Raw genomic sequence first — 576,716 nt, forward strand, 5'->3', positions numbered from 1 at the left:
AATTTATGTACTTAATTTGTCTTTATAATTAATTTCGTACTCAGCTGTTGAGGAAAATTCGTGAGGAAACCTGCATGTGACAAATTTCATAGAAATTCTGCCACATGTGTATTCCACCAACCCGTATTGGAACAGCGTGGTGGAATATGTTCCAAACCTTCTCCTCAAAGGGAGAGGAGGCCTTTAGCCCAGCAGTGGGAATTTACAGGCTGTTGTTGAAACGGTGAACTTAGGACTTTTATTTAACTCAAGTTTGAATAATAGTTGATCAACCGATGATATTAAAAAAATCTTTGCACTTTGATGACAACGCCGGATCAGTCTTAAAGAGAAGAAAGTACTTAACTTATATGTAAATCCTTGCAGGCTTCGTTTGTTTTTAATTTCGTATTTGGCTCAAGGGGAAAATTAAATTTACGCATTTAACAAAAATATGAAAAAAGTTTTTTATGTTATTTAGAAACTGTTCAAATATTGAAAATATTCTAGAATATTAATTGTCTCTCAAAAAATATAAATAATAATAAAATATAAATAAAAAAATATCAAAACGACCAAACTACCTCTTGTTTTAATGATGAGAAGAACCGGAATAACTATATGAACTAATCGAGTTCAATGACCTCTGCGAGGCAAAGTAGTAAGGATACATACATACATATATCAAGAAAAATAATATATCCTTATATAAGTATGGGTGCAGCATAAATCGTATAAATTTAATTAATAAAAAAATTGTAGACTATTTAAGTAATATATTGACATAATACGTAACTGGTTGCTTTAAATACTAATTTAAGAAGAAAAAAATAAACTTGTATCGTTGCTTTCGTATAAGGCGTACGACTCATATACGGACACCGTACAATAAATTTCCGATTCGCGACCGTAACTTATTTAAGAGGTGTTCTTATTTTAAAGCTCACGATTTTTGGGTGCGCGGGCGCATTGTGAAACATGGCGGATCGCGCGCATAAATTTGAACAATTTTTTTCTGCCTTAAAATTTTTAAATTCGGAATCGTTTTACTTGAAACAAAAAAAAATTGGTGAAAGTTCGGTTACTTTATTTAAGATTTGAATTTGAAAGGGGTTATTCTGATCTCTAACTTACTGTACATCTATTAAAGTATAATACTGTATGGATGTATTCTGAGAACATTTTTATCATCTTGTGTGATAAAGACAAAAGTTTTATAAATCATAAAAGTAATTTATTTTTGTTATTCGTAAATAACAAAAATTACTTAAACCGGCTATGTACGGGTGTAATATTGTTACTAAATATACTAAAGACCCGAGATCACATTATAAACTTCTAAAATTACCAGTGTTTCTTTACTTTATTGTCCATGCATTATATACAAAAACTATCCTCTCGAATCACTCTATCTATTAAGAAAAACCGCATCGAAATCCGTTGCGTAATTTTAAAGATCTAAGCGAACATAGGTAGAGACAGCAGTAAGGGACTCTGTTTTATGCTATGTAATGATTTTTGAAGGATTATAAAGAGTTTATGATGATGATTAGCCTTAATAAGTTTTTGGGGAAACACAAGTGCTTTCGCTATTTCGTCACTCATCCAAGCTGATATAGTAAGTCGAATACGAAACTAAAGATTCCGAAACGCGCGAAACTCAGGAACGCTACTGAGAATTTATTGACGGAAACATCTGATAAAATGTATTTCGTGCTCGAATCGAGCTTTGAACCGAGTACCCCGAGATCTATAACGCTATAAGCTACCTACGAAACCCACAAACTAACTAAATACAGACTTGTCTTGGTGTATTAAAATAATTCTCTATAATTATTAATTTCACAGATAAAATACAAAATGAAATTTTTAAATTCGAATTCATTAGAAAAAAAAACGATTACAACATTCGAAAAACAAAACACGATAGAAAAAAAAACAATGAACTAAAAACATTCATAAACCGATATAATGTCACTCAGTCATTACCTAGGTAATCGACTTCGTGTGTGGTCGCAACAAAAACCTATGCTCGCCGATGTTAATTATATTCGGTTGACACATCCTTGCAATGACCGTCTAGTAGAAGTGTTACTTCGGCTTAAATTAAGCCTCTGCACACACTAAGCGCATGTATCACAGATTAAATATGGGCATTTTTACATTTATTTTATATTTAAGGCAGAAAATTGAATACTTGTAAATAAATGTACATTCGAATGAAAATTATGATTATTAAAAAGTTTTTATTGATTTTTTTTAATGACAGACATTTTGTATTATTTCATACTAGTCATCACTAACACTACCTTTTTTACCCCCTCAAGGCAAAGAATAGCCTTCCTTCTCCATACCACTTCAACAAAATCTATTTACCTAGCAATTTAAGCGTGAATCTTTATAATATTAGTATGGAAATACCAGTATGGACCATATAACAAAAATATTTTACGCTTCATCGGTTATTTAAAACTAGATAATAATGATAATTATTTTTTTGTGTATAGACTTTTATTTATTTTTATAGCATTACTATTTTCCAGCCAGTAGCAACCGCTTATTAATGCACGGTATACGGTATTAAATATAGTCCATCTCAGTACTACTTTAAACGTGTATAAAAAAACACTCCCTTCCCAACTTTTCGTATAATGTCTACATATTTCGTATATGAATATTTCTTATCTTTCCATCTGTAGTGGATCAGCGCTGTTAGAATAATTTCCGAGCAGCTTTAATAAAAGCAGGCGGGACAGGGACGCACAGTTACTTTATTATATTAATACTTTTCTTGACAACATCACAATCTAATTTTTAACTATTTACTATTAATTTAATTGGATTCCAATATTGTAAGAGGCCTTAGCCCAGCAGTGGGTTTACAATTAGTATTGTTGTAATGTTGATAGTAAAATTGATCAATTTTATTACTTTTTTTATTTAATAACGAGCTGTGCCCACGACATTGTATGCGTTTGAATTTGATAAAAAAATGTAGCTTAATTTACTCCGTATTATATCAGTTATCTGCCAGTGAAAGTCCCGTCGAAATCGGTTCAGCTTTTCCAGAGATTAGCCGCAACAAACAGACAGACGCAAAAAATACACATACATTGAGTAGAAAGGGCAATTTTAATATTACAAACAGATAATCCAATTTTATTATATGTATAGATAACAATATGTTACAAATAAACAATACATTAGACTATATATATGGAATTGTAATGCAAAATATACCGTAGGAGCGTTCAAGAGCGATCGACGTAAAGATCAGTGCGTTGCTGAATATTTCATTCAGCACCGGAATAAGGATTTAATCTTTTTGCTTGCCTTTAATTTGTCTCCTATTTGCCGACTCTGTTCAATGTGCTTTAAGATAGTCGCCCATCCATTGAAATATTTTACTACATCATTCGTTTTTTTCTAGTGTGTTTATAATATTTTTTAAGATATATTAAAATATGTTTCCTTTTTTTAATAACATACTTTTATAATTATTTAGTTCGTAGGTGCATAATTTATGTTTAATTTCTTTCGTATTCTAAAGTAACAATAACATAACATTGCGATGACAGGAAAGCTTCAAAATTCGAATATACTTGCCACGTATGTATCCATTAATCAAAATTGAAAGAAAGAGAAAAATAACCACTTACCCAACTGTCATTTCGTGCCTTATACTTTTTCACTAAACTTCCTATCAATTGTCGTGTACTCTGCACAATAATCTACAGTTATCACTATTTTTATTATTATTTTTTTGTTTTTATGGTATAGCTTGGCGGACGAGCATATTGGCCACCTGATGGTAAGTGGACACCATCACCCATAGACAATGACGCTGTAAGAAATATTAACTATTCCTTACATCGTCAATGTGCCACCAACCTGGGGAACTAAGATGTTGTGTCCCTTGTGCCTGTTACACTGGCTCACACACCCTTCAAAGACGAACACAACAATACTGAGTACTATTATTTGGCGGTAGAATAACTGATGAGTGGGTGGTACCTACCCAGACGGGCTTGCACAAAGCCCTACCATCAACTAAAGGTAAATATTTTTGAAGGTATTAAATATATAATCAATCAACAAAATTAATAAACACGGTGTATTAGAAACTCTTCTCAATGTAAAGGAGTAATTGTAGCGTAGTAAACAATTCGAGTGGATGGTATACTTCCGAAGAGGTACGAGCATATAACTTTTTGCCTTCATCATTTGAACGCGGCGTCCTTTGCTAGGTCATTAATTAGGGATATGTCTCGTCAATAAGTCTACTTGCTCGACGTAAAAAGTCACATTCAATTATAAATAAAAGGCAATTCTTTTAATCTATATTAGGCAAATGCAGAGAGATAAATATGTATGAATACCGAAAAAGGCGAGCTTAATTTGCTGTTATATACAAAACGACATTTTTAAGCCAAAAATCAGAGTCATCTATTCACGTAATTTTATATGGGACAAAATAGCGTACAAGTCTTGGAGATTTTGCCAAAAAAAATATAATGGAGGACATACAATCCGATATCCTCCATATTTGGATAATTTAAGGAACAAATTGTTCTAATGTATGTTAATAGCAACCCGCATTGGAAAAGTGTGATGGAATATATTCCGGACCTTCTTCTCAAAAGATCTGGAGGCCTTAGCCCAGCAGTGGGAAATTTACAGGCTGTTGTTGTTATTGTGTGTTAGTATTTATACATAAAAAATATACATCCATTATTATATACAGTGAAATGACAATATAATAGACTTATTTATATCTTCAACGCTTTCTAGAATACTATAAGTATAGACTTACTATAGAGACGTCATTATAATAACTAAGCTACTAAATTACTGTCTGATGTTACTGCCAGGCTAAGGCCTCTTCTCAATTGAGAGGAAAGTTTGAACCATATTCCTCCACGCTGCTCCAATGTGGATTGGTGGATATACATGTGGCAGAATTTCATTGACATGATGTTCTCCTTCACTACCGAACACGAGGTAAATTATAAACACATATTAAGCACATGGAAATTCAGTATTGCTTGCCTGGGTTTCAATCCGCTATCACTGGTTAAGATGCACATGTTCTAACCACTGGGTCATCTCAGCTCTCTAAACGGACAAGAGTGAAAAATAAATATATTTTTTCCTAATAAAACAAAAGCAATTAAGAAAACAGCCTCGTAAATGATTACGAGAAAATTGTAAACTATTATATAATAATGATAATTCCAAATTCAATTACAAATAAGGGAGTTAATTAGCGTGTCTAATTCGCTACGACAGACACACATAACGGTCACCATAAAAATTCCAACTAACTATATATAGCATGGAATTCTTACAAGATTGGATTGTAATCAAGGAATTTCTGGTTTGGATTGATTAATCATTCGCCTCAAATGTTCGTATTTTAACTTGGCCGATGTAATTACTAAATACTTTGGCGAATCGACATCATTTACACCTTTTTGTATACTATAGAGCTGAGATGGCCCATTGGTTAGAACGCGTGCATCTTAACCGATGATTGCGGGTTCAAACCCAGGCAAGCACAGCTATATATACGTGCTTAATTTGTGTTTATAATTCATATCGTGCTCGGCGGCGAAGGAAAACATCGTGAGGAAACCTGCATGTGTCTAAATTCATCGAAATTCTGCCACATGTGCATTCCACCAACCCGCATTGGAACAGCGTGGTGGAATAAGCGTTCCAAACGATACGAATGGACTTACTTTTAACTCATGTGACTTAAATAATAATTGTGTGTGACTCCTTGTTTTTTTCCAGTCAGCCGGTTTAATTTTAATACTTGTCAACTGTGAGATTCATTTATTTTTTTTAAGAATACACATCACAAATATTGTTAAAAACTGTTTACCATATTAATCCATTTTTGATAAAGCATGAAATTGATAAAAGAAAGAAATTATTTTCAATTGATATTTTATATTTAGCAAAAAAGGATTTAGAAATAAATTTTAATTGATTCAGAGTCGACTGTTAAGTTAGAATGAAGACTTCAGTGTGAAAGTCATTTGAACTTTAAAATAATATATCACTCTAACGAAGCTACGAAACCAGCGGATCTGATCTTATAACACTTTTATAATATTGTTATTTTTAAAATACTTTAATGTCTCTAATAAACTATTAATAAACTCAGCTTACTATTAAGAATAATGTATGCTACATTGAAAATTAATGGTACCACCTTACTAGCCGAACATTGACTAGCCGAGTGGTTATAACATTATAGTGACGACCTCCGTGGTCGAGTGGTGTTTACACCGGTTTTCATGGGTACGCCACCCCGAGGTCCCGGGTTCGATTCCCGGCTGAGTAAATGTAGATTATCATTAGTTTTCTATGTTGTCTTGGGTCTGGGTTTATGAGGTGCCGTCGTTACTTCTGATTCTCAATAACACAAGTGCTTTAGCTACTTACATTGGGATCAGTGTAATGTATGTGATGTTGTCTCATATTTATTTATATTTATAGATAACGTTATTATACTTCTCAATACATATTCTATAATATACAAGTCTGTCCAATGGTACAAGGTACTAACATAAACTGTCAACGGCATCGAGAGATTCTAGAAAGTGCCGAATAAAAAAATGCGGAGGTATGCTTTTGTGCAAATTGTTAATATACAAGTAGTGAGTTCATAGTTGATAGCACACGCTGGGATCCTGGCGATCAATGCTTGGCTATTTTTTTGTTATATTGAATATATTATATAAATAAACATAAATTTACAGAAAAAAAACTGGTTCTCTTCAGGCCAAAGTATTTTTCTTTTCTAAACCACTGTAGTATTTACTATGATAATAAATGATTTTGATTTGATTTTACAACTCAAGATAGTCATTTCTTTAATAGGTTCCAATAACTTTAAGCCTGATTAAAAAGCATTATTAGTTTAATTAAATTACTTATATGTAATACAAAAACACACTTTACATTGAAAAAAAAAACTTTTAAAAGCAGTCTTTATAAATATGTCCGTCCGCTATCTTAATGGTCATACATCGAAGTTCAAATCTAATTAAGTCTGAGTGCACAGCTAACTCCATATACGGCGGTGGTGTCCGAATGAGTCGCGAAACAATTGGTGCTGTGGCTAAGTTACTGTTATCACCAACACCCTAGTCTCATCCTTCCATCAGTAGTCAATCTTTCCAAGATATTCCCTTATAAGTAAATTTCTGGTTGCATTAATAAAAAGGGAATTCAAATTGTCTTATATTAAAATCAACGGCCTATTGTATACTTTTATTTATTTTGTTGTTCAAATTGAAAATTATAGAAATAATCTTTTTAAATTGTTTCTTTTTATTATTTTATCTACTTTACTTTTTTCGATTTCTTGTTAGATACATAGTTCACTCCTTATCCATTTGCAGTAATATAGAGAATAGAATAAAGAAATTTGTTTTCAAAAACTATAATCTCAAATTTTATTATATCTGCGCAATTAATATTTATCCTGGTTAAACCTTTTTTAGTATTACGGCAATCGCTGATATTTCGGTAAATTTCATACAATGTATTTTAATCCAAAGGATATTTTTTATCATAGGTTAAATAAACTAGCTGATGAGTCATTAATAGTGACACTATAGGATATTAAGAATACAGTGTAAACTCCATGTAACGTCACTCGATTTAACGGCAAACTCTCTAAAGCGTCGAAGTCAATTGGTTTTAGTTGGTTTAGCTTGTATTCCATACAATGATACACTCTACATAGCATCACACCCACTCTCAATAACGACAAAAATTGAGAAATAAAAATTATTTTTTTTCCTTTTAAGTTGCTAAAATTAGAAAAAACTGCGCATCTGTGTACGTTCTTTTGTCGCTTTATTATTCTAGCCCTCAATAAACTCGATTGTCGGCACCACGCATTAGGAACTTTCTAAGAAATTCGTTAATTTGTTTACAAATTGGGATTGCTTGCACGTGTAGACTGTGACCATGCCTAATAAGTATGAGTCATGGATTACAACGTTATCATATGTATTCTACGATTGATGAGGTGGAAATAGAACTTGAGTTTGATAGCGACGACGACCTTCCATTAACTGAGTGGATTCAGCAGGTCAACATGGCAGGAAATACGGTAAATTTTCAAACATACATCGAAGTAGACAACTGCCTGCTTACAACGGCTTCACTCACAGACATAGAAATTTTGGATTCAGTGAGAAAAAACTGAGGTTCAAGAATAAAGAGATGAAGAAGATGAGACGGATGAGCTTGAGCCTCCGCCAAGCGTTAAAGAAGTTTTGAAAGCAGCTAAATTACTTCCTTTATATAAGATATAAATAAAAAAATTAAAAATATACAACAAAATTGGTCGTGCAGCAAAAGGCGTCAGACAAAAATATCAGAGTATACGCAATAGCGTTCAAATCAGATATATACATATTTTTTGTACATAACTACTAACAATAGACTAAAATAAACTTTTTTTTCGAATTCTGATTTTTCTTCTCTTCATTTAACGACCACTCTTTATAACGCCATAAAATGCACAGTCCCTTCAGTGTCGTTATATAGAGTTTACACTGTATCTTAAATCACCTCGATCTTTTTAGCTAAGATTTTATGTATCTCTTGCCTGAACTACAGCAATTCTGCATTTGGTGGCCCTTTCTCTATATCCACCCAATACCTGTTAATTTTGTATGAGGTTATTACACTACATACCTTTCCATATTATTATACGTATACCATATGCCAAATTTTCATTGGTGACAAATGTTTGTGCAAGCCAATATTCATTGGATCAATGTCTTTGTGATCATACATTTCCAATACACATTTATTTATCATATTCTCCGGGAATATATTATAGTTTACATTTATTTTATTTCATTTTTCCTTAATTATGTATACAAGTACATCGTCTCGTCATCACCTCGCATGTATTTAGCTCACGATTAACATAAAATTACACCACACACATTGCGTGCAGACACATCAACGCTATTAATTACCACTTAGCTTATCACAATCATCTGACACATACCCGCTTCTGTTCACATGATTATATCTATCTCATACTATCGAATATGACTTGTCTGTGTGTCCATTAAATCTTTTAATAAGTCTTGATAGTTTGGTAATGTTGACTCAGAAATTAGGTGACATAAAACTTCCAAATTTTCTCCTTCTATAGATTTTCCTAAGTTCTACCGTAAGAAGTTCTTGTTTAATTTAAGATGAACAATAGGTATGTTTAGGATATTTTTATAAGCTTAATAATCTATGCGACCTATTAAAAACTACTGGATACTATTACAATATGATTTTATTTAGAAGCGTACTTAAAGAAAGTATGTGTTGATTTAGATTTTGTCCAATCCAGGAAATACTTTAAAACATATGTATATCCAGGCTTTATCGTCATATCAAATGAAATTAAGCGAAGCCATAGGATATTGTATAACTGCTACTTCACATCAGATAACATTTAAACGCGATCCGTGACAGAATTTATATACATTGTTAAGTGTGATCCATACCTTTCCATGTCCTGGCCAGACTTATGAACGCTTCGAACCGCCCACTTAGCCTAAATTTGTCTTTAATATCAAGGATTCACTTATTGGACGTGTCTTGAAAAAAGATATGATTCGATTATGCGCATTTTGATGAGGCAAAATGGTTAATGAGTCTCAATTTACATTTTAAATGTTGGTAGTAAAAAGTTGTTATATATCCTGTAAAATTACTTGCAACAAGTCGAACGGGAAATAGTCTTCGCTTTTTTTAAATAAGGACGGTACGTTTGTAGATAATTACTGGGCTATTTTCAATGCTTCCAAGTGCTATCAAGGCTTTCTTCTTAGCAAGATTTTAAAAAAAATGCTAGTCATAAATGAATTTGCCCTAAAAAGACATTCGTTCTTTAATACTGTGTAACTGATTATTAATATGTATATTTCTTATTTAAAACAAAAGTGAATTTATTCAAGGTTTAAATTTAAGAAATGAAAAAAATAGCTAAGTCTTTTTTATAGAAGTCAAAGACTATTGTACAACAAGTTTGAAATAAATGTAAGAAAACTGAATAAAAAAAATACTATTACAATATATCCAAAGAATACTAAGTATTGGTACTTGGTGTGACAGTAGATGATGAGTGGGTGATACCTACGCAATAGGGCTTATACGAAGCCCTCAAGTAATGCAATGCATAAAATGTATATGTATTTTCAAAATACAACAAAGCCTCCTATGCACATTTTTAAATTTTTTTTAGTTTAAATTATTATTTAAAAACATTTGACCTATGTCGACATATTTTGCTAAAATATCCAATATGATATCTGTGTGTCATTGTATAAAAATAAACAAAATGTGAAATCGATAATCCCTTCTTTCGAGTTGAGATTTTTACTTCATTTATTAAATCAATCCGATAACAAAATCATATGCAAAGGGTCATTTTCGAAATGTCGTGATGGACGACATACGAATAACGCCTACGCATCATACAGTCAGCTGCAAAAACTAAGTTACTCAATTTGGCATAATGCCACATTTGAACTTACGTTGCACGTTTTTCAAAGGTGAATTTTTTCATAAAAAACACATAGTCGACTGTACTGCTAAGTAAAAAGTGATATGCCCCGTGCATTGAACTCAAAATCAATTAATACGCAAAAACTTTCGCCCAGTAATTCATTTATCATCGCATTTTATTCATGGATCATTTTTTTCAAAAGGCACCTTGTCACGCCGACGACGAATATCGAAATTGATCGCACCCACCCTTTTTAGTAATATGGTTACATATATAATAAGATTATAATTAATTATCTTACAACTTTTTTATTATCCTCTAAAGGAGATTGAATTTGACTCTCTTCATCAAAAGCAACATAAAAATATTTAAAATAGTAAAAAAACAGCCTGTAAATTTCCCACTGCTGGGATAAAGCCTCCTCTTCCATTAAGGAGAGGGTTTGGAACATATCCCACCACGCTGTTCCAATGCGGGTTGGTGGAATGCACATGTGGCAGAATTTCGATGAAATTAGACACATGCAAGTTTCCTCACGATGTTTTCCTTCACCGCCGAGTACGAAATTAATTATAAAGACAAATTAAGCACATGAATCAGCGGTGCTTGCCTGGGTTTGAACCCGCAATCGTCGGTTAAGATGCACGCGTTTTAACCACTGGGCCATTTTGAGGCAATAATAAAAATAAACTATATGTATCAATGCCACTGAATTTATAGTAAATGACAACAAATCAGATAACCCTCACTAAAAGTTAATGAAAGTGTAAATAATATTATTTAAGTTGTTCCAACCTTACGAATTAAAACATTATAAACATCTTAAATTTAAATACGATCAGTGTTTTAAAATATATTCGAGAATAACTCGAATAAACGTTATCAGAACGAAACTTAAGACTCGGACCTTCGAACAATAAAATTCAAATCGAATTCTCATAAAAATATCGGAACGAAAAATCAGCGCGTCGAAATAAAAGTCACATCGTATATTTAATTTAAGTTCAAAAATTCAAGGGAATTTTTTCGTTGAATCTGAATTGTATTATGGAAGTTTAAAATTAGATTTGAAAAAACTACAAATAAACAATTAAATGAAATCAAAATATGATAACTGCTGACGTGAAGAACGACAGAATCTGATAGCCAATGTACTATTTATTTATTAACTAATAAGTGATGAATATGACGACCTCTATGAATGAGTAGTGTGTACACCGGTTTTCATGGGTACGCCACTCCGAGGTTCCGGGTTCGAATCCCACCCGAGTCGATGTAGAAAAATTCATTAGTTTTCTATGTTGTATTGGGTCGGAATGTTTGCAGTACCGTCATTACTTCTGATTTTCCATAAAAGAAGTGCTTTAGCTACTTCGATTGGGATCGGAGTAATGCTTGTAATCTTGTCCAAAGTTGAAAAAATTAAAAAAAATATTAACCAATGGTAACACTAGCAACTTCAATCGATTCAAAGAAAAAAAATCTTACCTCGAGTGATTTATAATTGGGTCTCAATCGAAGTGAATAATATTCAACTACTTAAATCAGTGACGGTGAGAATTGACATTTCGAATGAGGAAGATTCAATCCCACTAGAGCATTTCGAACCTCACCTTCTAAACTTTAGCGGAGCTTTCACGATTCCTTATTCGGGTTAAGCAAATATCGTCGTTTCGCTTTCAATACAAACGTTTGTTCAATGCTTGACACGCGCAGAAAATAAACATACACCGGGTTTCCTTATGTTGCGTTCGCTATACAAATTATATATAAAATTGTGTTGAGTATATTAAAAGTTGAAATTCCGATGCTTAGTGTATTGACATGAGATTGAAAAGGTATCAAGTGCGATTCAGTTAAGTGTCAAAAATGTCGTATTAGATAAAAAGGTCTTAATTTTGTTTGTTAGGTTGTGTAGGTCATGAGTTGTTTGATGATTTTTTGAGTTGGATTAACAGCTTCTTCAGATTTTAATTTTGGCTCAATTCCATGATTATGCAATTTATGAACTACCTGACTTGATTCTACACTCAGACTAAAGATGAAGAAATTCTTTAATATTCAACATAGATAATTATAGTGTTATTAAAATATATTTTTTTAATATTAATATATATTATGATTGGTCTTGCAATTTTTTTTAAGGAACCACTTGGTGGACGAGCATATGCATATCAGATGGCCTCTGATAGGAAGTTGTCACCATCACCCATAGACAATGACGCTGTATGAAATATTAACTATTCCTTACATCGTCAATGTGCCACCAACCTTGGGAACTAAGATGTCATTGTGCCTGTAGTTACACTGGCTCACTCACCCTTCAGACCGGAAAACAACAATACTGCGTACTGTTGTTTAGCGGTAGAATATATGATGAGTGGGCGGTACCTACCCAGGCGAGCTTGTAACTCTACCACCAAGAAATTATAAATGGAAAGTTAACTCATAAGGTTATGTTTTTCATCACTATGGTTGGCATAAATAGTGTACCGTATTGTAGTGCTTGAATATTTATAATATACTAGCGACTATTGTTTCTGTATCTTTACTATATAGTCCATGTATTATGTACAAAAACCTTCCTCTCAAATCACTCTATCTCTCAAATTAAATCATCAAAACCCGTTGCGTAATTTTAAAGATAAGCATACAAAGGGACAGACAGCGGTAAGCGTCTTGGTTTTATACTATGTAATGATGATAATAGAGAAAAGGCATCACAAAAAATATTTACACTAAGTTGTTTTACATATATATTTCAAGTGGGTCGTATTTGATATGGACATAAATTCTCTCTATGCGTGCGGTTTATCCGATCGAGTTGAAACTGTGAACAATTATTGTTGGCACGTGCGTGAATATTTCTGACATAGTAGCATAAACAATACGGAACGCGTAAGAATATTGAGTAATAACATTTTGAGAACACAGTATTTTTATGGTTTGCTAGTAATTTATACAATTTTATACATTGCCTAAATTATGTTTTATAAATAGCCGTTGGTTGTTACAGCTGAGATGGCCCAGTGGTTAGAACGCGTGCGTCTTAACCGATGATTGCGGGTTTAAACCCAGGCAAGCACCGCTGATTCATGTGCTTAATTTGTCTTTATAATTCATCTCGTGCTCAGCGGTGAAGGAAAACATCGTGAGGAAACCTGCATGTGACAAATTTCATAGAAATTCTGCCACATGTGTATTCCATTAACCCGCATTGGAACAGCGTGGTGGAATATGTTCCAAACCTTCTCCTCAAATGGAAAAGAAGGCCTTTAGCCCAGCAGTGGGAATTTACAGGTTGTTGTTGTCGTTGTTATTGAGTAGTGGTTAAATCGCGTGCTTATTTACCGAATACTTCTGGTTCAATCCCAGGCCAATACTACTTAAATTCCACTCCATACAAATTTGAAATGAAATCGATCAACCCTTATTGGAGCAGCGATTTAAAATAAAATTAGCTCCAAGCCGGAAAGCCTGGTTTCTTGGAGAGCCTCGAACAGAGGAATCCTTAGTCCAGCTGAGTGACACGTACAGTCGATTTCGGGAAATAGACAGGAGCCAAAGGGTATGGTACTACTACTAGTTACAAGTAAGGAACTATGTAACAATAATATTAGATGTGATTATATGTCGACCTCCATTGTCGAGTGGTAGGTACACCGGTTTTTATGGGTACGCCACTCTGAGGTCCCGGGTTCGATTCCCGGCCGAGTCGATGTAGATTACCATTAGTTTTCTATGTTGTCTTGGGTCTGGGTGTTTGTGGTACCGTCGTTACTTCTGATTTCCATAACACAAGTGCGTCAGCTACTTACATTGGGATCAGAGTAATGTATGTGATGTTGTCTCATATTGTCTCATATTTTGGACTATTTGTGTATAAAATATTAGCTATATCTGTTAAGAATATCAAATTTCTTTGATTAACATATTTGGAAATAAAGATATAAAGAAATAAAGATATGTAGGTATTATATATGTTCAACAACTTTGGAAACTATAAAAACTGAACGACATAGCAAAATCAGAATATTTATATATATTCTGGTATCTATATAAATATATATGTATTTTATTTGTTATTGTGTTTTTATTGTTTTTTTCTTGGTGGTAGTCGTTATTCTACCGCCAAATAACAGTACTCAGTATTGTTGTGTTCCGGTTTGAAGGGTGAGTGAGCCAGTGTAACTACAGGCACAAGGGACATAACATCTTTAGTTCCCAAGGTTGGTGGCACATTGATGATGTTAGGAATAGTTAATATACAGCGTCATTGTCTATGCATGATGGTGACCACTTACCATCAGGTATATGCTCGTCCGCCAACCTATACCATAAAAAAAAACTGTTCATATATAGACCACAATCAAAATTTTAATGAAAATTGAATAAATTTTTATTTTAAATTAAAAACTATTCTTTTTTTAAAACGCTGTCAACGTTTTTATTTTTATATTATTGTTAAACGAGTACGCGTTCTGAATTGTACGTTATTGCAACCAACGAATAAATTAGCAATAAAACGTTCAAGACAAAAAATAATTCATATAAACTTCACTTGTATTCAATAATCATTTATTTTGCAATGTTTTATTTATTGATACTATATATTTAAACGAACACCTTTAATATATTTGCAGTCATCGTATGAACTACAAACAGTGTTAAAAGATATTGAATTAGCCAATTAATATTAACTTGTAAAAAAAAGTAACGTAAAATAAAAGCCTGCAAATTTCCCATTGCTGGGATACGCCTCCTCTTCCATTAAGGAGACGGTTTGGAACATATTCCACGGCGCTGTTCTAATGTGGGTTGGTGAAATACACATCTGGCAGAATTTCTATGAAATTAGATACATACAGTTTTCCTTACGATGTTTTCCTTCACCGTCGAGCACGAGATGAATTATAAACACAAATTAAGCATATATGTATATGCCTGAGTTTGAAACCGTAATCATCGGTTAAGATGCACACATTCTAACCACTGGGCCATCTCAGTACTTGTAATAATGTAAAATTACTGGACGATTTCAAAGATAGTTGATAAATATTTATCTATAATTTATATGAATATATTTTAGATGTTTTGAAAGTCCACCTGCTATCATTTTCTTATTTTTATGACTGTATTGATCTTACAAATGTCAAAAATGAATTAATTATGAGACTAATATTGTTTAACTATTACGAAAACAATCGATCAAATTATTTATTCGCGCTAACCATTGTGTCTGTTATAATATATTTGATATGTAAATAAATTATGGTTATATTTTTATTTATCTATAGGTACACCACAAACTTGCTATATGTAACATACAAATTCTGAGTTCTAATATGTTACAATTGTAAATATACACGTCGTTTGCTAAAAAATATTCTTTCTTTTAATTAGACAATTTAGTAACTGATACTAATCAAATTTTAGAATATTAATAAAACAATACGAAAAACATTAAATTAGGGAAACTAGAATAAATATTTACGAATTAACTGTTTTCTTTTTTCATCTTTAGGGTGTGAAAAAAAAAGTCGTGTTTCGCTATTTTAGAGCACACTTTGTTTAGTCAGAAAAGTATTTTAGTTGGACGATTTCGGTCGAAATTAATAATTGATTGAGTTCACTCTTCACCCCGTTAATAATATAATTTTATACAAAAAATAGTTTTACTATTAGTTAAAAAATACGAGATTTTACTTGGTAGTAATGCAAGCCCATCTGGTAGGTTTGAGAATTCTACCGCCGAACAGCGATAACCAAGACTGATGTTCTGTTCCGGTTTGAAATTGAGTGAGTCAGTGTAACTACAGGCGAAAGAGAAACAGCTTACATTCAGAGATTGGTCGCGCTCGATTTTGCCAGAAATGGGTAAAATATTACATCGCCTAATAGTGTCTATGAGCTACCATTTACCATCCAGGCACTTTGACCTTCCGCTTGTGTTTAAAAATATATTTTCAAATACTTCACTTTTCGTTTGCTTAATATAGATAAATACGAATTTTAAATATAGGATACAACCAAATACAATAAAGTCAAAGTCAAAAATATTTATTAAAAATAGAAGTAATTACACTTTCTTAATGAGGGTCAAAAAATCTACCACTGATTCGGAATTTAACACTCCAGACCTGAAAAGAACCGGCGAAAGAAACTTAGCGGGATCAATTGTTTTTATATATCATGTTGAATATACAATACATATTTTTAAAAATAAAACAAATATATTTTTGTTTTTTGAAATAGCCTGGAGGCGATCATCTCATTCCTAAAACAATACAAAAACACTACTTATATTTTGATACTTACCTTCGAAATACGTTACTTGTTATGTCTGAACATATAAATAAATACACTAACAAAACATTAAATGGAAAAAACTTCCAATGTAGCACTTTCATAAAAAAATAACCACATTTTAATTTTATGGTTATTTTTTTATCATTTTAATAAATCTCAAAATTAATCCGAGAAGTTACAAATCCCGCAAGTACGCCGATATTGGAACAATGCCTATTTATTATCTTGTTAATGGCTAGGCTAATTAATGAGGTGCGCGTAACTAGCACGACGGCGCTGATTTAGTCAGATAGCCTGTTTTGGTCTAGGTGTAGGACCTACATAAAGTCTGGCTCAGATAGGCACGTTAAATGAGAAATTTATTGATGGGAATAATTTTAATATAAAATAATACGCTTTTAGCCGTTTTTTTAATCATTTTTTTATATACGGAGCAAATATTAGCAGAATTTGATACCATGCAACCTGTTTACCGAAAAGTTATATGATTTATACTACTGCTCTAGTTAAATAAGTATTATTAAATACTGATATATATCTGATATTAAGAGTATATCTGCTAAGCCTTCTCAGGCATACTACTATGAAGTAACGAAAATAAAAATTTGGATATAAGAAATACAACATCACTGCTTTACTTAAACTGATCATTATTCCTAAAACATTTAGACTTTTTATTTGTATAATATGTTTAAAAAATATATTATATACCCATGATTGTAGGCTGTACTCGATAATGTAACTATCGCCAAAGAATAATCTGTACTGAGATCCCGTTTGGGTGAGCGAACTAGATCAATTATAATTTTTTTTATTAAAATACAAAGAGTAATAATTGTATATATAATGATGTTAACATAAGACCATTCGATATCAATCGGTATAATCGCTTTGTTGACATTCATTGGATTAAAAACTATACTTATAACAAACAACTCATACATTTCCGAAACTATAAACAATTATAATTAACGTAATATTTTTGTTACTAAGGACAATACCAAAATTACAATGATAGGCCTAGTTTTGGCTGGGAATTACCAATTTCAAAATCAAAATTGGATGTTTTATATACCTATCTATATACAAACTTATATTAAAGTAAATTAAGAATTGTTGATTTGACGTTTTCCGAAAAATTACACTCACAAACGCACTGAATTCATTATAATACACTCGCCGCACACAAATAAGAATACCTACATTCTTTTTTTGAAATAATATTACATAAGTGTAGTGTGAAACTGGCTAATATCGCGTGTGCGAAGGTCCACAATTAAATAACATTCTTAATATGGACCGGTGGAATACCGTTGTTATTGTACACTATGTCTTAACTAACGCAAAGCTTGTCGCTACTTTGTTTATTATACGCCGCGTTTTGAAATTGACGAATTAATTTAACAGTTAAATCTGATTTGGTGTTATAAATTCCTAACAATATTTTAGAATATTGTTTGGTGTAATTTATTACTGTGATGGGTTTTGTTTGAAATGTTTTTCGATTTTTCATATGTTATGTTTCCATAAATAATTTATATTTCGTTTTGAGTTTTCTTTAGATATTTAACAATGTACAAATATCATATACAAGACTAAAAAAATGTTAAATTTTGATAGCATCTTATTTTGCTAAGAATCAAATTATCTTAAATCAAATCATAAATATGATAACCCATATAAATAACTATATAAAGATCAAAGTTAACAACAGGTTTTGGACAAAATATTTTTCTATAAAAGACAATATTTAAAATCTTTAGAAAATTGTTTGCATTCAGATTAATTTGTTATGCATAATAATTATAAAATAAAGTTACAGTTAAAACTAAACATCCCAGTGTTGTCATCAGAAAAAAATACAGTAAATTTTATGTCAAAAAAACAATATCTGTTCTGCTTAATCCAAAATTAACGCTTCCAAATAATGTGTTAACATTAAGATAACACGTAAACGACTAAGAGATCGCTTAACATGCATAAAAGTAGTTTTTTTGCGCTTAATCTGCAATGCAAATCGACCACGCTACTATCAATTGTACTTATCTTTGATCATTCCCTTATAGGTCTGGGACCGTAAAATAATCTTGAACGCTCCTTGAGAACCGTTCATTGATTTTTTTTTCAAGATTTTTTTTTTAAATTTGTCATGACATTAGTTTAGGATGCCAGAAAAATAAATCATGAAGGTTTTTTATGTGTTAAACAATTGTAAGAGGCATTTTTGTGGTAGTACTTTCTTCAAGCTAGAAGTACCATGGTAGGTTTTTTTTTTATTGTATAGGTTGGCGGACGGGCATATAGGCCACCTGATGGTAAGTGGTCACCATCACCCATGGACAATGACGCTGTAAGAAATATTAACTATTCCTTACATCGTCAATGTGCCACCAACCTTGGGAACTAAGATGCTATGTCCCTTGTGCCTGTAGTTACACTGGCTCACTCACCCTTCAAACCGGAACACAACAATACTGAGTACTTTTATTTGGCGGTAGAATAACTGATGAGTGGGTGGTACCTACCCCTACGGGCTTGCACAAAGCCCTACCACCAAGTATAAGGTACCACGTATTTATCACATAGTCCCAACAAATACCAGTATTAATATCGTTGCGTTTCGGTTGGATAGGTGAGTGAGCCAGTACAACTACAGACACATAGAACATAACATCTCATTGGTACAAGGTGGTACATCCGCGATATAATGAGTAGCTAATTTGTAACAGTGCTACAATCTATGAGCGGGAGTGACCAGTTACCATGCTCCGTTTGTCTGCTAAACTATAAAAAAAAAATAAGAATTGTAATTAAATAAGCATCGCGTTTTTATTTACTTTCGGAACCTTGATGGTCTGTATATAAAGAGGTCTTAGTTTTCAAAAAAAGAAGCCTATGTCCTTTCTCAGGTTATAGACTATTTGTGTACTAAATGTCATTTAAATCGGCCCAATAGTTTTGGCGTGAAAGCGAAACGGACAGACAGCTAGAGATACTTTCGCATTTTTAATATTAGTATGGATCTGGAAAAGTTGATGCTTTAGCGAATTGTACACACATAACTTAATATAAATACCGTTTTAAATGATAAATTAAACGATTTAATTCACATATTATTATTTTTAAGTACCACACAATCAACTTTCTTCGAAGGTTGCGTCAATGAGCCAAAGGGACCGCTCCCTCAATTGATTTATTCTGAGCATAACTGCGCACGCGCACAACGGTTCCCGCAATACGTGTCGAGATAAATCTGACATATATCATCTCAGTATGCATCTCAGCGTTCTAATTTTAAAACTTTTTTTTTTAGATAACTTTGCATTGTTTACATAAATCATATTAGTGTGTGGTGTTCTAATTTTGAATTTTTTTTAAATTAATTAACTTTGTTAAAGTAACTATGTTTCTTTTGATTGTTTAATATATTAAATAATATACTCCTTGGTTCGATATAACCCAGTGTTTAGAATACTTGAATCTGAAACTAAGATCGCGGTTTCCACCCGGGGCGCACATCACCGATTTTTCTGTAATTTATTTGTTAATTATTCTTTTCATGTGTTAGAGGAACATCTATCTAACGTGTGTCCGCCACCCCGTATTGGATTAACTAAGAAATATGCATAAATCTAAGTAATATTTTGGACAGTATCGGAACTTTATGAAGTTATTTAAAACAAAATATAAAATTGAGAAATGAGGTTTTAGTTCAAATGAATAATTTAATGAATCAAAGGTTGGAAGAAAGAAATATAATTAAAACAATTAAAACAATATTTAATTATATTTCTTCAAAATTTAGACGAAATAAATATAATTATAAATATGAGTATATAATCAAGAATCACTTCAATAACAAAGTAATATTAAAAATAAATTAAAAAATTACCGAATTCTCAAGATAAATCTTTTACAATCTCATATATAGCGATGTCATCCAAAAATGGCAGAAGATGCTCTGAGTAACGGCTATTGACATGCATTGGAAAGTACAAATTGTGGACTTGCTACCGAAACCTGTGTTTTGCATTTTTTCATCGTTAATAGCTTTACGATTTATTCTTCATTGCACCTGTAATTAAAAATACTTAATAACTGTTAAATTTAATCAAACATTTCCATTTGGTTTATTTAGGAAAGTTGATGATAAAAAATATACAAAGACTGGTAGCTTAAAATGTGTAGAAACCTGTTAATATACCACATCTGGGCAAAATACACTTTTCCCTCAGAAGAAGGCTTGGAGCATACTCCGCCATGCTGCTTTAATGTAGATTTCACAAGCGACAGATTCTCATCCACTGAGTGCAGTTCACGCCTTATAATTACTGAAGTATCAAGGCTCATGAAGTGTATCTGGTAAAGTATACACATCTTAAAATCGAAATATATAATAACTAGTTCTAAGATGTTACGTCATTTATACCAGTAATTACACTGGCTTACTTACGCTTTTAATGCAGAATAACAGATTTTTAAGATGTTTCAAAAACACTCTTACACAAAAAAAAAAAAACATATCAATAATTAAAATAAAACCTACAATTCAAATAGATAATAATTATAAACACAAAACGATGGAAACTTTTATACAAATAAAGAAAAGGTTTTATGTAAAATGCCTACATACATATTAAACGAAAAAAAAAACATTCTGAATTTGAAATAATTTAAATTATTTTTCGAATAACTTACATTCAAACATCTAAGGTTTTACAGCATAGTCGTAATCCATTATTTCTAAAACAAACAATAAATTTTCAAAAATCGAATACGAAATTATTATAAATCGATAAATGATTAAGTCGCAATCACTTGTAACAAACCATCGTTTGGTTTCATTTCAAGCTTATTAACATGCGTGGGTTAAAAAAATCGCAATCGTTATCACAACGCTGCTCACGTAGGTATTTTTTGACGGAAATCCTATTAAATTTTATGACTGTTTTCCATACATGTCCTGCTCCAATTTTTTTGTGTGCCCGGTACGTTTAAATCTAAAGGATCATATGAATGCAAGAAGTGGTATGAAAAATTGAATATATAATATATTAATTTGTTAAATTAACTAATTAAGTTAGGTAATTATCTAAGTGTTTTTTCATTGATATAAGCTGTAATTACTGAAAGCAATAATTAGTTTGAAGGTTGATAATTGTATCGAATTAATATATTTTAATAATTCAAAGCAATTGAAAGATATTTTGACAGTTATTTTTTTTATAATAATTGAGTAAATATTTAATATCACTAACTTTATTAAATTTTTCTTTGTCTTATTTTCAACGATATAACTTACGAAGATGTCTCCAAGAATAAAAGTTACACACATTATTATAATAAAATGCTAACAGACAGATTGAATATTCTTCAATCTTTACAATAATTTGTATTACTTTTATTAATATAATATAATAATACGTATGTATTAACTGTCGTATCTAGAGAGTTATTTCAATATCTCGCGGTCGGTCCGAGGCACTGCCGAGATCTTGATCCTCTTAAAATTTTATGTGTCTCAGACAAAGTGAATTTTGTTAATTAACTGTTTTGGCCGCTTCAAGGTGTACCTTCTTGTGTAGTGATAGATAATGTTCTCTCCTTATATCTCTGACTCGAATCTTAATTCTTCTTACAGTCGTGTTAAGGCCATATTTTTAAATGATCCCCAAAATTGGAATTGTCGCAGAATATTTCGTACACAGCTATCAATTTCGGAGCAGTATCTTCATATTCAACTTTGTTTTCTACTGGTCTGGATATTTTAATTAACTGTAAAATTACTTCAGGAAATTGGACGTTTGTGACCATCTTAAATAATGATTGGACGAAATAAGTATATTTTTTAATAAAATTTTAAAGATGTCTTGACGGAGCTATTTTAACGAGTAATTTTAAAGGCCGATTCGTTTACTTTAGTGCAGAATAAAATGCACAAATAGCTTTTTTTTTATAAACATTACTTAACGTAAGCTAGATTGAAGTATAATTAATAGTCTCGAATTAACTTTTTATTAAAAAGTAAAAATTTCATTATGTTTCATAATTAATACCAATTTTTGGACGATTTCAATTATTAAATTGTTTGCTGTTGAAACTGCGATGCCGTTTTGAGTCAATTACAATAAATGCTTATACTTGTTAATAATATTATTATTAAAATGAATCAAATAAAGTTTCTGACTTTCAATAATTCACTGTTACATAAGTGCATCTAAAGATATGCGAAATCAATACATAATATAAAACAAAGTTGCCCTTATATCCCAATGTATGCTTAAATCTTTAAAAGTACGCAACACATTTTGATGCGGTTTTCAAAAGAGAGAGTGATTCAAGGGGAAGATTTTTGTATATAATACATGGACAATATAGTAAAGAAACACTGATAATTATAGATGTTTCTAAAATAAAGTCTATAGTATATTTAGTATCAGTATTACATCCGTGCGAAGCCGGGGCTAGTGCTCAATAAATGATATGCGGAATCTAATCAAATTAATCAAAACATTGATTTACCAAATTTAACAGTTGAATCGATTAAATTCGATTGTAATTCGAATCTAATTTAAATAAAATTAAATAGTCAGTGTCGCACAACAAAACACGCGATGGGAATGCTAAGAGACCAGAAGCCCAAAAAGTATTTAATTACCGGCCATTACTTAACGATCCTGGCAGGTTTGAATTCTTTGCAGTGCGCGATAAATTTGTTATTTACGATGGAGCACTTCGTGAAGATATGCCGATTGTTCAACGGTTGTTTCAATTATGAATCGAATTCGGCTTAATTTAAGAAGCGGCAGGCCATTTTGGAAAGGTTTTTTTATTGTAAGGGAATCGGAGGGAAATGGAAGAAGTGAGAGAAAATCGAGTAATTGTTTGCTGCTAGCGTAAGAATTTATTTTCATAGTTTTATGTTTGCTCGGGATGAATAAATAACATTGTAAATAAACAATGTATTTTTTTTTTTCGAAAAAAATTAACTGCCATGTCATTTTTGGGAGAATCTACATTTTGAATCGGTTTATATTCAACTGTAACATAATGATTCAAAAATTCGTATTTGAAACTATTCTAAAATCATGAAGAGATATATATTTTTTTATTTATATGTACGTATAATTTCAAGAACTAATGAACAATTCTTAAAATAATTTCTACTAAAAACTACGATACTCTTGGTGTTTCAGGTTATGTCATATCGTTTTTGTACTTTCTGATAACCAATTTATTTTTGTATAGGTTTTGGTGGACGAGCATATGGGCATGGATTGTAAGTGGTCACCATCACCCATAGACAATGAAGCTGTAACAAATATTAAAATTATTTCGCTTATTCACGTGTAATGTTCATTTTTTATATTTCCATCTATGACGTCTTTAAATATATAAGAGGTATATGTTGACAATAGTCCGTATCACTACATAGTATAAAACAAAGTAACTTTCTCTGTCCCTATATCTCTATGTAGTCTTAAATCTTTAAAATTACGCAACGGAATTGGATGCGGTCTTTTTTCAATAGTTAGAGTAATTCGAGAAGAAGGTTTTTATATATAATACATAGACAATTTAGTAAAGAAACACTGATTATTTTAGAAGTTTCTACTCTGATGTCATATAATTCACACGTGCGAAACCGAGGCGGATCGCTAGTAGTGGTAATAAAAACATACAATGTTTATTAAACAATTACCTAACTTTTGTGACATTAAATGCTTAAATATATATATACAAATATGAACTAAAACTAGTTACTGTATAAATCTTGACCGCGTGGAATGGTGGCAAGAATGCTAGCAGCATTTCCCCATTGAATCGCAATTCCGATCCTCTGGGCAAAAAACGAACCAGCCCTCCTGTCACCAGTGGAGGCAATGAGGCGAGGTGTTATACTTTTGATGAAGCTTTTTGCACCACTACTCCAAGGGCCAAGCGTTTCGACAGCAAATGGAACAAAAAAGTAATTAGATATAATACACGAATATTTAGTTATTTTTTTTGGCTTCAGCTTTTTCCGCAGCGGCACCGGCTCTTAACATTGTGTCTCGGATATGAGATGGGGCCAACGTGTCAACGCATGTAGCGTCCCACACAAGGATATGTATATATATATATATATATATTTAAGCATTTAATGTTGTTAATTCTTAAATGGCTAAAAAACTTTTGTGACGGAGAGATATCTGCTGGTCTTCTAAAAGAATCCATCCTTGAAGCAGACGTTTTACCCCCTGAGGGAATTTTATGGCAGGCATCCCGTGAAGTGTCCCATGGCTCAGCAGTTTCCTAGAACACCACATCGGTTTCTTTCTCCAACATCTCGCAACCGTTTTCAACTTTAATATTTTATTTATTATTTAATTCCTTTTCCATGAAAAAGCTTTCGTCGTTGAAGTAATTAAAACAAACATATAATCAAATTCCATTGTGTGCAATGTACAAAAAAGTATTATTTTTTAAATAAATTAATATTGGACAACATAACATACATTACTCTGATCCCATTGTAAGTAGCTAAAGCACTTGTGTTATGGAAAATCAGAAGTAACGACAATACCACAAACATCCAGACCCAAGAAAACATAGAAAATTAATAAACTGGAAATGGAATCTTGGAGCTCGGAGCGGCGTACCCATGAAACCCGATGTACACACTACTCGACCACGGAGGTCTAATAAAGATTAATTTGTTTGTAACGACATTAACACATAAACACCTAACTCTTCACCGAAACAAGTAACATTTAACAGCTTGTCTTAAAATATCTCTTGTACGAAGACTTATATGGACCAAATTAATTGTGCGCAAGCGCAATCAATTTACGTAATCTATGATATTTTATGTTTGCACCATTCGCTAATAGGAGTATCGCTCACAATGGCAAAGCAACGACAGCTAAGGTCAAAGGTTATCGCATCGGATGCGCCTACTTTCACCTTACGGGTTGTTTTAATCGCAACCTTTTATTTCATATATTCGAAAGACTTTAAACCTTATGTCGTACACATTAAAGTCTTTCCAAGTGCAATTATATTGTTGTAATTGTATTCGTATTTTATGATGTTCCAGTGTAAAGATGATTATTTTGTAATAAGATGATAAAGTCAGCATACATTTCCTTGTAAAATGAGAAAACGTATACATCATCTTGGAACCTGTTCCAGTTTCTATGGATTTGTTACAAATGGGTGAAACTGCCCGGTATATTATGGTACCCGTGGCAGTAGTGAAAAGTCATAATCGTCATATAGAGACTTTCTTGACTTTCAATAAGTGATTAAAAATAATTTGATTTCTTGATTGTCATAATTATACATAAAATAGGTGCCTTGGGGTACCAATTAGGAACAAAGAAGGTTTTGCTTTTCCAATTACGTTTGAAAATAAATAAAACTGTTATTGAAAAATCTTAAAATAATCTATACATGTAATAAATAAACTGGAGTGCCTGTTTTTATGTATGTCTACTATTTACAAATATCAAATTATATTTTTTTTTACAATTTTTGTCTGTCTGCCTGTTTGTTTCGGCTAATCTCTGGAACAGCTGGACCAATTTTTTATGGGACTAAAACTGGCAGAAAGGTGACGTAATTAATAGTAGCTTAGGCTACGGCTAACAGCTACACGTATTATATAAAACTGTATTTAATAAAAAGAAACACAGAGAAAGGAAAGAGATTGAAAGCTTGTAGTTAATTAAAAAATACATTATTACGGAAAAACTTATTTCAGGCACTGTGGAAGAAGGGAAAAACTAGGTTTATTCCCAACGTACACACGCCGACACAACACTGGACTTTAAACTGTTCCCTATTTTGATTTATTGAACTTATATTTTTAAACGTTTGCATTAATTTGTTATTGTTTTAACCATTACTACTGAAAATAAGCTTGTCGAGTAAATTTTGATCTTGTTCCCTTTGAATTATGTAATGAGTCGAGATGGTCCAGTGGTTAGAACGCGTGCATCTTAACAGATGATTGCGGGTTCAAACCCAGGCAAGGACCGCTGATTCATGTGCTTAATTTGTCTTTATAATTCATCTCGTGCTCAGCGGTGAAGGAAAACATCGAGGAAATGAGAAAACCTGCATGTAAAATATTTCATAGAAATTCTGCCACATGTGTATTCCACCAATCCGCATTGGAACAGCGTGGTGGTGTATGTTCCAAAACTTCTCCTCAAAGGGAGAGGAGGCCTTTAGCCCAGCAGTGGGAATTTACAAGCTGTTGTTGTTGTTGTTGAATTATGTAAAGGGCGAATATTCAATAGTAAATACAAGTAATAAGATTATTAAAATCTCCCATGAATTGCTTTAATCCAAAAAAAATATTATTAAAAGCCGGAATATAATGGAAAGACACGGAGATAAAAAGAAAACATTACCTTAATTTAAGACGTCGTTATATACGTCATCGATGTGCATTTCTGTCGTCAAGGTATAGTCAGAAAAGCTTTAATACACATCTACTCATTTTTAATCGGTATTCCAAAAATGAAACTTCAAATTTTTACTTTATTTTCATAACAACTTTAAACCCCTATTCCACCTTGTTAGGGGTAGAATTTCCAAAATCGATGTCTGTGTTTATCTACTCAATAAAACGATCGTAATTACCAATTTTGATGTCTCTAACCAATGACATTTTTAACAGACATTTTTAACTTTGCCGTTTAGTAAATTCAAATCGTTTGTAAAAAATACATTGGTAGAAAAAGCATATTATTCGATACAAGATATTATAGATGATAAAAAAGCGTGGAGTTAATACCTGTTGACTTCCTAGCAGGATATATTAATTTAAATAATTGTATTTAATTAACATGACTTTGTATCTTACCGGTTCTTCTCGGTAGAATCTACTTTCCGAACCGGTGGTAGCTTCACTTAATTGTAAAATGACGATTCAAAAGTGCTTGTAAAAGCCTACTTGAATAAAGTTTATTTTGATTTTGATTTGAATGATATTCTAATAAACAGATATGTTATATCCATACTAAACAACATAAAAAAGTGTGCCGCGCCGGGGACCGTTTATTTTACATTTCGTTACAAGTAAAAATGATAGCTTGTTAAAAACTATAAGTAAAAGGGATAACTAGATGTTTTAATTACGCAAAACGTATTACTACGTAATTATGATGTATTATAACGTATTACTACATAAAACGACTAAAGGCAAACTTCCCAATTAGGACGTTTTCTAGTCTTCACTTTTTGCGTGTTAATAACATATCTGTTTACTACAACATCATTGTCTCTAACTTTAACAGATTACACTCGGCGATGACGAATCAGTCAGTCAGGACATTTTATTTTATATATTTATATAAAAGATAGATAGATAAAGGTCCTCTTATTATTACCAAAACATGGATGAGCAAATTGATATATAAATTGACCTTTTTTGTGACACACGCTCCTATAGAATATATATTCTAAAAATAATAAAGAACACATTATATTATAATAATAAAATATCTGTGTAGCAGTCTACCGATAAAAAAGTAAAGTTATTCAACTTATGTCAAAACTCGAGAAAGCATACACTGACCCCAAAAGTTTGACGCTGATCTTCAGTGACTGCCTTAGCGGGTACCATGCGAACAACTGTGACAGCTACAAATAAATAAATACAATATAAAATCAACATATGATGTATATTATTATATGAAACATATATACAAGTAATGATAACAGTGTTATCTATTTAACCGTTAGGTAAGAGTAAACCTTTTTTATGATTTATTTAATATATGTCTTGAGTAAGATGCAATGGACGCCCAAGATGGTTGGTGTAAGAGAATGTTATTTTTGAGATAACGTATAACAAATAAGTATCGAAGGAAAGGACATGCTGCGCCGACCCCAAATAGAATTGGGATAGGGAAAGGAGGATGATGAGGACGATGGATGAACTGGTAAAGAACAAAATTTGATAGACGTTTTCAAACACTATACCAAAGGTCCAACAGAGAAGATGTGGTAACTAAAACGTCCTTAAAAACGGATAGATTTCTATACCATTTCAGATTGATAATCTCAAATACTTGTAATTACCGAAAATACAAAATATTTTCAAAATCATAGACAGCTTAAGCTAATTACATGAAATACAACCAAGTTTAATGCGTCTGCGTTTCTATAGAGCGCATAAATAACAGCAACAATTCTCTTTTAAATTACTCCGTTAATATGCTAAAAATGTTTTAATGATCCAGAAGGAGTTTGATAGTAGTAAATCAATGAATCGGTGAATAAATCAAGATCGCTATGCTGACGTTACAATTTAGCAATTTACTTGTCAACGTGATCTAGACCCATTACTGCGTATGTTTAAGTGATAAGCTTAAAACGGTTTTTAAATATGCTTTCGTTTTTACCGTTAGTATGGCATTGTGCAGGCACGTTTCACTAGTTACTACAGACGCACTATCTATCGCAAAATAGTAATACTTTGTTTTGATTTGAAACTATTCAGTGAAAACGTGCTAAGTGTACGAATTCGGTTTTGTCGTGATATATCTATAATACCGTTAACAGACATTTGATCGATTTTGATGGCATATTAATAAGAAAAAGATTCTCTATTGACAAGTATACCTGGTTTTTTGATATCTTAATTGCTTTGATTGGAAATAATTTAATGGTCTTACCATTGATAAGTTACATAAAATCAAAATCAAAATCAAAGTATACTTTATTCAAGTGGGCTTTTAAAAGCACTTTTCAATCGTCATTTAACAATTAAGTGAAGCTACCACCGGTTTGTTTTTAATATTATAATATTTCAATTATAATTATTAAGTTATATTAAGTATTGGTTGCTAATTTTTAAATGTATTTAAAAATACTAGAAAATTAAATAAAAATATTTTGTTTGGGAACGAATCGCTATCACTTATAATATGTGACAATCAATAAAATAAAGAAATTTCTATAGTGGAGTAGTTAGTAATTAAAATAGTGCAAAAAGCCCCATTTATCCTACAGCCTGTACCTTACAAACGCTTCGCTCTCATTAATAGGCTCGGCTGTTTAGCATTCAAGGGATGATTAAAGGAATTGTGTACTTACAATGAAATCATTGGAGATAAATCTTGTATTTAATATAAGCCTACAATTATCTAAGCTCAAGGAAATACTAACGATTTCAAATATATATTCTATAAAGAATCTTAATTGAAACAAAGAAAAGGATTTTGTGGATAGTTCTAGTTTTGTCTGTGGCTAAATCGATTTTCTTGTTGGGCTTTGTTAAAACCAATTTGGGATGGTACAACCAACCACAGGCTGTTTCAAATAACAAAAATATTTTTATTATTGTATTGTATTATAAAAAAAATTGATCCCGCTGAGTTTCTTTCGCCGATTCTTCTCAGGTCTGAGGTATTATATTCCGAACCGGTGGTAGATTTTTGACTATCAATAAGATAGTGTAAACATTTCCATTTTTAATAAAGGTTTTTGACTTTGAATTAGTAGTACTCAGTATTGTCATCTTCCGGTTTGACGATGAGTTAGCCATTTTACAGGCACAAGGGTCATAAAATAACATACTATATTAATTCCCAAGTTTGGTTGGAGCATTGGTGTTGAAAGGAATGGGTAATATTTATTACAGAACCATTGTCTATGGGCAATGATAACCACTTACCATTAGGTGGCTTTCGATTTTTCGGTGATTTGAACGTTGAACTTTCTTATTCTTTACAACATTTGCAAGCTGTAAATTAATAACTTCATAGCATGTTTAATAGATTTAAGATTACATATAGTAAGGTAGTTTTAACATTGTCGCTTCATAAATTCAAATCATTTGTAAAAGATAAATTAATAAAAAAGCATAGTATTCAATAAAATATTATATAGATAATAAAAAGGGTCGAGATAATAATTGTTGACTTTGGATAATATAATAGTATTTAACTAACATAACTTTGTATTTTAAATATTGGATAAGACTAACGAATCAGTTTCTTGCCGGTTCTTCTTGGGAAATCTACATTCCAAACCAGTGCTTCATTTAGTAGGTATAGCTTTGTAAAGGGACAATTCAAAATAATTCTAAAAGCTTACTTGAATAAAGTATATTTTGATTTTAGAGTTTAAAGAATAATTAATTATTTATGTTGATAATTCAGCAGGAATTCTTTGTTCTAAACTATTTTTCTGTCAGTGTCATGACCAATATTTTTAATCAGGCTATTGCTCATTCCTAGTTCACTTTATTCCATTCGAATTTTTAACATCCATACGCGTCGCACTGCTGGTGTAGTGGTATCATGCAAGATTCCCATTCTTGCGACCCGGGTTCGATTCCCGGGCAGTGCACAACCCTAGCAATTATTTCCATGTTTTGCTATGGCCAGTAATCATATTTTTTTACTTTTAAGTTTTTCTTTGCATTTTATAAGCTCGTAGCTGCCTTTTTTGAGTTCACCGGACGTTTTATTTTCTTTTTTGTTTTAATTATTTACCATATTATCATATAATAATGATAATTTTTGTTATATTTATAATGAAGTTATAAAAAAAGCTTTTTATTTTCATAACTTTTTTTTACAAAACTTCATACAAATTGCAGTAGATGCAGTAGCCAATAAATAATTCAAAAAGCAATATACTTAAAGGGCGAACAATAAAAAAAAGATAAGCAACAGTTTAAATATGTGGTTCCGTACAACTAAACTTTTATGAAAATAAATTTCAGAAAATAGTACGACTTTATCTATGACTTTTTTCAAATGGAATTAATCTGTATGTTTCAAGAGAACTCAATCTTAGCAGCTAATTTAATAAACATCAAATAGGAACAAAAAATGTTATAATTCTTATAAATATAATTGCTTTAATAAATATTCCTATTATTATTTGTAAAATAGCTTAAAAATATAATAATAAATAAAGAGTATTAATTCAACACGAGATTGTATAGATGATTACAATGCTTGCACTCAGTACTTGTCAACTTCTAGGCTGGATATAGTATATAAATTTTGATAACTTTACATTTAAAATAATTTGTAAAATGAAAATTCGAAAGTAAAAAAGGCTTCTTAAACTAAAACAAAGTATATTTTCATGTAAAATCCACTTTTGAAAATAGGCTTCATCTCCTTTCGAGGAGAAAGTTTTAATTCTTATCAAACACAGTGCAGCACAAATTGCGAAATTTTATCCGACATGTATACTATACAGGTCTTCTTATAATGATTCACCCCACAAAATAGTAAACAAATTAGGCATATGAAATCTCCGTAAATTTTATCTTACTTCTATCTTATTTACGGTACTTGCGACCTGTCCCGGCTTCGCACGGGATATTGTTACCTTATACATATATTTCCGACATGTTTGACAATAGTCAATCTTTTTTAACTTATTTCAACAAAAAACTGTAAATAATTCATATACCTAAACCTTCCTTATGGATCCCTCTGTCTACTAGTAAACCCTTCATGAGTGTCCCTTCAGTAATTTTTGAATTTATCACGAACATACAGACAAACAGACGCGACGGGGCGACATTGTTTAATACAGTGTAGTGATGACCTGGTTCATAGTCAAACGTTCAGTTACATGTATTAAAACATTTATAATAAATGGTTTTTTGATATTCAACGCGTAGAACCCTAAAAGTATTCTCTATTTGGATCAGACCCTCTTTTCACAGCTCGTAAATAAGCATCAACTTAAGACCTAAGTGTCGATTCAATTCCAATGAGGCGCGATGGAAATTAATTCCGCTGGTCATTAGCATCGCTCGCTGGATTCCAATATGGTTTTATCGTACCGGCTCATAAACCCTTCAGTCACTTTATGTAGACTTACGTATATAGCAGGTATTAGTTGCTTAATTTCCAGCGTGAGTTTTCCGCTAGATGTAACTTTCTAACTTACCAACATCCTGTGCTAATTTTTACAATTCAATTAGGCTTGCAACCTGTTTTCTATTAAGCAAACGCTAAACAAATGTCAATCTCTATCGAAATTCATCAGTTTTATTCATTTCTCCTATGTGTGAGAATTTTATCCAAAACATTGAGGATTCCTAACGATGAAATCCTATACTAAACTCTCCCATATAACATAAAAATTATTGTATATTGTTGTTAAAGACAATGAACATGAACCCAAGAGACCAATACCTAACGCCAATATTAGGAACTGAAATTTTATGTCCCTTAGGAATGTAATTAGCTAATTCACACAATTCTTTGGCCGTATAATATAGAATATGATGACTGGAAAAGGCCATACAAACAAGGATATTGGTAAGAAATATAAATCAGAACATTGTTTATTCAAGAAGGCTCATCGAATCAGAAAAGCTAGCTACTTCAGAGTGTAGTTACTACCTTGAAGCACTATCAAGAAATTCAGTGGTTTCCCTTTTGGATAAATTACATAAAGAAATTGATAAAATTAAATTCCTCATTTGCGTGATAAACAATCAATACTTTCTCCATGATTGCTGTAAACCTCACTGCGTATTGAAGGGAAGTTTTTTGTTCCATTTTTATGCCAACTTTGATGCTCCAATATGGATAAGTGGATACCCCGAAGACTTCAATCCGACACAGGAGATTTCTTCGCGATGTTTTCCTTTAAAACTGAGAACCAGAAAATGAAACATAAATTAAACACGTGAAATTTTAGTAGCACTCGATTGGTTTTGAATCCTCAATTATTGTTTTCTAACTCTAGTTTCGTAACAGCCTCAATTTAAAAAATCACTGTATTTGGGAGCGAAAAATTAGCCTTCTTTGGCCCAGAACTCAATCGTTTTTTTATCGATAATCTTAACTTACATCTTAGTATGTATTTTCACATTTAAATTCGGAAAAGAAGGAATGATATTTTTCACATTTCATTATTCCAACTTGGAATTATATATTATTATTTTGCTTCATAATTAATTAATAGTAACTTACCGATAAAGAAGATACACAAAAAGTGCAAAGTAAGAAATAAAATTCATTAATATTTCAAGTAGAAATGACCTAACTTCCACAGTATTGTCGTATACATAAACAAATACCGCCGACCGCCACCTCATGCATTGAACTGCCAATCAAACTTTTGCATTTATTCGTAATACGTCCACAATTTAAATTGAAATCAGAGGTTACGAACTACACTTTTATATTTAAAATGTTTCATCATTCCATTCGTCATCGTTTATTATGAGTGTGAAAGTATTTGTTTGTTCTACTTTTTACTATACTATCGAGTGTATACGATTTCCGCCTTCTATTATATGTATGTTTATCCATCCATAATATGACTTAACTAATTGGTTGTAGCTATGTAACTTCATCAATATGAAACCTAAAGTACGGTACTTATATCTAGGTATATATTTCTTAATAATGCCCAGCTTAAGTAGATTTAAATAAAGATTAGCTTTGTAAGCAAACGTATATCAATATATATATATTATAGATACTAATTTTCTCGTTGGTGTAGTAAAACATGTACACACATGTACATTTCGAACCGCGGTTAGATTTACTTTTAATAAAGTTCTCTAAAATGACAATTCATAAGTGCTTGGAAAAGCGTGTTTGTATAAAGTTTACTTTCATTTGATTTGAATTGAACAATGTTATTGTTTTTTGTGTTGTTTCTCTAGATTGTTTGAAATATAAATTTAAAATTTTAGCAAAATAAAATTAAGCTATAGAGCAGCCAGTAAATTAAAGTTATATGATGACATTTTATCACACCGTATTTGCATCTAGTAGAATTTTTTTTTCATTGAGTTAATATATTAAATTATTCAATAGACTATCCTTTATTATTCTTTTTAATTGTCTATATAACTAATATATTTTTTCAATCTATTTTACTCAGCCTGTATATGTATTACTTTTATACGTGGGTTTATTTTAATTATTATTGTACCGCTTTCACGTATCAGGCATACATATTAAAGTTTGTCTGGAATATGATGTAACATTATGACCTATGGGCCTAACTTTTTCAACTAGTTCAATAAACTGAAAAAATATATACGAGAAATATGCGAAGATTAATTAAATAAATTTCGTATGTCATAGTTTTTAAACGTTTTAATTTTGTATATAAAAATGTAATATTTGACGCACAATAATAAATTATATATTGATAAATAAATAACAAAAAGCCTACCCAGATAGGAGATAGGAAGTCACAGCACTGGCACCAGATAGTGCGCCGGCGAATTCACTAAAGACTAACATTTTAGCGAGCAAGTCGGAGATGTTTATCTCCAAGCGCGTCCCATGGGTAAGGATCGGCATGCGTTGGGTTACGGAAGACTCTGATAGCTTTATGTTACTAGGATTTTATCTTATGATGAATAGTAAGGTTTGCAATTAAATGGAAATTGGAAGGAATTTGCTTCAAATTATGGCGTATTGGTATACATTTTATTTGATTTTCTTATTATTGAGTTAATTTACAATTACATCTAAAATTGGATTTTTGTCATTCATTATCATTACATAGTATAAAACAAAGTAGCTTACCGCTATCCCTATGTATACTCAGATCTTTCAAATTACGCAACGGAATTAGATGATTTATTTTGGTTTTTTTAATACATAGAGTGATTCGAGAGGAAGGATTTTTGCATATATAATATGAACAATAGAGGAAAAAAACAAGAAAAATCTTTTGTAAATGTAGTACATTGCACTCGTGCGAAGCCGGGACGGGTAGCTAGTAACGGAAATAAAATTCTTCCTTTTAAAAAATGATAGTGCACTAGTTATATAATATTAATAAACTGGCAAATAAATGATATTTAAATTCTTTAATTGATTTAAATTTCTAAGTATGAGATATTCTGTCAAAAAATATTACCTATATTTCTTTATCTTTTTAAAGATATTATTTAAATGAAAACAATTATGACATCGTTTAAAAGTTAAATTCATTAAAGATTTTTATGACGATTTTATTTGGAACAATAATATATTAATTTGTAATATTAAAGCCACCAAACGTTCATAAACAGATCGTTATCAGAGCATTGTTTAAATAAACTTTTAACGTCTTTTAAATCGCTCATAATATTAATTATCGTAAAAAAAATATGATTACATTTTATGGTAAGTAGTATTTTATATGTGAAATAAACGGCTTAAGAAATTTAACGCCATTTAATTATTTATTTAAAGCCACATTAGCAATTATGTTATTATATTAAATATAAGGTATACGTTTGATAAAAAAGGATTAATCTGTGAAATACCCACTCATGGTGTAAAACCAAAGATTTAGAGCATATTCCACCAGGTTGCTCCAACTTACTCATTTGAGCATTAAAAGCATTTGCGTAGTCACGAAGAAATAGAGTTTGAAGATAATAAAACTTGTAGAAACGATAAATAATGATTATGTTTTATTAATATAAGTAAACCCCCCCCCCCATTGTATATTCTACCCCCTAAGGGTTTATACAGTAAAAGGTAAGTGAAGCAGTGTGATTACAGATACCAGGGATATAACAGTTTTTATAGTTCCCAAGTTTTATGATCTATTCAATGGAGCGTATTTCCTAAATCGCCAGACCTATGGGCAGTGGTGACCATTTATCATCAGGTGACATGTTTGCAGACCGCTTTCATATTTCATAAAAAATAACCCATCTTTTTCTCAACAAACTCATCATCCACTTAAAAAGACAACGATGATAGAAAATGTTATTCCCACTGCTGGGCTAAGGCCTTCTCTACCTTTGGGGAAGTTTGTACTATATTCCACTATGCTGCTCCAATAAGGGTTGATGGATAACGTAAGATTGTAAATTATAACGTAACGAATTTCAGTGAAATCAGAGATCTGCAGGTTTGCTCACGATGTTTTTCGTCGTTAAGCAAGAGATTACTTGTATATAAACACAATTTTCAAATATGTGAATTTTGCTTACTTTGGGTTTTGATTCTGCAATAATTGCTCAAGATTTACATTTTCGACTACACGACAAATGCAAATTATAAATTTTCCGAATTTTCGAAAAGTGGGTTCTAAATAAAAAATACTTTATTTTAGTTTAAGAAGACTTTTACACCTTCGACTCTTCATTTTACAGATTATTTTTTTGACGACATCCATGGTCGAGTGGTGTGTACACCGGTTTCCATGGGTACGCCACTCCGAGATCCCGGGTTCGATTCCCGGCCGAGTCGATGTAGATAATAATTAATTTTCTATGTTGTCTCGGGTCTGGGTGTTTGTGGTACTTTCGTTACTTCTGATTTTCCATAACACCACTTTAGCTACTTACATTGGGATCAGAATAATGTATGTGATGTTGAGATTATATATATGTATATGAGACATATAACATAATTGTCAAAATATAATTCATACATACGTTATTTGAAAAAGTATCTTCTGAATTAGTATTCGGTTCTTTTTCATAAACTATTTCTCACAAGGATTTATAATTTACCGTAGAATATTAGGTAGCATTTATATATATTTTTTTAAAACGAATTATTTTCGTAGTACATCTATAAATTCAATAACAATCCATTCATAATATTGATTGACGACGTTTTTAATATATAAAGAAGATACATCGTCTTTAATGAACGCTGCTAAATGAAATCCACAATCCAATTTCATCGAGTCTTGTCGTCCTACCATTTCGGCGTGAAACTCAATTTGGTAAATGTCAATTGTAGTGTCAATAAAATCACATTTAAATGTTTTTCAATTAACATTATCTCACGATTTTAATTACGCGCCTCTGACGTGATATCCTGTTCATACATGCATTTTTAAGAGCGATTATTTAAAATCCGTCAATATGCATGTTTATCGATATGGCTGCGTTGTTAGGTGCGTTTTTTATTTAACATCATCATGTTTTCTGCTAATTAAACTATATAATTGGAGGTGTATTATTATTTTGTTGTTTAATGATGTGTGTGATAAAATTATAGATATCTACCAATAATTAAAGTTATAGAATGTCTGATTGTCACAGCCTGAACTGGTGGTACTTACATGTACTTTCGCTCAGAAATTGTTCGAAATCTATATCTTAAAGTGAGCACAAAACATTTGAAAATGAAAACTAATTATTATTAATACAAGAAACGTTGAAATCATTAAGATTCATTAAAGATACTTTGGATACTTTACAGATAGTTTTTAAAGCTTGTATCTTAATAAAAATTGGACACATATAAACTTAATTTTTAAAAGAGGATACATGTATACTTACTTTTTTTTAAAAGACATCAAGCAGATCATTGAGCAACTAGATCATCTTGTAGTCAAGGTTATTAGTGATAAGGTATTTTAATAGAGATACATTTTAAGTACAGATACCTTATTTTTTAATCAATGTTGCATGATATGATATTGTAATATCATTATCATATACCGTCTTTTACACTGATCTATTTGGTAGTATACCTCTTGCCTTAGTATTACCTGGCTAGGATGAGCATAAATACTTTGAAATATATTGATTGTTTTATCATACCTATCAGTAGCCTCATAATTGTATACATCATCGTGTATTTCTTTAAAATTATGAATGTGAGTCAAAGTTTGTATATTTCTTTGTTACAGTTTCACTTCTAAACTCCTGAACCGATGCGATGCGCATAGGAAAGCATAAAGGGTACCAAACACTGGTACCCCGTATTTAACTCTTATCTACGAGTTCCTCGAGGTATTATACTTCCACGAATAATAAACATGATTAGGAACATCAGTATTTTAAGTTTATTTTAAATCACGAATGTAAAATCTTATGTAAATAAATTATACAAACAAACAGCAAAATTAGGACACGATTACTGTACTTAATAACAAACGGCACATATACCAAGATATCTGTAATAGGAACACATTTTAGAATCTTATACAAACGTGAATGAGAAACAAATCACAGTGCCAACATTATCTCAGGCTATTCAGCGATTCGCTAAAGGAAACTTAGAAAACAATGTTCATTAAACGAATACCAAAGCAAGGAGTCGTTCCAATAATTGCTTGCCTCCATTTAGACGTAGCATAAACCATTGAATCGAACAATTTGTCGGTGCACCCTTTAGGAGTTGCGTTTAAGAGACATTTCCAAGGCTCCTCTTAGAACGCTCTGTTACCTCGTTAGTTATCTTACCATGCCACTAAATAATTGTAGCAAACCTTACAGAGATCCAACAATCCAAATTCAATCTTAGCGTCATCACTGTAAAGTTGACTTTGATTCGAATTAAAAGCATCCACTGAGAAGATGATAAAAATTCTGTCTTAATCAATGGTAATAGAATCGAATATGAAACACGAGATTTATATTTTTATGACTTGTATACTTTAAATGATTTTCAATCTTACGCTGAAGATAATAAGATTGTAAATGATAAGGATTCAACTGGTGGAGTTTTAATACACCGCGTTGTACGGAAGCATGGCAATTTAACTGTCCACAGTCTTTATTTATCGGTCTACGGTGATATATGTACAGATAAATGATGGTATAAATTAAATAGTTGTATCGAAGGTATTTGTAATTGTTTTTTCGTTTTACTAAAAGACATTAAACAAGATGTAAAGGACTCCTTATTTATTATCTATTACTAGAACAAGACATACCGATATTCAACGCAACGTCGTCTGCGGAAAGTTAAATAAATATAATTGTGCATTTTCAATGTGATACATACATGTTTTTTAAGTAAGCTATTTGGCGTACATCTTCTAAAACACTAAACAAAGTACAATTATCAAATATAGCCGTTTATTTAAGTGTTCATTGGTCGGTGATAAGCCATGATATAGAGGGAATATGCAATCTGATTGAAGCAAAATTAGTTAATCTGACTATGACCAGCATTTAAAACGCAAAGTTAATGTACTTTGAAGAAAAATAACTTGAAGGGGATGATTGGGTGATGTGATGATTAAGGGCGTGGAATGCATTTGTAAAATACTCTCACTGAATCGTAAGTTTTTATGTTGTATTCCGCTAAATTGTACCTATTTTTTTTAAATCAATAAACATATAAAAATAACTATAGATTAAAATAGCTAATGTACTCACGTGAATTGATTGTAGTTATTCATTATATTTATGCTTTAGTTGTGAAAAATATATAGCGAAGAATATAGATTCATTTGATCTTTTATCAAATTTTCGCTCCATTACAATTAGATTCACAACCCCATAGTAGAAACATTTCGTATAATCTTGAAACCGAAATATTTAATTCTTAGAGTTTGATCATTTTCTTTCAAAAAACGTGAGATCAAGAAATAAAACATAATTAAAAATGAATTAAAAAAAACATTTAATTTATGTAATTTAAAGGGAAACACATTTTTTACCATCAAGGTGTGAACATTATTATTACTCAGCTGATAGGGCACAAAGTTTATTTACCAATAAAGTTACAAAGTTAAAAAAGCAATAAATCGTAATCAATATCAAAGGCATTAATGTCCCCAATTAAATAATCGTAAATATAAAACGATAATTTTATATAAAATATACGTTTAGCGCGAGCAACATTATTTATTGATAGAAAACACATTACTCTTTCAACGGAAAAATATGGCCCTTGAAATGGACCGATAGTATTTGGTTCGGAACTTTTGATAGTTTGTAAAAAAGAACAAAATTCTTGATGAGATACGAGCCAAAGACTCGTGTAATATTATATAATTTAACGATTGTTGTTCAAAAGGATATTTTATTCTTAAAAACTTATTTAGTCCTGATATTGTTCTACAAAATATGTCCAAGAATTTGCCATTAGCATCTGTTTGCATTATTGACAAGGTTTTAACAATCATCATTCAAAAGTATAACTTATTATTAAAAAATAATGTAGTTCTAAATTTGTTCTACAAAATATGTACAAGAATTTTATTGGTTTTGTACTTCTCTGACCCTGGAACATTAAGCCTTTTGATAACGCGATATGTTTTGAGCATGCTGTCGTAACTGGGTGAGCTTCCGGATAATCTCAACAGAACCATTGCCCATGAGGGCCGATAGTGGTTTTTATGGAACGGGGCTGTATGTGCCTTTAAAGCACCCATGACTCATTGCATCAACGAAGTCTACTCTTTATGTGACTTTTTACGCTTTTGGTCTTTTTATTATTTAATAAAAGTAAGGATATGTATTGTTTAGTAAATTATTCATTGTTTATAAAATTACGATGAGGGCAATGATGGAACTACGTAGTTCACGTAGTTTCATCCGTATGTGTTGCACATAAATTTAATGATCGTCGCAAATGTTCTAGTACTTAAGTTTTTATACTAAAGTGTATTTTCTTATTTCTGTTATTATTTAACTTAATGCAAAAGTTTACTTTAATATACATATTATTATATTAAAAAAAATGTTGAGTTTACATGTACATATAAAATCGATTAATGAAGAAATAAATATATGTATTTACGCAAAGTAAATCTGCTGTGATGTATTTGTAATTATTTAAAATGTGAAAAAAAAAACGAAAAATAAGAACTCCTGTTTAATACGACGTAGTCGAAATGACGAAGATTAGTAGAGAGTGAGATTAGTGTAAGAGAATAGAATTTTGGATGAAACAATCATAAAATTCAAAAACAAAAGATTAACTCAAATTTTGAGTCATATCATTAGAGCCGTTTCCGAGAAGCACGAAATAACATTACATACGTACAAGAATTGGTCATTAAATATTGTAACATAAGATATAATAGATATCAAGATAAGCAATTCACATATCAACACGCATCAAAGAACATAAACAGACAAATAGATCCACATTCCGAAATATTTTTCCGTAATTATAATCATAAAAACAATTATCTTTAATAGCTAGCGTGGACTGAATTTAACTAATAGCTGGAAACGTGGTATATGAATTAATCGATCTTGTGCGTCGGTCTTATCTTGTAGTGTCTCTGTATCACCTTAATTAGAAGTTTTTACTAGAACGAGCTCTGGATAGAAGAAAAACATTCCACATTGGTATGCCATTGATCTCTGGTTTAAGAGATTAAGTTTGAGACGCACAGCGATATTGGTGAGCGCAGAGTGATCTCTTAGATGTACTATCATTTCTGCAACTGTTATTTTATGTAAATAATTATAAGTTTGATTCTAGTCTCACCCTTATTTACTATCAGAGGCAAGTGGACTTCATTTTTAATTAGGCGCTAGTAGCTATTGCAATCTGTCTCTCTGGCTATCTGGACTCCACTGGCGGAACTGAATCTTACTCTATTGTGTTAGATATCCCTAGAAATATATATTTACGCACTTCTCATGAAATGGGTATGTGGGACTCGCCAACGCTGAGTGCGACTCTTCGAGTGGCAACACAGTATGGCTTACGTATCATACCGTATCGCTTCTAGGATTATCCCAACTATGTGTGCCTATAAGCTAAAGGATTTGCCGTAGAACAAAGTACTCGTTCTTCCCTCGGCGACGCCTACAACCAGGGAGAATAGGTTTGTTCATAATATAGGTTGGCGGACGAGCATATGGGCCACCTGATGGTAAGTGGTCACCATTACCCATAGATAATGACACAGTAAGAAATATTAACTATTCCATACATCGTCAATGTGCCACCAACCTTGGGAACTAAGATGTTATGTCCCTTGTGCTTGTAGTTACACTGGCTCACTCACCCTTCAAAGCGGAACACAACAATACTGATTACTGTTATTTGGCGGTAGAATAACTGTTTAATGATGTTTATCTGTGTGAATATTTCGTGAATAATTATAAGATCTTATGTATTGAAGTATGTCTTATTAAGTTTTTCTCTTAAGAACCTTTGTCTGACATCAAAGAATAATTCCTCTAGTAACTTGGACCATGGACTGAGAGATCATTTTTATACATTATCAAGCCTCAAGTGTCGATGTTCTTGTTTCAAGGGAACAATGTGGTGTGAAATATTTTCATTCACATAAAGTAACGCTGGACCGTCACCACTGAACGTCAATTTGTTACAACGTTCGCTCACAGATTATAAATTACTGGTTTAATAAACGCTTCAAAATGTTATGGTTTATAGGAACGTGTAGGTGGTTTTTTTATGTCCTTTTTACTGATATCGTTATATTTTATATGAGGTGATAAATCGCATTGTATGCAATGATTATAAGTTTTGAAATTTATATGATAAGAATTATAAGAACGAGTTATTATTGAGTTTCATACTTGGATCTAAGGGTATTTATTTTCATGACAATAATTGCATATCTATTTTAAAAGGTTCACAGAAGCGAAGCTTTATACGGTTATTTAGGTAGTACCTCCAGAGCTTCTCTTTTTGGTTCTTCACTATTCTTACATTAATATTGCATTCTGGTAACATCAAAAGCACATTCGAGATTTTAGTATAACAGTAGGTAATTTAAGAAATTAGTGGACAAACTACTCTTGGGTTCATAAGCAATCTCCAATAATCTTCTAGCCATCAAGTCTACATCATCATCATCAGCCTTTTTTCGTCCACTGCTAGACATAGACCTCTCCAATTCCACGCCACTGTGATCGATCGCATCCAGTTTCTGCCGGAGCCGTCTTGCGTAAATCGTCACTCCACCGTGCCCGAGGACGTCCTACACTACGTTTGCTGAGACGCCTATATCAAGCTTACAAGTACTTATTATTTGAACATTTTCCGAATCTTCGATGGCTTATACACAAAATTGATTCTTTCCTAATTAATTGACGACGTATCACATTTATTTTACGATCGGTATCAAACTATTAACAATCAATATTTCATCAAATACACTTAATATTAATGAGGCATTTTTAATTTAGCTTAAGGCGATCACGATAAATATGGGACACGAAAATTAATTAATTCTAATGATAAAGCCAAAGTGTATGTTTCACAATATTAAATAAAGCCTACGGATATATAAAGCTTAATTAATATTAATAGCTGAACCTGTGACTTTACCCGCGTGGTATTCAGTTAGTGACAATGATCCTTCAATACGTGACATTGTTTTAAAATAAAACCCACTTTCCCACTGCGGGGCTAAAGTCTCCTCTCCCTTTGAGGAAAAGGTTTTGGAACATATTTCACCGCGCTGTTCCAATGCGGGTTGGTGGAATACACATGTGGCAGAATTTCTATGATGTTCCTTTCCTCACGATGTTCTCCTTCACCGCTGAGCGCGAGCAGCAAATTGCAAAGCACCACTGAATTGAATATTCAGTTGTGCTTGCCTTTGTTTGAATCCGCAATCATCGGTTAAGATGCACGCGTCCCAACCACCGGGCCATCTCGGTTCAACACTGAAAAATGTGCCCTATATTAAAGTGTGAATGAATAATACATAAATAGAAAGATAATTAGATAGTAGTAGGCACTAAGTAAGCATTTGTGAATTTAGCAATTGCTAATTAACTATATTTAATTCTTAGAAAACGTAAGAACTTCGTACAATATTTCACAAGTGTAATTCGCTTCGTATCTCATATGTAAAGTGTTGAAAAATGCCATACGTAATGAATATTAAAATTATATTAATTAATGTCACTTATCACTTTTCAAACTTTCGATCGTTAAATTCGGTGAGTTTCGAGTTTGATCTTCTAGAATAACTACTGGTATCCATCGAATTATTTAATGTATTATATTATTTGTAGTATTTAGGTTAATTACCTGATTATAATTAAATACCTATTGATCCAAAGTCAGGGATTCTTCTCCAAGCTAGTCGTGAGATAGGTCAGACTATTTCCTATAATGCTGTGAAATATTTGCGTCCAATTAAACGCGAATAAATTGACGCCTCCCATATGGATATCAATAATACGGAACCTATAAAACAATTTGTGCGTACAATCAGGATTGTGACAAAGATTATAAAACGCAGACGTTGCAATTATCAAAAGAAAAACCGAATTCAAACAAAATACTATTTCAAAACAAATTAATGTGCATTAAAAAAGTAAAAAAAATAATTTCGTATTCAAAATGTTTCTTAGAATTCTCCTAAGTAAAATGAAATGAAAAATATAATATAATATAATATAATATAATATAATATAATATAATATAATATAATATAATATAATATAATATAATATAATATAATATAATATAATATAATATAATATAATATAATATAATATAATATAATATAATATAATATAATATAATATAATATAATATAATAAGCTATATATAATATATAGCTACAGTACTTATAATATAGCTACAGTCAGCGTCAAATAAATAGAGACGCTCTGGGTATTCAAATAAATAGACGCAACCAAAAAGTCAATAATAACAAAGTTTCCTCATTTTTTAAGGTCGAGACGTTTAAATGTCATATAAATAAACAAAAGTAAAATTCGAATTTTACAACATGTTACCAAATAACTCGTCTGTTTTATAATATTGTTCTTTGACAGATATAATTTATTAGCGATGCAATAGCTTCTGTTATTACACGGGCCGGTGTTAATAACACTAGATGTTTCCCGCGACACCGGCCGTGTTATGATCTCGGCTCTGTATTCACTTTACCGGAGATTAATAATGAAATCTACTATAAAGTGATTTTGCATTGGTATGAAAATTATTTTGAAATACATATTTAATATATTATAGTTACATATGTGTCTCTTTGGTTCAGTTACTAGATTATAAGGTCGCACATTCCATGGTCCTTAAATCGAACCCCGATTGGGAACATAAAGTCATTGGTATTTTCCGTCAAGTAATTCTTGATTGTTGTTCAAGTATATAGAAGTTGGCAGCCTACATTCCTGTGCTTTGAAAACCACTATAAGATATTATGACCTGCAGTTGAATTAATTTCAATTGTTTCCTTTGTGCTATTCAATTCTCCTCTTCTCTTTTCTTCTTATTTATTACTCAACGCGTCCGGAAAACTGCCATATAGTGTAGTCACTCTATAAGTGCATACTATGACAAACATTTTTAAATTAAACAATATTTTGTTATAATTCAGGTACCGATAATATATTAAATAATACAAATCTTAAACTGCTTTTGGAAATCATTCAATTAATGTAACGTCATCTTTAAGGAAACTGCATTCAATACACTTTATAAGTAGAAAAACTAGACATTACTGAGGAAATTCTTTGCGAATTCTTATTTAATTTCCAAAATTGAATTTAAACTCACAAGTAATCGTAATAACATCGATCAATATTTAATTTCCTAGAGAGTGTTATTTTTGTTTTACAATTGTGGGATTAGTTCAAATACAAAATGTTTTGTTTCTCAATTCCTACATGATACAACAAGCGGATTTTCAGACGAATCTGTGTTAAGAATCAACACCGTTATATGATATCGTGTCATACAAACATTGTCGCGCAAAAGTTTTGCAACTTAAGCTGCATTCACACGGTGTTACGATTTACGAATTTCTTTTACTTATTGTAAACTCTTATTCGATTTTTTTTAAATGACGTTGTCAGGAATATTAACTATTCCTTACATCACCAATGCGCCACCAACCTTTGGAACTGAGACGTTACCTTTTGCCTGTAGTTACACTGGCTTAGTCATCATTCAAACTGGGACTCAACAATACTGAGCACTAATTTATGGCTGTAGAACATCTGATAAATGGGGACATATATGGTCTAGCACAAAACCTAACAACAAACAACAATAACATCCTGTCAATTTTCTACTGCAGGGCTAAGGACAAGGTTTGGAATAAATTGGTTGATGGATTCACATGTGATAAAATTTCGTTAAAATTAGACACATGCAAGTTTCCTCTCGATGCTTTCCTTCACCACCGAGCTCGAGATTAATTATAAACACAAATTAAGATAACAGAAAATTCAGTCTGGGTTTGAACCCGCAATCATCGGTTAAGATGCATGCGTTCTAACCACTAGGCCATTTCGGCTCGAAGCCCTACAAACACATAATTGTATGACTTTCCACATGCAATATTCCAGATCCCATGATCAATGTTACAGTTACTATTCTATTCAGTCACACACACATGTAGATGTAGTTTTCAAATATATCAGCATCTAGCAAACAAACCATAAACTCCAATGAAACGGTCTCATATATGGTGTAAAGGTCTCTAATATGATCAGGAAAACAGTGTAAACGTCACGTCTAGTAGCGACGTGATAAAAATATCCTGTAAATACAGATTGTCCGTGTGAATGCCCACTAAGCTGACCGGTAAAAGTTTGCGCAAAGTGACTTATTTCAATAGGCGTGAAATTATAGTATGCTGTTTAGTTGTACGTTGCTTCAGCTAATATTGAAAATGTTACTGACAAAGTCACCTACATATAATTCTTTGAAATACACAGTTATATTGTATTGTTAAATTTATTATCATCTCTCTGCTCGTGTGGCAATTTTGAACGTCAAATTCGCTAAAACTTCGCGAAGGCTCAACGAGAGGTTTAATCATTCTATGACGACAGACGATTATCAATACTTTTAATTGTTTCATTATAATAAAATAAAAGTAAAGAAACCAGTGTAATTAAAGCAACATATTCTTGATTCTTTCATTCAGTAACAGTATAGTAAACAACTGGATATATATTTGCTTATTCATTAACATTGCTTTACTTTATTTGATAATTTATATCAAAGATAAGATACAATATAAAAATTAATTTTGAAATCGATCACAACATTGATAAGAATTAAAAAAATGTTTCATGGTCTTATAATATATTTTAATAAATCAAGGCATTAAGAGGTCATAAGTGACAAAGGGTGAAAAATTCAAAATCACCCTCAATCAATGCGCCACCAACTAAGATGCTGTGTCCCTTGTGCCTGTAGTTACACTCGCTTACTCATCCTTCAAACCGGAACACAACAATTGTTGTTTAGCGATAGAATATCTGATGAGTATGTGGTACCTACCCTGGCTTGCACAAAGCCCTACCACCACTACAAGTATTGTTAATTAATTTCTTATTTAATATTACATTATAGTACAATTAATCTCACTAATCGTTTCACAAATTGGCTCGTCATTACAAGTATTGAATACTAAAAACACTTCGATCACGATTTAATTTATTTGTAACGAGGTGTTAATGCATTCAAATAAAAGGACAGAAATATCAGAAACATAAAACATACTGTATTGAAATTAGTACCCTCACTATTTATCTTCCAATTTATTTATATAACTCTCGACCGGGACGGTTTGTACAATAATTCTAAAAGATAGTGTTGACGCGTCCCCATTTTATCGTACCGATTTTTTTGACGTCTTCAGATATGTATCAGTGAAAACATTAATTAATCATAATAACTTTCATTCGAGTAGACTTTGATAAATTACTTTTGAATCGTCATTTTACAGAAAAACATATTTCAAAAACATAAATTCCAATGAGAACTAGTGTTTTTTTAAGAGTAACTGAGGTTTTTCAGTAGTTAAGATTTTTCAGCGATTAAATTTAAAAAAAAAGTTATGAATAAGGATGACAAACCTTTTTACATCCAAATTGAAATAAAAATACAAAAAAAACGAGTTATTCGATAGTTCCCAATCAATGGTCTGATACATATCCTATGCTGAACAAAGGCTTTTTTTCTACTTTAGGTTAATTATTTTAATTATTTAAGCATATAAATAAACTGATAAAATCGCTGTTCTTGTCTATCAGCGCGAATCTAGAAGTTTTTACAAAGTAAGCATCCTTTAAAGAAATAAATAGAAACATTACACATTTTATGTGTCCAAAAGAAAGGCACGTAGCTAATATACTTTATTTATCTGATACGTTGCATGTGTGATAACCGTAAATCCTTGACACAAATACACGTACACTAAACAAAAGAAAGTCAGTAATGTAACATTCGACCTTGAAATTTCAAATTCAGAACGTTAAGAAACAAAACTCGCTATCATTTTTCAATATCGGAATAGTTTCAATGGAAACAGAGTTCGTGTAACACGCAGAGGACACAGCGATAAATTGAAATTCGATATTGTTATAAATATGCATACTGAACGTGACGACATGAGCCCGGCTTTACTCGGTATTATTTATTGGACTTTAATTAGTAACAAACTACTGGTTCATACATCATTACGTATAAATAAGAACATTTTTTAATAATGATTGCTGGTACTGAAATCGCGAAGATATTATTTTAATTTAGGTACAGATTTCAAAATGTAATACATGTTGAATTTATTTCCTACAATACACACATAATATATCACTACATAGTTTAAAACAGTTACTCTCTCTATCCCTATAACCCTATGTATGCTTAAATCTTTAAAACTTAGCAACGGATTTTGATACGATTTTTAATAGAATGAAGTGATTCGAGAGAAATGATTTAAAAACCTTTTTTGTATATAATCCATTGTCGATATAGTAAAGAAACGCTGACAATTTTAAAAGTTTGTAATGTGATGTTGTAAATAAACAAATTCTGTAGTATATTTAGTATCAGTATAGCACCCGTGCAAAGCCGGGGCGTGTCGCTAGTATTTTACAAACACACATAATGGCAGTCAATCATTTATAGTCTCAATAGTAATATCTCATCGTGTTAAATCCGGACATATCCCATCAAACATTTTGAGGTTTCTTATGAAAACAATTGTTTCTCCTAATTGTAATAAGTATGGAAGTTTTGAAGACCTATATCACATAGAAAGTTACTTTAATCTAGCTTTTTTTTTTTTTTAATTTATTGGAACCACAAACAAGTTTACAATTATCATTTCTTATAGCTTAATTAGTACATATCAGTTATTGTAAACTCAACAACGATGGTCACATTATGCATAACAAAACAAAAATAAAAATGAACCTGTTGAAGAATTAATTAGTAACAAATTCAAACAATACATTCAATTATTGCTTATTATAGTGAAAAGATATGGTGAAAAGATATGACACATGAGTTTTACAGAAAAAATAAAACAGAGAAAAACAATAAAAATTAAGTAAAAACATTTTGTTCAATATACAAGTACAAATAAACATATATGTTTATATACGAGTATAAATAATATACGAGTATATTATAATAAAAATATAAAATAAAAAATATACGAGTATAAATAAACACATACATACAATACACTTATTATTAAAAAGCACATATATTGTATGTCCAAACTAGAATGAAGCGTGTATGAGCGTATGTCCGTATTTCAATTATAAATTGGAATTACTATTGCTCATTTAATACATCAATAACCTGTTTTTTATAAGCACTACTACAGTTAGTGAAAATGTCTAAATTGTAAATTGTAAATCTTGTGTTGTTCGAATCGTGTTGCTTGTTCGATCTTGGATTTGTTCAAAGTATTCTAGCAGAATTTTTGTTAGAATTTTGAATGACTATTAATAATAAATAATGTTAAAATTAAAGGAAGAATGTACAATGACGTATCCCGTCGTCGGATATTCTAGTGGTCAGCAGTAATGCTTAGATTGTGTTTAGATTTGAAGGGTGAGGAACCTTGTAACTACAGGCACCAGGACCGTAATATCTAAGTTCCAAAGGTTGATTAATTGGTGATATGAGTTAACTAACTTACTTTCACTACAAAGTTTTCAGATTATCCTGGGATTTTCAATCCAGTATTGTTGAAGTTTTACTTTTAAGCAATAATACAAATTGCGTTCTACATAGAGTTCCAAACAACCATATCTTATTCTTATGTAATAAATACTTTTATTGTAAAAAAAACTCTTAATAAATAACATTTACCGTCATAAGATTCTAAATTTGATTGTTTGACACAATCCAAAAATATGGAATTTTTATTGTAGATATTTATCCTTGTCGATTTCTCAATCATATATACATATTATTCACGACTTTTTTATCCATTCGAAATCCCATCTCCAAGATAAGATCCGTTTTAATTTTATCATACATCTACTTATTTCCCTACTCATTACATACAATTTACAAAAACACTTCATACATTAATCATACGTTAACAAGGGGTGAAAAGTACAATTTCCAATCAACTAAAATGTTGCTAACTTGATAAATAATTCATACACAATTACGTGGGCGTATTTTGTCAACTCATCTGAAAATTTTATACTTAAAATGGCACTTTAATCAAAAATATTCAACGCGGTTCCTTATCGAGATAATTATAGTTGAATTGACGATGGTACGGTGTTAACAAGATGTCTATATGAGGACATTTTTTTGCTTCCTTTCTAGACTGTCTATCACACCGATATGCAAATTAAAGGTCAAATTGTATAGATAACATCAATAAATAATTGTTCCATGGTAAAATATATTCAATGCCTTCTATAGCAATAATGTAGTGTAGTAGAAATTTTCACGATATTATCTTCTTTCCTTAATTATGGATATCGTTTTAATTAATCAATTTTACTGGGTGTCGGCGCAGCGTGTCTTCTCTTTCCATACTTCTCGGTTAGACGACATCTCACCAGTATTCTTCTTATGGTATAGGTTGGTGGAAGAGTATATGGGCTACCTGATGGTAAGTGATCACTATCACCCATAGATAATGACGCTGTAAGAAATATTAGCTATTTTTTACATCGTCAATGAACCACCAACCTTGGGAACTAAGATGTTATGTCGTGCCTGTAGTTACACTGGCTCACTCACCCTTCACACACACAAAGCCCTACCACCAAGAAAGTAACATTCTTTCTAACCATATCTTCTTGCACACAATACATCCATCGTTTCTTTGGTCGTCCTCTACCTCTATATCCATCCACACCCATGCTCAAGACCATACTCAAGAGTATCTCAGCTTTCTAAACAGAAAAAAAACATAATTATTTTACAGATGAAATCCACTAATATCACACTGTTTTTCAATTAACCTTGCTTATTATTTTTTTATCACGGCAAGTTATTAAGGATTTAAAATTACAAGAACTTATACGGTGTGAAGAGCATATTCTTTTCGACCCTTAACATTCTTATAAGTGCTAAAATTCGTGAGATATGCCGAATTATGTATACTTATTACAATTAAATGGCAGACGCATTCGATTGGATATAAATAAGAGATAAATTATTTTGTAATTAAATTGTTATTGCATTAAGAATATTCAATGATAATACGAACAGAGTGGACATGAACCGTTGTTTTTTCCTTTAATTATTTGTTTGAGTTAATGATCATTATATGACGGGGCTATACTGTAAGAAAAAGAAGAAACATATTATTAATATTATCTACATATTAAAAAAAAATAAACAACAACAACAGCCTGTATATTTCCCACTCCTGGGCTAAGGGCTCCTCTCCCATTGAGGAGAAGGTCTTCCAAAGAAGATATTCTACCACGCTGTTCCAATGTGAGCTTGTGGAATGCACATGTGGCAGATTGTTTTTGAAATTAGACACATGCAAGTTTTTTCATGATGATTTCCTTCACCGTTGAGGACGAGATCAATTATAAATATAAATTAAGTACATGACAATTCAGTGGTGCTTGCCTGGGTTTGAACCCGCAATCATCGGTTAAGATGCACGCGTTCTAAGCACTGGGCCATTTCAAAAAGAGTATACGAATGAAACAAAAAATGAACTGTGATTGTTTCTTATAGGATAACATTGGTAGGGATTTGTGATTTCCATCTTGATATATACAGTCAACTGGGCTATATACTGGTATGCATTGACTCAGCATTACTGTGTTTCGTTGAGTGAGCCAGTGGAAGCCTGTGTATCTTAGAAATCATTTTGGATAGCGCATTGTCGGTTTAAAAAACTGTAAGCCTTGCAGTGTTCTACAGTACATCAGCTGACCCATCTGACAGTCTTAATTATTTACATATATGTATATTTTTTTTAAAAAAGATGCCCAGTTTCTGTTTCTAAGCAAACGCACATCTGTGCTCATTTTCAAAAAATATTTGTACAAGATCGCACATGCATTACGTATAAATATGAATAAAAGATGACGTTATTTCTTGATATTTAAATATGAACAGTGAAAATACAAATTACACATATGGCTACCCTTACAAGCTCTGCACTAAATAAGTACGCTGCACTCGTACTACAAGTCAATACACCGTATTATTTTTACACCACGCCGTAGTTATTAAAGGCTCGTATCAGAGCTCCACTTAGCGTAATAAACGACTGCACGTACGTAATTTCGTTGCAGAATAATAAATTTCGGAAATACCACCATTATGACACTTAATTGAAAAATTCGGTTATCGAGATCCCTTCGAGTAATTTCTTAGAAAAACCGTAAGTGTGCAGGGTTGCCAACGATAAAAAAATAATGTATAGTTTTGCATACGTTATTTTGACTGTATTGTTGTTCTTACAGCTGATTGAAAGCATTTCGAGGTTCTAGATTCAAACTTCGGATAACATTAAAAAGTTATTGTTTTTTTATTCCTTTTTTTCAAATTGCAATGGCATGCCATTGTTTGTCAATGTTAACACTTCGAATGAAAATGAGAGAAACAGTCCACTTGTATTTGAATCATTTTTCTCTTTGAACTTGGCTGAACTTTGAGAATATTCGCTGTTACTGAATTGATCAGAATGATCTCTTCATACTTAGTGGTGGTGGTGGATTTGACCTCTCGAGATTGGTACAACTCATTTGTTCTAGCACTACATACAAACATTTAGTACTAGAATAACTTACAAAAATGTAGTGTTAATTCTGGTTTGATTTTAGAGTCAACCAATGTAATCATAAACATAAATGACGCACAGCATAGTTCTTAGATCACCATGAAAATACCGCTAAGTTTCCTTCGCCGATTCTTTTCGGGTCAGGAATTTTCTTTTCCAAACCGGTGATAATGTTTAATTTGACTATAAATAAGTAATTCTAATACTTTTATATTGAATAAAGGAATTTGATTTGAGTTTGAGTTGAAATGCTCTCGTTTGGTATGGAATGATCAACATTTTTACAGTGGCAGCATACACATTTGCCTATTTACCTAATTTTTCTACATTTATTGTAATAACAACACCAGTAAGCCCTAAGACTGATTATGTATAAATTGTATTTAAATTTCGAATATTCAAATAGTGATACCATTTAATTAGCGTTATGATTTATAGTGTAACAACAGCCTTAAACTAAAATATAAAAAAAGTAGTCTATTACACACTATCAATACAACGTGAAATCTTACAATGGTCCAGCCCTTAAAATGTCGTCTAAGTAATGGGTAGTCAATACACGCTTTTATTATTCTGAATAAACAAGAAAATTGATTTTAAAAGAATATACGTTTTATCGTTTCAAAGAAACATTTACTGAATAATTCGACTCAAAAGTACAACAGGGCTGAATTAAAAATGGCCGTCCCTTTGTGAAATGATATAATTACTATCTCGAGTCAATTCGAAGTCGTTCGAAATTCGAATTCGATATCTTGCTCCAGATTCAAAATTGCCAAATTGATGTTATCAAATCTTGTATCCGTTGAATGTCGTAAGTTTAAAAAATAGCTCGGGTTCTCACAATCGGATACACTGATTAATATTATATCGATACACATACCTGTATTTTTTATTAATTTTCAATTCGATCATTTCTTTGTAAAAGTTTAAAGATGCAAGATAATTTTCAAGTCTCAGTAATTACTCCAAATGTGTCCAAATGTTTGAATTTTTTTTTTAAATCAATAAATAAAATAATACATCCAATACAAATTCGTTAAAAATGACAAATTTAAAATTTTAGAATAATAATTAAAATAACTGTAACCACACAGGTACTTAAACTTCTTTAATAATAATTAAGACTGAACTTACATTCGTAGTATACTATAAATGTTATGAGAAATTCGATAATTTAATTCAAAATATAGGCCCATGATTAAATTCCTTGATAAATCCAAAATCATTTAAAATTCTTCGAGAGAAATCAATTAATCATTACAATACTCGATCGCAAATATATAAAGTCAACTTTTAATAGGACACAAATCACGCAAGAAACCTATAATTTCAGGACATACGATGTCACCAGCCAATTATAATTGAAACAATCATATCATTAAATTGAAGAACGCACGCATTAAGGTTATAAATCACTGGATTTATAGCGCTATATCATGCGATTACAAAATATAATGAGGTTGTTATAACAAAATTAAGAATCGAATTATATTTAGAAGATTATCATAAGCGATATGGAATCTTCAAACGAAAATAATCCAACAATTTTACATTATATTAAAAAGTTATCGTACTGAATAATTTTCCTGTGTTAAATCGATTCTGTCGAATTGAAATTGAGGTAGAATTGGCATCGAATCGTAATAACTTTTATACACTGGTAGAATTGACTACCCGTTACAAATCAGGCTGGGTTTTGTAAAAAATAGTCGAAAATATTTCGTAATAGAATCGGGGACATACAATATAATTAAACTAAATTAAATGCAATTAAATACCTATAATATAAATAATATGTACGTTTAAATTACCTATTCATGTTTTCATTCATAACATACATAACATTTATTATCAAAATATAATTTATTATAACTGCACATAAATGTATGACTATCATTATGTATGCAGCACAGAGATTATAAGCGTACTCTAAGCGAAAATGGGTGGAAGAGCAGAAGACTACCCAAGAAGACATGGATGGAGTATGTAAAGAGGGATAAGATAGAGTTGGGTATGAATGATAGGATGATGAATAATGGAAAAGAATGGAAGAAAAGTCTTGCTGGGTCAACCCAAGACTTTTCCCCAAATAGTTTCGGATAAGGATAGGAAAAAGAATGTCACATTACGTCCTAAAAAAATGATGCTGTTTAAATAAATTTATTTTTATAGCACATTATAGCGCACACGTGCGTATCACATGTAAAGAACCGGTTTTAAATTCGTAGATTAACAAATGTGAAGTATTGTGCATTTGGAAGTTATCGAAGCAATTTAGAATGAAAACCTATCCTCGTTAGTTTTCTGAGTTACGACCGCATGAAGGAATCATACCAAATACAGTATATTATGTATTTACTTCATACTTTCATACGCTAATAAGGACTGTTTTAATTTTATTATTTTTTTTATAGTATATATATATATATATATATATATATTATAGGTATATATATAGTATAGGTTGGCGGACCAGCATATGGGCCACCTAATGATAATTGGGCACCAACACCCATAGAAAATGAATCATCGTCATGATACATCGTCAATGTGCCACCAACCTTGGGAACTAAGATGTTATGTCCCTTGGGCCTGTAGTTACACTGGCTCACTCATCCTTCAAACCGGAACACAACAATACTGAGTACTGTTATTTGGCAGTAGAATAACTGATGAGTGGGTGGTACCTACCCAGACGGGCTTGCACAAAGCCCTACCACTAAGTAAATAATAATATAAAATATTCAATTGTTTTTTTAATGTATCGTTGTATCTTATTGAAGATAATCATTTATCAACGACTTAGAGCTAGCTTGTTTAAGTTAGTTGGAACCTCTCATGACATTATTCTACCAAAAAAATAATTAGTATTGTCATTGACAGTTACCGGTGCATTGATGGATTAATTAATATTTCTGGCCTTCGTTATTGACTTTATTTTACAGAATCAAAAAATCAAAATAACACTTTAATGCTTCTATATTGAATAAAGTTATTTGAAGAACACGAAATTAATAATAAGAAAAATAAAGCACTTGAAAATCTAGAGGCCTGGTTTTGAACTTGTAATTATCGCTCAAAGTGCACGCATTCTAACCACTGATGTCCTCTTGACCAGCGTCGGCTATAGAATCCATTCTCAACGAAGACTAGTAAATTGTGTTTATTATAACGCATAATTGTAAACGTAAACACGTGTCCTAGTTATATGGGAAGATAATCCAACACAATTGGGGAGACAGGCGCAAGGGCCTTAGACTTACATGTGTATTGTCACTTAAATTTATTGCCTTATTCCAATTTTGATAAAAATTTATTGATTTTATATTTTTTAATAGAAATTTATTTCATCATTCCTATTTCATATTTTAATCAGTTTTAAATAATATTAATTCTAAAAAAATATACGCATGTTTTGCGCATAAAGTTTGAATGTATTTTGTTGTTTAAGTGTGTGTGTGTGTGTGTGTGTGTGTGTGTGTGTGTGTGTGTGTGTGTGTGTGTGTGTATGTGACTGTGTGTATGTCTCTCTATCTCTCTTTCTCTCTCTCTCTCTCTGTGTGTGTGTGTGTGTGTGTGTACAAATGCTGAAGGTCTTTAATAATTGAATACTAATTCACCCATTACAAACAATTAGTTTTATTAACGGATGATAGTATTATCTGCGAGGCGTAAATGAGTAACATTTTCATAGACAATAATTAAGGAGTTTCGAATTCACATTGTGACGTAAAAAGTTATTATAGAATTAAATAGAACGTTAAATTTGAAGCGTGAGTCAGTGTAACTACAGACCCAAGGGACATAACAGCTTAGTTCCCAAGGTTGGTGGCGCATTGACGATTTAAGGAATAGTTTATATTGCTAAAGCGTCATTGTCTATGGGTGATGGTGACCACTTACCACCAGGTGGCCCATATGCTCGTCCGCCAACTTATACCACAAAAAAGCATAATTAGGGAGAACATATTTTAGAAACTTATATATTTATTATAGAATTCATCAGCTCGATATTTTTTTTTTTTAAATACTATTTAATTAGGGAGATTTGATATTGAATCATACATTAACGATCAACATTGGGAATTAAGAAGACAAGATACAACGAAGATATCCCTTGTACAGTCGGGGTAAGAATAGGTTTGTCACCTTAAAGTCTATTTTCGTGTGCTCAGTATGAGCGATGATCTGCTTTATCGATCGAGAATGACATGTTGCGTCGCAATGGATCGATGTTTAGATTCAAAAGGTACTAAGAGTCCAACTCAAACTCAAATAACTTTATTCAATATAGAAGCATTAAAGTGTTATTTTGATTTTTTGATTCTGTAAAATAAAGTCAATAACGAAGGCCAGAAATATTAATTAATCCATCAATGCACCGGTAACTGTCAATGACAATACTAATTATTTTTTTGGTAGAATAATGTCATGAGAGGTTCCAACTAACTTAAACAAGCTAGCTCTAAGTCGTTGATAAATGATTATCTTCAATAAGATACAACGATACATTAAAAAAACAATTGAATATTTTATATTATTATTTACTTAGTGGTAGGGCTTTGTGCAAGCCCGTCTGGGTAGGTACCACCCACTCATCAGTTATTCTACTGCCAAATAACAGTACTCAGTATTGTTGTGTTCCGGTTTGAAGGATGAGTGAGCCAGTGTAACTACAGGCCCAAGGGACATAACATCTTAGTTCCCAAGGTTGGTGGCACATTGACGATGTATCATGACGATGATTCATTTTCTATGGGTGTTGGTGCCCAATTATCATTAGGTGGCCCATATGCTGGTCCGCCAACCTATACTATATATATACCTATAATATATATATATATAATATATAATATATATATATTATATTTTATATATATATATTATATAATATATATAATATATATATATATATTATAGGTATATATATAGTATAGGTTGGCGGACCAGCATATGGGCCACCTAATGATAATTGGGCACCAACACCCATAGAAAATGAATCATCGTCATGATACATCGTCAATGTGCCACCAACCTTGGGAACTAAGATGTTATGTCCCTTGGGCCTGTAGTTACACTGGCTCACTCATCCTTCAAACCGGAACACAACAATACTGAGTACTGTTATTTGGCAGTAGAATAACTGATGAGTGGGTGGTACCTACCCAGACGGGCTTGCACAAAGCCCTACCACTAAGTAAATAATAATATAAAATATTCAATTGTTTTTTTAATGTATCGTTGTATCTTATTGAAGATAATCATTTATCAACGACTTAGAGCTAGCTTGTTTAAGTTAGTTGGAACCTCTCATGACATTATTCTACCAAAAAAATAATTAGTATTGTCATTGACAGTTACCGGTGCATTGATGGATTAATTAATATTTCTGGCCTTCGTTATTGACTTTATTTTACAGAATCAAAAAATCAAAATAACACTTTAATGCTTCTATATTGAATAAAGTTATTTGAGTTTGAGTTGGACTCTTAGTACCTTTTGAATCTAAACATCGATCCATTGCGACGCAACATGTCATTCTCGATCGATAAAGCAGATCATCGCTCATACTGAGCACACGAAAATAGACTTTAAGGTGACAAACCTATTCTTACCCCGACTGTACAAGGGATATCTTCGTTGTATCTTGTCTTCTTAATTCCCAATGTTGATCGTTAATGTATGATTCAATATCAAATCTCCCTAATTAAATAGTATTTAAAAAAAAAAAAATATCGAGCTGAATAATTCTATAATAAATATATAAGTTTCTAAAATATTTTCTCCCTAATTATGCTTTTTTGTGGTATAAGTCGGCGGACGAGCATATGGGCCACCTGGTGGTAAGTGGTCACCATCACCCATAGACAATGACGCTTTAGCAATATAAACTATTCCTTAAATCGTCAATGCGCCACCAACCTTTGGAACTAAGTTGTTATGTCCCTTGGGTCTGTAGTTACACTGACTCACGCTTCAAATTTAACGTTCTATTTAATTCTATAATAACTTTTTACGTCACAATGTGAATTCGAAACTCCTTAATTATTGTCTATGAAAATGTTACTCATTTACGCCTCGCAGATAATACTATCATCCGTTAATAAAACTAATTGTTTGTAATGGGTGAATTAGTATTTAATTATTAAAGACCTTCAGCATTTGTACACACACACACACACACACACACACAGAGAGAGAGAGAGAAAGAGAGATAGAGAGACATACACACAGTCACATACACACACACACACACACACACACACACACACACACACACACACACTTAAACAACAAAATACATTCAAACTTTATTATATATAAAGTAGGTATCAAGATGAACACGACGCATGCGCAAAACATGCGTATATTTTTTTAGAATTAATATTATTTAAAACTGATTAAAATATGAAATAGGAATTATGAAATAAATTTCTATTAAAAAATATAAAATCAATAAATTTTTATCAAAATTGGAATAAGGCAATAAATTGAAGTGACATTTCACATATAAGTCTGAGGCCCTTGCGCCTGTCTCTCCAATTGTGTTGGATTATCTTCCCATATAACTAGGACACGTGTTTACGTTTACAATTATGCGTTATAACAAACACAATTTACTTGTCTTCGTTGAGAATGGATTCTATAGCCGACATGAGAACGTCAGTGGTTAGAATGCGTGCACTTTGAGCGAAGATTACAAGTTCAAAACCAGGTTTCTATATTTAAAGTGCTTAATTTTTCTTATTATTAATTTCTTGTTTTCTAGTGAAAAAACATCGTAAGAAAATCTGCATGTGTCTCATTTCAATAAAATTCTACTACACTTGTACTAACCAGCATATGACCCCTCTCCCTGAGAAGAAGAACTTTGTAGGTTATTGGCCTTAGTCCAACTGTGGTACATTTATAGGTTGTTACTTTAATTTTTACAAATTTATTTATTACATAGTTATATGTATGCGAGAGGTGAGATGGCCCGGTGGTTTCAACGCGTGCCTCTTAACTGATGATTGCGGGTTCAAACCCAGGCAAGCAACACTGAATATTTATGACATGAAAATTCAGTGGTGAACATGAATATTCATGACATGAATATTTAGAAGCACATTGTGCTTAATTTGTGTTTATAATTCATCTCGTACTCGGCGGTGAAGGAAAACATCGTGAGGAAACTTGCATGTGTCTAATTTGATAGAAGTTCTGCCACATGTGTGTTCCACCAAACCGCATTGAAACAGCGTGGAGGAATATGTTCCAAACCTCCTCAAAAAGGGAGAGGAGACATTAACCCAGAAGTGGAAAATTTACAGGCTGTTCTTGATATGTATTGTGTCATGTAGTCAATATAGTAAACTTTATCCTCAATAAATAACATGAATTAACTTTCTAAAAAACTTTAAAATCAAAACTATTATTCAATAAATAATTGAATAATAAAAAGTAATGATTTCATCCACCGTCTTTAGCGTTCGCTTCAATAAATCATATTTATATCTGACGTTTTTAATTACAAACTATATTTAATGATCGTTAAATTATTCAAAGATACATTTCAATACAAAAGACAAAAGCAGTCTGGCTTGATTAGAATAAATAAAGAGTTGATCAAACCGAGCTGATAAATCCAATCGATTAACGAACCACATAACAGAATATCATCATATTTACATAGTATAAAGCAAAGTCGCTTTCCACTGTCTATCTCTATGTATGCTTAGATCTTTAAAAATACGGAGCAGTGGAAGATTTATATGTATAATACATGTACTATATAGTAGACAAATACTGATAATTTTAGAGGTTTCTAAGGTTATGTCGTAAAAACAAATTCTGAAATATATTTAAACCCGTGCGAAGCCGAGGCGGGTCGCTAGTATATTATCTAAACATAAATTAATAGCTTCCGTATTTATACCAGTGATCTTATTAATATGGAAATTTGTATCACATATTATTAACCCAAAAAATACGAAATTGATTTTTATACGGTTCTCACTGAACGGAATGACTCATAAAGATCTTTCGCAGTAAGGATATGGAGACTCTCTGTATTCCATGGATTCATCGTGTAGGGAAACTCGGATGCAGTTCCCGAGATTTTCGACCTTTGTAATACGCATCAACGCTCACCTTCCTTGATCGTATTCTCCCAATTAAGTCAAATTTGAACTTGTTAGTATAACTTTGGATATTCGTCAAACCATATGATTAAAGTGTGTAAATTAGCAGAAGTGTGGTGAGGATCTTTGAAGTTGTTGGATTAAGTTTTGCCTTCTAATATAGAGAGATTTATATTATGATATAACATAGAGCCTTATTCTACCAGTGCGAGATTTATAACTAGTATTATAAGTATATTGGCGACCTCCGTGGTCGAGTGATGTTTACGCCGGTTTTCATTGGTACGCCACTCAGATCCCGGGTTCGATTCCCGGCCGAGTCGATGTAGATTATCATTAGTTTTCTATGTTGTCTTGGGTATGGGTGTTTGTGGTACCGTCGTTACTTCTGATTTTCCATAACTACTTACATTGGGATCAGAGTAATGTATGTGATGTTGTCTCATATTTATTTATTATAGTTATTTATTTAAATTGACATATATATTATTATTTTTGAACCGATTTCAATAAAACGAGCCTATATGATACCCGAGTTAATTACAAAACATCAGTGAAAATCGCATCCAAATTGGTACTCGTTTCTTTCCAAATAGGTCAAATCAAATAGCATACAGATCACATCAAATACCGAGGGACCGATAAAGTGATCGTTTTTTCTATGACTACGGATCCCTAATAGCCGCTAATTACACGGGCATAATCGAAATATTAATTAATTCATTTTAATATTTAAATCGATTATTTTATTTCTGCATAATGTTCTCGATTTACGTAACTGTCTACGTTTCGTGACCAATCGATATCTCGGCTTCTCGAGTGATTTATGAATAAATCGGCAGTAAAGAGCGGTTCGTCATAATACTGAGCGCTCTCGGATATCGAGATATCTACAAATTCACGATCTCTTTTTCTCACGGTTTAAGTTTACATTGAATAATGAGAACTAATGATGACATCGTTTATTCAATCATAGTTACCATTATATACTAACAGCATTAAATAATCGTAAAACTTAGAAAATGTAATTCAGTTGGTGGTAGGGCTTTGTGCACTCCCGCCTGGGCTGGTACCACTCATCCGATATTCCTCCGCTAAACAACAGTACGCAGTATTGTTGTGTTCCGGTTTGAAGGGTGCGTGAACCAGTGTAACTACAGGCACAAGGGACATAGCATCTCAGTTCCCAAGCTTGGTTACGCATTGACGATGTAAGAAATAGTTAATATTTCTTACATCGTCACTATCTATGGGTGATGGTGACCACTTACTATCAGGTGGCCCTCGTCATGCTCGTCCGCCAACCTATTCCATAAAAAAAAGTATTCGTACAAAGCACTTTCAAATATATCTAACTAATTTAAAGTTTTAGAATTATAACACTGAAAATATGGATAATATTAAGATTTATTGGAAATTAAAAGTGGGGGGTTATTTAAATACTGAGGAAATCTAATATACATTAGATTTATAATATTTTAAACAAGAAATAAAAAAAGACTAGGTCCAAACATAGCTAAGAGTCATCCAGATGAGTTTGAGTTGACCACATAAATGAAAAAAAAAATTATCAAAATCGATCAAGCCGGTATAAAATATAAAAAAGAACAAACACTATACCTAGAAATAATATTATCAGTAGTTACCAAGAAAAAACACATTTACGATTTTTACAAGTTCACTGACGAGCACGAGATTTTTCGATAACCAAATTTAAAATGATAATAACAAAATTAAAAACAATAAATAATTTTACAAATAAACATTTCAAATTTATCTAAGAAAAATGTAGACTTCATAGTTCCCACTGATTTGGTAGCAACATACAACATAAGCTTGAATCAACGTTAAGTGCAACGACCCAACACAATCAGAGAAATTTGGAAGAAAGTAATTAAATAAAAACCTTAATAACTTCATATTTATCTTATTATAAAGTGTCAAGGTCATAAAGTTTAATGAAGACGCCATCACCAGTTACCTCCTCAAAATAACATACTTCTACACAATATCATTGATGTCGCCTTTTGTCATCATTTCTCATGTTAATAGCAAATGTCATTATTAAAAACCTACGGAACTATAAAAACACGATTATATAAATATTAACAGTATTACCTCGAGTCATATACAGCCGTGTAATGGTCGAGTACAGGAAGGATTACGCAGGCATCGTATAAATAATCAGCTTTTATATCGTTATAGCTTTATTTTGGATACTACTGTAGAAGCGCTTCACAATTAATTATTTTCGAATCTCGAAATGGACACGTTAAAAGAAGTCTTACGTTATTTAAGATGTTATTAAAAAAACGGTTTTAAAGTCGTTTTTCGATTCGTAACGATCAAATTATCGACTTTCGACCTCAAAATGTCATCAGTTAACTGAAATAAATTTTTTTGAAAATTCCAGCGACTCCTATAAGTTGGTTGTTTTGAGGAGTAATGAACAAATCAGGAAGTGAGTATGTTGCCTTTGATTAAAACTAAAAATAAATGCGAATAATATTAAAACTAGAGTTCTTCTGATATATAATATAATGCTTTTTTCCGATTATTTATATTATTAGTAGTAAATCATTTATTGCCGTAAATCATTTATTTATTCTATATGTACATTTTGTTAGTAATAATTATCTTATCCTAGTGTTAGTACAATAAATAATACTAAAGCAATCAAAACAAAAATTTATAAGATAAGATTTTGTGTAAGGAGATAGTAGAAATAATCAAAAAAGAATTGAAAAGTATACTTGATACATACATAATATGTTGATTTTTTGCATCTGTGAGGTGTGAACTCCGTGACGTAATGAGTCACGTGATCGGCATCATTTGAAGAGACAACTGACACAGTTTTAATTCTTTTGAGAGCGATGAGACGAAAACTTTTGTTTGTCGAGACCCACGCCGTGAACCCTATACCAGAAGCTCCTACTGATTACAGGCGTGCCGCTGATCTGAAGATGATGTTAATGATGAAGATGACCATCACTGAATCAACACGAATACTATGGATAGAGAGTTTGACAAACTCCTGCTAACGCCATAACCAGCCTACCAAATGATCCACACAATGATACCACTACCACATTAGTGTCGTTAGAAATTACAACCCTTCCTTATGATATGTGGGTGGTACCTATCCAGGTGGACTTATAATAATAATATAATAATTTCATAATAATTAATCTCTATTCATTTAAAAGAGATTAAACAGAGCAGTTTAGTTTTATAATAGGTTAGTACAAATTAATCCTATTTCAATCAATTGGGTGAAGTACTGTAAGCTCCCTAGGTTATAAAATAATCTGTAATAAGGAGTAACAGTCCCGATTCCTTCTTTGCATAAATACCGCAAAGTATATCGATCTTAGCCGTCCCTAAATAAAAATATATTTACATTACATAATATACGATTTTAAATTAACATGGCTATTTTTATGATTACAGTTATAAATTACGGGATATTTGCCATGTTTTTTATTTTTATTAAAACCAACATTGCGAGTTATGAATGAAATTTTAATAAAAAAAAATTAGTTTTTCCTGACACTAATAAAAAATTCAATATAAAAAAATAACTATAACATAAATATCGATCAATAAAAAAAAAAACCATCGAGTCTTCAAATAGCACGGAGATCTTTTCCTAAACAGTAATCCTGTACTTTATAATCCAACAATCCCATTTATTCAGCCGAACAAATTTTCGACTCTAAAAAGGATAATGTTAATGGCCCCATTATAGCTACGTAAGGCGTTTATTGCTTGAGGAACAATTAGTTACACCTTTAACCTGACATATAACTCCCATAGTCTTGGTATTTAGAACGTTAGTATAGAAAAATCTATCTATTTTATTTTTAAAAGACCTTTTCAACCTTATAAGTATCATTTTTCGTATTATGCTGAATTTATAATAAATTGTTGTTAATAATTTGTTTTATTTATTAATTTTATATATATATTTTATAAACTAATTAATGTAATAGTTTTTACTTTGTATTTTGTTTTATAGGAATACCTTCGCCTTTACCCAAATTATATAATAAAACTGTATTAGACGCTATGTATTTATTTTTTTGTCATATATTTTTTTAATGTAATTTGGCGTTGTATAAAAGTTACATGTAACCTTTTTATTTTCTGAATAATCCAATAAAAGGATATGTTTATAATGATTACTTGACGTTACATATATACATACGGTATTATAAAAAAAAAAAATATTATCAATGTATATTTCCTTATTCAAATCTATCGTCTTATCTTTCACAGGGAAATCTAAACCGAATTTTATAAAATTTCACGTGAAGCAAGCTTGAACTTTAAAGAAAGACGCCATTTCTTTTCATACCTAGCTCCTGACGACTAATCACGATCAAAGCCTTTGGTGACAACTAATTACCAAAAGAGTGCAAAATTTCCTCCATTTAAGTGCAAGACTTCAACTTAGGACTTCTCTATTTATATCAATTGATTCAGGCTCGATAAAACCGAAGACATCGTCAACGCACTCACAATCCAAAGAACTTATGTAAACAGTGCATAGCAATTATTATATAAAACCATAAATAAGTATAACAATAGCAAACATCGGACGCTTAGTTCCAAAGAGCTTGAACTAGTAAAGGAGCGGAATGCTATTGAAGTCGAGATAGTATCTTAGATTCAGACTACTTAGCGCCCTGATAGTGCCGAATGAACCGTGAAGATTGACACAAAAGTAGGCGAAACCGGGCACATGGCTAGTGTGATTGACGTACAAGGTGTTAATGGTGTACTGAATTGTATTAACAATTTTGTTTTTATTATAAATGGAATAGTTAAGCAGATCGAAATCTATCGCGATAAAATAGATTCGGTTTATACTAGTTATCTTTATATAATCACCGATAAATCAACTTAAGTATCAAAAACAATCTATATTTCTAAAAGTCATGAATATGAAATTAAATCTTATAACAATTATATTAAATACTATATTATTAATAATAGAATTAACTTAAATTTTAGTCAGCTTAAATTATTTAGCATTTTGATCTAAGTTGAAATGAACATTAAATTTTCAGTCTAAGCGTTCAGATTTTCAAACAGCTTAAATAATAGAAATATAGACGGGTATGTATATGTCTATATCCTTCTGAAATATGAAAAATGAATATATTCAAAACGCATACATTGAATATGGTATCCGGAATCCTAAAAAAGGCCTATTGAGTTTTGAAATCTTAAGTGAAACGTCCTGTGTGGGACGATACTAAAAATCAGTTCGTGCTATATTGGCCGAATGCATTATTACTATTGCGTAAAGAAGTTCGGCGAAATCGAACAAAAAAATAATGTCGCTCGAACAATTCGGAACAATACCCCAAAATCTTGAGATTTCGATCCACCACATAAATTCGAAACATAACGGATCGATGTACACAATAAAAAAACATTGACTACTTTTGGATATGAGGCGATCTATTATTACCCCGAACTTTAAAGTTTATTTCAATTGACATAAAGTTCAAAATCCTTTGCAATTCAAGAAGAGAACCGCAAAAGTAAAATTGGTTCACTATATTTATAGGCCTTAAACCGTATCGAGGGCTCGAAAATACTCAATGAAGATAAGGGACTGAACACACTTGCGCAACAAAGCAAAGCGATAGCGTTCCTGTCGACGCGATAAAAAGAAATATTTATGTTGTAATTATCTCCCTTGATAACATAAATGTGGATAGAGCCTTACGCATTGTATCCAAAACACTTTCTCACATACGTGTGTTTAATCCTTAAGTTATTCGGTATACAAAAAAGGGCCCAGAATATGAATAACGCTTTTGTTTCATTAACCGTAAAAGGCAAACATAATTTAAACGATCATAAGTCTTGAAACCTTTGTAGTACAAGTTTATTACGACCGAAGCTAATTCAGATACGAGTAGTTGAAATATTCACCAAGATCATTTACGAGACAAAAAAACTATTTATCATAATTAAAAACTCCTTTACCTTTTCGGTTCATTAAACGTGTATATTAAAGTTTTTGTAAAACAACTTCCTTTACGTATACAGAATTCTGGAGACAATTAAATGATTATTTTTAGCAGCTATTTGTCCTTTCAGTAAAACGTTTTTTTTTGCTTCAGATGACAGAGATGTTAGATATAACTAGTCAGTTAAGTTATGTACTTAACTGACCAGTTAAATTTAGAATTAGTGGCTCTCCTGCGAAACTTTGCGATAAGTCAAAAAATATTGGAACACATTTTTTTCTTGTACAGCCATAGTACTGCTCTCTAACCGGCCAGTAACTTTTTCGGTTCTCTAATATTAAATCTTTAATTTAGTAAATTGTAAGTAAGAATAGACTCTATTTTTCTGAACATCTATGACTAAAGTTTTTCAAAATGAGATTATAAGCAGCAGTAGCTATCGCCCCATAATCACTAGGATAGAAATAGTTTTACACTAAAATTATATTAACAATAATTATAGTATGTTATAAGCTAATCTTTTGATAATAAAAGCAACATTATTTCTTATTATATACCTAGCGATGGATGACCACTTGATGTTAAATGGTCACCACTATAACGATATTGGCGCCATAAGTAACATTAAACGTTCTTACATCACCAATGCTCCACCAACCTTTGGAACCAATATGTTATGCCTTCGTGCCTTGTGCCACTGGCTGGTTAAACTGTTAAAAACATGTTAAAATCGATTTTAATTTACACAAAAAAAATTAAGAAGTTCACACACGTTCACAACTTATCTAATAATGACATTTCATTATTTTTGGTATCCGCTTTTTCGTTTCATTGTGTTAAAAAAAAGATTCACTACGAACATTTTAGCATTTAGCGAACGGTACAACGCCATCTATACTTTTTACTCTGAACTTATGACAGCCTAATTACACTAAATTAGCTTTCAGGTGCTTAATTTTTTATACTATTCTTGTTTTTGTATGGATATTATTATTTTGTTATAAGACGGCATCAAGAATTTGACATTTAAATGAATAAGTAGCTTTATTAAAGTATGTAATGTAATAATATCGATTAAATCGATCGACTTCGATAGTCCATTTAACCTATGGTCGAATTATTAGTCATTTATATAATATAATTACTTAAAAATAATAATAGACCGCAAAACCGAAATACACTTTTTTTTAATAGCGCCTTTAATTTTATTCGCCTTGTCTTTGCACGGATACAATTTATTAATAAACAAAATAGTATATACTCTATTGCACTCATAAATAATGTAGCTTTTTACGAGTTAACCTTTTTTAGGGTGTGATCATTACTTCCGAAGGTTCACTATACATACAAACAAAGACATTTTATTTAATTATAATATTCGTACTGATAACGAATAAAAGAGCTGGCTTATACACTATTGTATCGATATTCAAGTCTCATTTCATTTGTTCATCGCTCTTTGACATATATATGTATGTATGTCTAGGAAGGTAGAACAGACTAACAACAAGCCACCCATCAGATATTCTATCGCCATAGAGCAATACGATGAGAGGACCAGTGTAACTACAGGCTCAAGGGATGTAACATCTTAGCTCTCAAGGTTGGTGGTAACCACAGGGGTAGCCCATTTCTCCTACCGTCTACTTACCTATTAAATAAATAAATAAATAAATATATATATATATATATATATATATATATATATATATATATATATATATATGTAATAATAAAAATCCATCCATCGTAAAACTACTCCCTTTTTCAAAGCTTACCAAACTATCCAAAGAACATCGGGTCGTGAACATAAATAAAAATCCGACGATTTCAATTTACGAAAACATCCGATATCAAGTTACCGAAGTCACGACCCGCGCTCGTTTTATAAAAAGGCAAATTATTCCAACTTATATTTTACTATGTTGCGTCACATAATATATAGTTATTAGGTCCCGATATAATTTCGCTTGCACATAAATTTCTCGACACTTGTCGCTGACAGCTGTCATTAAGATCGCCGCCATTACGGTTTCCGAACGAATTTCACTTAAGTTTATAATTTTGATGCGATTTCGGAACGTGACTCAAACACCTACCGTGTACGTGGTTTGTGAACGATGGGGTTATACGGTGTGTTCATTTTTGTTTTTTATTTTGAAACATAATTAGGCTTCTTATCATTGGTATGCTATCAGAGTTAAATATTTCATTATTTACAAAAACAATTCACTTTTAAAATATACGGTACGGCTCAGACACATAAATTTTCCCGAATAGATTTTTTTTTTACTTTTAATAGGAAAGCGTACGTGCACAATAAATATTATAAATACAAATGTCAATGAATATTTATGTCCCATCATCCACACAGCCAATGTTATCGCTGTCACTTATCCTTAAACCCGAAACATATTAATAGAAAGTATTCCTATTATTGGCATCTTGTTGGTAGTGACATGATTCCATTGCTGTAAAAATTTTGGGGCTTCTGATCGAAAAACTGCGACAAGTGGTTTTGGCAGTCCTCTCGTGATGTTAACCTGACACTGCCTAAGGAATTCTGCAGAGACCGAAACAGATGAAAATCTAAAGGTGCAAGGTCAGGACTATACGGCGGATGCATTAATACCTCCCAGCCAAACTCTCGTAATTTTTGTTGAGTGGCTAAAGATGTTTGAGGTCTAGCGTCCCCTTCTGTTGATCAATTCTGGCCGCTTTCTCTCAATTTCTAGCTTCAATCTCATCAATTGTTCGCAATACAGTTCTGAATCGATGGTCCTGCCGGGTGGTAACAGCTCATAATGAGTGATGCCCTTCCAATCCCACCATACACACAGCATTACCTTGTTGCGAGTTAATTCGGGTTTTGCCACAGTCTGTGAAGCTTGACCGGCCTTTGACCACGATCTTTTTCGCACGTTCTTGTCGTATGTGATCCACTTTTCATCACCAGTTATCAGCTTCTTCAAAAATGGTTCGGTTTCATTACGTCGTAATAAAGAATCACAAATGAGTACACGGTTCATTAGGTTTCTTTCAGTGAGTTCATGAGGCACCCATATATCGAGCTTTTTTGTGTACCCAGCTTTATTCAAATGAGTCAAAACCGTTTTGTGGTCAATTGCCAGTTCTTCAGCTACATCGTAACTACTAATATGCCGATCTTGCTCCACTTTTTCCAAAATGGCATTAATTTTGTCCGTAACAGGGCGACCAGAGCGAGATGCATCTTTGATATCAAAATTTCCGGCTTGAAAACGCTTAAACCAAACTTGCGCTACTCTCACAGATACTGCATTAGGTCCATAAACATCACAAATTTTTTCGCGGCTTGAGTTGCATTTTTACCTTTTTTATAGTAAAATTTTAAAATGTATCGAATTTCTTTAGATTCACTCATTTTAACAACAACAAAAACAAATGAAAATCACACAAATTCCTAATTTTTTCCATCGAAAATTCCAGTAAGAGTCCCAATTGTATAAGACTCAAAAAACTTCCTCATATTCAAAATAGAAAAGTTACGGTTTGCATAGATATAAGACTCAATCAGTCGTTATTCGGGCCCAGTGGTTAGAACGCGTGTATCTTAACCGATGATTTTGGGTTAAAACCCAGGCAAGCACCACTACATATATGGGCTTAATTTGTGTTTATAATTCATCTCTTGCTCGGCGGTTAAGAAAAACATCGGGAGAAAACCTGCATGTGTCTAATTCATCGAAATTCTGCCACATTTGCATTCCACCAACCCGCATTGGAACAGCGTGGTGGAATATGTTCCAAGCCTTCTCCTTAATGGGAGAGGAGGCCTTAGCCCAGCAGAGGCTGTTATTTTACTTTACTTTACTTAGAGCATAGTATAACACATACCACATGCAGATTGTTTATAGATATAGATAAGAAAGGTTTGTCAATAGACTTTCTTTTTATTATGTATGACAGTGTTATCAAAAGAAAAATGAAAAAAAATATATATACTATTTTCGAATTTTGACTACAGCTGGACACTAGTATAATTAGTTTTCTGAAAATAGACATCCCTTATATTGCATCCTTTATATTGTTACTAGATTCTCTAATCTGGAATTAAGGAAGGAATCTGAAGGAAATTTGGCACAGAGACTATAGTCACAAATAACACATAGATTACTTATTATCCTGAAAAATGTACCTAGCACCTGCAAAATATACACACCCTTCTGACGTCATAAGTGTAACTAATAGGTACTACAAATGCAAAAGTGACTGTGTGGTCAGGAATACCAAAAGGGTCCTTTACACCTGCTTACGCGAACGAGGGAAATAGTTTTTTTTTTAATATACATAAAAATTTGAATGTTGTAATTGAAACTAAAAGCGTTGTGATCGAACCCACTAATATCGTAATGAGCATAATTATGATATATTTTGCAATTTATCTGACGAGTAATATTTTACATCGATTATATGATTGTTACACTTTCTTGCGTGTTTTTGTATGACGGTGGAAAGGGTTTGTTTCAATTGTAACGTTAATTAAATATATATATTTTTTAATTTAAGATTTAATTTACCAAAATTTAATAAAGAAACTTTTTGGTTTTAAAGTCAAAGTTCATAATAGTCAGATGAGCTAATTTTTTTATGATTTTAAATCATTAATTTCGATATTTAATTATAAATATTCTGAATTGATAAATGGTCGTATCCACCGTTCCTTATATTGCAAATATCAAACGTAGGGTCTATGTCGTTTAATACTTTCTGTAATTAAAGTAACCTAATAAAAGACATCCATAAGGGCCCCCGTCTTTGGTTAAAGATGTCATTCCACCTTTTGCTTGGTCGTCCTCTTCTTCTTTTTGTGTCTCTTGGTACCCATTCTGTTAGGCGTTTTGCCCATCTGGTATTGTTCATTCTACAGACGTGTCCTGCCCAATGCCATTTGAGTAGTCTCGCTCTTTTCCTCACATCTGTTATTTTGGTTATTTTCCTAATACTGATATTGCTGACCTTATCAGATAGTTTTAAACCGAGTATGCTTCTTTCCATCTTACGTTGGCAGATGGCTAATCTATCTTCATCTTGTTTCCTTAATGACCAAGTCTGACATCCGTATGTTAGGCAGGGTAATATCGTTATTTCAAAAAGTCTCTTCTTAATATTTACATGAATTTCGTTGTTTTTCATTATTTCTCTCGATCCCCAGTATTTCTTCCACGCTAGAGTTATCCTTCTTTTAATTTCTTTTTCTGTATTATTTTCAAAAGTTACGAGTTGTCCCAGGTATATATACTCTTTTACGTATTCGATCTTTTCATTTTTTACCGTAATATCTTGAGGAATTCCGTTGGTTAGGATCTTGGTTTTCGTCGTATTTTTGACTCTCCGCTGCCAGTTCATTCATCATACTCTCCAATTCAGTGGCGCATTCTGCGAAAATCACTATGTCGTCCGCGAAACGTAAGTGATTCAGTAGTTCTCCGTCTATTCGTATTCCTCTTGTTTCCCTTATGGATGCGTGAGGCACGGGAACGTGAAGAGTGGAAAGGTTTAGGAGAGGCCTACGCCAGAGAGGCGACTACTACTTGTTAAATTTAAAATATATATTTTTTTTTTTCCTTATAATACACTTGTTTACTTAGAAATAGAATTTAGATCTAGAGTATAAGTTGTAAGTAGTAGAAATAAAGGCTATTTTTATTTTTATTTTATTTTATAATAAAAGACATAGCTGACTGTAAAAAAATATGATTTTAAATGATAGTGTTTTATAATAAATTGTATGCAGTTTTGATTAAAAATGCTGTACCTTTTTATAGATACGTATAGTTAATATAAAATTACTGAAACGGATTTTTGAAATTATAATGTGAAGAGAAATTGAAACACTTTTTTTTAAGTCGGTTTATAATATTATAATTCTTCTAACTGAAATAAAAAGTTCAAGTGGGAAAATGTCATAACAATTGACCGTCAGCTGTATGGTTATCAAGCCTCATTAAGGTTAATATGGTGTTTTGAGCGAAAATCGATTTAAATGTATCGATGAAAGTTCCGATTACGATACCCTATACCGATTCCCTTGGGCAATATTTATGCATGGACATTTAATTTATATGTTACAAGTTTTTAAAAAGCAATTCGAATTTATCTGATCACATGTTATGGTTTTGAAGGTAATGTCGAAAATTTTATTTAATTGACGAGACATTAAAAAAAATATTGCAAAAATAAAATGACTGTTCTGTATACATTTTATTTTTTATTAGTTTCAGTATTCCATTATTGAACGTAGAAAATGATATCTAGCTGTATTATCTACACTTTAATTACACACCATTTTTCATGGGTATGGCACTCCGAGGTGCTCGATTCCCGGCCTATTCGATATAGAAAAGTCCTCTAGTTTTCAATGTTGTCCTTGGTGTGGTGTTTGTGGTACCGTCGCTACTTCTGATAGTCCATAACACAGTGCAGCTACTTACATTGGGATGAGAGTAATGTCTGTGATGTTGTCCAATTTTTATATTTAACTAGCGACCCTCCCCGACTACGCACGGTGCAATAGTGATACTAAATATACTACAGAATTTGTTTATATATTATCGTTTATATATTGTTTATAGAAACTTCAAAAATTATCAGGATTTCTCTGCTATATTGTTCATTTGTGTATTAAACATATAAACCTTCTTCTTGAATCAATCTATCTATTGTAAATAAACTACATCAAAATCTAACCTATGTATATAGGGACAGACAGCGGTGAGCGACTTTGTTTTATACTATGCATTGATGATTATTGATAAGTATACAATAATCGATTTATCTTAATAATATCAGCATCAATTAAAACAACCAATCCTAGTCGTCAATAAAATACAAAATGAGATTAACATCTCTGATACTAAACATAGGCCTGTTCACGATCATACACTATCACAGTATCCGGTAGGTATCATGTACACCGTATGTTGCTGATTATTTATTATATATATTCATACAAACGCCTTCCGTTTGATGTTCAGTTCATCTTAGTGATCTCGGTCGACCCGCAGTGCGATATGAGGCTTTTTATGCAGTAGACTAGAGATAGAAGCTTAGTCAGGATAAAATAACTTTTTTTTTATCTTGATAATAATAATATTATAAATGTAAAAGTAGCTCTTTCTGTCTCTGTCGCTCTTTCATGACCAAACCAATCAATGAATGTGATCCATTGGATTTGTAAATAAACTTTATTCGAGTAGTTTACAAGCACTTTTAATCGTCATTTTACAATTAAGTGAAGCTACCACCGGTTCGGATAGTAGATTCTACCGAGAAGAACCGGCAATAAACTGGGTAGTTACTCTTTTTCAACATTTAAAAATACAAAGTCAATCGAAGCTATACTCCAGTAAAATGTTTTTTCATTTCAAAGTTAAAGATTGTTTATACATTTTCTTTTCAGGGTACTTGGTAAATATGAAAACGGAAAATGTAACCCCTATAATTTGACAAAGTTTCCATAATGATATAGGTAAGCAATCGCGCAAATGGATCATCTGATGTTAATTGGTTACCACCAACCATAGATAATCGGGTTGTAAGAAATATTAAACATGCCTTACTTCAACTAACTAACTAAAATATTATCCCTTGTAGTCTCATGGACTCACTCACTCTCTAAATCGAAGCCCAACAGTACTAAGTACTGTCTAATGATTGGGTGGTACTACTACTGGCAGCTAGCCTTACCACTAAGTTATAATGTATATGAAAATACTTTTTCATTCAACCAGATCTGAATCGAGTTGCAATATAGACCAATACGCCATTAAATACTTATACAACGTATTAATAAAATTTATTTTATACAACGGAACGTAATACATATATTATATTTATAATATTTGACTAAAGATTAATTACGATGTTATCTGACTAAGTTATTACTTACGTCTGATAACAGTAATTTCTTATAATTACCGGTTGATTAAATTTACATATTATTAATAGTTAGGTATATTTACGCCATTAAAACTGATGTTAATTTCTAGCGATATGAATTATCGCATGAACTGTAATTAGTTACAAATATATAGGAATATATACATACATATATATTTATAGATAAATTTAAGTAAAAGTAAGTTACAAGATATAATATATGTAACAACGCTCGTTGGTAAAAGAGGAGAAAAGCAGATTTAAAGTAGATCTCAAAGTCGGGATATAAAACGGGAGAGTAAAGATGGACGATCTAAGGGAAAATTTTAGGTGGAATAAATGAGTTACAAATATATGGTAATATTCACACATACATATATATTTATAGATAATTGTAAGTAAAAGTAAGTTCAAAGATATAATATATGTAACAACCCTTGTTGATAAAAGAGGAGAAAAGCAGATTTAAAGTAGTTCTCAAAGTCGGGATATAAAACGGGAGAGTAAAGATGGACGATGTAGGGGAAAATTTTAGGTGGAAGAAATGAATATTAATCTAGTACCTATTTGGTGTCCTGTTAAAAGAAAGTTGGAAGAGTTGCATTCACATACCTTGGACGGCTTGTCGAGCCTTCCAAGGCATAGATCATCCTCTGATTTTCTGCATATCTATCCCTTCAAGTATAATTCTGGCAGATTGAAGATAGTATAATTGTCAGTGTCATCGAGAGAGAATATCAATCAGTTCTGAAACGAATATAAAAAGTTACTGTTAATTTTCTTCTGCTGTGTATAGACCTCATCTGCCTTTGCAAGAGATCTGGAAGTTGTTTACTTATTTATTTATTCTCTGATAAAAATACCTATCAAGACGGGCTAGCACAAATCTCTATCACCAAATATTCGCATTGGTGGATAGCAGGCTCGCATATGTGGGCTCACGATGTTTTCTTCCACCACTAAGTACGCCATAAATTATAAACATAATAATTATAAAAAATTAAGCACATGAATTAAGCGAACTCACAATCATCGGTTAAAATGCACGCCTCAAATCACTCGGCCACGTCAGCTAATGGTTAGTGTTAAATTAGGTTAATGGTATCGAAACAAAAAGTTCATCATATCTACAAAAATATTTTCCACAAAAGCGAAACGCAAAACTCATCCACCATCACTATCGCGGAAATTAAAATTCTTGTCAGGTATTTAAAAAAAAGTCAAATACAACCTTCATACGAAGTACATCGATCGTACAAGCTTCCTTTTACAAATGTACTGCAAAAACGGAAAGACAATGTTTAACAAGAACTTAAGAATAACTAAAAAATGATTTGTAAAAGGAAAGCAACAAGCGCTTTATAGAAAATAAACTGTTACTTCAAAACACTACACTTCACTACTTGGTGGTAGGGCTTTGTGCAAGCCCGTCTGAGTAGGTAGCACCCACTCATCAGTTATTCTACCGCCAAATAACAGTACTCAGTATCGTTCTGTTCCGGTTTGAAGGGTGAGTGAGCCAGTGTAACTACAGTCACAAGCGACATAACATCTTAGTTCCCAAGGTTGGTGGTACATTGACGATGTAAGGAACAGTTAATATTTCTTACTTACTTGTCTATGGGTGAGGGTGACCACTTACCATCAGGTGGCCCATCTGCTCGTCCGCCAACCTATACCAAAAAAAAAAAAAAAACAAATAACCAAGTTACAACATAAAATCTTCAAGCAATGCAGAAGCGCTTTATCAAATGCAATTACATCGCAACACAAATTCACAAATTCCGCGTATGTTAAAGTTCACGTGTTACTACAAAATAGTTTAATGTTTATAATCAACCTCATTTCCATCTGTAAGTTTTCCTTTACGCAATTAAAGTGATAAGTCGCTCGAGTGCATCCCGCTAATTGTGACGAAGTATGTAATTGGTTACATTTATGGAGTAATCTTGATAATATAATTAATTATACAAAAAGTGGTGGCGTTTATCTTATAACCTGTGCCTTTATTTTGCTAAATGTTTCTGCGTAAAGGGTTCGGTTTGAATTTTTTTTTTACTGCTTTGTAAAACGAAACCAAGCCTTAAATAAATATAATGTTTATTTTAATTATGTTCTAAAATTTTCCATGAACACAAATGACTAACATGCGACTCTTAATTGGAGATTGCATGTTCGATGTTCAAACTTGTTAAAAAATAGTGAGATTCTATGTGCTTAATTTTGGTTCATAATTCATCTCGTACTTCCATGTAGGTAAGTTAAAGGTAGGCTGCATGTGATATGCTTCCATCAAAACCTTCTCGAAAGAACAGCAGCCATTTGCATATCATTGAGTTACTATTATTACCTTTAAACTATTACCTTTTCTACTGGAAAACAGAAATAGCATACAAATATGCACAGATCGCAATACTATATTTTCAGCATAAACATTCTTGCCTGCGTGTTTATAATATGGATTTTTAAATCAAAACAACTTACTACTACTAGCAGTTTTGGCGATATAAAATTTGGCAGATTAATATCACATGCCTACCCTCTTCATAGCCAAAATTAACCTAATACTTTTGTCAACTAGATCTTATCACTTACGAAATTTTTCGATTCATTCTACAATCTTAAATTAATTCAGATTCACAGTACAGTACATTTCAAATCACCAAGTCCATTACGATCATATATACCGAAATATATTTTTATTTATAAGATTAACGCGTATCTAATCGTCTTGTCATTAAAATATTGAATGTCATTAAAACAAAATGATTTGACATTTCATTAAACGTCAATGATGGATAGCCCGTGTGAAATGTATATCACGGAGCTACCGTAACGCTCCGTTTAATGATTAATGACTAGACCCGAATTAATGATAAATGATAATAGTGTTGAAGTAATTATGAATTTGGTGGTTCGAATTGTGTGATCAAGTGAAACAAATCTTTAACCGATTTTTATATTTTTTACAAAATATATTCTTTATTAAAAACATTAAAAAAATACAGACGAATTGATAACCTCCTCCTTTTTGAAGTCGGTTGAAAACCATCAATTTCAACAAACGTATCAGTAATTTGTAGTTTCTAGTATATTTTTTTTCAGTGGGATATAATTGATAGTAATTTAGTCAGATAAAGGGTTAAATTAAATCTAATTTAAAAAATTGATTGTGAATATTATTTTAAAGTGTCACAAGAAAATTCTTACTCGCCATTTACCAAATTGGTACCCAGAATAGAACATTCTGAGCTCGAATGGTTAGCAATTAGTTGTTATGTTTTATCAAACAGATTTTTACCTTGAATCACTTTGCATTTTTTTTAATTCCTAATAGATAACGTATCCAGACACTAAGTTAATTCAACAAATTATTTCACTTTTGCTTATAATAATAATGTAGATGTCTATAAACATATAAATCTTTAACGATTTAATTATCGGAGTGTATACATATGTACATATTACATAACTCCATTTATATTAAATAAATCGTCTCATAATGTGAACAGTTTCATCAAAAATTGTAAACAATCTTTTTAAGTTTCATAAGTGTTATTTTGCTGCACGTGATTAAAACATTAATATCAGTCCAAAGAAGAATATTGGTACTTTATTATAAAGGTGGCTCTATAAGTTGCAATTTTAAAATAATATTAACACCACAGGAGATTTCGAATAGTAGCAATAAGCAATTGACATGAACAGCCACTTATAAAACGTTTTACCGTCAAACAACAATGCGTAGAAATGTTGTATTCTGGTTTGAAGTTGATTGACCACAATTGAGATTATTTGTTCCAGGGCTGGCGATTTGGCGGAGCCGTAGATGGGTATGTTTCTTTTAGTACCAATATTTGTGTCAATTTCTTTTAAATGGAAGAAATAAATATACACACACTCACACATACACAAGGATGTGAGAACGTCACAGTTGCACTATTTATTTCCTAACGCACAGAGATAAGATGACATTTCGATACAACTAGAAAGTGATTAGGGCTGAACCCACGACTACACTCGTTTCTATAGGATGGAAACAATACCCAGGCTACATTTGCTTGCATATCTTTTAAGGTCCTGATCAGTTCCATCATGATCTGCAGACGTAAAAGTGTGCCAACAAGCAAACGAGGCCACGTTAAACTGTTTCCAAGATCAGTCAGTGTATTGACAACTAAATTTTTGTTTTATGTTCCGTGACAGCATAATATTTTGTTTTAATTTTCAATTTTGTTTATCAGATCACAATTTTATCACAGTAGTGATATAAACCAACATATTTAATACTAAATATTACTCAAATACATATTAAAAAATATATAGTACTAATGTAAACAGGCAAATATGAATTACTTAGTTCACCTTTTCCTCCTCTGTTCATCAAACGTCAATAACATCAATTTCTTTTAATACAACTCGACCAACTTATGACGTGCAGTTGCTCTAATTAAATGGTAATGTATAGAAATAACTACCTACAATGAAAATAAGTAGAAATGTTACATACCTACATACAGAAGGGGGCCAGGATAGAAATATAGTTTGCTAAACCTGCCTACCTTCTTAAGCTTCTTCGTCTTCAACGAATATTTTTCTTTGTGTCAACCCATGTTATGGCTACAGAACCCTTTCATGTGCGTGTGCATGTGTGTGTATGATATATTTGGCGAGAAGGTATTTAAAAGGTGAGATTACTGGCCAATAGCAGTCATTAAGGATGCGCATATTAAAAAAGTAGTACGACGTCTGCTGTGTGTCAAGTGCTGTTGTCATACTCATCAAGATAAAAACGTTGGCCCGTTTGTTGTATTTCTTTTTCCAAGATCCCAGTGTCCCAAGACCTACGTCATTTTAGCAAAGCTGAAATTTTGATGATTTCTAGTTTACTATGTAGTTGAGACAGTATACGTACTTACTAGTTGTATAAATTATCTATGCCATATGGTAATAATATTTCCATACATATATATAATAGAGTCAAAAAAAATTCCAGGTTGTCAAATTATATGTTCATTTCTCAAATTATCAATAATGACTTCTTTGAAATGAAGGCTTACAAAGAGATATATAACTTAATACCTAGTAATTCTCCAATTTAATATTAAATATACGTTGTATACGATATCAAAAAATCAACAAACACTAATTCCAAGCCTTTTAACCATCGATACACTCCAAAAGTCATTTATATTTCATGCCCGATGAAACTGACTAAAACAGCATGTAACGGAGCCTAAGTTAGAAAATAATTCACCGCCTTAACGCGGATAAGGTTACCATATTTTAAGAGTAATTCTATTTTTCAACGTTTCCTGGGATGTGGGTCAGATTGTGAGCGGGCGACAATAAATAGAGCATTTGACTTTAACCTCTGAGCGATTTAAAATGGATATTGTAACGGTCACGATATGATGTACGAAGGTAATTCCGATCTTGGATGCGGTATTGTATACATTTATTTATTAGTAGTTGCTCGTTGCTTGCATTTTAGCGTGTTGTTTGTCATGTAGTAGGCAAGAAAGTAGCCTCTGTCCTTTTTCGAGTTTGAGTTTGCTTTCATCAAATTTTTTCAGCGGTTTGGCCCTGAAAGAGCGACACACAGACGGTCAAACAGAGTTACTTTCAAATTTATAATATAGTATAGATTATTGCTTTATCTGATAATAAGCTGTATTTTAAGCATGTTACATATAAATTACGGTTCAAAATCAAAGTTATAAATGCAATATATGATACAATTACATTGAGCTGATAGTAAGGAAAAAAAATATTACCGGTTCGGATTGAAACATTAATTGATGTGTCTTTTTAACACTTTTCTTTTTTCATTTTTCCTAAATTAATTAAAAATTTATTTTTTAAAATAAAATTATAAAAACTATTATATTTTTTAATTAACTTTATTATAATTTCGTAGTCTATTTCTCTTACCAAAATAACTTCTTTATTTTGAAGGTATAGACTACATAATTATTGTCTTCGTTACGAATTAAAATGCACCCTTATGGACGTAACGATTGCTTACTTTTCATTCTTATAATTACTATTAAATATAACTTTTTTCTAATGTCCAATTGGTTAGTAATTGTCGTTTCAAATGTCCATGCAACTAAGAAACTATATACGTTTTACTTGTAGATACACCAGCTCACTCGTCCTTTAAGCTAGAAAGCACTGGCCCTAATTATACCAACATAAATGCAGAATAATTTTGAAACCATTAAGTCCCTAGTCCTTTATTTATTAACAGTTAGGTAAGCTATTTAATTGGTAAAAAGACTCAGTAGTTACTGCTGTTTTCCGGTTCTTTGCGGTAATTTCTGCATTAACATTTGCGAAACAATGGTAGCCTTACATGTGACTATTTTGACTATTCTGAAAATTTAACCAATCAAAAGTAACTTGAAGGTGGTTTGAATAAGATACGTTATTAAATATTGGACACCATCACATACATTAGTCTGATCCTAATGTAAGTAGCTAAGGCGCTTGTTTTATGGAAAATCATAAATAATGACGGTATCACAAACACAACCCAAGACAACATAGAAAACTAATGAACTTTTTCTACATCGACTCGGTTCGGAATCAAACGCGTGACCTCGGAGTGGCGTACCCATGACAATTGGTTTACACACTACTCGATCACGGAAATTGTCGTTTTTGATTTGAATATAATGATAACATGAAATATGTGGATTATTTGACTGTTAAGTTTTTTCTCACATTCAAGTCCCCGTGAGAACTTTAAGCCGGGAATCGGCGCATCCACTTTAGGACACCACGCCAGTGCTATCGCGACCCGCTTGTGATCATCATCCGATACTTTAGACAGCTGCCCGCTGATTTATTAAATGGGCTAACGGTGAGAGTTACAGCGATTTGAAGACTCGTACTTGATAATCTATTTTCTAGAGATTTTTGTAACAATAGTGTAGTGTAAAACCGTAATACTAAGCTTTGTATATTACAAATTGCCATGGTAATAATTTGAAAGTTGTTTCAATGTAACGAATTTATATTTAATATTTTTACTTTTAGCGGTTCTTTTATAATTTCAATGAAAGATTGTGTAATAGTAATAGTACTTATTATATAAAAAATACATATATAAATTTTTTTTCATACAAAAATACGAATTGTAATTTAAAGAAACAATATATTTGAGTAACTTATTCACGAACAAATGCGTGGCGTTCTTAATAAGTTATCCGTAAGAAAACAGTCTAGCGTTGACAGACAATGATACCTACTGTTTGTAAATAATGGAAACAATATTATTATTTTTTTCTAGCGATTATTGTTAAAACGCCTTTTCTTTGATAGTACCCTATCTGTAACAAATGATTCACGAACGGTTTGGGTCGACACGACGCCGTTTTAACCTCAAAATAGTATTTTTCCTTCAAAGCACGAAAATGTATAAATTGTTACGTTGTTTTAAAATGGAAATATTTATTATAATATTATAATTACATTCAATTTCTTTTATATAATAATAGATATTTTATTAAAATTTGAAACAAATTCAAAAATTAAGCGACATTTAATAATAAGAAAGAATATAGAAAGAATAATGATAATTTCAAATAACACAATTATTACAAATTATTACGAAATTTACAATAATTACTATTAGATAATACGAATTAAACCTCCTTATAAATCACCTTTTTCGCTCTTCGTTATTATTAGCTATAAATAAGTTTCAGTGTTGCCAATAGAAAAATTGGAGTTCATATTTTTTTATGTATTCTTAAAAATTTACACTGATTACAAATTTCGAACGGACACTAGCATTAACGAATAAACTACACAATAATTGACATATAAAATCACCAATAATGGTTTCTTGAAGTTTTAAACGAAAAAAAAAAGTAATATCTCGATTACTTTGTAAGCGGGGAGTTGTTTTTAATTTGTTAACGATTTTAGGTAGTTTTCATACACATTAAATATTATAAGATATGAAACTGCAGCCGTATCGAGAGTAAGTTATACATGTTATAATGTCTTTAAAAGATATGACGGTTTATATTTTATAGCGGTTAATTTGTTTAAACATGCGATGCTCCGGTAGCATGATAATGACGAGTAACGACACGCGCTTTAGGCTGTATCGTGAGGTCTTTGCGACGAAATGTTAGCGGCTAACTCGTTCATGTGTCATGTTTACCTGATACTCGAGATAAATATACATTAAAAATGATTGTTGTTTTTTTCTTATCTCTTTGCTTAGATTTACATAATAATCAATTAAAAATATCATCACAGATCTTACAAATCTAATTTAATTGTTAAATAATTAAATTAGATCTTTTTTGAAATTTTACTATTTTATATTGTGTTGATAATATTTATTTATAATTGCGTTCCATGATATTATGTATTTTCATAGATAATATATTAAATATCTTAGAAATACGAAAATAAATCAAATAACGCTTAGAAGCACAAGATTAACTATAGATTAGGCGGGATTCTATTTTATGAATTTGTTATACTAAGAAATCCAAACAAATTTTGCTCATTTATTAAAATTACCATTTACCTAAAAAAATGCATACTACAAGTCAAACAATTTTATTACAGTAAAATTAGGCTTGCGTCATTACGGGGTCGATTATATAATAATCTTATGTACCTGATTTTCCTGTCATAACAAATGAAACGCGTATGCACGTGATCATACCTACAGGTTTTCGTTGAAATCGCTCAACGCTTACAACTTAACAAATATACGACTAAAATATAAAATTTTATGTGAACAACACGAGGGGATCGAATCGTCGATTTCAGTAAAAGTAAGTGTTATTGCTTAATTTGAACACAACCGTATCAGTTATTCTGATATTTATCGGAAACTGTGAAATTCGTATGTTTATAGGCGATGAATTTAACGATATCGTTTTAAATTCGCCAAAAATTACGTGTTACGGGAACGTTACGATGGTAATTATTTCAACCAGAAAGGGTACGTAACCAGCCTTCGTTTTCGATATTAGAATGATTATTTATAAACATAAATAAATATTGGACAAAATTAAAGGCCTGTAAATTTCCCACTGCTGCGCTAAGGCCTCTTCTCCCGTTAAGGAGAGTGTTTGGAATATATTCCACCACGCTGTTCCAATGCGGGTTGGTGGAATGCACATGTGGCAAATTTCAACGAAATTAGGCACACGCAGGTTTCTTCACGATGTATTCCTTCACCGCCGATTACGAGATGAATTATTAACACAAATTAAGCACTTATAGTGCTTACCCAGCACTATATATATATTGGTGCTAGCCTGGGTTTGAACCCGAAATCATCGGTTAAGATGCACCAGTGGTCCATCTCCGCTCTTATCTGATCCCAATGTAAGTAGCTAAAGCACTTGTGTTATGGAAAATCAAAAGTAACGACGGTAACACAAATGCCCAGACTCAAGGCGACATAGAAAATTAATGAACTATTTCTACTTCAACTCGGCTGGGAATCGAACCCGGGCCCTCGGAATAGCGTATACATGAAAACTGGTGTACACACTACTAGACCATGGAGGTCGTCAAATTAATTTATGTTACCGGGTTTATGTATGGCGTGATAATGTGCGAAATTACGTAGTATTATCTCGTTAGTCTAGTGGAAAGGTCTTAAGTTATCATTAAAAAATACTTCGACTTTGAAAATTGCGAAATCGTTTGCGTTGTTGCAATTTCCTTATGACTGGGAAATTTAGTCAGATTAGTGGGTCAGAATGTAATCAATTAAAACAAAATGTTATGGTATTCGAATATTTTTTGAAAATTAGACTTATGTTTGTCGTTATTGTTTATTGTTGAATTTATTTTTAAGAAATTATCTTCAAACATTTTTTTAAAATAATTTACTAAGTTTCTAATTGATATTTATAATGAGAAATGCCAATGGTAAAAAAATGATATTAATTTTTATGACACATTAAACATAGAAGAAAGAAGAAAATTTACAATCGTCTTTCATGAATAAGAATCATCATGAATTTTTTAATTATATATATATTGTAAAATGAGCCTTTGATTGTATTGTAAAATTGTCCTTTTATTTTATTTATTTTTATGATGAGTTTTTATTATGGCAATACTGTCCATAAATCGAGCCGAAACGAATCGATACCGGAGGAGAATCGAGTACGTATCGAATGATACCTTGATTGTGAAATGTATACTCCGAAAAACAGCTACAACAATATATTTTATTTATTTTTGATTAAAACCCATAAATATGTAACGATGTGTAATCGATTTTAATTGATTTCGCATATATTCGTTATTAATTTTAACTTCGTTGCGTTGTCACAACGAGATTTATCGAGACGATCGAGATGATTTCGTATTATTGCTTTTTAAATAATACTTTGCGGTAATCAATAAAGTTTTAATGGGAAATTTGACTGATTTTAAAACAATAGTTACACATATTTTAAGCAATTGACAAAAGCATTGACATTAATTAACAAAAATCAAAATAAACTTTATTCAAGTAGGCTTTTACAAGCACTTTTGAATCAACATTTTACAATTAAGTGAAGCTACCATCGGTTCGGAAAGTATATTCTACCGGGAAGAGTCGGCAAGAAACTCGTAGTTACTCTTTTTCGACATTTAAAAAATACGAAGTCATGTTTTTATATAGTTAATACAATTATTTAAATTAATATATCCTGTTTGGAAGTCAACAGGTAACGATATAAGTCATTTATAATAATTAAAACAACTTTGGAAAATCGATAAGAATAATTTCTTCTTGAGCGGTTGTTTTCAGGTGACTTTTCTTGTACCGTTTCTTACTCCATGTATGCCACGAACACAAGTGCAGTCTCTATGGTCTCCCACTCATAACTAACCAGAGCCAGACAAAATCGGAGAAAGATGAGGTGTAAGGCCAACTAATGTACAGAGGAAATGAACCACACTGTTAAGTGGCCTCTCATCGCCCATGAGCGTCAGAAATACCAGAAACACAGTGAAGTCGCCTTATAGAAATTTATTTTCTTAAGCCTCGCTTAAAGAAGGACATATTATCTTGGATGATCTTTTCATAACTATCGCACGTACTCGATGTAATTACCGAACTTTCTTTATCACGGAAACATAATCTGATTTATAATAAAATAAATAAAATTTTAACAAAAAGAAAAACCGACTTCAAACAAAACACTATTTTAAAACAAATGAATATGCACGAAAAAGTAATAAAAATAATTGCGTATTCAACATATTTTTTAGAGTCTTCCTAAGTTAAATGAAATGAAAAATATTAGTCTACTTAAACGTCGATTAACGATTATATCATGTAGTTATAGTTATTGGTATATTTGGAGCCGGTGTCAGCCACGGTGCCCTTGCCCCAACAATCAAAAGAAAGAAGCGATACGAGCCCCTTGATTGATCCAGTACGTTATTGTGTAAAAGGTAATTTGTAAAAAACGTATTTGTTAAAGTATTCTCGTATTGTTTTTTGATAGATATACTGTAGGGTTTTATTGGCTGACACCGACTCCAAATATAACAATAATTATAACTACATGATATAATCGTTAATCGACTTTTAAGTAGTCTAATATTTTTCATTTCATTTAACTTAGGAAGACTCTAAAAAATATGTTGAATACGCAATTATTTTTATTACTTTTTCGTGCATATTCATTTGTTTTAAAATAGTGTTTTGTTTGAAGTCGGTTTTTCTTTTTGTTAAAATTTTATTTATTTTTTGATTTTAAGTGAAGCTGATGTTGACTAACTAATTTTTTTTAATATGGATAGATTAAGCGTTCCGTTTATATGAGTCAGAAACTACTTCGAGGACAATTTCAAAGGAAACTTGCGAATAAAGCAAAAATAGACTTTCGAAAATGCGGATTTAATACGTCACGCGGTGTGAACTACAGGATCCCTCGAAAGAGCTGTAATCGAACTCAGCAAAAAACTTTGAAAAAGACCAACTATATTTCATACATCATATGACATCACATCACATACACAAAATTTGATTAAAGATAGTAAGAAATTCTGCCCCATATCGCACCCTAACTGCGAGCCGTATAGGAGTTCCATCACTACATAGTATAAAACAAAGTCGCTTTCTCTGTCCCTATATCTTTAAATCTACGCAACGGATTTTGATGCGGTTTTTTTTAAAAGATAGTGTGATTTAAGGGGAAGGTTTGTGTATATAATACATGAACAATATAGTAAAGAAACACTGATAATTTTAGAAGTTTGCGATGTGATGTCGTATATAAACAAATTCTGTAGTATATTTAGTATCAGTATTGCACCCGTGCGAAGCTGGGGTGGGTAGCTAGTTGATTATAATATTCGACTATGATAATTACATAAACATAACCACATTACGGAAGGTGACTCAAATATCCAAATAACCTATAAATAAAAGATTCGACCGAGTATCGCTAACGTGTTCCTCAGAATTGTTCCGTTCCCTTCCGTTCCGTCACTTTGTCATGGATCCTGTGCTCAGAACCTTACCAAACTTTCACCAAATTACCCTTGAAGTATATATTTTATAATAAAAAAAGAATTATCAAAATTGGTTAACGTGATTTTCAGTTATTCACCTATTTGTCGCGCATATACATAACGCAAATTTAAGACATATGTCGTTTTCACATGGATACCATCATCGGAAAAAAAAATAAAAAAATGGGACCCCACGGGAAGCACTACCTTTCAAACAAAAAAAAAATATCAAAATCGGTCCACTCAGTGAAAAGTTATGAGGTAACAAACATAAAAAAAAAAAAAAAAAAAAAAAAATACAGACGAATTGATAACCTCCTCCTTTTGGAAGTCGGTTGAAAATGGATTGGTCTGATTCGGATTTTGTAACGACCACCAACTCGGAATTTGTAGTCTTATTATTACTGAACTAACAAGACGATTTAATTTTTTCTATGGTATAGGTTTTCTATGGTATAGCATATGGGCCACCTTATGGTAAGTGGTCACCATCGCCCATAGACAATGACGCTGGAAGAAATATTAACTATTCCTTACATCGTCAATGTGCCACCAACCTTGGGAACTAACATGTTATGTCCATTGTGTCTGTAGTTACACTTATTTAACATTAAGTAACCGGTGTAAGCTTAAATAATTACCAAGACGTTGATTTAAATATACAAAAACCTTCATCACCCCCCTTGGAGTCGTCATACACTTAAACACAGATACATGTATCTCGCGTTGCATTCATTAGGAAACTTCGACAAATCGGTCTTAACAAAAACCTTAATCGACCATTATGCGCAGACATATAAAAACTACACAGCAAGGTGTGACTTAACACTTCTATCTCATAGTTCTGCGGAAAAACTCAACATTCTAGTTTATTTCCTTACATTTATTGACACCTTCAGTGCGTTAATGGCCCATTTAATTGAATTTTAAACAGATAATGCATTTATTGCATTGATTATAAATCGATCGCATTTATATAGAACCTTAGCACACTAAGAATATATATGATACATACTCATGAAACTTAATTATCATTTATCAATTTAAAACGACAAAGAACAATACGACTCAAAATTTTGACGCACGTTCTCAATTTTGAACCTGATTATTGTTTATTTGCTTGTACATTAAGATGATAGTTTTAGAAAGACAAACAGTTTCCATAATAGACACGCAAATACAAAAATAAAGGACAAATAAATGAATATATAATTCACCCCAGTAAGGAACTATTAATTGACTACCCACATGGTAATATTTATTTCAAAACAGTAGGCAGGTACTTGTTAATGGTATTAAATTATACAAGTGTCAACCAATAAAAAAATCCAAACTATTTTAATTTATTGAAATTGGCAATGATGAGACTAATTAATAAGATCATAAACAAATATATTTACTCTTTCTGACCAATGCAGAGTCAAAGTCCTTTATTCGAAATGGAAGTGTTTACATTTTCTTATTGATAGTCGAAAATCTATGACCAATTTGGAATATAACACCTGAGACCTGAGAAGAACCGGCGAAAGAAACTCAGCGCGATCTATTTTTATTTTATTTATCAATTTACAAAATACAATAATAAATATATTTTTGTTATTTGAAACAGCATGGAGGCGATCATCTCATTCCCAAGGTGTGCAGTCAACTAGAAAGTCATTAGTGTTGTGATATCCTTTAGCACACAAACGCTCTAACGATTTTTTGAATTTTATAATTGAATATTGTTGAACGTTTTCTGGGATCCTATTGTTAAAACGTATACATTGCCCCAAAAAAGAGTTACTAACCTTGTGTAATCGGGTACTAGGCGTAACAAGTTTATTCTTGTTCCTAGTATTAATGGAATGTACGTCAAAAAGAACACGTACATAACATAATCAAAAACAAATGCGCTGCGAACATTCTTTAAAACATAACTCAATAATGCTGTATTTTTGTTTGGCTATAGTGTATGAGTAGACCGTACGAGATAGAGCTGAGATGGCCCAGTGGTTAGAACGCGTGCATCTTAACCGATGATTTCGGGTTCAAACCCAGGCAAGCACCGCTATATACATGTATGTGCTTAATTTGTGTTTATAATTCATCTCGTGCTCGGCGGTGAAGGAAAACATCGTGAGGAAACCTGCATGTGTCTAATTTCATCGAAATTTTGCCACATGTGCATTCCACCAACCAGCATTGGAACAGCGTGGTGGAATATGTTCCAAACCCTCTCCTTAATGGAAGAGGAGGCCTTATCCCAGCAGTGGGAAATTTACAGGTTGTTACTTTACTTTACTTTACTTACTTTACTTTACTAGACCGTACGGACTTGTTCGAAGCCTGAGTGAAATGGATTAATATGAGTTAAATCAGTTATAATAATAGTAGATTAACTTACTACATAACAGTAGTCAGACAGTTTACAAATATTTCATACAGTGTATATTTTATTCTTGAAGTATACTCCTCTACTGGGTTTCGGATCTGCGGTATCGATATTGTATAGTTTTGCAGTATTATTACAAAACATCCTTTGATTTGATTTGATTTATCTTACGATAGATAATGATTGATCAATGATTATAATAGATTTTAAGGACAATTCATCTGACATGTAAGGACAAAATAAATAAAAAGCATATTTATTTCTGACGAGCAAACAGTTCCTCTAATCTTAAGTATAAGTTTTGAAGCTTATTCAACTACACGGTTTTCCTGGGTTTGTAAATATCAGCAGAATTTTATTCAAAGCCCGCAGGCTTTGTATCGCTTAGGGCGAGATGAATAAAACACAAAAATATGATCTTGGATTTTTTAATTCTTGATTTTAAACTAATCATTCTCATGCAGATTTTATCTCACACTTTTCGAGTTTAGTTAAAAATTCTAAATTTCTATTTGATTATTTGGTAGTAACTTCCAAACCAAGATCAGGTCTTACGCCATATTTAACGAGGAACATTAACAGAATATTACTTACTTTTTGTTTAAACAACTCTTAATTAAAATTCTTAAAACACAGGATATAAATTAGACATTAATTGCAATAAATTTGACACGTTTACATGATTATCCCATAATCAAAACAATTTGCCACGAACTGACATCAAACCGGCGACCCCCTGCAGTACTGTATATGCTTCAGACGGTCGTTTAAACGTATATAGGTATAACACATAAACGCCATACTTGGTAAGTGTTATGTATAGAATAATATATGGTAAATAAGCATTTTATAAGCAGAACATTACATATCCTCATCCTATGCTTTACTGAAGATTCAATTATTTAATGGATGTGGTAAATTTGAAAATCGAATTATTTGTTCTGTAATTATTATGTAAGTTTGTCTGGTATTAGTGTTCGGTTTGAAAGGATGAGTGAGCCATTACAGATACAAATTTTAGTAATATATATTTTTTTATTTATTCTGTAACTAAATAACTGTCCAATTTGCTCGTCAAGAATGATTTAGCAATAACCACTGGTAGTTTACAATAAATTATATTTGAGTTAATACTGTATAAGTAGTATAGATTAAAAATAAAAGAACACAAAATACAACCAGTAAAATATATTAATATATATATTTTTAGATAACAAAGCTTCGTTCTAAAATCAAATTATCGTAAGATATGATAAAGTTTACAACTCTTAAAGATGATTGAACAAAAAGACAATTTATGGTATCAACTCTACCCAAATTATAATAACACTGCACGAAAAAAAATACCAAATATGTCGCCGGTAATGTACTGGAAAACTTGTCTATGATCTGGCTTACTCGCAACTCGAACCAGATGATATTAATATAGAAACCTTCAGTAAATAAAAAAAATAACAGACTATAAGTGTGCCTCTGCTGGACTAAAGTTTCTTCTGTATTAGAGAGGCTATGCTAGTGCAGTGCGGGTTTGTGGATTCCTAAGCGGCTATTTTCATTGATATTAGACACGTGCAGGTTTTCACACAATGTTCTTCTGCTCCGCTGAGCATGAGATGAATTATTAACACAAATAGACACGTACAAATTCAGTTGCCGCAATGAATCCGCAATCATTGGTTAGGACGCAAGTATCTTAAAAATTTAACTATGGGGTTTGATCTTTGACCTGGAGAGGATAAAATTTGGGTTCGTTCCGTTCTATAGTCCCACGTCCAATCTCGTGATTCTTGACGGAACTCCTCGGGGAGAAGAAAGTGATCTGACCTTGGGAAGAATGCTAATTTATAGGCCGTGCAAGCTCGCTTAGTTTATGATCTAGGACATGCAGCAAAATATAATAATAATTTTAATACTCCAATAACCAAACCATAAACCGTATATTATATTCAATTCTATATCTAGCATTCTTGCCACCATTCCACGCCGTCAAGATTTATACAGTAACTAGTTTTAGTTCATATTTGTATATATATTTAAGCATTTAATGTTGTTAATTCTTATGTTAATATATTAAATAAAATGTTAATATTCTATATTAAAATTAATAATAACATGTTCTATTCTTGGTAAATATCGAGAAGGGAACATTGTAGCCGAATTAGTATCCCAAGTAATAAATATATTAATTCCTGACAGACACTTATGGTGTTGCTCAGCTCGTAAAACCAATTACTATAAACTATTCCAAACATGAATGTTAGAATTATAACTAAAGGCGATTTGAATCATCTTAATTTATTATTACGGATGAATAATTATTAAATACCACATCCAATCTTTTCTTCGCTTCGTACATAAAACATTAAAACCTTTTTGCTTATAAATTCTTACGTAAAAATGTCGGTTCGTTTGTTTATAGTTGAAAAATAACGATACATCTAATAAGTGCATAGTTTTTCAATGTAATTAGTTACCGTACAAAGATGTGGAGCGGTGTTCTTAGCCTTTCTGGTCTAGACGGTTTTTTTTATTGAAATAAAGTTTATTTTATAATTCTGTCATGAAATAATTATTTTATATGGTTTCGTTTATCCGATGAAAAAAAAACACAAATCTTTAATTAACAAGTTTTTTTATCTGAATCTACTGGATGGAAACACTTGAAAATTGCTGTAGTAGATCGATAGATCTGGCAAAAAAAAGGAAATTAAATTTACGTTATATAACAAATGAAATTATACTAATAAATATTTTTTTTAATTATTATCGCTAAAAATTAAAATGTTTTGAAGACAATACATATGAAAAACAATTTATATATTAAATACGAAATTACTATGTCCTACATTTGAACACATAAGGTGAACTTACTCATAACATAATAAATATTTTATAAATAAGTACATTATTATAATAAAAAATTGCAGTCAATTAAAAAATTTTAGCCACACCGAAGTAAAACTTCTCACGCAAGTACCTGCATAAGTATACGCATATTTTTTATTGATAACACTGAAGTAGAGATGTAACGGATAGCAGTTTGGCCGGATACCAGATACCGGATATTCGGTCGACCATATAGCCGGATAGCCGGATATCGCCGGATATCTAGCTATCCGGAAAGAAAAAACCGAAAGGCTTTTTTCGGAAGTTTACCTTATTTATGATGAAAAACGCAACTGCCTGCTACCTCTCAATGCAAAGAAATTATTATTTATTCACCGTAATTTTCTCTTAGTACAACATGAGTACTAAGTCATTCATTTTCTTTGAGTTCAATTTCAATTTAGGTACTATTGTGTGATAAAAAATTTAAAACTAAAACTATTTAAGTCAAGCGATAATATGACTAACTAAATAATTACTAAAAAATATGTTTCTTTTAACTAGAATTTCTCATTTAATTCGGCCGGATACCGGATAGTAACCGGATATCCGTTTCATCACTACACTGAAGTCTGCCAATAGTTACTAAATAAAAAATAAAGGAAACCAGTTCAAAGACAGAAAATAAAATGGGTACCACAAATATATATACAACAAATAGGTTGTGTATATTTGTCATTCGAAAGTTTCAAATTATTAACAAACACCTAAGTTATAATTTATCAATAAACATTTTAGCCGTAACATGAACATCTGTAAATACAACTTAGGTTTGTATCTCATTCGTGGAAGACAGGTGTGGCAAAATATGTTTTAAAGATTTAAGGACCTCTAACACTGGAGAGGAGCCGTGGTTGCAAATAATGTACGAATAAACAGAATATTCTCGACGTACTGGAGATAATGTGGACTTTACGGGGATTTTACACTGGGTTCCGTATCAAAATAACCATTTTATTACGTACTATATAAAAAAATTAGTAATCGTTCTTTGGCTGTTCACGTGACTATTAACTAAATACCACCTGTCACCTTCCGTAACGTGCTTATGTTCATGTAATTGTCATAGTCGAATATTGTAATCAACTAGCGACCCGCCCCGGGTGCAATACTGATACTAAATATACTACAGAATTTGTTTATTTAAGACATCATAGTGCAAACATCTAAAATTATCAGTCTTTCTTTACTATGGTGTTCATGTATTATATACACAAACCTTCACCTTGAATCACACTATCTATTAAAAAAAACCGCATCAAAATCCGTAGTTTTAAAGATATAGGGACAGAGAAAGCAACTTTGTTTTATACTATGTAGTGATGGAACTCCTAAACGGCTTACAGTTAGGTGCGTACCCTATAGTATATTTAAAAATTAAAAATTACCTTTTATACGATAATATTCTGGGTTAATCAAGGGGCTCGTATCGCTTCTTTCTTTTGATTGTTGAGGCTTGTGCCTGTGGCTGACGCCGGCTCCAAATATAACAATATATAGAACATTATATAATTATAAATCGACTTTTAAGTAGTCTAATATTTTCCATTTCATTTTACCTAGGAGGACTCTAAAAAATATGTCAAATATGCAATTATTTTTATTACTTTTTAGTGCATTTTTATTTGTTTTAAAATAGTGTTTTGTTTGAAGTCGGTTTTTCTTTTTGATAAAATTTTTATTTATGTAATTACGGGAGTTGAAATTTTTATGTTTCATATACTGCCAAACAACAATTCTTGGTATTGTTGTGTTCCGGTTTGAAGAGTGAGTGAGCCAGTGTAACTACAGGTACAAGGTTATCTTATCTGCAAGGTTCTTGGCGCATTGGTGATGTAATTATGGTGAATATTTCCTACAACGCAAATGTCAATGGACGGACTAATTGGCTAACTGAAGCTCTATCTTTTTCTAATATGAAAATTTAGAGGTATTCATAATTACCAACTAATAAAAAAATATATACAATTGTTTAAAACTTTAGTATACCTGTCTTGTTTACAAAGAAAGAAGGAGTTATAATATTATTATCTACGTAAAACGTTACAAACAAGACACAAAATGAAACACATATTTTTATCATACGAGTAAAGATTAACAATGGACTATATTAAATATAAAATAAACAAAATTGAAATCAAGCAAAGCAAGCGAGTGTCTAGGCGCTATAAGCAATAAACAAAATCTAATATTTCATTTAACAGAGCGTGTTCTTGCTAAGTATAACTCAGGCAGCAGGTAGCAGCGTACGTAGACGATAAATCATAAAAGACATTTACACCCTCTCTCGGATAAATATTTTATAACGCAAGAGAAATCTTCAGGAACGCTCCAAAAAGTAAATTGTTACGACAATTATTATTGTGATGCTTTTCACATAAATATTTCACAGCTTAAATATTATCAAATTAACATTAAAATGCTTGTTTTAAATGTTAGTGTAATACTTTTAAAATTGGAATATGCTGTAGATATACCGAAACATTGGTTCGAATTAAAAAAACAAGTCAATATTCGGAGATCACACGGCTTTAGAATACTACACAGTATAAATTTTATAGTAATGTTTATGATAAAAATGTTGTACCTGTACAATAATATACTATATCAACATATGTATATAAACACATTAATTTTTTTGTGTTTTCTAACAAAAAAAAATACTAAACCAATATCCATAAAACTTATATGAGGAGACGCATCACATTTTGGAGGTTTGACTATGTAATACTTATATATTCATATATGACAAGAGCAAATTTTATTATCTTGTATATTAACAAACTATATGAAACTAAGAACATAAACCACTAAAAGGCGTCACTACAAAATATCACCCTGTCGAGGGATACATTAAAAAATAGCCTATGCTATTTTATGGACAAGCATATGGGCCACCTGAAGGTAAGTGGTCACCATTACCCATAAACAATGAAGCTGTAAGAAATATTAACTATTCCTTACATCGTCAATGTGCCACCGACCTTGGGAACTAAGATGTTATGTCCCTTGTGCCTGTAGTTACACTGGCCCACTCACCCTTCAAACCGGAACACAACAATAGTGAGTACTGTTGTTTGGCGGTAGAATAACTATCTCTATGTCTATCTAGACATACAACATTCTTATGCCCAATATCTATCATCTACGTCATCACATTTTTTATTATCACATTACATTGTCAAATTGTGATGTACTGCTTCCGCTATACATATCGTAGTTGGTGCTCTGTGCCATATTTGTAGACGAATAATACAAAGTTGTGTGACGAGGCTAGCAGTTCTACGAAGAAATGTTTATATTTTTTTATGACGTGTAATATAATTGCAAGTGTCTTATTGGTATATTGGATTGTATTATTTTGTTCGTTCCCATCCTCGTCACCAGAGCTGAGTAGGCCGAGAGATGATTTCGGGGTCAAACCCATGCAAGCACCACTTAATTTGTTTTTAAAATTCATCTTGTGCTCGACGGTGATGGAAAAAATCTTGAGGAAACCTGCACGAGTCTAATTTCATAGAAATGCTGCCACATGCGCATTCCACCAACCCGCATTGGAACAGCGTGATGGAATATTTTACAAACTCTCTCTTTAATGGAAGAGAAGGCCTTAGCCCAGCAGTGGGATATTTTTTATTTTTTTTATTTGTTCGAGCTAATTTATGAAATATATCCTAATTGGATTTCCGATCGTGAATATTCGAAAGCATATAACTCGAGATACGGACATTAATATACTTTTTGTTGGAATCGAATGAAATGAGCAACAGTTACTAAATAAATAATTCTCGTCTGAAAAATAAGATTTTCGTTCTTAGTTTTAAGGAATTATTTTTACTTTACAAGTTGACACTTGTTTGATTGATTACACCTTAGTGTATAACATTTAATAGAAGTGCCATATTAATGCCATATCAGTACCATGTTATGATATAATTCAGTTTCAGATGTTGAACTAGTTTCAAAAAAATAATTTCAACAAATTAAGGTTCAATTAATCGGAAATGCTTATTTAGCATGGCGGGCGCAAATACGCCAACAAATGGACATATGTGACCACTACCGGTATTTTTTTCCTCAGCTCGATTTTTTTATAGTTCATCTTACGCTCAATGAAGGAAGATGTCCTGTGGAAATGTATTTTCGAAAAGTCTATAATATCTATGAAAGGTTGCTTGGTGGTAGAGATTTGTATCCATCAGTTCAGCACCACCAAGTATGACATTCACAAGGGCCATAACTTCTCAATACAACTTTCCATCATATAGAATGCTATGCTATATAAAAACAATGCAACAAAGCAAATATTTCCATTGTAAAATCCAACATATAAGAAACTTATCATATAAATCTATACCATTTCCATGGAGTCTGGTCTGAGGATTAGCATCGAACGCCTCACATGCTCAAACTGTATCTGTCATTTGCAAGATATATAATGGCGGTTCATTCAATTTGCAATGTTTTTGCTTTAATACATGCGCACGCGTTGATTACAGTTCCCGTGTGAAGGAGCTTTATATTCTTTTTTGTCCCACTTTGCTGATATACGTGTTTCGAATCTCGTGCCGTTCGAATTAACTTTTTTAGTCCGTGAAAATTATTTGTAAAAACGTAATGAGGTCATATATGGTATAACTATATTTTAACATATATGTATGTCAACCATCTGAATATGATCCCTTTGTATACGAGATGTTTTTGTTTCAATAAAGGATATTTGTACAAACACAATGAATATGCAGACGATTTTAAATGACCAATTGACAAATGAAGACATTTTGTTCAAAAAGAAACATGATATTATATTGTTGATAAAGCATAAAAGTTAGGTCCAATAAATTTTCCTAAGCTACAGGAATTCCCGCACCCCCCTAACCTTGGAATACTTGAGAAATCCTGGACACCATTAGTTTTTCTGAGTAAATTAGACCAACGACTTAGTCATTTTTTACAGTATCAATATAATTCGATTTAATTTAAAGAATGCAGAAAATGAGCCAAGTCTGATGGCCAAGTAGTATTCCATCATAATGTCACAGCAATTCAAACCTCCTTACGCCGATGAGCTAGAAATCAATGGATCTAAGTTGTTATATTCCTTTATCCAGTACTTGCACTGGCTCACCCACTCTTTACTTGGTCTTGACTTTATTAATAACGTTTCCCAGTTGATGCCAACAATTCCAAGTAGGACGGGAACTGCGGCGCATATTTAATAAATCTGCATTGTAAATGCCTACTTTATTTACTTAAATTATAATTAAAATTACTAGATGCCTTGAATTTTTCGTCCCCTTAATAATTTAATTCAAGTTTTTTGCCCATTTAAGGTATGATTTATCAAAATCGATTCAGTAATTTTTTCACGTACAATTTATGAGGGCCATCACTCTTCTTCAAAGGGACAGTAACAATAATCGTTTTTTTTAACCGTACAAGTTAAATAATTACCACAATTATTAAAACGTTAATCGGCCTAGCAAAAACATGCCCCATAAATGCTTGTTAATATCCTTAACATTTACAGAGAATGCTTAAAATCGGTGCTCACAGCCATGTTAATGTCTTCCATACATCATGGGTTCAGCATTTGTCATGCAAATTTGAGCCTTAGTTATTAATAATTTAAGGACGATGTTAAAGCTCAACAAATTTCACTACAGCCGATATTTTATCCGCTCGTTACGTTTTCGGGTGCAATAACCGTTATGGCGGGAAATTAAGTTAAAATGGCGGCGTACAAATTTTCTGATAATTTTGGAATTCCGTTACACAACATATAGATTATAAAAGAATTTTATAAGACATTTTTTTTTATTAATCACAAGCAGACTGAATTTATTCGATTTTGGTGTAATTTATTTGAGAAAGACGAGCAAGAGAGCAATATGACGGCACAGTAAGATATGTGACGTCATATTGTCAATTTCGCCCATAGACAATCTATAGACAACCTATAATATTGTATCAGACAATTTTTTTTCTTCTAATATTTTGGGATTTTTATTGTTGTCATCTCAACTAATCGTTGCTTATAAATTTCATTTCATTAATATAGTTTATTGAAATTAGGATCAATCAAATTTAAAATCTACATTAATATTAGAAATGTGAAAGTGACTCTTTCTATCTGTCGTTTTTTCACGACTAAACCGTTGAACCAAATTTGATGAATTTTAGTATAAAGCAAATTTGAACTCCAAGGAAACATTGGCTACGTTTTTGCCACATGTCAATCAACACCCTAAAACGCGAGCTATGCCATACGACTACTGGTCTTATTTTATAATGTCCTCTAATTTTCTTCAAGAGCTCTTAAATTCTGATAGAATAAAACGTATTCGAAAACGAGTTTTATATAACAAAAGTCACTAAATGAACGTAGAAATATATGTAATTTTTCTGAGAAGAATAATCAGTGGCCTGATTAAAGCGTCGGAATTAGTTGAGCGCTTACGATTTGTAATGACGTGGCAATCGCTAATTCAAACGAAAAAGGTATTGTTTTCCTAAAAAAAAAGTTTTTCATTTTTGAAAAAAATGACGGTAAAAATGGTCGAATTTACCCAAAGAAATATCTTTTCGACTATTTTCTTAAAAGCGTAGGTGCAACTTATCATCTAAGTTCATCGCTGAAAAAAAAAAGATTAGATGAAGTTGACACTTAAATAGTTAAAAGGTTGCGTTTTATTATTATTATTTTTATTTATTTTTTGTAACTTCTTTCTGCTAAAACTTTTAATTTCGAAAAAATATTTACTTAATACTAGCTAGCTACTGTTTTTTAAAACTTTATTTTTACAAAACAAGAGTGTATTAAAAAGTAGCCGTAAGAAGTAAGTAGTGGTAAAATGTCCTTTCCTCATACTTAAACCATCTCCATATAAAATTTCATCTAAATCAACTTAGTGCTTTAAGCGCAAAGTGGTAACAAACACAGTTCCTTTCGCATCTACAATATTAGTATATACTTAATACACATGCAAAGTTCGCATATAGTATGGAAATTGTACAAATTGTGTTGAAATTTAATATTACTGTGTTTAGATTTATTAAGATTGAGCTATTATTGACAGCTTTGCGAAATAATAAAAAAATGAATAGACCAGAAATAACATATTAATTTAAATTCATTAATACTCATAAACAGTCACCTACGACCTAAAGAAATAACTAATTTCTTAACAATTTATAGTGAGATGTCAAAAATACTGTTATTTTAATAAATGCTTACCTATCTATAGTACACCGTCACATTAATGATAATAAAGAATCACTCTTGATGGTACCAATAGTTATTTTGACCCGTTATGATTGTAAATTAAGAGTAAAAATACGTGGTAAAGTTTCTCTCTAAAACGCCCACTAAATGTTATCCCTATCTTATTGAACGTAAATTAGTGAGTGAATGATGTAATATAAAATTAAAAGCCTGTAAATTTTCCCTAGCTAGCCTCCTGTCTCTTTGAGGAGAAGGTTTGTGTATCTGTACCACGCTGCTCCAGTGCACCTGCACTGGAGCGAACGAAAATTTGCCACATAGACCTCTATGTGGCAAATTTTCGTTGAAATTAGACATTGTGAGGAAACCTGCATGGTTTCCTCACAATGTTTTACTTCATAGACGAGCACGATATGAATTTTAACACAAATTAAGTGCATCAATTTACCTTACTAAGAGTCGAGATGGCCCAGTGGTTAGAACGCGTGCATCTTAACCGATGATTTCGGGTTCAAACCCAGGCAAGCACCGCTGATTCATGTGCTTAATTTATCTTTATAATTCATCTCGTGCTCAGCGGTAAAGAAAAACATCGTGTGGAAACCTGCATGTGACAAATTTCATAGAAATTCTGCCACATGTGTATTCCACCAACCCGCATTGGAAAAGCGTGGTGGAATATGTTCCATACCTTCTCCTCAAAGAGAGAGGAGGCCTTTAGCCCAGCAGGGGGAATTTACAGGCTGCTATTGTTGTATTGTATTGTTGAAGTGCATCAAAATTCAGTGGTTTTCGCCTGGGTTTGATCTCGCAATCATCGGTTATACACACATTTTAACCACTGAGCCATCTCGGTTTTATTAAATTGTATTTATTATAAGCAATATTATTAATTAGTAGATGATTATTACTTTACTTTAATTAATTATTTTCATGCGATTAAAAGCAATTTTTAAATGCGCCAAAAAAGGAATATTTCTTGGACGTTATTTTTTAAAAATAAAATATTATTTGTAATAATATATTTTGGTTAGTCAATAAGGACAGAAGTATCGATACAATGTATGATCTTTTGGCGTTGGGATAATCAATCAATGGGAGGTACCTACATAAACGAGTCGGGTTAAATTCCTTTAAACAGAAGCTGATAACTCCGTACGTAACAAAGTTATAGCGTAGGATATAAGCCAAAAATATCTCAGCGTATTATGAACGTACTATCAAATTTAAATACATAATACACGGACTATGCTATTTAAGTGAAAAATAATACAATAAATATGTCTCTTTAAGACTAACAACTAACTCTTCGAAGCGTTTTGACCGATAATCAAAAATCTAAATCAAAATATACTTTATTTAAGGCCTTTACAAGTAATTTTGAATCGTCATTTAACAACTATATTGAGTTATGCTACCACCGGTTTGGAAAGTAGACTCAACCGAGAAGAATCAGCAAGATACTCAGTAGTTACTCTTTTTCAAAATTAAAAAATAGAGTCATGTTAGTTAAATATATTTATATATGAATGAAATACATCCTATAGATAAAGAAGGCTATGGTGGTAATAACAGCTTTAAATATTCCTTATATTTATACTCTTAAAAATTTTAAAATATTACACTTTTCGTCCATATCAGAGAGAAATGGTAAATGCGCCTATATGGTAGCTTTCCGGCTCTTACACCAACACCATTTTACTTGGTGGTAGGGCTTTGTGCAAGCCCGTCTAGGTAGGTACCACCCACTCTTCAGTTATTCTACCGCCAAATAACAGTACTCATTATTTTTGTGTTCCGGTTCGAAGGGTGTGTGAGCCAGTGTAACTACGGGCACAAGGGACTTAACATCTTAGTTCCCAAGGTTGGTGGCACATTGACGACGTAAGGAATAGTTAATGTTTCTTACAGCGTCATTGTCTATGGGTGATGGTGACCACTTACCATCAGGTGGCCCATATGCTCGTCCGCCAACCTATACCATAAAAAAAAAACATCATCATAGACGTAGGCGTTCCCCAAAGCACATCACTGAGCCCAATCTTCGGCCCTTCTCATCCACGTGCTACATACCTTGAATTCATCAATTGAATTACTAACATGTTTCTCTAAGTTATTATTGTAAATACAGTAGAACCTTCGATAGCGATAAAGAAAATATAATTTATTCATAAATCACATTTCTTACGTACAGATTAAAATAAGTTGTATAATAACAAATACCGTGCGGCTAATTTTATAGGATAAACGTGCTATTATTATAAAAAAAAGTAAGTGTTCCATTTTTAAAATAGACGCTTCCAACAAAGTTTAATACTCCATAACATTTATGCGGAACCCTACAATTATAAATTCCGTTGCCGACGGTAATCAAGGCTAATGCGTTCTTCAGGGTTGGTCTGCCCAATATAAGCGGAGTTAAGTCACAAATCTTTCGTTAAATTAATATTATGACCGCGAACTTTAAAGAATCATTTCGACCGTTACTCGAGAGTTATTAATGGCAAGATATACACGTTTCATAAGTCTTTTTGAAACCTTAAGGATACTCGATATAAGGGCACGGAATGACACGCCGAGTTTAACAAACAGCTTCATTAAAAAGTTATAAAGTTTAATATATAATATTATTATATCAAAGAACCGAGATGGTCCAGTGGTTAGGACGTGAGCATCTTAACCGATGATTGCGGGTACAAACCCAGGCAAGCACCACTTAATAATGACGTACGTAATTTGTTGAAGGGTTTTTCATATGTCACGAGCTCCATTTGTTTTCCATTTTGGAGTAAGTGTACGAAGTGTAAGAAATTATCATTATTATTATTATTTTTACTTTTTCCATCCTCTCGTTTTAACCAGGTTTTACTTTCGTTTTTGCGGGATTTTGTCCAAAGAAAAACGGACTACCTAATCTCTTGATAGTAGTTGATAGAGACTAAATAATCATTTGATAAAAAATTCCGCACAATCCTACATGTATTGAGAATGACTGCTTTCTGTAATAAAATAAACGTGAGTTTGTGTATATCAAGTGCCTATAAGCTGGAAAACAGTGAGTGCGGAATGACTCCAGTTGATGAGATAATAATGGGTAAAGTTTTTACGGTTTTTACTTTCCACACAAAATTATAGTTCAAAAATTCCACAAAATATATATAATTTATAACATGCAGATTAACCAAGTATAAAAAAAAATAACAATCTGATATCGAGCATTCAGGGTGTTATTGCATTGATGTGTGGACCCCCTACGGTTAAAAGCCTCCTCCAAGGAATTGCATCTTTCTCTATCCCTGGCAGCAATTATCCAATCGTGGCTAGCCGCTGTCGTTAGCTCGTTAGGGTATATCGCTAGGTACAGGGACAACCTTTAGGATATTAAATTGGTCGGGTACAAGAGCAAGAGGTCGACCATATTCAAGAAGGGATTTGAGCTAACGACAGACAGACTAAATATCTTATGTATATATCGTTCTCTATACGAAGTTATTTCTCACAAAAAAGAACTGCTGATTTTAATTAATAACAAGAAACCCACAAACAAATGCTTACTTGTTAATAATTTACAATTCGATATATTCTTATGTAGAGTCTAATGCCGTTAAAACTCGACACCGTAAACAATAAAAGAATTATAAAATCATTCTCTATCTAAACTAATAATCATATATATGTCTTAAAAGCGTCATTAATAGTTTAAATAATAATAAAAAATCACTTTACTAAATGGATTCTGAGTGATTGTATAATTTTATAATAAAATCAATAATTAATCTACATTAGATTGCAGACGTTTTTTTTTAAATTATATACAAATTATACACTTATAAAAGTCAGATGATAGTTTTCGTGCAACATGTTGTATTATCTATACATATAATAAAATTGGAGTGTCTGTTTGTAATATTAAAATAGCCCAACAATACCGTGTACAAATACACATGCATTTTACTCAATGCATATGTATTTGTACACGGTACATATATCAAAGTAACATTGTATACAATTTTTGTCAGTCTGTCTGTTTGTTCCGGCAAATCTCTGGAACGGCTGGACCGTTTTGGACGGGTTGGATATAATAGGGAGTAACTTAGGCTACAATTATATGTATATTTTTTGATATATCAAAGGTATACAAGTTTACGGACACAGCTGGTATAAGATAATCACGAACTCGCGACAGTCATAAGACGTCATAAAAAGGAAGAGTTGTAAATCTTAAAACGAATGGGAACGCCCATAAGTGCTTTATTTCATCTCCGAATCTTACTTCAAGTTGCTGTAAATTACGAACGATCAACTTATGATGGTTTCAAAAATAAATAAACGAATACCATTATAAGTTGAATTGGTATAGATAATGATAAAATTATATCTTTTTCTCAAAAAGATAAGTCGCTGAGATAATTTTATGAACGAGATGATTTTTTATTTTAAATCGAGTTATATTTATGGTAACGAAAATGCTGTCATATTTTAATATTGGCCAACATCACATACATTATTACTCTGATCCCAATGTACGTAGCTAAAACACTTTTATTATAGATAGTCAGAAGTAACGACGGTACCATAATACCCAAATACCCAGACCCTCGGGTCTGGGTATTTGGGTCAACATAGAAAACTAATGAACTTTTTCTACATTGACTCGGCCGGAAATCGAACCCGGGACCTACGAGTGGCGTGACCACGGAGATCGTCATAATAAATTAAATTATACTCTTTTAAACAAATTATGTTACATACTATTTCGCAAACAGCAGACACAAGTTTATTTTATTCTAAATTAATTATACATAATTCTGATAGAGTTTTAAATGATAACAAATATCATAATGATTTAATTAGCGTTATAGTTGTATTGTACATAACTGTCTCTGTAAATGGCTAATATTTTGACAGCATTTATAAGGCTTGTTTTGAAACCCTGGGCTTTCACAGCAGTAACCGCTTTTGCAGCGAACGAAGTTTCAGCCTTACCTTAGAAAGGATTGAAAGCGTTGAACTCTCTTGTATCGGATGAATTGGACCTGATGGGGTGCCTTGGTAACAGATTATGACATTGCGACAATTTAAGTGTATCTATGTGTGCAACTATAATCAATATTACTGTCTTGGAAAATTGTGTGGCTTTAATAATGATGATAAAACCCCAACCAACTCGCCCACGACTCTCATTCTCAATGACTAACCAACCGCATAGACATGTTATGGTAATGCCAATAACGACAACAACAACAGCCTGTAATTTTCCCACTACTGGGCTAAGGCCTTCTCTCCCTTTGAGATGGTTTGGGACATATTCCACCGCGCTGTTCCAATGTGGGTTGGTGGAATACACACGTGAAATTAGACACATGCAGGTTTTCTCACGATGTCTTCCTTCACCGCCGAGATCAATTATAAACACAAATTAAGCACATGAATATTCAGTACTGCTTGCCTGGTTTTGAATCCGTAATCATCCGTTACGATGCACGGGTTCTAACCACTACTATTATTACACAATAATAGTTAAACAACAGTTTCAAAAATGTTTGTATAAAAAGATTATATTTTGTACGACTATTAGTATACAATATAGACTTACAACGAAAATAAAACATACGTGTTATAATGTATGTTATTATGTATGTAGTGAGAGTCTAAAACTGCGAATGCGCGGTCAAGGGGTCAAAAGCATAACTCTCGGCACCTCGTCCTGCGCAGGCGAATGTAAATAAGGGCATATTTCAAACTGAGGTCAACGTGTGAGCATCTTCATAAAGTCTAAGTATTCTCTATCGTATAATTTTAGAAATAACCTAAGCTCCTTGAAACCTCTCGAATCTTATCATATCATCTAGCTTTTTTTTTTTTTTATTACGCTGGAAAAACGCTTCACGCGCTTCCCCCACGTGATGGAAAGTGGGGGGGTGTGTGGGACTCCCCGGAGCCCTGAACGCCGAGTGCGCCCAAGCACACCGGGTTTACCCACTAAAAAACCAGCGGTACCCTCTCCGTCTTTCGGCGGACGCCACGGGATCGCTTACGCATGCTACCGTGACGCCCTGACGGTCGGCCCGCTTATACGGGCCTTCAACAGCTAGGGGGGATTCCCAGGGTACTGGGACCCCCCCTGGTCCCTACGGCGCCTATTGAGGCGGAGGGAGAAGATGCGCGTAGCGCCTTTTCCTTCTCCCCGGTCGTCTTCTGCGGAGCGAGTCAGCGGCGGCATTTTTTTCCCGCTCCCGCTCCGCTGCTTCCTTCTGCGACATGACACTTTCGCAGAAGGAGCGCATCTCTGACCAGCACACCTCGCTACCGAGCATGGTGATGATAACGCTCGGTAGCGAGAAGTCTCCGCCCATAGTCACCGCAAGGATGTGCCTCGGGGGCCCCCACGCAGCACACTCGTACAGGGTGTGGTACGCCGTGTCCACTGGCGCACCACACTCGTGGCAGGAGGGTGACTCCTCCCGCCGCGCTATCCCGTGCAGGTACTTACCGAAGCATCCGTGTCCGGTAAGTACCTGCGTCATTCTATACGACAGTGTGCCGTGCTTCCTCTCGACCCAGCGACTCAAGTGGGGACGGATCGCCTCCACTGTCGCTAGGCCCGCCGTGGGAGTCCCCAGATCCTCCTGCCATCGGGCGATCAGGGCTTGCTGGGCTAGAGCCCTGATCCGCCCGATCTCCGCCGACCCTGGACGGTCGCCGCGGTCCCTCGCCTCGACCCGGAACCGGTACACTTCCGCGAGCACCTCCGCCTGGAGCTCCCAGGGCGGATCGCCCGCGAGAAGTGTCGCCGCAGTCCACGACACCGTACGGTACCCTCTGATGCCTCTCACCGCTATGACCCTCTGCGACTTTCGCAGCAGAGCCCGATTTTTAGCGGTGAGGGCGTCTATCCAGATCGGGGCACCGTACAGCGCCATCGACCTCACTACGCCGGAATAAAGACGCCGGCATAGCGACCCCGGCCCTCCCACATTCGGAAGGAGGCGACCAAGAGCGGCAGCGGCGTTGATGAGCCTTGGGCCGAGATGAACAAAATGCTGCCCGAAGCTCCATCGTCCGTCCAGAATCAGGCCCAGATACTTCATCTGGGTCTGCACCTTGATAACCGTCCCCTGGACGGTGATACTCGCCCTTCGTGGGGGTCCTTTTCGTGGACCGTGAAAGAGGAGGGCCTCCGTTTTGGATATGGAGACCCTCAAGCCCAGCATTCCCATGCGGTCCACGGTGAGAGCCGTTCCGACTTCGGCAAGGCGAGCCGCCTCCCGGAAGTCCCGTCCAATCGCCGTGACGAGAGTGTCGTCAGCATAACACAACACCCCCATCCCGGGAAGGACGGGAGCCCGCAGGAGCCAGTCGAAACCGACGTTCCATAGAATTGGGCCGAGGACCGACCCCTGTGGAACGCCGCAGCCCACTCGATGCCGGACGATCCTCCCTTCGACCCCCGCCCAGAGGATCTCCCTGTCCTGGAGGTACGCCTCCAGCAGTCTCCTCAGATAGGTCGGCACCCCATGGTATCGGAGTGCCTCCCGTATCGTCTCGAAAGGGAGACTGTTGAAGGCGTTCGCCACGTCAAGCGACACAGCCAGGACGACCTGCCCCCGGGAAACCGCTTCCGTCGTCCGAGTCTTCAGGGCATTCAGGGCGTCGACTGTCGATCGGCCCGCCCTGAATCCGTACTGCGCCTCCGAGAGACCCGGACCGACCTCCTCGAGGTGCTAAACGAGACGGGCTGCGAGGACCTTCTCGAAGAGTTTTCCCGTCTCGTTCAGCAGCACAATTGGCCTGTATGCCGAAGGGGAATCCAACGGCCGACCTTCCTTCGGCAACAGGACCAACTTCCCTTCTTTCCAAGGCTTCGGAAACTGCCCGCTGCACAGACACTCGTCGAATAGCTCCCGAAGCCTTGCACCTAGGTATTCCAGGGCGTCGCACAGAATACGCCCTGGAACCCCGTCCGGACCCGGCGCCGTCTTCCTGGCCCTCAAGCGACCGAGGGCCATCTCCATCTCCCGCTCCGTAATCAGTGGTGAAACCACTGGGTCTTCGGTCACAGAGCGGGGCGCCATCTGCGGAGGGACGTGTTCGCCTGGATGGGGGAAGAGTTCCCCAACCAGGCGAAGGAGGAGTTCCGGTGGCATCGTCTCGATGACGGGGGCGCCTTGGGTGCGAAACTTCCCGCGTACACCGCGGTACGGACGCCCCCACGGGTCTCGATTGAGGCCCGCCAGAAGTTCCTCCCTGGCCTTCTCCTTGGCCTTGCGTATCGCCAGCTGCAGCTCTTTTTTCAGCTGGCGATAGGCGTCCAGCAACTGTCCCTCCAAATCCGTGTCGAGGCCGATGCGTCTTCGACAGCGGACGTAGGCCCTCCGTGCCCGACAGCACGTCGCCCGAAGGTCGGCGATTTCGGGCGACCACCAGTATACGTGTCGGCGCGGAACTCCGGGCCGGGTCCGAGGCATGGCCGCATCGCAGACTTCCTTGAGTGAACTGCGCATCCGGCCTGCCAGCTCCTCTGCGCTGGCGCCTGGCTCCTCGCTGCGGAACCCCACCGCTGCACGATTGCGGCCTCCTTGACCAGCTCTCGATCGACCTGGCCGAGAGACCACCTCGGCAACGTGGTCGGCACCCTCTGGGGTTCCGCCGGCCTGCGAGAAGTGGAGATCTCAAATCGGATGTACCGGTGATCCGATAGAGTCTCCACCTCCTCCTCCACTCTCCAATCAACTACTCTGCGTGCTACGACAGCAGTGGCGAACGAAACGTCCACCACGGAACCCCCGTGATGGCGAACGCAGGTGTGAACCTGTCCCCTGTTGAGAAGGGACAGGTTGGAGAGCAGGGCCCACACCTGGACGGCCCTCCCTCGCGGATTCGTGACAGGGTTACCCCAGGCACGCGACTTCGCGTTTAAGTCGCCGAGAACCATTATCGGTTTCGGCGACTGCCTGGCCACCGCAGCTCTGACCAAGCCGAGATAGGTCTCGAACTCAGCCAGGCTGCGGTTAGGGGAGAAGTACGTCCCGACGACGACGTACTCCCCCCACCCCACGACTACGTAGCCCGAACCCCATTCGATGAGTGAGAGGGGGGGGCCCGTTCCGCTCCTCGTGAGGACCGCTACGGTGTCGTCCAAGTCTCCCAGCCAGTGAGGTAGGGGAGGGACGTAGTAGGTTTCACAGGCCACCGCCAGGTCTACCTGCCACTCCGCCATGGACTGCAGTAGAAGATCCTGAGCCCCGGCGCAGTGGTTGATATTCGTCTGAAGGAAGCTGAAGTCTGCGCTCATGTTGACATTGCAGCTTCCTCCTCAGCCTGGCGTCGTCCGACGTTATTGGTAGTCTGAGTAGCGAGGGCCACCTTACCTTTCGTGATGGGGGGGCTACATTCTTTAGAACCCATCACGTGCCCGGAGGGCTTGCCGGCGTCTGCGTATACTACGCAGCGCAGCTTCCCGGTACATGTAGACGATTTGTGTCCATCAACGCCGCACCGGTAGCAAAGGCTTCCTCGTTCCGCACTGAATGGGCAGAGCAACCTTGTATGGCCTAGACCCATGCACTTGTAGCAGCGCAGAGGGCGCTGCTCCATCACGTACACTCTGGCCGAGCTCCACCCAACCAAAAGACGACCGGTGTCAGCCAGCTTTTTTGCCGCAGTTATTGGACAAGACACGAAGACCATACCCATGGAACCAGGTCCTCGTGAAATATCCCCGCACCTTACCGTTTCAGCGGGGCAACTCCCCTCGCGAACGACTGCGGCAATAATTTTATTTTTAGTGACGGAGTCGTCTAACCCTGTCACCTTGATGTCCACCTTTCTTATGGGGCGAGCAACGTTGGCCACTCCATCCAGCACCGTACGGAGCTTGTCGGCTAGTTTCTCTGCCTGTTCCGTCTGTGCTTTCGGCAGCTCCAACACTCTGGCCCCCGTCGCTGAGCGTCGAACTTTGAGCCCACCATTGATCCCAAGGTCTTGGAGTTTCACGCTCTGCTCAGCGCGCTCCAAGACCTGAGCATACGTGATGCCTTTCTTCTCCGCTTCCGGCTGCAGAGTTAATACTACTGCAGCTGTACGAGGCGCGGACAGCTTAGGCTTAGTTGCTTGTCCTGCCTTAGGCACCATAGGCGCAACTGTGGTGGTTGCAACAGTCGGAAGGGAAGCCTGCTTTCCCTTCTTTCCCTTTTTAACCACAGTGGACCAGGACACCTCCTGGACCATCTGTGGCGGAATTATCTCCGACGTAGGCTGGACGCCTGAGGGACCAGCAATAGATGCCGTCGGAACAGCAGGTGGCGCCCGTTTTGGCGCGTGTGCAGCTTTCGGCGGTGGAGCAGGCTGGACAGCCTGCGTGTAGGGCGTAGCAATCTGCTGCGCCACCTCCCGCCTCTTATCCGCAGCTAACGGAGGGCGATGTATTTTTGCGGGAGGCAACCGTTCCTCTAGTGCGGCAAACCGTGCGTTGATCATGTCGCCGACCGAAGAAATTATGGAGGCTTTAAATCTCTCCATTTGAGCATCCTGTGCCGAGCCGGAAGCATCACTTGCCCCTGCCACCTTGGTCCGCATTTCTGCAAACTCGCGGCGGTGAGCCTTTACCTCGGCCTTGAGGCTGTCCACCTCTTTGCGCAGGCGGCCATTATCGGCACGGAGCTTTTGCGTCTCCTCGGCTTCTGTCCGAGCTGCTAAGGCGTCTACAATGCCCTGTAGTGCAGCCGCCGACTCCTTCAGCCTCTTTGCAAAGCCACCTTTTAAATTGGTGGACTTTTGGGCCACCTCCAAAATTAGGGCTGCGCTTCGGCCAGCTTGTGCCCGGAGTTCCTCTGCTCCCATCTTCGTGGGATCTTCGGTGTGTACATCCGAGGATGAGGATTCCTCGGAGTCCACGACAACCTGTGGAGCGTCCTTTCGAAACGCCCGACTACGCAGGGACCGCTCGAAAGCCTCCTCTCTGGCCTCGCTGGCCTTGGCTTTCAGCTCAGCCTTTGCCCGAGCGAGGCCACTACCCCGTCCTTTCGTAGTTTTGCCACGAATCGCAGGCTTGCTCTTCGCAGCCAACCTCATCTCCGTCTCCGTTTCAGAGTCGGAGTTATAAATAGCAAGGCCCCCATAAGGCCGTTTTCTACGAACTAGGGCGTCGGACGACAACTCAGTGTCGACGTCCATCGCCGAAAACGAAAAACATCTATAAACAAAACAATAAAACAAACGAAAATATTTATATACAATAATAAATATTAAACTGAAACAATTAAGATCTAAAAAGATCTATTCCACAACAACAATAGGACCAATCCTTAAACAAAACAAGTGTCCGATAAACAAAGCCAATAGTCCAGATGTTACGCGTCAGAGATAACGAAAACCGGCAAGCAGGTGTCGTTTTAAATCTTCAATCGTAAAATCTTATCGCACAATTCAACACAACCTCAGTCGACGACGTCCGAACGTTGAATCATCATATCATCTAGCTGGTATAGCTGTCACAGCTATTTTTTTTAATTGTGTAATATTTTTCTCGGTCTTTTGCAATTTATGCAAAAGGACAGAAGTGTGGAACAGGAAATAACGTATAAATACGCGCGGATTTGATTTTACAAATGAGCGCGCGTGGCTCTTATTTACCTTCTGATAATACCAAGCTATTTTCCTAATACCAATGCAAGATATGATATGTTAAAGAGCATGTATGACAACAGAAAAGCTTACTCGTATATTTTTCAGCTCCTGCTTTCAGATATATAATCCTTACACAGTTTTTTCGAGAGAGCTTTTTAAAATATATATAGTGTTTTTTTTATTTAGTAACAATTTCAGAAAATGCGATATTTGTCTACATAATAATAAAGGCGAGATAGCCCAGTGGAAACTTGAAGGTCGGATAAGATACATGGATCTTCACAGATGGTCACTATTACGAATCTACAAAAACCACTGAGTCTTCATAAGCATAATGAGTATTGTCAGTTTATCTTGAGCTCAGCGATTATGAAAAACTTCATAAGTTTGTACATTTGTATTCAAACCGCATTGGGGGAGCTCAAGAAATAAGTCTCCAGAATTCTTCTTAAGATTATGGCTATGGGCTTATGACACCCTACTGAGTGTATAGCACCAAACAATACGTACTGTTGTATTTTTATTTGAAGGATGAGCGTCACTTTAAACAGAGATACAAGGGAAAGATACAATATATTCGCAGGACTGTGATACATTGGCGAAGGGGTAGTTAATATATTTTTGTAGAGCCAATTTGTATGGGCAATGTTGCCCAATTTTCACACCGATTGCCAATCTGCCTTATTTAAATAAAAATAAGATGAATTGTAACAATGTACCCGCAGGCGGCAATTTATAGGCATTTATTATTTGACGTTTTTTTTATTTATATTCGACCTTTTTTAATTAGTTAAGTCAAGCTCGTGTTTAATAAATACAAGTCGTAATCAGTGCAATTATTCGAAATATGCAAAGAAATTAACCTTTTAAATGATTGAAACATTAAAATGTCCCCGTCCACACTTAGTGAAGACAAATAGCTATAATTATACAATATATTTTTTAAATACTGACACATATTACTATCGGCCATGACTTGTAAGTCATGGAAAAATTAAGGTCTTTAAGAGTGTGTATTACGTTGTGGGTATTATGATGTCCTTCTCACCAATTTTGGCTTTAGCTAGGAGCATCTGTCGCAAATGGGATTACACGAAATAAAACGATTGAGAATGGGCATAGCCGCCAAAAATGGTGAGAAATGGGTGATCACTCATCCCATATTCTACCATAACCGCAATACATCCTACTGTTGGAAAAGTGACTGTGTGTCTGTGTGTGTGTCAATGTTATTATATACATAAGACCTCAGAGCCATTCATAGCCGGAGTTTCTGGCGTATTGGCGATAGTTATAATTACTTACAATTCCAATATAGGGTGTGGTGATGTCTTATAATCAGGTGGCGCTTACACCTTTCGGTCAATACAAATTAAAATATCTACCTAATTGATAGGAGATAATATACTCTTCTTATGACTTTCTTCTGCTTATTTCCTCACTCTCATAGATACACTCAAATAAAACGGATAGCAGATGTAACTTTCCGTGTTGTCCGAGGCACGACAGTGTAGCTGCTTCTACTTTTACTAATAAATCAAGTATTCAAATCCACTTGAGTTTTAAATGTATGCCGTGATTTATAAAATAAAATTTGTTTTCATACAACGTACAATTTTTTGGAATTGCAGTTACAAAATTGTTCGATCGCTTTAGTTTTTTGTTCAAAGAGAAAGCTACTCTATAATGTACGTCTAAAGTAAAGTAGTAGTAACTCAGTTAGACATCGTCTTCATTAAAGTTAAAAGAAATCCTCAATATGCGCCCTCCTTAACTCTATAACTGCCTTCTTCCCATACTTAACACAATTAAGTGAATATCGCTATAAATTGAACTTGTTATGAAATGTTATTAGAATGCTGTTTATTTCCTAAGCTTCATTAGTATCGAGTACAGTTTCACAATTATTGCGATCATGCCTGCGGTATTTTTTATCTCTTTCACCCGTTTATTGATAATGAAGGATAGAATGAAAAAATAAATTGAAAATAAAGGTATTGTTTTACTTGCAGCGCTCGAAACGCTTTTTGGTGATACATAATTTCGGAGTAGATATTGAAAATAAAATGTGAGTAAATAATATTCATTTAGTTGATATATAATTCAGGAAGACATAAAGTAATAGAATGTTTATTCATCATTATTTGAATCTTGCTAATTATAGACGGAAGGGATATCACTTTTTAGCTAGCACTGTAATTTGGAATGTTTGGTGGTATATTGACGATATAAGGATTGTTAAAATGTTTTGACGCGCCAATGTATGTGGCATTTGGTGACCACATACCATCAGGTGCCATGTTTACATAAAACAATACAATATTACAAATACTAAGTGATCTTGATGTGATCGTTATCTTCAATATCAATGAATGAAGATAAAAGAAAGAACTAATAGAAACCAGTCCTAATAATAATATAGCTCGTTCATGCATCGCTAAAGAGATAAAGGTATGAAACTATAGGAAAAAATAAATATTTATTTCCTTAAGCTAAAAAGTTTAACTTAAAAAAACGCTCGAAAACAGCTGTCGATCTGAAGAACCATAATATCAAAAGATGCCCGTGACGCTATTTCGAGCTAATTGCAATCGATACAGATATTTTTTTAATGAGGCTCCTTCTAGGTATCTTAGAAAGTCAGCTATTTGAGCTAACAAGCATTGTGGACGATTAGTGAGTTAATTGTGATGTGGCGTTCCACAGGATTTAATTAGAGGTTTTTATGTTTAATAAAGCGAAAGTGCGTCACGAGTCTGTTATGTCAGACATAATTATAACCGGTGCCACATTAAGTAAAAAAATAATATACAGATTAAAAATGTAAATTTGAAAATTCAAATATAGAACGAAAACCAAATACGAATTAATAATTGAATCTTTTATATTAAATATTTATTATTTAATTTCCAATTCATTTATTGTCATACATATTTTTTTTATTTGTGGAATATGTAAACCTACTCCTCATAGTGAGAGGAGGCCTTAACCCCAATTTGTTGGTGTTGCTGTACAACAAATGTGTACAAACACACAAACAACAAATGTTTCATTTAATTCGAGAGAGTAAAAAGGACTCAAATGCGATAATACGAAATAAAAGTATCTAGTTCTGTTAAAACCTGAAGTTATTCATTTCATTTCCAAGCCATTTTACGATCTTTAAAATCTCTATTTAAATAATTATGTACACAATTAGCACGTAAACATAAACCTTTTATAGTATTTACTGACGCTTTAACGAGTTTCTTTAACTTGACGTTTTCTAGGATTACGTTGTTATAGTTGTATTTACCTTAGTGGTTTAAACCCAGATGTATGTGGTTTAAACTGTTATCTACTCTTGGGGTCATTATCGTCACAAGAAAGAAACACTTTTAGGACTGAAAACATTATAATTACTGACCTAGTTGACTTTGTGTTAAAATCTTGTCTAAATTTGTATTTATAATTCATCTCGTGCTCAGCGGTGAAGGAAAATATCGTGAACCAGCATGTGTCTAATTTCATAGAAATTCTGCCAGATGTATTTTCCACAAACCAGCATTGGAAGAGTGTTGGGGAATATATTCCAAACCTTCTCCTCAAAGGGAGAGGAGGCCTTAGCCCAGCATTGGAAATTTACAGGCTGTTGTTGTTGTTGTTGTTGTTGTAAGTCTGCCTGGGTTTCACATATTGTACCGCCCAAAAAGCAATAGTCATTATTATTGTGTTCTAGTTTTGAAGGATGAATGATTCAGTGTTATTACAGATAAATAGGACATATATTAGTGTCCAAGGTTGACGGAGATATAGAGAAGAGATACATATGTCTTACAGCACCGATGTAGGTAAAGGTAATTTGTCTGCTCGTACTATTAATTGTAACAAAAATAAATTATAATGTACGTTAAGCCAGACATAAAACAGTTCTACTAGTAAACTATTACTACTAAGATTAATTCAAAATATTTTTCTGCATATAATTGTTAACGTTTTACTATTATTATATTAAAACAAAACAGAACATACACATCATACACTATATTTATTTTACATAACACATTTAAAATACATTTTAATTTAATACAATGAACATTACAATTAGTACAATAATCTTACCTTACATCACTTTCGCCATCAAAACCCCAAAAGTACCGAGAGTAAATCTATTCACACTGTGCTTTTAAAAGCTTTAGTTAGCCCTTCTTACATTTACAATTTATTTGACTACCCGCCTTGCTGATTTTTTTCACATTTTAATAAAAATAGTCAAATCATAATCATATTTATGTACAGTACATATATTTTTTTAAATAGCTTACATAATCAAGACAAAATAAATCTGAGATCTTAATCGAAGATTGTGGGTTAAAGTCGGGTTAAAGCCCTAAGTTTTCCTATCGTTTTTTGTGTTTATAAAAAAAATAATCTCGTGCTCGTTTAAGGAAAAATGAAATTTAATTACATATAATTAGATCAATTGCTAAGTACCAATATTGGAGCAGCGTGGTGGTGATTACTCCAAACATTATCCTCAAAAAAGTAAAGGTGATCTTAGCCCATTACTATAACACTGCAATTAAATTTGTAGTTGAATCAAATCTGACCACTACAATTTCAGAATTTAAACGTTCAAAAAAATTACTAATCAATATATCTGATCTGTTTTTCGTTTCAGTTCAATAATTAATTATTAATATACAAACTTTTCCAAAACGATTTTGAAACACATTCCAGTGTGCCATATCATTTCAATTAAAAAAAAAAAGCATTCGAAATTCAAATTCAACGTAATTCATTACATAATATATTTGTAAGGTCGGAGTCACTCGAATCAGCTATAAACAAGGTGGCATCAAAATTCAAATGCATGTGGGAGCGAACGATATGTCGAACATCTGAATTGATAAGATCAGTTGAGACCAACTTCAATCATTTGTCGTCGCTCGACGGGACGACGGGAACACAACGGAGAAAATATAGAACATTATCTCGAATAGAAACAAGCCTTTACATTGTATGATGAATATATTAACGGTGATTGTTGTTTAACAAAATTTACAAGAGCGTTTTAAATTAAAGTATGTTGAAATCTTGTGAAAAAAACAGAGCATCCTTCTTCTAACTGATTTAAGACAATGTCAAAGGAGGCTACCTAACTACGCAGGGCATTTTATAATCCACAAATATTCGAAAATACATGTGTACACTACATTCGTAATACTAAAGAGTAAGTAACTCAGGTGCAAGACTAACACTTTCAACTTATTATATGATTATTTATAGAGTTAGTTATGAGATTATATAATATGATTTGTATTGTTAAATATAAATGTAATAATGAAATTAATACAAGAATGTTTTGGTAATCAAATTAACTAACGCATTGGATTACTGTATATTAGATAGATTTTTTTGTTAATAAATAAGTAAACTTAGATTCAGAATTTCTCACCAGAAAAATACTGTACTTTGACATCGGTTTAACCGGTTGAAGCTAGAACTTATTAAATCTAAAAATCTCTTTAAGCCCTTGTGTTACAAACTTGTGTACTGTAATTAATGATACAACAACACAACAACAGCCTGTAAATTCCCACTGCTGGGCTAAAGGCCTCCTCTCCCTTTGAGGAAAAGGTTTGGAACATATTCCACCACGCTGTTCCAATGCGGGTTGCTCGAATACACATGTGGCAGAATTTCTATGAAATTTGTCACATATAGGTTTCCTCACGATGTTTTCCTTCACCGCTGAGCACGAGATGAATTAAAAAGACAAATTAAGCACATGAATCAGCGGTGCTTGCCTGGGTTTGAACAGGCAATCATCGGTTAAGATGCACGCGTTCTAACCACTGGGCCATATCGCCTCAATTAATGATACGTTTGAGCTCATCTCTTTTTATAGTTGTCTTAATCAGTTACCAATAATGTCCTCGTCATCATCATCATAATAAAATAATTTCAAACCTGATTAACCAGTATTTAAACAAAACAAATGCAAATTTGCAAATTATTTCTGCAATAACCAGAATCGTATATATCAAATAGATATGATATGAGACACAATCTCACAAGATTTAAACTACTAGGTACTTGCAATCGTTTTTTTAAAAAAAACTTATTCATTCCTTGTACGTCGTATTTCTTTTCGAATCTTTAATTGATTTTTCGCAACGTAATGATAAAGCAGAGTAATGATTTTGAATTTAATCTTGAAATGCTCATTGGCAAAAGTACTCAAAATTTAGATTCATTCGTATAATTATTATTATCAAACTGTTTTATTAAATATAATAATATCTATCTACAAATATTACCCGGAAAATCCTGTCATTTTAAGTTGTAATAAAAACTAATTAATTATATATATGTCCTGCCTGAATTGGAATCTACAATCTTTAGTTATTGAAGCATTTAAAATAATAAACTAAAACATTTTTATTTCCCATACATTTTATAACTTACACCTATTTCGTTAGAGGTATTGTGCGGTTCATAACTGTACCAACTGTCATACACTTACCGCTAACAATAGCTAAGAGATTGCAACGTGGTAGCGGTCGTTCTAGAATCATTCGTTCTAGAAGTTTCTCACGGTCGCCCTGCCACAGGTAATGTTGTTTATGTCACATGTAAAATCGAGTCTTTCATTCGGATGTATCGAGTCAGGAACTATTCCCATTGTTGCTTTCCGTTCTTGTTATATATTGTGCATTCGTCATTGTAAAACAATTTTTTAATAATAATGGGTTGAATTATTTCATGGGATTTTCTAAATCTTATAAAAGTACTTTATTCTTAAATATATTATTTGTTTTTTAATTTTGACGACCTCTGTGATCGAGTGGTGTATACACCGGTTTTCATGGGTACACCACTCAGATCCCGGGTTCGATTCCCAGCCGAGTCGATGTAGATTATCATTAGCTTTCCATGTTGTCTTGGGTCTGGATGTTGTGGTGCCGTTGTGGTAACTACGTTGTTAAATATATTAATACGACAAATACAGTTTCAGAAATAAATAAATAACTTTTGTAAAACATCACATATATTACTCTGATCCCAATGTAAGCAGCTGAAGCACTTGTGTAATGAAAAATCAGAACTATCGTTAGTTTAGTAGTACTGAAACTGTATTTGTCGTGTTAATATATTTAACAACGTAGCTAGAAATGTAAAGTACAAACAGTTATTGGAATCGTTTCTATAATATGTATCCTAATATAATGAATACAATGTCACAGCCTAGATTTCAAGTTTCAGCTCGATCAACTCCCTCAAAAAAGGTTCTGTAACTTTTCCAATTGTGTCTGTGACTTATTAAACTTTAAAGTCTGTTAACAAATTAATGACATGATTATTTTGCGACACGTGATATACACGATGTGTTGCATACGAAACGTTACATATATCAACGTTGCACTCAATGAAGTCCTTGCAACATAACATACCTGTCACAAAAATATTTCAACTTTTGTAAAAAATCATTTATAAAAAAATCTAGTTTTTGTTATAATGGAAACACGCTATATTTCGTTAAAGCTTCCATTTTGTAAATTCCGTGCTATAGGCGTCAAGCCGGGAGGTCAATGTGAATCGAAATGGTATTCGTCAATGGAGCCATTTACAACTTACTCCTAACGCTGTTCAAGATTCATTGGATTTACTGTTTACTATTGTAGCAGGCGACTAATTTTATACTTATAAATCGACATTATGCGTCCATTTATTTGAATTGACTACTTGACTGGTTTTTAAATTCCATTTTATACTATTTAGTAGAGGTTAAGGAACCCAGTAAAAGTAGTCTTTTTCTAGTATATATTTGCCGAATAATATCATATTAAAAAATTCATAATCAAATAGCGCTCGAAACGCTACTTACATTACATGGCGTTGTAATGGGGTCGGTGACGTCACTTGCCTGTATTTTAATCTGTGGTACGTATAGAAGGCAAGCAAAGTTAACAAGCAAGTGACTTCCTAGCAAGTGGCTTATGAAAGCCCGACCAATCAAGCGTTTTATGTCACGTGAAAAACTTTAAAAAAAATGCATTTTTATTTATGGATTTTTGAATAAATTAAGTATCATTTTCAACTTTCGTTATTAAATTTTTAAACTCATAATATATACTGATTACAATAATTGACAATTTATATTTCGCATTGTCAAATAGCTTATTCATTTTACTTAAGTAAAAATGTTCAATTAATTATTCGACCCGTACTAGGCCTAATCGTATGTTGTTTAAGCGATCCTGTAGCGCCCGCCGAAAAGACGAAGAGGGTATCGCCGTTTTTTTAGTAGGTATTCCGGTGTACGAGGGCGCAGTCGAGGGCACTAACGAGTCCTACACACCCCCCCCTGCATTTGGGACAATCGCGCAGCGTGTTTCCCCAGTGAGACCAAAAAAAGCCTATTCGTATCGTATTTATATAATATTTTCTTATAGTATAAGTATTAGTGTCTCAAATTTGTATTGTATATAATATGTAAGTTTATGACTGCACCGCCTACGCCGAAGGTTTTTAAAATCTCTCATGTATTGCGTTGTCTGGAAGAGATGGCTAATTAGCCATAAGTCCATTGAACAACACTCGTAAAAAACATTTATTTTCAGCCAAGTCAGACGTTACGCTACAATACATTATTCTAAGTTATAGGAAGAAATGATATCTTATGTAGTTTTAAATAAATTTTAGGATGGACAATGGAACTTGGCACCCATTTAGATCTCACTTCTTTTGTCGTTGAAGTCAACAACCAAGGTATATTTCATAATACTGAACTTGGCTCTCATTTTACAATTATGTTTTTGATGGGATAATTTTATGAAATTTGTAATAAATAGATAGATAATAACTCTGGCATGTATTTAGTATAGATAAAAAAAAAATCACAATCAATAAGTAGAGGATGATTATCGCTATTCCATTGTTAAATACCTTTAACGGTTACTTACAATATTATCACGGGTATTGAAATAAAAAAAACAACAAAATAACATTTGATAGAGATCCATTATCCTTAGAATCCAAAGAATTTAATAGTTCCAGATAATATCTACAGATATTTCTAATAATACAATAGTTAATATATCACAAGCCAAAGGGATATTAATTTGATCTTACCGTACAGAATCCGAATTCATTGCCGTATCTCGGCAACAATGCGGTGTCTAAACACACCATAACTCTGAATCCTATAAGCATCTTATCACAAATACCTACAGTGAGAAATGTTTAAGTATTTATGGGATAATATTGCGTGCTTTTCCACGTGTATCTATAGTGGCAAGCACGCCGTGGAAACACCTCATCCTTCCACAATAATTAAAATATTCATACTATGATTGTTATATGTATGTTATTAAAGTGATCTATATATGTATCTACCTATATATAGAAAACGTGTCTTCGTGAAGCTGTGTTTTTGATGAGTAGGATCGTTTTATTGGAGATATATAGTCGATAAGGCTTGATTTTGTCCTTACAAATTAGCTATATTGCATACCAATTCTTTATTTTATTTAACTTTTGTTTTATTTTCTATCTTGTTGGAAGGACTTTGCGCTAACCTGTCTAGGTAGGTACGACCCACTCACCAGATATTATATCGCCAAAGGGCACTCAATATTTCAGTATAGTTGCACTGATGTAACTACAGGCACAAAGGACATAACATCTTGGTTTCCAAGGTTGGTGGTGCCAATTGCCGCGTTGGCGTTGCAGGGTTGGTTAATATTTTTGACATTATTTATGGTGACCCATTTTCACGCCCGCCTATGAAAATCATAAAGAACAAATACCCTTATATTTCTGTAACTTATAATATGTAACAGGTGACGTCATCAATTCAAAATTATACTTCCAATAATGTTTATAAAAACTCTTAGCAATAGATAGCAATGGACAAAGTCGTGCGACTATTTGCACATCCTGTATACCTCAAAGATTATATTTGCAATCGCTGATTAATGATAGAATATTGCATTCCTTATCACAATGGTGTAAAGTTCAATTTTGCATATTTTTATTGGATTAAGTTATAGGTCTAATATATTGTATTTGACTATAATCGCTTCGAATCGTACGCCTTAAAATATTACTTGAGTAAATCGGATTGGAATTACTGATTTATTTAGAAAGCTTTTGTAAAGGTTCTTTTCTACTTTTACTTAAGTGCTTAAAATATTTAAATCTATATTAATAAATGATGAGGCATTTTTATCGTAATGCCTAACTGAAAAGTACTAAGCCGATATAGATGAAACTAATATCAAATACAAAATTTAGTATATTTATTAGCTTTTTTTTCGCTCGCGTACAACTTGAAAATATTTATAACATCTCAGTATATGAGGAAATGTGTTATATATGTTTTGGTACAACACGCTGTTTTTTTATTTATTTATTTATTTATCGTTAAAACTATTAACAAAATTACACATATCAAAACAATAATAGCAATAAAAAGCCACTGAGGTTTCAGCCCGTTTAATCTTAGTCTACATAATATACATAACAATTATTAATAATGGTCACTTACATATACAATATTTTTTTTTATATACTTTACTACTACTTACTATATCTAATACATAAACTAAAATATTTTAATGCTTATTCCTTATATACGAATATTTTTTTCCAAAGTATTTAATTAAAATGTTTCAATTTTGTTTTAATATTTTGACTTTAAATATGTTTATATCTTTATATTGTTATCAGTACGAGTGAAATACCAGAACTTTGAATTAAACCTTCTAGTAGTTCCTGAGATTATTTAAAACAAACAAACAACTAAACTTTTTTTGTTTATTATATTAGAATATAGTGGATTTTTTAAGTAGCAAAGCCAGTTTCATCCCCTTTCATTATTAATTATTTGACAACTGAGATTTTAATTTTCTTCTAATCGATGAAATTAAACATCATAAGAAAAAAACACTGATGGGATCATTGTTCAGTAGAATACTGTAAAAATTCTTTCATATTATTTTAACTAGACGAGGATAGGCCATCTCACTCTCAAACTCCTCCATCTCACTTTTTTATTCAAAGAAACATATCTATTTACAGTAAAAACATTCATAATTATTGTAATGTTAGTTTCATAACTTACGACTTAATCTTACATTTGAGTACAATTATTATAAAATATTCTTTAATTAGTAGTTTTTGTAGCTCATGGTGTAGCTACTACTGATTCCAAAAACGGATTAAAGTTGAATGTTCATGAGGAAGGAATAAGTTAAATACGTTCCTAAAGCGACTAGTTATTTTTGACATTTTGCATCAAATAATTTGTTATAAACAATTCAAAACAACAAAACATATTTCCGTCTGATCTTAAAACAATACTGCTAAAATACATTACATAAATAAATAGAAATCTTAACAAGATTCAATTATTTTCAGAAGCGAAGCAGTTCCGATGCCTCGAGCGGCGCACGCGCATCGTAAATATGATCAAGATACGTTGCATAATGCTGAGGACCGATCCAGATCGGACAGTTATGGGATTATATAAAAAACTGGAACGGTTTTTTATTTGTAATAAATATCATTATTGATTATTTTTTGTTAAAATAATGAGAAAATATTTATACTATTATTTTTGATTTATTATTAAACATATCAGCTGCACAGTTACATATGGGTGATATACGTATTGTATATTTTTGATTTTTTGTTCACAATACCCAGGATTACAGCGCCACATATTGGGTTTAATCTAATCATTCATCAATCATTCGGGGACTAAAAAAAACACAAATAAAATTAAAATCCATCCTATCGTTTAATAGGAGTTTACTTGTATACGTACATAAGAATTGTGCAATATTAATTTTAAATCTATTACAGCTGTGTTTTGTGCATCCGATGACTGTCTGTATAAAGGTTACATTAAAACTTCTCTACTATTAGGAAAATTTTCGCCCATTAGAGAGAAAAACTTACGTAATGAAAATAGAAATTGAACTCGCGTTAATCACTCTACTGCATAAAACTTAAGATACAATTGAAGTATGCCGTTAGTGTCCAAAATGTATCTTGAATAAAATTCAGTTTTAAATAATAGAAAACATAGTTGTGCGAAAAGAAATATTTCAAACTTAAGGAGTGACAGGATAATGTTGAAAAGCAAACAAATTGTAACAATTTCAAAGGATTTTATTATAGTGCTAACTTTTTCGAGATCATTCTAGAATACAAGTAAACTGTGTCAAACAAAAATAACAAAAATCCATATAGCCAGTAACCATTATTAAATACCTAATTATTGATAAGTCATTTTGTAAGACCCAATGCTTTATGAGATTGTTTATATTAGACAGCTAATAAGAAGAACTGACGAGAAAACCTCATTAGGATTAAGTTATTCTATTAACTTATACATTATCCTCAAACTCGCATATCAGCAACGTGGTGGAGTAAGCTCTAACAATTATGTTTAGATAGAGACAAGTTAGCCTAGCAGTGAAACATTTACAGGCTTTGTAACTCTAATTATATAAATATCAATTATATAATTGGTAAAGTCGTTTCATACTTAACGAATAGTCAAAAATATATATTTCCGAAACGAAATTCTTCGAACGAATTCGCAGACGTTGCTTATTCGTAATAAACCTTAATGACACACAGTTTTCCATTCTCGTATATTTCAACGTCGATACACATATAAAACGACAGACATTATTTCAACCGGCAAAGAAAAAACTGTTACTTTATACTTGAATGAACAAATAAATTCACTTAAGCCGTATCCCGTGAGATAATAACCTTATTTTGACGCTGAAAAATGCGAGTGAATGACGATATTTTGTAAAAACAATTGGGTCCCTTTAAAACCGGACTATGTTTTTTTTTATCGATTCAAGTGACCTTTAAAATGATATATGCTGTGGAAGTTATTTTCGTGAACGTCGGATGATATTAAATGGCTTTTTGTAGAACAAATTCGGTACAATTTTAATATCACTACATAGAATAATATAAAGTCGCTTACCGGTATCTGCCCCTATGTATGCTTAAATTATTAAAATTACGCAACGGATTTTGAAGCGCTTTTTTTAATAGATAGAGTGATTCAAGAGGAAGTGATTTCGTATATAATACATGGACAATATAAAAAAAAAACACTGTTAAGTTTAGAAGTATCTAATGTGATGTCGTAAATAATCATGTGTTAAATTTGTTTTTACAATTAATCTAATACCGATCTTTAAATCTTGTCATACGAATGCGTTTATCTGAATCTTAAAATCATATTTTTTTAGTTAAAATTGTTTAGTACACATAAGTTAACAGTTAGACTTACTTTTTATTTATAAGATTGATACAATATATATATAGATCTATATATTCCACCAACCCGCATTGGAACAGTGTCGTGGAGTATATTCCAAACCCTCTCTTTAATGTGGGGGGGGGGGGCTTAGCGCAGCAGTGGGTAATTTACAGGCTATTACTTTACTTTACTGCTATATATAGGTATAGATAACTTGAATTACAAACGATGACTGCAATTCGAAACTCAGATAAACACCACCGAATTTCCTGTGATTCTTTTTGTGTTACAATTAATTTGATTGATAAATTACATTGTGAGGAAACTTGCCTGTGTCAGACGAAAATATTTCACAAGTTTCACCAACACCCGCATTCGTGGAGTTAGATGGAATATAATGGCTTCAACTTAATCCCCAAAAGTAACAGTGAGTTAACTGTGGGCTATTCATATACTACTGTTACTAATACCGACCAATCAAGTATATATGAGGTAAATGATATCATATCATAAAATTCCATCTTGAACACTCGTCACATATTCTACTGCCAAACAACATTACTCAGTGTTGTTGTGTTCCGGTTTGAAGGGTACATAAGTCAGTATAACAGGCATAAGGGACATCTTCGAGATTGGTGGTACTTTGGTGATGTAAGGAATGATTATAATTCCTTATGTCTTTGTATAGTAACCACTTACCGTCTGAATGAGTTTGTGGTGCTCGAAATGAATTTTATTCTATTGAATTTTTCTTATATAATCGAACGTACCATTTCTTTTTTGTCTTGAGCCAGATAGAGCTCAAGACAAAAAACCGCTTTTTTGACAGTTCACAATTAAAATACTAACTAAATCACTATAAAAGCTTTTCTCTGTTTATACTTTTGATACAGTAACGGCACTAATTGGTACTATCGAGCAAGTACGATGTCAAAAATGGATAAAGATCTCCTTAATGGTTTACAGATAATCAGTGTTAAAAAAAATACTTTTTAGGTCTGTAAAGAGTTTTTCTTTCCTATTTCCTTTACAATTACAAAATGCTACATAATTCTCACAAACTTGTCTATTACATCTTTGACGTGTAAATAAAATATTACGAGTCAGCTGACGCAAAAAGGAGGTTGTATTAAATATTAAATTTCTCCGAATCGCCTATAAACGACGCAATAAATTTCGACATTACGAAGAACTTAAAATCAGAAATCTAAAATTGTACGCCTCGCCTCGATACGTATCGGGTCGTGGTCTGCAGGGCACCAATCGCTTTACATAAAATAAAATGACCCATGTAGGTCATCTAGATGAAAAATACTCATTTATTACCTGAATATTACATCGAAATAGTCAAATAGTACCCTTACCTAGAAATACTAGAAGAATGGAAATACGACTAAGGCTGAGTGCACAGCAATGTTATTTAAATACGATTTTTATGCGACTTAGGCTTTGAAAAAGAGTAACTCAGTAGTATTAGTAGTAGTAGTAGTAGTAATTTCTTACAGCGTCATTGTCTATGGGTGATGGTCACCACTTACCGTCATATGGCCCATTTGCTCATCCGCCAAACTATACAATATAAAAAAAAAATTAGTTGTCAGTTGTAATAGTAAGTAGGTTCTTGCAGGTTCTTCGAGGTAGAATCTACTTTCTTAACCGGTTGTAGCTTCACTTAATTGTAAAATGACTATTCAAAAGTTTGATGAATAAAGTTTATTTCGATTTGATTTCATATATTAAGTTAATTTTAATAATAATTTAATGAAAAATTAAGTACGAAGCCGTCTAGTAGCCTTCAAAATCATATTCATTGTACAATGTATTTCTGAAGGCGAATAATAAATACACGAGAAAATTGCATATTGAAATTCTTAATATCTTGATCGTTGTGAGAAGGTTTGTGTTATAGAGAATATTTGCAGTTTATTCCTACAAGCTGCTACGTTGTACTTTTGAGACAGTATTTATCAATTAGCGCGCGAGTTTCTCTTAATGTTTTCCTTCACCGGCCAGTACAAGAAACATTATCGCCACAAATTATGAGTGACATAACTTTGACATATATTAGTCTACGCCCAGATCTAAAACCACAATAGATATCCACGCATTATATCCTCTTTGCTGTATTATCCGTCGTAATAAAAAAGCCTCGTCCACATTAGCGTATTAAGCCAAATAAACAAGCTGAGACTATTATGTCTTACTTTAACATCGCTCATTATGATATCGACTTTATTGAAGAGAACTTAAATATTATTTATACATATTCCAATTAAACCTCGTCCATCTTTTATAATTGTAGCTGTATACGAATGTCTATCATAATGGTAACAGTTAGGTGTATTTAATAGGTGCCGGTGTTTAAAATTTAATTGTATCAATTACCGAATCGATGAAATATAGGTGGCATTTTAATTTATCGACAGATTAGTTAGAGAGGCTTAAGGCAATTCTTGGTACGATACTAGAACTGTTTCCTTCGGAATAATCTGGAATTTTTTACAGTGTAAATTTTATGAGTATTGCTGTCGGTGAGTCAAAATATGCAAAGTTTTCCTTATGTATTCATCGTTCGATAGATTTAATTCATTGGCGACTATAGATACATATTTAAAAGACTGTAGATTACTTATTCCAATATCAATAACTCAAGAAAGCTTCAATTCAAATAGATAAAAGGTAATTAGACTAATGCTAAGAGAATTATTAGAAGAAGGTTCAATCTCGATGTTTTCTGAAAAACAAGGAGAAACCACCAAGCACAAGAACACAAAAAATATAAACACAAATAAAGCACATTCAGTAAATATTGCTTAATGGACTATCCCAGTTTGTTATTGTTATTTTATATACATTCATGTAAAATACGATTACAATACATCAATGATGTTGTAGTAAACATATATGTTATTAACGCGCAAAAAGTGAAGACTAGAAAACGTCCTAATTGGGACGTTTGCTTTTAGTCGTTTTACGTAGTAATACGTTATATTACATCACAATTACGTAGTAATTAAAACATCTAGTTATCCCTTTTACTCATTGTTTTTATCAAGCTATCCTTTTTACTTGTAACGAAATGTAAAATAAACGGTCCCGGCGCGGCTCACTTTTTTCTGTTGTTTAGTATGGATATAACATATCTGTTTATTAGAATATCATTGCAATACATGCATAGTACATAATATATTTTATCAATACTAATATTATACATAACTTAGCCTGTATAATACTCCACTTAGACTAAACAAATCGAACGTATGCTAATAATAAAACATGACAAAAAGATAACCAAAAACTTGGATCACAAATGACAGGGTTTACAGTCAGAGTCAGACACAACTAGTCGCAACTTGAAAACTGGTTTTACTCCTGAATAACGTTGTCAACATCTGCCTTTACACCACGATAATAAATGGTACCACGGAGAGTCCATAGCGGTAAAAGACTTGATGATAAAAGTCCAACGGAACGAGATCGACAATACAACGTATACTCGTATATAAGATCTTGTACTTGGTCGTTAACTGACATATTTATACGGCAAACAAATTCCTTTAAAAAGCAAAAAAGATTACTCTGAATGATTGGATCCAAATTGATGATACTTAATTTCACGTTCAACCGCAGTAAGACGGTAATATTTCATTTCTTTACAGGTTAAAAATCAGTGGCCTTTCGCTGGCACAGATCTTGAAATTAATTATGGGTAGATTTTTGGGTATGTTTCTGACGAATGAACGTACGTTTGTTAACTTCACGGACAAATGAGACAGGTTATATAAATTTTATGTAATTGTACTATTGTATTGGCAAACTCATTTATTGCAGGTACGACAGATACTTACATTGCTTTAATCAGGGAGATTGGCTATCGCCTTAGAGAGAGGGGATTTGACAGTCACTCCGGGTCCTACCTGGCGCAGAGGTTGTCCATTGCCGTACAGCGTGGAAATGCAGCCTGCATTATGGGCAGCTTTGCGTCTGGTGGGAACCAGGAGAGACTATTTTAAGTTTGACGTGTATATACAATATTTACTCTATTACATATAAATGCAAAATGGTTTATTAATAAATTGTTTAATTATTAAAAAAAAATAAATAAATAAATAAATTAGGTAATTAATAATAATAATAAATTTTTCGATGATTTAATTCAGCCTAACGCACATTAGTGGAGCGAGTGCCGTTGACTAATGGCAGTATTGGAACAGGTTACCTTTTGTAAAAATGGAAGGCGTCATCGCCCATAACCGTCAAAAATACAACGAAAAGTGCGAGTATTAATCATAGAAGGCAAAAAGACAAACATACTGTAGATTTACTTATTCCATGGAATTTATTAATGGTTTAGTTGTTATGCAACACTATCATATTTTATATTAAAATATCTTTATTAATAACACAACACTATTAACTTTAACTCTTGGTGGTAGGACTTTGGGCAAGCCCGTCTGGGTAAGTACCACCCACTCATTAGTTATTCTACCGCCAAATAACAGTACTCAGCATTGTTGTGCTCCGGTTTGAAGGGTGTGTGAGCCAGTGTAACTACAGGCCCAAGGTTAGTGGCACATTGACGATGTAAGGAATAGTTAATATTTCTTACAGCGTCATTGTCTATGGGTGATGGTGATCACTAACCATCATCAGGTGCATCAGGTGGCCCATATGCTCGTCCGCCAACCTATAACATAAATAAAAAAAAAGTCTATACATCCAAAACAATTTTACTTACAAAGTTCCGATAGCAGCTTCGTCAACGTTCTATATGTATTTTTTTCTCATTATGATTATTATTTAAGCTCTCGACCAATGATATCGCGTCAATTCGATGTCAATTGTTGTTGGTTTTTCTTTTCCTCTTTAGATTAGAACAGGCTACACTTATTGCATTTCTTATCATTACTATAAATTAAATAAATTACATTACTAAAAATGACTGTAAATGAAATTTATAATTTGATTACACATATATATTAATATCATAAATGTGAAAGTAACTCTGTCTGTCCGACGCTCTTTCACGACCAAACAACTGAACCAAATTTGATGAAATATAGTATGAAGTAAACTCGAACTCTAAGAAAGGACATAGGCTAACACATGACAACCAACACCCTAAAACGCGAGTAATGTCACGGACAACTACTAGTATAAAATAAGACTAAGTGCAAAGAGGAGTCGAGCGTAATAATATAGAAAATATGCAAATTATTCTACCTGATTTCAATCTGGAAATTATTTATTGCACATCTTTGCTCAGTAAAACGATTAGGCGATCTCCGATCTTCCAATTAGTCAAGGAGTTATAGCATAGTTGGAGGTGTAATAAAGCCGTATTGTAACACAGGTAGCCGGTAGGCTCTTAATCTCGGATTACCAGAGCCAGCTGACGGCATTGTCCTGGACCTCCAGTGAAATCCATAGAATAAATAACATATAGTGACTATTTAATACCCACTTCGAAGACTCTCTGTGAGGACGTTTTTGTCGGTTAAAAATTTTGGTCATTGGTAGTTATTATCAGAAAGTCTCTTTGGGAATATTTTTTGATAGAATTAAATATTAGGTAAATACCAGCAAAATTATTAACCTGTTTTGGGTTTCAACTACAAAAATTGTCTCAATATGAGATTCACAATAACGACTTGACACGCTAAGAGATGATAGTATTGATTTCAATTACATTAGTTCTAGTAATATCTAACCAATGTGTATATGTCACCGTAAGACTACAAAATTAGTTAGATTACAATCTGACTGATAACAATATTGCGAAAAATAATACGTTAAATTGCAATCATATTTCACAGTTCACAATACTTCGACAAATTACAATCTGTCTCGTCAGATTGCAATCTAACGACTTTTGTAATCTTACGGTGACATATATATCATAATGAAGATAATAATATTAAGTTACCTTACTCGATACAAATAAAACTCCAATATTAATTATTACGTCATTTATCAATCCAAATATTAACATGACGATCAAGAATAGACAAGTCTGACGTTTATTGCTAAATGTACGATTTGCCACTTCTACAACATAAAAATATATTATAAACTAATCTTTGAACATTATTATACTAATAATATATGAGATGATTCGTCATAACCGAATAAGTGGCCTGCAATAATTCAAGTCGCTTTGTGTAGTGCGACCAGACTTCCGGTCATAATCTTGGTACTTGCTTCATGTTATACTTTATCATTGAATGCGAGATATATTACTGCTGTTGGCTTATGCGGTGCACTATTGTGGGGGTTAGATCATTTTCTATATTATTTTAGATTAATTCATTCATTTATAAAGAGTTTATGTTATATATCTCAAGTTATTTATTATAATAATCTTTGCTACTTTGTTAATTAATTGTAAATAATAAAGTTATCGATTTGTCAATTGTTTTTATGTTTAATTTTAACAAATTGGTTATAGATACACAAGGGTTATATTATATACTGTTGATATAGACACTCTTAATTAGACTTCATTGTATGGTCAATACTAATTGCCTTCAGCTTAGTTTCTCGGCCTCGTTTTTATGAAAAGCCATCAAATCTTGCAGACATATCTCTTTTGTCTAGTATGTAGGTTTTAGATTAAATTTTTATTAAATTATATTCTAAAATATCAACTTTTACATATTTTCATGCGAACTGAACAATAACATTTTATTAAATTCGTTTTATTAAAGTCGCTAGTACCACTAGTAACCCAATTTTTTTTAATTGAATATATGTTGTTATTTAACATTAATTGAACATTAAACCTTATATCTTAATACATTAAAAAAAGAGCGCCATTGCCCATTGCGTAGGCATGGGAATAGTTTTGGCGCGAAGAGTAGATGCTTCGGACATACTATTTCTGAGTCAGCATGTTTTTAAGTAAAATAATAATTTTCGCTTCTGATTGATAAGAATAATATAAAAAACTTTGATTAACATCATACGGTACAATATAAAAAGTTTAAAGATTATTAGTAAAAGATAAGAAAAATTGCATTGGGAGCGCTGTCATTCTATTGACTCACATAATACATGTTTCAATATCAAAAAGAAATATTTCGCAATGTTATTTTCTAGTTTGCAATTAGGATAATTCTGACATTAAGGATATAATATTATATTTTAGAGAATCCTTTATCCATACAACGAGCTAGAACAAATAAATAAAAAAAAAAAGCGCGCGAAACCGAATTAAACAGTCATTAATTTTTCTACTTGGGCGCGGACTGTAAGGTCGATATTGGCGCGACATGTAATAGGCAATTAGGAGTAAGTAGTTCAATATGTATGATTTGGTGATGTTTTTTATGTTAAGATAACTTCGAAGTTAGAACTATTTTTGTTATGTTGTTGTAATGTAATGTTGTAATAGCCTTATTTTATTATTAGACATACAAGCTTTCGAGCTGAGATGGCTCAGTGGTTAGAACGCGTGTTAATTAGTCAAAACGTAATTAATTACTCCGGTTCTATAATTAAAATCGATGTGAATGTTCCCATGTTAACTACCAATGTAATTAATCTACATTTTGACAAGTTCATGAGTTTTGTAAGTCTATGGTATCTACACATTGTTCGACGATTTCAGGTGCACATATTTAATCGAAATAAAAAATGTGTTTTTTTTTAATACGTATTTAACCTGAATTTATATTTAAATAAAATATTTTACAAATATCAAAACTTTAAGTAATATTAAATGTTCAATATTAACTAACATTTAAAAAAAATACCGCGATTACAGATTGTGTGCACAAAATACAGAACGCTCTTACCATAAAAAAGTTGGATATTATGTAAATAAAATAAAAATAAAAAATGATAATAATAATATTTCTTCTTTTTTCACTACTTCTAAAAAACCCAGACACATTTTAAATTTGTATTAAATTCAAACTTATTTTAAATAGGATATGGTCTTAAGTTGCTTACTTCAAGCGAATTGACACTTAATTGACGGTTCATGTATCTTTCATCCCCCTGCGCACGCACAACATAAAAGCTGTCTCTCTCAATTTTCCATGTCAAAATAAGTTCTTATTACTAACAAAGAAATTATTAAAAGGTCTTACAAATTATCTACACTAAATATAACCAATAATGATTTGATTATGAGGCATAACCTATAAGTTCTTAGGTATGTTTGTATAGGTGAACTTATATTGGAGAAAATTTCTTTTTATGACATTTTACGTTTGATAATAATATTAACAGCAATGTACATTTTTTAAGTATTAAGCGGTATGCTTAAAATATATGCTGAGTAATGATTTAATGTTGTAATGAGTTCATTAACAGCTATAAACCTATTTATTAATTCTTACTCCACATGTATAAATACATGTAATTTGTTTATTTATATAATAAAGTACATCGCATAAACTCAAACTCAGGTATTTTTGTCTGTTATCTTTCTTACCAATTGAGCTTTTTGTGTTACCAAATTTTAATCAGTTTGAATGTTTAAAATCGAGGTGATATGAAACTACTGAAAGAAGGAAGTTGTAATGCTTCGTGCCTTCTTGGTAAATACCACCCTCTTATCACTTTTTCTTCTGCCAAGTCATATTCCTAAGTATAGTTCTGTTCCTGTTTAAAGCATATAGTTAATCAGTAAGAAAAGATTAGAATTCCATTACATGATAATTTCCCATTAGGTTGCCCATTTGATCGCCCTCCGACCGGCGTCATAAAAGTAGGTACTTTATAAATTAATAGAAATATCGTATTTATGCATAATAAATAATGCGCATAATTATATATACATAGTGAGTGATATGTGAGTTTTTGTCGTAATATCCATCTGCCCGTAAAAATTTACTATCAACGCATCCAAAGAGGTGTAACTTCGAAGATGTAACCGTGAAGTTACGACATTCTCCAAATTAGCGTAATCATATACAGCGGTGTCTACTTTCATAAAAAATAATTAAAAAAAAAATATAATATGCAAACTAATTTATTTAAATATATATTTTAAATGTCAAATTTGTCCGTTAAGTGATTAAAGCTTATGTTATTCATATTAATGACAATCCATTACATTAACGACACATTGTTAATTATAAATACTTTAGCTATAATTTAATTTAATAAACGTACTCGTATCATGTATGGGTGCAATTTAATTAAGCGAATGATTTTTGCATAGAGGTCACGATACCAAATAAAGTGTAGATAAACAATACTCTATATTCCGAGGCGGTGCTGAGAAATAAATCAATGTTCGTAGCGTAGGTGGTCGAGGAACCGGCAATTACCAATTAAACGCCTCGTATCGTTCGAAATTCAAATTCATTCCGCCGCCGCCCGTCGGATGAGATGCACGTCCAAAATGGTAGCGTGAAATTGGCGATGTATCAAACTCGACATAAAATAAATTGATAATATCGTTATTTTTTAATACCATAGATGATTTCAAATTCATCTATACATGTAATAAAATTGGAGTGTCTGTTTGTAATATTAAAATAGCCCTTTTTTATAACATTTTATACAATTTTTGTCGGTCTGTCTGTCTGTTTTTTCCGGCTCTGGAACAGCTGGGCCGATTATGACGGGACTTTCACTGGCAGATAACTGATATAATAATGAGTAACTTAGGCTACAATATTACACTAGTTTTAAATAAAACTAAATCGTTTTTATTATTACTTTAATTATTCAAAATAATATTTTATTGGATATCATCATATTTTAATTCTTTACATGTGTAAAGAATTAAAATATGATGATGATAATTATATGTATAATAGTTATTTTTAATCATGAAGTATAATTACATACATATAATTAAAAAATAATTTATATCTATAAACATCAATGAGCAAGTCTTTGTCACTACATATTAAATATTATGCTAAATATGACAATTGGATATGACTTAATATGCCAATAGAGAAACTGCTGCCGTTTAAAAATAAAATAAAAACAAGCTTCTAGATTAATTGTATCATATTTGGTTTAAGATTAAAAATATTAATTAAAGCTATACTCATCATCAAAACGTCAAAACGAATGTTAAATAACTAGTTCGTGTACAGTCGGGGTAAGATAAGGTTCGTCACCTTAAGATCTATTTTCGTGTGCTCGAGAATATCCGACACTGACAGACATATTTTGATAATTAAGTAGAAGATATCATAGTCCAAGATTTTTAGATGTCCTCTCAGATGGCGGCTAACGCTCGCGGTTTCGGGCGACAGAAACTCGGTTTTATACTTAGGAGGCGTCCTCTGATATAATCCGAAAAATCACGTAGGATTTTATGCAAACCGGACCGATTTTTGGTGATAAAATTCCTGGACTATCATATCTAATTTAAATTTGTAATGACTGATTACGTCATTAAAAAGATTTCATCTATACATAAAATAAAATTGGAGTGTCTGTTTGTAATATTAAAATAGCCCTATTTGACTAACGGCATATACACGGTACATATGCCAAAATAAAATATTTTCTGTTTGTCTGTCCGTCTGTTTGTTCCGGCCAATCTCGGGAACGGCTGGACCGATTTTGACGGAACTTTCACCGGCAGATAGCTAATAAAATGAGGAGTAACTTAGACTACACTTTTTTTTGTTAAATTCAAAAGCGTACAAGGTCGCGGGCTCGGCTAGTGTTGATGTAAAACTAAACGTAGTCAAAATATGTTACACTATTTCAAACCAAGTTATCATGCTATGTAAGTTTTATTTTATGTATGTGCTTCGGTTTCAAAAGGTACTAAGAGCTTACTTGATAAAGCAATGAGTTTGAAAACTGACAAAGGTTTTCTTAGTCTGACTGTACACAATTGTATGTTTTAAATGCAAATATTAATTATAAAATAACTCTTATATTTTATTTTGTATAATTTACAAATGTTCACTTAATATATGTTAAACGAAAATTTGCAGGAAATTCGTATGTATTTAAACAATTACATTTTTTTTAATACTGGACCAGTTTATATTAAAAAAATCTTTTTTTTTCGTGTTAATATAAAACAAAATTCGTGCGTCTAATATCTTAATCTCAGTGAAAAATAACAATAAAAAAGGCTTACAATTAATCATTAAATCACAACGCAATTTATAAATATTCAATAATTATATAATTTATTAGTGGTTTTTATTAGGAGTATTCAATTCAACTAATAAATACTATGTAGATAAAATCTAAGGTCTACGTTAAAAATAATTTAATTCACTGCATTTACATAGTAATATTTGGAAATATTCTTATAACATATAATATTTGTTCAATCAAGGCGAGTATAGTCGTAGCAAAATAAATTATGCAAAAATTCTAGGCCCTGAAATCACTACTGAATTGAATATTTAAAAGTTAAAATTTTACTAATATAATATAATATTAATAATTAAAATACAATATTGTCATACACTTATTACTAATAATAATTTAATGTTTTAATTATGTTTTTTGACATTGTCATATATATATAATATATTTATTAGCTAGTGGGTTTTATGATTTTAAAGCATTTATATGTCAATATAACACTAATAATACGAAGAAGTCATTTCATTGATTATACTAAAAGGAAATTACTATAATCCTGTTCACTGTCCGGCCCCTATATTGGGGGTTTTCACAAAATACGTCACTAAAGTCCCTTTACCTTTCACGAAAGTCGGCCCCCGACATTCGCAAGTGTAACCAGCTTTCATCAGCACTCTGAAACAATTGCAACAAAAATCAAAATTAAATTTAGAACGAACACTACATTGGATCCAAAAGTTGGCCGTTTGAACCAATGTTGTAATATAATCATGATAATTTTGTTTCTATTTATTTAATTTCAAACCGACTCAACTCAACGCGCGAAACTCAAAACTAACGCAAATAAGCACTCCAACCATTTATTACTTTATTATTATTAGTTACATTATTTAGCAAAAGGAAATGAAAATTCAGTTATATTTTTTCTATTGTTAAATAGAAAACAGCTTATAAATTATTGAAATATCCCTTTACTTATTAAGTGGTTTTAAAAATAAACAATTTATCCCTTCAACTTTATTGTAGCTATTTTGACGATATACGATTTTGCTATTATTTTTAGATAGGGATTAAAAGAACTCCATGCATACATTTTGACTGAGGGGATTGATTCCACTGAGGGCTATATGCCGAGATAATACTAAAAATGTTAAATTATACGTTTTATTGAGCTTAATGTTGTGCTGGCTGTAAAGATTAATAAGAGTGATAACTATCAAGTTGCTTTTTTTAAGATATGGTACGAAAGGACAGCTCACATCTTTTTTTGTGTTCTTGAGTCCAAATACCCCTCTCAATCCGAAACGGATTAAAAGAAAATCAAGTGTGTCTAATCAAGTTACTGCAATACGATTAAGTTGATATTCGTGTGACAGAATATCTTTATACAGAAATAACATCCTCACTATTGTTTCTATTACCACAAAGAACGAAGTTAATTAACCGCGTGGATGCAGCGAATTGTCATGCCATGTCATGTTCTTACCATTTGTCATTTTGATATGTTTTATACCATTACGTATGATAAGTATCATACGTAATGGTATAAAACATATCAAAATTTAAAATTTAATATCTGAATTTTTAACGTTGTTTTTCTTCTACCAATAAACTGAATGGACATGGGGTAAGAAGGCTCCACGTACTTGGCCGTGTCCTCGGTGACGTGTATGCGGCCCATGAGGCCGGTGGAGTCCATGCGCGAGGCCACGTTGACGGTGTTCCCCCAGATGTCGTACTGCGGCTTCTGCGCGCCCACCACGCCCGCGATCACCGGCCCGTGGCTCAGGCCTGGCGGGTTACACGGCTCACGTTTAAGGTGTAATAGTGTACACGCAACGTACAGCAACGTCGAGTAAAGCATCTACACCTTGGAGTGGCATACTACACCGAAAACCAGTGTACTAGACCATGGAGGACTGACAAAAATCAGTACAGTTTGACTAATCAGTATATTTAGCTAAGTGCGAACGTCTTGCGAATAAGACAGACGTATAGCAATGTACACGCTTCGCCGTTCGCAGCGCTCGAACATTCGCGTCGGCGAATTTCCCATGGCCAGGCGATTAAACATATTTTTGGCAACTAGCGACACTTAGCTAAACATACTGATAAGTCAAACTGTAGTGATTTTTGCCAGACCTCCATGGTCTAGTACTACACCGGTTGTCGTGGGTACGCCACTCCAAGGTCACGGGTTCGATACCCGGCCGATTCGATATTCGATACAGAAAAAGTTTTCTATGTTGTCTTGGGTGTTTTCGGTACCGTAATTAGTTCTTCTTCTTCAATTTTTCATAACACATATGCTTTGGCTACTTACATTAGGATCAAAGTATTGTATGTGATGTTATCCAGTATTTATTTCTTTATATGTATGAATATTTAGACAACGATAAATCATATCTGACTAAACCCTAATAGAAACCTACCTATCCTTAATTTGAACCTCTGGAAGGATTCCCTGTTGATCTGATCAAGAATAGTCATCAGCGCGATCGCGAACTCCACGAGGACGGCCACCGTGTGTTCCTCTTTGCCGTCCTGGAAAAGTAAAAGTAAAAATGATTAACGTAACAAAACATAATTTACTTGGTGGTAGGGCTTTGTGCAAGCCCGTCTGGGTAGGTACCGCCCACTCATCAGTTATTCTACCGCCAAATAACAGTACTCAGTATTGTTGTGTTCCGGTTTGAAGGGTGAGTGAGCCAGTGTAACTACAGGCACAAGGGACATAACATCTTAGTTCCCAAGGTTGGTGGCACATTGACGATGTAAGGAATAGTTAATATTTCTTACAGTGTCATTGTCTATGGGTGGTGGTGACCATTTACCATCAGGTGGCCCATATGCTCGTCCGCCAAACTTTTGCAATTACTTCAAACTTAACTACTTATTGAGAGAGTAAAGTTTTTTTAAATAACGAGTATACTCTAAGGCGTATAAAAAAATGAAACGTTAAGTGTAATAAGTAGTATAAGCAAGTTTGTTCTTTCCGTGAAAGGGTTTTAAAGGCTATTTTGGTATAAATAGATATTAAAATACTACTTACAATTTGTTCTTCCTTCCCGGGCCTCAAACCTGAAGCGATCATGTAAGTGCTGCCGATCGTCTTAATCTTCTCAATACAACTGAATTTTGGCTTTAGAAGTAACTGAAAGAGGAAGCAATTGTTACTTTCTGGTAATGCCATTAATATTTGAATTAAACTAAAATATGCCTTATTCCAGTAGATTTAAGAAGCAATTTTACATCTTCATTTAACAAGGTATTCAAAAAGCTATCAAAGATTCGGAATGTAGATGCAAGACTAACAATAAAGTCATTAGCTACTCTTCCGGGACAGGATTTAGAGGAGGCTAACTAAGTAACTAGGCTATCTATTTTGCCCTAGGGAAACATAGATAGCCTAGTTATTTTTTTTTTAATAATTTTAAGAATTTATATCGGTAAGGTTTGTTTACAATTGATTTACTCTTCTTTTCAGTAACTTTTAAACTACATTTCTAAACCCATCGTAACTTCTATGATTGTGGCCCTCTCGTGCGGAGGCCCCAGGTCAGTCGTACCGACGCTGTCCTCTCCTCCAACTACACTACAAAATGCTGTTAGTCAAATACCTTATGAAAGTCATAAATAATCTCAATATCTAGATATCTATAGTATAATATAATCACATAATATCTTTCTTATGGAGTGCCCTATCGTAGTTTCAAAAATCAAAAATCAAAATCAAAATAAACTTTATTCGAGTAGGCTTTTACAAGCACTTTTGAATCGTCATTTTACAATTAAGTGAAGCTACCACCGGTTCGGAAAGTAGATTCTACCGAGAAGAACCGACAAGAAACTCAGAAGTTACTCTTTTTTAACATTTAAAAAATACAACGTCATGTTAATTAAATACAATTATTTCAATTTTGACGACCTCCGTGGTCGAGTGGTGTGTACACCGGTTTTCACGGGTACGCCACTCTGAGGTCCCGGGTTCGATTCCCGGCCGAGTCGATGTAGATTACCATTACTTTTCTATGTTGTCTTGGGTCTGGGTGTTTGTGGTACCGTCGTTACTTCTGATTTCCATAACACAAGTGCTTCAGCTACTTACATTGGGATCAGAGTAATGTATGTGATATTGTCGCATATTTATTTATTTATTAATTAATGTTGTCCTGGTTGCCCTATCCCTAAATCTGTTTCTACCCAATTGAACTACAAGATGCCGTTAGCCTACCTTGTCGAAGTCGCAAATGATCTCGTTAAGCAGCCTGAGGCACTCGAGGCCTTGCTTGTTGACGTCCGTCTCGTCGTAGAACTCCTTGTAGTTGGGGATGGAAGCGAACATCACCGCTATGCTGGAGTACCGCTCGTGATACAACTCCTCCTGTGAATCCATTAGTAAGAATATTTTCGGTTCCTCTGGAGGAAGAAATTTACGTCGCAAGACTTGATTGGTATATTCAGGTGAATCTTCCAACGCTATAGTTACAGAAGGTCAAATAAATGATCAGTAAATGATAGTCTGCGATAAGAAATCGTTGAAATTTAAGTGTAACACAGAGGCAAAATCGTGGTACAACTCCTCCTGCAAAGGATCCATTAGTATTAGTAGAAGTTAGTTAAGTTAAGTAGTCCATTAGTAGAATTTTACGTCGCAAGACTTGATTGGTATATTCAGGTGAATCTTACAACTCTGTACTTAAAGAGGGTCAGATAAATGAACAGTAAATGATAGTTTGCGATAAGAAATCGTTGAAATTTAAGTGTAACACAGAGACAAAATCGTCAGTTGTGGTAATAAACGGTTATATTAATTACTATGTAGACACGTGATAGATTATCAAAGTATAAATGGTATTAGGTAACATCACTTTTAGGAATGTATTTATTTATTTTTATTGCACCCTTAAAAAACTAAAAATTAAAACTAAAAAATACATTTTTGTTACATAAAAATTGCATGAGGTGCAACAGGCGACATTATCGCTAAGCAGCGATCTCTTCCAGGCAACCTTTGGGTAAAGGATCATAATATTGGTGTAAATGGGAAGGGTACAGTAACTTATATGTAGTATAAATACATAATAAAATAGTAAACAATACACAAATTCTTGATGAGTAAAATGTTTAATACCTTGGACGCCACGGATGTTAAGAAATGTTGCGCCACGTGAGCCGGCAGGATGTTTTCTAGCAGAATCTTAAATAAAAACAAAATTCATCAGTTAGGATATAACCTAACATCGAAAATTATGGATTCTACTCAGGGTCTACAAAATAATAAAGTAAAGTTAAAAAAAGTAAAAAAAGGAAACGAGTTAGGTGGAATACTAAATATACTTGGCATGTGTGTTTTTTTGTTTCCATTGAATCCACCCAGGAACATGGGAAATAACATTCCACCTTTGTAAAAGGTTTAAGGTTACAATCAATTTATTTCAGGCTTATTTCAGGCTGATTCATAAATGAAGCTGAAATTGATTCAACTGAAGCTGATTCAAATCAAATGTAATTACGTATATTAAAGAAACTTATAGTGTCTTCCATATCGAAGATATAATTTTAATACATTGTCTAAGAGTGCAGAAATATTTTGACTGTAATATTAAAATGAAACCTTATTGATTCCTCTCATCGTTTCCACTTCTTCCTGTTCGAACTTCAGCTTGTCCTTCCACAGGAAATCAGTTCTGGATGTAAACTCAATCTGCCTGTCCAGGATATGCAGCAGAGCGGCGAGGAACACCAGTACGAGGCCGGCTTTAGCGGAGTATGGGAGCATTGAAAATCTGTAACGGTAAAACAAAAGTCAGTGCTACTCTAAAAAAAACAATTCACTTAAATATCAGTATAGTACGACACAATTTCAATGTAGCAGCGACAAATTAAAATAAAAAAAATCAATCATTAATATTTGGTTATGTGATATAACAAAATATTACGTTTGCATTGAGATCTTTTTCAAATATTAATTAATAAATATTGCCGATGTTAAATCTAAGTTGTGTATGTATTGTATGATATGAACTATAAAAAAAAATGAAAGATATGATTTTAGTGGTGCTTGTTCGGGTTCTAAATCAGACTCATCATCGTCCTGTAACCACTAAGCATGAAACAATATTGCAGAACACTTTTTGCGGAGTCATCACCAGTCATCATCATTTTTTTGCGGAGGCTTTCGAATTAATTGTATGTAGAATAAATACTAATGTAATAAGATACTATAAATTTACCCTAATAAAAACCTTGTTAAGAATTTTCATACGATCACACAATCCTAAAACAAACTCGTATACTTACTCTGTATTTGTATCCTGCTTTTGGTACTGACTGAACAGTTCCGCTGACGCGAACAGCGTGATGTGCCCCAGTAACGTCAGGAGCATCAAAACGAGCTTCAGAACGAAACCGACTCGAAGGAACACCGATATCGAAGCTAACGTCAGCACTGAACTGTAGAGGTAGCTCTGAAAGTAGGAAATTATTATATTCAATCAATTACATGAACGAAAAAAGATATGGGACCAATAATGTCTCCCTAGGTTAATTTTGGAGATTTTTTCTATATTATCCGGGCAGGCATATGAGTCCATACCACCTGATGGTAAGTGGTAGTAAAATCCAAACACGAAGACGACTAGTACAGACAGCAAGAAAGAGCTGCACTAGTCACCCTTTAATAATAATACATTTTTATATAAATAATGTCAAAAGATGCTAAGATAAGTATTCATATAGATTTTCTCTCTATTTTTTCAAACTTATACTCCAATGATTAGTGTATAGATTTAATTACTATTAGAAAGATATAACACACTGTGGATTAATGACTTTACGTGCGTCATTATTCTGTAAATTCCGATTACTTAACTCCAGGCTTTTATCGATAATTCATTGATTGAAAAATTTAACAAAATTTTATTAGTTTTGCTGGCGCTTCGAAATCGTACATTGTTAACTAAATTTAGCATATATAAATAATTTGCTCTATTTCATTCATGACTCATTTTTTTAAATCAGATCCTTTATTTTTTTGGCGAATCATTTATAAATTATAATTTAAATGTTTTGCAAACAAATTGTATAATATGTATTAGTATTACGCAATAATAAAAACTCCAGAGTATTCTTGAAAATAAGTATTTTTATGAAAAATAAAAATTACTTCAATTTAATTAGATTTTTAATAGTTTAAGCTTTATTAACTAATAGGATATTGTTTCGTCTTTACCTAATTATATCCATATTGAAGGTGAGCAGGTAAGAATAATTTACATAACTACCTTAATTAATTGAAATATAATAATAATGATATACTCACAGGAGCAGAGTCAACATCAATTTCCATCGGCAAATCGGTGAGGGCGGTATCATTCCAAGTGGAGTTTACAATTTTACTATTAATGGGAAATTCTTGAATAATATATGTTTGGAACTGAAATAAAAGATACGTATTATATTACAATTTGTTCGTCCTAACTTCGCTTTAAATTGAGTTTTCCGATAATACTTTCATAGTTATTCCATGAAAGTCTGTAAGTAGTGCAATAAGATCTGAAATGTAAATTTTTCTGTTATTTTTAATATAGAAAGTCTTACAAAAATAACAACTTGGATGGCTAAGATTATTATTGTTTCCAAAATATACAATAGCATTTAAATGCCAAGCCCGTCTGGGTAGGTACCACCCACTCATCAGTTATTCTACCGCTAAACAACAGTTCGCCGTATTGTTGTGTTCCGGTTTGAAGATTGAGTGAGCCAGTGTGACTACAGGCACAAGGGACTTAGCATCTTAGTTCCCAAGGTTGGTGGCACATTGACGATGAAAGGAATCGTTAATATTTCTTACAGCGTCATTTGGGTGATGGTGACCACTTTCCATCAGTTGGCCCATATGCTCGTCCGCCAACCTATACCATAAAAAATGTTATTAATTAATATTGAGATCGTTTAATCTAAAAAATAGTCAATTACCAGATTAATTACAGCGCAGAAGCTGATGAGGATCACGGATATAACAAACATAGTGAGTCTGATGTAACAGCTGTTGGCAACCACCTGGAAAATGCAATAAAAATAATTTAGATCATCCTTAATTTTAAAATATCAAAGCATTTAAAATAAATGGAAATATTAAATTAAATTAAAAAAAACTGGCCATTACTTTAGACTTTACAGACCGTAATTAGTTGAGGTAAAGTATAAGAGCTGGCAAAATTAAACAGTTCCATTTTATAGTGGAAAAAATATCTTTAATACCAGTTATAATACTATTGATTAATTACTTATAACTCGCCAAAGCATATCGTGATAATTTAAGAGAAGATACTAGTTACTGAAAACAGGTATCTAGATCAGGGACTATAACGATACAATTTTATGTATCCAATCGAGTTAGACTGGCTAGGTACATACTTGGCATAAGTAGACATTATGTCTCAGATTTTTTTACTAAAAGGGGTAAACTTCCTATTGCTAGCAAAAAGCCCCACACCCAAGTAAATACTTTTAACGCGTTTGGTGCGGCATCATTTTTTGGCTGCGATACGGGGCGTTGAATATCTCGTATGAAAACTATCATCATACCGGTACGGGGCTTATTAGACCCCGTAACATATAAGAAACTGAAACTCGATGCGAAGTGATGCTGTAATGTGATCGAATTTTATTTTTTTGCGGTACATGGTGTAAGAGACATCGTATTAAGTAGATACACCATCAGTCTGTTTTTTAAAGACATCCTATAAATATATTTATCATTTTCCTACAGAGGCCAAGCGTTTCGACAGCAAATGGAGCAAAAAAGTAATTAGATATAATACACGAATATTTAGTCCCCTTGGAGCAGTGTTGCAAAAAGCTTCATCAAAAGTATAACACCTCGCCTCATTGCCTCCACTGGTGACAGGAGGGCTGGTTCGTTTTTTGCCCAGAGGATCGGAATTGCGATTCAACGGGGAAATGCTGCTAGCATTTTTGATTGATGCAAGATTTATACAGTAACTAATTTTAGTATATTTAAGCATTTAATGTTGTTAATTTTTATGTTAATAAATTTATTATTCTTTCCTACAATATAACAAATAGACGTTACGGCCTTCGCACAACAGTTAAATCTGTTTATCTTAGCTGCACCGCAAGGGAGACATACGAGGCGTATTAGACCTCGCTCCGCTAACATATTTCAATAGCTTACTTGTCCAGGCTTAGTGCAGTTGTCTACGTATAGTTCATCGGGTACGTCGGACAGCAGAAGACCAGCTCGCCCGTCCGACCACGACAAGTACACGAAGACCAGCAGTGTGATTAACGTTGGGCCAAATGACGCGTAAATGATTACACTTCTGCAAATGATAACAGTATTAATTACTATTATTATTTGTAGCAGTTCTGTTCCGTAAGAATTGCGTTATGGAAACGCACTCGAACTCACAACTCACCGAATAACATGAGCATTGATTTTAGCATATCAAGGGTGAGAAATGAAAGTAATTCTTATAGAATGGCACTGTAGATTAATACCAGACAAATATAATTCGACAGCAAAATTTTTTTTTTTTTTTGTTATTATTTAGTTTTTCTTCAATAGAACAATTTAAAGGAAAGGTAAAATAGTGTGTACACCGGTTTTTATGGTACACCACTCCTAGGTCCCAAGTGCAATTACCAGCTAAGACGATGTACAAAAATTAATTTTTTTCTATGTTGTCTTGAGTCTGAGTATTTGTGGTACCGTCGTCACTACTGTTTTACCATAAGACAAGTGCTTTAGCTAAGTAAATTTATTTAATAGATAAGTATGTTTTTGTTATTGATTATGAATATATGTAAACACTGATTGGGAGTCACTGCCTACTAAGATACAGGATCTCCTAGTTTAGGGGCAGGGTATGTGTACACGTTACATATACCAAAATCACATTTTTACAATTTTTGTCTGTCTTTCTGTTAGTCTCTCTGTCTGTTTGTTCCGGCTTATCTCTGGAACGGCTGGACCGATTTTGATGGGACTTTCACCTGCAGATACCTAATATAATAAGGAGTAACTTAGGCTACAATAATTATTTTTTTGTTCCCAACGCTTACAATGTCGCGGGCACAGCTAGTAATAAATACATTTTGTTTTAGTGTGATACTTACTTAGCAACCGTCAGCAACTGTATGAACGCCAGCAATATGAACAGTCCGGCGGCGCACGCCACGTAGTACTTAAACTGCGCGTCGGCCTGGTTCCTGTACTGCCTCTCCTGCTCTCTGTTCTTGAAGCCCAGAGTAATCCGACGGAGACCCTCGGAGTTATTGCTGGAAGCAGAGATGAGGTTGTCTTTAAAGTTTTTTTCTATGTCATTAAATGACTTAAGACTTTTTGTTACGAAGGTTATACAAAATTGGGTCTTCTACTATGTTTGAAAAAGGACTTGAAAATTTTGATTTTCCTAATAGAAAGTTACAAAAATACATTTCGGAATAATAAACACCCTTTTTGCCATAAAATAAAATCAAGCCCTTTATTCCCTTAAAAACGGTGTCAGTCATTCTGGTTACGTCATAATGATAAAAACAACAGTTGTGTTTGTACGACTGGCTCTCATTGAACGTATATATTTGGTGTTTTTTTTTAAGGAGAAATTAATGAATTGCAATCGCTGTCACGGTGTGTAATATACAAATGCTAGCATTAAAACTCCTGAACAGTTGTTTATCAAAATCTCAGATGATTTTGAAACGACAGTTTTTGCCTATCTGACGCCACACCGTGACACCATAATGTTACATGACTATAAATTACGACTTTTAATTTTAATATATTAAAATAATAATGCCCATTATGACTTCAAAATCAACATGTTATTTATATTTTATACTGTAGTTTTTTTATCAAAATTCATAATTTATTTTGTACTACCGTAAGTGGTACACTACCTGCAATCACAGCAGGTTCTTTGTGGAAGTAAATGCTGCTCGATCATTGCTAAGCTCTGAAATGAAAAAATAATCATGTTTAATTTGACTATAACGACAACACTTAATAAGTAAATAACCTCCATTGACAAACAATAACCAGTATCATCACTTACAGAAATGCCAATGTTTTTAGCCAAAGTTGAGTCAGTTATGTTCGCAAATGGCTTATCAGCGCCCCAACACTCGACGTATTTAGTCATCTTGCTAGAGGGACGAGATCTCGTCGGGACTCCGGGAGTCGCTAAAATTATATCATTATTATAACTATATAACTGCTACAAACAGAGACATTAGTTGTTACTTTAAGCATTCCTTAGTATAAATAATATATTGCAAATCTATAAAGGGAAAATTTACCAATTAATCCTTACAAAAATTCTCTTCGAATCTTTTTAAATATAAATGTGGATTTTAATTTTACGATAAAAAATCATTTTTGTCAAGAAAATTAAAGTCATCAATCTTAAAATTTAAATTCAATCAACATTAAGGAATACGGAAAGGGTTATCCTAATATGAAATGCATTATAAAAACATGCATTACAATAGGATATGTAAAAGTTCCATAAAGTTTTCAGAGGACATCACTGATAACAAAATATAAGAAATGAACACATTTATCATGAATGGAAAATATCAATGAAAGGGAATTCTCTATATCTGTCTAATCTAATTCACAAATCACTCAACCCTTCATGATTCACATGCCTGTATAGGGGGAATATTAATTTGCAACTAACTTAGGGACTCCACAGACATAGTACTTAGCATCCGAAGATAAAAAGGTTGGGCGGTATCCCTTGGCACGGATGAATCTGTATCGAAGTCTAAGGAAATAAAATCAAGAATATTTTAGTCCATCTTTTTAATATTCAATAGACTTCTAGCAAAGACTGTTTTAATATTATTTTATACAAGAACAGCCTGCAAATTTGCCAGGCTAAGGCCTCCTCTGCTTTTGAGAAGGTTTGGAACATATTCAACCACGCTGTTCCAATGCGGGTCGGTGGAATACACATGTGGCAGAATTTCTATGAAATAAGGCACGTGCAGGTTTCCTCACGATGTTTTCCGTCACCGGTGCCCACGAGATGAATTATGGACACAAATTAAACACATGAATTTTCAGTAGTACTTGACTGGGTTTGAACCCGTAATCATTGCTTAAGATGAACGCGTCCTAACCACTGGGCCATCTCTTATAATATTTATTTTTATTATTGTTTGGTACGAATTTATTACTGTACCACGTTCAGTCATTCTAAAGCATTAAAAAGTTAACAATAATACCAAAATTTACAAATATAATGATGGTCGTTAGTACCTGTTCCCATAATAGGGCTAATAGCTCCAATGATGGAACCGCTTCTACTTTTAGGCTTGGCCACTACAGCTCCATTCCCAAGGGCCTCACCAGGACTGGTGGCATTATTGTTATCAAATGCAACTGTCTTAGGTCCATCAACTTTAACCGATGCTCTTCTGCTTAGGTCTGAAATGGTCAGTTTATATTCTTATTAAGATGTAGGTATTTGGTTTATAATTTTTGGGTCATATCGAAAAGAATTTTGGAATCAGTTGAGAAGAGTTTCGTGTTATTACAATATGACGATGAATAAAACAGAACAAGCCTTAGTAATGTTGATACATTGTTTCACCTCCGGAATGGGCACTGCTGGCTTTTTAGTCGGTATTTAGCCTTCAGCAGCTGCGAACCCCACATACCCCCATATATGGAGGAACAATATAATGCGTTTTTCCAACGAAAAAAATATGGCTCACCTCCAGGATTTCTCAAGGATTCAACCCTCGACACTTTGTGACATTCTTGTTCTATGAAGCTGTTCTGTGATGGACAAGGACTGATGTTCTCTTTCGGCTTCGTAGGAGATACGTCTTGGTATATCGAAGACACGATGCTGGCCTTACGGTCGACAGTACACACTGATAGACGCCCATTTTCTGATACCCCTGATTTCTGAAATACATTTTGGTTATTGATTAGAATTGTTTACTCCAAAATCAAAATCAGAATGATCTATTATTCAAGTAGATTTTTACATGTACTTTTTTATTGTCATTTTACAAAACTATATTTAATATTGAAATCGAGTACTGCCGATTTCCACAACCAATAGAAGCAGCCTATCGCGCCATTCAACGTTATCAACCGACTTCCAAAAGGAGGAGGTTATCAATTCGTCTGTATTTTTTTTTTGTCGCTATAGATTCTCGCGTCAGTTCAACTCGAGAAAACAAGTGCATGTAGATCGACGTGTCAAATTGACGAATATATTAGGTCATACGATATTACATGTTATTACGTTTGTATAAAGATCATATTTACGTAAGAAATAAATATTGATAATTTGGGATACCGTACTTAATTCGGATGTGATCGGTTTTACGAATTTTGCCGATGTTACATCTAAGTTGTGTCGTACTGTACAATGCTTCTATATTGAATAAAGGAATATGAGTTTAGGCTAAGGGTAGTAATAAATAAATAAATATGAGACAAAATCAAATACATTACTCTGATCCCAATGTAAGTAGCTAAAGCACTTGTATTATGTAAAATCAGAAGTAACGATGGTACCACAAACATCCAGACCCACGACAACATAGAAAACTAATGATAATCTACATTGACTCGGCCGGGATTCGAACCCGGGACCTCGGAGTGGCGTACCCATGAAAACCGGTGTACACACCACTCGACCACGGAGGTTGTCAACAAACAAACTTATGCAGTGGGGTTTAAAATGTACAAATTTTAAATACTGTTTTTACGTTTTGACGTTAAGAGTCCAGAAATACACAATATTCATTGTATATCTCAAGCACATATTGCGTTCTTAAGAGCGCAGTCTCTAAGCGTGGGAATTTATTTTCGAACACACACATAGGTATTTTACAATAATACATTTGCATTTTTCGGTGTATCGTACGCATTCCCTGAAATACTTAGTTGCTTTTTGTCGATGCAACGAATAAATTATAATTTCATTGCGCATTCACAACGTAGGATTTATAAAAATACATTTAAATACGAGCAATGTAATTAGCTATGAGGTTGTCACTCGCAAAATCAATTTTAAATTGTTTGTTAGCAAAGGGTGCGGTCCGAGTGCAATAAGATGCCTAATATACCTAATGATTTTTAGATTTTCAACTGCTTTTGTTGCTTCTAAATAAATAATTATTATTTTGAGAATATTTTAGACACATTAAATAATCGCTTACTAATATTTAATAAATAAAAATAACGGAAGCATATATTAATTAATTTTTTTTTTTTTCATTTCACTAAAATCTATTAAATAAACACAAAAAATATTACAATTTGACAATTATTACGATAACAGCGATATGAAAAAAATATCTAACACAATTTTTTTATATAAATTACAATCAGAAGCAGAAAAAACTAATAATACATTTACAAAAAAATAAAACAAAATTTTTGGTGTTATGGGGGATAAAAAATCTTTGTCTTTGTTAAACAAGTCAATAACACAAGAAAATGTTTTTTATGAAATAATTCAATTAAAATTATTTTATATTAGGTATATAAAAATAAAGGGGTTGGGCCGTTGACGGGATCTGGTCATAAAAAGTACTAAGCATCAATATACAGAGGAATGTATATCAACATTTTTGCTTAGCACTATGTACTAACTAATGTATTAATAAAGCAGTTAAATATTTAAGAATTAAGCAGACTAACGTCATCAACATCATGAGCAATGGTATGAGTTACCGTTCGTTTTAAATTTGGAATTTAGAAAAAAAAATTAGGCAACTGTGAGGCAGCAAATCCTCCACAAAACAGCAGCTCCAAAGCAGTAAAACTCTCCAGTTAAGTCAACCGAGAAATATAATAATACTTTGGAATATAATTTTAAAAATATATGACGATAGAGTGACTTTCATTAAATGATTGAGCCGTGTAGTTTTTTCTGTATGATCTGTTAGACGAGCATGTATGAGTTACTACTGTGATCACAGGTATTCCGTTAATGTCTACTGCGACGTCTAGTAACACTAAATCAAATGCCTATGCAGCTTCTTCCATTCCATGTACAACATTAATCGTACAGGTTTTTAGATTGACAGGGTATTGCAAAATAAGCAGAAACCTGTTTTAATCCAGCATAACCAGTACCTTTCGACATAAAACCAGACACAGCAGTCTCATTTATATTCAGGTTTCCACAATTTTCATCCTCACAATTTTGCATTTCTAATTCGACATTACAAATTTTGTACATTAATATTTAAGATTTTACAGAGGTAAATTCAGAATGCAAATCCTTTTTTTTCTTTTAAAAGTTGAAGATGCTTGAAATCATGTATCCAAAAGCCGAATTGCGATTTGTGATTTTCTGTAATTGCTCGTAAAAGTGTACCTAAAGGGGCGCAACTTCATCTCAGTGCCCCAAGTCATCCACATCTGCATGTGGTGCACCCTGATCTACGAGGCGACCCTGGCGACCGATTGATGGTAGGATGAACATCTAAAACAGCGTATATAAGTGATACAGACATAGTCACCTATGCGTGAACGCCCTGCGATTTCCAGCCTGAAAGCCAAGCTTGGCGAGTATAGCATTTACTCCAAAAGAGGGACCAAAATGTCCACGGCCCCACTATTCTACTATTCTTGATTACGGCGGTGGCCACAGTAAAACTCCGTGTTACGAACGGCCCCACAAACAAACTAACCCTACAACAACAACAGCCTGTAAATTCCCACTGCTGGGCTAAAGGCCTCCTCTCCCTTTGAGGAGAAGGTTTGGAACATATTCCACCACGCTGTTCTTCGGTTTCCTCACGATGTTAACCTTCACCGCAGAGCACGAGATAAATTATAAAGACAAATTAATCTCATGAATCAGCGGTGCTTGCTGGGTTTGAACCCGCAATCATCGGTTAAGATGCACGCGTTCTAATCACTGGGCCATCTCGACTCAACTAAACTTAGGTTTAGGTTTATCGTATTAACAAACGATTAGGTTTGATGAACATCTGGTGCAACTGGAAGAGGAACTGAAATATATAAGATAATACCTATGAGGTATCTGCGAAGTCCGAAGAGAGGGAGAGGACAAAACCACTTAGATTCGGGTCCTCTTATGAACTTCAGGGAGGGAAACCAACAATCTCAAGGCGGGACCGGGTTTCTGGTGCATAAGGACCTCATCAATAACTTCAATACAAATGGGATATTACCATATTTTTTATGTTTCTTAGATGCAGCTCCATATTTGGACATTATCTACGAATGTCTTATGCATGAGTCTCATGATAAAAATAGCCATGTTAATTTTAAATCTCATTAATAACGTTGTCGAAATCTCCATTGAGTTGACAGGGGTTGCGTACTTCTTCAAAGTTGTACAGGTTACGCACCCAACAAGACACCTTCAGATGATGAAGAGGAAAATATGTACCAAGACATATCAGGAGTGGAACTTCCTAGAAAAAGAGGAGCAATCTGAATTCATTCTTTAAGAAACAGCCCAACCGAAGTGGACAGGGCAAAGCTTCGATACAATGACCAAAAATTAGATAGATTTCATCATAAAGGACAAGCGACGGATACTAGGAGATGTCTCTTTAGTCACCGGGCTTAATACCGGAAGTGATCACCAACTCGTACGAGGCACTCTGGATATTCGTTTCAAGCTCGAACGTGCCTATTTGATGAAGTCTACGTTTAGACCAAACATGCTTTAAGCCGGAGATAGCAACCGATTCGCTGCCTTGGAAGCAACAAACGACGTTGACCAGAAACTCGCACAAGTGGTAGGAATTCTGCGAGATGAAGGCAAGAAATTCCTTCAGCAGAGACTCTGCAGCTCATGCAGGAGCGACGAGGTATCCATCTACTTCATCAGATAGGGCTCAGACAAACTACAAAATCACGAGACTTTTGCAACATGATCTTCACCACTCGAATATCCATTCCAGCGAACGGGCAATCGAGCTACGCAATGCATCTTACAAATTTTTCGATATTTATGACCAAAAATAAAAATTAAAACAAAAATTGTTGCTGAGTTTTTGACTTTTTTGATCGACATTTTCATAACGATGACGACGATGATGACGATAACGACGAACGCGAAAATGATTAAGATATCTTTGTAGAGCACAAAAAAGGTACAAAAGCGGTTCTTGTAAAAATTTTCGAATCTCATCGGATTGCCGAGTTATTGCCGGAAACAAATTTTACCATTTTTTCAAGATGGCAGCCTTAGCGCCCCGGAATTCATGGCCTTTCATTGTCATTTATTTGCCTTTTTTTCGACGAAATGACTGCACTAATAAGCAACGATAAGTAAAACATTAACCGATTAGCAATCATACTTGTTCAGTTCATCTGATTCCTTGAAAAGTAAAAATTAACAATTGCCTCTCACCTTGAGCTCTGGGGAGGGACTGAAGATTTATTGACAGCGATGTCGAATAAAAAATCAAAACCGTCAAATGATTTTCTCCATACTAAAATGTATGGACGACGAATGCAAAAAAGTAACCAATATTTAAATAAAAAATACTAAAATATTGTGTAATATAATAAAAATTTAATGTGGTACACTTATTATTTGTACTTTTGAGACCCTTTTTAAGCAAAAATACATGAATAAACTAGCAGCTAAATAGCTCAGTAAAGCTAAATAAAAAAGGTCGATTTCAGTGTTCGGAGTCATGTTGGCGATGAATATGCTAGGTTATTGATGTATATTTTAGATATATCATGATGTGAAACTTGAGACATATCTATTAAGATACTGCATGTAATTTTTTATCCATATTCGATGCTCCAGTTTTCAGATATTTAAAAACTAGTAAGTGCTATTTTAGCGTTCCGTAAGGACGGCCCCCTTAATAACTTAAATTTCCAACAACCATTGCACCATGACTCAATATCATTTAGTATTCATGATGTACATAACAAATATACATAACCAAATACACATATTCAATGAATATTTTAGACGTAGCATAATTCATGCTGAATCAAACATATCAATATACCTTACATGGAATTAGAATGTAGTGTAAATAGATATATGTAGATATAATACTGATGCTATATCAATCGTATTTGATTTACATTCGTTGATTATCTGTTGATGCTGGTATTCACCGATATTATACGGTTTACAGAAATGCATGTTATTTACCCATAACAAATTGGACCTCATACAAATAGTTGATGTACTGTTTTACTTAATTGTGCTACAAGCTACCTGACTTTGCATAAATACACTTTAACTTTTCTTTGTATTAATACTAGTATCGCGTAAAAGCAAACTCACTAATAAAAAATGTAAGAAGGTACAGGAGTAAGACCTACGATCTCTTCTTTCTTTTTGTCTTGAAAAAGTTACATTTGACAGAAAGAGACAAAAATCTGAACATCTACACAAGAATTATACATTTGTTTACGCTATATCTATTACCAGCGACAATATAATTTATACAAAGCGATTAAACGTGATGTCGGCCTGATAACAACCGATCTCAAAGGAAACCAAACAACTATGTAGGATGTATTAGCAAGTTTGTACTCAAACAGGGATCAAATCTGATTGGACAGAAATACAAGCTAATTTGAAATAGTCTAGCTAATTGTATACTACCTGAGGGTAGTATTTTGTAAATATTCTGAGGAATATTTACAAAATAAGAACGGATATGGGTATTTTATACCAAGCTATGTCCATTATTGATAGTAAAAAGTAAAGGCTATTAAATGTTTATTATATGTTAAGGGGACTACATGAGCTAAATGCAAGTTTTAAAATGCCAAAAAGTATATAATCCAATGCAATAAACCAAATGAAAAAAATATATGTTATTCTTCAGGATAGATGCTAGTTATTAATTGTGTTGAAAACATGATGTCATTAATTTGGTACGATAGAAAAAAATCGCAAAGTTACCTCTAAAAAGTCTTTTTTTGTTTTTTAACTACACTTATATACCTTCAATAATTTTGGTCTTTTGTCAGATTATTCTACAAACAATATACTAAAAATTTATTATCTTAATTATTTAGTAAAATCAATAGATTTTTTTTAAATCAGATTTTCTTATTTTCGACCAAAATGCGTAAGCATGTGTGCGTGAGCGCCTCGTACAGACACTGCCGGCCGAGGCCTGTTGCTATACAGACGTGTCGCTCTTTTCACCGCATCGTTGCGAATAAAATCTCGTAGATTTTATTTTTGTGTAATTTTAATTGTAAATTAATTGTAAATTAATTGTCGAATATTATTCTTTTATGTAAATAAATATATTAAGTTAAAATAGTCTAGTTGTAGTTAGCCATTTATTTTTTTGTTAAGTTATTTTTTATAAAGTTTAATTTTGTAAACATGGGAAATAAAGTACAATCTGTGAAGAAAACTAAAAAACGTTCATATAAATTAAAAAGCCGAACATATGAAAGATAATATGAAAAGGTAAGAGTATTTAATTAGTAAACATATATATATATGTCGGATCAAGAGCGACATCAGTACGATCGTCAGACATCATAGGGGCGTATTACTAGGGTGATCGAGCAAATTGGAAACCGCGAATACAAAAACACGTTTATTCTACGTTTAAAGTACTTAAGACACTTATTCAGTAAAACACTGTATCACACTTGGTAACGAAGCGAATGACAGTTCCTAGGATGGAGGTACTGGTCTTCACGAGAGCGGAATCGTAAGTGAGTCGTCTCTGAGCGCCTCCACCGGGTAGGCTCCGTCGTAGCACGAAGTTAGTCGCGTCGTGACGTCACGATAGTGCTGCCGCCTCGCGGGATTCGTGCCGCGCTTCGTTACGCTATGGAATTCATGACCGTCTCCGACACGGCCATCCTGCTTTACACACGTCCCCGTGTGTTATTCTGAAATAATGAAATCGTAGCACAGTATACACCGTTCGGCCACTTCTGACACTAAACATTACAACTAACTTGGCATTGTAATGAAACTATAATAAACTTCCTGGCTTATGTAACAATTTTGATTTATTATGATTTAAGTTTCAAAAGAAAACAGAAAGAAAGAAATCATCTAATGAAATTACAATTAAGACAACCAGAAATGCTAGAGCAGCTAAGTACCGCTTGTGTCTCTATCCACAATCATTAAATCATTAAAATTTACTGGACTTGATCTGACTTCACTATACATGAATCTTGAACAATGAATCTTATTCGTGGCCTGTGGCTTTTCCATAAGCCCATCCAACACACCTTGTGTTCTTTCTTTTGCATTCTACCAATGCCGACTCTCCCAGAGTCTATGGTCTCTACAAGACCCGACCTCCGCCAGAGCCACTCGCGCACCGCGTATCCACGGACTACTTAAAGCAGATACCGATTTCTAACGGACTACGGCTACGAAATGGCTACTGGTACGGTCCGACCAGCCGAACTAAGATGCACCATCATTACCGTCATCACTCAATTCAATTTCTTCAACTTCCAGTGGTACTTGGCCCTCGGGCATTCGACCTAATCTATCATGCGCGTACTTGTAAGTACGTTTACAGTTTAGTGCTCATAATTTATGGCGTATCCCATCTAACACGTCAACAAAGTGGCTCAGTGACTCTAAGTTTGGGGTCTAATTTATTTTGTTTAAATTCTTCGTTTTGAAGTAACACAAAGCCATCGACAGAAAACTTATTCAAACTCGCCTTGTACTGTCAAACCGTTTTTTTTGTCATACTGAGCCGCACTTGAAATCGATAGAGCTGCGTTTTCTCCAACTCGTTCGATATCTACGTCCTTATTATCGTCATAAATCTTTAAATTAAGAGGGCGTGCGACTTTACCGATAAGTAATTCGAGTGGACTCACTTTCGTCACCCTATTGACTGTACCATTTAACGCAATCTTTACGTCGCTTAATGCATCCTGCCACGACTTATCGCTCGATTCAACCGCGATAAGCTTCGGTTTTTTTTTTTTTACATGCGAATTTCAATTGCCTCTACTTCAAAACCTAGGAACTGTACCCGCGTCTTTAAAAATGAACATTATTTTGAAGTTAAGTGAGAAACCTGCTTTAGATAAAACCTCCAATACCGTTTTTAATCTCTCTAAGCCCTATTCTCCAGTTTCCGAAATAATCAAAGTGTCATTTACATACACTACAATGTAGCTTTAGCTTAAATCATCCAACGCAATCATCAAAGCACACTGAAAAACTGAAATAGCGTTACGAAGATCAAAAGGCATAGCTAAGAATTCATATTGCCCATTAGGCGTTACAAACGTGGTTCGTGCAATTGATTCTTTATTTACCGGTATTAAATGGAAACCACTAGCGCAATTTAATTTTGTGAAGATATTTGCACCGGTAAGTCGCGAAATCTGATCAGAAATTAACGGTAACGGGTACCTATCCGGGACGGTATTTTTGATCAGCTCACGGTTAGCTCTATTAGCGGGGCTTGCAAAGGGTGAATTACTCGTATAATTTTGGCATCTAAAAACTTATTTACTCGTTCTTGCATTACTTTTCGTTTCTCCGGTAAACAGCGACACGGTCGTCTTTGAACAGTTTTATTTGGATCTATTAAGCAAATTTCTAGCTCATAAGTGTTAACGCACGTGGTAGGAAAATGTCGACAAGTTATTATTTACGTCCGTTTGAAATGTCAGTATTTATCTCGTCAAAGTTATTTGTACAGGTCGGGGCATGTTTTGTAGCACACTAATTAATAACGTTACTTTGTGCCAGAGTAAGCTCAATCGTTCTTATGTTAACCACAAAACCCGAAAACAAAATCTCGCGACCTATCATAATAATATCGCTACGCAAATACTCATTAGACAAGGCATGAAATAAGATTTCTGTCGGATACTCGTTAATCACTATACTACACAACATTCGTACAGTGCTCTTAACAACGTAACAACATTGTTGAAACGTTTACTACACAAATTCTTAGCACAACTTTCTTGTACTAACGAGCACTCGGCTCCTGAATCAAAGTGAAAAATTATTGACTGACCGTTATGCGTTAGTAATCCTGAGGGAGTCTTGACCATGCACATGTCGACTCAGCGTTCAGCTCGGGGCACGGCGCTTGACGTGGCGGAGGCAGCGTCAGGAGGGACGCTCCCGCAGCGCGTAGCTATGTGTCCCGGTTGTCCGCACTTGAAGCAGATGAGGGCTCCTTTCGGTGTTGACTGCTGCATTGAACGGGCCTGTGTAGTCACTGGCAGGGGGTGCTTCTTAACTTCCTTCGCTCTGAAGCGACAATCGACTTGCTTGTGTCCGAGTTTCCCGCATACGTAGCATTGAGCGGTAACGTTGACATACGGGCTCGCTGCGCAGTGTCCGCTGCGTCGTTTACGTCTTGTGACACTTTGCGTTTCAAATATGAGTACGCTTGTAATTCTTTCTGTAGGTTATGGCGTGAAGAAATCTCGGTAGTGAACGCAAGTCGTTGTAATCTAGTATCGATTTGTGCCAAATGAGCTAGCACAACCGATACCGCAATTTGTTCAGTACTTGCATTCTTCCAACGATTCATCAATGACGACAGTACTCGGCTAGCATAGGCGGCGTAGCTTTCTCCCTCGTTAGGCTTGCTGGTGTTCAACTGCATGAGGATAGCTGGGATGGTCTCCGTCAGAACAAACCTCGCTGAAAAAAGCTCTTTGAGTTGAGGCCATGTGATTCCGGAGTAGGTAACTTGTGACAGCCAAGTCGACGCAGTTCCTTTTAAAGCTTTGCTGAGCGCGACTATTAACTGAGATCCTTCGAGTGGGTTGTCCGAAAGGCACAGGTCTGCGGTTGCACACCACGATTGAGGGTCCGCTTCTGGCTTGTCAGGATTGAACTCGGGCAGAGTCACGTTGTTGCTGGATCGCGGCGTATTCAAAGCTTGTATTAGCGCGCGCATTTGCTCATTTTGCATGTCGAGCATCTTCTGCCATTGACTTGTTTGAATATTATTTTCACTTGGTTTCTCATTTACTCGATTGAATCCCACTTCTGATGTCGGATCAAGAGCGACATCAGTACGATCGTCAGACATCATAGGGGCGTATTACTAGGGTGATCGAGCAAATAGGAAACCACGAATACAAAAACACGTTTATTCTACGTTTAAAGTACTTAAGACACTTATTCAGTAAAACACTGTATCACACTTGGTAACGAAGCGAATGACAGTTCCTAGGATGGAGGTACTGGTCTTCACGAGAGCGGAATCGTAAGTGAGTCGTCTCTGAGCGCCTCCACCGGGTAGGCTCCGTCGTAGCACGAAGTTAGTCGCGTCGTGACGTCACGATAGTGCTGCCGCCTCGCGGGATTCGTGCCGCGCTTCGTTACGCTATGGAATTCATGACCGTCTCCGACATATATATATATATATTATAAATAATGATTATTGGAAACATTTATTAAAAACAAAGCAATTAGTTCGCATAGAATCAGATTTTTCGACAGATTTCTTACAGTCACCATGGAGTATTTGGTCAATGCAAGCAAGTCCAAGAAGAATGGCATTTTAAAACTTACATTTAGCTCATGTAGTCCCTTAAAGGACTATATTTAAATATATATATATATATTTTATAATTATTAAAATTTAATTCCTAACAACTATGCATTTATTTTTTCAGAATTAAGAAAATCGAAAAAAAATAACACGGAAGCTATTTCTATTACGTTAGAGTATAATTTTATCAATTTTGTTTATAATAGGAAATATAGTTATGTATGGATGAAATTTAATAATAAAAAAATAAATAAATACAAATTAGCATATCACATGAATATTTAGTGGTGCTTGCCTGGGTTTGAACCCGCAATAAGATGCGCGCGTTCTACCCACTGGGCCATCTTGAAATATGTAATTGTTGTGAACCAAAGAACTAAAATATTTAGAAGTGTCATACGTAATTCAATATTTTTTAAAGATTGGAAATAGTATCAATTGAAAAATTTTAGCTCGTAGCTTCAGTGAAAGTGGGTGAAATATTGATTGCAAGTATCCAAGATATTTTAATAACGAACGACGACGAACGAATAATTAAAAAAAATATTTTAATAAAAAAATTGAAACGAAATTTATTTGTTTTTTTGTTAAACCAAAAATAAATAAAAATATTTGAATTTAATTGAATCAGTTTTATTTCAAATATCAGTCAAAAACAATACAAATAATTCTAATATTTATGACTAAACCCACTGTGATTGACCGAGTTAACCAATAATTCTACTAAACCGACTTGACGATATTATTTTTATAGTAACTTTTTGATGCTGACTTTTTTAACTTAATTTTTTTTCTTTGTGTACCGATATTAGTAAAACGAACAAACTCTACGCTTTTTGTCAGTGTACAAATTACGAACAGTTCCAATTTTATTTAATAAATCGCTTAACAAACTTACAAAATTTAAAAATAGGTACGATTTAATATTTAGTATTACAACTAATTGAATTGATACAGTAAAAATTAAAGAAAAAAATGTTTAAATTAACTATTTTTTGTACATAAAATAATAATAATTTAAGTTTAATTAATTCAGTTTAATTTTATCATAATTTTTTAAATGACACAAAGAAATTAAAACAATTCTGTTGTCCTGTTTATTTTTATGAAATCTATGATTGATAGAATTGATAGAATTGACTTCGCTTCGCTTTCGCTCGGCGCGGCGCGCGGCGGTTCGGCGCCATCTATTGGAATATTCAGGCGTAACCTCGCCGCCTCGCTAAGCGTAGTGCGCGCGGGGACATGCCGTTTTTGTCGTTAGTGTAAGTGTATGCGCGTGATTCTCAAGGGCAATTAGCTCCTGTAGTCCCCTTAACTCTAGGAGACATAAACCATCGCAAATTTTTTGAAGACCTTTTTAAGGTGCCCAATACTTCAAAACATTATTGAGTATGGTTCAGCCAGCGTTTGTAATGTAAGCGAACAAAAATGTTCATGTATAATGTTCATGTATAAATTGAGGTTTCTAATGTGATAAATCTAATGTATTTATTACATTAGAAACCTCAATTTATACATGAATTATACGTATAAAGTTTTCTCTTGAATCACTCTATCTATTAAAAAAAATCGCATCAAATGCAGTTGCGTAGTTTTAAAGAAATAAGCATACAGACAGACACGGGTCGCGAAGTCCCTTGACTTTGTTTTATACTATGTAATGATGTTGTTTAGCGCTCGTCTGAAAAACACCAAGATTTTTTTCTCATCACACCGTAATAATGAGTTTCTTAACAAATCAATGTATAAAGTTTCTTCATTAACTTTTTATGTTTTATATTGACTGGGATTACGTCGTGAGATTAAACGTGATGTCGTCCTGATAACAGCCGATATTAACGGAAACCAGCTATGTAGGACATATGTACATTAAAGGTTTGTACGAATACGCGGATCAAATCTGATTGGACAGCAGTATAAGGTAATTTGAATAGTCTAGATAATTATATACTACCCTCAAAATCTTTACAAAATAAGAGCATGTGTTATCTATATAAAGTAACTCTGTCTGCTTATCGCTCTTTCACGACCAAACCGCAGAACCGAATTTGATGAACTTTGGTATGAAGCAAACTTGAACTCCAAACAGGACATAGGCAAATTTTTGGCTTTTGGATTTTTTTAAGGAGGAGATAGCGTTTGTGTGCATTTCAAGCTACTGAACCGGTAGTCTTTCTGTAGTCTTATATAAAGCATGTTGTTTTTAAACATCGATTATAATTAAGTTAATGTAGTAAAACAGAGTAAAAATATTAAAAAGAAAGATCAAAGAAAGGCTACACTTTCTTTATACTTTGTTATTTCTTTATTAAAAAGTTAAACAGTTTCCGTGTCAAGAAACTGACCGGATATTTCATTATTATTCATAGCTAGTAGTCACCCGCAGCTTCGCTTGCGTTTTAGGGTATTGGTTGTCATGTGTTAGCCAAAGATGTAGCCTATGTCCCTCCTTGTGGTTCAAGTTTGCTTCATACCAAATTTCATCAAATTCGGTTCAGCGGTTTGGTCGTAAAAAAACAATTACTACTACAGACAGAATTACTTTCACATTTATAATGGTAGTATGGAAATAAAAATAAATATTCATTTTTAAAAGAAGTTTAATTTTTTAATGATTTTTTATGAAATATTATCATGTAATTGTGAACCGCCAAATGAGCTTCATGGTAGGTTTTTCATAACCAATATTCAGCGGTGCTTGCCTGGGTTTGAACCCGCAACCATCGGTTTAGATGCACGTATTCTAACCACTGGGCCGTCTCGGCACCGATTGACATACTGTGATACAATTCTTTGACATATCAAGTAACATTCTCGTATGTTAAGTTCATTGGTGGTTGTGATTTAAAATTCATTAATATTTGCAAAACTCTTTGGTAGTTAGGTAAAGTACAGGTCCCTTTGAAGTTTCTATACATATCGTGCTTTTGCACTTTGATAGTCAAATAGCTGAGACGTTGATTAACAAACGAGCGACCTGCCCCGGCTTTACACGGATGCAATACTGATACTAAATATACTACAGAATTTGTTTATGTACGACGTCACATTAGAAATTTCAAAAAATTATCAGTGTTAGTTAACTATTTTGTTCATGTATTATATACCTTCCTCTCGACACATTCTATCCACTTAAAAAACCGCATCAAAATCCGTTGCGTAATTTTAAAGATCTAAGCATACATAAGGACAGACAGCGGTAAGCGACTTTGTTTTATAATATGTAATGATAATTATATTACGAATATGAATATAATAAGGCTCTATATACATTAAGAAATAAAAAATAAAAAATCACACGATTTTACCGACTTTATACTGTCAGCTTAATAACTGTAATATACACGTATTACATATAAAACCTTTTCATTCGTATCGCTTTGTTTATTGATGGAAAGCGCAATAAAATCCGTTGCCTAGTGTAAAAGATCGGTACGTACAGAGGCTGGAAGCGATTTTGTTTAATACTATCGAGATACAAACAAAACCATCAGCAAAGGGATCTAAAACGGGTTATCCTGGTATACGTTTTATGTATATCGGTTTAATGGTTCTTTCAGATCGAGATTACAAAAAAAATAGTTCCTCGTTTATTAAGATTAGTGTACAATAAAGATAAGGTCACGACCACAACGAGACTGTATTTATTCATGCATTGAAATGATTATTAGGAATGTTATCAATATGTAGTAATATTGTTTTGATTCGATTCCACGATTCTATACATGCTTTGTATGTTGGATTTGATAGAATTTGAAATAGCCATTATGACGTCAAATACTACTATTATTATCATTTACTATTGCATTATTAAATAATTACTTTTTATTTAGACTGATAGAGTTTGTATATGCAAAATATGAATGTTGACTATAATTAAATTAATAGTTTTCATTTAATATACCGTCAAGTAACGAATTTAATTTCTTGAAATAAAACTAGTTATAACGGATTTGAATCGCGTATATTAATTATTTTTGACATCCCGACGTTTCGAGCACTTTACAACTTCACGGGTAGACAAAAATTAAAATAATTCATATACGCGATTCAAATCCGTTATAACTAGTTTTATTTCAATGTGTAATAATCGCGAAAATTTAAGACAACATTTAATTTCTTTTCATTTGAAAACTACCAATAATGATCAAAAATCATGTCTGGTCGAAACAAAACTGTTCTTAAATAAAAAAAAATTAAATCTTGATTGTATTGTACTATAACATAAGAATGTTTGTCTTTTTTTTACTTTTCTTCACTTTGAAATGTTTGAAATATCAGTCGGGATTCTTCTCAGTAGAATTTTTGGATCGGTGTGATAGCTTTACGTTTAATATAGTTTTATAAAATGACGTTTCTAAAGCATACTTGAATTAATATTCAGTTTCGGTTTCTAAAATAAGTTAGCAAACTTGTATATTCTGACGATAAGTCATCAGCAAAACTGGGATGGTGGGTCTCTCACCTTGTTCCACATCTTCACTGCTAGTTGACGCACTTGTGTTTACTATCAAAGTGCATTTTAATCATATTTATCGTAAAAGTTTGAATAGCATAAGGACACTCTTTGGGATAGGTCATGGATCGAAATACTATGATCAATCATTTGATGTCATAACCTCACTAATTCATCGTTCACTAAAATTGTTTGCACTCCACCATCAATCAAACTACATTCTCGTGTTGTTTCGATCGAAAAATAAAAAAAAAAAATTATTTCATGCTTACAAGCATAAAAGAATTGAAAAAAAAATTGTACTTTACAAGAAATCAACAGAATTCCCTTGGATATTGTTTAAGTTAATTTATTTATAAATACTGTATAACCTAAGTAAAAGTTATTTTTGTAGCCTAAGTTATTCATCATCAGCTTTCTATCAGTAAAAGTCCCGTCAAAATCGGTCGAGTCGTTAAAGAACTAACAGACAGAGAAGCAAAAATTTTGAAAATAATTAATTTGGTATGTGTAGCGTGTATGAATATGAATTTATTAAAATATTACAAACATAGACTCCAATTTTATAATATGTACAGATGTTTCGTAAACGTTTGTAGTAAGGTTTTTTTTTATTTGCTTTAATATTTTAGTATAGTATCTCAAATGGTTCTTTGTGCGTATTTTCAAAGAGTGATATAAAAGTAAGAAGCTATACAAATTATATATAACATGTACTAATATTACCATTACACGTACATAAAGTAGGTACCATTGTTTTTAAGCTTGTTTTATATGGAATTTAACTATAAGTCTAAAAATAAGAAAAGTCAAGATGGCCCCGTGAATTGGTGTCGACTTTAAAAATTTTATTTCTGTCTAGGTACTTATGGAGGATATATGTAACTTGTACTTTATTGACATAATCTGTTATTAAGCTTACCATAGATAAATATGAGACAACATCACATACATTACTCTGATCCCAATGTAAGTAGCTAAAGCACTTGTGTTATGGAAAATCAGAAGTAACGACGGTACCACAAACACCCCGACCCAAGACAACATAGAAAACAAATGATAATCTACATTGACTCGGCTGGGAATCGAACCCAGGACCTCAGAGTGGCGTACCCATAAAAACTGGTGTACGCACCACTCGACCACGGAGGTCGTAGATATTTTTGTGTTGTTTCTACCTTACCATCAATAAATGGTAAAGGGTTAGAAAATACACGGTTAAATTAAGACATAAAATATATAGGTATTTTCTTTATCTTAACTATAATTTCACCTGCAATGGGCAATATTTTCTTAAGTCTTACCTTTGGCGGTACAATCAGATAGGTCTCAACTTTATGGTCGGCAAGGTAACCTTCACGTGACGCGCCGTCCCCTGGTTCCACTTCGAATTTCCCGCCGAGTTGGAGCATCGTCGATTTCGTTATATGAACACGTCTATAAACAAAAAATAACATATATTTTATGGAGGCAGTGGCATATATTGAAAACCAATTCAAGCGCAGACAATGTATCCCGTGAGATTCATATATTTATGGCTTGTGTCTGTAATTACACTGGCTCACTCATTCTTCAAATTGACACGTCAATTCAGACTGGATAATGTGAAAGGGTAGAATAAACACGGTGGTAAAGAAACACTACTGCGATTCTTGCTGATTCTTCCTAGTTTGTGTATTCTCTACATACGAACTGGTGATAATATTACTTAATACTATAAAACGACGATTTAAAAGTGTTTTGATTTTGTGTTTTCCAAAAATTTCTAATTTCGAAATTTAGCTATTCTAAGTTATGATTTCAGTTGCGATCTCTGTTTGTGAAAAATATTGCAGGTTTCATCACAATCATCAAACCGAGAACAGCACCCCTTTTCTCGTGATTAATTTGTAAAGAAAATATCGTGAGGAAACCCTCCTATGTCCAATTTCAACGAAATCCTGCCACATGTGTATCCGCCAAACCGCATTGGGGCATGGTGGTGGAATAACCTTCTCCTCTAAGGGAGACGAGGCCTTAGCCCGGCAGTGGGAAATTTACAGGCTGTTACTATCCTATATTGCAGTAAATAACAATTTAAATAAGACTATTGTATTGTGTGTTCGCTGCTAAATAATTCATTAAATGTTCCATTGCTCGCCGCTTTCAGCGATAAAAGCTTCCATAAAAAAACACGATACTGAAAACAAAAATAGACTTTGAAATATGTTGTAAACTACCCATGGTTGAATAGCTTACCTCTAACCTTTGTTCCACGTATTCAGAAAAGTTTTTACGTAAATAAACTTACTATTTTAAATATTTGTTTATACTAGTACATCTACATATAACAACAACAACAGCCCGTAAATTCCCACTGCCGGGCTAAAGGCCTCCTCTCCCTCTGAGGAGAAGGTTTGGAACATATACCACCACGCTGTTCCAATGCGGGTTGGTGGAATACACATGTGGCAGAACTTCAATGAAATTTGTCACATGCAGGTTTCCTCACGATGTTTTCCTTCACCGCTGAGCACGAGATGAATTATAAAGACAAATTAAGCACATGAATCAGCGGTGCTTGCCTGGGTTTGAACCCACAATAATCGGTTAAGATGCACGCGTTCTAACCACTGGGCCATCTCGACTCGACTAGTATATCTATTAATCACTTTAAGCTGATTAAAGTAATTAATAGATATACTAGCGACCCGCCTCGGCTTCGCAAGGGAGCAATGCGGACACTAAATGTACTACAGAATGTCTTATAATGTTCACAGTTTTTCAGTCATTAGACTGATGGGAACAGCCTATCAAAGTTTGATTTTGAGGAGAAGATTTCAAGCTTACTCTAGCACGTTCACCAAACGTCAGTGGTTGCCACACGCTTAATCACATGCAAACTCAAACTCAAATTCCTTTAATTAATATAGAAGCATTACACTTACTTATTGATTGTCAAATAAACACTACCACCGGTTCGGAAAAAGGAACACCCTGACCTGAGAAGAACCGGCGAAAGAAACTCAGCGGGTCTTTTTTTTGTTATTTTTTTTTTTGTCAAATTAATAAGAAACATAGTAGTATATGATTAGAAATAGCCAGGAGGCGATCGTTTCATTCCCAAGGTGTGCTATCAAACATAAACTCGCTAATTGTATAGTAACCTTTTGCACACAAGCGTTCCTTAACAATTTTTTTAAATTTGGCAACAGAAGCATTTTGAACGCTTTCTGGGATCCTGTTGTAGAAGCGTATACATTGCGCCACAAAAGAGTTACTGACTCTATGCAGTCGAGTAACAGGAGTAACAAGATTGTGTTTGTTCCTTGTACCAATGTTATGAGAATCACATTTTCTCATAAAAACATTAATATTTTTCCGTACATACAAAACATTACAAAATATGTATTGAGAAGCAACAGTCAATATCTTAATTTCTTTAAATCTATACCTTAATGATTCCTTGGCTCCTAGGTTATAGATTGCACGAATAGCAGCACAAATATAGTTTGGATAGCGGCTGCGTTACCCCAAAGCATTATACCGTAGGACATTATACTGTGAAAGTAACTAAAATATACTAGTCGAGCCGTATCAACATCAGTAAATAATCAAATTTTTTTGACCGCAAATACTGCAGAACTCAGTCTACCCGCCAATCCGTTTATATGGGGGAGCTACTGTAACTTGGCATCAAGAGTAAGGCCAAGAAATTCAGTTGTTTCAACTGGATCCATCGATTCCCCATTGATAAGTACATCGGGTTTTACATTTTGCACATTTGGTGTGGTAAATTTAACAATTTTAGTTTTTTTATTATTCAGTCTAAGATTATTTACGCTAAACCAATGTACTATATCGGACATAGCATTGTTTACATCGTCATACTGAACCTGTTTCCTATTAATTTTAAAAACCAAAGAGGTATCATCAGCATACAATACTATATCATGTTTGTTCCCAACAAGAAAGGGCAAGACATTTATGTATATGATGGAATAGAAAAAGTCCAAGAATTGATCCTTGTGGGACCCCCATACCAACTGAGACCTCAGGAGACCTTGTCCCTTTAACGTCAACCCTCTGAATTCTATTGTTAAGATAGGAAGTCAGAAGGTCGAGTCGAGGTCGCAGGTTTCTGTGCTAGAAAAAAATTACAAATACCAACTTAGCATATAAAAGTTCAGTGATACTGCATCATGTCTAGTTGCCGTCTACACCACTAAGCCGCCACGGCTTTTTTGTTTAAAAATAATAATAACCATCAATTTTTTTTTAAATTATTTTACCCAAAAAACACAAAATAAAAAGTTTTTTTAATCGGCACATACATAAGGTACGAGTATTTATATATTTTGTTTATACATTAAACTTTCAATATTCGATAATAAATAAGATTTATGAAGAAGATGAAGAAGCTAATTTATTTTCGTGTTATCAATCAGCATTATGAACAGTGTTACTCTTGCTATTGTTTTAAATATTTAATAATAATTATAATTTATTTCCATACAAAATTAAGTTACATGGTTGAACTACGACAAAAGTCACAATGTATTATAACACGGTCATCAAAAGAAAGGTCAAGCTATCCTAGCTAGTCTAATTAAATAACCTGTGTTATGAATACTTCTTTTATAATACATTCGCATGATACTCCCTTAAAACTACCTTTAATGTAAAACACGAATCCGATATGTAAATAATAAGTACCTAGAAACTCCTTTACGCTCTGACGGTGTAAATATATTTAAAAAAAGAATGAATTCAATTTCCTTGCCCTGTTTACATGCGCTAGTGTGATCAAACAACTGCCATCCATCATGAGGTAAACTTGCACAGCAGAGCTCGTGATTGCATGAATTTTGCATATGCATAAGCCGTAAGGCAAGTTTACGTTCGCATTTCATATGCCATATTTACGCTGTTTTAGTCCATTTCAATCTATTTGAGATGAAACTCGTTTCGTAAATGTTAAGACTGCATGAGAAACATTTTCAACCGTAAAAATTCTTACTCCTGTTATTAAATTCTACATATGTGTACGTGTACCCATGTGTCATTATATATTCAGAGTAAATATTATTTATGTACTCTGAATATACAGGGTTATTGGTAATTCGACGTACATCCGTTAGATGATAGGGGTGACTAACTTGCAATAATTTTAACCCCCATATGCATGATCCAAAAGTGAACCATTTTTGAGATATCACGTTTTGAAGCTTTTTTCAAAATTTGTCAAAAATGTAACTTCAAAAATTTATTTAAAAAAAAGTTTCAATTAAAATCTATTTTTTTCTTTTGTTTTATAAAAACGATTCAACACTGTATGTTTGTCAATATTTAAATAATAATTATCGGTCCAAATTTAAAAATGCGAGACGGAAAACGAATAAATAATTTTTTTTGATTATTTTTCCTCAAAAATGCCTCAAAAACTAAAAAAATCTTTATGAAACTTGGCCTGCAGATTATTTTAAATATAACCGTTTTCGTAGTCTTCCAAAAATGTTTAAAAAGAAGGAAATTATTTCAAATCAATCGAAATAAAATCACCAGAAAGGACGCTGGTGGACGAGAAATTCGTATTCGAACATGAACAAATTCGTACTAAAGGTCACTCTTTCAAATTCTCACAAAATTAACTAAAAATAAAAACAAATGAAAAAAGACTTACTTACTTACCAAATATTGGCAAATATCCAGTGTTCGATCGTTTTATAAAACAAAAGAAAAAAATAGATTTTAATTTAAACTTTTTTTTAAATAAATTTTTGAAGTTACATATTTGACAAATTTTGAAAAAAGCTTAAAAACGTGATAACTCAAAAATGGTTCACTTTTGGAACAAGCATATGGGGGTTAAAATTATTGCAAATAGTCACCTCTATCACCGCCTAACGGATATACGTCGAGTTACCAATAACCCTGTATAATGGCCCAGTGGTTAGGACGCGTGTATTTCAACCGATGATTGCGGGTTCAAACCCAGGTAACACCACTGAATATTCATGTGCTTAATTTGTAATTATAGCTCATCTCCTGCTCGGCGGTGAAGGAAAACATCGTGAGGAAGCCTGCATGTGTCTAATTTCGTAAAAATTCTGCCACACGAGTATTCCACGACAACATTGAAACAGCATGGTGGAATATATTTTGAACCATCCTCTGAAATGGAAAGAAAGCCTTAGCCCAGCAGTGGGTAATTTACAGGCTGTTGTTGTTGTTATTATTATTTATAAAATATATAATTATAATAAAATTTACTTATTTATTATGTAAGTATATTGTCGGTATTTGTGATATTTATTTGTAAGTAAAATTTCTCTACATCCCAGGGCTGCAAGCATGAAACAACTATTAGAGATAAAGTCGTTTTAATTTCCGTAGAATTCGTATTTTTTGTAATTAAGGCTTATCTAAGTGTACTATAGTTCTTTTGCACTATATATATGGTCGGTAACATTAAAATAACTGTTTTTTTTTTATGCATGTCTGTATATACAGTACATATACCAAAATAACATTTTTACAATTTTTGTTTGTCTGTTTGTTCCGGCTAATTTCTGGACTTCTGGATGTCTGGAACGCCTCGACCGATTTTGATGGAACTTTCACTAGTAGATAGCTGATGTAATAAGGAGTTACTTAAGCTACTTCAGTTGTAGAGTTACATATAAAATTTCAGTTTAATACAAATGCGCATGAAGTCGCGGGCACAGCTAATAATAAATTACGAATATTATAAATTCGAAAATAACTCTGGCTGTTACTTTTTTACGAAATCACTGAACCGATTTTGATGAAATACGGTATGAGCTTAAAGACCTAGGTCTACTATTTTTATGCTTCACACCTGAAAACAGTTCCCTAAAACGCAAGTAAAGCCGCGGTAGTAACTAGTATTATTGTATTAGACAGTATATTATTATTTAGTATTTATTAGGTATAAATCAAATCAAAGACATTTCTATTCGTAACAGTATGTAGGTATCTATTGAATTTCTTTATTGAAATATTTTATTTCAACGTTAGTAGAATGTTTTGACTTACCCAGCAATACCACCAGATTCCATGTGGTTAGCGAGCGTGACGTCATCGCTCCATACGTCAAACTGCCATTTTCTTAAGCCAAGAACACCGCACAGCACGTTACCAGTATGAATACCAATTCTCATATCGACGTTGAACCCAGTTGCTTCCCTTACAAAACTGCAATAAAGTACATAATGAATATTTTTCTATTATATTTTTCTACAATATATTCTTACTATTAATAATATCTAATGATTTACGGTAACTCGCAAACAAATTGAAAAAATTGGATAATCTATAGAATACTCTTGGGCGATATTTAACAATGTAACTGCCGTGCAATATATCACAACGTAATATACTTTTATTCCAAAGAATTATGTACCCTATAGGATACATATATCTTTGGAAAAAAAGCATACGCTAAGCTATTACAAATATTTCTTGAACAAAGTATGCATGTAAATTTTAATGGTTTAAAATTCAATAGAGCACGATTTTCAAACTACAGATTTTAGTTAATATATTTATATGCTTCACCAATATTCAATCTCGTTTCGTAGTTTAGTAATAAAATAAAACTGGATGTGTTTAAAGCGCCTTAAACTTTTTAATAGCAAATCAGTACATTTGTGTTATTGATAAGTAGAAGCGCCTTTTCACAAAGAAAATTAAGGGAGACCATACTGCCGTGGTATATCTATAATGCCGTTATCTTCCTAAACTCTTTTATAAGCTATGAGCAAAAATCATAAACCTATATAACTTGTCGATTATAAGACCATAAAATGATTTCCAAAACTAATCAAGATATACAAAAACCGTGCATATATGTCGATAGAGATTTTTATTCTTATTAATATGCAATCAAAAGTGAATCGATCAGAAGTCAGTTAACATTTAAGGTTGTTTTTTTTTTAGTTATACCATGGTACTTGGTATACTCTTATTTCCAAAATGTATTATTGAACACTCGTAATTGACAAAAGGTAACATAACCAATCGTTTGGCAAAGACAATTTGACCTTTGTTTGGTTTATCTATATAGTTCTTGTTAATAGAAACAAGGCGACCTACCGTATCGCTTCGATCATTTGTAATCCCATATTGACACAGTTGTACGCGTGGTTGGGTCTCGACACTGGCAGTCCAGAGACACAGTAATAACAGTCGCCCAGGATCTTGATCCGCATGCACTGGTTCTCCTGGAATATACCTAATTTTAATAGAACATATCATAACCAATATACAAATAAAAAAAAATCGATTCTATAATTAAATTTCGTAAAACGAATACGAATAAAATAAATAAGGTTATATTGTACAGATATAATTCTGTACAATATAGAGAGATATAGATAGACCGCTCAGTGTTCTTATAAAATAATAAATGATATTAGACCACATCGCATACATTACTCTGATCACAATGTGAGTAGCTAAAGCACTTGTGTTATGAAAAATGAGAAATAACGACGGTACCATAAACAAAGAAAACCTAACTATCCTACATCGGCTCGGCCGGGAATAGAATCCGGGACCTCGGAGCGGCGTACCAATGTAAACCGGTGTACACACTACTCAACTACGGAGGTCGTCGCATAATATATGTAATTGTATATATTCAAGTTATTACATTATATATATTTTATAATTTGTGAAAAAGAGTACATTTATAAGTAAGGGCTGAGTTTCATGTCGGTTATGCCTCGTTAGAATCTTCATACCGAGAATGATACATCTTCAGAGTGGAGTCCTCTTACATTAAATGACGATAAAAAGCTCTTCTAACTTTGTACTTGAATAAAGTATATTTTTAATGGAATATGTTATATATTAACGATAAAATTGATACTATTTATTTATTTAGGAAATAAACTACTATAATTACACTTAATAGTATGTAGTATATAGTTATTTCAGTTAACATTAAGTTAGAAGGTATTTTAGGAAACTGAATTCATTTTGGACAAATCAGCATCAATATTCCTTGCTTTACTTAAAAACTGGGTTCTAAATTCGTGGATGCGTCGTATATCTCAAATATTTTTAATATTGAAATATAAATTTCCTATGGCCAGTCTGTACACGTTTTACAAAATAAGCATGAGTCTTTTTACACTGTAGAATTGAAATATTATGCATGTTCAACAACTAGTAGACTAGTGCAGCTCATTCTTGCTACCCGTACTAGTCTTCGCGTTTGGTCTCCACTTCCATTTAGCATCAGGTGCAGTGGAGTCATATGCCTACCCGTATAATATAAAAAAAGAAAATGGAAATGCCGGTGATAAGACCTACTTCCATATTTAAACAATATTTAGTGTATAATTAGATCAGATTTTGTTCAGCAATTGAGCCTGAGATTAAATGTATGTAAAATAATAAATATGACATTTATATTCCCGATGGAGGCATAATGTATGGGAACGTTTATGTCATTTTTCTTGTTCAAGTAAAGAGGACAATACTGTCACTCAGCAATCTGCTAAAACAGAGTACTTAGGATACAGAGCTTTTTAAAAAAAATAAAGTATTTTTTAATAGTAATTTTTTTCTGCTATATTGGATCTCCTTTCGATTTGGAGTCAAGCCCACTATGCCATTGCCATGATTTATTTATTTCATTATGTGTCTGTTCGTTAGGTTGCTAATGATAGTGATTTTCTTATAATTATCTTGAATTGAATGAAAAATGTCTATCCCGAAGAATGGAATAAGGGTAGAAAAGGTCTTGTAACTCAATATTTGTATCTTATTGGATATCTTCGCCGATTTTCGTGATCGTTATATCAATCATGTAAATCGAATGCGAAAAATTACCTTTATGTACAAGAGATGAAAATTAGGGGCTGCAATTCGATTTACAATAATTTCTATCGTATAGCAAGCGAATTAGGCATGTTTTTAATTGAAAGGCACATAAGAGTTATACTCATGGTACTGAAGTATCGTACTCATAATAAGTATACTTTATTAATTACCTACACAAGATACTTCTAAAAAATTAAGTGAAAACTACTTAAAGATAAAAATTATACTTTATTTTTATTTGAGAGGTCAATATTTTTTCTTATGTGAAATTGGTAGGACTTATAGAATACATATTAATGTACCGCGAAGTAATTATGACCATAATAATTAATCTCTATTTAAATATCAAAATATTTTAAACATGGTTATAATAAAAAATATGATTCCCAGTAATTTACCATTAAGGATTTTTTAAAGTTTAATTTGAAATATACGAAAACCTCTGTAAGCTTTCTACTCTGTGCTAAAAGACAAGTGAACAAAGAGGCATTGTTTGTCGTAATGAAAATTGATGGGCGATAAGTCATTAATTAGACAATTATTTTAATTAAAACCTAACTGCTGTCCTATCTAAACCCCGTTTAATTATAGGTTCTGGTAGAGTGAATATTTTTATCTTAAAAATATAGACTTGAGAGAGATTTTGTGTCTTATAATTAAAAATACCTGGAAGGCCGAGTTACTCTCGCCTCTAATAACTAATTAGTTCTAGTAACAAATTTTTTTTTTTTTTTTTAATATTTTTTTTAGTTAAGGCACATAATATAATATTGAATTAAAAAAAAACGGAATATCCTGAGTTTCATGTCAGGTCTAGAATATCAATTTCCGAAACAGTGATAATTTTTGATTATCAATAAGCAAGAGTAACACTGCCATATTGAATAAAGATTTTTGATTTTGATAAGGATAAACTAAAAATCGAAGCCTTATCTTAATATATAATCAAATCGTTAGCCGTTTCCCAGATAGAAGAAATATTTTGTATATGTATAATGTATATACTAGTGACCCGCCCCGGCTTCGCACGAGTGCAATACTGATACTAAATATACTATAGAATTTGTTTTATTACACTACATAGAAATTTCTAAAATTATAAGTGTTTCTATATTATTTTATACATGTATTATATACGAAAACCTTGTTCTCAAAACACTTTATTTATTTAAAAAAACCGCATCAAATTTCTATAAAACGTAGATAAATGAGAGTTAATTAAGGATTTTTCTAGACTGTTGCCTGCCTCTTTTATCTATCAGCGAGGTAAAACCATAAATCTAGATATTGGAAGTGTGTACAGTCGGGGTAAGAAAACGTTCGTCACTTTAAGAACTATTTTCGTGTGCTCAGTGTGAGCGATAATCTGTACCGAGCGAGAATGACATATTGCATCGTAATGATTTTGATGTTTAGATTCAAAAGGTACTAAGAGTTTACGACTTGATAAAGGAATTAATGTGAAAACTGACGAAGGTTTTCTTACTTTGACTGTACATAACTTTGCCAAAAACTATAAATTATTATCAGCGTTACGATATAAACAAATATTGATATTAAGTTCGATTTCTAAGCGAAAAGTAAAACATACTAACAATACAACAATGCTGTTTACAATAGATTGTGTATCTTAACTAAGTTCGTCAAGGCTGAGTAGTTCTACAAATAATTGTTTAGGTCTGCTTTTAATAATTTCGTTGTTTTATTATAAAGTGGCCATTTATGTAAAGAGTATCTTCTAAATATTTAGTTATAATAATATTTTAGTGTTACGATAATGAATTATTATTATTATTATTAGAAAGGAAACACATTTAGCATGAAATGGAAGATGTTCGATTTTTAATTTTTTTTTATTCTAAGAAAGGAAAAAAAGACTGTTGGTCAATAGAGGAGAAAAAGGTTTTGGACTATTTTATCTTCGTACCTATATTTATCATTTATATGCAAAAATATCTCATTAGAATTTGTATATTGTATTTTTATTATAATGACACTACCCGAAAAAAAACTATACTTGGTAATCATCTATTTGTTTATTAAGTATCGCATGATTAGACGCGAAAATCGCATCTCAATCGTATCCTTTGAGAGAATAAGGTTTTATCAAAACGTGGGATAATTATGGGCAATTACTTCCCTGTACTTTAATATATATTCTATATTAAATAATTCCTATCATTTTCATACAAAAATACTCATAAAAATCGCAACCTCTTGTACAAAGAAATGTAAACAGTTGTAGTTAAAAGCGGTATTTACTTGAAATCAAAGATCGTATCTCATGGTGTCCCTTGAGGGAATAGGATTTTATCAAAACGTGGGATAATTATGGTCAATTAGTTCGCGTTACTTTAATTTAAATTCTATTTTAAATAATTCCTAGCAATTTCACAAACAAAAATACTCATAAAGAATCGTAAATTTTTGTACAAAGAAATGTAAATAGTTGTAAGTTCGATTAGTTAAAATCGGTATTTTGATTTCAAGTTATGAAATCAAAATCGATTATTTATTGATACAATTGATTACGACACATGTATGTATGGATAGGCAAACACCATCTGAAGTTGTTTCAGAAATCAAACATTACGTATTTAACTTAAAGTAGGACTATACGCAAGCCAAACTACCCACTCCAAACAAAATTTATCTGACCACCAAAGGGATATAATTATGTTGTAACTTAAATAATGAGGTGATACGGAAACCATACATATGTCCATCTATTGGTGGTAAGGCTTTGTGCCATCAGACATTCTGCCACCAAAAAACAGGACACAATACATACACAAAGGACATTACACTTTAGTTTCCAAGGTTGGTTCCGCAATAGCGATCTAAGGAATGTTTACTATTTCTTACTGTATCATTGTCTGTGGTGGTGATCACTTACCATCAGGTGACCAAAATGCTCGTTCGTCAACATATGATTAACAATTCCCGCACTACAATTATCTGATATTCAACTTGACATCAGTTGCTTATTTCTCTGTCTGCCTGCATATATTTAATAGCAAATACATTATTAAAATGATTCAGAAGTATTAACTCATTCGCGGATAAAGCAATTGTCAATACAAATCCTATTAGAAAACATTATATAAAGAGTGTAATATCGACGATGTTTGGTTTGCGAACAAGCAAGTAAGTGTTGAGCTAACATTAGGTTTCCACTCAACATTTTCTATTTACATTTCATGATAAAATTCAACTTCAAAAAATATCTGCTAAATTAAAAAGAAAAAAAAACTTTACCCACCCATCCCATTTGAAGATGTTTTATGCTTCGAAATCATTTCGGTATAGATTTTAATCCTTCAGTGGTCCTAAATCAAACTACATAAAGAAAGTACTAACATATGTTTCAAAAATAGTATTATAATATTTATACCTATGTATATATGGTATCATGATAGTTGAGAGCCCCTCGAGGAGGCGAATTGGGGTGACGGTTATAAAATTGTACATAATTTTCGCACAGGTTATTACGCGAATCTATATATACTATGACGTTACTTATATTGTTGTAATTTATCAGCAGTAGTTTATATACAAAATAGCAATAAACTTTATCACAAATTGCTAATACAATTCTAACAGATATAAGTCACAAACCTGATTTACTACGAGTATATGATGATTACTTAAAATCTAAGTTAGAGATAGAAAACCAACATACTATATCATTTATAGTATCAGTAAAGTGTCATTAAATATTATTTATACCAAATTTTTTTGGTGGTATGCTTTGTGTGAGTCCGCTTAACAGAATTAAACAACAATATTTAGTATCGTTAAATTCCGGTTCAAAAGATGACTAAAGGCACAAGGCATATAATCCCAAAGTTAGTATCATATTAGTGTATATTTCTTACAGCGCCAATGTTTAATTACCTATATATAACGTGGTGAACTAGTGGTGACCACTTACCAATATTAAAAAAAAATTGCATAATAAACGTAAAAAAATATACCTCATTTAATGTATGTATGTATGTATGTATAGAATACCTAATTGAATCGTCATCGGTCGGAATGTAAATTCTACCGGGTAAAATCGAGAAGAAACTCATATATTATTCTAGTTCGAAACATCATTTTCCCGATGATAAAGTATTATGTTGTTATTGGCTCAATCCTTAAAAATAAAGAATTATCAGTTTTACTAACATACCTGAGCAATTTGATCGAATCTTCCGAATAATTCGTTCAAAGTCTTCACCAGGTCAGAGGCGCTCAATCGTTCAGACAGTGGCGTGAAGTTAACAATGTCAGCGTACAAGATGCTGACGTTATTGTGACGTTGTACGTGCATTTCGTGGAAGCGGGTCTGCTTCGAGCTGTCTGCACAAGCATCCGCCATTTTGAGCATGATGGAACGCTTTACCTGTAACAAAAGCATTATTCAATTTATTGGAATTCTTCGTCCAATCGAGAGATATATAAGAATATTTGTTGCTTTGACTTTAACTAACAATAAAGAAAATAAAATTTTTACTATTTCTAGTCATTTGCCATTCCAAAACCGACATTGTTATCAATTATCAATTAAGATATTTTTTTTTTTAAATCAATACAAAACTCGAAAGCTAAATTTCAAAAGCAAAGCATTTTGAAAAACTATAGGTTAAAAATATTATTTGTAATGCATGCTTATTGTTAAAAATCAAAATAAAATTTTGAACCAACCAGTTTCATAATATTTTTGATTCATTAAATTTACAAAACCGCTTTTTAAAATAACAACAGCACTCATTCATAACTCTCAAGGAAAATATTCACTCTGTATGCAAATGAGTAATTTTCTCAGTTTATTTATTTAAAGTAAAATACTATTTTTGGCTCAAAAGCGAACAAACAGTCATGACGACTTCGTTTTATTTTATTTATAGAGAGTGAGTTAGTTCAATTATCCTTTCATAATATTCATGAATGTTCAAATAATAATAGGAATGCCACAACATCTTTGCCAAGGTAAAAGTAGGTTGTAGTACAATAATCAATATCACATTGATAAATAGAAAGTTCTAGAGATTCTAGATAAATTATGATGCAATTATCCTTAACAGATGACGATTCGAGAATTGCGTATGTCATGACTCAAGACTATTTACTTTAAGGTTAATAATCTCATAATTGTTTCACGCAAGTATCAAGAATACGTGACTCAGGTCACAGTTGTCTTCCGGAAGGACAGGTATTTTTTACAATGATAAATACAATCATGGATAAATATTTATTTTTTAATTAGTAACGTCCAACACAAGACATAAGTATTGATTACAACATTTATGTAAATAAAACTTGTTTTAGCCAAGACAGCTATTCTCAATAGAGACTATAATATTGCCCAAGAAATCTATAAGTATATATAAAATAACATATCCTGACTGACTGTTTCATCATCGCTGAGTATAAGCAATTAAATTTAAGGTCATGAAATTTGGTGAGTAGGATTTTTTTATTAATTAAACACCCATAAGGGAGAAATTTTGTGAATTCTAACCCCTAAGGGAGTGAAGTAAGGTTTGACAGTTTCTAAGGAAGTCCGTCATTTTGTAACTAAAAACATGAAATGAAATACACACCAATGTGGTATACAGAGTCTTAAATTATCGTAATGTTTAAGTTAATCTTTAAATATGCTAGTATTATACATTTCACTAATTTATACGCAAAAGCAAGTGACCTATCCAGTTATATTTGTATGAGTTCGGTTCCGATGCAAAACCGATGGTTTTACGATGTACGGGAGTATGATGCTACATCATAAAGTCACATCTACTGTAAAATTTCTTTACAGAGAATATCATTTTTTTTTTATAGAATATCATCGATAATGACGCTGTAAGAAATATTAACTATTCCTTACATCGTCAATGCGCCACCAACCTTGGCAACTAAGATGCTATGTCCCTTGTGCCTGTGTTTACACTGGCTCACACACCCTTCAAACCGGAACACAAGAATACTGCGTATTTTTGTTTAGCGGTAGAATATCAGATGAGTGGGTGGTACCTTACCCAGGCGGGCTTGCACAAAGCCCTACCACCACCCTACGGGGCTTTAATTTTATCACGAGTAATATTATTTATCATTTATCATATTATTTATCAGTGTAATAGTCTTATGTACCTAATCCAATATTGTGAAGTGCTAAAAGATCATTTATTTAATATAAAGTTGAACTAAAAAGGCTGTATACTCTTATTGACTGATCGGGATATCGATTCAACGTTCCGTATTCCGTCCGTGCCGTGTTAATTTGTAAAGAAGTTATATTCAATAATTATTTGTGTATACTATTTTATGTCCATAGTGAAAAAATGTGACTTTAATAAATTGTCAAGTGTTCTTAGGGTTCCGTACATCTGAAAAAAAGGACCGTATGAGATCATTTCAGTTCATCTATCTATTTCTCCATCAAGGTTTTCTTAGGAGAAATTAAAACCAAATTCTTGAAACTTTAAATACATAAATCTCTTACTGTACACAATCAAGAAACACATCATAAATTTGGAAAGGGAAGGAAAACCTTTTATATGTATATTATGAATTACCAGATGAATTATAATTATGTAATTTGGCAAGAACCAATATACAAGATATTACTATTGCACATATAAAAAATAAAACCGAACACTCCAAATTTGTTTTTGTACGGACTCTCAGTGCACGCATTCGAATCACACTTGGCCTTTTTTTCTATAGAACTGATATTGAAGCTACACAATAAATCAGTGTTAATTCATTTAGAGGTTGCAGTTTACATTAAGGTGGTTTTAACCACGCGTGATCGTCTGTATCCAAACCGGTTCATTAACAATGACCCAAATATACAGAGATCACGTACTCACGCTGAATAAAGCAAATCTACATTTATTGTAAATGTTTAAAGTGAACAAAAATAATAATGTATAATGTTTTAGTTAGCTTTGATTTTTTTTAAGTTATTGAATTGAAAAATAAACTTGTATTTATATTTATTTATTGTATTTATGTTTCTCATTTCTAGTTATGTTTTTTAAAGGTGGCAAACGGGAAGATCACCCAGTGGAAAGTGACTGCTAATGGACATCTGCAGCACCGGTAGGCTTTCAGGTACATTGCTGATTTTAGATAAGGATCTATAATAGTTGTGATTGACTAGCAACGCGTATATTTAAAGTTCCATAATATTAAACATATATGTATACTCCTACATCGCACATATTTCTAAAAAATAATATACTATAAAAAAGTTTTGATTAGAAATTTTATCTGATCCCAAATCAAATCAAATCAATTTAATTCAAATAAACTTCACTAAATACTACTACCGTTTCAGTAAGCAGAGTCCAACGAGAAGAACAGCAAAAAACTCGCACTCTTAATTAGTTACGCCTTTCAGTTGATTAGCCGCAAAGATCGATCAATCTCTGTCCTCTCTTTCTAATAATTTCCTTAGCTGAGAGCTCGGACCAGAACCAGATTACGATGTTCGAAGGAGCATGATGCTTGAGCTCTTAAGTCAGATTTAATTTACACGCTTGAGAATTAAACGCCAACAATATCGGGTGAGGCTACTTAGATGTAGCGTAACTGGATTGTCATGATATGCACTTGTAGCATACATATATAATTGTATTTTACTAACATGACTTTGTATTTTTAAATGAAAAAGAGTAGCTACTGAGTTTTCTCGTTCTCTTCTGAGAATCAACATTCCGATTACTAGTAGATTCATTTAATGTAGTTTATTAAATGACAATTCAATAGTGCTTGCAAAAGCCTCAACATCATCATATTTGTAATGTTTTTAACTGCTGGGCTGAGGCTTCCTCTCCCTTCGAGGAGAAGATTTTTGGAACATATTCCACTATGCTGTTCCAATGCTTGTTGGTGGAATACACATGTGGCAGAATTTCTGTGAAATTAGACACGTGCAGATTTCCTTACGATGTTTTTCATTATCGCTGAGCACGGGATGAATTATAAACAAAAATTTTAGCACATGAATAATTAATTTGTGCTTGCCTGGGTTTAAACCCGCAATCGGTTAAGATGCACGTGTTCTAACGACTGGGCCATCTCGTCTTTCTCTCATCAAAATACTACTTTAATAGAATATACATATGTACTTTGATTTTGTAATGTAATAAACCTCTAACATGACAAGATAAATGGTTTTTGTGTTTGTAACTTCGACATCCCTTTTAGACTGTGTGGTATTAATAGAACGTAAAAAAAAGTAAAAGTAGCACTACTTTTTGAATAAAATATAACATACATTTAATAATTCGCTAAAACAGTATCGATTACACGGATATAAATAGCCTTTAATTTATTTATTTATTCATAGTTGCCATTTTGAAATTAGTCTAAATGTTTTGACCTTAAAGGATTGGTGTAATAAAATCGCTACCGGTATTTTTGCACTTAATAAATAACCTTTGTTTTGAATAATCTGAATAGACTGAGAAGTGATATTATGATTATGAACAGACTGCCAGAATACCATTCAGACCAGACTAAAATCCAGAATCTCAAAAAGACAAATAACATATCTTCAAAAATAGTGATAAAAAAGGTATTTATAATTCTGATCCTGACCAGTAATGAAAATATACAGACGAAAAAAAGCTATTCAAACTAAAAATAAAATGTACCCAAATGCAAAGACCACATGACTTTGGAGATATAAATGTAACAACACAAAATTTGCGAATAAAAAAAAATATACGTATAATAATATTGGAGTATTTGTTTGTAATATTAAAATAACCGCTTTTTACTGAATGCAAATGTATGAATAAGCGGTACTTATACCAAAATAAGATTTATTTTGTTATTTTTGTCTGTCTTTCTCTTAGTTTGTGCCGTTTAATATCTGCAGTGGCTCTGTAATAAAGAGTAACTGAGACTACAAAAAACTTTTGACGACCTCCGTGGTCAAGTAGCGTGTACACCGGTTTTCAGGGGCAAAGCCACTCCGAGGTCCCAGGTTCGATTCCCGGCCGAGTCTATGTAAAAAAAGTGCATTCGTTTTGTATGTTGTTTCGGATCTGGATGTTTGTGGTGCCGTTGTTACTTCTGATTTTCCAAAACACAAGCGCTTTAGCTACTTACTTTGGGGTCAGAGTAAAGTACATGAGGTTGTCTAATATTTATTTATTTATTTAAGTTTTGGTTAAATTTAAACGCGCACGAAGTCGTGTGTACATCTAGTTGGACTATAAGTTTCGGTGACAAATTTAAATTTATTATTAACATATTAGGCACGTCACGATTACTATCAAATATATTTAAAAAAATAGAAACTTTATATCTTGTGTATAGCTTGTTTGGTATAATATATTCCGATATATTATTCCTTTAACGGTATTTTAATATGTTATTGACGATAAAATATTCTAAAAAAAATAGAATAGAATAGACGTTTTGTTTCAATTGGCTAGACTAAAGTTATGATTATACACACGTATACACAAACACGAACACACCCAAACTTAAGATACGTTCATTTTAATACACATTTTATTTACGAAACTTTGATTATCAGGAAATAACAGATGGTCGTTTTATACAATACTCTAGGGTTTAGCATCAGAAGTATACTGAACCAATGTTACTATAGGAAATCCCTTAGTTTCCTTGTGGTTTAAATGCCAAAAATACGATTAAATATTGATAATTTGATATCATTTTTAATTTTCGTTAAAAACAAAAAATAATTTTCTATTTCTTTGTTCTGGAATCACTTTCACAATCGACTATCAAATTATAAATTCATGTAGTCTTTTATTTTCTAAAGATATTTTAATCTTATCTTCGTTCGTCTCACTCGAATTAAGGTAACAATTTCTTGCCCCTTTAAAATCTTATTATGTTTAGATGTCTTAAAAATCACCTATTTGTAAAGATACTGATAATAAATATGTAAGAAAGGACAATAACAGTATCTTCAGGCAGAGTCAGATCAAAATATCTGAAGGCCCTGGGGCCACAAAGCAGTGGAGGCCCTAGACTAACAGGAGCGTGGAGACCCTAATAAGTTTTATTTCAATCTCTAAGCTATGATGTATTTACTTGTAACGTTAACTTTAAAGATAGTAAGTTATTAACATTATTATAGTTTGACTATATAATATTATATAATATCTCGGAATTTTTGAACTCGCTGAAAACTGTTGTGGCCCCTACTCGTGTGGAGGCCCCAGGGCAGATGCCCCGGTTGCCCTTCCTTAAATCCGGCCCTGTCTTCAGGTATAAACATTATATAAACGAGAACCTGAACTGTTACCATGACAAAGTCAAAGTCAAAATACGATACAGAAACGTTATACTTATTTATAACATATCAATTTGCAAACTTGTTTTGAGTTGTTTTTTCAAAACAACTAAACTTATAGAATATAACTATGCATATATTTAAAACACAAATAGTTAAAAACCTTATATTTAATAACTATGAGAGCTAAGTAGAAAAGTGTAAAATATGAAGTGTTTTGTTAATTTAAATGGATGTGGTAGCTATCTGTGACTCGTTTTTTTACATGTAGTACTTAACGAAATAGTATTAACGAAAGCAAAAATAATTAAATAAAGTAAAGTAAAGTAACGGCCTGTAAATTTCCCACTGCTGAGATAAGGCCTCCTCTTCCATTAAGGAGAGCGCTTGGAACATATTCCACCACGATGTTCCAATGCGGGATGGTGGAATGCACATGTGGCAGAATTTCGATGAAATTAGACACATGCAGGTTTCCTCACGATGTTTTCCTTCACCGCCGAGCACGAGATGAATTATAACACAAATTAAGCACATATATAAAGTGGTGTTTGCCTGGGTTTGAACCCGCAATCATCGGTTAAGATGCACGCGTTCTAACCACTGGGCCATCTCAGCAACAATACTTAATGATACCACGGAATTTTTAATTATAACAACCTAAATTTTAGGTAGTAAATTTAAGTTTTTATAATTTTTGAATAGCTTTTAATGAGATAAAAACGAAACCAGTTTTAAAACTAAAATTCTAAACTAATCTAAGAGGAACCGCTGCAAGAGATTGAGCAGGTTTTTTGTATTTTGTTATTTTTACTCATGTTAAGATTACCCCGGAAAAATAGACAAAAAATAACTACTAACTAAGAAAATATTAAGAAATACTTTTTTTAACAGACTGACAGATTTATTAAAATGTATATATGTATTCGGTTATACGATTTTTCGGTATTACAACAGGTCTCGTGTTATCTCGTCAAAGTTATCAAGAGCGATCGTCGTCCTTAATACGATGGCTATAAATATGTGTGATAATAAAACAAATAAATATGAACTGAAACCATGACCGTGTTAAATTGTTTACTTTACAAAAATTGCTTATGTTTACTTGACATAGTTGTTTTAAAAAGTGTAGATCACTTTCGCGAGTCAGTTTACTTTGCGGATATTGATTTTGTTGTGGTAAGATAAGGGAAATGTTATTTTGAAGTTGGCAACACTAGTCGATACAGATAATAAATGTAGCGAGAAACGTCACTGTAACTGTCAATTGTCAGGACTTCTTTTCGCGCGCTCGAAGTGTCAGGAAAAAGATACTGTGTTATGTTGATATGTTTGCAATAATTTACTTTAACAAATACTTCTAATAGCTTAATTATTTAATGTAATTTGTTAGATAGCCCATATTATATAAGCTTTATCGAATCAAAATCACACACAAATCTTTGCAGCTGTTATGGCTTGCTTTAGTAACGCACATTCAACCTCTTAAATTTATAATATTACTGGGTTTACTCATTACAATCCCCAGATAAGGTATTTAGTGTCACTTTTTATCTAAGATGATTTTATTATCGTACCAGAAATAATAAATCGTTTATGAACTAAAAACCAAAATATAACTCGTAATAGGGCCTTATGAAAGCCCAACTAGGATCAGCCAACCACTCATCAGATACTTTTTCATCGAACAGCAATAATTAATATTGTTGTGTTCCGTTTTCAAGTGTACCTAAGTGAGCCAGTGTAACATGCACAAAGTAAATACGACATAACATCTTAGTAGGCAAGGCTAGTGTTAGATTGGTGATGTAAGGAATAGCCAATATAGTATAGGAACTTTCAACAACGTTTTTTATCCTAGTCATTATTACAGAATACAAAATAAATTGTGCCCATAGATAAAAACAAAAAAAAAAAGTATCGTTACAGATTATTGAACTTGATTTGACGGGTGAGAACTAGTATCAATGACCTTATCATAATTCATAGGCCATATATATTTATCCTTCAAATAAATCGTGTCACATGATTATATTATCGTGTAGCGAAAAATCGAAGAGAGCCGCTATCGTGTTTTATTAATGTATTGTTTATAGGTCAATACTATAAGACGTAACATGTGATATATCGTAAATAATCACCGGTTAACAAATCATTAAAACATAAACTTAATCTTGTCCATACAGAGTGTTCCGTTGACGTATGTTCGGTATTTTATCCACAATGTTTATTGCAAGATAAATATTCAACTAAAGCTGATTTAGGTATTTGTGAGAATTCGTTTATTTTGAAACAGATTAGATACAAATTACACGTGAATATATTAAATTATTATTTTTCTCATACATTAGTCGAATACTTTAAGCTCACTAGCCTTGAATTAGTGTGACTAACGGAATTGTATAGCAAAAACAATCTTAAAAACAGTTGATGTTGTAACCAAACAGTATTTTATTAATAAAACAAATAATATCTTTGAAGAAAAAGGTTTTACACGTTATTATTACTTTTTAATGGTCATAACAACCATCAACAAGAGTATTATTGACCGCGTCACTGATACTATTGTAAAACTATTAAGCGCACAATCACATTTCATTGTTATCGGATAATCATACAGATAAATAATTATTTATAATACATAGACAATCGATGAAATGCAATCGAATACAGATAAGAGATATGATTAGCAAATAATAGTGCATCGTTAAATTTACACGACGTAGATTAAAGATCCTGCGCAGTTAAAAGATAAGGAAGACGAGGATGATTGAATCGATATATTGTCTTAAACAATAAAATGTAACAATAAAATTGTAGGTTAGACAATTACATTCATTGAACCTATTTAATATGCCGTGTAAATTATATTTTTGACTAGCTTTTGCCCGCGACTTCGTTCGCGTGGACTTCAGGTTCGTCCCGTCTAGTCTAGTAATCGCTTAAAATCGCTTCGTAAATAAGTCATTATTTCTCGTACAAAGTAAAGGATAAAAAATGGTTATTGTGGGTTATTCCTAAGAGATAAACATATACCATCACGGACTTTTTTGTAGACCTTTCTAAGTTGTACAATACTGTAGTACATTGTTTTGATCTATATTGTAAGATTCAGTCAGCGTTTGCAATGTAAGCGCAAAAAATGTGTTTTTTTACGACCTCACATTAGAAACCTCAAAAATTGTAGCCTATGTGTTATTCTGATGTATAAGCTATATTGTGATAAAGTTTCATTCAAATCCATTCAGTAGTTTTTACGTGAAAGAGTAACAAACATCCATACATCCATACATACAAACTTTCGCCTTTATAATAGTATAATAGGATATCACTCGGTGGTAGGGTTTTGTGCCCCCGTCTGGCTAGATACCAATTATTCATCACATATTCTTCTTCCAAACAGCAATACTTAGCATTGTTGTGTTCAATTTTGATTAGTGAGCCAGTGTAACTACAGGGGATAACATCTGAACTACCAAGGAAGGAGGAATGTTTTTAGTGCTGAGCTAATGTCTATTAGTGATGACCATCAGGTGGCCTATTTACTTGTCCGCCTAAGTATACTATGAATATATAGCGTATAGGATAAGCAAGTAATATATAGAAAATTATAGTGAAAGTTATTGTATTGAATTCAGAATATCTCAAGTAGAAATAATGGTTTCAAAACTAGACGTCGCTGTGTTGCTTCGCTTTAATTAAAGGAACATAATTTTAATTGTTAAACGATCTTAATTATACGTTGAACAACTAAAAGCTTTTGATTTTATTTTACGTCATCGTCACGGTATGGATAGCACTGCTAAACCTAAATAATCATCACACATTTTTGCCTTCATTATATTTCAAATAATTAAACATAACCGACGGCAAAAAACATTAAATTATCGTTATCAAGCCTGATTTTTTTCTATTTATTTGCACGATATATTTCATAAGTGGTATTATATAAAACAATTATAAAATGCGTATCCATTCAAGTAAATATGTATGTTTGCACTTTTTATGTACTTGAAAATTACAATGACAATAATGTTTTTTATTTATAATCTAGGTAACTCAAAAGTCGACCGATTCTTTGCCGTAAAATAGAAAATCAAGGGCTATATTTAATTAAGTAGTATCTCCTTAGTTTTTTTCTGTAATAAGACTTCCTGACAAAGCAAAGTGAAGATTACCTTCGACGATAAAACATCAGCTGTTTATCCAAACAGCTGATGTTAGATAGGAACCACCGAGACTAGTCTAGTAGCAGTGACCCAAAAAAAATTAGAATTAAGAAATAATTTATAAAGAAAACTATTTTTGACGTAGTATGTTTTTCTTAAACAATATCACAATGAAATTTAATAAAAACTTATTCAACATATATATGTATGTTTTGTGTTTAGTCAGACGATATTGCACATATGGTGTTGTGTATTGCAGGAGAGAAAGGTGACACGTACTTCTAAATCCCAATGTTTCGAAGCCCTTTCGAACATAAATGTTATATTTGTTGCCCATAGACCTGCAGTATTCACTGCTTGGCTCATATTTATGTAAGAGGTAATTTATGGTAACTACCATATATGTAAATATTAAAAATAAAAACTTCATACATGAGATTCAATTTAAAGTACTTTTTTGATAGCCGTGAAAAGATATACTTAAAAATAGCCTATCTCCTTTACTCACTAAATAGATCTTTTTGGAACAATTCCTATGATCTAAAATTTGACTATCATTGTCAATACGTCCCAACGAGGGTCGGCCCAAATTTTAATAACCCCAACAATCTAAAATAATATGAACCTGAGTGTTATACTTAATACTATGCATAATTATTGCATGGGTTTATTCCAATAAAATGAATTTTTGAAATCTGACTTTATATTGGTAAATTAAAATGGACCAAAATTAAGACGGTACATTAAATTCGATACTGTTCTTACTAAATAGAGCATTGTAACCTAGTCTCTAGCTCGACATAACAAAGAAAAACTGCGAAACAGACCTAGAACAATATATTCCAGATTGCATTAACAACTAATACGGTAAGCTGCAATATATCTCGACCTAGTAAAATGCTAATGAAATCCACGAGACTAACGTTGGGACAAGAAACTCTTTGTTCTTAAGTAGCACAGATAAAACAATATTACAAAATAATTATGCAAATAATCCATAATCCTTTTATTAAGAAAAAAACATGGAGTAATTTTAAAAATTTTGCAATTATATGCGTAATATCAGAACATTAATAAATTTATCGATTTGTTGTATATCTAAATATGACCTAGATATGAATTGAGTGACAACATCAAAACATCGATTTACGTTCTCGTTTTTCATTTTCGCGCATAACAAAGACACACCGCATGTCAACAAAGAACACTCAAACATCGACTAATCGAATCGAAAAAAAAATCACTGTTTGCAAAGCTATGTAGTTTCAGATAAAGGGACATCACTCCCCACTTTAGACGATGTGTGATTCACGCGTATGCCGGCTTCGCGTAAAATGCAACCATAAGCGTTCGATACGTCGACTCGCGCGCACGTACACTATTTACAACAGAGGCCCGAGTCCTGCGCCTTGCGGAACCCCGTAACTGATTCCCTCATAATGACATTTCATTTATGGTTACTCAGTGAGTGTTTGTGATAAGAGTTAATTGTGTTATATTATCGATGTTTTATAGTTTTTAGTGTTTCGATATTGTGGGCAGTGAATTTTTCAAAACAAAATGTTTCCAAGAATTCAAGGATTGGTGAGTTTATGTTTTATGCATATCGTGTTTTGAGGATACTTGTGACGAAAATGGGTTAACCATAATTATGTAAATCGTTTCATTAATAATAATAAGTATAGCGTTGCATTAATCGGATCGACCTGTTTGTCTCGTTCACGGTATTATGAAAGTATATTATTGCTTCACACTCAGCAGTAAATATTTAAAAACAAAAATGTATATCATAAGTAACAGCGTAATTATAATATAAAAATACAGTAAGAACTTTATTTATTATATGTAATAAAGATAAAAGTATTTAAATGAATCTTTGTGTTGACTGCTTTACAAATAATATTTATTAATATTATATTTTAAATAAATTAGTAGAGACACTTTGGTTTGGTTCAGCAGGGACTTAAGATCTTATGGATTTAAGACAGAAATAGGATATCAGCAAATACAAATCCAATGTTTTTATAAAATATTATGAAGCAATGAACCGGTATTGTTCCACGGTGGGAAAAGGCCTTCTCTCCAGTTGAAAGCTAATAACCACGCTACTCTACTGTATGTATAGTAAGTTAATATTAATATGTTTACACGTTTTCTTAAAGATATTGACCTTCATCGTATGAGATGAATTATAAATAAATCTAAACACTCTAAAATTCAATTTTGTGAATTTTAATTTTGCAAACTTAGCATTACATCCAAGTACTCTATTCACTAGACCGTTTTGACTCTTAAGCTTTTTTGGTTATGACTAATGCTAATTAAAAAGGACTCATTGTCAAGATGAGTCCCGGCCTTAAGATACCATAAAAAGTATAAGGAAACGATTACAATGCAAACTGTATGCATATATTAAATGAATGCTAATAATACGCAGTAAGATAAAATGCAACACTTATACACATACTTCAAATAAATGAAAAGAATTCAATTATAAATATTAATTAAATTTCACGCTTAATTACAACAACAACAATTTGTACAATTTTTTTAAGTATGATTTGATTTGCGTACGAAATAATCTCACTGTTAAAAAAAAAACATTTAGAAAAAATTGCATAATTACGAAAATATTCGATTATATATCCAAGAATACAAATTCGAGCCATTCCCCCATTTTTCATTCCCATTCCTATGTGTAGTCTGAATTTATTTTAAGAAAAACGTCTTCCTCCAAATAGTTTTGTGAATATTTTTATTTAAATATTTATGTATGTTAAATCCTCTGATTTTTAATGCAAGCGATTATTTAAATATTATAACAATACGATTCTAAAGTTCGATTTATAATTTTTAGTTCGATAATATATATGAAAAGTGCACTATTGTATACCAAGTGATTAATTGTTATTGATTATTAATAGACTTAAATAATATTGAAGACCGATGCTATTCGAATCACACACAAAATATACTTTATTAACTATATCAAGTGAAGCTACCAACGCTTCAGATAGTAAATTCTACCGAAAAGAACCAGCAAGAAACTCAGTAGTTACTCTTTTTCAACATTTAAAAATACAGTAATGTTAGTTAAATACAATTATATATGTATGTAGTATTCACAAGTAGTGAAGTGGTCATTTAATAGAGTAAATAACAAATTAGATATACTCGCAGATAAACTTTTCTGTTTAAAACGCATTTCATTTTATATATTTTATCAGTTAAAAATAACAAACAATATATAATGTTAGAAAATAATTAAGTTATACCTACTAACATTCGTAGTAAAGAATTTTCATTGATTTAAAACGTATTTATTAAAAAACATCTAATTACGATATATAATTAAGAATAAACATTATTGGAATTTGAATCGTCAAACGAAACTCTTTAGAAAAATAATTAATGACAAACAAATTTCGAGTGCTAGACTAAACTTCCGCCCAATTACATTGACGCAGTGAGAAATATTAACTATAAACATTGGCAATGGGTAGCGTCTTGCAGCTTTAAAATTAAGATGTTATTCCTTGCACCGATCAAACCAGAACATTAAAATACTAATGTTATTTAGCAGTACAACATATGATGAGCTGATACTCTGGGTATCAGCTCAATCACTACCAATTTGGATAGTACAGATAAACGTTTACGATTCTAAAGCACTTTTATCAGCTGTGCAGCTCTCAAAATTATTATTAATTGTTCAGAACTTAACAAATTCTTTTATAAGATTTATTTCACGTTTCGCAGTCACTTTTTAATAAATTAATTCTGTAGTTGTAGTCGTTTAAAAAGCGATTGAATTTAAATTCAATTAAATTTGAAAAATAAAATGACAGTTACAAAAAAGTTTGTCGTGTATTCAAAATATTTCAAGGAAGTACATATTTACATAATACAAAATACATTATATTGTTACATGAAGGTGTTAATAGAGAGAGACTAGAGTTGAACAGTATTGTATTTAAATGTAGTTATTTACGACTTTACACTTATTTTACGTTAATTTATGAAGAGATGACAGATTTAACGCTTGAGTAATGGTCATTGGAATTAAATAATATATTCTTTTGAGTTACACGATACCGAATATTTAGAAATGATCTAATCGTAATTTTAAAAACGATCAAAAATTAAAACTTATAACAATAGCTACAACTGACGTAAGCTATAAATGTAATCTATTATAAATATATTTCACAATTTATTAGAGTTAATTAAAGTTAAAGCATTGTGAGGAAACCTGCATGTGCATGTTCAACGAAATTCAACCTCATGTTAATCCGTCAACCCGCATTGGAGAAGCGTGATAGAATATGTTGATAACAGTCACTTCAAAGGGAAAGAACACCTTAGCCCTTGGGAAATTTATCATATTTATGATTATATTGACAAAAAAATAATAATTAAAATTAGTTCCGTTTAAAACCTAAGACATTTCAACAAATTACTTATTAATAAATTTAATTTTAACTTATAAACATATTAAGAATTACTCATTATTTCCGGTGATAACTACGTATGATCAAACAAATTTTTATCTCGGTTTTAACCTACGTAGAAAATCAGATCAGCGTTTATGGCCTTAATAACATCACATGTCAAAATCTCTGTTCGTTAGTTAAATATAGTAATCGTAATGAAACGTCATCATGTTTAAAAAAGCGATTATTAAAACAAAACGATGACTAAACACCGCTCATGAAATTAGGTAATGATGTTCTTGGAAATCCTTCACTTTAGTATGTAACTGATTCATTCTATCAGAAATCTTTTTACTAGAATTTGCAACAAAAATTTAACTGATATTCTATTATCAGACTCATATTTCTTAGTAAGAGAATAGCTTTTTATGCTCTACCTACCTACCCTACCTAGGTTTGAACCCAACTCGGCCGCTGTAGTGATTTCGATGTAATTGTTTAATAAGCAGTACATGCAATACAATTTCGCGAATACATATTAATAATGACGCTCAAGGAAATTTCTATTATCATTTACAAAAAAAGTCACTCGTTTTTTTTTGTGATAAAGCGCAATCATGTATTGCTTTTATAATGAGTGATGACGTCATAAGGGAAAGTCATTATAATATAATACTAAAACAAATATTAAATTATTGAGTCACTCATTCAAAAAAATGTAACGGTATTTCTCTGTTGAATCGTACCCAGAATTCCAAGAAATTTTCAAATATAATACCTTTCCTAAAAAGACATAACGGCATATAATTAAATTCCTAAGGCTTGATCTAAGGTAGCCAAATTACAAAGGAAAATAAACATTTAATTACCATCAGGTTTATGAGATTAGAGGTTATTTACAAACATACAATACAAAAAGACATTCAAACTTCCTCTGACATTGGTTACAAATCACATTCGTTATTGACTTTATATTTTTTGTGACCTTTGCGAAAGGTCAACACGACACAGGTTGATATTATGACAATAGATTTGGAGATAGATAAATAGATGCTCCTAGTCTTTTCCTTGAAAGGAGAGGAGGCCTTAGGCCAGCAATGAAAAATTTACAGTCAGTGCATATTTTTATTGTATTTGACGACCTCCGAATAATGTGTACACCGGTTTTCACGGGTACGCCACTCCGAGATCCCGGGTTCAATCCCCGGCCGAATCGTAGTAAAAGTTCATTAGTTTTCTATGAACCCTTGGGTCTGGGGGTTTGTCGTTACTTCTTATTTTTCATAACACAAGTGCTTTAGCTACTTAGGTTGGAATCAGAGTAATGTATGTGATATTGTCCAATATTTATTCATTATTATTTATTGTCTGTATGTATAATAATATTGATAGAAAATAATAATAATATAATAGTTACATTTAAAACTTAAGATATTTTCAACAAAGGACTCATTAAGTACTTGTTAAATTCGTGGAAGGTTTTTAAAAGCGATTAGGGTATAGTCTTAAAGTGCTTTAATTTCGAGTTAAAACCATTGTCTATTTCTAAGCGTGACCATTACGCGTAATTAAGATTGTCCGGGTGTGGCTATTTTTGTTTACAAAGTAATTCATGGTTGTTAAGCCGTTCCTTATCGCAAACAGCTGATGAATGAAGGCTTTTATGTGATTGTTATAATAGCCGGTACGTTTTGAAATTTATATTCAATGAGTGCTTAAGAAATTTCAATAGATTGTTATTCTTTTAAATATTAAATTTATTTTTATCTTCAAATAATATCTATATTAATATTATAAGATGACAAGAGCCGAGATAGCCCTGTGGTTAGAACGCGTGCATCTTAACCGATGATTGCGGGTTCAAACCCAGGCAAGCACCGCTGATTCATGTGCTTAATTTGTCTTTATAATTCATCTCGTGCTCAGCGGTGAAGGAAAACATTGTGAGGAAACCTGCATGTGACAAATTTCATAGAAATTCTGCCACATGTGTATTTCACCAACCCGCATTGGAACAGCGTGGTGGAATATGTTCCAAACCTTCTCCTCAAAGGGAGAGGAGGCCTTTAGCCCAGCAGTGGGAAATTACAGGCTGCTGTTGCTGTTGTATTATTATTAAAGTGACGGTAGCTCTGTCTGTTTCAATATCGCCTTTTCACGGCCAAGTCGCTGAAAGGAATTAGATGAAATTTGGTATGAAGTAAACTTGAAATCCAAGAAAGAACATAGGCTACTTTTTTGTCTGACACATGACAATAGACAGCTTAAAACGCGGACGAAACCGCGGGCGACGACTAATATTGTATAAAGGTTTTTATTTATTTTTAACTAACAGTCACCACTGTTTTACTTCTATCAACTTTTTTAATTATATATCGTAGACACATAGACAGTTTATGACACTAATAAATAACTCTATAAATTGAACGCAGAGTAAATTATTTAACTAGAAAATAAGAAATTAAGTTTCACTTTTCTCCCGATTCAAGCGTCGAGATTTTGTTACGGATGTAAACGACAACAGCCTAAGGCATACATTTCAAATCCCAAACAACTCTCTAATAATTATTTAGTAATCTGTGGAGCTAAAATTATGAAAATTTTAATAAAACATTCTTAATATTCTCTATAAACTTCAAGCCTAATTAATAGATAACAAAACAACGTCTGTTTTGAATGAGGCAAACTTGTTTAAAACGGGTCTTTCAAAATACATTTATAAAAGCATTAATTTATTCAAATCGAGGCCTTTAACGTCATGTATTTAAAAAATGTGATAAGTGACGTCAAAAGGACGTATGGGGAAAATGGTACAATTAATTAAATACGCGTTACGTATAAATGTTAAATGACATTTTTTTTTATATAGTAACCTTTCTGTCATATATATAACCAGGATATGATTTATAAAGAATTTCGTTTTTATAACGGAACAAGAAATTTTAATAAAACCTCGTATTACATATTAAAACATTACGATAACTTTTTTACTTTTTATTCTCTTATATCTTGTATACTGTCATAAGTTCTACGTTGTCCAAAAAAGGTTATGAGCTCTATGAAGTCGTAATTATCTCTTAAATACAGAGTATATGACATATATATTTGTTAAGTTATACAAGATAAAATATATTTGTATCATATAATCTCAGGTAGAGCTTAGTTCAATCCTACCTCATAGGATATTCTACCGCCAAACAAAGGTATTGTTGTATTCCAATTTCAAGGCTAAGAAAGCTAATATAACTACAGACACAAAGGACATAACATCTTTACTTCCGAGGTTGTTTGTGTATTGATAAAGGAATTGTTAAATTTCTTAAAGCGAAAATGTCTAAAAGCAGATGTGATTGCTTGTCATTGGGTGATCCACTCGTCTGCACTATGATTAAATAAAATAAATCATGGATTCCAATAAAGTCTTTTGTATATCGAGAAGGTAATAGAAAATAGAACAAGAGCGAAATAAAAACAATTTTGTTTTGTTTTTAACGTATTCAAACCTTGGAAAATCTAATGCGTCTTTATTAATTTTTACGCAACTCAAAACACGTTTTCGATAAAAATGTTTTCATTTAGTAACGGTGTGTCGTATCTGTATTCACAAACGCAGATTACATCCTGTTTAAAATTTAATTTTGGAACACAATCTATAACTACCAATTAACGTTGCGAAACTTAATTTCACCTCTATATATCCTGGCTAAAGTCTTTCGGGTAACGTCAAATTCAACATCTGATTGGATCATGTTAATGGCATATATGGTCCACACAGTTATCTAGTCCCCCTTCTGGCTGTCATGTCTGAACTGTCCTTGCGATCGTGATTCTTATGAAACGGTTACAAAGTTAAGGTTATTTCCAAACAGGTAACCGATACGTTTACATAACATTACAAACAATCAAATGTAAATATTAAACGGACACAATTTCAGGGTCACTGACTTCGAGCCAGCGTTTATATTTAACACGAATTCATTATATTTGCAACATGTACTACATTACCAAAAATTAAACAGTTAATAACCCACTTAGCTCGAGTTATTTTCATTTTTTTTTATATTATTATTATTTGCATCGATTGTCCCATTGTTTACACAAACAGACTCCCCTAGGACTGCTACAGTATTAATAGCTACTATGTTATGTAATAGTTCAAGTACTTCTTAAAATAAGAAGATTACAATTTCAATGAGCATAGTATTCCGTACAGCCTATATCAAAATTTTGACAGATACTTACCTGGATTCTCAATTGAAATCAAATCAAAATAAACTTTATTCAAGTAGGCTTTTACAAGCACTTTTGAATCGTCATTTTACAATTAAGTGAAGCTACCAAGCAATGCAATGGTAGTCAAAATAAAGTGAGTATTGAGTCTCCAATCCCTGCTCTGAGAATGGCAAAAAAAAGTCAGACTTTACGGTTTTAAGTTAAGGGGCTTGATAAATATCCGATTTAATAATAACATTTGCATCAGCTAAACCATATCGATGATAGTGAAGCAACAATATTATAGTCATAAAAGTATTATTTTAAGATTATATTTTTGCACGAGGACTTTAGTTTATATATTATTTGACCTTTTAAGTTTTTATTAAGATATTATGATCTTGATATCATAATAGCTACAAAATATTATATCGTAAAATGTGTTAATTACAATATAAGTATTTATTTTAAAATATAAAATATATTTGAATATAGAACGTGTATTTCTTTTTATTCTGAACGTTTATCAATTGAATTGATTATTAACAGTGGTACCTTTTCTCATAGAATGACATTTTTTTAACTGAGAAAATAAATACCAAAATAATATTATCGTATTACCTGCATTTTATCAATGTCAGTGACAAAAATAACGACGTACCGAATTTATAAGATACTTTTACATAAATACATATGAATTTTGGAAACATACAATGCATTAGTGTAGTTATTATTATTTCTACGTGATGGCGACTGCGGTACGTTTAGTATGCGATTTTTATTTGCCTTCACTAACTTGCAATCTGTGGCTTCAGCTCGCCGGTGCGATTCCCTCGTCGTGTACAGAAAACAATACTCATAAACATCATTGTGGTTGTTTTATTAAAAATCAATGTATCTCTTTCTATCCATATTAACATAACATGTGGAAGAATGAGACACAATTATTTAACGAATCAACTAAAATGACTTTTATATAGTAAACGCGTTTAAAAGTAATCTCGGTAACGTCATTTCTTATAAGACTTCACAACAAAACAAACGTCTGTTTTATGGAAATTTGTTCTTGTAAAAGAAAAGAGATAATTGCAATTTAATGCGATTTGAACTTTGCTAATAAAAGTGATTGCGTTCGGGATTAAGTCTAGATAACTGGAATACTTTGTACAGAAACATTTCATTTACATTTCTTTTACGGAATTAAATTTTCTGATGTTCCGTAGTAAATTTTATATTGCTTTATGTTTAAACAAAATATTTCTAAATGGTTAGTATGGTTCTCTTATCCATTCAAAAACTAATTTGTTAATTGTTTTTTATAATAAACAAAATTAGGATGAAGGATTTTAATTTTTTTTATATTGTGCCGTGTCTTAAAACCTAAATCTAAATTGAAAATGTGGATTCAAACTTGGGCAAGACCTAAAGAGTTCCCATATGCATATATGCTCAGTTGAAGGATAAATTGTGAGAAAACCTACATAATAAATCATCTCTATCTGTATCTAGTAAGCTGACTTGGATGACAGTTAAAGTATCGTGAATGTTCCTCCCCGAAAATTTTCCCTTTAAACAGCAAAACTTACATTACTTCAGCATAGTTACGCTACAAATATTTGATAAAAGATACCTTACTAATTTTACAAATCCCAAAGTATATCTGTCTGTGTGTTGCTTTTGAACAGCCAAACCGCTGAATCGAATTCGAACCTAGCTATGTTCAGCTGAAAAATAAAACCACAACGATCATAATTAAAAGTAACTACACTACAAATCCCGGCCGCACCAATACCAGGCCACGAATGGACGCAACATTTCTCTATTAAAACGTAACGTTTCTGAACGCAAAATGGATATATATGTCTGTAAAAGTGAAGGGTTACTGTTGCAGAATAATTTTAATAAATCCAACTGCATATGCAACAGCAAAATTGCGATATTCGAAATTCAAAACACGCTTCATTTAAACAGGATTTTACAAAATTATAGTTGGTGTATCATCTTACAAATGTATTCGTATTTCAACGAAGCTGCATTTGGTTCGAATTGCGAACTATATAACGACGATTCAGTTAAAACTTCTAGCTGCGTCATTGGTCTAGTTGTAGCGGTTACAATTTGAAGCTGTAAATCCTGGATCCGAACTGGTTAAGTGAAGAAATCCTAAGAACCCGTTCTTTGGAAGTGCGTCGTTTATGTACCATTAAGACACATTTAGCCCATAGAATACTTATACAAAATACTTAGAACAAATAGCTATACTATTTTTCTCGGGTCATATTTAAATATGGATATTCTTCTCTTAGTGGTAGAGCGTTGTGCAAGCAGGTTTGGTTCTATTCACTCATTATATATTCTACCTCAAAGCAGCAATAAATTTTGGTATGAGGGTTCAGTGAAACAGTGACAGTGTAACTACAGGTTCAATACAATAATATATCAATTCTGAAGGTTGGCGGCGCATTGACCATTTAAGAAACGATACCATTGGTAGCCACTGTTGAGTACTTAACTGTATCATCGGCGCATTTGATTAATAGAGTAAAACGAGTTGCAAATGAATTTCACTAGATGGTGTTGAAAATATTTTTTGTTTCTAAATCGCACTTATTACGGAATTTTGTTAACAATACGCTGGTGTGTATATTATTGAAGTTTCCTGTACAATAAAACTCATATTTAATTCGTTATTGTCTTCTCCGATTACTTATCCGCTAAGAATATCTGCGGTGCCTAAGTTTGTTAAGAAACATCATCCATGATGATGTTTCACAAGTATTGATTCACAAGTATTTTAAAACACTTCTTATATCATTATTGTGAAGTATTTAAATGTAAGACTATATAAAAACCGCAGTGTTGCCTTCGTCCGTTTGACCTCTGTGGTTACATTTTAGATTTATAATCATTTAAATGAGGGAATGCCTTGCATTCGAAGTATGTAGTAGTATTCAATGAATTTAAGGATATATATCTTACATATATAATTGTTTTTAACCAACATGAAATTTTTTTTAATTGTTGAAAAAGAGTAACTACTGAACTTCTTGCCGGTTCTTCTCGGAAGAATCTACATCGGTGGTAGCTTTACTTAATATAGTTTGTTAAATGAAGATTCTAAAGTGTTCGTCAAAACCTACTTCAATAAAATATATTTTGACTTTATTCAATCACTATTCCAAAATACCAAAGGCAATTTTTTTTATAAATTAAAATAAAGATCAATCTTGATATCAAAACCGAAAAACTTTACACACAGTGAAAACTTGATTTGATTGCTAAATATCTCGATATCAAAATTTTCACACACAAACAGAATTGTCAAATTTATGATTTCAAATATCAACATAGTTTTGTGCTGGATTGATAGTAATCTATAGTAAATTTTTAACCTTTAAGAAAACATTTGGAATTCGAATATATCTTTACTGAAAATATAAATAGTTTTACATATGTATATACAAACACACACACACACATACATACAAAAGTTTTTGCTACTTCAATAACATCGTAATTAAATACTTATGTTGTTAATATTATCAATCATTCTTATGTAAATGATGTTCAGTGACCAAGTAAACAAGTCATTTATTAAATAAATGTATATAATATATTAATTTACATGTTATTGTATATAATTAACTATTTTGTTTCGTCTACAGTTTTAATTAAGCCTATATATAAAATACAACGAAGACGATTGTAACGACGAAAAAATATATATTTAAAAATAGAGCTGGTTATTCTACATTTATAAATGAATATAATCTTACTTTTTGTGCTGATGTGTATTTCTATACAATAATTGTAAATTGTATTTAATGATTTAGCATGGAGGAGGTGCTTTTAATAGTAAATAAATCTATAACATCTTTAATGTAGAGCTGTCTTAAGAGTGTACAATAATCTCTTAGTTTTTACATATAATTAAGTTAGTAAGTTAAGTTTGGTAAATGTTTATATTTGAATGATTTTAACGTCATCATGGAAACGGATTTTAAATATAAAATAAACACAAAATGTAGCCTCTTTTTAAAGTTCTTTGTTATACTTAAATTATCAAAAAAACGATTACTTATCGGACATAAATATTAGGAAATTCTAAAAGAAATAATAATACATGTATTGTAATTTGACTTGAGTACTCAGATACTTTTTAAATTTGATAAAAACTTCATCGGAACGCCGTTTATCTGTTTTGTAATTCATCACGTACTCAACGAATAATCGTGAGAGTCTGCATTTGCTGTGTGACATTATTTCACACGTGTCATCCAACATACTGTGGGATATTGAGGTAGGTTGAACTGCAAACCCATTCTCCTTAAATTTTTTTATAGGTCGGACGAGCAAATGGCACTGTATAATACTAAATATTTTCTGCATCATTAACTAAACTTAGGAACTAAGATGTTAGTGGACATCTAGCCAACACAATGATTCTGAGTACTGCTGTTAAAGTATATAATATCTAATGAGTGGGTGATATCTACCCAAATGGGCTTACACAGCCCTACCAAGTAATGAAGCTTCCATACTTATGTTACTACATAAAATATTTCATTATACAATTCCATAAAGCATGTTTACAGTTTAAAAGTCTATTTAAATACGACGTTATTAAATATTGGCCCTTTTCTTCTCCCACGACTTCAGAAAATTAATACGTGACCGGCGTTTTAATATGTATTGACGGATAAATTGCTTTTAAAGTAAATACTTTGCAACAATGTCGCACGTATATATACTTCGTCGTTAAATAATAGTCTTTATTAATATAATACATAAGTCGTGGTTACAAATTATTACAAAGTAACTTGTTACGTTTATTTATTAGGTGAGAGTTATCACATTATGGATTTCAAAATTAAAATAAAATAACGACTTTTTAAATTAAAAAAAAAAACAACTAGGTATGTGTTTTATATCTTCCGTGATCTAAGTTGATTGACATTAAAATTGAAATACATAAACTATTACATATTAATAACATTTGATACTATTAACAAAAAAAGATACAGGTGCAGAAATATGAGTGCAGTTTTTTTATAACTTTACTACGTGTATAAATTATAGTATCAAGATTATTCTTGTTGTTCTAATTAAATAAACAAATTCGCATTTATTTTATTTATGAATAATTACTTCTCGTCTGAGGCGCACGCCTTTTAGGCATTAGTCATCAAGTATTGAGCCTTTGTATTTCCTGGGGATACAGGCATAGTTTGTATTTAAAAGAATCAGCATTTGAAACAAGGACTAGTGGTTTTGTTCTCTGCTCACACATAATTGTTTCGGTCTAAATATCATCTTTGTATGTATTGTGTATACTCAACACCTTTTAAATAAAGAGATGCGTTCATATTATGGTGACAATAATCCTTAATATATCACGGAACCTTCTCTTGACAATACTTTGCTATAATAGTTTAGTATTTTATGACTAACCTTTTTATATGTTAGTGTATTTTTATTTCGTAGCTTATGAGCATTTGAAGTTATAATAACGATCCCTTATATCGTCAAGATATTATGTCTTTTGTGCCCGTTATTACACTGGGTCAGTCACCCATCAAACCGGAACATAGCAATATTGCTATTTGGCAGTGGAATAAATGAGAAGTATTATCATTATTTTTTATTATTGCCAGTTCTAAATTATCTTTGGAAATCTTGTATAGTATACAATTATTGTTGTGAGTATTTCCGTATCAATCGAAAAGTAATTTTATTTGTTTAACAATAACTAAACTTAATTAATATCGGCGCAACCGTAACGATTTGATTTTCTGTTTCTACGCCGTTTCCGATGAAAAAAATTGATGAAATTTTATAACAACTGAAAACTTTATGAAACTTCATTGCAAGTGTTTTCAATTACCATCATTTAAAACGAGAATGGAATTTTAACGTTTCAATTAAATCCTATAAAATGAAGAATTTAAAGTGCTACCAATGATATATAGCCATTAATTTAATAATAATAAATAAATATTTGACAACATCACATACATTACTCTGATTCCAATATAAGTAGCTAAAGCACTTGTGTTATGGAAAATGAGAGGTAACGACGGTACCACAAACACCCAGACCCAAGACAATATAGAAAACTAATGAACTTTCTACATCGAGTCGGTCGGGAATCGAACCCGGGACCTCGACATATCTCGACCATGGAGGTCGTCAATTTATTGGGACAATCGTAAAATATTTATCAACGTATATTTGCTTAAACATCCAGTCACATGATTCTCTTTGAAGTTTCTAAGAACAAATGCCTGACAAGAAACGATGTCAGTCATTTAATACGAGGCTTTGACGGACACGAATCGGATACGTTTGTTAGGAAATCAGATATTGGGGCAGCGATTTTTTATTTATCCCATCGGAACTCGAAAACGAATATGTTGATTGAGGATATAATTTAAAAATGGAAAGAAACGAACTATTTCTAATCAATTAATGTTAATTTACGTTGACAATTCCTCGCGTGCTCAATGGAGAAGGAAAAACGAGCTGTTTGGAGCAACGTGGTAAAATTGGCTCTAATAGAAAAAGTCAAAATCAAAATCAAAATAAACTTCATTCAAGTGGGCTTTTACAAGCACTTTTGAATCGTCAATTAACAATTAAGTGAAGCTACCATCGGTTCAGAAAGCAGATTCTACCGAGAAGAACCAGCAAGAATACAAAGCCATGTTAGTTAATAAATTTATTTAAATTAATATATCCTGCGTGAAAGTCAATAGGTATCAATAGAAAAAGTAACAAAATCCTTTGTTATACCATCCCTTTAGTACATTTTTCCACGGCAAAAATGTTAGTCAATAAACTGATGCAATTTCTTGATTGAGAATTGTGGTATAGGAAGGACGTAACCACCTTCCGATACGCCTTCCTGTGTATATAATCCCACACAGTACAGGGAATAGAATTACAGTTTCCGTTCTCGTTAAGATTAATTATTAATTAAAAAAAGTATTTCTCAATATGCAATTATTATTTATCAAGGAAAGCAGAATTTTTGATGGACATTGGAGAAACGTCACAAATTAGGACCTTGATTCAAAAAAATACAATTTACTTGGTGGTACCCTTCTGTTTAGGTACCACCCTCAACTCTTTTTTTTCTTTTCTATACTTATATTAACAAAAAAAATAAACCATATAATAAATCAAATCTCTAATCGAACAATTTTTAAATGTATCTCTTACTCTTAATAGTGTCAGTGACACAGCCCATAATATATATAGAAAAGAATAATTAATCTCTATTTTTATTATTTCAATAGATTAAATATTAAATTCAAACTTACGGTGAAATTACCTTTATTAAGCTTAACATTATTACTGGTTTAAACTGGATTATTAATCGAGAAATTTAATAACGACTAATAATATTACATCGGAGAAAAAACGTTTATATATTTTGTAATGAAAAATACCAATTAATTGAAAATGTTTTACATAATTGTGCTAATTTTAACATCATTATAATTAATTTTAATATAATAACTACTTTAACTTTTAGTAAGTCTGTGATGATAAAGCAGTTAAATAAAATTCCACTTAGCCTTAAGTTATTGGTTTAGCAGAACTTAACTATGTTAGTAAAGCCTTCAAAGCAACCTTCGCGTAGATATGTCAGAGGTCGTTTCCGTAATTTATAGACAAATGAAAGAAAGTCACGTTTCTATTGATTATTCGTTAATTATGTTAAGTGTCTACAATTTAAGTATTTGCTTCGTAATCTTTGTAAACAAAAATAAAAATATATGAAAAAAGGGCGTTATGATAATATTGTGTAATTTTATTCTTTTGTTTTACGAATTCAAATTATACAATGAAATCAAATACTAAGAAAACGTATACGTGTATCCGTTTAAAAAATATTTTAACAGTCTTTTTCCATACTCTAGAATGAATATACAGTAAATATGATTATGGTTTCTACACGAATCAATGCTGAGCAAGGATATCGTGCTCTTGAGCTCCAATGCTTCTTGCATTGGAGCTTATTCTATCACGCTTCTCCAATGTGTACTAAACATTACACATATGGCACAAAATGGTGTATTCACAAGTTCCACTCAAGACTAAGGAAGAGTACCTTCTTTCCTCAATTTGGAGAAAATCCGAATCCGAAAATCTGCCCTAATGTGAAGCCCCTGGCGTAACTAAAGGCCACTAATCATTTTTAGTCGTGTTTAAATAATTAATACAAGAACTCCTTCAATCGGTATGCTTAAGATGTTATTTTTTGTGATCTATGACTGTAGCCCTGATCCCATAAATCCAGGTCTAGTGATCAATTGCTATGCAATGATAATTTAAATAATCCATCAAGAAATTAAAAAAACTAACTACAGATATGTCAAAGTCCTGTCTTAAGGTACTTTAGGATACGTCTAGTTTTTATCGAATTGCTATGAAGTCGTTTCTCAAAAACTAGATGTTTCCAATTAAGGATAACAATTCGAAACTACTTAGATGTCTGCCTGCCATAGAATGTTCTAGAACAAAAACAGTTTACAGTTTATTAACGGTAGGTGTTACGCAAAAAAAAGCGAGCTGTATGTCCTTGTTCTTTCTAAGGGTTCAAGTTTGCGTCATAACAAGTTTCGTCAAATTTGTAACAGATAGACAGACAGTTACTTTCCCATTTCCATTTATAATATTGAATATTGTTTATGTATATATAAAACTATGTTTAATATAATAAACATATATATACATATCTAGATATCATGATGTAAACTAACAAAGATATCCAGTTAAAATTAAAATAAGTAAAAATAATCTAGAAGCCTTATACGGGTAGTTTTTGTTAAGTCACATTCACAGCGGATGCGCAGGCGCAACCGAGTAGAAGGCAATTACTGGCATCCTGACCAGGTGGTTACTAAACTTGCATGGTTAGTATTATATAGAACTCGATGTTTTTTCTTACATCATTGTTGTTTTAAAAATAAAATATGAAATTGAATTTATAAGTATAGCTAACTTAGCACAGTTTAAATATTAATGCAACTTAGTCATACAACCATGTATATGGGTAGTAAATAAAATAAGTTAAATTGACTTACGCAAAGCCAATACATCCTATTCTAAATATAATTAAGGAAGCCGACTGGTGAATAACAAAAATGGTAGGTGGTCACCAATACCCATACATTTTGGTGATGAAAGATATATTTAACCATGTCTTACTTTGAGAACGATGATTTTACGTTCCTATTTCTTGTAATTACACTTAATAACTTTTTATTGAAATTGCAAGACAACTGGTATTTTTATTGTATGTATAGTATTTACTGTATTTACTGTATGTACGTATATAGTATCATATACAGTAATGAATGCGTCAGTTAATAAAATCTATGTTACAAACATGAATGTAAATATAAGTTACATATTAGCTGCAAAGAAAAGTAATTGCAATCACAATGGATTACAGCCTGTTTTCCTTTGAAAGTTGTCTTGTCTATCAAAACAAGATTACCTTGTCGATATAACGAAATATCTGTTGCAGAAAGGGAAAAGTCTAGACAGATGTCAGTTTAGAGTCTAAATATTTTTTTTAAACTCCTTGACACATTTTGTGAAAAAGTAACATAGTTATGTTAGGTTAGGTACGATTAGAATTTGCCATCGTCGAAATTCGAAATTATTCGTGGCTGTATGTCGTAGGCTGTATGGCCTAATACCAAATTCGAAAAAAAAAAATTAAGTGATACTTTATAGTCAGGGCCAATTTCGAATTTCGAAATTTATTTTCTGTATTCATAATAAAAGGAATATTAATATGTTCACATATTTGAACAGCTATTTTAATTTTGGAATTTAATTTATTTTATCTGATTAATCTTGAAAATTATTTCATTACGTTAGTGATGAAGACAATTGTTCAATTAACAAAATAATAACGTTAAAATATAAATTGACTGCTTTAATTTTAACAATTTACCAGTATGTAACTTATTTCAATTTTGTAAATATTGTCAATACCTTGTATAAAGCGCAGCGATCGGTCAGGCTTTTGGTATAATAGTTACTTAACTCACAATATCAAATTTTGCGAGCCCGTAACAACGTTTTATTACCCTTTGACGCGTTGTAAGTTGCGTGAGTATTTTATAACAGATTAATTTATATACAATGATGCCGATCCTATACAATGTGTGGAACAAAATTATAGTGCTGTCTCAAAATCTTCCTCCAGAAAATATGTTGCTGTCTCTTCCTCGAAATTCGAAGAAATTATTAATAAAATTTAATCGTAATTTAAAATTTATCGGTTCATTGACCGATAAATACATTTAATAAATATACTATTACAGCAAAGAGCTGGCTTAGCTTACGTTCGCCTTTTTTTATCAACCGACTTCTAAAAGGAGGAGGTTATCAATTCGTCTGTATTTTTTTTTTTTTTTTTTTTTTTTTTTTTTTTTTTTTTTTTTTTTTTTATGTTTGTTACCTCATAACTTTTCACTGGGTGGACCGATTTTGATAATTTTTTTTTTGTTTGAAAGGTAGTGCTTCCCGTGGGGTCCCATTTTTTTTATTTTTTTTTCCGATGATGGTATCCATGTGAAAACGACATAAGTCTTAAATTTGCATTATGTATATGCGCGACAAATAGGTGAATAACTGAAAATCACGTTAACCAATTTTGATAATTCTTTTTTTATTATAAAATATATACTTCAAGGGTAATTTGGTGAAAGTTTGGTAAGGTTCTGAGCACAGGATCCATGACAAAGTAACGGAACGGAAGGGAACGGAACAATTCTGAGGAGCACGTTAGTGATACTCGGTCGAATCTTTTATTTATAGGTTATTTGGACATTTGAGTCACCTTCCGTAATGTGGTTATGTTTATGTAATTATCATAGTCGAATATTATAATCAACTAGCTACCCACCCCGGCTTCGCACGGGTGCAATACTGATACTAAATATACTACAGAATTTGTTTATATACGACATCACATCGCAAACTTCTAAAATTATCAGTGTTTCTTTACTATATTGTTCATGTTTTATATACACAAACCTTCCCCTTGAATCACACTATCTTTTAAAAAAAACCGCATCAAAATCCGTTGCGTAGATTTAAAGATATAGAGACAGAGAAAGCGACTTTGTTTTATACTATGTAGTGATGGAACTCCTATACGGCTCGCAGTTAGGGTGCGATATGGGGCAGAATTTCTTACTATCTTTAATCAAATTTTGTGTATGTGATGTGATGTCATATGATGTACGAAATATAGTCGGTCTTTTTCAAAGTTTTTTTGCTGAGTTCGATTACAGCTCTTTCGAGGGATCCTTGTAGTTTACGCCGCGTGACGTATTAAATCCGCATTTTCGAAAGTCTATTTTTGCTTTATTTGCAAGTTTCCTTTGAAATTGTCCTCGAAGTAGTTTCTGACTCATATAAACGGAACGTTTAATCTATCCATATTAAAAAAAAATAGTTAGTCAACATCAGCTTCACTTAAAATCAAAAAATAAATAAAATTTTAACAAAAAGAAAAACCGACTTCAAACAAAACACTGTTTTAAAACAAATGAATATGCATGAAAAAGTAATAAAAATAATTGCGTATTCAACATATTTTTTAGAGTCTTCCTAAGTTAAATGAAATGAAAAATATTAGACTACTTAAAAGTCGATTAACGATTATATCATGTAGTTATAATTATTGTTATATTTGGAGTCGGTGTCAGCCAATAAAACCCTACAGTATATCTATCAAAAAACAATACGAGAATACTTTGACAAATATGTTTTTCACAAATTACCTTTTACACAATAATATACTGGATCAATCAAGAGGCTCGTATCGCTTCTTTCTTTTGATTGTTGGGGCAAGGGCACCGTGGCTGACACCGGCTCCAAATATACCAATAACTATAACTACATGATATAATCGTTAATCGACTTTTAAGTAGTCTAATATTTTTCATTTCATTTTACTTAGGAAGACTCTAAAAAATATGTTGAATACGCAATTATTTTTATTACTTTTTCATGCATATTCATTTGTTTTAAAACAGTGTTTTGTTTGAAGTCGGTTTTTCTTTTTGTTAAAATTTTATTTTTGATCTTGTATTATTTGTCATTCATATTTGTCTGTGTAGGAAAACATCGTCAAGGGATATATGGAAAGCTGCTCTAGATATAATATAAATAATTAAACGATCGGAAACAATTCTGAACAGAAGTCATTTCCATTTCAAAATAGGACATTTAGGTACTATATCTTATTACGCTATGATATACAACCGAGCTGTTCGTCGCAAACGTTCTAACAAACCAGTAAGCAATCCTGTAAACATTCTAGACTTATATAAAAGTAAAGTAAAGTAACAGCCCGTACATTTCTCACTGCTGAGATGAGGCCTCCTCTTCCATTAAGTAGATGGTTTGGAACATATTCCACCACGCACATGTGGCAGAATTTCAATGAAATTAGACACATGCAGGTTTCACGGTGATTTCCTTCACCACCGAGCACGAGATGAATTATAAACTTGCCTGGACTTGAACCCGCAATCATCGGTTAAGATGCACGCGTTCTAACCACTGGGCCATTCCAGCTCATAAGGGAAATATCACTCCTTATAGGGTGTAGACATTCATTTGGATTTTACGACATTCCATCCCTAAGCGTACTGTCAACGGGGTAAGAAGTTTGTGTATCATAAATGGCGAGCGTGTAAAGCCGCAGGTTAAGCTAGTTATATATAAGAGAAATGACATACTGAACCAACACGAGACGAGAATCTTGTTTCTAAAATTGCAATAGTTCATTCACCCCACGCCCAAACACAACATTACAAAACACTGTCGCTTATACTAATACCACGTGAAATAATGTTTACAAACATATTCTAATTGAAAAATTACTTCAATAATGTACATATAATTTAGTTGAATAGAGCAAAAATATGCTAATTTATTATTTGTTTCCAATATGATGTATGTACATTGTTTTATATTTCAATTATATTTCAATTTATTTAAAAAAGCATATTACTTTTAAAACTATTGTTTTTTACATAAAATAGTAATAATATTTTTTAAAGGGCTTGCCTCTAGCGTTATTTGTCGGATTTGAGAAATTATTTTTGCGGATAGCCTGATTTTTGAAGACTTTTTTTTATTTTTACATTAAATAAACCGTTGTATAAATACAATCAATTCAAAATATTTAACGTTTATTTTTGAGCGAAAATGTGTTTCATTGAACGATGCAAATTATTTAATGAATATTTACAGGAATGTTATTACAGTATATCTAATTAGATGGTCCGGTTTGTTTCGACCCATTTTGATAAAATTTATTACAAAATATATTTTTAGCAAATCGGGTGGGGAAAGACTGTTAATAAACTATAATGCAAGTACCGCAAAGAATATGATCAATCAATCGGCTATCAATCGTGAAAACTTACTCCCGAAGCTTAAATACTTTAATGTTTTGTCAATAGTAATTTTAATTTTAAATGGCGCACACTACCATAGCATTAGACATTATCTTCTGAGACAAGTTATTTGTTAAATTTTTTTTTTCAAGAATTTAATTTACAACAATTTCATTTTTGACATCTTAAAGGTAAAACTTTATTGGAATAAAAGCAAAATTCGTATAACTAATGTACAATATCGTAACGTATTTATACGAAATTCGTGAAATTTACATCCGCAAAACTTGGAAATTAACGGGAGTCAAACACGTAACATCCGAATGGAATCCGAGCTAAACTATGTAGCTTTAAACATATGAGACATCCGGATGACTCAGGCGCACCAAAATACACTGTCTGTTACCGTTTAAAACTGACCGTCCACGTGATATATAGTTTTATATAGCACGATGTGTCACAGTAAATGTGCATTAAAATTTTACTATCTGATGATATTTTAGTTACAAGAATAAAACCAATTGAAAAACCGAATCAGTCATGTAGATCAGATGAAAAGTAGCTTCGAAATTTGAATTCAAATTGAGAAAACGAATGATTTTGTTTTTTTTTTTTGTTTAAAATAGTTCAAGACGTTACGTTATTCTGTAATAAAGAACATGACAGAGAATAATGAATTTTTAATATGCAAGTATCATGTTTCCTTTGACATAAACTATATACTAAGATGGATTTGAAAATGGAACTTTATCATTTTTACAAGAACGTCCTTGCTAAAACTCCTCACTATGAATAAATAAGTGTTTTATGAATTTACGTTCGAAAATAACTTGAACATAAAACATTTAAAAATAAAATATTTTTCGTTATTCAAATAAAGAATAGTTTTTTTTTAATATGTCCGATGTGCATTGAACTTAATTCCAAAGTCAAAATTCAAAGACGAAAACGGTTTAACGTCTGACGACGGTCTACAGCGTTTCGCAATGAATCATTCATAATGAATTTGCTCTTACGTTAATTAGTAATAAATAATATTATTAAACACCATTCATTTATGAATACAATAACAATTAAATGCATTTTTTATTTTTATACATAATTATGGTGATGAAATCTAATATCTCAGAATTAACTTTTTTGTAAAGTTTTATATTCATAAGTTTTTTTTTAAATAAGGTAATGATAATGGCGTAAGTATTGCATTGCATAGTATATAAAAGTTACTTACCGAAGTCTATCCCTATGTATGCTTAGATCTTTAAAATTACGCAACGAATTTAGATGCCTTTTTTTTTTTAATATATAGTTTAACTCAAGATTAAGGTTTTCGCATAGAATACATGGAAAATATAGAAAAGAAATATTTATAATTATAGAAGTATCTAATGTTATGTCGTAAATAAAGAAATTCTGTAATATATTTAGTGTCAGCATTGCACCCGTGTGTAACCGGGGCAGTTCGTTCGTTAATTTAAAATTAAAACACGCTTAAATTCATCATTTTGTATCTACATGAACAGATACCAATTTCGTATTAAATTACGCTCATCAGATGAACTATTTATATATTCTGAATATATACGGAGCGGCATTCGACGCAGACCATCTGCGGGACGCTATTTATGCTAAATTTAATAACCAAACTATGACCAGATTGCGATTATAACAGCTGGGCGAATTCGATCAGGTGAATTGCGAATTATGGTGAATAATATCTAATTTTGGCTGTATACTGTTCACATTCAGTATACGGCAAAAATTATGAAAAAGATAGATATTTAATTAACCAGTAGTAAAATATTGAGTAAGTCATTTCTGATATTTTAATTATAATTTAGTTTTATAGTCCAAACTGTTTTATGATTTTTTATTATTTTAATTATTAATAGTATAAATTTTTTGTTAACAAAAATGTTGATAATTACATATATTTGTTACAAAATTAATAATACTCATATTAGACTTTAAAATTATATTCAAACAAAATTTTGACCAAATAGTGCTAAAGAATAATTAATCATATTTAATTTGACTACAATTATTTATACAAGCAATAACACCGAGCTTAAAAAAAACATAGCACTTAATTTACATGATTCAATAATCAATTGGTATTGAAGTGTTTAACTACAATTTGAAATTCATTCATTTCGTTCCATAAAATGAATATCAAAGGAATAATTTAATTAATCAATAAAATAAATTATTTATCTTTTGAAATCAGAATTTTGATGTGCCATAATAAACTATAATATAATAAACAAAAGAAATACTTCGCACAAAACCAATAAATGTTTCCTTGTCCAATACATGGAACACGAGTTGAATGATAAACAAATAATTAGTATAGATTACGCGTTTGTTGAGATTCGTATCTGTTGCCGCAATCCACATGCTATCTTCTTATGACAAACTAATTGTCGCTCGCGGCTTAGTTCACGCTGTAGGGGTAGGGCATTATGTTTTCTTGGTAATAGGGCTTTGCCCAAGCCCTAATGCAAGCCCGTCTGGATAGGTACAACCCGCTCTGACTGATTCTACCGCCAAACAACAGTACTCATTATTGTTGTCTGGTTTGAATGATGTACCTTGTGCCACTAATTACACTGGTTCACCCCAGTGTAAATATTGACCCAAGGTACATAATATCTTAGTAGTAATTGGTGGCGCATTGGCGATGTAAGGAATGGTTATTTTTTTCTTACAATCCCATTGTCTACCATCAGGTAGTCAAATTGCTCGTCCACCTGCCGACATCATGAAAAAATGTCGCCAATGTCCTAACTTGGAGTTCAATTTTATTTCAAACAAAATTTAATCAAAATCGGTTTCGTTTGGTAAAAAAATAACAGGAAAATAGACGGATACTCACAATAGTATAGATATTCTTTGACGTTTTCATTCAACAAAAAGTATTTAGAATTCGCAGAGTTACCTAACGTTTCTCGCGGTGACACGAGCCTCTCATCAAAGGCCTTTGACTAACGTGCTTCTATTTTACATCATAGTGGAATGAAAACGACTTGAAATTCTATGAAAATTTTGTAAATATCTAACCAGACCGAAATCGTCGCTAGATTATATTAAATCATTCTCTGTTACTATTATTAGTATGAAAAATATATTCTTGTATAGTATATCCTGACCACAAAAGAGAACATCCAAATAAATCTGAATAAATCTGTAGTATTCAACAAAGAATCTGCAAGAAGCGTTTAAAATGGCAAATTTGTTATCGGAACATTGGAAGTAAAATTAAAGTAGGTATTGTATAATGGGGACTGCCAAATAGACTGCCTGATGGTAAGTGGACGAACTTACAAAAAGCCTTACCACCAAATAATGTAATGGAATAGTGTTTTAATCAAGCACTGTTATTTCCAAGCTAATACATAATCAAAATTTTATAAAAGATTTTAATTTTAATCGCGTTGTAGTGTTTTTGCGATTTCTTTATTGTGTGCCTGTTGCGTTATTGTGTTTCCTTTAAGGAAATATGTATTGTTAAAAAATTCATATAAAATGCAATTTTAAATAACAAAAGAAATATTTCTTATTAAAAAAATAATTATGAAAAAATAGTCATTAAATTATGAAGTTAACAATGAAATATTAAGTATGTGTAATTTTCTTAACAAAAGATCGTGTGAAAAAAAACTACATTGTATACAAAATTTTCATGATGTTGGGACGACAGAATTGTATTTGCAATTACCTTAACCTTTAATATTAACAGCATAAGTTTATTTTTGGAAAAAACATGGAAACATTTTTAAAGACCATATGTTAAATAAAATCAATGCAAACACAAGTACATCAAAAATTAACTGCTGAATTCCTTGCAAGTTCTTCCATATATTCCAATCTAGTGGTAACTTAGTATTCATTAGAATTCTGTAAAATTACGTCCGTGAATAGAACTATCACGAATTCATTATTAAGCTTAAAACCAGCAGCGGCTTGATGGAATAAACTATTAAGATTTCCCCTCGAGAGATGATCTTGGGCAAAACATGTATGTAATATGTAACCATGAAGTAATCTAAGGACCGCATTATCTTAAAGCAAATCTTCTATAAATCGTATTATGTCTAAGTGATCTTAGATGTAGGTCTCATTATCTCGCATGATAAGACACGATGCGACCGAAATGAACCAGATAACTTGATTGCGATAAAAATATTTAGATCAGTATCTTTAGATACAATATTGACCTAGAAATATTTATAGAGGCGGTTTTTTTTTTAACTTTGGAAGACAGAAATAAGCCATATAGCAGTACCCTCACTTATGTGAACTGAAAATGCGTGAAGTAGAAATGATTCCGCAAATGTGCTCCTTGTTTACTTATTGAGAATTGAGGCCCCCTACACAAATAACTTTCTTCAATAAATATTACATAGTTTTAGTTCTTAAATAAACAACAAATTCGTAAATTATTAAAACTGATGCCGTAAAAATCGTAGGTAAAAAACTGAGGATGTCCCTGGCAATACTGGCTAACAAAACAAAATTAGTAAAAACGTACATAGATTAACATCTTCCAAAGCAGACGTCAAAGCAGAGAAAATAAAAATGGTGTACTGTCTAAGTGAATATATAAGCACTCGCAATAAAAGCATTACATAATTTATATTATATGTTTAATGCAATTGACGACAATAAGGAAATGACTCGAATGTTAGCAAAGAAACACTTAACGCCATGATAAGATAAACCATGTGTAAATATTAACGTATTTAATTTTGTGATGAAGATATTGTAGGAAATATTGGATACAAACTAACCAGAAATAATGTCACTAAATCAGAATCGGCTTATTAAAAGTTAACGACCTCCGTGGTTGAGTAGAGTGTACACTGGTTTTCATGGGTAAGCCATTCCGAGATCCCGTGTTCGATTCCTGGCTGAGTCATTCAGTCGGAGAAAAACCTTATTAGTTTTCTATGATGTCGTAGGTCTGGGTACTTGTGGTACCGTCGTTAGTACTGATTTTCCATAACACAAGTGCTATACCTACTTACATCGGGGTCAGAGTAATATATGTGATATTGTCTAATATTTAATTATTATTTATATATTTATAAAAGCCAGCTTAGATTTGAGGCTTGCTTGCATGGGTATGAGTTACCCAAAAAAAATTTAAAGGAATCAATAACATTGATTTTAGTTTCAATCAAAGAACTATTTTTACCCTTCGTATAGGTAAGTTTGGACATACTAAATTAATACTGACCTATTATAAATTGATTAAAAAATAAACTTGGCTTAATCGGGTAAGTACTTCCTACACAATGTAACAAGAATGCTATCTGTAACTGTTTGTATCAATATTTATTATCATAATTGTTTAATGAAATATTTATCTTACTAAGGCATGAGTTATCAGCATCTTGCATGTTTCGATCTAAATTCCTGTGATTATATGCGAGTTCGTTGATCTGACATAGATTATAAAATACAATATCACGTTTGCATTATTGTTTATCATACATCATATGTTATATACAAGCTGTTCTACGTGGTTTTACTCGCATATATTTTTTTTCTTTTTGTATCATACCGTTAGTGAGGCTATGTAAGTCGAAAAGTTGGATAAAGTTGGATCTTCAGATAAGTCACATAAAATAAAGACACTGTACCTCAAATTAAAACTTATAGATGCCATAACAACCAACCTCCTGTCAAAAACAGCATGCTGTTGGTGATCTCAAATCTCACACAAAATGGTGTTAAGACGACCATCTAAGGCGCTTTGCTGATGGTCCAAGACTTAACCATCACTGGTAGAGCTACCGAACGTGCGGTACCCAAATTTATTACCCATCTTCGACAAAGTATTCCCGTATCATAAATAACAATAAATTAATTCATATTTTCGGTTACGCACATCTGTGGGAACAAAGTAGCCTCATTGACAACTTGTTGCGTTAGTACAAAATAATCTCATTGTCTTCGAAACAATGATCGTGGTTTACATTTTTATTGCAAATCTATTGTTAAATCATTTCTTGACTCGCAATTAGTTTACCACGGTATCGATCCACGGTTGGTCGTGTTAAATCGACGGGCAAAAAATCCGAGTGAAATTTTTCGTCGAAAAAACTTAACCGTTTTTTTTTTTACGTTTTTGTACCGTGTTGACGTTTTTGTGCGACCGTTTTCGAGTCGGTTATTTTAACGTGCTGTTGAAGGTTGCTCTCTCTTGAGAGTGTTCGAAGTTTAAATTAAATTCGAATTTTAAATTCTAAGTTTTCGTAAATGTTCTATTGTTGTTTGTGATTTAAATAATAATTGAAATGCGAAGACACGTCTACAACCATATGTACGCTTCGGACGAGATGGAATGTTACGGGTCTAGAGAATTCCAGAGTTTGAGGCGTGAATCAAAAATGTTTCTATTCGGAAGATCGGTAAGATTTAAATTTTAAAATAAGAATACAAATAATTTGTTTAAATTACTTAGCAGAAATAAAAACATCATTGTTAATAATTTAGCACATTTACATAGACAAGAAATAGTTTTTAGATTACATCATTTGTTCTTGCACGGGTGATTTATATTACACGTGCACTTTTATGTAATATTTTGTCATTTATTTGACTACTGTACAATCTAGACTCCAAAACAGCTGTTATGTACATTTATATATTTCTTATAAATAGACGATTCGACAGCTTGTTTTAATTTGTGAGACTTCTAGAATAAAATGTTTCCATTTTTAGGCTCAGGAAATAAAGTAATAATTATATTATTTCAATTATATACAAAGTATAAGTCGTTATATATTTTATATTTATAAATGTATATATTTCTAATAAGATACAAGATAAAAGATAAGTCACGTCTTTTAAATATGATAAGAAAATAGTTTACTTATAACATTAGAGTAAATTTGATTTTACATATATATGTAGCTACTTATTATAGTATAAATGTGAACGAGAATATATTAATATGTATACACTTGTGTTCTCACAACACGCCTAAAGAACGTGGTCTGGACAAAGAAGTTTATTGAATAGCAATAAAATTCATTTTAATATATTATATATCTAGTTTCAAATTCCATTAAAAAAATATATAGGTGAAAAATTTTAGCGTAGATTCGTTTCATTTGAACGTTGCAGATATATTATATTTAAAGCCATCTACAATATATATACAAATGACTCTGACTCGAAGGATGAAATGTTCTGTATTTCTCTGAGCCCTTATCACAACCTCCACCATTATCCCTTAGAGTATCATATAACATAAAGCTACCAGGGTCGCATAACTAGCAATGTATTTTGTAAAAACTCCCTTCGAATCTCACTCTTGATTTTTTTAAAACAGTCTCACGGTGATGCTCTTTGTGGATAGTGTATCCTGTAAATTAATATTTCTGAAATATTAAGATCTCATTTGCGGTGAGATTAGTTTTTTAACATAATACTTCTACTATTTTAAAACAGTTTAAAATTTTAAAAAATACTACCAAGTATCATTTACATAAGACGATATTTAAATCATTTTTTTTTCTATGGCAACATCATTAGTTATAAATCTGTATGCAATTAACCCCAAAACTACATTTGTATTGATGTTCTGAATAACTAACTCGTGATTAATAGTAAAATATTTATGAGATAATATTTGTTTATTAATTTTGTCCTTCAACTTAATGCATTTGCTGTAATTTATATTATCCGTGATTTTGTTATATTGTATATTTATAACGAATCGTTAAAAAGGTCATATGTGTATTTTATGTATTTATTTTTATATCAGTTGCAACTAAATCATAATGAAGTGTTTAATTAATAACATAAATTATGACAATAAAAACACACGTTATATTTGGTTACGAATGAAAATAGGAAAAATGCATTAAGTGTTCAAATTAATAAAAAAATCTGTAAGCAAAAAAATTCGTTTGTTATAACAATATTACAAAAGCCAATAAAACGGTCATTACATTGTTTTGAAGTAAGTAGATATAATTTTTTTTTAATATTCTTCCCAAATTCCTTTATTATTAATAATAAAAAGGTTTTTATTGCGATAATAAATACATAAAAGGCAATTTGAAATATTACTTTATTAAAATATTGCATTTGTTTATTATTTTGATAAAATAAATTTTAATTCACAATCAGTCAATTGCATTTATCAATAATATTTTTAATAGTTACTGTTGTCACAAGTCATAAAGAAGGTACTTGCACTGTCATAAAATGCTATTGCTTTTTATAATCGATAACTTAACATTGGAGATGTCCTGACCGATGCCAGGCACACTGGCCGTTAACACTTTCAGGTATAGCACACTAAAGACAAATACAATAATTGTTATGACGTCTAAAGGCGTTTGTTGTCTCAGATAGTACAATACAATACATACTATTGTGTGTCAGTGTGTGCGTAAACACAAATGCAATCTATATTTCCTTAGTCTGGTAATCGCTTACGCAGTTTAGATGCAGGACTTTTATTTAGATCATTGATTAAATAGACAACCAATAATAGGGTATCACAACTATCAAAGGAAACATCGATGCCGTATGACATATTATCCGTTTCTCTCATGCGCTTACTTATTTAATAAATAAATAAATATTGGCCAAAATCACATACATTATTCTGATTCCAATATAAGTCGCTAAAGCACTTGTGTTATGAAAAATCAGATGTAACGATGGTACCACAAACTCCCAGACCTAAAACAATATAGAAATCTAATGAACTTTTTCTACATCGACTCGGTCGGGAATCGAACCCAGAACCTCGGAGTGGCGTATCCGTGAAACCGTCCACACTACTCAACAACGGAGGTTGTCACTTTTCATGATATGAGTGTCAACATAGCTCATTTGCTTTGAAATTTTATTGAGAGAAGCCTGTTAAAATCCCGGAAAGCAATTTTAATCTAGAGCCAAGAGATTTATGTCTTATAAGCTAGTCACAAGACCAAGAACAAAGACAAGTTAATTTAAAAATAGAACGGGCATACAGATAGAAGTAGTTTCCCATTTACAGTTAAATTCCAAACAGCAAAGGCTTCTATCGCTTTCCGTATGAATGGTAAGTTAGTCAGTGTAATTACTAGCAAGGATATAACATCTCTGATACAAATGGCAACACATCGGTATCGTATGATTAATGAATAGACTTCATGGAATATTTGCGATAAAGACTGGCAACTCTGCTGATATTCTAAATTTAAATCCATTCGAACACAATTCTGTTTTAAATAAATAACGGTTTTAGAATGAATCTCCATAATTAAAAAAGACGAATAGAAACAGTAATGGCTCACGTATTTTTTTTTTTTTATTAATTGATTCCTAATGGCTAATCGTCGAATGGCTATTAATGAAATCGAGTAATCGTTTGAGAAATCGAGTGATTAGAATAATTAGTTACAGTAATAACCTAACTACACCTCATTAGATATTAGTACTCAATTCAAATAAAAAATGTAATTCATTCATAGTTAAATTTCTTAAAATCGTTATTAAGTGATATTGTCTATTGGCCTTCGATTTATAATTTGTCAAATACTCAATTTACTTTTTTGTTTTCGTATCCAAAGTAATCACGAATAAGACTTTATTGAAAAAATTAAAAAAAAAAAAATGTTCAATGTTAGTGTTATTTATAAGCATATAAAACCTCTTTTCTAAAAGAATACAAAAAGTACATTAAGATACATTTGAATGAGTCATCAGAGCATAATTTCAAAACAGGAGATCAGTGTTATGGCACAGAGTGTAAAAACGGTAAATTGCATTACGCGGCGTTATTCAACCTCTTGCGTTTCCTTGACTTGCAAAATGACAGGATGACCACGCTGTGAAAGTAATAAAAATATATAATTTTAAGTGAAATTATTTATCCATAAATTAAACTTACATACATTTTTTTAGAGGCGTAATGGCCCAGTGGTTAGAACGCGTGTCACCGATGATTGTGGGTTCAAGCCCAGGCAAGCACCGCTGAATTTTCATGTGCTTAATTTCTGTTTATAATTCATCTCGTTCTCGGCAGCGAAGTATTCAGTATCAAATTTCATAGAAATTCTGACTGATTCCACCAAGCCGCATTAGAAAAGCGTGGTAGAATATGTTCCAAACCTTCTCCTTAAATTTTTATTTAATTTACAGGCTGTTGTTGTTGTTGTAATTTTTTTTCTTTTATATTGTTTTATGAATAAATAAAATATTTCCGTACAAAAAATTATAACGTAAAAATAATCGTGTACATAAATTTCACGACGGAACCCTAAATATATTAATTACAACAAGATAAGCGGCACTTAAGGATGCCATGGCATGGGTGATGGGAACTGCAATATCAAGTTCATGATCAATGGAAACTAGTTTAAACCAATTTTACAAAATCCAGTTCGAACCGGTTTCGCAAAAGCTAAATGCATCTAACGAAGATTAACCTTCGGTATGTATCGTCCAATTGCATCAATAAAATCACGTGAATACATCTTCAGCAATTGGGGCCAAAGCAAAGTCTGACCGAGGTCATTATTCCTAATAACGATAAAACTTGAGATCACGATTACTTAGACGTGATTTATAGATGGAAGGAATTAATGCGAATATGTCTTGTCGACTGCCTCGTTGATGTGGTAGTTTATAAACAGACCCCAAAGTCCAAGGTTCATACTACTCAGGCTGGTACAAAGATTATTTCTTTGATAAATTCTCAGAAGAACACCGGATATCGTGTTTCAAAAATTTAGGAACATTTTTGTGTGTAAAAATATAATTAATTTTCTGGAAGATTTAATTACCGTGGGAATACTTCTTTACGGCAGTTTCAAGCAAAAAAAGTTATTTTAAGGAAATCCGTAGTCAAAATCTTCCTTCTCCCGGGCTGATTATTTTCGAACTGCTCGTACAGTTTTTGAAAATCAATAAGCAATTATACTACATTGAACAAAGATTTCATCTTTACTAATTTAAAAGTTGGCATGTCACCATAAGAGAACATAATTTGTATAATATGACATATTCTTAAAAGTATTAAGAAAATTCTAATACAAATATTACTGTTGATTCAGACATTATTCCTGATATAAATATCAACCCCCTCGTCAAACTGTCAATTTACTTGTATGTCACTATATAGAAGTTATCAATAGTTTTCGAGTTACGAGTAGCGCCTATCATAAAAGTCAAAATAAGTCAAGTCTTTCAAACATACGAAAAATAGGCAATTCTACCGCCCATAAACAAACATTCTTTCAATGAAGTAATCGAATATTTTGTTAACATCGTATACTCTAACCCATTTTGATGAAATACCGCAGGAAAAATAATTTGGCAGACTTTTACTAACGTTCCTCGATTGATGGATGCGTTTATCAGAAAATCCCTAAGTCGGCTTTCACGATTCCGATCGTATCGAGTAGGTTTATTCCAGTCAATAAATACAAAGAATACCAAACAGTTCGTATTCGATTACGCTGAGAACTCCTAAACTGAGCCGTATTTAAACAGTATTCCAGTATTCTAGAACTTCGTTTCTCTCTGATTTTAATATATTTCAACATAATATCTTATAGGTCTCTAAGACAACTCAAATTTGTAGTTATAAATCATATTTTTTTCCAAAGTGTTACAATTTACAATGATAGTCCTATTAGAAGATAAGGGTTAAAAATATATGAAAATTTATGATTTATTTCTGTCAACAGTTCCATTCCGTGACGGAGAAGAGATCTCAAAACAACGACTGCGGAGAGAACAGCATGACAATAGTTACAGAGAAGAAGATAGAAGACGACTCGTCGGAGTCGTCCAGTGGAGAAAATGTGGACATAGAAGGTGAGACTAATATTGTCGACCCAAACAGCTCAAAAGTCTTTACTCGGAAAAACAATCTAATAATACAAAAAATCATAATCAGCTTATTCCTAATTTAATTACCATTAACAATAAAAAGTACATACATATTTAAAATTTTAATTTAATAAAATTAAAATAAGCTTCAACAAACTTAACACAAGCTACAAATCAATGAAAGTAATGCCAATAATCAGATTACATAAAGATTACAAGATTTAATTATTTTTTGTATGCAATTTTATTTTTTTACGTTATTGATAATTTTCATTCAGAACGCGATAAACACTTCCAAAATGCAATGACCTAAGAAAAAAAAACAAATAACTAAAAAGACAAAATTTGAAAAGGTAGAAGGAATTGTATATCCGAGGCACACAAACTTCGCGCCAAAAAGTAAACCGAAGTCTCTGTGACGGGCAATCGCGCGTCTTTTTTTTTAAGTATTACGCTACAAGGTATTGATGCATTCAGCTGTAAGAATAGTTTTATAAAAAAAAAACGTTGCATGTTTTAGAAATCATTAAATATTGGTAACTATAAAACTTCATGGTAAATTAAAGCTTTTATATTATTAACTGCATTATATGCATATTTATAAAGTAACTTACATAAATATTGTGCAAGTTTGTTTTGATCCACAGATTAAATATTACAAATAAGGCGAGATTAAAACATATTAATTTAATTTGTAAATTGTAATTTACCGTACTGTGACGTACTTTATCATCGAATCGATTACCCCAATGCTAAAGGTTATCAAAATACCGCTCTTATTATATAATAAGTTTATTTTAACAGATTATTTATTGATAAGAACGGACCGCGTAATTGTTTTCGAAGCAGAGAGCTGAGATGGCCCAGTGGTTAGAACGCGTGCATGTTAACCGATGATTGCGGGTTCAAACCCAGGCAAGCACCGCTGATTCATGTGCTTAATTTGTCTTTATAATTCATCCCGTGCTCAGCGGTGAAGGAAAACATCGTGAGGAAACCTGTATGTGACAAATTTCATAGAAATTTGAAAAACATGTGTATTCCGCATTAGAACAGCGTGGTGGAATATGTTCCAAACCTTCTCCTCAAAGGGAGAGGAGGCCTGTAGTTGTTGTTGTTGTTGTTTTCGTAATATACAGATCGAAACTCTATTGTATAATCCCTGGATGTATTTTATTTTTCGGATAAACAATTTAATTATAATATTATTTATATAACGGATTTCTTGTTGTTTTTTCAATATTTATACTACTGACGATCTGCCCCGGCTTCGCACATGTGCAAAATTAGAACCATGTATACTACTAAAGGGTATGCCCCTTTCTCTGGACGCTTTGATGTTTTTTGAAAAATACTAATTCTCTGCGCATTTTTCTTAACTTTATTTCCGAAATACTTGGGGAATTTTATTATTGAAACGAATACCTATTCTATATATATAATTTATTGACTTCACGGAACCGGAAACTTAGATTGTTCATACGGAGTGAAAATTTTAAGAAACATTAGTCATAGTTATTCGTCATAATTTATTGTAAATTCAAACTAAACATATATTAATATCGTGAGAATTAACATATTCAAGTTGCCCACGTGACATTACGTCATCTTATTTGATATAGGCGTCATTTATAAGTCATATAAACAAAAATCTAGGAACTTATCCTCCAATATCAAACAGAGATGTTTTTTTTTATTAAAATAAAAACAAACCATTTTAAGATATCTCTAAGATAATATTATTTATATTGTATTCATTTTAAAAACACATGGAACATTGACCTTCCTTTATATTTTGTATTTGTTTAGTTCATTTCCTCATGTTAAAACCTCTTTGGATTTTGATTTTTTTTTTTTAATTTTTTAGTATTCAAGTTCAATTCAATGCTCAACAAAAGAAGTGACCAATCTCTTGAGACCTTTTTTTAACGGTATTTGTTTTTAGAATGTCAATTTCTTTTTTATTGATGACAGTTTACGGCTGTATTTTTTTAATTATCTTGGAAACCTTTAATTTAATAAATATAAGCTTATAGGCTAGTGTCTCGTTCCTATTGTAGATAAATTTTGTTGCTTATTATTCCACTACGCTAGTCCAATGCGGGTTGGTTGTTGGATATCAATGAGAATATTATTATTATTATTGTTTCTAATTTTATTATTGCTTAAAGGAATAACAAATATTTCAAGATATTCTGGTTAAAGTTTTTGTTAAGAAATCCTTACTTCCTAAGAATGATAAAAAAAAAACGTCCAAAGAATCGTTCTCCGCCAAAATTGAAGCCGCGTGCTGAAATGAGTTTCCAACGCTATCTCTAACAACTGACCATAGCCCAGAAGTGGGACAGTGGACAAAATGCTGACAATTTTTATTGTTTCCATTCGAAGCCAGTCCAGATATATCAATTGAGATAAATGTCAGTTGAACTGCCTCATAAGTTTAATTTTCTCAGCCGCTCGGCATTTATTATCAAATAAATACTAAGTAAATACAAATAGTTCTAACGCGTTAGTACGTTTGAGATGATGAACAAAGGCTAAAGCTAGCTCTGTGTTCAACAGAATTCCTTTGTTTCGCTTTATATGTCTGTTTGTATATAATTATATTACTCATATATTATAGTCGAGGCTCTACCAATGATTTATAAATGAGAATTTTTATATAAGTGTATATTTATTCATAATCGTCATCTTGGTCATCTTGACGAACGATTTGCTTAATTTTTTGAACGAGTAATTTTTTTTTATATTAGACAATTCTTTGTCTAATATAAAAAAAAAAACATTCAATTTATATGGACAACGCAGCCTAGGCTTAATAACTATAAAATGTCTTTCTTGGAGAGACTAGGTACCAAAAACTCATCAGATTTTGTACCACCAAACTAGTATTTACTATTATGCACACTGGATGAAAATAAACTCGCCTTAATTTATTAAATAAATTATATCTTAAAGATGTTAGGAAAGAAACAGTTGGATATAAAAACTGACCTTACTTAATACTATTTATAAACACAAAGGATTATTTATTATTGTGCAATATATTTAATCGAGAAAAACATTTGTGATAAATTGACTATAAAAAAACAAACAGAAAAGTGTAATTATCGACAACCAACTTAACCGGGTATGGCATTTTGAAGTTGTTATATTATGTTGTTATCTTTATCAACATTTTTATTTTTTTTTATTTTAGCCCTGTTAATTTTAAATGTCTTAGTTTCGTCCTTTTGTGACAGAAACCTCTTTGGGTACTTAAAGAAGTTTCAACACAATGGGTTTCATAATTCATTCAATTTTAATTCATAAAGATTTATTGTAACAAGCTGGGGTAGAAAATATAGAAGAAATTCAAAACTCACAACAGAATTCAAGCTTAAAATATAAGAATAAAAAAAGCAACATTGAATATAAAAATGATAAAATATATAGGACGTAAGGATCAAAATGCCGTATCAAAGATTGGTGGTTGTAATCATTTTACACTTGAGATAAGGGATACCTAACAGAATCGCATTACGAGTTATTTTTTATAAATTTAATAAAAAAAATCGACGTCAATGACATTGTTATATTAAACAGTCAACAGGCTACGCTGTCACGTAGACATTAATTTTAAAATTTTGATCCTTATATCTTTTATATTTCGGTTTAATTTTCAACAAATTTATAAATCTATCGTTACTAAAATACGAATTAAATAAAAAAATAACATTACTCTTAATTATAAATTCAATTGTATTATGTAACTTTTGTGATGAATATAGATAATTATGTTGTCATTGAAATATTATTTAATTAATAAAAACTAATAAATAAATATGTATTGAAATATAAAATTTAGGTCTTGGTAACATAATTTGAATTTAAATATGAACGGAGAGCGCAGATGACAACAGCTAACATGCTTCCTAAATCATAAGAGTGCTTAGCATCTATTAAAGGTCGTCAATAGACATAAATAGTAAGAAATATTTCTTACTAGTTATGTCTATTGACGACCTCCGTGGTCGAGTGGTGTGTACACCGGTTCATGGGTACGCCACTCTGAGGTCCCGGGTTCGATTCCCGGCGGAGTCGATGTAGATTACCATTAGTTTTCTACGTTGTCTTGGGTCTGGGTGTTTGTGGTTACGTCGTTACTTCTGTTTTCCATAATACAAGTGCTTAAGCTACTTACATTGGGATCAGAGTAATGTATGTGATGTTGTCTCATATTTATTATTTATTCTTCATACACAATAATGTGTTCCCTTGAATTGAACCTGTGACCCAAACAGACCGTTCTATGCGAACGATCTCAGCAAATAAACAACTCATCTTTCGTTGAAGTTTACATATTTGAACTACCGAGAATTCAATATGTCACATTGACGTCATTCATCACAATTTTTTTTTATTCTAAAAAAATAAACAAGATATATATACACAGCCTATAGATAAGCGGTCAGAAAGAATTCATTAATTAAAATAATAGTATCACAAACGCGATAATCTCATTACATGTCAAGTTCTTGATGACATAATTACAATATATCAATTAAAAGTGGATAAACGATTTTGAATTTTATTTCCAGAGCGATAAAGTATTTTTTTCGCTTGGATTGGAGTGTGACGTCACAAGTGGGTCGAGCCAATGAATCATTGCCTCTTGTAAATCTACCGCTATACTTGTCAGGTGTGAATAATACTATTCTATGGAATGCCGTATACATATATAGTAGCTCAAAATCTTTGTCAAAGTCCTGTTTTCATATTGCTTGACTGCCTGATGTGCTTTTCCATAGTTAATAGTCTATAAAGCTTAAGATTACAAGGTCCTACGAATCGGTCAACAAATTCAGTCATTTGTCAGCAAAGTGAATTTGCGGACAAATTATAATAATTAAATAATCTTAACCTGTAATTAAAAAGATATTTAAATAGATGTAAATCGTATAACATAAAGGAAAAAAAGATACATAATATTGTATGAATGTGGGATGTTTAAGAGTAAACAGATACCTCAAAGGCTAAAGTCCAATATCGAGTGACCGGCCTGGTATTTTGTACGAGAAAATGCATAAAAAAATCTCGAGGATTTCGCTATTAATTTGTGCCGTGATGGCCCCGTGGTTAACCGATGTGTTGCAGATTCAAACCAACAAGCATCACTAAATTTTCATGTGCTTAATTCGTTGTGTGTGAAGAACACTTGTATATAATATACATTTAAATTCAGATTTGCTTCGAATAAGTTAACAACAATGACAGTCTGTAAATTTCCCACTGCAGGGTTAAGGCCTCCTCCCCCTTTGAGGAAAAAGTGTGGATCATATTCTACCAAGCTGTTCCAATGCGGATTGGTGGAATACACATGTGGCATAATTTCTATGAAATTAGTTACATGCAGGTTTCTGCACGATGTTTTTCTTCACCGCCGAGCTCGAGATGAATTATAAACAAAAATGAAGCACATGAATATTCAGTGGCGCTTGCATGGGTTTGAACCCGCAATCATCGGTTAAGATGCACGCGTTCGAACCACGGGGCCATCTCGGCTCGACATACATAGTTAATCATTGTTATTTCTTCAATTGAGGAATTTAATGTTATCGAGGATTTACCAAAAATTATAAGAAAGACTTAAATAAATTATCAGTATTTGAAACGATATCAATCGTAAAATAAAGGAAAAACCATTAAATGAATTATGTCGGTATGACGCTTTGTAAGTAAGGCTTTTATTATAATTAAAATAAAATATTATCTGTAATATTAACGCGGTTTACTTCTGAGTATTATATAGATAGTATTTGTACATATTTTTTAATTTATACCTCTCTATTACGGACCGTCGGCAGAATGAATTATTCATTTAATTTAAAATACCCAAATCAATGTGCATTAAAATCGACGACAAAAAGTCGAAAGATACTCTAAAGTAAAATATAACATATCGTAATCCTTAAACCCGTAAAAATAGAATTAAAAACAGCTTAAGTAACAAAAAATTAGTAAGATTGATATATCTTACTAATTTTGTAATTAATTACTTTTTTAATCATGAATTGAATCTCAGACACATTTACGTCTTTTCCATTTTTTGAGTATTTACGTATCTTTTTTATCTCGTCGCGTTGTGCATCTATTTAAATTAAATTTAGGTATTTTTATACTCATTTATGATAACTTGTCACATATCATCATCATCTCATTTGAAATTTTTTTTCTAAGTTCTCACTTCTCACACACACACACACACTATTATACCTTGTGAGCACGAAAGTCACTCACACATGTTAAATTATATAAATAATAATTGTTTTATAAAATTTAACGTAAAAGGACACCATCGTGTCACTAAATCTTTAATAGTTTAAGAATTCAAATCCTAATAGTTATGTATTGATATCTTCATTTACCATAGATATTTGTCTACTGTTTTATAAAAAAAAAAAAAAAAAATAATATTTGACATTTCATAGGTAAAAGCATTCAGAATGACGTCGCATGCATGCTTGCACAAATATAATGAGTTGCAGACACGAAAGGGATTCTCCTACTATAAAGAAATCACATTTTGCAAGGCTTTTCCGATATTACGCAGTCAACAAGATATTTTAAATGTCAATGCTGTAAGCGCCATTATGGAAAAAAGAGTGTTCTTATTTTAAACAAAAGATTCAAAAAAAGAATACGTTCGATCTCGCGTTCACATTACCTCATTCGTATTTCGAACTGTCATATTTTCCCGAACAAGATACTCTGTCACAATGACAAGATTTTTTTACCAATTTGACACAGTTTCTATTTTTTTCCATCAACGGATTCCGAACGTAAATGTCAATTTTTGAAATTGGATCGTTCTGCAACGGTTTGGTTAAAAAAAACGGTTACAAAGGTATAATGCATTATTTTCAATTTTAGCATAACAGAACATTTCGTAATATATACTGGCGTCGTTATTGCGAAAATTTACTAAAATTAAAGTTTTAAATATAAATGTTTGAATCCAATTAGCGTTAACAGTAATATATACATACGTATAAAAATAAAGGTCGTATTTTAAAGAGCAAGCCGAAATAATGATTAAATAACAAACAGCCATGCATATTAAAATGTTTTTAACATCCTTGCAAATCTTTATTTGCATTAAATTAATATTCCCTCTGATATTACAAACATATATGTTTGTATTTTTGTATCTCAGGTCTCTGAACAAATAATTTGATGAAAAATCAAAATATTCTTTGTTCAAGTAGGCTCATTAAAGTACTCTTGAATCGTTTCTACCAACGTAGATTCTACTCAGTGAAACTCAGTTGTTACTCTTTTCTAACATTTCAATTATTGATTATATCAATGAAGAACAATTAAATTAATATATATCGTGTATTGAACAATATTTTAGTTAAAAATTTTATATAAGTATAAATAAGCCTTAACATTGATAACGCAATTATAAGTATTATAATAAATATTTTGAATATGGATCGTTATTATGGATCATTGGTTCAAATCCACTCATCAATCATTGATTCTTCGACCATAACAATAAGTGTGAAATATTGGGGGAACCTCTGGCACATTTAGAATAAATTATTGCACACTTTATTAGTATTATTTAGGACTGAGTTTGAAAATGCCCTTCAGTTGAAAATGCTTCTTTTCAAATTTTAAAGAAGAATAGTCATAGTAACGAATTGAATTAAAGAAAATATCCCACCACGAAGCTTAGGCCTTCTTTTTGAGGAAAAGGCTTGGACCTTATTACACGATCTTTCAATGCGGGTTTATGGATACATTTGATTGAAATTATATCCGCGCTGGTTACTTCGCGAAGATTTCCTTCACCATTAAAAAAAAATATGAATTATAAACACAAATTATACATATGAAATTTCAGTGGTGTTTTAAACCCGTATTCATGTGTTCAGTATCTTCTAAAGATGTTGCTTGTTACCTTTTGTATCCAAGAATGCGCGTTAAACAGCGTAATGCTTCATAATATCATATTAACACGCAATAGCTTTTTTTAAATCAGTTTGTAATCGTCATAATCTTAGTTAACAAATATAATATGCCAACCTCTGTCATTTGCCAATAACATAACGTAATCCACATTGCATGACCAGTTTTAATGTGTTTAAGTCATTACAACAATTGTATAGCAATGATTATGTATTATTATTGTAAATTGATCCTTCGCATTTACACGCTATTAAGGAAATCGTTTTTTTTTTAATTTATCTGCGTACTACGATCATACGTACGTGTTCGACGACGCATACCATAAAGACGGTTTACATTTCGACGTAACGACAATATTATCGCCAGCTAGTTATCCGCTCTTACCGTTCTATAGCTCGTACTACCTATTATTACGATCGTATAATTAAGTATTATACAATATATAACAACAAACAACAACAGCCTGTAAATTGTTGTTTGGTGGAATACAAGTGGGGAAGAATTTCTATGAAATTAGACACATTGTTTGATGTTTTTCCTTAACCGGCGAGCACGAGATGAATTATAAACACAAATTAAGTACACAAATATTCAGTGATGCTTGTCTGGGTTTCAACCCGCAATCATCGGTTAAGATGCACGTGTTCTAACCTATATATAACCTATATATATGCTCACAATGTTTCAAATCCCAGATTAAAAGTTCGAACTTAAGCTGTATTTTATCCTAGTGCTTATGGGACGATAGCTTCAAATAAAAAAAAAAACGGTTATGGTCTCATTTTGTTGAGCCCTATATGAGCAGAAAATTAATGAATATTCTTGATGGCAATTTGCAAAATTATTATAGTTTAAAAAAGATTTATTTATTGAGATTGGTAGCAAGATACTGATCAGTTGAATATTTCGGATTTACATTCTATCTGATAACTTAGAGATGAGGCAATAGGAAGTTCAGCTAACATAGCGGATACACTTGTCATCCTCCTGTCCTAATCCCAACTTTACTTGGGATACAGCAAATCTTCTTCTTCCATACTTCTCTTTCTAACGTCATCTCACAAGTAACATTATTTCCAGCCATATCATCTTTCACATCATCCATCGTTTCTTTGGTCGACAGTGGACACTCTTGTGCTCTATAATATATTCGGTAGGTAGGTTAGCCTCCCTTAAGAATGTTCGCCGGCAAGCAGAAACTGGTCAAGATGGCATAATTAATTTATGAAGATGATGTTATAAGGATCTATGCGATCCATTAGATAGAACTGTTATACTCATGTAAAGCTTATTTCAACTAAGGTCCAAAACTAAGCAAGTTCGGCTAAATTTTACATGATATATCATGTCTATTTAGAGAAACGTAAAAAGTCCTTGTTTCTGATAAAACTCTACCATATATTTATCGCCAAACCGCCATTGTGGCGTTATGAAATAAGTTCCAAACTTTCATAAAAAAAGGGCACCGCTTAGCAGATGTTACGATATTGATGCAGAATTAAAGTAGCAATAGCCAACTGTTTCTCAGGGTTTCTATGCTTTTAAGGCCTTAATTCGTCACTGTCTTCTTGGCACTTTTGTTATCACGCCAAAATTTTTAAGTTAACATTATAATAAGATATGTCGTGTAATCATTTTTCTCGAGCGAAATTAAATAATAATTGACTACATACGGGTATAACAATTCAATTTAAATGTCAGCTATGGATAACAGCGAATACGAACGCCACACTTTTTTATCATTATTTGCATGCGAATATAAGAGCAGTCAATAATTAAATTTTATTTTAAAATGAAATATAAATAATCCACTTTTGCGCTTAAACTTTCAATCAATCAAAGGTATCAGCAACGAGTCGATGGTTTTAGTGTTAATAAAAACTACGTCCATAAAATATAATAGTTGTTTTTAATCTGTGTCCTTAAAAAGTTATATATTAACAATAATAATATGTAAATGTCAGGTTGGAAAAAAATATGTTAGTGATTAAATTTTATAATAATGCTCGCTTGATGGGCGACATTTTTATTGCTAACAAATATGAATTATCGAAAAATATTGACTATGAGGTTCTGTGGGACGAGACCTTGTCATTATTAAAAATTAAAAAAAAAAGATTTTTGCTTTGACATGACGTCGTATTTATTAAATATTATTAAATAAGTATATGTGTGTGACGCATGGTAATAGTATGTGTGATGTATAAAAATATAAGCTTTCTATACTACTTCCACCGGCCGCATTACTTTCGCAAAAAGGGTCACAAACTTTTGTTATGTTGCATCACATATCAATATAATTACATATTATTGAATCCTTGATTCGATACTCCATTTTAACTACAAATGTTGTTAAGATTAGCTATATACCTATTTGCCTTTACCGCAATAATACAAGAAAATTCGCTAGGGTTGTTCAATTTACTGTCATTTAAAAATAATCCTACAAACTAAGGGTTTAGACATATGCAGGCTTCCTCGCGATGTTTTTATTCACTTACATTTGCGTTTATAATTCATTGAGTACTCGATTCGAAGAAATTTACCAAGTCTTAAACTTTTAGTACCTTTTGAATCTAAACATCAAATTATTGCGACGCAATATGTCATTCTCGATCGGTAAAGCACATTATTACTCATACTGAGCACAATAGATCTTAAGGTGACGAACCTTTTCTTACTCCGACTGTACATATCAATTCAGTAGCACTTTAATCGGTTTGAAACCAATGCTTAAAATACACACGCTAATACTTATCATTATCCTAGTTCTGATATCAGGGAGATTAATTATTCTGATCAAATGTCATTTTTTTTTTGCAAACTAACGAGTGCTACCGTAACCTGTTTATCATGCCGACATCGGAAAAATATCCAAAAATAAACATTTCGTAAAGATACAATTCAGTTGTTTAAATCAAGGTCTGTTATGTATTTGACATTTTTTTTAATTCTTCAAAAAACTGAAAGTATGAAAGAGACAACGCATAAATTCGATCTGGTTTATATCGAGCGAGATAAAGACAGCAGATTTTCTATATCGAATAAATTCGTTAATACCTGCGCCTCGCGTACAAACAAGTCACTATAACCTCGAAACCTTTCACAGTTATGTAACTAGTTACGTTACGTCGTATTGTAACCAAGTAACTGCTTGTTGCGACATTGAACTTTAATGCGTTAAATGTTTTTAAACTACTATTTATAAAAAAAATTACGAATACAAATAAGCCATTGTCTCGAAGATAAACTGTTTGCTTAAATTGGCGTTATATTCGTCTGTCTCTTAGTACAGAGACTATATTATGCTGCTGTTCAAGGTCACGGACTCAAACCGTGGGACCGCAAAATTAAAAAGTGATTGCATCAAATCCTCGATACTTGTTGACTTCCAGGCAGGATATATAACATACATATATATTGTATTTATGTAACATGTATTTTGAAATGTTGAAAAAAGTTACTGAGCTTATTGCCGGTTCTTCTCAGGAGCTACATTCCAACGGTAGCTTCACCTAATGTAGTTGTAAAATGACGATTCAAAAGTGCTTTTGGAGTACTTGAATAGTATACTGATTTCGATGAATCCGAAGTTTGTAAGTTTTAAATGTTAAAAACACGTGGCTCGGACAACGCTTAAACTATCTTATCAAATCTCATCAGATTGTGAGAGTGAGGTGACAAGTCCTGCGAAGTTGACAAAACTTCCCTAAAACAATATTCCTGTAAATTTTTCCGAGAAGACACACGAGAACCTGTCCTTGATAAATCTATAATTATTATAATAAGAGATATCAAGTTTTGAAGGTACTAAGATCTCATTTCCTCCCAAAATAAAAATATTTCCTGAATAATTCCAAATCCAAGTTAGACATTATCATAACGGCCCACGAGAGCGGAAAAGGAACGTTTAAGCGGTTGCTTACTATAATAATATTTTAAATACGGCTCGTTAAATTGTAGGATAACTTGATTTACTTAATTTGATTATGACAGTTTCATAAACAGAGGATATTAAAAGCATTAATATTCAAGGCAGTGGGCCAAAATTTTGACGGATTTCGTACCGAAAATTTTAATTATTTTTTGGTGTGTTCATTTATAATTAATGGACTAAAATAATTCAGATACCAACGATTAAAATGTAACCAGTTTCTGTTGACCTTCATTAATAGCGCTAATGTAGTAATCGTTACAAAAATACAAACGAATATGGAAGGGAAAGTAATTTTATGAGTTTTAAAATCTTGCAAGCCTTGCAAATATCCAAACAAGATATTTTATTTATAATACGGTCAAAATACCGAGTTGACATTTCCTTTAAATTGTTTTCGTTTGTATTCATTTTATCTGCAATCCGTTAAACTATGTGGCAATAGTGTACCATTGAAATAATCCATACTGATAATATATGTATATATGAGGAAGAAACTCTATGTTTCTCTCTTTCAAATTTGACGAAGTTTGAAAGCTGAGATTTTTGAAGGCCCAGTGAACCGAACGCGAGCAAAGTTACGGGGGAAAGTAAAGAAGTATATGAAATAGGCACCAGGCATATACAAGGAGAGAGAGAGATAGAGACACAAGAGAGCATCATGCTATTTCTTTTGTTTATTTAGCAAGAAATCAATCTGACGTCCTTGCGGTATTTTCGCCGTCAAGACGCATGCCGTCCTACCCCCAAAGCGCGCCTTTAATGCCTCACATAAAGAAACAACAAATAATTATAATTCGGTCACAAATTAGCTGAATTAAAAGATTACAATGTAAACCAAACATATCTTAGTTTAATATAATAATTGTATTATACAATGTATTGTAAACGTCTTATCGATTAATAAATATCATTACGATGATCATTATTTGATAAGGAAATCACGTGAGCACTTGAGATATCTACAATACATTATTTTATATAATATTAGAATTATCGTTATCTTTTCCTTAATACAAATAGTTTAATTGATTACATCAACAGTTTTAACTGCATTTAAACACTGAGACGTGTACCAAATGTGTGATTATGATTGTGTCAAGGTTGGTAGCGCTAACATCACTACACTACATTTAAAGTCAATGTCAGAATAATGTGACCGTGTATCCAGCTGTCATAGATATATTACTAAGTATGGCCTAGCTAATATAACATTATGAAGTAATATAATTAAATGCGCAATTCTTTTAAAGAAGTTTTATTTAACATCTAGGTACGTCCAATTAATGTTACGTAGTCTGTCTGTGTGTATCACAGATCTATCAAAAAAAGAATCATGTGCATTTTTTATAACTAAATACCCATCCAAATCATATTAGTAGTTTTTGAGAAAGTCGCTGACATAAATATGTCCGTATCGTTGGTAATTTCAAGGATAATGAACAGATAATATTTTTTAATCGATTTTGTTATAATTTAATCATTTTTCTTACAGATAAATCCCTGCCCATAGTTGAAGCTCCAATAGAGACTTCAGAGGAGGCTCATTCCGCGCAGTGTTCCTGCCCAAACTGTGATGAAGTGTTATCAAGATTCTCTGAGTGCAGCATATGCTTGGAACCGTTGCAGGTAACTTAGATTATTTATTGATTATTTAAATTACAAGTGTACACAAATCATAAATAAAAAAAGTTTTTCCAAAATGTATAATTATGAACATATGTACATTATAATCATAGATTGATCACGTTTCTTCCAGTGGCATGTTTCTTTTAATCGGCGTATTGATCTATTGGCTTATAAGAAAAAGGTCCTAAGTGCATACTCTTGGTCAGATCAATAGAAAAGTTATTAGGTTTCCCATCGATTAATTCTCAGTTGTAATTCGGAGTTTAGCTGTTCTCCCTCGCGAATGTCTGATGTAGCCTATATCTGTCAGGAAGATATTACCATATGTTTCCAAGCTGTTGAAAATCTAGAGGCTATTAAATTAATGTTTTAATACGTAGAAGCATAAAGTTTTTTAATATAGAACAGTAAAGCCAAACTTTTCTAAACGCAGTTGGAAATTTAAGGATATTCCACACATGGTACAGTTATACGACTTTATTAATAAAACAGGTATCAGGTGTAGCTTTAATATAATCTATGGACTTAGCAACTGATGGTTATCGTACGGTTTTGCTACTACAAAAATTGATGCGTTTTTGAAACAATCATATTTATACTATGAAACATTACATTGCATACAAATTGTTTTTCATTTTTCGAACATATTTTCACAGATAAATATAAGTAAGCCAATTTATTAATTCATAAATTAATTTTTTTCACAGTGTATATTATTAATCTCCAATAGTAACATTTTCATATAAAAGTATCAAAGTTGATATGAATTCAAATTCATTCGTTCAAAATTCCAAAACTAAACTAATCAAAAGGAAGTAATCATTCTTAATAATATATAATTAAATTAATATTATCAATTATCTTCATTGCGTAATATAAATGCTATTTTATACCGGCGTTTTTTTTAAATTTTCTTTTCTTATAAGGAATTTAGGCAAAGATTTGGTAGGAGTTCTGTTAAGGATTTTTTTCTCTGATAATATAAATTTTACGACCCGTAACAATTCTTTTAATTAATTTCGTTAAGATAATATAATTAACGTTATATTCTTAGGGCAATTTGAGCATTCAATATTATTAATTTCGTTTCAAGTTTTTAAATCTTCATTCTGATTTCTTTTCTCTTTGATTGGCTAATTTTAAAAGATAAAAGAGTCTCCTAGGTCTTAGATAATAATCTCGGATGGTAATCAATTAAAACTGTCGATTGTACTGTCAAAACATTCTCAGCATCAGCAAGGGCTTAATAAATGACCGGTGTTGGGACACCCTTCATTAAAAAGCAATTAACGCCTTTGGATTTGAGCCTGTACTCTCCGATAGCGTCATACTGCCATTCCTTTGAAATCGACGATCTCCGGGGTCGAGTAGGGTGTACACCGTTTTTCATGGTTACACTCCGAGGTCTTGGCTTTCTGGCCTAGTTGATGAAGAAAATTCATTAGTTTTCTATGTCTTGGGTGTGGGTGTTTGTGGTACCGTCGTTACTTCTGATTTTCCATAACACAAGTGCTTTAGCTACTTACATTGAGATCAGAGTATGTTATGTTGTCCAATATTTATTAATTATTTGAATTACGAGGGTGCAAAAATAAACTTGTGTTAGTTGCTGATACTTGTGTTCTATAAAACTTCCTATGAACTTAAAAACATCTTCATTGAGTTGGACTGACTGCATAGACCTCGGTTTAAAATTTAAAGGTAATAATCATTACTGGTTTGGCATAAGTCACTGACATTGCAGCTACACTACACTAAGCAATATATGTTGTACTAATAATATAATAATAGATGTTCACTGGATAATACCTACATATCCTGGTATAAATACATGAGAATTGTAACACGGCGGTAATGGTTATTATATAAACTTAATTCACGGGCAATAACTGCTTATAAATATGTCAATAACCTTTTGAATGATTTTCATTTCGAATACTAATTATCTCTTTTTAAATTTTCATAAATTAAGCCGGTTATTTTTGAAGAGCATCATTTCCTGAACTAAACTGTTTATTGTATGTTAATCGACATGGTACTTGATTTGAATATACAAATTGTGGGGAAAAAAATCCATTTTTTTATTTTGTTTTAAGTGCTTCATTGGTATATATGTCATAAATTCTTATGTTGTTGTTTGTTGTTCTTTCTAATAGATTTATTTTAAATATATCTTAATGTAATATTTGGCGATTGTCTACAACTCCCTAATGTATATTGCATTCATTTTAAAATAAAATACTTTTAATAGATTTGTTTATTAAAAAGAAAGAAACTAAATCAATTTGCTATATATATTATAATAATGAATGTGTACAAAAAACATTTGATTAAGAAAGAATATTTACTAGTTTATGACGTCACAATGTTAACGTGCTGTTGTCATCAATTTATTTACTATCTTAATGACCGCAATGAAAATATTATTCATTCTTTAGTTTAAAGCTTCGTAGGGGATAATTTGTATTAAACTTCTTATAAGTACATAATACAGTTTTAAGCAAATTAATATCATAATTAAATAATATTAGTGCTTAAATTCGCTTGATATAGGAGGCACGGATTAAATGCGATGCATGGCAAACTTAAAACGTTAAGTGTAACAAAATCTAAATTATAGCAGTTTACAGAACTAAATTCAAGAGAGATTTATTTACAAAGTGTTCATTTGTTCAAGCTGTACCTCCCAATTTATCCAGATAACGTTTGGATTACACATGTACTGTTCAACTCGATGATACTGCAATCAAATGGAATGGATGGAATCAAATATATGTTTATGGAATTTAAATTTCAAGTTTTCTGAGATAATCGCTTGTCTTCGTTAATTCTGGTGGAGTAACATTAGTCTCCAAGAACATTGGATAATATATAAAAAAGCAAAGTAACAGCTTATAAATATCTCACTGCTGGATTTAGGTCTTTGTCTTTCAAGACGAAGATTTGGAGCCTACTGCACTACACTGCTCCAATATGGGTGGATAAACAAGTGGCAGATTTTCTTTAAAATAAGCCACATTTCTTCACGAGCTGAATTCTAAATATACATTAAGTACACGAAAATTCACTGTTGCTTCCATGCGTTTGAACCTGCGAGCATCGCTTAAGATGTGATCTAATCTCATTGGGCTATCTGAGCTCAAAGTATATCGATATCAATAATCTCTCTTTTATTTTGATAAAGTTTGAGTAAGTATAAAAGCATTCATTCAGCAGACTTCATTCATTGTAACGTGGCTAGCGCGTATAGTTTAAGATAGCAAGGAACCATGATTGGTATAGTTTTGGAAATCAGATGTAATTTAAAGATAAAATAACATTTCACTATAAAGACAAATAAAATAATAAAGACAAGCCAATTACGCAAATTACGAACATATTTTATGTTACATGAATGTGTATTTTCTCGTAACATTACTCCATACTGATTTCATGACATATAACCCTAATAGCTTGATTTGAACCCAAGTTTTTGTTTTTACAAATATGTTCCAAATTTGAAAATAATGAGATCGAAAAATGCGAACGTTTTTTCTGTTTGAATAACCAGCCAGTTTCATTATATATTATTATTAATACCTATATTCGGAGGAGAAATAAATAATGGTAATATATAAGTCGTTAAGTTTATTTTTCTTATGTATCGTGTATCCAGGAAACCACATAAGAGCAGCGCAATGGACGGTTCCAGAAAACCTCCTCACAGAAGTTGGATATTAACAGACAATTATTTTAACTTTAAATTTGTTAATATTTAAACTATTTACGTTATCGTAGTACCGTCTCACTCTACTTATTGCTACATTAGGTTATTTCGTTATACGAATACGAAACTCGCGTGTTTTAAAGTTACCGATATGCAAACATTAATATTCAGTAGGGAAATTATAATATTTTACTGGTAACACAGGCGTTTAATGTGCGTTCAAATAGCTGTTTGTCCCTCGATATCGTGCAGATTTTAGTTCCTTTGACAAAGTGAAAATCTCTAAATAATAGCTCTGCTCGTGAAGTGTCTATATAATAAGGATAATATCGGTCATTGATAGATTTTAGCCAAGAAGGCCAATCTTAAGTGAGACTAGAGAATTACACACAGCATATATCAATACACAAGTGTGTGCAAAATAAACTCTTAATTTATTTTTTCTCTGTCTATCTCTCTCTTTCACGCTTTTTCATAATCTGACACCGGAAAAGTACAATTTCAATAACAGTAGCAGCCTGTAAACCCACTGCTAGGCTAAGGCCACTTCTCCCATTAAGGAGAGGGTTTTGGGACATATTCCACCACGCTGTTCAAATGCGGGTTGGTGGAATGCACATTTGGCAGAATTTCGATAAAATTAGACTCATGCAGCAGGACAACTCCTCACGATATTTTCCTTCACCGCCGAGCAGGAGATGAATTATAAACACAAATTAAGCACATACACAACACACAGCACACAGCTCTTAAATAACAATATTCTTATATGTCTCATTGAAAATTAAAAAGTCAGTATTTCATAACGAAACTTATTTCCGATTAAACATGTTTCAAAGCTAAAAAATAATGAAAAGAATCACGACTTTGTATTGCTAATGAAATGCGTAATTACCGGGAATAATTTATTCATTAATGATTTTATTAAAACATTATTTTTATCTATAATGAAACGTTCGAATTTTGGACAAAAGCTTTTCAATCAATTTCGTTTAAATTCATCTATTTACACTTCTAACCTTCATGTTGGCACATCGTTTTAATGAAAGCAAAACTCTTTTAACTGAAAACTATTAATTAGTATAACTTAACTAATTTAAGAAGTATAGCTACTTGAAATGTAAGTGGTTTTCAAGTGGATTTTTAATTTGTTCGTAGTGTTGTGGGCCCTGCGTTTGCCCGTGGTGTGGGGGAGTCTGGTGCGCGCGGTGTTCCAGGAGAATGTCTCGCTGCGCTTGGTGCCGTGGAAGCCTTCGTGCGCCCGCCACGCCCTGCCTCGCTCTCCAACGTCTCATTAATGATCTTATGTTGCCGTGTCGAAATTACAGGTACTATTTTTTTATATTCATAATACGAAGGCACACGTGCAATGGTACAGGAAACTTCAATGTAAGAGACTTCAACTATGTATATACCGTCAATGTCTCACAATCCGTGGGACTGTGGAGACTGTGGGAACTAAGACGTTATGTCCCTGGTGCCTGTCATACTTATTCAGCCTTCAGAAACAGAATCACAAGCTATTGCTTTTTGAAAATAGAATAGAATAAGTATATGGACACCAGGATGACATTTCAAAAATTTTGACAATCCCTACAAGTTTTATACATAACATAACATGTAAATATATATAGATCTATTCAGTTACGAAGACGCACCCTTCCACGTTAAAATATAGGCGTGCATTAGAGTGCGTGAAATAATTTATGTAAGATAAAGAACGCAACATACTAATTAGATTATATTTATTAAAGCACGCTGATAATTTAGCGCAGAGGGGCACGCCTTCATGAGCGATTTAAACAAAATAAAGCTCATTAACTTTAGGTGTTGGATGTCCGAAGGTCCTTACACTAATGAAATTATATACTTCACGTTTTACTCAACATATAAAATATATAGGCAACTTATATCCACTCAACAAAATTGCAATTGAAATAATTGACACCAGTGACGGATTTAACAGAAATATATAATAAATATTACAACGCTCATCCGAATACGAAAACGTCATATTCGTAAAAAACTTTTAGCTACCATGTAACTTGTATCTAGTTATCCTCAATTTTAATTATGTCATTAAAACTTTGGCACTCTTAAAAAATATAAATGGCACTAGTATTTTTTATCTTTCATAAACTTTTCTCAAACGACTAATTAATTAAAGTCGCAGCAGACCTAATAATCTCCTAAAGCTGTTCTCATTTTCTTAATTCCATTCTGCAATCGAAATATTATTCCACATGTGTACAATACATTAATTAAAGACTTAAGACGATCTCGTCTTAAGTCTTTAATTAATGTATGATATCTATCAAATAATCAATACTAATATTATAAATACGAAAGTAACTCTGACTGCTCGTTGCTGTTCCACTGCAAAACCAAAGAACTGAATTTGTTGAAATTTTGTATGATGCATAACTTAACTCCAAGGAACTAAGGCTATTTGTGCCAAACAAATAATAAAACAACTAATCCATAAAGCGAATGTGGAACCGCGGGCGATGATTGATGATTAGGTTAGTATCGTATAAATTTTAACCACATGGAATGGTAACAAGAATATTAAAAATGTTTTTCCATTCAATCTCGAATTTTTGGGCAAATATCAACCTGTCACTGATATACTTGCCTTCACTTGATTTATTCAAGGCGTAATATTAAATTTTATAGATCTTTTGTAATATTACATCGACATCACATGTCATTATATACACAAATAAATGCTTTGGAAGAATGTTTTCGTTTATCGATCATATCCACGTCTTTAAAACTTCACCTGAAATCACCGAAGAGTCTAACGTGATTTTTTATTCCCTATTTGCTGAAAACGAGAGGTATGTTATTGATACATGTATATGAGTTAACGGTCTTCATATATTCTACTTGACATAGTATTAACTTTTGTCAGCAAAATCCGTCACTGGACACAAATTACAGTTATTTCGAATTCCTATCATCTGATTGGACTTATCAGTACAATTTGTCGTTCACTGAACAAAATCAATATTTTTATTGATGACGAAGAATCTATACTATACATTCATAGTATAAATGTGAAAGTAACTCTTTCTGTCGCTCTTTCACGACCAAACTGTTGAATCGAATTTGATGAAATATTGGTAGGAAGCAAATTTTAACTCCAAGAAAGGACATAGGCTACTTATTTTGCCGAATACATGACAACCGACACTAAAACTCGAGAGAAACCGCGGGCGACTACTACTTTCTTATATTCCTTTAACGCTACAATGTGACACGAAATCACTCAAATTAGTATCACACGATAAATTTTTATTGGGACCATAAATAGAATGTAGAGATTTTCACCGTCGAAAAATTCAAGGTCACGCCTTGTTGAGCCTATAAATTTTTTACTGTATCAGTATTGGTTGGAATGTAAGCCGTTTATGTGACGATAAAGTTTATTTGTTAAACTGTTTTACGTCGGATCTTATTTGTGCTCGAGATCTTAATTAAACCAGATTTCTGTTTAGTCAATTCCACATTTCCTGTCTGTTTTAATGTCGAGATTATTTGCGGCCATCGTACGTTCGAAATTACTCTGGCTTCTAGAAATTGGCATTATTTTAAATGTATGATCTATTTGCGTTTTGTCTTTGGTCTGTAAATGAAAAAAAAATTTTTCAATGTTACAAAGGTAATGTAATAAATTAGTTACCATTTAAGACAATGTTGAAGAAGGAAGGTTTTCATTGGCTGTAATTTTCCAGAACAATAAACATGATAATTCCAATTTTAAAAATAATATAACATATTAAAACGTAGCATAAATTATACTAATAGGCTACTAGATTGCCCATACAATACACATCGCTATTAATAGTTTTGTACAAAAGCCATGTTTGTATAGGTATAAGTAACTTCTAATCTGTTCTTTAGAATGAGTTAAAAATATTTATAAACAACACCTTACCAATAAAGCGATCAATCATACAAATATCACCTTTATATTATAGATATCACTAAAGGAATCATGACAACCTAGATAGTTCACCATAATGGCAGTTTGACGTCTCCAGGGTGCGAAAGTCACGCCGACTTGCCGTCCATCACGTACCACAAAGTACATTCTCTTTGAAATAGTCCACACATTTGCTATTCTCAAAGGATTGTCTGGCTAGTTTCGAACTGTCCTGATTTTAAAGCATTGGAATTTCACATTTCAGTCAATAGTAATACCTATTGTTAATGTATCGTTTTGTTGTTCGCAGACGAGGCTGCACGGAACTACTGACAGCTAACGTCCGAGCGAAACACGAAGAAGAATGCAAGCACGACACAATGATATGTCCCATCACGCCCACCTGCTGCTCCGTACCCTTCGAAGAACTGTCAGCTCATCTCCAATCCAATCACAACATCATCGCGGTCTACTCACAGAAGATCAAAATCTTAATAGAAAACTTCCAAACCAAACTCAAGAAGACCGCCTGTTGTAGGACCAAATACAAAATAATATTGTTATACCAAAAAAGTGCATTCATTATCAAAGTCTGCATATACAATTATCATGTGAAAGTTGAAGTAATGAGACGAAAACTCGGTTACGTTGCTGATGTAAAATCTGAATCGAGAAAGAGCGATTACTGCGCCCTTATCGAGTTCCAAAGTAAGGCGTTATGCACAAAATCGGCTATTCTTATCGAAAATGAGGCATATAGTAAGAAAGCTGAAGTACAATGGAACGATGTGATACTCAAATCCGAGAATGACGAAGCAATCACAATCCACGTTAACATTGGAAAGACGGACTCTGAACCATTAAGAAAGGAGTTTGAATCATGATAATTTTAGGATCATAGTTTTGGATCGACTTATATATCTTCGACTGATAAACACACTAATGGAGTTTTGCATGTGATATTAGACCTCGTGTCTCTGTTCGAATTCTAAGATGTTTTAAATGTTATTTTAAAACGATCTCAGATGCATAAAGGCCAAAAACTTAAGTCAATTTCGATGGAATTTGACCTATTTTGTAAATTTTATTAATTATATACAATATCAATGAAATTAGCGTTTAAAATATATTGTAATCACAGATTTTTTAGGACTAATGTTCGTGATGATTTTTTTAAGGAATCATGATGGATTGTTAAATTCTGATATTTAAATAGGTGTTCCTACTTGTCGTTTTATATTGTTGTGATGTAATGTTATAAACATTCCAATTAATTTGGATCTTTATGTGATTTTAAATTAAGTTAAGTAATTGAGATGTATGCTGTAAAATGACTGACGTAGGTTAAACACTTAAATTAGTAATGTATTTTAGATAATTATAAAATTAAATTATAATTTTAAGCCACGACTTAGTCTTTTATTTTGACCTTCTTGCTATAGTTGCAATTACATTGAATACTTCATAATTTAATTATAATAAATTTTGGAAGAACTTACACGACGGTAACGAAACTGAGTACAGTATTACTTATTCATCATATGTACTCTTTGACGTATTGCTTCAGAAACATGTTAGTAAGTCTTATCAAAACCAGCTTGACTTAAAAGTGCCAAATTTAGTTTTATTATATTATAGACTAACTATCCGGCCCAACTTCACACGGGTACAACTTTTAAACTGAGAAAATAATATACCTAGAAACAAAATTTTTTTTCGGCCATGTGAAATGAGATTATCTTTAGATTACATATAAATCCTTAACTTGAATCACTGTTTTATTAATTAACACCGTATTAAAAACCTTTGCATAGTTTAAACGATCTTAGCATACACACGCCTGGAAGCGACTTTGTTTTACATTACCTAGAGACTGCTTGATCAATTTAAAGAACTCTAGCTTTTGTAATTTTTATGAACATTATATAGTTAAGGTTTTTATAATATATTATATCCCTTGGAAATAGTTGATAATAGGACATTAAGAAGTTTGCAGCATTTCTTTCGGTAGTTCAATTTGGTTTAGAATTTTTGCTTTCAACATAAGTCTCCTATCCTTGAGAAGGATTAGAAACTATTTCACCACGCTTATCTAATACTGGTTAAATGATAAACACGTAACGATATTTCATCCAACAGATCCAAGTTTCATCAAAATAATTTCAATTACAAATTAAGTTTTCCCATGAAAACTTATTGCCAGCGAACCTGCAATCACCGATTAACCACCGTCTATAAACAACTGTGCCATTCCCGGCCGTCATGAAATATTCCAACCAATGATGTATTCAAAGTTATAATAAGAATTAATGAGTAATCAGACATATTTGTTTTGACATTAGCGTTAACTTTCAATCCTTTCACTACGATTAGTATTCTATAAGATTACAAGGCACGTGATGTGCTGGTTATTTTAAAGATAAATTTAATATTAAAAATATATCTACTTTTCTTCATGTAACCATATCAGAAGGACTATTATATGATGATGATGTCCTCATGACTGATTTTGTCCATCGTGTCCAATTTCACGAAGACAAGCCAAGCCAGGGCATATTATATAGCCTTATGCGCAAACACGAGTGCTCTCATGATCCAAAAGAATGCCAAATTCAACGAAGACACAGAACCAACGGACCAACCAACCACTGGAGCGTACGGTAGCAATGGGCTACTAAGGAGAACTTTTTGACGGAATCCTCATCATCCTAATCCAAAATTTTCTCTATCCACAAAAATGTATATTGTTCTTACTATATTATAAAACCATATTATAAATATTGCACCTTAATATTCTGATTAAAGTATCGTTGATGAAAAAAAAAATCAGATGAATTGATAACCTCCTACTTTTTGAAGTCGGTTCAAAGTATGAAATACCGATATTCTTGCCGGTTCTTCTCAGTAGGACCGTTCAAGAACGTGGCACCTTTCAGTTTAAATTATCTTGTAAAGTGATGATTTGAAATGTAAAGTAATTGAGTCTTATCAACTGTCTGACTGATTGCCTTCACTTGTGACAGAAATAGACAATATATTGGAATTATCTAATTAAAATATTAATAGGTTTTACTTGCTTCATTACTGTTACATGCAGTCATCAAATATTCTACCGTTGTGGTACGATTTGAAGGGTAAATGAAACAGTAACCTCAGAACAAGGAACATATCCTGTTTCCAAAGTTGGTAGAATATTGGCTATGTAAGGAGCCCTTAAAATTTCTTGCGGCGCCAATGTCTAATGGCATTGGCGACCAATTACCACCAGATAGCACATTTGCTTGAACGCTGACTAACATATGGCATTAAGAAAAGATTGAAGATTTTTTTTTCTTTATTTTTATTTTTATTTGTGCACTCTTCTGCACTATACAAGTCATATATTTAAATAAACATGCTATAAAACGTAATGCACATTTGTTGATTTCTGTATTCTTTGTTCATACAAAGTTTCTTTACAAGATAATCTTATCTTGATTAGGCAAATAATTTTACATATTATATGGAATACAATCTTATAATACGAGTTCAAATCTGAATAAATATTACTGCGATACGACGAATTGTTTTTACAACTCATCTCATGCTCGGATTTGACAAAGTCATGAATAAACCACCTCTATTTAACTGACAAATTTTGTCACAATCGAGTCGAACCATAATCTGTTCTGCTGTTCTCCTGTTCTACAAATTTAACGATAGATTTTCCGTTGGGGTACGATAGGATCAGAAAGTAATCGGGATCGTATCGTCATCGAGAAAATCGATCAGAAAAATCGATTCTCAGTAACCATTATACTATGTTAGCACATTCTATGCATATTCTATAGACTATGTTAGCACATTCTCTACTTTTATCTATTCTCGATTATGCAGACGCAAGCTATCTAGATTTAAATGAGGACCAATTAAATAAACTTGAGCGTCTTCAAAATCTAGCTATACGGTTCATATTTGGCTTACGCAAATATGACCATGTCTCTGAATTTCGTACTCAGCTCAAGTGGTTACCTATTCGTTTTCGCCGGAATCTACATATTGTTTGTCTTCTGTACTGTGTGTTATTCAATCCTCACTCACCTATTTATTTAAAAGAAAAATTTAAATTTTTGAATTCTCGCAATGTTATTGACGGACACAACATGAACTTACGTTCATCTGAAAATTTACTTTTAAATCCACCTGTGCAGAAAACAATTTTTTCCAAAGAATCTTTTACGGCTGAGGCTACTCGATTGTGGAATGCCCTCCCGCTTAATATCAAATCTGCAACCTCTTTAACGTTATTTAAAACTAAAGTTATTAATTATTACCTCACACTCTCACACTGAATGGCGACTAGATACCATTTGTTATTTGTATATATCTGTATATTTATATGTTTTTATGTATGACTCTATGTATATATGTTTGTATAAATGTATTTATGTACCTAGCTATATGTATGTAGTAGTTTATTTATGTATTATATTATTTGTATCTATGCATGTAGTCTATTTTACACCACCTACCATTTCTCTGTTGGCTACTACTCCATATCACCTCGGTTGTCTGGAAGAAATCGCTTTAAAGCGATAAGACCGCCGGTTGTACCATCTATTTTTTTTATGTGTTCTTACTTATCTGTTTAATTTGTGGTGTACAATAAAGTGTTTAAATAAATAAATAAAAATAAATAAATCTCGTAATGGAATCGGGTATGTATCATTACCATTATAAATTAGTAGAATTGGCAAATTAAGTCGGATGGTAGGTATTATGTCACAAACCACATTCGAGCATAATAGTAAAATGAACTCAGGTATTTTTTTATATTTGCTATTTTGTGTATTTGCTAAATTTTCCTCTCTGAAAGAGAGGATTTTCTCCTTTTTAGCCTAAATAGGTTGGTACTTAATTACCAACTTATTTAGGCTATTTTGTACTGTGAAATCGAGGGGTCCCGTTAACTCTGTGGGTTCAGGATTCAGAAGTACTCCTTCCGTGAACAAATTACATACTAGACAATGGTCATAACATCATATACTGAATATGCGACATATAGGATATTATGAGGAGTGGGCTTCTTGCAGCGCTTCTTATTTATGGGCAAATCCCGTATCATCTAGGGTTTAATTTCTACGTTAATTTAGTTTATTTTAAATCAACTAACTACAAGCTGGAACAAAATCTATCAAACAAACTAATTGACTAAGTTTTGGCCAAACAATATATTATCATCAATCACTATAGAATGTTGCGACATCCGCCCATAGTAATGCGATATATATTCGTAATATAATTTGAAACTTAACACATTGTAATAAGAAATCTTTTTGCATGATTTATTTTTAAATTCTTCGCCTTAAACAGTATATTTAGAGTAGGTCAGTGATTATGGTAGAAATGACGTACCAATAACTGTCACCTAATTGGTATTCAAGACACCGAATGCTTCAGTTCCATAGCCCGTCTCGTCATCTATATATTATAATAATACTTGAAGAGAAAACATGGTAACCCCCTTTTTAAGCATAATATGCGGAGTGTTATATTTAGCATAAATAAAATTTGCATGGAAGCAGTAGAGAAAGGTTAAATTTAAATCAATCCGGTCGAAATTCTTAACCAAATTTGATGAAATTTGCTTTGGAAGCAGCTTGAGCCTTAAAGAGAAACTGGAAAATTTTTAAAACCTACACCCGACGAGTAACCCCTAAAACGCAAAGTCGCTAGTGACAGCTTGTATTAACCGAACTAAATAGTTCATTCATCAAATATAATCACACGTCAAGTATAATTTAAAAATCAATAACGTAATTTTTATTGATTTTTCTTTCATTTTAATAATGACAGAGTATCAACTATCTAAAGCCCTTTTTTTGAGTTATTGTACCTTATAAGTGAAGTATTATTAGCAATTAATTAAGGTGAAATTTCGACCAATCGGGCGATCACCTCTAGCTATATGAGTTTCTTAAGATATTATTGATGAGTGTATTTGTCCGTGTGTGTAGACTTGTCTTATCAGTCTAGTGGATAGTTAATAATGTAGCAGGTTTAGAGGGTTTGGATTTAAATCAGAGGTCGAATAAAAAATTCGTTTTACCCTAAATAAATTATCAAAAGAAGTCTGGAATTTGAACAGTTTTTACAAGCCTTGGTAAGCAAAAAGTTGATAGCGGCATTCCCATCCCATCAGATATATAAGGTTTAAGAGCATTTATTTCCCAAAGGTATATGACAATTAACTTATACGAGGAATTACGTTTACCTAATCCTAACTTGGTTAAGTACATCGCAAATTCAAAGGCAAGTTGACAAGTACAGTTTAAGATTTCCAATATGAGACTATAAATGGGTTAACAGGATAAGCGCATGTGGAAGAGTTACTTGTATGAGATTTAATTTATACAAATTTCTTACATATATTATATCAAGTTAATACAAAAGAGCCATCTTCACTACATAGTATAAAAAAGTCACTATCTCCGTCCCTATATCCTTGAAAATCTTTAAAAGTACGCAACGGATTTTGATGCGTTTTTTTTAAATATAGAGTGATTCAAGAAGAAGGAAAATTTAGTAAAGAAACACTGATAATTTTAGAAGTTTCTATAGTGATATCATGTTATTGCACCCGTGCGAAGCCGGGGTGGGTCGTTTTAAATAATTTCTATATTACATTTTCATAGCCTTAAATTCACATATAAGCCTATTTGAGTTCCCCTCAGTTGAGTTTAATAGTTATTCAAAAAAGTGATATACATTAGATAAATTTGTATATTTTACCAAAGAATTAAATTGATCATCTCGTGATTTTATTATAAATTGGTAAACGTAAAGGTATTTTACCTTAACGTAATGTAATGAAAGGATTTTATGTAGCAGGTAACTAATTCAAATGTACTTCATTCAAGTAGGCTTTTACACGCACTTTTGAATCGTCATTTCGTCGAATTACTTATACGGCGTCTTGGAACATATCTCTGATCGGATTTAATAATGGAAACGGTGCGAACTTTGTTATTCGCGAAAAGAAAATCGATACCAGTTCTATTTTAGAACAAAAGTCAAGAATTATTGCTTTCATATTAGAGCAGTTGTTCGCTACCATTTCGCATACCATGATTTATCTACATTGATATTATAAATGTGAAAGTAGCTCTGTCTGTCTGTCTGACTGTCTGTTGCTCTTTCACGACCAAAACGCTGAAGCGAATTGATGAAATTTGGTATGAAGCAAACTTAAACTCCAAGAAAAGACATGGGCTACTTTTTTTTCTAACACATGACAACCAACTACCTAAAATAGGAACGAAGCCTCGGGCGACTAGTTTAATAATAATAATAAGACAATTTTTCCAGCACAGAACAAAGACAGGTCTATACGTGGGAAATATATACATACATGTAGCTTGATGAGGGTGACCAAGTAAAGTAAGTAAGCGTTAGAAATGCATTTACCCGCTTCGAATGCTTGTAATCTATTGTCATTAATGCAGTCTCTAGATGTAGAGCAGCACGGAACTTTGTCTCCGCACCGAGGCGAAGGCGAGATGATAGAGGGCACCAGGCGAACTATAAACTGACCGCCATTGGGACTTAATAAAATATATTTTATTGTATATATTTATGGATAGAATGCGTCCATTTTTAAAAGTATTAAAATGTTATTGTTAAAACATATTCGCTGAATATAATAAAATAGAAAATGTTATTGAGATTATTACAATAATCGATTACCCAAATATCTTCATATTATCTAACGACAACATTCATATGGTCTAACCGACATATATATTTATGAATCGACCCATAATCTCGTTCAGTACATTATGAATCCCTTATTCCTACCTCTACACTACAAGACTTTCGACCCAGTACTTTCATAACCAATTAAATTTTCCTTATTAGTGTTCCCGGTATTTTACAGGTAGATAAAAGATAATAAATAAAGTCTAAAAGATAAATAATCATGTTGCTTTAAATAAAATTGAGTCACTCTCCAATCGTGACTCTCAAATAATATACTCTGTGTTTATTTAACTCATCAACGAAGTAGGTGACCAGGGCTGATAAAGTTGTATGCTCCGTAACGGAGAAATATTTACGACAAACAGTATTTGGAAGTGAGTCATACGAGTATTCGTTTTCTCTTTTGTCTTTCCTTATCGAATTAAATACACATAGTTATGTTATGAGTTCAAATAGTTATTTAGATGAACAATACTCCACTAGCTACTTACATTTACATATGTATTCGTTTTTATACACATACATGATTTACAATATATTATAACGCAATACTTTATAGTTAAAACTAGTTTACCCGCCCAGCTTCAAACGTGTGCCATACTGATACTAAATATACTACAGAATTTGTTTATTCAAAACATCACATTAGAAACTTCTAAAATTATTAGTGTTTCTTCATTATGTTGTCCATGTATTATACACAACCTTTTTCTCCAATTACTCTGTCTATTAAATAAGACCGCATCAAAATACGTTAAGTAATTTGAAAGACCTAATTATACATAGGTACGGATAGCGGTAAGCGACTTTGTTTTATACTATGTAATGATAATAATGATATATCTCAGTTTATCTGTCTCAATTTTGTTTTGTTACACGTACCGTTTTGTTCTATAAATAAATTACTTTTAAACATCACTAAAGACAGTTCACAGGAAAAATATTTTTGAAAAGAAATTCACGGTCATGACCTTCTTAAAAATGAAAAGTTAAACTCATTTTACGATAAGATATTTTTCTGCGCTTATCCTTGACGCCTGTAAAAAAATAAAGGCAATACTTGTGAAAAATCAATTGCTATTAAGACGTTCAGGAGAATTATTGTAATCTTCACTATTAGACGAAGCTTGTTGATTTTTCTTACACAACACTAGTAAAACTGACGTTAAATATAATTTCAAACATATGATACTAATTTTCCAAGTAAACTAGCATTGTTTTAAAATATAGGTTTGCATGTTAATAAACTTTTCTGTAAGAATGTACTGACGCGAAGCGCTATTAGGTAATAACTTACCTTGATTTATAATATTATTCAAAACTTTATTAAATTCACTGTTACTGTACATTGCAAAAAAATAAAATATAAATGTGAAATAATAGTAACAGCACTAATGTCATTCTGATTTATCATTACTGCGCTTTTAATTTATTGTTTGCATTTCTAGGCACCAATAGAGGAAAACCGTTTTTTTTTTTGCTGTTCTGATCTTTTTCCTTTATAATGTCAAGTTAAAATTAATACATCCTTCCTGGGGCACCGTATTCGTTTCTATAAAAAGATTTACAGTTATTTTTAACTTGGCCTATTAAACAACAGACATAACTACCTACATATAAAGAAAAACATTGATAAATAAGCCAATGACAATGTCTCCAAATCGCTAACTTAGTATTTATGGACTTCTAGGCATATGAATATATAAAGCAAAATAGTTGTTTGCTCTATGATTAAAATAATGTAAAAGAATAAGTACTAGAGGTTATATTCGGTTCTTCTCGGTAGAGTTTATTTTCCGAACCAATGGTAACTTTTATTTTATGCAATAGTGTAACACGACTGTTCAAAAGTGATTTTATGAGCCCATTTGAATAAAAAATATTTTGATTTTGATAATCTTTTTCTATGCTATATACTTGATCAAAAATAATATTTATCATGGGTAAAAAAATGTACTACAATTCGTGATATTCATAAATAAAAAAACAGATTAGTGACTTTCATTCATGGTCTAGGATGAGAATCAGCATTTAAATAATATGTAGCTATCGCAGATAAATTCAGAATACGTGCCGAATAAAACCTTGAAAAACCTTTACCAGCTTTTTTTTCAGCAATTTTGTATAAATTTACAATTTTTCATATTGAAGCTATAAACTCAAGTAATAGAAACAGTATAATTATATTTTACAATCGCATAAAATAGAAATAAGAAAATAGTTAACGAGAAAGGGTATAAAAGGCGATCTTATCGCTAATACAGCGATAACATTCGTAGCAAGCCAACTCAATAATGCTAATAGTTGTGTTTTTCCAAGCGAGCCTATAAAATATATGTATAGTAATTTTAAATGTTCTAGAAACAACGGAATTTCTTAGTATCACTATAGATTTTAGACTTAATTCGGGCCCCCATATTAATAAATTAGCGTATTTACTCAGCTTTGAAACCTCCGCAGCAAAAAATTGTATTTGCTGGTGATGATACGGCTCGCCTAGTGTCTTTTAGTTATTTCCATTTTACACGGTAACTTGTCTTATAACATCATACTCTACAGTTATCCATAATAAAATAAAAAAAATTATTTCATCTGTAAGAAAACACCTCATTAACTTTACAAAGGTTGACTTCTCCTTTTGAGTGCAGTATGGTCCCGTGCCAGGAGAAGTCACTCTTCCTTAACTCTCTCATACTTAAATACAAATTACTGACACTTCTTAAAGACTAAGCAATCAGCCTGATGGAAATACAAATTACAATAAACATATTAAAACCATTTTTGTTTTGCAGAAGAGGGAATCGAGCAATCAATAACCTGAGCCCAGAATATTATTTAAGATCTTCATTTAAAGAAATTAAAACAATGACCGTCGCTTCTCAATTTATATTCGATCATGTTATGTTTGCAAAAATATAAAATATTGCTCCAGATATTGTGAATTGATTACGAGGATCTTATTTCCGTTATTTAATTTATTTATTTTTATTTCTTATTTTATTACTTTTAAATCATGTTTATTTCATTCATTGTGCCAATTGATCAATATATCATAATAACTTACCTCTGCAGCGATGTACGCCGGTATCACAGATAGAAGCAGCCTCTCCTGTTGTTCTCTTTCACACTCGAGTTTGACGCGCTGTTCAAGGCAAGTCCTTGTGCCGGCAAATGTATTCCGATGAGCTCTCTCCGTGAGAGCTCGGTAGTAGAGACCTATCCCACTCGCTGACAGTAGGAGAGCCAGTTCACACGCCAACTTTAACAAAAAAAGTTTAAGTTTAAATGAAGTTTAAGCTGTATGTCTGTGGGTAGTTTGTTTTCTTATAGAGCGCCATCTAGTAATATAAATCGGAATCAAGATTTGTGAGTTTGACGTTTTTACTTCATCATTAATCAGCATCGAACATCGTCTATCATTCTACAATGACAACGATAACGCTTGTGATTGGTTGAAAATTTGAAAAGTAAAATTCAAAGTTGATTAAATTTTCTTAAATTTATTATTTATTTATTTATTTGGGAAGCCAACGTGATATACATAGTGTCTAATTCTACATATACATTGAGTCTTAAAAAATATATCCATGTATATCTCATGGATCTCTTACATACTAACTTATCCTGTAAGACAAAATAAAATAAAGAAACAGACAAAAATAATAGTACTGTGCTTATTAAAGAAGAAATTAATTACAAAAAAACCATCAGTTAGGTCTTTATGTTATAATGCATATATTAATATAAGCCGCGTATATCAAACAGATCATTTCCCTTTACTGAAAAATGAAATTTAGCGATTAAAAGAATGGAATATGTACGACCCATAGTCAATAATCGCTTTAAGAATAAGAAAGTAATTTTGAGCAATAAGTTTCCGGTTCCTCGCAATAAAGTGATATAACTTCTATAAACACAGAAACTCTGCAATTTTCGCGATAGTGCTTTATAATTTGTTCGACGAAGAGATGTGAAAGAAGCATTATCTGAAGTAGTGAAACTTTTAGATCATTAAGAGCATCGCTTCGAAACTTTCCATCGAACCGAAGATGCAACGTCATTAGCCGACTTCGTTAAAATACAAAATATCATAAAAAATATATCCTCAAGTTTACGCTCTATTTGAGTTCTCTTAAGTGCTCGATGAATTGCTGGAAGAAGTCACAATATTAAATGGGATTCACGTGAGTCGATTTCCGACACTGCAAGGCCGTACTGCCAAGATCGACCGTGTAAATAGTAAATCGTCTTGGCCGCAGGAACCCAAATTAGCAAATGCCAAAATAGAGCAGGTGATATGAAGTGGAAAACTATATTTAGCATTAGTAATGGTCAGTCACAACCAATCACCTGATGTGTTCAGCTCAAATATAATAAAATCATACTATATGTTTGTAAAATTATAATAACCTCTTCTTAATAAATGCCTATGTATATAAAATAACTTTGTTTTGTTAATTTTTGTCATTCTGTTTCTTCCGACCAATCTCTGGAATAGCTGGACCGATTTTGACGGGACTTCCATTGGCAGAAAGCTGATGTAATAAGTGATTTAAGCCACGACAGATTTTGTTAAATTAAAACGCGAAAAAATAAACTCTTTTTTCATAATAAAATATATCACCGACCTGTTGGTAGAATTGTGCTTCCTGACCCTGTGGTCCGAGACCAATCGCCAAGCCCATATACGCAAGAGTAAGCGCCGCAGCCAGGCTGAGTGCAATAGACCGGGCTATGGGCATCATTGTGTGCACCATCTAGGAGAAAAACAAATTACATTAACAGTTAGTACCAGCTCGACAAGAAACCATTTTTGTCTAAAGAAAATATGTCCAAAAAGTTTTTAAATACAATGGAACAAAATGCCAAATATTGTATCAGTATATTTCTCTTACAAGCTTTTTAAGTTAAAGGTTGGCGGAAGAGCATTAGACCACCCTATTTTAGTTAGTGGTCACCAACGCCTAAATACAATGGAGCTGTAAGAAAAAATAACCAACTCGTAGAACGCAAACGCGCTCCCAACCTTGAGAACTAGTTATGTTGGCTGATTTATTAATCAAACCTGATTACAACAATACTGAGTATTGCTGTATGATGGCAGAAAATCTGATAAATGGGTAGTATCTATCCAGACGGGCATGTACAATGCCTTACCACCAAGTCACAGAATCTTTTATAATATCAAACACATAGAATACATTATTGTTATTACAAGCCAAACAGTCTTGCTAAGCTAGGGCAATATTCCTCTATCCTTGATTTAAAGCCTATGCCCAGTCGGTAATAAGTTATTCGCTTTTAGAAAACTATTTCTAAAAAATAATTGATACTAATTTATACAAAATTAAATACGCTATCGTAAAAAGTATCTAAGATGTTACTTTGCAGTAACTTTATCACTAATAGCGATCTTTTACTCACTCTCTTACTCGTTTGTATTTAAATTAAACTTAAAGAGATGCAATATAACTTAAATCCAACTTATTTATTACAATACCAGATCAAAAACTCCACTTAGACTTAAAGTGTTCTCAGCGAAACTTTTGCATATTAAAACAAAGTGCATTAAACAAGAAATTGAAACGTATAAATGTACATAGAAAATTATACAAACGCATTTTAGTTCAACGACCTGAAAGTTTCAAATAAGAAACAATAAAAGGACTCAAATGGCTTAGCAATTTATATTTGTTCTAACTTAGTTAAAATATATTTATTATCAAAGAATATTTTTGGTTAATAATAATAAATCATTCAAATAATAAAATAATAATAATTTATAAATTAATATAATATAAATATGAGACAACATCACATACATTACTCTGATCCCAATGTGAGTAGCTGAAGCACTTGCGTTATGAAAAATCCTAAGTAACGACGGTACCACAAACATCCAGACCAAAAAAAACATAGAAAACAAGTGGTAATCTACATCGACTCGGGAATCGAACCCGGTACCTCGGAGTGGCGTACCCATGAAAACCATCGTAAACATCACTCGACCACGGAGGTCGTCAAAAATTCGTTATTTAAGTTATGTTATAAATATTTTGTGATTAGTTTAAAATTTTTGGTAGTATTTTTATGGCATTGATGGACTGGGCTACTTGCGCTAAGTGACTACTCCCCTTAACCATCGGCATGACATCTTAAGAATTCTTTACATCGGCAATACAACACCAAGCTTGGTAATTGAGATGTATCCAGTTGTTTTGTAATTACAGTATTACTCACTTGAAATCGAAACACAATTATAAAAAGTATAAAATATATATGATGAGTATAATTCCAATTCGAAAATAAAAGTAACTTCCCAACCTCCAAACTCATAATACTGAAATGGCACCCAATTCTCAACTCCATCAAAAACTTTGATGTTAATTACGAACACACAAAAATAACGGACTCGCGATGTTTTCCATCTAAAACGAACTACGAGAATATTTCAATGGAACTTGTTTCGAGAAAAACTATATATATACACTTATACATGTATATGTATTATACATATACTTATACATACAAGTCGTGTAATCGATAGGATCCATTAAAAACGTTTGTAATTATAATACTGACAAACATCCACAAAACTTTCATCCTAATTTCATTGTCTTAGACGACGAATTAGAAAACAACTTGTAATTTTTTTTAGTATTAATTTGACGAATCTTTACGAAACTCTTCATTCATTATTTAATCCCGAAGGAGATTAATTTAAAACGATAAGGAATTGCTGTCAGTGCCATTTATATACGAAATTTTCATCCTGTTACACCCACTGGTTTAAGAATTACGTCGTAAGTCAGTCAAGCATTTACAAATTTTATTAAGTAAATAAATTTGTGCTTATGTATTTGTCCCAACAGTTTCTGCAGTTCATCAGTTATCTGCAGCATCAGGGGACTTGCCGGCCTTTAGGGAAGAAGTATGTTCTTTTCTTGAAAGTTCCCAGAAAAACCAGCGGCGAGAGCTGGTCCCCAAAGTGATTGTGCGAAGCAGAAAATGTCTTAGAAATCGAGCTGATGTGGATTTTAGGTCATCAAGGTGGTGCGGATAAAACTTCGAATTTTGACGAGATGTCCGAAGGTGAAATTCAGCAGCTGGGATTAATCCGAACAATTCCTCGGAATATTCACCGTTAAAAATTCTGTGGAAGATGCAGAGTGATTTAACATCTCTACGCAAAGCCAAAGGATCAAGGAGATCGGAAAGGGCTTGATCGTCTACTTTGGATACGGTTAAAAGGAAGTAGCTGGTACTGGGGATCACCCGCCCAGATATGAGAGCAATACTCCGTGTGAGGCCGAATGAAAAGCGCAAGCCTTATATAGTTTTAGTCTATGGGTCGACGTGATATACATTTATTTATAGTTAAACATTTCAACACTTGTGTTTACCATTTACCATACAAACGAATCTCGAGTTAAATTTAATAACCACCAAAAAAAACATTTAAGGCAAACAATATTTAAACGATTAATACTACAACATAATAAATCAAGACAGCCATGTCACTTTCGCGTTTATATTATTAGTATAGATTTCAAAGTTATTAAACCTAAATCAAGCAACTTTGAAACTAGTTAAAACTTCAGATATACAAAAGCACAATCGAATAAGCCATAAAGGGTAATGAGTTTTCTTTAGATTAACTCAACGCCTTAAAAATAAAATATCAATCAATTAACGTAATATTCTGGACAGAAATTTAAAATAGGAATGCAAATTGTATTTATATTTAACATTTTAATTGCAAAGAACAAAGATTTAATAAATCATAAAACACTTTAAGGTAACAGTTTTTAGCTTCTTTTTTATATTTTAAATTTCAAAGAGAGTCTGGTCCCAACAGCTCAGATGATCGTTGTGAAGTTTTATTTAATAAACGAAGACCGGGTATAGTTTTATCGAAAGACAAAACTGATAATGTTAAAACTAACTTTCCCGACTATGAGAGAAAAATATTGGTCATCTAAGTATTTACTTAATAATCAATACAGAAATTAAACTTTGTTTTAAATAATAGTAGTAATGCCTCTCAAATTAGTAAATTTTATCCTCAAATTAAAGTTAAAGTTTGAGCCAGGCGTCGGATAAAAAGATTTATTAAACGTGTGAAATCAGAAATTTGACGTAATAAGCTGCCTTACGTCTCGTACACATTATAAATATATTATGACGCAAGTATATTTCCGTTTTCTCAAAAATATCCCCTATAGCGCTCTAGCTCCAAGATTTTAATAGACCGAACAGTTATTTTTTGTAAAATAAAAACAAGTTCGATATCTATAGCTTTACCACAAAAAAATATGAATGCCAATGAAATAAAAATAACCAAAACATGCTACAAGAACGGTATCGATGTCAGTTAGTTTTCTAACTTTTCTAGCCGCATATACTGCGGAGCTGAAATATAATAATATAAAAAGCCTTATCAAAACATAATTAATGAAACGCCGCATAAGCCTGCTTTGTAAACCTAACAAAATATCTGACAGTAAGACCACGTATACATTCAACAACAGCCTGTGAATTTCCCACTACTGGGCTAAAGACATCTCTCCCGTTAAGGAAAAGGTTTGGAACACAATCCACCACGCTGTTCCAATGCGGGTTGGTGGAATACACATATGGCAGAATTTTTCTGAACTTAGTCACGTGCAGATTTCCTCACGATGTTTTCCTTCGCCACCGATCACGAGATGAATTATAAACACAAATTGAGCACATGAATATTCAATGCTTGTCTGGGTTTGAATCCGCAATTATCGATTAAGATGCAAGCGTTCTAACCACTGGGCCATCTCGGCTCTCGGTACATATGTTAATCAAATTATCACAGGATTGACAGTCTTATGAAAAAAGAAAGAAATGCTATAAAACTTATTTTCCACATGTGCCTGCTCATATATACCAGCCGTGGCATGTGTAGACATGCCATTAGAGCAGAGATCGAGAGCCCTACAGGGGAAATTGAATTTCGAATGGAAGTGTTCTTTTTCTCGCTAGCCCCGTTCAATAGATTGAGCTCAGGAGTGATCGTGAGTGACCGAGGGCTACAGAGTAATTAAGATCATAACTATAAAAAATTGTATTTTTACTATGCTTTTTTAACTTACTTTAAAGCGATGTCAAATAATCTTTTCAGCTATTGAATTACTTTGTATTTTACACATAGAGCGCATGCATCTTTACCGATGAGTGCGGGCTCAAACCCAGGCAAGCACCAATTAATATTCATGTGCTTAATTAATGTTTATAATTCATCTCGTAAAGGAAAACATCGTGAAGAAACCTGCATGTGTCAAATTTCACAGAAATTCTGACACGTGTGTATTCCACTAATTCGCATTGGAACAGCGTTGTGGAATATGTTCCAAACCTTCTTCTCAAAAAAGGGGGAAAACCTTAGCCAAGCAGTGGGAAATTCACAGGCTATTGTTGTTGTTGTTGTTGCACATTGATCAATGTCAATATAATAAATAGAAAAATTCCTTTTTGAAACTGAAAGATTACATTTCGCAGCAGTTAAAGTTAGTCTGTAGACTATTGAAGGCCGCTAAAATTATTAATTAAAATTACTTTACCGGAGTATCAGGTAGTTTCATGGGGAGTAATTTGATTGCTTAGCTATTTTTTCATCTCTTTTGATTTATCGATAAAAACGATAGCTACAAAAATAACACGATAAAATAATACGAAAACATTGTAATCTCGATATTTACCATACACTTTTAAAATCAATTTACATCGCAAACTTTTCACTTAAATTGCATCGTATACTAACAACGTAGATTTCATAAAAAGTTTACGCGAACTATATTAGTTGAACGTGAAGTTGAAATTGTTTTCATTTAAGTTAATCTTTTTATCGTCTGCTCGCCCAATTAGTCATTGTCTGTGTGTTTTATGATTCAATTTTATAATTATAACATATATAAAATCAACGAGTAAAATTTACTCTATTCAAGTAGACTTTTACAAAGACTTTTGAATCGTTATAAAACCTTCCAAGCAAAAATAACATTAAAGAAATATAGTAATTAACTGTTTTTTTGATTCCGATTAAAGAGCATAGGGATGTTAATTTCAGTTAAGGTTATTTTTTATTGGAGGTATTTATAAGTACAGTCTCCACATGTATAGATCAGGTACACTATCACAGCCTTCTGAATCCAAAGCTTCAATCTTCATAGTGTTCATTTTCATCACACTATTTTAGTTTAGAGTTATTTAAAAGCTTTAAAAAGTTTCATGTCGTTTAGTAAAATTAAGTAGAATTAAGAACATTGATTTTTGTAATAATATTATGTCTACTTTTATGTTGATAAATCAAGATGTTAATTAAACTGAACAGTCAACAAGAAAATCTATACTATCTATACTAATATTATAAATGTGAAAGTAACTCTCTCTGTCTGTATGTCACTCTTGAACCAATGAACCGAATTTGATGATACTTTTTATGAAGCGCACTTGAACTTCAATGAAGGACATAGACTACTTTTTTGCCTTATACGTGAAAAACCTCTAAAACGCGAGCGAAGCCGCGGGCAACAACTAGTAAAAATATAAGTTCTTTGGTGAGAGGTGAGATGGTCCATTGGTTAGAACACGTGCTTCTTGACCGATAATTGCGGGTTAAACCCAGGCAAGCACTGAAATTCATAGACTTTCTGCCACATGTGCATTACACCAACCCGCATTGGAACAGCGTGGTGGTATATATGCCAAAATCTTCTCCTCAAACGGGAGAGGAGGCCTTAGCCCAGCAGTGGGAAATTTAATGACTATTAATAATAATAATAATAATAATCATTTATTTCAGACCATAATTTACATAGATCCATATATTGTTAGTAAAAATAAATTAATTAATCTTAATACCTAAATTGGTTAGTAAGTTCACAAAAGCAATTTTACTTAATTATTTATGTATGACATTTTTTTTTTTAAAACTAATTTTAAACTATTCTACTGGACTACGTGAAGTCGTATCCAGTGAGCTAGTATTGGTGAGTCCCAGCGGTCCGACAATGCACGCAAGATGGTGTTGGGACTGTCCCGTACTCGTCGAAGTAAGGACGCGCAGCGTTTGCGCATGATGGAAGCAAAACCATCTGTGTGAGCCTCTGCAAACATGGCAGAGGCGCTGCAGTATCGCGGCAGCCCCATCAACATCCTGAACGCATTGTTGTATTGCACACGTAAGTCATTGTATGCCCTCCGAGTATAGTTCACCCACAGACTGCACGCATAGAAAGATTGACAATATGCGTTAAAGAGCGTAGTTTTTACTTGTTTTGTACATTTTGCAAATCTGCGGATCAACATATTGCAACGAACAGACAGCGACCTTCGTTCTCTCTCTATATCAACATTATCTTTCATATCTTCCGTAATCCAGTGACCCAAGTACTTAATACGGTCAACCTTTTTTAGTGATGTACCACAAAGTGTAATATTTGGTACATGATTGTAACGCTTGTGATCCGGTTTAAATATCATAAACTCACTTTTCGTTGGATTGTATCTTAGTCCATGAGTCACTGCATAACTTTCACATATACTAAGAAGTCTTTTCATTGCACTACTTGAGGGACTCAGCAGTACCATATCGTCTGCGTAGCTAATATTATTGACACAGACTCCGTCAATATGACAGCCGATTCCAGTACTGCTAAGCTCCTCAAGCAGTTTATTAATGTACAAATTGAAAAGTGTGGGCGAGGTCAGACCCCCCTGCCTCACTCCGCAATCCAACCTATACTCTTCAGAGTGCTTACCAGCCCATTTAACATTATTTCTTTGGTGCCTGTACCAATATTTAAAAACTGATATAATTTCATCAGACAAATTTGTTTCAGTTTTTAATTTATTCCAGAGAATGTCATAAGATACAAGATCAAATGCCTTGGAGAGGTCTAAAAAGCATGCATATACTGGTGTTTTCCTGACAGTATAGTATTGAATCGTTTGCTTGAGGCACAGGATAGCACTTTCCGTAGAGAGGTCAGGTCTAAAGCCAAATTGTGCGTCATTAAGCGAGACGTGTTCATCCAGTCGCCTTCCAAGCAAACGGTCAAACACCTTCGCCGTAACCGTAGCAAGCGAGATCGGCCTATAGTTAGAAACGTCCGATGAATCACCCGTTTTATTTTTTATAATGGGTACCACTATAGTACGCATAAGATTATCATTACGTCTGGATTCGCACATTTCAATATAAGTATCACCAGTAGTTGGCTTGCCGTAAAGTACCCAGGTTTGAAAATAAAATCTCGCCCTGTCGTGGGCCTCACGCACATGCTTATTCCAACCAATAAGGAATTTGTGTTTACGTTTGACTTTAACAATATGACTACAGATTGCAGCCTCAGAGAGGATATGTACTATATTATCATATAACTGATTTATTTGTGTTCTGTGATATGTATTACTACACACACTATCACAACATTCCATCAATTCCTCCGGAAAAACTAATGTTGATAACTTTAATTGACATTCGTAATGATATTTAGATATTTGTTCTTTATCCCGATGACCCCAAATGATTTTATTTTCACACCTGTTTGTTACATTTATTTTAGATGTTATTACATTAAGATTACATTCTATTACTAGAGGATAGTGATCAGACCAATAGGTATCATAAAGAACATATATAGACGTAACCGCAGGCCGGACGGCACTATTCACCAGGCAGTGATCGAGCCAGCGACGGGAACCGTGTGCATCACTAACAAACGTATAGCTGTCTGATGGTAATAAGTCCATGTCTATTGTTGTTGGTGAGAAATTAACAAAAGTGACATTAAATTTTACATTTAATGCTGATATATGTATTTAGAAGCAACGTCTTTGTAGAAGTTACACCATTCACCATTTGCAAATACAAAGGTGCAGTCAATACGACAGTGGCTTTAGTGAATTCAGGATATAGTGGTTACAGAATCTGTGTCATGTTGACGTTACAAATCGAACTGAAGGCGATAAGATTTTCCGATAACTCCAAACAGAAGTTATATTCACTTACTAGAACTAAAGTTATTTTAAGATTCATTGTCTTGTGTTGTAATTTTGTATTATCATGTTATTTATTTAAATTCATTTCTATATTTAAATTTTAATATCCCGCCTATAGTTAAAAAGTACATTACTTTTGTTACCTACCTAGACAATGTTTTGTATCGGTTTGACAACTGACACTTTGGACATAACATCTTAGTTCCCAATTTTGGTGTCGTTTTGCGATGTTAGGAATGGTTAATAATTCTCACAGAACCATTGACTGTGGGCGGTGGAGGCCACTTACCATTAGGTGGCCTATTTACTCGTTTGCCCACGTATACAAGAAAAAACGAAATAATAATAATAATAGTTTAATTAAAATATCACCCATATATTAAGATTTAAGGTCCTAGTGATAGCATCATAATGGTTGTTTGTTTTGTCTGTCCGTTTCTAAATTCATCCATTTCCTGTCATCTGTTTAGTACTTGTCTTTACGGAATTTAATGTTAATATACTAGATCGTATATAGCATTTTTATTAATTGTTTGAAAACAATATACATTCGTTTAGATAAATAAGATGGAATTATTTTCTTTATTTTATTTACGAGTATACGTGCACAACCTAAATCCAGATTCGTAGAGGATTTATTATATAAAAAAAAATCTTTTTGAAAAAATCTCAAAAGATAAATGGTAACTTTATGCTTTAAGTTCACACATAAGTAAACAAAGCTAGAGGTAAAGATTTATCTATTTTAAGATATACTAAGAATGAAATATTAAACTGTAATTTTCGCTTCGCTGAATACAGGACGCATACTTACTGAAGTTGATTGCGATAATGCTCAAGCTCTTTCTTTACTAATATTTAACGACCAGAAATTTCTGTGTTCCTATCGCTTTTACAAATGTCAAATTGGTTTCTATTCAAGTTACTTGATCAAGCGTCAATAATCCGTATAAAAGAATGAGAATTTTACTGTAAAGGTATGAGCGTATAGTAGGGGGATTAAACATAAGTTAATGTATTGGCACCCATCGATTCTGGTAACTGCATTCTGGCATTCATTTCCTCGGTCATACATTAAGCAATTATGTAATTTGTTAAATAGGACAAAACTAAAATTGACACGACACGAATTTGAAATACATATTTTTCGTATAAAATACCATAGTATAAAACAAAGTCGTTTACCACTGTCTGTTCCTATTTATTCTTAGATCTTGAAAATTTCCCTTTTTGATAGATACATTAATTCGAGACGATGGTTTTTGTATATTATACTTGGAAAATATAGTAAAGAAAAACTGATAATTTTAGAAGTTTGTAATGTGACGTCGTAACATCATTTGTAGTATATTTATTGTTAGTACCCGGGCGAAGCCGGGATAGACCGCTAGTATTCTATAATATAAAACTAATTAAAATAACAAGACTTACCAAGATGAGAGCAAACAATGGCAATGGCGCATGGTGTGTAGCCATCAGCGTACCAGCACCGAGGCTTATCGTAACCAGGATAGATCCTGATAACGCCAACGCCTCCCATTCATCCGCAGCTGGTAACAGCGCCATCGCCAGTACGGCTAACAGCACGAATATTATCACTGACAGCACTGATATTGCTGTCACTTGTGTTGATAGTGTCTGTAACGAAGGAAAAATTAAATTAAATAATGTTTATTGGAATCTGTAAAGGTAAAATCACATTAACTTAAATTTTAAAATCATAAAACTTAGTAAGTTTTATTTTACTAAAAATCTTTACATATAATATAATTGAAGTGTCTATGTTATATTAAAATATCCGTTTTTACTTAATGCATATATATTTATATACGGCTCACATACCAAAATATATTTTTTTTACAATTTTTGACAGTTTGTCTTATTTCTGGAACAGCTGGACCGATATAGACAGGACTTTCACTGACAAATACTACACTGTTGAAGAAGTAACTTAGGCTATTTTAATTTGGGACTTATAAATAAAATAATTCATAAAAATTCAAAATAATCGGTCAGGTCCCACTAACGACTTAATATCACAAAAGTTGCCTAATACATAAAATTAAGTTATAGTAAGATTTGCGAACTGAACAGCAATGTTTTTGTTAAATTCAAAGGCCCATGACCTTATTGGCTACTTGAATATAAAACTCAATACTTACAAAATAAAAGAATACAACATACATACATACATGCCAAAAAGGAGAATAACGTATTTTATTTGCCAGTTCATAACTGTATAATAAATACATATCTTTTATCTCGCTCGCACATCAACAAAATAAATAAACCAGCAAAAGAATATTCAAGAGACGAAAGCCCAGCAGCGTTTCCAGAGATCTTAAATTGTCTGTTTTAGTAGTTTCAGTCGAACAATGAATCTTTGAATATCATAAAAGCTAAGCCCCGAGCATTTGCCTTGAAGGTCCCGAACCTTTTGTCGTTCTTTGTCACGTGAATTCCCTTAAGAAATATCGTATATTCGAAAAATGTATCATAAAATTAAAACTTTCAACTATTTTTCGTATTTTTATTGACAGCGTATAGGCGTGGAAGGACAAAACGGTTTTCTGTACACACATCCATATGTAATACTTTGGTCCAACCAAATACAAAAATACCAATCGAAATATTATGTCTAAATGGTAGACAATTCAATAGACACTGATACAATAGTAACAGTCTATCAATTTCCTCCTACTGAGGCCCCTTATCCCTTTGAGGAGAAACTTTAAAGTATATTCAACTACGATGCTCAATTCTAGATGGCGGATAAACATGTGGCCAAATTTTGTTGAAATTAGATACATGCAGGTTTCCTAGCAGTGTCTTCCTTCACCGCCGAACACGAGATGAATTATAAACACAAATTAAATCTGGATTTGAATCCGCAAGCATTGGTTAATACGCGCGGTTTCTAACCACTGGGCCATCTCGGCTCTTAAGCAATACTTAGCAACTATATACATTGCAATTTATGTATTCTTCTAATTGTAAAAGTTTCGACTTAAAGAATATAAACCCTCTAAGTTCCACTCGTAATGATTGCTTAAGGTTAAATTATGGTCTTATAATTGAACATTTATGTATACTGGTAATATTAATTAGGTTAATTGCTGAATACATTATTTAGTACTAATTACCATTTACCTTTCCTATATTAAGATTAAAAATTGTTTTAAGAGTGGACGAGACTTAAGGAGTAGCAGTACTATAGCTTTATTTTAAGGAATCACTCATATTCCTATTTATCTCTGGAGTCAGGATCGAATCCTGCGTATCCTTATAATGCTACGGCGGCCCTCGCATTCCCTCGCCCTTGCGGTAGTGACGCTTGACGTTTCGACAATTTATTTTAAATTATAGTATAAAGAATTAAAAGATCTTATCATTTTTCAATTCAAATATTTTGAAGGTTGTAAAAAAGTGGAGTTAATATATTTTGTAATAAAAAAAATTTACACACTACGTTTGACATGTTTGTAAAATATATATAACAAAGTATTCCTTAAACCTTACCCAATGTAGGATTCTATATAGATTCCTTCCCGTTCTTTTTATCTTGAATGAGGGGTGATTATTTCTGTTTTGTTATGCAATTGAAAGATTATTAAAGACATAAATGGCAATACAATGGCATTCATTGGGTTAATACAGGAATCTCTTTTGTCATCTCATCTCTATTATCTCAGGGATACTACATACTACATACAGGGATACAAACCCATGCTAGCACCGCTATATATATACATAAATGTGCTTAATTTGAGTTTATGATTCATCTCGTGCTCGGCGGTGAAGGAATCGTGAGGAAATCTGCATGTGTGCATTCCACCAACCCGCATTGGAACAGCGTGGTGGAATATGTTCCAAACCCTCTCCTTAATGGAAAAAGAGGCCTTATTCCAGCAGAGGGAAATTTACATGCTGTTACTTTACTTTACTTTACTTCTTTAAAATTCTTGGGTAAATAATGTATTAATTTTGTTATGAAATATCCTACTCGTATGCGGAATACTACAAATAATTATTTAAAAAACGTAAAAGTAAATGAAGATAAAAATGATTATTTCGCATTTTTAACAAGATCTCTTCTTAAGCACCACTAAGCTAGATGTAATGTTATAAAGAGGAAAAATGTTTATATGTACCGGGTAATCTTGAGAAATAATAATACAATTAAAATAAAATTCTTAGTACTATAAGGTATAAATTATGCTTATAACATTCTTCCTTAATAAACTGCAACCGTGCGAAGCTGGTTGGATCGTAATCACGCATATATTTAAACTGTTATCAATGAATAAAACGTGCGATTTATAAACTTCAACAAAACTGGCCAAGAGCTTGTTGGAAACAGTTCCGTAGCTATAAGATGGACCGACCGCTTGACACAAAAAAACTTATTTTCATTATTATTTAAAAAATATATTATTTTTCGATAATTTTAAAAACCAATTTTTGGATTATCAATGTACATCTCTCCACCAATTTTCATGGCAATCGATGCAGAAACGGCGGAGAACGAGCCAGGATCCGTCCTGGACGGACGGACAGACAGACAGACAGACATGACGAAACTATAAGGGTCCCTAGTAGACTACGGAACCCTAAAAACGTTACAAGTCATGAAAAGTAACAATCGGTATCCGATAATAATATCGTGTCGGATAGTATAAAAGCTATACAACTAAAATTATATGATTATGGGGCCGGATATTATATTTAAAAACATAGAAGGTTATAGTCTGATTGTTTAATCGATATTACTGGGAACAATGAGACATAGCATCGTCAACCGGTATTGGTATCTGATACGATACTGATGTTTTAAACAAAGCAAGTTTGTTATTATCTTTTATGTAATTAATTAACTTTCGCCCACGGCTTCCACGTGTGAATTTTCTTGACTTTCATTTAGAGGTTGTAGCTTAGTATTATCATTAATATGAATTATTCCTTCTGTTCACAATGTGCCAACAACCTTGAGAATTAAGATGTTACGTTCCTTTTATCTGTAGTTACACTGGCTCATCCAATTTACAAAGCGGAATACAAAAATATTAAGCATTACTGCTTAAAACGATTATTTGACGATTGGGTGGTACCTACCATGACGGGCTTTTACAGACCAATAAAAAATTGTCGAACAATTATTAAGATGTAAACGGGTAACAAACGAGCAAACTCATATTTGCGTTTTTATTATTACATGAATACTAATAGATATAATAAAAAATTTTAACAAAAAGAAAAACCGACTTCAAACAAAACACTATTTTAAAACAAATGAATATGCACGAAAAAGTAATAAAAATAATTGCGTATTCAACATATTTTTTAGAGTCTTCCTAAGTTAAATGAAATGAAAAATATTAGACTACTTAAAAGTCGATTAACGATTATATCATGTAGTTATAGTTATTGGTATATTTGGGGCCGGTGTCAGCCACGGTGCCCTTGCCCCAACAATCAAAAGAAAGAAGCGATTCGAGCCCCTTGATTGATCCAGTATATTATTGTGTAAAAGGTAATTTGTAAAAAACATATTTGTTAAAGTATTCTCGTATTGTTTTTTGATAGATATACTGTAGGGTTTTATTGGCTGACACCGACTCCAAATATAACAATAATTATAACTACATGATATAATCGTTAATCGACTTTTAAGTAGTCTAATATTTTTCATTTCATTTAACTTAGGAAGACTCTAAAAAATATGTTGAATACGCAATTATTTTTATTACTTTTTCGTGCATATTCATTTGTTTTAAAATAGTGTTTTGTTTGAAGTCGGTTTTTCTTTTTGTTAAAATTTTTATTTATTTTTTGATTTTAAGTGAAGCTGATGTTGTCTAACTAATTTTTTTTTAATATGGATAGATTAAGCGTTCCGTTTATATGAGTCAGAAACTACTTCGAGGACAATTTCAAAGGAAACTTGCGAATAAAGCAAAAATAGACTTTCGAAAATGCGGATTTAATACGTCACGCGGCGTAAACTACAAGGATCCCTCGAAAGAGCTGTAATCGAACTCAGCAAAAAAACTTTGAAAAAGACCAACTATATTTCGTACATCATATGACATCACATCACATACACAAAATTTGATTAAAGATAGTAAGAAATTCTGCCCCATATCGCACCCTAACTACGAGCCGTATAGGAGTTCCATCACTACATAGTATAAAACAAAGTCGCTTTCTCTGTCCCTATATCTTTAAATCTACGCAACGGATTTTGATGCGGTTTTTTTTAAAAGATAGTGTGATTCAAGGGGAAGGTTTTTGTATAAAATACATGAACAATATAGTAAAGAAACACTGATAATTTTAGAAGTTTGCGATGTGATGTAAATAAACAAATTCTGTAGTATATTTAGTATCAGTATTGCACCCGTGCGAAGCCGGGGTGGGTAGCTAGTTGATTATAATATTCGACTATGATAATTACGTAAACATAACCACATTACGGACGGTGACTCAAATATCCAAATAACCTATAAATAAAAGATTCGACTGAGTATCGCTAACGTGCTCCTCAGGATTGTTCCGTTCCCTTCCGTTCCGTTACTTTGTCATGGATCCTGTGCTCAGAACCTTACCAAACTTTCACCAAATTACCCTTGAAGTATATATTTTATAATAAAAAAAGAATTATCAAAATTGGTTAACGTGATTTTCAGTTATTCACCGATTTGTCGCGCATATACATAATGTAAATTTAAGACTTATGTCGTTTTCATATGGATGCCATCATCGAAAAAAAATTTAAAAAAAATGGGACCCCACGGGAAGCACTACCTTTCAAACAAAAAAAAAATTATCTAAATCGGTCCACCCAGTGAAAAGTTATGAGGTAACAAACATAAAAAAAAAAAAAAAAATACGAATTGATAACCTCCTCCTTTTGGAAGTCGGTTGAAAAATGAAATTATCAGAAAGTTATAAACTATTTCACTGACCCTATCTATTTAAATTACGAACGTCAAAAGCAGACTGAAAATCCGTATCTCCTTTATAATACTTAATTCAGTTTTTAAAACGAAGCTAATATTTTACAAATGAATGTATTTTTTTTATTTGCAATTGGAAAAGACATCCAGATATTGTATTTAAAGAAGTTCGAGATTACGTAATTATAAGGTTTTGATAGATATTATTGTAAGTATTTTTATCCGATCAATTAATATTTCGATTATTGGATGTTAATTTAGACTAAATTTGCAATAGCCAATCAGAAGCGTTCGCCAATCACAGCGACGACTTGATGATAGATGAGAACGGCTGGTTAGCGACAGGCACTCTGGTTTGAGCGCTCAACGAGGACCCAACCACAAAGTGTTATAATAAATTAAAATAGAGAAAGTAATTGCAGAGTTTAATTGATTGACCTAAGACCCCTTTATAAGCAACGTGTTCTATTAGGTCTTACTATTTTATTTATCAAATATGAATAGAAAAAGGTTAATCGAAATCCAATGAAAAGATGAAAAGATTCAACGTTATATAATGATAATTTACTACATAATATTGTATCACGCAACACAAAAGCGAACCCGATATAATTTATGTATTTTATCTTTCATTATTACAATCGATACTATCTAGATTATTTCGGTAAATACATTAAATAACAGAGTCGCTTACCGCTGTCTGTCCCTATGTATGACTAGATCTTTAACATAACACAACGGATTTTGATGCCATTTTTAAATTTATTGATTGGTTCAAGAGGCTTATATGTATAAAACATGTACAATATATTAGAAACACTGATTACTTTAGAGGTTTCTAAAGAGATGTCGTAAATAAACACATACTTTGAGCTTACGTTGCAAACGCTGATCTTACAAAGTTCTTCAAAAAAGTTTGCGATGTTATTTCTATCTTTTAGGGATAACCCACAGTAACTATTTTTTAATCCTTTACTTTTTTTAAATAGTAGTTTATTTTTAAGTAGTACAACATTAATCCTGATGCAATAAAGTACCCACAATACATTGGCCATTTAATATAGATCAATATGCCCGTTTACAGTAAGATTGTTTAATTTAAATCAATATTTTCGAATATATTGCATACCGTTTTTCATTGTCTAATTAAGTTTTAGAATTGCACTCATGCGAAGCCGGGGCCGGTCGACAGTGTTAAATAATTCATCCATATAATTTATACATTCGGTCTATAATGTAATTCCGTACCAACTTCGCAATTGTAGTCTATGGTACACGTAGTTAACAAGTTACCTTGTTAGTCTCTTAGTTGGATAAAATGTTCCCAGACAGCTGTGTTTACATCCCAGAATGTACTTATTAGCGATTTACTAACAGAATTTATTTATCGAATTATGTTATTCTATATTTGTTTTATGTTTAGGAGGTACCTTTATCGCTAGGAAAATAGTCTTTTGTAGATACGAGTTCACGTGAAGTTTACGTTATACTTTAATTTTAAGCTTCCTGTTCTTACTTTAAAAATACTTTTGTGTTTGGAAATAAATATTTACTTATATAAGAATTAATAACATGAATTTCTTAACTATAAAAAATAGTTAACTGTATAAAATTAAAAAGATTTAACATAAAAGCCATGGCGCGTGTAATGGTGGCCAAACAGCTAACAGCATTTTCGCCGTTGAATCGCAATTCAATTACAGAAATGCAGAATTACGATTTAATTTGTCGAAATTAGTTCAATGGAACGACAGTGTGAAATAAACGTACTTCAACTAAACATTCTAGCCAAACGTTCGTGTAATACCATTGATATAAAGATTGTGTTACGCAATTCATTACATTATTCATCACTCGAAATTTTAGGGCTCATGAACTATCAATAGTTTTATACATACATTCCTAATTATTTATATCCAAATTAATGTAATAAAACAAAAGAGTTTGTTTGTTTGAACTAATCTTTAGAAATACAAGTCAGTTATGCAAAAAAAAATATTAATTTTTCATTTGGTAGCTCTAATCTTGAAAATGCCATATTTAAAATCACACTACAGCCGACATCAGGAACACCGAGGAAATAAACTTTTTTGTAAATATTTATAAATTAAATTCTAGCCCTTCCAATCAACCTTATTTTGTGGCATAAAATGATATCCTAAATCGGTTCATAAACAAACATAAAAAAAAAAAACAAATTACAATCGAACTGAGAACCTCCATCTTTTTCAGTCAGTTAATGGTTGAAAGTAATTGTACATTCGTAAAAGGCTAACTATTTGCACATTCTCAAAGGATATTGGAATTTGTTATTGTGTTATTTATCCTTGTAACTTATAAACGAGACTGTTAACATTTTTAAGACCTTGTAACATAACGCAACCTTTAAATTAAATTGAACTCGTAGAGGTAAATAAATTGAATTCACTTGAAAGCGTAATAAAATTAACCGTAGCAGGTCTACAGTACCAAATTAACCGCTACGCCAAAATAAGCTACGATCGTAGCACTAAAAGTAATGTATACGTATTTTACTTGTTGCTAACAGTTAGTAACTTTGTCTCTATAAAGAACACGTATAATGTATATCAGATTTAACTTTGTAGATTTACCTTAACAAATTATACATAAATTAATAGTGTCTTCATTTAGCAAGTATAGTAAGCTTTTATAAGAAACTTTGGTTTGAAATTGTGTAACGGCTTTCCTATAGTCTGACTGTATGTTGTGTCTAAGTTAGTTCTAGAGGCAAAAATACATTATTCTAATAATCCATGAAAATTTTTGATATGTAAGTAAATATTTGATTCTTTATCGATATCAATTAGACATAATAATATTGTTATATATAATGCACAATTGCAAAAGCAGAAATGTTTGGCACACCCGAGTTTATGATGTTATTGTCAACAAAAAAGGTAGTCTTTCTTTTCTCTTACTCTCATAATCATAAGGCGACTTAACTGACAAGACAAATTTCATTTGTAGGACTGCTTGTCTTACCTTCCGAGGCACGGTAATGCACACTTGCAACTGCCAGATTCCGAAATACTATTGACATTTTATCGATTGAATACCCAAAAACTTTTTATCGGTCCCACCTAACTAGGACCTAGGTAGTTATTTATCTACTAGACCAAAAATACAGAAAAAAAATAACAAATGTTTCTTAACCTTATGTTATATTGATTGATATAATTAAAATAAAACTAGCTATCAATAACGAAGTTAATTTTTTTTCCGGCATAAATTTTAAAATTCTTACCTTTTTCAACCGACTTCAAAAAGGAGGAGGTTATCAATTCGTCTTTACTTTTTTTATGTTTGTTACCTCATATCTTTTTACTGGGTGGATCGATTTTGATAATTTTTTTTTATTTGAAGGTGCTTCCCGCGTGGTCCCATTTTAATGCAGTCCAGTTCTGATGATGGTATCCGTATGAAAACGATATAACGTTGTCTTAAATTTGCATTATGGATGTTGACTAACTTACTTTTACTAGCTTTGATTTTATTTTGGATCTAGAAGTGATATACAACATCGACTGTTGCAACATTTCTTGTAGTTAAGTTTTCAACATTTGCTAAAGCATATCCATGCTAGTCTCTTAATAATACATGCAACATGTGTGAAATATATTATTGCACTGGAATAGTTTAATTTGGGAACTTGATTCAATCTTAATATGTCGTTGTCTTATCGCAACGGTTCTATTAGGAATAAGAACACCTTTATTTTTTTAACTAAACGCTATCTTCTCTTTTTAAATTTTTAATGAAAATGTCCATCGAAAAGTTAAAAGCCAAGCCGACTGCGAAAGACAATCTTCAGCGAACGTTATCAAGAAAAGGTGCCCTCGTTTTATTCATAAGCCGAGGTAATCGACCACCTGTTTCTGTGTAAATAATAGACGACGAACTCTCGCGTTTGCCAAAAAAAATTCCACAAAATAGAAATGAAAATTATACTTGTTATCATTACATTTAACAACGATAAAAAATATTTGTAGTCGCATTTTATTTTTGACAAATCTCAAATTTAACATTTAAATCGACGAAAAAACACCCACCGCGCAATAAATATATTTAAGTATCGTTTTTTATTACACATCCGTAAAAAATGCTATTTATATAAAAAAAACAGTTTAAAGATCTTTTATCAAAAGGGTTCTTTCAAAAGAATCCCTGTAGAAGTGGAAAGTCGACCTTTAACTGTGTATTAATTAATTAATTATACTAAAAGTATAAAAAACCTCAAAGAATCTAACTAGTTACCATACAATCTATATCTTTAAAAAGACGGCTATTTTTTTCAATTCACATCTTTCAGAGTATAAAGTAAAGTAAAGTAACAGCCTGTACATTTCCCACTGCTGAGATAAGGCCTTCTCTTCCATTAAGGAGACGGTTTAGAACATATTCTACCACGCTGTTCCAATGCGGGTTGGTGGAATGGACATAGGGCAGAATTTTGATGAAATTAGACACATGCAGGTTTCCTCACGATGTTTGCCTTCGCCGCCGAGCACGAGATGAATTATAAACACAAATTAAGCACATATATAAATAGTGGTGCTTGCCTGGATTTGAACCCGCAATCATCGGTTAAGATGTACGCGTTCTAACCACTGGGCCATCTCAGCCTTTCAGAGAATGTATTTAGCTAAACATTATCACACAATATTATTCAACGAAGGAAGTAACTCCAGAAACTTGTAGCCAATAGTAATCCTACTAATATTATGAATGCGAAAATTTGTGAGAATAGATGTATGTATGTTTGTTACTTCTTCACGAAAAACCTACAGAACGGATTTGGATGAAATTCTACAGTAATATAAGTAATACATTAGAATAACACATAGGCTGCTATTTATAACGATTTCATGTAATTGAGTCATATTATAACTTTAAATATCAAGTACCCGTGCGAAACCGGGGCGTGTCGCGTGTCATATATAATTATTAATATTTATATATGCCCTATGAACATCAACGAATACTATTCCTTTAGTATTGGCGACTTGGTAACAAACGTGATTGAATATATTTGATCTATCAATACAAAGCTAAGAGGAAGGAAAGGGAGATTCGGAAAGCGATAGGACGGGCCAACATCCGGCCCTTGTGATGTTAGCGGTCGAATGGCATTACCCGCGCTCACTTCCCTTACTGTGTTGCGCTCTTGATAATGTAAACAAGATACAAGTCAATGTAATGAAAGTTGTCACGTCAAATTGGATAAGAATAGACCTTAGGAAGGTCATCATAATAGCTGATACCAGCCCATAAGCATTATACCTAGCTCAGTAGTGAGAACGCATGCATCTTCAAACCCAGGCAAGCACAATTAAATTCATTCATCATGTGCATAATTTTTGTTAATAATTTATGTCGTGTTCGGCGGTGAAGGAAAACATCGTAACGAAACGTGCATGTGTGTAATTTCAACAAAATTTGGTTATATGTGTATCCAATAACTCGATTTGGGGTATCGTGATGGAACATGCTTCAAACCTTCTCCTCAAAGGGAGATGAGAAGCCCAGCAATGAGAAATGCACAGGCTGTTTAAGTTGTTGTTTTTACTGGCATACGTTATGGTGATCGTGACCGACCTTGACCTACACTGTGTTCATGTGAAAAGGTACTCAGCGTTAGCCCATCATAAAACACAGACACGACACACAAAATTACAAGCACAAACACTCTCATTAGCATTAATTTAGTATATTAGAATATCATACGATCACAGTGCAGCTTCATTATTAAAAGCATTCGTCGGAATTCGGTAATACAATTTAAATCATTAGAATAATTGCATCGCCTCGAGAATAGAATTTTCTGTCTAGTTGTAGAAAATCAAAAGTTGTATGCATTGTCGAACAATGTAGATACGACTAGGGAACGTTCAAGAAAAGAACGTACCTCCCAGGAGTTGCAGATATTCATGGGCAGAGTAATCACTTTCCATCAGATGCGCCTCTTGCTCGTTTTTTCTTTTGTCTAATGTCATCGTCTATAAAATCAATATCAATATTTGACAAACTTAAATCCATCAAAAATATATAAAAATGAACCACATATAATCCTTTTTCATACCTTATAAGGTTTGCTACGACTTTTATGAAAAAATCCAATAAAAGTTTTACTATGAGATGTTTCATTAATTTCACATTATTCATTTACATACAGACCACGTAAAAAGCCGTAACAAAGCATCCGTACTTTTTGTTAAGATAATTATTTATATTCTCCTATATTTGTTAGAAGCATAAAGACGTGATTGCTTTATCTCTAAATATACAAGCACGTATTACAATGAAACCCTTTTGGAAATTTTCAAATATCAGTTGCCAAATTCCAGCCTAATTTATCGAAATATTTCTTTGATATTTCGTTTACAGATTTTAATCTGCTCTCCTGTAAAATTAACTGTTTTAATTTTAGCCTTACATAGAAACCATGGACTAATTAATCTGCTTAATAATCTCTACATAATAAACAAAGACCCTTTCCCCTGTCTGTATGTTTAGATCTTCCAAACTACGCAACGGACTTTAATGCGGTTTTCGTCAATAAACAGAGTGACTCATGAAGGTTTATACGTATAACCCATGCATATTATAGTAGAGAAGAGACAAGAATCTCAACTTCCCTAGGAAAATATAACCATATTTCTTATATGTTTATTCTTCAATATAAAATTTGTATATAGAACCTTATTATACGCGTGTGATGTCGAGTAACTACCGTTAAGTAAATATGTATGTTTAATTCCTGTATATATACTTATATACATATACACTATATATATCAGACTGGTCTGTTACTGAATAATTTTCGATAGAAAATCACAAGGACCTAGGACTAAGATCTGCTTTATAAGCTTGACTAAACTACGACTACATCAACGACCAATACACATATATATAAATACGTTGACACGCTTGTGAACGCAATCATAATTATTATATTATAGCAAAAAATTCTAAAAACAGACGTTTTACACAAATATAAATAAGTGTCCAGCCCATGCACATGTTTTTTTCTTCTGATTAAGAAATATTAACCATTCCTTACATCACCAATGAGCCACCATCCTTGGGAACTAAGACATTACCTATGTCCTTTGAGCTTTTGAGTGCTACTGTCTTGGCGTAGAATATCTAGGTGTCATCTACCCAGTTCAAATCCCTCACGAGCTGGATTCATTTTGCAGGAGGATCTGGGGTCTCCCACGGCGGGCCTAGCGACAGTGGAGGCGATCCGTCCCCACTTGAGTCGCTGGGTCGTGAGGAAGCACGGCACACTGTCGTACAGAATGACGCAGGTACTTACCGGACACGGATGCTTCGGTAAGTACCTGCACGGGATAGCGCAGCGGGAGGAGTCACCCTCCTGCCACGAGTGTGGTGCGCCAGTGGACACGGCGTACCACACCCTGTACGAGTGTGCTGCGTGGGGGCCCCAGAGGCACATCCTTGCGGCGACTATGGGCGGAGACCTCTCGCTACCGAGCGTTATCAAACCATGCTCGGTAGCGAGGTGTGCTGGTCAGAGATGCGCTCCTTCTGCGAAAGTGTCATGTCGCAGAAGGAAGCAGCGGAGCGGGATCGGGAAAAAAATGCCGCCGCTGACTCGCTCCGCAGAAGACGACCGGGGAGAAGAAAAAGGCGCTACGCGCATCTTCTCCCTCCGCCTCAATAGGCGCCGTAGGGACCAGGGGGGGTCCCAGTACCCTGGGAATCCCCCCTAGCTGTTGAAGGCCCGTTAGGCGGGCCGACCGTCAGGGCATCACGGTAGCATGCGTAAGCGATCCCGTGGCGTCCGCCGAAAGCCGGAGAGGGTACCGCTGGTTTTTAGTGGGTAAACCCGGTGTGCTTGGGCGCACTCGGCGTTCAGGGCTCCGGGGAGTCCCACACCCCCCCCCCCCCACTTTCCATCACGTGGGGGAAGCTCGTAAAGCGTTTTTCCAGCGTAATAAAAAAAAAAAGGTGTCATCTACCCAAACGGGCTTGCAGAGTCCTACCACCCGTTAAATTTTTTACTTTGTTATGTATGGTAATTAATTGAAAATCAAACTAATATAATAATCACTATAGACGAACAGTTACAACAAACAACTAATTTATTATATCTCCGAAATTAATGTGCGGCTCATAACATGAATAATTAACATTGTTTAAATATCTGCCGAGCTTCGGATTAACAGACGTATAACTATATTACTAATTTATCAACAATTTCAAGAACTATGGTGAGCATTTGGACCTTAGCTTTAGATCACGGGTTCATAGTCGTGGAATTGATATGGCGACTTTAAAAGGTAGGTTACCGACCACTTATCACATATTCTATCGCCAAAGATCAATACTTAGTATTGCTATATTCTGGTCAGTGTAACTAGAAGCACAAGGACATAACACCTTAATTCCCAAGTTAAATAATTAGTAAACTTATACGTAAGGGGTCAGGGTCGAATCTGCAATCTAACACATAACCGGCCTGTACACCGTTCCATGATTGAAGCTTGCATTTATACTTGGTACATTTATACTTGGCGATATGAAGGGTGGTATATACAGGGTTATTGGTTACTCGACGTACATCCGCTAGGAGGTGATAGGGGTGAATATTTGCAATAATTTTAACCCCCATATGCAATTAAATAAAACATTAATTAGGCTATATTACAAAATATCTTACTTATAACTTTGCTATTGAACTGTTTATGTATTTAAATTTTATTTTAACTTCTATTAAGTAAGTAAGTTAGGTGAGTAAGTAAGATTTTTTACATTAGATATTATTTTTATTTAATTTTGTTTGAATTTTAAAGAGCGGCCTATAGTACAAATTCGTTCAAGTTCGAATACGAATTCCCACCAGCGTCCATTTTATTTCGGCTGCTTTGAAATAAATTGCTAGTTTATATACATTTTTGGAAAGCTAAGAAAACGGTTATGTTTTCAAAATAATCTGCAGAATATGTTCCATAATTATTTTTTAGTTTTTAAGGCTTTTCAGGAAAAATTTTTTTAAAAAATTTAAATAATATCGTTTTCCGTCTCCAATTGTTAAATTTGAGTGATAATGATTGTTTAAATATTGACAAATAACCAGTGTTTATTCGTTTTTATAAATCAGAAGAAAAGAATAGATTTTGATTGATATTTTTGTCTAAATACATTTTTGAAGTTGTATTTTTGACCAATTTTGAAAAAATCTAAAAAACGTGATAACTCAAAAATGGTTCACTTTTGGATTATACATATGGGAGTTAGAATTATTGCAAATAGTCACCCCTATCAGACTTGTCACCTTCTACCAGATGTACGTCGAGTTACCAATAATCCTGTATATTTTATATAGCTGATATCTATAAGCAGTTAGTGGTACCACATACCATCATGTGGCCTATTTAACCACCTATTGAGGTAACAAAATGGATCAACGATTTAAAACTCCATCGTCATTAAAACAACGTAACAACCATAGATAGACTATCGCGTAGTATATTTATATTAAATTTTAGTATCGGGATAATTAAGAACGTGACCTGTCCATTGATAATTATCTTAGCTAATTATAGATTGAAAATATGGGCCCGAGAATATCCTTTTATAAATAAAGACACTGTTTTTATTTTTACTCCTTCTAAAATTGGAACCCTTATTTAGATAAAATTGACGTAATATAAAAATAAATTTCACTATCACTTTTTATACAAATACTATAACGGTTTGTTCTTATTTAATGTCTATTTTTTATTTTATGGAATAGGTTGGCGGACGAGCATATGGGCCACCTGATGGTAAGTGATCACCATTACCCATAGACATTGACGCTGTAAGAAATATTAACTATTCCTTACTAAGTCAATGCGCCACCAACCTTGGGAACTAAGATGCTATGTCCCTTGTGCCTGAAGTTACACTGGCTCACTCACCCTTCAAACCGGAACACAACAATAATGCGTACTGTTGTTTAGCCGTAGAATATCTGATGAGTGGTTGGTACCTACCCAGGCGGGCATGCACAAAGCCCTAACACCAAGTAGGCAAGAACTACTAATAGATACAGTTTCGGGTCAGACAATGCAAGTATAGTTAGTAAATATTTACTATTAAATGTAATGCATGTGAGCTGAAACTTTGGCATCTTGGTAGTGTTATTTTCCAGTGATACATGGTGATTGCCTAATTATGATGAACTAGTGCCCCGCCCCCCCGCATAATATAATTATTTATTAATTAAAAATAAATATAGCCAGAGAATTAAAAACAATAAAAAAGCACCCAAACATTAGCTTTGGGGATACAGTTTATTCATCCTACCTGGGGCATGGAATTTGTTTCTATAATAGGATACTAGAACTATTTCTAATCTGACCTATTATCTATTTTAAAGGTCAAGACAAAACAATATTAATAAACAAGGAATATTACTAAATACTAGATTATATTAAGATTATGGTCTTAGTAACTATAGTTTACTGAAATACTCCGTAAATAAAATGACGGAAGAGTAACTACTGAGCTTATTGCCGGTTGGTATCTGTAGAACCTATACTCCGACTTGATTGTAGCTTCACATAATTCAAAAGCATAGAAAGAAGATTCGAAAGTGCTTTTGTGAGCCTACTTGTATGAAGAATATTTTCATTTTGATTATTTATATTATGTGCGCCGTCATACAAATCGGTCAGGTGTGTATCCAATGTACATTTGAGCAGCGTGGTGTAATAAGAGTGCATAGATACTAGCGACCCGCCCTGGCTTCGCACGGGTGTAATGATGATAAATATACTCCAGAATGTCTTTGCATACAACGTTCACAGCGTTTTCGTCATTAGACAATACAAACCTTCTTCAAAATTTATTTATTTCAAGTACATGTTGTATTACTTAAAGTTGCTACGTAAACAAACCATTATTTTTTATAAAAATTAAATTATAAAATTGATTATTAGTATGTATTGATTTCCATTCAATTTCTATGCATAATTTTTTAAATCTTTAAACATAGGAGATAACACACACACATTTTACTACTGTAGAGTTTCGAATCTGTCGTAACATATAGCTTCAGATATTAAATAACTTTATACCGGTATCAAAACTTTCATCACATCTCTATTTGCAAAACTACGAAATAAAAAAGTCATAACCTCTGTTTATTCAGCGATGAGAACGAACCATAAAACTTCTTTCATTCGTTCATTCACAATAAAACTCATTTCCACGTGAGTGTTTGATGAAAATTAATTATATAGCGAAAATACTTCTCAATTCTATAAACGTTATAAACCTATATGTACCTTTGGGTAATATATTAATATTTGAAGAAGTACATAATTAATAGGTTATGCTTGTTACCTGTAGTTGTTGAAGTCCGATCCTCCATTTATCTGATGGTAGGACTTTGTGTAAGTCCAGCATATATATGCTCCACAAAAACCCTAATATTGTTGACTTTTAATTTGTAAGGTGAGTTAGCGAGTATCACTATATATTATCAAGACAGGAACGTAATTAGCCCATCTCAGTTTCTAGGGTTGGTAACGCATTGATATGGTAAGGAATGGTTATTATTTTTACAGGATCGACGGTAACTAGTACTCTAAGGGCGATGTCACTAAAAACCATCAGATATATGGTCACTAGTTTGCTTACACATTTGGTAAAAAATATATTTACTAAATTTTAATTAAAAATCAAATTATACTTTATAGGCTTTTATAAGCACTTTTAAATCGTCATTTAACAATCTATATTAATTAAAGATACCACCGGTTCAGAATGCATATTCTAACGAGAAGACCCGGCTCTTTTTCAATATTTAAAATACAAAATAATATTAGTTAAATACAATTGCATATACTTAATATTATATTCTGCCTGGAAGTCAACCAGTATTTACCTAAGAAAATTATAAAAGGCGTCTTGGAAAGTATATGTATATGCGTGAATGTAAAAAAGGATAATCATAATTATTGTTATACCCATCTGAGTCGAAGCGGTCCATATTTGAAAATACCTATGATTAAAAATAACACAAGTGCACTAAAATACACACGTGTCCCTCTTATATATTAACAGAGTAACAATCTGTGACTTGAAGAGTGAGATAAATTGCAGGACCCCAGTTTTGATATGTTCTCTGTGACACGCGATTGTAAAAAGTTTCTATATAATATCAAAACGAACTAGCGAGAGCTAAGTGGACAGTATTATGATGCGGAGTTGTTATATCCGAGACACTTTCCTTCTTGGGAGCGCTTCATCTTCACATAATTGAAGAACACGAGCCAAGAGATGGGTGATATAATTTATAGGATGGGAGAAGGATAATCTTTCTTTACACGAGCTAATTTTAAGGCACGGCGCATACGGAACGGATAGTTTTAATTTTTTTTTAATGTTATAGGTAGGTTGACTGCCAAATGGGCAAATTGATGGGGTGTGGTGACCGCCATTCGTTGCATCATCAATATTCCACCACCCTGGGAAATCAAGTTGTTATGTCTCATATGACTATTACACTAGCGATTGAGCCAATGTACAAAAGGGAACACAACAATAATAAGTATTGCTGTTTCGTGGTAGAATATTTAATAAAAGGGTGTTATCTACACAGACCTACACTAAACTTCAATGCTATAATAACTTGCCAACTGTGATCTGATTTTCAGGTTGAGAGAGGATTAACATTTACTAAGCCAGGTATGGCATTCAAAACCAAACCCTGTAGCTCTAATATGTAAGTTGCCCATTTGGCACATCACTTTATTTTTCATTTAGTTCGCGTGTACGGTGTTGGATGTCATGTGTCAGGCAAAAAGTAGTCTATGTGCTTGCTTGGAATTCAAGTTTGCTTCATACCAAATTTCGTAAAATTCAGTTTGTCCGATTAGTCGTGAAAGAGCGACAGACAGCCAGACAGACTGAGTTACTTTCCCATTTATAATATTAATAATATATATTGCTGGCATAAATAAGCAACATCAGCGTTAAGTCACACAACCTCCGTTTAAAAAAAAAAAAGGCGGGAGATTCGTAGTTGACACATTGAGAATTGCAATTATAATTATTACGGTGTAATGTGATTATTGATGGTTATTTGTATTGTAGACTAAATGTTTTTCTTTTGTCGTAGATTGATTGTTATTATAAATTAAAGATAATTGTTTTAGAGGTAAACCTACTTCCTACTTCTGGTTCTAAAAATATATATAAAATAGAAAAGACAATGACGTTTGCACTGTAACACTTAACTGTACTGTCAATAATAACCTGCAATAAACAGTAGCGCTTTATGAAATCCTTTCTTGAACCAATAATTCGCATCTGACAATTATAATTTTTCCTCGTACCTGTTACGTACAGTCGGGATAAGAAAAGGTTTGTCACCTTAAGATCTATTTTCGTGTGCTCAGTATGAGCAATAATCTGCTTTACCGATCGAGAATGACATATTGCGTCGCAATGATTTGATGTTTAGATTCAAAAGGTGCTATGAGTTTAAAACTTGATAAAGGAATTAATTTGAAAACTGACGAGGGTTTTCTTACTCTGACTGTACCTTCAATAAGATATGTATACAATAATTGGAATCGTAATTAATGACTCGATGTATTACAAGATAAACAACCTGATCTACGATCGATTACTCCATTTATAATTCATATACAAGCTGAACATGCTATCAAATTAATTAACCTGTAATTCATATATATATGACTATTGTACTTAACATGTCAATAACAGGGCTATCAAGTACTTGGTAAGTACATAAGGGTTGTTCTACTTTACTCTATTATTGCCCTCAGAATTTAATTTCAATGGAAATGACATAAAATTAAATTCGCATATGCATATCCGCATTAATTTTTTTATACAAAATTGTTCGTTTTATTAATTCCTATTATAATTGTCTTGGTGGTAGGGCTGTGTGCAAGCCCGTCTGGTTAGATACCACCCACTCATCAGACGACCTACTGCCCAACAACAGTACTTAGAATTGCTGTATTCCAGTTTGAAGAGTGATTGAGCCAGTGTAACTACAGGCACAAGAGACATAACATCTTGGTTTCTCATTCCCAAGTTGGTGGCACACTGGCGATGGAAGGAATGGTCAATATTTCTTACAGCGCCATTGTGTATAGGCGGTAGTGAAATATTAGTAATTCCTTAAACCATTTTGGGGTATTGCTTCTATTCTTTAACAATAAAAGTGATGTTGCCATTTCTACTATACTCTGATCTAAGGCAATGCTCCACTAAAGTAAGTACTTCTCACGTTTCCAATGAGAGTAAAGCATGAAATAAAGATAAAATAATCTATACTAATATAATATATGTAAAAGTAACTTTGTCTTTCTGTCACTCTTTCACAACCAAACCAAATCGAATTTGATGAAATTTAGTGTGACGCAAACTTTAACCCCAAGAAAGGACAAAGGCTACTTTTTTGCCTAACAAGATAATCATTATAATCAACCACAGAAACTGGAGTAAAACGAAAAAGTAGCTCTGCATGCTTTAAACATGTCTAGGTTTTCTAACCCCTAAAACGCAAGCGAAGCCGTGGGCGACAACTAGCTTATTTTTAAAGCTACTAAACTTGTTTACAGTTTCTTTGTGATTGTGGCCTTCATGTAGAAAATACATGTTGATGTATCATAATGATATTCGCAAGGACGCGTTATGTTTTAGACGACACTTAAATATAATGTCTGATGGAAAGTAGTCATCACCGGCCATAAACACTGACGCCATAGGTTTTGAATATTCCTTACATTGGCCATGTATCAAACTTGTGAACTAAGATGTTGTTGCCGTTATACCTGCAGCTATAATTACTAACTGACCCTTCAAATTGGAAAACATTAATACAATGTATTGAAGCTTGGGGATAGAAAATGCCTGATATTTTCCCAGACACAAACCTCGCTTGGCACAATCCCTTACTTATCAATAGGATAGCATATTGATTTCAATTAGAGGTAGATCACAAAGAAATGGAACCCTAGCCTCACGTGTTTTTCGAGGCAGAGCAAATATCGTCCTAATTCTTAGCTAGTACCTTTTTTTTTTTCGATAGAAATAACCATTACTTTTTTGCTCAACCGAGGAACCAAATCTCGCATGTTTAGAGCAAAGTCTGACGACTATATTTATTTTTTTGTCTCAGGAAAATAACAGCATTTAATACAATTTATAAACATTAAAAATACAATATTTACACAATAGACCCAATTACTGTTTTCCATTGAATTATGCAAACTTAATATCAGTTAACAGAATTAGTAGCGCAAAGTTTTAATAGACATCATTTAAAAGTAACAATATAATGAATAAAAAAATTGAAGAAATATATATTTGTAATTGTTAAATTCTTGCATCAGAAATATTTAACTCCAAAACGTTACATAAATTCAAGTTCAAAATTTCAATCACACCGGACACAATGGTTTCGATGCGAGAAATAAAAGGTTGTATATCAGTGGCTAAATAAGAAAAATCCTATTGAATAATATGAAATGTTTTCAAGCACGTTAGCTCGAGTATATTTGAGTTAAAGTAATATTTGTCGAGTGGACATGTCTGATAAAGCGGCTTTGGTCGGCTCAGCGAGGCTTTCAGGACTTTATATATGTGACATACCTTTACATTGTACTTTAAGAATATTCTCTTGACTTGATTCGAAAAATATTATTTTTGTGATACAAAAGTTGGCTCTTGTATAATAAGTATTGACTGAACATATTTTTTTATGTGCAACTAAAAGAGACAAAATATAATGAATAGTGTAACAATACTTTTAGGACTTTAAATCTTTATATGGATTAAATCTTTTCAAGGTTAAAGGGACTTTAATATAAATAAATAAAAATTTTAACAAAAAGTAAAACCGACTTCAATCAAAACACTATTTCAAAACAAATTAATATGCACCAAAAAGTAAACAAAATAATTACGAATCAAAAATAACTCTTAGAGTTCTCCTGAGTAAAATGAAATGAAAAATATTAGACTATTTGAAAGTCTATTTACGATTATGTAATATAGATATAATTATTGTTATATTTGGAGTCAGTGTCAGGAGGGCTGGTTCGTTTTTAGTCCAGAGGATCGAAATTGCGATTCAACGGAAAAATACTGCTAGTATTCTAGCACGCGGTTAAGATTTTTACAGTAACTACTTTTACTTAATTGTATTTATTTGATCGTTATTATAAAAACTGTCGTTATGGCGATTGACGACCTCCGTGGTAGTAGCATACCGGTCTTTATGGGTACGCCACTCCGAGGTCCCCGGTTCGATTCCCGGTCGAGTCGACGTAGAAAATTAATTAGTTTTCTATGTTGTCTTGGGTCTGGGTGTTTGTGATACCGTCGTTACTTCTGATTTTCCATAACACAAGTGCTTTAGCTTGCACTGGGATCTGAGTAATTTATGTGATGTTGTCAAATATTTATTATTATAAGATATATAAAAATGATCCATAATCTAATAGTAATTCGGCTCATGATAGTGAACCAATATAAGCGTGCACTTTGAAATAATTCCATGCAAAATAAATTTGCTGGCATGCTTCAATTACCCCTCATGAGATTAGCCATCATAGGTCACAAGTTCACTTCCTTGGCCTAAATAATTCATTTATAGCTTTATGCTGAATTCATCCTTGACTTATTATGTTTACGCTAGTCGGAACCTTAATACAATCCAACCTCACTGCACTGCATCAAGGTTGTCTTAATGTAAATGTAATGCAACTGTTTAAAGCTAATATATTCTGTGGAAGTTCAGGAGTACTGAGATTGCTCGGTGATTAGAATACAATGTCTATATCTTCGAATTTAATTCGAATATAACGAGTTCAATTTCTGTTATCAATATAACATTTAAAATTAAAATTTATCTCATGATCAAAATCTCTATCTTTATCTCAAAATCTGGAAGGAACGTGGTCAACAACCAAATAGGTGGACCAAATTTTCTTCTTAAAGAGAAAGTATGTTAAAGAATGTAAGTTTGTTCGAGAGACTACTGGTCATTTGAAAGCAGTTACTTACTAGTACGAATTGACGCTCGCAAGTACGTTACCCTTTTAGGGCTTGGTTACCAAATTTCAGGCATAAGTCTTCGAATCTAAGCTTGCGTCATTCCAAATTTCGTCAAATTCTGGTCAGTGGTTTGAGTTATTTATGTGTCTGTCTGTCTGTCTATATAATTTAAGTGACAGATCTGTGTGTCAGACAGAATTACTTTCGAATTTATTATATATCTTATCACCTATATCTTAACATATAGGTGTATTTACCGCTACTTCACAATATTTATGATAATATGAGCTGAGATTCGAGATGGCCCAGTGGTTAGAACGCGTGCATCTTAACCTATGATTGCGGGTTCTAACCCAGGCAAGCACCGCTAATTCATGTGCTTAATTTGTCTTTATAATTCATCTCGTGCTCAATTTAGCCACATGTGCATTCCACCAACTCGCATTGTGGTGAAATATGTTCCAAACCGGCTCCTTAATGGGAGAGGAGGCCTAAGCCCAGCAGTGGGTCATTTACAGGCTGTTGCTTTACTTTTATGATGTTTATACCGAAGAATAATAAAAATTAATGTAATATCGACGATTTAAGAACGTTTCATTGTTAACTTGAGTAAAATTGATTTGATTCGATTTAAAATGATTACTATTCAGTGGATGGTTGACGATGATCGTTCTTGTCAGTACATTACTAGTTGGTCTATTTTGGACTAACTGGATTCAACTAATAATTTACATCGATCGGATTCTCTAAAATGGCTCTAAGCTAAGGACCCCATTAAGGAAATGCTCCTAAGCCGACATGCATCGGAAGGCTGTAATGCATTCAAGATTGAATTAGGTTATCCGTCAGAGCAGTAACCAAATTATGTCTCCTACCATGTAAGCCAAAGGTCACGGGGCGATCCGTTTTCTAATAACGGTAATTATGGTTTAATGGTATTTATGTATATACTAATATATAATGTATAAATCTTATCAACATATGTTTGTATATGAGCAACCAGCTCGTTCGGTCCTAAGTATCCTGCACGACACTTATATTTACGAATCGCTATTGGGTACCAATTACATGTTTATTTGAATATTTTCGTAGTTATTTATAAAATAATAAGCGAATCTTGGTGTAACGATGATGTTTACAATTTGACCTTACACTAGTAGCATTAGTAAGTAAAAATATTTTCATTAATTATGTGTGTAAAATCAAAATTCTACGACACAGTTTGACCGATCACCATGAAAGTTCCATCTGTACATATAAATCAAAAAAATCAAAATCAAAATAAACTTTATTCAAGTAGGCTTATATAAGCACTTTTGAATCGTCATTTTACAATTAAGTGAAGCTACCACCGGTTCGGAAAGTAGATTCTACCGAGAAGAACCGGCAAGAAACTCAGTAGTTACTCTTTTTTAACATTTAAAAAATACAACGTCATGTTAATTAAATACAATTATTTCAATTAATGTATCCTGCTTGGAAGTCAACAGGTATTAACTCCACGCTTTTTTGTCATCTACAAAATCTTGTATCGAATAGTATGCTTTTTCTACCAATGTATTTTTAACAAACGATTTGAATTTACTAAACGGCAAAGTTAAAAATTTCTGCGGAATTTTATTATAGAAACGGATACCTTGCCCCAAAAAGGATCCATTGACTTTGCGGAGTCGGAAACTTGGCGTTATAAGTTTATCCTTACTTCTAGTGCATATACAATGATTATCACTGATTTTATCAAAGTGATCAATGTTACTGTGAATATACATGATATTGTTGTAAATATATTGAATTTATTAATATATAAGAACATTGCGTCGGATATTATACACAATTGTGTGCGCAAACGCAAATATGGAATTAAATCTCTACAGTTTGAAAGCAAAACTATACAAACCTAATGAAATTTTCAATGAAAAATCCTTTACAATTTTTAAGAAAAAATTATTATGTTATAGTAAAAATACTTAGTTTAATTACTCTTGAATTGTATAAGCCGTTACTACTGTACTAAATTGTCGGTTAAATTATTATGTAAAATATTTCATTTAAGTCAACATTGTATGTTCTTTATGAGAAAAATAAAATTCTTAAACCACAAACGCAAAATCCTCACTCACTCGTATAATCCAACGCGATGCCTATGCAATCACGTTAATTTTACGTTTACGTTAATTTAGAAAACACTACTTGATCTTTGATGACCCGAAATCTAGGACCTCAGAATAGGCTGACAATCAGATATATTGAAAGAAGTAATCCAGCGTCATGATTATTGTATTATACACTCGTTTAGACAAATAATGTATACATATGTACACAGAATATAAATACACGATACATTATAAAATATAATTCTATTGCATTGCATACTAATGTTTTTAGTGTATGCCATTACTGTATATCAACACAAAGGGTTCATTAAATATGATTGTTACATAATAAACAAAAGAGCATCAGCAATATATAATGCGCTTGAATGCGATAAATAAATGCAAGTAGCATTGAATAATCCAATAGGACATTTAATGGTAGATGGTTACCACCACATCACCGCCGAGGTATAAAAAGAATGCTGTTAGCTGACATCTTATCGATTTTCACTTTTGATGGCATATTAATAATAAGAAAGAAATACTCTTTTAGGGTTCCGTAGTCTACTAGGAACCCTTATAGTTTCGTCATGTCTGTCCGTCTCTCTGTCCAAAAATTCAAAAATTGGTTTTTAAAATTATCGAAAAATAATTTTTAGACTTAGAGATTGCTAAATTTCCATCTTATGGCCCATCTTATGGCTACGGAACCCTTTCATGTGATACAGCTGATTATTTAAGTTTCTAATGTAATGCAAATAACAAATTCTGTTTTATATTTAGGATCATCAGCAGTCATCGATAAGCAACCTAAGTTACATTTTACCGCGTTTTTGCTTATTGCTCATAATTAAGTTTAGATAGATAATGGCATTATAGATATACCACAACTGATTTGCTATAAGAACATAAGATCTACCATAAAGCATATTAATTAAAAATATAATTATTATTAATGTATAGGGCTACCTTTTTAATCTGCGTAAATAACAGGATTTCTGGTTCATTTTTCGTTAAAACGAAAAAAGATATATTTGAAAATAGAACGTGAAATTGTGTTAATATTAAGCTACCATTTCAAGTGGTCACTATCACCCATTGACGTTGTATTAAATATGTAAGGCGTTGCTTTCACAGCCATTATGTCACTTACGATCTAAGATGTCATATCCCTTGTGCCTGTTATTACATTACAATACAGAGTGATGGCGAATTGAATTGAAATTCCCTGAGTAGCATTGATGCATCCATATCGGCAAATATAGTTAATTTTCATTTTTTACTTTGCCTTTGCTGAGATTACTGAGCTGAGATGGCCCTGTGGTTAGAACACGTGCATCTTAACCGGTGATTTCGGGTTCGAGCCCAGGCAAACACCACTATATAAAAGTGCTTAATTTGTGTTTATGATTGATCTCGTGCTCGGCGGTGAAGGAAAACATCGTGAAGAAACCTGCATGTGTCTAATTTCATCGAAATTCTGCCAATAGCGTAGTGGAATATGTTCCAAACCTTCTCCTTAATGGGAGAGGAGGCCTTTGCCCAGCAGTGGGAAATTTACAGGCTGTTACATTTACTTTGTCTTTAAATGTATTATTTTAGGAATGTGATTTGTTTTTGTTTTTATTTTACCAACCGTATTGTATGTATCTGTGAAAGCTAGTAATATAATTAGACCCGATATATTTTCACGCCATACGCTAGTATTCATTTAATATATATTTTTTGTTATTACAAAAAGACACTATAATTTTCTTTATTTTTATAGATTGCCAATCATCATTCACACGTGCGTGATCTAATCTATGTGAAATATATCGCTAGATTCGTGTGACGTTAGATTAATTATTATTTGCTGTCTTTCGACAGCCTCATTGGTTTTGATGACAAGTGAACGCTGGATGAGATGAAATCGAAAATCAAAATGAATATATTCTTTATTCAAATACTATGTGAACAATGATATTTTAATTAACATATATTTTATATCCATACTAAACTACAGAAAAAAGTGTGCCGCTCCGGGGACCGTTTATTTTAGTTTATTTTTACATTTTGTTAAAAATAAAAAGGATAGCTTGATAAAACAATAAGTAAAAGGGATAACTAGATGTTTTAATTACGCAAAATGTTTTACTACGTAATTATGAGGTATTATAACGTGTTACTACGTAAAACGACGAAAGGCAAACGTCCCAATTAGGACGTTTTCTAGTCTTCACTTTTTGCGCGTTAATACCATATCTGTTTACTACAACATCATTGTATGTGAAGGAATTCTAAATCGTCAAGTCACAAAGTTAAATAATATAATAAATATAATGGAAATCGGTTCATATTATTAAGACAACGGTTTTTGTTTTAATTAAAAACCATTTTATTTTGTCTCTTCTAGAATACATAAAAAAAAACGTTTGCTAAATTTTATTTATTTATATCACATTGGTAGACAGACTAGCAAATAGAACACCTCCCCTAGATATTAGCACTGCAAGACGTTATAAACTGTAAAGAGAAGATTGATCCTTGGGAAGATAGAACCTTGGGAACTAAAATATTTGAAAAGGTATTATGTGTATATAGCATGTAATTATACAAGCTCACTTAAAACCAGAAGTAGAATATTTGATAAGGTTGGACTACCCTTATGAACGACAGACCTACTGTCAAGGAAATAACTTACCCGATTCCCAATCTTTATTTAAAAAACAATGTAGTATTTTGACTAATTTGATGAGCGACTTAAAACGTTTTGTAATTGAATAACTTAAAACAAAAGCGGAATTTCGTATTCAAATATCACATTCAACATCGTTAACTTAAGGTTCGTTGACGATTTGGACGAATTCAGTAAAGTGTATAAATTTTTATAAATAAAAAAAAACCGCCTTCAAAAATGAACTAAAAAGAAAAAAATAATCAGTTACATCCATATCCAATTTACGATTTTTTAATCACCTCTCAAAGTCGGTGCCGACATTGCTAATATCGGTACATAATACATAATACATACATACAAAAACTAAATCTATTTATTGTATAGATGACACCATTAGACAAACCTTACTATCGATACAAATTAAATGATTTCAATATAGGAATTTATTTCCTTTGTTGGCACCGACTTCAAAAGGTGATTAATAAATCGTAAATTGGATATGGATGTAACTGATTATTTTTTTCTTTTTAGTTCATTTTTGAAGGCGGTTTTTTTTTATTTATAAAAATTTATTTAATGCTTTTCAGTGTTGTTTTGTTATTTATAATTACAATTGGTAGTGTTTATCATTCACTTTATTATACTCAGTACATTTCGGCTTTCGACTCTAAACATAACTCAACCCCGTTTCAATACGATGTGGACTGCAACTCAAATTAAGCGTTACCTAAGTTACAATAGCCTAATGTTAACTGCTCATCGCCAATTAGACAATACCATTTTTCCCGATGCAATGCCGTTAATCATTGAGGAATTCTCCGGGTAATCCACCATCAGCTAGACTTCATCATAGGCATGTTTACTAACATCAATTGCTTGACGACTATCTTAAAGAAATAGAACTAAACCCGTAAAATAGTTACTTACTAATAGGTTCTGATTACCAGTTGTGGTCTTCATCAACAGTTCCACTTCATCAAATGTCACTTTTCGTGAGCATATGACCAAGGCACTTTGAATAAAACCAAAATCACTATAGGTATGCCTATAAAATTTGAGGAGTTCCCTCGATTTCTCCAGGATCCCATCATCAGATCCTGATCTCCTGACAATGGGACCACCTGTAAAACATGCCCTTTCAAACAAAAAAAGAATTGTCAAAATCGGCTTAGCCATCTTCGAGAAATTCGGTAACATACATAAAAAATAAAAAAAAAAAAAAAAAAAAGGCCCCGACGAATTGAGAACCTCCTCCTTTTTTTGTTGTCGGTTAAAAATACAAAGAAACCTATTTATACTTATTACGTTTTTGAAAAAGGGGCAATGAAACATATTATTGAAATCAAATGTACTTATATTAAAAAAAATTGTTATTATTTAGACTGACAGACTATTGAAAACATAGTTTCGATGAAAATGCATTTTATTATTATTAAACTAGATTTGATTCTGCATTCAAAAGTCACTCTAGACGTAGGAAATCTTTTTTTTACAAAGAAAGATTCCATACCCATGGAATAGGTTGGCGGACGAGCTTATGGGCCACCTGATGGTAAGTGGTCACCATTACCCGTAGACAATGACGCTGTAAGAAATATTAACAATTCCTTACATAGTCATTCGAAGGTTAGGAAGTTCAACGATCGGGATTTATACAAACCATTTCTAAAAATATTTCGAGAGAAGATGTAAATTGATTCACATCAACGGAATGAGAAAGGGTCAAATAGGTAATCTATAATTCAAGTAAAAATGCTGGAACTGAGGAATTATATCTTTTACGAATAGTTATTCTATAATGACTCGTGTTTTAAAACAACGGAGCTAATTACCCAAAGAAAATACGTTAAACTTATTTCTCTTCACCTGTCAAATTATCGTATAGTCGAAAAGATCATCGATAATAAAGTTGAAAAGATCATCGATAATAAAGTTGAAAAGATCTACTTGACTTCAGTAATTTATGAACCGATTTCATTGTATTTTCGTACCTCCTTATAAGTGAACGCCAATGTATGACCATTTGAAATTAAATTTCTTTGCGCAGGATATTAAAGTATAGTGTCGATTGTATTTTTTTCAAATGGAGTGCAATATTTCTGACATAAAAGGTTAAGACTAGGCTAGGTCTTTCTTTTGTAAATAAAAAAAAATAGACGCAATTTAAAAAATAAAAGTAAATAATTCATATCTGGGTTTGAACCAGATATATTTGATCTTAATCACGATCTTAAGCCACTAGGTCATCACAGTCCAAATGCAACAAGTTCAGCTGTATCATTATATTTAGATAATTAGTACTTACAGGAGAATGTAGAATACAGACAGCACACAGGAGCACCATACTACAGAGTAGTGTGACACAGAGCGCGGATACGAACAGCGCATGTTTCAAACGGACACAATATCGCCTGTAGAGCGCCTCTAGTTCAAGCTCTGTGCCTTCTTCCTCTGTGAACAAATGTAAATTTACTTAATAATGAACGCTAATTATGATATGGTATAGTACGACACAACTTATATGTAGCATCGGCAAATACAATAAAACCGATTACTGCCGATTTATACAACCAATAGAACTAACTCCGTATCGCGCCATTCGACGCTATTCGTCGCTATAGATACTCGCGACAGGTTAATCCGAGAAAGCAAATGCTAAATCGATGCATTAAATTGAAGAATATATTACGTCATATGATATCATAACTTATTACGATTGTGTAAAGATCATATTCACATAAGAAATAAATACTGATAATTTCAATAGCGTACTTAATTAGGGTGTGATCGGTTTTACGAATTTTGCCGATGCTACATCTAAGTGGTGTCGTACTATATGACAGTCATGAAAAATGATAATAACAATTTTATAATGGCAACCCCAATTTGAAATAGACACACTGAATCTTAGGTTTGCTAAGTAGGCAGCGGTTGGCACACCGTTACGTTACGGAAATAATGAAAGATAGCTGCAGATGACGCACGTTTAAAACTTATAGTGTTTTATATCCGTTGTCATCGTGATTTATATAAAGTATTTTCATTTGAAAATGATACGTCATATCAAATTAGTGACACATTATGTATTGATGCTTTTATTTCCACGCCATAATAATATTTAATAACAGTGGATCACCATGTAACAAAAATAAAAATAACATATTTAGTAAATCAATATGTATGTCGATCGGAATAGTTTTAACTACGTGAAATAACTATTTTCTAATACTGACTCATTACTAATAAGCTTGTAGTGTTATCAATATTATTAACATTACTTTTAAAAGATATTTTTACTTTCTTGTGGCGCTTTATGTAGTATTAAATAATTCTCATACATGCAGCACGATATTGAATATTACCCTCTAAATTTAATAAAAGACAATACACAAACAAAATGCAATATCATAAGATTATTAAGAAATTATCCATTAAATCGTCGTTGTATATGCCCGAGTAAAATTGCTTCTCCCAAGTACTGTACTATAAATGTAATAATGTAATGTTTTGTTTCGTATATAATATTTTGATAATAATTGTATCAGAACGCAACGTGTATCAAGAGAAATGTGATAATCATGACTTGTACACAAAAAAACACGAATTTACATCATGATTCTCAAATAATCATCACTTTCCAAAACTGTAACATTAATATTACTGACTCTAATAATCCAAACATATTAATTTTATTATATAATCATATTCATGTACTAACTAGCTGTGCCCGCGACTTTCTATACTTTTGACTGTAAAAAAAATTATATAATTCTAGCCTAAGTTACTTCTTATTATGTCAGTTATCTGCCAGGGAAAGTCCCGTCAAAGTCGGTCCAGCCATTCCAGGGACTAGCGGGAACAAACAGACAGAAAGACAAAAAGTGTAAAAAATGGTTTTTTGATATACCTATGTACCGTGTATACATACATATGCATTGAGTAAAAAAGGGCTATTTTAATATTATTATGTGTATACAAAGATGAGGTATGGGGTAGATTAAACTATAAAACTAAATAATTGTACAAACAAAGTGATTGTTTCGTTGTTCTTCTCGCCCAAAGAGACTAATGAACCTGAAGTTGTGCCAAAAATGTATTATATTTTTCTATCGAACAATATTCCGAAACCGTCCGAAATGTCGAAGTTGGAAGTGTGGCCCCCGATAAGTATGTAAAACCATTGGTCCTACGTCTGAACTTTTTCCATTCGAAATTCGAATTTAATATAGAGAGGGTTTAGCCATTCAATATTAACGACATCAATCAGCAGTGTCACAATTAAAAAAAGTGTTATGTTAGATATAAAACCTTTTTGTATTTCATTCATATGATTAAGTGGAATCTTCATACAGTTGTTGGCACGTGCGAGAAGATTTCCGCTATACTATCAACATTAAATAGATGAAATTGCTGATTCATAATAAAAACAAAAATAAAAAATCTATATAAAGAACGAGGAAATTGTCACATTTAATTCCATTGAAGAGGCCAACAAATCAGCGATTAAAGGCGGTGAATTTATTCAAGAAGAATTAATTCACTCGAATACCGACCTTAATCCGTCTAATTAAGAAACAGCATGGACGATATCTGAGCAATTTAGTCTGGTACTGTGCCAAAGTAATTTATTACGTTCAGTAACTATTTTCACCTTGGGAGACAATTGCAGTGTCAAAGTTAAGAGTCAATGAAACATGGGCTAATGTTGATCCGATTTATTCATACAAAGTTAGCCAAGAAATCTGTTGTTTACATTATCTTGTAACTGAAATCATCGTAATATTATTATTATATCGAAATGTTATATTATCATTATCACCATTACATCGTATATAAATAAAATTTTAACAAAAAGAAAAACCGACTTCAAACAAAACACTATTTTAAAACAAATAAAAATGTACTAAAAAGTAATAAAAATAATTGCATATTTAACATATTTTTGAGAGTCCTCCTAGGTAAAATGAAATGAAAAATATTAGACTACTTAAAAGTCGATTTACGATTATATAACGTAGTTATAGTTATTGTTATATTTGGAGCCGGTGTCAGTCAAGGGTACACGCTTCAACAATCAAAAGAAAGAAGCGATACGAGCCTCTTGATTGACCCAATATAATATCGTATAAAAGGTAATTTGTAAGAAACATATTTTTTAAAGTATTCTCGTATTGTTTTTTGATAGATATAGTGTAGGTTGGCTGACACCGACTCCAAATATAGCAATAATTATAACTACATTATATAATCGTAAATCGACTTTTAAGTAATCTAATATTTTTCATTTCATTTTACCTAGGAGGACTCTCAAAAATATGTTAAATATGCAATTATTTTTATTACTTTTTAGTACATTTTTATTTGTTTTAAAATAGTGTTTTGTTTGAAGTCGGTTTTTCTTTTTGTTAAAATTTTATTTATTTTTTGATTTTAAGTGAAGCTGATGGAGACTAACATTTTTTTTTAATATGGATAGATTAAGCGTGCCGTTTATATGAATCAGAAACTACTTCGGGGACAATTTCAAAAGAAACTTTCGAATAAAGCAAAAATAGATTTTCGAAAATGCGGCTTTAATACGTCGTGCGGCATAAACTACAAGGTAACCACCCTCGAATGAGCTGTAATCGACCTCAGTAAAAAAACTTTGCAAAAGAGCTATTCGTATGCTAAGTCGTACATCATATGACATCACATCATATACACAAAATTTGATTAAAGACAGTAAGAAATTCTGCCCCAAATCGCACCCTAACTGTAAGCCGTTTAGGAGTTCCGTCAATACATAGTATAAAACAAAGTCGCTTTCTCTGTCCCTATATATTTAAAACTACGCAACGGATTTTGATGCGGTTTTTTTTAATAGATAGTGTGCTTCAAGGGGAAGGTTTGTGTATATAATAAATTAACAATACAGTAAAGAAACACGGACAATTTTTGAAGTTTGCAATGTGATGTCGTAAATAAACAAATTCTTTAGTATATTTAGTATCAGTTTTGCACCAGTGAGAAGTCGGGGCGGGTCGCTAATTAATTATAATATTCGATTATGACAATTACATGAACATAACCACGTTCCGGAAGATGATTTAAATATCCAAGTAACCCATAAATAAAAGATTCGACCGAGTATTGCTAACGTGCTCCTCAGAATTGTTCCGTTCCCTCCCGTTCCCTTAATTTGTCATGGATCCTATACTCAGAACCTTACCAAACTTTCACAAAACTACCCTTAAAGTATGTCCTTTATAATTTTAAAAGAATCGTCAAAATTGTGCCAACCAATTTTGAGTTATTCACCTATTTATCGCGCATATACATAATGCAAATTTAAGACTTATGTCGTTTTCATACGGATACCATCATCGGAAAAAAATAAAAAAAAATGGGACCCCACGGGAAGCACTACCTTTCAAACAAAAAAAAAATTATCAAAATCGGTCCACCCAGTAAAAAGTTATGAGGTAACAAACATAAAAAAAAAAAAAAAATACAGACGAATTTATAACCTTCTCCTTTTTGAAGTCGGTTGAAAACAAAGTCGCTTACTTACTTACTATCTGTCCCTATGTAAACTTAGATATTTAAAATTGCTCAACTGATTTTGATGCGATTTTTTTAAATAGATAGAGGGGAAGAATTTTGTATATAATACATGGAAAATATAGTACAAAAACACTGATAATGTTAGTTTTTAAAGTGATGTCGTAAATAAACAAATTCTGTAGTATATTTATGAAGTATCAACATTGCACCCAGTGCAAGGCCGGGGCAGGTCGCTAGTTATAATTATATAACGAATGCTAGAACAATATTTTTACTGGTGACGTGAAAGTATTTTCCACTTATGCGTTAGAAACATTGCATGAAAAAAAATTGGCCTATGAGAATTTTCTATATTTAGTATTTATTCGCTGATGAAAATAGTATTATTTACATGTTTTGTTAACAAAGTTGGATCAACCAAAGTTAAATTATATCTCCAACGGTGCATCCACAAAGGAATTTTTTGATATTAAACTAATTGATTACTATTTCCAATGTTAGTGGCGGATTGGTAACAGTTATGATGAATGTACCAAAGTCTTTGAGTTGTCGTCCGTCAGGTGGAACATTTATCAGTTTGCCGACTTCAAAGTTAAAATTAGACACACGAAGGTTTCCTCAAGACGATTTCCTTTATCGCCGAGCTCGGGATGAATTATAAACACAAATTAAGCACATGAAAATTTAGTGGTGCTTGCTTGGGTTTGATACAAGGAGGATCAACGTTCTGAAGCTTTATATTAATTATAAAATGATGATTCAAAATTGTCCGATAGAGACAATTTGAATAAAGAATATTTTGATGTTGATGATTGATTTTGTTTATTCCAGCCATTTATTTACAGCAGCGAAATGTAATATATATGCGGTATTATTTTATATACATATCATAAAAATAATATTAAGCTCAGACGTAACTCGTCATAATATATCTGTCACTATTCCAGTAACAGTCGATGACGCATCGCAGTCAATTAATGTGCGAAATGAAATACTCGCACTGGTCGCTGACGAACTATAAAACTGAATGGTCCAAACGTAATGGACCAGTTAATAGCTATTAACTGCAGGGAAAACTATTAACTTTAGACCCAGATCTACGATCGTCTTTATTACTATTTAATTTGCATAAAATTGTCGGGTCTAAAGCAAACAACTTACTAATTATTTGCAATTACATTCAATTTATTCCTAACGCGCTTTAATTCAGCCGACAATACCCAGTGGCTAGAATAGTCTTAAGTGAAGATTACGAGTTCAAATCCGGATAAGCACCACAGATATCATCATCATCATCATCATCAGCCCGTACCCGTCCACTGCTGGACATAGGTCTCTCCAAGTGCACGCCACTGTGGTCTTTCTCTGGCTACTCGCATCCAGCTCCTGCCTGCCGCCCTGCGTAAATCGTCACTCCACCGTGCCTGAGGACGTCCTACACTACGTTTGCCGAGACGCGGTCTCCACGCTAACGCGGTAACCGACAACCGTTGGGGTAAACGCTAGAACGCGTTTTCCCCAACGGTTGTCGGTTCTGCGACAAATATGACCAGCCCACTGCCACTTCAGCTTACTAATCCGATGGGCTATGTCGATGACTTTGGTTCTTTGACGGATCACCTCATTTCTGATGCGATCCCTCAGAGAAACGCCGAGCGTAGCCCTTTCCATAGCACGCTGAGCGACTTTAAGCTGGTGGACCAGCCTTGTCGTGAGTGTCCACGTTTCGGCTCCGTATGTCATGACTGGTAGGACGCACTGATTGAAGACTTTCGTCTTAAGGCACTATGGGATCGACGATGTTAAGATTCGACGTAACTTCCCAGCTAAATTCTTCTATTCACCTCGTCCTCTAGGTTGTTTCTACCTAATCGCAAAGTCTGCCCGAGGTAGACATATTTTTGAACAACTTCGAGGACGGTACCGTGTATCGTAGTCGGTTCCGGTAGAACATGTTCTTTTTTTTTATGTTATAGGTTGGCGGACGAGCATATGGGCCACCTAATAGTAAGTGGTCACCATCACCCATAGAAAATGACACTGTAAGAAATATTAACTATTCCTTACATCGTCACTGTGCCACCAACCTTGAGTACTGAGATGTTATGTCCCTTGTGCCTGTAGTTACACTGTTCATTGAATATGACCTTGGTTTTATCCAAATTCATCCGTAGGCCGATACGCTTAGAAGAATCAGCCAGCTCTTTCAGCATTTGCTGTAGGTATATCTTGTTATCTTGTACTTAATAATATGTTTCAAAATTATCTGGTGCTTGGCGTCGAAATAAAACACCGAAAATTTGCATATGTTGGATGTAATTAAAACAAAAATGGTGCAGCTAGTAAAGTAAGCTGTAACCTTTCTCTTCAAAAAAAAGGCCCACCAGTGGGATATTTATGGACCTAACTTTTAAACTTTTCTTTTAACAAGACAAATGTATAACATTTAAATTGAGTAAGTACTACTAGAAAGTTCCATATATATGAAGTTTCTAGCAGAAACAATGATAAAAAAATGAATTATAAACACAAATTAATCCCATGAATGTTCAGTGGTGCTTCGCCTGGATTTGAACCCACAATCATCGGTTAAGATGCATGTGTTCTAACCACTGGGCCATCTTGGCTCATCGAGGAATTCAGTGGCACTAAATATATATATTTAGATTGTTAGCTTGCAAGAGTCATATTCATTTAAAGTTAATTGCCTCAACAATTTGGGTTGTCACGCAATTCATTTGCCAAAAAGGAGTTCCCTGCTAGCTGTAACTGTTTTATTACTGCCCTATTCCATTTACGGCGCTATACAATTATGATGAATCACTTTGATATTATCTCACGAACAATGTGTCTTAATTTTACCAGATTTTATAAAATGTACTGCATATTATATGTATAACACTAGCGACCCGCCCCGGCTTCAACTACAGCCTGTAAATTTCCCACTGCTGGGCTAAAGGCCTCCTCTCCCCTTGTAGAGAAGGTTTGGAACCAATTCCAACGCGCTGTTTTAATGTGGGTTAATTGAAAACACATGTGGCGGAATTTTTATGAAATTTGACACATGCAAGTTTCCTCACGATGTTTTCCTTCACCGACGAAAACGAGATGAATTATAAACACAAATTAAGCACATATATATATAGTGGTGCTTGCCTGGGTTTGAAACCGCTATCATCAATTAAGATGCAACCGTTCTAACGACTGGGTCATCTCGCCTCACGCCCCAACTTCACACGTTTGCAATACTGACACTAAATATTCTACAGAATTAGTTTAGTTATTACATTAGAAAAATCTAAAATTATCAGTGTTTCTTTCTAACATTGTCCACGTATTATATACCTAAACCTTCCGTTCGAATCACTTTATCTATTTAAAAAAAAACGCAATGAAATCCGTTGCGTAATTAAGATCTAAGCATACATAAGGACAGACAGCGGTTACTTTATTTTATAGTATGTAATGATGATAGCACGTATGTTTTGAGAATCGTACGTATATTAAACCGCCTTTTTAAACGACTTCAAAGAAGACATGAGGCTCGCTTTTGAATGTATTATTTAAATATTTGCCCTGTAAGAAATCCTTAATTTATTAACTTATTTCGAATGTTTCTTTTGTTTTTTCAATTTATCTTGAATTTTCTCTGAGTATTCGTTAACCAACATACTAATGTTCTTGAAGTACTTTAAATTATTATTAACATTCCCACAAAAAATAGTACGATATAATTTCTTAAATAATCCATCCATTTAATTAAAATGGCGGAAAACTGAGTTTCATGCAGTGAAGTAGATCAACATACTGTACACACTGTGATGGTTATTTTAATTTAATATTATACCGCCAACAGCAATACTGAGTATTACAGTAGTGTTAGTGAGCCAGTGTAACTACAGACACATGGGACCCCAAATATGTAGTATAAAAAAACATGACGATACAAACATGAATATTCCCTATATGAATAAAAGAAAAAAAAGTCTATAAGGGCTTGAAAGTGAGTGTATTAATATTCTATTAGTTTATCTAAGAAATATATTGTTTCCAAGTTATTTGATAATAATCGAGCTTGGGTAAATTTACTATATTGTGAAACTCTTATAGAAAAAATTTTATTAGATTGTGACCCGAAACAATACATAATAAGGGTTACAATAAAATGAAATATAAAACTTGGAAATAAATTATTTTCCAAACGACGTTGAAGGAGGTCAAGGAAATTCTAAACCGAAGGAAATGCGTATTAGAATTAAAATTTCTCCACAAATATTCTCTACCGTCGCTCAAGGGTCTAGGGAATTTTTCACGATTCTTAGGGTCGTACGGACGATGGAATCCGTGATTTTTCCAATAACGCGGAAAAAATAAGTAATAGATTGATAAGCTAGGAATTCATATATGGGATTTTATTGATCCGTAAATATATTTACATAATACATGTTATGTACTTAGATCTAGCCATTAGACTAATAAAAATAATATTTTTACAAAAAAAAAACATTATTATTTCAGCCTACTTATCTTTCTGAAATCACCATGCTGCTCCAATAATGGTTGGCGTAAAAACATTGTAAACTCAATACGTGCGTAAAATTTCCTCCAATACCTAGGTTCACAATTTAAAAAATCCTGTGTAAAATATGTAAGGAAAAAAAAACAAAGATAATTCTTACAGCAAAATCAAAAGTTATAAACAGTGATATTGAATTCTTATTTACTAGTTACTAGTTGTCGCCCGCAACTCTTGTTTTAGAGCTTACTTTTACGTGTACTAGCAACCCGTTCCAACTTCGTCTGGGTAAAATTAATACAATAGTTTTTTTAATTATTTCCATTTACAGATACAATTATAAGAAATATATTTTGTGTAAGAAGATCGTTTTCTTACACAAAATATATTTCTGTGTTTCCGTTTTCACCTTCAATTATTTGTTTCAATTCTTATTTTAAATACTTTTGTTTATATAAATATACGATGTATACCTTAGTAACGTACCAGTATGTATTCTTATATTAGTGTGTATTTGAGCCCCATTTGATTTGAATTATATCAATCTGAATTGTGATTGGCAGGTGATCACTTAATAAATGACCAATTAACGATCAGTATTCAGTTCGATAATCAAATTTAAAAACTTTTAACGTTATAGATAAAAAAATGTAGCAGTATTTCAGAGATTTTGTTTGACAGTAGTTTGACAGTATTAGTGCTAGTTAAGCTTTGTAAAGCCTCTGTGAAAAAGCTTAACGTCAAAATAGTATTAACGGTTTATAAATGTAATAGTCAGTGAATGTCAGGCTTTAGTTCTTAAACACTTTGAAAGTTGAGAGAAATGTCTTTAGGCTGAAATAATGTAATCTTAAATGGATTGAACCCTCAAATATTTGAATAAACTTTAAACTCTATATTGGAGCAGATTATGTTTTGTACATTTTTCATTATAAAATATTTAGTCGTTTTCTATTAGGCACCGTGTAGTCTTTATATATATTATGTGATTTATGATATATGTAAGGTTTATTTAAATAAGCCTTTATAAGTAATTTTGTATTGTTATTTAACAAACTATATTAAGTGAAGAAAGAAGAACGGGCCAAAAACTCAGTAGTTACTCTTTTTCGACATTTAAAAATACAAAGGCATGTTAGTTAAGTATATATGTATTATATTATGTTTATAATACCTCCTGCCCGGATTTCAACAATTATTAGCCCCACGTTTTATTATCATCTTTATAATTTTATATTAGATAATATGCCTTCATTAACAATGTACTTTTTTTACAAATTATAGCAATTTACGAAAAGGCAAAGTTAAGAATATCTGTGATTTTTTTGTATAGGAACGGATATCTTGCCTCAAGAAAGATTTATTGACTTGTGGAGTCGGATTCTTGGCTTTATTCCTACGTCTCGAGCATATGTAATGATTATCACTGATTCTATCGAAGTAAAAATATTTTAACGCAACATTGATTATTCCTAGCTAGAAGTAGCGAATAATAGTAGCAACTTATGCATCGGTGTGCGTATAAGATTATCTATTTTAAATTTTATCCGAATAGATTTCCCAAAACCACACTTCAGTTGATCTGAAGAGGATCCCACCTAGATGACTGAGGCAGTAGAATGAAATTTAAATATCGAAGCACATCCTCAGGGCTCAAAGATTAATTTTATATAAGAATGTAGTAATTCATATAAGGATAAAGATTCTTTGCCTATTGGTTTATATTAATAATGAAATCCCTATACAAAATCCTATCTCTATAAATAATTTAAATTAATCAGCTTGTAGTCCTTTCATTTAATCCTCAATATGATAAGGGTCAACGACCGCACAAAAGGGACGGTTAAAAGCCAGTAATTAAATAATCACACTACTCATTATTTTCATAATTTTCTTGTTTCGTTTCTTTGTTAACGATTATTACGTTGTAGCTAAAATAGGTTATGTCGAGTATAATTTATATATGATACTAGCTGTGCCCGCGACCTCGTACGCGTTTGAAATTAACAAAAAAAATATTGTAGCCTATGTGTGAAAGTCCCGTCAAAATCGATCCAGCCGTTCCAGAGATTAGAATGAACAAACAAACAGATAGACCGACAAAAATTGTAAAATGTTATTTTGGTATATGTACCGTGTATAGATACATATGCATTAAGTAAAAAAGGGCTATTTTAATATAACAAATAGACACTCTAATTTTATTATATGTATATGGAACTAGATATAAAACTTCTTTTGAGGTATACGTAGGATTTTTTTTTTATTTTTTACAACACCATTATTACCATTTATGTTAATTTTTAGTCCTTCTATCTATTACACAAAAAAAAAGAAAAAAGGACGTGTTATATTTTAATATCACTTTACTTAAATTTCAAGTCTTAGAAAACAGCTCTGTTTTACCCAGAAGTACGACACATGTTATTTACATTAGGAGAAGAAAAACTTCTGTGTAATATGGCAATAACTTTGCTCTTGAAATCGATACTTTAGACGAACAAGCAACTAGTTACATTTTGACAATGAACTTACCGAACATTACAGCATCGTTTTATAACGAAGTAGCTCGTTAGCTATTTAACAAGTTCTAACATGGCTTGTTTAGTATTGTATCGCGTTTTATTGTTCATCGACATCGATAACTTCATTTCTCTGAAATGTTCGACTACAATCATGAAATCTTACCATTCGCACAAGATACGTGTTCATTTGAGACACCTTTTTTTAATATGAGAGTCGAATTACCATATAGGAATATGCTTATCTGTACATCCTTTTGAAAACTCCAATAAATAAATATAATAAATATGAGACAACATCACATACATTACTCTGATCCCAATGTAAGTAGCTGAAGCACTTGTGTTCTGGAAAATCAGAAGTAACGACGGTACACATACACCCAGATCCAATAATCATTATCAATCATCAAAATAATCTACATTGACTCGGCCGAGAATCGAACCCGGGACCTCAGAGTGGCGTACCCATGAAAACCAGTATACACACCACTCGACCATGGAGGTCGTCCAATATTACAGATCTCCATAATACTGATGTATTATAAAATTATTTTCGGCAACAATTATAAAACACATACATATGAGGATAATATATGTGTGTTCGAACTGATTTTCTCCAAAGAATCGAGCTTGATTAGTCAAAGATTAAATCTGAATAAGCAGGAAAAGCTTTAACAAGGCTAAGATAATATATATTAAAATAAATAGTTTTATTGAAACAGTTTCGGAACGTAATAATGTTTTTCAAGAAGACTTATTTATAATGTTATTATTTTCTCTATATTAAATAAATAAGATTTATTATTAAGTAACAATGTTATATTCGACATTGTGTGTTTATTTAGTTAGTTTATTCTAGGGATAGGATTTCCAGAGTTTTGTTTTCGAACATCAGTCCTTAACATAACACAAATATATTATTATTAAGTATTTCGGTTTTGTTATTAACATTTTGTCGAGAAATAATAAAAATATTCGGGAATAGAGCAAAAAGAGGTAAAGTAACAGCCTGTAAATTTCCCACTGCTGGACTAAGGCCTCCTCTCCCATTAAGGAGAGGGTTTGGAACATATTCCACCACGCTGTTCCAATATCGGTTGGTGGATTGCACATGTGGCACAATTTCGATTTATAATTATATGCCATCGGTATTTTTTTATTTTAATAATTTATAAAAGTATGGTTCTAATTACGTAAAAAATGTTTTTTTATTAAACTAAACTAAATTATGAGAAATGTATATTATTTTCAAACAGAAAGATATATTTATGTAACAGCCTCAATTAAATGTATTTACATAAAATCGTAGCAAGAATGCCGGCGGAATTTTCACGTTGAATCTCAATTATAATTCTCTTCGCGAGAAATGAGCCTGCCCTTATCACTGGGTAAAAAGACGGGACGCTGTAATTTTATGAAAATAATAATTGACCATCAAATATCTCTTGAATTAAATTATTTTTTTATTAACTTTCATAAAATCTCGCTTTAAAAATATCTAAGAAAATTAAGTACCTGAAAATTGTGATTGCCTCCCACCATCATCGGTTAAGACGCTTTTTGTAACACTGGCTATTCTTGGCTAGTGGTATATTATATCACTAAAAATATTTTACATTTGTTTCAAAATTAGAGGTTAGATAAGAGATAGTAGCTAACATCTGTTAGCTACTATCTTATTTGAGGAGGTACGCTTTTAAAGTATTTCCGAAGAATACTGTAATCTGACAATCCCAGGTTGGGAGCGTAAATAATTCATTATTTTTTCTATTTAGCTTGGGAGCTATTAGTTAATGGTACCAAGGTTTTCTTTTTATTTACACAAAAAAACTGAAGTGAAAGGATTTTACCTTATTTTTCTCGAATAAAAAAAAAGTTTATATCAATATTAAAAAATCATGCGTTTATTTGTGTCAATGATTCCCCTCGTAGTCGGTGATGAAATAAATTATTGTTAAAAATATTTATTTAATGCAAAATTAATTCCTTCTTCTAGAAGTTTCACCGAAAAAGTTAGTGACGTTTTTTATGGCATCGGTAAGTGGACGAGCAAAAGCTGATGGAAACTGATGGAAACTGATCAACATTGCCCATGGACATTTCTTACATAACCAATGCACTTTCAACTTCAGGAACTGAGATGTTTCTTGAAATGGTCCTTGTCCCACGAGCGCACATTAAACTAGACCACATCAATACACAATATTGAGGTTAAGAGGAAGACTAAATGAGGAGTTACCTATCCAGATTGCACGAAGCCCTTTCATATAAAAATGGAATTTATTTGACCAGAAATACTTCAGGCGCATGAATTTACATCCACTCCAAAGCGCAATACTGTAAACAATATAAAACTTTCAAAATAGCCATTGAAATTCCTAACAGAACAACCCAATAATTGATCCAGAATTTTAATTCAAGTGTTCTTGATCTACAACCTAGACCAGTGAACTAACGAGAATTATCAATGTATATTAATAAAATATATTATGCATGTGACATACCAAATAACTTAGTTACGTATTTTCCTGACAACGGAAACAAAGTTCTGGTCGCGAAGATACTAGGCAGGCGTGTAACATTGGACACAAAACAATACCATTTTGTTTGTTATTTTATGTTTATTGCCTGTTTCCACGCGCTGCTTAACAATATCTGAAGATATGGTAACGGATTAATTTAAGCGATTCCATCGCTAAATATAGTCCAGTCCGCCTTATATGATATTCAGTTGAGATGTTAATCAAAATTTAATTTTACAAAAATCAAAGCCATAACCCGAAAATGTCTTATAAGCTCGCTAGTACTAAGCTAGGGCTCCGTTTGAGGAGAAGGTTTGAAGGTCATTTCCCTACATTTTTCCAATATAATTGACGATACACATGTAGAAGAATATCATCGAAACACCTGCGGCTTTCCTGGTGATGTTTTCAGCGGCGAGCAGGAGAATAATTATAAACACAAATTAAGTACATAAAAACGCATGGTTTGAGTCTGCCATCATCAGTTAAAATGCTTATTCTAACCATAGGATACCCATATATTTACATGTGAAAGCAGATGATACAATATAATTTGAACCAATAAAAAAACCAAACAGAAAATTAATTACAGATATGCAAATTTATTTCAAATTGTCTGTATTCATTTATTCCAAAGCGATGCCGCTACGTACAACATTCTAGTATGAAATGAACGCCATAACTTCGTTAGAAACAAACAACAAAAAAACTAACAGGCTATTACTAGAATACTTTTATAGGAATAAAAAAAACCTTTGCTGCGGTATCGACACACGATATCGAAGTGTAACTTTGTAATTCCATTCGAAGTTTATTATTCGTTGAAATAATGTATCGGCGTTAATAAAGTTTCGCTTTAAAATTCAACACAAACCAGAATGATTAAAGCACAATGCGAGCAACATTATTAATTTTGCTTTAGAGTGCAAGGCTTTCCATTATTTTTATTATTATAGGTATATGGTAATATTAGTGTGACTCCCTTGTGGGTCGAGTAGGAAGTTATAATGACGTAGATCCCGAAGTAATATGTTCAAGCCTCAGATCAGGCCGATCGAAATTCATAGGTTATAGTATTAAAATACTTAGAAACAGAACAGAGTCTGAATGTTGGAAGTATGTATGTACCATACATTATACATTGAGCCGAAATGGCAAAGTGGTTAGATGATGTGCACCTTAACCGATGTACGATGGTAAAGGATGAAGCAACGTGGAGAAGTAAACTCCGAACAATTTCCTTAAAGTGTGATGACGGCTTAGTCTTACATTGAGACACTTTCAGACTGTTACTACTTAATTTAATACTAAAGACTTAACAACACTAAATGCTTAAATATATATATATACAAATATGAACTAAAACTAATTACTGTATACATCTTGACCGCGTGGAATGGTGGCAAGAATGCTAGCAGCATTTACCCCCTTGAATCGCAATTCCGATCCTCTGGGCAAAAAACGAACCAGCCCTCCTGTCACCAGTGGAGGCAATGAGGCGAGGTGTTATACTTTTGAAGAAGCTTTTTGCACCACTTCTCCAAGGGCCAAGCGTTTCGACAGCAAATGTTAATAAATGAGTATTTTTATTTAATACTAATTCTACTACTGCTACAGTCCCATGCCTTGAAAAGCACGCAAAATTTTGTTAGTAGAATGTATGATAACTGGGCGGTGACCCAAGGTCAACATCGGTTTGGAACTGTTTGAGTAAGTTTGATTTCCGCCACGTGATCAACACACGTGCACGGTTTTCGACACGCGTGATATCGTTTCAATTTTCAATTCCAATTTTTGTGTTATATGAACTTCTGTAATTGTAAAAGAGCAGATATGGCCCAGTGGTTAGAATGCTTACATGTTAACCGATGATTGCGGGTTCAAACTCAGGCAAGCACCATTGTGTATTCCTGTGCCTAATTTGTGTTTATAATTCATCTCGTGGTCTGTGGTGAAGGAAAACATCACGAGGACATCAGCATGTGTTTCATTTCATAGAAATTCTTACACATGTGTATTCCACCAACCTGTATTGGAACAGCGTGGTGGAATATGTTAACAGTGTACCGGCCGATTGTTGTTTAAAGTATTAAGTACCTTATCATAGATTTTATACATTTTAGTAAGACCATACGAGGTTTATACCCAAACAAACAGTAGTCCTATGTTTATGTCTAGCCTATCGTAACAAATAGACAGCACAAAACATTACATCTTTTTAAAAAATGGCTTGGTATTATTGGACAAATCTAGCACTACGAGCGCTCATTGGTCAATTTCCCGTCAGTCAATTCCGTCCCTTGAAAATGTTACCGTTCGAAATTCAAATTGAAGGGAATTATAATTGGTAAAATTCTGAGATACTCATACGTAATATAAAATACAATTGAATCGAATTAAGAACACTTTTTTCATAGTCGATAAAACGAGGACATGTTTGTTTTAATATGCATTTTGCACTCGCATAGCTATGAGTGGACGAAATCTATAAAGTAGTAGCCTTTAAATTTCCCACTGCTGGGCTAACGGCCTCCTCTCGAAGGTAAGGTGAGAGTTTGGAACATATTCCACCACGCTGTTCCAGTGCGGGTTGGTGGAACGCACATGTGGTAGAATTTCAATTAAATTAGACACATGCAGGTTTTCTCATGAAGTTTTCCTTCACCGCCAAGCACGAGATGAATTATCAACACTAATTAAGCACATCTATACAGTGGTGCTTGCCTGGGTTTGAACCCGCAATCATCGGTTAAGATGCACGCGTTCTAACCACTGGGCCATCTCAGCTCCAAGAAGGAATCTATATTGATTTATAAATCAGTTCGACATATGATATTTTACACAATATGTGCTGGTGATAATAATTAAAGCAAAGATTGAGAAAGCGGTGCTGTTGGATTCGCTAGGATCGTCCGGTATCCAAGTCGGACGTAATCTCAAGTCCGCTACAAACATTTATACTTGTAAAATCAAAATCTAAATAAACTTTATTCAAGTGGGCTTTACAAGCACTTTTGAATCGTCATTTAACAATTAAGTGAAGCTACGACCGGATCGGAAAAAAGATTCTACCGAGAAGAACCGGCAAGAAACTCAGTAGTTACTCTTTATCACCATTTAAAAAAATACAGTCATGTTAATTAAACTTAATGTATTTAAACTTTGCTAAGTTAACATAAAAGTAGTATATAGTTACGTAAGTATATGTGATAATGTGTTTGTATATAATAGTATAAATTAATTGAAACATTTTTGATTGTTGTGTTTATATATTTTAAAAATGACATATTTATTATATACATACATATGTCTATACTAATGTGTAAAAAATAGATACATACGTATCTTTAAGGTAAGTTAACAATTAAATAATAAGATTTTTAAATTTATTAGTACTGGAAGCTTTTTTAATCAGCTATAACACTCTATTTTTATTTATTTATTTCTGAATTAATAAGACTATTATAGTCACAAACAATATTGCCCAAATTTTTGTTCCATTTGTAAGATTATAATATAATTACTCCCAAAGTTTCATCAAAATACCTTCCACTATATAATTAAAAGCAATCTTAGATCATAATTAATACTTTAATTACCGTACCTTCGATAGTATCTTCATTGTCCGTTTCGACAATTTTCAAATTCATTTTCACTTTTTAAACAATTAACTTTAACAACAACATTTAAAAGTAATTCATATCTATTTAAATTTAAGTTAAGTCTAAATTTGTGATGTGATTGTTAGTATATTTATTTCGCGAAGTTTTGGAGGGAAAACGCGTCCAGCGACACAACCTCTCCCATCCAGGCTCAATTGTCTACTAACTTTAATAGGGCTGTGAAAATGGTCGCAAGACAAAATAGGAGCGGGAAAATGAAGGCCACGAATAATTGAACAGATTATTATTATTTATTTTTTTTTCTATCCTCACCTTTGCATGGCACTGGTCCTTTTACTATTCATCCTTATTTAATGCAAAATTAAAACTCATCCGATACAAACTGCCAAACTTTAAAATTTATATTTTAAGTATCGGTGCATTTTATCTGACCATTAATTAATTTTACATGTATAAGTCCCTAGAGGCTTCAAGTTTATTTGTATGATGACTATTATCGAAATGAAAAACTACCTTTCGCTCTCCGTAAATTAATGTAATGGATCGGTATGCAATATAATAAGTATGCAGATGTTTTTAGTCAAACATTGAGTAAAAAAATATTATGAATTTCTTCAGTTGGACAGAGTAGGTAAGAGAAGGTTGGAGTATACTCCAACAGGTTGCTGCTACGAGTTGGTGGATACTCGTGTACTATCATGTAGGTTGCTGTTACGTTTTGAAATAAATTATAAAGGCAAATGAATCAGAAGAAATGGTAGCGTACTACCCGATTTGAACCAGCATTCATTGATTAAGATCCACGTGAATGACTAGGCCCCACCTCAGCTCTTAAAAATGGATTCTGATTGAGTTTACATTTTTTTATGTTATAGACGTGTTATAGAAATGATAACCACCGCCCATGGACATCTGCAACTTTCCGGGGGCTTGCAGGTACATTACCGATCTTTTAGAAAGGGTACGCTCTTTGTACACTAAATTTAGTTTTTATAATATATTATTAAGTTCGACAAACGGGTACCAAAAGCATAATGCGAGAGTCAAAGGCACCTCCTTAAAAGTAAATAATATCTACATGGAACATTCCATACACTGTCCATATGAACCAAGATGTTTCACCTCTGCCATTTTTCTAAAGAATGTTCATTATTAGAATCAGTCGATGGTTTCTATCTGGCGTTGATCATATACACCATGAACTTAATGGATTTATTAAATATAATAAGAATTAAAATTAATCTCTCTTGCGCATCAAATTAACCTCATGTTACAAGGTTATGAAATACATCTTGCACTCTCAGAGGAATTGCCTAGACCTTGGATATTCTGTAAAGGCACTTGTTGTAGTAACGATATTTTAAATGTCAGCATATTATTTTGCCATTAATTTATTACATAGTCTTTAACAAAATAAAAGGCTATATGTTCAAACAATAAAGTTGTGTGTAGTGGGGAGTAAGAAATATTAAGCTAGTTGCTAGCTGTCGATCGCGGCTACGTTCGCTTTTTAGGGATTTGGTTGTGTTATGTGTTAGGCAAAAAAGTAGCCTTCCTTCCCTGGAGTTCAAACCTGCTACACACCAAATCTCGTTCAATTCGATTCAGTGTTTTGGCAGTGAAAGAGCGACAGGCAGACAAAGTTACTTTCACATTTATAATATGAGTATAGATTCCTTATTTGAGTCATGAACTTTCAGAACTAAGTATGTCCCTTGTGCGTTTTGTAACACCGACTTACTTAGTCTTCGAACTGCAATATATCAATAATAAGTATTACTGTTGGTGATGATCTTGGTTTGGTAGCAGCAGTTTAAAAATTAGCCTTTATTACATGCATTGGACAAGAGTCCAAAAAAAGAGAAGATCGCCTATAAAGTCCAATGTGAATTTGTAAGTATTTGTTCTCCTTGTGACGACCTCTGTGGTCGAGTGGTGTGAACACCGGTTTTCATGGGTACGCCACTCGATCCCGGGTTGGATTCCCGGCCGATTCGATGAAGATTACCATCTGTTTTCTATGTTGTCTTGGGTCTGGGTGTTTGTGATACCGTCGTTACTAATGTTTTTCCATAACACAAGTGCTTTAGCTACTTACATTGGGATCAGAGTAATGTATGTGATATTGTCTCATATTTATTTATTATCTTTACAGTACATAAAAGGTCATATGTCTTTGCTTATCCTATATATAGTTCCAGCTTCCTAAGTGCACTAGCAGCGGAACTCAACAAAGCCATATCGTTTATCTAACTGACGCTGTTTAAACAACGTCCATCAACTGAGCATTCGACACCGATGTTAGTAAACTCTACTAGGAACTGATTTATTTAGCAATGCGACCTTCTTTCACCATATTTCTTACTTTTTTTTGCATCGAAAATCTCATCGTACAAATATTCGAAACTAGAATTCTTATTTAAAACTGCGTGTGGTATTTTAGACCGTGTCGTGTGAATATAACGCAAATGTCATTCTTATCTGCTAGATCAAAGGCCTTCGAGATAAGTTCATTTGTAGATGACTTTGCCACTCTAACAAATTGTAAAAAAACACTAGCATTTCCAGACATTCTTGGTATTCAGTTTTGGTTGTTTTTCCATTAAAATAAAACGTCAGACGGATCGCACAGAACATTAAAGTGAAGTAAGAAAAGGGAATACAAAATCAGATAGCAAAACGACTCCTCTATTTGTTAATACGTCAAAAATATTAATTAAGGCCCAAAAAGTTTTAATTAATTTAATCATACCACTAATTACTTGACTGGAACATATGTTCATTATTATTAGGACTGTACTAAAAATGAACGAATTTTTAAAATAACATTGGTTATTAACCACAGGTAAGCTTATTAATTTATCCACGACTAGATGTGCTTGCGACTTTGTACGTATTTGAAAATTGACAAAAAATATATTGTTGTAGGCTAAGTTAATCCTAATACATTATCTTTCTAATAATGACAATCCCGTCAACATCGAGCCCGCTGTTTCAGAGATTAACCGGAACAAACAGGCAGACAGACAAAAATTGAAAAAAGTAATTTCGGTATATGTACCGTTTCGATAAATGTGTTAAGGGAGAAGAGGTTATTTTAATATTACAGACACTCCAGCTTTATTATATGTATCAGTATTTGTAATTTTCTTTCTTAGTTTCAGACCGAAAACTTTTAGACTAATGGCACAATTTTGAACACTAATATTGCCTACACTCGTGATGAGCTCTTGTCTGGTTCATTTCACGCACGGAGAATCAAAAAAAGGATTTAATAGTGTATATGTTACAGTCATAGTGATTAAATAGCTATTATACATAATGACTGGTCATTATATATAATGGCCAAATTCAGTAGACAAGGTAATAAATTAATCACTTTGTCTGGACATTATTCATAATAACGTGTCAAAGTTAGTCAAAGTATAAATACGGTCTAGCCGACTTGTTAACTTTATGCAAGGAATCAGTTCACTGTCTGCAAAGAAACGTTTTTTACAATAGATACCGTTCCTCAACATGAAGTTGCCATCAGGGTATGTGCAAAAAAGAGTCACATCTTGGCGGCCAAGGATTTCAGAATTGCAACTGTACTAGAGAATGCGTTTCAAATAGGTGTAAATGTAAAAAGTCAAACCTCATGTGTAACTCAAAATGTCACAAGAGCCTTACTTGTAAGAATAAATAATAATTATGACCTGGTTAATTAAAGTCAGTTCGTTTTAAAAACTTTATTATTTTTGTCTTTATTGGGTGTTGATCCCTGTGTTTTTATTTTTTTATTTTTGTTTTAAAGCCAGCGAGCTTTAAATTTAATTTATAAATTAAAGTTAAATAACTTTATAACAATGTTAATTGACGTGAAATTACTACCTTATGTTATTTTAATTTTTTAAATAATCTTTATGATTAATTAAGGCAAATTGAAATATAATTTTATAATTTTAAACGCATACCTACATGTTTTATTACATTATCCAAGTCATCGAAGATATTATATATAAAAGCTACTTAATGTGATTAATTTTGTGTTCATCATCACTTTAACCAAACTGAGTAGATATTATGTATAATGGCTAGCCATTATACATAATATCCAGATTTATTACTTTGGCTGTAACATATATAGCATTATGCTTAAATACAATAATAATATGCGTGCATATATATACTTTATCCTAATCGAGATATTGCGTTTCTTATATGCTCAAACTGAAATGAATGACTGATTAAAAGCTTAGTTTAGTTTTTGGGTTTCGGAAAAAATATTTTCAGGACTCGAGAACGACCGGCGACGTAAGAAACTCAACGGGTATATAAAATTGCTTACAATTTTCAATATAATCAAGAAGATGGCCATGAAACGGTCACTACGTTTCCAGGGCGCTTGATCTACTATAATAACATTTTGTACACAATAGTTCCTTTAAAATTTTTAAATTTTGCTTCGGTAGCAATCTGAACGCTTTCTGTGATCCCATCGTAAAACCCTATACCGTAAACATTGCCCCACAAATGAGTCGCTTACTGACTATGCAATCAAGTATCAAAAGAATTCTGTAAAAAAATCTTGTTCAGCTTTTATATTTTTGTTATAAATATAAAACCTTTTTGTTTCACCATAAGATGAATTGTTTATATTTTTCGAATAAATAAATAAAATAAAATATGAGACAACATCACATACATTACTCTGATCCCAATGTAAGTAGCTAAAACACTTGTGTTATGGAAAATCAGAAGTAACGAAGGTACCACAGATACCCAGACCCAAGGCAACATAGAAAACTTATGATAATCTACATTGACTCGGCCGGGAATCGAACCCAGGACCTCGGAGTGAGTATCCATGAAAACCGATGTACATACCACTCGACCACGGAGGTCGTCAAGTCGTCGTAAATCGACTTAAATACTTAATATGCACAATCCTGTCATGGATCTGATTTAAATTATCTTAATAAACTTATGACAAAACCGAATAAATTTAATTTTAAGTAAGAATATTTCTTTAATCATCAATGTCTAAGGGGCTTAAGTATTTAATTTGCAACAAATCAGAACCTCATTAGGGTAGATACCTTTTTTTAACGTAGTTATTGAGTCTTCATAATTGATTTCATATTAAAATTTTTTCATCTGCAAGTTTTAATATTTAACCTTTAAAAAATCTTCTATGATTAAACGGATTGCTAATTTGTATGAATTTAGTTGTTTATGTTGTCTTGAGTCTGGGTGTTTGTGGTACCGTCGTTACTTCTGATTTTCCATACCACGAATTAACGTACATAAAGTAGTAACAGCCTGTACATTTCCCACTGCTGAGATAAGGCCTCCTCTTCCATTAAGGAGAGGGTTTGGAACATATTCCACCACGCTGTTCCAATGCGGGTTGGTGGAATAACGTACATTAACGTACATAATACTTATGAAATAAGAAGTATACTTTCTCCAAACAGTGCTACCTACTAGATCCAATATGAAACATCAAACTCAAATAAATAAATAAATATAAGACAACATTACATACATTACTCTGATCCCAATGTAAGTAGCTGAAGCACTTCTAGTATGGAAAATTAGTAGTAATGACGGTACATAAACACCCAAACCCAAGACAACATAGAAAACTAATGATAATCTACATCGACTCGGCCGGGAATCGAACCCGGGGGACCTCGGAGTGGCATACCCATTAAAACGTCACCAATGTTAGTGTATATTTCAACTTGAAAATGTACAGACCCTTCCACTTTATATCATTATGTATGAACTTTAAACGTAGGAAGTCTTATAATTGTTTGTAAATGGTAAGTTATCATTAACACAAGCTGATAATCTTTTATTTTTTATTAAATTATCAAGAGGCAGAACTTGCAAGATATATGTTCGTGCGCATGTCACAAGAGCCAGTAGGACGGTAAATCTTTGTCACGGTTTGATTGATGCAGAAAACACACGTGGAACAGGTTTTACATTCATCATCTGACTAATGAGGTTTGTAGTTTCGCTTTATTCAGTTATATAGAGATTTCAAACAGATTATACACTCTAATACTAATAAAACTGACGTTAAATCAAAGACAAGTCAAATCATCAATCAAATCAAATTATGAAGTTTTTAGATGAGATTAATAAGAAATACATTATCATCCCAAAAGTCTAAATCCAAATTATTTGTAAAAAATACTTTGGTAAAGAAGGCATATTATAATACGCAATTATACAGACGATAAAATTACATGCTAAAATGCGCGATGTTACTTAAATACAATTTAATTTTATTTAAGTAACATAACTATATTTTCAGATCTGACAAAGAACAACTACTGAGTTTCTTGCCAATTCCTCTCGACAGAATCGGTGGTAGCTTCACTTAATATAGTTGTTAAATGACGATTCACTAAAATGTTGTATACTGAAATATTAGTAATAGCTTTTTAATATGTTTCACGTTAAATAGCAAAATTTAATTGAACGTAATTTCATATATATAAACATTTAGATAAAAATATTTTTTTTATTAATAAAAGAAAGATAATGTATAGACATTATTTTCTTAACAATTGAATTAATCTCCTACCTGTTGCTATAGAATATTGCTCCAGCTGAAACTTTACAGCGGCAATTTATAACTCTACAATCTAATCTGCTGACGAAGATACTAAGGATTTTGATAAACGCGTTACTCAGTTATTATTTTTTAAGATGTAATGTGAACCAATGATGCTTTCCTGGTTTCGGGCTTTGTGTACTAGACCATAACGACTCATCGGTATACAGCACGCGGCAATCAAACTTTCAATTTCCCGAATCACCGAATTCACAGTCAAATTACAAAATGTATTACTTATTTATTTTATTTAGTTCATACTTTTTTTATTTATTTTAAACAACTAGTTTCTGTCTGTACGCGTGGAGGGGAGGGGAGGTCCTATGTCATTTTATGTACCCCTGACGTGTACGTGCTTTTCAATGATCAGTTGACGAGTTAAGGCATAAAAGAGTAACAAAGAAAGAATCAAACATACGCATTTATAATGTTGAAATTTATAAAACACAAGCTTCAAATCCCGTTTTACCTACAATCACGAGGAGTTTCGTAACATCCGTTCTTAGCGAATATCTACACCCTATAAGGAACCTACTTACTAAATTTCATGTTTTTCAGTATTCCGTACAGTTCTGGAATTTCATGATTAACCAGTTGTATTTCGCTTTTATATATAGATTTAGGTTTATACCTTTAAAAGTTATAGTAAAACTTCCTAATAAAAAATCCCTATTTAACAGCAACAGACCAGACAATACCTAACAAACTTTGCGTCCTCAGCTGTATTATCCGACGTCGCTGAAGGGGACAAAATTGCAGATAAAGCGAGGTTAATACCATCGACTTAAGTGGAATTACACGGATTTGATGGACGACCTTTGTAGTCCAGCCATTTAGTGCGTTTTAGCGTAATGATAGTGCATTTTAAAACGATACTTACATTAGTAGAGCTTACACAGTACTGTCATAATCACTGATGATTTGGTTGATAATAAATATTCAAATAGTTGCAAATCGGAAAATCAAAGGCCACGGTGTGATAGAAACTCTGTTCTATCATGTTCGCTAAACTAATTACAAGTTGCAAACGTGCTACAATTACACACTAACTTATGTACAGTAAACATTTTATATATTTATAAACTTGTGCTATACTTCTACTAGTTCATAAGGCTTGTGTGTAAGCCAGAAGGTATATAAAATCTTAGTGGCCAATGTTGGTGGCGTATTGGTGATGTAAGGAATAGTTCACGTTTCTGACGGTGCCAATGTCCACTGGCGTGTGACCATGTACTTACAAGTAGGCCATTTATCTTAAACCACGTCATCTTTAAAAACACAAATCATCATCACATCGTCAGCACTTTTTTTTTAAAACGCCATCTGCAATTGCTTGGAAAATTCTCATTACTATGAGGTATGGAGCGTCCATCACGATAATCACTAAAATTTTTAATTGGATACACGGTTTCTTCAAGAATATGAAATGAATCTTAAATACAAATTAAAAACTCGAAAGATACTTGTCTAAGTTTTATTCCGCGATCTTATATTCAGTACATGTAACTTACTACGAAATTTTACATAACTACGTTACAACAAACATATAATAATCACACAAAAAACTTTATCATAAACCCATTACTCCAAAAACAGGTACACAAAAAAACACTCTTTCAACTTCCAGTGTAACTAAGTTATCCCAAACATTGCGAGAGATAATCCAATCGCCGTTGTCAAAGGCACACTATGATCAAGTATTCGTTCACGTTACAGCAAAACAAACTTTCAGATTTATCTCATATAATGTTTATATTTTACTTTTATTTTGGAAACACGTGTTACATATGAGCCGAGATAAGCCAGGGGTTAAAACTTAAGCGATGAGTGCGGGTTCAAACTCAGGCTAGTACCACTGAATTTTCATGTGTTTAATTTGTTTTTATAAGTCATCCAAGTCATCCGCTCCTAATTAATTAGTGTCACATGCTTACCTATATCATCTTTTATCTAACACTCATTATTATTTTGTAAAATAGCGCTCGGTCCCCCAACGCGAAGTTTTTTTTTTAAATATTAATACATACTTATACATATAGGCACTTTAGGATTAATTTTATTTTTTACTTTTTAAAGGTAGCTTATGTTTTTTGTGGGGGGGTTTCTGAAATTTTTAATTTAATTTTTTATTTTATACTTTTTAAAGGTAAACATCCTTATAATATCTCTGGTTAAGTTGCAAATACGTAGGTTCTTGTCTATTTAAAACATATAAGTTAAGATTACATTTTAAGGTCAATCTTGTTCTTTTTTATTTTACTTACTAATTAATATTTTTGTTTCATAATTATTATTTTTTTTTCTAATAATTTTATTTAATTACTAATGTTTTTGTTATGTACAAGTTATAACCTTTCATTTGATACCCCACTTGAGCATATTTGCAGACATTCGGTTTTTCTTCCCCAGTTTTAACCACCATAACTTTTAAACGGCTAAACCGATTTTCATCAAACATGTCTAAGAACACTCGCCCGTAAAACACCTATAATACAAAAAAAACTAAATTGAAATCGGTTCATTCGTTTGGGAGCTATAATGCCACACAGACAGACAGACAGACAGACAGACAGACAGACAGACAGACACGTCAAACTTATAACACCCCTCTTTTTGCGTCGGGGGTTAATAAAATGATATATAATCCTGGAACACAATGTCAGCTAAGATAATGGCTCACGACATTGTTGCAGTCAATCTTACTTACTCTCTTAATATTACTTATCTTACGTCTCATTACTATGCAGAATGTTAATAACAATTTTTCACACGTAGCTATTTCAAGAAACTTTAATTAAATTTTTGGAACTAATTTCTCTTACGCGGCTTACAGTTGGTAAACATCGTCATGTAAAAAAATGTTTTATGCCCTTTCTGGCGATCCTATCTTTCTCTTTCTATCGTATACGGATAGTAATATAATATTAATCAATTACATATAACAAAAGCAACGTCGTTCTTCCCAAATGTCCCACGACACTTCACGTGTTTTTTTTTTAACATTTACATGTTTTCAAAGTCAGATCCAAAATCTAACAATAAATCAAACATCAAAAGACGTGAAAACTGTCTATTATTTATAATAAATAGTCCATACTCCATAGGTAAGACATCGCCGGTTTCCGTATCATTACCCCAAATGTGACTATTTACGTTATATAGAACTATTATGTAAATAAACTCGACACAGCGCTGGACACGATCACTGAATTTCTGACATTATACAGGCATGAAAAAGTTTATTTGTAGATCGATTTCAAATCTTTAAATGAGATCCGATTATTCTAATCGTCAGCCCAAGTAGGGTAGCAATAATATTTCAAACACTAAGAGGGAGTAATAACATAGGGCTTTTTAATAAAATGACCTTGTTTTTTTTTTGTAAAATTCTTAGTATTGGTAATGACAACGCACTGACAATATTAATGGTCTCACCAAAAGATATATATGTCGGGAAAGTCATTAATACAGGGATGTAAATTGACAGTGAAATGCGTGCATTTAATTGGACCGTTTCGGCAAAGTCGACCCAGATGTTCGTGCAAATTGATAAAAGTCAGAAAAGTTGTCACGTAATATATCACAGCAATTACATATGATGCTAGAATCTAACTGCTAATGACAATGGTTATGGTTTAAGTTTTTGAAAAAAAACATGGCATGGCAACTATCAAGGTAATTAGTCAAATAGATTTGAAGTCTATTATTTTTTCTTGGTGGTAGAGGTTTGTGCAAGCCCGAAGCCCAAAAGCCACTCATCAGATATTCTACCACTAAACAAAAGTACGAAGTATTGTTGTGTTCCGGTTTAAGGGTGATTGAGCCAGTGTAACTACAGGCACAAGGGACGTAGCGACTTAGTTCCCAAGGTTGGTGGCGCATTGACCGCATTGACAAGGAATTATATTATATTATATTTCTTACAGCGTCATTGTCTATGGGTGATGGTGACCACTTATCATCAGGTGGCCCATATGCTCGCCCGCTAAGCTATTCCATAAAAAATATATTAATCTCTTACAGAACTAAATCAATTTTTATATATGTGATAATTTAATACTTACCATTTAACTTACAACATCCACAGGCTCAAATTTGCTCGTACCTTTTTTTACATTAATAATAATAATTTAATAAAGAAAATGTGTTACGTAATAATAACGTAAACACCTATAGCAATCAAAAATAATTTCACTGTACACCAATTATATTTTTTAGAATTGCATAATTCGTTTTGTGAGATAACCTAAGGGTTAAATACCTCTATACATGTATCATAACTCTTACTATACTTACCTATTATATTGTAGCTATGGCTGGCACCTGATTATTGTATGGGATGCTGAAATAGTTGGAGTTCCTCTCGATAGAATCTACTTTCCAAACATCACAGAGCTTTACATTTCATTCGATATATTAACATGACGAATCAAGAGTGTTTTTTTGAATCAAATCAAATCAAAATAAACTTTATTCAAGTAGGCCTTTATAAGCACTTTTGAATCGTCATTTTACAATTAAGTGAAGCTACCACCGGTTCGGAAAGTAGATTCTACCGAAAAGAACTGGCAAGAAAATCAGTAGTTACTCTTTTTTTAACATTTAAAAAATAAAAAAGACATACTAGTTAAATACAATTATTTAAATTAATATATCCTGCTTGGAAGTCAAGTGGTATTAACTCCACGCTTTTTTATCATCTATAAAATCTTGTATCGAATAATATGCTTTTTCTACCAAAGTATTTTTTACAAACGATTTGAATTTAAGAAATGCCAAAGTTATAAATGTCTGCACAGTACAGTGTTACATTTATATCTATATATGTGTATATTTCTAAGCCTTTATCGCTCCACATCTACTCCGGCAGAAAATAAATGAGGTGCATTTAAATATATATTTATACAAAATTGGGGTCAGTGTTGATTAACCCTTGCACTAAATGCCAAGCTAGCCGAGCTGTAACATACCATAGAAATTAACCCCAATTAATACTATAAATGTATTTGTCGGTGTTTAATTCTTTCACGCAACAACGGAGCGACTAGACGACGTGATTTTTTAAGACTTAGCATATAAAATGCATAGTAAGTTATTCTATACATGCAAAATTAAACAAATAATTCCTTTTGACATTAAAAAAAATCTCCTTTACAGTTTGTTTGTATTCTTGTCTAAATAGGTTTTTATATTGGCAGCATTGGTATTGGAATTCCAAATTTAAATAAATTCACAGTCATCGATTTTAAAATTTTACTGTTGGTTAATTTTTTTTTATTGATTCTTTGATTCTTACAAATGCAGCCGAAATAGATCAGAGATTAGAACGCGTGCAAGCAAGCACCAATTGCTTAGATTTTCATGTTAAGTTTATAATTCATCTCGTGCTCGGCGGTGAAGAAATACATAATCGAGGAAACCAGTACATATCTAATTTCAATTAAATGCCACTTGCCAACAAACCGCATTGGAGCAGCGTGATAGAATTAGCTCTCGAACTTTTCCTTAAAGGAAAGAAAGTCTTAGCCCGGCATTGAATTTTTTTATTTACAGACAGCAAAATTAAACTGCATGAAAAGGAAATTGATTATTTCAAAACGTCGTTTATATCTGTTCACTCACAAAGGCTGTAAAATTATTGAGTGAATTAACAAAAATAAAAAAAATAACAACAGCCTGTAAATTCCCACTGCTGGGATAAAGGCCTCCCCTCCCTTTGAGAAGAAGGTTTGGAACATATTCCACCACGCTGTTCCAATGCGGGTTGGTATACACATGTGGCAGAATTTCTATGAAATTTGTCACATGCAGGTTTCCTCACGATGTTTTCCTTCACCACTTAGCACGAGATGAATTATAAAGACAAATTAAGCACATGAATCAGCGATGATTGCCTGGGTTTGAACCCGCAATCATCGGTTAAGATGCACGCGTTCTAACCACTGGGCCATCTGGACTTGAATGAATTAGCGAATATCATCATTAGTACATTTTGCCGCCTTTATTCCTAAGTCACTACTTTTCTTCTAAAGTACTTCGATAATTTGCTACAGCACGTTCGTGATTGCTTAATATATACTTTTGTAGTCATTAAATCAAAATAGATACCAACGCATTTTATCGATTTTAAACGACATTTTTAAAGACTATTTCATGAACATTAAAAAAATATGATTCACACATGGTTTCCATACAAAAATATGAAAATAACTGAGTCTGTCTGCTGAGAACATTCATGATGGTGTGCGAGGGATGGAGAACTGGAGTAGATCCTAGCACCTTGATCAAGAGTCTTGCACTGCTGCACTTGCACTGCACTTGGTGGTAGGGCTTTGTTCAAGCCCGTCTGGGTAGGTAACACCCACTCATCAGTTATTCTACCGCCAAATAACAGTACTCAGTATTGTTGTTCCGGTTTGAAGGGTGAGTGAGCCAGTGTAACTACAGGCACAAGGGACATAACATCTTAGTTCCCAAGGTTGGTGGCACATTGACGATGTAAGGAATAGTTAATATTTCTTACAGCGTCATTGTCTTTGGGTGATAGTGACCACTTACCATCAGGTGGCCCATATGCTCGTCCGTCAACCTATACCATAAAAAAAACTTCTACGTACTACAAAGAAACTTTAGTCTGATATTGCTTGATAGATAGTTTCGATAACTTTTGATTAGATCAACTGGCGTTCGAAGCCAGAACCTAAGAATTAGCAGCCTTATATAGCTCACTGAAATATGTAAATTATGAAATTAAGGAAAACGAAATTTAACAAAGAAAAAAATCTGACGAGGTCGGAGTCGCGGGGAACAGCTAGTTATATAATATTTGGCAAGTCGTCAATATTTGACACGGTAATGTAAGATTCTAATTAGACACGTGCTATTTTCTATGAAATTAACCACGTTACTCATTAAAATGCTGGTCATATTTTAGCTAAACAATTCTTCATTTCGTCTTTTTGGCTAAATACTTCTTAGACATTTAGAAGCTCTAAAGAAAAGTAACACAAGTCATTTTTTTTTATTTATCAAGAATTTATGAAGCTTATAGGCTACCAGAAATTCAGTGTGTAGATTTTAATAGGAAAAGCTTTTATTTATAATCTAAAACCCATCATAAAAATAATCTTCAATAAATAAAATTTTAAATAGAATAATACAGAGAACAAAGCACACATATATACAACACACACATACAAGAGATTACGGTTTTGATTACATTAAAAATTGTATTTGTATTTGGTAGGAATTGACTAACACACAGTTAACACTAGTTCTGACGTCAGGACTGCGCTATGGAAATATACATATAACAAAAAGTTTGCAATAAAGTATTATATTTTAATTAATAATTACATAATATAAAACCAAAGTCGCTTCACGCTGTCGGGCCCTATGTATGTTTAGATCTTTAAAATTACGCAACGGATTTGATGCAATTAGTTTTAATAGATATAGTGTTTCGAGGGAAAGGTTTTTGTATATAATATATGGACAGTATAGTAAAGAAACAAGACAAAATCTGTAGTAAATTTAGGATCAGCAATGCACACGTGCGAGGCCGGGCGGACCGCTATACATTATATGAAAGAAAATATTTAGTGTTAGTTTATAATTTTAATACAAAATAATGATCCCAATTAATTTTATATACGATTATAATTCATATTTAAATCTGAAAAATAGCTGCAGTTTTATATTATTGAATGCACAGGGATATCGAAATCACGGTCGTAAACTTGTTGTTTTATAAATTTTCTTGACGTGAAATCTTATTAGCTTTCAATGAATAAACAAAAGAAAATTGAAATGACACGCCAGGAACATAAAAGTATATAGCCTTTACTGTTAAAATTGTATTATTAAAAAATGAATTGTACAATGACAGCTAGATAACCAATGAATTGAAAGATATTATCTTAACCAATATTAGAAATGTTCCGTTATTCTTTCACGTCCAAAACTGATAACTAATGAAATTCAGTATGAAGTATGAAATTCCAAAAATTACATAAAACGATCAATATAAAAAATTATTACTAAGTAAAATCTGTATTATTATCAAATACCTACCTTTGAAATTAAAATTTAAGTATGTGTTTGTATAACATTTGTAAATTACGTTTGTCCGTTTCATTTAAAATTAGTGCCTTATACAGGCAAGCAGGCAAGTTCTTTGAAACTCTTACGAAACGAGCTTGATAGTATTGTTTTTATGTTTTTAAATGAAATAATAATTGTGCACATCTTAATGCAACAGGAAGAGAGTTCCAGACAAAAAGCTGGACGGCAAAGTGATTAGCAGTATGTTGTAGCGAACCATTTAATTTTTCATAAATGTTTTTTGTGGATTAAATATATGTATTATTATTATATAGTTAAATCATCAATGGGATGATTAGGGCTGACGAGTAGGTGTACCTTAGTCATCCTATAGATATACTTTATATAAACATCAACAGAACTCAGGTTCACTGCCAGATTCATAAATAAACTGATATATTACAGTAATAATTACACTTCATATTTATTTTAAAACACCATCACCATCGTAGACTGTGGGTTTGTTTTATTGCATCCGGTTTGAAGTCGATTCAAAGTATTTCCAACTTTGATTGAATTCGATAATATTTTATTCATTTGATGGAATATTTTATTTCAAAGATCAATGTTTTATAAGATAAGACGTTAATTGGATTTTTGTTTTAATTTATAAAATTACGTCCCTTGAAAAAAGTGTTCTAAATTCAAAATTAATTTGGAAGTTATTTTATCATATATATCATCATAGTTGTAATGATGTGTATCATATAACTTAGAGAAAGAAAACTGAAATCAGATTACCAGTTAAAATAAAGACTGTTTTACGCTATTTTGTGCTTTATACTTCACTAACCCTACTGATCCAGGTATGATTACGGGAAAGAAATAATTACTCGTATTAAATTACAGTTCGCATACTTTTAAAATTTCTTTTTTTTTTCATTCTATAACAGAAACAAAATACATATCATAATTAGACTGGTTGGCTATAAATATACAACAAAACCATAATGTGCAAAAAATGAGGATTTTTTTTAATCTTTTTATTTCATCAATATAAAAAATGAAAATTTGAAGTATGCGTTTGTAATTTTTTTGTTTTATATTTGTTGTGAACTAAACGTAACGTGTTTTTACTACTTTTAACTAAGTAAGTACATGATCTATTCCCATCCAGTCTTCGTTTAGGAATTTTACAAGTTTGTTTTCTAGGAGGCGATCTTCTTACTTCTATACGCATAGTAATAGTAAATTAACGAAACGTCACCAAAAGGAGAAAAAAAAATCACAGCTTATCTTACAACGCTGTCCCTACGCATCAAAAAGTATCAGGACAGGATTTTACAATGTTATACATATAGTCAATAGTTATTTAAAACTTTGATAGTTAACTACATATAATACCTTAGTGATTTTAACTAAATATACGTATATTGTCCCAGAAACTGTTAATAATGCATTGTTATACATATAGTTGGCTATAGGCATTTAACACTTTGACAGTTCACTACATATAACACCTAAGTGATTATAACTACATATATAGACATATATTGTCCCAGAAACTGTAAATAATGCATTATCAAGTTATTTCCTCGTGACTTAACAACAACAATCCTTAACAGATCGTCAGTATTAAATCAGAGTTATCAAAATAAATAAAACTAATTATAACGGATGAATCGCGTATATTAATTATTTTTAAACATCCCGACGTTTCGAGCACTTTGCAGTGTTCGTGGTCACGGGTAGACTGTCGAAACGTCGGGATGTTTAAAAATAATTAATATACGCGATTCATCCGTTATAATTAGTTTTATTTAAATGTGTAATAATCGCGAAAATTTAAGACAACATTATCAAAATAAGTTATTAACCAGTAAGTGTTTGAAAACTTTATGCTGTCTGAGAAATACTTGTCACGTTTAGCGTTTAATTAATGCTTTGCGTTGTAATGAGAAATATGAAACGCAAATTAACTCCTGAACTTCTCTCTGCAACTAACTTGATTAGCAAGTTAGTTATATGAAATACTAGAACCCATCCCGGCTTTGCACTGGTGGATATAAGTTTTTTCTTTATATTTTTAACTTCTATTTCTATATTTTTGTAGCTTTTTTCCGACTTGTTTAATATATGTCGTTCTATTTCAATTTATTTACACAAAAACCGTGATAAATGACTTTCCTAAACCGTCGTTATGAATCCCTCTACCTATTAGTAAAAACTACATGAAAATCCATACAGTAGTTTTGGAGTTAATCTCGAACATACAGAAAAACAGACATGGTCGGGGAATTTTTTTTTAATATGTAATGATGAATAAATTTAAAACGTTTATGTTTGAACAATACAAGTTTTATTTATTATTAAATTAGCTGTTACACTTAATCTGAAGTATCGAAAGCGGGTGGAGAAAGATCTGGAATGGTAACTACTGTCCTATACTTACTGACTGTAGTAATAAAGTTACGTAAGAAAGAAAGAAACCAGCATAAGTGTCACCTTTGCATAAAAGCAGATTAACTAGACCAAGTCAGTTTTAACAATTTACAACTAAAGTAACTCGAACTAGAGTACATATTATTGTATGCTAATTAATCTGCAGGCATTAATTATTCCAACGTCTGACCTGCACATTCATTAACTATGTTAAACTAAGCAAAGGAAATTTTTACTTTTTAAATAATTCCTTAAACTCAAAACTTACACTATGAAAACAATGAAACTGACAACACACAGCTGTGCAGAAATGTACTATACGTACAGTTTAGATGAAATTTGGTTACAAATATTAATAAAATTAAAGTGAATATATATCAAAACAAATTAGTTAGCGGAGATGGTTCGAATGGTTCCTCTGGTGTTTAACTAAACACTCGTTTATATAAAGCCACGACATGTTTTCGTTGCAAATATTAATCTAGAATGAATATCAGATGACTCAGGAACCGATCACAGCGATGACGAACGATCATAAGGAAACCCAATTGAACGACGGTAGAAACGGACATCCCCGTCTCGTTCTCACAGCTGAGGAGAGACGGCTGCTAGCAAAGGAGGGAATCAACTTACCCACCAGCTACCCGCTCACCAAGCTCGAAGATAAGGAACTGAAGAGGATCAGACGCAAGATTTACAAAATCTCAATATTGACTATACACATACACAGGCCCATACACATTTACAATGTAAGAAATTACAACTATTCCTTACACCGCCAATGTTCCACCAACCTTGGAAACTAACATGTTATGTGCCTGTAGTTACAATTACTCACTCAACATTCAAAGCGGAACATAACAATACTAGCTATTTCAGTTTAGCGGTCTACCGCCAAACTAGTTGGCTGCTACCTAGTCTAATAGATGGTAGCCAACTAGATAGGCTCAAACAAAGCCCTACCAATGAGTAAAGTACTATGCTTGTTTGTAATATGATGAGGGTATAAAGGCGATCATTACTTTTATTCTGATAATTACGTTTGGACAGAATTACACTTTTCTTATTTTACAATGTTTTAATTTATTTATCAACTTTCTGTTCATGTTTCAAAATTTACAAAAAAAAATCGTTAATCCTTTACAAAAATATATGTATGACAATCAATTAGTAAATTTAATACTTATTAGTATTAATATTCAATAAAGTAATGTTACCGAAATACAAAAAAGTAATATTTTGGATATTCCACGTCACTGTACATGAATAAACGTTAGATGATTTATCTTCACGAATATATTTTGGCTCGACGTTAGCCGCTTTGAGGATAAAAAAAATAAACATATCATTTAGCCCGGCTTGAACGCCACCTGGAAATTATAAATCTTATTCGTGCATTGGATATTTATCAAATTCACTTATTTGAAGTATTTCATAAGTTCTTAAGAATTCATTCGTTTCTCACTTGTGAAATACTGACAACCGATTAACAGTGATAAGCGATTTTAATACTTGTATCCAATAAGGTTTATAATTACTTTAGTCAATGTCGCACAACACGTTATGACATTTTAAGCTCGTTTTTCTGCGAGTTTCGAGTATCTCGTTACAAAATAAAAGATCTCACTCGTGAAATGTTGACAACAAGCTTACGACGATACTCATTTTCGATGCGAACTTTCAACAAGTCATATGTATCTTGTACATTTCATGATTATTATTGTCAATATTTATGGAATATTCTGACGTTCGTTTTTGTGTTATACGATGAGTTTCGACTCTCTTCTAGCAGAATATCTCTATAGGTGATTGAGTATTTGCTTAATCACCACCAGAACCAGTCAGTGTATTATACTATCGAAAAAATTATATATGTTTTTTACGCATATAATTTTTCTTTAAATTTATAATTTAATGATTGGCTAACTGTGCCCGTAACCCCGTACGCATTTGAACTTCACAAAAAAGGTTTTGTTTAAGTTACTACTTATTACATCAGCTATCTGCCAGTGAAATTTCCGTTGAAATCGGTCCAGCTGTTCCAGATATTGGCTGGAACAAATAGACAGACAGGCAAAAATATCCATTACTCATTTAGTATAAAAAGGTTACTTTAATATTATAAACACATTCTCCAATTTTATTAAAACGCAGTAAGTTCACAAAACTCTTTATTGTTGACAAAAATAAATCCAATTCAACAAGTGAATGTAATCTCTGCAATTCATTCGTCCCTTCATTAAATAGGTGAAATGTGAAGTAATTTTCATAACAAACAAAATAGGTCATGCGACAGCGAAGTCGAATGGGGTCATCGCTATCGTTATGACGATGCAAATGTATTAAACAACTCACTCAATGCGTGAGACAGTGACGTCTTATGGACAACACTAATTCCACGATTTAATTAGAAGGAAATCCATCAGTAATCGGACTGAAATCAGAATAATTATATATATTCACCAGAACTTACAGTCTGATTGACAGTCTGGAAATTATCACGGTCGTTTTCGACAAAACCAAGTACGAACCTTATTCAAATCAGATCGATTTGATTCAAGTAAACTTCACAATTATTTAATCATTTTTTAATCGTCGATATTTAAATACTACCACCGTTTCGGAAAGCATCTTCCACCGAGAAAAAACGGCAATGCATTCAAGACAATATTACTTTAAATTATATATTCTCATGTCGGATCAGTTCCGGTTCAAAAAGTAAGTGAGCCAAAGTTACAAGCACAAGGAAAATATCATTTCAGTCCCCAAGGTTGATAGTGTATTGGAGATGTAAGTAATGGTTTGACGATCTCCGTGGTCGAGTGGTGTGTACACCGGTTTTCAAGGGTACGCTACTCCGAGGTCCCGGGTTCGATTCCCGGCCGAGTCGATATAGATTATCATTAGTTTTCTATGTTGTCTTGGGTCTGGGAGTTTGTGGTACCTTCGTTACTTCTGATTTTCCATAACACAAGTGCTTAAGCTACTTCCATTGGGATCAGAGTAATGTATGTGACGTTGTCTCATATTTATATAATGGTTTATATTTCTTGCTGCTAAGAAATATAAAGGTTAGAAAGAATGTTACTTGTGAGATGACGTCTGACAGAGAAGTATGGAAGGAGAAGACATGCTGCGCCGACCCCAAATAAAATTGGGAAAAGGGCAGAAGGATGATGATGATGATGATGGTTTATATTTCTTGCGACGCCCATGTATATGAGCAGTGATGATTGATGGTGGTAGTTTTCTTAAAGACTGACTTTCTATTTCAAATAATAATAATAAAAATTATAGTCGTCCCATTGGACTAAAATGCATTGAAGAAATCGTTCGAAATCTAAATCTTTAGTTTCAAACTTCCTAACTACATTTAGCTGCTGAATTCCTAGACGGAAACCTAAATATTTTCTAAAAGCTATCCCCCTAGATTTTTATCTAGCACCACGGGTATCTCTAGCATCTCCACCCTTACGCCAGCCATTAATTCAACGAGGCGTGATTAGTATCAATTCCGAACAAACTATTACGTAATACGTCATTTCTTTGATTTCAATTTTTTTAACATAAATCATTTACTTTTCAACTCATTCATAATATCATCAGTACATAGTATAAAACAAAGTCGCTTACCACTGTCTGTCATTAGTATGCTTAGATCTTCAAAATTACGCAACAGGTTTTGATGCGGTTTTTTTAATAGATAGAGTGATTCGAGAGGAAGGCATTTTAAATATAATATATGGACAATATGATAAAGAAACACTGATCATTTTACAACTTTCTATTTCACTCAAGCCAGGGTCTATCACTTCTTAATATAAAGATCGAAATGATCCAGACGAGACTCACAATCTCCGTAGCCGTTACATAGCAACAGTAACCCCTATTACGCGGCAATTGACTGCATCTTGACATTCATACTCAAGGCACAGATCGCGTCGTCAAACAATTTCACGGCTGCTTAACAAGGAAACAACCGAACGGGAGACATTCATTCATTGCTTCAATTGCACAGACTACTCTTATTTAAATGACATAATATAGTCTATAGGCTTGAATTATCTTGCTGTATTGATTTTGGTACATTACGTTAACAGCCTGTAAATTTCCCACTGCTGGGCTAAATCTCTCCGTTTGAGGAGAAGGCTTAAAACATATTCTACCACGCTGTACCAATGCGGGTTGGTGGAATACACATGTCGCAGAATTTTCCTCAGGTTTCATCACGAGGTTTTCCTTCACCAACGAGCACGAGATGAATTACAAACAAAGCGCATGAATATTTTCAATATTGCTTACCTAGGTTTGAACCCGCAATCATCGGTTAAGATGCACGCGTTCTAGCCACTGGGCTTATCTCGGCCCTATCATAATAATAAAATGTCCAAAAGATTCCTTCATCCATACAACAAGCGCGCGAATCTGAATTAAACCGCAATTAATTTTTCTTTTTGGGCGCGGACTGTAAGGTCGATTTGTCTATTGGCGTGACTTGTAAGTTGTTAAAATGTGGTCGTTATGTTTTATTCTGTACTTGTAAGTTTAACTGAGTAAATCATTTACTGCAACATGTATGATTTGGTGATTTATTTATGTTAAGATAAATTCGAAGTTAGAACTTTACCTATATACTTTATAGTTTATTATTATTTTTTTCTAAGTATTTCAAATACTTGTCTTTTTTTAAACCTATTTCAATTAATATGGATCCGATTTAAGAAGCTATATCATAACATAAAAATGAATTGTCAATTTTCGATATTGTGTTACTTCTGTCTGAAACATTCTTCACAGATTCGACCTTAAATTAATTAACGGTCTTAACGACCAAGGAAAACGTTTGTTTATTTTAATAAGCTTGTATTTTTTTCGAAGCTTATGTCTAATTCATTTCTTGGGTATTAAAATGTTTTTCTCAGTCCATCCCGAATGTAGATATCTGTTATAACAGCCAAATAATGGAATCACAGTGAAACCTTACGAATAACAATTTAAGTCAAACTAAACTTTCAACTATCACTTTATAACCTAATTAATCTTGAGTACAATATTAATTAGATGATGAAGGTAACGTCTGTCATACTGGTAATACGGACGGAAAATTGAATGAATAGTTTGAAATTATTTAACTAATAACTTATTACAATAGATAAATTATTTATGATTTATTGTCGTATTCTCTATAGATGCTGTATTCTAGAAACTAAAAATAGCTTATTTGTAATGCAGCCTTTGATCAACAATCAAGTAAGAGGCTGTAAATATCTTGCTACTGATATTATAAGACCGTTCCTTAAGGAAAAGGCAATTTATTGAAATACGATGTTCCAATGTTACTTGGTTGATGCATATTTGGTGGACCGATTTGTACAGGGTTTTTTTATCTGTGATGCTTGATAAGTGTTGAAGATTCTTCTAGCTATCAGACCATCTCAGTTGTCACACTGTCAGTTATACTGCTGCCTTTTCTTCTTAAAGTAACTTTCTTACCAATGATTGTCATTGGTTTTTTTCTTAACTATTTTTTACTGTGTATATCTGTTTTCTGAGCTCCAATATGTGTCTCTCAGATTATGATTGATACGAGCGATACCCAGTTGATTAGTACAGGAACAGTCGTTCGCAGGACCTCGAACAGGTTGTCATTCACTACACTTGGTCACGATAATAATCACAACCTAACAACCTTTTAGATGTTGGATCACTCTGCATCTTCTACCGAATTTTTCACGGGGAATGTTCCGAGGAATTGTTCGGATTAATCCCGGCTGCTGAATTTCACCTTCGGACATCTCGTCAAAATTCTTAGTTTCACCCGCACCATCTTGATGTCCGAAAATCCACAACAGCGCGATTTCTTAGACATTTTCTGCCTCGCACAACCACTCTGTGGAACCAGCTTTCACCGGCGGTTTTTCCGAACCGATACGACATGGGAACCTTCAAGAAAAGAGCCTACTCCTTTCTCAAAGGCCGGCAACGCACCTGCAAGCCCCCTGGTGTTGCAGATGTCCATGGGCGGTGGTAGTCAATTTCCATCAGGTGAGCCTCCTGCTCGTTTGCCACCTATTCCATAAAAAAAAAAAAAACCTAACAATGAACGGCAAACCATAGCAGGTAGGGCGTGACCCTAGGAACCTCCGTCACCATACTTCAAGAGGGGGATGAGTGAATAAGTTAATTCACGAACTCTATAACACATTCGATCCGATTAGGTCATGGCTGGAAGGTGGATATTTACGAGCTCGACCTTGGGAGTGGCCTATGTCTAGCAATTCGTAACGATTGGCTTACTATGACTATGTGAATGAGGAAAGATTAAAATTTACCAGGATGTGCATATAAAAATATACTCATTGGGGAAGCTAAGGTGATATACAAAGTATCTAATTCTATATATTCATCAAAGTCTTACAAATATTAAAAAGTAAATCAATCTTACAGAATAACTCGTCGTATAATAAAAACAAAAAAAACGCTACTAAAGAAATCAATTACAAAGACAACTATTCAACTCGAATTATTTAAAATATAATATAAAAAAAATTATACCCAATACGTTTCCAATCTTAAAATGAAAGTTTTGTAAGCACCTGCAATTGGAAACCCATAATCGTATCTTTATAATTATATATAATTAACTAACAATGAATGAACCTCAAAATTCAACCTATTGTGAGCATTGAGACAAAATAATTGCCAATGAAAATGCATATCACAACATCGCACGCTCGGAGTCCGTAATAACATTAAAATTTCATATTAATTTCAGATGCCTTTCAAAATCTCATTTAAATTATTATTACTTAATAACCTTTTTATTGAACATGCCAATCTTCATAAATATTCGAAAAAAGAATGAAAAAATCAAATAAACTATATCTTTCTCTATTTTAAAATTATCGTATGGCTTCTATTGCGAGCAACATCTTGTTGCAAGGAGTTTGATTATGAATCAACCTCCTACACAACGGAACCCACTTATCAAACGCCGTTTGATATACTTACGTTGACAGACATAAAACGTTAACAGGCTTGTGAGAATCTTACATGATCGCGAATCGACATCCTGCTTTCAAATTCCAGGAAATGTTAATAAAAAGAAGTCTAGAAATTCTTTACTATTATTAAGAACTCGTATGTTGGTACTACCTACCTCGCTTCCGAAAATTCATCTAATATCTTTCCTGTCTTTTCACTTCGCTTATTTCTCTTTTTATATGATTGTAAAATGTAAGAGATAGAGACACTCACACATACCATAATATAATTTACGCATTTTTCTAGTCACTGTTGAGAATGTCATTGAAATGGATTGTGTGAAAGATGATAGGGCTGGAAAGAATGTTGCTTGTGAGATGACATCAGATAGAGAAGAATAGAAGAAGAAGACATGCTGCGCGGACCCCAAGTAAATTGCGATAAGGGAGGATGATGATGTTGAGAATGACAGACATGACCTAAATTCAACAGTTGCGCTGAATGAAAGACTGCCATTCAAGACTTATCACATTTTAAATTAAGAATAATTTTCAAAGAGACCATGTCTATTTATTTGGGAGTCACGATGAGAAACACCGAGTTTCCGCAACTTGCGATCTTACTAATATAGATTTAAGAGGCTCTTTAGGGAATCACTTCTCACCTTCAGCACTCTTGTTTCAATTCCTGCCTGCCTAATAAAAGTATGAAATAATTAATTGTACATACAACAAGAAGTGTACACGTTACCATGGCGCCGCGATTGGACGGTCGCCAAGTGTCAAACCCCGATTAAATTTTAGATGTTATTTTCGTAACGTACACTCTGTTGTAGCTCAAATAAAATGTCGCCAAACTATACTTCAAGTTTTACGATTATTTGGCGTGCGATCGTATAAAGTGAGCTTGAATCAGTTTACGATATAAACATACAATTACTATATATAAATATATTACTATTTTTCAGTTTCCTTCCGTCCCGTTTCTCCTTTTCTGTTTTATGGTACAGGTTGGCGGATGAGCATATGGGCCACCTGATGGTAAGTGGTCACCATCGGCCAGACAATGACGCTGTAAGAAATATTAACTATTCCTTACATGGTCAATGTGCTACCAGACGTGGGAACTAAAATGTTATGTCCCTTGTGCCTGTAGTTACACTAGCTTATTCACCCTTCAAACCGGAACACAACAATACTAAGTACTGTTATTTGGCGGTAGAATAACTGATGAGTGGGTGGTACCTACCCAGACGGGCTTGCACAAAGCCCTACCACCAAATAATTCTGCAGCCCTTATGTGTATGTACAATTGTATGATGATCAGTTGAGTAAATAAATAAGCGTAAAGAGCAAACTCTCTTTCGCATTTTATAATATTAATTAGCTGTACTTCTGGCTTTACCCGTGCGAAAATTATAAAACTTTATCTATATCGCACAAACCGTCACTCGTCCGTCTGTCACCAGACTGTATCTCATGAACCATAGTAGTAAGACAGATGAAATTTTCACAGAATAAAATAAATATTATTGGGGGCTCCCATATTTAGACATCATTTTATCAAAATCAAAATGCACATTATTCGAGTAGACTTTTAGAAGCATTTATAAATATAAATAAATAAATTTTCTTAAATATTGACATCAACATCACGTACATTACTCTGATCTGGTAAGTAGCTAAAGTACTTGCATTATAAAAAAATCAGAAGCAACAACGGTACCACAAACATCCAGACCCACGACAACACAGAAAACTAATGAACTTTTCTACATCGACTCAGCCGGGCATCGAACCCGGAACCTCAGAATGGCGTACCCATGAAAACCGGTGCTCACACTAATCGACTACGGTGGTCGTCAAATTCATGAATAGTAATAATATCATAATATTACGGAACCACTCTTGGCGCACCTCTTTGTTAATAAAGTTAAACAGACTTACACCTGTTGTTGTTACGAGCTGAATATTTTTAATAAGACACACACAGACACCATTTTACTCATACATACATATATGTATATAACTATATATTCATTGATATTAACCATTTTTACTTCTGGTTATAAAATCGTTGCGTGTTTGAATATTAAATTGATATAGCACATATATTAAATTTTTGGAGTTCATAGACATTTAAAGTTCTTTTTTGGGTAAAAATTTAATTTTATTTATATGTTTTTTATAAAACGCAATTTCTCTCACCCCTCACAGATACAAGTATACAATAGAGGGTATTTATAGTGATATTAAAATAATTATTTTTATATTATATATATGTATGTAATCGCCCATGGATATCTGCAAGAACAGAGGGTTTGCAGATGCGTTGCCGACCTTTAAGAAAGGACCAGCTAGTTTTTTGAAGATTCCGAAGTCGTATCGGTTCGGAAAAACCGCCGGCGAAAGCTGGTTCCACAGAGCTGTGCGAGGCAGATAATAGATATACATATATAGGCAGACTAATAAGTGGATCACAAGTTGGGAAGCAATCATGACACCAAAACTGTGAACTAAGGACTACACTACTTTATTTATTATTAAAATAATAATATAATTATTTTAATAATAAATAAGATAGATATAGAGATAGAACGATCAAACCTCAACAGATATACAATAGTTATTTGCCACGTGACTTGGTTAGCATAAATAATTGTAGTCATTTATATTCATTTAAACATTAAATATGGTTAGTATAATTAGGATTTTATGTATGCCTATTAATCTATAATTTATTTGACAGGTAATCACGTTATTAATTAAAAATGATGTTATCAAACAATGATGTGTGCTTGTAGTAATTAAATAATACATTTTATCTGTAATATAATATAATGAATCGTTTGTGACTTAGAGTAGGTAATCTTAAGAATGATTTGTACACATAATAAATATATTATAAATAATAAAATACGGCTTTGACGCCTAAAACAGATTTGTATTAAAAAAATCGTGCAAAATTTATGCATTTGTAAAGTACTTTCGCCCGCGGCTTCGCACGCGTTTTAATGGTTTGATTATCATGTTAGGCAAAAAAGTAGCACGTGTCCTTCCTTTGGTTTCAAATTTGCTTCGTACCATATTTAATCAAATTCAGGTTCAGCGCTTTGGTAGTGAAAGAGCAACAGACAGACAAAGATACTTTTACATTTATAATATTAGTACTTATAGATTATAGCGAAATCGTTTTCAAGATAAAAAATAATTTAAATCTCAGTTTTCTATTTTAATTAAGGATCAAGATAAGGTACTAGGCTGATATAATAATCACACCTCCATAATTACGACTCCACCGGTCAACACGGAGTCCTCGACTTACATCACTCTATTGAATGAACTGAACCCAACAACAACAGCCTGTATGTTTGTCACAGCTGAGCTAAGTGAGCTGAGATGGCCCAGTGGTTAGAACGTGTGCATCTTAACCGACGATTTCGATTTCAAACCCAGGTAAGCACCACTATATATATGTGCTTAATTTATATTTATAATTCATCTCGTACTCGGAGGTGAAGGAATACATCGTGAAGAAACGTGAACCCCATGCTATTTTGGAAATGCCTAAAGCCGAGTTGGGTTCCTGTATAAGATATCAGGATATATCAGACTGAACCCTTCCCCGCCATTTCAACAAAACCCAAAATTGAATAGCGTTCCCAAAGGGTAAACCTTTAGGATGTCCGTCACACAAAACCTTTATGAAAGCCAATATTCAGCCCTAAGCAAATTAGTGATATCAAAACTAAAAGACCAACAGCTGTCCCGATACAAAAACAAATTTAAAATACTCTGAGTATTACTTTTTTTATATATGCTGAGGTCTATCTATAGTATATATTATTATAGGCAATAATAATATATTCTGTGAAATAAATAGGTCTACGTAATTCTAAAATATATTATGTGAACGTGGGTGATACAAATGATATGAAACTGAAATAATTATAGTAGCATTTATCCTCCTGGATATTTAAACAAATCATCGCTCTGACGCAATCATTTCAGAGTTTCACATACGATTGATGGTCAATGATCTTTATATTCAAGATGTAGAGGAAGCAATAAACTATAGATAAGTACCTATGTATGTATTTATTTTAATTTATATCATTTGTATGATTTATATCTGAATTATTTTTGGCTATGGTGATCCTATAGATTACCAAGGCCATAAAATAGTACAACAACGAATAGAGATGCATTCTCCATACGCCAATAGGACATCAAATTCAACAAGGTTTAAAAGAGTCAATTTAGAAACAGTGTAATGGTTTTTTTAGTTGCTTCTCAAACATATTTTGTAATGTTTTGTATGTATGGAAAAATATTAATGTTTTTATGAGAAAGGTGAAAAGGTACAAGGGACAAACACAATCTTGTTACTCCAGTTACTCGACTGCATAGAGTCAGTAACTCTTTTGTGGGGCAATGTATACGCTTCTACAACAGGATCCCAGAAAGCGTTCAAAATGCTTCTGTTGCCATATTTAAAAAAAATGTTAAGAAACGTTTGTTTGCAAAAGGTACATACAATAAGCGAGCTTATGTTTGATAGCACACCTGGGAATGAAACGATCGCCTCCTGGCTATTTCTAATCATATACTACTATGTATCTTATTAATTTGACAAAAAAAAATAACAAAAAATAAAGACCTGCTGAGTTTCTTTCGCCGGTTCTTCTCAGGTCAGGGTGTTCCTTTTTCCGAACCGGTGGTAGTGTTAATTTGACAATCAATAAGTAACTGTAAGTAAGGAATTTGAGTTTGAGTTCATGCTTTTGAAGGCGCTGCTGTATACCTCCTTCCAATATTTGGACTACTATTGCATATATCTTAATTTATTTGGGATATATTTTTAATCGTCATCGTGAAACTCAATTACTGATATTATAAAGGTGAAAGTTTGTGTGTACGAATATTTGTTACGCTTTCATGCAAAACTTACTAAATGGATTTTAATTAAACTTTACAATAATATAGATTATTCATCAGAAGGCGAGCATAAACCCTGGCCAATAACTACTGTTATACAAATATGTTTTTATAAATTATAATCATTATAAAAAAATTATACAACTCAACTAGTTAAGTTAAGCAAATGACGAATTACAATTATTATTATTAAACATATCTAATTAATATAGGTATAATTTTGATATCTCGACTATCATCATCATCATCTTATTCCCACACAAACTTTACGGTTCCATGGATGAGAAAATAAAATATGAAGCAATTAATCGCAACCACGCTTTGCTAATGATCAAAAATCCACCAATACCTTCGCAGCTCTACATATGTAATAACTTTTCATTATTACTTATAAGTTGACTTGTTTCAATGTTTTTTTCCGACACGTGTAATTTTCTCACGATGTTTTCCTTGACGTAAGTGAGTTTACAACAATGTCATTATTAACTATGAACTACTAGGCGTGGTTTAACTATAAGTTTATTTTGGAATTTTCTTATTTTTATGCTAGAATTAGTAATAGGATCTAAAGAATTCTTTTATAAGTCCTAGGAAGTCAAATAATACACAAAAAATTGCGTAACTCTTATTGATTGAGAAATATATTCCTGTTTGACATAAAACATTCATCTAAAACCAGTAGTTTTGTTTAAAGTTATTAATTATGCTTACCTGGGTAATTAAGAACCCGGAATCGTTGCTAATGATTCATGTTTGCTAAGCAAACGACCTAATCTAAAATAAAGCGTTCATATTAACCGATGATTGCAGGTTCGAACCCAGGCAAATGAAATTCAGCCATATGTGATACCACCAATCCGCATTGGAGCAGCCTGGAAAAAAGTATTCCTAAACTTCTTTTCAAACACAGATGGGTCGGTTACGAACGGAAAGACTTCTGAAGGGACTTATGAAGGGAAGAGTTATTTACGTCAGAAAGCAGGGAAAGCCATTGGTCCTTGAATTAACTGTTATAAAGATTTTTCGATAGGACACCCTAAAAAATTTTTCGTATTTAGTGTTTGAATTCAGGATCTCGAGATCTGCGAACTTATATCTATGCCATCCAATATACCGACAAAGCGATCAATGTAACAATAACATCCTCCATTGATAAAGGTATCCTAGTCTATATATGAAACAATGATTATTCATAGAGGTATTTGTAATATATTGTAACATATCTAAAGCGTATCGTTGACAGATTTAACTAAAACAACAGATATCGTTTGGCACGCGGCCCGCGCCACTCTTTGATGTATGGCCCGGTCATTGGGTATGTTATTAATCCTATATGACTAATTTATTTGAATGATTATCTTGAACTTGTCAAATTATTGTTGCAAATTAATTATATATATCCTTCTTGAAATTAACGGGATTAATATGTACATTTTTTGGCTAATAAGTCGTCGGGATGGCTATAAAAACATTAGTTAATCCAAGATTTTTTTTCTTTGATGCAAGTTACCTAATATTCAGACCATTAGAAATTCATCGATAAAACTATATTTAATTTATTTAATATTTTTGGTATAGGTTGACGGATGAGCATGTGGGCCACCTGATGGTAAGTAGTCACCATCACCCATAGACAGTGACGCTGTAAGAAATATTAACTATTCTTTATATCTTCAATGTGCCACCAACCTTGGGAACAAAGATGTTATGTCCCTTGTACCTGTAGTTACACTGGCTCACTCACCCTTAAAACCGGAACCCAACAATACTGAGTACTGTTATTTGGCGTTAGAATAACTGATGAGTGGGTGGTACCTACCCAGATGGGCTTGCACAAAGCCCTACCACCAAGTAAATAAATTCTTTAGTTTTCATCAACCTATGTAACCATTTCGTACAGTAGATAAAATGAAAGTCATATTATATTTTATCATACAAAATAATTTAGTATTTTAATAAATATCTTATACTAACACACTACACACAAACTATCAATATATCATATAAATATTTCACAATACACTTTAAGAGACCATTTAAACTTTGATTTTATGATCTGTGGTTCACACAAACATATTGAATTGATGACGTATAGCCATTCACACGCGTACATCAAAGCCGGCGTTTCTATAATAAAATACATTTCAGAATCAATAGTCGTAAATCTAATAATTAACGAAAACAATTCTATTTCGATGTCAAGTTTACAGTAACAGTAAGCCTGCAGATTTCCCACAGCTGGGCTAAGGTCTCCTCTCCCATTAAGGAGATAATCCACCAAACTGTTGCAATGCATGATGAATTTCGAAAAATTAGAGCAATGCAGGTTTCCTCGCGATGTTTTCCTTCACCACTAAGCACGAGACGAATTATAAACACTACAATATTCAGCGGTGCTTGCCTGGGTTTGAACTCACGATCATCGCTTAAAATGCACGCGCTCTAACCACTGGGCCATGTCGGCTCGTTTCAAAATCAATGGTCATAAATCTTAAAATTAACTAAAACGATTCCGTTCCGATGTCAAGTTTACGGACGTCTAAATTCGATCAAAAACAAACACAGTTTCGCATCAAGGGGAACGTCACAGACAACTATAATAAATCGCTTAATGTGCAGTATATTTACAATCACACTTCAAAGCACTTTGAAAATATCCGTTACATTCGATGGACTTTTTTTATATGGGCGCGAGTAATTGACAGTTCCCGATGCGATAGTCTAGATTGCTCTAACACGTCGCTCGATAAATGAAAGTAAGTTTTGTGATGTACAATGCGTTAACATGTGCATGTCTTTGCATGACTTCATTCATAATAATAATACAACACAATTACCATATTATGTATTATTATCATATAAAAAATGACTATGAACCTTTCAAAATCAAAATAAACTTTATTCAAGTGGGCTTTTACAAGCACTTTTGAATCGTCAATTAACAATTAAGTGAAGCTACCACCGGTTCGGAAATTAGATTCTAACGAGAAGAACCGGCAAGAAACTCAGTTGTTACTCTTTTTCAACATTTAAAAAATACAAAGTCATGTTAATTTTTCAATTAATATATACGGCGTGTAAGACAACAGGTATTAATTCCACGCTTTTTTATCATCTACAGAATCTTGTATCGAGTAATACGCCTTTTTTACCAATGTATTTTTTCATAAACGATTTGAATTTACGAAACGGCAACGTTAAAAATGTATGCGGAATTTTATTCGTATTTACATGGATGCTATCGTACCAAATAATGAAATTAACAACAATTTTATGTATATCCTCATCAACATTGATCACTTTGATAGAAATAATGATAATCGTCATTGTATGCACATACATGACTTAAGAATAAGCTTATATCACCGAGATTCGGACATCGCAAAGTACATGTAACGATCTACTTGAATATAATGTATTAGAAGAAAATTAAAGTCACAAATAGCAACACTGTGACCGGATATATAAGGACTACTGGTTGGCGATAATCGTCCATTCGCTTGGCTGTCAGAATATTTAGCGATTAGACTGTCATATAATGAAAATGTCTGTTGGCCGCCATTGAAATATTTAAAAAATATCATTTTCGTAATTCTATTTCTAATATCAGAAGCGGGAATCGAAGGCTGAAAAGCCATTGAAAGCCTACATTTCTGATTTTATAAACTAAATTAGTACTACTTTTTGGTTATTACCTTATGATATGGTTAATTAATATTCGAACGGAGTTTTTGTCTCTGCGATGCCTTCCAACGACCAACGTAACAAGCGAAAGCATCACGAGCGCAACAGAAGATCTTCTGAAAAGATTATGCGCGTTTGAAGACTTCAGTTGAGACGCAAGCTATCGCAACGACCGGCGCTGGCCCTAGCCGCGCCGCCGAGCTGCCCAATACAACACCATCAAACACACCACTGCGTGAGCTGGTGTCAGTGCAAGTGGGGACGCAGCCACTGACTCCACGCACCAGCTACATAGAATCAACGCTGTCTGAGGACGTGGTGACGCACGCCGTGGGGCGTGTTTTGACGTCCTTTGACCGCCATCAACTGTGCTCAGGTCAGATCCAACCGATTTTTTGTCTCTGATTTTGCTTTTAAGGTTACGCATTGTTAAATGCCTTCGTTTCGGATTCAATTTACCGACTTCCTTTCCAATGAGATAGAAGACGTTGGTGGTTTTATAAAAGATGGTCAGGTTAGGCCGAGTAATTATAAAATTGATTCATTGATTAAATTGCCTTGTGTCGCTGTTTGCTTTGTTAACTGATATACTTCTTGTTTTCTATCCTATTCTTGAGTTAGATTACGTACTAAACTAGCCCGTATTTCTGAGTTTTGGCCATGTTGTGTAACGAGTTTTGTTCAGTGGAAGAGACCCGTGTAAATCCTGTGCGCCATGGTATCGGGTTGACCCTGTCACTGGTGGTTTCTGGGGTGAGTCGGTGGCGCAACCGACAACAGACCTGTGTAAATCCAGCCTTTATTAGATGATACTGGTGGTTTCTGGGGTGAGTCGTTGGCGCAACCGACAACAGACCTGTGTAAATCCAGCCTTTATTAGGTATCTGGGGTGACCTACTAGAGACCGATGTAAATCCTGAGTGCACGAGTATGTACGAGGTATTTGGTTGCGTGGGAACAGACCTGTGTAAAGCCTATTTGATTGAAAATCTTATGTGTGCCGTTTATATTTATATTTGTTGGTTATGTTGAACTTAGCTAATTCGTACGTAATCTAACGCTTCTTTATGAAATTAGGTCAACTGCTAATAATAACAGAGGTAAATAAGTGTGATTATTTTAGGCTGTGTGTGTCTTGACAGAAACCGATGATGATGACGCAGAGCAGCCATGGAACGCAGAGCAGCCATTGAACGCGGAGGTTGTTGCTGGACCTTCATCGTGTTCCTGCTGAGGACTTCGAGCACGCAGTCCCGTCAGGAGAAGCCGTATTAGAAGAAAATTAAAGTCACAAATAGCAACACTGTGACCGGATATATAAGGACTACTGGTTGGCGATAATCGTCCATTCGCTTGGCTGTCAGAATATTTAGCGATTAGACTGTCATATAATGAAAATGTCTGTTGGCCGCCATTGAAATATTTAAAAAAATAACATTTCTTAAATCTATTTCTAATAAATGGATTTCGATTTGATAAAAGCAAAGTAAAGTAACAGCCTGTAAATTTCCCACTGCTTGGATAAGGCCTCCTCTTCCATTAAGAAGAGGCTTTGGAACATATTTCACGACGCTGTTCCAATGTGGGTTGGTGGAATGCACATGTGGTAGAATTTCGATGAAATTAGACTCATGCTGGTTTCCTCACGATGTTTTCCTTCACCGCCGAGCGCAAGATGAATTATAAGCACAAATTAAGCATATACTATATATAGTGGTGCTTCTCTGATGGTGATGTTGATTAAGATGCATGCGTTCTAACCACTGGGCCATCTCAGCTCCTTTGATTTGATTAAATATACTTGTGGAATATAGGTATTCAGCAATGTCATAAATATGTGGATACCATGTACACGGTAAGTATTCTAACATTACTAAAATAATCTCGATAGGACTTTCATTCCCATACTGTATTTTTTTAAATAGATAGGGGTACGGCGAAAATTGCCTAGTAGTCATCACCGTCAATAAAATTGTAACCATTCCTTAAATCTCCAATATACCAAGAACTTTAGGAGTCTTAGGAAGGAAGGAAGTTTGTAAGAATCTTGTGCCTGTAGATACACTGGCTGACTCGCTCTTCAAAGTAAGTATTATTGCTAGGCCGAAAAATTAATGATGATTGCACAAAGTCCTACAAAGAGATGTGTAGCTAATTGTTTTTGATGTGAAACTTCAATTATAAGAGTCTGTGACGCTGACGCTGTGACGTCACACGGCATGTTCTCTTCTAAGGGAAAAAAGAATGTATTCGTTTAATAGTCATTCATTCATTCGTGATAGCCACATTTCTTTTGAAGAACGAATGCAATTTCTATATCTAAAGTGGCACTCCAAAGCAATGTACTATAAAACATGATACATTGTGCCAGATTGTTTGACGTTTATAGTGACTGCTCCACTCCTTAGGGTCATAGATCAGAGTTATGTAGCCTATAACTCAATAAACGACCAATCAAACGCAAAATGAAAAGATACAGATGAAAAATTTTATGTTATGTTAGCTGCAGCAGACATTAAATGTTTACATATGTGTTTTAAAAGAATACTACCAATATTAATATATTTTATTTTAACATTATTTTATCTGATATATAGTCCGGTCGCTGAGGTAATGGATTCCTGACATCTGTCAATTGGTAATAACTCGTAATACGCTACAAAAATAAACAGTTGACATAACCTTGTAACAGCGTAGTTGTGTTTATTTAAAACTAAGTTAAATGCAAAATTAAAACATTTACTCAAGGTTGACAAAATTGTATTATTTTTGTTGTTCGTTGGGAATATACAATATTACTTTTAACGTGTACTCTTCCCCTTTCAAAAAGTTATATCGTCTATTTGAACATAACTTGTCAGAAATACATTCTCTCAGCGTCTGGATATTAAGCGATAAACTCGTGGCTAGAAATATTTTACTAGACTATTGTTGAGTGTAAAAGGAATATTATCTCGTGAAATAACTTACAGATCATAATCTAAACTCAACGTATATTTCTTGCAGGCATAGACAAATGTATATAATAATAAAATCTGTCTTAAATAGTTTATAGAATACTACATAGTATAAAACAAAGTCATTTTCTCTGTCCCTTTGTCCCTTTGTATGTTTAAATCTTTAAAACTACGCAACGGATTTAGATGCGGTTATTTTAATAGATAGATGGATTCGAGAGGAAGGTTTTTGCATATAATACATGGACAATATAGTAAAGATACACTGATAATTTTAGAAGTTTGAAATGTGATGTCGTAAATAAACAAATTCTGTAGTATATTTAGTATTAGTATTGTACCCGTGCGAAGCCGGGGCGGATCGCTATTTGAATAATGGTTTGTGACGGAATTTTTATAGGAAGTTATGAATTTACTAAATAGAACTATTTCCAAAATATGACAATTTTAGTGTATTAAAATAACACATCATTAATAACGGACATACGTAAATCGTAAAACATTAATAGTTCCGGGAAACATTAAACTACGAACACTCACATATGTACATATACTAGATACATAACATAGTATGAAGATTTAAATTGGATCTAGCCCTTCATGATTGAATTTACTAATTCGAAATACTTGTATAGAAACAGGCCGTTCCCTCCTTTATTTACTAAAGTGCGAGTAATATATATTAATACTTAATAAAATAACCCTTTTTTATTTCAATTAATTTCACCTAGTTCACTTACGTCCTTGGGAGTATGTTTCAAAACTGACATATAACGATACGAATTGATACTAAAAGAATAATCATTGTTTTCTACACTAATATTATAAAGAGGAAAACTTTGTTTGTTTGGTTGTAATGAATCGGCTCAAAAACTACTGGACCGATTTAAAAAAATCTTTCACCATTCGAAAGCTTAATTAATCCCGCATAACATAGGCTAAATTTTATTTTGAAAAAAATAGGGTTCCGTAAGATATTTTGGGTTTTTCGGACAAAAAAGGAAAAAATCTACCAAAAAAGTTGATTTTTTGCGTATGATGCCTAAACTATAAAAGATAGAACTATAAAATGTTCTAACTCCGGTCATTAGAGGGCATAATGGACTCCGACCCTAAGAACCTCATCAGATTCGTGGCTGATGTTGGTCTGGCTGAGGTGTTGTGATCACGAATTTGAGGTTTATCACAATAGATCCAAGCGCGGGTTGCAGTAATTCTTCATGGGATATTAGAAGACTGATTATGAACCGTTATCTACGCGGGCGAAGCCGCGGGCGACCGCTAGTTTTATAATAAAGGTAAATAAATAAATACCTCATTAAATTAAATTGCTTTTAAAATAAAATTAATGAAACAAAAAGTAACAACAACAAGTAACAACAAGTACAACTTTTTAATTTTGTAAGGTTATATCATATAAGAAATCCTGTGTGTTCACAATAAAGTTCAACTGTATTCCAATGTCGTATAAGTGTATCCTGCTGCGCTCAGAACAAAATGCTGTCATTCTATTTGTAACAAGCGGAAATTTCTTAGGGGAGCGAAATTTATTACATTTTAAATCGCTTATTTTAAATTGTGACACTGTCTGTTCACACGACTACAAACAACGATTTTACGAATACAATATATAAAGTGTTGTGCATTTGGTATTTTATTAGTGTCTTCACTACGTAGTATAAAACAAAATCGCTTTCCGCTATCTGTCTCTTTGTATGATTAGATATTTAAAAATACACAACGAATTTCGATGCAGTTTGAGTCAAAATATGTATAATATATCCACAAAATAGAAGAGAACACACAGATACCATTTTTGAGTTTCTAAAGTGATGTCGTAAGAAGTAATGGATTGTATTGTCTAATGACTGAAAAACTGTGGACGTGGGACATTCTGTAGTAAATTTATTAATTAGTAGCAGCATTGCACCCGTGCGAAGCCAGGGCGTGTCGCTAATTCATAATATAGTAAAGATACACTGATAATTTTAAAGGTTTGTAATGTATGTCGTATAAAGATATCTACCGCTTACATTGAAAACGCTGGACGACAGATCAAAATAACGAACTACAGTATTGTACACCTTAGGAATAACCCCCAATAAATACTTTTTAATATTTATAAGAAATCGTGCCTTATAATATTTACGAAGCGATTTTAAGCAATAGACCATTAATACTTATTAAATTAAGTATTTCAAATACAATTTTCATTTAATATAGATAAATAATATAGCCCTTTACAGCATTGCTAATAAGATAATTTCATTGAATGTTTTCGAAGATGTAAGTGATTCAATCTAGGCACAAAATGGTTTCTATTGTCTAATGACAAAAAAGCTGTGAACGTTGTATATGAAGATTACATTATATGTTATATTTATTATCAGCATTGTACCCGTGCGATACCGACGCGGGTCGCTATATTATAAACAATGAGTTGACGTACAACAAATCAAATTTCGATAAAAAAGTCTGATCTTTCGGCGTCATTAGATTAAGAGTTTTTATATTTTCATTGAAATCCAGTAGATTTAATTAGATTGTAATCTACCGAAAAATAATGCATTAAATTGTAAGCAGTATGTTACGGTACACAATATTAAGACAGATTAAAATCTCGCGAGATAGATTATAATCTAACGGTATTTACAATTTAACGGTGACATATAAATGCCATACGATGGCTTAACATTATTAACAATAAGGATGTACATCTTCATATATTTATCGACTAATAAGGCATCGATGAAAAATCTGATTTAGTTATTCTATATGGTCTAATCGATAAAAATCACTAGTCAAAACATTTATAATTTATCGATAAATTCACTTAGGTATATTCTCCATAAAAGCTGGTGGAAAGATTACCCAAATGGACATCTTTGCCTTGAGCTAAGCGATATTGAACATTCCTTGTACCACAAAAGCTTTTCTAATCATCGTTTACCTGTCTTGTTCCTTATCCGTTAAAAGCTGCTAATATTAGTCTTAAGAGACAGCAATAAATGAAGTGGATGAAATGGGTTCCTAAAGATAATTCACCATATGTATTGAGATACTATATATGTGTATAAATAATTATTTTCTTTTAAATATATTAACGTGCAAAAATAGAACAGTTTAGTATCTTTTTTCCTTTATTTGTCCATGTTGTTGTTGATTGATGAGCCCGTGCTATCAATTAAGAAAATAAAAGTGCCCAATATGGATTTGTGTGTTCGGAAATATATGATAGTTAAGACATTTTTAAGAGCTGATATGGCCCAGTAGTTAGAACGAGTGCATCTTAACCGATAATTTCGGGTTCAAGTCCAGGCAAGCACCACTATATATATGTGCTTAATTTGTGTTTATAATTCATCTCGTGATAGGCGGTGAAGGAAAACATCGTGAGGAAACCTGCATGTGTCTAATTTCATAGAAATTTTGCCACATGTGCATTCTACCATTCCGCATTGGAACAGCGTGGTAGAATATTTTCCAAACCCTCTCCTTAATGGAATATAATTTACAGGTTGTTACTTTACTAAGACATTTTAAGTTTTCTTTAAATTATCAATAATAATTCTGGTTGAGTTTCGAATATCATTTGGACACTACCTCAAGTTGATCGGACATTTTAAAATTTCTACTGCAATACCTTCTTCAACCACCAAGTCTGCGTAGGAATAATCCCTTAGCGTTCTGAAAACCATATCAAACTGAGAGTGTCCAAGAACGCAATTATAAACGTTTCTTCTCACGTAGTTTATTTATTTGTTATAGTTTTCTTCCACATTTAATTACTACCAACTTATTTATCCAAGTGCCAATTTATATCAAGATAGGGAACTGTACGATAGCAACTCTGAATAACTATTATAGCCTTACATATAAAGACGGGTCCACATGTTTGGCAAACATCGACAAACAACAAACTGTGTCCGGATGGGTGTCTGCCTGTTTTTGTTTATATTCGCCAGTGTCGATGTCGGTTTTAATACATAAATCAAAGGTTGTTCGACAAACGTATTCGCGATGTATCCAAACGGCCCGCGAGCTTGTGGGCTGCGTACGACATTAGCGAGGTTTGGGGGTCATTTTGCTTTTGTGGAAAGCATTTCTTTTACCCAGCTTACAATAGAGTGAAATAGCAGAATATTAAGAAGCCCTTTCGCTTTCTTTCTTTGCCTTTCTCTCTATTTCTATAACATACGGTTTTATATAAAGTTATTGAAACGTTTTTTTATGTCACAATTTTTGTATTTTAAATAAAAAAAAAATTTCAATGGCATTTTATTTTATTGTTTCTGTTGTTTAATACTTGATAAATAGCAATAATAACTTTCACTTTTGCTCCACGACATTTAACCACAAAATAATAGTTCCACAAATTCGTCTGCCACATGCATCAAGCCTGGGGGTGGCGAGTTTAAACAAGATGATTGTGGTCACTATTTGGCACGTGTTAGGCGCTTACGGCAAGTATATAGAGCCGCCTTAAGATGCTTATGTTTGATACAATACGCTATTTACATGCGATGTGCGCAATAAGAAAATTGTTTATGAAATTATTTTGAAAGATTCTATTCACCGACTGGGAATGCCGACGATTGTCGTTTCATGTTTGTACAGCGACAACTGCGTAAACCAGACCTCGACCATCCGATGCTTCAGCATATATGCAATGCGTTTTAATTTCATTGTAAGTTGAGAAATTATGTTTTACAACCTTCTGCTTTATAGAATCACACAGCTGCACACAATTTTTAATAACATTCAAGGGCTTAGTTGTCCGTGCCTTTTTTACTACATTTGTTTATGGCGGTTTACAATTTTCTGAAGTTGAGAAAATATGTTATACAACCTCCTGCTTTATAAAATCAAACAGCTGCAATTTTCTTAATAACATTCAAGGGCTTAGTTGTTCGTGTCTTCTTTACTACATTCTTTTATTTGTTTGTGGCGGTTTACAATTTTCTTATTGACTAAACATCAGCAGATCTTCGCTGAGGTTAGAGCTCGCTGTTATTCTCGAAAGACGTTGCCTACGCTGACTTATTTTTTTCTTTTTATTGTACAATGTATATGGCTATGGCTTTACTGAAATCCAACAGACCCTGTTCCACGCTGGAACCATAGACAGCACAGCTTTGTCGGCCGTGATATATACCTACATGTTATAATGCCATGGGAAGATCGTTAATGAACACCGCAGTGGAAAATTTTAAACGAAGTCTTAATCACGATAATGTTCGTGTGATATTTGTTATGTAATTACGAATTTTATAGTCTGTCTATCTACATATAAATTATATTTAATGAAAGCCCTATTGTTTCGATTTAATATCCTTATGTTGTTCAATATAAAACGCTATGTATGGTCTTATATAATGCATGACGTGATGTATGGATAGACTTAGAATATATTTCCAATTGTTTATTATTACTCTTTAATATACATTTTATTTTTTAATCAACATCTCATACTCTAGAAGTTCAAAGCATTTTACGTAAGAGTATGTATATGACAAGTAAATTATGTTATTATAGAAAAAAATACTTTTAACAGAAGATTTTGTGTATTTCACGTAAATCTTTAATAATTATATAATATTATTATTAATTATTAGACATATTACTATATGTTAGGTACGCTTCGTAGTTTGACTTGCTTTAAATAAAGTTTATACGATGAGAAACGAGTGTGAATCTGAGGCTCTTTGAAATAAAACACGTCTTTACAGGAGTGAAGATGCTTTACTAGGAAGTTAAAGCAATTTTTTTTAATCCAAGAAACAACCTACAATTTGCAACTGTAAGTCATGCAAACAAGTAAATACTACTTTACATATTTTAGCATATTAAATTAATATTCAAAACAACCATTAATTTAATGATCATTTTCCAGGGGATTCCATATAATAACTAACCATAATCATTGTCATGGTTGTTAATATATTGCTGAGTATTTCTATATATAATCTCGTATCTCTAAATATAGAGGGTTATTGGTAATTCGCAGTATTCCCGTTAGGTGGTGATAAGGGTAACTATTTGCGTTAATCATAAACTATTATGCATACTGCAAAAGTTAACCATTTACACAAAAAACTTAAATTAGAATCAAATTTTTAAACTTGGAATAATAATTTCTTTTTTTCAATATTAATAAATACCCAGGTTTAATACCTTGTATGAAGACGTCAGAGCATCATTAATGGTATGTGTAAACGCTTCAACCACGTGAGTTTTTATGGCAACCTAACCTAGCGAACTATATTTATTTAATTTTTTTTTATTTCCTTTAAATTTAGACTTGTCGCAATAGATACAATACTAATCGTTGTCATAACATCGTATAAAACAAAGTCGCTCACCGCTATCTGCTCCTATGTATGCTTTAAATGCTTTAAAATTACACAACGTATTTTGATGCAGTTTTTTAAAAGATTTTACTTAATCTTGAATCAATCTATTCGAGAAGAAGGTTACTATGAATATAAATGTACAAAATAGTAGATAAATACTAGTTAACTATAATGTATGTCTCTGCGTAAAGCAATAGACAGACCATATTATAAGTTTAGAGCTTCTATCAGAACTTGTGAATTGAATCTCAGTAATCGGTAACATGAGGCGAGATGGCTTGGAGGATGAAATAAATTAACTTAGCTCAAGGAGTTGTTTAGCTAGTGTTGAAGAAAAACACTTTAATGTATGTGTTTGTGTGTGTGTGTGTGTGTGTGTGTGTGTGTAATTAAATTAACTATACAAGCTGAACGACGCAAAATTTATAAAACAAATTTCCAACCCAATTTTTTTCCCTTTAGAGGTGGATTTTCATAAAATGTGGATTACTACATCCTATAAGGAACCTACCCGCCAAACTTCAGAGTGCAGGTGATCTTGGTTTACATACACAATGTGTATAATATAATACAAAAGAAAATCTAACAGAAGAGAGCATATTGCTATCTCCACCTCAAGAGCGATAAAAAAGGATAGCATAATATCCTTTCTATCAATAGCTTAGTTTTGTGTCGTCATCATATGTATATTTACATACTTACAAGAATAACATGTACTTAATTAAATGCTCTAATCCTCACCTGTAGATATGCGATAATATGTAAATGGTTTTATTAACACATCACGTAACATCGATACTTTTTCTGGTGTTAATTCCTTCCGACACATGATTTACTGAACAAAAATTATAATTTTATTATTATATGTTTAATCAGGCTATTGAATAAATTAAGTTCATTTTATCACTTTTAAATATAACTATTGTAATTTTATATTTATTGAATATGAAAAATACCGTCACAGCTACAAAGGGTCCACTGAAAAACTGGTTTCGATTTTGGAATCCGACTGAAGCTGCGTGGTTCACATATTTGGGACACGATTGCAGCTATTGTTTTTTGCGTATTATTCAATGTATTGTTAGATCAACCTATATATGTACCTATTATATCTTTTGATTTTTTATGTTTTAGGAGGCAAACGAGCAGGAAGTCATTGTTTTTTTCATGTATTATTCCATTTATTGTTAGATTAACCTGAATATATGTATATACTTTTTGATTTTTTTTATTGTTTAAGGAGGAAAACGAGCGAGAGACTCACCGGATGGAAAGTGATTACCACCGTCGATGGATATCTGCAACACCGCGCAGCTTGCGGGTGCGTAGCCGGCATTTAAGATTGAAAATTAATTTGAATAATTAATTTGAAAATTAATTGAAAATTAAAAAAAATTACGCAAAAAACAATAGCTGCAATCGTGTCCCAAATATGTGAACCACGCAGCTTCAGTCGGATTCAATGCTCTTTACTTGAAGGTTCTCAAGTCGTATCAGTTCGGAAAAACCGATGCAGAGGTGTTGTGCAAGGTAGAAAATGTCTTTAAAATCACGCTGTTGTGGATTTTGTATCAAAGATCGCATCTAAAAACAACTACTTAGCGGTATGTTTTCCTGTTAAGTACAAGGTACAATAGATTGTAATAATTATCTTGTTATCTTACAAAGTGTATAGATGCCGACCATTATTTTAATCTATGCGAGAGCACTTGACTATCCTGCTTGTATATAACAAGAAACACTAATTACGGTAATTACAACGAGCTATAATAAAATGAATGAGTTGCAATCATCAATTACACAACGAATAAACTATTTCCCGAAGTTATTATTACAGTGTGTATTTTTATCTGCATCTCATCGCTATTGTAGGAAGTAAAAACAAATTTTCTAATTCTGCTCAATCATTGGACACAGAGTAATGGAAGAGATGGCTGGAAGGAATGAAGAAATGACGTCAGAAAGAGAAATATGGAAGAAGAAAACATGCTGCGCCGACCCCAAATACAATTGGGATAAAACGGGCCATCTTAGACCTTGAAACCCTCGATAGGTCGGTGGTGGAATTACGATTGACGAGATGGTCTGGACGATGTAACATTGCTCTTCGTATCTCTGCCTATTCGCTAGTTTATTTACCTCATTCAAAGAAAAATAAATAACTTAATATTGATCAATAGTCTCCTGTCATCTCAAGAAGGTTTGACGTTTATTTCAAAAGACTGATAAACAGTAATTGAATCAATGAACAAGTGACAGTTTTATCCGAAACATTCATGTTTTCATTCATGTCCGGGTAGCTACCACTCAATCATGACATTCTACCGCTATTATTGTGTTCCGGTTTGAATTAGTGATCCAATGTAATACAAAGGACACAACATCCTCTTCCCAAATATTGGTGGCGCATTGGCGATGTAAGGAACGCTTCATTTTTAACAGCGCATATCTATAAGTAATTGTAATCACTTACATACACTTTAAAGAAAATAGTGATATTTATAACCTTCCTCAGTTTTTTGATGCGATTTACTTCTCCTTCTACTACATTATGTACCACAGATCTTAATTAAGATATGTTTAAATATGATACAACAAAACTCACTACGAGTATTCAAAACGGGATATTTACTTTGTTTCTTTTTGTCTGGTGATTGTTTGGTGGCTCGATATTTCAACATTATACGCATGTCTTATTCAAAAGAATATTCACTACTTAGGTATATCCACTTTTAATTTTTATTCAAAAAGTTCCGATATGTTCACCATATGAATTTCATAGATTATTCATATTTCGACCAAAGATGTCGCGTCAATTCAATGTAAAAATGTTTATTTCACTTTATTCCTCGTCTGTAAATATTTTTCAGTAGGTATATTAAGTACCTTGATAAAGAATGCTAGGATCTGCCAAGGTTATAAAGAGAAATTGGACATTTTTGCTGCGCTGTCATCGACCTTCAATCGTCATTAATTAAAGTTTAGTCATGTGTACCCAACCTAATTACCTAATATCCGACGTCATAATGGATTCCATGCCTAATTTTAATAGAACCCAATCTGCCGATCCAGCGTTGCTGAATAACAAATATCCAATCGCATCTATATTCCAACAACAACAGCCTGTTAATTTCCCACAGCTGGGCTAAAGGCTCCCTTTAGAGGAGAAGGTTTGGAACATATTCCAACACGCTGTTCCATTGTGGGTTGGTGGAATATACATGTGGGAAAATTTCTATGAAATTTGACACATGAGTATTCCTCATGATGTGTTCTTTCATCGCTGAGAACGAGTTGAATTTTAAACACAAATTAAACACATGAATGTAGTGCTGCTTGCCTGGGTTTGAACCCGCAATCATCGGTTGGGATGCACGCGTTCTAATCACCGGGCCATCTTGCCTCATCTATATTCCATATAAATAAAAATGAATGCGTTTATATTATGTTTGTCCTCTATGCGTTTCTAAGCCATCAAATTGTGATAAAAATTTTATAATTCGCTCCGTGTACGACTGGAAAGGCTCCAGGCGCAATATAATAACAAAACCAGCGCACAGATTATTTATTTAGCATTTATTTTATTTTATAAATATGACAAAAATCTCCTTTTCACATAACATGAGCGACTCTTTTGCTTTTTTTTTTTTAATTATTATTTTGCGCGGGAAACCGTCCTGTATTATCTTTAAAGCCATTCGAGTGACGTTCTGAAATCGAATACACTTATTTTTATGAATTCGGATATCGCAAAAAATGTGAGTTTTTTAAATAATTGATAATAATATAAATGTAACTACATGAATAAGTATTTCTATCAAATATAATTATGACATATTTAAAGATCTCTAGATATCAATATTATAAAGAGGAAAACTTTGTTTGTTTGTTTGTAATGAATAGGCTCAAAAACTACTGGCTACTCCGATTTAAAAAAAATCTTTCACCATTCGAAAGCTATGTTACCCACGAGTAACAAAGGCTATATTTATTGCTAGAAAAGATAAGGAATACTTACTAAAGCTTAAGTAACGTAACCGAAGTTGGACAAAACGGGCCGCTAGCTATTTTATAAGTTAATATTTGCGTTTTAAAAAGAACATCATATGATATCATAAGGGTTATAGATTTTATTGTCTTATGCGGCACTTCGACCCTTTTAATAAAACAATATTCGATTGACACAAATTGAAGTTTATTACTTTAGATCCATCCGTACAGAACACGCAACAGGTTCGCCAGTCATAGGTCAAAAAAATCTATACATATAATAAAATTGAAGTCATGAAGAATTTGTAATATTAAAATAGCCCTTTTTTAGTCAATGTATATTTATGTTTACACGGTACACATACCAAAATAAGATTTTTTACAATATTTCTCGGTCTGTCTGTCTGTCTGTTTGTTCCGGCTAATCTCTGGAACGTCTGGACCGATTTTGACGGGATTTTCACTGGCAGATAACTGATATAATAAGGAGTAACTTAGGCTGCAATATTTTTTTTGTTAATTTCAAACGCGTACAAGGTCACGGTCACAGCAAGTGTGTTATAAATGTATTTGTACTGTAGTATAATGGCTATTTAGTGACAGACAGACCGATTGTATGTGTGCAATCTTTATGCAATCTTGTTGCTGATTGAATTAAGTACAATTATTATTTATTTTTAAATGACCATGACATCACTTTTTTTATTAATTGACATTGTTTTTTTTTAATAATCTGCTAGTATACAAAGCAAAGGTCACCTATCTTTTGTGATTGATTTTTAAATTATGACATAATGTAGGTATAACTTTGTTCATTTAAATAAAACATTTGAAAATGTATTCTAATATTAGATTATAACTCATAATTTCGTTGTCTTGATATCAGTTTTTATTTATATGTAACATAAGAAAATAAACAATTAATGAGTCACCATTTGCGTACGTTGATTTCTTGGTAGTATAAATAATAAATAAACATAGATTTAAAATGTATAATGGACACCGGAATACAAATACTTGTCGCTACAGGATATTGAACCGGAGACTTGGGGATAGAGCACCATTTGGTGATAACCAAGTAAGAATTTCTAATGTCGTGATATAAAATAACACAAAGGTCACATACAAAGAGGCCAAAACTAAAATTTAATAACACATAATTTTGTTTCCATTTAAATATATATTGAATGTAACATTTAATTAAGACTTCAATTAAAGATAATTATATTTTCTCGTACAAACCTGGCACGTCCTTTTCTGCGTTGGTTTCGATGTCAGCCATCATCATTTATAATTTTTAACCGAATCGAATCTATTTTAAATTTTATGTCACTCGCTATAAATTGCCCCTAAATTGACCTTGTCGCGCATCACTTATTTATCACAAAACACAAACACCAGTATTCACTATTTAAAATAATTAACAAAAGATCTTCACACCATAAAGAACCTTTTTTTAAATAAAATGGCTATCGAAATAATCTGCGTCAACTTTCCCGCCACTTTACGATATTTTGTCTCCGACACTACACGCGTCTTGTAACCGCGCGAGTCAGTAACAAACTGTTCTATTTTTGTTGAGTCAAATGAAAAGATTTTATTCATGAGTGTAATTTTGTGGATATATATTATTTATATTCACTTTAATTACATGCCAGTAGTTTAAATAACAGGCAATTTTCTTTATACATTAGTTAGAACTATCTCGAAAAATAAATTCGATGTTACTTAATAAGAAACGAGAACTTCGTAGCAACGAAAGAAAAAAGTTTTTTTTTTTTTTTTTAATACAGTTGACCATCAGTTTTCTATTCTGTTCCAAAATATAAATTCATCCAAATGTCTTATGCGATTTTGTTATAATTTAAAATACAATTTTTAGAAAATATATAGTATGATAATGGCTTAACACTGTAAATTTTTTGAAAAATATCCACAAATAATAATAAATACTCACAAACATATAAATTACAATAAATTATTATTAATAAGAAACACAAACAACTTATCAATTATGATATTGATAGATGCACCAACATATACAGCTGTAATGTATTATTTAAAACTTAAAAAGGACCTGGCCTTTTTCGAAACACACTTCGAAATACTAAAAATTTTGTGCTGTCGCAGTAGTCGGTTGAGAAATAACTGAAATTGTTGGGTCGTAAATTCCCTCGTTGGAACCGTATATTCCTGGAGCACGAAATATTTGATGCTCAGAAGCGGTATTCGGTTATAATCCTCAGGTAATCTCAGACCTTAGCGCATCTTATAAATGTACGATGAACTTCGCATACTCCAAAATAACAAGGAACAGTAAATTTTACACTTAACATTTTCTAAGAATTAACAAACTGATCTAATAATGTTTTATTTTTTTATTTATTTGTTTTTAAGAAAAACTAATTATGTATACATTTCATATGGTACTGGATTACAAAATAATTGAATAATAACTCCCTAAACGTGAAAATGATTTTGTTTTATTTTCGACCTCAGAACGGATAAAGGGGACATTGGGGATTGTTGTGAATTAAAAATTTAAATGAATGGAAAACCTTTGGACCAAAATCCAATCAGGTGTGGTGTCAGAAGCTTCCATTACATTAAATATGTATACCGTTCAAATGCGATTCGAGATCACATCGAGAGTGCTCTGTATTATTTTGACAAAACACAAGAAAATAAAAAACAATGAAACATGGAAAAGCTTGGATTATAATCCAAGCTTTTCCATGTTTGTTATCACCACAAACATTACAAAATATATCAGGATTGTTTGCATAATATCTAGAAGTACTAGCCATAATAAAATAGTAACATAAACTTTATCGATATTATTGTAATAGTGACTAATTAGAAACAAAACCGAGAAAAAATTAAATGAGAGTAGTAGGTAAACTAGAGCTGATCAGCAAAAATTAATTTTTTCATTGATTTTTTGGGAAATCTTTATTTCACATTTATACATACTTTTTTGAACTAAAATTTTCTTTAGATTTGTACTCTACTTAGTCAAAAAACTTGAATTGTATTTCTCTTACATTCGATAATATAGATTATTAAGTTTACTCTATAACAAAAGCTTTTACCTTTTGTTTGTATTTATTAAGTTACATTTATTTATTAATATCATTTAACAAAATTCGAAGGCGGACGAGCAAATAGACCATCCGATTGCAACTATTCCTTACATCACTCTTGGGAATGCAATCAATCTTGCGAACTAAGTTTTTCCGCCCTTCATGCATTGTACTAAGTCAAACACTCTTGAAACTGAAACACAATAATACTAAGTATGGTTGTTCGGCGGTAAAATGTGTGATGAGTGGATAGTACCTACTCTAACAGTTTGATCAATGCTCCACTGAGTTTAAAAAAGTAAAGAAGTCATATTCTATAAGAATAAAGTATTAGTTTGGACTCTTGAAAAGAATTTCGAGATGACTTAAGTACTCGACGAGAGAGAACGTCCCCTACGTTGCCATTGCTAAGTTTCTCAACTCATAAAATAATATTACTCGACATTCACTTGGCTTAAAATCTCAAGATTTCTTCTTCTTCACAATAAAGGGGGAACTACTAATTTATTAAACATAATGATAGCAACGTATTTATTCAGACTGCATTTAATCGAATTTATACTTTATTATATCAGTATAGTGTTTACGTGATAAGTTTATTTCATTTATAAGCTTGCTGTAACCGAGGTCATCAGCCCTAGGTTGGGTCATTATAAAAACAATTGATATTTATATTAATAAATTGTCAGTGGTTACTCAAATTTTAACATTCAAATAATTTATGATACAACTTTGATATAATTGACTAGTGATTCTTGCGTACTGACAGTCAATAAATAAAAAACTTGCTTGTTTTAATTTTGTTATCAAATTTTAGCTTGAAATAATAAACGTAAATATTAAGTGTACCCTACTTGTTAAAATTTTATAAGATAGCAACACCACACGTATTTTATGTGTATCGCAGACTTTACGTAAACTGACAATCATTCATAATGTCAATGTCATTGTCAAATGTCATAACTAAAGTGAAGCGTCCAAGTGTCACTACACTACATGGATTGTTTTGCAACTTGTGGTGTTATGTTTAGCCGAAATTTATTTTAAAGTTACTCATAACACTGACTTAAAACGAGTCTGCTGCAGTCATAAATTTATCTAGTGCTTGTTTACATTTCATGCGATGTCAGACAGCGAAGAAAACCTACATCGCTTAGAGGGGACATCTTCGGATGCTCCCTGTGGTTTAATCATTAAAAAGAAGGATAAACCACCTGATTTTCAATTTGCTAAGCCTTCTCTATTAGGCTTAGACAAGTTAGCTGCAGCTAAAAGGAAGCAAAATCGTCTGATATCGTTTCAAAATGAGGAAATGGAAGGTGAGGATACGGATAACAAAGAAGATGCCGCAGGTGTAAAGGATAGGAAATACAGGCGGCACAATGAAGAAACACCGACATATACTGGCGGACTGTCTGAACAGGCTAGAGAACGAATGCTTGAACGATTACAAAAGTAAGAATTTATAAGTCTGTTCTATTTTTAAAATTCTATTCTTAATTTACATCATATAGTCTTAGTAAAAGTTTATCATGATCCCATAGAAAATCATTTTCCATTTTACTTCTTATGTCTATGGGCACTGTGTCTACTTGCTATCAGGTAGCCCATTTGATCATCCTAAGTAATGATTTATTTTATAAAAAACAAGATGGAAATAGTGGATGTGTGTTCATATCTTTATTGGAATTGTGAAAATATTTATTAATAATTTTATAAGTAATATAGAGTAAAGAATCCTTTTGTTACTTAAATATTGATAATGGATAAGTTATGAAATAAAATTTACAATTTCAGAAAAGAAAGAGAAACAAGGGAGAAAGGTGTGCATTATTCTACACAAGAAGAAAAAAGATCTCGTTCAAAGGATCAAAATGATGACTTATTCTATCGTCACCAATATGAGAGACGTGACAGAGATAGAAAGGACAGGGATAAGTCTGGTGGAAGATATGACCGAGACAGGATGGATAAAGACAGACACAGAGATTCTGATAGGAGGGACAAGGATAGAAGAGATCGTGATTCAGACAGAGATAGCTCTAGAAGGAGTTATTATGAACCAAGATTTAAAGATGAACCTCGCACTCCCAGGTATAAAACTTTCCCTTTTGGCATTCTTTTATTTGCTAGGCTAATTTCTTTAAATATTGCTTTCAAAATTTACAAATTTTGAAATAAAACTGGTTATAACAGATTTGAATCGCATATATTAATTATTTTTAACATCCCACATTTCGAGCACTTTAAAGCATTTGTGGTAACGGGTAGACTGACCACGTCAGTCAGTCAGTTCCATTCAAATCCGTTATAACTAGTTTTATTTCAATGTGTAATCGCAAAAATTTAAGACAAAAGTTACAAATTTTATTAATTCTTTTCAGCCTTAAAGTCCTCAAACCAACTGACAAAACGGCATGGGACGATGATGACGATGATCCTAGAGCTGTACGTAAATCAAGCTGGGACTTTCCCACTCCGCTGCCAAGAGATGGTCCTGATAGATCTACACGTAGTGATCGACGTCCATTGCGAGATTACAAGGGAAGGCCATATGATGATACAGTTAGGGCTACTCCACATAAGTAAGTATACAAATATAACTATACCTTAATATATAATCAAATAATATTATATCTCAACTTAATATGACAATAGTTGTCACTTATCTACCATTTGTTCCGTTATTTATTTTTGCTTTATTGTTTTGTAAAGAAAGTAAACCAGACGTTTTTCAATTCAATAGTAAACAATGATTGTTTTATTACTACCCTGTAACCACATTACTATTTATTTTCTTTGTAAGCTATGACTTATATGTTAGTAACATACACACATATACAAACTTTTTTGCGATATATTTGTAATTTATTCTATGATTGTGTTTGTGTTACTAGGTGGGTGAGTTCTCGACGTGGCTTAGATGTTGACGACCCTGAATGGCAAGAAGCCGAAAAAAAACTAGACAGAGCTTGGTACAATATGGGTGAAGGTAAGAGAATATTTTGTTAATTGATTTTGTCAAAGAGCTAGCTGCCTTTGATCAAATAACAAATATATTACAAGTGACTCCCATGATTCCCATATTAAAGTTTTAACTAAAAGCATTAATTAATAGTAATAGACTAATTAAAACTATATAACCATGCTTTCCAAATTCAAGGCATCATAACTCTCATCTCTTTGAATAAAAACTTTATAAATTCATCATTAAGAGGTTGATAACATTTATTACAATTTTTGTTTGTAAATGTATAACTTATATATTAATGTGGATATGTATAATGTGTATACAAAAGTTTTCACATTTATATATATAATTTATATATATGCCCTTTATAACCTTTGCATTTTCTTCAGGTGAAACAGACGAATCTGATCCGTTTGCGGGAACTAGTGCTGAATATGTAGCCCGCAAAGAGGAACAGATAGAAAAGAGAAGAAATCGCAAAGTCTCCGCAGCAAGACAACAAATAGACAAGGACAACGAGCTGTGGGAGCGAAACAGAATGCTCACTAGTGGTGTCGTTCACGCTATTAACATAAACAATGATTTGGATGAGGTAAGAAATATTCCCATATCTAAACGCAAATCATAAATTAAAAGAAAGATATTTTACATAGGTGTTATGATTTCATATTCAATACAATAGAATCCCAATTATCCGGATGAAATATAACCAGTATTCTGTATAATCGAAAATCCGGATAACCAAATTCAAAGCAAACAATATTTAAAATTCAATATTTTTTTTAATATGTAGTGCATTTTATTTAGATCCAAACAAATGAGAGCGCAAGTTCATCGTCCGTGGCGGGAATAAATTTGTCGTTACATGTCTCGTTGCGCCGTCAAAACATTTTTTAAATGAATTTCTTACTAATTAAAGCGGAGACTGATGAATCCGGATAATCGGGATTCTGTTATACATAGAACACACTTACACACTCTGTGGCGTAGCTAGGTGAGGAAGGGCCCCGGTGCATAGAAAAATAATCGTCCCCTGACCTCCTTTTTCCCATCCCTCTTTATCTAATAATTACCCATTAAAATTATAGATACCAAATAAGAAACTTACGGTTTATTAGTGATAATCATTGTATGTGCACTAGGAGTAAGGATAAGCTTATAACATATATAATAGATGATAAAAAAGCGTGGAGTTAATATATGTTGACTTCCAAGCAGGATACATTAATTAAAATAATTGTATTTAATTAACGTGACTTTGTATTTTTTAAATGTCAAAAAAAGAGTAACTACTGAGTTTCTTGCCGGTTCTTCTCGGTAGAATCTACTTTCCGAACCGGTGGTAGCTTCACTTAATTGTAAAATGACGATTCAAAAGTGCTTATAAAAGCCTACTTGAATAAAGTTTATTTTGATTTTTGATTTTGATTTAATTAGAGGGCCCCCTGAACACCGGGGCCCAGGTGCACTGCACCACCTGGCCCTACGATAGCTACCCCACTGCACACACTATTGTTTTTGTTGATAACACAAGTATATACCATAACCCCTGTTACAGTAGCGCACCTGATGAAAATTCGCTTGTATTATAATCTATACAATTTGAAAGTCCTTATGGTTGTAACCAAAATCAGACAAAAAATAAATGACCATTTGAATTTATTTAATATGGTAATACCAAAGTTATAATAAGTTCAGGGTTGCCGATGCCTATTCACCTAATTCCCCAAAAATCTAAGCGAAATTCCCCAAATTGGGGAAAGAAATGTCCCAATTGGGGAATTGGAACACAGAATTAAAGGAAAAAAAAAACATGTTTTTGTATGTTTGTTTTTCATTTCCTAACAATAAAATCCAATTTTCGAGGTAAATTTCGTTAAATCAGCCTAGTCATGGTTACTGACGACCTTTTTTTTTTCGTTGACCTCAGACTAGTCGTGGTTGTATATTGTGTGTTTTTGTTACTATGCTAACTAATAATCGACTACAATTCAATTTTCACATGTGACAAGCCCCACACTAATCCCCGATCGACTTACGATTTCCTGCATTTTGGGGAATTCCCCACACATTGGCAACCCTGAATAAGTTATATGTAAATAGTAACTAGACTTTAATTTATTTTTACAGGAAAGTGTGGATCGCGTTCATCTCCTTGTGCATAACATCGTGCCACCATTTTTGGATGGTAGAATAGTATTCACCAAACAACCAGAACCTGTCATACCGGTAAGCTGGCTTTCTAATATTTAATAATAAGATTTCTAATATTTTATTTACAACAACAACAATAACAGTCTGTAAATTCCCACTGCTGGGCTAAAAGCCTCCTCTCCCTTTGAGGAGAAGGTTTGGAACATATCCCACTACGCTGTTCCAATGCGGGTTGATGGGATGAACATGTGGTAGAATTTCAATGAAATTTGTCACATGCAGGTTTCTTCACGATGTTTTCCTTCACCGCTGAGCACGAGATGAATTATAAAGACAAATTAAGCACATGAAACAGTGGTGCTTGCCTGGGTTTGAACCCGCAATCATCGGTTAAGATGCACGCGTTCTAACCACTGAGCCATCTCGACTCTCATATTTTATTTAGGTGTTGGCAAACAGAAGTTTCATATGAAATATTTTTATTTTATTTAGGCAAAAAATTATGCTCAATCATTAGATTCTAATTTCAAGACTGTATCACAAGTGTGATAGTAAAATATACTTAATTCAAGTAGGCTTTCAAAGCTTTTAGAAATGTCATTTTAAGTGTATAAAAGTATTAACTCAGAAAGGCGTTAATATTACATATATATAAAAGTTCTACACTTACTTATTGTTAATTAAGGAAGTACAACAGGATCAAAATCAAATCAAAATCAATAATAAACTTTATTCAAGTGGGCTTTTACAAGCACTTTTGGATCGTCATTTAACAATTAAGTGAAGCTACCACCGGTTCGGAAAGTAGATTCTACCGAGGAGAACCGGCAAGAAACTCAGTAGTTACTCTTTTTCAACATTTAAAAAAAGACAGTCATGTTAGTTAATACAATTATTTAAATTAATATATCCTGCCTAGAAGTCAATAGATATTAATTCCACGTCTTTTTATCATCTACAAAATCTTGTATCGAATAATACCACCTTTTTTACCAATGTATTTTTATAAACCATTTGAATTTACGAGACGGTAAAGTTAATTTATCAGACCTTAGGAAACCGACAAGCTCGGCTAGTTTTTTCAATCAATGTAATCTACATATATATATCAAATATTGTTTATAATTTTCTATATAAAAAACTAGACAGATATGTTTTTTGTGAATATTTTAAAAATATAGTAGGATTATTAGTCAAGATTGAGATTTGAGGATAGAAACTAGGTTTCTAGTATTACCTATTTAGTTGTCTGAGAAATTTGTAGTCATATTGATTAAATGATTTCAAGGTAAAAGACCCAACATCCGACATGGCAATGAACGCTCGCAAGGGCTCAGCGTTGGTCAAGGCGTTCAGAGAACAGAAAGAGAGAAGAAAGGCTCAGAAGAAGCATTGGAAATTAGAAGGAACTAAAATTGGTATGACCAAACTATAAATAAAAGAATAACCAAAAAGTTTACTGTTATTTGAATACTGGCCATCAATACTTTCAATAATAACGATGTATGATAGATTTTGACATTTTGTTCATTTATTTATTTAAGGTAACATAATGGGTATCCAGAAACAAGAAGAGGAAATTGAAGATGGCCCAACCAAAGAGGCTTACAAATATGCCGAACATTTGGACAAGAGTAAGTGATATCCTTGATTATATAACTTTAGATAGCCCATATTGTGAACACGAATCCAGGGACAAACAAACAGCGGAAAACGACTTTGTTTTACAACAAAAACAGCCTGTAAATTTTCCACTGCTGGTTTAAGACCTCCTCTCCCTTCGAGGAGAAGGTTTGGAACATATTCCATCGCGCTGTTCCAATGCGGATTGGAACATGTGGCAAAATGGCGCACGACTTCTATGAAATTAGACACATGCAGGTTTCCTCATGAGTTTTTCCTTCACCGCCGAGCACGAGATCAATTATAAGCACAAATTAAGCACATAAATATTCAGCGGTGTCTGCTTGCGTTTGAACTTGAAATCATCGATTAAGATGCACGCGTTCTCACTGGGCCATCTCGGCTTTGTTTTATTAAAATTATGATATTATTAAAATTATACTTCTTTGTGTAATGTTTTGTTTATTATTTAATAATGTGTTGACCAATTTATTTATACTATAGCACAGGCTCAAGAGCCAGAATCGAAGTCAGATTTTGTCAAGAAGAAGACCATATCCGAGCAACGACGTTTTCTACCAGTGTTTGCTGTCAGGGAGGAACTAATGCAGGTCATACGTGAAAACAGCGTTATAATTATTGTTGGTGAGTGCTTCATTTGCATTTGCTAATCTTGCGCTATGATTGTTCTAATCTCATGTAATAGATAAATTTTACTTTAATTGGTGATAGGTTTTATTGATTGTAGACGTAGGTCACTTATACATATATCTATCAAAATCAAATTATTTTTATGAAGCTGGAATTGACCCTTGAGGGACACCCACCCTAAAGGAGCTGAAAGAGACCTTTTCTCTCTATACTATGAATTTGGTACGTTCAGGCACCATATTAGTCGATTTGTAGAAGATTTTCCACGTTGGTTACCTTTCTTATCATCAGTGTTTCGTGTCGCACAGAATCAAAGGCTTTAGTTAAATCACAATATATCCGCCAATGAAATCACTTTTTAAACTTCTGTGAAACTAAATAGTGTAGCAAGTAATAAATACCTCATAACGACGTAAGTTTAAAATTATATTTGTCTTATAACGTAACCTTTCTAAATTGGTTGTGAAAAAGCTATCAAAATGGTTTTTTTATCATTTAGTTTTATAAATTAGGTTAGATTTCGATAAAACAAAATGTTTTATGTTCGTTCAGGTGAGACCGGCAGCGGCAAGACAACCCAGCTGACGCAGTACCTGCACGAGGAGGGATACAGCGCGCGCGGAGCCATCGGCTGCACCCAGCCGCGCCGCGTCGCCGCCATGTCCGTCGCCAAGCGCGTCTCCGACGAGATGGGCGTCCGGCTCGGTCGGTGCCCTCTCACTGTCATACACTCGTGTTACATCGGCTGCACCCAGCCGCGCCGCGTCGCCGCCATGTCCGTCGCCAAGCGCGTCTCCGACGAGATGGGCGTCCGGCTCGGTCGGTGCCCTCTCACTGTCATACACTCGTGTTACATCGGCTGCACCCAGCCGCGCCGCGTCGCCGCCATGTCCGTCGCCAAGCGCGTCTCCGACGAGATGGGCGTCCGGCTCGGTCGGTGCCCTCTCACTGTCATACACTCGTGTTACATCGGCTGCACCCAGCCGCGCCGCGTCGCCGCCATGTCCGTCGCCAAGCGCGTCTCCGACGAGATGGGCGTCCGGCTCGGTCGGTGCCCTCTCACTGTCATACACTCGTGTTACATCGGCTGCACCCAGCCGCGCCGCGTCGCCGCCATGTCCGTCGCCAAGCGCGTCTCCGACGAGATGGGCGTCCGGCTCGGTCGGTGCCCTCTCACTGTCATACACTCGTGTTACATCGGCTGCACCCAGCCGCGCCGCGTCGCCGCCATGTCCGTCGCCAAGCGCGTCTCCGACGAGATGGGCGTCCGGCTCGGTCGGTGCCCTCTCACTGTCATACACTCGTGTTACATCGGCTGCACCCAGCCGCGCCGCGTCGCCGCCATGTCCGTCGCCAAGCGCGTCTCCGACGAGATGGGCGTCCGGCTCGGTCGGTGCCCTCTCACTGTCATACACTCGTGTTACATCGGCTGCACCCAGCCGCGCCGCGTCGCCGCCATGTCCGTCGCCAAGCGCGTCTCCGACGAGATGGGCGTCCGGCTCGGTCGGTGCCCTCTCACTGTCATACACTCGTGTTACATCGGCTGCACCCAGCCGCGCCGCGTCGCCGCCATGTCCGTCGCCAAGCGCGTCTCCGACGAGATGGGCGTCCGGCTCGGTCGGTGCCCTCTCACTGTCATACACTCGTGTTACATCGGCTGCACCCAGCCGCGCCGCGTCGCCGCCATGTCCGTCGCCAAGCGCGTCTCCGACGAGATGGGCGTCCGGCTCGGTCGGTGCCCTCTCACTGTCATACACTCGTGTTACATCGGCTGCACCCAGCCGCGCCGCGTCGCCGCCATGTCCGTCGCCAAGCGCGTCTCCGACGAGATGGGCGTCCGGCTCGGTCGGTGCCCTCTCACTGTCATACACTCGTGTTACATCGGCTGCACCCAGCCGCGCCGCGTCGCCGCCATGTCCGTCGCCAAGCGCGTCTCCGACGAGATGGGCGTCCGGCTCGGTCGGTGCCCTCTCACTGTCATACACTCGTGTTACATCGGCTGCACCCAGCCGCGCCGCGTCGCCGCCATGTCCGTCGCCAAGCGCGTCTCCGACGAGATGGGCGTCCGGCTCGGTCGGTGCCCTCTCACTGTCATACACTCGTGTTACATCGGCTGCACCCAGCCGCGCCGCGTCGCCGCCATGTCCACATTACCCACCTTACATCAAAAATTAACATAATACCAATAAGAATTCGATTTTTTATTTAAATATTACCGTTTTTCTCAAGATAAAAAAAATATGTTGACCAAATGTCCAACCAAGTGTAGCTTTATTTTTTTTAAGAAAACCTGTGACTCTCGACACCATACTCCAAATTAATTAAGATTTGAATTTCAGGGGAGGAAGTCGGCTATGCCATACGTTTCGAGGACTGCACGTCCCCCAACACGGTGATCAAGTACATGACGGACGGTATCCTACTGAGGGAGGGTCTCCGTGAACCGGACCTGGACCAGTACTGCGCTGTCATCATGGACGAGGCCCACGAACGTTCTCTCTCCACGGATATGCTGTTCGGTCTACTGAGAGAGGTAAGTGATCTCTGCCATAATAACTTGTCTGCCATTCTATAATTGAGATACAGAAACATATTTGAGCGCATAATTGAGTTACGCCTATAAGATGTCTTTATATGCGTGTAATGACTAATGAAAGAACAGCGATGACAAAAAAAACATACATTTGAATATATTTGTTAATGTACACCATTATTTTTATGAAAATATACATAATAGGAATAACGCTCCTTCGTGAGCTAATAGCTCTTATATGTAGAAATAACGCGCCTTCGTGAGCTAACAGCTCTATACTAATACAATATAAAGTACAGCGACAAATGGTAACCGATCCCCCAAATGGCCACAATATATCACTAAATAATTATGGAGAAATTAAAGGAAGAAGTTCTAGCCTGATGTGAATATTAGTAAAAAGATTACACGTTGGTTCATAATAAAGTCGTAGACATTAAGATCGTAGGGAAAGTGTATTTAGTATTTTTCATAGATAGCAATAAACATAGGTTCTTAAAACAAAAATATTATATCTGATAAGCTGGACCTATCGGATCAGATTGCAGTCGATGTGATATTTCAGTGTATAGATTGGAAATGTTTTATTGATAAGTGAAGTGCTGATTTAGTGAGAAGAACGTCACGGAAAATTATGTCAAAATGGTGTTATTTGGGGACAAGGAAATTGAAATTACTTTTATAAACTATTTATTAATTATCTTATCTGACCAGAAGGATTGAGGAAGGGAAAGAAAGAGTATTGTGTAATACTATTTAATCTTTTTATTTTAGGATAAATCCGATTAATACATAATATGAACATATGATGTAAACTGGTGATGTAGTAGCATTACTTCTGATTTTCCATGACATAAGTGCTTTAGCTTCTTACATTGGGATCAGAGTAATGTGTGTGATGTTTTCCAATATTTATTTATTTAATATATCCCAAAACATATAATAGAATAGGCCTTTATATCTGTAATTCACGATGCTAAGGGAATATTTGTCAGCGGTAATCTGATGTTCGTTCTGTTTCACAATTATGAGTACATTTTTGTCATGTCTGTAATGAATTTCTTTAAAAAATACTAGTTCATTTTCGTAGAAGTTTAATATTAAAATAAACATGGAAAGCTATTAGACATTTGAAATTGCTAATACTAGTTATTATTAGTGACTCAAATTGATATGCTAAACCGTTAGCCTTTTTCTCAATTGAAGCCAAGTAGGGATTCTCAATTTGAAAAGTTTTATCAGATGGCTCGATGTCCAATGAACTTTGGAACCACTGCTCTAGAAGACTTAACATTTTAGTACTATTAGACATGGGAAAATAATATCTCTGTATTTAAAATAATAAAGGATTCAAAGGAAACAATGTTTTTATTTGAACCATTTATTTATAAAAATGCCTCATATAAATAGAACATAAACTCTTACGTAATTCTCAAACAGTCGAACACGAATCACAAACATTTATTTCACATCGTCGTTAACTATAAATATGAATACTTAACAATACTCATCTAATTTAAAACTACGAAAAACTGTATCTATATTATCCTTTTAAAATTTTTATATATTCAACGTCTAAAATTTCTTACTCATTTATATTATTATTTACATTTCACACGTTTTTCGTAGTTTATTTTTTTAATCAGAACAGTCTTATAAAGTCGAAAATCTTAGCAATAATAGTGAACGTAAAATTATCGTCGTAAGTGTAAACATCCGTCGGATAATAACGACCAACACTCGTGGATAATACGATTAAATTAAAACATACACCATATTCACATTCGAAGCCGCGGGGCGTCTTTTCTTTATATCAGGAATGTTAGAATCAAATCAATTTCTAAACAAAAATTAAAGCTTCTTCATCCCTCACACTATTCAAAAATATAATATTTTAATGTCAAATTAGTTTCGTTTACAATGGAACGTTATAAAATCTTGCTTTTAAGAAATAAAATTTTCGAATATTCCAAATTCAAAACCACGTGTTTGTCGCATCAACGAATTTCACAATTTATTCGTCCATAAATAACCATTCGGACCTCAATCAGAAAGATAATGCGAGAGATTCCGTAATTTGATTACCCGAACCCGAAATACCAATATTTAATTGTAAATATTTTAAATTCCATATCATGTTTAAAAGATCGAATTTAAAAAATGGAATGAACGTATTCGAAATTTAAACGAAGTCGATATTCCCGGGCGAGGGTTGCCAGAAACAAGCGTAGCATGTGCCGGCGTTGCCGGCCTGCGACACTCAAACGGACTTCGCTTTAGCGCGGGCGTTGTTTTGGCTGACGAGCATCACACCCATATTCATACCGATGTTGCCCCACTTTAGCGACTCGCTTATCTGAAACAAATATATGAAAATTTAGATTTGTGTTGACGTACAACACGATTTGACGCTTTTGGTTTAATTGGAAATATTTAATATTTTTAATAATTAGAGTTATTCCTGCTTCTTTATTAATGTATTCTAAAAAAGTCGAACCAAAACTATTTCTATCGTCTCCTTTACGATTATTTAAATCTGATTCCTTATGTTAATAGTCACACCTTTGAAAGGATTAAGTTGTATATGGAAAAACCAAAAATAATCTTAAAAATTTGTTAAGTCAAGGTTATCATCAAGTTATATTATTAGTTGTAATTTACGACTTATGACTTACAATCATGTATTTTAAACGATGATAATTAACAAACAATTTACTGGTTTTAAGCGATAACAGATTATTTATTTGTGCTAAATAATGATATCAAAGTAATCTATCAAACTACATTTATATATTACGTATTTAAATTTACAAAGGTTTATTCATGCTATCATAGAATTATTTAATTCTTTACAACAAATATTTATTGATAAAATTGACACAAATTGACCTCAAGCTTGACACCACTGTCAATTAACCTAAATAAATAATTGGCAATGTCACACGGGGTCATTTTAAATGGTATTTAATTGTTTGCATGACAAAATGTTGCCATAGAAAATTAATGTACAATGTCATTATTTTACACTTTCTAATAAAAAAATAATTTGAAAAATAATAACTTAAAGCTGTGTAAATTTTTTTTGTATACATAGTTGCTGCAATCAGCAAAAATTTTCTGATTGGTGATATCATTATTTAAACATGTGTATTAAAATTACTTTTATTTCAATAAAATTTACTTAGCAACACATATTCACGTCATTTTTTTTAATACGTATATAAAACTTATGTTTCTTGAACAATGTTAAATTATGTATTTTATGACGCTGAATTAAGTTTTTAAATATTCATACGGTTAAATCGTATAAAATTATTATGTATTTTTTTGTTGGAAGTTAAGTAGTTTCTAGAATCTGCGAATTGATTGTTAATATTTAAAGGGTAATGTTAATGACCGATATGGTTGTTTCATTAGCATTATGTAAATACAATTACTTGAATTTTATGTAACTTTTAATTGCTTTGATAACAGTAATTTAATTGTCTTCAATCTAGATAAATGTTTTTTTGGGTCTGTCGTTAGGTTATAATTTATTGCATTTAAATATTATCTGTTTAATAATTGCAGTTAATAAACCAGTTCGGCTGGTCATCTTATGACTTTGAAAAGAACAACACAATTATTTAATTATTCGGTTAAAGTATCAAAACTCGTTATCAGCATTATGGTTCTCTTTGCTCTTAATGTTACGTGTATAATATATCAATGAATATAATTTTTGGGATAGTTGTAAAATTATAAAAATGCGAACAAAAGATCACACTAAAGCATTAGAGTAACACATAAGTTAACACACAGGGCACATTGAATCCAGGTACATCGTCGTTGTAATATAAATACCTCACCGGTAATATTAAAGATGCCAGCCGTTTTGTCCAAAGCGCCTCAACGATTACCATCAAAATATGATAATCATGGGTGTTTTCGACGTCGTTAAGCTGATCTGTAACAAAATTGCTACTTTGTGCGTTTCTTTTTTTTTTTTTTTTTTACACTCGATACCCGTCGAGTCCCATGCATATCGACGCTTATTCCTTAAATGTGCCCAGTTTTCAATGTACGCGGTATTAAATGAAAGCATAGCGAAGGTCCACATTAAAACAAAACTCATACGAAAAACATTTCATATTAAGCTTCGAAAAAAAAAGCAATAGTAACTGAATGATTGTGGAGGTGATGTATGTCGTTTAAGAATCTGTCTTTACGAATTGCAATACAATAGATGTAAATTCAATTGCAAAGTATTACATTTTTTTACGACATTATTTTTAGTGATGTCTTTAAATTTGATGATCATTTTTTTTCTAGTATTATTGCGAAGAGATTATGTACAAGGACGTTTCATTGTATTATAAAGAAAGGGGAAAAAACATCACAAAACACTGTAAGGACAGTTCCTTTAAGTACATGCATGAAATAAAAAAAGTAGAAATTCTAGAACCAAAATAATAAAGCGAGAAATTACGAACGCGCAATATCGCTAAGTTCCAGAAAATTCTAGATAATTCTATCTTTGTTATTCCATCGTAAACAAATTACCTGTCTCATTCTAGCTTCTTGTGGAGTCTCCCCATAACGGCACCAGTGGACGAAATGCAGTGTATTATGCCAGTTACGTTCAAATCTGGATTTTGTTGCCATGTCAAGCTGCAATCAGTAGAAGCTTCTTAGTAGCTGTTCCACTTCTCTTTCCGAAAAACGAAAGCCCCGATGAGGCTATCTGAAAAGAGGTTTCCAATTCTGACGTCTAGCCTAGAGAGGAAGAAGTAGGACTGAAACCTTCAAAGGTCGACAAAGATAATTTTAAATAAGAAACGACATTTAGGTCTTTGAGAAATTGACGAAAAATGTTCACATATGACGATGGGATAAAGATGCTCTTCAAATAATTGAATTGATTTTAGACGATTAAAATCTTGTACGTTACGCAAGGAAATCTTGAAATAATTGCATGGAAATTGAGATGGATTAAGATATCAGTTGACAAATGAAGATTCAAATTCACATTACAATCGAGGTTAAAAAAATATATTGGCAATCTTTCACAAAATGATAATGCATGTTGCGTGTCAAAACATTGCTAGAAGGCCATGTTATGCAATTTACTAGTATTGAAACGTTTTGTGTTGATAAAGTTGTTGTATATTTACTACATGTATATAGATTTCCCTGATACAGCAGGTAGATAAGGCAGTAAGGAATTTACAAGATAACTAAAAGGTTTTAGTGCGAATTGGAAACTTGTGCCGCATTGTGTATGTATGTACCTTAGCCCTGATGTCTTTTTCGCTGTTGGGCGTCTCTTGCTTGTCATCAACGTTGTTGATTCGTATGACGGAATCTTTCTTCCAGAAGGCCCCCAAGGTAGTCTTGATAATACGTTTACGCACGCCTTTTTGCTGCACTGTGTACACCTCTATCTGTTCCGGGTTCTTTGTTTTTTCTACAACGAACACAATGCAATGTCATTTAAAATGCTTACATGATTAACAGGAAGTTAGAAAATTCTATTTTACAGTAAATAAGAATATTAAAATTTTATCGATAACCGGTTATGCAAATATCGGGCCTAAATAAAACATGGGTATAACAGTTCGTTCGCCGGATACTGCAATTAATTTAGTATTCAACGGCCGACGTCATTATGAGACGAAAGAGCGTGCTGTAGCGTACGACATGAATTATTTACAAATCCTATTGTGAACTCATTAGAACGGCGCGCGATCGCTACGCAACGCCGGCAGCGACTCAGTCTCACATCACGCCCTCGCGATGTATCTTATCGCGTACCAATATTAACGATAAATCAAGGCTTTTTAAATGTGAAACAAGTTTAACGAACCTTTACCCTTCTTCCACATGGCAATGGCGTACATATGGTAGTCTGGTGACAGCGTCGTGTCAGGCGGCAGAGGATCTTCAGCTCGGACTTCCAGAACGAATCCGGATTCGAGCACGGCGCACAGAATATTCTGTTCCTCATGTTTGAACCACTTAGACTCCCGTAACTTGTGGATAGCTACAGATGAACCGAATCTTGGCTTCTTCGGCGCAAATAAAGCCTGGGCTTGGCTTCCGAAGCGAGACAGCAGGCCCTTCACCGTCGGCGGCGGTGCTAAACTCTTTTCGGGCGGCTTGATCTGCTGGAAGCTCCGGCAGGTCACGAACCTGGCTTCCATTGAACTCTCTCTTATATTCGCGAGACAATTTCACACCACTAAATTTAGACGCTAGTGTCGTGGGTGCACTCGGCTTACTCTCACTACCGAGAAATCGTTGTAATCACACTTTCACAATGTCCGCGTGGCTTCGCGAGTGATGAAACACAGAGCTATACGGTGGCTTCGGAACGTAAGACGCGGCGCGCGTGCCGTCCCGCCGTTATATACGAATGCGGGGCGGGGAGGACGAAGCGGGAAGGGCCGGCTTCCCCGCCACTCCGGTATGACGCGTCTAGTGCGGTTCGTGCACGATAAAATATTATCTATCGATAAAAAATGCTTAACTTTTACCAAATACGATTGATAAAAATTGTTTATGAATATATATTATCAGTAAATATATATTGATATATCATCAATAAAGTCTTTCTTTATATGATAAAAACTAAATTATTATAGATATTATGAGACAAAAAAGCAACCTTCTAAATGCGCTTTATTTCAACGAATACTTCCCTTTCTCTTCTCGGAAACGTAAATGCTTACTTTGACGAACAGCATAAGTACAAGACAAACTGGTAATATACTTTTACACATATTTTAATTTATGTCATGTTTATAACTATACCACTTGATAGTTTATTTGTTGAACTCAAAAGCAATGAATTATCTCAAAAATAATATTTAATATAAATTTGTTATTTAAATTACTTTGCTTTTATCTTAAATATATGTATTTAATATAAATTATAATATACATCATCATCAGGCCAATGCTGTCCACTGCTGAACATAGGCCTCCCCCAAACCACGCCACAATAATAAACATAGTGATAGCAATATTATCGTAGCATATCCTTGTTATATTCAATCTGTACTATATATCCGCAGCTTCAAGGTTGTTAAATAATAAAACAAATGATTTATTTGATTTGCTTATCAAGATTACTATTAACTATCTTTACCGCGCGATTTTACCTACGTATACGTTACAATTCTGCTCCAGTGAGTTATAGCCTTGTGTTTGGTACGTGTCTTTAATAATTTTAAATATTATATTTTTTGACAATTTTATTAGTAGATTGAGTTGTATATATTAATTTAAAGTTTAAACAAACAAATATTTTAGTTACATAATTTTTTTTATGTGAATGTTAATATAAAATATTTATGATACAGAATAGTATTTTTGTAGCAATTTAAAAATGAGTTTTAATACTACAATTTTATTTATTTTTTAAACTATAAAAAAAGTAATAAATATATCGATATCGATTAAATTGTTAACTTACAACAATGCACTGAGTGACCTCACTTGTCAGGCTCCCCTCCCACTGCGTGCCGGCGCCAACCGGCGAGCGGCAGGTATGTTGGCCTCTCGGACAAGCAAAAACGGTAACACGTAATTAATAGTAGTTTTATTTACACGACCTTTAAACTGTAAAACAATGTAAGTGCCGCACATTCTTGGACGTGCTTAATGAAGCGTGACGTCAGGGCGTTCTTCTTTCGAAATCGTTTAAGATATTATTGTTAACTTTTTTAAAATAATTTTGAATTCTAATTTCAAAATTAAATTGCATTTCATTATTTCATTTTTTTTTTAATTTTTCACTTGCGTTTGCTTTTATTTAAATAACGTCTTTGACGCTTCTTCGTCAATTATCGGATTAAAAAAAAAAAGATTTATTCATGAATTTTAGATTTTTTAGAATCTATCAATACGAAAAACAAAAAAAAAAATTAAGAATAAGGTATTGTCAAAAACCGGTTTTTAAGAATATTGGCTACTTAAAATCAATGGCTGCCTTATGTAATAGTAAATATTATGTTAAAAAACTTTCTTTTTCATTATACGATAACGGTAGAAAATATTAAAAGGATGTTGTAACATGATAAAAGGTCATCTTTCAATGATTTCCTAAAGTCAGTTACGACTTTATGGAAGGAAATAAAAGCCAGTATTTTAATATTTATAGTTTGTATTGTGTATTGCAATTCAAATCGTCATATTCATACAGTATGCTTCCCTTCACACTTTTGTCTATCATTATTTATTACATAGTATAAAAAGAAAAATACAGACGAATTGATAACCTCCTCCTTTTGGAAGTCGGTTGAAAACAAAGTCGCTTACCTCTGTCCCTATGTATACTTAAATTACTCAGCAGATTTTGATACGGTTGTTTAAAAGATAGAGAGATTGGATAGGAAGGTTTTTGTATTATATATGGACAATATAGTAAAGACACACTGATAATTTTAGAAGTTTCTAATGTGATGTCGTAAATAAACTAATTATGTAGTATATTTAGTATCAGTATTGCACCCGTGTGTAGCAGGGGTCGCTAGTTGTAAAATAAGCTTAAGTTGACAAATACAACGCTAAGTTATTCAACAAGTAACTCAGCTTAGAATGTTAAGTGGCAGTCTTATCTTTGGATCATTAACAACCCAAGTATTTTATAATGTAATTCCCTGAGTGTCGTACCGTCTTTATGCCACAGATAATAATTGAACCACGAATTGGAAGAAGGGAATAAACGCCACTTTTCGAAATATTCACTTTTATACACTCTTACAATCTTTTGACGTCGGGCTAAATATTATACATATACATTTAAGGCAGGTCTGCCGGTGAATACATCAGGATTGATATTTTCTTAATAATCATAGATGTCTTATAAGTTTGTAAGTTGAAAGCAAAAATTTATGAAGTTTCTTTTTTGGATTTATTCCCTTCTTCCAATTGGTGGTTCAATTTAAAATCGCCTTATTTTACTATTAATATATTCTATACTATAGATATACTGTACATTAAACTACAGCTGTGTCATCAATGGCTATTATATATTTAAATAAATAATAATTAAATTCTTGTAATATTAATAATCACCTAGCTAACGAACTTGTCTGCTTTAAAGCCGGCTATTTACTATACGATATAATCTATGGAATAAATGAGTTTTTTTCGTCATGTCTAATTGAATAATTAATGCCTGTATGTATACATAAAAGTTATACCAGAAGATTTTGGCCGTTGTTAAGTTTTAGTATGTATTAATACTTTTGTATATCTCGACGACCTCCGTGGTCCCGGGTTCGATTCCCGGCCGAGTCAATGTAGATTATCATTACTTATCTATGTTGTCTTGGGTCTGGGTGTCTGTAGTACCGTCGTTACTGCTGATTTTCCATAACAAAAGTGCCTTAGCTACTTACATTGGGATCAGAGTAATGTATGTGATGTTGTCTCATGTTGTCTCATATCTACCTGGTAAATTAATTTTTGAATAGACACGTAGTTTGTACTTGTATAATATATTAATGTAACTAAAATTTATTAACACTACTACATATTCTACCACTAAACAACAATACTTAATTATCCGTTTCGGTTTAAAGGGTGAGTGAGCCAGTGTTGCTACAAGAACATAAGGCATAACATCTAAATTCCCAAGGTTGATAGCGTATTGGTGATATATTAGTATTTCTCACAGTACAAATGTTTATAAGCGATGGTGATCACTTACCATTAGTGACGTAATAGGCAGTCCACTTACCTGTTTGACATATAGTTACTAATTTCTGTCACTTAAACAATATTCTCGAATTATATTTTTCTTGTGTTCTCGTATTGATTTCATATTAGCAGTGGAAATTTTGTATATTTTAAATAAATTTCTTAATTACGAAATGAGATTGTTCGAAATGAACATGGAAACATTTGTTTCCCACGGTCTGTATGTGGTCAAACATTCAAAGCCAAGATTATATTCAAGGGTGGCGTCGATATCCGTTCGAGGCGAATTGTATTTCACGATGAATAATTATTTATATGAGTATTTTTAAGCAAACATATAATAGTATGTTTATTATTAAGTAACAGAAATTTATTATTATTATTCAAGCACATAAATGTGTCAGTTCTAGAACTGTTTACCGATTTTCTTACCGATGTATTCAATTTTTTTTTATGATGATGTAGTCTTTACCGATTTCGGTCAAAAGGATAACATGCTGCAAGAGCTTTCCAGTGAACTGCATCCAACCAAATACAAGTGGATTCTACCAGTACCATGTCAACAGAAGACAATAGACTACAAATAGAATTTTAAGAGATATGCCGTGTATTAGCACCACGTACTTTCTCTTCACGTCTTGATAGAAATCAAAATTTTCTACCGATAGTAGCCTTAAAATCAATTATAATTATTTGAATTTCCTGTGATATTCTCATTAAAAAATTCATAAAAAACTGCTTGAATAAAGATCATTTGGATAAAGTTCCGAAAAGCAATCGGATTTTAAGTTGTTGAAAATGTGAGAAAGTTAAAAGTGTGGGAGTTCCTAATCTCAGGTTAACACACACATACCCTTTCTGAGGAAAGGTAAAATAGTCTAAATCTTTTAGGAATGCACGCTATGCACGCCGAACGAAAAGAGGTTATTTCGATTTCATATTCAAAACTAATTGTCGCCTGCGGTTTTGCTTGCGTTTTAGAGGTTTGGTTGGAGTCCTTCCTTGGAGTTTTTTTCAAATTTGTATCATACCAAATTTCATTAAAATCAGTTCAGCGGTTTGGTAGTAAAAGAGCGACAGATAGACAGAGTTACTTTCACATTTATAATATAGTACTATAGATAAGTCAGAATAAGTTTAGTCAAATTTCAGATATAAAGGACATCGACTAAGTATTTCTAAAGTCACGTGTATGCAGGGTATTAGTCTCCATTCGTGCTGTTCATATAATGCTTACGATACGAATAACAGCTTAACAACGTCTGTAAATCCAATTGATAACAATGATAAGCGATAAAATTAAATAATCGCGAAGCACACTCGCGTTTACAGAACTACTATGTTTGTACTTATATTGCTTTGTTAAAAGTATTGTGAGTTGAACGGCAACGCACCCACAAGGCCCCCAGTCATGCAGTCCATGATCATGTAGTCAAATTCTATTTAAAAAGCCTATTCGTATATTTTTCTAGTTTGTTGCCTAAAATATCGGAAAACAATTATGTGCCAAGTTATTAATACCGACTTTAAACTAACATGATTTTTATTATTATTACAGTATATGTCTCTTTCAGGAGAACGAAACATTCGTAGATAATGTCGAAATATTGAGCTCCAAGTCAAATTAAAATCGTGGTAATATCCCGTTTTTAACCGACTTCAATAAGGAGGAGGTTATCATTTTCTTGCTGGTTCTTCTCGGTAGAATCTACCGACCGGTGGTAACTTCATTTAATGGTTAAATTGATTTTATCTAACCGACTCCAAATATAACATTACTTGTACCTAACTATATTACATAATCGTAAATCGACTTTTAAGTAGTCTAAAATTTTACATTTAATTTTACTTAGAACTCTAAAAAACATTTTGTATACGTAATTTTTATTTTTTATTTTTAGTAGGTACTTATTAATTTGTTTCGTAGTAGTGCCATTTGGAGTCGGTTTTAATTTTTGTTAAAATTTTTATCAATAACTGTAAATAATTAATACCGAGTCATGAAATCATATCAGATAATCAACAGAGATTAAAATACTAAAATGATAGACATGAGATACGAATTGAACACGTGCTACAAACACACACACAAACATAATGTACATGTGTGTGTCTGTGAATCAATTTAAACGCATATTCGCACGCACACAGATACAGTCGCGCAGACTCGTTGAAACCTTGACCAGACTTCTGACCGATTGATGTGAATTTTTTAAATTGGACATTGCAACTGATTTGGTGGTGACAATCGTTCTGACGAATATTATAATTGCGGACGTTAGTTTTTTTAGTTTCGATTTTATGATATTATTTATGTTAAAGTTACTATATCTGTCTGTTTGTCTGTCGCTACTTCACGACCAAACTTCCGAACTGAATTTGATGACATTTGTTATGAAGCAATCTTGAAGTTCAATGAAGGACGTAGGCTACTTTTTTGCCTGACACATGACAACCAACACCCTAAAAAGCGAGCGAAACCGCGAGACTACTAGTTTTGTATAAATACAAATCTATAAGGTGAAACTAAATTTACCCCTCTCAATATAAATTCCTTATTGTGTGTAGAAATTGGTGTAGTTTAGTAATAAACTTAAAATATGTGTATATTTCGATTATTTTTCTTAGTAGACTAAAGTAAAGTAATTGCCTGTACATTTCCCGCTGCTGAGATAAGGCCACCTCTTCCATTAAGGAGAGGGTTTGGAACATATTTCAACACGCTGTTTCAATGCAGGTTGGTGGAATGCACATGTGGCACTTGTGTATTCCTTCACCGCCGAGCACGAGATGAATTATAAACACAAATTAAGCACATGTATATATGTACCGTAGTGCTTCCCTGGGTTTGAACCCACTATCATCGGTTAAGATGCACGCATTCTAACCACTGGGCCATCTCAGCTCAATTTTCTTAAACCAACTAAAACTAATACGCGATCCACGTTGGAACCCGTCTTCTAGAAATATCAGTATATTAATGCGAAATATTTTCTTCTACACGATCATGTTTATTCCTTCCGATTTTTACGGAAGTACAACTTAGCCTCCGGCACGACCTTCGACTTACATTTCTGTTGATGATATATAATACTATAATGAGTACAGTCGCGCACGACTTCTCTTATTCGATCATTTAATTAAAAAAAACTAACAGTTAAGAATTCATTTCATAATGAATACGAATTACTATATATACTAGGCAATTGAAAAGCATTATAAGACTTATAATATTATATACGCGAAAGTGTGTATGCATCGGTTACGTTTTTTTAATGGTATAATCACCCATAGACAATGACGCTGTAAGAAATATTAACTATTCCTTACATCGCCAACCTTGGAAACTAAGATGCTATGTCCCTTGTGCCTGTAGTTACACTGGCTCACTCACCCTTCAAATCGGAACACAACAATACTGAGTACTGTTATTTGGCGGTAGAATAACTGATGAGTGGGTGGTACGTACCCAGACGCGCTTGCACAAAGCCCTACCACCAAGATGATTACGTAATCTGTCTAAAACGGATAGATATGTATCCGTACATAGCAATGTTAACTATATAAGTTGTTTATGTTTTGGGATAGGATAAAGGTTCCATTTTTAAATTTGTATTTATAAAAATCTAGTTCTGATAATACTTTCGAAGATGTAACGTGACGTCACGCGAGAAAATTCCTATCGCTTTATACATAACGTAATTAATAACTGGCACAATGATGTAGTTTAACGACGTTCGTTAATGAGGGATCGGTATTCAAATTATAATTGATTTATTTAAATTATTAAAATAAACATTGTTTTATTATAAACAATCATTACGAGTATATAAATAAAAGTTACTATAACTATATAGTATGGAGATAGCTTCACTTATTGTAAAATAAGTTGTTAAATGACGCTTTAAAAGTGCTTGTAAAAGCCTACTTGAATAAAGTATATTTTAATTTGATATGACAATACTTGGGTAGATGGATAAATACTCTTGTAAACACACCTACTATAGCAAAGTTGTCGTAATGGTCGAAATCTTGAATTTATGTCTATTTATCTCACATTCGTGTTTAAGCAAAGTAACGTAATAGAAAACGTTCCAAAAATCAATTGTTTTATTTCAATTGACGTCTATCAAAACGGTCGTTGTATAGCTAGTAGTTTTATAAATATAATTTATTGTACAATACACTATTTATTGATAAAACAAAGTTCACTATTGTGACAATTGATCTATAATATCTTCCCACACGTATATTAAAACATACGCCATCGGAACTAGTTATGAAGGAACCTCTATAATTATAATCATTGCGTCGTAATATTTCCTTAGACATAACCCGCAAGAAAACGATATTATGTAACATATTATTATTTATAGTACACTATAATATGTATTTTTTTTTTCGAACGATAAAAGTGGATGAAACTAATTATAACGGATAAATCGTGGTCACGGGTAGACTCTCGGGACGGGTAGGGTCTACCCGTGACCACGAACACTGCAAAGTGCTCGAAACGTCGGGATGTTTAAAAATAATTAATATACGCGATTCATCCGTTATAATTAGTTTTATTTAAATGTTAAATTAAACGAAAATTTACGACAACAAAAGTGGATGAATCGGCTGTTTTTATAAGCATTGTCACTAGAATATACATACTGAAATATATTCTATCAAGTATAATAAATACAAGCGATTAGAATATATAGCTCTCATCTTTAATAGCATGAAATTAAATACAAGTAGCAGCTTTATCAGAAACTAGCGCCCCGCCCTGGCTTCGCACGGGCGCAATGCTGATACAGATATTTTTCTTCTATCTTTTTCCTATATTGGCAATGTATTATATTTAAAAATCTTCCTCTCGAATCACTCTATCTATTAAAAAAACCGCATTAAAATCCATTGCGTAATTTTAAATATCTAAGCATATATAGGGACAGAGAGCAGTTAGCGATTTTGTTTTATACTATATAATAATAATGGATATATAATTTGTGTATTCTATATTTATATTTATTTCATAGTTTTAATAATAAACTCATATCATTTTATTTATTAGTACAGCACCACCCACCTTAGATTCTATGACCTATCCTACACCTGGAAGAGATTGCTATGTAGCGATAAGGTCGCCGAAATTGTACGCCTGTTATATCAAGGCCATATCTTTGTTATATTTATTTTGATTTCACTGTGTGGTGTACAATAAAGAATGAACTAAACTAATACAAACTATCCCTTACAACGTCAATGAGTCAATGAAAATTGTAGGAGCTCATTCCAATAAACCCAGAAACACAAAAGTATAAAGTAGCTATTGTTGATAGAGCAACTAATGATAAGTGGGTATTACCGACTCGAAGCTAATAATAATGTCAATTCGGAAATTTTCATATAATATTATCAAAACCAATATTATCAGATAAAAGTCAGAAGTAATGAAACGTGACAAATAACAGTGCACTTAGCAATACAATGATAATTCGATTATAAAGTAAAAACACAAAAGTATCGACTACTCTTTAATTCGTCAAGGTTGCACATTGTTCGTATTTTATCGATACGTTTCGTAAGCATTTCTAAACATAGGAAGTTCTTTTGTTGAAAATGTACTACGTCTAAAATTAGAACGAGATATTGTACGTGAAAACTCGTAATGTACATATTTGTATCAGTAATCGCAACGTCATAAAACATTATAAAACTGTAATACTTATGAAGTTAATGTTCTTTGTGTGTCTTGAATGTCATGTCTGTATGTGACGTTTAATTACAACGGCTTAGAAGCAAAAACTACATACAGAATGCACAGGCATTAATTTTTATTTAAATGTTTTGATTAAGATTATCATATGACATACAAAAGCTTATGTAACGTATTGTATTAATGCTAGTTTTTTTTATAAATAACTAAAATATGGTGGAATATAAAACTACAATAATTTTCGTTTATACACTTTATCGCGCGTCTGTACCCCGGCGACAGAATGTGTCTTCCTGAATATTAAAAAAATACCGTAATGTGATTAAAGTCTTATAAACAATATGAGATAAATAAGAAATTAAACATTTAATTTTAATTTATATAAGGTCGGATAAAGTAATGTTACTTTTGTTAATTAAGCATGAAAGCGATAAAGCGTTTAATCGATATTTATTATAAATTACGAACCATTTTTTTTTTAATTTAACTACATAATATGAACATCATAACACACAGGTATAATACGATATTCTGCATTCTGCCTTTACACATGTGCTGCGTGATGGAATTGGCTCCAAACATTCTCATCAAAGGGAGTGGACATAGAAGGTCGAAAGCGACTTATAGAGTGTTAAGAAAACTAGAACGTAAATCCATACATCTAAAATTGTATTTCCTCAGCAATATAAATGCACAGTAAAACTTCAGTAAAGTCTTGAAAGTAGAAATTTGGAACACAAGTATTAATAACATAAGCGTCCCCTTAGAAAGGATTGTTAGTTATTTGGGAAAACGGAAGTTTTATCTTTGTTTGAATTATATCTGGTAATACACAAGACTAGTAATGAAACTTCTTGTATTTTCTAATCTACAATTTATTATCAAATTATTTATGTAAACTAACAAGAAAGTCTACTTTGCATTAGTTTTATTATCAAAACTGTCAACTTAATCGTAAATACCGATAAAGGGATTAACTAAACTTAAATCTTTCATGGAATGTGTACTATGATTTATTAGTGGTTTTTCTGGTTTTAGTTTCATATTTTAAAAAATATATATCATCATCGTATATCATCAATATTCTATAATCTCTTTATCTATTTCCTTGATGTTATTAAAACGTGCTACAATAATTAATTACTTAATTATTTTCGGATCTCTGCTATTTCCTATTTTCATCTGCGGTGTTATCTTGGCCCTTGATAATATTGATTGAAAAAAAAAAATGTTGAAGTAACTTAATCAAAACTAAGACGTTTATTTGGTGTAGTAGTAGTAAGGCTTTATGCAATCCCGTCTGGATAGATACCACCCACTCCTCAGATATTATGCTATGCCAAACAGCTATACTACCTATTTACATAAAATACTTCGCTGAGTTTTCTTAATAAAATACCAGTCACTTTTTCTTCGATTTGGGAGTATCTACATATTAAAATAACTCCAAATAAATGTTCATAAATGATATAGTTCCGACATTTGAAATGAGAATTTCTTTACTATTATTTTTAATTCGATTAATAAGGTCCCACAATTTAATCGTTATAGAAAGTCCTGGAGGCCAATTCTACTAATATAACGGTGATAATACGGTCCCGATTTTATTCCGATCTAATTTTGATTATTCATCACAAAATTAAAACTCAGCTTAACCGTGATTAAGGCAAAATTCTACTTACATCGATTACGATAGGTACGTTCTCGATTCGATTTCGATTCAAATTCGAGCTAAACTCAATAGGAACCATTATGGTAGTAAATAGGGAAACTGTATAGTGATACTCGATTGTAATAAATTGATAATTTCTTAGACTTTCATATAGAATAATATAATGTGTGCTATAAAAGTACAGTATTATAAATTATATTTTCGTGGTAATAAATGTCGCATTCAGTAAGAGTTCATTATGTAACTTACGTTTTGACGCGTGACGACGATGACGCTGTCCTTTATCTTAATATAAAGAACGGAATGTTTGTCCTTTGTATTCGTTCCTACGCTATTCTAATTGTGATGAAATTTTGACGTGTTCTACGTCACAGAACTAACTGTTCGCCCTTCAACGTGACGCTTATTAAAACCTCTTCCATATGTCTGGCTGCCCGCCTTCGCACGGGTGCAAAACTGATACTAAGATACTAATTTGTTAATTTATGAAATCACATCACAAACTTCTAAAACTATATTTTTTTTCCGTTGTGTAGTTTTTTAAGCATATAAGGCATATGGGGACAGATAAAGTGACTCTGTTTTATACTATGTAGAGATATTACACGATCCTGTTCAGTAGTGAGTTTTGAATTTGTTCTCAAAGAATATGCTACTGATATGAATTAGCTCTAATTTATTTAACATAAGTCTCGGTCATCATAAGTCACCTTGGATACGCGATAATGCGATAAGTATGTCCTAATAATCTTAATATTGTAATACAATGAAGCATTTACTTTTAATTATATTTTTTGTATATACATGCATAATTACATTTTATAACCTTAAATAAGTCACTAATGTTGTTCTATATAATATTTTATTTATAAATCAATCAATCAAACTGTTCATTATTCATAAAAGTACATTTGAATCGTCATGTAAACTAAATAAAAGTTATATATATTGAAAGAGTAAAGTTCACACAGGTTCGATAGTAGTTCTACAATAAACTCAGTAGTTACTCTTTGCAACCATTCTTATTACAAAGTTTATGTCAAAAAGTACAATTAATAAGTTTTCATAAGTCCTGCAATAAAGTTGAAGTAATGTTATTAACACACTAAGTGTCTTTATATATAAACTAGTTGTTCCCCGCAGCTTCGCTAGATTTTTGAAGGTTGATTGTAATGAGTTAGGTAAAAAAGTAGCCTATCTAGTAGTAGTCCTTCCTTGGACTTCAAGATTGCTTTACACCAAATTCGTTTCATAGGTTTGGTCGTGAAAGAGCGACAGTCACACAGACAGAGTTACTTTCACATTTATAATATTAGTAGATATAGTTTAGTTGTAGCCTTATTTTTTGCCGACCACCGTGACAATTCTTAAATACACAGATTCAGCCGTGTAAAAATATCTCTAGTAATATAAAATATACATAAATTTTCAAATTCAGCGTGATATAGCATAGTTCTGAATTACTTGTTACTAGAAGCAACACAGCTGTTGAGTTAACCTAATATTAATGATAATAATATTATTATTTCAATTTTATAATACGCAGGCAGATACATGTTTAAGTGCCTACGACAACTTGATAGATTTATTGCGAATATTTTACAGAACCGAACTAAAATATTTTTGCAAGGTAATGTTCTGAATTCAAAATCAATACAAGATATATTCCTAAGTTATACTGTGTTCATTACAGAGCAATTGTCAATAATTTATTCGAGTCTGACTGGTATTTTCAAGCACTGTATGTTGATCATATCAGGTATACTATAAGAAGAAAACTGCAACTTCCCGAAGAACAAGAGTGAAATGACATAATGTGATATGCTACTTTGACTGTAATAAGTATAAAATTTATTTGATTTACGGATCAAAATAGCGTAACACCATTCAATTCTTAGAGAATCACACTGCAGCTGATTGTAAAATAGTAATTTGAAACTAAAAATCATAATATTTAAGATCGTAGCAGCGTATTGAGTGACTTACCTTTATTTATTACCTTTCTGAATGAGATCGATAACACTTAGTTAGTGAAATATAATGGACCGTACATATTCTCGATTGGGCTAATGGTATTACCGCCACTCCCCAGTTTTTTAACCCCCAATTATAGTCGGTGCGTTTGCAGATATAAAAAAAAACAATATTAGTTTTCACAAGCGTCATACTTTCGTAATATACAAGTCTTATATAATTGACATATATGAACGTGTTAATTTAATTTGACTATTTTGTATTTACTGTCGCAAATTGTTATCTGTTGTTTAAAATAAAACTTTAATAGTTAGAAATTTGAGATTGTGTGTTACGTGCATTTGTAGCTTTCTTGGCAAATAAAATATATAATAGATAACTTACATTAACGGGAATTGTGGTCATATGATTTTACCTAGCGTAATTCAAATATACGAATATACGAAGCTTAGAATAGAATAATTCGTCTTTTTTGTCTCTAAAGTATTTTTTTAGGATTGGTTCATACAATATCATAAATGTGAAAGTTTGTATGTTTGAAGGTTTGTTACTCATTCACGCAAAAACCGCTGTAAATATTTTTTAACTGTGAAATAGAGCCTGTACACTGAGTTAATAAATTCATGCGTTACCTTAAACTTGCTGTTACCTTCTTTGATAATAGGGGTAGCTTCGCGCGAAGGCTAATATTCATATACGTAACTACTATTCACCCGCTGCTTCGCTATCGTTTTACGAATTATTTATCAGGTGCAAGTCATACAAAGTAGCCTAAATTGTGTAGATGTACACAAGAAACTTAAAACTCTAAATTCAACGAGTGATAACTGGCAATACCTATTTTATATCACGATCACGTAATTCATGTTGATTTAAATCATACTCTTTAAACAGTTGTTTTACGAAAAAAATCCTATTATAAATCAATAAAACATTAGAAAGTTAATAAAGAAGTAAAGCAATTAATAAAATAATATCAAGTGATTACATAACAAATCTTAATCTTGATATCTATGTTACGCCCAATGCCATCAATCACTTGCGATATCGAATTGTCAAACATAAATCCTCAATCGAATATTAAAAGAGAAAGAAAATTAAAAATATTGACTATTTAGTGACACCTACATAACTTTCTTGGTCGGAATTCGACCTGAATTAGAACATTTGGAACATTTTCTATTAATTGACCCCGTAAATAACTCCCGAGCAAGAAAAAAGAAAGCAAGTCAGTTGTAAACATAAACAAAAAAGAAGAACAGTTTTCATATTTTGATGGAATCCATTTTGGCGGGACGTAACCGGGCCGATGTACTGGAATCATGGTCACAAATTAATCGATATGATAATTATGAATGCTAAAGTAACTCTATCTGTTGCTTTTTTACGGCTAACCCTATTGGTTCAAATATGATGAAATATCTCATGATCAAATTCCAAGAAAGGACATTTTGTGCAAAACACGTCAAGACCAACGCCCCCTTAAAAAACGATCGACATCTAATCCTACAAAAAACATCCATTTCTATCTTAACAGTTAAATCTCAATTGATTTTTATCACAGTATTTGCGTAAATGGATAAAACAGATTTATCATTTATTTACCTACTTCTGAAGAACTGCATTAGAATAACTTGTTTTGTTCATTCATTTTCCACGTAATCTGTCGATTTTCTCAAGAAAGGCGTGATTCAATATATTAATATGAGTGCGTTTTCACTGTACGCACTACATTATTCGATTATTATTTGTAATTGATTATACTAATGTGTTCCTCACACATGAATTATAATAGCATTTACAAAAATATCACCAAAAATAAGTTTTGATCTTATCCTCACATTTTGTCTGAGGGCAATATTTCTTTTACAATATTTTTTACAAAATCAATCACAATTTTAATATTACAGTCGATAGGGATAGACTAAATGTTGGACACTGGTATAATAATAACAAAAGCCTGTAAATTTCCCACCACTGGGCTGAGGCATCCTCTCTCTTTCAGGAGGAGTACATTCCATCACGTTGCTCCAAAGCGGTTTGGTGGATTCACGTGTAACAGCACGTGTTGATAATAGACATATGCAGGTTTCCTCACAATGGTTTACTGGTATGCCTAAAGTTGAAGATAAAAAATGTCTTATAGAGTTACGTTCATTGATCTACGTGATATATTAACAATGATATTCACATTAGACTTTTTCAGGACATAGACTAATATCTCTGTGCCGTCAGTATCGAACATCTGATAATTTATGATGCTGTTAGAGTGTTTTCTAGAATTTATTATCTAAATGTAACGATTTAATAAAGTATGTTTGTCACGTACTGAGATAAAATTTCAAGAAGTCAGTTTCCTTATTTATTAGGCTTTATGCTTGGGTATAGTACGACACAACTTAGTTGTAGCATCAGCAAAATTTGTAAAACCGATCACATCCGAATTAAGTACGCTATCCCAAATTATCAATATTTATTTCTATAATATGATCTTTACACAATATATTCGTCAATTTGACACTTCGATTTACGATGCACTTGCTTTTTCTATTGGTTATGAAAATCGGTAGTAATAGATTTTATTGAATTTGCCGATGCTACATCTAAGTTGTGTCGTACTAAATAGTAATCGATGTATCGTTAGTTCTAGATTGTTCGGTAAAGCTAGATTAGATCAGACTCGTTGACCAGACCACGACGTAATTATGAAGGGCACTCTGACGTGTTAGTAATGCACGTGTGTATGTTGACCTAACAAAATAATAACGTCGATTAATTCTGACATCAAATGTCAGTGTACTGTCGGCAGAATAATAGGTCGTTTTTAACGTGATTTTAACTGTTTTTTTTTTAATTATTACATGCCTGATGTACATTTGATGACTATGCCACAATTTGAATGATATCGATTTTAGTAATGTATGTAAAAATATATTTGTAAACTCTTTTAGTAAGTATGGGCGCAATTTTACAGTTAGCCTTTTAAAATTTCATCCTTATTGGTAAAAATTTTGTCGTTATAATATAATGTGAAGCACACGTGATTCAACTTGATATTTCCTATACCAACTAAAATGTTGTCCGGGAATCAAGTCTTTACAAAGCATGAAGTTAATAGCAATAACAAAACTGCAGTTACGCAGAGGAAGAAATTTTTCCTGTATGGATTTTCATGATCTTATCATAGATAAACGATCGTTTTTTTCCTACGCTTTTAATATGCAGCGGTTTTCTTTTGAATTTTACTATCTTATCGAAATCTATAATCCGTTTTTATTTGCGCATGCGTTCAGTGAATCTGTATTGTGTATCAATCTATACATTATATACAACTATAACCGGGTTAGGGGTTACTTTATATGAATTCATATATTTTTTTAAATATCAATGTCTGAATTGATCGCCTTTAATTTTTATATGATAGACTAGGATGATACAAATATTCCTGTGAAATCTGGTTAAATCTCTTCCTTGGAAGTCAGGATGTAAACTATAGAATTTTACATTGAATGGTTGCTTATCTTTATCAGGAACTAGCGACCCGCCTCGGCTTCGCACGGGTTCAATAATATGACGTCACAGTAGAAACTTCTAAAATTATCAATGGTTCTTTACTAAATTGTCCATGTAATATTATATAAAAATATATATATATATTATATAAAAACCTTCTTCTCGAATCACTCGATGAGAAAGAAAAACGCATCAAAATCTATTGCGTAGTTTTAAAGATTTAAGCATACATAGGGTTATATAGACAAAGAAAGCGACTTTGTTTTATACTATGTAGTGATGATAGTTATCAAAAAATGATTAAAGACTTTTATTATTAATATAATTGTACTCACACTGAACTGATCGTTTTTGAATAACGAGCCATTAGGTTGTTCTCTAACCGGTAGTTTTACGTCATTTGCACGCGTAATTAGGACGATTTATAATTACACCTCGTATACAATTTTAATGTACGCAAGCAAAACGAATCGCCTCGCACATATTCAGGCATAAGTAGGCCAGCACATGACAATATGAATCATATGGTCGCTCATTCAGAATATCGAAAATTTGTAATACGAAGTATTTTATTTTTATGTTCCGAAGTAGATTTGCCCTACTTACTACCCAGTGGCAAAATTGGTAAAACCTTCTAGGTGTTATTCCGAAAAGGGGAAGAAATATATATTGTCTAATGTTTAGGCGAACGGTCTAATGGGTCCCTGATAGCAATTGATCACCACCAAGCTGGATGAAATAGTAACCATTCCTTGTAAGGATGTATCACACCAATGCGCAACGGACTTTGGGGGCTAAGACGTTATGTCCCTTGTGCCTGTAGTTACTGTTGATTCAGCTTTTAAATCGGAACAAAACTATACTAAGTATTGCTGTTTGGCGGTAGAACATCTGATGAGTCAAAAATACCTACCCAGTTGGACAAAGCCCTACTAACAGGTACATAATATACTCTCTATAAGCGTGTATTTTGTCTCGCTCATATGATATACCGGCAAAAATTGGTAATTTTTCAATTGACTTTTCTGATATGTATTCCTCGTCAGTGTAAAAATATTGCATAATGTTAAGTAGCACTTGTCAATAATGTTGTGATCGATGTGCATTTATCTTTGTTATTCGTATAGCATGTCGTATCTAGACCAACATACGTACCTATGTGACTCATGCATGTGGCTTAGCCCTCAAGGTAACAAAAACAACACGTGCTCGAGTATCTTCAATCGGGAGATAAATATAATGATGTCTTCCTGACTGATTTCGGTCATGGCGCACGGTCTCAACAGATATTAGCTAACTAGGATATCTCGCAAATACATGTAGGGACATATTTTACTACCTGACTCCTTTAATGGCATTCCAACGCGTCCGCAGAAAGGGCAGTGGTAGATGGAAAGGCTTTACGTGCGTTCCGATACACGTGATGATTGTTTACAATCAACTGGCAAAATCCAGGCTACACATATATTCTTAGTAGAACGTCATAACTTTTCGATCTCATCTTTGGCATATGACCTTGGAGTCTTCAGTATTATAAGCTAGAATCACAAGACCAACAATGCAATCGATTAGTTTGATAATACGATAGTTACGTATATAATAAACAATTAGAGTCACGGGAAACGGCTCAAAGGTAAGCAAGCTGATATGCTGCAGAGACATCGAGCAACAAGTTATAACAAAGTAGGTAGTATAACGCCACTATGTAAATATATATCGTAAATTATGTCAAGGTTGAATAGCCTTAAAAAGTTATAAGAGTGAGTGTTAAGTCTTAGCGAGCTTTCTCCGGTGGGTTTTCCAACCGTACGTCTTGGGAACCTTCAAGAAAATAACCTACTAATTGCTTAAAAACCGGCTACGCACCTGCAAGCCCCCCTTTGTTGCAGATGTCCATGGGTGGTAGTCACATTTCATAAGCATCAAGATTGTTTGCAACCTATACCATAAAACATCTATTTTAATCTATGTATACACGGAGAACCTCAATTTTAATCCGTCGCCTCTGATTTTAAAAAGAACCTTGTGAATAATTACAAATTGTTATTTTGATAAATACTTCCGCGTTATGTAACGATGCTAAAGGTACGAAATTCAAAGGCCACATGTTACTTTTATGGTACAAAACAGATAATCGAATTTCATCTCTATGTTAATAGAAATAAGAACTACGCGTCCCTAAATTTTAACCAATAACATTCGTGCGGATAGTCACGTAAGCTAACTCAAAACTAAATCTTATCCCTTCGTTATGGCTTCATGTGAAATGAGACCGTATATCTTTGCATTAAGGACTGTTTTATTTTATATACAAAGTAAAAGTGCAGATAAAACGTATACTCACATGTTTACGTAAATAAAATAACTAACAGTTTTGATTAAAACGTCGATCTGTGATTTTATTCTTATTTTGATGGAAACTTCAAGGAGCTTTTTAAATCTATGCCGTCAAATATATACAATACGAATAACATAAATCATTAATTAATAGATAGCTGATAGGATTTTATGATTGTTATGTTATCTATTTATTTATAAACAAACTTATCTATCTATAAGGTAATTATATACTTAGTATTCTGTCCTGTTAACCAAGTCAAACATTTGAACACATTTAATACTCGCGTTTATTTTTGTCTTGATAACATTTTTCCTCAAAATAATTCTTCCATTTTTGATATTTCATTTCCACGTATTAATTAATGAATAGAATATATCTATCTAGATATAATTTTATAGAGAGAATAGTTTAATATAACTGTAATTAGATATTCTACCATTGCATTCGTGTAATCGTTTTCCAATGTTAATTTGCTTTTGTAATTTACAAAATATATATTCATTTTACACAGTATGCAATATTCGATTCAATAGTTACAATAACGATGCAAGTCATGAATAATTGATTGATTCAGGAAGTGAGATGAACAGAATATACTTTAATATGAATATAAATTATATGTTCAATATTAATTTTAAAGCAAAAAATAACTTTGTATTTTGTTCGTCTCAACCAAGCTGCTTAGCCAACTGTCTTTTGTCAGGTCATTGCATTTTATTTCGATGTTTTACATCTGTGAAACGTCAACAATTTTATTTTAAATTATTACGTTAAAAATAGTATTCATATCAACTTTTGTCATTGCATCGTGACCTCATGGAAGGAAGGTGTCTACTAAAAACGGATTTTTGAAAAAAATAATACTGCCCAATTGATAACCTCCTCCTTTTTGAAGTCGGTTGAAAATTCATATAAATTGAGTTTTAAATGGGGGATTAAAGTTTTTATTTTTATTGATGTTAAAAATATGGAACCTGTATTTAGACTTTATTATGATAGCTCAAATAATGAATGAGATAAGATTTTAAATTAACATGGTTGTTTTTATCATTACAGTTATTAACACTAGTTTCTCTAGTCTCGTGAACAAGACTTTCGTAGATAATGTCGAAATATCGAGCTCCAACGGATAAAAATAAAAAACATGGTAAATATCCCGTACTTAATAACTGTAATAATGAATGTGATTGTCCAATGCTTTTAGAAAAATCATCATCAAAGAGATTTAGAGTATAATAATCGGTGTTTTATATACGGTATTAAATGTTACTAAAAGTAATACGTCAGAGATTAAGTACATTTCTGAGTTAAGTTTCCGATGAGATATTGGATGCACGACTGGATACATACAATATTATATTACATACATGTTAATTAAATGTTATTATTATTATTAATCTTATCTCGTGGTTTTATCAGTGTTGAATGCAAATACCTGATTCAGATATAGATTGCCTTATTGGTTGACGTTTGCAGTCACAACTACGCTCTTTATTGACATAGCGTGAAGCTATAGACATGACCTTGCTCAATAAATTGAATATCAAACGAATTATTTAAATGAAACTGGTTTTCTCATTAGTTATTTATCCATACAGACTTTTTTCTTTATGCTACAAAATTCGATAACATTGCAAAGAAAAAAGTGCAAAATTACCAAAACTAAAGAGACGATTTTCTGAGTTATGAATCGTTTCTAGATTCATCTACCATTGTACTTAAATTGCCAGAGACCAACTTAATAAAGATTACCAAATATAGGATCACTGTACCAACACTTGATAGGTGACATTTAGAATCGCACTTGAAATACTATGGAAAAGAATCAAAATATGATATTTTTTGATCAAAACAATCAGCATTTCTGGTGTCATATATATTTGGATTCTAATGTAGGATTTTCGATAAACGCAATTAATATTTTACAGTAAGATTAAAAGATATTTATTTACAGTGTTATTTAATCAGCGTGTTCACACTAGGGACTTTCCAAACGATCTTACCGTTGTTATACCTGATACCTAAACTGCCATCTCCCGTGACTTAATTATAGCTCGTTCGACCTTCAGACAACACGACGTGTATACAACCTATTTCGTGCGGCTTCTAATGAGTATAATTGAATTTGTACTGTCCCTATGATTTCTAGCTCAAGGTTTTGTCTGAATCTCCAGTCTGCAAGTATAAGATCACCTTTCACTGTACTCCAAAAGGCTATCAGGCTATTGTTTATATGATGTTCTTAGTTTTCGAATGCGACTTTGCCTGCGTGAAAATGATGTCTTCTCCATGGGACCAAGTTAAATTTCATCAAATTCGGTTGAGAATTACTTTCGTTTTTATGTATTAGTATAGATGACGTTATTCCTTAGTCGCTTTTAATCACAGTTTCATTTATGTACGCCGTATATTTATTTAAGGTTTGTGTCGTCATATCCTCTGTAAGATACACACACACTTTAATATTATTATTAATTTATAAGTCAAAATAAAAAAATTTAATGGGTACTTAAGCTGTTTAGGAATAACAAGAATTTGAATTGTAATAGCAGGCTAGAAGTAGAAACGAAGGAACAACATTATTTAAACAAAAATAAATAAGTAAAAGGATGTCTACAATAAGAGATTCCTTAAAAAAGAGAGAAGATTTATATCAGTGCTACTACGAAAAGGATATCAAGAATAGTGCTATCGATACGTAATATGCGATGATTTCACGTTAATAGTAAAATAAATAGTACTGCTATAAATACGATCGATACTCCTGATGCCACGGCCACTCCATATTCATGTAACTGACCTTTATACACAATACACCAGGCGTACACGTCACGCTGCGCTTACTACGTGATAGGACGCGCGTGCCAACTTATCCAGCTAGGTATACAACTTGCTATACGTACATATTTCTCACGCGTACGATTCACAACGCCACTTGCGTTATCAGAAATCTTACTCTGTGGTATTATGGCGTTAACGTCCAAAGTATAGAATACATTGTTTTTTTTCTACTAAATGAACATCATTGTTTATTTAATATCTGAAGTCTGAATTGTGAATTGGCCGACAACTCTTCTGCAAGCCTATAGTTGTTGCAGATGTCCATGGCTAATGGTAATCACTTTCCTGTATGCTTGTTTTCCGCCTGTACCATAATAAAAAATAGATGTACCTTTTTCATTACCTGAATGTGTTTTACTAACCAACTAGCGAGATTGGCTATTTTAGCTCTCTTGTGAAATTATCACAGGCAGATAGCTTATGTAATAAAGAGTCCAAATACTATCCAGTACCGCGCACAGACCTCGTGCATGCCACCATCACGTTGGGTGCCTCCCACCAACGACTTGATATCACCTAATACAGAATTAATATGTTGTATTAAAATCTGCGCACTGAACAATTATTTTTTTGTTAAATTCAAACGCACCCGCAGTCGCGGGCATAGCTAGTCATTATTATAGATGCGTGTCAAATCCGAACCGATTTTTTTTTAGATTATGAGACGAAATCTCCTTTAACGTACCCAATATCGGTTCTGAAACAACTGCTTATGCTAGCTTATGTTTAAGTACTATTACAATATGATTATAGTTTTAAGCAAAACAAAAAATACAAACAAACGAAACTCAGCGATGTCAGTATAGTGTAGCCAGCTCTTATAAACGAGTGAGATAATTAAGGCTCGAAGTTAAGGCGACTCGAGATGTTTAATTACGTATTCCCTAAGGCTTTTGTAATTACGATCACGCAATATTTGATAACCGTAAACAACACTGATGACCTCATAAACCTTGATTTCCATTACGTTTTATTACACAACCTTTCTTAATGACCGCAAAGACATTTCCTACTATTTGAAAAATAATGCTCGTGTAACTTGGGACATGACAGGGTTGAAAGAGAAAAGTTGCACGAGGAAACGTGTATGCCTCAAGAATAGCATGTTGTATTTATATATTTTTGTTTGTAAAATACTTTTTTTTTCTTTTGCACACTGCAAAGGTTTCTTCCCGCGCTTCCTGATGTGTTCCTGTCCTTATAGTAGGCACATAATCATTATCATTACATAATAATAATAATAATAATAATAATAATAATAAATACTCTTTATTGTACACCAATAATAAAAAACAAGGCAAATGGGTAAGATGTTGATGTACAAAGGCGGTCTTATCGCTTCGGTAGCAATTTCTTCCAGACAACCTTTGGGCATAGGACTGAAAAAATAAATGGAAGCGGTTTGGAGGCGTACAAAAGTTATAAATTAATTGACTAAAATATATTACAAATATACATAGTGTCAAAACAAAGTCGCTTGCCACTGTCTGTCCCAACATATGCTTAGATCTTTAAAATTACGCAACTGATTTTGATGCGGTTTTTTTAATAGATAGATTGATTCAAGAGGTTTATATACTTTCACAATACAGTAGAGTAATGTCGTAAGACCCTGCGGTTTGTATTGTCTAATGGCTGAAAACCTGTGAACGTTGTAAGACATTCTGTCGTATATTTAATATCAGCATCGCACCCGTGCGAAACCGGGGCGGGTTTCTAGTTATTAAATATACGTCGAATAAACCAAAACTATCAAGAAAGTATATACAAAAAAATCCTAATACATGTTGTCGTCATATTTATATTGTTGCATTCCATTGCGCAACTATCATTTAACATAATTTTAGATACGAGTACAATAAGCTAAAAGGTTCGATTTCATTGGTCGAGATGGTAACGAATTCGGTTTGGCAGTTTCCTTATTGGTCTTAACGACGTCATCAGATGAAAAGGTCGAATAACAGCTGGCTTTCCCGCTGCGGGAAATGCAAGGACGGGATGGTACAGTCTACGGAAGACTAGAATACGTTCCGTTATATTCTCTATTGATCGATGCGCCGACCGTGGTCTGTAACCGAATGCTGCATCGACGATGTTTTCAACCAACCAAATTTGTTAGTTGTTATTAATTGACCAATGACAATGAACTATGTTTAATTGTTTTTATTTGGTTCTTCAATAATGTGTGCACTGATTTAAACAATATACATAATATGAAAATAGTAAAATTATATAAGGAGTGTGATTATTACTTAAAGAAGAACACAGCATGCGCAAAGAGAAAACCATCAACATCTTAACCTTATGTAGCTTTTTAATTTTAAAACTATTTAAAAATAAATGATTATCAAAAATAAGTTATAAACAACTATGTTATAAAAAATATACCAATGAGTTAGGTTGCATAAACTGAGATATAATTTTTTGCTGCTCAGTACGATCTTCTTTCATAGACGCAGTTAATTGAAGATAATAAAAAAGTTAATTGAATAGAATAAAATTCACTTAGGAGAAAAGTAAGGTGCATTCAAATTTGTTTACATAATGGCTAGCGTTAACAGAAACAGAGGGATATTATTTAATGAAATTATTTTCCTTTATCTTATTTAATCCAATATATTTTTATTCTTTCAACTACAACTGCTCTGCCAATTAGCCTCAATGTAGCGATACGCTTAACAATTGCTGATGCAAAAACCTTTAATTAGCTCTCAATTATTATAGTAGTTAAATACATACAAGCTTTCATTTTACTTTTGATACATTGTTTTAATCTCTCGTGAACAAGACATTCGTAGATAATGTCGAAATATGGAGCTCAAAAATTTAAAAAAAATATATTGTAAATAGAGCTGCGATGGCCCAGTGGTTAGAACCCGTGCATCTTAACCGCTGATTGCGGGTTCAAACCCAGGCAAGCACCACTTTATATATGTGCTTAATTTGGGTTATAATTCATCTCGAGCTCGGTGGTGAAGGAAAACATCGTGAGGAAACCTGCATATGTCTAATTTCATCGAAATTCTGCCACATGTGCATTCCACCAACCCGCATTGGAAAAGCGTGGTGGAATATGTTCCAAGCCCTCTCCTTAATAGAAGAGGAGGCCTTATCTCAGCAGTGGGAAATTTACAGGCTGTTACTTTATTTTTCCTTTATTGTAAATATCCAGTTTTTAATAACTGTTTTAATAAAAATAACTATGATTATTTTAAATCTTATATTGTTTTAATTTATTTAAAACTTCTGTAGCTCGACTGCAGAACATGACGTCTGAGTATCGTATCCAAGTAAAAGAAATATATTGGATTTTTTTATCAAGGAATTCAGTAGCAGCTTCGAAATTTGACATCAGAAAGCTAAGAAGCCGTTTGGTCAACTGGATCTCTTAAAGCGTTTAAGTTCATGTACCTTCGTCAAGACAAGCTAATCTTCATTATAAAAAGAATGCTTTCATTCCGATAACATTACATATGTAGTTTTTATTTTTATTTTATGAATGAGATTCAAAAATACATATGATCCATCACCAACGTTATTGACGTAACCAAATAAATATTTTACGCTAAAGTGCGTCATTAAAGTCTATTTCTAGTGTTCAAGACGACTTTGATCGGTACTAATAAGACACTTTGTTTCGTTGGAATTCGAAAATACGTATATTGTGTTACGATTTAATTACGTTAACGGCATAACTCGTGAGCGCAGACTTGATCTGTGCAGTGGTACATCTTTAGATCTCTTTGGAGGATGAATTGGGCCGAAGTTGCTCGCGATTGGTCCGTCAGTAGATATCTCGTCGTTTATTGGACAGTCACTTGTCATTCGGCCTCTGTATTTTTTTTTAAAGTATGGCTTTTATTTGTGCCAAGAGAGCACAGATTATTTCGCCAATGTCACGTGCGATGGAGAAGACACGATGGAGATTGAACGTTGCGGTCGAGATTGCAGGCTTAAATTAATTTTAGGGGACAAGGGTAGTAGAGGCTACTGTAATTTGGCCGAAAGTGTAAATACATAAACTTGACACTTCCTAGCCATAACTTTGTCTCACCGCTGACATATATCGTTCCGGCTAATATATCATTTAAAAAAGTATTTTCTATACATTGGTAATACAATCAACAAATGTTATATTTGTAACTAAAAGAATTGGGAGCTTTAAATTCTGGTACATAATATAATAGAAAGGCAGGTCTTCTTTTCTTACAAATGACAAGGAATTTATTAAACTCTAAGCACACCTTGATTGATTTTTTGTTTTAAATGGAGCTACATGGTGATAAGTGTCACCGATGTCATAGGAAGTATTAACCAACTTAAGGTACTCAGATTGTCTATTTTCAAACGATTGTATAAAAATTTCATTTTATAAAGGTAATAATAAATAATAAATAAATATGAGGCAACATCACATACATTACTCTGATACCAATGTAAGTAGCTAAAGCACTTGTGTTATGGGAAATCAGAAGTAACGACGGCACCACAAACACCCAGACCCAAGCCAACATAGAAAAGTAATTATAATCTACATTGACTCGGCCGGGAATCGAACCGTACCCGTACCATGTAAAAGCGTACCCATGAAAACCGGTGTACATACCACTCGACCACGGAGGTCGTCAAAATAATTGATTCAGCCGATATAAAATCAAAGTTAAAGTATGTTGTATAAAGATATTAATGTCTCGATTGATGCTTTAGTGTTTCGTTGTGCGCAAGTTCTCAAAGTTTTGACCCGTACGGGAGGCATACAGTTGGTAGCGCCAAATAAAATTATATAAAATCATTGTTTTTTCAGGTCATTTATGTATTGGCTTATACTAACTTTGTGATTTTGGCACATCAGATAGGAGCCAGTCTTACCGCCCCCTCGCCCTATTCTACCCCTTATTCTTACTCGTAAAGTGGAGGTGATTTCTCCTTCGCCTTCACGAACAAAGATATAATATTTATTTTCCAAAGTTAAAGAATAACAATAGATCTGGTAATAAATATGTGTGTAATAAATCTACAAAAACAAAGGTTAACTAAAATTGCAATATATTAAAAGTGCTTTGAAGATTACCCTCGTAACCTTGTTCTAGATAAATGGATTAGCGAAAACAGGCCACATTCCCTCAATATCGCGTTCAATCGATCTGACTTCGAGAATGTTCTTTTTTTTACTAATATTGCAGACAATATAACAAAAGTTAGCTGCTACGTAGCTCAGATGTTACGTGGTCATCATAGCCTACATTGGCGCCATTATCCTTGTAAGTGAGACCATTATGATACTTGTCCAGAGACAAGAGTTACTCACTCACCTTCTAATCGGAAAACAACACTAATTTTTGTTTGGCGATAGAATTTGGTAACTGGGTGGTACCTACCACCAAGCCAACTATCGCCAAGTAAAATCATTATGTACTTTTAGAAAATTTGAAATATTATATTTCTTTTATGGCATATGTTGACGATTATATGCGCCATCTGATGGTAAGCAACTAAGTATTCACTACACAAGTTATCAAGGGCGCTGTAAGAAATATTTACCATTCCTTATATCGCCAATGTGCCACCAACATTGGAAACTAAAATATTATGTTCAATACACCAATACTGAGTGCTGCTTTTGGCGGTAAAATATATCATGGGTATATAGTACCTAACCAAACGAATATACACACAGCTCTTCCATCGAGAAACTTAAAAAAAAAAACAGTATATAAAATCACTATCAAGTCTGTTTATATAATAGTTGAAGTAAATATTTATTACGAACGCATTACAGTTAACTTTGATTGTAAATACAGAGCGTGACATCGCTCTGATAATTTTAATGGTTTCATTTCTTTATCTTAATCATTATTTATTTTTTTCAAGGTTCTTCTATGAATAAATTAGATACGCCTTTACAGTACAATGACCTGTATTTACATGATAAAGAGATTTGTGACAGTTACAAACATTTGTCTCCTGTACTCTGTTAAATTGTTTGATATGGAATATCGGCTATATGATCACAAACTGAAACTCATATAAAAATCTTTATTCAATAAAGAAGCATTACACTTTCTTATTGATGGTCAAATTAAACACTACCACCGGTTCGGAAAAGAAAAACCCTGATCTGAAAAGAATCGGCGAAAGAAACTCAGCGGGTCTTTAAAATTACACACAGCCTATGTTAGGTTACATATAAAATAATAAATAAATACAGGACAACATCACATACATTACTGTGATCCGAATGTAAACTCAAATTCAAACTCAAATAATTTTATTCAATATAGAAGCATTACACTTTCTTATTGATGGTCAATTGAAACACTACCACCGGTTCGGAAAAGAAAATACCCTGACCTGAGAAGAACCGGCGAAAGAAACTCAGCGGGTCCATTTTTGTAAGTAGCTAAAGCACTTGTGTTATGGAAAATAAAAGTAACGACGGTACCACAAACACCCAGACCCAAGACAACATAGAAAACTAATGATAATCTACATCGACTCGTCCGGGAATCGAACCCGGGACCTCGGAGTGGCATATCCATGAAAACCGGCGTACACACCACTCGACCACGGAGGTCGTCAAAAATAAAATGGACTTTAAACAAACCCTATCATTATTTCTTTCGTTCCAATAAAAAAAAGAATCGTCCTTTTGTCGCGCACATATGTAATGCAAATTTAAGACTTACATGGTTTTCTTATGGATGCCATTATAAGAACTGAACTAAATTGAAATGAGACCAGTCAAGAAGCAATAGCTTTCAAATGAAAAATAATTATCAAACTTCCTATTGGGAACCTCATTTTTTAAGTCGGTTAAAAAACAAAATTATAAATATAAGAGTTGGCTTTAAATATCTGTATTAATTTTCATTATACAAGATGAAATTAAATATAATGCTGACATTACGAATGTAGATTACATCGAAGTATTTATAAAAAAAACAATCGATAGTCGTTATCGTATCGTCAACTTAATATAATTAAATTTATTCAACCTACATGATAATCAACGAATTGAACTTAATGTTTTATTTTCTTATATAATAATTAGGCCTTTTTTATTAAAGGTGAAGACAACTTGACATCGTCTAGCCCATATGCCCAAATACCCATATGCGTATTTTTTTTACTTCAAAGCATTGCGATAGTTTAGTTATATTGTTCCACATACAACAACAACAACAGTCTGTAAATTTCCCATTCACACATTCACATTCACATTTTGTAACTACTGATATATCAAGGCTCTTATAAAAGGAAATATCTGCTACAATTTAGGGAAATAAAATTAATGATCCTCGGGGACATCTACGGTTTTATGAATCATTCAATTATAATATTGTTTATTAGATAAACAATATTTTAGACAACTACATTGTTATCCTTATAACAAGGCAATAAAGTTGCTTTTTGCATATCAGTTTTCGTGAAAACCACAATTTTTCCTTTTCAGAATATGTATATATTTCAGAACATGTTGTTTATTACGTCATTAAAACATTTGGGTTTTCTGAACTGTTCACGCGAATGTAGTCCTTATGGTCTGTACATGGTTTCTAAATTACCTTGTATTGTTTATTCAGATGTTTGACCTATATGCGAACCTCTCAAAAAGAATCATGGAAAGATTAATAAAGGTTAGTGGCCTGAAGATAAAAAGGAAATAAAATAAAGAAATAAAAATAAATAATAAAAAAAATGATGTACATTTATATAATGTACTCGTTCGTTTAAAGGTGCTCTTAAAGTAACCTGAATAATGAAATACGCAACAATCATTAATTAAGAGCCCACAATCAAGTTCCACTGAGCGCTCTATGAAGCACCACTGTGCTTGATGAAGTGGTGGTTTCATGTGCTTAATTTGAGATGAATGAGAATTCGTGAAAGGATACTTACGTTTAATTAAGTAATGCCACAGTAGCCGTGAGGTGGGCTATGCTCCAGGCTGTTCTTTAAGAGGGAGGTTTTGATCTACTTATTATTTAGCAATTGAGTTATTTTAGATTTATTCGGTGACCACGATAACGCCTTGAAGTACGTGTGGTACCACATACTTATCACATAGGTACTCTGCTGCGAAACAGCAATAGTTAGTATTACTGTAATCTGGTTTAAACGGTGAGTGAGTCAGTATAACTGGCATAGGGGGGACATGATATCATAGTTCCTAAAAGTGTTGGCGTAGTGACGATGTATGGGATAGTTAGTCAAACAGCCTTTCATAATAAAAATATAATTGTATATTATTTTCTTTTTTTTTAAGTGGTACAGGATAGAAACTGGCGAAATATACTACTAATAACTTAATTAATTGAACTGAAATATAAACTAATAATGATTATATATCTACAATATATCTCAGAAGTCGGTCAGCGATGAAACGCAATTTATGTAACCACATGCTCTATGAAGCAAGTCGACATCGATGACATTCCCACCGAAGACGTGGGAATTGGCACTGTTGTTGCAAAACATTCCACAACCCACATTGACTCCCATGCACCAGGGAATAAGACTCATAATCCTATAGCTGTTGTATTTAATAGGACAGTATAAATTACCTTCTTGGATCTATGAAGACGTACCTGGTTATAGACCCTCTACAATAAATCATGCTATATTCGCTCTTATCATATTGATTTAAATACTAAAATCACATACATTTTCATAATAGCGTACTAATATAACGAATATTAGCTAACAAACATTATAACAGAAGTCTCGACAAATTGACAATGTAGATATAATAGTATAGTCATGTTTACATTGATATCCAAATACATATCATCACTGGAAAAGAAAAACGTTCAAACGCCAAAATGTTTTGGAAATGGGATTTAAGGTGAAGATTGTTCACCACCAAGGGGAATCTTCACGTTATAAATAGTCGTCAATACAATAGACACTTGTGTAGTAAAAATTTAAACCATTATTTATATCGCCAATGCGCCACCAAACCAAGAACTAATATATTATAACTCTTGTTTCTGTCGTTACCGATACCGTACCTATACCATTGTCGACGGTACTACAAACACCCAGACCCAAGACAAGATAGAAAACTAATCAACATTTTCTTCATCGACTCGGCCGGGAATCGAACCCGAAACCTTGGAGCAGCATACCCATGAAAACCGGTGTACATTCTACTCGACCACGATGATAAACTGACAATATTGATATACTGACTCGGTGGTCTTCAAAAATTTTCAGTTTAAACTACAAGATTAAAATTTGAAAGTCATCATTGGCCAAATAAAGTATTCCATAATAAAAAAAATACGTTACATATATACGTAACACTCGTAAACATACGTAGCGTTAATTATATAGCGAACTCTACGTTTCTATGACGTCGCAAATGTTATGCAACATAATATTGTTGATATTCGCTTATAAAACGTCGTACAATATGCCTTATCGTTTGTGTATGTTTACATCGAGACATGTGTTGACAAGATACTAAAGTTTACGAGAGAAATAGCTGATACTAAGATTAATTGCTTATTACATATATACGTCAAAGGATAAAGGTTTTTGGCTCTCGTATATATCAGAGAGCGAAAAAAGCCCAATGGAAAGTTATCTGGAAATAATTCTTTACATAGTAACACAATAAAAATCGAAAAAAATATCTGCGTTACGAAATTTATTCAAAAGTTTTTTCATGGTTATCAGAGGGAATGCGAAGTTTCTGAATAAGAAACTGAGGTCAGATGTTATAAATACTGTGTGCCTTTACAAGGTTTTTCTTCCATTATTTTAACAGGCAAAGATAAGGGATTTTGCTTGGTCGAACTCATTATTCTATTGCTGTAAATTTCATATAAAAATTAGCTGGCTTTTTATTTTAATTGAATCACTGACAAATTGCCCACTTGAGAGTAAATAGTCGCGTTTATCTATAGCCCATCCCTTGCATCAATGAGGAAACTCAGTAACTACCCTTAAATATCACTCCTACTTCGCTACTACTAATGATACTGTTTCCAAAAACATCTAGTTGAACTGAATTTAGATAGTGTATCTTGTATCTTTTCTTAAAAGTAAAGAATTTTTCCTCTAACGAAAATGTATATCGTTCGCAAGTATCAAGACTCCTCCTAAACAAAGGAATAATCTTATCGTCGGCACTTGAACGTTGTAATTTTCCGATTGACCGAATTACAAATGCGATTGTTATGTTTAATTATAAAATACAAATATGTATATACGCAGGGCGTATTTATATAAACATGCGTATTTACAAGACTTGGTATTTATATACTGATTAAGTATAACTAGTTACGCCTGGGTTCCTGACCCGCACGAGTAGACGTAGCTCGGTAGACATCGTGTAATGTTGAATCGTATTCAGAAAAGTAGGGTTATTTTGTAAAAAGAAATTCGAATCTCACTGCAGGAATGTGATATGTGACATTGACTGCAGTAATTGTTAAATTTATAAGATACAAGGATCAAAATGGCGTCAGTCAATACGTCAGCTGTCAACATATCACGAGTGACATGCGAAGTGAGGTCTGATACAGAATCGCAATGTAGCAGTGTGGTTCTCTATAAAATCACTTCATATCTGTGACAAATTTAACACCTGATATACAGTGATACGTCATTTAATCCTATAAATCTTATAATACTAATAGTCGATGTCGCATATCCGATTCTGACATTTCAAGCTGGAATGACTTTGAAGTTGTTACAAACTGTTTAATATCAAAATCTTTATTAAATTTATAACCCCCACGGTAAATTCTACCTCTTATTTATATATATACCTCACGTGGAAAAACTGGCCAAAAGACTCAACGGGGATTTTTGCTTATTTTCATAATTGTTATTTAAAATTAATAACTTTTATATGAAAACATATCAAATGCAATTCTTATATTGCACCTAGACTGTGTTATGATTTTTTTATTGTTTGGAAATTTATAAATATGTGTAGATTTGTAATTTTATTGCTTTTTCAATGTTCGTGTAAACCAAGCGACTATAGAAAACAAGAACTGGTAAATTTTTGATATCATGTGTGAATTATTCATTAATGGTACAGTGTGCATATCAGTATCAAGGGTACATATATAAAAAATTTAATTTCGTTTTTTTTTTACTATACAATTTTCAAGTCTTCCTTCAAGACGTTCTTTATATTTATAAGATTCTTTATCTTTAAAAAGTATAATAAGTTCATACCAACGCTCCCTTACATTTTTTTGATGTGAATGTATTTTCGTGCCTTGGGGGCAAAACCTATTTGTATAGCATTACGCGCTGTCATGCCGTCATGCCCCATAGTCACAGCCGCAGCTTTTTACTCCCTTACTTAATCCAAAGCGAGAATATTATATAATTTACGTAACGTAGCTTTATATTATTATAATACATAGTTAAGAATATGTATAAGGTTGTAAATTCTACGTCTTGGTGTCCTTTCATTGTAAATTATTTTAATGAACAAAAATATCTACATTTCACATCTATCGAGCGTCCAGTGACGTCCAATTATATTCTTAGTTGCCTTATTGTGCAGATTTGTTTTGGTACTACACAGTATCACCAGTATTCTTCTAATCTGATATACTCCTATGATATTTTAAATATATATATTTCCTATCAAAACAAATACTTTTGAACTCAATCCTGATAAATGATAATATACAGATCTGTTTAATAAATAAATGATCACCATTTTAATGTGTTCGTCGTATTTTTTGTAAACAGAGTCACGTGTCACTTTTATATCTCCCCAGCCAATATTTGGTCACGTTTCTTGGCAATGACATTCGAATTATTCGAACCAGACTATCGATAAAAGATTATCTTATTATATCCCGAGTGAATTTCGAATATGGCGCTCGATCATTATTTTGAGGTATCCCTCTCATAAGTATGAGAAACGACAGTATGAGAAACACTTGAAAAACATTTTCTTTTCCGTTCTAATCGTAAAATTTATATTCCATTATTAATAATTATAATAAAATTAATTCAGCTGCTTTAATGATGATGGTATTTACGTCAGACGTTTGCATGTAGCCGTATTTTTTTGGTTTCACATTATTTAAAATTTATTCCAAGTCAATTTTAAGTATAATATATTTTTTTCTGAATATTCAAAGCATAACATAACAATTAGGAATTCAAAATAAAATATTAAATAATAGTGCTTTTAATACCTAAACCCAAATGTGGGTAATTTTTTTATTATTTTCCATATAGTATCTTTAGTTTGTATTTTTGTAGAGATAACTTCTTATGGGAGGGCAAAATGTTTCGTTACGTAACGCGTTACGGGGTCAGACTGTCTGACTTCAATTTCTCTTACGCTCACGATATCGGTAGACAGACTCTGATACTAATAATATACATACATACACAAAGTTATAATAAGAATAAAATATATTTCATAGTCGATAATAGTTTGTTTGTTAGTAAATATTAAATAAACTTTCCTTACATTTGTAAATGGACATAATTCATTGATTGATTCTTCGATTCGAAGCTTTTCTCGAGTTAAACAATTTAAATATTAAATAGTTCAACTTAGATTAATTTAAGTTATCACTTCTCGCGGTCGTTTTAAGACACGCATGCATTTTTTTTGTAAACTTGTAACCTTATTGTTTTATGTAGATAAAAAATATTAATAAAAAAAATGCTATAAAAAAGTGAACTTTGCTCGTATTTATTGTTGACTGCGCATAATTACAAACAAATTATCTTTTATTATAGAATAAAAATGTGTATATCTAGTGTCTTGATATAACTATTTCACGTTTTACCAATAAAAACATTATCAGATTACATTACATAAATCAAGCTGTATTAAGACCGCAATATAAGTCCCCAAATCCAAAATCTTATACTAACATAATAAATACGAAAGTAACACTGTCTATAACACTCTCACGGCTGAACGTCTGAACCTAATGTAATGTAATTTAGTAGTAAGCAAGCTTGCACCACAAAGAAAGGATACAGTTTACATTTGTAATACCTTAAACTCGAACGGAATGAACTCCCCTAACACGACAGCGCAATTTTCGGAAACTAGTAAACTTTTAATACCTATACTCAAATATCCTACATACTTTCTATAAAAAAGTCAATACAAGGGAATTTGTTACAATGTTGCCTACATTACAAATAAACAAACATTGGTTTGTTTTATAGTATAGCAAGCCAGTGAGACAGTAATGCACAACACGCTTCAATAACTACGTACTTATCATACAGAATGATACTATTTTTGTAACATCTCGGTGGGGTCGGATATACATAGCGATAAGAAATACAATAAAACATCGTTCACAACATCTAATCAACATTTGTAATTAAAACATGTTCAATAGATAATCACCTTTTATTCCGTTACAATAAGTACGATTTTCGTCTGTATGTAATAAGATGCATCGCAAATGCTTATGCTAATTGGTATCGGTATCAAAATGATGTAATTCCAAGGAAAATGTATCATTTTAAGAACGTTATTGAGGTATTAATCTTAATTTAAACAATTGAAACTTGAGCAATAAATGGGTTCAATTATAGCCATTATGGAATTCAAAATGCATAACGCTGAAATAGCTACGTGGTTAGAACAAAGCTGAAATTTCACGTGAAATATCTTTGCTCATATACCAACTGTTAAAATACCTATAGCTAAATTTATAGTCATGGATGTATGTGAAAAGAAAGTGCAATAATAGTAGAGCTTGGTAATAATATTCTTCGTAGGTCATACAGTATACATAAATATAATTGTATATGATTATTATATGTAAACTTTTTTTTATTGAAAAATAGTACTGAGTTTCTTACTGGTTTTTCTCGTTTGATTCAACATTCCGACCCGGTGGTAGCTTAGTATTAAAATTAACTTTATGACATGACTATTCAAAGGTTCTATTCAAGTAACTTACAACTGTATGTTACTTGAATAAAGCATGTTTTGAATCTACTTCTTAGCGGTGAACATTCTTAAGTATCGTATAAAAATCTGCCACAGGTGTATCCACGCTATTCCAATGTGGTTTGGTATAACATTTTCAAACAACATTACTAACTAACTTAATGAAAGTACTTCACGACGTTGAGAAGTAAAAACTTTTAGTTCTGAACTTTTTTATTGTGGATTGTCTTCGATATTTTTCTGTCGTTAAGTTTTTTTCTATGATATAAGTTGTTGTATAAACGGGTCGCCTAATGGTAAGTGGTCAATACCACATATAGAGTTTATCGTTGTAAGATATACTAACTTAAACCAGAACAGTCTGGATCGAAAATCAAAATATGCTTTGTTGAAGTAAGCTTTTACAAGCACTTTTGAATCGTAATTTAACAACTATTTTAAGTGAAGTTACCACCGGTTCGGAAAGTAGGAAACCGAGAAGAACTGGCAAGAAATTCAGTAGTTACACTTGTTCACCACTAAAAAAAACAGTCGTATAAGTTAATTACAATTATTTATGTTTGTAATATATCCTGTCTGGAAGTACACAAGTATTATTAATTCCACGCTTTCTTATTGTCTGCATAATTTTGTACTGACATGTTAATTACAAATGATTTAGATTTATGAAACGGCAAAGTTAAAAATGCCTGTGGAATTTTCTTTTAAACCAAAAATGTCTGGCATTATGAGCGGATGTTACATTCGTAGGCGAGATTTAACAAAAGCCCTACCACAAAGAACACATAGCATTTCTTATCTAGTCTTCCCCTAATTACGGTTTAGAAATCGGAGCGTTTGTTACTTCTTTAGAACTGTCAGTACTTGCCGCATACAATGATCATTTAAACAAAAACAGATGTAAAGTGTGAACCGAGAAACGCTAACAGTCTCTCCCAGTATTATTTTCGAGTATGGCATAAAGCAGGCGAGTATAAAAAAAGGTTTCGTCCACAATAAGCTTTTGTAATAAAATATTTTAGTAAAACATCTGGCTGAGCAGTTACCCGTTTAACTGTTATCTTAAAAGTGAACTAATTAAGCTTTAAACAAATGTCTGTTCCGAAGTTGATATATTTTTGTATACAAATACATACATAAATTGTATTGTCTAGTAACAATTAAGAAGAACTATGTTTGTGATTTTTGCTCTAGAGTTTCTCATTAGCTGACAAAGCTTAAAAGTGCCCAGGGGAGCACGTAAATCCGCTACTCATACAACCTCTCGGTCGTGTCGGATTTGATGTTCTATCGCACAATGAGTGAGTGATTAGAGGGAGAGAGAGATAGAGATTGCAATTATGCACAATACTATTTCCTGCACAATTGGCTAGTCGACAATTGTACTTGAAGAATGTAAAGTGTAAACATTGCAAAGTTCCCAACAAAATATCCAGGCAATATTTCAATAGAAAACGCTCGACTTAAGGCTTTGATCCCCATCTCTAAAACCCGCCCTAACTGCTGTAAGATAGCCACAAAACTCAACATTTTGGTAATATAAAATAACACTCATACCTTGTGAAACAACTATTAAAATAATAGAAATTCTATATACGACGTTATTGAAATAATAAGTATCGAATATGCGTTTCAAATCGTAATGGACTTTTAATGAAACAAAAGATAAGATACATTTTATGTATTTCCGTTAATCACTACGTTTAATAAGTTGTCCATGAGTCACGATGATAAATTATTGACAAGTGTCTTTAAAATTGACGACTTAACCTTGTTTAAATTACATACGACGGATTATATCTTCGTATACATATATATGTATATGTAAACGGCAATACAAAAGTGTTTCGAGGATATTTATGTGAGTTTCACTCCGACTACGTCCGATTATTAAGCTATATATCAAAACATACGCATATTAACATACTTTATTGTCTATGTTCAATCTGAAAGAGTTAATAAAATTGATGAAGATTCATCCTAAAGGAAATAAATTAATAAATAAATATGAGACAACATCACGTACATTACTCCGATCCCCATGTAAGTAGCCAAAGCACTTGTGGTATGGAAAATCAGAAGTAACGACGGTACCACAAACACCCAGACCCAGACAACATAGAAAACTAATGATAATCTACATCGACTCAGCCGGGAAACGAACCCGGAACCTCGGAGTAACGTAAAGTAATTCACTTGAAACCAGATAAAGTTTACCTCTATATTAATATTACTATGGTAGAAGCTTTCATCCCCTATTTAACAGCTCTTAACAATTAAAAAAATATAAATTCCATGAGGAATGCCCGTGCGAAATGTTTTTAGTCAGTTTAATAGTTTATATACTATACGCCCATCATTACAGCTAGCAATTTTAATGCCTTATTAACAAAAAAAGCAAATGCGCCATTTATGAGAATTACATGATAACATTATCTTCATGATAAATTGCCAGCAAGCGTAGTATTTAAAAATAACAAATGACTATCATATGTTTATCGCTAGTATCTAGATCTAGTAGTTTGGCGTTTGATTGGTTTCGTTCAAGAATCCGGAACAGGTTACAACAAGGCTAATCGCGTCGGAAGCTATGCGTGGGTGCCAGGTGCCCAAAAGAGTCAAGTGAGCTCAACCATCGTTAGAAGAATGTGTAAACACGCGTGACCTTCGAATATGTCAATGTAGATTGGATTTCTAACAAGTTTCTTAATATCGGATATTTGTAGTTTATACTAAGGTCATAACATACTCCCCTCCTAGCTAATACCTAGCCCCAGGGCTAAGCTGGATGTTGACATATGTCTAAAAACTTTTTTCAAGAATTGGCCTATCAAATACCAAAATACTTTTTATTTTAAATCGGGTTGGTAATTCTATTGTTAGGTTTAAGCAACAATACGAACAAATCTGCAGCCTTATATTACACTAGCTGTTACATGTGGCTTTGGCCGCATGGGTGTTGATTATATTACCTGATATGTCAAACCCAATTTCACCCCCTTAGGAATAGAATTTCCAAAATTCCTTCCTTAGTGGGTATCTACTCAATAATACGATTCTACTCACCACATTTCATAGCTCTGAATTTAAAAATTTACGACTGTAATTTTCCTATTCTTTTTAAACAATGTATTTTACACTTAAACCGTCTTCATTGATGAAAACTTTATAAAAAATACTTTGGTCTAAAGAAGACTACCTCGTACATATATGGCGGCAAGATAGTAATAATGATAAATCCAAATGAAAATTGAAACATAAAAAATTAATCATCACGATTTATTTCGCTGCGGAAATAAATATAATACAGACTGCTGGTTGTCAGGAACTGTATGATGCTTAACTCGAACTAATCGGTCGAGGTTACTTTTTGCAAATAAAAAACTTTAAATCGATTTTTCCTTTATTCGAACTTGATTCGTACGACAAGAAGCGTCTGCAAAGTTTAAAACTTCTTAGACGATAGCCTTTCTGTTTAAGTACCACCCATTGGTCATACATTCGGTCGCTAGATATAAAAACTCAGTATTCTTGCCTTCCGGTTTAATGAGTGAGTGAGTCAGTAACCAATGTCTATAATGATGGTGATCACTTACAATTAGATAGATCATAGACCAGCCCATAGGTAGGCACCTATCTTATATACATATATAAAATTGCCTGGAGTATTCTCTAGTCACACGTAATCGTCATTCAAAGAACTTGTTCATAATACTTGTGACTAATTTTATTTATGTTTGTTGCACTCGAATGCTATAAAGATAAGACTATTAATAAACAACGTAATAGCTCTTAAATTCGTATTATAAATGGATTATTAATATAATTCGTTATTAAAGATGCGTTGTATGCAATGAATTCTAATAAACAGATATGTTATATCCATACTAAACAACAGAAAAAAGTGTGCCGGCCGGGGACCGTTTATTTTAGTTTATTTTTACATTTCGCTAAAAGTAAAAAGGATAGCTTGATAAAAACAATAAGAAAAGGGATAGCTAGATGTTTTTATTACGCAAAACATACCTATTACTACGTAATTATGATGTATTATAACGTATTACTACGTAAAACAACTACAGGCAAACGTCTCAATTAGGACGTTTTCTAGTCTTCACTTTTTGCGCATTAATAACATATCTGTTTACTATATCCTAGGTTGGATGAGTTAATTTATTCTAAAAAATTCTATATTTTTCAGTCAAGACTATCAGAATTTAAAAGTAACTTTATTGTTTTGAAGCTTTCATGAATGTTGTATTGTTGTAGTACTACGTCCTACTAACCTCGCCATTCTTACAAAATCAATATTATGAAGTCGGCAGTCCACTGCTTATGTAGCGCCATGCATATACAATGATTTTCTGAAACTAACAAAACATGCCGGAAAAATTAAAAGAAGAAATATACTTAAATAGGTATAATAATAATACACATCAATAAATATATGACGATAAATCAAAATATACTTTATTCAAGTACGCTTTTACAAGCACTTTTGAATCGTCGTTTAACAAACTATTAAGGAAAGCTTACTACCGGTTCAGAATGAATATTTTATATTAACTATCATCATAAGTGGCATCAAAGTTAAGACTATTGACATATCAATAGTCCTACCGTTAGGCTAATCGCTATAACAAACAATAAAGTTAAGATATAGATAACTCTGAAAAAATATTAATTTGTCATGTGTAGTATTTCAGTTTACCATAATGTTTGGAAATTCTAGAATGTTCAATATTAAATCTCAAAGGTAAATGTTTTTAGTGTTTGATCGTTTCGGAATTATATTACATGTAGTTTGAGTTTGTTGCTAAAGAAGCATGCTTGTAATTTAATCCTAAGGATTTCTTTCTGGAAATTTCGAATTGGCATAATATTAACCTACTTTCGCTATTTTTACATCTTGAATTCCAACATTTTAGTATTCCTACTCCAATGAATAATTTATGTTCGGGCTATTTTCAAACTCGGAGCGCGACAAAGTCCCTTGCGAAAAGGAGTTTACAAGGGACTTTTTATAAAAACTAGACTACACATAGTTACATCACAGTATATATAACTAGCTGTTACCCACGGCTTAAGCTGAGATGGCCCAGTGGTTAGAACGCGTGCATCTTAACCGATGATTGCGGGTTCAAACCCAGGCAAGTGCTATGTGCTTAATTTGTGTTTATAATTCATCTCGTGCTCGGCGGTGAAAGAAAATATCGTATGGAAACCTGCATGTGTCTAATTTCATCGAAATTCTGCCACAAGTGCATTCTACCAACCCGCATTCGAACAGCGTGGTGGAATATGTTCCAAACCCTCTCCTTAATGGAAGAGGAGGCTTTATCTCAGCAGTGGGAAATGTACAGGCTGTTACTTTACTACGGCTTACTTACGGCTTTGCTCGCGTGGAAATTACGAATATATTTGCAAATTAACTTCAAGGTTATAATTTGAATAAAAACTGTTTACAAACATAAAAAATGAGAATCAATTGTTAGAAGTACCGCCAGGAAACTCAGCAGTTGCTGTTTTCCACAATTTTAATGATAGAGTATGTCAATTAAGTACCTTGTTTGGGCATGTAGTTCGGTTCTCTTAGACTCTATCAGGGATCAACTATTTTAGGAAGCTCAACTAGAATGTGTGATTTACCTAATATGTAATAAGGAAGCATTCAAATTAAACCCCAGTCAGTCAATCTCTATATAATACTGAACCACCGTTTTTACAATCTTTATGAAAGCTTTCGATAATATAAGATTACACACAGAGAAGTACAGGACCTTTGTGTGTGTAATCAAATATTTCAAGTTATATTTGATCCAATTCTCGATGATTAAACTAGAATTTTGCGGGTGCGTTTTTCCTCATAATAATACACGATTAAGTAAATGCCGCCATTTTCCATATAACCATTAATAATTTCCATAGTAACCCCTATGACATAAATATCAATTTTATGTTCGGAATGCGATAATAACAGTAATGCTCCACTAAAGCCATAGCGGATGTCGCAAATAACAATTTATCATTTCCATAGAAACCTCTATGATTAGCAAAGTCATGTTATATAATTTTAAAAGGTAGGAAATATAGGTTACAAAAAAAGCAATTGTCACAGCGGACAAACGGTAGAAATTGATGTATTATATTTGTATTTATTTATCCTCTAAATAAACATACTGTTATGCAATGATATTCTAATAAACAGATATGTTATATCCATACTAAACAACAGAAAAAAGTGTGCCGCGCCGGGGACCGTTTCTTTTAGTTTATTTTGACATTTCGTTAAAAGTAAAAAGGATAGCTTCATAAAAACAATAAGTAAGGGATAACTAGATGTTTTAATTACGCAAAAAGTGTTACTACGTAATTATGATGTATTACTACGTAAAACAACTTAAGGCAAACGTCCCAATTAGGACGTTTTCTGGTCTTCACTTTTTGCGCGCTAATAACATATCTGTTTACTACAACATCATTGCTGTTATGTGTGAGAGCTCAATGTGCCATTCTATGTTAGCTGTGCCCACTACTTCATACGCGTTTAAATTTAACAGAACAGCTATTGTTGTAGCCTAACATACTCCTTACATCACATTTTTGCCCATTATATAAGTCATACAAAAGTAACGTTACTCCATACAAAATTTCATCTAATTCAAGAAGAGAAAATAGTGAAAGAACAACAGAGAGTCTAATAGAGTTAATTTTGTATTTATAATATTAGTAGTTAAGTAAATGTTTAAGTCAAAACTTAAAAACATTACGAACAGAATTATTTAAAAGACATACGTTACATATTTTCTCAATAAAAGATCCAGTTTTGCAATTCGCAACGAACTTTAAATATATAGTAGTAACACGAGTGTAGGCACTGTACATGTTCTCTTAAATAATATTTTTGTCGACGACTCTATATCTGTGAATTGACAAGTAATATATACAGTAAAAGTAAAGCCAATTAGCCCAGATGGCCCAGTGGTTAGAACGCGTGCATGTTAACCAATGACTGCGGATTCAAATCCAGGCAAGTACTGCTGGATTTTCATGTGCTTATTTGTGTTTAAAATTCATCTCGTGCTCGGCGGTGAAGGAAAACATCGCGAGGAAACCTGCATGTGACTAATTTCAACGAAATTCTGCCCACAAATGTATCCACTAACCCGCATTGGAGCAGCTTGATGGAATATGCACCACACCCTTTCAAAAGGAGAGGAGGCCTTAGCCCAGCAACGGGAAATTTACAGGCTGTTAATCTAAAAAATGTCTAGTAATTAGTAACAATATGTATATACTATATATTATTATTAAGGGTATTAATGAAATTTTTACGTATATATCTAGACTTGAGACTAGAAAGTGCAACTTAAGACAATATTGTCTAGAGTTTGTGCGACGCATCGCATTAGTCCCATTCCGCAAGTGTTTACTTTTATAGCTCAAGTATTTTAAACTCAAGTCTTGTGCTTACGGCCTTCTACGGTCTTGGACACACCGGCTATTTTTGTTTTGTCAGTGACGACAGTGGCCTTACCCGCATTTTTATACCATATGAAATGACAAGTAAAAGGCCTACTTTTTGAAGTGTTTTACTCGTAACTTTTATTCAAGGTAAATGACGAATTCATATGGTATGTAAGTAATAAAAATAATACAAAAACAGTAGATACTACTTATAATTAACTAGTTTTTGCCCACGGCTTCGCTCACGTTTTAGAGATTAAGGTGTCATGTGTTGGGCAAAAGGAGCCTATGTTCTTCCGTGGAGTTCAAATTTGCTTCATTTAAATTTCATCAAATTCGGTTCAGCGGCCTTATAGAGAAAGATAGACAGACAGACAGACATTTACTTTCACATTTATAACATTATAGTATAGATGAAAGCGAAAACAGTCCGGATGATACATTTTTTTACTTTCCCAATCGCTCAAAAATACTCAAAAAGTCATTGAAATCGGATCTGCCTTTTAGAAGATGTTCAATTACATACATAAATCTTCAGAACGTGTGTACAGATAAATATAAAGATGGCTTATACGGTATACGGTGATATGAGAATGTCCTTACCAATAACCAGAGTTCTTGGTATTAATCAAGTTTCCTATCTTGGATACGTCTGCAGTAATGTTAAATTTATTTTTATAATGTATCATAAGTTCTGTAGTTGAAGGAAATGTTCGAAGGTATAAACCATTCTAACTGTTCTTAATTCAAAAAGGTTCTAAAATATCTATTGTTCTAAATATCTAATCTAAGGAAATAAAAATGGTTAATGCATTTGTATTTCCTTAGATTACGAAACAATTTGTGTCCCCGTATTCCCCTCAAACTTAAGGGGAAGATCTATAAGACCACTCTCAGACCTGCTGAAGAGACTGCATATAGCGGAGGTGAGAATGTTGACAGGAATGTGTGGTGTTACGCGAATGATTAGAGTAAGGAATGAATACATAAAAGGAAGTTTGAAAGTGCCACCGATAAGCGAGAAGTTATGTAGAATCCAGCTGTCATGATATGGGCATGTTATACGGAGGAATGAGGACCATCTTGTGAGGAAGGTCTTGAGCATGGACATGGATGGATATATATTAAGAGGATTATCAAGAAAACGATAATGGATTATGTAAAAGACAATATGACTGGAAATAATATTACTTGTGAGATGACGTCAGATAGAAAAATATGGATAAGGATATCCTGCGCCGACCCCAAATAACTTAGGAATAAGTGCTGGAGAATAATGATGATGTTCTTATATAAGAAAAAATTAAATTGAATATAAAATAGAGCTTGCAAGAAACTCAGTAATTTAATCGTTTTGCTTGAATTAAATACAAAGTCAAGTTATATACAATAACATTCATATGTCCTTCACGAATAATATCCTTGCCCTTAACAGACTATCCAAAACATTTATTTAATATCTGTATATATTCCTTTTATTAAGATCATTTTCTTCTACATTAAGATAGCCCAATTTTTATTTGTAAATTAAAATCATATTAAAATGGAATCAAGAGTCCTTTAAACTCATATGGAAATTAATTTCTTGAAATTGTTTCCAACTTTTAAGTACATATTTGGCAAGTATACCTTGTACAGTCAGCTACAAAAATATACATATAATATATAATTATAATCACTTCTTACTGCAAGTGATTGTAATAATATAATCAAAAAGAAAATATTGATATATATATAATATTAACATCAAATGAAACTTCGTAAAGTTGAACGCATTATAACGCACAGATTATGACTCCCTAGACCAGGTGATTCCATTTTGTAACTGGGAAAGATAGTTTTCTTTGTTTTAAGTGAAGTGAAGCGTTACGGAACCATACGGGTAACCCTAAAAGTTTTGACGTTTGCAATATGTGGCCAATGAAAACAAAACTGTTTCGGAAGGCAAACAATCAACAAAAATTTTAACAACATTATAAACAGATCTCGATCTCCGAACTGCTAGTCCGACCACATTGGCAGAATCGCCGGTAGAAGCTAAATGAGGAAAGCAGAGAATCGAGCTAGTTGGCGCGTTCTAGGGTAGTCCTAAGCCCAGCAGTGGACAGCAGTAGGCTGATGATTGATTGATTGATTGATATAAACAGATCGCAGGTCCTTTTTTATTGAAACTGCCTGTACATTATTTTAGTTACCAGCGGTACCGGCTCGGTCCGGTGCCGTGGCGTCTTGCCAACTCCATTCAAACGCACCTTACAAAACACGTGATAATTGAAGACGATTTCGACCGCTTATTTACTTAAGCCGAATCTATTGTCTCTGGTCTATAATCCGAGATGGTACTATGAATAGAATTCAAATGGCATTTCTCTCGAGCTACTGCAACGAAAAACGAACAGCGAAAGTCATATGTGTAGCCGAGGGGCTAATTTGAAGTGGAGCAGTGTACTGGATAAATGTTTAAAGCATTGGACTTAACAGGGGACAAAGACTTTGGTCTTTGCCCAACTTATGTATTATTATCTGCAGGCGAGGTCATCACAATTTCTGAGTATTATTTTTTGTATGCTTTTACAACAACAGCCTGAAAATTGGCTGGGCTTACGCCTTTTTACCTTTGAGGAGAAGGTTTAAAACATATTCCGCCACGCTGTTCCATATTCCACCACGCTGTTTCAATGGTGGAATACAAATCACTGGTTAAGATGCACGCGTTCTAACGACTGAGTCATCTCGCCTTTCGTCTGTCTATATAAAGACTAATTTTTTCTAAAACATTTGTGTAGTTTAGTCTATTCAACATCACTTATTTCTTTTTAGATTCTAGAGCCTAGATTTTCGAGGTCATCGACATTAGTTCCATACTTACCTAGTCTTGCGTTACTAAAACGAACAAAGGATTATAATATTGTTACATAACGTAAATAAGAATGTGACTTTCGCTTCGTAAACATGCATACGATTTAGGTTAATTACCAAATATCTTGAAATAATTTTCGAAACGAAGCATTGACGACATTACAGACAAAGTCTCAAAGGTCAAGAACTGACATTCACATTAACGCCCAGAAAACAAATGAACAATTAAAAATAAGGATTATATTTCATTTAATTAGCTTTTAATTGTGTTTTTTACAAGATTTATTTTTAAGTTTCAACCGGTTTTTAATGTAGATTCTATCGAAAAGAACCGTCTAGAATGTCGATAATTAAAACAGTCAACAACAAATTAAATATGTATGATAATCTTAATCATATACAATTAGAGATTAATGGTGAAATAATTGTTAATGGAGTCTTTAAATGCTATATTTATTTAAATACAAATATATAAATGATATCTTTTTGGTCAATTTAACTTTGCCTTTTGGTTGGTGTACAATTATAATTATATAAGTCCACTCGTTATATGTATTTAGAAACACAAATGAATCGAGAAATCTGATTTTAAATATGTTGGAGGGTTTAAAAAAAGCTTAACTAAGAATCTGTGCGTCGTGATACAAGAATTACGATAAAATTTTCATGCTTTATTTTCGCTCTACAATTTACGTCTTAAACGTTTTATTCTACGTTGCTTTATTGTAATATTGAGTGCGAAAATGAAAAATAGTATTATTGCACGTATTCTAAAATTTCTTTATGTCATACAAAGAACGAGTACGCTCGCGCTAAAGATAAAAAATAATAATAATGAGTGTATCTAGTTCATGGCTAACGCATACGTGACATTTTTAAACATTCCACTTTGAAGTTACAGTGTATTTATAATTAAAAATAACTGTCACAATCTGCATGTTTTGTAGAATATAGATAACGCTTACGACACAGGAAACTGCCCGAGAATGCCTCTAATAACTATGTTTATATACTTCCTTCCACTATAATTAAATGGTTGTTATTTTACGCGGACATTGTCTTCTAGATATTATGTCTACTGAGAATATGTTTTTAAACGCATTGCATTTTATAATTAGACAAGCTTCGCACGGGTACTTTATATGTATCGTTATTTTATGACCAAATTACATGAAATCCTTATAAATTGTATCCTATGTGTTATTCTGATATATATCCTATATTACTGTAAAATTTCATCAAAATCCGTCTAGTAGTTTTTTCGTGAATGAGTAGCAAACATACATACAGGATGTACCTCACAAACTTTCGCATTTATAATATTAGTAGGATAAGTATGATTGTCAGTTTATTCTCTAAGAGTAATGTCGTTCATTGCCGTTGAATTCTAAACAAAGTGTAAGGCGAAAATTGCAATCTGTTACGCGATTTCCTCCTTTAATGGATTTAACAGAACAAATAGAACGCTTGCCAAATTTTCAGCGTATTTTACGAAATACTTCAAAGTATAATCAATTTAACTTGGCATAAATGATAAATATTGAAAAGTTGCCAACTCCATTCTACTACTGGTATTAAGTTATGAATCAGTTATAAACAATTTTAGTAATTAAAATAGAGAGCATTCTAATAATAACATTCATATCTATTTGTAAATTTGTAAAATCTGGCTAATTAATGCGATTTTTCAAAGCCAATAAAAAGTTCGTCATCTTTATATACACGTCTAAACTCGTATCATAAATTCGAAAGCAACTGTATGTTTGTCTGTTGCTCTTTCATCACCATAGTTTCAAACATCCTGTATTTTCGTTACTGCTCTTTTGAATCCACTTAAATCTGTATATTGAAGTGATAGCTTCTTATGGGAGGGTAGACCGCTTCGTTACGTAACGCGTTACGGTGCCAAACTGTCTGGCTTCCCTTTCTCTCACGCAATTACTAGCGGTAGATAGGCTCCTTCTCTCTCACTCTAACCCACAGCGCTAGCCGTATTTCGAAAAAACTTTTTTTTTAAGTCAGGTTTCCCGAGACGCACACGTATTTTTTATTAATCAAAGCGTTTCTTCGATGCTTCATAAATATTCCAATTTGCCGCATCTTATTATTGCCATAATCGAATAAAATAAAACAGATACAACGTAGGTCGTTAATAAAGAAGTATTTTTTCATTTCAAAACAATGTAGGAACTTGTTTCCTTACTTATGGTAAAAGTAAAATGGAATCTTAAACCTGTATCGGGCCTCTCTTTGACCTCATCCTACTTAAATAAATTACTATTTACTACGCACAACGAATCCGTAAATCCGAACATTGGTCACATCAGTGCAAGTAGTAATAGGCATACAAAATTTGAAATTGCCAAACACATAAATACAAAACATTTAATGTTTATAACATGCAAAAGCAAGCCATAATAGGTCTTCTGTTATTTGAATTAAGAAACAAAATAGATTAAATGCAAGCAGCCAAATGTACCGTAGTCAACAATTCCTGGACCTGAGTCAAGGATTACGTACTAATAGTAACTATGAAAACGTTTCTTGATAACAAAAGCATCTATTTTGATTAAACAATTATTTACAAAAAAATATATGACATTATTTACTATGTAGTTAATGGATTACTTATAACTCATTAGAATATTATAAATTAACGATGAAAATAAATTCATGTTATTAATGTACTATATACAAAAAATATGTCATTTAAAATGCAGTTATTTGGTTAGCTAATCACTTATTATTTCTTTTTCCGCCATTTATATAGTTTTTGAAAGTGAAAATGTTGTTTAACTAATTACTCCCTTACAAAATTTACACGTAAAACCATATGCTAGTAATAAAATACGACAGGTAAATAAGCTATTTAATTGTTAACGATATTTTCTTTATTAATGATTTGCACAAATACATTCAATTCATTGAGGCGAATTAGCTTTACTTAGGGTACGTGATTCATAAACCAAGGTCTCAGGTTAATGATCTGACCAACTGACTTATTATGTTCAACATATCGTCGATAATAATGAAGGATAACATTGTAAGGAAAAATCACAATCTTTTCACTAACCCACAGTGAAGCAGCCTTCCTCCCAAGATAATATAAAAATCTACAAACCTTCCCCTCGAGGAGTATTGCTCTATCGGTGATTTTCTGGCTTTTCATTTTGACCTTATAGTTATTATGCTTATAATCATTATTGGTACAAATCTAATTATTAATAAAAACTATTCATTCTGTAGGAAAAATATGTAACTATTTACTATATTAATCCGTCCTTAACAATTCAGTAAAACATTTGTTTTGCTTAAATTATTATTGCCGATAGCATAATGGGTCTAAGCAATTAGATAAATTGGCAAAATATCAAATACGTCTAATAAAATTAATTCTAAAGACTCTAACAGAAACGTCTATAAATCATACTCGAACGAATCGTAGACCCAATTTTCTGAAATTCCAAGATTTCCGAACGAATACATGACTAAAAGACATTGTGTTTTCGAACATATAGAATCGTATGTTTATATCTTTACAGGGACATCCGTCTGGTTTGATATACGCGTCTGTTCGTGATACACTCGCTTTATAAATAAAACGAATACATACAATATTATGCTCTGTTTACGCGCTCATATAGGGCAACGAGACAATGGCGACTGTATCGCCCGTCTGGTACGCATAACGGAACTACGTTCCCAAAACGTCGTCGGTCGTCTATTATTTTAAAAGCTTTAGTTGATCATTTTCTAAAGAAGGGCATTTTCAAATACATATAATGCATTGTTGTATTTTTTTAAATTGCGCGTATTACTTTCTTACATTAGTGAATCTTAATTTTGAAGGATTGCATTTCAAATTAGGTCAGGGCTCGTATTATAATTCCAATTATAGGTGACACTGAATAAGTTCAGAAACAGTGCATTTATGGTTTGTTTTGATAATAAACATGTTACAATGTTACGTGTTGTAAACATATTAAATCAACCGATTATTGGAACGCTTTTCTGCATCAGCTGCCAATGTTGAGAGTTTTATAATATTCCTATTGTTGATGTATTTGTGAAGTGTTATGTTAGATAATCTCAGGGTTTGAATAACAAGACAATAATGCGTATTGAAACTATCTGAAAATGTTTATTGAATCAATATCTGTCAATACATTGGAAAGACTGTTATTTGGTGTTAGATGCAAGCCCGTCTTGGTTGGTTGAGTACTCATTTTATATATTCTTCCGCCTGCAATAATTATTGTTGTGGTTTGGTTTGAAGGGTGAGTGAACCGGTGTTACTAGCGGCACAAAGGACATGACATCAGTGATCTCAGGATTGCTTACACATTGGCAATTCATGGTTTTTTTTTGGCACAGTGCCAATGTCTTACCACTTACTTACCACCGAGTGTTATGTAGTTATATCAGTGAAAGTGAATGTCTTCTTGGTCAACTTTTTGCCTCGGGTGACGTTTATTCTCAATGTCTACTTCTGCGCAAGAAATAATTTGTTGCAAAAATATTGTACTACTAATACAAGACACTATGTTTCAATAGTCTAAAAGAATGATAATTCTATTTAACTAGTAAAGGATGCTATTTTGATCTTACAATTTTGGACTCAGATCATCTGCGGAGAGCACTTTATTGTAATTGAAATTTGAGAATTTTAATCATTACGTAGTATATATAACAAAGTCGCTTACCGCAGTCTGTCCCTATGTTTGCTTAGATCTTTAAAATGACGCAGCTTATTTTGATGCGGTTTTATTTAACTCTCGAATCACTCTATCTAAGTGATTCGAGAGGAAGTTTTTTATACATAATACATGTACAATATAGTAAAAAAACTGACAATTTTAAAAGTTTCTAATGTGATGTCGTAAATAAATAAATTCTGTATATTTATTATCAGCATACAAAGCGTGCGTAGTCGAGGTGGATTCCTAGTAATACATATTTATATAAAAACCATTCATTGATAAAACCACACACCATTCATAATACCAATACATTAGAACTGTTTCCCCCAGGATATCTCCCAGGGGAAAACAGGATGGTAGATAGACAATGCTACCTAAAATAGAAATCGTATTACGACCGTCGTTCTGTAAACAATAGTCATGGGTAATACTATATGCAGTCACACGGCTAAAGTATTTTTAGATTAGTATAATTTATGACGACGCTTTGCATCTTGATCTTGCAGATAATCCCCTGTTTTTTCTACCTTGCTCTGATACAACCATGATCGTGTATTCCTTTGTTAAAGTTTCAAGGTCGAATTCGAATGCCACATTTTCGGTTCAGATGTTTGAATGAGTGCTAAGTGCTAAAACGTACGTTCAGAGTCTTGTTTTATATTTTCTTTATTTATGTCAATAACTAATTACTGAGTATTGGAAATGAGAATAAAACTAAAGAAACAAAAGTATTTTATAAACCGTCACAATTTTACATTTTCGTCATAAACACTTTCGTATGTTATTTTTATCTTCAACAGACACACATGATGGCATGTGTGTCTGTTAAAGATAAATAAAATTAATTTATTAAATATGCCATACATCTACTTAAAACTGAATATGATATTGAACAAAACATAATTTATATTAATATTTTAAATGTGAAAGTAACTCTGTATGTCTGTCTGTCGCTGAACTGAACTGAATTTGTTGAAATTTGGTATTAAGCAAACTTGAACTCCAAGAAAGGCGAGCAAAGCCACGCGCGACTACTGGTTTCTAAGAAAATTACTTAAATTTAAATAATGATAAATATAAATTGCAATAATTAAAGTGTTCATAATATGGTCCTTAAATTTATTGAAATAACGAATTTATTCGACACATGTTATCGATACAGATTTTTAACCGAATTAATTAATTTCGGTCAATACTCGACTTAATGAATGACTTTTATGATACCAATGACGTCAATGCATCCGTCTGACGTCCGTTGCATTAGATGTACTGTGGGAATTTCGTTGAAGCTACAGCATTATAACAATAAGGAAAAACAAGGTTGTGTTTGTTATACCGTATCGGAATTTAAATTAAGAATTCCATACTACAAGGGAAACCCTTCTGTACAGTCAGATTACGTTATCTTTTAGTTTTGTTTGTACGATAAGTTATATCTCCGAAGAAAGCTTAGGAAGATATCTCCGGATAGAGGTGATAACCCAATAGTTGGAAGCCGTGAGTCTTAACCTATGAATTCGATTCCATTGAAATTTCATGCTTATAATTCATCTCGTGCTTGGTGGTATAATTTGTTAATGAAAATTTACCATGTGTGTCTATCAAACCTTTTTGGAGCACCCTGGACAGAGTAAATTTCAAGGATAAATCCCTCTTCAAATAAAGCCTCAGCGTAACAGACGTTAAATTTTAAGGTTGTTGTGTTACCTTTTTTCGTTACGTATATATCGATATACGTAAAGACGAACTAGGTAGGTGATTTAGTATCTAGTATTTGTTTATTTATTTCAATTACAATTTTATATACATGTTCAATCAAACGTCACACCGGGAAACAATTTGATTTATTATTATTTTTTTCCTTTTTTTATATCCGTCGTCCAATATCAAATGACAAACAATGGAATGGTCTGTGAAGTGTAAAGGCGTCGGCGCCGGCGCATGCCTCACGCATGACCGCCAGTGGCGCGTCGGCGTCATCACGATTGTTAGTTATTAGTGTACATTATTAAATAAAATATAATATTGTACTTTTATTAACATCAACTTAGCTTTATAACTCAACGTTTTTTTTTATTTCAAATTATTAATTATTGTTCAAAAATAAATCAAATTCAAAATGTACTTTAATCAAAAAAGTTAAAAAACTACCATAGGCTCCAAATGTACGTTCTACCGTGAACTGACAAGAAACTCAACAGTTATTCTTGGGATACTCAGTTTCATATATTATTAAATACTATCTTACATTTAAATCCACGAATACACACTCCACACTTTTTCAATTTAATACGCTATACCTACTTCTGAGGTGCCTTTCAACCCCTTTAGTAATTTTTAAAACAAACACTGTAACACCAACAATTTTTATACTCAAACATAAAATACAAGCTAAAATGGTTAACACTTATAGTAATAACACTATAGTGAGGTATCCACTTATTGCGTTGGTGGATAAATATGTAACAGTTGACTAGAGCAATTTCATATTGGAAATCTGTTTAACACAAATTCCTATACAGGTTTCATTGCTTCCATTAACCAGCCGTCTGTCTCTCTCCGCCTCGACAGTTACATTATAACTATTTATTTAAATGTAAATTTAGTTGATATCAATCTGTTTACTCTGGTCGTAAGTTCACACTCAAAATCAAAACGAAAAAATTTTTTTTCAAGTGGGAAAGTGTGCTCTTCGTAGCTCTTTTAAATACTTATTGTACGAGATATATATGAACAGACCTTGTAATGTAAAGTAACAAAGCTACAAATGTAAATTCTACAAAAATAACTACTAAGAAGTTTTGATACTCGTTGCAATTCTGTGTCAATGTTATTACACAATTTAAATCATAATTCATGTTCGTCCATCAAATTTAATAAGATATTTTGTATTAGCTAACGATACAATGAATATATGTAATGGGGATCATTAATAAATACCAAATATAGTATTGGAGCCAAAATTGATCCCAATGGAACACCCATTAGCACAAGTCGGGAATCCAATTTTTTTGAAAGTTAAGAAACAAGGATATGGTTGTTTGTATTTTTTTGTGTTCAACTGAATTGAGTATTTTTAAAGATCACGTATATTTTCTCGTTTTCTCCCATACGTCGTATATGCTTACGCAAATGTCATACCCGCCTCAACATTGGAGCAACCTCTTGTGTAATTCTATGAAATGCCATTTATACTTAAACGGACAAATTTTATGAAGTAGCTTTTTTCGAATATTTTATTGTTCCACTTTTATGTACTGTAAATGACTACATTAAAAAATATCTAAACAAATTGTAACAATTTATAAACGATGTATTGCATTCGTGTTATTCAATTGTTTTGCTTGTTTATTATATCTGAGTTCCTTGTTATTTCTTATAATATAGATTTTTTTCATAACGTTATTAGGTGTATGGGCAAATTCCTTACAACGCCAACGCATCGCCAACCACCACTATACTCCACTTACCGTTCAAATTGGAATTAATTCTATTAAACAAATCTAAGTATTTCTTCACCGTCTATTTGATGAATTAGTGATACCTATCGATAAAGGTTTATACAAAGTCCAATCACCAAGTATTTTGAACATATTCCAAACCGTAAGCTTTACTTTTAGTTTTTAGTCTTAAAAAATACACATTGGAGAATATTTGATGTCTTTAAAAATATTTACTCCAAGTTAAGATCAGTTACAATATGTAAGATACCGAAAAATGGTCACGTTTGACTGCACAAACTGGTTTCTACCAGTAACTCGAAGTGATACTCAGGCTTGTTGGATTAAGATAATATGGTTAAAAGCTTTTATGCTTCTGGAGATACTCACTTAGTAAACCATTCTTAATAAAAAGATACAATTATAATTGTACCTTTGATTGATACTTGAAGGCTAAAGAGCGAAAGAGGATGCATGATTTTATGACAAATGTATCTAAAATGTAGCCCAAAAAAAGGACTATAGGAACGGTCTTGGTACTTAAATCACTCAAAGTTATTATGACAAAGGTGTGATGAAAAAGGAACGTCAATCACTTTTCGTTCAGCAAATTGTAGTTTATTGTATTCTGTCATTCTTTAAAGAGCTTCGTTATCCACAAATGCTAATAAAAAAATGTCATTTGTTTTGTTTACTATGTATCTGTCTCTGTATCAGATCGTTCCAATTAACGTAAACGCATACCACTTTACGCTACTCTATAAATCTCATACTTCAACCACTAAGTACCGTATCGGATTTCTTGTAATGGAACCGCGGCACAATTAAATCGTTACAAACAGTCAGACTTGTCACATCTATTTATATTTAAAATAAGCATTGGATTGCACAAGTTAAATATAGAATGAGCTTCACCGTGACTGCGTAGAATAGGCAGATTACAGACTGTCGCCTAAAATTGATGTCATCTGAAATCACTAAAATGTGAAATGAATATAAAGAACATACATTTTATATCATCGAGAAGCCAGATAGGAACAAACAGTACACGTAATTGAGCACAATCGGGAAATGTTGAAAATATTATTTTGGCCTCATAATGAATGTTTATTTGATATGTTTTCAAATTTCAATGTTTCATTTTTTATATGGCTCATTGGTTGGTTAACAAGAACTTTGAATTCAGTGAAGTTCACATTCCCGTGCCTCAGAGAGTACGAAATCCCAAAAATTTTCTACGCCTGAACATTTTTGGGTTGTTTAAGATTTACCACTGTGTTAGCGCGCACACTTTTGTGTGTGTTTATCGTACATGTGTACTATAATAGCTGCTATTAAAAAATAGACTATCATCTTCATTTAAAAGTTAAAAATATTACACAGATATCGAAAAAAGATTTCAATTTAGCACAATCCAATTAAATTGTAACTGATCCGACACTAATCATCCGATATTTCAATTTTGAATGCCTGTTAAAAATAATTGAATATAGAAGATTTCTTCAATTAAATAAAATCGATCTTCCGATGACATTTCTCTTTTAAAATCATTCCCGCGTAATCCAACCGGAATAAGATGGATGGTTGCGTGTGTGTTTGTTGCCAATGCAAATGGAAAAATAATTTATTCTTTGACAAAGCACCAAACAAATGTTAGTAAAATAATAGTAACAGCCTATAAATTTCCCACTGCTGGGCTAAGACCTCTTCTCCCTCTGAGGAAATGGTTAGGAGCAAATTCCAGCACGCTGCTCCAATGCGGGATGATGGATTTACATGTGGCAGAATTTCGTTGAAAATAGACACATACGGGTTTCCTCATGATGTGTGGATGACAAGGTGAATAAATACAAATTATGCACAGGAAAATTCGGTGGTGCAAGGTTGAACCTGCAATCATTGATTAAGATGTAGGTGCTCCAGCAATTGTGTCATCTCGGCTGTTTTAAAATATATATTGTATTGTTTTAAAACATTGTAATACAATATATTAAAGTCAAAAAGATGAAATCCTACAGAAACATCGGTTTATACAGTGCTAACATTTAATGTTTTTGAAATGTTAAAATATTTTTCTTTGATTATGTAAATCGTTTTCTTCGAGGAAGCATTTTGTCGGCTTGCGGCTGTAATTCGTTTTGTCTATCGATTACCAAGCGCGGTGAAAGTCCCCGAGCTGTGATTTCGATAGTAAATTTTGCCTCTGATTGGGATAATGGTCGTTATAAATTTCAATTTATATCCATTTCTATTTCAATTTATGGATTTATAGTCATTGCTATATATTGTCATAGAGATATGAATTGTTTTGATTAAATTATGAATTATTTGTATTTATCGTTATGTTTATTACTTATATACAATTAAAGTGTATTATATTACAAGAGTCAATAGCGCAGTGGTTTATGGGTCGCCTTGCGATTTAAAATTTGCATGATCCATTTTGGCCCCTTGGGCTATTCTATAACTCCTAAAAATAATGATAAGCTTAAAAGGAGGCTTAAATAAGAATATTAGTAATTCCTTATTTAAATTGAGGTATTGCTAACATTATTTAAAAATAATAATAATAATGAACATCAAATACTTTAACAGAAATATAATGTTATATAGTGTTTTAGTTTTCGTCCGCGAGTAAGTTGGAGCGGTAAGGTTTTTGGGAATGAAAAGTAGCTTATGGTGTCTCTGATTGCGAAATCTATTATGACACAATAGTAAGTGTGGCATCAGCCGCTGTGTGGTAAGTGAAGCAAGGAAACCACAAATACCGTTTTATCATTTTTGTAGAAAGACTATCAAAGCTTTGGACATTTATATCGAAATTTTTATCGTAGTCTAAACGTATCTAAAGTTAAATCACAATATCTGCAAAGAATACGAAGAATACTTCATATTTGCAAGTTAGTTTAAACATTAGGTACCATATAATCAGACCCAGGTTACTTTGTTACTTAATTAAGACTAATGTCTAAATTGAAGATACGTTCGGACAAACTAGGCGAAAAATAATCAAGTCCGAATTAAGATTTATGACATTAATTTTCTATGGGCGCCATTTTGGGAGCTGTTTTGTCTATTACTAATTAATAAAACATTAATGATGAATTCATTGCAGCAAATATGAATACCTAATAAGGAAACGATATTTTTTACGAATAATTATGTGTGAAGCTACTACCGGTTCGCCATGCAGTTTCTTCTGAGAAGAACCGACAAAAAAGTCATCAGTTACTCTTTCAAATAAAAAAAACATGTTAGTTAAATACAATAACATATGTATAGAATCGTGCGTAGAAGTCAACAAGTAATAGCTCCACGAGTTTCTTTTCTTTTTGACTTTAGAATAGTAAATATATATATCTACCATAAATACTGAGTAACATATAGTAACACATGTAAAATATACATGTGTCTGCATGGGAGGATCAACCTGGTGAATGATAAAAAACGCCAGGAATGCAAACGGGATGCCCGACAGATGTAAAACATGGTTGTGGTTATTAAAAGAATCTATACTTAAATGTGTAGTAAAATAAATATTAGCGTTGAGATTAGTTACTAAAACATATTTGTCTTACTATTATAATACATAGCAATGAAGTGTATTATTATGCGTTTTGAAGGGTGAATGAGCCAGTGTAACAACAGGCACCTAACATCTTCGTTCCCAAGGTTCGTGGCGCATTGGCGATGTAAGAATTGGTTAATATTTTTATAGCACCATTGTCTATGAGCACTGGTGACCACTTACCATCAGGTGGCCCATATGCTCATCCACTAAACTATGACATAAATATATGAGCGTCATGCAGATCTCTTCATCATCTTATTGGCGGCAAAGTTATACTTTAAAAAGATTTGAAGCTTATTTTGCCGCGTCTTGGAACTTGAGACGAAATATAAGTCTCATTGAACCCGTAATGATTAAGATCGATTTATTCAGTTCTTTAAGTCAATCTAGATCTCTTTATACGAATTAATTCTCATTTGAAACTTCCACGGTAAACGATATCGTCTAGACGTATAATCCTGTCAAATTAAAATGTTAACATATGAGTTCATTGCCAAGAATCGTTATTAGGGGTAGCTAGTTTTTATCGTTATATAATTGATTTAAAATTACATATTCGTGGTATTATTTACTAATCATCATTATATACCCAGTATAAATTGTATAATTACTATTATACTTTCTGTCTGCCGTAATTTATCATACAACTATTAAATTAGTAAACGGAATACATGGGTTATATACAATCTATAATGAAATGCCGAAATGTGTAGTATTTTTTATTAATAAAATTTATGATTTTCATTCAACAATACTTCAAATAATACTCATAGAAAATAATTTGGTAGTAAAATTATATTCAATAGTTAGAATTATTCAATATTTTTCACAAATTTTTATTCGAATTTGAAATGAGTTATGGGATCTTAATAGGTTAAAAAACGACAATTATATAATGAGTGTATTATTATTATTTTAACAGTACAAGATAAAAGAAAATATAAGTAAAATCGATTAAACCAATCGATTATACAATCGAGAACGGTCAAAGACTGCTTCCGATTTGTATCGTCAATATAAATTAGTTACATAATTTATTTTGATATAATATTGCTAAATCTAATTATACATGACCGCTTAATAATCGCTCATCAATAATAACAGACTGTAAAAGAATAGTACTGTAGAAAATCGATTAATCAAATCGATGATATAATCTAAAACGGTCAAAGACCACTGACCGAATCGGTTAACGCTATTACATAAAATATTAAGATACAAATAAAAGTATCGTCGATCGATTGTGATTATTTATTTAAGTTTAAATCGGTATTCGGTCGTCGTAAAATGCGTATCGTGACTCACGTGTGATTCAGTCGACATCCAAGCAGTACCGAGCGTTAATGTTTTCCTTTTTTGTCTGTACCTTATAAAGAATCTGATGTACAGTCAGCTTCGAAAATATCATAAGTATAATATAACGTACCGCTTACATCGATTGCTTCGAAGTGCATTCGCTGTGGAAAAAAAATTTGTTCCTTTACTCACAAAATCACGCATGGATTATTGTTGATGTCTGTACATATTTGCTGGGCTTAAAGCCTATCACACATTTATCACTTCAGGCGAAATTTGGTACCTTGTTAATCAAAACTGCTCGAATGTGGTTCGGTGATTGGTTTCTACTTAATAATAATACTACTCATAGTGAGGTTTGGTTCGATTAAGGTTTCTAAGACTAATTCTCAATCCTTCCGTGTATCAATAAGATGACTGAGGTCAATTAGAGTATGGGCGGGCAAATAACTAAGCAATGAATACTTGATGAATGATTGTTTTTTATTCGAAACAGGTATAAGTAAATCGTAGTTTAAAGAATATTTTGATGGATATATACATGAGTCGAGATGGTAGTTAGAACGCGTGCATCTTAACCGATGATTGCGGGTTCAAACCTAGACAAGCACCGCTGATTCATGTGCTTAATTTGTCTTTATAATTCATCTCGTGTTCAGCGCTGAAGGAAAACATCGTGAGGAAACCTGCATGTCACAAATGTCATAGAAATTCTGCCACATGTGTATTCCACCAACCCGGATTGGAACAGCGTAGTGGAATATGTTCCAAACCTTCTCCTCAAAGGGAGAGGAGGCCTTTAGCCCAGCAGTGGGAATTTACAGGCTGTTGTTGTTGTAAGTATACAAGAGATGTAACAGCTTAATCTGCAAAGTTGGTGTATTGGCGATGTAAGGAATATGCCAGATGACCTTTAGTTGACCCATTTCCGCCAAATTATGCTATAAAATATGAATAAGAAATACGTTCATTTGTCCCACGCCCACCCACACAAAGTACTCGTGTTGATTACATAAACACAAATGGACACATGGCATAATAATAAAAAATACACTGAGCTATCTATTATTCCGACAAAGAATAATATAAGACACTCCCATACTAATAATTTTAATTTAGCCTTAATGTAATAAAATTAACAATATATTACTACATAGCGGACTGTCCCGGCTTCGCACTGGACATAAGATTTTTCTAATTTTTACCTTTTATTTATGAATTTTTTTTGGTGTTTAATTTTTATATACTTTTTTTAAATGTTAAAATTCATATTTTAATCCGAATTCATCATATGTTTTTATTTTATTTAAGTAACGTATTTAATCTTAATAGATTTTTTTATGTTTCAAAGACATAAATTCATAATATCTATCAAAGGAAATAGCCGAATTGAACAGTTCAAAAAGTACTCTATATAAATTGAAAATTTTGAAAACAATTCAATTTATATGGATAGGCGTTTAAACAGTATGAGTAACATAGCCTAATTATGGTCGGTATTTCTAATAATAAAATGTAAGAAGTGATTATTATAACATTAATATTTTTACATATGGTATCGCTAAGATTGATTGTATATATATGTTCATCAAAGATGGTAGCTTCACTTAATTGTTTAATGACGATTCAAAAGTGCTTGTAAAAGCCTACTTGAATAAAGTTTATTTTGTTGTGATTTGATTTGAATAATGTAGAACATACTAATGTTCTATCGTCAATAGTTTCCACATAACTTTTACACTTTATAATATTAGTATAGATGACAAAATGTTCCAGTGACTGGTACACGTGCACACTAAGCTTAACTTTTTTTTTTCGATTTACTTGTTTTATTAAGATGAATAGACTTCCTGATACATGACCCTGATATAGTTTCCCTTCGTCCTAAGACACGGTCAATGCTTGCCACACATCAGATCTGAGATGTACCTCTAACGCTTTTCACTATGAAACTTATAAATTTGATGAACCTAAGATAAGTCTTTACAAAGTACATATATTCCTTTAGACTACAATCTATTATGGAAAAAAAAAAAACAAAACCGTAAGAAATGTCTTCTTAGCTTATATAAGTGGAAGAGTGAGTTCGAATCTTTGTTACGCTTTTATCTGTTAACAAATTAAGCGATATTATTGTGTTTTAATTCAGAGCACGAGATGGTTTAAGAGCTGAATTTAGTGGTGTTTGCGGTGGGTTTGAAATCAGAAACATCAGTCAAGATTCACGCCTTGTAACCACTAGGTTATCACAGTTCATACGGATCTTCGAATCTAGCGAATAAGTAAATAGATTCGAGATTAAAAATAGCATAATACTTTGATCCATCAATATACATTCACGTGCGGTTTATCAATGTCAAGTGCAGCTGTTATTACGTATTCGACGTCATTTTACGAGCATTTTTCAAGAACCCCGCCCCCATTACAGCTTGTTCTAATATTAGATCGTATGTCGTATTATCATCGAAGCTGAAAGCATCGAGTCGAACTATCGTTTAAATAGAATATTTACGGTTGTATAATATTACAATTACAAGCATTTCATGTTGTAAAAATGTGCTTGTAAGGGTGTAATAAAGTATATTTTTATTAATGTATAATTAATTATAAATAAATTAAGAATATTAACAGTCAGATGATAAAATTTAAAATGTATAAGGCAAACACCAGTGAAATTTTCATGTGCTTAATTTGTGTTTATAATTCATCTCGAGCTCGGCGGTGATCTAAAACATCGTGAGGAAACCTGCATCTTTCTAATTTCGACGAAATTCCTCCACATGTAAATTCACCAACCCGGATTGGAACAGCGTGATGGAATATGCTCCAAACTCTCAAAGAGAGATGAGGCCATTTCACATCAGTGGAGAATTTACAGGCTGTTATTATTTCTTTATATATTTTAATATTTATTATGATTTTGAAACGTCCAAACATATATATGAATAGATCAATACAATATAATTTAGTGCCGAGTTATGTTGGAAAGCGTGAAGATTATAGAAGGTAATGCTTAATTACCAGAATATATTGTTCTGGAAACAAACTGCCATTGGAGCAATACACGTCGGTTCAGATCTATCAATTTTAATTAAAATTGTATATTTGAATATTTCAATATAATATTCGCTCTCTAAGCTGATCTATTTATTTCTTCAATTCGTTGGAAATGTTTGAAAATAAAAGTAGAAAAGATATATTCGAGTCTACTAATTCAAATAAAAGTTCCTCAAATTGATGCTTGAATTTCCACGGTGCGAACTTTAGTTAAATTAATTTATTGAGAAATTTCTAAGTGTAAAACTTTATTTTCTGTAAATATTCTAAAAATATAATAAGGATTAACTATCGTGTTCTCAACCTTCAACTGCAATCCAGTCTTATACATATTAATTTAACAATCTGACGAAAAGGAAAAAACAAATTATAAATCAATCACGTAAACGAAATAGAATGATACCGCAGTGAAATAACAGACCTTGGGGTCAAATCAGTTCTATTGGATAACAGCTTGTGTGTGTCACCGTAGATTGTAAATACCGTTGTTAGATAAATGGGCCACCTGACGGTAAGTTGTCACCACTACAAATATTAACCATACATTAATACTCTCATAAATCCTTCTCCACTCCATACTCCAATGCGCCAATAACTAGAAAGATGTTACACCCTAGTGCCTTTCAAAGAATCAAAGAATCAAAATCAAAATACTCTATTGCACTCCAATTATATAATACCTGTTCACTTCCAGGCATGATAAATTATATTCATTTATAATTGTATTTAACTAACATGATTGTATTTTTTAAATGTTGAAAAAGAGTAACTTCTGAGTTTCTTCTCGGTAGAATCTACTTTCCGAACCGGTGGTAGCTTCACTTAATTGTTAAATGACGATTCAAAAGTCCTTGTAAAAGCCCACTTGATTAAAGTTTATTTTGATTTTGAATAAACATATACATACTTTAGTCACGTTTGAGACAGACGCACAAGAGGTGCCTTTACCGCTAAAACAGCGATCTCTTCCAGGCAACCTTAAGGTATAGGAAAGGAATAGATATAGAAAGAGGTAGGGGTATACATAGCAGATATAAAAATAATATATGAGTACATTACAGGGAAACACTAATATATTTAAAATAAAATAATGTAAAGTACTTGATATATATCATGCATATTCATAACTATGTATATAATTAGGTATACATTGTTTAAAAAAAAATTTAAATTATTGCTTGTACTCAGAAGGATGCACAAAGCCAAATGTCGAAATATTGTGAACTGTAACTTATGTCTATAATTTAAAAGTTAAAACATTGTATTTCGTTACATTATATAGAATTAAATTAAAACTTATATAGAAGACTATAACCCATCAAAATTGAATATGTCTATTGATTCTTGCCAAGGCATCGGATAGCACTGACGCTGGAAGGACATTCCTCACGGTAGGGTTTTGAAGTTGAAGCTACGGCTTAGTTCGCATGTGTTCCTTTTCTAGAAATGTCTCGTAGTTTCACATCTGTCGAACACCTTGTGACTGACATTTTTTTTTTTACCAAACCAGTTGTAACTGTGTGAAAAAAAGACTTTGTTTCCATAACGCAAATAAGTCTATAAATAATGGACTAAGACCTCCTCTCCCTTCAAGAAGATGCTATGGAGCTAATTCCTCTACTTATGCAGATTTCCTCCCGATGTCTTCTTTTACCTCTGAGCACGAGATTAATTATAAAGATAAATTAATGACATGGAAACTAAGCGATGCTCATCTATTGCGTGATCATTAAAATCTAATTATGGTGTTGAAACGTAGATTACATTTTCCTAATCTCTTTCGCCGGTTCTTTTCATACCCCAAGAGTTAATTTCCGAACCGGTGTTAGATTTGTTACTATCAATGAGCAAATATAATACTTCTACATTGAAAAATATTATCGGCTTCGAAAATGTCCTGTAAACATAAAAATAATTCAAGTAGATATTTTATTGAATAACTTTTGTCTATAGTGTGGCACGTAACATTGTCTGAAGTCGGTGCCAAGCCCAAAGAATGTACTACTACGTTCCACTTACCAGTATAAACAAATTAATTTATTAATAAACAAGCCGTCGAGCCCATTTCAAATAATTGAGCAATATACATAAGCAACTAAAAATAGGTACACAACAAACATATAACCTCATCCCTTTCATTTAATTCACCACGACGCGAAAACTTAATAAATAGTCGATAATTCAATTGATTTATTTATTTCATTATTTTAGTAGGACAACTAATATTAAATACCATAACAGATAAAAAAAAAACAAAATTACCCATTGAAATATCTCGAAAAATACTCTACTATTAAATATAAATCTAAGTACATTGAAAGTTGAAAGAAAACCTATCTGGTAAAGCGTTAAAAATTTAAAAAAAACTAGACTAGAATAAATGAGATGATAATTTATATTTAAGTATTTATTAATAATAATATAGATTCATGTTCAGATCGAATAGTGATAAATAAATAAACATCTGTAGAGACAAATGCTTGCACAGATAAAATATCTATTTTAAGAGCTGCATAATAAACTGTATGCAGCAAGTAATGCGCCGAGTTCATTGAAGTCTATGTGGGTCAATGACGAAATGCAGAGGAAAAGCGAGGCTATAAACATTTTCCGCAAGTTTGAAAATAAACATTGCTATTAATAGCTTTAATTCGAATAGTCTGGCGGGTTATCGCAGATTTCGGATTACGTCTGCTTATGTAACATGTGACAACTTTGACGTTTGATTGAAGCGATATCATTGGTCGATATTGTGAATAATGATAATTGGTAAAAGTAAAATACAATTTGTGAACAAATGGCGTATTAAAGTTTTATGATTTGGAACGTGTTCCTTTTTTAAAGCACGGCTTCGCACGGGTGCACTGCTATACCACAGTAGAAACTTCTAAAAGTATCAGTGTGTCTTTACTAAATTGTCCATGAATTATATACAAAAACCTTCCTCTCGAATCGATCTATCTATAAAAAAACCTGTATCAAAATCCGTTGCGTAATTTTAAGGATCTAAGCATCCCTAGGGACAGACAGCGGTAAGCGACTTTGTTTTATACTATGTAGTGATTATAATATAGCAGAGTATTCGTTTACGTTTTTAGTATGAAAATAATTCATAATATCAAGAAGTGTTTTTCATGTCAGCCAAGTGCAGCTATAGTTGAAGCCAATTGGCAGTAGAACAAATACATTAAAGTAAATTTTACTTTAGCTATCAATTTGAACGCCATTATGATTTCAAATGTTGTCTACATTTAAATGGTCGAAAGCGCATTTTAGAATTAGATTTATATAGAGTCATCAATCTACATCGTCAGAGTTATTTTGTTCACTTTGTGTCATATTCATAGATGTGTATCATACGATCATATGATAGCTTAGATATAAAGGCCGTTGTAATCCTGAGATTCTAAATTCAAAATCCCAGATAGCATGGTTAATAAGTAACGGATTGTAGAAAAAGGCTAGGATGATTGGCCGTCTGTCGTGTCTGATTAGACCTGATTGGCTGTCCCATCGAAATATTAGAATGAGAGAATAAAGAGTGCACCTGTGTTTGCACCCGCGCTTGTGCACGTAATATGTCCTGCTTAGTTGGCTCGTATCATACAGACATCATCTTGACAGTATTATATCATAATGTATTTTATATAAAAATTAAATTAAAGTAATACCTTCTAAATCTACTTTTTCTTTATCAATGAAGAAGACTTGTAGCATATTCCACCGCGCTGCTATAATGCAGATTGTTGGACCAACAGTATACACTGTTGGTCCAACAATCTGTTGTTTGAGTAAGAGTATGTAGTAGACAATCAATGTTATTGGCGAGTGGGAATATTTGTTTTCAATTGACGGTTCTTTTCAAGTCTGAGGAGTTAATTTCCGAACCGATGGTAGATTTTTGACTATCATTAAACAAGTGTTATAACCACCATATTGACTAAAGATTTTGACTTCGTCTTTTGTAGCGGTTGCTTAATTAAAATCGACTATTGTGTGTGTTGCTTTAGAAATATTTCTACGCTTAATTATTAAGCGTCTTTGTATAGATCTAAATTTAAATGTTATCGATGTGTAGTCGTCATTTGTTTATCGTTATATTTTAAATCGCTGCGACACGGGATCGCCGCCTGTGTTCTGCCGTGAAGCCACTTAAGTATGCCTCGAGAAATGTTCGAAGAGAATGTTGTAATACTTTTTTAATTCAATTTCGATACAGCAGTGACTTAATTGAAAATAGTTACACAAAAATTGTATAGCCATATATTGAATGAAAAACAAAGAAGTACAATGAGTTTTTACTTTTCTACTATGTCTATATTTAAAAGTTGCGATATTTATAATCGTTAAAAAATAATTATTTTTATTCGACAACATATATCCGAAAAATTGTGTATTCGAAATATCTCGATATATCGATATTAAATCGTGAAAATGACATGACAGTTCTTCGGACGCCATGTTTGATATTTATGGGTGCGTTCAGAAAGCTTGTTCCAAATAATATTTTCGTGCAAACGGTACGGTAGTCATAATATTAACATTTGGTTAGTTTTATTTATTTCTCTTAATCGATGGATATCATCTAGTAAGATGTATTTGTCTGGTCAATATTCTTTTCTAGCTTATATTTAGTTTCTCACTGTGTTCTTAAAACGATGATACACATTACAAGCAGACGAGATTCCTAATGTGGATCAAACTGTCTTTAGAGTGTCTAAAGACAGCTACGAAACTAATTATAATCCACACCTTTGATCATCGTTGCGTCGCTAACCCTGGGATCATAGATGGTACGCCATTTGCGACAGAAATTGCACTAGCTGACTCACCCTTCAAACACGAACACGGCAGTATATTATTACTGTTCTGTGTTAAAGCAATAAGTTTGTGTTACTTACCAAATCCTTGCCACGAGTAAATAAATTATATTAAAAACCTGACTGCGTACGTTAAAGCGTTTCTGCATTGTTATTTTATTGTTTATTATGTCTATTAATAGATGTCTTGTGTAGAACCTTCGGTTCTGAGATATATAAGATAACATCATTCATTCGTAAGATTATAAATCTAAGTTATTCATTATTATTACTCATACAAGATACAACGTATGACAATATTTATTTAATAATAGGCATCTGTGGTAAGTCCACTAATACACATTTTATTTTTAAATAATATATTCTAAACTAAAGAGTTTTTACTCGGGGTTTTTTTTAGGAGAAGGATACCTCTTCGACATAAATTTGTAACCCAATCTTGAGCTAATAATGCTTCTTTTCCAATAAAATACAGGCACATTAAAATAAACTGATTTAATGTACATATTATGAATACGAAAGTAACTTTGTCTGTCTGTTTATTTGTTGCTCTTTAATACCACTGAAACTAATTTAATGAAATTTAGAATGAAGAAAGCTTGAAATCAAAGGATTGATATGGGCTACTTTTTAATGCCTATCGACCAACCTAAAATGTTGTTTTTATGAATAGACGTAAGAACAAAATCAAAATATATTTTATTCAAGTAGGCTTTTGAATCGACATTTTACAATTAAGTGAAGCTACCAGCGGTTCGGAAAGTAGGTTCTACCGAGAAGAACCGGCAAGAAAATCAGTAGTTACTCTTTTTCTCCATTTCAAAATATATTCATGATAGTAAAATAACATAAAATCAATTTTACATGTTTTGCAATCATTTAATTCTAATTTAAACATTTAAAATGATTAATAGTATGCCTCTTTCACTGCGTTATCTACAAGCGTGACTCAGAGATGATTTAAATATCTCTAACACGTGTATCGAATAACATTGAATAGTAAAAACAATTTCCTTTTTATAATTAATACTGCACGAACACGACGAAACTCTTCGCTACTCAATTAAAAGCTATGCCGAGATGGCCCTGTGGTTAGAACGCGTGCATCTTAACCGATGATTGCGGGTTTAAACCAAAGCAAACACTACTGATTTTTCATGTGCTTAATTTGTGTCTGTAATTCATCTCGTACTCGGCGGTGAAAGAAAACATCGCGAGGAAACCTGTATGTGACTAATTTCATCGAAATTCTGCCACATGTGTATCCACCAACCCGCATTGGAACACCGTAGTGGAATACGCTCCAATCCTTCTCTTCAAATGGAGAGGAGGCCTTAGCCTAACAGTGGGAAATTTATAATATATAACCAAGTTCGCGTTATTTTCTTCAGAAAAACTATCAAGACACTCTAGTAACAGACTATCCATTTCTAGGTTCTTGACCGACGCGACGCTATAATAAATTGACTTGATAAGAGATAGACTGAAAGATATATTATTTTAGTTGATGGTAGCTTTTGTTGCAAGCCCGTCTGGGTACCATCTCACTCATATCCTTTCTGCCAAAGATGCAACACTTAGTATTTCAACTTCAAGAGAAATCGTGTAATTATACTCCCAAGATTATCATCATCATTATCAAATCATCGTCATGTCATCAAGTCATCCGTTTTGATACCTCGGGGTATATTCTTACTTAATAACTTATTACTACTACTACTACTGAACCATTATGCTGGACTACCTTAATCTTAAGCTGAATAAACTTCTTAACCTTAATCAAAGTAGGACACCTGTCAATATTTCTCATAGTGCGAGTTAGAAATCGGGACTGTCCCTATGAAAAACAGGACGTATGGTCACATTAGTAATACAATATCTTTTTCCAGTTCATACACTCTACATAATAGTTGTAACGATGAATATTAACAACGTTCACGTCTAGACAGACTCTTGTCGGACAAACGACTGTAATAAAAACGTGTTACCGCTCCGTACATAAATTTAACTTAAATTATACATTCTTATTCCGTGCTTATTGTATGTTTATTTAATCGTATATTAAGCGTACAATCTGTAAACACAGAAATAACAACAAAACACTCATCAGATATTCTACTGCTAAACAACAGTACGCAGTATTGCTGTTGTTTGAAGGGTGAGTGGGCCAGTGTAACTACAGGCACAAGGGACATGGCATCTTAGTTCCCAAGGTTGGTGGCGCATTGACGATATAAGGAATAGTTAATATTTCTTACAGCGTCATTGCCTATGGGTGGTGGTGAACGCTTACCATCAGGTGGCCTATATGCTCGACCGACAACCTATTCCATATAAAAAAAAACAGTTACTGTAAATCTTATTATAGAAAAATAAAAATTGAACAACATCACATACTCTGATCCCAATTTAAGTTGCTAAAGCACTTGTGTTATGGAAAATCAAAAGTAACGACCCTACCACAAACATGCAGACCCAAGACAACATACTTGTAGAAAAGTAATAAAAAATTTCTACATCGACTCGTCAGGGAATCAAAGCTCTTGGATTGGCGTACCCAGGAAAATCAGTGTACACACTACTCGACCACAGCGGTCGTCAGTCCATATTAAATGAAACGATAGTATCTAAGACGTTATGCTCCTAGGCTGTTATCAGTTTACTGAATTCCCATTGCAAACAAATCCAGACGACAAAAAAAGTTGGCGCTTAATAGAAGTCACAATTATGAACCAATTCAAAATAAAAATCAAAATAAACTTTATTCAAGTTTGCTTTTACAAGCACTTTTGAATCGTCATTTAACAATTAAGTGAAGCTCCCACCAGTTCGGAAAGTAGATTCTACCGAGAAAAACCTTCAAGAAACTCAGTAGTTACTCTTTTTCAACATTTAAAAACAAGCGTTTCTGTTAATTGGTTCATATTTGTGCTAAAGCCTTATACGGTTCTGCCGCTCTTACGTATAACAGCTTAAATTTACCGAATCAATACAGGAGTTATCGATAAATCGTTCATATACATAAAAATCACAAAAGAAAACAAAAGTAGTCTCGCCTTGTTTTAAATAAAATTAAACAAAAAAGTAGATAGATAAAATATAGAAAAAAAAAGATTAACGAATAACGGACAAAAAGACACCACAGCCTCATCTTCACGACATTCATCAACTTTCATATCTCCGTAACATATTGAACATATTGCACGGTACATATGAGAATTTATTGCCGTGCTAAATTTAACCTAATTCTCTGCTCCAATGAGTTCAAATTACCACGACAATAATGTGGTCTGTTGCGTGCCGATAGCGTTCTTGTTTTGATACTCGTTTGTTTTCGTGGATTTTCTCGCATTTAGGTTATACTAGTACCATTTAAACAAATATGTTTTTATATATGAGAATGTGTGTATCACTATAAACCTATTCATATACAAAAACAACAACAACAACAGCCTGCAAACTTCCCACTGTTCGGTTAAAGCCTTCTCTCTCTTTGAGGAGAAGGCTTGGAACATATTTCACTACGCTGTTCCAATGCAACTTGGTATACACATGTGACAGGATTTCTACGAAATTAGACACATGCAGGTTTCCTCACGAGGTTTTCTTTCACCACCGAGCACGAGATGAATTATTATAAACACAAATTAAGCACATAAATATATACAATGGTGCTTGCCTGGGTTTGAACCTGTAATCATCGGTTAAGATGCACGCGTTCTAACCACTGGGTCATCTCGGCTCTATACGCATACCATGCATGTTTAAGAGAAGAGATAGCGTGGGTTTAAACTTTCACATACGCCGTTTTAATGTATAGTCATTATATATAAATATATGTAGATAGTGATCATCGATAAAATATATTTAGCGATGTCATTACCGTATTACTGTTTTATGGATACCGTTAGTGTTTACACATTTGTGCGCTATGTCGCCTATCTGCGTATTAAGTCAATCTTAATGCGCTTTAACGTGATAAGATTTAAACACAAACTTTATCAGTAAGATATTAAGCAAGTAAATATGTCATATAAATTTTATACTTAATGAATATAAAAATGTTCTACTATAAAACGTAATGTTCAACGGCAGGGTTATAGCCTGTTTTTTTTTGCAGTGTAGCTTTGGATGCTGTTCGCCTACAGTTCTAATACGAGGTTGATGCATACGTTTGGGCGAGATGAATCATAAACAAACGTCACTAGCAATCTTCGATTAAGATGTATTAGTATTGTATTACGGAACATAGGTTTAAAAGAACAATTTTTTTTCAAATAAACTATTGAATGTCTATTGAACTAAGATGTCATATTCCTTGTCATACACCTTTCTAGCCTGAACACTAAAATACTAACAAATACAGCTTGGTGTTGGAACCAATGTTGTTTGTAAATAAGATTTTGAAAATATACATCTGTTTTCAAAATCTTTCTAATTTTATAATTCGCTTATTATCTAAAGAACTCGATGAATCAGATAATTTCGAGTTCTGATAAAAAATAAGGTTTTTATCAATCGCTTATAAATACATAAGTCGCAATAAAAACACGCCTTTCAATTATTAGTGTACTTTTAACAAAAGCTATCGGAAATATATTTAAATTCAAGAAAAAAGATGTAAGAATAAGCGTTTTCTTTTTTGTGACAAAAAACAACAATAAGTTTTCATTGTTGAAATGACAAAGGCATACAAATAATTAAAAAAACCGCCGCTCACTTTTCTAAGATTAATTTCAATGGATTTACAATAAACCTCGAAACTACTATTTATAGTTTTCCGAACAATTGCTCATTCGCATACAACGTCATCGAAATAGATTTTAAAACATACAATATTACAAATGAGTTAGAAAAAGTTTTTATCTGTTTAATACGAATAACTACTGCAAAAACTTATAATTAATTTTGTTTATATTGATGAAATAAATTAAAAAATATAACTATTCAATATTACAAGTGTTACAAAAAGCTACTTCCATCGAAAAATAAACACCTCAAAATAAAGTCAGTGGGTCAATTTTTCATATTTAAAACGGCCTAACCAAAGGCTATATGCCTTTGGTATGCCTATACGTATAATGAAAAACGTTTCATTCCCAAGGTGTGCTATCACATAAATAGTCATTAGAGTTATCATATCCTTTAATGCCTTAATCCTTAACGATATATTTTTCAATTGAACAATTTTGTACCTTAGTATATATTTAAGTTAATTCATTATTATTCTTACACCCAGTCAGGTCAAATTGATCATCAGCCTTCCAAAATTAGCGACCTGCCCCAGCTTCGCACGGGTGCTATGCTGAGACTTAATATACTACAGATTTTTTCTCCATGTATTATATATAAAAATCTTCCTCTCGAATCACTCTATCTATTTAAAAAAATCGAATCAAAATCTGTTTTGTAATTTTAAAGATCAAAGGATGCATAAACTGCATAGGGATAGACAGCGATAAGCGACTTTGTTTTATACTATTTCAAAACAATGTATATCATTTACATTTTTTACTAACTCCCAAGCATTTCTTCATATATTCAAAAGAATTTAAAACAATTCAGAGTATCGTAATTGAAAATTACTGAGTCAAATTGTATACAATCGAATCGTCTTTACGTATTCCATTATGGTACAGATTGAAGTACTTCGTCCGTGAAACCGATCTACATCAAATAGATTCAAATGTTCACCGTTTAACAAAAACGATTGCGTTATTTCATCACGTAAATTGTAAAGAGAAAAACGGAATAGCTCTCATAGAACATAATGGTCTTATTGATCTTCAATAAAAAAAAAAATCTTAAATAAATACCCAAAGTTTGTAGTCAGTAGTTATTTTTTTCCATAATTCATAGCGATACCAAAATTTTGGTAATTCCTTAACAAATGGTGATAGTTTTAGACATTGGCCGTCAGGTGTTATGCATGGCTTACACGAGGTCAGTAAATGGACCCAGTAACATACTACATATAGACAGTATCAGACAGTAAGTCAGTTGTAAGACAGTAGGCTCAATTTGACATCGTCTGTCCGAACGCGTCCATACAACGCCAGGCGCACTGGACTGACTTACTGACCCCGAAGATACAATGGGTCACTAGACTAACTTGACTGAACGCTGGACTGGCTTGAAACTATATACCTACAGGAGTTCAGTAGCAGCTTATTGTTTTGAATCTTTACTGACCCCGTAACCAGCCATTAGGCATAAAAAAGTAACCCATGTCTTTTCCAGAAATTCAAACTTGCCTCAGCCACAGATTTACAGCGACTTTATAATATTGGAATAGATTTAGTATAAAACGTGGTTCAATTCTTATTTCAAAACGTTTAATTTATGGTAGTGTTCTAATTCAGCTGTTTTGTAATTCAGGTCTTAATTAGTCAACCGATGCTTATCATCTGTTTAATGGTCTTTTTTTTACTATCACCTATTTTAATTTTATTTGACGTTAAAGTATTAAATAGTCTGACAAGAAGGTTGAACAATTATAAATTTTATTTAATGGCAAGTAAATATCAACAATTTTTTTTTTGTGTACAATATAGGATTTCTGAAACTAATATACTATTAATGTAGACTGTTATTTTACATTTATGTATGTCAGTAAGATTACATCTAAATTTGTTAGATTGCAATCTGACGAGACAGATAATCTGTCGAAATATTGTGAGATGTGAAATGTTAATGCAATTTAACGTATTGTTAAATTATATTGTAATCTATCTAAGTGAAACTGCCAGATTACAATATATCCTGCGTCAAATTGTCAACTGTTGAAAGATCTTCCTGATTCTCCTTATTAAAGCTGAAGAGTTTGTTTTAATCCAGCAGAGAATTATGACATTTAGTTTTTGCGTCAAATAGTCCATGAATTGAGAAAGCCTATAGGCTATGTAACACGAGGCTGCATAACCCACGAGGGCGGAGTTGTTACGTTTAACGCATGTAAAACCGCGCCGCACAGCTAGCAATTATGTATAATTGTAACTTAAATACATGACATTACGAGACTTGTGTAAACAGTACCATATTAAGGAGAAGGCTTAATTCGTCTCAGGGATATTTCGAGTTACAACACATAATTTAATTTCAAGCATGAAATCTTCACATCATTTTTGAGAGGAAAAGTTATAAACGTATATATGTTACAGGAATTATACAACATTACTTATGTATTGAAACTATATTACTTGATGAAAAATATTTTTTACTACGAGTTATTCGTCAGTTGTTCTGTACAATTTATATTTTAAACCCATGGTGTTTTTCATTCAGTGCCAAGCCATTGACACAATTGCGATTAAACTTTTAAGAGATGATAGATATGCCGACAAGATTTTTTTTTTTTGTGTAGACCCCCAGTTTTTTGTGTAGAGTGTAAGTACAAATAGCTAGTGTTATATAAGATTCAATTTTATTGATCAATGTTTTGTTCTTGTCATCAGGTAGTCGCGAGGAGATCTGACTTGAAGTTGATCGTGACGTCAGCGACCATGGACTCGACAAAGTTCTCGACGTTCTTTGGTAACGTGCCAACGTTCACGATCCCTGGACGAACCTTCCCGGTCGAGACGTTCTTCGCTAAGAATGTCTGCGAGGACTACGTCGATGGCGCTGTCAAACAAGTAAGTCCAAAGTTTAAATATTATCAGTACAACTTAGTACAACTTTACTTTACTTGGTGATAGGGCTTTGTGCAAGCCCGCCTGGGTAGGTACCACCCAGTCACCAGATATTCTACCGCTAAACAACAGTATTGTTGTGTTCCGGTTTGAAGGGTGAGTGAGCCAGTGTAACTACAGGCCCAAGAGAAGCATCTTGGTTCCCAAAGTTGGTGGCGAATTGACGACGTAAGAAATAGTTAATATTTCTTACAGCGTCATTGTCTATGGGTGACGGTGACCACTAACCTTTAGGTGGCCCATATGCTCGTCCGCCACGTATTCCATTAAAACAATACTTAGTAAATAAAGTAAAGATTAATCGAGTCCAATGCAAAAGGTCGTATGGGAAATTAGTAGAATTGCTAATACTAGTGTGCTGTGCTTATTATTTTCATAATGGAGTGTTCTATAATACCTTAATACCCGATGATATTTATACTTACAAAATCACGCTGTTATGCTCTCCTGGTACTTAAACCGAACCTAACTTATCCACCAAGTACATAATTTATAAATAATCTTTCCGTCCTGATGCTGTGGATATTATATTGTGAAGCCTTTACGATTAGTTTGAGGGTTTGGTTACGGTAAGTCCTGCGCAGAAGGCAAGTCTGAAAACAATCATAAAATGCGATCATATAAATTTGATATTTGTAACAAAAACAAATGAATCAATATAAAGTTTTATTTGATAACGAAACGTAATTAATAAATAAAAAATTACAAACCGTTAGTCAATCGCAATGCACGAAAGCGACTTTAGACTAAACATAAAAGCAATTAAATTCAAATACTATCAAGAACAAGTCTATTTCAAAGCAAATGTTGCAAACTGCAATATCCCCAAGTGCATTCGTAATAAGATCGATAATCCCTTATCAGGTGGTGCTATAGACAGTGCATACAAGTCTAGCCGGTGTCAATGAACTGAGGTTGCTATTACTCCGTTGTGCCGATTTCCATTTAAAGATTTTGTTCGATTCATAACTTTAGATATTTCAAAGTAACGTTAAACGAAATTCAAAATAAGAATGTTAATTGAAATATATTTTTTCATGTTGTAACTGTTTATGCCAGTAATTAATTGGAGATCACGAAATAGCCAATTTCCATCGCTTGCTTAACTTGACATGTTTATATGTTACTTACAAATGTAACAACCATATAATTTCCCCTTTTATTCTCTTCTATCATTAAATACATACATAGAGTTGATTGTAAAATATCCAACCATCGGCCATTATAACCTTCATGGCAAATTAAGATTATAAAAAATAGAAAATTCGAGTTTAGAATTACTTTTATATACACGTAGGGAGTAAGTTATTACTGTATATGTGATGTGTGAGCGTATTTATACATGTGTGTATAACGGATATATAAATAAGTATAGTGATGAATAAAAACTATTTTTATAATGAAATTCCACTTCAAAAAATTTACAATTTTTTTAGCTTTTCAAATTGTAATTACGGATGCAGTGATGGCTAGGTATGTCAGAGATAAATGGTAACAAACAATTAAACCGATATGTAATTGCATGCATTCCTTACATCGTCAAAGCACCATCAATCTTGTGAACTGAGATATTATATAACTTGTGCCAGTAGAGCTTAGATGGCCCAGTGGTTAGAACGCGTACATCTTAACCGATGATTGCGAGTTCAAACCCAGGCTAGCACCACTATATATATATGCTTAATTTGTGTTTATGATTCATCTCGTGCTCGGCGGTGAAGGAAAACATCGTGAGGAAATCTGCATGTGTCTAATTTCATCGAAATTCTGCCACATGTGCATTCCCCCAACCCGCATTGGAATAGCGTGGTGGAATTTGACGTTCTCCTCAAAAGGAGAGGAGGCCGTAGCCCAGCAGTGGGAAATTTACAGGCTGTTACTTTACTTTTAATTTTATAGAGTATAAGTATGGTAGGCTTTTGCATTGATCATCTGTATAACAAAAAGTTCTATATTGTCGTTCCTAGTTGTGTGTATGGTGCTATATGTTTGGTTGTAGTTGGTATAATATATAATATAGTATTTACTAATTTATTAATTCAAATAGTCATATTTACTTTTGTGCAAATGCCCGAGATGGCCCAGTGGTTAGAACGCGTGCATCATGTCATTTTAACCGGCTGTACCACGACACGTTCTCATTTTAATTCATCATCTTTATTGACCCAGATATTACAAATAATATAACGTTATATTATTTTAACGTAGCGAAAGTAACGTAGGGTTAAAAACGTAAATTATTAAGTACCGTTATCCGTTATTTTATATCGTTTCGTGTAATATCGGTTACAATTGAAGGTGAATAGCCTTCGAATGTGTTTGGGGCGACGTGTCAATGGACTCGCGGGGATATTAAATTGATTTCGAGTAAACAACTTTGGCACTGTTATTATAGTAGACTAGTTAACGATCGCGACTTCACTAGCGTTTTTGGAGTTTGCCGTTAAATGTCGTGCAATCTTGGAGCTCAAGTTTGCTTCATGGCAAATTTCATGGAAAAAAGGACTGATAGACAGACCGACAGAGTTACTTTCACAATTGAGATACATATTTGGAAATTTACCTTTTACAACAACAACAGCCTGTAAATTCCCACAGCTGGGCGAAAGGCCTCCTCTCCCTTTGAGGAGAAGGTTTGGAACATATTCCACCACGCTGCTCCAATGCGGGTTGGTGGAATACACATGTGGCAGAATTTCTATGAAATTTGTCACATGCAGGTTTCCTCACGATGTTTTCCTTCACCGCTGAGCACAAGATGAATTATAAAGACAAAATAAGCACATGAAACAGCGGTGCTTGCCTGAACCCGCAATCATCGCTTAAGATGCACGTGTTCTAACCACTGGGCCATCTCGACTCTTACCTTTTACAAATCGAACAAATCCATAAGTATTAACGAATGTTCAATAGTCTTCAATTAACCTTCTATTCTTAAATAGTATCACATTTCTATCAATTTACTTCATAAAGTCCATTATCTAGATTGTAGTAGTGACATGTAGGAAATATTGACTCAATCTGCTAATGGTTCTTATTGCCGGCCCTTCATCAAGGGAAAGCGAGATCTATACTAACTTGATGTACTAAAGAATGTATTTCAAACAATATCTTTTGTTGGAATGATATTTCAAAAAGTGCACTAAATGATTGTTTAATTGTAATTTAATTTAATTTTGAAATTATTAAACAATAGCTATTTGATTTTTTTTATATTACTATTATTTTACAGTTGTTTTGCTATCGAACTAAACTATATTTCATTTAATTATAATATCTTGTTCACGAGAATAAGACATTCGTAGATAAAGTCGAAATATCGAGCTCCACCAAATAAAAATAAAAAACATGGTAAATATCCTGTTTTAAATGACAGTAATAATAAAAATAACCATGTTTATTTAAAATCTTATAAAGAGCTATATTTTCTTGAATTAGACTGTTAAAAGCACGTTTGAATTATCATTTTTAAAAATGAAAATCAAAAACAAATGAGGTTTTATATGTGTAAAAAGCAACTCTTTTTACACATATAAAACCTCATTTGTTATAAATCTCTGTCGTCGCGCGTTTTACGCACAATTACAAGAGTTACTTGAAATTGCATAACCAACAATATAGAGACGTAATATGGTTATAACCGAGCTAAACAGATTATCCCACGCATCTATTGTCTTTTAGTGTTATGAGATAATTATGAATAGATAGTATCGGCACGTGATCAAGTCTGACACACGCGTTAAACATTCGCGCAAACCACAGCGTTCAACCATCCTGTGGTTTTATATAGCAGGTTAATTCATGTATACAAAACTGTTTGCGTATTTGCTGTCTATATTTTATGTCTATTTTTATTACAAATCGATTTACTTTATTAGCTGTCTAGACATGAATGATCTGTAGGGTCTTTAGTTTTTCAGTTTTTTATGAATGTTTAGAAAAAAAACACGTTTTCATATTTATTTATATCTTATGATCGACGATATTTCATGGTACTCGTTCCTTAAAGGCCGGCAACGCACCTGCAAGCCCCCTGGTATTGCAGATGTCCATGGGAGGTGGTAGTCACTTTCCATGTGGTTTGATTCCTGCTCGTTTGCTACCTATGTCATAAAAAATGGTATAGGTAGGCGGGTGGGCAATTGGGTCACATGATGGTGTGGTCACCATTGCCCTTAGATAAAGGCGCTGTAAGATATATTAAACTTTCCATATAATTCCAATACACCACTAACCTCAGGAACTAAGAAATTACATATGTCCCCAATACCTGTAGTTATACGGTCTCAATCGCCCTTCAAATCAGAACACAACAATACTGAGTACTACTCTTTACCGGTAGATTTTTTTTGATTACTATATAGCCCTACCACCATGTAATATATCTACAAACAGTCAAGGCATATTTTATTTTAAGTTTTTGCATAATAATTATAGATATATAAAATAAATGTATGATAAAATATTCCTAGCAAACGTAATGCAAGTAACGTGTTTGTACTAATGTCAGGCTCATAGTGAATATTAAACTGTAAGCTTAATATAGGATGCGTAAATAAAAAGGATATATAAATAAAACAATGATCATTGGTTATTGAGGTTTTAACTATTGTTCTGTGTTCAAAAACTTATAAATATCACAGGTTTTTATTTATATAAGTAAGTTTAAAAGCCTTAGATCTCGGAGTCCCGTCATGTCTGGGTTCAAGGGAAAAAAAATTATTAAGCTAGTGACAGTTGTTGACATGTATATAATCTAAGATAGCATATAAAAAGTTTTTACATGATTTATATTTTTGTATCTTTATAAATACATATATGCACTAAAAAGTAATAAAAATAATTGCATTCAACATATTTTTAGAGTGCTCCTAAGTAAAATGAAAGGAAATATTAGAATGCTTAAAAGTCGATTTACGGTTGTATAATGTAGTTATAGTTATTGTTATATTTGGAGCCGGTGTTCTTGTTATTACTTATTAATAATCACCACAACGATACATAAAAATATACAATGAAATCTGGTACATTGTTACGACATTCACGTGAATGAGGCCTATGCAGATGTTTAGATTATATTAGCACAGAACAGATCGTAAAAGGAAGGCTTGGTTTGTAAAACAATGGTTTGTTATAAATGATAAGATACAGATACAAAACCGATCTTGATAACAGAATGACGTCAAACGCTGCTAAATGTAGTTGCTCTCATCATTAAAGCATGACTCCTCACTTTAGATTAAAGATAAAAATGTATGAGTTAAATAGATTAAAATAAAATGCCTTTGTTTTTTATAGATTGTTAAATAGCAAGTAACAACCAGTGGCGTAGCTATCGTAGGGAAAGATGATACAGTACACCAGGGCCCCGGAGTACAGGGGGCCCTCTAAACTAAACTTTAAACTTTTAAAGCTAGAAAAACACGACCCTGTGCACAAGATTTCTTAGTTGGTATCTATAATTTTATTTTTTATTAGTTGAAGACGGATGGGAATGAGGGGATGAAGGCCCGATTCTTTTAAAGCTACACCACTGGTAACAATCAACAATATATCTTTAAAAGGATAGAGATTGACCTACAGTCAGCCAAATGCTTTGTCTATTCTTCAACACGGTAGACCGCGATGCCTTGTTGCGTTTTGTTGGATTAAATGTCTGAATTTATTTCAACAGTACATGGTTTTTCTCGAGACACTTTCATGCATCATAATTATAGAGTAAATTAATACATGCATACTAAGTTGCTTAGATCCGCAATCGGCTGTAAAGATACACGTGTTCTTACCATCAGGCTAGGATTACTTAATGCATGAATTATAAGTTGTTATCTAAATAATCATGACCTTTTAGAATATAAAAGTTGACTTTGAATTTGATTGATTGACAGAAAATTGACGTTGGAGAAAAATAGAGTGTCAAGTATCGGCCTGGCCTTAATAGCAACCTAGGACCTCGATTACGACCTCGTCTATATTTGAGGAGGGCGGACAAATTAACACTTTCATAACAGTCTACATTTAACATATATTTATGGTGGGATTTGTGGCTAGCACCTGTGGCAGGAAATGGTAAGTGACACCGGTAACTGAGAAGTTATGTGAAAGCCGGCTGTCATGGTATGGGAATGAGGACCTATTGTGAGGAAGGTCCTGAGCATGGACGTAGATGGACATAGAGAAATGATATGGCCAAAGAAACGAAGTATGGATTGTGTGAAAGACGATATGGTTGAAAATAATGTTACTTGTCAGATGACATCAGACAGAGAAATATGGAAAAAGAAGACATGCTGCGCCGAACCCAATAAAATAGGGATAAGGGCAGAAGGATGATGATGTGGGATAGAAAATAAAAACGTTTAATATCTTTTGGATATGAAAGTATAAATGATAGTACAAAAATGAGAATATAATATAGATAATTAAATAAAACAAAAAATGAAGCATACCAACTAATATTTAGGTAAAATATACGAGACAAAAACGCAAAGATCATAACTGTATATTGTATCTGAATTCGTTATCAAACAGATCCACCATCTTCCGTCACTCATTACCTACGTCTCACTATATATTTACTTAGAATTATGTGTGTAAATTGAGAGTCATTACATGACACATGGGTACACGGAGATGATGATTTTAGACACGAAACCCAATCCTAAAGGTGATCAAATTCAAAATCAAAGTTAAAAATCTTTCTTTAATTTCCACCGGAAATCTACCACCGGACGAATGAAACTCAGCGGGATATTATTTTTAAATTTATATTTCAAAGTATAGTACTCAGAAGATCAGACCACTAAGGAAATATTTTAGTGTACAAGTGTCTGCACAAGCATATGTGCCTTCTCTATTCTCTCATCCTCACTCTAGCGACCGGAAATAGTTCAGGCGCGCAGGTCCGACGTGCAACGGCGTGTATTCTGAGACATGGAAGTGTTAAGATTTCTTACTTCCAAACTTTAAGCTATCATTGACAATTCATTAAATCTTTGTCGTCCGCCTTGGGGTTTGGATGAGTCTTACATCTAGAGAGGCCAGCAGATTAATATCGATACTCACTCTATACATTTTGTTCAGTAAACGTTGTCACAAAAGTGTTCTGCGAAGATGTAATCAATAAACTTGCAAAAAGAAATTTTGCAAACAACAGATTAGGAGGATGTACATACTGAATACGAGGGATGAATTAAAAAAAGGTAACCTATCGCTTTCCGCGGTACTCAAACTATCTCCATTCCAAACTTTATCTGAATCGGTTTAGTGATTCAGCTGAAATTTCGTCAGTCAGTGAAGAAGTAACATACAAACATATTTTTGAATTTATAAAATTAGTAAAGATATATTTTTTGTTATTGTTATGTTTATATCTCTTATAAATTCAAACGTCTTATGTTAGTTAAGAAATTATAATACACACATATACATACGACTTTTTAAAATCAAAACAATCCTTTGCTCCCCTCGCTCGTAGCAAGTTCTGTGCGCAATATTTTCTGAAGCGGGAATAAGGGGTTCAAACAAAGGCTCTGCCGGTGCACTAATGATTTTATAAAGTAAGAGCGAGCGAGCATTTTAAAATCACTTTAAATTTAGTTTTAATTTTATTTTTTTGTAAGATGGAAAGACCTTGCAAGACTGCTTTTAATAATAACGTTAATTTTAACTTCTGAAAGATTATTATTTTTTATGTTATAGGTTGGCGGACGAGCATATGGGTCAAATGATGATAAGTGGTCACCATCACCCATAGACAATGACGCTGTAAGAAATATTAACTATTCCTTACATCGTCAATGTGCCATCAACCTTGGGAACTAAGATGTAATGTCCCTTGTGCCTGTAGTTACACAGGCTTACTCACCCTTTACAACGGAACACAACAATACTGAGTACTGGTGTTAGCCAGATTATCTATATTAATATTATAAATGTAGAAGTATATCTCTCTGTCTGTCTCTCTTTCACAACCAAACCGCTGAACCGAATGTGATGAAATTTAGTATGAAGCAAACTTGAACTCCAAAAAAGGACAGGCTTTTTTTGCCTTACACATGAGAACCAACACACTAAGACGCGAGCGTAACGGCGGACGACTTCTAGTAGTATATAAATTAAATGACATAACTATATATTTTATATTGGAGAAGAATAATTGCTCATTTTCTTTTTGATTAGTTATTGGAATCTAAATTCAAACCGACAATAATATATTTACATTTGATTTAATTTGACCGGTGAAGGTCCCTTTGCGACAAAGCAAAGCAAATATTTCAATTACAAATAACTAACCAGATTAAACTGGTATTGAATAATAAAATAATTATTCTAAAATGAACTAGCTTAAACTGGTATAATAATAAGCGTATTAATTTAAACCGGTTTTATCTGGTTTTCTATAGCTGTTACTGAAAATATTAGTGACAGAAAGAAAATTATTTGGCTGTAACATAGTATGCCTTTACCATCTTCAATGATGACGTCACATGCAAGATCTCAGAATTGTTTTATTTGCTTTATCTGATTAAATATTACTAGAAGTGTTATTACCGTTTCAGATATTAAATCCATGTTCTTATTTTATTTAGGTTTCCAATTTATTTAAAGCTTTAATTCTATTCGTTACGCAGAAATTACTGGAAAAGGTTTCATAAAACGTTGACTTGAAACATTGAAATGTATTTTATCTCAGTTATATTGGAGATTACAACAACAAACGTAAATTGAGCCCCCCTTTCAAGTATACCCTTATTAACAGAGGGGGCTTAATTTTATGTTTTTATTGCAAAATTTCTTGCAATAATTACGAGCGTATAAACTTTTTTTTATGTTTATATTCTACCCGCAGGCTCTTCAGATTCACTTGCAACCCGATGATGGCGATATCCTGATCTTCATGCCTGGTCAAGAGGATATTGAGGTCACTTGTGAGGTAATGACAAATTTTACATATACAATTCTATACAAAAGTAAATTTGACAAAGCTATTCAAATGGTTATATTAATCTAGCGATTAATTAAAAGTTCTAAACAGCCTGTAAATTTCGGACTGCTGGGCTAAGGCATCCTCTCCCTTTGAGCTTGGAACATATTCAACGACCCTGTTCCAATGAGGGTTGGTATAATACACATGTGGCAGAATTTCTATGAAATTAGGCACATGCAAGTTAACTCATGATGCTCTCCTTTATCACCGTGCACGAGATGAAATATGAACACAAATTAAGCACATAAATATTTACGAGTCTTTGCCTGAGTTTGCACCAGCAATCATCGGTTAATATGAATACGTTTTAACCACTGGGCCATCTCTGCTCTGATAAGAGTTTTGTATCTCGTGAAGCTCTTATAAAATAATCTTACGAAAGATATATAATGAAGAAAATGTGTATACATTTTCTTAGAATCTTAGAATATATATTTTACAATAGCTTACTGAAACCTCTTCAAAGTCTCATGGTGAACGTTTTAAAAATTAATTCCAGGTGCTCACCGAACGCCTAGGAGATCTCGACACAGCTCCACCGTTAACAGTCCTGCCGATATACTCCCAACTTCCAGCTGACCTGCAAGCGAAGATATTTCAACGCGCTCCACCCGGACAGAGGAAGTGCATCGTTGCTACCAATATTGCTGGTAGGTGTTCATATAATTTTGACTTTTGGAGTATTCAGACCAGCCTGAATATGTATGGGATAATGATCTTTATTACTTGAGAAACTAGGTATTAAATATAAAATAATTGCTTCCAGAAACATCTCTAACCGTAGACGGTATCATGTACGTCATCGACTGTGGCTACTGTAAGTTGAAAGTGTACAATCCGAGAATCGGTATGGACGCCTTGCAGGTGAGAAATACGTTTAGTTTAACATTTTATGGCTTATCTGATAGATCTAGGTTTAAATCCTGAAACAAACTTATTTTTTAAAAGATCCATACCTCAAAATGAAAAAGCACTTGCAAGCAAGTCTGGCTTTCCGTCAAGACCATTTCACTCAAGAATGCATAGATTATAATTAATATCTAATACTGAGATATGGTCTCTTGGAGCTATAAATAAATATCTAAGACTACGCATTCGAAAGGTGTGGTGAATTCACTCCCTTCGAAAAAGAAATCAAAACCTAATTAATATTACCCTTTGATCTAGAATCATGAAATTTGGCGAGAAATCATTTTTGAAGAATATTCTAGTAGAACAAGTCTAGAAAAAAACACAATAGTGAGTGCTGTCTATGGAACCCTCGGTCTCCCAATTGCACGTTTTTTATAGTAAAAGCAAATGGCAAAATTGGTTTTGACTCATCTAATGTTATGGTGTCACCCTATTTATGAAATAATCACCATCTCTTACAACGTCAGTGAAACAAAAATCAACAAATACAATGTTCTTGTAGATATACCCAGTTAGTCAAGCCAATGCTCGACAAAGAGCCGGTCGAGCTGGTAGAACCGGTCCGGGCAAGGCTTTCTGCCTATACACGCAAAGGCAGTTCCAGCAGGAATTGCTTCCAGCCACCGTTCCCGAAATACAGAGAACTAATCTGGCTAACACCGTCCTCTTGCTCAAGTCTCTGGGAGTTGAAGATCTTTTAGCGTTTCACTTTATGGACCCGCCCCCTCAGGTAAGTCATTGTTGCAATGTGATTGCAAAACAAATTCACTGTAAATTTTTTCGCAATTGTAAGTAAACAAAAAATGTCTATATTTATTCAGTATTTAAGTTACGCCATCTCTGAACTTAGCGTTTGAAGATTCAAGAAAAAATAACATAATACGATTATATATCTTTATGACAATATAAATATTTGAAATATTTTTGGGATAGAGTCTTATCAGTTCTTCAAGCCAAGCTCGAGAAATCTGTGTAATTAAAGATACGAAGGCTTCAATGCCGTTCGTAGATGACTGATGTAAGAAACCTAACATTTATCCGTGTTTGTGTGTCAGGACACGATCCTGAACTCCATGTACCAGCTGTGGATCCTGGGCGCTCTGGACGGCACGGGCGCGCTGACGCCGCTCGGCCGCCAGATGGCCGAGTTCCCGCTCGACCCCCCGCAGTGCCACATGCTTATCGTCTCCGCAGAGATGGGCTGCAGCGCCGAAGTGCTCATTATCGGTATGTTCCTTTTTTATGGTTTAGTTTGGCGGACGAGCATATAGGCCACCTGATGGTAAGTGGTTACCATCGCCCATAGACAATGACGCTGGAAGAAATATTAACTATTCCTTACATCGTCAATGTGCCACCAATCTTGGGAACTAAGATGTTATGTCCCTTGTGCCTGTAGTTACACTGGCTCACTCACCCTTCAGGCCGGAACACAACAATACTGAGTACTGTTATTTGGCGGTAGAATAACTGATGAGTGGGCGGTACCTACCCAGACGGGCTTGCACAAAGCCCTAGCACCAAGAAAAGTTCCTGCCTTATGAGCAGACTTATTAACACAGGACATATTACAGGCCTCAAGTCTGTGTTCAAACACAAATCTGCCGGTATATCTATAATGCCGTTATCTAACTATAGTACGACACAAATTAGATGTAGCATCGGAAAATGCAATGGAATTCCATTTACACGACCAATAGGAATAGCTCCCTATCGCGCCATTCGACACTATTCGTCGCTATAGATTCGGGTGACAGAGAAAGCAAGTGCATGTAAATTGATGTGTCAATTTGACGAATATATTAGGTCATATGATATGACAACTTATTACGTTTGTGCAAAGATCATATTCGCATGAGAAATTAATATTGATAATTTGGGATAGCGTACTCAATTCGGATGTGATCGGTTTTACGAATTTTGCCGATGCGACATCTAAGTTGTGTCGTACTATACTCGTAAATCAATTATGAGCTATGAGTACAAAAACGCGGTATAAATGTAAACCTATGTAACTTATCGATGATAAAGACCATCATTTTTTTCCAAAAACTAATCAAGATATAAAAAAACCGCGATTTATGTCGATAGAGATTTTTTTTCTTATTGAAGTGAAAGTCGATCAGATGTTAATTGACAGCATTATTATTATACCACTGCAGAAATGGACTCTTGTTTCTTCACTTCATAACCACAAAGATGCGTTAACACCACTAACATAAGACACTGAGCCTATTGAGAATTGTTTGCTAAATATACCCAATTATAATTTTTAATGGTCAAAATTACGCTGGTCAGTAGAGCGACGTTGTCACTGTGATGTATCGTTACAGTGTCAATGCTATCTGTGCCGACGGTGTTCTACCGTCCACAAGGGCGGGAGGAGGAAGCTGACTCCGTGAAGGAGAAGTTTCAAGTGCCAGAATCCGATCACCTCACGCTCCTGCACTTGTATAACCAGTGGAAGGCCAACAAGTAAGTATACTTGATCGGTGAATATTATTCGAATTTAAAGCCGAACCAGAGTCGGATTGAAATGTTTTAAGGCCCTGGGGCCACAAAGCAGTGGAGGCACTAGATTAACAGGAGCGTGGAGACCCTAATAATTATATTATGGATTAATGAGCTTTTTTTATTTCAATCAGTAAGCTATGGTTTATTTACTTGGTAACTTTGACAGGTAGGTAAGTAGTGACATTATTATAATTCAACTATATATCGGTATTTGTTAACTCTCTGAAAACGACTGTGGCTCCCACTCGTGTGGAGACCCCAGGGCAGTTGCCCTGGTTGCCCTTCCCTAAATCCGGGCCTGAGCCGAACTATATGATCACGATATTAATCATAGATAAATAAAATTTTAGCAAAAAGAAAAACCGACTTCAAACAAAACACTATTTTAAAACAAATAAAAATGCACTAAAAAGTAATAAAAATAATTGCATATTTAACATATTTTTTAGAGTCCTAGGTAAAATGAAATAAAAATATTAGACTACTTAGAAGTCTATTTACGATTATGTAATGTAGTTGTAGTTATTGTTATATTTGGAGCCGGTGACAGGCAGAAAAAAAAAAAAAATACAGACGAATTGATAACCTCCTCCTTTTTGAAGTCGGTTGAAAAGATTGAAATCTGGTTACTGGATAAGGTATGAAAGAAATGATGTGTCAGTTTTTTTGTATGAAATTTGTATGTAACCCAATCCCGCAGATAGTCTGTTATCAGTACTGTAGGATTCCGATGCTTGGTCCCCCGCAATTTGTATACCAATCCCGCAGATAGTCTGTTATCAGTACTGTAGGGTTCCGATGCTTACCCCCCCCCCCCTCGCAGCTATTCGAGCTCGTGGTGCACGGAGCACTTCGTGCACGCGAAGGCGCTCCGCAAGGTGCGCGAGGTGCGTCAGCAGCTGCGCGACATCCTCACGCAGCAGCGCCTGCCGCTCGTGTCCTGCGGCACCGACTGGGACACCGTCCGGAAGTGCATCTGCTCAGGTGAGACCACCCCCTACACCATATTTTGCCTTTTTTTGCTTAGACCATATCAGTTGTACAAATTATAATCACTAGCTTATCATTTTATATGACTCTATAAACATATGGTCAATATATTCTGAAGAATTCAGTCATTAATAAAAGACACTTTCGATCGGCCACTTTAGTGGAGTTCTTTAGAAATATTTTTAGTGGCGATGTGGTTAGAGAACTAAGACCACATGAGTGGGTAAGACTATTTATTTCGACGATATCTCTTACGAGGGAAGGGACTCCTACTCCATCGGGACCACTCGACTTAGTATCGCATGGTGATGACTCTACAAATCGTTTCAGCGTACTTCCAACAAGCCGCTCGTTTGAAGGGTATCGGGGAGTACGTCAACTGCAGAACAGGCATGCCCTGTCACCTGCACCCCACTTCAGCGCTCTTCGGTCTAGGGAATTCCCCGGACTACGTGGTGTACCACGAGCTGATGATGACCACGAAGGAGTACATGCACTGCGTCACCGCTGTGGACGGTCGCTGGCTCGCAGAACTCGGGCCCATGTTCTTCTCCGTCAAGGAGACTGGCAAGTGAGTGTACAGAATCTGGTGATCCGAAAATGTATTCAGTTTTGCTTTTCCAATATTTACCTACAAATATTTTTCCGCTCTGTTAAAGCTAGTCATTAATTTGTGACTGAATGAAAAATTTACATTAAAGACGATCCAGACTTATTCACTTTCAATGCAAAATTATAAACTTTCACTTCTGCTAAATCATCAGTTAAATCGAAAATGTTTTGACTTTTTGGTCACTGACACATTTTTGACATTAACATTCTTCCTTTGTATAAAAGGAAAGATGTTTCAATGCAACAAGGCCTATTCCTAAGGAATAGTCTGACAAAATTTATAGCTATACTAGCTTCCTCGTCCGCGTGTGAATTGCAGGTGTTAGATACATTTTTGGATCAAAAGTAACCTATGTTCCGTTCAACCCTTCAAGCGTGACTTGACTAATAAATCCATTTACATAATTCAATTTGATTAATTGTTTACGTCATCATGAGCAGAGATGGCCCAGTGGTTAGAACGCGTGCATCTTAACCGATGATTGCGGGTTCAAACCCAGGCAAGCACCGCTGATTTATGTGCTTAATTTATCTTTATAATTCATCTCGTGCTCAGCGGTGAAGGAAAACATTGTGAGGAAACCTGCATGTGACAAATTTCATACAAATTCTGCCACATGTGTATTCCACCAACCCGCATTGGAATAGCGTGGTGGAATATGTTCCAAACCTTCTCCTTAAAGGGAGAGGAGGCCTTTAGCCCAGCAGTGGGAATTTACAGGCTGTTACTTTACTTTACTTTTTTTACGTCATCAAGGTCAAATCGTGACAAGCGCAAAGAAGCAGCAGTACATCTACAGCGTATGGAGGAAGAAATGAAGCAAGCCGAATTGAAAATGGCGGAAGAAAAGAAGAAGAAAGAGCAAGAAGTCCCCGTAAAGCAGGAAATCGCGACGCCCGGACTCAGCACGCCTCGCCGGACTCCACATCGCCTCGGACTGTAACGCGAGACTCTTTTTAATCAATTTTCTTAGTAATCCTTAAGAATCAATCGCAGTAGTATTGCTATTAGGTTAATTTTCCATTATTTATATTACAGTAAGAACTATTTTACAATTAAAAATTTTGACTGACAAAATTAGTTATATAAATTAATGACTATTAAACTACATTGACAAAACCAGCAAGAAACTTATTATAGTAGCACAATATGGCGTATTCCTATATGCCATTTTTATTTATGGTTTAAATTGATATGTTATGAATATCTGCTGGATTTCACTAAAGAAAAACATTACTTTGGGATAGGAAGAATCTATTAAAATATAAAACCGAAAGTTAAAGAAACATACTATATTCGCGTTAAGAGTCACAACTTGTAACTCTGGGCTACGCCTTTTTGTAGAATAAAAAAAGTTTCAACATATATATTTACTATACAAATTGAGTCCTATATCTAAAACAGGAATTTCCCTCTGTTGACAGTTTAAAAGTGTTGCCAGTCAAAAATATTTTTTTCGGTAATGACATCGAACTGTAATTTAATAATGTAAAAAATATACTTTACAAAAGTACAATTTAGAAAATTTTTGAAAAATGATGTAATAATTTTAAGTTACATGATGTACAAGATATTGTTTCGAATAAATTATATTTTTATAAGTATATCTTTTTCTTGCAATATTACACTGATACAGTTTTGATACTATTATACTATTAAGTTGTTAGTCTTCCACTATTAATTCACAAACAAGTTTCAAACTTTCTAATGATTTGACATATTACTAACCGAACATAACCGATCACAGCAGCCATTGTAATGCCAAGCTGGATATGGATATTCGGACAAATAACTATGCACTCAAAGTTAGGTCACAATCCTCCACAACCGCAGATTTCAGGACTTATTTACGACGAGTTGCTTTAGGTGCATTTTGTCACACGGGAATTATTAAGACTGTTTTGAAAAAAATCAAAATTATTTCAATGATCTGACTGACGTTTTACAAGGTACGCACAATGTAAACTTTTATTTTCAAAGATTGGTTGGGAATTCTTACAACGCACTGGTACTGTACTGGCCTATAGGCAGAATACTTATGATCAGATGACCCATTTGCCAGCCTAGCTATTTTTGACCTAAACTTAGTCTTTAACTAAGCTGGAACCTAGGAGATCTGAAGACTTAGTTCATGAAGTACGAGATGACAAACAGAAATTGAACATGTGCCAGTTTAAATTTGAACTCAGGTTTTCGTTTAAGGTCGTAAAATACAGAAACCTAGGTCCAACTGGCTCGCTGTCTCGCTGGGATTCCATGACAAATCAGCACTGACGTAATTTTTGACACGACATTTTTTTAGTGTGTTGCTAGTTTTTGAAAATTATTAGGCCCATAATTAGAACCCTCGCTTAATTTGTTTGTTCAGTTGAATATAGAATCTGAATGAGTCAGGTTGATTAAGACTTCTTATTAGAAGTTTATTCTACCTGACAGATTGCAGAAATCAAGCAAATTAAATTTACGTAAATAATTAATCTGAACAAAAGACTATTAGGGCTTATAATTCTTCTCGATACTGTATTTCTCATATTACGGGAAAAATTGATTCAATAAATATAAAAACTTTTTAAACAGTTGTTTATTTAATAATAATTAATTACAAACTTTCTAATCTAGGTACGCTGGAAGCCATAGGGCAGTTGCAAATCTAGATTTCTGAGCACAGACTAAATATTTTCACTAAGAATGAAGACGCCATTTTTTATTTTTGCTAAATTTATCCTATCCAGTATAATGTTTTAAAAATAATTTTCTGTAAAAATATATATTCATTTTATGTGGCATCACCTTTCTTTGGAATTTACTAATAAATATGGCTTTATAATTAATCAAATATGCAATAGAATTTCGATGTCGCTAGTTAATTCAAAGTTTCTATAATTTTCTTTGACTTATTAACTAGGAATTAATTAGGGCGAACAATTATTATTTACATAGGAATTTTACTTCTAGTATCATTACAGTGATTTGTTGATACATAGGAATAGAGTTATGATTCTAAATTACGATATTCCCATAGATTAGTCAAGAACGCACAGTAGTGTTCTGTTCCAAGTTCAAACATTAAACTGTCTTAATTTTTTCCAGTTAATGATACTAGAAATAATCACAAAAAATAATAAAACTGAAAAATAAGTTCTTTAAATTTTATGGCTATGAATATTTAGATATGAGTCGATTATAACCACAACGAAAAACCAAATCTCAAATTTAAATTCAAAATATTTTTGGCAGTAAATCAAATATAATAACAATCAAAATAGGGAAATCATTACAGCAAATCACAATCGATATATCACTAAACATATCGTCGTTGCTTCTGCTAAAGTCGCTATGTGTGTTTTTCATATTTTTCAATTTACGTTCCTTTTTAATTGTTATTTCAATACATGAAAATTTCGAGGTATGAATATCATAGCTAAATTTGTAAACTTAACTACAGAAGTAATAACAAAACTGTTTTAATAGTTCGCGCGTATTGAAATAACGATTAAAACGGTGTAACAATCGAAAAATATTAAAAAAACATATCTACTTTTGCAGGAGTAGCGACGATATATATTATGTAATATTCAATTTAATGATTACATTAAATAAAGATTAATCAAGACTTTTTCATAGATAAATTCCGCCTTCAAGAGTGACTGAAACAATATACAATGAGATCTAATGACTAATATAAATGTTAGCATACTAAGTCTAAAATGTAACATGTTTACGCAAAAATTAACGTCCAAAAATCTCACGCCAACACATATTGTGTAACGTCATTTATACAAAGTTAATATTAGTAACTTATTTAATTTGACATTGATTATATTTTTACAGATATATTTCACGTATACTAGGGGTAATAACAGATAATTGTTCTTTAAAAATAGTAAGATAGTTAAACAACTAATGTATCGGTAAAATAATTATTAAAATACCAAATATGGGTGCGAGTAACATAATTACATAAATATGTCTTTTTGAATTATTTAACATGGACTTGGGATCTATATTTAGCCATTTTAACACCATATTTAAAAATAAATAGATTAAAATATACAGCTATACACCAAAAAGGTTTTATTTTCAGATAAAATATTTTTAATTTGGAAATGTTGATGACAAAACAGATGATAAATAATTACTATTGACAGGTGCTAGATTTCTAGACAGATTATATTAAAATGAAATATAATTGTGTTTAGTGTACTGTTTTCTCATAGCCATGCAGTAATTTTTTTATTCAAAGGTTTTTTTTTTATTTATCAGTTATAAATGAATGTCTAAAGATCAAGAAAATGGTTTCATTTTTTATTTGACAAGTAATTCAAACCAATCAGTATTTACAAATTTGTTTTACTGATATAAACAATTTAAGAAAAAATAAAATATATCAATCAGTTTAAAAATAATTTTAATCACAAAAACATTCTTCCATGGCATAAAAAATAATATATATTAAAAAGAAAAATAAAACTGTCACAAAAAAAATGGAAAATGTAAGATTAACTCCGTTTAATACATACGAAGATATAATTAAATATTTAATATAACAAATCAAAGAAATAAATTTAACAAATATAACTAAATTTCGTAAATGTACACAGGATATGTTAGTAGGAAATGAAAAGGTAAATATTATGAAATATACGTTATTAAAAAAATATATAAATAACATTTATTTTTAACGATTTTTTTAATAAACGCTTATTTCAGGGCACATCCATAGCACCTTGCCAGCACCTCTCCATACTCAATATTCTTTTATATGCAAGGTATAATCTTGTATAATGCAATCATGGTAGTGTTACCATCCTTTAATAACATATTCCACCTTTAAGACTACCGAATGAATGAATTTTACTAATCCAATATCTTCTAAAGCTTATACTTATTTCCCTTCTATTTTTAAATTTTATCTAACGACACTTTTTAAATTATTGCAAATATATTCTGTTAGCCTGCCAGTGCTAAATTACTAATGTGTGAATAGTTTTTTACGCCTTTAAGGCATCAATATTTTCCATCGTTGTCGTCGTACTACAGTCAGTTTTTTATCCACAGTTCATATGATTATTATTACTAATCATAAGTTGACACGGACAACATTATGAAACTACCCTCTTATTTATATTTTTTCCTAGAGAAAGTTCAAATTTTAATTTTTATGTTAAGTTTAACATTACAATAAGATATTTTAAAGATGAACGTTTGATTTTCCTTCTGTGTATCCGGATGGATACTTTACTCGGAAACACGACGTGGAGATCATCTAATAATGCGTCATCACAATAAGTCGTGACAGAAGTTAACAAAATTATATATTGGGAATTTTAATGATGTGTACGGTGTTTATGTTATTTAATAATTTATACAATTTTATATAAAGCGAATGTAATGCCAAATAAATTCCTCAAAGTTTTTATGTATCGATGGGAAGAACATTTGAGAAAGTAGGCACAAAAATTTCACTTCTACGATTAATTCGTACATCTGAAGCTCGTAACGCTTCATGACCGGAATAGTCACGCGACAATCAAAGGTCATCTAAATAATATTGGCCTACCTTCGCAAATTGTAAATCAACACTTCGAAGCGACATTTAGTCCATGTTTCTCTATATACCTCTGACGAGCTTCGGCTATCATCTGAGCCTTTTTCTCTTGGAAACTCATCTGACGCTCCTTCGCCGACTTGGAGAACACGCCGGTGGGGGCGGGGCTCACATACCTGGGAGGAGCCTGCGACGTGCTCGGCTGGGGCTCCACCGCGGGCTCCGGTATCGGAGTGTAAGGTGTGATACCTTCCAGGAAATTTGTGATAGTCACGTCGACACTACGTGTTTTTTCTAGAAAGATAAATATCATCTCGTGAAGTCAAAAATATCACTACAAGCAGTCGAGATTAGTAAAGGTGTTCCATACATAATTTGACTTGGCAGTTATATTAAAATAGTGATATTTTTTGAAAAACATCAAAGCTAGACGAAGTACCAAAGATATATATGTTTACTAGGAAATTTATCGAAACAAATTCGTTCAAGTTTCGGGAAGTTTAGGTTGGACGGATTGTTGAATAGTCTTTTCCCAGGCAACGATACCCGATGACTACAGTGGTCTCCGTGATAGATTTATGTAGAAAAAAAGCAAACAAAATGTAACGATGTCAAAGGATTTTATTATCGTACTGACTTATTCTAGACCATTCTAGTTTACATGTAAACTCGTTTGACACACAAACGAAAAAGGAACAAAAATCTATATAGCCAGTAAAACATTATTAAAGACCTATTTATTCATAAGTCATTTTGTATGACCTTATGACATATGACGACCTCCGTGGTCGAGTGGTGTGTACACCGGTTTTCATGGGTACGCCACTCCGAGGTCCCGGGTTCGATTCCCGGCTGAGTCGATGTAGATTACCGTAAGTTGTCTATGTTGTCTTGGGTCTGGGTGTTTGTGGTACCTTCGTTACTTCTGATTTACCATAACACAAGTGCTTCAGCTACTTACATTGGGATCAGAGTAATGTATGTGATGTTGTCTCATATTTATTATTATTATTATATTTTTAGCATAGCTAATTCTCTTCTTTACTGAAAAAAGGATTCTATAACTGTGCACGGGTTGAGCCAAGTGCATAGCTAGGGGAGTTAGCCTAAAAATTTTCTAACTAGGCGGCATGTATTTAAAATTACGGCTTTCTGTAAAAGTTTGAGAGTGGAATTATTGATATTTAGTAATTTCAGACTGGTATGGAGAGTGTGAGGTATGACTCCAGTGGAGGACAGAACTATAGGTACCATTTTGGTGTTCTTAACTTTCCATTGTGTTTTTATCTCTATGGATAAATCAGTGTATTTAGATATTTTATTATTATTATTATTATCGTTTATATTAGACAGATCTAATACTCCGGGCACTCACCAAGGTCGCGCACGATGTCGGCGAGAGGCACGCGCGGCAGCACTTCCTGTACGCGGCGGGCGGCGGGGGGGGCGCGGCGCGGGGCGGGCGGGGCGGGCGGTCGCGACACCTCGCACAACGACCACGGTGTCGCTTCCACCTACACGCGACGAACGTTGTTTGTTAATTTTTTTTTTTTTTTTTATGGCATAGGTTGGCGGACGAGCATATGGGCCACCTGATGGTAAATCGTCACCATCGCCCATAGACAATGACGCTATAAGTAATATTAACTATTCCTTACATTGTCAATGTGCCACCAGCCTTGGGAACTAAGATGTTATCTCCCTTGTGCCTGTAGTTACACTGGCTCACTCACCCTTCAAACCGGAACACAGCAATACTGAGTACTGGTATTTGGCGGTAGAATAACTGGTGAGTGGGTGGTACCTAACCAGACGGGCTTGCACAGAGCCCTACCACCAAGTAAAAAAGTAAAGTAACAGCCTGTAAATTTCCCACTGCTGAGATAAGACCTCTTCCATTAAGGAGAGAGATCGGTACATATTCCACCACACTGTTCAAATCGGTTGGTGGAATGCACATGTGGCAGAATCTCGATGAAATTAGACACATGCAGGTTTCCTCACGATGTTTTTCCTTCACCGCCGAGCACGAGATGAATTATAAACACAATTAAGCACATACATATAGTGGTGCTTGCCTGGGTTTGAACTCGCAATCATCGGTTAAGATGCACGCGTTTTAACCACTGGGCCATCTCAGCTCATTTAATATATTAATTTATTTTAGTTCCCTCAAGTCAATAATAGATGGCGCTGTATGCCAGTTAAATCGCGCTGTCAAGTTATTTTTCTTAGACCTTATACTCGGAAGCGATTTGTATCGGTGTGAATAAAATTGAGGAGAATAAAGGAGTTTACATCAAGTGGTGTTGTGTTCCTTACTTTTTGAGTTCCCAAACACACGTTATGCGAAGATTCATCCTTACCATTTATTTGGAAGCTAACTGACTGACATAATAAATATATATAATATATAATTTTGAGTTAAGCAAGGATTCCTCATTACCAAGGAGAAAGAGACCTCTGCTTGGTTTAGTGGATAGATATAGTGCTAGCATATTACAGATCTGTCTGAAATACTGCCCGGAGTCTGGAAGTTGTAAGTGTGTACTCCCTTGCCCCGGAAAGAATATTATGGTCGTTGATCCTACGCCTGAAGTCTTCCCAGTCATGTCGGATGATTTTTGCACACACATGTATCTACTATGTGTCTTGCGTAGTTAGCTGAACCGTTTTGAGAATGGCCAGGTATTCGGTCAAGAAGATATTATCACTTACTTCTTTTTTGCCCATGCTATTCAAATACAATTCAAAAGCAAATCAACAATATTTTTGTCGGTTCTATTACATTTTAATGTTGTCTTAAATTTTCGCGATTACACATTGAAATAAAACTAGATATATCGGATTTGAATCGCGTATATTATTTATTTTTATCCCGACGTTTCGAGCACTTTACAGCGTTCGTGGTCACGGGTAGACTACCCGTGACCACGAACGCTGTGAAATGTAGACGCACTGTGAATTAAGATACGCGATTCAAATCCGTTATAGCTAGTTTTATTTCTATTACATTTTTTTATAAATTAACGTTTATACCTTACACCAATGTAAAAAAACTTAAAACAAATTATTATGTAGCAGCAACATGGCCTGTAACTGCTTTTTTGCATTCAATAATAAATTTAAATTTATTACGATATCCAACACTTAAACGAAATATTATAATTATACCACCATGAAGATTTGAAATGCTACTAAACAATAATATTTAATTAAATTATCGACATTTTCAAACCTGCAGAGCATCAGCAATGGCCTGCCTCATTCGATCGACGAATTCTTGATCGCTGTCATCTTTCCTGTCCAGTGCTGGCAAGGCCCTCAGAGTGTAAACAGAGCACGGAGTCCACAGAAACCATAATGCGTCCCACCAGGGGAACACATCTATCTTGTCGTTTGGACGATGGACCGTCACATTTGTGAAAGGACGTTCAACCGCTGAAATTTATTATTCAGTTTAATCAATGCATGTTAAGATGAAGAATTTTAGTTTTAGTTATATATATTTTTTTTCATATATAATAATTCATACTATGGTATCATAGAAGACCTAAACCATTTTTTATGTACATTTTTTTATTTTTTTAAGTAATAAAAAAATTTAAATTCAATTAGATCAATAATAAAGTTGAAACCTCAAAATGTTTTTTAAATAATTATCATATAAGTTTTAATTGATTTAATTCAACAATCTGGTATTCTTTAATAACAATTTATAATAATGTGTTTATCAAACATATGAAATAAAAAACATATCTTACTTATTGCAATCGGTTGAACTCTATTGCCAATAGGGAATGACCAATCATTGAACTTGAGCAGACCTTTCCCGTTCGTCGGGCCACCCTCAGGTTGCAGTAATACTGGCTTACTTGGACTCTCTGTGAAGTGCTGTCTAAAAACATAAAAAAAACACATAGTCTACACATTTTGAATGTTCTTCAAATATACAATAGTGAACTTGGGCTTTGCACTACTGTGCGCCTTGATGACAGAGAAAAATTTATAATGGTGTCAAAAATATATGCTTTATAAAAATTCATACTTTCTCACGAATTGAGCAGCATTCTTAATACCCAGGGTCGATGCAAAAAATGGTGGAACCTTCCATTTTCTTAGCTGTAACAAAGAACAAGACGCATTTGTAAAATTATGTGAAAAAATATTATTCAGTTTATTATCACAATGATCACAATCATAAATACAAAATAACCAATTAAGACCATCTTTTGTAATTGTTTCGTAACACGTTGATTACTTATCAAACCAAGTTACTTTTTATCACATTTTTATATTATTTCAAAACTATTAATGCTTGTAATCCATTAACTGTAATAATTCTGGTTTTATTCAAACTAATATTAATTTGTTAAAAGTTAAAATTTGCAATGATTTACCAATACTTATAGCACATATAACATGCACAATATTTATTGAAAGATATTTGTTATTTTTATATATGAAAAAATATGATTTCAAACAATAACATATGGCATTGGATAAATAAAAAAACTAACATTATCAAATTATCATACCAACTAAATTTCAATGTTTATTGTCAAAATTATTGTAAACACTAGCTACAAATTGTATCTTAATTGATTTTACAAAAGAATCTCAAAATTTAAAAAAAAAGTAATGTGTTTATGCAAAATGTTTGATATGTGAGTTCATATAAGAACTAGAAAACAATGTATGTTTACTTTTCAAGCCCTGATGAGTAAGTATCACCTGACAGGATGAATCTTTATGAATATGCTCTATTTAGCCTGACCCATAAACTATTAACAGCTAATATAACTTGTTAAATTGTCAAACTGAGTTCACCAATGTCATTTTACAATGTCAAATTCAGTCCCAGTAAACCTTGACCAAAATTCAAATTGAAAAAACATCAATAGCAATTGACAAAAAGAATATTAATTGAACAATACTTAGTGAGTACTAAAAGTTATACTTTAGTGTTATTCAATATAGAAAACTAGCCGACCAGTTAAAATTATATTACATTAACACATGGTATTCAATAGTTTTTTTTTATTGCTACTTAGAATATAAATTAATTCTTTTTTTTTCTTCATCTTCAGTAATTAATAATATAAAACATTTCAGTGACAACTGTTATTTTTTTATAAAAAAAAATGGTTTAAAGTATCCAAATGTTCAGGATAAAATGTAAAGTTTTTAACATCAGACTTAGTATAGACATAGACAGCCAACTATACAAAAGTACATAAAAATATTAATTCAATCAATTATGTGACATTAAGTCGTTGGAAATAAATATATTTTGTTGATAATTTTAAATAGAATACCTACACTTATAGTGCCGAGGGTATGAGCAGCTGCTAATGAATCTAAGCAGGACACATAGTTGGCCACCAGCACACTACAACGTGGATCTTTGCTGCCCTTTACTTTGACATAAACACCTGTAATAAATACAACCTTTAAATATTTTTTTTTTCTCTTTAATAAATAGCAAAGGAACAAAAATACTATACTTAATTGCTTTATGAAGTTTTTTTTTTGTCAAGCAGTTATTCTTATGACTCATTTTTAGTATTTTCAGGGTATTATACCATTAATACTATTTTTAAAATTATATTAAATTAGAATAGAATGTGCAGTGAGTAACAGCATAGAGATGAGATTGTTTATAAAAATCTATTCTTAAAATTATTTACTCACCGAACGTCCAGCAAGCCAGTGTAGATAATAACTGTCTTACAGCAGATTTATTGGGCAGTATAATTGCTGCAATCCATAGTATTAACGCCAAAACTATTCTAAATGCCATCAGCACCAAACCAAGGGGTAAATATAAAAGGAACTGTAGGACATTATCACCACTAAACCTGAAAACAACATACCTTTGGTACAACAGTTGAAATAAATCAAGTGAAATATAAATAAATCTTGACAAAGTAAACTTTCCCTTGCAATAAACACAGTAGAATTATACCTTTCGTCGTTAGTGAGTTTATCCACTGTTAGCGCCATCGTTTTATGTGCGCTTGGTGATTGTATTTATAATTAAAATGAATCTTGGATTTATCACTAGATCATGGGATACTTAATTGAGAATTTTTACAAGGAAATCGTAATATTATACGAATACGACACCAGTCACAGACTGCCAAATATTTGGAGTTAGGTGACATAAGTCAAAAAAATTGACAGAAAATATAAATATTTGCTATCTGTAGGTAGTAAATAAGGTATTTTAACGATTTTATAACAATACGTAATTTCATGTTATAAATTTTTGCTTTATTTTATAATATTTGAAAAGGTCAATTCAAAATCGAAGTAAACTTTCATTGAATAATAACTGTTACTTTTACCTTATTTTTTTATTTCAGTCAAAATAATATTAAGTTTCATGAGTGAATAGGTATTCATTTTTTAGAATTACGTAATTCACATTTTACATAATTGTAACACGGCGTATTTCTTATACTTATTTACATTGATAGTATCTTATCACCTGACGGATGACAGTTTAACTGTGAGTTGTGACTTATGAAGTTGTGACATATGATAAGACATTTCACATCACAAAAACTAGAAATTGACAGACGGGTAAAGGTTGAAGCTTGAAAACAACAAAGAAAATTAAAATAACAATTGTACCCTTGAAAATATTATCGTTTTAATTACTAAGTGCTGCAAGTTTATTCACTTATTACTCATTAAAAATAAAAATAGACGTGAGAACCGTCGAATGAAGGGTTCTCCAAGGTTTAAAATCGGGAATATTTATAAACTTCAAAAATTGTTATTGAATACGTTTCGATGGACCCCGTGATGTCGTCTTCAGAAGAAAACGCACACTCGGATATAGAAGAAGCCCCGAAAACAAGTCAAAACAACCAAGAAAGCGCACAAGGTCAGACATCATGGTCAGCGCCTACATCCTCGACGCTTGTTCAAGTGAAAGAGAAAATGCGACGTAAATTGCAGTTCTTCTTTATGAATCCGATCGAAAAATGGCGAGCTAAGCGGAAATTCCCCTACAAATTCGTCGTTCAAGTCATCAAAATAGTTTTGGTAACACTCCAACTTTGTTTATTTGCTCATAACAGATATAATCATGTTAATTACACATGGGATAACAGGATTAGTTTCTCTCACTTATTCCTACTTGGTTGGGATTCCACGAGAGAGATAAATGCCTACCCACCTGGAGCTGGTTCATTAGCTGTTTATAAGGTTGATGAATTTTACAATAGCCTAGATTATGCTTATGCAGGCTATTCAAACTTGACTAATGCCATAGGACCATACTCATACAATGATGAGAACAATATTAAACCAAATCCAAAATTCTGTCAATACTATTACAAAAAAGGCATAATAAATGGTTTCAATGAGAGCTACGAATTCAATTCCGAAATTCTATTCAGTTGTACCAACTTTACGAATATAGAAAATAAAGTATTCAAATCTCAAGAATTCATTCAGAATGCAGGTCTAGAAGTTGATTTTGCGGCCTTAGTTAGAGCTGAATTAAGGTTTTCATTGAAAACCATAAATTTCAGAACAGCAGGACCTATTACACCACCCGATTGCTACAGATTTGATATAAAGATAATTTTCGATAACGAAGATCATGACGGCCAAATGTCGTTAACCTTAGAGGCTGAACCGTATAAGTTAACTTGTAAAGGAGACAAGGATTATGTCACTGATAATCGAATAGATCAAATACTTAGAAGTATTTTAAATATTTTAGTTATAATTATTTGTAGTGCATCTCTTATACTATGTAGTCGTGCTATTTATAGGGCTCAACTACTCAAAGAGCTCACCGTTCAATTCTTTAGACAGGCCTACAATAAAGAACTTAGTTTAGATGGTCGTTTAGAGTTTCTTAATGTATGGTATATTATGATTATCATTAATGATATTCTTATCATTATGGGCTCAGCAATAAAAGAGCAAATTGAACGTAACCAATTTACAAACGACCAATGGAATATTTGCTCTTTATTCTTGGGTATTGGAAACCTATTGGTTTGGTTTGGTGTTCTCCGTTATCTTGGCTTCTTTAAAACTTATAATGTTGTCATCCTGACCTTGAAAAAAGCCGCACCTAAGATATTCCGTTTCTCATGTTGTGCTCTGCTTCTCTATGCTGGGTTTACCTTCTGTGGTTGGCTTGTTCTCGGCCCGTATCATATGAAATTCCGTTCACTAGCAACAACATCCGAGTGTTTATTTTCATTAATAAACGGTGATGATATGTTTGCTACTTTCTCGATAATGTCTAAGAAATCACCGATGTTGTGGTGGTTTAGTCGAGTCTATTTGTACTCATTTATTAGTTTGTACATATATGTTGTTCTAAGTTTGTTTATTTCTGTTATAATGGATGCTTATGATACTATTAAACAATATTACAAAGAAGGTTTTCCGAAGAACGATTTACAGCAGTTCATTGGTGAAACGAGTTTTGAAGAAGTTTCTTCCGGACTTTACAGAACACAGAGTTCATCATCGCTCAATGAAGCAATGAATTCTTTATTCTGTTGTAATTTTTATCGAAGAGCGTATTCTAAAATAGGCGGTGGAAATTCGAGTCTCAATTTATTATAGGTTTCATAGTTTAATGATATCAAATATACCAAGAAACTTGTAAATAATAATATCAGTAGCTGATAAGCTATGTCTTTTGTAGATAATATCGTTTAACAATTATGATAATTAAATAAAGATATTATTGTAAATTATATTATTTAAGATACCATAAATAACCAAAGAAAATTAGAAACAGTGATTGAATTGTATAACTTTGAATAATGCATAATCGAAATTGTTTCTTCATTTTTTATTTTGAAAAGTATTGATTTGGCAGTAGACGCAGCTTTAAGAGTGAGGAACAATTACATAGATATACTATTTATAAATGTAGATAAAATAGATTTAATAAAAATCAATTGTAAAATGCAAGTATGCATGTATTTTTACATTAAATTGTTTTTTGTAATGAATAATGTTTATCTTTTATTACAACACAAACCGTACCTTGCGTAGTATGGAGTGCAATGTGATATCAAACACGAGGACGATGGGATCGTATATCACATAAAACGTTGATAAGAAATCAGAGACATATAGCAAACACATTCCGACCATGTAAGTAAATATGTTTAGTAATGGTTTCAATATCTGCTTTTCAAACAATTATGATTTCATCGCCGCCTTTATACGCAGATAATTCATATTCATATTTAAATTTGCAAGAGTTTGTATGGTTAAACGACCTTATGTCGGTCAATAACTTTCGATAAATTAGTATAAAGGCTGTTTGACTACAAGCTAACGGCCATAAATAAACAAACTGTAAATTATCTATAAAAAGAAATAAAATTAAACTCAACAAAACAACAACAGCAGCCTGTAAACTTCCCACTCCTGAGCTAAGGCCTCCTCTCCCTTTGAGGAGAAGGTTCGAAAATTATTCCACCACAATACATATGTGGCAGAAATTCCTCACGATGTTTTAATAATCAGTGGTCTTTGCCTGGGTTTGAACTCGAAATCATTGGTTAAGATCAAGATGCACGCGTTCTAACCAATGGGCCACCTCTGCTTATAAATTGAACTCAATCATCATACATTCTAATTCCAAAAGTTACTGAGCCCGTATTACTACATGCACAAGGGATATAGCACCTAAGAGGTCTCAAGATTGTCGGCGAAATGTAAGGAATAGTTTCTCTCATCAATCTCTCACCATCGGGTCTGTAAACTTAATAAATAAAAACACCACTGATTATACCTATCAGCACTGGTACTCCCGGTCCTAGACCCTTTGCATAAGAATAATTAGGCATAATCCACCATACTAGCCTAGTACCGTTTGAACGCGCTATAACGTTTCTGTTCACCGTTAAAGGCAACGGTTTACGTCCGAAAAGGTGACGTCAGACGTGTATAGGATCGAAATTCGGCATCGCAATGATTTTCATAAAAGGATTTATTAAATATTTCCTATTTTGAATTACTCAATCTTGCATTATGAAAATAGCAGAAAACTTATCATGTAACGAAAATTAATCGGCACAGGCGAAGCCGCATATTCAACTAGGAATCACTTTAGACACAAAACTTCAATGGATTTCTCATGTATCGTTGTTGACAGGAAGATTCAGCTCCGCAGCATACGCGGTTCAAAAATTAGACAACTGACTAAACTAATGTTGATCGTACTCAATTGGTACACTTTGGTTACTTTCATAATATTAGGTATATCTTACGGCATTTTTTTAGGATAACGCTACAGATAGAAACAGTTTTCATCATACAAAAGAGAGGTTTTCGGTCAATTTGTAATCTTTGAGGTCGTGACTCTTCAGGATGTATTTTATGAAGTGGATACCCATTGTTTTTTACAATATGTTCACAACATTATTATAAATATTTATAATACACTGTAACAAAAAACAGATGGTGTGTTGACTAGACAACAACTCCCCTCGAGTTGTTGTCGAGGAGAGGCGAGGACGGGACGTGCGTTGTGAAGAGGAGAGGACAGTTGTATAAAATAGGCGGCAGTGTGTGATTCGGATTACTTTTGTTACATAAATTATCATATTAAGTTGTGAAAGAATGATTAAATAAGTTTAATATCAAAGGCAGTGTTTATTTTTTTATCTACCGGCGTTATAATACATAAATCTTTTCGGAAGAAACAGTTACGATCATTTTATAAATACGAAGAGGAGAGTACCTAACCAATAACATCTAGTTTCTTCTTGGGCACTGTATTCGTTTTTACAATGAACTTCTAAAGCTCATTTAAAATATATCGATAAATAAGACAAATTACTCAATACAGTATTATACAAACGAAAAAAAAAGTGCGACCTTAGTACTTGTTAATTTCAAGGTAGGACGTAGTTAAATTGAATTTTACTTCCTGGACAATCTGGAATAGAGGAAAAAAGTAACTACCGAGTTTCTTACCGGTTCTTCGTGGTACACTTTACTGTGATAGCATCGGTTCGAAAAGTAGATGTAATTTATGTACCTACATTTAATTCAACGCTATAAAATGATGATTCAAAATTGACGAGCCTACCAAAGATTTAAATCGTTAGATGCGCCCTCACATTGAAAAACTGTGGAATAATTATTACAATGCGTATTTTGACAAGTCGCTTACGATGGCTTACGCACTCACACCAATGCGTGCGAAGTACGATCAACAAATTCATCAAATTGTAAAATGTAAGAAATTAGGTTGTTAAAGGAAATAATTTTAAAAATTACAAAAATTTTTTTTTTTGCAATTTTTACACGTTATTAAGAAACACTTTTCATTTTAACAAAAAAAAAATATAATTGTACTATAAAAAATGTATTATAATTTTATTGTTATTGCATAATATTTATTCTCCATGAAATAAAATCAATTTATTGTACTTTTGACTGTTTGTTCTCTTAACATTTTTATGAACATGATGAAGGCGTACATCTGCGTAGCATTTAATTACAGACTTTATTGTTTTTTATGGTTCCAAGTTGCTGGTTGTTCTAGGCAGAACAAACTTGACTAAATTTCGTAGCTAACGTTCGTGTGTCTTGCGGAAATCTAAATAATAAAAACGTAATTTGAGAAAGGTATTTTCAATTATTTAAATTTTATCCAGCACCAAATAAGTTACTCTTGATTGAACAACTGAACCATTTTTAATAAAACATCCATAATTTACTAAGCTACTAGATTTCTAAGAGCAAAAATATATTTTGACGGATTAATATTACAAAATATATTACGGTGCAATTTAAAACATTTTTTGTAATATAATATTTATAAATATAATATTTCTAAAACATAAAATGCCGACGCTACCACAGGATTGCCGCTGTTAATGTCCATTTATAGATGATCCTTTTCCAAGCCGCTTCCGTACTACTTCCGTGTATCTAGTTATATTAGTTAAAAGAATGGTACTGAGACAATAGTTTCCTCTCTGTTAATTACATAAATTATGCCATACTACTTTCTCTGTCGCACAATTTCTTTCATTTCGTGGTCTTGTCGGTCATCGGAATAAAATAAATTCAATATTAAAATAAATATAAATAAGTAGTTACGAGTGAAATGTTACACCCTGGGCTTTATTAGTATTTCTTGAGTTGTGATTGCACTTTCGAAAGGCACATGACGGCATTTTGCGATTTTTTTTGGATTATAATTAGCGCATTAATTACAATGGATGACGTCTGACTGTCACTACGTATAAATGAACACTGATTGCGAATGAGTGAGCTGACTCATTTGAGTATTGACACATTTTATAGCGGTTATACTATGGCAGGGGCGCATCTAACGATTTAAATCTTTGGAGCCTACTCGAATGTAGAGTATTTTGAATACCCATAAATATTAAAAAGCTAAACCGTTATAACACATACATTTGTATTTATATTTTATTTTTTATGTTTCAATTATTTCCTGTTTAATTAGAACTTTATTAATCGCGATATTAGTACATTACCCTGTTTTATCAATAATACATAATGAAACGCGATCCCTATAAAGCTTAATAGTTGATAAATTAAAAATAACATTTTATCATTCCTTTTGCATACAATTGAACAAAGCGTACACACACATAAGTACATTATGATCCATTCTCTCTGTATGCTACCTAAAAAATAACTTAAAATGAAATCATCGATATTAATTAATATACGTTTCAAATAGTAAAACTAATCGAAAATAATAAAATTTGACATAGGCAATTTAAAAAAAAATTAATCATTGAAATATTACTGGGAGTAGATACGCCTGTAATAATATTATAACATTTTATGATTTCTGAATAGTTGATTCCCTTAAATTTTCACTTTTTTAAATTAATCAAGTATTATTTATATTTCAATTAATAACTGGCTGGCACAAATAAAAGCCATAACAAAAAAAAAAAAAACTGGTGGGGAAAACTATTCATATTATTAAGCATGTAAGCTATCGATAGAAAACGCCTATGACTAAGTATATCAGGTACTTATGTTACATTTATGTTTGTAAATATGTTTTAACTATAAAATAGGAACTACATATCGCCATTATCATCTGAATATCATCTTATTGTTATTGTATAGTAAGACTCAGGTATGATTATTGTAAGACACTTTCTAGGAAGCAACATTATTTCTGTATCCGTTACATAAATGAAATAATAAAACACATATATATTTTCCATACATTTAATCACTATCAAAACTTATTGTATTAACAATATATATACAAAATTAATTTAAATAAATTATAAATATACATAACTTGTTGAACAAAATTCATTAGTGCATCATTTAAAACTATATCGTAATGTTTTCATTTACAGAGAATACGGCAACAAGGATTTAAATCTAATTGGATATTATAGCATACAAATATAACACTTATACCCAGTAAGAGTCAAAGTTGTGTGTTAATAAATTATATGCAATATCCATCTAAAACAAAATATTTTGCAGTTTCGATGTTGCCATACTCGTAATTGTCGTTAATACTTCGTTTGCCAGCGAAAAAAATTGTAAAAAGTGTAAATAATATTTAAAATGTATAAGGTACTCAGTTAAGATGTCTAAATCGTTGAAAACGATTAAAAAAATGAAACTTTTCTATTATTATCTATCTATTAATCGTTTTATTTCTAGTTGTACTACAACATTGAACAATAAATTACAACTATTAACGACAGCAGCCTTATTCATACTAAAATATTTTTAAATAAATATGGCAATTTCTTAGCTGTCATAGAAAGTAGAATGTTTTATATGGCAATTTATTTATCCTGTACATTTCTCTAAATAAATATATTTTATATAAAACATTTTCAAAAATTCAATTTACATAATTGATATAATATATTTTGATAAAACTTATGTACTAACAATATCAGTATGTTCCCATTTTTGATGAGAAAAAATAATGTCTTTGTTTTTAAAAAGCTGCCATGAGCAATAATTACAGTTAAACATTTAATAAATTAACTATGTGTAGGCTAAGTTCTCATATCCTTAACACTAAAGTCGACGAATTAACAAATCCAGACGATTGAATCTTTGGTAAAAGAGCAGTAACTAAATTGCTTACGAAGCACACCAGATTGTGATTTGTGACACCAAAGACAACTAGAATTAGCCAACCATAGACTACCTAGTAACTCTTCGTACAAAAATACTTTATCAGTCTCTATGATTGTTTATTTCTTTCCATCGACATTTGTCTGTGTTTCTGGTTCCGCGCCCAACATGATTTGAATTTCATCGACACTCTTACCCTTCGTTTCTGGCACGATAAAGAATATGAAAACGAATCCCAACACCATGATGCCAGCAAACATCCAGAAGACTTGGCCGGAGCCGATAGCCGTGTTCAACGAATTGAAAGTACTCGTGACAGTGAAACTGAGAAGCCAGTTGAAGGTACCAGCAGTTGAACCGACGAACGATTTGATATCGATCAAGCACAATTCACCAGCCATCATCCAGGGGATCGGACCGAAACCAAGAGAAAACGAAATAATGAATAACGACAAAGAGAGCAACGGTAGCCAAGATATCGCTTCAACTATCGACGATTCCGCACCATGAGTGTCTTTCAAAAAGAAGAAAACGCCCAGAGCTGTAGAACACAAGCACATCACGAGAGCGGAGAAGAGAAGCAAGATACGTCTGCCTAGTTTATCGACCACAACACTGGAAACAAAAGTGGCAATGACTTGAATGACTCCGATTATGATTGTAGCAATCGGCGCTGGTATAGTCGCTCCGGCACTGGAGAAAATCGCTGATGTGTTGAAGATTACAGCGTTTATACCGGATAGTTGTTGGAACAACATAAGGGCGTAGCAAATAAGTAACGCTTTGAGAGCTGTTTTCTTTGTGATCGCTGACAGAAAAGACACTGGATTGCTCTTCGCTGCTTCAGCTTTATTTTGGAGATTGGCCAATTCACTGTCGACATCGTAATTCCTACCTCGGAGTCTGATAAGAGATTCTCTGGCTTCATCTAATTTACCTTTTACGACTAAATAGTTAGGACTTTCTGGCATAAAGAAGAATATCAATGCAAATATTACAGGAATCAGAGTACAGAGTAGGTTAAAGACAAAAACGCTCGTGTAACTGCCCACCGCATAAGCGAAGAGTATACCCACTGTTATCATCAGTTGGAAAAAGCTGCCTAAAGTTCCTCGTATCGAATCCTGTGCGATTTCACTGTTATATGCAGGAGCGGTGACACAAAAGGCACCACCAGCAACACCAGTAATAAACCTGCCCGCCATCAGAGTTCCAACATTTGGAGCAAAGGTTATAAGTAGCCAGCCTAAAGTGAATGGTAAGGATAGCAGCAGCATAGTCTTCTTTCTTCCTATGGCATCCATGATTAAACCAATAGGAAAACAAACGGCAGCAGCTCCAAGGTTTATTAAAGAAGATACCCAGTCACCTTGGGTGCTTGATACATCGAAATTATAGTCCGTACTGTTCTCCTGGGTTATCTTGAAGACGACAGGTGAAGACCAGCCGAGCATGGAACCAGCGGCCAGGGCACCAAGGGTGGCTGAAAAGTACCAAATATTTCTTTTAGAATCAGTTATCCTTTTTCCCGTCAATTAAAGAAGTTATGAAAACCATTATCTTCGATATTACATTCATACAAAATTAAAATAAATTAGAAGTTAACAAATGATAACAATTACAAATATGGCCGACAATGAGTTTTCAATTTTTTAATTGTTGTATATGTAAACATTTTTATCATTAACACATATAGAGAAAAACTCAACACATAACACCAGCCAGCAAATGCATATTTAGAAAGATAATTTCTAAATTTGACATCATGACTGCATTTTCATTTTCATTCACCATCCTCATCATTAGGTCATTTATGTAAGTTCACATCAGTTCACATTAGGCAATAATTTCTCTCACGCTAACCTGACCGGACCCATTCCACTACTAAATATTGAAATAACAAAACAACAACTTGAATTTACAATTTGTAAGAAATAAAATTAAAATATACCTGACAAAGCGGCAATATACTGTGGCAACTTTCTGCCATTGTCCCCTCTTGGCTCCACAAGCACCGACTGTGACACCCCCACATCGGCCATGGCTCCGTTATTTCCTGCCACCGGCTGAAAGGAGAAATATATGTCATTATTTTTATATTTCATGGCCTTTTATTGTAAACCAGTTGACAAAGGAAGTGTAAAAGGAACCTTCCTTCTTTGAATTAGAATACATCTATATCAAAGTAATTTACAGTTTATTTATAAAATAAATGTCTGAATCCTCTGAAACTTTCCTTATTTCATTATTTACATTTTCATTTGCAAATATAATATTAAAAATAACATGTTGATGAAGTAAAATGACACACAGTGAAAGTGTTAATGAGTTTAGATAAAATAGAGTCTATTTTATTTTAGATAAAAGTAAAATATTTTTTAAATAAAAGTACGTATGGAAGAGCTTGTACAAATTAGAACAGCTGAAGCTCAAATTAAAAAAAAAAGCGTTTTAAATATCGAATCAATTTTCATAGAATTCTTGACATAAAAAAAAATTGTAACTACATTGAAGTCAATGATAAAAATCTGCTGATCATAATGTAAAAATGATGTTAGAATAATTATTTACTTTTAAATATACCAACAAACCTCATCATAGTTTTGGCTCGAGCCAGGAATAGCGGGAATTAAGGGTTCAGTTTCTGAACTATCGTAGCGTTGACGCCGAAACAAACTTGAGCGCATTTTGGACGGAATAAGAACTGAACAGTTATAAAACAATATAAAACGTCACTACGACATCACTTTCCTACGTATTACTATTTTGTTTAACACAAACACGGCTTTAAAACAAGTTGTTGACGCAGCTGATTTTTATTTTGACATTCACAATGTCAAAGTGGCAATGTCACAATGTATCTGTCATTATTGAAGTTTTTCACAAGTGTTGCTTTATAATAAAAATAAATTCGTACTACATGTAGATTAAATCTATATCCATTTGAATAAATATTATGTAATAATTGGTCTATTATCTACATATATAATAAAACAAATACTAAATAAAATATTTTATACATATAACTTTAAAAGGTATTCGCTACACCTTATAATATTAAATAGCAATTTATGTATCATGCTATTCACAATATTGCTCATTTGTTTTTTAAAGTCTGGAAATAATTAGGAATATGTACAATATAAAGACAATAAACACTTTTTTGAGAATTTTCTTAGTCAAATTTATATGAATAGTCTAATGTTACATTTAAATATGTAGGTAACTGTATAGTTAAAGATAAAAATAATATTATACATTTTAAAAATGAATAAGGCTCATAAATGTTCGACTATAAAAAAAATAACGTTTATCTGTACGTATATAAATTCTGCTCAAACTTTATTCAACACATTTACAATTATTTATATTATAATAATTCATATTAGATATATTTTCTTTATAATAAAAAATACATAGACTACCTTTCCTTATTTTATTCGAAAACTTTATCATAATACTATTGTGACGAATGCATTTAACATTATTCAATTTTCCGACCTTGACTTTGACTTGATATGTTAACCAACCGCAGTGAAGTACGTACAATATTTAAGTTACACGGAATTTCAAACTCTAATATAAGTAAATAAAACTCATATTTATCTGGAGCGTTTTACTAAAGTTGACAACACCGTGTTATTTCACTATTCTCTGTAATAAGAATAGAAAACTATATACTTACTAAGTGTATCTGAGTATATTTTATGTTTGAAACAAGATTCATGCAGAAAATATACATAAAGTCGTAGACTTTATACGTTATATCTCGCTATTTCAGTGTGAGAAATACTAAAGGGCAAATTTACATATATATAGTATCGTTGGCCCGGTCAGAGAATATTCAAAGACATAGGTAACTATTTATAATGTCAACAGATTCAATTTTTTTTTCCATTACATGTTTTAAAATTATAAACAATTTTATAAAGTTTTGGGAAATGATTACTAAGTAAATATATGCGTGTTTTTCCTTCTGTTTCCAACCTTCCATCTATTATTTAACTGCTCACTTTTGTGCAATTTCGTAACGTTTATTTTTTTATATATTAGCATCTAAAAATATACATACAAATATAATTTAAGACTATCTTCTTCTCTAACTAAAATTATTTAAGTTGGGAGTTGTTTATGGTCCTCTTTGGAGACTGAAAATTAATAGAAAAAAATATTGTCAATGGTATAAAATTAAAAATTAACAAAATATTTATGTATTAAAAAATATAGTTATCAAAAATAAACAATGCCACATAACATAGGTATGTAATATGATTACTTTTCATTATTTAATCCTCTCAGATAAGATATTTGTATTGGATTAGGTATTATCAATTGAAGCATGTTTCAGTTTGAATAAACAGAATGAAATTTAGTTTAACAGATACGTTGAAAATATATTTTTAATCTGTTGCGAAATTTTATCAACTATTCATAAAGGTACGTTATTGTTATTTTATGAACTATTTTATAACAATGTTGTATAGATAGGTGGGATTAAGTTTACAACACTTTCATTGTTATCGGTTTATTAAAATTATTATACTATAGAAATAATAAAATGTAACACTTTATATTTTCCGATAAATATTAATTTTGTTCCCTCTATAAATATCTACATGCATTGACCAATGATGGACGGGGAGTGACATTCAAATTTTAGCTAACTAGAAAAAAATAAAAATAAATTCGAGGCAAAGGTTCCACAGTTCAGCCTAGTCATTGAACAAAAAAAAACAGATTTAAAACAATAAAAATAAAGATCGTATATTTCCTTTTTCAAAAAAAGTAAGGCAATTATACTTATTCATTAATTTATGATTTAAATAGAATTAATTTTAACAAGCAAGTACCTTATTGTATGGATACAAGCAATACATATTTTGGATTGTTATGTTCTGATTTTAACGGTCATCACTCACTGGGATAATAACAGACACAAGGGTCATTGCATTCTAGATATCTTGATTGGTCACGTTTAAGCGATGTATATATATTATGCAAGTAGGCTGTAGGCGCGTCTTCCTACCGTCAATATGAAGAAGAAAAAAAAAACAAAATACGTTACTATGGTTAATATATCAGTTCACGATTTTTTCGACAACGGTCTAACCGTGGTTAGAACGACTGAATTCATGTGCTTAATTTGTTTTTAAAATTCATGTCTTCAAATTTCACAGATATTCTGCCACACTTGTATTTCACTAACCCGCATTGGAACAGCGTGGTGCAATATGTTCCAAACCTTTTCCTCAAAGGGAGAGGAAGCCTTAGCCCTGTAGTGGGAAATTTACAGGCTGCTGTTGTTGTAATCTTGAAGTGTTTATTATAACATAATCGTCATTACTGATAAAACAGAAGTAAGTAAATATTTAAGTTATCACTTCACATTTTGCAGATTTTATTGTCTCGTCAACATACATTTTAGGAACAAATTCAACTAGTAAAACAAACTATACATTTTTGATGTTTATAGCACGAAAGCAAAACGGCCAATCGTCTTATGATGAGCTTTTTCCTGTACTCACAGATTATATCGTTTGCAAAATAAATAATTCCTTACACTGACAATAAACCGATAATTATGGGATCCAACTAAATGTCCCGCAGGTCTGTAATTGCAGTGGTTTTCCAGCTAGCTCGAAATATGTAAATACAGATCATGCTTAGCGGCAGAAAGGTTTTTTAAAATTTTATTTATTCTGCCACCAGTACGATATTATGATGTTTTATTATTAAAAACTACCCGTCTGTGTTTAACAATAAACACGGTGACCAATTAAAGAATATAGAAGTTTATGTCCTGTCAGCTAATAGTGAATTACACTAAATTGGGTTGTATAAAAATATGCAAATTTTGACGGCGATCTGTCAAAGGCCGGAGTATATTCATCTTAAGCAGATACCAACATTATCAATCATACTTATATTTTTATATCTGTAATAATATTATAAAGAGGTAAAATTTGTTTGTTTGTATGTATGTAGTAAATCCTGTATCCAATTCTAAAATAAAATACTGGGAAATAAGTACATTATTCCTGAATGCTATTGGGTTTAAACTAGGTTTTACAGGTTAAGGATAAATATGAAACATAACTCATTATGCTAAATATAGATTATATCTATAAAATATATATATTTTATTCAATGTGATAACACCGTTTCATTTCAAAATGTTATTCCAAGTTATCAAATATAATATACTTTATTCTTGGGTGACTTAACATCTACATAATATTTACGAAAATCATTTAGTTTGTTTGATTGTGACATTGTCTCAAACTCATTAAACAATCCAATTAACAATACATAGATGTGCCTCCGTTTACATTCCGCTGTGCAAATCACAATGCATTGTCCACCTTGTGATTTTATAGTTCGCTATATCTGACTAATTGACCATTGTTAATTGTGACATCAGTCTTAACGCTGCGGATGTTATGTTATATGATAAACTCTCAGTCATATTATGTGTGTGTGTGTGTGTTTTTTATGGTATAGGTTGGCGGACGAGCATAAAGGCCACGTGATGGTAAGTGGTCACCATCAACCATAGACAATGACTCTGTAAGAAATATTAACTATTCCATACACCGTCAATGTGCCACCAACCTTGGAAACTAAGATGTCATGTCCCTTATGCCTGTCGTTACACTGGCTTACCCTTCAAACCGGAACACAACAATACTGAGTACTGTTATTTGACGGTAGAATAACTGATGAGTGGGTGGTACCTACCCAGTTGGGCTTGTACAAGGCCCTACCACCAAGTAAAATTGTTGTAATCTAACTTTATCTCATGACTATGTAGTCCTATATATCAAAAACATATAAATTATTTTTATCGTGCCATATCTGTTTACCAAGATTTGAGTCTTCGATGATTTGACAAATCGCTTTGAGTGAATTAGAAGCAAGAATACAATTAATATTCAAACTTCATTAAATTAGTTTATAAATACATTAGAATTTCGAAGAAATATTAGACCGATAAAATTCTAGAAAGTACTTTTATTTTTCATATTTTATAAACATAGCATATTTGTCTAAAGTATTATTGTCTAAGTCTCTGTTCAGTCTCAGGTATGGAGCTAACATATATTTATTTTAGCGCGGAAGGGCAGGTACATATCAAACTCGTATTTGTGTAATTTATATGAATTGTTAGCATTTGTTATTGTATCGGTAGCAGCGCTGTTATTATCTAGACGTAATTTTTGAGGTTTCTTATTTCCATAATACGTTGAAAAAAGCGTATGTATAAAGTAATCACCCTTAAATATCCCACAGCTGCGCTTACCCACGTTGCTCCAATAAGGATCGGTGGATACAAGATACATGCGGTTCGGTGGATACAACTAGATTGATGATTTCTTCACCGCCGAAAACAGCACGAAAATAAGCACATGACAATTTAGTAACTTTTTTCTAGAACCCGCAGTCATCGACTAAGAGGGCGCTTTAACTACTATGCCATATCAGTTCAAAATACATACGTATATGCTTTTAGTATTAAAATTCTCAAGTAATTTTATTACAGCTAACTAATAAACTTCGTACGTGTAATGAATACATAATACTTTGTCTCCTGATGGCTACCGTTGAATTACTTGAGGTGAATTGAGAAAAACGGCTATGTACAGTCAGAGTAAGAAAACCTTCGTCAGTTTTCAAATTCATTCCTTTATCAAGTCTTAAGCACTTAGTACCTTTCGAACCTAAACATCGAATCATTGCGACGCAATATGTCATTCTCAATCAGTAAAGCAGATGATCGCTCGTACTGAGCACACGAATATAGATCTTAAGGTGACGAACCTTTTCTTACCCCGACTGTATCTATTCGCTAAATGTTGTTCATTAGTAAAGCTGTTCATATAAAGAAATTGCTGAAGTGGTTGACGTCAGTCACGAAGTAATAAATTATATTTATGTGCATTTGCATTATTATCTAAATCATGTTTGGTTCAAGTATAAATATAACAACGTGCTTTGTACAAGAATAACTTTTACCACTTTTATGAATACATTTGATCATCACGAAGAGTGTTGTTGCTAAATTAAGGATATGGGTTTGATTTGTTATTATGACTAAAAGTGTTTTAGTGTTATTTCTAAAAGTGTTTTTTTTTTATCTTATTTTATTTTGGACTTGTGTCCTATTTACGTAGGACGTCAGTTCCATAACTAGTGTCATAGATCTTGGATCTTTGTTGTGGAGATAACTCCTAACAAACCAACAAATATATTTAACCTCTTTATTGTTAATATAGATAATATATTTGATTTTGACTTTGATTTGACTTTGGTTGACATTTCAGAATAGGAATTATATTTATATAAATACATATATCAATTTTAAGTATGACTTTTGATCTTTTAATTTCAGTCCGTTTCTTAGAGAGTAATTCTATAATTATTCATACCATATTAAATCGGCATGATTGCTCCATAGACCGAGGGATGCTCATGAAGAGGTTAGCCGTCAAAAGACTCGTCGCCAAGGGCGGGTTCACAGGGAACAGCCCAAAAGCGATACCCGTATTCACTCGCGAACCGAACATTATACTTTTCACACATCAACAAAACAAATCCAAGTACTTATTCTGACACAATAAGTTAAAGTCCCGTTTCAAGAGCTGAACTTTAAAGTGATATGACATTCGTTATCGAATAACAATATTATCAGTGAAATTTTGACAAGATAAGTGTCGAATTTCATCTCAAGATTGTGTCTTCGAATGCGTTGTTAAGCTATTGTGAGTGTTATGACGTGGACATAAGTGCTAACGCGTTTTCAGATTGGAGATACGTTTCACAAGATTTCAATATTCGAAATCAAAATATTTATAAATAGAATACTTTTAAGTCACCAATTGGATTCATCGTTTTCAATAGTCGACCAATATTAGCCAATAAGGTTGAGTGTTTTATTATTACTCACGTTTATCTATGTATTTATTACATCTACTTACGAGTATATATGTACATCAAGTATATACTCGTAACAGGTTAAATTTGAAAGTAGGTATCAAAGTAATAAAATTAAGTTGTATATGATTTTATAGATCTATATTTGCATAATTGATACCTATTATATTTATCAGTATTATAGTAATATATTTTATACTCATTTGACGTTAAAGGTATACGGTAAACACGTTGTTTTTTTTTTAATTTTGTTGCAATAAAGTACAATTTTGATTATAATTTAAATTACTTACACTTTTATGGTACCAATTTCTGTTTTAAAAATGTATACTATAGGGTTGCAAAAAGGCAACATACGTAGTTTTATTTTCAACTAATAATCTGTAATATTGGCTTTGGCATTTGCAAAATTCGTAAAACCGATCACATCCGAATTAAGTACGTTATCCCATATCAATATATATTTCTTATGTGAATATGACCTTTATACAAACGTAATGACACGTTCGTAATACATATAAACACATTCGTAATTTAAATTTGGTTCGTTTAATAAAATCTGTGGTTTTAATTAGAGGTGGTTGTAGATTCTGTATAAAATTCCCTCAGTCTCACTTTTAAAATGTTTACAACCGAATTAAGGTTGATTGACGATACGACATTTTCATTCTATCTTATTCTTAACTTAACGCTCTTATTATGTGGTGAGATTCGAGTTTCTTCTTATATACTAGATCAACTTTAGTCAGATATACGATTAATCGAATTGACATTAGAACTACAAGCTAGAGGGCAAATAGATATGTTAGTACAATACAGTAACAATACTATCTATATTTATCTACAATGCCAAGTTTTATTATAGCAAGAGTGATATAAATTTACTCGATTCGATATAAATTGCAATTTATCATATCGCCTATCTATCGTGCATTTTTATGATCATAATCTGTGCAAGTATAAATGAAAATAAATAAAATTTTAACAAAAAGAAAAACCGACTTCAAACAAACCAGTATTTTAAAACAAATAAAAATGTACTAAAAAGTAATAAAAATAATTGCATATTTAATATATTTTTGAGAGTCCTCCTAGGTAAAATGAAATGAAAAATATTAGACTACTTAAAAGTCGATTTACGATTATATAACGTAGTTATAGTTATTGCTATACTTGGAGCCGGTGTCAGCCACAGGCATACGCTTCAACAATCAAAAGAAAGAAGCGATACGAGCCTCTTGATTGACCCAGTATAATATCGTATAAAAGGTAATTTGTAAAAAACATTTCTTAAAGTATTCTCGTATTGTTTTTTGATAAGTATAGTATAGGGTTTAATTGTTGTAATTTTAGAAGTTTGCAATGTGATGTCGTAAATAAACAAATTCTTTAGTATATTTAGTATCAGTATTGCACCCGTGAGAAGTCGGGGCGGGTCGCTAGTTGATTATATTATTCGATTATGACAATTACATGAACATAACCACGTTCCGGAAGGTGATTCAAATATCCAAGTAACCCATAAATAAAAGATTCGACCGAGTATTGCTAACGTGCTCCTCAGAATTGTTCCGTTCCTTCTCGTTCCCTTAATTTGTCATGGATCCTGTGCTCAGAACCTTACCAAACTTTCACCAAACTACCCTTAAAGTATATCCTTTATAATAAAAAAAGAGTCATCAAAATTGGTTTACGTGATTTTGAGTTATTCACCTATTTGTCACGCATATACATAATGCAAATTTAAGACTTATGTCGTTTTCATACAGATACCATCATCGGAAAAAAATAAAAAAAAAATGGGACCCCACGGGAAGCACTACCTTTCAAACAAAAAAAAAATTATCAAAATCGGTCCACCCAGTAAAAAGTTATGAGGTAACAAACATAAAAAAAAAAAAAAAATACAGACGAATTGATAACCTCCTCCTTTTTGAAGTCGGTTGAAAGTTTGGAACATATTCCACTACGCTGTTCCAAGGCGGATTGGTAGTATACACATGTGGCAGAATTTCTATGAAATTAGTCACATGCAGGCTTACTCACCATATTTTCCTTCACCACCGAGCACATATTTAGTATGAACACAAGTTAAATCATCGGGTAAGATGCACGCGTTCTAACCACTGGGCCATCTCGGCTCTGTGCATAAAATAGACTAAAAAAAGATTTTGTACTGTATCTTAGTAACTGATAATTATTTGGCTCACAATCCCTTTTAAAACTGCCGTGAAAGAGGCTAATCAAAAGCACTCTTAAATGTAATTAATAGTATTAGCAAAGATGAAAGATAAATGATATGACAATATTTTCTCTGCAGAAAGTGAAACTGTTACAAATACAACTTATCTAAGTTTCACTACTTAGCAGTTTATTAATTTTATCTAGATGATGCTAATTGTTAGCATTTAGCAAACACATTTTCATTTTTCATAAGGTTGATAGATATGATGATCCTTATTACTCTGCATCCTAATCCTAATAACTCTGCATTAGATAATTGCATTTGAAAATAATAAAACGTTACAGTGTGTATTGAGTCTACATGAATGCTTAAATTTATTTAGCATTTAATTAAAATAATTGAAAATAATAATGTATGGAAAGAAACTTGGGCGTGGACATAATGGCTATTGCTGATTTATTAGATAGGTTGAAAGATAAATAATTTTGATTGTTTTCATAGAACTTAATTAACAATATTAATTATTAATCGAGTTTGATTTCACATGTGATATTAGAGAATAGTTTAGTTCCATTGATTCGTTTGCCAAGATTATAAGATAAATGTAAAATTATAATAAGCGATAAATTGAATGAAATAAAGTTGATTTTTCACTGAAATATATACATAAACTAATATTCCAGAAGTCCTTGACATATAAACAACAAACAAATGCATAGAATAAGCCATTTTTGTACAATAATCGCATCAAAAGCCACCAGTACGAGTAGTTTAGAAGCCATACATTGCGATTTGTGGTGCACGGCTCGACTTTAATATTTATTCAAAGATACGGTGAAATATTAAAATTTAAAACACGATTACTTGATTACTCTATAAGGTCTATATAATCAGTTCCTCACTGTTTGACCTCATTCTATATCCGTTTCCGCGCGGACGTCTATGTTTTAACATGAAATAGGCAAATTTTAATCATTAAATGCTCTAATAATCTTTGTCTTACGTACTTTTATATATATAACTTTCTATGAAATTTGTCACATGCAGGTTTCCTCACGATGTTTTCCTTCACCGCTGAGCACGAGATATTATAAAGAACAAATTAAGCACATGAAACAGCGGTGCTTGCCTGGGTTTGAACCCGCAATCATCGGTTAAGATGCACGCGTTCTAACCACTGGGCCATCTCGACTCTTTCTCTAACTGTACGCCATTCTTACACTAAAATGTTAGTCCAGAAAAAATACTTCGTAGTTCGAGCTCCGTCAATTGTACCTTAGTTACCTTGAACTAGCAACACTGAGATATATATATATGTATAGATATATGTGGAAAACCCTCGAGGAGTAGATGCATTACAGGTTAAGAAACATGATCTTTCCTACTTGTAACTAACTTGATAAACTCAATCCGACAAACTGACAACGTGCATTTTATTCCAGTTTCTATGCATGCAGTGTATAGCCCAGTAGGATCCGTATAAGACTAAAAATGCTCCCTGCTAAACATTTGAATATGCACAATATCTGCTATTTATATAAAAATATTTAAAAAAATAACAAAATTACGTTTATAACGAAATATATATATATATATATATATATATATATTTCGTTATAAACGTATTTCGTTATAAATATATATATATATATATATATATATATATATATATATATATATATATATATATATATATATATATATCGTTCCTTGGCATTCGTTATCCAGTCACTCAATAATTTCCTCCTCGCTAGTGTAACTCAAATGACACATCAAGGTCAAAGTTTTTTATTTATCTTTTCTCCTATTCCAAAATCAAAATCAAAATAAACTTTATTCAACAAGCACTTTTGAATCGTCATTTAACAACTAAGTGAAGCTACAACCGGTTCGGAAAGTAGATTCTACCGAGAAGAACCGGCAAGAAACTCAGTAGTTACTCTTTTTCAACATTTAAAAAATACGAAGTCATGTTAGTTAATACAATTATTTAAAAGAATATAAGTTGAAGTCAAGTCTTGAAGTCAACGGGTATTATTTGCACGCTTTTTTATCATCTACAAAATCTTTTAACGAATAATATGCCTTTTTTACCAATGTATTTTTTTATAAACGATTGGAATTTACGAAACGGCAAAGTTAAAAATGTTTGTTCCCATAGGAATAGACTATAATGTGTAACACAATCAAGCGTCTTTAGAGGTCGTTCTCGAAAGACAAATTACGAGAGAAAAATAACCGAACGCTGAGAAAATGATTTTAACTTTATTGATTGACCTGCTTACCTCCGTTTTCAATTTTAAATATTGTGTTATATTTTATTAATATTTAAAAAAGAAACTTTCATACTTGATTAAGGAACTGTTTTTGAATCCTATCATCGCTTCACTGACCATCACGATATTGAATACAATACAAGATAAATTGTGTAATTTTTAATGGTCAGGTATTCCCAAACTTTCTAACCTGGTAATGAATATTAAAAAGTGTATTTACGTCTGTCCCGATCCAAGTGTTACACATTCGGAAAGTAACGATTGGGTTTTTTAAATTGCTCAATTTTTATTTTATATTAAGGTCAGACGTAATTAGGAAAACGATCGTTTCATAATTTAAACTATATAAGTGACATAATTTCACAATAAAAAACGGATTTTGGACGTATATTTTTATTAGTGATTCACGTTGTTACTCTGACTCAACGCTGTCACTCACAAAAGAATTAAACCTCATGAATGCGGATTATAACAAAGTTCCAAGGCTAGCCGTGATGACAATAAAATTATACTAAATATTCTTATGTTTTTGATTATACCTTTAATGTATGGAGTGTTATTTATATAATCTTAAAAGAGTAAGTTCTGCATCATCTGCAGGATTTGATCGAAGGGTAAAAGAGAGTCAGTGTGTGTCTTTGTGTGTAAAGTTCACACAAAGACACACGCACACATACATATTATACAATAATATACTGATTAATATTCTTAACGATCAAATTTATTATTGCACATCATTATTTTGTAACATACATAAAAGTGGCTGCAACTTCTTAAAACCGTCTCTTAACTAGGAACACAGCAGGCCTATGGGGAATTGAATTTTACAAACTTATTTTCTTGTAATTATAATTTTGTTGTATTTTTATTATCAATAAAGGTCATTATTATTATTAATTATAGACACAAGAAATATAACTTTGAAAGTAGTATTCCACACTTCAAAGAGAATATCAATGGTAAATAGTTGGTAAAGTTGACCACACAAGTTAAATAATTTGTGTACTTAAAAAATTGAGCCAACGCTTCGTATTACATAATTATAAAAAAAAATTATATAAATACAAATATAGGTATTTGTAAGAAATCAATTTAAGAAATAAATATTTATTATTTTCATTTTAAGTTCTGACATTATATTAACATTATTGAAAAAAAAAACAAATTGAACAAAAAAGTAGAGTATGATCATTTTAAAGTCACTGTTCGCTCGTAAAAAGTTTTACGGCGTCTATAAGTCTCTCAACGAGGTAGGGCTTTATACTCAACTAAAAATAGCTAATATGTACTCGTAGCTACACCCATATGTAATAATGGTAGCCTGTTTACCTTCTAATCTAACTACGAGTAAGTTTGTCTATACTTAGTGTCAGTGTCGTAGAAGTGATAGATTATAACTTGGATAGAGTATGTGACATTAACACCTTAAGGTGAAATCAGACGGATCCCTTTTCGTTCATTCACGTCTAATCCAATATAGTAAAATTCGCGGACTTTTCAGAAAAAGGATTGATTTTGTTGTGTATTTGTCGTATGTTAGTATGTGTGCATACATACACCACCCCTTGCTACCCAAACGCGAATGCGCTCGCAATATTTTAAAATGTCATTATTTATTATATATTTTAGGGAACTTCGAAACCTCACAACTTATAGAATGAATGAATGGTGAATCAATTGACTGATGATAAATGATGACTAACTAAAGCTAAATATACCAAAATATTTTTTCAGAAAAGTACTCAAACTAATAGATAATTTACAACGATTTTGGGTGTTAAAAATACAAACATAAATTGCATATAAATGAATATTGACTTAAGTGAACGTTCTGTGTGAATTTGTCTGATATCACCTTTACATACACAGTCTTTATACTAAATTGATGATATTAAAAACATATGAAATAGATCTTTATACTTTATATGATAAATCTATCATGGTGTTAAACAAAAAGAGAACAATTATCTCATACGACCATACCGCTGTTAGTAGAATAGTTTCGATTCGTTGGGGACAAATTTACAACTTGTTACATGACTTGGCGCCCAACTATTATCAAAACTCACTTCACATATTGAAATCGGACTCACGATAAAATTATTATCATGAAATTTAAATACAACAACAACAGCAACAACAGTCTGTAAATTCCCACTGCTGGGCTAAAGGCCTCCTCTGCCTTTATGGAGAAGATTCGGAACATATTCCACCACGCTGTTCCAATGCGGGTTGGTGGAATACACATATGGCAGAATTTCTATAAAATTTGTCACATGCACGTTTCCTCACGATGTGTTCCTTCACCGCCGAGCGCGAGATGAATTATAAAGACAAATTAAGCATATGAATCAGCGGTGCTTGCCTGGGTTTGAACCCGCAATCATCGGTTAAGATGCACGCGTTCTAACCACTGGGCCATCTCTGCTCATGAAATTTAAATGATATAATAAAATTTAAGATTGACATACGACGATCGTGTTCCGCGGTGAGTTTTGAGTTTATCGCTATATCTCTTTTTAGGCATGTATTATCTAATTTAATGCGTGACGAACGTGAGGTATCGCTATGTATAGAAATATTGTTACCTGGCCCGTCTCGACTTAGCACAGATACAATGAGGATCGAGATAAAACGTTTGTTGAGGGATTAACATTAGGTTATTCATATATAAGGAAATGGCGTTTTGTACGGAAGGAAAATATGGTCAATTTTTTTTTTGTAAAATATACTTAATTAGTCAAAGTATGCATGGTTGTTAGCTATGCACTTTTACCATCTCATAGCTAGTTCATTGATCCCCTTACTAAACAGTGGTCAGTACGACAGGCTAATTTTCTATGTAAGGATATATCTTGATTTTAATTGACTTCCTAGTCCAACATTAATTATTTATAATATACTAGCTCTACCCAAGATATCGCCTGCGTTCAGTTATGTCAAAAATCCTTCAATCATTTACATATACAACTTTATACCCTTAAAGGGTAAAAAGTTACCAGTATGCGTCTTAAGGGATCATAATTCCATTTAGATTAGTTTCACTGTTTAACTATAAAAAAAACAGACAGACAGAAATACTTTCGCTTTGACAATATTATATAAATTTTTAATGTTACATTTCTGGTACAATTATAAAATAAATTTAGAACGTTCAATTGTTTTATTAATGCATCAAATACATCTTATTACGTATTGTATTACAATGTAATTATATTTTGATTTAATATTTATACTTTTAAAATTCAAATCAAAATAATTAAGCGTATCAAATGATTTTGAAATGGAAAACAATAGTGAGAGCATAACGTAATACTTCATTGTATATCCTGTATAGATACCATCACTAATAGTTTAAGATAAAATTAAATTGTAGATAATTAAACCAACCAATCGCGGATTACCTAATTACCGAATTACCGTTTTTCGTGCGACACTAGTCTTCATCATCATTTATACAGAGTATAAAGCAAAATCGCTTACCGCTGTCTGTCCATAGGGGTAGGTATAGGTCCAGAGATACATAGGTATGCTCAGATCTTTAAAATTATACAACGGATTTTGATGCTGTTTTTTTTTAATAGATAGAGTGATTCGTGAAAGTTTTTATATATAATACAAAGCATGTAACTTATATCTAGTATCAGTATTGCTCCCGTGCAAAGCCGAGGAGCGTTGCTAGTTTAAGATAAAATTAAATTGTAGATAATTATACGAACCCGTCGCGGATTACCTAATTACCGTTTTCATGCGACACTTGTCTTATCTCGTAAATGTATGTGGCCGTATTTAGTTGTCTTGGATAAGGAGTAATACTCGAATCAACTCAGTAAGATGGAAATACTTTCCTGGTTTTGAAGCTGAAATCTCCGGTTAAGATCTACACGTTCCATCTATTGGACTTTTGGTATCAGGACGATGAATACTTTTAAAGTAAATATCTGATTATTACATACTAATTGTCAACGCAGCTTCTCTCGCCTACTGTATGGTGATATATAGCTTATGCCATTCCTTGGAATAGGAGTTTGAATATTGCTTCATATATTTTCAGAGCAAACTATAGACAGACTGACTTACGCATTTATAATATTAGTATAGATTTAAAGTCAAATTTAAATTGATATTGTGTTCTCAAAGAAATATTTCATTTCAACCATTGAAGTAATAGCATCCATTTTATCAATTGTGTACGTACATTGAATATGTAAAAAGTAATTATTTAAATCTTTTAATAAACAAAAGTTTTTGAAACATTTAACAAATAGTTTTAATTACTATAGTAAACATCACTATCTAACCGGCAATAAAATCTAGTTTACAAACATATTAAATGATCTTAAGGATTACAATGTTGAAGGAAAACAGACAAAAAGTCGTTCATATCTTGTGTCTAATGAATATAATTCAATTTGAATCATACGATACGATTAATTAGCAAATAAAAATTAATAATATACATTTTACTATTCGATCAAAATCAAAATAAATTTTATTCAAGTGGGCTTTTACAAGCACTTTTTGAATCGTCAATTAACAATTAAGTGAAGCTACTACCGGTTCGGAAAGAAACTCGGTAGTTACTCTTAATGATACCTATAACATGAGATATGCATCTTTTATATGCAACGTCGTAGATTATTGTATCATAATATACGTATATGTTCCTTATACGATGTAACGAGTTAAGTGAATCGAATAACGTTGAAATCGATTTGTAATTAGTAATAGTATGTAAAATAATTAAAATATATGAGCGGTGACAAAATTTCTATTTCCAGTAAAACAATGCTATCCGTTTAAATAGGAAACTTCTAGTATGAGTAATGCTTACTAATTAGGTAACTATTGTCTTTCCTTCTTTATCTAGAATAAGAACAATTCATCTGCAATTATCGTTAAAGACTCATTCCTAGGTTCCCCTTTAGTGGAAGAGGCGGCATCAGATAAACTACAGTTTTTTTTGTCACTCAAACGAGGTTTGTTGAGTTGTTTTTGAAATGGAAAAACGTATTCCAGTTGGTATCAAAGTTTCACATGAAACAGTTGTTGAATGAAAATAATCAACGAACCTCCTAAAAATCCGTTTAAGGGTAGGTAATTACTAGGACGGAACAAGGAAAATGAGAATACTGTTCTGTTTGGAAGTTATTTATAACTAATAAGTTTAGTTAAGATTGAATTTATAAACTACTAAAACTATCGTTGAGAGCCGAGATGGCCGAGAGTCGAAATGGCCCAGTGGTTAGAACATGTGCATCTTAACTGATGACTTCGGTATCAAACCCAGGCAAGCACCACTATATATGTGCTTAATTTGTGTTTATAATTCGTGATCGGCGGTGAAGGAAAACATCGTGAGGAAAGAAAATGTGTCTAATTTAATTGAAATTCTACCACATGTGCATTCCACCAACCCGCATCGGAACAGCGTGGTGGAATATCTTCCAAGCCCTGTCCTTAATGGGAGAGGAAGCCATTAGCCCAGCAGTGGGTTATTTACAGGCTGTAACTTTACTAACTTTACTAAAACTATTGTTAAAATAATCAATTGCTTCTAAAACATTATAATGAACGCATATTCACAATTCAAGGATAAACTTATTTGTAACGCCATAATACAATTGTACGACAGTTATCATAATGTTTTCATTACTTAACGGCAATTGTATAATCAACGTTCTCGTATACACATTGTGATATTCACAACATTGTATACGTCAAATTTCAATAATTGTATCGTAATAAATTATTTAAACATGATTGGGAATGTACAATGTCATTACACGAACAAAGTATAACGTGACAGCATGTTGATGGTATAAGGATGGTTATATTTCTTGTCATGCCAATTTGGGAAGGTTATCACGATACTTGTATGTAATTACATTTATATTAACAAACTGTAAATTTAACCCTGCTTGGCTAAAGCCTCCTCTCCGTTTGAGGAGAAGGATTGGAACATATTCCACCACGCTGTTCCAATGCGAGTTGATGGAATACACACCGACGTGATGAATTATAAACACAAATTAAGTACATGTATAATCAGTGGTGCTTGCCAGGTTTCGAACCCGGAATCATCGGTTAGGATGCACGCATTCTAACCACTGGGCTACCTCGGTTTAGTTGAATGTAAGCGTTTTACGCGTTTAAAACATGATTTCCCCTAAGCCGGAGAACAAATACACAGATATAGTCTACCAGTGAATTCCCATATTGTGTACTTTTTATTCACTCACTTTCATAATAAGATGGACCGGCAGATACAATACGACCGGAACAAGTTTAGAGACAAGACAAACAGCCTTACGTGCTATCTAACACAGGAGTTTACATAGTTTCAGAGTCCATGCTACTTCTTTAAAAGAAAAATCAAAAGACTTTCTAGCAACTCCATCTAGGGTTTGGAACAGAACCTAGAAATCTACTTCCTTATAACTAGTTATTAGACCAATGAGGTCCTCATAAAAAATAATAAAGAATCAACCTTTAAAACTAAGGTATTCTCTACTTTTGGGGGAAAGAGTTCTGCTCCAATTTAGATCGTTTAATACATATATTACAATACATTTTTCTCGAAAAGTTTAACGTGGATTATTATAAAACCTATACGTTACACGTAAAAATGATATTAGCTGTTTTAATTAAACATTGGTGATAGCGGTGAAAATATTTCGAGATGCTGAGATAGCTGGATGGGGATGGACACTTGATACTCCAGGTGGTAGAATAAATTAAAGAAGACAGTGGAACTTAAATGGATTTGGAAGGCGGAAATACAACTACTTTTTGAGAGACCTATATTAAACAGTGGATTAATGATGATGATAATGATGGTGGTTCACTCCCTAACGTCATATAATATGTTAACATATGTTTCAAACACATTTAGAAGTATCATACCCAATTAACATCACGTTGTGTTTTTTACGGTTTATTTATTCGTTGTGTACTGCGATTATTGTTTATCTAATTAAATAGATTAATATTTAATCATTTTGTATGTTAATTGACATTGGATATTATTTTGGAACTATCTGTATATTCACGGTGAATAATTGATTCGTGAAGTTGATTAAATTAATTATAATATATAAAAAAATATGGAAATTATATTTGTTTTGTCACACAAAATCTTATATATTAAACTGATTTTTCCCATCATACATATGAACAAGAATATTTAGTTTACATTATACCTAGCAGTAAATATAACTATTTTAATACAATAACAATTTTATTGCATTGAACATCGTCAATATAATTATTTTCACGTACTTGGTTGTAAATAAACAAATTAATAAATGTTCTACAGCGTTGACTATTACAATCCAATCAATTAAAAATATAAATATTTATACATCTTCCCTTTACTCCGTAATTATTGGTTAATATAAAAATAATATTTGCATGTTGTAGCGTAAAATTAATCAATGTTTAAATCAAGAATTGCTAAAACAGTTGAATTATTACGCGACTAAACATAAATATGATTAGACATAATTAAACGTCATCTTTGTCAATTAATTTTATAGATATATTTAATGTCATCGTTTTTATAAATCATAAATCTTACACGAGATTCCATTTTCATATTTAAACATATCTTACCTTAAATTCAGCTGTCCAAAACCGCCTAATGTTCCAACACTAGCGCAATGGAAACACGAAAACAAACCAGCAAAATTAAAAAAAAATACTCCCGCGCAAATATATCGAACTTATCCGCCACAGATAATTTTCGATTATTTTTTTTTTTTCACGCTCGCGTACTGCCGGCCTATTTTTCTGAATAACGCATCAACACTGGCCGCTAGTGCGGGACTCAGTGGTTCGACATCGACAACGAGATATAAAGCTGCATTACAGGAAATACAGCGTAGTTGACATACGATAGTGACGCATGCGCAGTGTTGTAAAACTAAGTAGCAATCAGTCGACGTCCGTCGGTTTCTCTTGATGTTTTTTGTTAAATCGCCTTAATGACATGGATGCACGTGTTTTGAAAGCGTACTCCTTTACAGCTGATAATGTTAGGTGCGATCTTAAGTATGTTGCAATTGGTTTGTCATACGAGATACACTTAAAATATTGTATTAAATAATTATTTTACTAAAAAAATTATAGCAAAACATGTAATTATAATTTAATATTTTAAGTCAATCTATTTCAATTTCAATTAAAATTAATTAGTAAGTTAACGCTAAAATGGTATTTACTAAAATATTTACTTTTTTTTTAATTTTTGATAAATTAAAAAAAAAGTAAATATTTTAGTGAGCATGAGAAAAATGTTGTAAGCAATAAAAAAAACATTTGATGTATTTCTTATCATTATCCTTGTGAGTAAAATGTAACCAGTTTATAATTGTTTCGTAGCGCAAGGGCAAACCCCACTTTTAAATTTGAAAAATAATCCTGTACACCTACTATGTACATGTATATACTCTATGAACAATATTCGTAACAAAAAAAACACATTCTTCTTTTTAATTGGTTCACATTGACGAAGTTCTAAGAAAATTGACCACATACATTTTTGAAGTCGATGAGAAAAAGTAATTACTGTATCTCTTAGTCAATGTCTGTCGCAATTTCTTCTACTAATTGCATTACAACTATGAATCCATATTCCCAATGTAAAATAAAAAAAAAGATTAAATCTGACAGATGTTCTAAAAAATAAAAATGCTATATAACTATATATATTTTAACTATTATATATAGAATTTTTTATAAAACGATAGAGCCTTTACTAGTTAATAAGGACAATTTTGTAATACCACCAGCGGCTTTAAGTATATCTAAATATCCTACATAATCATAATATTATACCGATCTAACAGTTTCTCGCGACGTGATTTTCCTCAATTTGTTTAAAACGTACATAAATTCACCTACATTATTACAGACATTTTCACATTTGCTTACGTTGTGTATTTAACTTTAAAGAAAATTATTTTTCCTTTCCATATCATATTTTTAAGGTATTATAGTTGTTTTTGTTTATCTTAGATTTTTTAAAACAGTCGCTTACCGCTATCTGTCCCTTTGCTTAGATTTTTTAAAAATAACGAAACGAATTTTGTTGCTGTTCGTTTTAATATACAGAGTGATTCGAGAGGAAGGTTTTTGTATATAATACATGGTCAATATAGTAAAGAAACACATGTAATTTTGGTTTCTAATGTGATGTCGTAGATAAACAAATTCTGTAGTATATTTGGTATCAGTATTGGAGACGTGGGAAGCCAGGCGATGGCGGGTCGCTAGTACAATATAAGTTACATTACTAGCTTCATTTTATAGAATAAACTAATTAAACAAACATAGTAAAAACATAATAAAACATCTATTTAAATAGTATTTTCAATTAAGGTATTATGCCAAATATTTGGAATACAGTTAAGATTTTAACTGTATTCCAAATATTTGGCAAAATACACGAGAAATAATGAACCCTAAACACTGCCCTGTAGAACTCCTTATTTATTTAGTATGAACGTCGATTGAAAAATAGATGTTTATTATTATTTTTATTGGTATGCACTGTCATTATATTTCCATTTGAAAATTTAAAAACAATGTCATATGTATTTCTTTAACATTTAAAAACCACAATTTTTTTTAAATAAAAGATATCATTTTAGATATTACTGTATCAATCTCGATTACCTTAAAATTCTGGTAGCGAGTATGGAAGATATGTACATTATAGAATAAGATTGAATATCCTGTTTATAATACATGTTTGTATATACTGTTTATAAGTAAGGTAGTTAAAATTGACGCACTTCCATCAGCATTAAATTGAATTACTGAGTTGAGATTAAATAGAGTCGATTTTGCAGTAACAACAATATTTCATTATTAATCTCATGATTACATTTTTAATGTTCTTATTTTCACTTTCATTTTTCTAAGTAACGAAGAAATATTATTCTGATTAAATAAACAATAAATAATTTTAATTAACAATTGTTTATTTAATAAGAAATTCTAATGCAATTGTAAATCTTGAATGCGTTGCTCTATTTTAATCAAATAGTGATGAATTTACAGCAATCAACATCATTATCATCATTGCATAGTATAAAATAAAGTCGCTTACCGCTGTCTGCCCTGCTTAGATATTTTAAGATTACGCAACGGATTTTGATGCGGTTTTTTTAATGATTCGAGAGGAAGGTAAAATATAGTAAATATAGTAAAGAATAAAGACAAACTCTGTTGTATAATTAGTATTAGTATCGGACCCGTGCGAAGCAAGGGCGGTTCGCTAGTACTTAGTTTTTTATAAATAAATAAATAAATTTAAAAATATGAGACAACATCACATACATTAATCTGATCCCAATGTAAGAAGCTGAAGCACTTGTGTTATGGAAAATCAGAAGTAACGACGGTACCACAAACACCCAGACCCAAGTCAACATAGAAAACTAATGATAATCTACATTGACTAGGCCGGGAATCGAACCCGGGACCTCGGAGTGGCGTACCCATGAAAATCGTCGTCGAGGTTTCACCTAGGCGTTAAGTTATCCGTACAGTTTTCCGGTATAGAAATCCCTATCGCTTTTGTCAATGCAATGTATGTTGCAACTACTAAAAACTGTCAAATCGATTCTGAAGATTTATACTATAGATTTTTTTTTTTTTTTAAGAAAATAAAATCTTTAAGCTTTCGTTACGCTTACGATATTAAATACAATTAGAGCACTTTGAATCGAATCGCGATCCGATTGTTTTTTTATAGTTTTAAAAAAATAATCTCGTGCTCGGTGGAGAGAATTAATTGTGTCAAATATACACGCATTTACATTTCTTCCAAACATACCCAACATACGAATAAACTATGGAGCAATGTACTAGAGCAAGCAAAAGAAAACCATTTCATAAAAAAGTTTAGACCATAGCCCAGTCGTAATACGTATACATTACTATAATATAAAATAAATATTTTTAGTAGGTTTTGTGAACATACAGCGAAAAATGAAACATTTTCAAAAGTATTTAATTCAAATAATTATTGAATATTATCATTTCACAAATCATCCATGACCTACATAATTAAATTGGTAGGCAAATCCGATTACGATTAGATGACCAACTGCGTTATTTATTATATTAAAACAAGATAAGTTACCTTTAGGTATGTGTTCTCAATATATTTTCATTTATAAATAATTTCTAGTCATTTCATTTTGATATAAAAACACTCTGGCGTGCCTTGGGGCGCTTGGATTCGTATGCCTTGACAGTTAAAGGCAGGATGCTCTCTCAGTTGTAGTCACTCTCTCATAAAGCGTGGCGCGTGATCTACATGCTTCCATTGCTTCTTCGTATGTGTGTGTGTGTGTGTGTGTGTGTGTGTGTGTGTGTGTGTGAGTTTACTCCATATTTATTCCTTTGTTTTACCAATATAAGTAATTATGTCTTATGTCTTGGAGTTAAAGTTTGCTTCAAGCAAAAATGTAATCAAATCGATTCAGTTATTTAGCAATCTTTGACTAACAAAAAAATTATCGTTTAGTGCACAAAGTTGATGCATTTAATTGATTCATGATGATGATGATTTTATCATTATTTTACATGTAATTCTAAAATAAAGTAGTTTTCATTGCATCAGATATCAGCCACCGAAAATCCCGTCAAAATCGGTCCAATCGTTCCAGAGATTAACAGGAACAAACAGACATATAGACAGAAATGTAAAAAATATTATTTTGGTACATGTACCGTGTATACATATTTCGAGTCGAGTCGAGATGGCCCAGTGGTTAGAACACGTGCATCTTAACCGATGATTGCGGGTTTTAACCCAAGCAAGCACCGCTGATTCATGTGCTTAATTTGTCTTTATAATTCATCTCGTGCTCAGCGGTGAAGGAAAACATCGTGGGGAAACCTGCATACACAAATTTCATAGAAATTCTGCCACATGTGTATTCCACCAATCCGCATTGGAACAGCGTGGTGGAATATGTTCCAAATCTTCTCCTCAAAGGGAGAGGAGGCCTTTAGCCCAGCAGTGGGAATTTACAGGATGTTGTTGTTTTGTTGTTATACATATTTAATATTACAAACAGGTACTCGAACTTTATTATATATATGTATATAGAGTATAGATATTGGTTTAGTATGATGTCGGTATATTATTTTGAGACATCATCAGAATACATTGTCGTATTTCAATCAATCAATATATTTTGCATGAAGTTATCTGTCCGTCGGTCCTGTATGAAAATTCGTTCGGTTGCTTTTGAGTTTATCGCCTTCAGATAAAGATACAGATAGATAGATGTTTTATAATACATTGTGATAAGTTCAGCGGGAGTTTCCATGTATCATTATTTTAAATTTCAGGACGTATAGATTAGTATAATTTATCGATTAATAAAAAGATAAGATTAAATGTTATATAAGGTCTATTGAACTTTATAGATTAGATATATTTTTGAGACTATAAAATAAAATTGTAATAGGATTTAAATATTAAATTACATTTATAACGACGAGCTTATGAATGAAGTAATATATTTCGATGCTGTTTCTAAGAGCTGATTTTATATAGATTATATTTTGTAGAAGGTGGACGATCAAATGGGCAATCTGGTGGTAAGTGGTCAATATTACCCACCCATATTGGCAGCTTATGATATATTAACCATTCCTAATGTGTTACAAACCTTGGGAGATAAGATGTTATGTCCCTTGTGCTGTAGTTACTTAGTGTAACGTTTACCCTTGAAACCGGAACCCAACAATACTAAGTAAGTATATCTGCTTGCGATAAAATATGACCGTTGGTATTTACTCATACGGGTTTGCACAAAACCCTGCCAAATAAAGTATTATGTATGTCAAGTTTCAATTATACTTAAGACTTTTTTAAATAATTGTATTTTCACTGACGTTTCATGATTTCCTATTATTTGGGTTTATTTAAACGAGTCCGTGATTTGATTACCTGGTTCGAGTCCATTAATTAAAATCTAATAGTTTGTTTTGTATGAGAGAACAAATAGAATTATAATAATATATATATTTTTTAACTGTGACTCTTGTACAACATTTGATTAATATATGCGCCAATTAGGACCATTTCGGCATAAATACTACGATTTTTTTACATGGTACTGCGGTATCTGTGTTGTTGTTAATCATAATCACTAAGGCACGTTTACTTTGACATAATATGTTATCGGATAAACTCATATCTAAGCTCAGCTGAACAAAATTAGATAAAAATATATATATATATATATATATATATATATATATATATATATATATATATATATATATATATATATATATATATATATAAGTAGGTACTTATAAATACAATAGGAAAATCATGCGCTTAAGATATATTTAAACTGCGGTATGACACGAAACCGCTCCTAGAGTTCTTAAATAGTTTAGTATTTTTATTCGATTATTTGCCTTAAGAAATCTTTTACTTATAATGATTTTATTAGATGATGATTTAACAAGCAACCTGAGTGTCAAGATCTATGACATCGAAGCTATTGTTGATCAGTGAGCGAGTAAGGAGAGTTTGATTGCCTAGAAGAGTTTTAGTTAATTGCCATTTCCTTTGGGATTCAGTTGATGTAGTAACCCATAAGTTTTTAGTCCTTACACAATATCAATTCAAAATGAAATAACGAGCTACAGCTTATTTAATCCATCCCGCGAATGCTAATATTATAAATGGGATAGTAACTTTGTCTGTCTGTCGCTATTTCACGATCAAACTAATGAACCTAATATGATGAAATTTTGTGTGAAGCAAACTTGAACTCCAAGAAAGGATAGAGGCTACTATTTTGCCAACACATGATAACCAATCCACCCCTAAAACGCGAGCGAAGCCACGGGCGACAACAAGTATTACATAAAAATGTTTAAACCGTAATACATGACTATGTATAATTCTAATGGTTTACATGACGCTTGCGAATACACTTCCAGTCGGGATGCTTTATACATTCGACAATAATCGTAATATAGCAGACAATTCACTCAACCTCAATAAATAACTCCCTCTGTCCGTAAAAATACTTTTAGTACTTTTTAATTTACGCGTTCAGACAGACAGACACGGAAAGAGACCTGTTCTATTATATGTAGGGATTATACTTTTTAATATTAAGGTTTCAAAAAGAAACAAAATCGACAATCATAGAGGAATGTTGATCTTAATGTTATCTTTAACAAGTTGTTCATAAAAAATACTCGCGCGTCCTCGTTGATAATAAACTTTATTAGAATCGAGTAAATAAACGTTTGCTTATCAACTTGTCATTTATCACGTCAATAAAGATAAAGTATTCGTTTTCGCGAAATATATCTCTGAAGCGTAGATAGTATTTTCACTTTGATATTTAAATTGGACCACCCGTAGTTATTTTTGATGTTATTTATGAAAACTGCCGAGATGCCCCAGTGGTTAGAACGCGTGCATCTTAACTGAGGGTTTCGGGTTCAAACCCAGGCAAGCAACGCTAAACATATGTGTTTAATTTGTGCTTATAATTCATCTCGTGCTCGGTGGTGAAGGAAAACATCGAAAGGAAACCTGCATGTATCTAATTTCATCGAAATTCTGCCACACGTGCATTCCACCACACGCATGGAACAACGCGGTGAAATATGTTTCAAACCCTCCCCTTGATGGGAGAGGAGGCCTTAGCCCAGCAGTGGGAATTTTACGGGATGTTACTTTACTTTTACTTTTATGAATACTGTACATGTATAATTACAGGAAATTACAACACATTTTATAAATAGAGCAAATAAGTTACTACATTATATAAGGATAGTCCAGATGACTCTCTGTGAGCTCACTCAGGCTACCGAAGAACAAATCCACCATCTCGTATACCACATTGCGTAAAGTAATGTAATGTTGGTTATCCTTATTTGACATTATTTAATACAATAATTATTTAATACTAATCACGGGTCTCTCACGAAATTTCTCGTTTATTCAAAACGTTTCAGCCAGTAGCTATTTTTCGCTCACTAATATTAATTCTATATGAAATCCTATCATAAAATCGGCCTACGCTGTTAATGTATGTTTTTTTTATAGTTGCTGAATTCTAGTGACAAATTGTCAATTTATCGCAATCGAATCGATACGTAAATTTTATCGTTTTCCTATTCAACCAATAACAACAATTGCGGTCCAATTTCTAGTCGAAAACTACTAGAATTGACACAATTGTAACTACCCGTTACACGATGCTATATTACTACAATTACCGAATCGTTATTGTGCATAACTTTAAGATTATGGCCAAGATACCCTAGTGGATAAAACGAATGAAGAAGCTTAAACGATGTTTTCTAGTTCAAACCCAGATAAACACTACCAAAATTTTACGCGCTTAATATGCGTTTGTAAAATATATTCCATGGTGAAATTTCCACGACTCGTTTCAAATTTTCTGCCACATATGATATGAATCCGTCAATTGAAGCCCTAACCCAACGGTTACAAATAAATTTACGATACTTTTAATGTACTTTAGTGATCGTTTTTGAGTTATGATTAACGATCCGTAAAGTGTTCGACAAATATGTACATATATGCAATGTCGACACTTACGAATCATTTTTTGTGTGAATAATTGTGATTTACACTTCATACACAACAGCCCGAAAGAACAACGAATCGTTTATTGAATAAACTAAGCATAAGTTTATACGTAATATTATAAAAATATTATTATCTTGGTATTCTCGAAAAGTAAATTTAACATATAATAAAATTTACTAAAATCCTTGAGAGATAGTAAACATATTAATAAAATTATCAAAATTAATTACAGAAATCAAAATTAAAAATAGAATCTATAAACTAGTAATTAAAATTTGAACATTGATAATAATTAAATTAAAAAAAAATAACACACCTCATCGTAACTGGTAGAAAGATATGACAAGGACATCACTACTTCATCTTTCAACATTTTCCAACACTAGTAACACTAACTATTTAATATAATAAATACATTAAAAACCATACACTGATTTTTTCTTCTATTTTACACGTGTATCCTTAAGGACAGCTTTAATATATATAAAGTTTACGTTTCGAGTTCGGTTCTTATATGTCAAATGCATTATTCAAATCCGTTTTCCTGCAAATAGTATATTTTCCTACTTGAGGCTCGCGCGGAGCTCCCAGGTAATGTAAAAACCCCCATCTTAAATAATTCACGCTCAAGTTAATGCACGAAATTTACCTTAATATAACTTTTAATTATTATAATAGAGTTAATGTTTCGTTTAACTACTAATTGAGCCAGTGTAACTACAGGCACAAGGGACATAACATCTTAGTTCCCAAGGTTGGTGGCACATTGACGATGTAGGGAATAGTTAATATTTCTTATAGGTCATTGTCTATGGGTGATAGTGACCACTTATCAGGTGGCCCATATGCTCGCCAACCTATACCATAAAAAATAATAACTACATTGTGTAATTATCTATATTATAATATCATAATTGTGAATGTATCTCGCTCTTTCACGACCAAACCGCTGAACTGAATTTTATGTAATTTGGTATGAAACAAATTTGAATTCCAAGGAAGGACATGGGCTACTTATTTTGACGTGACAACGTCTTATAAATTGGTTTGCCGGGTGACACTTCAAGAAACTGCGTTACGCTCCACTCACGTTATGCGCTCACAATGAGAGCCAGTGAGAGGCACGCGTCCCTTCGAGCGAGAGAGACAGACAAAATTCAGTGCGAGATTCTTTGTATAAATTAATGTTTTAAATATAATTCTTTGTATAAATAAACGTTTTAAATTGTTACTATTATTTCATCCTTCTTCCTACTATACGAATGAATATTCACATTAAAATTATTTTACCACTCAAAGTCGTTGTCACGTAAAACTTTCGCCCGTATACCGACTTTACAGGCAACAGGTAATTTTTGCCAAACACATGACAACCAACTCCCTAATACACGAGCCAAAGCGAAATCTGCGGGCGATTACTACTCTTATAAACGTCTACAAATAGCTGAAGTTAAAGATCGGTTATGGTCTTACTTTGAAGAGTTTCACTCACAAATGTGAAGAAAATGTAAAGAGGACTCTTGATGATTCCAATTTACTAAATTTAACAAACAAATTTAGAGTGCGGGAAAAATTTACTGGCCGGTTAGAGAACAGCGCTACACAGCCATGTATAAAAAAAAAAAACAAATGAAAACGTACGAACAGACGCTGCGGGCTTACAATAATATTATGAATACAAAAACTGTCATAGGTATCGAATTTTTTAAATATCTATTGAAAAAACACGAAGTATGGTGTGTGTCTCGATGATTCGACGTACTAAATAGCCCTATGCCGTACTGTTATACTAGTATTATAAATATTTGTTTTATAAATAGTATTCATTAAATAAAACTACATTGTGTACCCGCATTGGAACAGCGTGGTGGAATATGTTCCAAACCTCCTCAAAGGGAGAGGAGGCCTTAGCCCAGCAGTGGAAAATTTACAGTCTGTTATTGTTATTTATTATTGTATACGAGTTCGATTTAAATATAAAGTTCTTTAACAAGTAAACAACTGTAGGTTACTGCTTCCAAACAATTTCTCAGGCGACCTTTGACGAGGATTTTAGAAAAAAGTACGTGACCAACAATAAAATAGGCGAATGAAAAGAAAACATAAATAGAATAAGGGCAAACGAATGACTGATCTGGAGTAGTTATAAATAATAATTGATACAAAATATTTATCCTGAACCATATACCATATATATGGATCGGCTGCGTATTTAACTGATCTTATGTTCTTCTTAAATAAAAATATCAGGTATTCCGATAGGTCTTCTTAATAAATGTATATTATTTTATGATAAAAATTGTCGGATACCATATCTTTTTCTTAGTTTTTGTATAACGGGATTTCATCTTTATGCAAATGACATCAACATTAAAGCTATTTTCTCCATCGTAATGTGCGTTTTTTTATGTGTAATTTTCTTTCAACGTCACAACAATGAGGGAGAAAATCCGTAAGAAAAATTTGCATTGATTAATCTGTTACATACTTTCTTTATCATTCGACCCAAAAGAAAAAGAAAAAGTTGTTTTATACAATGCAGATGTAAGAAAAAATACTCGTATTGTGTAAATAGACTAAGAATTATCGAATATATGTACAATATGAATCAAAACAAAACAGATTCCGATTATATAACGATACTAGTTTTCAACCACGATTCCTGCTTTTTACAGGGTTATCGTAGATTTTTGATATAAAAACAATACTTTACTAAGGAATTTACTTCCTTAAGGCTCGAGCTTCACTTCAACTTTCATCACATTCGGTTATGTAGTTTAGCTTTGTAACAGACGGACATAAATATTGACTTTCGCAATTATAATAATATTAGTAAAGATAATTCACTAGATGTATACAGGAAATCCTTGTGAGATATCCATCATAAGAATATTTAAGCAATTCTCCATAACATATTATTAACCAAATTATTGGGCGCAATTGAATCTTATAAAGTAAAAAAAAGTAAAGTAAAGTAACAGCCTGTAAATTTCCCACTGCTTGGCAAAGGCCTCCTTTCCCATTAAAGAGAGGGTTAGAATCATATTCCACCACGCTGTTCCAATGCGGGTTGGTGGAATGCACATGTGGCATCTTATCTTATAATAATAATACATTTATTATTATAATTATTTTTCATTAACTTCAAGTAGTAGGTAGTTGTCATTAAAGTTAAACAATTGATGTAAAATATTTAAAGTAATTCATATCACAGCTATCGAGTAGTTTACCAAAATCCAAGATGATACAGGAAACAGGAAAGTCATACTATGACGTACGTATCTACGTGAGTTTGACAACGTAACTCCAGCAAAATATTTAGATCTTAATCACTTGGAATAAAGCTCAGAATTATTGTCAAAATACGTTTGTATGTACGTGACGGTTGAACGTGATGTAATTTCCAAAACATTTCGTAGAAATAAAAACTATGCAATTGTATAAAGAAAAAAATGTTACTCGACGCATGTACGAATATCTACAGAATCAAAACTGATTTGACTCTTTAATTTTTAAAATAAATCTGTTTCAACAATGGATAGAAAAAAAAAGTAAAAGTTAGAGTTTGGTAGTATTAGCGATGATAGTGGATACACCAGAACCTTAGCCGAATAACAGAAGATCAAATCCTTTCTTCGATAATTTGTAAATTTTAGTTTTTATCAGTGATGGCCACGCGGATCTTAACTAAACAACAGAAGAACAAATCCGGATAAGAACCATGAAATCTACGAGCTATTTTATATTCTCTGTAAACTATATTGTGCCAAAAAATGCATTTCCGACATCGCCACCAACCTTGACAACTAAGATGTTTTGTTCGATGCATCTGTAGTTACACTGGTTCATTCACCCTACAAACCGGAACACAATTATACCAATGATTTTTCCTGACAATTATTCTCTTGGTAACAAAAGAATGCTTCCGACCGGATGTTTTATCCCAATTATTTAGTATTCTATTTTATCATCTACGTAAGTGTTACACGCCAAGTGTATTCGTGTATGACACGTAAACAAGTACAATATTCTCCTTTTACACAAAAGGCAACAACAACAACAGCCTGTAAATTTCCCACTGCTGGGCTAAGGCCTGCTCTCCCTTTTGAGGAGAATGCTTAGAACATATTCCACAGCGTTATTTCAATACGGAATGGTTAAATACACATGTGGTAGAATTTAATATTCCATTACGTTATTTCAATTTGGATTGGTCGAATACACATTTGGCAGAATTTTAACGAAATTAGACACATGCATTCCTCACGATGTTTTCCTTCGCCGCCGAGCACAAGATGCCGCCGATTTAGCGGTGCTTGCCTGGGTTTGAACCCGCAATCATCGGTAAAGATGTACGCGTTCTAACCGTTCGGGTACGTGTCACCACAAATACAATATTCTCCTATTACATAAATGGGGATAAAACAGAATTCTCGCACGGCTGATGAATGACTGCACGTAAATCCTTTGACCAAAATTTTTGTAACTGTTTCAAGGAAGAAAGGCATTGACTTTCAATATTCTGATTTGAACCCAGTCCGCCAATACATTCCAGTTAATAACTAAGTAGTTATTAGTAATTAAAGAACGACTAGTAGTTTTCATGATAATAGTATCATCGGGCGAAAAAAATTACGGCATATTACAATACCTACAATACATCGAAACTACTGCGTAATTCGCTCCAAATTACTCTCCGCGTGAAAAACAAAGCCAAATTGTCTCAAAACGATGAAACCTTTATTTAATCCTAAATTATGTAAATAATGTTGTATAAGACAAAAAAAATTGGCGAGATACGATGACGAATCAATTATGAACCTTTGCGTGTGCTAAATTACGATATACGTAGATATATATTTAAAATGATAATTATTGAAATTGCCTTATATTAAATATGCGATAATGGTAATGTTGTCATAACCAATTTTGGTCACGGCAGATAATCTCAAGAGATACTAAAAAGCACAGAATATATTTAAGTGCACATATATGTGAACAAACATTTAGTAAAGTAAAAAAGTAAAGTAACAGCCTGTAAATTTCCCACTGCTGGGATAAAGCCTCCTCTTCCATTAAGGAGAGGGTTTGGACCATATTCCACGACGCTGTTCCAATACGTGTTGGTGGAATGCACATGAGGCAGAATTTCGATGAAATTAGACACACGCAGGTTTCCTCACGATGTTTATATGTGATATGATATATATATATATATATATATATATATATATAAATGTTTTATATAGGGTTTGAATCCGCAATCATCGGTTATCCGGCCATCTCAGCTCTCTAACTAACATACATGCACTCTTTAATCCTATATTCGTGAATCCGACACCAAGGCTATCAAGCCAAATAATTACCTACCAAGGTATACCAACGGCTTCAAGCGCTTTCTGGGGCACAGTCGTCTAGACTGCTAGAAACAGTAAGCCCTTTTTAAAGACTCGATTTGGGGGCTTAACCCCAGGATCTCGGAATCTGTGTTCTTATACAGCTAATGACTACCTAGTCATGATCGCTTTGATGCAACATTAATAACTTGAATTTGTAACACTGATAAGAGTTCTACGAAATTAAATCGTTTATACGAAACCTTTATAAAACGAGATGTAGAAAGTCTGTGTCAAACGTTGAAGCTGATGCAAATATTACCTGGAACAGAAAAAAATCAATAAGTATCGTAATTTAACTCGGTATAATGGTATCCTAATATTATAAAGGCGAATGTTTGTATGTGTGGATGTTTGTTACTCTATCACGCAAAGACTACTGAATGGATTATAATAAAACTATACAATAATTTAGCTTATACACCAGAATAACACATAGGCTATAATTATTAAAGATATTGCCTGAATAATATTTGACAACCAACGACTAAAAAGCAAGCGAAGTCGGGGGCGAAAACTGCCAAGGCAGATTAGTACCACCTGTGTATGTGACTGTCACAGTGATCAATTAAACAGTGTACAGATTAACAGAAGGATTTGTTGCGGCGTCATCTAGTGGCGAATAAATAAAACAGAGTATTATAAGAAAGTAAGTAATTTGCCAGTTTTTATGGTATTCGGCCTCGAAGTCTCATTACCTCAAATAAGACCGATATGAGTTTTAACAAAATGATATCTATTATTTATTTTTTAAATACGACAAAGTAATTATATGTATTGATGGTAATATTGAAAATGTGAAAGTAACTTTATTATTTGTCCCTCTGTCTGTCGGTCTGTCATAATATACCGCTTAAACCACTAAAACGTATTTGATGAAATTTTGGATAAAGTAAGCTTAAACTCCAATGGATATAAAGAGCAATGTTATAAAAAAATCGTTGTCACTTCATACTTTTTTTGCTTAGAATTAAAACTTTCGTAATTAATATCAAAACAATCTCTCGATCTATCCATTTAAGGGGAACAAAGGAAAATTATATTATTTGTAAATAGTTTACGATATAATTATTTAGAAATAGTTTCATTTTATGTGTAGCAACTTGTGACAATGACGATTCGTTAAATATATGAACCCACACTTTAAACATCAAATTGAGACTTAATGGTTTATAGTCTATCGTTTTCCAACGGCCTGACAAACTGGCTTTCCCATTAAAGAGAAAACTTGGTATAAATTTCAAGTCATTACCTTGCTCACCGCGTTGCTCTCCAGTGTCAGTTTGATCTGGGAGATATATCCATCTCTATCTACTTCCGATACTTGACAGACATCGTATTTTTAAATACGTATAGTACGACACAACATAGATGTATCATCGGCAAATCAATTAATAACGATTACTGAGATTTATACAGCTAATAGAAATAGCTCCATATCGGGCCATTCAACGCTATTCGTCGCATAAGATTCTCGTGAAATCGACGTGTCAAATTGACGAATATATTCGGTCATATGACATTACAAGTTATTACGTTTGTATAAAGATCATACTCACATGAGAAATAAATATTGATAAATTGGGATAGAGTACTTAATTCGGATGTTTTACGAATATTGCATCTAAGTTGGGTCTTACTATACTGTACTTATGTCTGGGCGTTAAAGGAAAACTTTTTCCGTTTCATAAATTAAAATCATTTATAAAAAATACATGGGTAAAGAAGGCATATTATAAAATACAAGATTATACAGACGATAAAAAAGCGTGGAATTATTACTCGTTGACTTCCAGGGAGGATGTGTTAGATATAATTGTATTTAACTAACATAATTGTATTTTTAAATGTCGAAAAGGTGCTAGTTAAAGCCCACTTGAATAAAGTACATATATTTTGATTTGATTTTTCACATATAACATACATGACAAATATGTTTTCATATGACATTCGATATGTTCTATTTAATTTTCTTGGTTGTAAGGGTTTGTGCAAGTCTATACAGTACATTCTACCACAAAACAAAATAATTATTAATTAAGAATGATTCGATTGAATTTCTGCCAAATATTATAACAATAATTAATCTGACACATACAATGATAGCCTAACTCATCTAAATGTGTATTTGTGTATCTCTCTCGTTAGATATAGGAAAGCAAGGAAGAACCTTGTTGTAACAATACCAATCAGACAACTTTTATGGCAGACGACGTTTATTTATCAAAATAACTGAATGTACCAACTCCGGAACCTTGAATATTCTTTGTCAATTGTAATCTCTTATTTCAAGGCGGCTTCATTGTTGAGAAATAGGTACTCTATAGGTAATGGAGCAAGGAGCTCTATAATTTAAACATTGCTCAATATTTACTTGATCTTTTAGTAAATTTTACCGACTTATGATACGAGGTCTTCCAAACCAAAGTTGGCTACCAAATAATCATGATCATCATTTCAAACGAAATACTGTACTGGCATACAGACCATGGATCTCCATAACAACCTGACTAAAAAAATTATAAGAACATATTTATTGCACATGCGTCTACAAACACAGATGCATCCTCTATTCCCTTATAATCATCCAAAGGAAAATTCTTAATTAAAAAGGACCAAATCTTTAATTAGGTGTATCAGGTTTTAACTTATCTTTACATGCTTTCGAGGTAACGAATGTACTATTCTTGATTAATGAGAATAAGTCTTCCATTAAAACTAATTATGTAATTTATTAATTAAATAATGTGAACTAACTCACGTTGAATGGATTATTTAATATATTTTATTTATACAGCACCTCTTTTTATGCTTGAATATTCTTAAAATTGTAAAGGTATATTATAATATCCAATGTCGTATGTAACTATGTAATTTGTGTTTATAATTCATCTCGTTCTCAGCGATGAAGGAAAACATCGTGAGGAAGCCTGCATGTGTCCAATTTCATGGAAATTCTGCCATATGTGTATTCCACCAACCCGCATTTGAACAGGATGTTGGAATATGTTCCAAACCATCTCCTTAATGGAAGAGGAGGCCTTAGCCCAGCTGTGGGAAATTTACAGGCTGTTACTTTTATATAACTACCTGATGTCGCACATTTCTTCTGCGATGAGTTTTGAATTTGATTTTACAAAATAATTTATCTCGCTATTCGTTTTGAAACTCGAGGCTTTCAGGCTATGTTTATAAAATATAAATTAGTTGTAAATTGATATTGATATTAATTATTATGATATAAACAGTGACACGGCAGACCATAATTCATTTTAAAATAAACATCATTAATATAGATTAATAATTAACAAATTGAAATATAAATGGATTGAGCGTCGATGTAAACAAAACACAGGAGGCGATGTTTATGTAATGGGCGACAATGTTTTGATTAAAATTGCATTCGGCAAATGATATCGACCAAAGGTCAAATGTATGCCAGGTGACCTTTGTGTACTATTTAATGTTTATCTATTTTAACTGAGTTGAAAAAGAAAGAGCTTATTATTTACTAGCGACCCACCCCGGCTTCACACGGGTGCAATACTTATGCTAAATATACTAAAATTATCAGTGTTTCTTTACTATTGTTATCTATATCTATATGTGTCTATTGTTATATACAAAAGCCTTCTTCTCGAATCACTCTATCTTTTTAAAAAAAAACCGCATCAAAATCCGTTGCGTAGTTTTCAAGATTTAAGCTTACAAAGGGGCATAGGGACAGAGAAAGGGACTGTGTTTTATACTATGTAGTGTTTAATTCGTTTGTATTTTCTTAGTATTTCTTGATTGTCATACGTCCCTTTTCAAGTAATTTTGAAAAATAGTTTTTTGATTGTTAGTATGATCAGATTAATTTTTAAGACAAAATTTAAAATCAGTTCCTTTAAAATATGATAACATTAATTAAACAGTATATTCCAAAATTTTTTCTTGACATCAAAGATGCAGATTATATCATTTTTTATATATACTTTTTACCTAGGAACTCTATAATTTATGTATGTACAAAAAAGAGGCCCTATTTAAATTTGTAGAAAAAATTTAATGCGGCAATTTTTTAATATTTTTTTATACAATTATGAATTGTAGTAGTTTTATTACCACTAGAGTGTATTTTAATAATTTTGATTGAACCTTGATTATGAAAAACCAGATTGACATATTAAAGTTATACGATTAGTGGGTAATTAGTAAGATTAGCAGTATTAAAGGTCATAAGTTCGACCTCACTAGGACAAATACGGTTTTGAGGGATCATAGGGTAGGCTATTAGGAACTCTTGATACAGGGCTGTGGGCAGTCTTAGCCCGCGTTGATTATTGAAAGTATACATAAAATGTTATCATCCACTGGCAAATATGCCTTCTTGAACTATACCAATCACTAAGGCTGCGATTTAGGCGAAGTCAACTCATACACGCCCTAATGATTCAAAGTTCAAACAATTAAACTTTTTATTTTTTAATATCACTTATGAGTACAGGATAAACTATCTCAATAAATGAGCTGTCTATTTTTTTAAGGAAATAAAAAGGCATCTTTCTTGAAGGTTCCCAAAAGTCATATGGGTTCAGAAAAACCGCCAGCAAAAGCAAAGGGTTGTGCGAAGCAAAAAAATTCCTTGAAAATGGTGTTTTTATGACTGTTTCAAATTAGACTGATATTTGCTGAGATTAGCACGTTCAAACAAACGAACAAGTATATATGTATGTACACTGCTCTGTAATCAGTTAGTAGAGATTGTTGTATTATTATTTATTTATATTTTTACAGATAATTAATTTATCGGTTTGTGTGATCTTTGACGGACTTTAGACAATGTGATAAACTTACTTCGAGTTTATCAGAAATTCAAAGCAATATACAAATGTAAACTATTAAAATATAGCAGCTTTGTGCAAAACCGCCTGGAGAGGTACTACCCACTTATGATATTTACCGTCGAACAGCAGTACTTGTATTGTTGTATCCCGGTTTGGGGGGTGAGTCAACCAGTGAAGGTGAATTGGTAATACAAGGAATTATCAATATTCCTTACAGCGTCGATGTGTGCAGATAACCACTTATCACCAGCTGGCCTATTGGCTAGTTCGCCTACCTTTTGATCTAAAACTGATGATATTCCATACAAAAAAATCTTGTTTCATCTCCTTTTTACACCCGGTTTGACACAAGCTCGATAACATTTTCAGTTTTCTTATGAAGTTCTTGATCCAGATGTGGTTTTATTTGTATTACTAACTCGGTTTCATTTGTTTATGCCATATATTATAAAATAAAATGTAGACTTAACAATATTAAAAACAATAAACAAATAAAATGAAAATCAACCTAAAGGTTCAAACTCAAAAGGTTTATTATGATCTTCCCGGTGGCAAAACTATCGTAGGTGGTGTACTGTACCAGGGCCCCGGAGTTCAGGGGGCCCTCTAAACTAAACCTTAAGCTCCTGAAGCTAGAAAAACACGACCCTGCTCACAACATTTATTTTTTGGTATCTATAATTTTAAAGGGTTATTATTAGTTAAAGAGGGATGGAAAATAGGGGTTGAAGGCCCGATTCCTTTTCTATGCACCAGGGCCCTTCCTCACCTAGCTATGCCACTGGTTCTTCCTGGTAGAATTTACATTCCGAAACGCTGGTAGTTTCACATTTTATACAGCTGTAAGATGACAGCTTAAAATGGCTTAAAATTTACTAACTCCTGTAGAGTTTGTAAATCTTTGGCTGAGATATAACCGATGATTACGAATTCAAATCTAGGCAAACACTACTCCATTTTCAGGTGCTTGATTTTATAATTCATCTCGTGCCTTATATACTTATAAGGAAAATTTGTACTTTTCTCACAATTATATCAACGCTAATAAAGAACGAATTTATTTTAAATTTACATTTACTTCATTAGTGAAAATCGCTATAATACCATATTAAAAATGCTAATTTATGGATTTATAGCTAAACATATTTGTATAAATATTAGTTAAACCTATCAAACGACGCTGTTTTATCAGCAGAGATTGACAAGAACTTGATCGAGTTACTACTAAACCAGTTACAAGCCTTCGAACGGGTACTGTTAGGGTTTACCCCGAGATATTTATTAAATACACAGATACACGGATACAGAATAAGTAAAATTTGCGAGGGAATTTTAGCGATTCATTTGGATAAACCTATTCATTTGTTACATTCGAATATTTTTATGTGTTTTTTTTAAATGTATTTCAAATAGGATAAATTTTTTTGTATGACAAGATCCACAAGATCCTGCCACAACAAAAGGCTCTACTTTTTTGTACAGCATGAAAAAAAAAACACTTACAAGATATGAGTTTTTCCTAATTTAATTAATGTTAGAAATAGTAATAATACGCTTACATATTTCTCGACCAACCCGCTGAACCGAATTTGATGAAACTTGCTATGAAGCAAATTTGAACTTAAATAAAGGACACAGGCATCCTATATCCTATCGATCCTTTTATGCGTTATGGGTAATTTTGAAGTTGTGAATGATCTAGCTAAACGTATGTAATATTGCGTAGGTCCATTTATGACAGGTTAATATTTTCTTATAACATTTAACTTGTTCTTATAATCAATACTTGTCCGCGATAGCTTTCACAACGGTCACCAGCGGTCGTTAACCTTTCCTTCATATCCATGTAATTACTACATGTAACTATGCGGACAGCGTGATTTGAATTTTTCGATATTTATACAAAACTAGTAGTCGCCCGCTGCCTTGCTCGCCTCTTACGATATTGGTTGTCATACGTCAGGCAAAAAAAGCCTATATCATTTCTTGCAGTTCAAGTTTGATTCATACGAAAATTTCATCAAATACGGTTCAGTAATTCGGCAAGATCAACAGACAGACAGGGCCATTATCGCATTTATAATATTAATATGGATATAGTTTATTGTAAAAGGTTAGTCTTTAAAACAACAACAACAACAAAAACAGCCTGTAAATTCCCACTGCTGGGCTAAAGGCCTCCTCTCTCTTAGGTTTGGAACATATTCCACCACGCTGTTCCAATGCATGTTGGAGGAATACACATGTGGCAGAATTTCTATGAAATTTGTCACGTGGTGTTTTCCTTCACCGCTGAGCACGAGATGAATTATAAAGACAAATTAAGCACATAAAACAGCGGTGCTTGCCTGGGTTTGAACCCGCAATCATCGGTTTTGTGCACGAGTTCAAACCACTCGACTCTAATATTTAAAAACTGTGTTGCTTTTTAAAATACCTCTTGATAAATGTGCATCATTAATTACTATTTTAATTATTGATGACATCAGCCTGATTAACATATTAATTAAAGACTAAATTATGTACATATACGAATTAAAATATATATTACAAATCTTAACTGTGCGGAATGGTGGCAAGAATGCTAGCAGCATTTCCCCGTTGAATTACAATTACGTTTCTCTGGGCAAAAAATAACACCCCTAACACCAGCGAAGGCAATAAGGCGAGGTGTTATCCTTTCAATAAGAGGCTTTAAATTATTGTGAGCCGAGATGGTCAGAACGCGTGCATCTTAACCGATCATCGCGGGTTCAAACCCAGGCAGGACCACTGACTAGTAGTGTATTTAATTTGTATTTACAATTCATCTCGTGCTCGACGGTGAAGGAAAACATCGTAAGGAAACCTGCATGTGTCTAATTTCAAAGAAATTCTGGCACATGTGTATTCCACCAATCCGCATTACAACAACGTAGTGGAATATATTCCGAACCTTCACCTTAAAAGGGAGAGAAGGTAAATCCCAGCAGTGGGAAATTTACAGGCTGTTGTTATTGTTGTTGTTTTGTAATTTGTAAAATCTTATAAATAAATAGCAAACCAGTATTAATCTACTAATTTTAGTGTTGCCAGATAAACTGCATTGATAAAAATTGCGCTAGTATAAATACTTATACAACTTTCTTTTCTAGTTCTCACAATATTATAAACGTGAATATTTTGATGGATTTACGTATACTTATCGCAACAGAACGGCTGATCGGATCGGAATGAAATTTGGCGCTGAGATAGTTTATAGTCTTGAATACGACACAGGCTATATCACACTTGGTGGTAGGGCTTTGCGTAAGCCCGTCTGGATAGGTACTCGTCAGATATTCTATCGCCAAACAACAGTACTCAGTATTGTTGTGTTCTGGTTCGAAGGATGAGTGAAGTAGTGTAACTAGAAGTACAAGTGATATATATATCAAATCAATTTCAATATCAAACTCGGTCGTAGCAAACAGTGGCGGCGCAAGATCGAATCTTAATGTGGGCAATATACAGTTTACGAGACCCTTGTTTTTTTTCTTTTTTTTACAGTGCTCTGATCCCAATGTTGTGTCGTACTTTTTCAAATTTCGGGCGCGAGGCCCTTTTCATCGCGAGGCCGTGGGCGGTGGTTCACACAACCCACGCCTTACGCCGCCACTGATAGCAGCCGCTGGTAGAGTCTAGTATATAATATATACCTGATACATAATACCAATCTAGTAGATATACATAATTTGATTAATATAAAACACCGTTGGTTGTAATACTGAAAATTCTGTGCTAGTTACAATATTTTGTATTTAACATACTAATTTCTTATGCGAACATACATATAGTCGAATATTCAGTTGGAAATTTAATATGAAATAGAAAATGTGAATCGCGAGAGATAAAGTACGACAATAACCGCCTGGCCACAGAAAATTCGCGGACGCGAATATTCGCGCGGTGCCAACAGCGAAGCGTGTTGCGAATGAAACAAACGTATAGCAATGTATAGTACGACACAAATTAGATGTAGCATCGGAAAATGCAATGAAATGAAAATAAAAACCGATTACTGCCGATTTACACGACCACTAGAAATAGCTCCCTATCGTGCCATTCGACGCTTTTCGGTGCTATAGATTCTCGCGTCAGATCAACCCGAGAAAGCAAGTGCATGTGAATCGACGTGTCAAATTGACGAATATATTAGGTCATATGATATTACAAGTTATTACGTTTATGTAAAGATCATATTCACATAAAAATTAATTAAATTATTGATAATTTGGGATATCGTACTCAATTCGGATGTGATCGGTTTGACGAATTTTGCCGATGCTACATTTAAGTTGTGTCGACTATACATGCTTCGCCGTTCGCACCGCGCGAAATTTCGCGTCGTCGAATTTCCCGTGGCCAGGCGGTAAGACACAGTGTTTGTTGTTGGAATACAATGTAACTCGTGTGACGAGTTGCTTTACCAATGTCAAGGTCCGACGATGAACGGTCGCTTTGGCCTTACGTGACTGCATTCACAATACGACTTTTTTGTATAATTTAAAGGAACTGCATCCGCGGCATCGTTGATATTGACTTTGTGTATAGGGATACTGGAATGAACCGGTTTATAATTATGCTAAGAATTCAACTGCATTAGTTAAAATTCAATAAAAACTTTTTGCGAAAGGATAATATTTTTTTTAATCTGTCAACAATTTTAAACTTAATCAAATTGAAAAGTGATTTATGGTTTATAACTTTATATATGAATTAAAAATATTTTTGTAATTATCTTATGAAAAAAAAGAATATTTGGTATTCTATATTTAAAATTAAATATTTTTTTTTATTTGCTAACTAAACTGCATAAATTTGTACCTTTGTCCATTTGTAAAATTAAAATGTCCTCGGACAGGGATATTCCTTATACAAGGATATACGTGTGGTATGGTAAACAAACTAATAAAATACTATATTTACTATATTTCACTTTTCTATATTTATTGATGTGTATTATAACACTATTTGTTAATATAAATTTACTTCATTTACTTTTATGAGAATTAGTTGTATTGTTTACTTTTATTTTTATTTTTCCATTACTTAAGCTAAAGTAAGACATGTGATAAAATGACAATAATCTGGATCGATCGATCAAAAACCCAGAGATTTTCACTATACTGGAAACATTCTTTTTCATTTATAAATATAATATACAGGAATAATAAATTTAAGAGAGACACAACAATGCCATTATTGTTTTATTATGTTTTTAAATTTAAGCATACGACGGGCATCATCAGCCATTGTTAAAAGTACTTTTAATTATGCCAAGAAAATGATTAAGTATTTTTTACATTTTTAAATTCCATTTCATTTTCAATTTTTTTAAACAGAACTATTATAACATCTTATCAAAAAACAAAAATCACGAATGAAAAAACATAAAAAAAATGTACCCAAATAAGATGATAAAAAACATTAGCGCGATGACGTTTATTTAGCACCTTAGCTATTTACTTTGACAATTTACAGCAATTTAACTTAACAAGATTCTCGTTATGACATTTATGTGGAAAATTTGTATTATTTCAGTAGAAAATTTTGTAGCGAACGATAGTTGTGGTTATAGATTATTAATTTATTTATTAAGGACTATCAGCAGACTACACTCACACATGTAATACATATTTAAAACATTTAGACTTAATATAGAGCGTACCCACAACATTTATTTAAAGATAGATTTTACAAATATAGAGTCGAGATTGCCCAGTGGTTAGAACGTGTGCATCTTAACCGATGATTGCGGGTTCAAACCCAGGCAAGCACCGCTGATTTATGTGCTTAATTTGTCTTTATAATTCATCTCGTGCTCAGCAGTGAAGGAAAACCTCGTGAGGAAACCTGCATGTGACAAATTTCATAGAAATTCTGCCGCATGTGTATTCCACCAACCCGCATTGGAACAGCGTGGTGGAATATGTTCCAAAACCTCAAAGGGAGAGGAGGATTTTAGCCCAGCAGTGGGAATTTACAGGCTGTTGTTGTTGTTGTTGTTATATACAAATATATAGTTATTTACTAACTTACTATCTCACTTAGACTACCTTATTGTACCTTAAAGCCGGGACCTGTAGTCCGTTTATAGCGCATAAATAAAGTAGACTATTCGTAAAGACTTACCTACGTACTTGAATATTGATTTATTTATCACCAAATCATTGTACTCGAATACAGCACATTGCTCAATGATTACGATTACATTTATACTTTCTAAACTCACCACAAGAATGCAGTTGCATATAGCTTGGATTATTTTTATACTAAGATCGAATATTACTTCAAAAGAATCAAAACGAGCCAACTTTATTGTCTTTGTGTGCGTGACAGCTGCGCTTGACACGATAAACGTCATGCCACTTTACTAGTGTGCGTTTACTTAGCGGCTAACAGTTGTCCACTATTTTTTTATACGTTTAAGTTTCAGTGTAACATAATATATGCGTTAAGTTACGTAAAGTATCATTGATAGATATGTCATATATAAAGTAAAGTAACAGCCTGTTAATTTCCCACTGCTGGGCTAAGGCCTCCTCTCCCATTAAGAGGGTTAGGGAGAGGGTTTGGAACATATTCCACCACGCTGTTCCAATGCGGGTTGGGGGAATGCACATGTGGCAGAATTTCGAAAAAAATCGACACATGCAGGATTCCTCACGATGTTTTTCTTTACCGCCGAGCACGAGATGAATTATAAACATAAATTTAGCATTTTATATATATAGTGATGCTTGCCTGGGTTTGAACTCGAAATCATCCATTGAGATGCACGCGTTTTAACCACTGGGCCATTGCAGCTTCCATTATAGATAAATGTACATATATTTATAAAATACTATTACTTAATATATTACAGAATTTGTTTATTTGTGATATCACATTATAAACTTCTAAAATTGTCAGCGTTTCATTACTATATTGTCTATTTATTATATACAAAAACCTTCCTCTCGAATCACTCTATATATTATTAAAAAAAACCGCATCAAAATCCGTTGCGAAGTTTTAAGGATTTAAGCAGAAATAGGTGTATAGGGACAGAGAAAGCGACTTTGTTTTATACTATGTATTTAGTTAAGTAAGCGTACCGGAAAATGGATAAATTGATGGTAAATGGTTACCATCACCCTTAATGCCGTAAGAAATATACATATTTCTGTACAACACCGATGCGTCACGAATTATGGGAGCTAAGATTTTGTCTTTTGTACCTTCACAGGCTTGCCATACAAAATCGAAACAATAATTCTGAGCATTGTTTTTTATCTGAAAATTTCTGCTGATTTAGTTGTTTTTTATGGAATAGTTTGGCGGACGAGTATATGGGCCACCTGATGGTAAGTGGTTACCATCACCCATAGACAATAACGCTGTAAGAAATAATAACTATTCCTTACATCGTCAATGCGCCACTAACCTTGGGAACTAAGATGCTATGTCCCTTGTGTCTGTAGTTACACTGGCACACTCACCCTTCAAGCCGGAACTCAACAATACTGCGTACTGTTGTTTGACGGTTGAATAATGGTGTTACTAGACGAGCTTACAGAAATCACCAAGTTGTAACAAACAGATACATTACAGACATTGTCTATAATAATGTAAACATTAAAGTATGCATGTGTAGGTGTGTTTTTATAGTAGCAGTAGCAGCACAGCTGGGCTATCGACACAGAGTTAAGACCATGGTTCTATTATATTGGCACATAAGGAACTAGATTCACAAGTCTAACATGTCAGCACGCCCCACAATGTCAATGATTTCTACAGAGACAGATTTTCACAATATTATATTGGAGCAATGCACGCGATTTCATTCGATTGGAACGATACCGATGGAATGGAAATGGAGTGTATCGATCTTTTTCAATTATGGAACGGGATTTATTTTTAATTACCTTCATCGACTTTCCTAAGTAACCATTATTCACTATCCAATTATTCTTTATAAATAAGTGTACATATTTTAGTAACAGTCTATAAATCCAATCATTGTCAACAAGCCTTTTTATTTTTAGGAGCACTTAAAGATGTGTGTAAACTTTATTTTATAATGCGTCACTACGAATTGGCGGTAAATACCCGGCAATTTTAATATTATCGATATTTTACTTCGCCTCCGAATACAATGTTTCAATGCTTGCTCGAATTTAGATCGTAAACCGTAAGTACAGTAATCAACACGCTAAACTTTATCAAACATTTTCTAAAGATTTAGATTCCATTTATGATATCTATAGAATAGATAGTGATGTAATCAATCTAATGCACTAACAGGATTGTCGATAATATACTAGAAATGTTTGCACCACACGACACTGATCAATAAGATCAGGTTTCGCTTCAGTACATAAATCTTTTATTTGTAATTAAAACAGTATATTACTTTTTTTAATTGCGTTTTTACATATATATTTATAATTCCTTCGATTAATTATTAACAGCTAACATAATATATTATATAAATAAATTTTGGACAGCATAACATACGTTACTCTGATCCCAATGTATATAAGTAGCTAAAGCACTTGTGTTATGGAAAATCATGAGTAATAAAGATACCACAAATACGCAGACCCATGAGGACACAGAAAACTACAGAACTTTTTTTACATCGACTCGGCCGGGGATCGAACCCGAGTCCCGGAGTTGCATACCCATGCAAGCCGTTGTACACACTACTCGACAACAGTTATCAAGAAATCTATAAATATGTGTTTGAATAAAGAATATTGAAAACATTAAAAATACTTGTCAATGTGTGTGTAATATGTCCTGCACATGATACTCAAAACTAAAATAACGAGACTACAGTCGAGGGTTTTATTCATCAAATCAATCTTTCGAATGACACGATTAAACTTGTCAAGCTTATTTATGTAATAATGATTATTATTAGAGGAATACACATGTGGCAGACTTTTTTAAATAATACACATGCAGTATAGCTGTATTAAATATTGTTAAATATTTAATGTTCCTGTTTATTTTAAGCTCAAACTCAAACTCAAATTATTCTTTTATTCAATATAGAAGTAATACACTTTCTTATTGATGGTCAATCGAAACAGTACCACCGGTTCGGAAAAGAAATTACCCTGACCTGAGAAGAACCGGCGTAAGAAACTCAGCGGGGGCTTTTTTTGACTCATATATTATATAAACAATTTAATATGAAATGAAATAGCCAGGAGGCGATCGTTTCATTCCCAAGGTGTGCTATCGAACATAAACTCATTCATTGTATAATAACCTTTTGCACACAAGCGTTCCTTAATAAAAAAATTTAATTTGGCAACAACTGCACTTTAATTGATTGAATATGTAGACTGAGACTGCAGTTTATTCATTCAAAAACAAAGACTAACTTTTACAATTACAATAACAAAACGACGTATGTTAAATAAGACAAAAATAGCAAAAGAATTATAAATGTTATTACAAATCGATACAACAATTAAATATATTGTAATAAACTTCCTAGATTTGTTACATACTGACTTTGTAACCAACACACGTTATGAACGTGCAAAAATATTAATTACGAATTAAGGAAGTGCTGAGAAATATATCTGTGTTACGCTAACGTGCAAGTATTTCTTACATAGACTAAATATCCGTTATCTATAAAGGATTTATTACCAGAAAATGTATACGAAGATTTTCCTATTTGAAAGAAAATCTGTAAATAACGAGATAAGTGTTACTAAGACTCGACGGTTATTTTTAACTTGGCCTATTTAAATAATCTCAATCTCATGACAAAAAAAAACATATTGACAAATAAGGTTAGTTACGCAATACAAGATTACAATATTGATAAAAAACCGTGGACTTAGTATTTGTTGATCAGACAGGATGTATATATATTTAATTTTATTTTATTCACATATTTAATTAAAACGTTGGAAAAGATTATCCAACTAGTGTGTTCTTACGGTTCTTCTCGTAATAATCGATTATCCTAACCAGTAGCTTTGCATTTAAATCAACGTGAAACTTCGAAAATGCTTTTACGAACCTAAATAAATATTTTGACATTTTAATACCAAATCAAATATATTAAAATTTTGATTATCTACTAATCATCTTCTTAGGAAACATCAAAGGCTATTTACATTTTACAAGATATAAATATTCAAAGGTTTTTTATAAATCTCTTTTTTATTATCGAAGAAGACTACGTATAAACCTCATTTTTATTCGACGACTATTTTAATTTGAATAATGAATTGATAGAAATACCCAAACTCGTGATATGTTTGTACGATAAGGATTAACACTTTGAAATTCTGTCTCCGATTTTAAGTGCCCAACGGAGAGCTGATTATTACTTATCACGAAACAGTCGATCAATAGTAGAAAATGTTTGATTGTGACATCTTATCCTGTGTAAAGCAATAGAAATTATCATCAGCCTGTTAACATTCCACTTCAGAAAAGGATTTGGAACTAAATCCACTATGGTACTTCAATGTGGGTTCGTAGATACACATGAGGCAGAAACATTGAAATTAGATACATGCAGGCTTCCTCACAATGTTTCCTTTACGAGATTTCCTATAAACTAAGCAACAAATTAAGCACATACAAATTTAGTAATTCAGAGTCGAGATGGCCCAGTGGTTAGAACGCGTGCATCTTAACCGACGATTGCGGGCTCAAACCCAGGCAAGCACCGCTGATTCATGTGCTTAATTTGTCTTTATAATTCATCTCGTGCTCAGCGGTGAAGGAAAACATCGTGAGGAAACCTGCATGTGACAAATTTCATAGAAATTCTGCCACATGTGTATTCCACCAACCCGCATTGGAACAGCATGGTGGAATATGTTCCATACCTTCTCCTCAAAAAGGGAGAGGAGGCCTTTAGCCCAGCAGTGGGAATTTACAGGCTTTTGTTGTTGTTGTTATTCAGTGGTGCTTTTCATAGATTCGTCGGTTAAGAGCACGCGTTCTAACCACTAAGCCATCTTGGCTCTTCACTTGCATATTTTTTGAAACATCTATATTCTAACTAAATCGTGTTTAAGACAAACGAACATGATAAAACACGTTCTCAGAGGGTCGCTATCGAGATAAATCTAAGAAATAATATCAACGCGATTTAATTGCAGAGCACGTTTCCATTATAGGTCTAGATACTCGCGTCTCTGTCGTTCTACTGATATTATAAATGCGAAAGTTTTTCAGGATGGATGTATGTATGTTTATCAATCTTTCACGAATATACTACCGAATAGATTTTGATGAAATTTTACAGTAATATAGTTTAAACATCAGAATAATACATAGGTTACCATTTATAATGAATTTATGTAATTTGATCATAACATAACAATACATATCAAGAACCCGTGTGACGCCGGGGCGAGTTGCTAGTAGCATATAAAATTAGAATAAATAATTATTCAATCCATCTTTAACATATAAAATAAGCATTTAATAACTTGTACACAATTATTTTGAAGTGCAACATCATACATAAATGCAATATTTCAAATTGTCGCATATTTTATACGAGAATATTGGAATGCGGATTTTCACGCATTTTATTGATATTAAATGCAATCGAGTTATTTATTGGAAAGAGTATTGGTATAATTTAACTGAATTTAATCGACTTCGTTAAATTATGTCAAAAATATAAATCAATTAGGTCTGACCGAATTTTGGTCATAGTGGATCAAGGCGAACGATCTAACTACGCGGAAGATAATATATTATCTTTGACACAAACACAGAATCATGCTCATTTTTTTATTTTCTGGAATAGGTTTGCGGACGAGCATATGGACCACCTGATGATAAGTGGTCACCATCACCCATAGACAATCAAGATGTAAAAAATATTAACTACTAGCTTTTGCCCGCGACTTCGTTCGGGTGGTCTTCAGGTTCGTCCCTTCTAGTCTAGTAATCGCTTAAAATCGCTTCGTAAACAAGTCATTATTTCTCGTACAAAGTAAAGGATAAAAAATGGTTATTGTGGGTTATTCCTAAGAGATAAACATATACCATCACGGACTTTTTTGTAGACCTTTTTAAGTTGTACAATACTGTAGTACATTGTTTTGATCTATCTTGTAGGATTCAGTCAGCGTTTGCAATGTACCTAAGCGCAAAAAATGTGTTTTTTACGACCTCACATTAGAAACCTCAAAAATTGTAGCCTATGTGTTATTCTGATGTATAAGCTATATTGTGGTAAAGTTTCATTCAAATCCATTCAGAAGTTTTTACGTGAAAGAGTAACAAACATCCATACATCCATACATACAAACTTTCGCCTTTATAATAGTAGTAAAAAGTAGTAAAATTCCTTACATCGTCAATGTGCCACCAACCTTGGGAACTAAGATGTTATGTCCCTTGTGCCTGTAATACACTGGTTCACTCACCTTTCAAACCGGAAGACAACAATACTGAGTACTGTTATTTGGTGTTAGAATAACTGATGAGTGGGTAGTACATACCCAGACGGACTTGCACAAAGCCCTACCACCAAGTAAATTTTTTTTTAAATAGGGCACGATATTATATCTACATCTTTGGGATGTTAATACAAATACATGTGTTGTGATATTTTTGATATTTAATAACACGGACATTATACGATATTATGAAATTTATTTTAATATACATATACTAAAATTCGAGTATATGTATAAAAGTAACCGCTTTTTACTAAATACATAATATGTATACATGGTCATGTCGTCATGGCATACATATGTATATGACCTAAATAATATTGTTTTCAATTTTTGTTTGTCTGTCTGGCTTATCTCTGGAACGGCTGGACCGATTTTGACGGGACTTTCAGTGGCATATAGCTGACGTCATAAGGAGTAACTTAGGAAAAATAACTTATTAGGAGTAACTTAGGCTACAACAAAACTTTTTTGTTTCAAACGAGCACAAAGTTACATACAGCTAGTTGGTTACATAGCTATTTAAAGTCTTACTCTATATGAGATCTTCTTGCAGTCATAACACTACGTAATAAGAAAATGTATTTGATAATATCGTTAGCGTAAGGCGACCTCGCGTTTAATATACAACAATTTTACCCCGACCTACTTTTATTGGTATCAATAAGACCTGCAATATTCATATAACAACGTTAAGAGAAACAATTGATCCTTAGATCTAGTTCAACATTATAACCAAGTTGCTGGTTACGTTCTAAAATGTAACTGCTTAATGTATTTGTTAAGAGCTGAGATGGCCCAGTGGTTAGAACGCGTGCATCTTATATGTGCTTAATTTGTGTTTATAATTAATTTTGTTCTCGGCGGTGGAGGAAAACATCCTGAGAAAACCTGCATGTGTCTAATTTCATCGAAATTCTGCCACATGTGCATTCCACCAACCAGCATTGGAACTGCGTGGTGGAATATGTTCCAACCCCTCGCCATAATGGATGAGGAGGCCTTATCTCAGCAGTGGGAAATGTACAGGCTGTTACTTAATGTATTTGTAGATTTCCTATTAGAAAACGTAGGTACATTATAGCTGATGATTGCGGGTTCAAACCCAGACAAGCACCACTGAACTTTGTGTAGGAAAACATCGTGCGAAAACCTGCATTTGTCTAATTTCAAAGAAATATTATCACATGTGACCAACAACGAACCCGCATTAGAGCAGCCTGGTGGAATATGCAATCTATCTCCTTAAATAGAGAGGATACCTTAGCCTGTTCATGTGTTGATGTTATATTTTTTTGTAATCTTAATTAAATCGTCGAATCTTGGGATATTCATCTTATTCATATAGAGTTCATAATAATAACAATTATATTTTATTTAATATTACATAAGTGATTTTTAGTACACGAGGCCGGTAAATTTAATACGTACATAAGATCGCGAATTCAAATCCGGTCAGGAATCAGTGAGTTTTCACGTTCGTAATGTATATTTATAATTCATCTCGTGTTGAAAAGGAAAATCGTAAGGCTGTAATTCCATAACTTATGATCCTAAGAAGCTGTTAATTGTACAATAATATAAGTTTTCCATCTTTACGTATGTTATAGATTGTACGTGTATCTAACGCTTTCTCTTTGTATGGGTAGCTTCGATTAGACAAACCTTTTTATTAGTACTGTTTTAGAATTAAATACGCTTTCATTATGTTGATTTACGGAGAGTACGCCATAGAATCTCTCATTGCGCACGATTTTTTTCCAACCTCATCGATAAGTAAATAAAATAAATAAATAAATATTGGACAACTTCACATACATTACTTTGATCGCAATGTAAGTAGCTAAAACAATTGTGTTATGGAAAATCAGATGTAAGGAAGGTACCACAATCACCCAGACCCAAGACGACATAGAAAACTAATAAACATTCTACATCGACTCGGCCGGGAATCGAACCCGGGACCTCAGAGTGGCGTACCCATGAAAACCGGTATACACACCACTCGACCGCAGAGGTCGTCAAAATAAAAAAGGAGTGATGATGGCATTAAGGATTTTTTTTATTTAAAAAAACTATGTGATAACAGATGCTTCAAATTCAATTTGTACAGATTATACTCGTTAATAAAAAGATTTATAATTGATTTTATTTTTCCATCCTATTTGATTCGTCAATAAACATACCGTCTATGTTGTTTTCAAATGTAAATATTTTTTTTAGATTTAGCTACCAGCTCGATATTAACAACAAATAGTAAATAATATTTAAATGTATTTTCTAAAAACTGGTTATTTTAATAAGTTAAAAAATACATATTTGTTTTTCGCGATGTATATAGTTTATACAAGCTGTGGAATATTTATTTATTGTAAGAAAAACTTGACAGGTACAAATAAAATCGTAACTTATTTATTATCTGTGCGTATGTCAAGCAATATTAATGAATCAATCGTATGTTCAGCGCGTAATCTACCTTTAATCGTAGCAAATTGCCAAAAAGATATACTTGTGCTTGCACATATACGCCTGTACTGTCCTTAGTGACAACCTTTTATAGCCTTTAAGAATAGAAGAATAAGATAGTTGTGTATAATGCAATATATTAATTTAAAAAAAAACATTTAGATATTTTATTTACACGTGTATTACTAATCGCATCGAAGTATATTTTTAAATGATTTCGTCATCGTATTTACGATCGATTGTCATTGCTTTTATTAAAACTTTATTTCCTCTTAATCGACACGCAAAGATGTGTCTTACTCAACTTGCGGATGCATCACTTGCAATGAACGAGCAACGCATAATAAAAACTCTAGAACATCCGATCTTTTCATTATGCAAATTAACTGCCTATTGATTTAAAGATATTGCGGCTCGAAACTATTTTATCTATAGTAAAAAAAAGAACATTTTTATTACAGAAGCAACTCTGTTACTATTGCTCTTTCACGGCCAAAATGCCAAACCGAATTTAATGAAATTTCATACATAGCAAGACAGGATAATTTTTAAGCCTAACACCTTACGACGAACCCTTAAGTAGTGCTTGTCTCTTGTGTACTCGAAACAATGATGTTCTAGTAAACAGATATATTATTAACGCGCAAAAAGTGAAGACTAGAAAACGTCCTAATTGGGACGTTTGCCTTTAGTCGTTTTACGTAGTAATACGTTATAATACATAATAATTACGTTGTCATACGTTTTGCGCAATTAAAACATCTAGTTGCCTCTTTTTTTCTTATTGTTCTTATCAAGTTATCCTTTTTACTTGTAACGAAATGTAAAATAAACGGTCCCCGGCGCGGCACACTTTTTTCTGTTGTTTGGTATGGGTATAACATATCTGTTTATGAGAATACAATTGACTCGAAATCAATGTTATATCCTCACCAGTATTTTAAAACATCGACCAACACTGAAAACGCGAGCAAAATCACGGGTGGCAGCTAGTTTCAAACAGAAGGCAGATGACCAAATACCTTCTTTCATAGATATCATTTCAATGTCATGGAAAATATTCAGTATCTTTTGTGCTTCTTAATATATTGACTCGTTTACTTAACACTTACAAACACAAGCACAAAACTCACAAAGCATACATGTCAGTAGATTATCTATTCATACATATTCATTGACTAATATATGGAGACATTCAAATAGCCAGCGTTAAAATTATGCTACTTTATTTTATCATCATTACATAGTATATAACAAAATCGCTTACCGTTGTCTGTCCCTATGTATGCTTAGATCTTTAAAATTGCATTATTTGAAGCAGTTTTTTGAATAGATACATTAATTCAAGAGAAACTTTATAGGTATAATAATGTAACACTCATCTATAGGTTAAATAGACCTTTTTTACTCAATGCTTATGTATGTATACACGATACATATACCAAAATAACATTTTTTACAATTTTTATCTATCTGTCTGTCTGTCTGTTTGTTCCGGCTAATCTCTGGAACGGATGGACCGATTTTGACGGGACTTTCACTAGCAGATGATATAATAAGGAGTAACTTAGACTAAAAATTTTTTTTTTGTTAAATTTAAGCGCATACAATGTCGCAGGCACAGCTACACAATATAGTACAGAATGATTGAATAACTGTGAACATTGGAAGACATTTTGTAGTTTATTTAATGCTGATAGCATTAGGACCGTGCGAATCCTGGGCGGGTCACTAGTTTTTGGATTTAATGAAGATATATGTTTTATATTTCCCCATTACTACGTATTTTATTTATTTTACCGAACACTATTTTGCGATTTCTTTTACATGTTTATGAAAACCGATGGAATTTGCAATGTTCATTTCTAAACGGTTATAAGTACATAGGTATGTAACACGTTCAAAGCAAATCGATCTGTTACACATAATTCGTATCGTATTACTTCCTTATATACTAATTTAATTTATTACAATATACATACATTGATAAATTCAGAGCCTTGTTCTGGGTTCAAACCCGGTGCCACGGTAGCATGCGTGAGCGATCCCGTGGCGCCCGCCGACAGACGGTGAGGGTACCGCTAGTTTTTTAGGTGGGTATACCCAATGGACCTGGGCGCACTCGGCATCTCGGAAGTAACAAAATTTCCATCACGTGGGGGAAGCGCGTAAAACGTTTTTCCAGCTATAAAAAAACGGCTTTAAACCCGGGCAAGTTTGAATTGTACAGTCGGGGTAAGAAAAGGTTCGTCACTTTAAAATCGATCAGATTGAAAATGACATATTGCGTCGCAATGATTTGATGTTTAGATTCAAAAGGTACTAAGAATTAAAGACTTGATGAAGGAATTAATTTGAAAACTGAAGAAGGTTTTCTTACTCTGACTGTTCTTATTTCGTAACAATGGCGGAAAACAGGAAGAAATTTTCATGTGTCGCATTAAAATCTGCCACAGATATATGTATATCCTCTAACAGTTATTGGGCAGGCGTGGTGGAATACGAACTAATCTTCGACCTTCGGAACAGCAGTGGAACATATTTATTATAAATTTAAATCTTGGTTGATATTAGTATAATAATAATAGTCATACTCAATACATTTGGAATTGCTTTGATTTTTTTATCTAATGATTTGGAGGTCCTGCAAAAGCAGAAAATAAAATCTCTTTAAAACGGGAGCATTGAAAAATCAAAAATATACAAAAATTGACGGCACAATTTTAAAACAAGGATGACTTGAATTCGAAAATGAGAAATTGTAATCAATTGATTTTCAGATTTAATTATAGTACTAATACAGATTAATAATACAGGTTATGAAATGATACAATTATATTTAATTAATATAAAAAATATCAACAATGATTACGAACAATCCTTTATAAATCGTATTACATTAATTAATCACGATCGCGGTAAGCAATGAAATCAATACTTAGTAATTACATTCTTAAATTACGCAAAGATTGATAATAATCATTATCTATTACCGTATTTTAGCCAACTTAAAAAAGAGGCTAGTAGTTTTGCTTTTTTTCATATATAGTGGCGATGACGTCACCAAATCTATTGTGAATATTCTTTATTTAAAAATCTTTTTCTAATGTATGTACCTATTTGAAGTCAGTAATGGATGGGCCACCTGGTGATTAGTGATTACTATTTTTTTTTATAGTATTAGTTGGCGGACGAGCATATGGGCCAACTGATGGTTAGTGGTCACCAACACCCATAGACAATGACGCTGTAAGAAATATTAACTATTCCTTACATCATCAATGTGCCTGTAGCTACACTGGCTCACTCACCCTTCAAACCGGAACACAACAATACTGAGTACTGTTATTTGGCGGTAGAATAACTGATGAGTGGGTGGTACCTACCCAGACGGGCTTCCACAAAGCCCCACCAAGTGGTCTCATTGCAATGAGATATGAGCGTAGTAAGAAATATTAACCGTTCCTTAACAATACGCCAACAATCTAGGTAACGAAGATGTGACGTCCCTCGTGTATGAAAACACTAACCACACATGTTTCAAACCGTAACACAACAAATCTGAGCAAGTCTTTTTGGCAGTAGAATCTGATGAGCAAATGGGATGGCGTTACGCCCTAAACCAATTAAATAATATATTTTATTTATTAATAAGCGAAAAATATAAGACCTATATATTCGTTATTGATATTATAATCACTTTTAAGTATTGATGATCCACTATTATTTAACAAGCGAATGTGTGGAATTTGATGAACGACTAAACCAATCGTAATTTTTCTATATGAGTTCTAAGTTCACCTTTGTTTAAAACCAATTCAAGCCAAAATCCAATATATTATTCGGTTCTGAATTAATATCATTGTTAAAATCTATACTAATACAAATGCGAAAGTTACTCTTTGTCTGTTGCTGTTTCACGGCCACTGAACCAAATTTGATGAAATTTTGTATCGAGCAATATTAAATCGTTTTTTTCTATAAAAGGAGAGTTAAGCCGCATACAACAATTAGTATTCAATATATCAGTTACTCTTAAACACAAGTTACAATACATAAAGTGTCAGAACAAGTGTACTTCACTATTGTGAGGCGGTGAAATAAGCGGCCAGCGACATTATATTCAATCTTCGTAATAGTTTGCCTTAAAATTACTTCTTCGAAATTTTATTTATAATTAAACAAAATATTAAACAATTAAACAAAATAAATTAAAAAAAAGATCGTTGCGTCTGCATTATTTCTTTAAACTAAAAATTAGTTCACGTTGCCTCACAGTCTAATGATAGTAATTAGTGTATTGATACAATCCGTCATGCATGGGAAGTCACGGTAACTCATCAAGGTTGATACAGCTATAAAAGTATTAATCCTTTCATTTCCCTGTGGATTGAACACGAGGAACTCAAGCCGAAATAGCGAGTTTGGGTCCGGGCAAGAAGAAATTATTTTCACTTCATATATATTTATAATTCATCTCAAAAACACGTTCCTCTTGAAACCTGCATAGCCTTATGATGTTATTGTAAGACCATTATTTGTAAGATAACGCATTAAAAAAATGTCATACCTTTTCCGCCATCCGTACATTTTTCTCCGACATAACGAATCCATTGTTATCATAGTAACACTTTTTTTCAAACATTTTTCATACAATTAATCCGCAATATCCTTATCAATCAAATAACTTTCCTCACTTATCACACACTACACTATAAACCTTGAGATTATTGTTAAAACAAATGCAACGTAGAACGTTCAGCTGTAATATATCAATGTTTATTTCCTTCATGCACTTTATTCATAATCGATTTAAAAAAAAAAAAAAAAACAAAACAATGTGAAATATATTACGTCTGTGACTTTCGCGCCAAAACTAATGACAGTTATATTAAAAATTGAGCAGCGTGTACCTTTCGGCTGGTAATGTCGAGGTAAACTGACGGAGGTATTCAGTTTACCGAAATAAATACTTGAACTGAACAAAACCGGAACGGTTTTTCACAGTTCGCATTATTTATACAGTAGATATATTTTGTGAACTATATTGACGTTTCAGCAATAAATATCGTTTGGGTGTCATCCATACTGATTTTATTAAGATTAATTTAACTTTTTTAATTTTAATGACACATGACAATATTATCACTGACAGTGTGTTTTTTTTTTAATTTATCATAAGTTTACTAATCTACTATAGACAAGGTACCATGGAGATAATTTAGATACATAAAGAGTAATTAAATTGTTTATTTGTAATACTTAAACATATAGAATGTAATTTTTATTACTATTACATATTTATATATTTACTTTAAAATAGTCACTATATTCATATTGATTTATGATGATATTACGATTTTTCCGCCTTTCGAATATCGCAGACAATTAAAAATACTAAGCATGAGTTGCGTTAATTAATTAAATTGGTAATTATTCAATAATTTGGATTATTAAGCGTAAATTTCATATTCTTGGGTTTATATATTATTAGAATAATCTGTAATTGGTCTTTTATTTCAGAGGTATATTATTATTATTATTTGTTATCATATATTATCATTATTATATGTTGTGTATTATCTTTGATTTATTTTATCTAGAAATTAATGTCTTTACCGCTAAATTAATAATGTCACATTTCTTATTAAAATAAATAGGCATCTAAATAGTTAAATATAGATAAAAATAGAAGTCAATAAAACTGTAAAATTCAAGTTTATTTTAACAAATTTAATGCTAAATTAATTTAACGTAAATCACCAAAAATATCAATAGAAATGAATACGATATACATAAAAGAATCCGGTTCACCCATAATTAAAACAGAGTATAAATATTTTATTTTCATTTTTAATAAATTTTCCATTTATTAAACTTGAACAACAAAAATAAATTCTCGGAACTATTTTTGAATTGAATAACATTATCTAGAATTCATTAATGGTTTATGTTAAGTAAAAACACATAAAATTAATAATTATAATACATATATAGCTGGAGTAAATAAACTATTATTAAAAAGCAAATCCATTTTAAGAAATCATATATCAAAATTCTTTGTAATCTATGTATATTAGAAATTCAAATTCGATTCCAAAAAGAAATATCTTTATTTAAGTCGGATGTCTAGAATGATAGATTCGATGAAGTGAAAAAGAAAATAGCATTTATAGCTGTGGTATATATATATGGATTTAAACGTTAAGGGATATTGAACTTTTAAATTTACAATATTGTCAATTTTTAATCAATTGGGTTGGCTGACCTCTTTCCTCTAAAACTCCTTAGATATAAACCCTATTTACACCTCTGCTCACCACGGCACTAATCTATCTCAACGCCTTAACCAAAATGTTTTTTCTTTTTGTTCGTTTTACCCAATAATAAATCAAATAAATATATAAATACCCGGTATTGCTTGTTTTAAGTATTCGAGATTTTTTTTTAATATAAATAACCTTAATTTGAAAACATCATCATTAAAAATAAAATTATTATAATCGGTTTAAATATTTGGAGATATTATTAACTAACAAACGAGCACAAATCAAATTAAGTTAATTAAAAGGGAATTCAAATACCAAAGCAAATCTAATTGGTCGCGCTAATTTTTTATTGAATTCGTTCTAAAACTGGTTTTCTAAGCCAAGTGCGTTGCATCAGTCAACGCGACTGCGGAAATGCGTCGGGACCACACATGAGGATCAAGCGGTGTGATATGTTGACATTATTGTCTGTAAATAACAATAATGTTGTATCAATAATATATATATTAAAATTGTTCTAAGTTGGCGTTTATATATTTTTTATATTATGAATATATTTATAACAATGTAATTTTTTCTATTGTATTGATGTTAAAGTGTCAGAAATATTGGCTATATGTCAAAACTTCTTGCACTTTATTAAGAACATTTATTTATTCATATAAATTCATATAAATTTTGAACCCATAGGACAAACATAGGCTAGTTTTAGGGGAATTCGCATGTTGGATTGTATAAAAGATCTTGAACAGAACAGAATATTCCTACATTATAAGATGTAGGTACCTCTAAATTAGATTTATCTACATTCAAAAGTGCTAAGAGATTACTTTAATAAAGTAGCACTTTGAATTTAATTATGAAGTGTATATAGAGATTATCATCCCCTTTTCTTCTGAAGACAAAAAGGTGAACTGTAAAGACTAAAATGTTGAGCATAGTTGTGATTATCTCATCTATATATATAAAAATATTGGAGTGTTTGTTTGTAATATTAAAATCACCGCTTTTAACTAAATACATATGTATGTATACACGGTCAATACATACACCAAAAAACCCTTGTTTTTAATTTTTTGAGTTGTCTGTTTGTTCCAGCTCATTCCTGGAACGAGCGGAGCGATTTTTACAGGACTTTCACTGGCAGATAGCTGGTGTAATAAGGAGTAACTTAAGCTACAACAATATTTTTTTTGTCAAATTCAAATGCGCACGAAGTGGCTATCACAGCTAGTCAAATAATACTCTTATGTATATCTTCTCCATAATATTAAAATGTCGTAAAAGCCAATCTGCAACACGAGGCATTCAATCACAATTTACATTATGCACTCGATTAGCTGTCAATTCAACATTCACTCGCCCAACCTGTTCTAGGTCAGTCTGGAAAAGGGCTACACTGTTTTATATAGGTAACTTAACTATGCGAATGAATGATGAATGAATGTATTAGAAATTATGACGTTATATGTTAATGATGATATTGTGTTTGGAAGTTTTTTTGGTTATCTAGAACGTATGTCAGTTTTTGATAGTTGCTAATGAGATCACGGTACCCACATAAAAGCTCGAATCTTAAGACAAGGGAATGTTTTAAATATTATTAAATCTAGTATTTACTTCAAATGCAAATAACTTACGGGTCAGTGTAATTGCATTGGGAAGTTAGGTATGACTGTCATATATATTTAAGGTGTAATCGACAATAATAAAGGAATAAATTCATACGAACTATGTTCCGTCTTTCCTTAAAAGACACGATAAATAAAACATTTTTAAGAAGTTCGACAATGATCTTGACCTCACATAACTAAAAAAAAATATGATAGGGAAGAAAAAACATGGTAATATATAAAGGACACGCGTTTATTCGTATAATCAAATGTATGAAAGACCTCGACCTAACTACAGGAAAAATATAAAATTTCAATGTGAAAAATATTTCACATAAAATAGTCTGCGCTTCTTATTTTAATCAATTATAATAATGTTGTAACATAAACTGGTATCACCTTGACATTAGATTTTTTTATGGAATAGGTTGGCGGACGAGCATATGGGCCACCTGATGGTAAGTGATCACCATCACCCATAGACAATGACGCTGTAAGAAACATTAACTATTCCTTACATCGTCAATGCGCCACCAACCTTGGGAACTAAGATGTTATGTCCCTTGTGCTTGTAGTTACACTGGCTCATTCACCCTTCAAACTGGAACACAACAATACAGAGTACTGTTATTTGGCGATAGAATAACTGATAAGTGGGTGGTACCTACCCAGACAGGCTTGCACAAAGCCCTACCACCAATAAAGAATAAAATATGCTTAACAAATAAAAAAAATGCTATGAACAAACGGTAGTCTTATTGCTATAGAGCGATTTGTTCTTATAAGCACACATGAATAATGTGCCAGATAAACATTTTTAGAATTTATTCATTACTTACGGAGATGATCTCCTATGTAAAAAATAGTAAAACTTTATAGTATCAATATATAGTAGACATGGACTTATCTTTTAGGGATTTTAAATTAATTTAATGAAACCCAAATCCAGACAAATAAATGAAGACATTTATAAATAAACCCTATAATTTGATAAAGAACACGATTTAGAAAAGATACATAATATTATCTTATAAGGTAAAATTATTTATCGTTCTAGATTCTATTTTAAAAAACTATAGACGTGACAAGAGTTAATTCAGTACTCTTGTCTAATTAAATGAAACGCTTTAAAGTTAAACGTCAATTAAAGTTAATTTGGATTATTATAATAATCGATCATTGAAATGCAGACCGTGACATAATAAAATGAAAATTGGTTACGATGTATTGGTTTGGTGGCATTGAAAAATTCAATGTTGCAGTTCCGTAAACCATTGGGTTCAATGCCCCGTAAATTGGCACGTAAAAGCTTATGTCGTCAATGTATTTGGTTTTAATTTAGTGTCTGTTGATTTTCCTCACTCTGCGTGACTCTGACAAATCGTCGATTGTTATGATACAATAACACACATATCCAAACACACATAAGTTTAGGGTAATGAACATGTTTTTAAACCATTGGTAATTTTTGGCATGAATCCCTGGAAATCGCAAAAGTTTCTTTATGAGAATTTTAGAGCTCTACAAAACATTTTAGCCGATTTATTTCAGTTTATTTCCTAAGCACATCATACCCTCATATATCACAATAACACATGCTTATTATTACAGTTATTATTACGGGATTTTTACCATGTGTTTTATTTTATCCGCTGGTGCTGGATATTTCGGCATTATCTACGAATGTCTTGTTCAATGTTAAAAATAACCATGTTAATTTAAAATCTTAAGCAAATGCTTAAATATTCTACTCGATCTTGTTGTGTAGTTGATCTAAAGGTCATAACCGTAAGATTAGCTAATTATTTTCTTTTTTTTTTAATGAAAACTTTGTCCACCTATCTGTTGCTAAAGTACTGATATCCCTAATGTAAAGGTCCTTAAGACGATTCAGAAAAGAACATAGTTTCAAACTTATGGCACTACCAAACATTTAAACAATTTTAATGGCGAAGCGTGGCGTGTTTAGGTATTTCCATGAACTCTCCAAACACCCTTATTTGTAGAGAGCCTAATTGCTTTACATAAAAATGGAAAATAACGCAAATAGAAAAAAAAAATATAAAGAATATCCATACATTTATCAGTTTTATTTGAGGAATAAATCAAGGCAAATATTTAACGCACAATAAAGATAATATTTTGACATTTGAGTTATAAGTAGATCATGTTCATTGCGGATGTCTGTAATATTGTCAAACACAAGACACGTTTTATAAAACAAACCGTGCTCGCGTAGCGGAATCGCATCGTTTGACAAAAACTCAAGTGAAAAATTAAGGCGAATAAGCAATCATCGTTCAACAATATTTCATCTTTATGTCTATTGAGATATATTCGAGGCTTTACCGTTTCCGATAGAGAGTTAAAACTATAATTTTTTACAACATAACCGTAACAAAAAATACGGTACATTGAGTGATATTTGCAATTGAGGTCAAACAAAAATACATCAATATTATTGTATATGATTTTGACCGCAAATGATCATCGCAATCGATGAAATAGACTGCTGTTGCATGTTTGCATTTGGGTCGAGCGACTGCCGCGGGCTTAAGCATGTCAATGAACGTACATTGATTTTTTTATGTAATCTCTTAGTAATATCGCGGACGAAGGCTTAAAATTTAGTATATTTATTTTATTTATTTATATTTATATACTCTTTATTGCACACCAATATAGACAAAAATAATAGGAACAATTTTACAAAAACAAAGAATAGAAAAATGTACAATAGGCGGCCTTATCGCTAAAACAGCGATCTCTTCCAGGCAACAGCGATCTCTTCCAGACAATACTTACTTACATACTTACATATATATTTTTTAATCTATAATATAGATTATTATAATCAACCATATAATAAACATCGATGAATACTGATTAACCACTAATTAATTTTCAATTATAATCAAATTAAAGAATGCAACTAACAGTCACAAATTTGTTGACCATGACAACCCAGGATGTATTTCCCTTGCTTTTAATACGTCTGAAAGGTGACGTCACTTCCTTGACCAATAAACATATCACTCAGATTTACAGCAACAGCCTGTAAATTCCCACTGCTGGGCTAAAGGCCTCCTGTCCTTTAGAGGAGAAGGTTTGGAACATATTCCACCACGCTGTTCCAATGCAATGCAGGTTGGTGGAATACACATGTGGTAGAATTTCTATGAAATTTGTCACATGCAGGTTTCCTCACGATGTTTTCCTTCACCGCCGAGTACGAGATGAATTATAAAGACAAATTAAGCACATGAATCAGCGGTGCTTGCCTGGGTTTGAACCCGCAATCATCGGTTAAGATGCACGCGTTCTAACCACTGAGCCATCTCGACTCAGATTTAGTTCTACAATATTTTAAGATGACTAATTACAGGGTTTCGTTTCGTTGATTAAAATTAGAGTCTCTTATTGGTGTAGCTGTAACAAAATGCCAATATATTTTCAATTACGAAAAATATTGTTTCCGTAAACGCGACACAACTTCACACTACTATTATTATATTATAAGATCTTCAACGTAACAGTTTCTTATAAACATAATTTAATAATAATTCATTATTACGGTAAAATATAATTAAAGTCCTCGCGAATAAACGGTCGAGCTCGGCCAACCTGTAACTACGTTATGGAATATTGTAACTATAGGTCATAGGTCGTAGTATTTATTCGTAGAATTTTTTACTTGTTTCTTTCATATTCGAGGTAACAATTATATTTATGATGACCTAGTGATATTTTATGTAGATTATAATAAAATGGACCTCAGGTTAACATGAAACCCTTTTTACGTTTTGTTCTACATATTTCAAGTAATTTATTATAATGTACTTTTCCTAATTAAATTATTCGGACCTTGAAAAACATTTCTTATTTTATACTAGTCTGTGGTCGACTTCATGCTTATTTGAATTTAACAAAAAAGTTATTGTTGTATCCCAACTTACTCCTTATTGTAACACCTTTCTTCCAGTGGAGAAGAGTCGAAATCGGTCCAGCCGTTTCGTTCCGGAAAATCTCAGAAACAAAATGCTAACAAATTGTAGACATTTTAAAACAATAAAAATAAGTAATATACCAATGACCTTTAACACTTTATCCTTCATTACAAATTATGTACTATAATAAATAATTAAAGGATTAATTATAGATTAAATAATTATAAGTTTTTTTTGTTTTCGCTTAAAAAGCTAATTTATTTTTAATGCGACTCAACTATAATATATTCTAATATAATTTCAAGTCTTTTTCTTAAGATTTTCTTGAAAAACTACTTGAATAGTTCTAAATAATATTGACCTAAGATGATGTAACTGACCTTCTTAATACAACATATAAGTTTTCAAAGTACAGTACTTCTACCACATTCTATAAGAAAGAGGAAAAGTTGTATCGAAGATATCTTTGTTATACCGCTTAACAGTTCCATTTTAAATAGTAATGAAACAATGTAAGTAAAAATAATAAGCGTTTTTGGGCAGAAGATTTATAGAATGTTTCATTACGCTGTTCCAATGCGTGTTTGCTTCACCCGACCCTTCCAAATATCCTCACAATGTTTTCCTTCACTGCCGACCAGGATATGAATTATAAACACCAATTAAACATGAAAATCAACAAAATTTAGATCCCGCAACCTATCGTGTAGATTTACATTTAAAAGCACAAATTTAAGATTCATTTTCGAACGTAACAGATAGGCACTTAAGCCTTTCTTCCTTTTCACTGACATTGAATTCGTAGATCGCGACGATAGCTTAAAGATTACACTTTTTATTGCGTATAGTTGATCAAACGCAATCTATAAATAGGATGAGTTTTACTATATTTATATGTATTAGTTATTTTAACAAGACCGAAGTGTCCTGAACAAACATTTGATTGAGCGTGGGCTCGATAACGTCTTTCATTATTCGCCTGGAACAACAGGATATGACCTATCCGATCATATTAACGTGCTCGTTGTACTGCCGTCATTGTCGAAGCATTCTATTATCAGATGCATTCTTGGCTTATATTAGGAATGGAATGCTAAACAAATATGGCTAGTTATCATGAAATCCCGAAATTATCGTCCTTGGAGTTTATATAAAAATCCAACAAAGAAATTGATATTATTAATATCTCTATACAATCTATATAACTATACCTAAAAGTTTCACATACAATTTTAGAGCCGTATAAATAAATAAATAAAAATGCATAACCATAATTTTCCTAAAATCATTCCCTCACAGCGTCCCAAGTAGCAATTTTATTTACTTTCATTTACCAGAAAAGCACAAAAATCATTTGAATCATATTAAAGTAGGTTGAATTGTTTAAAAATAATATTATATATTTAATTTTCTTTTTATTTTAATATAAATAGGGAGGGGAATAAACCATATGATGCCAATAAAATTTGTACTGCAACAATGATATTCTATACTGCAATAAAAGTAATAACCGTTCCTTACAGCGCCATTGACTATACTCCAAGAGTATACTCTTGGAAACTAAGATATTTGATCCTTGTACTTGAAGTTACTCTGGTTCATCATTCAAAGTGGAACACAATAACAATAACTGTTGCTGTTTGCAACCGTTTACAAACTGTTCTGTACCCAGACGGTCTTGCACCACAAAGTCCTACCACCAGAACTCTTTGTCAATCAAATTATAGTTTATCTATAAATAAATAAGCAGAGACCAATTGCTCCTTTGTTTTTGAACCGATTTTCTTTTATTTTCTTTGGTAATCATTGTTAAGCTTTAATTTATGTGCCTAGATAGACTGATAGCGCTGAGAAAATGTCGAAGAAAAATGTAGCCAACTCTACATGCTTGTACTTTCCACAAAGTACACTAGTATAATAGAATGAAATGTTTTGATTATCAAGCGTAGCTTTCACACACACATACCCTCTACTGATATTGACTAAGTATAATTGTATTGATTAGAATACTAACAATAACATGCAATAAACAACAAGAACAGACAGGTTGACGCAATAACGTCTACAAAACATATCGGTACATTGTTCGAACTAATGTCCTTAGATAAGATACCCTGTGTTTAAATATTATTACATTTTAAGTTCGAAGTACTTGGAGTAGTGGTGCAAAAAGCTTCATCAAAAGTATAACACCTCGCCTCATTGCCTCCACTGGTGACAGGAGGGCTGGTTCGTTTTTTGCCCAGAGGATCGGAATTGCGATTCAACGGGGAAATGCTGCTAGCATTCTTGCCACCATTCCAAGTCAAGATTTATACAGTAACTAGTTTTAGTTAATATTTGTATATATTTAAACATTTAATGTTATCAATTCTTATATATTAATTATATTATATTTATAAAAAAAAAATTAAAGTTCGAAATTATTGTAAACTCATATACGGGAATAAATGCCCATATATTTTTATTCGGTGTAGTCTTTAATATAACCAATGTTCTTCATATAATCGATCTCTGTCTGACGGTTGCTTCTTCAAGGTCAAACCACTGAACTGAATTGATTAAATTTGGTACGAAGCAAACTTGAACAGCACAGAAGGACTAAGGCTACATTTATACGTCTAACACATGACAACCAACCCTTAAAACACGAACTGCAACTAATTTGCTATGTAAATACAAATCCATATATTTTCTGTATAGTCTGAATGTGAACCAATCACAGAAAGGCATTCTGAGCGTCGAGATTCGGCTATTCGAATTTTGAAATATTATGTTATTGGGTCTATCTAAACCGTTATAAATGTTTATAAGAAAAAAGAAGGAGGCATTATTTTTATTATTATTCTGTCCCTCTCTGCACCATTAAATCAATATATTTTGAATTCTTATATCTTACGATGTAGCGCGTGTCGCAGAAGATTTTAGTATATAATTTATGACTATGTCTGCCGGTGGTTTTCCCCACTTTTAAATACATATAAAATGATTAGTAGTTGCCATAAATAAACGAAGGTACGTAGAAGATATATATATATATATATATATACTGTTTGCGGTGTCGACTCTCATACTGATTGATGTGACATGACCTACAAGAAATGAATATTACTCGGTAGGTGCTCAAAGTATATCAATAAATCATTAGTAGAATGGAGTTGGGGTAAGACTATTACCCTCGGAAAACCCAATGACTTTCAGAAAAGCAAATCGATACAATAGTTTATATAACTTTGTAGAATAATGTTATTGAATAATAATTTTAATTAAAAAGTAATGTTTATGGCATTTAATGCTCTATACTAATTCTCGCTCGCAACTTCGGTCAAGTTGGCGTAGGTCGACAGGCATAAAAAAAAATCTTATTTTACTGGCTTAGCTGTAAAAGCGTAACAGACAGGTGGACATTCGCATTCGCAATTTTAAGAATAAATTATATCATTACAATAATTATTAAATATTTTCTCTATAAAACGCATGGAATTATATCCTTTATGTCATACAAATTAATTAACCCCCGAAATTGCGTAGGTAGGGGGAGCTGTGACGTCAACTCTACGCTGAATTTGGATAAAAATACCTATTGCGCAATATTTCGTCAAATAACACAACCTTAATTAAAATTAAATATTCATGATTAACTATTAACATAACTTTTTAAGAAGTACATACAACAAACCATAACTCAATGTAAGTTAGTATCTTTTGAAATTATTCGTCATATAAGTTTGGGTTTTTAAAAAGTGATATTATATTTTTTTCCTGGATGACTTGCTATAATTATAATAATTTCATATTTATTATCCTCTCTGTATGGATTTAGTGGAGATTATAATGAGCACAGAACATTAAATATCATTAGGAATTTAAATGCACGATCTTTGCTCAAAACCACAAGTTGGAAAAAAACACGCAACAGATATTTTGTTTACGTAATGTTATTACTTAAACAGCTTAATTTAGACGTGAAAAAATAGTCATTGTCAGACATTATAATTATTATAAAAATATCAATATATTTGAAATCACAAACATAATATCCAAAAAGATATGTATATTATTAAAAAGTCAGGAATATATTTATTTATATCCAGTAGTAAAGTTGTCTTAATCTTATTGTCTTCGATATATGAAATGAATATGTCTCAATACAACAACTTATTTGTCATAATAACATATCCTATTAAATAACTTCCCTTTGTGAATTATTAATAATAGTGACAGCCAGAAATTAATATTTTTAAATTATCAAAATAGTAATATTTATTCCATTAAGATATTGTCAAAATTTTCCTCTCGCGATCGTAAACATAGCGTTACTACTTAATATTTGCCACCATTTACTTAAAAATATCGTTATGATGAAAATAAATAATGTAAATATTGAAAGTAGAATAACATGTCCATTTTAATATAATATTGATTTAACTAATCCACACTGATGATTCTGGCATGTAACCGTATTTTTTATTCATTTTTTGCAATTTAAAAATCGAATATGTAGTATAACATACAGATAAAAAATATTTATTTTGTACAAATAATTTTAATATTATTTGTTTACTTCTAATTAATATTTCAATAACTTAAAATTAACTTAAAGCTCTATTTTCAACAACAGGGATTAATTGTAATTTCTGAACGTATATTCAACGATAAGTCACAGACTATCGTTTAACCTAAAAATAGGTTGCCGGAATCAAATTATCACAATAAACCGAAATTAGCCGACGTCCTTCAGCTGATGGAATGACCTTCAATTGACATTACATCACTATAACATACCTTTTTCTCCAGCAATCCTATCGTCTCCGTATTCACAATCTGCGTTTTCTCCGTCATTATCACAAGATTATGTTATTATTTGTGAACTTGTTAAATGAATTAGGTTAAAATTTACGAGATGCAACGCGACGTGAACTTAGTGTACGACTGTCAGTCACCCCGTTCCGCGCATGCGTTAAACGGGACCCCTATTTCGTGAGTACAATTGTAGTTGTAAGATACGAGGAGTCTGTGATAATTCCGGATCCCCTTACTTATCGTACGAGGCGGATAGGTCAGAATAGACGTCACTCGTTGGTGGGTAGGGGAAGTTGAAAGTGATACAGCTTAGTCGATATGAAGGCAGGTTAGGGACGAATTAACTTATTCGTTATATGTAGATATAATTTCATAAAAATCGTATTTTACTAATGTACACACATATTGTTTCTCGTTTAAGATATAAATACATATACTCAATTGTTCGAAGCCGATATGGCCTACTGCCTAGTGAATAGAACACATGGATTTTTATCGGTAATCGCAAGATCAAATCCATATTATACTAACATGTAAACATAACATCGCATAAACTGCTAATTAGTGTATATATTTGGTGTTTATATTAAACCGCAGTTTAGCAGCGTATTTGAATAAGCTACAACTATACTCTATATTATAGTCCATAAAAAAGAGGCTTTTCCAGCCTAAATCAAGATTAATTGGTAGATTCACAAGCTGCTACATAATTAGTAACGTTTGCATTGATTGCCTTTTTAATATACATTATACAATAACCTAAAATTTTACATCATCTTATAAACATAGTTATGTAGGTTGAAAAAGTACAGTACACACAAACATAATCAAATTAAGTATTATAAATAAGATCCATAATGAAAGTCATATGCTAATATGATTTAATAAATAAAATATGTACTTTATTAATATAACTATTAACCGTCTCGTGTACTAGCACTCGTTTAAATTCTGAGAAAATTGTCTATATGAGGAAAAGTGTTTTGTTATATTAAAATGAGTTTTCATATGGTTATTTTAATAAGATAACCATGAATAAATATTCAAATAATGAATCTGTTGAATGATTAAAACATCGTTCTTCCAAGCGATATACTTCATACGACCGAAAATTCGTAGCGACCCCGCAACACGACACAACCAAAACAACAACTATAACAACAACAGCAACAGCCTGTAAATATCCACTGCTGAGTTAAGGCCTCCTTTAAGAAGAAGTTTTGGAACTTATTCCACCTTATGTGTTCCTTCAGCGCTGAGCACAAGATGAATTATAAACATGAATATTCAGTGATGCTTGGCACGCGTTCTAACCACTGGGCTATTACCACTTGCGAATTATTTAATTATTTTATAATATTATTTCGTAGGTGATATGAAAACGTTCAACCTAACAATGACAGTGTCTCGCCTGTGAAATCGCTTTACAATTCAACAATTCGTATCACAGCTTTTTCAGCTTTCATTGCTAATGACTAATGAGCAGTTTTATGTCTTAACTATTATTTTATTGTTTACTAGGTATATAATATGTATATGTATGCGTTAGAAAAACAAAATATTTATTTTTAACGAAGGATAAACGATTACAATGCAACGAAAAACCAGGGCTATTATATATATAAGAAGTGATTTTTATTAGCATGTGTATTATTTGAGTAAATAAATATTAAATTCAATTATATAGCTTTAATTACGATAATCATTTGGAGTCAGCTAATTACCAAAATTTGATATCGTTGATTCCGAACCTGACTATTTTAAATGTATTGTTAATAATTATAAGTCAAATTAAATCTATAGATAAAGAAAGATTGTAATCTATAAATTAATACACGGATTTTTTTTTGTTTGCATATTTATCTGATATCGTGATATGAAGATTAGCCACCACTGTAGTTTTAAGAAAGCCTTAAGCAAGCAAGACAAATTAAAGTCAATAAATATATGCTAAAGGTTAATTTATCAAGAATAATAAACATAATTTGTTTTTGCTTATTTCATAATTACACTCGAACTATTAAATGGATTGGAAAAAGGATTTAAGGATCTTGCACCGACTGGTTATAACGGATGAAATTTAAAAATCGGTGTAAGAGTTCCACGTATAAACTAGTGTCAAAACTCAAATTCATTCGAGCTGGATGGCAGCTTTTTGACTCGATATAATATGCGTCTTTATTAATTTCATAGAAACTATTACTGTGAACTGAGGCATAAACTTTTAGTAAATTATGTTGTCATATTTAAATTTAAATGTTTTTTTAATAAAAACAAAATTTAAATTTAAATAATTTTACGTATTACGAGTCCCCAGTAATTTTTTAAATCAGTAAATGTCGAATAACCTAAAGTAACTTAATATACTGCCAAGGGATGCTGAAAATGACGAATTTCTTTCAGAAAACGTACGTCGATTAAAATAAAATTAAACGTTAGATTGTCTTAATTCGATTTATTGTCCTCGTTTCGTGGCAATCGTGTTCTATTTCGTAATACTAACTTAATTTTCAAGTCCTCCCGTTGTAACTTAAAGTCATAACTAACTTAACCCAATGACGCAGGAAAAGCGATCAGTAAAACTTATTTAAGGTCAAGATTATAAGTACATAACTAATTATCAGTTCATACGGAGTTTCATCCCATATATCTATTCTTATCTATATATTCTATCCCATATATTTCGTCCCATATTCTTAAAAAGTTGAACCCATATGATTCTGTTTTCCCCTGCTATAATGTGTTCTAATTGTTTGTATGTATTCTGTGCTATAACTTTGTGTTTTTTGACGTGATATTGCAATGTATAGTCTAATCATTTTTAAATTTAATAAACGATAATTTATTACGACATTATATTTTCAAATTTTGCACAATTTGTACAAACTGATGAATAAATTAAAGCCTTTCCTATTTACTTTATCTGCGTATAGTACGATATAAATTAAAAATCAATTAAAGTTATTCTAGTTTTAACCAAATCGGAATAGACCAACATTAGCCAATGTATGCATAATAATGTAGGTATAATTCCATTAATTCTACAAATTGAGGTTATCTGAAACGGTACTTAGTCGATAACCTCTAAAATCATACCGTTACACATCAATTTTTAAAACAATTTTATCATAATTATTATAATTACGTAACGTACGTATCTGTTAGAAGATGCGTAACGCGCTTAGGAATTATTTATTCCTTGTTTCATACGGAGATATTATAATAGTTTCGTAGTTCAAAGTATTAATTTAAAAAAATATTTTACCTCTTGAGGGCCCTAGCAGACGGGGCATTTTATAATGGGACTATCTATTATGTGCATGTAATAAGAATTTTATTCATTCAAAAAAAAATTGAAACCATATATTAACGCCACTGAGTCTAGAATACACGATGCGAAAAACCGACTCATAACTTTATATCGACATAAAATCGATGCTACTTAAATAAATAGTATTTCAATGATTTTTCTAAATATTTTCTTTAATGTTGTTCATTGCAACCACGGAAACACAGAATTCATAAAACTAAAGCTTTATTTTCTCAATCACATCATTATTAACGATACGATATATTATTACGCCTTCACCTTTCAAATAGCAAAAGTGCAAGTTAATAAAAATACACGGCGTATGAATAAAATGTATTTGTTTTTGAATATACTAGCAAAACATTCAATTACTGACTAAAGATAACTTAAAATAAATATTTCGAATTCTATAACTGACGATAAATCGAATCAAAAAGCGAGCGATTGAAGATCAGCTGTTCCAGCCTTTGAAAAGCACTCGCGGAAGCACCACGCCTGCCGTAAGAGTATCGCTAGTTTTTTATTAAGAGCGGTGAATCGTTAAATCACACATTTTTCACTCATTGGTTTAGGTCTTTGTGCCAGCCAGTCTGGATAAGGTTATTAATGTGAGGATAGTTAATATTTCTTACAGTGACAATGGGTATATGCAGAGGATACCACTTACCATCAAGTAAACCATTTGCTAGTTCGCCAAAATAATTCTAATAGTATTTATACTTGATGGTTTAGCTTAAAGCAACCTCATCTAGGTAAATATTACCCAATCATCAGGCATCTTGCTACCAAACAGCAATACTAGGTATTGTAGTCAGATTTGAAAGGTGAGTGAGCCAGTGTAAAAACCGGGAAAAAGAATATAACATCTTAATATTTAAGGTTGGTAGCGCACTTTCGATTAAAGAAATATTCAATATTTCTAACAGCGACCATATCTTTTGGCGATGGTAAACACTTAACAGGGTCACTTATCTTACCTTTTCCAGAAAGTCTATGCCTTAAAAGTTTTCTATAGGATCATGTCCATTGTTCAAGTATTATCGTCAGAAAGCTATGTGTGCTTAGCATGTTTGTTGTATGAGTCTTTAACAATCAATAAGTATATTATATAAGTATTACTACGAGTAAACAAGACTTTTAACTTAGTATTGATAAAGATAGTTTGGAAGAATCTTGTAATTCGACAAATATAATTTGACTGGGAAAACGTATGTCGCGGTTGTAGTTTGGAAGGTCATCTGTCAATTGCCAATTAAAAGATACAATATCTAATAACAATGTAATATTAATTATCCTCATTCCTGCCCTCATCCTTAACCCTGTCTGACGTCATTGACGTTTGACGACCTCCGTGGTCGAGTGGTGTGTACGCCGGTTATCATGGGTACGCCACTCCGAGGTCCTGAGTTCGATTCCCGGCCGAGTCGATGTAGATTACCATTAGTTTTCTATGTCGTCTTGGGTCTGGGTGTTTGTGGTACCGTCGTTACTTCTGATTTTCCAAAACACAAAGTGCTTTAGCTACTTACATGGGGATCAGAGTAATGTATGTGATGTTGTCATATCTCACAAGTAAAAATCTCTACAGCCAAATCGTCTTTCACATAAACCATTCATGGAAGTAAAATAGGAAATAAATAAAAACAAAGTTTGTATTGATAAATTTTATTTTATAATTAAAACTTTAAATTATGGGGCCAAGTTACTCTTGATACATTATTAATATTAATTTAATTAAAATTACACGAGATGGCATTATTTTAATATCAGTCCACATCACAACTGCATTTAACTAACACTAAACATTATAAATGAAACACATTTATTCGTTTCATTTAACTAAGCATACAATATATTCAACATAATAAAGGTATACATACAATTAAACATACTAATATATATTATGTATATACTTTAAACCAAATTCCAATTCTAACTAGTCCTAACTTAATTAGAACTAATAAAACACACACATTTTTTAAGTACTATTCTATCTATCTTTTATAATAATACATATGAAATCATTTTATTAAAAAACAAATGAAAATAACTTTTTTGTCTAAATATGTGTGTAATGTTTATATCTTATATATGTGTGGGTGTTTCATCAGGTCTATAGTAAATAAGGACCAGGTCGAAATATAGTTGGCATTCAGTATCAATGTTGCAATATGCAGTTCAAAAGTCTAATTTAATAAATATTTAATTTTTTAATGAATACCAATAATTATTTATTCATATTTATACATTAATTTATAAACAGATACATTTATTTATAATTAAATATATTAACTAGATATATATAAAATGTACCTTATATATATTAAAATATCTTTTTAGAAAGACAGCAATCTCAATAAAGTGCAAAATAAAAAGTGAATATATATTTTTAAATATAATTTTATAAGCTATAAACTCAAACAATTTACAGTATTTTTCAATGTGGCAAGATATCTACACTACAAAGTTTTATTAAAGCTGTTAAAAATTAAATCTACATAAAATTACGTCGGCGCCACACATTCGCTCTAATTTTTACTATATATGAATAATTTTAATGAATTGGAAATATGTTTGTAAAAATCCAAAAAATACATTACAAAATTAGATTCCTTTTTATTGTTTGATATTTGGCACTTGTTAAAGTAAAAACATGAAAATATTCTAAAGACTTCCAATGTACTACTTGAAAGTTAGCTCTAGCAATCATTTTTTTTCAAAGATCTAAAAATGATGTTGGTTGAAGATAACACGCAGTTATCATTTTATCGAATGTGTGGCGTCGGAGTTTAAACGACATTAATTTTCTTTAGCAAAATTTATTTATCTCAAGGCTTACACTGGCTGATTAATTATATTAATATATAAAAAAAAATATATTCATAGTAATAAGTCAAACAGCATTCTTTTGAAGTATAGACAGTATATAACAAAAGTTGAGACAAACAAATTTTGCAATTTACATATAAACAGACAATCTCTAATTATTAATATAAATATATTTAATTAATAATAATTAATATTAAAGATTCGAAAGTTCTTTCGATTACACGTTAACTATTAGGCCGGTCCGACTACTCGTTGATTGATTTTCATAGATACATTGAAATAATTATACAATAATTACAAATTAAATTTAATTGACAATTTTTATATAATAACTATTTACATTATTTACATCACTGGATTATATATAAACGAATATTAATCATTAGAAGATATACATAAGTTTTAATGTTAGTATGATTACAACCCGTACCAATAAAGAAACGTTTTTAATAGAATCTGATTTTGTGGTAGTTCACACAATATTCACGTGTCTGATACGCCTCTTACTGTCAATCAATGGTATTAAGTAATTATGAAAACAGAAGAAAGATAATCTATAACATGATTATTGAGAGGAGAGTTAACTAAATTAAATTGTTAATTGTATTGCATAAATAAATTTAATAACGCCTGAAGCACAAATCAATATATAATTTTAAATAATATATGTTTTGCTGTCCGTACTCTTTACTATTTTTTTTATTGGTACACGTTAAATAGCCATGTTCGGCGGTGAAGGAACCTTCATGCTTAATGACAGACATACATATATACCAACCAGTATGTTTGTCCATGTATTAAACACTTATAGACAGACAAACCAATATCTAATTTAGTATTAAAATATTAGATTATATTAACAATAAACAAAACAGGCGTTATTTATTAGTTGACATAAATTATTTATTGAATGAGGTGGTAATACTAAATAGTTAAAAAAAAATAAGGTAGTATTAATATGTATTAGATATTATATATAAATATTCTAAACTGAGCTTTATATATCTCTACTGTGATATGTGTTTACACCACTTATATATATAAGCAGTTAATTTGTCTAACACGACTACACTTGCTACATTTCTAGTGACAATTTAAGTTTGAAATTGCTTTGAACATTGATCATGATTGTGATTATTTTAATCGAATACAGTTTAAAGCATCTCCGGTAACATTTGTGTTATTGAAATAACTGCATTATTTCAAGTTTGTAATATTTTTATACAGTAGAACGCGAATTATCCGAACGCCGATTAAACGAATCGCCAATTATCCGAAGCGGTTCTAAGTATAAAATAAAAAATTAAAAACAAGTAATGTTTATACTTTGTATTTTTAACATTTACAACTTCAGAACAAGTTCTACAGAGAGTTTTTGTAAATTGTCTTTGTTAAGCTTTATAAAGTTTTATTCTATGTGTTCGATTCGTTTTTCTTTAGTAGCAGTCTATGTCCGGTTATCCGAATCGACCCCGATCCCCAATAATTCGGATAATCAGCGTTCTACTGTGTATTAAAGAAATATAAAATATAAACGAAAACACCTAGGAAATAAATTGTTAAATTAAATATGGATATTTTCAAGCCGGTGGTAGTTTTAATAGAGTAGTAAATATTTATTAAAAAAATGCTTTAATTAATTTTAGGAGAATAAGTACATTTGATTTAATTTGAATCCAAGTGAGTGATATGTAAAAAAGAGATATTAATATCGATGTATTGTAATATAGATTATAGTTTTCTTTATTTTTATTCTTTAACTAGCTGATACTTAAAGTCATAGGCCCTTTTAAGCCGACTGATGAATATGAATGATACATCATACACGTTTATTGATTCGAATATGAATTATATTTTAATTGGAGGTCGTCTAAAAATGTCTGTAACAATAAATAAAATGGCGTTTTGAGATTCTTTATAGTTAAGTAGCATATCAAATTGTAGCTTAGTCCTCAAAATCTTACCGATCTAAACAAAATTAGATCCAATTACAAGACATTTATATTTAGAACTATATTATTTATATGAGGAAAATATGTACAAACTATCATATTATAGACACAGATTATTAAAGAATTTTTGATTAAATAATATGCGTTCTAAATAATTTATATACATTCTTTAATATCTATGATACTACCTTAAAAAAATTGGTGCACAGATCACAATTTTTCATAACACGATTACTTCTATCGTAATTAAATATGTTAATTATTGAGGAAAAAAATTTTCTATACATATCCACGGCCCTCATAAATTTACAAGGATCGATACCTATGTATATTTATAATAGTAACAACACTAGTTTGATAATTATTCGTCTAATAAATGTTGCTACTTTTAATTACAAATATCCCAAAATATATCCGATCTCGTTTGGCAGGAGTTGGTATACAAACAACTTTGACCTTGAAATGAAATGATATCATTGGTCGTAATCTAACTATACGCTTTGAATGTCGGCGAAGTTATATTTGAAAGTTAAACGAGAACGGTTTTAGATACGTGGATGAGTGTTATAGTATTATAAAGATTTATTTATCCAGAACTGTTTGCAATAAGTATTAACAATATACATATAAATTGAAGGCCTTTACTACTCCTGCCATTGAAACATACAGTACGAGACGACTTAGATGTAGCATCGGCAAATTCAATAAAACCGATTACTGTCGATTTATACAACCAATAGAAATAGCTCCCTATCGCGCCATTCTACGCTATTCGTCGCTATAGATACTCGCGTCAGTTCAACCCGAGAAAGCAAGTGCATGTAAATCGACGTGTCAAATTGACGGATATATATGATATTACAAGTGATTAGATTTGTATAAAGATCATATTCACATAAGAAATAAATATTGATAATTTGGCATAGCGTACTTGATTCGGGTATGATCGGTTTTACGAATTTTGCTGATGCTACATCTAAGTTGTGTCGTACTATTACAGTTTTTTTTTATAAATAATGTCATGAAATATAATAATAATTTTAACAGAAGACCAGCTTCTTAAATTATTTTGTTTAATAATTTTGGATACATTGTTTAATTATTTCGAACGCTACATATATGGACTGATTTCATTAATTCTGAAACCGTTTTTAGAACTTCGTTAGATAATATCGTTAAGATTTATTATTTGCTATCTAATATAGAGTAATGATGTGAAATATTAGATTTTCAATTTAAATATGGCAATGCTGTTTTCGTTTAGAATAAACTTGAAATTTGAATATAAGCGATAGTTAGTCGTTGAATTTTAGATTATTGCAATCTGCTAGTATACAAAAGTTTTACATGATTTGGTGGAAAATGGTTGAAGAATTGATTATCATTTCAATAGATTGTTAACTAAGTATCAAAACCTAACTACGATTTCATTAAATACTATAACTTAAATAATCCATTGAACACCCACTCACATGTATATCATAACTGAAGCGTGACGTCATCGTCTAGGCTGTCTTCTACAGGGCAGCAGGAGACCAGCTCCTCGAAGGACATTCCGTCGAGGGTCATGGAGATGGAGGCTATGCTCTTGAATAGAGCCTCTGGGTCGAGGTCTTCAGGGAGTTTGGTGAGGAACTGAGCGGCGGATATAAAGTCCATGTCTTTGAGCTCGTCTTGGTACAGATGGAGGATACCTGAAATTATATAGTTCGTTATTATTGTGCAACTAACAATGATATTCTAATAAACAAATATGTTATACCCATACTAAACAACAGAAAAAAGTGTGCCGCGCCGGGGACCGTTTATTTTACATTTCGTTACAAGTAAAAAGGATAGCTTGATAAAAACAATAAGTAAAAGGGATAACTAGATGTTTTAATTACGCAAAACGTATTACTACATAATTATGATGTATTATAAAGTATTACTGGCATAATTATGATGAAAACGACTAAAGGCAAACGTCCCAATTAGGACGTTTTCTAGTCTTCACTTTTTGCGCGTTAATGACATATCTGTTTACTAGAACATCATTGGCACCTTATTAATATCATAATTCAATATATTATATGACCTAATTCTTTTTTATGTTTCTTATTGTTATTAGGTACTTTATTGGAAATTTTTTGTACAATTTATTAATTGTTTTTCAATGGACTATTTTATTTTACTTTGAGTTACCTATTCTCATTATAACTGGCCATTTTCTTTTAAATGAAATATTATTGAAAATAATATAGCTGGCATAAAACGAAAAAAAAATCGTCGTTTGTTTTTAAAACTGTATTTAAGTTCATATATATTATTTTATAAAACAGGTATTGAAATATGCCCTTCAAAAATATCCTTTAAAATAATAATAATATATTGATAACTAATATACTTTCTAGTTTCCAAACATTAATAGAATACAATTTGTACGTTGCGTTCCTTGGCCGTGCCGTTGGCTTAAACGGGGTCAGTACAACATTTGCATTAGTTATAGTTTCAAGGCAATCGTTAGGATAGCGTGTTATGTAATTGTTTAAATATATAATTGTTATGAAGATGTAATGAAGGATCTATTACGAGCTTGTGTTTAGAATACAAAGGCTTGGGGATAGATACCAACATATAACCAATGACAACGATTTCATATTTGCTGTCGGCCTAACTGATCAGTAATATATACAGGGTTATTGGTAATTCGACATATATCCGTTAGGAGGTGATAGGGGTGACTATCAATTTTTTAAAATTATCTGCAGGCTATGTTTCATAATGGATTTTTTTGTTTTTAAGGCATATTTGAGGATTTTTTTTATAAAATATTGAAATAATTTCGTTTTCCGTCTCGCATTTTTAAATTTGGACCGATAACTATAGTTTAAATATTGAAAAATATCCAGTGTTTAATCGTTTTTATAAAACAAAAGAAAAAAATAGATTTTAATTGAAACTTTTTTTTAAATAAATTATTGAAGTTGCATTTTTGAGAAATTTTGAAAAGAAATAAAAAACTCTAAAATGGTTCACTTTTGGATATGGGGGTTAAAATTATTGCAAATAGTCACCCCTATCACACCCTAACGTAAATATACGTCGAGTTACCAATAACCCTGTATATTAATACGTAAGTTCCCCAATGCTGCTTCGAATCAGAATTGATTTGCATTAGTACTTATTTTTATATAGAAATGGCACCGTGACATAAGGTATGTAATAACAATGCTTTTTTTTTTAAAAAATACAACATCCACAGGCTCGCAGATGCCCGTGCCTTTTTTTACATTTTATATTCAATTACATTTTGGCGTTTTATATTTATACTAAACATCAGCAGATCTTCGCTGGAAATCATTTTTGTCGTCTTCTTGGGAGACGTGGCCCACACTGATTTTTTTTTTTTTTTTTTTTTTATATTTATTATTAAATAATATATACCAATGTATAATAAATAATATATAAACTACAATAAATAATATATAGCAGATAACAATGCTTCAATAAGGCTCTAAACGCGTGTTAGGAGGGGGGGGGCGGGGTCGTACCGAGCGCGGCGTTGAAGAGGAAGGAGTCTCCGTCGCGCAGGAACACGTCCCACACGCGGCACGCGGCGTCCAGCGGCATGGCCTTGGCGAACGCCGTGTACAGCCACTCCAGCAGGTACAGCTCCGGCGCCAGCGCGCCCGCCAGCGCCGGCAGCCGCCGCCTCAGCAGCCGACCGTACGCGCGCCACAGCCGCTGCGCACGCGCGTTTTATATTTTTCAAAAATCAAAATAAACTTTATTCAAGTAGGCTTTTATAAGCACTTTTGAATCGTCATTTTAAAATTAAGCGAAGCTACCACCGGTTCGGAAAGTAGATTCTACCGAGAGGAACCGGCAAGAAACTCAGTAGTTACTCTTTTTTAACATTTAAAAAATACAACGTCACGTTAATTAAATAAAATTATTTCAATTAATGTATCCTGCTTGGAAGTCAACAGGTATTAACTCCACGCTTTTTTATCATCTACAAAATCTTGTATCGAATAGTATGCTTTTTCTACCAATGTATTTTTAACAAACGATTTGAATTTACTAAACGGCAAAGTTAAAAATTGGTGTCTCCATTCATTGTTATTCTCATACGTTACAATTTATTGAACACATATATAACCGTTTTTAAAAAAACATGACGTCACAAGTGTCAGAGTTTCGATCTTTAACCATTTTCGGTGGTATGAAATAAAACTCAGGAAATAATCCTCTCTGATTTATTCCAATATGAGGCGGTCCGATCGCTCCGACGGCTCGACCAAGTCTGTCGATACCGGCGGGCGCTTGATCTTTTATAACAAAAATATGCGGGTAGACTTATTCACTCAAGATAACAGTTGTTTACAAACATTAAAACATTTCAGAGTAATTTAACATTTCAAAAATTATTCATTTAACAATGAAACAGTTTTAAATTATTAAAATAATCATTTCTGGACATGTGTTTTTCTTAAATTCGTGGCTCCGCGCCGACATATACAATTAAAAAAAAATAAAGAGTAACAACCGGCTTTCTTGTCCGTTCTTACCGGTAAAATCTACTTTCCAAACCGGTGGCAGTTTTTTATATAGTTGTTAAAAGACAATTCAAAGGTGATCGTAAAAATCTACTTGAATAAGGTATAATTTGATTTGATTAAATATCAATCTAGTTTAATTTTTACCTGCATGGTTTCACCGTCTCTTGTAAAAGCGGCGCGTAGAACTGGCCCGTCGAGGAGGTTGGCGAAGCAGACGAATGCTTGAGGCGCTTCCATGTTTAATATGAGCACGGCAGCTATGAATGACATACCCTGGAAAACACATCTCAGTATGTAGCAACAGACCAACAATTAAATTTTAAAACAAATCATTGTTTTAGAACCTAATTGGAAAATAAATACAGCTTCTACATCCTAAATAAACATTCCCTATTGGAAATAAGTCCATAGATACTCATACTCCTGCTTTTTTTAAACTAGATAACCTAAAGAAAATGAAATTGCTTACAGAATAAAAACGAAGAGGTATACTTGGTACCGTATCGACATACAAATATCAAATATAATTGTAATACAGTTAACGAAGACATAGATTTAAAAATTATAATAATAAAATGCGAATACATAACATAAAAAATAAAAAGTACGTGTAAAACTATATCATCAAACCCCAATATCAATTAACCCAAATTAAATATGTCATATTGATATATGATAGAGCTTGTCATCAGAATCCACGACTATTATTACTAATTTGGTTTATGTCAAACGCAGTGTGTGGGTGTTATACAAAATATACCATCAAGACAATTTTCGTTATTAAACTTTGTATTATTCTGCCTCGTTAGTTTAGCTAGCTTTTAAACTACAAGTTACAAGGTCTGAAAATCTAACACCAGATCAGGAAAAAGCAAATCTTTGTAATTCGGGACATAATGTCTTAGCTCCAAAATTTTGTGACGAATTGGCAATTTAAGAAGTACTTCATATTTCTTATGGCGTCAATTAAATAGCTTTTAAAAATCCGTTATCCCAATTGTAAGTCTCCTGTCATTGTTACCAAAAAAGTCAACAAATGTTTGCGCTCATTTTTGCAGACATTTTTAACTTTGCCGTTTCGTAAATTTAAATCGTTTATAAAAACAATCCATTGTTAAAAAAGGCATATTATTCGATACAAGATTTTGTAGATGATAAAAAATCTTGGAATTAATAATATCTGTTGACTTCCAGGCATTACATATATTGTATTTAACTAATATGATTGTATTTTTTAAATGTTGAAAGAGAAACTTCTGATTTTCTTGCCCGTTCTTCTCGGTAGAATCTATTTTCCGTAACTAGTGATAGCTTCACTTAATTGTTAAATGACGATTTAAAAGTGCATGTACAAGCCCACTTGAATAAAGTTTATTTTAATTTGATTTGCTCTAACACTTCTGTGAAAAATAAAATCTTTATAAATATTAATAATTACCTGAATATAACCGATATCTGGCCTGTAACAGACGTACGCCGCTAACAGTTCGTGTAGCACGTCAAAATACGGACCACCAGGTTGAAATATACACAAATGTGGAAACGTCCGCGCTATGTCCAACTGAATTAGCTCCATGGAACATTCGTCACTATAATCCAGTAAATTGGGGTTAGATTTCGAACAACACTTCTTCGGCCCAGGATCGACGTTTATAGATTTCAAGTTCTGCTCACTAAAGTTCCTCGGCAATCCCAATCTTGGCTTTTCCGAATTCTCCTCAATCCTGTCGTCCATTTTGGACAACTTCTCCGTTCTTTTCGACGATCTCTCGTCACATTTTGAGAATTCCTCGCTAGAAAGCCTGTCTTCTACTTTTTGGTCATCTTTCTTGGGTTCGTCGTGTTTACAGTCGCAGGAGTTTTTCGTGTGGACTTTTAACCGTTTCCTCCTTAGCTGTGCTTCTTGGAGTTTCTGTTTCGCTTTGGCGACGTAATCCTCGTACATTTCGTGTGTTATTTTCAATTTATTTTCAATAGCGAGCTGCCAGACTCTACCCCTTATCGCCGGTGGAAGTCCGCACCACCAAAGATCGAGTGTGCGTTTTGCGTTTTTCCTGAAAGAGAACATTTAATTTTATTGAAATTAAATCGAATTACATACTACTACATAAATGAGATTAAGGTTTGAATTTGGCAATTTCATAATTGACAAGAAATTATAGTATTTTTAGCTCTTGGGAAGTACCCAAAATATAAAAAAAAAAAAACGTTTTAAAATTTCGTTTGTAACTACTCTATATTTTTCTAATAATAAACATAATATCGAACATTCGCAAAACATACAATAAAGTAAGGATTGGGCTATTGTGATACACGATTACAAGCATGTAAAAAAATGAATAAATTAAGTAAAAAAATATTAAGACTCAAACAATATGCGCCAAAAAAAGCCCATTAAACAGCAGCAGAGATAACACGGGTTAAATTCAATACAACAATAGTGATTGCAAAGAAATAAACAAAAACAATGGGTTTCATGTAAATCGCGAGCATTGTTCACTTCACAATATATAACCCGATCTCATTATGACTTAGCGGATGATGGATAGGACGTCTGTGGTAGATAACGGCTGGTTGGAACGAAAAACAAAATGACGTCGGAATATTTATACACACTTTCAGATTTACTTTACAATCGGAGAGAGAAAATTTTACGCAACCAATCGGATATTTATTATGAAAATACGCATTATTTTCTTATTTTAGCTATTTTACCCGCATCGATTTTTTTCTACTTAATTATACACCTAAATTGTTATAACTATTGACAGTCTTAACCTATTCTGAAAACAGATAAGAGTAACCGGAATAAACTTACGATGAATAGGCAGTATTCATATACAAAGTATTCCATTATATTTCAATGATTTCAATTAGAAATTTGGAATGTCATGAAGATCACATCGCCTACATATTGATTTAATAAAGTATTTTTCTTTGTATAGAGAGAGATAAATTAGTTATGTTTACGTCATAATCTCATATACATATGTATATGTCATTGTAAAACTTGAACTTCGAACGGGGTCAATTACGATACACGTAGTTATCAAAAATCACTTAATTTTTCAAATTATATGGACTGGAAGTATATTCACGTTCATAGATATTACGTAATCACATGTCGATCGACTTTTTACCCTTGGGTATAACACGAACTCGTGCAAGTTTATTTGATGATAGCTATACACTCGTAACATGCATATGTAAGCATTAATTACATCTATATACCGCTCTGTAGCCAATGTAACGATTGACTGACGCGTTTCGTAACAATAATTTCCAAGAAAAGAAATTACTGACTATATTTTATTAGTAATTGTTAAAATTGTCTCAATTAGATAATTAAATAACTATATAATAATTATAGTTTCTCTTTCTTTTATAAAAATAAAGTGCAAGACAAAATACTTTGGGCATATTGGAATATGCCATTAAAAATATTTAAAACTATTTTCTTCTAAAAAATTCAAATTCTCCATTGATATTGTATGACATTCCTGAATACGTACAAACATTTAACTCCGCTCTATTTACCATTCAGTATGCTCTGCATTTACTCTCACTATAATCGCTCATTCATTCATTATCATTCATTCACCAATAGAACAAACGTTGGGGCGCTAATGATTTCAATCGGTCTTACATGTTATGCCAATCCGGTAGTATTGTCTGCGTCCATTCACGCGCGTGTCTTGCGAGTCTCTCCTCCATTCGTATCGATTCTTGCAATCTCGCATGCCTTGCTGCTGCCTCTCTTTCCACTCTTCGCCTCGCTGCCTCGACCATTCTAGCGTGTTCTGCCTTGTGTCGCAGTGCCTCTTCCGTGCATTTTGCTGGTAGGTTTGAAGGTCTGAAATAGATATTGTCGATCAAATTACAAACATTATTTGAAACTACTGAAATCTTTATCAACATTAATATTATAAATGTGAAAGTAACTCTGTATGTATGTCGCTCTTACACGACCACACCGATGAACGGAATTTGCTGAAATTTGGTGTGAAGCAAACATGAACTTCAAGCAAGAATATATGCAACGTTGTTTGCCTAACACATAAACAACCAACGCTCTAAAACGCAAGCAAATCCGCGAGCAACGACTAGTGTTTACATAAAATAATTTCGCTTAATTTAGGTCTACGTAACGAGAACCGAAGTTACTAGTTCGATTTCCTTTAAAAGTCAAATGTTTCAATAACTAAATCTCGTAAACATCTGCTTGAGTTGAATGCATTGCGAACTAGTGGTACAGTCAAAAACAATATCATGAAAACGATGACATCATAATTACCAAACATAAAACGGCTCTACTAAAAATCGTTTGCTCAACTTTATAGCTAACTCGTTTTCGATCGAGCCGCTTCGTAATCGGTATCGTAATTAGCAAATACGGTGTTACTATTTAACAGCTGTTTATTAACACATTAATAGCAAACGATTTGAAAATTAACGAACTATTGATTGGTTCGATATATCTCATATGGGAATCGAAGCGAGCTTAAACATCTATTGATACAGAACTATAGTAAGTTATGCATTTTCGTTCTGGAGTCATATTGGTTTTTGCGTAAGCTCCTTAATAGACTACAGGCCCCTGTCCAAAAAATGGTTCGGTCATATGAACCACCAGGTGACGTATTTAGAACGATATAGGAGCATAAAATAATAAGATTTAGCACTATGCCTTCACTTGTAAGCTGTCCAAATGAGTGCTGATGAGAATCCAAAAGTGTAGGTAGAGTAAGTACATATAATTGGTCATATACTTTTGTACGGCATTTTTACCATCGATAGATCCATGAAAAATAATAAGAAAATTTTAAAAAATGGCAAAAGCAAAGTCGGTAATTATTATTTTTTGATTTTTTGACAATAACCAGGGTAACTGTTTTCATCTATTATATAAATATGGAAGTTGTTCAAAAATTAACAACAAACAAACTTACTTGATATTTAAATGAAAAGAATAAAAATTAGAATTACGAAAACAAAAAAAAAACTCTTTTTATTGGATCAAGTACATAATGAAGGTGCAATATTATTGTAATCATCAAGCACTACCCTTTCAAAACAAAACCAGTCAATTCTCCCCTTTAATAAGTCGACATAAATCCAATAACACAAAAGGAAATCAACAGCTAGTAAGTGCACACAAGCACACCATCGTAATTGTAGGAAATTCCCGGCTAACTGCCGATTGCAATGTTCTCTCCGTTCGTGACTTGCCATGCACACGAAGTACTTGTGCATGCAAATGGGATTTTAACTCGTGTTCCTTTAGATATAGAGATCGTAATGGAATAATTTAGTCGCAAAGGGCGGCCGTAATCATTCCACGCTCGATGATATATACCTATTCAACTATATACGAGCACCAGATTTTCTGAAAGATTTACGGTGAACGCTTGTATATATTGCGTTGTTTGTGAATGAGAATACCAAGTCGTAATGTTAAACGTTTTTAATAATAAACGCCAACGCACAGTCAAAAAGTTTCTTAATTAAAGTCTCTACAAAAACAACAAAATGTATTTTTTTAAAGGAATATGATTTAGAACGAAGTTTAATTAATCCTATTATTATAGGTATTCGTCGACCTATATAGTATATAAGCCGATGATTCGTATTTTATTAGGTTTTCTTTCATATGGCATAAGTTGGTGGATAATTTTTCAGCAAATTGTAGAATAAACTTAGTAATATATATTGTATTGGCCTACTCTTCCTATATTTTTGTTAAAAATCCCTTTTATTACAGTCTTGGATACTTGAAATTAATTTTCACTTAAATGAGAGCATCTGGTTAGGTTATAAATTTGAGGGACACGTTGTATCCGCAAAAGTATTGGTTAAGTGCCAATTTTCCTCTACAAAATGGGGTCAATGGCAGATAAGATAGATGCCTGAAACAGCTCGGATAAGATTATATCAACATTATATCGAATTATGCATCAACAAATAAACAACATAGTCAATGGATTTCGGTTTTAGTCACAATAACACCCGAACTACAATACAGAAAGAAAAAAAATATTAAATATATTTTGACTTCTGAGGGAACAAACATAAAAGTAATATTTCGCTTATTAACAAAGTATTTAATAACAAGTAATTGTAGAACATAACAATGTTCCATAACGCTAAATACGTAAGTTGAAAATAATGCGATCGAGCGAAGCTGCGCAAGCTAATAAATTATTACAAGCTGATGACCTAAAACATAAATTAAACTGTTTTAGTTTGTATATAATCATACTTATATGTGTTGTTAGAATTTCGTATTAGTCCCGATATAAATAATACATGACTGCAAAATTTAATTCAAGTTTAGATTTCATAGACAATGAAAACAGACCAAAATCTTTTTTCTTCCGACCTTTTTACGAGGTATTATGGCAGATTTTAAAAGTATTAGGTATATTAGCTTGTACACAGGCAACATATGGAAACCACTGTATATAATCAATATTTTAGTATTGAATACGTTTTAAGGCAATTTCGATGGATTAGTGGTACTTAGCTAAGATATTTTGGAAAAAGTCTAGTCTAGTCTAGCTTTTTTTTAAAATTCATAACCTACAAATACATATATCGATATATTTCGTAAATTTTCAACAATGGTTGATTTAAATAAAGTGTATATAGTATGTGTAAAAGTCAAGTCAACGAACGATATCGCATGTAGAGCTCATTAACTCGTTAAAAACAAATATAAACAATCTTTTATAACCAATAATATAGTATCCAGCGCTCCACTGGATGTTACAAAGTATGACGCGCAAAAGGCAAGGTAGCAATTTGTACAATAGTGTCTGGAGCGGAAACGACGACTGATGTCGGCCTGCAATTTGTGAAACTATAACCATTTATAGACCCCGATCTGCTTCTCGTACTTAACAAATTGCTCTGGATGTACTGTCGAGATTTGTACTTATGATGTCATCTTTATCATAAGATGCTAACGGGGTGTTGTCTTTCGTAAAATAAT

The 576,716-nt window shown here is 32.6% G+C and overlaps 8 protein-coding genes and 1 non-coding gene across 19 annotated transcripts in view; 4 read left to right on the forward strand and 5 right to left on the reverse strand.

Annotated features, from left to right (window-relative positions):
* Positions 1 to 31,112: 31,112 nt before the first annotated feature.
* Trnag-ccc lies at positions 31,113 to 31,183 on the forward strand. Its single transcript has one exon. It is a non-coding gene; the product is annotated as a tRNA-Gly (tRNA).
* A 103,992-nt stretch (positions 31,184 to 135,175) lies between these two features.
* Positions 135,176 to 360,334, reverse strand: LOC124536066 (adenylate cyclase type 2-like). 2 transcript variants are annotated; one of them, XM_047112496.1, is made up of 25 exons: positions 360,291 to 360,334; positions 295,619 to 295,764; positions 265,961 to 266,167; positions 256,123 to 256,251; positions 254,559 to 254,753; positions 178,409 to 178,621; positions 172,495 to 172,622; positions 171,436 to 171,594; positions 165,702 to 165,834; positions 149,190 to 149,385; positions 148,732 to 148,899; positions 147,521 to 147,648; positions 147,366 to 147,421; positions 146,583 to 146,744; positions 145,639 to 145,786; positions 144,417 to 144,500; positions 143,761 to 143,874; positions 142,740 to 142,906; positions 142,054 to 142,225; positions 141,571 to 141,636; positions 140,671 to 140,820; positions 139,489 to 139,590; positions 138,869 to 138,980; positions 138,083 to 138,227; positions 135,176 to 137,111 (listed from the first exon to the last, which is right to left on the reverse strand). In XM_047112496.1, exons 1-25 carry the CDS (start codon positions 360,331 to 360,333, stop codon positions 136,997 to 136,999), a joined length of 3,438 nt encoding a protein of 1,145 aa, XP_046968452.1. In that variant the 5' UTR covers position 360,334; the 3' UTR covers positions 135,176 to 136,996. The 2 variants fall into 2 exon arrangements, with proteins under 2 accessions (XP_046968452.1, XP_046968451.1); XM_047112495.1 differs by lacking the exon at positions 360,291 to 360,334 and adding an exon at positions 313,027 to 313,170.
* Positions 189,974 to 245,167, forward strand: LOC124536067 (probable E3 ubiquitin-protein ligase sinah). 2 transcript variants are annotated; one of them, XM_047112498.1, is made up of 5 exons: positions 189,974 to 190,257; positions 222,460 to 222,589; positions 235,990 to 236,123; positions 240,988 to 241,157; positions 244,068 to 245,167. In XM_047112498.1, the coding sequence occupies exons 1-5, from the start codon at positions 190,234 to 190,236 to the stop codon at positions 244,639 to 244,641; spliced, it is 1,032 nt and encodes a 343-aa protein (XP_046968454.1). In that variant the 5' UTR covers positions 189,974 to 190,233; the 3' UTR covers positions 244,642 to 245,167. The 2 variants fall into 2 exon arrangements, with proteins under 2 accessions (XP_046968454.1, XP_046968453.1); XM_047112497.1 differs by lacking the exon at positions 189,974 to 190,257 and adding an exon at positions 216,770 to 217,173.
* Positions 360,335 to 363,107: 2,773 nt separating the features above from the next.
* LOC124536445 (pre-mRNA-splicing factor ATP-dependent RNA helicase PRP16) lies at positions 363,108 to 467,916 on the forward strand. 3 transcript variants are annotated; one of them, XM_047112986.1, is made up of 21 exons: positions 363,108 to 363,586; positions 363,929 to 364,225; positions 364,516 to 364,716; positions 365,029 to 365,123; positions 365,492 to 365,694; positions 367,233 to 367,331; positions 368,545 to 368,674; positions 368,801 to 368,890; positions 369,384 to 369,524; positions 370,083 to 370,235; positions 371,870 to 372,063; positions 452,378 to 452,557; positions 461,466 to 461,549; positions 462,103 to 462,253; positions 462,370 to 462,467; positions 463,018 to 463,245; positions 463,571 to 463,742; positions 464,849 to 464,990; positions 465,853 to 466,013; positions 466,350 to 466,590; positions 467,389 to 467,912. In XM_047112986.1, exons 1-21 carry the CDS (start codon positions 363,255 to 363,257, stop codon positions 467,573 to 467,575), a joined length of 3,579 nt encoding a protein of 1,192 aa, XP_046968942.1. In that variant the 5' UTR covers positions 363,108 to 363,254; the 3' UTR covers positions 467,576 to 467,912. The 3 variants fall into 3 exon arrangements, with proteins under 3 accessions (XP_046968942.1, XP_046968945.1, XP_046968943.1); XM_047112989.1 differs by lacking the exons at positions 363,108 to 363,586; positions 363,929 to 364,225; positions 364,516 to 364,716; ... (5 more) ...; positions 369,384 to 369,524; positions 370,083 to 370,235 and adding an exon at positions 371,485 to 371,489 and having other exon boundaries at positions 467,389 to 467,916; XM_047112987.1 differs by lacking the exons at positions 363,108 to 363,586; positions 363,929 to 364,225; positions 364,516 to 364,716; ... (5 more) ...; positions 369,384 to 369,524; positions 370,083 to 370,235 and adding an exon at positions 371,530 to 371,603 and having other exon boundaries at positions 467,389 to 467,916.
* On the reverse strand, positions 373,413 to 378,434 carry LOC124536446. 4 transcript variants are annotated; one of them, XR_006966873.1, is made up of 5 exons: positions 377,909 to 378,434; positions 377,334 to 377,509; positions 376,606 to 376,713; positions 375,912 to 376,009; positions 373,413 to 374,419 (listed from the first exon to the last, which is right to left on the reverse strand). XR_006966873.1 is itself a non-coding variant. In XM_047112990.1 (4 exons), exons 1-4 carry the CDS (start codon positions 378,243 to 378,245, stop codon positions 374,324 to 374,326), a joined length of 717 nt encoding a protein of 238 aa, XP_046968946.1. In that variant the 5' UTR covers positions 378,246 to 378,434; the 3' UTR covers positions 373,413 to 374,323. The 4 variants fall into 4 exon arrangements, 1 of the variants encoding a protein (XP_046968946.1); XR_006966875.1 differs by lacking the exon at positions 375,912 to 376,009 and having other exon boundaries at positions 376,606 to 376,786; XM_047112990.1 differs by lacking the exon at positions 375,912 to 376,009.
* A 1,279-nt stretch (positions 467,917 to 469,195) lies between the features above and the next one.
* Positions 469,196 to 478,335, reverse strand: LOC124536165 (lipid droplet-regulating VLDL assembly factor AUP1-like). Its single transcript, XM_047112629.1, has 8 exons — positions 478,149 to 478,335; positions 477,875 to 478,041; positions 477,503 to 477,615; positions 476,229 to 476,302; positions 475,945 to 476,078; positions 475,419 to 475,621; positions 473,556 to 473,694; positions 469,196 to 472,474 (listed from the first exon to the last, which is right to left on the reverse strand). The coding sequence occupies exons 1-8, from the start codon at positions 478,184 to 478,186 to the stop codon at positions 472,209 to 472,211; spliced, it is 1,134 nt and encodes a 377-aa protein (XP_046968585.1). The 5' UTR covers positions 478,187 to 478,335; the 3' UTR covers positions 469,196 to 472,208.
* Positions 478,336 to 478,639: 304 nt separating this feature from the next.
* LOC124536230 (mucolipin-3-like) lies at positions 478,640 to 480,798 on the forward strand. The gene has a single exon (XM_047112721.1). The coding sequence runs from the start codon at positions 478,982 to 478,984 to the stop codon at positions 480,782 to 480,784; it is 1,803 nt and encodes a 600-aa protein (XP_046968677.1). The 5' UTR covers positions 478,640 to 478,981; the 3' UTR covers positions 480,785 to 480,798.
* A 4,605-nt stretch (positions 480,799 to 485,403) lies between these two features.
* LOC124536542 (facilitated trehalose transporter Tret1) lies at positions 485,404 to 557,294 on the reverse strand. 4 transcript variants are annotated; one of them, XM_047113113.1, is made up of 3 exons: positions 557,073 to 557,294; positions 488,244 to 488,358; positions 485,404 to 487,775 (listed from the first exon to the last, which is right to left on the reverse strand). In XM_047113113.1, the coding sequence occupies exons 1-3, from the start codon at positions 557,127 to 557,129 to the stop codon at positions 486,412 to 486,414; spliced, it is 1,536 nt and encodes a 511-aa protein (XP_046969069.1). In that variant the 5' UTR covers positions 557,130 to 557,294; the 3' UTR covers positions 485,404 to 486,411. The 4 variants fall into 4 exon arrangements, with proteins under 4 accessions (XP_046969069.1, XP_046969067.1, XP_046969070.1 ...); XM_047113111.1 differs by lacking the exon at positions 557,073 to 557,294 and adding an exon at positions 545,029 to 545,248; XM_047113114.1 differs by lacking the exon at positions 557,073 to 557,294 and adding an exon at positions 507,299 to 507,574.
* Positions 557,295 to 566,168: 8,874 nt separating this feature from the next.
* Positions 566,169 to 576,716, reverse strand: part of LOC124536111 (TBC1 domain family member 12-like) — a 49,426-nt gene continuing 38,878 nt past the window's right edge. Inside the window, exons 3-7 of the mRNA XM_047112559.1 lie at positions 573,372 to 573,578; positions 571,164 to 571,779; positions 569,870 to 569,998; positions 568,715 to 568,907; positions 566,169 to 566,875 (exon numbers count right to left, since the gene is read on the reverse strand). Of these exons, the coding sequence (XP_046968515.1) occupies positions 566,661 to 566,875; positions 568,715 to 568,907; positions 569,870 to 569,998; positions 571,164 to 571,779; positions 573,372 to 573,578 (1,360 nt within the window). The 3' untranslated portion in view covers positions 566,169 to 566,660. The remainder of the gene's footprint in view (positions 566,876 to 568,714; positions 568,908 to 569,869; positions 569,999 to 571,163; positions 571,780 to 573,371; positions 573,579 to 576,716) is intronic.

This window comes from Vanessa cardui, chromosome 16, assembly GCF_905220365.1.
Source record: "Vanessa cardui chromosome 16, ilVanCard2.1, whole genome shotgun sequence".
Lineage (NCBI taxonomy): Eukaryota > Metazoa > Arthropoda > Insecta > Lepidoptera > Nymphalidae > Vanessa > Vanessa cardui.

Excerpts from the sequence above, each read along its gene's own strand:
- LOC124536446 (XM_047112990.1), bottom strand. The coding sequence starts at position 378,245 with ATGGAAGCCAGGTTCGTGACCTGCCGGAGCTTCCAGCAGATCAAGCCG. Across the intron at positions 376,714-377,333 it reads AAAAAGACATCAGGGCTAAG|CTTGACATGGCAACAAAATC; the intron begins GTACATACATAC and ends TACTGATTGCAG. Across the intron at positions 374,420-376,605 it reads AAGAAGCTAGAATGAGACAG|ATAAGCGAGTCGCTAAAGTG; the intron begins GTAATTTGTTTA and ends TATTTGTTTCAG.
- LOC124536542 (XM_047113110.1), bottom strand. The coding sequence starts at position 488,979 with ATGCGCTCAAGTTTGTTTCGGCGTCAACGCTACGATAGTTCAGAAACT. Across the intron at positions 488,359-488,883 it reads CGAGCCAAAACTATGATGAG|CCGGTGGCAGGAAATAACGG; the intron begins GTTTGTTGGTAT and ends TTCTCCTTTCAG. Across the intron at positions 487,776-488,243 it reads GTATATTGCCGCTTTGTCAG|CCACCCTTGGTGCCCTGGCC; the intron begins GTATATTTTAAT and ends GGTACTTTTCAG.
- LOC124536067 (XM_047112497.1), top strand. The coding sequence starts at position 217,060 with ATGCGAAGACACGTCTACAACCATATGTACGCTTCGGACGAGATGGAA. Across the intron at positions 222,590-235,989 it reads AGAAAATGTGGACATAGAAG|ATAAATCCCTGCCCATAGTT; the intron begins GTGAGACTAATA and ends TTTTTCTTACAG. Across the intron at positions 236,124-240,987 it reads TATGCTTGGAACCGTTGCAG|TGTTGTGGGCCCTGCGTTTG; the intron begins GTAACTTAGATT and ends ATTTGTTCGTAG.
- LOC124536445 (XM_047112986.1), top strand. The coding sequence starts at position 363,255 with ATGTCAGACAGCGAAGAAAACCTACATCGCTTAGAGGGGACATCTTCG. Across the intron at positions 364,226-364,515 it reads GATGAACCTCGCACTCCCAG|CCTTAAAGTCCTCAAACCAA; the intron begins GTATAAAACTTT and ends AATTCTTTTCAG. Across the intron at positions 369,525-370,082 it reads CAGCGTTATAATTATTGTTG|GTGAGACCGGCAGCGGCAAG; the intron begins GTGAGTGCTTCA and ends ATGTTCGTTCAG.
- LOC124536066 (XM_047112495.1), bottom strand. The coding sequence starts at position 313,072 with ATGAATTTGAAAATTGTCGAAACGGACAATGAAGATACTATCGAAG. Across the intron at positions 266,168-295,618 it reads TCTGTATTCTACATTCTCCT|ACACTATCAACACAAGTGAC; the intron begins GTAAGTACTAAT and ends CCTTCGTTACAG. Across the intron at positions 141,637-142,053 it reads CGATGAGAGGAATCAATAAG|ATTCTGCTAGAAAACATCCT; the intron begins GTTTCATTTTAA and ends TTTTTATTTAAG.
- LOC124536165 (XM_047112629.1), bottom strand. The coding sequence starts at position 478,186 with ATGGCGCTAACAGTGGATAAACTCACTAACGACGAAAG. Across the intron at positions 477,616-477,874 it reads ACTGGCTTGCTGGACGTTCG|GTGTTTATGTCAAAGTAAAG; the intron begins GTGAGTAAATAA and ends TATTTATTACAG. Across the intron at positions 475,622-475,944 it reads AGTTCAACCGATTGCAATAA|CGGTTGAACGTCCTTTCACA; the intron begins GTAAGATATGTT and ends AATAAATTTCAG.
- LOC124536230 (XM_047112721.1), top strand. The coding sequence starts at position 478,982 with ATGGACCCCGTGATGTCGTCTTCAGAAGAAAACGCACACTCGGATATA.